This window comes from Accipiter gentilis, chromosome 2 (genome assembly GCF_929443795.1).
Source record: "Accipiter gentilis chromosome 2, bAccGen1.1, whole genome shotgun sequence".
Classification (NCBI taxonomy): Eukaryota; Metazoa; Chordata; class Aves; order Accipitriformes; family Accipitridae; genus Astur; species Astur gentilis.
In genome coordinates, this window is record NC_064881.1 from 52,407,039 (window position 1) to 52,983,754 (window position 576,716).

The 576,716-nt window shown below is 44.9% G+C and overlaps 2 protein-coding genes and 2 non-coding genes across 13 annotated transcripts; 2 read left to right on the forward strand and 2 right to left on the reverse strand.

The window, feature by feature from the left end:
- The first annotated feature begins 71,312 nt into the window (after positions 1–71,312).
- On the forward strand, positions 71,313–353,864 carry ADGRB1 (adhesion G protein-coupled receptor B1). 10 transcript variants are annotated; one of them, XM_049825103.1, is made up of 33 exons: positions 71,313–71,859; positions 149,822–150,742; positions 194,845–195,003; positions 203,305–203,412; positions 209,263–209,427; positions 210,986–211,150; positions 214,552–214,716; positions 217,089–217,253; positions 221,067–221,168; positions 222,690–222,796; positions 223,573–223,767; positions 224,825–224,893; positions 228,648–228,756; positions 229,660–229,803; positions 232,912–232,987; positions 236,917–237,019; positions 238,213–238,256; positions 266,179–266,320; positions 285,638–285,741; positions 293,417–293,519; positions 297,518–297,668; positions 301,932–302,001; positions 309,770–309,836; positions 314,545–314,630; positions 320,103–320,201; positions 328,048–328,219; positions 329,402–329,497; positions 332,197–332,251; positions 336,004–336,683; positions 337,627–337,662; positions 339,171–339,275; positions 341,268–341,321; positions 352,057–353,864. In XM_049825103.1, exons 2-33 carry the CDS (start codon positions 149,995–149,997, stop codon positions 352,252–352,254), a joined length of 4,842 nt encoding a protein of 1,613 aa, XP_049681060.1. In that variant the 5' UTR covers positions 71,313–71,859; positions 149,822–149,994; the 3' UTR covers positions 352,255–353,864. The 10 variants fall into 10 exon arrangements, with proteins under 10 accessions (XP_049681060.1, XP_049681087.1, XP_049681095.1 ...); XM_049825130.1 differs by having other exon boundaries at positions 332,197–332,236; XM_049825111.1 differs by lacking the exon at positions 71,313–71,859 and adding an exon at positions 109,313–109,396.
- A 172,822-nt stretch (positions 353,865–526,686) lies between these two features.
- On the reverse strand, positions 526,687–527,901 carry ARC (activity regulated cytoskeleton associated protein). Its single transcript, XM_049825202.1, has one exon. The coding sequence runs from the start codon at positions 527,899–527,901 to the stop codon at positions 526,687–526,689; it is 1,215 nt and encodes a 404-aa protein (XP_049681159.1).
- Positions 527,902–545,485: 17,584 nt separating this feature from the next.
- Positions 545,486–545,558, forward strand: TRNAF-GAA (transfer RNA phenylalanine (anticodon GAA)). The gene has a single exon. It is a non-coding gene; the product is annotated as a tRNA-Phe (tRNA).
- Positions 545,559–557,577: 12,019 nt separating this feature from the next.
- TRNAF-GAA (transfer RNA phenylalanine (anticodon GAA)) lies at positions 557,578–557,650 on the reverse strand. The gene has a single exon. It is a non-coding gene; the product is annotated as a tRNA-Phe (tRNA).
- Positions 557,651–576,716: the final 19,066 nt, after the last annotated feature.

The window sequence follows — 576,716 nt, forward strand, 5'->3', positions numbered from 1 at the left end:
GGCATTCAAAAAATCTTGCAAAAAAGTCAAGCTTTTTGCCAATGTTTTCAGATATCAGCTGGGATTTTCAATGTAAGATTTAGTCACAGAGCTTGTTATGCTTCTCTGCTGACAAAGAGCTCTGGACAAACTCTCTTGTTTGAACTGACAACATACTTAACAGTGTATGCAAATGATTCATCATCGTATTATTAATATTTTCCTCAAGGTCATTTGCATGGAAATTGCTAATGCAGAGTATCTGCAAATTACATTGAAGATGAGTCTCGGAAGCTTTCTGTGTCTTCCCTCTTTCCCCAAAATTTGATAGCAATGTAGCACACACCGACGTCCACTGGAAAAACAAGCAATGCATTGGCTCTGACTGCCAAAAAGTTGATGGCCTTTTCTTTCCTGTAGCTGCAAATGATATCTTAGCAATATCAAGAGATTTGAGCTATAAGCTGCAAGTTGGATAAAGTCGTGCTCTTCCTGTGGGGATGGGGTTCTGTTTGGATTGAAGGCTCCTCCTGCCACCTGGGATAGTGCTGTGATGGGGTAATCCCCATCTCATAAACTCAGAAAACTCATGCTCCAGATGGAGAGAAGCCACCGTGGCAACTAAGTCGTCATCTAGGCTGGATTTACACTTTTAACCAACTAAGAGTTATACCATTTATTAAGACAGTCAGGTTGGTTTCCTCAATATCTATTAGAGCTTGAATGATATCTCCGTAGGGTGATTCATCCCACCGTAAACTGGGAGGGAGATCAGATGTGGGGAGAGAGGAAGATGAATCATCTCTATAGGTGCTGATCTTGTTCTGTTGAGCAAGGAAGGAGCCAAGACCAGCTAGCTTAGTGGGTGCCCATTTCGTAGGTAGGTGTGATGAAGCCAAGCCTAATCGCAGGTTGTCTGCAGGCGGTTGACACCTCTGTTATTAAATTGGTCACACCGCACCCAGTTTCTGGGCATAATTGGTTGTGGACAACATGAAAGATTCAGTGTGTTATTGTTAGAGCCGACCACTGGTTACTCCCTTAAAATGGAAAAAGGCAATTTTAACACCCACAAAAATTCCCATGTCTCTCTTGTCCCGATGATACATCTCCTTCTTTGGTGTTTTGTTGTATTGTGGTTGGTATTTTTTTTTAATAGTTGTGCTGTGCATCCTGACAGAGTACCAAATTATTTCTATGCCCAAAATTAACTTCTGCTCCCCCATGATTCCTGGGAACTCTGGTCCCTTGGCCAGCATTATCCAAACACATCACAGAACTCCCTCACACAGGCTTTACGGTTATGAACCATCTTCTCTACTCCCTTCCTTATTCTAAAAATCAGCGAGGCCATTTTCTTCCTCACTGACCACCTCCTTTCATCTCTGTTGGAAGGCCTTTTTTTCTCTCTCTTCCTTTAGTTCCATACCCTTTTCATAGGAAATCGCTATCCTCCACAGTCCAGACTTCAGTCCATGCTCCAGTCCTCTCCAGTTTGGTTTACTTCAATAGCGTGCATTACCAACTTCTCTATTTTTCCTGATGGAGCTTTTTTTTCTGATGGAGCCAAGGATACCACTTACCACCTTTGCTGCAAGGGCACATTGCTGGCTCATATTCAACTTGGTATCTACCAGGACGCCCAGGCTGTGTTCTGCCAAGCTTCTTTTTAGCTGGGTGTTCCCCAGCATGTACTGGTGCATGGGGTACCAGTTCATCCCCAGGTGCAGGACTTTGCATTTCCCCTTCTTAAATGTCATGAGGTTTCTGTCAGCCCATTTCTTCAGTCTGTCAAGTTCTCTCTGGATGGCAGCACAACTCTCTGGCCTATCAGCCACCCCCCCCAGTTTTGTGTCTTCTTCAGACTTACCTCCTTTTAAGTCCTTCCCCTGCACCTCAGCCTGCTTACACAGATACTTCTGTTTTGATATTTCTTTCCCAAATATGAGCTCGGTCTCAATGCTTCTTTCTTGTCCTGGCAGCCTCTGCAGCTCTGGGTGTCATAACTTACCACTGCTTAGCTAGACTTGGTCAGCCGAGACTACATACTTAAGCCTGTCAGTTGTTCCCTTCTCATGACTTTTGAGTCCATTTGCCAATTTAAGTGAAATCTGACAGAAGGAAAATATTAAATTTTCACAAGCTTGGGTGAAAATTAATGGAATTCCAGGTAAAGAAGAGTGGCATAGTTAGTGGTTCCACTGGGAGAATCGTCCTGGCTATCATAGACACCAAAGTATGGTTTCTATCCTGTTCCCCTCTGGCGTCTAAGAGAGCATGAATTCTGGTTCAAGCTTTATCCACAAACCAGGCATTCCAAAAATCTCTTTCTCTTTCTGCTTGACATCCAATAGGGTTGAATTCAAACTACAGTTTTAGCATAACCATCTAAGACATTGTGAGATACAGTTTCACAGGAACCTAGGTTTCAACATTTGCCATGTCCGTGGAACCAGTGACTTTCTCTTCATACAATGTTTTGAATTTTCTACTTTATGCATTCCACTTCTGTCTTTCATGGGGAATCATAACTCTCGCCCTGTAGACCACAGACTGTGTAGTACTAGACGTAAAGCATTGACCTGTACTCTCGTGCCATTGACAGCCTACTCCAACGCTCATCGGCTTTGGACCTACCACCTCTAGGTTTGACTTCTTGCTGCTGCTGAAAAGGTGAGTATAACTTCCTGGTGACCAATCTGAAGTCCTGGGTGGTCATTGATTTGTTAGCATACCTCATTCATAGTGGGAAATTCACTTGTCCATTTTCTTACGTGTTTTATAGTTTTTTATTTAATTTCTCACTGTGCCCCTCACCAAATAGTTGAGCAGCATTTATTTTCATTGTTGTGTTTAACATTTAGATTTCACTGGAATTAACTTAGATGCTATCACCCTTTATTGCTTCTTTCAGTTCTTCCCATCCTGACAGTAAATGAGTCTGAGCAGTAGGTGGACCAGTCAGTTTTTAAAGCCACCAACTGTTTTCCTCTCCAGAAATCTACTTAAGGGAAATCTGATACACATGTCTTCTAAGCACTTTGTGATCAAGCAATATATTATGATGCTTTCAGAGGGGAAAAAAATAAAATCAAAGAAGTAATTCCATGTAGAGAAGGAAAAAACTAACCATTTCAAGGGAAAAAAAGGTACCTTAATGGGATTGCTTAATATTCAGGCCATACTTCTCAAAAATCAAGGAATATTTTGAAACAGGCATGACTTGTGGATGAGACAAGAACTCTCTCACTCTCCTAAATAACCAGCATAATTTGGTAACTGGTCTGTGGAGCTCATGAGTTGGGTTCAATGGTACGTTCTACTCCTGGCTGACTATAGCTAATTAAGCTGCCTTTTTAGCCCCAAATATGAAGTGCTGTATTTCTCTTGGAGCCAAACCTAGTGTATAGTGTCCCTTGAAGAACTGAAATCTTTTACATTGCATTTGGTCTTGCAAAAAAGAAAGTGGGTAATTTACAGGGACTGAGGGTAGCATTTGTCTGCCCTCTGAACAGTGCAGAGACACTGCCTGGTGTGAACCTTCTCATCCTGGAGGAGATGTCTACAATAGGTCAGCTAATACTTTAAAAATAGTTTCTGTCCATTGGTATAGAGTGGTCTGATCTCTCACAGGCTAGGCACAGCTTGTGAGCTATAGGCTTACAGCTCCATGCTAACTAGTGAGGTGTCTGAATGTCCAGAAAGGCTTTGTTATAGTATTGCCAATGCAACATTTACCAGTTTGCATTTTTCCACCTTCTTCATAAAACAGCACCTTTTGCTGTTAGGGGGGCACTTCCCAAGGAAACTCCCTCTCTTCCACTTATCATTATGGAAAGGCTGGAATAATTAGATGTTTTCAATATCTGTTTATGTTTCCTCACAGGTAAGGACCTCTGTTTAAGGTAAAGCTTCCCATGGTTTTACGTTCCGAGCTTTGCTGCTTGAGCCTTCTGCTGGCGACATCTCTGATCCAAATGCATTAAGATCACTTCTCCCCAGATGCTTACTGGCTTCTGTTTTATTTAGTGCGCCTGGATGGTTTTCTAGGACTACATCCAAGGTAGTCTCTGACCTTGCTGGTCCTTTAGTTAGCTGTGGTGTACACAGAGCCCTCCAGAAAGATGTGATCGGTTCCACAAGCCTTCCTGCAGAATGTGTCAGGTGCACTGAATTTCCCCACTCTCACACTTTTTGACAGGATACACATACAGGGATGCAACAGTGACACATTTTTCACACATGCTTGTGTAAGGCCAAGAATAGGTTCTCACATTCATAAAATCAGCACAGCCTACCCTTAGGGAGGCAAGGAACTCATTAATTTTGCCTTTTCTTATCATTATTTCATCTGATCTCTCCTCTTTGTCCCTGAGACATTAATGTGCATTTCAGCCATGTCTTCCATTCTGGGAATCTCAAAGTACCATGGAACATGAGTGACTTCAGCCTCCTACCACTTCAGCAAGGGTTGTTATTTTCAAGTTTCTCTTGTCTGTATTGCTAGGCTTGCTTGGAGAGCAATACTCTTCTCCACATTGAGGAATAAGCCATATATTTTTGAGGAGAAGGAGACCTAGGCTTGAAAAAGAAAATAGTCAGAGTGGAGGAAGGAGATACCTAAGCTAAGATTTAAATTACCAATCCAGTTACTGACAGCAGTGCGGAAGCACAAACTCTGCCTGAGTTTATTATACCTGTGTCTAAAGCCTCACAAATTTGGCACGGAGCAATTCCCTCTGCATTTTTGCTGGGTGGGTCATTGCACAAGAACTAAGAACAGCCCTTGGGAAGGAGAAACGGAGGCTTCCCTGGCAGGTGGGTACCCTCCAGTAGTCTCAGAGCTTTGGAGACCTTTTTATGTGAAACCTGTGAAAAAGCTGTTTTTCTGCCAGTGTATTTTGTAGTGAGAGTGGATACCGCACGGATCCATACTCTGTGCTAGGTGTTGATTATCACTGAGGAGTTGTAATACAGGTTCTACATCCCTTTCTGGATATTAAAGGACAATTCCACAGAAAAGCCCAGGAGAAAATCAGTAATATTATAAATCCTGTAGAGTTTCAGTTGTTCCATATACCAGGCTACACACTGCTTGATGGGAATAAGGAGAAGTATCTTAGAGTTTCTTTTCTGAAATTGCCAGCCAATCTCTGTACTGGAAGTGTAAGGGGTCAAGTGGGAAAAAAAATAAAAAGGAGCCAATCTTGAGATTACGCTACACTTGAGCCAGGATTAGGTATATTTCCTTACTTTCAAGCTGAATAAAGGTTAATAATATGTTAATGATTTTGTATGTGTAATGAGTGAATATGACATTGAGGAGCTCTATCAGGAGTCATCTGCATAAATGGGTTCACTCCTGAAGTATGACACCTCTGATTTTCTCTTGATGATTTTCACCTGTAGCCCTTCATCATCTTGACTGTAACTGGCATGACCCAATACGAGCTACACCTGCTGTTTCTTTCCCTCTAGATCAAGTATAGGTTTTGCGATGGCAGCAAGAGCAATGAGGACTGAAATGAGATCACTGCGGTGGCTGAAGGGCATTTGCTGCTGGAGACCCGACAAAATCTTTTTCCACTGCCAGGAGAGGAGGTTCCCTTCACGCAAGGCATTTCACTGCTTGTGTCACTTTCCTGTCTGTAAGGTTACTGTGTAATTACATCATCGCAGGAAGTATTCATTAAAAAGCTGGAACCATTAGCAGAGGCACCAGTGGCCTCCTTTGTTTTGCGCAAAATTAGATACCAGCGCGAAACCCAGTTCTAACTGCATTCATGTTCGTAAATCAAAGTCAAGTATTTCATTAGCGTGTCTGCAGTGTATGTATATAACTCAGCAACAGAGTGTCTGCTAAGCCTAATGTGTTGCATTTAATTAACATTTAATTAGAGGGGTTTTGTGGGAGGTGCGTAAGTATTTGCCAGGCGGCTCAGAAGCATGAATCCACATCTCACTTGCTGGACATTAGAGTGCAGTTCTTGTAAATAAAGGCTGCAAGTTGAAATCACCCTTTCAAGCTAAGCAGATCTAGTCCCAGGATACCTTAAGATTCATATGATGTGCCTTAAATTTCAGAATTTAATTTTATATTGAATCTCTCCTCTGGTTTTCTTTTACTGATATTACATATGTTGTCTTTTAATGATTATACTTACACTTACTCCTCTCTTACTCAATTGGGTGTTGAGTAGTTGAGTCATACTGGAATTAATTGTATGTCTTGTGTGTGTGTGTGTGTGTGTGTGAAGCTTTATTTCAAGAAGAAAACCCTTCCCTGTTAGATCTGTGAGTCTGGAAGCTTTTGAGGTGTTGTGGCAGACACCTAACAGTTCAGGTAGTACAGGCGTTTCCATGTGCAAGGAGGGAACCGTAATAATTTTTCCAAGTAAAGTCATTACTGAGTGGTATTTGGTGGCTTGTGTTGGATCAGATGTCAGAGGGATGAGCTCTGATTTTAAACTGATGTTTGCAGGTACAGTTCTGTGTTCAAAAATAGGAAACACGTATCAGTCAGCTGGTCACCCAAGGTCTCCTTTGGAGTCATTGGAGTGAACTAAGGCTTCTTCAGAAAGATCACACCCAGGCCAGACACCTTCTCCAAATAACTTACCATTCATAAAAATCCATCTGACCTGGGATGGATATCTGCAATATAGGTGTCTCCATCTGAGCAAGTGACCCCAGGATCTCTTTACTGAGCCAAGTTCAGGGCATGATTTAGCTGACAAAAGGTAGGAATCTACCCTATCATGGGCAGACCTGTGGCATTACCTCTATTGACTCTTTTGACTAGATCTCCACTATCATAGGAGGCCAGAAAACCAGTGCAGATGTAGACACCTGAAGACAGATAAGATGATTCTCACCTATAGTTTCTCACCATCAACTGTAGGGGAGACTGTGGAGATCTGTTGACTCAGGTCAACAGAGGGTGGTGACACACTGGACTAGGTTGCCCAGGGAAGTTGTGGATGCCCCATCCCTGGCAGTGTTCAAGACCAGGTTGGATGGGGCTTTGAGCAGCCTGATCCAGTGGAAGGTGTTCCTGCCCATGACAGAGGGGGTTGAAACTAGATGATCTTTAAGGTCTCTTCCAACCCAAACCATTCTATGATTCTATGACCTAGGTAAATACCTAAAGTTGGAGGATAGAATACCCTTCCCTTGGCTATCGTGACATGGCTAAAACAATCTCCAGTAGAGTGACCACTGCGTGGACACCCTTCTCTCTGTAGATTCTCTTTTTATGTGGTATGTTTCTGTCCTAACTCCCTGACACCCTCACAGACTGACTGAACATAATTGTGAGCCTATATCTGGACTATCTTAGGTCAAAGATGTGACCAGTGTTGCAAGTAGAACAGAAACAGCACAGAGTTGTGGGCTTATGGGCTCATCGCTGCTGTCATGGCTGGAAAAATTACATCCAACCCATTTTCATCCTGGAAAATTACACCCAACCCATTTCATTTCTCCCAGAGCTTCATTTCTGAGCAAGATTTCTCCTCATCCTTGCCCTACATGGCTTTTACCCCATGCTGTTAATCAGCCACTGCTGTGCTCACTCTGTGGTTGATAGCAGAAGTGACCCATTTGGAGTAGCTGTCCTTTTCAGAGTGTTGCTGTGGTAAGGAGAATCTAACCAACATGACAGATTTCCTCATCCTGGACTAAACACATTTTCTGGCTAAAAATAAAAGGAAAAAAGAATAAAAGGAGGGTTGGTTTGTTGTTTGGTTTTTTTTTTCTTCACCTGACCAGCTGCCCAATGCCTTGTATTATGAAAAGCTGTTGAGGCTTAGCTCATTACTTCTCATTTCTGTGGACACTTACGTGAGAAATGATCTCTCTGATCCTCTGCAAGTTGGCTGGCTTTTCCTCATGTATCCCATTCCCTACCTGGTTTTGTTTCATCCCCAATTCAAAATGCCAGGATAGTGTTGGGCCTTCAAGGGAAAGAAAAGCGGGAAGGAAAACAAATCTTATTTTTCAAACAGAGCGCTTGATGTTTTTTTCTCTGCCACAATAGCGTGGGCCCAGCCCAACTCCAGTACAGTGGAGGTGGTGGTGTATAAAAGAAGGGTAGAGGAGAAGGAATGTAGTGAAGATGGGTCTGATGTACAAAGCAGTTTCCTACTTGGGTTATTGGATCTAATGGACTATTGAAGGACAGATCTCGGCTGGCACAATTTGTGTAGCTCCCCTGAAGCTAATGGAAGTCAATGCTAAATTACACCCCATATGGACTAAAAGACCACTGAGTTGAAGGGTTTTTAAATGATGCAGTTCAGTGAGGTGAAGCGATAGATGTGTCTGGCAGGAGTGTATAGAAAGCTGCAAGTTGTAATAACCTCTCCATACCATCCTCTCAGGGAGTAAATTGCATCAGCTCAGACTGCCTGAGTTTCTGCGTGTAGTTTGTGTGACTCAATCTCATGAAGACAACCCGGGTCAGCTCCCCCCAGACCCACGGGGTGAAGCTGAGTTACACCAGCAGCAGGTTGGGCTCTCCCCTTTTCTACTGCTGGGCTTCTCATGGGAATCAGAAAGGGGAGGAGGAGGGAAGAATCAAGAAAACAGCAGGAGTTTGATTCAGTTTGGAGATCTCTAAGTGCCACTGATCAAATCAAAGTGCTTTCCTCATATGTTTAAAAAAAGATTGCTTCCATCAATCTCCAGGAAGGCTTCAAGTTGAGCATCCCGGTTGTAGGTGTCTTCATCCTTTCAGATCTGGGACACACTTATTTTTGAATGGAGCATTGCAACTTTTTGTTCTCTCCACTTTGTGGCTCCCAGTTTATTTTCCAGATCAATAGGAAGTTGTCTTTCTCTTTATTGTTTTATATTAATACTTGACCTACAGATAAGAAGGGAAACATGACAAGAATATGAGGAAGGGAAATGTGAAGCCACTATACACTTCACTATGTTTCTGTAGTTGTCCTGCAGACTTCTTACTATGAGCTTGTAGATCACATGGGATCCAGATCACAGAATGGGAGTCATTATATCAGAATATTTTACACAGCTGTGCCCAGAAATAGAGGCATGCAGTGGACACCATCAGCGACGGGACTGTGAATGTACAGCCATACTGATGCCCTTTTTTCTAAGGGGGGGGGGGGGGGAAACTTGGGTTTTTTTCAACATTGACATTTTCATGTGACTGTTTCTCACACCTATTTTTGCAGCAAATGCATGGTTTGTCTGTCAGGAAAAACTGAAGTGATGGTCCTTGCCTGCCAGCCTCCACGATCTTTGTCATTTATACTTTTGCCTTCAGGCAGGCAGCTGGACAGCAGGAGCCACCCCAAGAGTGGGAGGAGAAGGCAGGTAAGCAGGTATTCAGCCATGTGGGCAGGCAACTGATGAACTAACATACCCTGTCCCAAAATGGAATAACTTTGTAAACTCTTAAAAAAGGAAAGGAAGCGGAAAAGGAAAGGGAAAGGGAAGAGAGGGAAAGCCAGTTTGGCATAGGGCAGGATTACTTGTTCATCTGCAAGATGTAGCATCTTTCTGGAGAAGGGATTTCCCATTTTCAGCATTCACCTGCATTGTTTGACAACCACTTCTGCCCTGTGTCCTCTCCATCCTCTCCATGGGTTATTCATGACCCCACTTGCACTCCAGCCTGGCACTCAAAAACTCTTGATTGATTTCTGGCATCAATCCTGGCCCCACAACTCTTTGATGCTGCCTTATGGCAGACAGAAGTGGTTTTCCAGACTGTTAGCTGGCTCCAAAAACATATATTTCAATGTACATGAATATTTCACCTTGGGTTTTCAGTTATATTTTCCCTTTAAGTGTGTTCATCTAATCAAAGAAACTGATTTTGGTCCAGTTCTTCTGGACAGCATGAAGCAGAAACACTACAGAAAAATTCAGACTCACCCCAAGGAAAGGAGCTGTGCACAGGGCTTATTTTTCCCAATTTGGCATGTGATTTGCCTGCCCGACTTCAATTTCTTTGCATCAACCTGAGAAATAGCAAGGTGAAATCTACCCCAGGCTTGTGCTTTGCTTCAGCCCCTCATCAATCTTAACAGCCATTTATTGCTCCATATTTTACCAAGCAAAAGAGATTATGCCTTAATTATTTCCTCACATGCCTTTGAGGGTTGCATGACTAAGGCAAACAGAGTTCCAGTAAAAATAATCAGTAAAATAAAAATTAAAACATCAATTTTCTCTTCCATGCTCTTGTAATCAAAATACGTTGTCCTTTCCAAGCTTCATGATGTTCACACAGCTTAGTTTCCCTGGGTGATCAGTGGAAGGAACAAGGCTCCTCCAGAAATTGGTCACCCTACTTCTGAGAAGTGATGTCCAGAGGTGACTGTCTCTGCTGACTGCCACAGAAGCCTGCTTTAGAGTAAATGCCTAATTTTTAGAAATAGCTGCTCTTAAAACTGCATTTCACATTTTTTGCATGTAAATCATTGCTGAGAAGATGTTTTTAATCCCCTACCTTGATGCCTCTTTACAGGGCAACTGGAAAGGCTTGGCCCCCCAAATTTTCTAGAAGCATCTTGAATTATTACTGTGAATTTATCACGATGTTCAGCTATTCCAGATTTACTGCCATATGTTGGCCTTAAGTGTAACTCCCCCCGTCCCCCACATTGTTAGCAGCCTCAGGTGTGCAGAATGGCTCCATGAATCTGTGAACGTGATAAATGCTATCCATTACTAGCAAGATTGTTTTGTGTCTCTGCAGGTGGTTTCACTACAGAAATGCTTCCAGTAAAACAGGGCTTTTTATTTATTTATTTATTCCAGTGATTTCTCTATCTCCACAGTTGCCCTGGCCAGTGCACCTTTCATTAGTTATTGGTTATTATTCAGAACACGGTTTAGTGGGCATGGTTGTTGGTTGGACTAAATGATCTTGAAGGTCTTTGGTAGATGCTAGAGGGCAAAAGCCGTGCCAGGGACCATCTATACCTAGTGGTATAGATGAATAATTTTCCGTGTCCTTCAGCATTCCCTGCATTGGTTAACCTATCGGTGTATAGAAAACTGTCCCATCCTTGTGCTAGTGCTGTGGAGTTGCATTGTGTGCTGTGGAGTTGTTTTAAAATCCACCAGCCACTGTTTTGCTTTGAAAGTCACTGTACTATGAAGGTAAGAGCATCTTTCTGATTTCAAAAGCTGCACTGAAAGTCCCAAAGCCCCTTACGCCAAAAGTAATCATGTTTTTTAAATGCAGATAAGTACCAACTCTGGCTGAAATTCCAATGATCTGGCACACTGTGGGGTAAAACGGAGGAGAGAAAAGGGAAACCACAGTGGTAATTTTGATGCATCCAAAACTTCATTTTGCTCCATACTTGGCTGGAGAGATTCCTCTAGCTAGGGAGTAATGCATCCAGATAAGGCTTTAAATTTTACCTTGACAAAACTTGGAGGAGGAAGGAAAAAACATGTCTGGGGAAAAACAAGTGTATGTTAGCTCCAAATTACTATGTAATTACATCATTGATGGAGGTGTTCTTTCAGGAACTGGAACCATGATCAGCAGCACATCAGTCGTCTTTTGTTCTGTGCAAAATTAGATACCAGTGAGAAACCCATTTTTAAGTACATTTGCGTCCTTTTAACTAAGCAGCAGAAGGCCTGCTATGTTGCAGCTAATTAATGTTTAATTGGAGGTGACTTGTGGAAGGGGTCTGAATATGCCAAATGTATATGCCAAACATATGTATATGCCTTTTAACTAAGTGTAAATGTCACTCTTGGGGTAAGGCCATGCATTGGAAAGGTACCCATCAAAACCATACCTTTGTGTTCTGCAGATCTCCAGCCTTGGTCTGACTTTAAAGCAATCTTAGTGATATGGTAACTCTTCAAAAGACTTTTAATGTTCTCCCTGTGACTTTTCTTTGCCCTAATCATATTTACTTTGGATTTATACCTGCCTGAAATAACAAGGAGGCTGAAAGCCCTTGTGGGAGATGTATGTAGACATTGGTGTCCTGTAAAGGAAAAGACATAAGAAATTTTTGTAAGGACAGCTGCTGATGAACCCTTGAGGATCTTCGTGGCTGTTGTAGGCTTAGTGATGGTACATGTTCCCTGTTCTCTGTGGATTTGTTTGGATCATGCCGTGCTTGGAGCTTCAAAGCTGAAAGAGCCATGAGGTCTCTGCCGTAGTTTGGAAGAATATATCTCACATAAGAACTCGTTGACTACCGTATTGTAGGAGCCTATCCAAGCCATGAGTGATGAAGTCTGCAGAGAGAAACCCAAAGGTTTTAGGGGGCTGCTCTAGGACCTGTCTGCGTATGCACCAGCTTCATGTTATTTTTACTGCAAAGTCCCTGGGAGACACCACGGTGCTCGGAGTACTCTTGAGTTCAGCAAAGCAGGTGGTCGTTTTTATTGGATTAATGGTGTTCCTGCAGGTGCTGTGATTGCACTCTGCTGAGAAATTACATCCTACCTGATCCAGTTTTCCCAGCCATTTCATTTCTATGCAGAATTTCTCTTTGCTGCCTGGCACTGGTTTTTGGTGTTGCTTTGTGTTGCTAAACAGCTGGTCTGTTCTGCCTCTAAGTGGGCCACCCTCCACTCTAGGAAAAAAGCCCGAATCAGAAGAAGGTACTGTATTCACCCAGTGTGAAGCATCGCTGTCCTCATTTGAGTTTGCAGGGGTCTCTTACAGAGGTCTCTCTGAAAACCTCTGAACATATATTGCTCCTTTTTCTCTTCTCTTCTTCTAGCAGCAAGGATTCACACCCATTCCCATCACATTTTCTGCCATTCAGTGGGCACTGTGGTTCTGCCTGCATGAGTCCTTCTGCAGAGCGATGGAGAGGAGGGGAGAAAAGCTGCTGTGTTTTCTGTCAGATGGAGTTTAGTAAATAAGTGTAAATAAGGCTTACAGAGCCATCCACAAGTTTAAAAGGATCCAGCCAGAAATAGCAAGCTGGCAGGGCGAGCTCTGCTCAACAGCATCACCCTGGCCATCAAGTTTTGTTTGTACATTTTTTTTCTGTGACTGAAGCAAAAGCTGATGGAAGAAAATGTGCGTAAAGGTCCAGGAAGTGACCTGGAAGTGAAAAAAGCAAGAAAAAAGGCTCTGTGAAATTGTTGTATCTCGGTCATGGGCTGGGCAGCTTGCTTTACTCCTACTTTTCCTTTTATCTGTGTGGAAGGTGCTATTATTTTTGTTTGCAGAAGAGTACAGAGGCTCATTTGACACTCCGATCCATTATGCTATGTGTTTTTCATAAATGAATGACAGCAGACATTTTCTATTGCAGAGAGGGCTCCCAGAAATGGCCTGATAGAAAATCCTCCCTCTAAAGCCTTCCCCAGGAGCCTTTTGGAAGGCTGTAGGAGATGACTCTGGATATGTGCTGAACCCGTGAGGCTTTGGTCCGTGATCCCAGCTGATCCAAACCCTGGATCAGTAGCTGCAGTTGAAGGGAATGCTGAGCCCAGCTCTGAGGGGTGGAAAGGGACTGCCCGGATCTTGGGGTGCAATTCCTGCCCTGTGTTGTGGGCGACATCTAATTCCATTTGTGCCATTGAAAATGAGCTATATATCTATTTGAACTGGTGACCTAAGTTTCCTCCATAGCAAATGGAGAGAGATGGGCACCTCCAAAGGCTCATTCAGCTCATGGGCAGCTGAGATACGTGGGCTGACTTGCACTCCCAGCAAGGGATCTGAACTAGAAGCAGATCTTTCAAATTAACTGAGGTGAGAGAAAGGCTACCTACTCTACAAAGCTCAGAGCATCTATTGCCATCCCCAGAGGTGGTGTTATCCAGCAAGCAGCATACAAAAACACCTGTATATGGTGCTTGAGTAACAATACAGGAGACATTACAGTCCTTTTGGACCTCTCAATAGGCAGAAATTTCTCTGGGGAGACCAGATAGTTGTCAGAGTGAGTCTGTATTGAATTACAGTGTCTCTGATAAAGCTGGGACTGTAGAGGTTAACATATAGTCTCATTAAAATTCAGTCCTCTAAAATGAAATATCCTGAAATCTGCTGCACTTCACACCACATGAAAGTGGGTGTAACAGCAATGGAATAAGTTGGAGTTCATCTCTGCTTAAAGTGTCGGGCAATTTGCAATGCAACATGCAATATTTTGGTGTGAAGACATCAGCTGGCCTTTCCCAATGCAAACTGAGCACAGATTTTAATTTACACTAGCAAAAGACCTAGTCCCAGGAGTTCAACTATATTATGGGCAATGCCCAAGAAACACAGTGCTCATAAGGGTGACAGAAACTGTCAGTTAGGGTAAAAACAAGCTTTGAGCATCCCTTTGCAACACAGGTTTTTTTAGTTCCTGCCAGCCCCATGTATGTCTATTTATAATTGCAACTTTCCTCAGTTAATCATGTAAAAAATGGCATTTGTACCCCTGGGAACTGTATCTGACGTAACAATTTTTGCAAAGTTGTTAATCCCAGAAGAGAATCCCCAAGTAAACTGATTATGATGCTGACGGCACGAAATAAGCTCAGACCTTCCATTAATCGCTGCACAAACCACAGAAAATTCTAAGCTGAATTTAGATATATAGGAGCATTCCTGGTACTTAAGGGAATAATATACAGACAGCTTCAGACATCATGTGAGTGGGTAGTTGCTGAACACAGAAGCTATCCGCTAGTTGGTGGTAATGCGTGAACCAGAAGCTCCTGTTCACTTTCTCATTTGCTCATATGGAAGTAGTTAATGCAAAAGTAGTGGGGCTAGAAAATTGGAATATGTTAAAAGAAATGACACTCAAGGAATATTTTGATAATGGTTGTCTTGCCTTTCCCACCAAAGGCTGCCCAGACAGGTCTTTCTCCCTTCTCCCTGCTGATCAGCACCCATAGGATACATGAGCATTTCTCTGAGTTTTTGTTCAAGAAATGAAAATGATTGGAGATGCCAGTTGAAACAACAACCCAACTGCAGAAACCCCAGTAATGCGAAGGACCATGTGGAGAAGCTGAAATGACTGTTAGATACCTGGAGATTTCAATTTGCTCAAGCCTTGGCCTTCTCCAGTCCACTTTGGCAGGGAACAAGAAAGTATTTTGTGAGAAAACGTAATACGAGCAGTTTCATTTTACATGTTACAGGAAAAAAAAAAAAAAAAAAGAAAGATGTTTGAGGTTTATGGTGTTCTTGTTCTCAAGGCAAAACCTTTCTCCTGTGAGATAGTGAGGACAGGGGGAACCTCTCTGGTTCATACAGGCACCCCACCTTCAGCTACCTGCAGATCCTCTTTCTGAACAGATACTGTGAGTTCTACCCCTGACTCAGTCTGTTCTAATGCTGGCTGAACAGGTAAATCACTTGGGATTGTAGGAGACTTTCTGTCCTATCAAATAACTGAGCTCCACAGTTTACTCCCGAGTCCTGATATCTCCAAATCTTGCTGCACTCCTGGACTTTTCTTCTTGGGAGACAACCCACCCGTTGCCTTCCAAAACAAGACTTGGAGTAGTTCAAGAAATGCCTCCCTCCAAGGACTGCTTCCAGGTGACAGGATGGATGAGGCTGTGTCTTTCTCTGGGACAGGTGAATTTGGAAGTGGAAGCGGTGAAGCAGCACAAAGGCATCTGGATGGAGCCATCAGCAACGTACAGGAGCTGCTTTCCATCAGTCTGTTTTGCAGCAAACTGCGCTGCTTCCTTGAATATCTGTCCCTGCTAGTCCTCATTAAATGCTGCTAAATTGCTTTGGAAACAAAATAGCAGTTTCTTAATGGTCCATCTCCCCTTCTCCCCTTTTCTGCTGCATGTGTCTGAAATTAAATTCAGATTTTAAATCACGGGATGATTTATTACCATTTTCTAATAGTCAGCCTCCCTCTGGTTAAATAGATGATTTACCAGTAGCTTCACCTCGCAGGCAATGAAAGTCTTGTGCATTAAATGGATGACACGAGGGTCTTTGTTAGAAGGTGATGGGCAGTGGAAGGATTTAAAACTCAATATGCACACCATTTAAGTGAACTCTCACTTTCTTGACTGTCCCCATCATTAGCTATTTTTTTCAGTGCTGGGTTAGAGCCTCACTGTGGTCATCATGGCCCAGGAAAGCGGCTGAGTCACCATCTCTGGAGGTATTTAAAAGACGTGTAGATGTGGCACTTAGAGACATGGTTTAGTGGGGGATTTGGCAGTGTTAGGTTTATGGCTGGACCTGATGATCTTAAAGGTCTTTTCCAACCTCAACAATTCTATGATTCTATGATTTTACCATGCTAACATCCCCTTTGGAGAAGACTGCATCCAAATTGCCCCTAAGGGGCCAGGATTTCTTGGGTTTCTCCATGATCCAAATACTCTGAAAGATGAGGGAAACCAAGGCAAAGGAGGAGGTAGGAGATGGCAAAAGAGTACGTATGTACTCAGTGTGATGAGAACACTTATGAGCAGCCTCCACCTACCAAATCCAAGTAAATGTGAAATTATCACTGTGGTAAATTTAAATGCATGCTCAGTATTCCTGTAGAGTTGAGCGTGATTCAGAACACGAGACATTTCCACCATGCTGAGGTGAATACAAATATGCAGCTCTGCTAGGTGAGGTAGGATGTAAATCAGTGTTAATAGTTCTGGGTCTTTCACAGTTCAGGGCACCAGCCTACACCAGCTTGGGACCGAAGTGAGCAGTCCCCACAAATTAATGCACAGTTGAGTGCCTTTTGTGAGGACTCCTCCTGGGGTATTGTGGGCAGGTGACTCCAGTTTGTCCTGGGGAAATATTGCCAGTGGATCAGATGGAGCAAAGAGCAGCTGGCATGAAAAGCTTGGCTTTGAGAAATGGAAACGGAAACGTGTCAAACACGTTTGGGAGTTCACTCCCCAGGCTGGAAAATGAGATTGAAAGAGGAAACACAAATAACCTTTGCATTAAGCTGTCCTCACTACTGCTGGAAGCCCCTGCTGCTTCCATTAGAGTCTTTGCTGAGCCTCTGAGCTGTGGAAAGGTGTTTCTGCAGTGGGCACAGCTGCTTCTGTGCAATATCCCTCTTGCCTTGAGGGTTTGGCACTTGTTTTTATGATTTTTTGCTGTCTTTCCCCATTTCCTCTTTGCCTAATATAAAGAGGTACACCTTTCCAAATGACTCGAAGGAGAGATCTAGCAGAACACGGCAGTTTTTGCAGTGGGATTTGCCGTACACCGTGCTGCCTCCTTAGCCTCCAGCTTTGCATTATAATTTAAAACCTTGTGTGGAGGGCTGGGCTTTGCTGGGGAACTGGAAAAGGCACCTCCAGATATACCATTAGATGTACCGTGGATGCATCAGAGCCTCCTTCCCTCCCCTCTCACCCAACCTGTTTCACATGTCCATCCTCTAAACCACATAAGTCCCTTTCCCCAGGGTGTAGGAACCGTGGTGCAGGTGCTGAGATAAGTCAGGACCAGCTTTGCCGGCTACTGCTTGCCCATGTTGGATGGAAAGAGCCGTGCAACTCCGGCGTGAGTTCATACAAAATGTCTGCGGTGGTTTTCTGTCCATCTACGTCTGTCTGTCTGAGATCCTCATCTTAGTGATGTAGGAATGACTGGATGCTATCTTTACGCAGCAGCTTTTGGAAAACTGGGCATTTCAAGAGAGATCTGAAGAAAGAAAAGAAAAAGAGCATTCATTAGCGCATATGAAAAAGGAGTGAGACCAGGAGAGCCCTTGCAGTAGCCTGTCAGCTCGAAGTGGCTTTCCTTGACGTCTTTCTGCATTGATTCTTCTCAGCATTCAACTTTATTGGCTTTTCAATATCTGCATAAAGTTTAGTGTTTCATGAAACAATGTTCTGTGTCCAGAAAAGGAAAGCAAAAGCAAACCAAAGCACATATCAGCATTGACTAAAGTAATGAAATAAGACAGTTTTGTTCTCTTGTCTCACAGAACATTTTGAAAAAAATGCTTCTATTAATTCCACCGAACTTTCCAAATCTATAACGGAAGGAAAACTGATATCAATTATGTGTTTAGTAATCCTTTCAAAATATAATAACAACAGGCTTAATGACGTCAGGTCTATCTGCTGTAGTGAAAAGACATTAAAAAGCAATCATAAACAAAAGCAGATCTCTACCTAATGCTCTGTTCATTGGGATATAGGAAGGCAGATTATTGTATTTCAAGGGTTTTGTCTGAGCCAGCAGTGTAAGGAAGGATAAGCTGGAGATAGGTTTACTACCCATATTTTGGTTAAAACACTGGTGATGCATGAATCCTGACTCTCACCAAATGCATTTGTCAACTAAATGCTTGCTGAATAGTTACAGGCAAAGGAAAGATCTCACACAATTGTCGGTGCGTGGTTGTGCTCAGACTTTTATTTCTTCTTCTGAATTTGTGTATAGCTAATTAGCAAAATTTGCATTGTTCTGCTTCTTCTCCCTTACTGAGGAAATCAATGTTTTCAGCCTGAGGATAAGGAATAGCAAATGCCACATAAGCTTATGCAGTATCTGTGTGCTCTTTAGTTCTTCTAACAAGAAGTAAGATGTATGTAGAATCAGATTGAAGAGGATTCAAAACCAGTGAGTGTAAACATTCAACACCAAATATGCAGACATAATAATGGTACAATTCAAAAAATCACAACAGAATGGAGTGTTTATTCACAAAATCAAAAATATTTGTAAATCAGTTTTTAATGACATAACCAATGTCAGTATTAGAAAAAAAGACTTTTATATTTGGGTGTTTAAATAAATATATCAGCATCTATAGTAAGCTGGTAGAACTATCAAGATCAGCTTTATGGGAAATTCAGTAGGTCTGATTTTTTTTTTCATTGCAATCTGAAATATAATGCTATGTTTTGATTTTTCCCTCTCATGCATTTAAAAAAGCATCACGTTTTTGGTCAACGAGAATATATCACTAAAACTATTTCAACATTTATTTTTGTTTGACTTCTAGTATTTCATTTTTACTAGATAAAACGGTAGAGTATGGAATTAAAATAAGAAAGTGAATATAAAATTAAACATGAACATAAATGTGGAATAAAAGAGAACGTAATAAATAAGGTTGTAACATAAAATATATCAGAATAAACTATGTATCCTAAAATATATTTCAAATGCAACAACTCTAACAACTAAATGCTAAAATGCATTATGTAAAGGCTTTTTTTTTAAGCAACATTGAATTGAAATCAGCGCATTCTTCAAGAAGGTTGAGATTTTGATGACTTTGCAAATTGTGATGGAAAATTGTTTTCTCCAAACCCTGTAAAACAAAGCTAATGTATTTTGGAAAGCATATGTTAAGAAGCAGTTTCAGATGACATACTTGGGACAAACGGATAACAAGACTATTTCCAGCTAATTTCAGATGGGAAAGCAGATGGGGCTGTTTCTTGCTGTTAGACTTCTGTGGTCACAGTCTCTCAGGGGCTGAACTTGAACATCTGAGTTCTTGTAATTATTATTATTATCACAAGTAAAATTAATGTGACCAGATCTGCAATCCTAACTTATAGCCTACTGTCCTTTGCACTGTGCAAAGAACAGGAAGATTTTATCACTGCGTGAAAAATCTCGTGCCTGTTAGAACTTTAGGTGCCATGTATGTGGTGCATCTCACCTAGGTTCAGAGGTGGGGTTCACTTGCAAATACATGGAAGTTTTCCTCTCTTTGGGAGTTCCCAGGGTGTCCAAGGCATCTGAACAGGGCTGGCAGAGATGCCATAGGACCTATAGAAGACGTGCATTCTTCTGGACTTTCATCAGGTGCTGTCATTGTTTGAATCGGCACTACGTGCCTATGTTAACGCAACTAAATCCGGTATTATGTATTCAGAATGTAGGTCTCTATATGAGTGAGGTATCAATGCTCCAGACAAAGTCAACTGGGAGTCCATGGAAGTTAGTCTGTGACCTGTGCTATTATAGGCATCTGTGTTAGGAATAGAAAATTTGTCCCCAAACTCCACTTCTTGTATGGGGAACATGGGGTGGGTTGCTCACATCGAATCATTGAATGGTTTGGGTTGGGAGGGATCTTCAAAGATCATCTAGTCCAACCCCTCTGCCATGGGCAGGGATGTCACTGGATCCAACCTGACCTCAAACACTTCCCATGAGGGTAATTCTCTGGGCAACCTGTTCTAGTGTCTCACCACCCTCATCATAAAAAATTCTTTCCTTATGTCCAATATAAATCTCCCCACTTTCAGTTTAAAACCATTGCCCCTTGTCCTGTCACTACAGGCCTTGGTAAAGGCTTTCACCGTCTTTCTTAGAAGCCCCCTTTAAGTATTGAAAGGCTGCATTAAGTTGTCCCCAGAGCCTTCTCTTCTCCAGGCTGAAAAATGCCAACTCTCTCAACCTTTCTTCATAGAAGAAGCGTTCCAGCCCTCTGATCATTTTTGTGTCTTCATCAGGACCCATTTTAACAGGTCCATGTCTTTCTGATGCTGGGGACCCCAGAGCTGATCGCATGACTCCATGTGGGTTCTCATGACAGCAGAGTAGAGGGGGAGAATCACCTCCCTTGACCTGCCGGCCACGCTGCTTTTTAAGCAGCCCAGGAGACAATTGGCTTTCTGGGCTGCAAGCGCACATTGCCAGCTCATGTCCAAATTTTAATCCACCAGTGTCCCCAAGTCCTTCTTTACAGGGCTGATCTCAATCAATTCATAACCTAGTCTGTATTGATACTGAGTATTTTTCTGACCCAAGTACAGGACCTTGCATTTGGCCTTGTTGTACTTCATGAGGTTGATCACGGAGCTAGCTATGTTACTGACACCTATATTCAGGTCTCACCCTGATGTTTGCTGGAGTGCTGATAAGATGCTTATCTGTATCTGGGACCTCACAGAGCTCAGCCATGAGTGGCTCCAAAGCAGACAGCACATGACCTCTTGGGGTGGCCTCTTTCTTATGACACCATGCAAAACGCTAACATTGGGTAACTAGAACTGATAGCCACCTGGAAGATTTCAAGCTGTGAAATGCTGCTTTTGCTTACTTCCCTGCTTACCCTTGAGACCTGCAGAGATGAATCCTTCAGTCGGGAGCAGACTGGAGAGGACTGCACAAGGCATTGCTTTTCATTGCCTACGGTTGCAGGTATCGCATCGCACAATCCCGCTGGAAGTCGCACTGATTCAAAACCTTTTAACTGCACTTAAACATAGACTGATAGGTAGCTAAACCTTTGGATACATCTCAGCCTTGATTCTCATTTTTAGCGTGATCACCCTGTAACTGTCCATCTGTCTTAGCTGACTGTCTGTCCTTCTTCTCCCTCCTAATACTATTTCCATCCACTTGCCAGTTTCAATGAGACTGAAAGAATGACTCAGAGTCCCAAGAATTTGTTTAGAAGTGTACAGAAGACTACATTTGTGGGCCTATGGAGGGCAGGGTTTCAGCATGACAACCAGAATTACCTGTTCAATGTGTGTGCACCCTGACCCGAACACTGGTAATGAGGGGACATAAGAGGAGCTGGAGACAATAGGGATGGGAGTTCAGGGGTTATCAGGAAGAACTAGAAGGACTTGGGGAGTTTTGGGGTTGTGGAGGACCGAAGGTGTGGGGATCAGCAAAGTAGATAGATTGCTAGACTTTGGACTTGGGAAGGTCCTCAGTGGATCTCAGTAGGTGAAGATCGTTCTATACATGAGAGGAAAGCTGAGACTGTTGTGGTAGGATTGTCTACAAAATACTGTGCACACAATTATGTAGAACATCTGTCTTCATTTAATTCTGCTGCATATGAATAATATTTGTGTGGTTTGTAATCAAGCGTATTCATTGTTCCCTTTTCAGAATTGAACACTATGGTGACTGTTACGTCCTGGTCCATAGGGCTGTCCATTTTGATTTTCCTTTTGTGTTCATTTGTGCAGCTAATGTGAGTATTTTCCTAATCAATGCTGGTAGATTCCTCTGTAATTAATATTGATGAGTTGGAGAAATAATAGCATGGACCACTAGTAACATTCCCCCATGGCTGAGTGTTTGAGGGGAAAATGGCAGGTTTGTAAACCAGAAATCATCATGGAGGGACATGCCGCTATGAAGACCCTCAGCTGGATGCCTGTTTCCATTCAGAAAAGAGAAGAAACACTCCAGAGTTGTCATGTGAAGATGGAGAAGATACATTAAGAAACCAGAGCTACTGAGAAAAACAGGAATTGTGAGGCTGGGTGAATCTGTACAGCTCAGATCATGCTTCACTTTATTGCTGACTGGCTTCCAACATACGCTGGCACCAGTAAAAGCTCTGCTGGGGATTTGGTGCTGTAAGTGATATATTCTGCCCCAACATGGACACTCTTGGACATCAAGGTGCAAGTGGCTTCAGCAAGCTTCAGTGGGCTGCCCACGCACAAAACTCTTTACATGCAGAAATAAATACTGCCCAGAGGGCTCTTTCTGATAGGAAAACTTCCTATCAATACATCCCAATCTCACCATAGCACAGGGCTGGTAAAATAACACTGATTTTCCCTGTTGGTTTCACAAAGAGGAGATCTGGCAATGAGTCACGGACAAAATAGATCTGTTCAAATGCAACCACCCTGACAAATAGCATCCTTCTTAAAATTTAAATTAACTGTTTTTCCCTCCTTAATAATACCAGTCGCAGAGCCAAATTCTTAGCTGTGCTTTCCCTTTGTTTCTTTTGTTTATTTAATCTGATTTAATTTAATCAACCATTTGTTTCTGGAGCTGTCTTTATGAATCTGTTTAAATGTTCTAAGTCCTACTTAGGAAACAGATTTGCTGTCCTTTTTTTTTCTCTTTTTCCTCCTGGTTTGCACTCCTCCTAATGAGGTGCAAGATCTAGAGTTTAGAAGATTCTTTTTCATGTCTCTTTTAAGCAGACAATCCAGTCTACTTAAATAAAGACCGATCAAAAATTAATTGAGGGATTCAGGATTTGCCCTGTACAAAGTGAGGCTAGTCCAGTGACATAAGGCAACACATTCTCTAGGAAAAAAAAGCTTGTAGGAAGGAAGTGTTCATGTCCTATGCTCAGGAGTTGAGCTACCTTTCCTAGTAGTCAGACTTTCTAGATCATCATGGCTGCAACACCATTGCAGAGAATGATGATAGAGATAGCTCTATCTCAGCACCATACGCAAAATCAAAGGCTGTTATTCTGAATGATGAATGAAGGCTAGGAAGGGCTGAATAGGGGCTGACAGGGGAAGAAACAGGGTTGAAAGAAGGACAACCAGGGACAGAGGGCTGAAGGGACAGCCCCGAATGCTCAGGCTTGCCTTCGCTGTTAGGAGGGGTAGGAGATGTCAGTATGGCAAACACTGCTGCATGGAGGAGCTAAACGGGAGGATCTCTGGCCAACCTGTTGGATGCTCACTCAGCAGTGATCGCTGTGGCTTTTCATAGTTCTGGCATAGGGGGGAAAAAAGTGTGCGCATTGACGACCCCACAGTATTTGATCGTTCCTGTTCTCCATCCTATTCTTCTTCGGGCGAGATAGAAGGCCAGAGTTGTGCGTGCAGAGAGGGAGTCTTGATCTCAGCAGCAGCAGAAGGGAAGAGGAGACCATTTAGCACAGCTCTTCCAAGCACCACGTCCTGCCAGGTGGCATCACATCAGCTGCAGCACCCAGCTTTGTCTCCTGCTCTGCACCATCAGTTGAGGGCTAAGGATGGCTGCAGTGCAGAGGCAGGACAGTGCTGGAAATGAGTTATATGCCAGCAAGGCTGCTGGGTAACACAAGGTGAGAGTCAGCAGTATGACTCTCTTATTCAATATATGACTTGACAGGTCTGAGAACCTGGAGTGCTCCCCAGCCACAGACTAAACGGAACCTGTCAGCTGGTCCAAAGTGAAAAATTAGGTAGGTTTGCCTGGATATCAATGAAACAAATGGGGCTTATCAGAAACTCAAAGGTCAGAGCTTGTCATTTACCAAAAAGACTATCGGATGGGAGTAACTTGTGAGTACCACAACAGAAACTGTATGATGAGATACAAAAGAAACACTTTGCAGTATAGCCTACAGTGTTTTCCTTGTCTATGCCTGGGGTAATCACCCTCAACACCCTTTTAAAATTGGGGGACGAGGACAGCATCTAAACAGAATACCCTAAGGGGTTAGTGTAAGTGGTGACTTTATTATAACCATTTATTAACATTTTCAGCTCTTTTTAATAAATCACTTCTAGAACGTAACTGATTCCAACCAGCTACAGACTTCCCTTTCTCAGTATTATTTATTACAATTTAATCGTTCCAAGGTTTTCAGACCTGTCATTAAGTTTCTGCCAAGTATGCTGAGTGACACAGCAAAATCTCAACAGAAATTCCCTCTGTGTGCATTATTCTTTACCTTACTACAGATGTTATCAAGCTATGGAGCTGGACATAATCCACCTACAGTAACCCCATTCCCCTTCCCTATTATGTCTTGTAAGAAAAGAGTGGAGGAGCCTTAGGAAGAAGAGGGAAAAGGTGTAAGGGGCAAAGAGTCTTCATGCCACAGGGTTCTTTCTCCTCTCTCATTTTCTCACTCCCTACCTGCTTCCCCCAAGAGGCAAGCTCAAAACAGATGAGGTATCCCTACTCCATTTTTAAAGCTTTCTGCTTCAAGGTGTCAGGCTGCTCTAAGAAGAGGCAGCAGCTCTTGGTCATCCCCAGGCCTTTTAGTCAGTGCAAAGATACAGAGAATAGCATATAAAGAGGGATGGATATCACAAGTACCAGGTGGGGAACTTTGGAGAAGAACAAATTGGGAGGGGGATGTGACTTGGAAGGACAGACCAGGCATGGATTTTAAGGTGAAGCATACAGAAAGGGGACAGTGGAATTACATAGGTGAGATAGAGGTCTAAGGGGACCAGATGGGGTAGAGAAAATGGAGGGGAAAGAGGAGAAAATCCATGGGACAAATAGAATTAAGGGAGAGGGACTTCTCTTGAACCTATGTCCCCCCAGGAGACCTCACCCTCTATCCTTACATACTTGGATTTTTCCTTTGCCAATCCTATGGCTGCTTCTGGAAGGTTATTCCTTGAGGTAAGGGTCCTGGCAGCATGAAATATTCTTGTGCTCTACTGTTTTGTCTCAGATTCTTCTACATGGATATTGTCCCTTGAAAAAAGGCATGGAGAACCAAAATAAATTTGGGACCCCAAATGAGACACATAGGAAGGTAGACTCCACATCCCTTCTGAGTACGTCAATGCAGTCTGTCCATCTATCTGTCTGTCCAACTTCATAGAAATCCCTGGAGGATTTCTGCTTCAGCATCTTCAGTACAGCTCTGGGACCAGCAAAGTCAGAGGTTGCACCAGTGAACATAGTAGATGCTTGGTGCTAACCTAGGACAAGACTCACTGGGGGTGACACAGGGCTGTGTTTGCTAGGGTGGTGCAGACACCGTTAGTATTGGTAAGCATCTCCCCATCCCTTTTGCTAAAGCCTCTAGCAGGACTGGTCAAATGGAAGGTTTGGGGTCTGTTGCTTAGATTTTCTTCCAAATTAGATTAGGTCTAGCTTCTGAAAGAAAGCAAAATTCATCTTTAAAGGTATAGAAGGGGCACCAACATTTCAATCTTGATGTTACTAATTACAGCATAGATGTGCTGAGGTGGTCACCAATGACCAGTCAAAAAGGTACTGGACAAAAATAGCATGTAATATGCAGACATGTTAGCTAACGAGGCCCAGTTCTGTTTAAATGCGTAGTTAGAGAGGAAAGCTTTGCTATACGTTAATAATGAACGCATTCCTTATCATATGAGAAAAGTAAGAATTTATAACACTCTCTCACTATTTTTGGAGGATTTAAAAAAAGTCACACTTGAAATTGTCCCAAGTCTTGTTTCAGGAATGTGAATGAAGTATTTCATTTTCCTAAAGCAGGAACATGCAGTACTTAGCATTTCCAATCGGAGTTTATTTTAGTCTAATTTATTTTCAACAGCTTTCCCCTCATCTTGAGTGCTCTGAGAAGAGATAAAGATAATACATTCCCACTAGAGACAAGGGATAAAACAACATCAGCAAAAAAAGATGTGTACATTGAATCAATCCTCTTAGTGAGCTGAGATTTCAGCCAGAGAAATAGGGGCAGGAGGGTTGGAGACTCCAGGTGTACGAGGTGTGTTCTCCTTGGGAGAGGGATGTGATTCGTATGTGGTAGAAGGTAAATTTATATTTTGGTATCACCATGCAGCATGGCTTTCAGATACAAAAATTGAAGCTCCTTTGACATGTTAAGGGTCCAATAGCTCCAGCCAAATATTTGGTAATTAGGGCACCGTCTTTTTTATTTGTGTTTGATTAAAAGGAAAATCATTTTCAAAAAGAGTGAGAAAAAAAAAAAAAAAGATAGCTCTTTTCTCTGATTTTTGTTTTGTTTCTTTTAATCAGATAGAGATGAATAAGACATTTTCTCAAAATATTAACCTGTAAGGAACAGATTAATCCCACATCCAGACAGACTTAGGTTAAAAGCGATGTTGTTGGATGTTGGTCATAGACACAGTTGAGACTTCCTGATAACTGGTAGCCTCCTTGTTTTTAGGATACTCTTTTTTTGATGAGAAAGTTGGAGCTGATATTTGGATCCCATCTCAGTGCTTCTGTGTTTTCTTCTGTCTTTGTCTGGCCGGGTATGTTATTTTTCTCTTAGCAGCCAGTTTTCTGGAAATCCTCAAAAAAATAGACAACATCCTTCTTTTGATATTTTCTGTTCCTTCTGGAGGACTGCTAACAGTCCACAGTTGATTATGATAAATGTTCCTGGTGTAACTAATTTAACTGTTATGTCTGCAAATTGTCAGCTTCTATCAGCTTGAAATCTAACAGTTTGGCCTACTTGTTGTAAAGATTTGGTACTCCTGTGTCTTGCCTTTATAACTATTCTAGGGTTGTCCGGAGAGCCTGGCAGATGTTGGCAGTAAGGTGTCCTTCCTCTTATCTTCTGAGATTTTGCTTCTGACACAAACCTTTCCATGTAATCCTTTGCTCACTCACTGGTTGCTTACATTCACTGCTATTATTTGTCATATATTTCTTTATTTTTTGGAGTTGTTTTTCTATTTGCACTGACTTCTCCTTTCCCATTTGACTGTGCTCAGCAAAGATGATTGTAACAGTTATGACACAAAACCCCTCTCCATAAATTACGCTTTTAAAGACTCACTCTCTGAAAATCCTCTGCAAAGACCGAAGGCTGCTTATTCACAGTGCTTGTTGGAGTTGTTTGAATAGATGCAGCATCTTTTTATTCTTTAAAGGCTCTGCAAGCGAAGCAAAGAACACGCAGTCCAGGGTTAATGGTGGGGTGACAACTTCTGGGTTGCCTCTATATGAGTAATAGTTACATCTAAGGATTTGTCAAGACAGCTGGCATACATCAAGGTTAAGGACTGTGGAGCAGCTTTTAGAATAAGTTATTTGAGCACATTTCTGTTTCTTCTGCCCTGTCCTGGGTGCTTCATACAGTATTACACAAAGAAGTCATTGGTAAAATACAATCCAATGAGCTGGCATCGGTAAAATACAATCCAATGACTCAGTTCATTTGAGGTTGGTGATACATGTGCTAAACACAGAGATAGCTGGACATCATCGTATGGAGAAGCCAGGACAAGCCAGCACCTACATACTTAATATTGCAGCCTAAAAAAGATCAGTTACCTGCATCCCACTCTTCAGTGAGGTATATCTTCCATGGACTGAAGAGGGAGATAAGGAAAGCTGGGCTCTGAACTTAGAATCGAAATTAAGGTACATATTTCACCAAAGTTTTGTTTGCAAAGTGACTCCTGACAGAGAATAGAAACTCTTAAATCACTACTGTCTAAAAGGCATGGTATAGAAATGCATTTTGGGACTGCAAAAGTTCTAGCAAACCTTTTAGCAAACCTTTGCTCAGAAATGGGTGATATTCTAGGCAGGAATTTATGGCCTTTGCTAGTGATCTGTTCAAGAGCTTTACCTGGAAAGGTCTGGTTTTTCTCTAGATTATCTACAGTCAAAAAATTTCCCTGGAGGAAATGTTCAACAACAAGAAAATCCAAGGTGGACAGGAATGTCCAACCAAACATAACTTTGCTTCTGCAATCATGCACCTCCGTTCCTTGTTGGCACGGCAAATTGTGATGTGCTGGGCTATGAGACAGGACTGAAGTTCTATACCCAACCGTGGAAAAGAGATTGATTAGAAACAAAACTCAGCACAGAGACCTTTCTCCACACTGCTGGTTTCATTGGGAACAGATTATCTCTGCAAGCCATATCACACTAACAGGGTAAACACTTCCAGCACCATTTTGTAGGAACGTCCCAGCCTGCCATTTACGACTTGGATCTGGGGATTCCTGGACATCTTGGAAGGTGGGGTTGCTGGACATGGCAGAAGATTGGTTCACGTCATACACCATAAATCCTACCCCTGTACTTCAGTCCCACTGCTTTTACATCCACCATTCCTGTTTCAAAAAAGAGGGTGAAGTGAACCCCCATTGAGTAGACCCTGATTATAGCAGATATCCTGAATTTAAGCAACATCTTGCCCCCCAAAATCTCTCAGGCTGTGAGTTGGTCTGTGCTCACTTTAAGTCCAAGAGGGATCCCGGTGCTCTCTCCAGGCTACTTGGAGGACTACTGCCTTACTGCACAGCAAAGCACGGGTGGTGCTGAGCCATGCCAAGGATTCTTGTCTGGTTTGTCCATCACAAGGACCACCCCACTGCCACGTTAACAAGGCCTCCCTTTTTCTGCCATGCTGGATCTCCCTCCAAGCCACACACAGAAAATGCATCGTTCCCTTCCCACCTCCCTCTCCCCACCACCTTGGTAACCATCAAAATGTCATTTAGGCCACCAACCAGCAACCTTGTTTGGGGGAAGAATAAACAATGCAACAAGGGGCTTAAATGCTTAAATTCTCCAAGCCCCTCTACTTAGTGCAACATGTTTGTGTGTCCTTTATTATTCCCTCCTCTTTTTTCCCTCTCTCTGGTCCTTCCCCATCGCCTTTTCTGGCCCAGGCAGCTTGGTCCCTTTTGTACTCAACATCCTTTCCCTTTCACAAAACCACAAAGACCCGGTGGGGAGGCAGACACGGGAAATGCTGCAAGCAAGTAAAATCCATCCCCTCCCTGTGACACTTGAGCTGCTGGGGAGGGGAGGTATTGGCATTTTTTCAGTGTGTTTTGTGGTTTTTTCCCTTTTCTTTTTAAAGTCCTCTTTTCCACATTTCCCTTCTTGTTGATTTGAAAGCAACTGACAACAAAACCTGCAAGCAGAGCGTTGTCTCCCCCCACTTCCCAAGCTTTCCTTTCCTTTCCTTTCCTTTCCTTTCCTTTCCTTTCCTTTCCTTTCCTTTCCTTTCCTTTCCTTTCCTTTCCTTTCCTTTCCTTTCCTTTCCTTTCCTTTCCTTTCCTTTCCTTTCCTTTCCTTTCCTTTCCTTTCCTTTCCTTTCCTTTCCTAAGCTTCACTCCTTGCAATGCCTGAAAAAGAAGGGAAAAGATTTCATCTTGTTGTGCCTTCTACATTCACGTGATGCCCACCTAACTCCATGCAGCAGGGCACTTAAGCGGTCCTGCTGTGACCGCAATCCTCCATCCTTACCGCACAGGACCTACATGTGCAAACTTCTCCTGGGGTTTTGTGTACTACTGACTTCCTGCAGGACTATGGTGACTGTGTGAGCACAAGGGAGATAACAGGGTTTTTTTGGAGGGGCTAACATTGCCTGTGGGATTTTTTTGCTACGTCCCGTATCAGAAGAGAGGACTATTGAATTTGTTGACTTACATTGTCAAGCACAGGCCCAGCAAAAATTAATTAAATGGCATCAGGTAACAGGACATCTCACAGGACTGGAGTTTGCAGCTGGTCTTATTCTTGGCCATGTGGTTTTGTTGGAGCAGGGTTCTTGCATTCTGATTTCAGTACAGAATGCTATTTACATGCATGAGAACATGCCATAAAACAGTTCAGATTTTGCCTCCGAAAGCTTTGAGGCTGCACAGAAGTGCTCATTAGCACTGCAGCTGTACTCTTGAGTTATCCCTGTCTGAGCCATGTACTGACACCTGGGCTCAACTTTTCTAACATTAGGCCTGGCATCAGCATCTGGAGAGAGGAGCTCGCACTGGAAACACGTATCAGTGGGCAGTATGGAAGTGAGAGCCTGCAACCTTACTACCAGGTAAGGGTTATGCTATAAATTCATTTTTGCTCCCCTTGAGGGATGGTTTACAGAGACTGTGTCTGGGATGGAGACTAGTGAGAGAGGAGACACCTTTGCTATGGGACACGACACAAAAAAAACTTGAGGCAACATGTCTTTATGGAGCTTGCTCAGGTCTAGCTGTGTGAAGCATGAGCCTTGGTCCAAAATCTTGGCCAGCCATGGCACCGTAGGGAGTCTGACCAGCAGCCTGCCCTTCTGCAAATTTTAGATCACAAACCTACAAGCTGGCAGCACTTCTCAGGCTGGTAAGATATCAAAGAGCCGAAGTCTTTATGTCCATCACAGAACTGTGTTTAACGTGAAAAAAAAAAAAAAAAAAAGAAAAAAAAGTCTAACACTCAATTTCCCAGTACCAGCAGCTGCCAGTATCACAGCCTTTCAGGTCTTATATCTCAGCTTGATCTTTTCTGGTGGCTTCATTTTCTCCTTCTTCAAGCCTGCATTGTCCTATACCTCTCCCCCTACTCCCTTTACAGAGACTTGTGATAACCATTGCCTAGGTAACAGCATCTTGCCTGGTGTGTTTTACTGACTGCAATGCATGTGGGGGCGTGTGCTGTGCCTGCATTCCCAGTGGGATAAGAAGCGGAGAGTCGAATACTGTGTGTGGGAGAGAAACTTCTTGCATTGCTTCTGACACCAACGGAGGCAAGGTCAACTTCTTGCATCCCTCTATAGTGCTTGGTAGCTGCTGCCGTGGTGGCTAAGGTAGGATTTACTGACTTCTTGGGGTCCTGGTGAGAGGGCTAGGAAGGGAGTGACTTGGTAGACTTTCTGTCAGGGTGCTTGCCCAGGAAATCCTTGTCAAATGTGAGTTAGTTATGCATGACTAAAGCTTTGATTATTCAGAAGCCAGCTCATGGGGAAGCTGATTGACACTTCATTCATACCTTGGGCTTCCTCTGGAGCAAGCTCTAAATCTGGCAGAAAAAAAACCCAAAACCCAACCCAAACCAAACAAAACACCACAGGACCCATCTATCAACAAATATCAAGAGAAGGAGGACCAGCAATCCAGCAAACTAATCTAAGAGATATTTTTTTTGTTGCATGAAGGGTTAATTCAGACCCAGGGAATGTCAAAAAGTCTGTGTGTTTTATGAAACTTCCTCAAAGCATTAATTTAGGGAAGTTTGGATTTATTTCCACTGATGTGTGGGCTGGAAACCAGGTAAAAAACTGCGAGCAGAAGGTCAGGCAGAGCATGGAGGATGGAATAAAAACAGGACCCATGGAGGCTTTAATTATCTTAGTTATAAAGTGAGCTTGTAACATATTCATGGGTTCTTTTTTAAAGGTGCCTGAAGCACTAAGGGTTGAACTAACCAGCAAAAGAAGAAAAGTAGATGAGAAAGCTCAGAATTTAGAACTGGTAGCAGAAAAGACTAAAATGAGGTTGTGTGGGGGGAGATAAAGAGGAGTAAATTCGAATGTGTCTGTGTAACGTAAAAGAGAATATAAGAAGCAAGTCATGCCGAAAGAGATCTGTAGGCAAGGATGGACAGCAAAGTAGATGGTAATTTGGTCCCACAACTCAGGACTTGCATCAGGGAGAAGGGGAAGGGAAAGGCCTTCTCGCTTCACTGCCACTTCTCCATGGACATGCTGCTTGCAGGTTTCCTTGGAAAGTCGGCAGTCAGTGGGTTCATACAGCCAGACCGCTCAACATGTTATTGAAAAAGGTCTCCAGGTCGATGCCTGGCATTGGTGAGTGAATGCAGAGAGAGGGGCGAAGAACGGATGAGCACAGTCCCATGCTGCACATGGCTGCAGAGCCAGGAGGTTATTCTGCTGGAGCAAAGGTGTGAGCTGTGAGAAGACAGTGTGCACTTGACCCAGCAGTGGAGGTAAATCCATGAGTCGCAAACATACTGTTTTTCACCTGCATCACAGTTTCTTTCTGACCAGCTTGATAACACATCAGGAAAACGCCTGACCTGCGACTCCTTGCACAAAGTACAACTCTGCTTAGCAAATTTGGCTGTTCAAATGAGAAGCAAATCAAAGCAAACTATTCTACTGCCAGCCAGGGTCTTCCCTCCACTAAAAATAACTTTTCATGGCAAAGAAAGGATTTAAAATATTGACACAGGGATACTGGGCTCTGGAAACAACTCCTATACAATATACACCATGGAGTTAACACAGGAGAGTATGAACAGCTCCCATCTCCCTCGACTGGGGAAAATAAAAATGGGGCCTGGAGAGGAAAGGGTTCAGGCCATCACCCAGAGACACCAACACTTGTGGAAAATATCAGCCAGAAAAAAGTAGACCTGAGTGAAAAGCAGCTGACCTCTGGCCACTAAACCAACATGAAGCCATCTTCCTTCTTCTCCCTTTGCCCTGTGGTTGCCTTATCTTCCCCCGTTCCCTCTTTTTGAAGGGTTACTCTTTACTTTGATGCTTTTAAGTCTGTTTCTCTCCTCTGTGCAGAGCTTCCTAGACAAATCCAGTGTGTCAGAGGTGGAGGGAACAGTACCAGCCACCAGAAAATACCACTGAAATAGTTTTCCAGTACAAGCTAAAATGAAATAACTCAGTGTGCACATCAATCCTGTGGATTTATTCCCAGCTGAATATTGATTAGAAATGAAAGGACCAACCCTTGGAAATGAACATAAAGCTCCCAAAACTTCTCCAAACCTTTGAACTTATTTGTGGTGTTCCCCTCCTTCCTTTTTTTTTTTTTTTTTTTTTCTTTTTTTTTTCTTCCTTCTGCTTTTGCCAGGAGTGAAAAAACTGCAAACTTTCACTGATCATTCTTGTGCCATTCAAGTCAAATTCAGAAGCAAGGCAGGGAACAAGGCCTCAGGGTATAAATCAAACATTGAAGTCCTCTATGTAGGGAGAAAGAAAACAGCTTCAACATGTGCTCACAGTATTGGAAGGGGAAATAAAATTCCTTGGAATTAGTGGTTTCTTTCACTTCCCTCATTGCATTTTTGTTTGCATTAGATGGCTGTACTGTGGTTTGCAGCTTGTATACTATTAGATTTCTTCATTTGGGATTTAGTGTCCTGAATAATAATGTCTTTGGGATTCTGATGCTTTCTAGATTGTATGAAGACTGGAAATGAAAGGAAGTTTATTACAGTGTACGACAATTATCGATTATCGTTCATAACTCTTATTAATCTGGAAGCATTTAGGAGTTGCAAACACACATGAAAACCTCATTATGTGGCCCCAGGCTGCAGTCCAAGGGCTCATTGCAGGGGCAATAGGCGCTTTAGCCAGACAGGTGGTGGAACACCAAAAGATCATACTGCTTATCATCACATTTTCCTGCTAATTACTTCTTACCTATCACACCTCTGCACCACTGATATTCTTTTCTCTGGTCGCAGACCTAGAGGCATTTTACCTCATCCTTCCTCACCGATTTCTTGATAATCCTTTATCAAAGCACTCCCTTTCCTCTCAGTGCTGCATTCACACACCTTCAGAGCAGAAACTGAATCCTTTGAGGATGCCATTAACAGTGAGGGGAGCTGACTGGGCTCTCAGCAGTGGAAAAAGTTTTAATGAAGAAGTTTCCTGCTCATGAAATAAAGTGAGGAAAAAAAACAGAGGAGTAATCACCCTTTTTCCTATTTATTTTCAGATGATTAGCCAATGCAAAGGGCAGATGCTCAGGTGTCTGTTTTCATACAGAAGACTTGCAAAAGCAGGAGAAAGCAGCAAGGATGGAAGGAAGAATATATGGAAATGGGCTGGAAGAGGATTGGCCAGAGATGGGATGAAAAATAATTGAGGGAAGAGGAAGGAGGAATAGGATAGCAGGAAGGGGGAGCAGCACCCAAGGGAGTAAGAGGAACTCAACATCCTGCCACCTGGTTCCCTGAGGTCCTAAAACACTCGGGAAATTTCCAAAGAGAAAAGATTGTTGGTAAAACAATGAACGCTGATTTTCTGCATTGTATGCTGGAATCATTCACGAATACTGGAAAGGGACTTTGAAGCTCCTGTAGAACTCCTGTAGAAGAGTTTTTGTCTCCTGCCTCCATGTTCAGGGTGAGGGACTGCAATGACTCCCCAGCCACTGACCAGGGATGGTCACAGTCACCCCCTGGTGAACTCAAAGTGCTCCAGTCCCAAGCCTGGGTCCAGCACCCAGAAAAACAGTGCTGTGGGCTCCTGCACAGCTCCTCTCCCCCCCAAAAGTGATGCTTTGGTGAAGTGAGGCAGCGGGTCAGATGAAATAATTGTCTTTCTCGCTTTGGGCTCCCTTATGCTGTATTATCCTGTGACAAATGTGGATAGGGAGAGGCTGAGAAGTAAGCTGAGTTTCTGTCCTGCTTCTGAATGAAGGAGGAGAGTGAGTGACACCCGAAAGGCACAACACGTGCATCTCTGGGGTCGAACGGGGAGGGGAGGGTGTGTGGGGAGAAGACATCCTCCCTCCGCGTGTCCGTGGGGCGCGCATCTTCCTCCATCCCCTGCCTCTCCCTCTCCCACTCCTCCTGCGGTGCCTTTCAGAGCTGCTGCTGTGGCAGGTGAGTCAGTGTGACAGCTCAGACATGGGGCAGCCCCCTCAGCTGCCGAAATGCCAGCCAATCTCCCAGCAGACTCAGAGCCCACTATTATAAACGAATGCAATGCATTATTTCCCCCCCACCCCTCCCCACCACTTCTCCTTCGGCTGGCACGGTGAGTCAGAAATCAAGGTTCTTTTGTCATTTTGTGGGGCGGTGGGGGAGCTGGTGGTGGTGCCAGTGGGCACAAGCAATGTGGGACAGATTAGCTGCATCCTTGTATGGGTCTTGCATTTCTTTCTTGCCATGGCTGAGAAAGTCCCACCAGCTGCAGTAAAGGACAGGAGTGGGGACAAGAGGGGCAAAGAAAAGAGGGGGGGGGGGGAGGGGGGTTAGACAGCCTCACTCTGAATTTTAACACTGTCCTTTCTGATTCACAGCACTCTTAAATAGAGACGACGATCCTTCCCCATTAATGACAAACATTCAACAAAAGCCGGTGGGGTTAAGAGCAGAATTAAAAAAAAAAATAAAAAAAATCACAGCAGCTGTAGTACCGAAGTCCTGGGAGCACTTGGAGAAGCTGGCGGGCAACAAGCATAACGTCAGCCCCTTTGTTTGGCGTCTCTTTGGTGAGGTGGGCTGCAAGCTGCGGAAAACATGACAGCAGCAAGAAAAGGAATGAGGGAAGGAGCACAGCGAAGGGGAGGACAAGGCAGGGTGTAGTGGGGGGGCTTGGGGTTTCAGTGCCAGCAAGGGAAAGGGAAAGAGAGCCCTGGGCAGAGGGGAGAGAGAGCCAAGGGCAAGGGGACAGCCCAGAGGGTGCTGGGGGATGATGTGGAACAGAAAATCAACCAGTTCCTGCTGTGGGATCTCTCAGATGTCTGTGAATGAGCCTTTCCCTGGGATGGCAAAACTGCGGTAGTGGGTCAGCGCAAAGGATGGTGCAGTCCTGAGCAGCCAAAGCAGATGTCAAGGGGAGGGCGAGAGCAGAGTAAATGCACTGGAATACATCCCCGGGGTACCCCGGCACTGGCAGGGCTCAGGTACCTCCTGAACAAGAGCTGGTGTGATGGTACCAGGCAGTACCGTGTGGATTTCTCTCCTGTGAATTTATCCAAACACTTCTGAAACCCGTGCAAGCACCAACAGCATCATCTAGGAAAGAGCCTCCATGGTTTAGCACAACTCGTGTGAAAAAGTATCTCCTTCTGTTTGTTTTAGTCTCCTTGGTTTTATTAGAAGGGAGAGTAAATGATCCCCTTATTCACCTTCTCTTGCCACCTCATGATTTTGTAGCCTGCTCATGTTCCCCCTCAGTCATCATTTTTCCAAACCAACCAGTCTATCAGAAGAACATGGTGGTGTCCCTCACACTGCGAGACACCTCATGACAACTGAAGCATCAGTGGTGCTCACCGTGGCCTTGGGATCTGTGTGATGCCCGTGGGGTGGGCAAACTGGCAGAGACCTTCCTTGGGTGCCTGTTTTGGGTTTGTGTGGCAGGGTTTTGGTAGTGGGGGAGGAGGCTACAGGGGTGGTTTCTGTCAGAAGCTGCTAGAAGCTTCCCCACCTCCAAGTCAGACCCACCTGTGGCCCAGGCTGACCCAATCAGCGATGGTGGTAACACCTGTGGGAGAACAGATTTAAGAGGGGAAACCTGTAATGAGTGAGGAGACTGGAATGTGAGAGGAAAAGCTCTGTAGACACCGAGGTCACTGAGGAAGGTGGGGAGGAGGAGGAGCTGCCCCCGCAGCCCACGGTGAGACCAGATGGCAGGCTGTCCCCCCCAGCCCACAGAGGGGAGCGGGGGAGCAGATGCCCACCTGCAGCCCGGGGAGAGAGGAGCTCATGCCGGAGCAGGGGGATGGATGCCCCACAAGATGGCCGCCGCTCTGTGGGGAAGGCTGTGCTGGAGCAGGCTGGGGCTGAAGGACTGCAGCCCATGGAAAGGACTCATGCTGGAGAAGTTCGTGAAGGAATATCTCCCACGGGAGGGACCCCACAGTGGAGCAGGGGACGAGTGAGGAGTCCCCCCCCTGAGGAGGAAGGAGCGGCAGAGACACCGTGTGAGGAACCGACCCCAACCCCCATCCCCCGCCACTGGGGGGAGAAGGTGGAGAGAACCGGGAGTGGAGTTGAGCCGGGAAGGAGGGAGGGCTGGGGGGAATGTGTTTTCAGGTTGGGTTTTACTTCCTAATATCCTTATTTTGATTTGATTGGTAATAAATTAAACTGATTTTGTTTCCTCCCCAAGTTGACCCTGTCTTTTGCCTGTGACCATAAGTGGTGAGTGATCCCTCCCTGTCCTTGTCTCAACCCACGAGCCTGCCTTTATATTTTCTCTTCATCCTACCAGAGCTGGAGAGGGAAGAGTGAGCAAGCAGCTGCGTGGTGCTTTGTTACCGGCTGGGCTGAAACCACAATAAAGATGAATTCAGCACCAGGGCAATCTCCGCACAGGAAACAGCATGGGGAAACTGCAGAGAGGGAGTTGTGTAGATAGGATGCAGTCAGAGAAGGTATGGTATGACACCTCACTGGTCCTGAGATCACACTAATAATGTTCCTTCTTTTGTACCAGCTCTGCCTTCAAGCACTCCTTCCCAACACTTTCCCTGTGTGTGCGCGCACAGCTTTCTGTAAGAATCCATATTTTCAGGAAAAAGGAGAGTCATCTTTGTCCACAGCTTGCAGGAAACTGTCAGTTTGTGACTTTACTTTTGGTTTAAGCTGCTGCCTGTCGTGCAGCTACCAAAGGCACGTTGTTCTTCCCATGGATGTGAACAGAGATGGGCTCACCCTTCCTTCTGCCTCTCCTGTTTGAAAATTGTCTTTTCTGTGTTGGTTTTCTGCTGGATCAGCGTGTGGAGCAGTCGCTGTGTGTGAACACAGTTGCAGGAGTTGGCACACAGGAGGCTGTGTGAACACTCCACCGAGGATGCCGGAGCAAGTGGCCCTGTCCCTTTTGGTGGCAACACAAAACCAGTCTTTGATTTTCTTAAGCTGGCAGCAAACTGCATGTTTTGTTGGTGAGTCATGCTGAAATACTGGAGGAAGATATTGCAAGACCATACCTCTTTGATCAGTGAAATCCCCTGGATTTGTCTCTCTTGATTGGCCCAGGCTGTGACCAAAGCTTTTCTTTCAGTTGTGAGTGTTCATAATACCTTTCTGATAATACCTCTCAGATGTGGACTCCTTATTGTGTAATAAAAGCTGACATGCAACAGCCGTTTCTTTGGATGGGAGCACTGACTCTCCTCCAACAGTATGTGTTTGTTGAGAGTTGTCTGAAATGAGTCAAGGAGTCCAGAAGCTATTGGGGAGATGAATAGGCAGAAACAATCACAGTCTCACCAGTGTGAGCTGACTTTTTCTGGGAAGATGAGTCTAAAATATTGATAGAAGGGAATATGAAGAGAGAAAGGAGTAGTGGACCTGCTGCAAAGGACAGCAAGTGACCACAGGACTTATTCAGAAGGAAGAAGGGGACAAAAAAATGGTATGAGTTTCACTGGGCGGTATGGATTAAACAAGGGTTTGAAGACTGCAGGAGGTATAGTGAAAAGGGATGAGGAGCAGCAAACACGTGCACCTCCATAAGGAAGCTGTTCGCTGGATGCTAAGAGGCGTTGGCATATTTTTTAGCCCTGGCCCTATTCTAGGGGAAAATTTACACTTCAAGATTTTCTAGCACTGAAAAGAGTATTTTTATTACAGTATATTTTTAGTTAATTGTGTATTGATTTGGGGTTTATTTCAGAGTAGAGATTAAGAGACAATTGACAGTTTGCTTAAATTACTAACTTCTGTAACTGCTAAATTGTCCAAAGCAAGAGGAAGATCCTAATGGAACACTCTTTGTGTATGTATCTGAAGGACAGGTGGGATTTTTTCATTATCTATAAAATTATTCTAACATACAGCTCACCTAACCTCACTTGTTGATGACAACAGCCTAGTGCCTACTTCTGCCAAATAATATTGTGCTCCAGTGGGTACCAGTGACACTGTGACAATAGCAGAATCAGTTGTTGAGTGGCTTCTGAGCACAGCTCAGGGGTGGACCTACATTGATTTCTTTTCAGTTTGTTCCTTCAATTAGTTGTCTCTTTATTGACCTATTATGTATTTTTTCCTGTACTCTTTCATCTCAGATGCACCCACCTGAATTACTTTCTCTGTTATTTTGCTGTAAGCTTCTGTATGTTACTAAAATGTAGCAATAAACATGCTATGGAAGACAGTATTTTTGTTGGGTATAGGATTGGGTGAATGTACACCTGCAGCCAAGCTTCCCTAAGGCTGACATGCAGGTTTTCAGGCCAAGTCTTTCAAGGCACAAAAACAACAATTAAACTTCCAGGGTGTTTGTTGTTGTTCTTCTAATTTATATTACTGAACAAAATGTGACTACGTTATGCTTTGTGCCACTTTAAAATACTTAGTCAGAGATAATTCCTTCCCAAGGAACCTGCAATCTGAGGAGACAAGATGAACGCACACAGAAGCAAGGATGGGAAGCTTATTATCCTTTTAGTGATGAGGATTTGAGGTTTTCAGCAGAAAAGGTCAGCATCTTTCAGGGGTGACTCAGCCCAGCTTAGATCTGAGTCACTTCACATGCCCATCTCTCTCTGGAACACAGACGAAGCTAAAGACAATGTGGTTCTTCCCATAGACATCTCCAGCTGTATCTTTAAAGACTGGATCCTTAATACTTGTGTGCGGCTTATATAAGGTGAAAACAGGTCTTAAATTTCCTCCAGGCTTCTCTGCGCATACTTGGGTGCTTAAACACCTTCAAAGCTTTCTCTTGAACCACCAACCAACCCACTCCCAGGAAGAGCAGGGAGAGACCTCAAAAGACGGTGATAAGACAGAGTGTTGGAAGCAAATGTGCAGTTCTGATTTCACGCATAATTTTTACCCATTAAAGAGTTAAGAATATCCAACATTATTCTCCCCTCTCACCCCCCCCCCCCCCCCCCCTTGGCAAGAACCATAATTTGTGTGCGTTCATCCACATAACACCTTTAACAGAGCTGCTAAGCTTTTTATAGAGATCAATAAAACTTAAAAGGTGGAACAACTGTGAGTTTCTCAAGTCCTTTACAAAAGGTTTACCCAGGGCTGGGGTTGCTGACCCCTTTGGGGTGATTGTTAGGAGAATAAAAGCCTAGGCGAGGACAAAGGCAGTGAGTATGAGACAGAAAAGGGGACTGTGGAATTTCTAATGCAAGAAAATGCCACAAATGTTGAAATGGCTGGAAAGGTCAAAGCTACAAGCTACATAAACACATGGGTAAGTCAGACTGGTAATAAGCAAGGGCATAAATTGATGCATCTTTGAAGAGAATGAAAGGGTTGGGAAAGTACCTGGTAAAGCAGCTGATGGGTGGATCTAGAGTTGCATAATGGGGGAGGTGGGGTGTGTATTTAAGGCTTCATTTCCTGATTTACATGGATCCACTTTCTCCAGGCACTGATTTAGTGAGGGGAGGAAAGGATGTCCTTGGGAGCCTTGATGCATTTAGCAAAACCAGGAGCTAACACAGGTTACATCCATGTGTCCCTGCCACCCCTCCAGTCTAACAAGGACTGTGTCTGCCCCTTTGCTTACTAGCTTGCTGCCGAACAACTTCCAGCTGCATTTCAGGAGCCTTTGCCCTTTCATTCATTTCACTTGGTGGCAGATGCACGGTCTCGTGCAGGCAGATAACTCACATACCTACTTCTGTGGAGTTGCTCTGAAATTCCATGTATGCCTGTGGCCAGAAGGTGCTGTCTGAATATCAGATACATCATTACCTAAATGACATTTGATATCATAATGGTAAAATCAGATTTGAGTTAGCTTTTATAAGCCTGCTCAGTAAATTGCATTGACCCCAGTACAAATGTCACACAAGAATTCACCCATCCATCCTCACCATATTGCTGTACAGAAGAACTTGGTAGTACACACCCAGAGCTACTGGTGCTGAGAAGAAACAAAGGTCATATCTCCAGATGTCCAGACCGTGAGTCCTTCCACATCATTAAAGGGATGGTAGTGAACATAATATACTTATCAGAGGGGCAGATGACAAGAATGTGGCAACCAGAACAGGCAATTCGATGTTGTGCAGAAGAGCAAGTCTGATTAAATGAGTTCAACTCATCTCATTCAGTTCCAGATCTCAGCAGTACAGGCATCCTTCCTTGCCAAATTAAAAATTCATATGTGTATGGGAGGGAAATGAAAGTGAATTTCAGGACCTTCAGCAAAGGTAAGATTGAATTTCAGGCAGAGGTTCATACTCTATCTTATTTTACCTGAAATATTTTTTCTTCCATAGTGCAGAACAGAGCTCTTTAGAATGGAGCTTAGCCTGCTTGGGGCATTGTTCTGAGCATAAAATTCAGATCATGCTTTCTTGAAGAATGCAGACCCGGGTCAGAATTGCAAATGTCAGATCTGGAGTTGAATTCTTTTAAAATCTCAGAGTGCCTGAATTTGGAATTCTTGTTTTGATCTCTTTTAGAGAAGATGGCTGAGGCTGAAGCATGGTTTTGCAGAAAAATTGTGTTCTACCAAGAGGTTTCATCATAATTTTGACACAATTTACAACTTGATGTCTAAATGATTTAAAGATTCAGTTTTGCATATTAGTAAAGGTAATAGTTCCAAATCTGCTTTGAAATAGGTTAATTTGAAACTGATAAGCATGATGGTTTTTGAAAAGATGTAAGGCAAATATATGTTCAGATGATCCCTTAAGTGTCTCTGTATGGAACACTTCTGAGAATGCCCTTCATGCATTTATTACTGTTTCACTCTTCTTCTTTCCCAACAGCAAGCTGAGTAAGGTAGGTCAACAAAAATGCATCCTCCAAACAGTTGATTGCCTGAACATGTTCTTATTTTGAATCTAGAAGGCTTTTTTGTTTGTTTGTTTTTAACTTGACCTAAATAACACATCTTCTTCTTAGATACCAAATGTCATAGTTACCTGGACATTCATATATTGCCTACAGAGAAATATAATTACATATTCATACACCAGATGTAGCCTATCCACAGAGATTTGCACCACCATTTGGTGTAATGAAGTAACAGCTGGATTGAACAAGGGTGCACTATGAAACAGAAGAAAAACATCAATTATGAAGTGTTCTCATCAGCTAACGTCCTGCTGATGTTACCTTCACATTTTGCTTAGAACCTGGAAACTAGTTCTTCTTGGAGTCAATGCTTGCTCTTCTCCTGGTGCTTAAAGAAAACTGCCTTCTGCTGTTTTCTGTTGTTCCCCCAAAGCGGGCTTCTATCATTCATTTCTTATCCAGCTGCAGCCAGTCCCCCAAAGGCGTATTCTAGGAGAATAACTTTTCAATCTGACTAGTAGCCCTCCAAAGCTACAAGGCAAGAGGAAAAAATAAATGAAACTTTAATTTTATCCTGTCTTCTTTCCTCTGACACTGATTCTTTGGAATTATACTTTAAAATACTTTCATTGGCCATGGTTATCATCTTCACAGCCTCAGGACTATCTTGAAGTTCTCCAGATTCTGGTCTGTGTTCAGAATTCAAGATGAAATGCCCTTGGTAACATTTCTTGTCCAGTTACTTACCCAGGCAAGGTTTAAATCATTGCTCACTTGTGATGCATGCTACGGGAAGCAAAAAAAAGTGCTCAGTAGCTTTCCTCAGATATTACTGACAATGCATCTTCTTGCAGTTTCAATCAAGGCAAACTGTGGTCGAAAAGTTTTCCCCAAATCTTTAAAGGGTTCTCCTGAATATTTTGATGGAAAAAAGGCCAAAGGCAAGCAGGCTGCTGGTTGCACAAGCAAGAGTGACCTCGAGTTGTTTTGGTATGCTGTGAAGATGATCCGTGGGGAATAGGTTGAGGTGTCTTTGCCTCTTTAAGTTTTTTAGTCCCATCATTAGGGGACCTGAGTAACCGTCACATTAATCAATAGAAACAGTCTAGTTGTTGTGGCCCAGTCATATCCTATGTGAATGTAGGCGCTTACCTGAAACACTTCTCAGATGATCCCAGGATCTCCTGCAGGCAGTGAAGGAACAGGACAGTCCTGCCTCCCCAAGAACTATTTTTTCCTTGGGTGTGTTGGAGCCTCCATGTTACTAAAGCAGAAGACTAGACTCCTAATTGCAGTGCCTAATTTATCTGGGATGGATATATTGCTCCACTGACTCTGGAGCCTAGGGCAACTACGTGTCTTTCCCAGATTCTTCACCAGGTGAACTTCATGGAGTCTCTGGAAACCCTTTTTTTCAGGACTTGAACTCTCCTTGGTGTTTACTTTTTCAGTCTGAGCATTTGCTTCATTGTTCTTTTTTGTTGTTTTATTTTGTTGTTGTTGTTGTTGGTTTGGTTTTGGTTTGGTTTGGTTTCGTGTTTTTTTTCCAGGCTTCTATATTGTGCTGGAGAAGAAAAGCTTTGAATATTAACATTATCCTCACTACAAAAATTCCAAAATTTCTTGGCTTAACTGACCTCCACCACAACATCTTGTAAGCCATGATCCATCCTCTCCATCAAACTTGAGGCTGATAATGCTCTTTTATATGTCCTAAGGACCAGCTGGGCAGGGTTGTCCTGGCCTAAAGTACTAATGACTGTCTGGATCATCTGTCTAGGAACTGTTGCTGTAATGGAAAAGTGGGTTGATTTTTTAAGAAAGGAGGTGGTTTAGCGGTCCTCTAAGCTGTCAGACATTGGATTGATCTGCTCTGGTCTGGGAGATTTGTCTGTTTTCTCTCCTGATTATGAACCACTCACTGCAACACTTCCATCTCAACTACTTTTGAGATAAATATTGAATATCCAAATGGATGGGTTTGTCTCACCAATGGCCAAGATAGCAAAGGTAGAATTTTTCCAATGGTTTTTAGTGCAGGGGACATGTTTGACCTTGATGTGTGTCTGGTGGCTAGTGCAAAGGGGAAGGAGAACACCCACTTTGCGTGTGCTTTAGAGGGTCTACACAAGTCTCTTCTTCAGCTATACATACAGGGAAAAAGTGTTGTTCATCCTAGGATAAAAAAAAGTTAATACCATGCAAATATCAAGGTCTAGCTTTACTAGGTGAAAAAGACTTTAATGCAACATTAACTGCCTCTCTTCAGTGAGAAACTCAACAAGTCCTGAAGGCTTGACACCTGTTTCAAAATGGGATAAAGGTTTTTAGGTAGGGACATTATCTTTTCTAGTTTCTTCCAGCATCACTTTTCATGGCTTTTGCTAGAGGTTTCTGCTCTACACCAAAGAGCTTAACTCCCTTTAGTGACTTCTTAAGCTTTTAGATTACTTTTGCATTTCAGTTTTAGCATTCACTTAGTCTTCAGTGAATGCCTTTATACTCTGAACTAAACAAATAAAAGTTCTGTTGGTGTTTTGAAAGGAAAAGGAGCGGTTATTGGTGGTGAAAATTGAGTACAGTGTGTGGCAAATTTAGCAGTGGTTCCTCTCACATAAGCACCTCTGCAAGCCTTTAGGAAGTGTTTCAAATTAATCTTGACACCCTCTGGGGCTTTGAAGCTCTCGGAAAGGTGTTAGGTTATGAAAGCAGGAAAAGAACCAGCACAGAAAGCTCTTTTGTACTTGCCCTTCCCAGCAGCATCTCTAAGAGGGAGTGGGCCAAGCAGAAAAACCTTATATTTTGTACAGGGATGAAATGGGCCATCAACCTGTAGATATGGAAATGAGTAATAAAATTTCAGAAATGAGTGTTTTGGGAAAACAGGGAAAATAAAGGAATTCCATTTTCCAGATGCAGTAACTGTTGGCCTCTTCTGAAAATGTATTTTGATGAAGCGTTAATTCATTCTTGCATTACAGATCCTATATTCTAATCTGGACACCTTACTATTAACTCGGAGATAAGTGCAGATAGATAGATCTCCCATGAATGTTTGTGAATAGATAGCTCCTGATGGGTTGATCTTTCTGTCTCATGAACATTAGCCATATGAAACAGTTCATTTACCTTCCTCACCCCAACCGTCCTGCAAGAAACTCTCCAACACTTTCAGTGGGAGCCAGTGCTCTGTTAAAATGGAGAACTACCTTCTTCTTTTTTTCTAGATTTGCAGTTGGGCTGCAATCAAGCAGGGCTCCCTTGTGTAAGGAAGGAGTACGTCCTCCTGTGAATTTGTAGTAGTGTGCATGTTTCTGCCTGCTTGCACGATGGTCTGAAACTATAACGAGCTGTGGAGTGATACTCCCCTGCCTATGAAGCAAATTTTAGCCATGTTAAGCTGAAGGAAATGCTTGCCACGTTTCTTTTCCTCCTGAGAGCTCGATGTAACCTCTCTTGACACAGCCAGCGAGATGGTATTTGGGACTTTTGCCAAGCTGCTTCTAGTGTGGTGTCTGTATTTTGGGGTGTGTTCCTATTTTCAAGGAACGGAACCAAGAGCTAAGAATAATGAATTATTGATCCAGCTTCCATATAGACCTTGAATAAACAGAAGCTTTTTCTTCCTCTCTCTTAGCTCCTTCACAAGGCCATGGTACCAGGTTCTCTCTGGCTTCATCTGCCTTTTCTGATTACTTCTGCTGGTTTTCTGCTCCAGCCTGGCACTGAGCAGTGATTCCAGCCATTCTCCACCATTGTGGTGTTCCTCAGTTTCCAGGAAAACCTCTGGGCATCTACAGTTAAACTTGACCTTCAACTTTGCTAGGATGGGCCAACCATCAGAATGCACCTTCTGTGGTTCCACATATCACCGGATTGGAAAATAACAAATATTTTCATCCTTAGTTCTGAATGAAAAGCAGCTAGCATGCCCATCATCTCCCATGAGCTCAGAAGGTACCCAGAGATCAGAAGATAAGGCTAGTGGCAGTTGATTACAACCTCAAGCAAAACACCTGAATTTTTTGGAGGTGGAGGAACTGTATCTTTTCCAAGCTTTTCAATGCCTGATTCCTGGCACTAACTGAAAGACTGACACCATTCCTAATCATGTGCCACCGTTGCCCTGGTGCTGGTGGACATGGTGAATGCCAACCCATGGAGGACTTTCAAGCTGTATTTTCAGCCCAAGCAGCAGAAGCAAGCTATTTAATACAGAGATGATTGTCATGGGGCTCATGGAACATTTGCAGCTGTCCTTTTTCATTGCACTGAGTGATGTTACTGTGCTTTTTACAGTTACAATCACACTATGACTCGAGTAGGGATGGAGCAGTGGTTGCTGCTCAAAGCCCCTCTCTCAGCAGGTTGCTCAGGGGACTTTCCCTAGATTGGCTACTGTCCTGCTGAAAAGTTTTTCATCATGCCTAACCAGGTTTTCTTTGTTGCAGCTTGGGTTTGTTTTCTCTTTTAGACCTCCTAGGAGGTTCCTGTAGCTGTTAGCCATTTGTGGTGGTAATGTTACTGGTGTGACTTCCAACTTAGCTTACCAGTACTGGGACTGGAGGAAAATGGAGAGAGACTGCAGGTAGGTATAGAAAAACATCTAAGTAGAGATGTATGCTGTGTAGGATGTAGGACTTTACTGAGCTCTAGAACATAAGGGGGGGAAAAAATATCCTCTCTCCTCTAGCCCAGAGATTCCCAAGCTGTGGGTGTTACGGTACACCTACCTCCGAAAACCTTTCCCAAGCAGCTGTCTACAGAAATTAGTGCCTGCAGAAAACTGCAAGGAGGGATATCTTAGGCATGGTCGCACCAGATTGTCTCATGACTTCTTTGCGCTACATTGTTGGTTTATATCCATCTGTTGTTTCTTGTCTCATCTTTCATCTAGTGAAAAGGACTTGGCAACATGGCCTAGGGAATAGACCTTCATTTTGAGGCTAGGGAACAGATAAAAGCTAGGTGTAATCAAAGGCACAAGGAGAAGTTAAAGATGTTGTCAGTCTGAAATGTTATCAGAAAAAAGAACCAAATTAATTCATCCTCTCTCACACTGCGGTTACAAGGTAACTAGCGTTTGGCTTTTTCTCCATCAGCTATTGGAGCATGCTGGTGATTTTTCTCTGATGGTTTCTCTAACTTCTTTGCTAAAATCTGGGAGAAAATACACTACCTCTAAAGCTTGCATTTCTTGATGAGGTGTTTCCGGAGCTGCCTGATCAATACTCCATGCTCTATCCTCTCATCTGAAATGCATTAATGACTGAATAACAGAATGGGAAATTCATGTAACAGGGTGTTTCTAATCTGTGGAGTCACTTGCCTTCATGTACCTCATGCAGCAAAGCACTTAAGCACATTCTTGTCTTTAGGAACATGAACATGTGTGCATCTCAGCATAGGTGAAGATTGATTGATGATATTAATAATGTCAAATTATATTCCTCTTTTCTTTAATACTCTTGGGTTATTTTACAGATAATCAGTATGAGACAGACAGGTGCAATGAGTCTTAGGATGTTTTAATTTTGTCTGATTCTTTGCTTCTTTTGTATTATAGTGTTTCCAGGAAGAGATACTTGGGAAATACAGACTTATGACACTAAATGAACCTCGGTGGCAATTCCACGGAGAGTACCAGAAATTGTTTTGACACGTTGAGAAGACACATTGCTGAAAGAAGGTGACCTCCTCAATTATGTCTCCTGAGAAATTAACAAAATAATCTGGTTATCATTTTGAGGCAGTCAGCCCTCTGTGGTGTTGACCTATATGTTTTTGCTTCCTTGTTCAATCCCAGCCTTTGATCAACAACAACCCCAGATCATTTCTAACTGAGGGCTGACAGTAGATGACACGGTGTTTGATCATAGAGTGTGTAGCCCTCAGCCAGGGTGGTATCTATGCATTTATAGTATATGATTCAGCTCCTGGTCTTGGTTCTTGTCTGGAGAAGCCTGACATCTGAATTCCTGTTTGGCAGTCTCAGGAGAAAAAACAAGAACTGAAAAGGTCATAGAGACTTGAATTCTCCGGCTTCCCCAAAGGTCAGGCAGAGTGATGGGACTGTATAAGGAAAAACCTGACCTTTCTCTTGCCTTCCTTACAGGAAACGTGGAAAACCAGAAAATCTGTTGCTTTTGAAACTGTCCTGGGAAGATCTTTCCCCAATAATGTTCCAGTTGTGTAGACGTGGTGGATGTAGATTGAGCAGGATGTCTCCGATGTGCCATGGGTCTGTGGCAAAACACTTGCCACCAGCAATGGCAAGGAATTGATGCTTGACCCTTTCAATAGACCTTACTTCTTGTATCAGGTAGATGAGAGTGGCTTTGAAATTCTTTGAATTTGTAAGGTGAAAGACACAGGGAGTAAGGGTCAGGTTTTCATGAGTATTTGAAAAGATATCTTGGCGGGTTTATGAATGAGCAAAACCAGCTTATGATCTTTAAATGTAGTGAAAGGAAACGGGAGTTAAACAGTAACCTAATTTTCTGCCTTCCTACCTGTATCACAAAGCCCTGTTTTTCAAAGGCATTTAGGCACAGGAATAGCATCATGCAGGGGGAAGTAAGGCAGTGGGACATAAAAGTTAGAGCATGGACTCTTATGGCCTGGGGGGACCAAAGGGGAAGATTAAGATCCCTTTGCTTTGGGAGAATTTAGGATATGCAGAGCATGTCCAAGCTTCCTCTGACCTTAGCAGAACAGGTGAGAAGGTGGGGCATACAAAGAGAAGCCCAAGAAGTGTTTAGCACTTCAATAACTAATTCCCAAAGTTGGTGCTATGTTCATAGTGGAAATGCTGTTGGTTTTGGTGCAGAAGTCAGAAGTCATTCAAGACAAGAAATTAATCAGAGAAGGATGCAAGTAATATCCATCTTTCTTTCCTCTAACTAAGAAAGTTGATGAAAAAATTCACAGAATGGGTTAAATATTTAAATGTGAATTGCCCCCTCCTCCTCCCCTCCAAAATTTCCAGAGTATGAAGCTGTGGAGGTTTTACTTTTGCTACCTGTCCAGCTAATTAATACCTGCCAGTTTACTTTTCCCACTCTTACTATTTTTGGACTACTATTTTATTAAAAATATATTTTTAAAAAAGAAAAGGAGAGAGAGGAGGAGAAAGATAAAAGGAAAAGGAAAAAAAAAAATAGTTGAATTTCATCTCCTCTGACGAAAAGTATGCACATCTGACATTCATTCAAATATTCAATCTGTTTCAAACTTTCCCCACATTTTTTTCCCCTCATTTAAATCTTTTTATGCTTTTTAAGTCATGCTATGCATGACGATCGTTCTATTCATTTTCTCCATAGCAACATGTTTGTATTGGTTCCTTCTTCTTTCCTTTTCCTCTTAGATACTCTTGCTCACTGAAGAAAGTCTGTCAGTGACCAGCTTGAAGTGGCTTTATAGGTAGCGTTAAATCCAGGGCTGAGGCTATGGATTACTGTTTGCAATAAATAGCAGGTGCAAGCAAGTCCTTGGTACACAGTGACAAAGGAAGTTTCTAAAAAATTAGTGACAAAGTGAGTTTCTCAAGGTTTGGTTTGGTTTGGTTTGGTTTTTTTTATAAGCTAGGATGTGTTCAGTATTGCTAGGCTGAGGTTGAGCCAGATGCTTTTCCTTGTAGGCACCCTTACAGATTACAAGTGGGGTTGGAAGCATCACTGCAAGGCAGTGGAACTCATCAACATATTGCTGGCAGCAGTACTTGAGTGCCTCTCCATCTTTCCAAGTGATCATCTGTAAACAAACAGTAATAATCCAGGGTTGAGTTCACAGTCTCAATCTGGGGGCATGAACCAAGAATTCATCACTGGTTAAGTTATATTTTTCTACTAAAGAAGAATTAGCCAAGGCCTGAGAAAAGAAATTAATATTGATATATCTGAATGTGCAGAAAGAAATAAAAACCAGCATCTAGCCAAGCCACATGTGACCCTGGAGTAAAGCAGAGAAACAAGAAAAAAAGAAACTCACATGAGAGCCCCATGCCTTGCTGGTGTGCCAACCCATGTCAAGCTGGTGAGCTTTGTGGCAGGTCTGACAGGTCCACAGATGCAAGATAATCTGGGCCATACAAATGCTATGCACTGAAGGGAATCTCTGATACCAACTTTCTTCCCTCTTCCAGTCGGGTGGGTATTCAGCTCATGTTCATCTCCCTGTTGTGAGGGCGGACACATAAGAATGACATCTGATGACCTGTGACATGTAGGACCTTGTAGGTCAAGTCAGACCTCTCAATTCTCTCCAGAAGTCAGTGTGGAATCAAGATAGGTCTGGGGTATGTTTCAGTTTTATTTCTATGTTTATAAATTGATTTGCCAAAAGTCCAGGAGGTCTGAGGCAGATAGACCATTACAGAGCTTTCCCAAAATCTTTTCCACGATTGCATTCAGCAGTAGTGGCTACAGTTCTCACTGTCAGGGGCATTATTGCCTTTATAACGGGAATGCTTTGCAACTACAGCAGGAGAAGAAGTGCTTTAGTATATCTGGATACCAGATTGGTAACATCTCTGTGGCCAGGCAGTGAAGATTGACCTCATCTCATACATTCAGGATGGTATTAATCTGATTTGTCTTTAGGGATGGCATTTGTCCCACTATTTGTGTGTTTCCACAAGGGAAGTGACTACCAAACAATTCATCCCAGGCTCTCTTTCTTCTCAGAGAAGAGTGAGTCAGTGACATTGATGAATTTCAGGACAAGAATTGTTTTATCCTGAAGAAGGTGCCTCAGGTTCGATGAATCATATCGCTACCCTCACTGAATGCATTGACTAATTCTCCAGTACTACTGTGGGCACCTGATGGAAATACTAAATATGGTCAGCCTAAATTAGAAGGGTGAATCCCAGACAAGTTGTCTACAATTCAGCTAATGGAATGATTTGTGAACAGTTCCTCTATACATGCATCTCAGAGTGTGATTATTCCCACCCCATGATAAATGTCTAAATAAGGTGATCAACCATCTAGTGAAAGTGTCCGCCTGTCTTAGCATTGGCTAGACAACTTAGTTTTAGACAACCAGCATTAGCTGAGTTGAATTGGACCCTGAAACATGTATAATAACACGTCTTTTTGGAAAAATATCTCTTAGGACTGATGGTGCTAAAGCCTCAATGTTCAGTTCTGGCAATGTCTTTCCACAGATTCTCCAATAGGAGAAGGATCCAGCTAGGTCTTCGCAGTATTAAAACTCAACCAAGTGATGGTAGGGCACATGCTCTGGACTTCATGGACATTCATAATCACAGGGACTTTGCAAAGATGAAGGACATCATCTAGGGACCACTGCCCATAGCACTAGCACTGTATACATACCACACCATCAGGATATGGAGTTTGTCCTCTCTTTTATTTTCTACAGCCTGCTTTGGAGAAAACAGTCCTGTTTGCATTCATCCATACATTTTCCTGTCTGGGACAAAAAAGAAAAAAAAAGAGGAAAAAACCAAACCCTCCATGCTTGTTATTAGAGGCTTTTTTGCAATAGTACTATCCCTGCAGCAGGAGCTTAGACCCAAACTCATTGACTTCCTATAGGCCAGAAAACACCTTGTGGTTATTACCACTTTGAACCAGATTCTGCCACTGACCTTGATGGGAAAACTCCTTAACCCACTTACTAAATCCCCAAGTCATCTTGAAGCCAGAGAGTAACAGTTAATAAAGTGCTTGCCAAGTTTCACATCGTTTTTAGCTGACCTGTATTTTGACTTGTTACATGATTCTCGGTATAAGAAAAAACCCATGGGTAACACTCCTAATGCTGAGCACTGTGAGATGGCACTTGAGAATAACACTGAACTGTAGTCTTGGCCCTGATCTACACCTGTATAAATTCAAAGAAATTGGGGGGGGTGGGAGAAAGAAAGAGGGAAATACAGAGAAAAAGACAGCGAGAGAGAGGAAGGAAGGAAGGAAAAGGGAATTCAGGATAAAAGGGTATTAAAGGAAAGAGGGAGAGAGGGAGGATTCAGGCTTTTCAGCAATAGGTTCCCTGCATTTCTGAGTTTCTCAGAGCAAGATCAGTTGGGGTGGGGACTGAATTCTGCACTTATCTTGGTATATGTAGCACAGGGGACACTGAACTCATTCACCTTAGGGAACAAGTGACACACGGAATCACAGGATCGCAGAATGGTTGAGGCTGGAAGGGACATCTGGAGGTCATCTGGTCCAATCCCCCTGCTCAAGCAGGGCTGCCTAGAGCCAGCTGCGCAGGACCATGTCCAGATGCCTTTTGAATGTCTCCAAGGACGGAGACTTCACAAAATCTCAGGGCAACCTGTGCCAGTGCTCAGTCACTCTCACAATAAAAAAGCAATTCCTGATGTTCAGAAGGAAACTCTTGTGTTTCAGTTTACACCCATTGCCTCTCAGCCTGGCACTGGGCACCACTGAAAAGAGCCTGGCTCTGTCCTCTTTGCACCCTCCGTTCAGGTATTTATATGCATTAAGAAGATCCCTCCTGAGCCTTCATTTCTGCAGGATGAACAGTCCCAGCTCTCTCAGCCTTTCCTCTTGGGGAGGTGCTCCAGTCCCTTCAACATCTTCATGGCCCTTGATAGACTCTCTCCTGCATGTCCCTGTCTCTCTTGTACTGGGGAGCCCAGAACTGGACACACACTCCAGGTTTGACTCATCGGTGCTGAGTAGAGGTCACACCTTCAAACTCCCACCAGCTAATGGCCCAGATCTCAAGCCCTTCCTAGACGTGATGTAACACAAATACTGGCACCAAGCTTTCATATGGCACATTTTGCACTTGCGTCTCAAAGCGCCTTTGGAGAGGAAGCCAGCATCCACCTCCCAGTTTGCCAAAGGGAAAACCAGCAAGGAAGTGATATTCCCCAAATCAGTTGCAGAACAAGTTCTTGAACACGACATTTTTCAGGTTCTACTAGACCACCTTATCTCCCCTGAGCTGGAAAGCAACAGTGCTTGCGAATCCTTATCAGACTGTAGCTTGTCCTTAAAGGTTTGTTACCCAAGCCTACGGTCATTCTTCTGAGCTCTTTTCACGCAGAGGACGATTGATAATTTCAGTGAATACAAGCAGAGAAGTTAGCACTGAAATACAAGATTGGTCTCTGAAACCCCTCGGGTGAAAGCTGCTACGGAAATGCATGTTATCACTGCTCTTACACTGTGGCTCACCAACTGTATCTGTCCATAAGGAATGGTCTCTTGTTCAGACCATTTTTACTCATGCTAGAAGGGAAGCATCCAAATAATCTGCATTGAAAAGTGTTGCAGTTGGTAAACAGGTGCACGCAGGGGAGCTGACTGAAGATGCTGACTGGAGAGTAAAAAGAAGCATTTTAAGTGTTTCAGTTAGAATCATCTGCAAAAGTGCAAGAATAAGACCAGTCCTTAAATACTGACTCAAAGTACTTTTTTTTCATTTCTTTTAATATTTTGCCTAAGCTGAAATTTGCCGTCGGTGTCATAGCTATGCTCTACTCCTTACTATTGGTGCAGCGGTGAGAGTACTCCTAGTTTTGCATTTGCAGTGATACACTTGCTAATGCTGTTACCTGGCATTTGCATGCTTCCAGGCTCAGCTGAACTGACAATGTTGGAAAGACGGTGCAAAAGATAAAGAAGAAAGTTGACAGCTCCTTAAAAGCCTTGTACAAATAGGACAGTGCTTGACATAATGCTGTTCCAAAATCAGTCACTTGGACTTGATTTGCAAGACTTGCAAGAAGCTGCTTGTTGCCTGGATTTTGCTGTGAAAGGTGGTTTGATTTGGTACCTCTGGGTTTAATGTCCTAAGCAAAGCTGGGCAGATGCTATCAGTAAAAACCAGAAATGTTGCAGGGCTTAGCTTCATCTGAGAGAGGAATTAGAGCTGAAGAACAGAAATGTGTCTAAGGAGGATCTGGCTGCAATATTTTCAACTGCAAATGCACATACACAGACACATAGGGAGGAAAAAAAACCCCACTTTCTGTGGCTGAATAGAAGACCACCAGTGAACCATGTGCCAGTAGATCTCACAGTGTCTTTTGTTTGTATAGTCCCTTAAAAAAAAAGAGGTATTTTTTTTTTATTTCTCCAAAAGCTCTTTTTTTGTCTGTCCTTGTTCTTTAAATGGCCCCATTTAAATATCCAGAGATCTGAGATCTTCCTTCTGAGAGCCACTTTCTGCTCTGTGGCTGAGCACAGGCTGCTTCTCCCACCGTTTAACCACCTGAGCATGAAGATTCATTTCACAAGTGTCTATGACATTGGACAAATCATCCTCTGGAAGTTTTAGCCTGTCTACTAGAGTCTAGCTGTGATGAGACACTTAGGGAGAAACCACAAGTGAGGTGAACCCTGTGCTGAATGACCCATCACAACACCATAATCTGAATTTGAGACCCCAGTTCCCAGCAATGCGCTTGGTGCATATTCTGACCGCTGAAGCTCGCCAAAGATCATGTGTTATCTGATAAGGGAGGCGATTTCATCTTCATGCCCTGTGCAGAAGAGCAGCCGGTCATGGCTCCTACATGACACAAGTGATGGCATCGGGTGTTCTCACTAGAAAAGTGGGTGCTTTTTGTTGTTATTCCTCTGATATAAACCACGGCTTCTCCCACACATTCGGAGGCAAGCCTTCAGGGATGTTTCCCTCTAGGAAGATTGCAACTTTCCCTGTGTGCTTTTTAATTGTCTTCTCCCCAGCCTGCAGAGATGTCTGAACAGGTTGTAGACAGCCAAGGGAGAGAGATTATGGCACTGAAGATGAAGAGATACCTGAGGTTGGATGGGGACCGAGATGAAAGTGGGAAACAGGAAAGGCTTTTGCAGTATTTTGGGAAACCTTTTCGATTGCTGTTTTCTAAAGCAGCTCTGCAAAACTGCTAACTCCTGGGAAGCTTTGGGATCGGCCCAGGCATGGCTGAGAAAGAAACCATAACGAGCTGAGGATTGGCAACACCAGAGCAACAAAAAAACCCCGATAAAATCATTTGAGTAGGAAACTCTCAGAGCTGGTGCACCTTCAACTAGAAGATAAGACATCAGCAGGCAGTCAGGGTAACTACCTCCCCTTGCATAAATGGATGTTATAATGGCGACCCGGATCAATTCCCTGACTAGTTAATGAGAATGGAAACAGATGCCTAGGGTGCAGCAGAGGAAGCATTAAACCAAGGGTGGCTATGTGCTATAGGAAATTTCATAAATAATCAGTGCCAACTAATGCAGAGCCATCTTCTGGCCTTGCAGGAGGACAGAGAGATGGCCTTGGGTTTGCTGAGGAGGAGGACGGTGGTCTCCCTGGGCTGTGAGCAGCCCTGGATAGAAGGACCCCAAATCTATCTGAATCACCCCTGTGTCAGCAAGAAGCAACAGACACCCTCCGTGGGACTCATGTCCCTTCGGGGTGTCTGTCAGAGGGTGGATGAGATCACCCCCTCATTTCTCAGAGTAGCAACTGCTGATTCAAAATTCAAATATTTTGTAGTCTCCCATCCTCTGCCTGTCAGTGTATAAACATGTCAGCCCTTCGCAGTGCTAAGCAGCAATAAATCAGCTGTGTGGGAGAAGGCTGGGAGGAAACACCGAACCTTGTGGGGCAGAAGTGCATGTGGGCAACGAGGGGAAATTAAAAATTCTCCCTATCTTGCTACCGCCTTCACTGTCTTGCAGGGACCTCTCTCCCCTCAGGGCTTCAGCCTCCCTGCTTGGGAAATACTGAGGTCAATAATTCATTTGTGTATCTTGCCATGCTAAATAAGCACTTCTAAAACCACACAGCAAATGGCTCTTGCTACATTGATGTCAGGAGCTGGAAGTGGGAGGCACGAAAAGAGCTGGGACCTTCAGGCAACTGTCTTCTTCATAGTTCGGGAGCGATTAAACTGCACATTTAATTGCTTTGATATATATTTGTTTTACATGAATGCAAGATCCAGCTAATCTAATTGGCTTACTCGCTCCAAAGTTGCTAACAATGGACCCTGAACTGTACATAAATGACCGTTAAATTATTAGCTATCGGAAAGATCTGCAATTGGATTTTGAATGTGAAACAAAATGAGGGCTCAGAGAGGCAATTATTATTTTTTATTTTTGTATTTTTTTAAGCAGCCTTATTATCTCTACAAAAGCCTTGCTCAGGAGACAAGCGTTCCCATTAGAAAATCAATAACAGAGCTGCTGTGATAGCAGCAGTAACCTGTCTAGTTTCAATTAGTGCTTGGGAGAGGCTGATCCTCTTCCTTGAGCCTGTTACTTGCTAACACTAGTGGAATTTTGTGCATATTTATTGTCTTGAGAAATTTCAACCCTTGGCAGTAAAAATTTGGGGCCTGATGATTTTTTTTTTTTCTGTGTATTTTGGTTTTTTGTTGTTTGTTTGTTGTTTTTTTTTTTTAACTGACACCAGCTGGTGTTGCAGTGGGCCTCAAACACAGCTGGTGGCTGTAGAAAACCTTTGAGGTTATTTGTCCTCGTCTTTTATCAACCCTTGGGCAGCAATAGCAATAGCATGATCTGCAGGCAACCCCATCATTTTTTTGCCCATTTTCCTGGACTACTGAAGATCCCTGAGACCATGAAAGACTTTAAAGGGTTTTATGGAAAATGCATCAGTAAGGAGATGACGGGTTTAGTCTGCTGCACTCAAAATTTGACCAGGACCCCTATTGCATCTTGACAGAAGGCTGGACAATCTTTTGAGTTTGCGCTTAGACCTTAAAATTAAATATTTATATAGCACCTCAAACACTGAGGACTTGATATGAGATGGAAATCTGGTTTCTACAGTCAAAACACAAAGTATCCTGACATGTTGTCTTCAGTTTTGGTCACCTTTTAGTTGGTCAACTCCATCTAACTTGCCTTCCTGGGCTCAGCTGAAGGTAGAAAAGGCTAGCAGGAAGATCAGAAAGGAAATCCACATTTGTGGACTATTTGGTAAGACCACGCAGCAAGCAGAAAAGGAGGAAGGGAGATAACACCCTTCATGGGGACACAAGGTCAGCCAGATGTATCACAGGTGCCATTTTGTGGGACATTAATGTGAGTTGTCTTTCTTTTCTTACTTCCTTGACAAGCTCTGCCAGTTTTCCAAGGCTGACTGCCTTCCAGGATATTAGATTATCTCATGTCCTTGGTCTCCTCTCACATGTTGTCCCTCTGGGTACCCCTTATCCCAAGTTCCACTGGCGTGACCCTCAACCGGTCCACGTTACAGCTATTTTCTCTCCACAGTTTTATACTCAGTCTTCTTTTTTGTTTCTCTCACCAAAGACCAAGAAAAGGTATTGCAAGTGAAGGGCTCTGTCCATGCTGCGTGGGAAGATGAGCTTTGCCTTCAAGTCAAGACTGTTTCTCACAGCTCAACCTTTCGGGTGTTAGCAGGTGCCCCTGGCCCTGCTGTGCTACGGATGATGTCCCCAGTTGTGCCTGTGACCATGTCTGCTGTCTCACTTTGCAAAATTCCTGGGCAGTCAGGGCAGCCCTCAGAATAATATGGAAACACTGCTCATCTGTCCTTTGTTCAGTAGAAAATGGCAGGATTGTGCACTTGTAACAGGAGCGTACCTGTGTTTTGATTAGCAAAGTGAATAAACCTAGGTAGGAACAGATCCACTGCAGGAGATGCTACCTTTTCAGGTGTCTCTTCTTCACACTTTAAGGAAGAAATGAACCCAAAGCAGAATCGTGCAGAAACAAGAAATGGTATATAAAGGGGAGACACGATGGATGTCACCTGCCTGACATGACATTGGCTACAGGTAGGGGCTTGGTCTCAGCTGTTTCGAGAGCGATGGAGAGATCAGCTCTTCTTGATGGTGACTCAACCCATACCAACAGGGTAGGTGGAACGGTCACCCTCCGGGAGAAGGCAGCTTCTTCCCATTGACCAGATAGGGTCCCCTGGTGAGTAGTTTTCATGCGTTATCCAGATTTTTCAGATACTTAAAGTTTGGTAAAGAATTCCATGGTTGGTAGCTTGTTCAAAACTTTGGCTCTGCACTTCTTGCATAAGAAAAATCAAAGCTTTCTCTCACTGTGATGTGTTACCACTTGGTGGCTGACATGAAAGTTTCCTATCCTCCAGTGCCCCTCACCGAACAGATGTTTGTGGGAAAGGCGTATCAATATCCTTTCACAGAAAGTTTAAAAGTGGAGTTCTGACAAGATTAATTTCCTACTTCAGACAATGACTCCTCTATTAGAGATTCTTGAATACTTAATTATTAATCTACATTCTTAATGAACACTGCGGGATTCATGGGTTCACGTTGGAATGATGCATAGCCCTACAGTTACACTGTGTCTGACCGTTACAGAAACATACAATATTTGTTAAAGTGTAGAAGTTAGCACTGAATTTACAATTGGGTGCCTTTTGCAACCCACTAGAAGGTACTTTTCTCTGATTTTAGACAATTTCAGAGCAAGTGGTTTCTTTATTACATGCCATCTTGTTCTGCTAGTGACTTAAAACTTAGAATCGTGACTACAATAAGGGGACTGCTATTCTGAAGTACAGGTCTGCATTTCCAGCTCCCCAGACACTGAGTCACTTATTCTGAGACTTGCCATAAGCCAGTAAAAAATTTCCAGCTGAAAGAACTTTGTTGGAAAAGGTAGATTCCAAACTGACAGAAACTCCATGTGAATTTTTGACAAGGAGGTTGAATTTTTTTTTCATCTGCAGAAAAACAAACAAATAAACAAAATAAAAACATTTCATTTTTATTTTCTCCTAAAAAAAAGACACTTCCTTTTTATTTTTATTTTCTTTTAATTTGAACTGATGTTCCATTTAGATATTTTTTTTCCTACTGCGCTGAGGAAACACATTATAAAGCTTGAAAACAACATGAAGAAATTCATTGTGGGTGGAAGACAACATTCATTTAAACTTAGATATGCTGGGCTTGTTTGTCTGTTTGTTTGTTTTCCATTTTCAGTTAGCCGATTTTCTTTTTTTGTTGTTTTGTTTAATTTCAGATCTGCCTCCAACTTATTTATTTATTTGCTTACCTTGCGGAATTGGCAGCAAAATGAAAAAACAGTTATTCCCACATCTCAGTTCAGCAAATAGCATGTCACTATCTGTGCCTAGGGGGGTCCAGAAATTGCTCTAGATCTCCAGATAACATTTTAATATAATTGAGAATAAGTAACATACATAATAGAAGTAACAATAGAGCAATAATAATAATAGGACAGATTTAAGCAGTTGGGAATTAGTGGTGCTCACTGTGTTTTCCACACTGGGTGTGAACGAATGAAACCCCAACTCAACCTCATCTTCTAAAATCTCCACCTTGGGTGAATATCAGGTTTTGCTTACTGCTCCCACCTTAATATATCTCTTCCCCTCTCAGTCTTAGCAGCTGTTGACTGTGGCGTGTCCAGCAGTACCCTTTGCTGAAGGCTGGTCTCTGATGTCGTTATTGTCCCCAAGTCTGGAGCAGAGACCATGAGATGTTGCTCTTGAGGGAAGCTGCTCTGCCGGCCAAGCGAGGAGCAGCTCCTGCTGAGCTTGTCTGAGCTGTGGGATCATAGTCCCATGCCCCTGCCTTGACGTACTGCAGATTGTTTCCAACCTATCTTAGCTACTACTGGCTTGCAACAGCCACGTCGCAGCTAATATACATTAAACAGAGATGATCCTAACGTTGGAAGAGTTTCATCCACTGTCAGGCATTATTCTATGAGTCTGTAAGTCTTGCAGAGACAGAGTGAACCATTTCTTGGGCTTCTACTCCATCATGACCATTGACTGACAGCCTCCTCAACTGAGCTGAACCTCTGAAGTTCAACCAGAGGAACCTGTTCCCTCTGCTCAGCTATGCAAAGCCAGCTCAGCACCAGTAAAGACAGATGAGCACGAGGTCTGGACTTTGCTTTCTGCTGGAACGGGGGACAGAGGAGGATATAAGGCAGACATCCTTCAAATGCATGCAGACGTGTCTTCTGGACAATACCTTTCTATTCTGATTTTTGGGAGGAGGCATATTTGGAACGGACTTGTTGAAATCTATGCTGCAAATACATCAAATCTGCTTAGTGCTGGAGCTGAGATTTGATTAGAAGCAGGGTAGTTTGGTAGGCTGAACGCGTTTCTTCTGGAACGGTGCCTGCAGGGGTATGGAAGCACCTTCTGCAACTTCATTTGTCTGTGCTACCGTGCCTGACAAAGAACAGCATCTTCACTTAACTAAAAACAGGCTCCATCACCACATCTATGCATGCTTCCCCCCAGTGAGAATAACAAAGGAGTTTAAGAGAAGTAACAATCTCTTTTTCCTCCTTCCCTGTGGGCAGAAGATGTAACTGGTTTAGTCTGATGTGGCTTTTTTTTTTTTTTTTTTTCCTTTCTATTTTTGTGTTTCTTTTCTTTGAACAAGCAGCTAAAGATGGTTAGGACCAGAAGACAAACCGTTACCGGAGTCTTAGTCTTTTTTACACTAGACAATTATGCAGCTGCAACCTCGTCCATAAACTTTTTGGTACAGGGTCACGCTCTTGCAGAGACTCTTCAACCATCCCCATCCTGACCGCTGCTGGTGCTCTCAGCCTGGGAGAGGGAAGCCGCTGTGATCCTACCAGCATGTGCTTAAACCAGCTTGTCACTAACTCGTTTGGCATTTTCCCTGTGTTTTCCTGCGCTGGAAACATTTCCACCGGGTACCCAATACTCTGCATGTGTTTCACAGTTATATTTAGCTTGAAAGTATCTGGCTCAACAGGTAGGAAAGATTCCTCTTTGCAGATACGCGCTATTCTGATGAAGAGAGTCATTGAAGATTGGTATAAAATCTGTTGTTCCAAATTCTTGTGGAAATTGGTAAAAAAAAAACCCAAAGCAAACCAAAACAGTTTTGTGGCATAGTGTTGTGCTTGCTTAAAATGTCTTATGACCTCAGGCTGATTTGGGTTGTCATCTGGTTTAGTGATCAGCTTTTCCTTTTAAAAGACAGTCCTCTGCAAGTAAATGCTGGAGCCAGCCATTTCTCCTTCTGTATAAGAAGGGCTGTGTGAGATCTCAGCTATCTGTAGCCAGAAGGCTTCACACTTGCTGTGCTGGAAGTCACAGGCAGATATCATTTTAATAAGCACTGGTGAATTTGCTCTTCATGGATTTGTCTAAATCTGTGTCATGGGAGAGACATCCACGCTGGAAAACAGGGAAGGTGCACAAGTCTAAGACTAAACCCATCATTACCTCGCAGCTGTGTAGGGCTTATATGCCAATATAAGCATATTTGCCCAAAGGTGAGGTCATGCTCTTGTGCACATGTGGGACCATTGCTACTGCAAGGCCATTTGTTTGCAGATTATGTTTTTGGTTTGGGTTTTTTTGTTTGGTTGGTTGGTTTTGTTTTGTTGGTTTTTTTTTCTAGCTGTGCAGCACAATCAGGTTTATGCTGCAAAAGGATGGAACAAAAATATCTCTGCTTTGAAGACACAGGCCCCTACTCTTCTGTCTTCATCAACATCTCCATCAGTGACCAACAGGTCATGGCCAACATTGCAGAGGCTCTGAGCCCTCCTAGGGAAAGGCAGTAAATCCAGGAGACAAGTTATGCGTTATTAAAATCATGAGATACTATACGAATTTTTGTCTTATTACCTATGCCCTCCTTCAGTAGAGCTTCAAGGAAGGCAGAGCAGAAAGAGGGTCTCTGCCCCAGCTAATTTACAGTGTGCAGTGTTTGGCACCATTGACTGGCTCCACACGTTGTCGTGCATGTAAAAATATTACAATTGTGCCGTTGGACCAAATATTTTAGTGACACCAGAAAAAGCATGGTGGCTTCCAAGAGTTTTCCATGCAGCTTGAAGTAAATCAGCTCACTAAGCAAAAAGAAACCAGATTCAGGGCAGGAATATGCAGCTGTATTGAGTAGGATGTTCTCAGTCTCTTCCAATTATTTCAAGTCATTGCTACACTCCTATGAAGTTGCTGATTTTGTGAATTTTAACGTCCCTGGAGAACATTATTCCCATGTCACCGATCATTTTACAAGCTCCTGGGCTTTCTCTGGCAGGGTTGCCTTGGAGTCAGTGATAAAGTCTGGAGGAGTTGAAGGAAAACTGGGATGGTGCTTGGGACAAAACATCCAGACGTGAGAGTGCTGATGTGCCTACATAACAGTAGTGCAGAAAACAAAGTCTGTGCCTGCCAAAGGTATGAGAAAAGTTTGTGTGTCCCTTAATATGGGGAATATTTCTCACCCTCTGCTCCAAATAAACAAATTAAAGTGACGTCTCTGCTTTCTCGTTGCTCCAGCACCAATGGATACCTCAGCATGAGCTTCTGTTGATCCCAGGTTTGCTTCAACTGATCTGGTCCCATCTGCAGGCGCTCTCTGTAGTCCTGCAAGACTTTCATGTGTTGAGGAATGGGAAGACAGGGAAGGAAATTAGCAATATCTGACTGTACCTGTGGGTCTGGATGTAAAAGCACTCTTATTAGAAAGAAAAGAAACAAGCAAGCAAATAAACATGGTTCATTATATATTAATTGAGCCTCAGAATAGCGCAGCCTTCTTCGAAGGAAATGTAGAAAGCAAATGTCACTTACGAAGAGGGAAAGGACAAATGCAATCAGCATGTGAGGTTTTAGGTTATGTTGCCAGGTCTGATCAAGGTGAGGCAGGATTGGGAATACAGCTGGTGCTGGAAATGGCCCCAGGGTCACCTGCTCCATCCCCACGCTTCTGGACCACAATTATTCTCTCTGTCTTAATCTCCTTAGGCCGATGTTTTCCAAAGCAGATAAGCAGCTTTTCCTTGCATAAATGGCACACCAGTGGTTCTCATGTGCCTCTCAGATTGCCTTCCAAATTTTCCAGCAGCCTCCAAAGGCTGCATCTAAACCCAAAACACCTCTCTAACCAGAGGCGGAGATGGTTTCTAGAGTTGGTGGTCTCCCTTGGGTGGGGTAGGAAATTCTGGGAAGAGGCTGTAGGTCCTTGAGTGCAAATGGTCTTGCTTTCCGCTGAAGTACATAATGAAAATAATGAGTTAGGTTTCACTCAAACTGCAGCAGTTGTATTCATTTCTTGAAGTGCAGTGGGCTACAAAACTTGAGGGTCATTCAAAATAAGAAGGAAGAGAAAAAAAAAACCCAAAACCAGAAAAGAAAACCCCATACAACAGTTGCACTGCTTGTATATTTTGAGTTTAATATGACTTGACTGTGTCCCTTAAGCTTATTTAAACATTTAATTTTGTTCTCTTGTTCTGTCCCTGCGTACATATGGATTTCACAGAGGTTTAAGTTTAACAGGACAGAAGAAAGTTCCTCATAATTGAAACAGGCTTTATGCACAAGTCACGATGTTATGTTCAACACTCAGAGGGAGAAAACCATGTTCTTTCTATCTAAAGTGACTTATTTTCAGATTAAAGGAAACAGCTGTGAGAAGGGAGAAAAGTCACTCTTCCCTAGAAGAGCACCACCAACAAAACGAGTGCTGAACTCGGTTCAAAGGGAGTAACCTCAAAACTTCAGGATGCTAAAACAAAGAAAGCAGAGAAGGACTCATGCAGCATCATGGCATGTTTCTGGGGAAGAGGAGGGTAAAAAATTAAATCATTGCAATAATTCTCGCAACTGTTTATGGTCAAAATCAGCCTAGGAAAGTCTGGCTTTCCTCTGCCACAGACTCCCCATATGACCTGGGGTAAAGCATTTTTTTGCCATGTGCTGCTGTTCTCCCTTGCTATTGGGGGCTGCAGGAATTGCCTTGCTCGAGAGAGGTGTTCTGGGACTGAAGAATTTGGCTGCGATGGCACTGCTAATAAAACAGGGTACTGCCAAATGTGAACAGCTCGTCTCTGAAATGAAAGCCCTAGAAAAATCAATGAGGGGAGCGGGCAAATTCTAAAATAGCACATGGCCATCAAAAAGTAAAATAGATCACAGGTCATTGCATTTAGAAATAACATTGCACCTGGAGAACTTTTGAACTTTGCTGGAAGCCTCTGCGGAGTATTTATGAACACACGTAGCATCGAGGAGTGAATTGTACACTGGTACCCAGTGACTCAACAGCCAGGCTTTTCCAATTGATCTCAATGATTTATGGCAGGAGACAATGATAAGCCGTCTGATAAATGGCTTCTCCATTATCATAAACAGACATGTTCCAGCATACATTATAATTATATGTGGCTGGAAAGAGAAACCAAACACAAACATTATGGGGCTGAGCTTGGGTAAATACTTTATTTAGTCTTAAGGTTTTTTTTCTTCCTTATTCAGGATTAATCCCACCTTCTGATGAAGGACTTCCAAGGTAAATTCAATAAGCTATACATTATGGGAGCAACCTTGTATTACAGCATATAGAATATATGCTTAGGACAAACAACCTGTACCATTACAGCATCAGCCTTTGATTTCAGCATATAGAAAACATGCTTGGGTCAAATACAGCTATAGGAAACCCACAGATTTTCATTCATGTCAGCACCAAAGGAACAGGTCCTAAAAGGTGCTGAGCACTCTCCGTTTGTTTCTGTGGTAGCCTGGAAGCACTTGGCCTTGCAAGAATTAGACTTTGGAGATTATTCGAATTGCATGGATCTGCAAAATGAGGCTGGAAACACGCCATTGTGTGAACTTTTGGAGATTTTTTTTATTCATCATTTCTGACATCGGTGAAAAGCTGACGTGGATCCTTGTATGTAAACCAACTGAGACGTAGTCCCTGGGTGCTGGGAACAGCGGGGCAAGAAGATGACCTATAGGCTTGGTCATTCGCTAGCTGGGATTATTTAGAAATGACTGGTGAAAATGCCACCTTTTAGTGGGCTCATTGCTATGGGGAATTTTACATGTGGAAGGAGGGAGTGTTCCTGCAGAAGACTTTTTTCTCCATTTCAAAGTTTTTTTAATTTAAATTCAGGTGTAAGGGTCATTGATTCTGCTGCGAAAGTGGAGAATATGTGAGTTTGCCCTAACTCTGTCAGATTAGCAGATTTGATGCAAAAGAAGTACTCGTGTAGACAGGAAGCTCAGGAGTTTCTCTACACTAAGCTTCAATTAATAAATCCCTTCACTGTGTAGCTTTGATACACCAAATACCCAGCAGAAGAGACTTGCAACAAGTTGCATATTTCTTCAGTATGGTTCTTAGCTCTCTTTTTGGGCTAGAAGTATTCAGTTCATTGAAATTAGATTTCAGTTTGTGGAAAAGGAGTGTTTTACTATAAGAAGAAAAGGACTTTTGGTATTTTTGTGAAAAAAAAAAACAAGCCACTATTACTTTAAAATTATTTTGAATTTTGAAAGATAACCTAGTGATATTAAAACAATAGCAAAGCTGAAATGTAAGTTGAAATAAAATACAGTATTTTGACTGGCTTGAATTAAATTCATGTCTCATGCTTAACTTCGGGTTTGGGATTTTGAGTTTATTTCAGGTTTTTGTGACAGCCAGTTGAGATATCTTAAACTTTTTTCCAGTACAGAAAATTGTTTTCTTGTTCATCTCTCTAGGTATCACCCCTGTGAAATGGGATAGACAATCACAGAAGTATTTTACATTTCCAGCTCTGTTTGCCAGTACTCAGGCAAGGAGGTTTTTCTTGCTGTGTACTTCCACTTTCTCCACTGATTTAGGAGTTCTCATTCTGAGCGCGTTGTAACTACAAGGAAATGAAATTCTCTTGCTTTCTGCTAAAATAAGGAGATTTACTTGGGGAAACAACTCCGTAAATACTACGTACTGCCATCTATAGCTCTGCTTGGGAAACACATTTGCAAGGCGAGCCCTGCAAATGAATCTGCTTTTACACCATCAAAGAAACCTTTTGTGCTAACCAAGGTTTTTAAAAAGTGGCTAGCAGTTTCCAACAGCTATTGTGGGAAAAGATGCTATAATTATTATTACCGTTGCTATTTTTAGAAGGTGTTCAGCACTTTCCCTCTTGTGAATACCGTTTCCAAACAAGGATAAGGAAGAGCTGAGAACTTGTTAGAGAGATTCCCTTGATGTGACTGTTTGGGATGCTCCGGTTTTGACTTCACTGGCAATAGCATCACTCTGTGCTCCACCGTAACGCCGGCAGATACAACGCAGATCCCTCTAGGACAAACGTCTTCAATGTTTTAACAGCTTCCTACTCGTTAAAATAATCTCCTCTCTGCCTGCCCCTCACCCCAGACAAAGTACATTTTGCTTTTATCCTCAGATTCCTGGTTCTCAGCCTCTGGTTCCTGGATCTCCATCAGCTTTTGGCCTTGCCATAGGAGGAGGAGTCCCTCTCCCTCCATCCTCTGGCCAAAAATGATGTGTAAAGCTCCTGTTATCCCTCCAAAAGTGTGGATGTCGGGGGAACAGACACATGAAGGAGCTTTGGGGAAGGGAGGAAAGGGGGCTGGAGCCACAGTGAATCTTGGTGGTCAGTGTGGAGTGGGAAGGCAGCAGGAGGACTTCACCATCATCTCCTCCCCAAACCTTCCTTTCCTAGGCGGGGGGCGGGGGGGGGAAGGAAAGATCAGGGTCAGTACCAAGCTCTGGTGAAGGAGAGGACCTGTGGACATCTAGGTTTGGGGCTCCATCACTCCTTCCTCCTACCAGACCCAGCAACACAAATGCTTTCAGAGGGGATTTCTACCCTCTCCCCTGATGATCCAAGAGCTTTGGGACTCTGCTGATGGCTTGGCTTCCTCACCAACAGTGCAGCCACGCACCTAAGCTCCAGCCACCATCACTGGCCATGACCATGTATGTGCTGGTGCTTGTTCCCCCCACTAGGACCCCTCTTTTGGGCTCCATGAAGTTGTCCCCTGGCCCTGGTGTGAAAAGCAGGCTGGTTAGGGGAGAGGGCTGGAGTTAGGATTTTCCACGCTGTCACTTGCAAAGCTGGGACTGCTGCCTTGCCTCACTTTACAACTCTATAAAATGGATTTAATGCTAATTTCCTGGTTTAGAAGTCTCTCAGCATGTTGTCCAAGAATGGAGGTCTTTGAGCAAAGGCACTCCCGTAACACAGACAATTCTTTCACTTAATAAGTACAGACCATGTGAGGAGGAAAAGGAGTTTTCTTTCTTGCACTTAGCAGAGGCTCTGATTGCTGGGTTTGACATGTGATGATGTGAGCATTAACACTCCTGAACAGCCCCTGCCAGCAGAAACCACAGCTGGTAACAGGAATGAAAATTCATTAAAAAAAAATTAAAAATCTACAACAACAACAAAAGTCGGGCAGAAACCACAAGCCAGCAGTCATGTGAGAGAAAGGCATGGGAAAATCTCTTTCAAGCCCCGTGTCCAGCTGAGTTATTCCATGTCACCCTTCGGCAAAAGGATGTGGCTGGCTGGAAATGGGAAATTTTCAAGCGGATCTTTAGCCAGACACAATGCAAGGTGTTATAGATGTAAACACAGTGGTATCTGTTGCTGGAGGGGAAGTAAACGGATTACTTACAAGTTGTCCTTCTTTGCAGTTATCCTTTTCAAACAGATCCCCTGGGAAGCCCAAACATTCCCTTTGTTTTCATTGCCATCCTCATTTACACCTCTTATGGCTGGGGCTGCCACTGGCAGGAGGGGACTCTTCCAACAAATTGGGCTCAGTTTCTCTACGGTGCAATTATACTTCCAGCAGATTTTAGGGGCAGATATATTAACCCAATGGGGCCAGAAGCCTACCTTCACAATGTGGGAGGTGGAAGGACAGAGTTAATAAATCTAAACCAGCTCTGAACAACTACCAGCCCAAACAGCCTATTTCCATCAGTATTAGGTGCTTCAAAAGAAGGTGCAAAAATTGGGCAGATAGAAGATGTTTTGCTCTCTATTTCATGTCTCCCTCATGTACTTTGAAGTCTGAGACCGGCTTAGGCCCCTGAAGTGTGCAGCTTATTCCTTCTCCCAAAATCTCTTTGCAGATTCCCAGGGGTGTTACATTTAACCATAGATATTTCCCATCCCTTTTTTGATCTTGACCAGTTTTGCCTCTGACAACAAGAGGCATTTTCTGTACAAGAAGCATGGTCTAAATTCAAAGTCTGCGTAAGGGTAGAGGGATTGCTTATCTATATTGAGTTTGCTGTTTTCCTTTGTCAGAGAGAAGCAGAGAGTTACAGCTGGATCCAGCTCATGCCTCGCCATCTGCAAACCCAGACAGAAAACAGACTGTGGGCAAAGGCAACAAGAGTCTAGCAGAGAGGAGAACGATAGCTGTCTCTTGGTTGTGTTGTTGCACAGCAAAGCCAGTGTTTGTCATAAAACCCACCCAGCACCTCCCCGAGAAGTGTTATGGGTGGGTTGGCCTTATCAGCACCATCATGGTGGTCTGGGGTTGATGTGTCCCAGAAGCTGTTGTGCCTTGTAACCTCTGTTTTTGCTAGTCTTGTCTGCTTCTCTTTCCTCTGGCAATGACACTGGAAGGTCCTGATGGCACCCATAACTGCCCTGAGTAACTTCAGGAATCCTCGCACCATATCGTGGTGGGACAAGGGTTGCCAGTTTGGGCTGAGCTCAGGCCTTTTGGTTATTTCTGCAGTCTGTTATTCGGGCAAAATGGGCCTGGGATCTCTGTTGCAGGGCTTTCTGTATCGTAAATAAACGGTCCTGCCCCAGGTCTGGGCAGCATGGTCCCAGCCAGGTCCCTACATGGGGAGGTGGCGGGGGGAAGCCACCAGTGTAAAGGTGTCTTTACATCTCACTGTGTTCCAGAGCTGTTGGCTCAGCGACTCCCTTCGGAGGCACTTTTGGGAACTATGGAGACTGGCGAGGGGAAAAACCCTGTTAATGCAACTTCTCCATCTGGTTCCATGGCACGGCTGTTCATCCAGACCTGCTTTCCAGCATGATACTCCCCTTTTTGCTTGAGGACCCAAGGGCTGCCCTTCTTCACCATGTGAATGGGCCAGGATTGATAATGACCCGAAGACTGGTCAAACCTGTTGACATAGAGGTAGCCTGGTATAAAATAAGCCATTGTCCCCAGGGATTATGTGTTTTGGTTACGTTGGCAGGATGGAAGGAAGGGTCTATGTCTCCCCAAACTCAGACTTCAAGCAACCTGATGTGCTGAGAGCATCTCTTGCTCTGCAAACGGACTTCCCTGCCCTCAGAAGTATCCTGCAGCAGTGAGTTTCACAGATCCCCGCGCATTATGGTAAAGTTATTTCCTCTTAATTACTTCACAGATGTGCAAACCCAGAGACCAGGTGAACTATTGCATTCGGTTACCTCAGCCAATTGCACACGCCAAATCCTCACATGTCCCGTTCACTGTTGCAGCTCACCCCCAGTTCTCCCTGGAGGGCGCACAGTGAGCAATGGGGAGCTCAGACCTCTCTTCTCTATGTTTTTAAGGCACGGGTCATGTTTACACTCTTGTTAAATGAGGGTCTGGGGGTTCATGGACCTCTCTACCTAGGACAGCATAGAAATGGGCTGCAGTGAAATTTTTCATTGCATCGAGCCCTGTTCCCCATTCTCACAAAGATGAGATTTCCATCGTGCCTCATCGCAGCAGTGGGAGCTGGAAATGGATTTAGTTTGTCAGCGACGCTTTCTGGTACTTCTTCCTTGCTCTGAGCCCCTTTGCCCTACAACGCAGGAGGGATGCTGGCTGCACCTTGCTCTGCCTGACCTCCCTCACCACAGGACAGGGAAGGCAAGTGCCCCCCACTTTTCCCACCACCCCAAAGGCATGGCAGGGCTGTCCCATGGGACTCACAGAGGCAGGACCTGCTGCTTTTGCGTAGGCTCCTTTTGCCAAGCAGCCCACGGTTCCCACGGAAGCTCTCTGCCCTCCTGCTTGCACCTGCGAGGGCTGGAGGAAGAGAAGCTGGAGAAAGAGAAGAAGAAATCCCTGGGAGACTCAGAGGAGCAGGGAAGCCTTCTTGAAGGAAAACAAACCGGCCAAACAAACTCCCGAAAGGCTGGAGAACGAAAGGGAGAGATTTCCAGTCGGTGCGTACACCGTGCTAATCCAGCATAGCCGCCTGTCGGCTAAAAACAAGCATTTCAGGCCCCAGCTGCCCCTTTGCTCCAATCTCTGCTTAACTGGAGATGTCACAGATGCTTTTGGCCAGCAATGCTGCAGTGCTGGCTGGGGACGAGGAGAGGCTGGTTCGCCACGCTCCACCACAGCCAGGGCTTGCTGTTCAGCTCCCTCAATGAATGATTTTTCTCCCTTTTCCCCTTCGGCCAGAAGTTTGTGGGTTTTTTTTTTCTTTTTGGAGAAGAAAAGGTTTGGAGGTGTGGCAATGGGGGTAAAAGGGCTGGATGAGGAGAAGGGGAGGGAGTGAAGGGGAAGAAGGCCAAGGGGAAGGGATGGAGGTGCCCTGGAGAGTCCCTGGGGAGAGGAATGGGGTGTTCTTCATCCTCCCTGAAGCAGAGGGGCAGAAGGTGAGGGCAGCTGGGATTTTTACCTCTGCCCCTCGGGGCAGGTCTGTGCCCCTCCACTGGTGGGGGAGGACAGCAGCCCCAGGCAGGGAGGAAGGTGGTTTTGTCAGGGAAATGGGCTGGTTTCCTTCCCCTGGAGTAGAAATGGTTAAAAACAAGGGGCAGGTCCTGAAGTCTGGCAGGATGCTGAAGTCCCCCTGCTCTCCCCCCCCCCCCCCCACCTCCTTTCTCCAGCTTTATTCTTCTCCCCTCCATCCCCTTTCCACATCCCCCTCTTTTTTTGTCCTGGGGCTTCTCCTTTCCAAAAGACCTTTCCCCGGGCTGTAAACCCGGAGGCAGCCCCTTTACCCCAAACCTGCTGGCATGCAGCATGTACCTTTTACCCCAGCCCATGTCCTCCTCCTCCTCCATCTCCTTAAACTCTCCCTTCCCCGCCATCCCCCTGACACCCTGGGGTGTTGCATTGGTGCCATACCCCCCCCCCCCCCCCATATATGTCTGGGTTGATGGGAGCAAGGAGTTGGGAGGGGATGCTAGGAAAAAAGATTAAAAAATAAAATAAAATAAAATAAGAAAGGGTTAATGGCTGTTGCTGTCTCCTGCCTGGGCAACCCGTGGTGCAAAACCACCGCCAAGCCGGGGTGTGTGGGGAGCTCCTGCCCAGCTATGGGGCAAGTAAGGGGAGGATTTGGCTGGTACCCCCGGGCTCCCCGCTGTCCTGTCCCATCTCCCGTCCCCCTTCCCCAGGCTGTCAGCTTCGGGGGGAGCCCCAGCAATCCCTTCTCCCTCCCGGCACCCAAGGAGCGATGAGCCGTGTCCCTGCGCATCCCTCTGCGGGCGACAGGCACCTCTTCCCCGCTGAACCCCAGCAGGGTTGGTTGGCTTATTATTTTTTTTTGGGGGGGGGGGGGGGAGGGAAGCAGAGCCCCTGCCATCCCTCCCCGCATCATCCCAGCTCCCTCTTCACCTCCTGGTTCCCCGCTTAGGGCTAAGCTGTCCCGGGGAGGCTGCGCTGCCCAGCCGCCAACGCACTCCGGCTCTCGCTGGCTCTTCTGCTCCATCCATCCATCCATCCATCCATCCATCCTTCCTCTCCTCCTATAGGCTAGCAGAGCATGCCCGATGCGATACCGTGGCAGTTAGGGTCCTTGCCTATAGCTGCCTGTTTTACAAAGCTCCGATCCGTGCGTGTGCGTGTGTATGTGTGTGTGCATTTTATCCCTCCCTCCTATCCCTCCCTCCCTCCCTCTCTCTCTCTCTCACTCTAATGTGTGATCTGGAAAGCTTATAAAAGCCTGATGTAATCCTTAATGCAGCCCCTGGCTACAAAGACTGGATCTAGTTTCACAGAGAGAGATTCAGAAGCAGAATCTAAAAAAAAAAAAAAAAAAAAAAAAAAAGTGGGGGGAGAAGAGAGAGAAAGAAAGAAAAGCAGACGAGTGGATTTTAAACAAACATATCTTTCTGAAGAAGACCATTCTCGCTCTTCGCTTCTGGGAAAGCTACTCTGAAGCCTGCTGTATATTTTTTTTTAAAGGAGAAGACTTGATTGTCTGCTTGGATCTAATGATTTACTGGCTTTTAACTGCGTTTTTCCCCTCTCCTAAGGATTCCTCAAAAAACGGCTTAATTATTTTCAGCTTTTCTCTTCCACCTGCCTGTCTGCAGAGACACCAAAGGTTCTCCCTTCCTCTCCTTCCCCACCCCCATTTCTTTTAGGATTTTTTTTTTCCCTTTTCTGTTGAATATATACATATATATATATATATATAAGTGTGTATGTATATATATATGTAGAGGCAAGAGTGGAGGGAGCGGAGGGAGAGCGAGCTCTGCCATCCTTTTGGACTTCACGCGCTGCCCAATGTTGGGCTGGTTACCCCTGGATATGTTGCTGGTTTCCATTTGGAATTTGACAAAGGGAAGAAGGAGGATATAAAACCTGGGGAGCTCTGCAAGGTAAGGGGCTCCCGGCCACCCTTCCTTCTTCATCGGAGGGGAGGGAGAAGGGGGGGACATGACTTCTCTAGGGCTGCGCTTTGCCTTGAGTGCAGGGGGGGGGGTCCTCTCTCCATCCCCAGGGGAGGCAGGGATGGGGCAGCGGTGGGCACCCCCTTCTCTGCTTTTGCCCCTGGAAATAGCACCCGGAGGATGTTTCGTCTCCTCCGCTCTGCAATTTGGACCGATAGAGCATAATCACTCCCTGCCATGGGAAGTTTTAACTTTCGTGCATGCGGGTCCTGTGGCAAACGTGAAGCGGCGGTGGAAAAATATTTGATGTCTGCAGGATGCGGAGGGGGAAATGTATTTGTGTTCTGGGGGAAGGAGCTGGGGACTGGGTTGTTCCTGGGGGAGAAGGCAGCCAGGCGAGGGAAGAGGAGCGGGGGATCGCGACGGGAGAACTGCAGAGCCAGCCGGGGCTGAACTGCAAAGTGCTGCGAAGCTGCGGTGCCTTCGCGGGCAGCCCTGGGGTCCGGAACTCCTCAGCCTGCAATTTTGGCAAAAAAAGTCTCAGAGGGATAGACAGCTGCCTGCCCCAGACATGAATCTGACCCCCCATCCCAGCTCCTTGCCTTCCTCCTTTTCCTTGGAGAGTTTTGGAAGTGGGGGGGGGGCGGTTCTTGCTTTGCCGCTTGTGTGGCACCTTTCCAGAGCTGGAGGCAACGTCTGAGGAGGCAATGAGCTCCTAATGTCGTCCGTCCCCCCCTTTCCAAATGCCATTTATCAGCACTTTGCTTCACACTGTAGGAGAAAATTAGCTTTTAGCCTATACAGAGATCAGAGTATGGCACAGACAGACAGACACACACACACACGCTGCTCCTGGAGCTGGGCTCCTGGGGGATACTGGCACCCAGGCATGGCTTAGCCTTTCTTTGGGGGGGGGGGGTGTGGAAAGAGAAGGAGTCTCCATCAGGGATGCGTAATTACAAAGCATCTTGTTCTGAATCACCCTGTGTGGGAATGAATCGCAAAATTTGTCTCTCCCTCTTCCCCCACCGCCCCCTTCCCTTTCACGGCCTGACATTCGCTGATGGAGGGTGGCTGTTGATGCATCTTCAGACTTTTCGCAGAGAGGTGTTTCAGCCATGGCTCTGCCAAGGCTGGAAGGAAAAGCGGGGTGGAAGGGTAGCAGGTAGAGGTTTCGAAGGGACTTTTCTTCAGCCTGGTTTGTGCCCCGGTCCTGGCTGAGAGAAGGCATCAGTCCCCGAAAATCGAAGGCACGGGTTGCGGATCAACTCCGCAAGGTACCTTCGGCTGTGACTCACGCTCATGTCCCTCATCCTGCCTTGGCCAAGGCAACAACCCCTATGGATCAGTTGTACAGAGAGGAGGTGATGGGGAGGGGAGCATCAAGGCAAGGTCAAAGGGATGGAAGGCAAAAAAAATACACCCCCCCCCAACTATCCCTGACCACCCCATCCCTTTGGAGCCGGGGCTTTCCAGGGCTCAGGCTCAATCCAGGTCCAGCAGTGGGTCTGGCGAGCGCCAGGGCCAGCTGACAGCTGATGGCTGAGGGAGGAGGAGGGAGGAGGGGAAGGATTTGGGGAGGGGGGGGGGGGTGAGGAAGAGCGAAGCTACTTTGACAGATGCCAAAACCTGCCTGCGCGGCAGAGGGAAAAATCGCGGCGCCTCGAAAGCCAGCGCTCCCCGAAAGGGTGCCAGGGGGGTGGTCAGGGTGCAGGGTGCACCTCGCCAGCCCCTTTACCTGTTGATTAGTTATAGGATTTGTTCTCGCTTGGCCACGCAAAGCCTAAGGAAAGCCAGGAGGGATGAGCCCCGGGCACTCCGTGGAGTTGACTGGCGACCTCCGCCGCCGCGTAGCAGGGAGGACTGTGTATTAATGATGATGACTCTGCTTTGGCTGGTGCTGAAATATCTGTATTATCTATTATCAGCTGGGAGACGAGGCTGGAGGCTTCACAGAGCTGGGATCTCATCCAAAGCCCAGGCTGCTAAAGGAAACAAACAACTCCCCGTGCATATTAAGTGGGTCCCTAATTAATTAATGACTCATTAACCTGGGTCCTGCCATCGTTACTGTGCCCAAGACCTTGCTGAGGAAGAGGAAGGAGGCTGCGAGGCTGAACGGGGAGGGGAGGGGGAAGGATTTTCCCCTCGGAGGGTGCTGAGGAATTGCACCAGCTCTCAGCCAAGCCGCACTGCCAGGGGATGGGGTGGCCACGGGTCTAAGCCAGGCAGGGGACAAGGGGACAGGCAGAGAGGGCTGAGCAGGCAGGACATTCTTCTTGGTGGTTTTCAGCTGCATCCGTGGTGGGATGAAACCAGGGGACCCCCATGCTCCGTTCCGCACGTTAGAGCGGGGTCAGGGTGCAGCATCGCTTCTGCTGCAGAAGGCGAAGGGGAAGGCCAGGCAGAAATTTGGCAGGGGCAAGGCGTTAGGTAGGGAAGGAGGAGGGCAGAGACATGGAAGGAGCAGGGCTCCTGGCCTTTTCCGTGGCACTTGGGATGGTGTTGCAGAGCCCCAGGTGCAGGGATGAGAGAGGCATGGAGGTCCCCATAATTAATCAGCAAAGAAGGGCAGGCTCAGGGAAGGACTGGCTGCAAAGGAGGTGGGTTTCTGTTAATGAAGGATCTGTACCCCCCTGTTCTCCTTAGATAGGGGGAAACTGAGGCAGGGGAGGTGTGACAGACCCCATACCCGGGCTGGGGAGTGTTTGTGTGTGTGTGTGTGTGTAGACTCCCGAACCCCAGTCACATTCCCAAGGAGCAGCCAAAATTGGCCACCACGCTGGAGGGGAATCACCCCCCCCCCCCCCCCCATCCCACCGCCCTGCCACCCCAAGACGAGCTGCATTGCCCTCTGCCCCGAGGTGGTCTGGGTCACACACAGAGCCCTTCTCTCCCTTGCAGCACCCCCTGCCCACCCCCTACCCAACCCCTTTTTGCAAGCACCCCAAACATAACAACACCCCCCCCTCAAAAAAAAAAACCCCAAACCTCCTTTCCCACAGCAGCGGGGCTGTCCCCGCTGCAACCCCGCGTGGGAAAAGCTGGGAAAGAACGGGGAGGGTGTCTCAAAGTCGTGTACCCCCCAATTTCCCCCCCCCCCCCAGACCGAGCAGCTTTCGATAACGGAGGGGGGGGGGGGGGGGACCGGCCGGGGCTTGCGGTGAGCGGCGGGGAGATGGCGCTCGCAGCCCGGCTATCGCCGCCCGCCGCCCCCGGAGCTGCTCGGTACAGCCCGATGGAGCCTTGTTTCCCCCCCTTTCTTATCACTTCCCCCCCCCCCCCCCAAAAAAAAAAAAAAAAAAAAATTCCAACAAACCCACAACCAACCAAACCCACAACCCTGGGGGCTCGCTATAAGGGCTGCCCCGCACCCAAAACACGCTGCCCCATGGGGTTTATTCCCCGCTCTGCGAGCATCACCTTCCCATTTTTATCGTGGGGGGTGTGTGTGTGTCCCCCATGGTTGTTTTTTTTTTTTTTACCATGCTCCCCCGCATGTTTTATCCACCCCACTTCTCCCCGAGCTCAGCATCCTTGGGAAAGCTGCCACTGGCTTTCCCTGGGAATACGAGTGGGATGTGCAGCTCTCTTCATCCCCATGCCCGGGGAGGGAAGGGGGTGGGAAAAGCAGCCCCCAGCCCCAATGGCTTGCTCGGAGGCTTTGTACGAGCTTTTTCTCCCTACAAGTAGGGAATGGGGGTACTCTAATGCTCTGCTCCTGGGAGTCAGCCCAGAGTTATGGTCCAGCAGGAATCATGCCCATCCATTGCTCCTGGGGGGGGGGGGAGGAAGATGATGAAGGGTCTTCCCGTGGTGCCTGTGTGGCTGCAGATGGCTTTTCTTTCCCCCTTTTTTGGGGGAGAAGCAGTGTAATCATAGATTCAAATTTGCCTTCTGCAGCTCGAGTGTAGCACGCAGGAAATCCCCTGTCATCGATACCTGTTGCAGGGTATCAGCTTGGCTCATTAATTAGCTCCAGGAAACCTGCGCTGGTAAACAAATGAGTCAAAGCTTTTCTCTGGGCCTGATCCTGGGCTTGCAGCACACCGATTGCCACCTTTCTAGGATAGGTGCAAAGAGAGAGGAGTATTTTCTTCAAGATGGATGACAGGCTGTCTCTGTAACTAGCTCGCCTCCTCCCCTTGGAGAAAAATTCACATCCCCGAGCGAGCCTTCAAAGCGAAGGGAGCTGGCACCTGGCCTGGAGGTTTGCAGAAAACTGTCTTTCTCGGTGTCGCAGCACATATCGGAACGGCTCGATGTGGCTGCAGACAAAGCGCAGGGGTCCCTGCCACATCCCGGCGCTCGCCGTGCAAAGGATGCTCTCGGGTTCTTCCCGTGGCTCCTTCCCCAAATTCCCTGGGCTTTCTGCTTGCCTGGGGTTTGCAGAAGGTGCTGGGATGAAAAAGGGCAAGAGGGGAATGCTTGTGCTTGAGTGAAACTGGCCTAAGGCGTACATAATTTGCTGATGGGGGTTGATGTCCATCCATATATTGGGGTGGGGTGGGCATTTAGGGCTTTGAAGCATGGGAAGAAAGGGGCTGGGGCACAGTTCTTGGCCAAGGCGGGGACAAGGATCTCCTCCGTTGCATCTCAGTTGCTTTGAACCATGTCTCTGTCAGGGAAAATAGTATTTCGGTGTCCCGTCTGCACTGGAAAGGCAGGAGTCCCTTTTAACTTGAGATGCACTCTTTTTCTTTAGGTTCATGCGTGCCCCCCTCAGGTCCCCAATCCACAGGGGACCAGCCCTCTTAAGTCCCAAACCACCATGACAGGGACCTGTGGCAACCCTCGTTTCTCCCAGTCAGGGTCACCACAGATGTCATCCTGGTCTCCAGCATCCTGGTATAGGAGGTCCCATCTGCCTTATAACCCTTCTTAATGCTCCTGCTGCCCAAAAGGCAATTCTTCCACAGCACCCCCCCCATCCCCAACACGATACCGGTGGCATTTTATTAGAATGTAAGAAATCACCAACTGGAAGCCAAACTTCTCTCTTGGAGAGCAATCTGGCAGGCCAGCCCATGTGGAGAGTGTACGTCCCTTTCTCTTACCTGCACTTGGTGTGATAGTTGGCTTTTTAATATGGTTTGCAGTGTGCTGAGGCTACAAAACACGACAGCGCATGTTAAAAAATAAAAAAAAAGGAAAATGAGCAGTAAATGAGGTCCCTTCAGAACGTCCATTTGTCGTCACATCTCGGGCTTAAGAAATTCCTTGCGGTGCCTCTTGGAGCGAGGGTTTTGTATTAGTCTGATTATGCTGAGCTAATCTGTCATGTTGCTCCAGGAAGCTCTCAGGGAATGGGAAAAAAAAAAAAAAAAAAAAGGAAAGATAATATTTTAAATCAGAGGGCTGCTAGATTGGTGACTCTGTCTCGCAAAGACACACATCACTGCCCTCTTTATGAAAATTTAAATTGGTTACCTCTGTCAGAGAAAATGAGAGAAGATTTGCTGATTTTAATTTGTTGGAGCGAATCACCCCCTGCCAGTGTTATCAAAATTAAACTAGGGATGGTTTTCTACTTTCCTTCTCCTACTCCCTCTGTATTTTTTCTGAAATATCCCTTCATAAAACATTGATCAAGGAGTGACCAGCTGATGACAAATGAGCTGTTAAAACTGCAAGGCCTGCCTTGTTTGATGTCATGCCTTATCCCTGGGACAGGGGGGATCGGGGAAAGCAAACGGTATCTGGAGGAACAGAGACCTTGTAAGGTAATCTAGACTTTCTACCGGTTTTGAATATTTTGGGGTAAAAACTGAATCAGATGGCTGTAACCTTATGATATGGTGCACTTTATGTTAGCTTGAAGTGCATGTATGAAGTACATAAAGTACTCCTTCTAGTAAGCATCAGAGCTTTTAGGCAGTTTACTTCAGGTAGAGCTGCTGCTTATTGACTTGAGTTGGCCTGAGAGAAGGACGGAGAAATCCTGCATATATTTAGGAAACCATTTTGTGCATGCTATATGCATGGACCAGTATATATTATTGCCAAGCTCTTTTTTCTGAACATCTAGTTTTGGTCAGAGGCAGGCTTTGTGATACTTCGTCCTAAAATTCCAGCGCTCCCACCCGCACGCTCACCTTGTCTCCTACCTGTTATCAGGCCGGCTTTGCTAGATGGAGATGTTTCCTCAGGTTTTGAGCTCAGCTGGCCTATAATAAAGTCCTTGCTGTTTGCAAAATGGCTCTTTTCTTTCTTCCCTCTGCCAGATATTAGGACTAACCCATTCCTGGCAGGCCTACCTATTCCATATTCATGGAGAGTTAGAATAGTTCTCTCTCTAAACACTTTCAGGGTAGGGTTCATCATGATTTCCATGCTAGAATAGATCTGGAGATGAAACGTTTTGTCTCTGTCCCACCTGTGCTCCTGTTTTCTTGTGGACCACTCAGCTGACCACTTAAGCCTACAGCTCCACAAGCCACTGAAAGTTTGGTCTACCCAACGCCAAACCCCGTGGCCTGATTTTAAAAGATGCTGTAGTGAAATCCTCACTACAGACCAAGGGTGTTGTAGGGCTGATCTCATCCACTGCCAAGCCATGTGTCTCAGGCCAGGGGTTCAGGTCACAGTTAATTTAGACATCGGTCTTTCCGCACTTCGGTGTTTTCATCTGCAAAATGGGGATGCCTGGCTTCTTCCTCCCCAATGGGGCTCTGTGCCAGCCTTTCAAATGGATTTGGGCAAACAACACTTTTTTGGGGATTCTGAGGTGAAGGGCACCAGCCAAGACCCAGGCGTGAATTATTATTCTTGTGTTTTGACTGTGAATGCATGTCCACCCTTCAACTTTCCTCCTGAGTGATGTTTTCTTGCCCTTTTTCAATCCTTATTTTCTTGACGCCTTTCTACAACAGGGTTTTGAAATATGCAACTCTCCTGTACCCACCTTGGGTTTCCTCTGGATTAAAGAGTTGCTTTTTCAGGAGACCTTGCATAACACTTTGTCTTGCAAAATGGTCCTTTGTATAGTCCAGCCTACTTTGATATGCAAGTAGATTAAGCCTGGGGTAGGAGCCTGGTTTATACTATATGTTGTTTAGCAGCAATCTAACAATGGCTATCTTCTTGAAACAAATATCTGCTGGTTCCTGCAAATGAAAGTCGATACACCTTCAGAAGGAAATTTGTCCCGATGGGGTCTTTTGTATTGAAAGCCCTGTTGGTAGATTTATTCATTGTGCAGGTTCGTTCCCTTAACAAGTCAGTTATTCATTGGCCATTGCTTGAGGGTGTGTGGAATTTATGGTCATAGTCCTGTAATCAGATATTTTGTTATAGAGGGCTTTGCCACTGTGGAAGGTTTGAATAAATCAGTATGCAGCAAAAATTGATCCTCTCACAATCTATTTCTGGACTCAACTCCTGCTCTAAGAGTATTTTCCCCCTTCTTGAACCATGCTACTAAAGCTTTTGCATTTTTGTGCTCTGGTCAGGTCTACCAAAGCTATGTATTTATGCACGTGCACAGACATACACATACATTTAGGCATGTTTTCTGGGCATGACTTTTGTTCTAACAACGCTTGAGACACACGTTGTTGCCATTTCGCAGACACATACACACACCAAAAAAAAAAAAAAAAAAAAAAAAAAAAAAGAGTTTTTCCTCTATCACCTGACTTAAGCATCTGGAAGTTGGAAAGGACTGCTTGAAAAGGCTTTAATCAAATGCCAGTGAAGAAAAGGAAATCTGATTTTGAGTCGCTGCGCTGATGCCTTAAGTACTAAAGAGCTTGGCCTGCTAATCTCCACTTCTCAGATGTTGTTCTACAATCTGATCAGCCCTATTGAGCTGAAACAAGGGTTAATTGCTGACAAAAAGCTCCTCACCTTTGTGTATACAAAGAAAGGGGCAAGGGTGAGCACCTTGCCTTTTGGAGTTTAGTGCAAGCTTGCCGTAGGCAGGCAATGGTACTGGAATTTGGTTCTTGTATGTGCCCCAAGAATCTCTCTCTATGAAGGCAAATTTACAGCAGAGCCTATGATTTTTATGGCAGAAATCAGGGATGGGAGGAGAGAAAAATCTCTGTAACCTAGCAGCCTGCACAGCTGCTGTCTGCTAGGTCGCCGGTGATGTTAAATGTGTAAATGGCAGCGAACCTCTTCCCTGTGAGCAGGGCTGAACTGTCTTGGCACTTACACTTGGGATGGAGCTTGACAGTGATGTGGTTAGTCAACGGTCTGACACACTGCCTGCCTTGCAAGTATTCCCTGAGGCACAGCATCTTTCTAGGGAAACTCTGATGGCTCTAGGGGTGGGTTTCGATTTAGGAAGAGTGCGTGACAAAGGACATTTAGTGTCTGGTCTGCTCTGGTGAGCGAAGCCAGCCTGAAAGACGGTAAGACTTTGTGATAAAGACCATGTGGATTATGTCCGTAGGGCATGTGGGTAGACAAACACATGGGTGCTTACGGGAGAGGAAACCAGTGGGTCTCTGAGCTGCCCACAGCTCAGTAAAGGCAGCAGATGTAACACAGCACTGCCCTCCCAATCACCCATCTTAGCACTTGCAGGTCAGCCATCAGGGCAATGAAGGAATAAGTAAATAGTGAACGTGCATTTACTTCATATGCTGAATGCTTAAAAAAATAACATGAACAATGTTAAATATTGTCTGTCCTGTGTGACTTGCTGGCTCCTGCCAGCTTGGGGTTGTTAGATATGTTAATAGGGATAGCAATGCTGTCGGGACTTCCAGATTCTCCAGATGGAGATGATTCTGCTACCAGCAGGAGAGATGGTGACAATCAGAAGCGCAGCAAGGCTGGGAGGGCAAGGGGGAAGCCGGCAGAGATCCCAGCAAAATGCCAGTTAGCTGGGGGATCCAGTAAAGTAGGATGCCTGGAAATATCAGGAAGGCATCCTTTGCCATGAGAATTAGCATGCTTGTAGATGTACCCAAGGCATCCCACAGGGACTAGACAACTGCCTGTTTGTAGGCAGTGCCTGCAGGCATGGAAATGCCCCTAGAAGGGAAGGTTTTGGTAGCAAGCCCTTAGATGGGGTAAGCCCAGTCCAGAGCCTGACCCTCTACCAAGACCGAGGAAGATGGTGGCATGGGTTGGAGGAGATTTCCAGAGGTCCCCTCCAACCTCAAGCATCTGCGATTCTGTGAAATGGGACATGAGCGCTGCAGACTTTGATGTCCCCACTGCACATAGCTGCCCTCAGGAGCTGCTCTTTGGCCTGTGTATGGTGAGCAGAAGGCCTGCAGGGTATCTCAAGGTGTTTTACAGGAGGTATTTGAAGGCTGTCTTGCAGAACGAACTCCAGGGTAGGACTGTGCGAGAGCACATTTTGGGCTTGGTATCTCAGAAGGGAGGAAATCTGATGGGGACTGAGGTCTGGGGGCTGAAAACTAAGGGTGCTGTGGTATTTTGAGTGAGAGCAAAACCTTTTGTTACTGTGTGAGGCAGCCTTACTCAAGAAGCAGAGACTGCCATTGCCCTGTGTTGGGACAAAGCCCTGGTTTGAGGTCCTGTTAACTTAATCCTACTTTTCTAGACAAAGAGCCTCTTGGTAAGTCCATGCCCCTTCGTCTCTCTGGAGTCTTACACTGATTTTTTTGGCTGGGCTGTGGCCAGTGACAATGCTACAGCATCTTTAATCAGAAACGTGCACACACCTTGCCCTAAGATGTGATACTTAGGTTTTTTTACTTCTGTCACTGAAGCTTTGCTGTGAATAGCTTCCTCTGTTTTCCCGGGAAAAGCTGAGCATTCAGGCTTGTTCTGCCATTGAGGGGAGTTTTCTAGGATGTGGAAAGGGGGTATCCTCCACCGCAAGCTGAAACAGCTCCATCTTTGTGGTTCTGTGGGGCTGGAGGGCCCCTCCCTTGCTTGGTCTAGGTTTTGACTTCTGATTAGTGGTAAAGATCTTCACAAAAGGACCTCTAAGACCCTCCTAGAGTGCCTGTGAGGATAGCACCTGAGTACCAACAGCATCAGGTACAACGTGGGATGTAGTGCTAGGGACAAGGAAGATGGCTGGTAAAGCTGGCCGTGGTTCCTAGCAGCTCCCAGCGTGTACAAGGACTATTTCTTGGGTTTGAGATTGTCTTAAAAGGTTCAGGGAACTGAAACACCTTTCTCTTCCCTATCTTGAATAGGTCTCAAATGTGTTTCTAGAGGAACCCACCACGATGTCTTCCATTTTGTGTGGTGAGGGGAATGTGGGACAAGGCAGTGATTTTTCTCACCTCCCTTCCCTTGCCCAAAAGTGTGGTTGGATCTAAATAGGACACGACTTTTCCCAGACCTGGAGTTGGGTCACCAGGCTCTGCTTGTATGCAGGTGACAGTGCTGGGGAGTGATAGGAAACCTGGTGCTAAATGCAACTACCACGCACAACTAAATACATCAGATACTCTACACCTGCCATGGCTGCCTTTCAAGTGGACTGAAAAAAATCTTCCTGTAACTTCCTGTACTCATAAATGCAGTTTATTAACCACAAGGCGCACAGCACACCATAGCGATGTGGTTATTAAACCCCCAGCCTCCCACCTCAGATTACAACCCAAATGCTGTGTTTGTTTCCCACTTAATGCTGGCCCTCTGAGGTTTTCTTTTAGCGCTAAGCCCTTTTGAAGTTGCTGTTGATTAGAGAGCAGACAGCATAATCTCCCTGTGGAAGTTATTTGTAGCTGGGGGGGGTGTGGGTGGGGAGAAATCAGTCACCCTAGTACAAATGCCAGAAATGGGGTGGAGAATTAATGATGCTGCTCAGCCATACTTTCCATTCAGGAGCCCATCCTGCCACTCAGATGTCCTTTTCTGAAAGTGTCTGTCTGATTGCTACAACTCCTTAGACAGTCAGAGAAGAAGTAATTGTAATGGGGGGGGGGGGGGAGGGCGGTTAGCTGTGCAAATTGACTTCTAGTCTGGAAGGTGACTTCGGTGGTGTAATTGTTCTGTCCAACTGCCAAACCCTCATCAAATACTGGCAGCTGGGGCTCTGCCTATACCCTTATTTTCTCTGTTCTTGTGGCAACTAGGGTGGTTGTTTCCTGGGTCATCAACAGGGCGAATCATTTAAATTCATTGTTCTTTATTCCTTCCCAGATTATTGACCAATACTGTCTGCTGCCTCTGGGCTTTTCTTGATGAGCTCTTTTAGGCTTACATCACTTGATCACCATGGGTTGTACAGCACTGAATATGAGCATGGCCAATATAGAGCTCCTGAGCATAGAGGCAGTTGGTTGGTCTATGGTTTGAATTAGGTGGAAAATGACCCATTGGCAGAGATGAGGTCAACATCAGGTGGTCTTGGGATCTTGCTTCATCTCCAGTTCAGCCCTATCCTTCTGTGAAGCTCCTGGAGAGCTGTTGCTATCTCTGGACTATGAGTTTCTTTGCATCCTTTCCTAGGTACTCTCAGCCTCAGGAAAATTTAGACTGGGAGTTCACAAGGTTGGTCGTCTTTGCTACAATGGAGTCTGACTCTTAGTTGGTGCCTCCTGGTATTACTGTGGCAGAAACAGGGAGGGTGGGAGAGCTCTAGGCTGACAAAAAGCTGGTATGCAAGCAGCTCAATTTGCTCTGTGGAAATCCAACTGCAGTTTCAAAGCTTGAAATTGTTGGGGTTTTTTCTTTCTTTCTTTCTTTGGAGACAAGGACTCTTGCTGGTGAGTCTTGTCTTCCAGATGTTCTTGACTTGATCCATTGCAGGTCCTGGATGGCTGCAGTATTTGTGTTTTGCAAGCATTAGCCCTAAATAGCTTTGAAATGGTAACGGCACAAAGCCTGGTATTTTTGCACTGGTGTGATAGGTAGGCAGAATTGGGAAGCGCAGGCCATGAGCCCAGACCAGACCAGTGCACCAGCTGCTGATTAATGGTTGTTTCCCTTTATTTCAGAGAAACCACAGTAGAGACTCCAAAGTGGTTGAGGTTCTTCCTCTTGAAGAAGAAAAGCTCTAACATTGGTAAATATTCAAGAAGAGAGAACAGTGAGGAAGCCTGGGTAAATATGATGCTGTTATTAGCACCATGGCAGCTAGTAGGGGTTCTGCCTGCAGCTGAGCATTGTCGTGTTCTATAAAATCAGCTTTTTTAAGATCTCTTTCCTTCTGATTCCAGGAGTGGAGGTGGGTCTCACCTGGGCACCATCAGAGTTTCTTTTCCATCTAGTTAATCCTTGCAAGCACTTTGCTGCTCCAGCATCTCTAGTGTGTGCGGGGGTCTGAATCCCTGCAGATCTGCAATCAATGAAATATCACATCAAATGTTAATCAACAATACATGCCAGGGCTTGCGCTTTGACTAAGTGGCATGGTGCAACTGGTTGCCACAGGACTAAATTCTCTCTATCTCCCCACCTGCGGCTTAGACTTGATCATACGGTTTATTAGTAATAGACCCTCGGCATTACCTTGGTAACAATCACGTAGTGTGGATGGCTGTCAGATACTTCTTGAGCCTGGGTTCTGTCCCCGTGCGGTTCAAGAGCATGGTTGCAGACGAAAATGCCACTATCAAGCCAAATGATAATCAATAATAGGAGAAAAAGAAAGGCCAAAATGAGAAGGGAGCCATTGGCATCAGGGTCCAGGCATACAGGGAGGTGGTAATCACAAACCACGTCTCAGGATAATACTTTGTATACAGCCAGGGATGTGCCAAAGAGTAACCTAGCTAGCAGCGTGGATTTGCATTCGGTGGCTTGGCCCACAACCAGTCGAGGTCAATGTGTTGCACAGTGGAGGGTGGCATCTCAGATGAGTCTCCAACATAATGTCGGCCCATCTGGGCTGCGCTCCTGAATCCACTCTTGCCATTTGATCATGGCTTCACAGGGCAACACCAGCCCAGAGACAGGCAGACCTGGCAGCGCCTTTTTGTCCAAGCTTCGGTGACTTTCAATAGCTGGGAAGGATCTTGGCTCCTCTTTTGCACCACTTCTCAATAGTAATGAGGAAACACACCACTGGCTTCCCTGAGCATCTGTTTCATCCATGGCATGGGGGAAGTGATTTTCTTCACTGCTGTACTGATTGGAAGGCGAACAGCCTTCAATCCTGTGTTGATTATGTTCCTTGGAGCATTGAGTCTCCTGCAGGCTCTGAGAGCCTATATGCATGAATGCCAACCTGTAACCCAGTACAGTCTTCAAAACCAACTTTTCTTGTGAGACAAAGCCTGATAATTGCTGGTCATTCAAAAACATTCGGGAACATCCTAAATTGTGTCCTCTGGGCTGGATTCCAATGTCAAGTCTTTTGTATTTCAGACTCTCCTGTATGATTATTGGAGCAGGGGGATGGAGTCACTACATGAGCAATCAAGGACCTTCCACCCCCCCTTTTCTCCACCACTACAGCACTCTGCTGAACCCCAGGGTACTTTCTAATCCTCTCCCCCTCTTTTGCTGTAGTTAGGGCCCAGTAAACGAAACAGGGAGAGGACACAGATCCAAAACCTGCCCTGCATTTGTGCAGACGGTTTAATTTTTAGAACACCCCCTGATGTGTTTTCAGCCCTGCTAAGGCAACACTCTCCCATCCTGAGCCTGGCCACAGTTCAGAGGACAGCCTGGCCAGGGACCATTCCCAGCAGGGACATGGGTCACTTTCTTCTAGCAGGGAGAGGGGTGAAATCCCCAGCCGTACGGTTGCCCTGCGTTAATTGTAAACCAAACAGTGGAGATGCCTATCTGGGTGCTCCTCTCTGTACTCTAACATTGCACTGCAACAATCAGCCACTTTTACAGCTCCATAGATCACTGGATAAAAAACACATTTAATTCTATGGTAAGGTCACTTTTTAGTTAAAAGGGACAGAATGGATTTAATTTATAAGCCTCTCCAACTTTATGGCTTGCATTTAGAGTTATATCTATTATGTAGTGCCAAACACGTATTATAAAAATTGATTCCCCCTTTCTCCTCCCTAGATTTGCTGTGTCAGGTGGATTCTGATTACCCTCCTGTTTCCTTCAAGCCAACAGATAGACTGAGGTAGATCTAAACGTTGGGGATGACATCTGTGACTGCAAGTGCAAGTTTATAGGGGATGAAACTGGCCCAGATCTATTCCTGGGTGGGTGGGAATGAACATGATTTCTACCAACCTACCACAACAGAGGATAGGAGGACAGGACTACGGTCTGCAGGGGAAAGTGCAAGTCAAAGTGATTGCAATGTGCAAGGGGTCAACAGGTTAGGTGATGTTATTGTCTTTGTGTGGGTCCTTTCATGGTAATGTGATGTAGACACAGCCTCTGAATTCAACAGCAAATTTCAGGCAAGAGAAATAAAGTCCAGAGGAGGTCACGGAGAAGAATAATTTTTTTTTTTTTTTTTTTTTCTTCCAGGAAAGCTTTTAAACATTCCCAAGGGTCTTAACACTGGTGAGAATGAGGGTTGGAGAGATACCATTGACAGGAAGAGAGGGAACGGGGTGATAGCAAGAGGAAGCAGACCAAAATTATCACCTAATCATCACTCTCAGCATTTCAATAGCAGGTGCTGTAGCCACACCTTGGCCTTATTTGATTTAAGTGGTCTCTCTGCAAAACAATAAACATCAGAGAGGGGAAGACAGGGAAAGTCAGTACTTGTGAGGCTAGAAGGAATCATTATAATCGTGTGTCTGAGCTCCTGTGGACAGGGATGGTAGGTTGATCCCAGGATGACTTCAGGAATGCTGTGACTTGTGGTAAGAATCAAGTGAACCTGTTAGAGAGATGCTGCGCCTTGATTTAGAGGCTTCCAGGTGGTGATGAATGGAGCATGTTATACAAGTGAGGGAGACTTGAGACAGGACTCTGAAAGGAATAGGGAGCCTGGCTTCTCCCTAGAGCATCTGTATATCATAGTCTACTCACCAGGAGGGCAGCAAAGGGGGGATCTGTCTCCCTCTCTTGCAGCTGTGTTTCTCAAGCAACTGTTTTCTATCTCTGTGATTAAGTTGTGCTCATAAAATTCATAGCAAAAACTCTGGACAAGCTGTTAGCTGCCCTTTAAAGTTGAGGAGGGGAGAAATGAACCGCATTTGCCTGTATAGAGTCCTGGCTATGCTTGACTGAGTGACTGCAGTAAAACTAGAGCTATAAATAAAACACATGTGCCTGTGTCCACTACGGTAATCTCCTGAGAAGATGTCATTTGCTTCAGGACTTCAGTGAAATATCCATATTTTCGGCCTCTATTTATATTAATTAGTGTTGGTTTACTGTTGGGTTTTTGGAGGTTTTTGTTTGGTGGGGGTTTTTTTGTGTTTTTTTTTTTTTTTTCTTTAGTGCAATGAGAACAAGGTAGTACAGGACACCCAGTCTAAAATAGCAACGTGAACAAGGTGTTAAGGGACACTTGGACCAAAATAGCAGGCAGTGGTGAGGAACAAGCACGGTGCCAGGCAGGGGTGAGGACACATTGCACGTTCCTTGGATGGGGTCACACCGTGGCAGCGGTGGCTGTTCCTCCTGTGGGCTGGAGGTATTCTTCTCTGAAAGCTGTGTCCAGGCTGGGCTTAACTGTAAATCTTGTTTGAGTGGCCTTGAATGGAGAGATCTATGGCCTGTACTGTTCACCTTTGCTTTCGTAGTTATGAAACATGACCAAAATAAAAATATTTGGACATTATGAAACTGGATCCCTTCAAATCTTGAGTTGCTTAGAAATCTTTTCTTTCTTTTATTTTTTTATAATCTGGAATTTGAACTGTGGTCAACCTCTCTAGCTTGTTTGAACAATGACAGCTGGGATTTTTTATTTTTTTTTTGATTGCTACTTGTACTTATGTTTTAATGTTATCTGTCTTTTATAATTTCATAACTTGAGAAATTCCAATTTCACAGAAGAATACCAGGTTTTACGAGAAATGCCACAAAGGTGTCAGAATCTGAGGACAGCGGTATGTCCGAAAGGACCAGGAGATTACCAAACAGTAATAAGGACAGAATACAGTCTCCGTGGGGAGTGAAGTATTTGCCTCTGCATCTTTTCTTTCGGTCTCCAAGGAGCTCTGTCTCTCTAACAGCAGCATCTTAGAAACTGAAAGGAGCAGTTCACGGGGAATGAAGGTCTCTCTGGCACTGTAGCCACATTTATCAGTATCCTGGCTGGAAAGGGCATGTCCTTCAGGTTCATTGTGCATGTGGAGATTGAGAATCTTATTTTTAGAAGCCTAAACTTAAATTTGCCTAAAATTAGACAACTGAAATGCACCAATGGGAATTTTGGACTTGAAGGTGGGATTTAAACATGGGATAGAGGCTGAGAGTCACACCTACATGGAGAAAGATCAAAGAACCTTGCCCCTCTGCTGCAAATATGCATGGTACCTGTCCTGGAGAGGGTAATGACTGCAGGAGGCATGTGAAAGTGTGATTGAGGGGACGAGGCATCAGGGGATAATATAGACAGGAGAGGATTAAGGGTCACTGTATTCAGAGTGACTATTTCTCTAGACTCAGATTTGCTCATGTACAGAGTTTCCTGCCATATTAAATGAGGGCAGGAGATGGTTCAACAAGTTCATTTCATCTCTGCCGGCTACCTTCACCTTGACATCAAGAGGAAAGTAAGGCAGGAGGGAAGTAAGTGCATGAAGAAGAGGTTTCTGCCCCCAGTACCATGGTGCTCAACAATCCCCAGAGGTTTACAAGAGTCTGAGGCTCAGAGAAGGAGAAGGAGGACTCCAAGATAGCTCAGTAAGGATAGAGTAGGGCTTCTGGGCTTGGACCTACTGGGTTGAACGTGACCTGGCTTGTTAACATCATGTTGTATCTTATCAGGATGAGGATGCCCTCTGGAATTTGCTCTGGACAACTGAAATATCTGTATCCTTAAGGATAAGGCGTTAGAGATAGAGGACCTTGAAGTAAAAATGAGTGCACAAGTGGAAGGAGTCTCTCCTGCCTGCAGAAGGTAGCTGTCAGGTCTGTAGGCTGTCACACGAGTCCTTGAGCTATTGGGGACTTTAGTGTAAGGTTAGACCAGAAAACTTCCACCTTCTGCTGATGACTCACCAAATGCCTGAGAGAAAACAGCAAGGAGGCATCTCACGGGATACAGTAATACATTGATGCAAAGGCTACCTGTTGCTCTCAGCTCTATAGATGGAAGCTACAGAGGTGTGAAGATGTTTCCACCTCTCTGCATTAAATATAGGACAGAACTAGAAGGCCACTTGCCAAAGCCAGCTGCCTTCCTAGTGAACACCAGCTCAGCGGTAGCATGGAGATTGCCTTGTTACTCATACGTGATTGACTGTCCAGGACAATAATTTTCCTGGCAGCTAGAAATCAAGCCTGTTTATTCGGATGGCATCACTGCTCTTTAGTTTAAAGAGTCTTTCTTCCCCTGGTGCTTCCTTCTTCTCATTTAGGTATAGGATTTTAATTTTCTGTTCACCTTCCTTTTGCAAGGCCAAACACGCCAGTATCTTCTGCTAAGTCTTGTATTCTCCTAGTCATTTTAGTGATCTTTCTCTGCAACGGCGTCTCACTGTGAATTCACCTTTCTTGAATCTGAGCACAAAAATTGGATACAATACTTAGATATGGCTGAAGATAGTGTCTTCCCTATATTTGGAAATCTGGAAATACCTCCCCCAGTGCATCCTAGATTGGCATGTTGCCTTTTTCACAGCCCTGTTGCTTGTTTGTACCCAATCTATATCTTCATCTTCTGCTTTTTTTTCTTCATAGAAATCAATTTACTCCTTCATAGCTTAGGAATGTCCCCATTATCTAAATGTGACAGTATTACTCTTACGTTACACCTGGGGAAACTGAGGCAGAGGCAAAAAAAGTGACTTGATCTTCACGAAGGAGGTTGTAAGCCTTGCCAAAAACATCGCTAAGGAGAGAGGATCCTTCAATGCCAGGCTGCTGTGGGCATCAAGGCTTTGTCCTGCCGTGACTTCCCTCCCACACCAATGAAGTCTAGGTTCAAATGCCTCCCTGTGGGCAGAGGCTGCCTCTACCAGGCGGGCATTTTTATAAGGAAACTGGTTGTTTTTCTTGCTCCTCAGCCTACATCCCCCCCCTCCCTTCTTTGCCGGGCTGGGGATGAATGGGAAGAGAGAGGCTCTGAGTGGACTCTGTTCTCCAATGCCGGTCGCTGCTGAATTTCAAATAACTCCCCAAACAAAACCCAAACAAGCAGGCCCTTGTGTCCCTCTATCTCCTCTCTCTTTGGCCTTAGTCACCAGGCTTGGCAGCACTGCTGCTCTTCTGTGGCTCGTCACATGCTAGGCGGGGAGGATGGGCTGGTTTTTCGGTCTTCTTTTCCCTTGGGGGTCCGAAACAACAGAGCCCTTTGCCTTGTTTGCTTTGCTGCGGCAGGAGTGAGGATGGGTTAGAAGGAGAGGGAGGATGGTGTAAACTCCCTTGGCAGGGTTTTTGGTCAGCAGCAAGGTGAAGGGCGGTTAGAGCGGCTGCCACCGCCTGTCCTTGTCCCCTGACTCCGTTGTGCTGGTGGTGGTCTCATCTCAGAGGGTGATGGGAAGATGCTGACTGATCAGAAATGGAGGGAGAGGAGAAGGCGCTGTCTGATGTCCAGGGAGAGCGGCTTCTTTGCATCCTGAGGGGGGGTTCACCAGCTGGCTGGGCTGTCCTGGCTGCAGAAAGCGGTCAATGCAACTAGATCGGCTTTTGTCCTAAATAGAGCTAGAGGTGAAAGGGAACAGCAGGACAAACCCAGCTGGGAGGCACCGTTTGGCTAAAGAGCTCATTTGGAGATGTCTGGGGCACATGCCATTCTCCTGGCACTGGTGTGCATGGTGGACTGGGGAGGACAGAAGAGGGGAGGAGAAAAGGAGAACACACAGCTCCTCTGATCACCTCTGCACCGCTGCTCTCCAAAGGGGTCTAGGACATGACAGTCATGGAGAGGCGGCCAGGCCAATTCTTGTGATCTGAGCAGAAGGATTTTTAGGGGTCTTGAGACCCCTAAACTCACTCCGCTTGTGATCCAAGACAGGACTTGAACTCCTTCGACCTGCAAGGAGAAAGGTCTCTCCAGACAGCATGGTGGGGTTAAAGCTATTGCAGACTGGGGCAGCTCCTTATGACCTTTTAATTTTCAGCAAGCCAAGCCCGATAGACTGGGACAGTGTAACCTGTTCTCTGGGAAAAAAAAGAAAGGAAAAAAAAAGAGGATTTAGCACCATTTCTTTATCTTGTGTCTTAGACCAGAAAAGCCCTCTGTGCAAAACTCACTCAAGATGCACTGTGAGTATTTGGCAGCATATTGCGCTGTTGTTCACTCTGCTGTGCTCGGGCACAGGTCTCAATTCAGCCCAGCTTTAACTGGAGGAGAGGGGCTGCTCATCCTGGCAGCCGTGCTTGGCGTGTGCTGACTTTAAACGGCAGGACACGACCCCTTGCTTGTGATAAGGGATATTAACTCCTGACCTAAATAGGGCAAAAGAGACCCGAAGTTTATGGAAAGCCTGTTCCACTGGTCCGAGTAAAAGCCAGCTGGCTTTTGCCTGTGATCTATTGACCAGAAAGAAAAAATCGTTAATAGCCATAGATTGTTTGCGTGGAAGAGCTTAATTGATAGCTGGTCCCTTTGCAAACTCATGGGATGGGTCAGGAGAAAGGCAGCTGACTCTGTCTTGTGGATAAATACGAGTCTTCCTTCTGCAAGGCTCATCACTAGTACTTTTTTATGGTAAAATCAGCATCCAAGATATTATTGTTGCTAGTCACCACTGCTGAATGGCTCACAGCGCTGTCAGAAAATACACAAGTAAGGTATAATTGTTGGGTTTGTGCTAAACCTGCGTTTCTGGGCTAAGCACAGGAATGCTTGGGTGAGATTCAATGGCCTTGTTCTGCCTGAGGACACACTACATGAACGTAAATGTCTCTTCTAGCATTATATATATACATATGGAGGTGTGTGTGTATATATATATATATAAAAATATATATTAAAAAACCAAAATGCAAGATGTTTTATGAAGAATGACCTAGACCATCCCAGTGTTTCCCTCCAGCCAAAGAAATGAACCTGAAAAAATCCTTGAGAACAGTTCTTTGCACAAGTTGATTTTTGCATCAGTTGCCATGTATCCAACGCTGGTTTGCGGGGCCAAGCTGGTGCCTCTGACTGTGTGATACTCCACTGCTTTTGAAAGGGTTTGGCTTTTTCCAGTTATAGTCAATAATCTGATTGTGAGAGGGAGCTCCTATTAATATATCTTCTTATGTATTCCTACATATGATCTTAATAGCTAAATATATATGAAATAGGGAATGACTCCAACTGGGAGTGGTATGTAAGGAGTCTTTTACTGCTAGGCAACCACTTCAAATCCAAGGCTGCAAATTGTTACTCAGTCTATGACAGCTCTCTTAACCCCTGAGCTCTTCTGCTGAAACTGGGAAACAAGAAGCATTTTGAAATGAAGGTGAATCTAACTTGTTCCAGAGACAAAGTTCAAATCTTTTCAATGTGGATGCTTTCCAAACCACTTGGGAAAAAATAGCAGATAAGGGTAGTCAGAATTACTACTACTAATAACAATAATAATAACAACAACAACAGTTAGGTTAGTCTCTTTTCTTTCCTTCTCCTAAGTCCATTAGGAAAAGATTTTGAATTTCTGTGAACAAATATGTTTGTTCATAACAGCTTATCTCAGAACCAATTTTTAGCCGGTGATTTTTGCCGAACTCTGACTGCTATATATTCATGATCCCTTCAGTTGAATTCTGTATTAAATTGTATTTGATAAAACATAGATCATGAATCATGGTCATTTCACCCATAGAGTGTTTTAAGTGCATCCATATATATAACCTGTGCAGGCAGTTTTCCAAGCTTTTTATAAAAAATGAGATAAGTTGGTTATATACTAACACTTCCAGACACTGATGTTGGGATTTGTGAAGTATTATTTCAGCCCTGGGTACATGTGTGTGTATGTCTTGTTCCACCTATGTGCTATACACATATACATACATTTAATTTTGTTCCTTTTGTGAGTAGCTGATCAGAACAGAAAGATGACAAGTGCTGAAGAGTTGATAACAAATAAGGTTGGGGTTTTCTTTCACAATATCCCAAGGCCAATGGTCCTGGAGAAGCTCTCTGTGGAAAACTAAATCTTTAACTGCTGTCTTTGAGGATCTTGCTCCTCCATCATGACCTCCTGAGCTGCTGAGAGGTTGAGATCCCTCAACCTCTATCTAAGTCCTTGTCACCAGAGGGAGGCAAACAGACACCTTGTGAAATGAAATAGTTGACCTACAGCTCTTTTGGCGATGAACATTTTTCCAAATGTTACACTACTCATCAAAATTTTAATGAGTAAACAACAATATAAGCTACCAGTAGCAAAGAAGGAAAACAAGAGACAGTATATGATTCTTACAGCTGCAAATTTGTTGCTTGCTCCTCCTCCTACCCCCAACCCAGGCTCACCAGATTTATGAAATCTGGAGATTCCACATCTATGGAAAGAGATTGATAAGAAAAAATATCAGATGGTGGTCAGAGGCAAATGTTTAATAAGGAATAATAAGGGATAATAAGGAATTTGGAAGATTTACAGAACATGTTGAAGACTACATGAGAATCAATTTCTGAAAATGGGATATGAAAAAAACTTCTTGGGTTAATAAAAAAAAAAAAAAGGTGTAGCAAGGCACAAGCTGCAGAGCTGTCGGAATGGCAGCAGCATTCGCCATGCAAATCATTGCACTTTTGATTTTTCCTGTACCTGAAAAAGGAGATTCTCTTTCATTACCATGATTTTTCCATTACCTAAAGCTCAAAGATTAAAAACTAGATGCTTTTATCCTAAATAGCCTTACTGCTGTCCTAAACAGCCTTACTGCTAAAGCTGAGTGTGTGAAGATTAAAAGCACTGCTTAAAGGTTACTTATGTTACTAATTACTATTTGTCATTAATGGCCAATCAGAGTGTGAAGAATGACTTTGTAACATTTCCTCCCATGCCCTGTACTAGTGAGTCCCACTGGCTTCTTACTCTTATGAAGGATTTTCCTTCTATGCATCTTAAATAACTACCTTAATTTCCTGGAGTATCGGCCAGAGAGATTGAAGTTCTGTGCATACCTTTTCTTCTTGGTGTGCATTTATGTTACTTAGCATTTGTCTGCTGGGTTAGGAAAACCAGATAAACATATAAAATCTTGTTAGATTTTGATCTTGTTCACTTGGGTAGTAAGGCACCATCTCTTCCCTGCTCACCTAAATAGAGGTTTCCACACCCAACATAAGTAAATTCACAAGAGTTCCATATAAAGCATCTGTGGTCAGGAAAAAAATCCAGATGGAGAAGATTAGTTACCTCATCTTTCATCAGATGATAATGTGCTCTTGCTCCAAGGCTTCCAACTCCCACACTTGCGAAAGGTGTTTTATAGCTAGCCTCAAAGCTGAGACAGGGAACTCCAGAACCAAATTTTGATCAGTAAACTCTTTCCAAGGCAAGGCTCTCCATGACCCCTAGCTGTCTGGAAGGCTAACTCAAGGTTGCCATTGGCCAACTCTCATTTTATCTGGTTGTCTTTCTTTATGGACAGCGTTGACCTCTGGCTTGAAAGCCTGATGAGAGGAGATGACTTGGAAACTTATAACAACTTATTATTGCCCATTTGCACATCCCTCTGTCCTTCTGCTTTCACCTCATCATTTCCCTACAGGTGGCCAAAATGAGCTAAAAGCCACAGCTGGAGTTCCAATATCCCTAAGCTGCTGTTAATGTTGGTGGCCTCAGCTGTTTTAAGTGCCCAGGTAATTCTGGAGGAGTATAGGCCATACTTTGTCCACCTATTATGTGAAAGTAGACTAATAGAGCCTCTCCATGGAGTTACAGACTGATTGCCTCTTATCCAGGCTTCCCTGAATGTAGCTTCTCATACTCCAGAGACATCGAGGTAAAGCACTGGTAAGCACTTAGTCACAGGTCCTCCCCAAAAGTCTCATGAGCATGTGGATGCCTTGGAAACCCTGCAGCCTAAACACCAAAGCTACCAAGGACTTCCCCAATATAGAAAACATCAAGTTTGTGTCACTGAGTTTGTCTACCGATAGGGACTCCTTGATTCACCTCTTTTCTTCAGGACATAGCAGGTCTCCTCATTCTCTCTGCAGAGAGGGGATCCCTTTTAAGCTGATGGATACCTTGAACTATGAAAGCAGCCCCAAGTCTCTCGCGTCTGCTGCCACAGTAATTGTCGTGCTTTAAAGCCTCCAAGGATGCTAAGGATCCTTCGAAACATCAAAAGCAATTTCTTCAGTATTGACCACTTGCAAGAAATGGGTGTCCTGGATGAAGAACGAAAAAAGGTGTCAGACTGGATGGAGAACGAGGGGTGGCATAGACAAGAGATTTGATACTTCCCTTTTTGCCTACAAGTCTCTCAAGGTTTGAGTCCCTCATGTGAATTCTGAACAGGGAATGAGGAAGACAGCTTTTTTAGGTCCCAGTAGTGACAAGGGGAACAGACACTCTTGAAGGTTGCCAGAATGCTGACATTTGATAAGCAGCAGTAATGGAAAATTACAGATCTTGACCTCCTCTGGCACAGCAAAGGACGTACCAGCATGTAACCATCCCGGGGGAGAGGAGCTGTGACTGCACCTGCCTCCAAAGGGCAAGGAGAGGACAAACGTCATGGAAGGCTGGAATTCCTAACGCTGCCAGGCCAGACAGTGTCCCGTTGTCCTCGCCTGGGGGTCACTGGGATGCTCTGCACTGAAGTCTGAATAGTTTGTCCCTTCCGAGATAAATCCCCTTTTGTGATGACTGTCCGTTGTGGACCTTCCTGCCCAACACGTGCATGCTAAATGCTATTTATCTCCTTTTTATTTATTTATTTTTTTTAATTCTCCTCAATTGCTTTAGAAAGTTGGGTGTTTAACCTGGCTCTATTTCATGCTTAGAGAAGGGGAGAATCAAAACTGTCTCTCCTGTCCTAATGCAGGTCTTGGGGCGTTCCAATGCTTTAAACAATCGCTGTGAAGAGGAAGACTTCCTTACTGCATTTAGGACAGTGTCTCATTTCTGAATATCAGAAACATCTCTGATCATTTCTGAAATATCCCATTCAGAAACATCTCTCATTGCACAGCATCTCTATCCCCTTTCATCACTGATAACGTTCATTTTTGCCTCTAAAATCACACCACCACACATCCCTGCATTGGTATAGTTTTAGATTTATGCAACTCCTGTATGTGGCCATTGATTTAAATGAGCCTCTGACCCACTCCTTCGCACTCTGACTGTGGACTCTTCTCTGATCTGGGCTTTTCCCTATGGTTACGCTCATCAGTGGCCTTTCGTGACTGTGAAGACAAAAAATATGCAATAACAAGCCCAAGAAAACAGAAGCAAGCTGCTCTATTCCTCCTAAGCCCCATGCTCATTGCTGAGCTGAAGAAACAATCAGTGGATTGCCTTCAGCTTGAGGAGGCTGAAACAGAGCATCAGTGGGATTAGAAGGGCTTAGGGGTATTAGAATAATTGGTGGTGCTAATTTTCTATGCTGGAGACTTCCAGCTGAGTGAAGATACTGCAAGATGCTGGCCTCTGCAGAGACCCATGCACTTTAGAAAAAAGGAGAGGTAGCTGGATGATGCTCGGGAGGATTAAAGAGATGCAGGAGTTAGAGTGGCAATATAAAAGGATCCCAGTGCAGTGAGATCTGTAGCTTTGTTATTAGGTGAAAAAATTACCCTAGAAAATACCATGCATAAAGTTTGGTGGAAACTGGCAGCCCAGGGTGGAGGAGGAGGAGCGAGAGGAGCAAGGGACTGAAGGCTTCATTTGGAACTTGAATTGGGCAGGGAAAGAGGAGGTACCATTGCATTTTCCTGGTACCTGGGGGAAGAAAAATAAAACTCTGACCTGTCCTGTCTGTGAGGAAGCTGTGTAACCTGCTTAGACCATCTGATATCCTGTGCGCACCTTGATCTCAGCCATAGCCTGAGAACAGCATATACAAGTACCTGCCCATCTCTACGCTGGAGCCACCAGACATCAGAGCTTGAACAAAGCTGGGACTGTTAGGAGAAAACATTCTGGGACTGCGAAGCAAGAGTAAGGATGAAATAGTTGAGATAAAGGGTTTCCATTGTCCAAAGACAGGATGGAACTGTAAGCTTCATTAGGAGGTTGAAGGAGTTATGCTGCTGACCGTGAAAAATAAGGGAGGATGCAATGGGCTTTTTAAGCATGGCCCATTACCTGAACTGCTTAGGCAGGATGAAATAAATCTTTCCCTGGACTGGTAGGACGTATTAGATGGGACCTGCAAGTCCTTTCCCACTTCAGTGTTCCTGACTCTTGGACTAATGCTTTCCCCTCCTGTTACGTGCAAAGATGACCCTGCACAAAAGGAAGCTCTTTACTGATCGCTTGTCTTTCCACTGGGTTCACATCCATTCAGTCTCTAATTGATTGCCTCTGTTACTATGTTCAAAAGCCCCAACTGTAGTTAAAAATGAATGAACTGGGGCTTTGGAGATTGGTTTTGGGCTGGGCTGACGATTCTTGACGTGATATCAGAAGCTTTCTCAAGTGCCTGCTTGGTCAGTCTTGCCCTTGTATAGACGAACACAATGCATCAGGTTGGGGTTTCCTTAGTAGTGTTAAATGTGGTCCTTTTAGGGCCATCAAGGCATTTTTAGCTAAAAAATTCATTGCTGTGGCCCAGCCCTAAGATTTTTAAACATCCCATCATTCCTCTTGCTCTCTTAATATGGTGCAGTGTAGTTCTGTAGCTTGTAGGGGTTTTCTTCAGAGAAAACCTGAGTTTTTGAGGGCTTCCTGTGGTGGATAGAGCAAATTCTTAGTGGCTCCTCCATAGCTGCATAAAGCCAGCAATAGGGGAGGCCATGAATTTTAACCTTCCAGGCCTTTGAGTGGGCTTGTCCTTTTAGTACTAAGGACAGTAGAAGCTTCCTTGCTAGTCTTTGTCACTTGGTTCCCAGGGATGCTCCTATGAGCTCCTCATTTTCACTGCCTGATGAGTTCAGCAAGTAGTTAAATCCTGTGGAGGCATGGAAGATTGTCTTCAAGGGAACCTGCGAACGCTGAAACTTTGTGAGTAAGAATTCTCCGCTTCCACCTTCAGAGAAGTGAGAAGCAATAGCATATGATTAACTTATGAAGTACTCGCTGAGGCAACGTCATTAGTTCCAACAGGCCCTTGTGAAAATGGGAAGTGCCAGAACATGAATTTTTAACGTCTGGGCTGCATTAAGATCTAAGCGTGACAGAGACTAAACTTAGAGCCTGAACTCAGAGAGTGGGGCTGCTATTTGTGGCAGAAGCCAGAGATGAGTTTAGGGGGAAAGTAGTGGAGTATTTTTTAAGAGGCTCTTGTGTCAGGGGAAGCTCCACCAGTTTTGGGCAAGAGTCAGCACAAATTAGACTCGTTTCTAGGTGATGAGCACACCTCTGTCTCTGCCCGGGGTCTCCACCAGGCTAATTCTGTTTCTGGCTTTAAATGCCTAATTCTGTTTCTGCCTTTCCATCCATCACTGCATTCACCTTCGCTCCTGATGGTCTGTCCTCACCCACTCTCACGCCATCCTTCCTTCTCCCAGGCCACCTCTTCCCATCCGATGCTGACTGCTGGTCCCTCCTCTTCACTGCTTTGCACACACCTTCCCTGCCATCCCCAGTAGGAAAACTCCTCTGCTCTGAAACCAGGAGCTGGCACTGGAGGGAAACAGCACTGTGCAATTCAAGTGATGCAGGAGATGGCCAGCTAGAGGCTGCCATGGCAACAGCTGGATTTCCTTCATCCCCCTACCCCGCTTCCCTGGAGATTATACTAAAATGACAGAAAAAAATAACAGCTAGAGGAGAAACAAAGAACCCTCTTCCCCAACAAAATCACCTGGCATTTTTACATGTTTCCCAATGCAAATCCCTGGCATCCCTGTTGCCGGTACAACAATCTTGTGATTGTTGCTTGTACGTTGGAAGCAAAAAAGGGGTTGGTTTCCTTCCCCTTGGTGGAGAAGACCTTGCTCTGCAATTCTTGTTCTGTGATCTTTGAGCTGAGTGACTGAGCTGCGGTCAAAGAATATATTTGGAGATGACTATGCCTTTTGGGGGCCCATTATAGTTGTTCCATACAAAGAGGGGCACTTGGGAAGATCTTGGGGTTTGGGGTGTGCATGTGTGCAGGAATGTCTCCAGGAGAGGTCCCAGTGGTGCTGCTTCTCCTGCAACAACCCAGAGGACGGACAAACCCAGCAGTTTGTCACATCAGTCATTAGCATCCTACATCTACAGAGACACATGCAAGTCTATTTGGCATCAAGCAACACAGGTGAGATGTTGACTGACTGTGTGGTTCAAACACAGGAAGAATCTGACTGATGTGCATCTGGTCCTTCATCTTTCCCGTGTTGGGTTTTTTTTTTAAAAGCTACGGCTGTTGTGCTTTTTTCTCTCTGCTCCCTTTGTGGCTGTTTGCATTGGGAAACACCAAAATTGTATGGAATGTTAAGTGAAGAAGGAATTCCCCTGAATAACATGAAATTCACTTCAATTACAAATTGATATTTAATGTTGCATCTGAGAAGAGTGACTATCTGGGGACGTTTGTGCAGTGCAATCTTTCAGTCTGTGCTACCATATCACAAACTCTTTTATTCCCAGCATCCCCTGCCTGGCACAGCTCCCTGCAGTGTGGCACAGTGATCCCAGGGTCTGTTTGCTTCCAAAGACCATCTGCATGCACCAAAGTCCTCCACAAAGCCTAGGCTGGGTCCCTGAGAAGGTCCAGGTGGACTGGTATCCCACCTCTGCCAGTGACCCTTCATGGACAGACAGCTAGCAGACAGTGGATTCCACCCAAATCTCTAAAAGTTAAGCACAAGGTTGGATATCCCTTCCCTGTGCCTATCAGCAGTGATAGTAAACTTGAATTTTTTGATTCCTTCATATGTCTCTAAGCCCACCCCATGCTACTTTTGACATACAACCCCAGGGACTTTCCTTCAGACTGGAGGCCTTGAAATCTCATAGTAGATCAGGTTCTGGAAGACTTCAAGCCTGATTTCTGAATGAAGCAGCATCTAAGAGAAATCTTAGCAGCTGTAGCAGCAGAATAGCTCTGTCCTAGTCAATGAACCTACAGCAATGAACATCAGCTGGGAATATAACCCACAAACAGTCAGACTTGTCCTGCAGTCAAATCATTTTCTCCTAGTACCAAGATGCCCTTGTTCTCCTTGGGTCCCAACCTGAACAAGTTTTCAGGTGAATGTTGCTGAGATATTTTCAATCTCCTGCTTTAGCCGCTAATGGGGCTGAATCCTTTCCTTGGAGAGAGGAGTCTGGCAGTCACTGGTGTCCAGCGAGAGAAACGAGGAGCGATGGACACGTATGTACACAGGGGGATGCAGTTAATAAGGGGCAGGGAAGCTGAATTTCAGCTTTATCTTGAGGTTGTCAGATTGCTGAGCTCTGATATCCTCACTTAGTTTCACACTGTTTGTTTTTCTCCCCCCCTCCTTCTCTTCAACAATTAACTTTGCAATTAGACTTAATTATATTCAGTAGCTATTGAATGTGTCCTCTGCCCCAGTTGCTGCTGATGTAGAAATGCAGCACTTGGGGTGAAAGATGCACAGTCAGCTCAGCAGACCGTTCAGCAGTGATTCACACATCCTCTGCATGGGTGAGAACAGGGATCTCTCCTAAATATGCGATCTTGTGATTTACTTCTCCTCTCACTCCCCCAGACATTCACCTTTCTGTCTCATTTTAGGAGTCAAGCAACTGCTCTTAAATGTCAGGAAAACCTGGAAGGATCCCTTGAGGGATGGGGGTTTTTTCCACCCAAGGTGGCAAGTCTCAGGACAGTATTATGCAACCAGAAAGCTGTTTTTTGAATGAATCCTAAAGCCAAGGTACAGTCTTTGTTAGTAGAACATGATGTCCATCCTTTCCCAGTCTCTAGGGCACGCAGAGATCACCTATGAAGCTGGCAGACCTCAAAGCCAAGTTTGCAAAAGGTGTTTTGGTACCAAGTATCTTTTGGTGTTACTTGACCCTGAAGTGTCCAGAAGTCCAATATCCTATAACGCTCTTGGGGTATCAGTGTTAGCATCACTGCCTTTCCTCTGTTCTGGGTAAACGGCAATACATAAGAGTGTGTGCACATGTGTGGATATATACGTGTGTGCGTGTTGGCTTTTGTACCACATACAGTTTTATGCCATTATCAGTAGCTGAGATATCAGGTACTTCAGCAGTCTCATAACAACTCATCGGTTAAGACAGTATATGAATGTTAGATTACTTTCATTTCCTTCAGGGAGATATGTGGCAGTTTTCCTTCAGAGAGGACGGGGTGAGAAGTAATATTTCCAACCTATTATGCAAAGTGGGGATTGCTTCACCCCTTGGAAAGCAAGCATTTCGGTTCTGCGCAGCTCTGTGTGGTTTGTAAAATCTGGGTACAGAAAACCTGTGAAATATCTGGCATGAAAATCACCTTTTATTGATAGGAATTTTTTTATTGCTGGAGGGCTATCCAGAGAAAAAAATTCGGGTGATTCTTTGGTTTAGATTCCGCCAAATAATGACAGTCATTGGATGGGAGGAAGGAGGCTTTGCTATGAACACCAATCCGCTTCATATCAGGTGTGCTAGCTGCTTTGGTTTGCTTATAACGTAACCCACTGATTTTGAAGAAGAATGAAGTTATTCCTCTGATTTGCTGGATCAGAGCCTTTGCTCCTGGAGGACTGATACTTTTATAGCCAAAAGGCAAGTAGTACTCCTTGCAGTAAGGCCGAGACCACATCTTCTCCTAGTAAACAGTCTCCTAAAGGCAAGGATGGAAGGTGGAGCAACAGTACAGTGTTGTAACTGTGAAGGGCAGCCCTGTAAGTGCCTGGCTGTACTTGCTCTGTGAATAGAGGACTTCATTATTGTGGGCTGCCAATGGAAATTCATTTTTAATGCATAATACCTCCCCCATCACTTTTACTATCTGGAATTTAACTAAGCAATGCATCTCGTGAGATAAACAGGCAAAAATCCCAGCCGTTGGGTCAATTTGCTGGGAGTAGAGACATCAGATGCAGAACATTGGCCAAGTGCTTCCTTGGGTACTTCATCCTGGGAACCTTGGGGTAAAGCTGAAACCCTTCATCGGCTTGGTGAGAAATCGTGCTCAGAAAGATGAGGAGCCTGGTCCTTCCCAAAGAAGCAGTCCCTTCTTGCTTCCAATTAGGCAGTCCATATACTGCATTGTCAGAAAGACACGTAATTGATGGACAACATAGAAATTCACATCCTGTTGCTCCCTCCTAATCCCCCACTGTGAGTGAAAACTTGATTCTTGCTGAAAACTTCCTTTTTTTTTCCTCCCTTTTCCTGAAGCTTATTTATTTATTTATTCCTGTGCCTAGTAATTAAAACATTGTGTCTGGCCAAATAAAAAAAAAGAAATACCCAAAACCTAAACACCCCACATTACCAGAGGAAAAGAAAGGCTGGAATTGCCGTAAATAACACAGGAGTTCATGAATAATTCAAACCAGAATATACTTGTTATTGTAAGGAGTTATTGCAGCTAATTATAGTCTATTGCTACCGTTCTCTCTAAAGCTCTGGCATTGATCACTGCAGGACATGCCAAATATTTCACTAAAACAAAATATTGTGTTCGATACTTCCCTGTTGATAAGCAGGTCTTTCCCTAAGAGGGATCCCTGTTCTTCAGTGGCTTTTGTTCCTTCGATCATGGTTGGTAAGAAATGGAAAAGACCTTTCACTTAACCGACTCGTTCATCTCTATTAGTCCAATTGGTCCCTGCAGACTATTCTCCCCTGCTCAACCTTGGTCTAACTGTCTTGGCACAGAAAGGGCTCAGGCTTCCACCATTCCAAGAAAACAGGGATAGCCTTCTAAGATTTTTTTTTTTTTATTCTGATTTATTTTTTTTTAATAGTCTGATTTTTAAAAAAAACTCTGTCTGTCTCCCTTTAGAAAAGACTTGCATCATGGGATTCAAAAAGTATTTATGCACATTGTGGAGTACTATCTATCAGGACATGTGGCTTCCCTGTTGGGTTTCCTTTCAGATTTCCCCATGAGCTGCAAGATTGCTGGGTGTGTATAAGACTTTAGGAGTTGTAGACTATTGGCAAGCAGCAGATGTTGACTAGACATGAGCTTGGAACTGGAGACATTTAAGGAATGAGCTCCAGAAAATCAGAATATGCCAAAGAACTGCCTGTTAAAGAAATTTTAATGAGAATATTAATCATGAAATGCAGCAAAGAAAGTAAAATAATGTAATAGAAATATTTCATGAGAGAAATGCAAAGGCAGTATTATTTCTATAAAATTGACAGACAGGGAGGAAAATTACTGATATCTTTAGAAGTTCGAAGAGGCTGAGGAAGGCTAACAGATGGCCAGCCTGGTAGGGGTAAATCTTTCCCAAGTTTCAGATATTAAGTTGCAAGGAATTGAGGGTGTTATTTTACCTGCAAGTGGGAACCTCAGCATGAACATGAGTCCAGTGCCAGCAAAACACTGCTCCAGGGAAGAAATTGCCTATTGTCCAGTCTCTGACATAAGATTTACAATGTGTTGTATCATTGCAAATAGTTGTTGTCCTTGGTCAGACTAAATCTGACTTTCAGCCTATTTTGAATTATGAATCAATCCGATATTGCTGTGTGTTAGAGGTGACAGTTTTTTCCTTCTGCACTAACCTATGTCTTTGACTCCTTCTCCCCTGACATCTCTTTTTGGCCTAACTTTGGCTAAAGGCCTGAATCTATAAGGCATAAAGTTTATACTCCAAAAATCTACTGAGAAGTCTGCAAAAAATCTATTATTATTATTATTATCATTACAACCTCCCATATAACATCAGCCTGTGTATGCATTTCCTACAAGACCTTTAGATAAAGGGAAGACTTCTTACATGACTGTACAAGCCATGATATGACTCTTAAATAACTCTGAGAGGTCTACTAAGGGACGGAGAGTTTGCGGGTCTGCTCCAAACTCCTCTGAGTGAATGAAAAAGCCTTGGGGTATCCACATTCCTCTGAAGGGGTGGCACTGGACCAAGGTTAATATGGTGTGCTCCACATCTCACCCCGCTTCCACCCTCCTGGTTATTCCTTTGAGTGCTGGCAGGAGACCCCCAGGTGATTTGCTGATGTTTCTGCTGCATGTAGGGCACAGAGGTACCTGGCATTACCTAAAAAGTATATTTGGCTGAGTTTATGAGCTTCTGAGATGGCAAGTAGGCAGGTGTAGTCTTGAGGGCAAGTAGGGGCCATCCTTATTTGAGGGAACAGAAATGGCCTCTTTGCCTTCCCTGATTTAACTCATCGAGCCCTTACTTGCATTACCTGGGGTGGAGGGATACACGAGATAAATGCAGCACATTAGATTCCTTCCAGATTATAAGTCAAATTATTTCAGTCTAAGAACTCTGTTGATTTCATAGATATACACCTAGTTTGGTTGCTGGGAATAAAAAGGAAATAACCTCCAAAATGTTTCCCAGACGGTTACAGAGAAGATAATCTGAACAGTGACTGGCTTTTTTGGGTAGAGAGAAATCACTGCATTGCAAGGAGAAGAAGAAAACTGTGCATGCATTTTACATGAAGAGGTTATTTGAGAACACGACAGCTATAATGAGAGAGAGATCATCTTGCTTGTGGCTGTACAGAGTGGAGGTCAGACAGCTCTGAATTAGCAGAGTCATTAATATTCTACTACAACATAAGGCTGGAAGGGACCTTCTAGGTCATCAAGCCAACCATGTCATATAATCCCACTTGAGAAGAGCTGGTGACATTGGAGGCTAAGCAGTAGAGAAAATGCTTGTGGAGACATAAAGTACCAGTCACTGACCGAGTGGTTAACAGAGAGTAGGGGTGAAGATTTTGTTAAGGGACTTGAGGGAATTACATACCTGACTGAAATATCTTGGAAATTTCCAGTATTTCTAATGTAACTTTTATATTCCTTGCTATGGTTGGGAAGGAGAGGCCTGACTCTCCACTAAACATCTTGTGTTATCAAACGTGTCAACACGGGGGGAAAACGTGTTTCTACGTGCATTAGTGCAAGCTGCTAGGTACAGAGCAACGAAGGACTGATCCTGCCTGCTCTTCGGTGCCCTCGGTTCTTCCTGGAGCTGAGGGTGCTCAGCACTGCAGAGATCATCCCCTTTGGGGTTGTCTCTGTGCTGTGAAGGACACATAACCTTGACTGTTTCCAAAGCACAGATGCAGGAGATGCTGTTATGGAGCAGGGAATCGAGGTGCCAGGTTTTCTTCCTGGGAATCCCACTTGATTCACGTCTTAGCTTTGCCTGAGTAGAATTTTAATTCCTTTCTCCCTTTGTTCTCATCCACGTAACGTGCTAAGATAATTACATTTTTATGTCTCACAGGGATGTTGTGAGGTTTCTCCAATATTTATCAAGTGTTTGAAGAAGATCTTATGAAGGTAGAATGTAAGTACCAGAAATTGCTAACAGTCTTGATGAAGATTCTTCCTTCGAGCAACGTAGACAAATTCAAGCTGGAACTATGGCAAACATTTTTTAACAGCAAAATTAATTAACTGCTACAGCAGCTTCCCAAGGGAAGTGGTAGATTTTCCATTGCTCAAAAGCTGTAAGTGAAAGCTGCCTGTCTTTTTGAAAGGCAGGCTTTAGCTTAACTACAAGTTATTTGGTTCAATGCAGAAAGCACTGGATGATGCAGGTGATAGATACGATGATTCTGTGGAGTTACAAACGTACCTCACATCTCTGAATGTTTTTATTGGGGAAGGAGGGATTCCCCAGCAGATTTTTCTGTTAGTGACATATTCACCAGGTCCCCTCCCCCTGTTTCTTCAACTAAGTTTCCATTCACCTTGCGACGCCAGCTCCTAAGTACTGTCATCTTATTTGGGGGTATATGGCTATTCTGGGAGTCACTGTGCCAGTACTTCTGTCGCTTTTTTAGCTGACAGATAGCTTTCACTGTTAGTTTTTTCCTTCCACCTGTGATTTAGTAGGAACTATATGTTGAAAAAGTTCTGTCTCATGACAAAGACCAGCCGAGTGACCTCATGCTCTAGCATGGTCAGTGCGAGAAATACAAGCAGAGCCCAAGTATCTGAAGTACCTGTGAAGCTGTTTTATGACTGTATTTGCCTTCATTCTTTTTTCCTTTATTTCACATGCTGCTATGCCAGCAGTGCACAATTCTGTTTTCTATTTATACATAGACCCCAGACACCACATAAAAGAGTATTTTGAGAAATGAAGGTCTCCACTTCTCTCTGATCTCTACCTGGGTGCATTTTCCTTCACATGTTTATGAAGTTGGAAATGACACAGTCAAAACTGTTTTGCTCTCACCTTCCACATCCTCTCAGCCTCCCTATCGTATCTGCTTGGGATTTTAGATAGACATCTACCTCAGGGTTGTCACTTTGTGGCCAGTGGGCTAGATCTAGGTTTGGGAAGAGTCTATTTGGCAATGGATATTATCCAGTCATCAACTGTGCCTGATCACAGCTAGGTGCTTTCATCATGTCTAGTGGTAATATTCGTGTGGAGGAAGGCCAGGAGTGCCTCGGTCCTGTAAGTCACAAGTGCCACATGTACTGTGTCCACAAGAGGTTGCCAAAACCAAATCCACATATGACTTTCTCTTCTTCTCTGCTAAAGAGGTTAGACTGTCTTCTTGTGTCCCAAAAGCAACAAATGCTTTCTTCCTAAACCACCTGTAATGGGTTTGTGTGACAATGTTGGGGGAGGGGGGGGCGACGCGACAGGGGTGGCTTCTGTGAGAAGGTGCTAGAAGCTTCCCCTATGTCCGATAAAGCCAATGCCAGCCAGCTCCAAGATGGACCTCCCAAGGCTGAGCCTGTTAGCAATGATGGTAGTGCCTCTGGGATAACGCATTTAAGAAGGGGAAAAAGTTGGTGCACAACAGCAACTGCAGCTGGAGAGAGGAGTGAGAATATGTGAGAGAAACAACCCTGCAGACCCCCAGGTCAGTGCAGAAGAAGGAGGACAGGGTGGTCCAGGCGCCGGAGCAGAGATTCCCCTGCAGCCCGTGGTGATGAAGACCCTGGTGAGGCAGGCTGTCCCCCTGCAGCCCAGGGAGCTCCACAGGGGAGCAGATCTCCACCTGCAGCCCGGGGAGAACCCCACGCCGGAGCAGGGGGATGCCTGGAGGAGGCTGTGACCCTGTGGGAAGCCCACGCTGGAGCAGGTTTTCTGGCAGGGCTTGTGAACCTGTGGGGGACCCACACTGGAGCAGGCTGTGCCTGAAGGACTGCAGCCTGGGGAAGGGTCCCACGCTGGAGCAGTTCGTGAAGAACTGCAGCCCATGGGAAGGACCCACGTTGGAGAAGTTTGTGAAGGACTGTCTCCCATGGGAGGGACCCCACGGTGGAGCAGGGGAAGAGTGAGGAGTCCTCCCCCCTGAGGAGGAAGGAGTGGCAGAGACAACGTGTGATGAACTGACCCCAACCCCCATTCCCTGTCCCCTTGCACTGCTGGGGGGGAGGAATTAGATAAATCGGGGGGTGAAGTTGAGCCTAGGAAGAAGGGAGGGGTGGGGGAAAGTGTTTGAAGATTTAGCTTTTATTTCTCATTATCCTACTCTGATTTGATTGACATTAAATTTAATTAATTTTCCCCAAGTTTTGTGTTTTACCCGTGATGGTAATTGGTGAGTGATTTCTCCCTGTCCTTTTCTCAACCCACAAGCATTTTGTTATATTTTTCTCTCCCCTGTCCAGCTGAGGAGGGGGAGTGATAGAGCGGCTTTGGTGGGCACCTGGCATCCAGCCAGGGTCAACCCACCACAACGCCCCAGATGGTCTTCAAAGATCAAACATGGTTTGCTGCTTATGGTCAAATTTGCAAAGGCAAGTTACTCCTACAAAACTCTCTACTCAGGAGCAGCATTCAAATAACAAACTGGAGGTTGGTGTCTTCTAATGTGATGGATGAAGTGAAGTTTTAGGAGAGGAAAGAAGGCGTTGTGTAAACAACAACTAGGTTATTCTTACTACCATTTTGAAGGGGATTATAACACGAACTATGATGAAACAGAGTTAAGAGGTGACCTTTGTGCTACAAGGTGGGGAAAGAAAAGCATTTCTTCAAAAAGATCACATCTGAAAAATTCATTTGATAGTGATGATACAGTAACTGCTACTGTAAATACAATTTTCTCTGTTTTTAAAAACCCATTTGGTTTCCAGACACACAATTCAACATTGCGCTAACAGGCAGCTTTGGTGTTTAAAAATGGATTGTGTCGAGACAAGGTAATACCCAGAGGCAAATGTGCTGTTAGGAAAGAGCTGTACAGGTTTATATTGAAGTCACAAAAGGGCTTTGTGACTCTCAGGAGGCAGACTAAGGGCAATCTTAGATCTCACCAACACACTTAGTTGGAGTTTGCAGAAGTCATCTTCTACCTTATGGACCAACTTTCAAAAACACAGGGGCTTGGAGGATGGATTCTCATGTTCATATTTCCATTATGTTCAGGCAAGTCTTGGGGGTGCCTAGCATTCGAGCAATTGGGATAGTTTTAGACTGGGATAATTTTTGGCTGAAGCGGTTTACTAATGTACACCAAATAAAGATGTTTTAAAGATGTTTTGTGCTCTGTTGCCCTCTCCCAGGACTTCCAAAAAGAAAAGATAATTCCTCATTTTAAAACCCCCTTTTCTTTGTCAAATGCTGCCAGATCTATATATGGCTCTAGGTGTTCAGGTGCCTTTTGCACACCTGGATGGGAGGTAGTTACTTTTATGCGTCTAACCCCTCATGTTTTGAAAAACTGAAACCATATTTCCTCTTTCATGTACTGGTTGATTTCCCAAACGCATCGAAGTGAAGGGAGATCCTTGCTGCTGGGCAGCAGAGAGAATAGAAGACCCCCTAGGCTTCACTACACAAAACCATTTTAAAGCCAGAAGGGAACATGATGATCTGCCATCTGTGTGGAGCAGACCAGAGAGCTTCACTCAGCAGTTTCTGAAACAGTCCCCTAACTCAGGCTGAGCAGGAGAATTAGACCCAATCTCAGTTTAATATTTCCCAGTGACAGAGAAGTTGCTGCCCCTTCTCTGATCAGTTACCACAGTTTAGAAGACACACACATACACACACACAGACATTATTTCCATTCTAAATTCCTATTTGTGCTCCATATCATGAGCTAATGCCAGATTTTATCAATGTAGCTCTGATGGAAAGGGTAGGTGAAGATCTTAGTTGGTAGATGTTGTGCCAGCCAGGTTTGTAGTGGGGCTGGATATAACTTGATTCCTGGTATCATATAGACAAATCCCACATATACCTTTCTGCTCTACCTGCAGGGATGCTGGAAATACCCACGTTCTCTCTTTTCTTTGTCTATAGGCTTTTCTATTAAAGACAAAGCCACCTTGATTCCTTCTCTCCTTGGGTTCCTTCCAGCCATCTCCAGTTCCTCCTTGCACCATAGATCCACTATTCCTTGCCTTGGGCAGCAAAAAAGTGAGTTTCCTTCATTTTTTGTGCCATTTTTTACCTCTACAACTGAATGTCAGGGAAGAAAAAGGGGAGGTACCACCTGCCTCACCTTTGTGACAGCCAGGACACATGTGTTGGTCAGTCTGTTTCATGTCCTGTGAGACTGTGAAGACTTCAGGGAGCTTTCTGGATGTATTGCATAGTCATCTGCAATCCCAGAAGAACATTTAGATGATCTTTACCAGACCTTTGTGCCAGACTCTGCCTGCAGTTTTCCCTCTTCAAAACAGCCTGACAACTCATTTATTTCTAGATTTGTATATTTTGATAAACTCCACATGGTTTTTGCGGCCATTCTTTGTGACTGGCTTGGACTGGCTGCCAGCAGCCTGCTTTCTGCCAACTGCTTCTTCTGGGTTTTTTTCCCCTAAAAAAGGAAAGACCGTCATCTGCCAGGTGTACCTCCTCCTGCTCATTTTGCTTTGAGATCAGTCCCCAATGCAATATACAAGAGGACATATCATGTCCACATGGCATTGCTGTCATGAAGGGCTAAGAACAGCTGATCTCCACCCATTACAGCAAGGAGTAGTTTGTGCAGAATGCAGACTTGATTCTGGGAGACAGGAACCTTGTTAATTAAAATGTCAGTGACTCAAATCCCCCTAAGGTGAGAGAGCTGCATCTTTTATTACCATTGCTGATAATGATACAGTCAGCTAGTACCTTGTAGAGGCATAATGCATTTCATTTATCTTGACAAAGCCTGCACACTTTGCATGCTTCCTCTGCGTCTCATATATGACTAAGAGAATCATGATATAAGGCTAGAGATGGAAAGGAAAACAAAGGCAGTGTTTTCATTTTTTCCATCCTGTTAGACTAAAGCTGTTCTTCGTCATTCTCCAAATCTTGAACATGGTACGGGAAACTAACACGAAGCTCATAGGAGGGGAGGAACAGACTAGAGGGAAATGGAGATGGAGCCAAGCAGGAATAGACGTGAAACTGGGAAAATGTTAAAGTAACTGCTCCAGGATGGGTTTAAAAAGGGTGACTTGTGTCTTTAGTTATGACTTGAACGATCTGCTGAAAGATCTCACTCCTTAATCATCTCTTGCATCATCAGAAGTATCTACTCCTCTGCCCTACTTCCACCCTGTTAACTGCAGTGACTGCTGTAAACCTGCCCTTCTTTTTATAGAGGATGGAGGAAAGGGCTGCAAAAGGAAAGACTTCAAAAAATACCATGGAAGGGCTTAAAAGCTGTGGCTAAAACTGTACCCCATTTCATCGGGTACTTTACAAATACATAGGGCCATCTCCGTGACTTATTTAGAGCACCAAGCTCTCGCTGAAATCATAGTGCTAATGAGACATGAACCCTATTTTGCCTCTTCTTTGCCAAAGGCAAGCAATGAGCAATGTGACCACAGTTTTTGTGGGGCAGAAAATGCTCAGAGCTTTCTCATTCCACCTTGGTAGCCTAAGGAAGAGGCATCACTTCTTTCACAGCTACTTAAGCACCTGCACGATCTCACTATAGCAGAAAGCATGTGCTCCAAAAGCTGCAGTGAATGCAAACTCAGCTTCAAGGTAATGGGCCTTTTCAGGCCTTGAGGTACAAAATATTTCTGTCAGGACAGCATCTATGAGTCAGGCTCCAGCGATTCTGATTCCACCTGGGAGTAGTTCCCACAAAGGCCAGCCAAGTCATTAACAGTCTATGACTAATTGCCTGTTGTAAGATGGGCATAAAGCATCTTCCCTTTGAGACAGAACTCAGCTTGAGCCCTGTTGCTGTTTTCTCCTGGTGGTGCGTTTAGCCAGGATTTATTTGCTGTCTTGGCATTGTCGTTCATGGCAATTCTGGTCACGGGATGGACCAGGAGAAGCTCTGCTTAAAAACCTCGTCTTACCACGACCACTGCCCCTGGTGAACAAGGTAGAGCGTGAGATCCAGAATTGAAACCTGCCCCGGCAGCCTTTGCACATGTTTTCCATTGCAGCTCCGCACGTGCAAGAATCCCATTAGCATCGTCTCACCGTTGCTAGGAGATGATATTGTCTTTGGCTGCGCCAAACTGTGACTCAGCAGGTTGTAGTAGCATGTTTTGTTGTTGCGAGAGAGGAGGCATCAACTCCGAGCTGTGGAGATGAATCTGAGGAGCAGAGCGAACGCCGTACGAGGAAGAAAAGGTCAAGCAGGAGAAGGGCCCCGAGGTTGCACTGAGGAGCAAAGAGGGAAGTTTTAGTAGATAAAACTCACCATTTCAGAAGAACCTAAGAGCGCTTCTGCATTGGCACAGCACAGAGTCGTAAGGATGCCCCATTAAATCCTGTATAGATCAACTCACGCTTTGGGAGCATCTTGGACATGTTAGCGTGGCTTTCCCGAGCAAAATACAGACTGACTATAAAGCTAAACTATTTCTGGTCTTAGCCAGTTCCCTGCTATGCTCTGTGTGCATGGACACGTTTGATGTACCTTCCACTGAAAATTAGTGGGATTATTAACTATGGTAAATAGGAGGAAAAGTATGTATCTTGTATTTAGTGTATTTCCTAGTGAAGAGCTTTGCAAGTCTGTGATCTTGTACCCCAAAGTAGGAGAAGTAATCTCATCAAAACCCTAAAAATCTAAGGTCTTGTATGAATATTTACTCATATTTAAAAAAACAAGCAAACAGGCAGATTTCTGATTATGCTGGATTTTTAGGCTCTGTTTTTAACCTCTTGCATGCTAGACAAGCACAGTGCATGAGAGATTCACAGATTCTCTTCAGTGACCCAGGCTTCAGGAAACTACTGCAGTACAAATAAATAGTAATAAACACAGTGATTATTTCACTGGCAGGAAGAACAGATTCTGGAAGGGAAGAGAATTAACATGTACCGATTTTTCCCCTCACGCAAGAGTGTTTCTGACAGCAGGGCTGTCATACACTGCCCAACAAGGAGCAGAAGCAGCAATCTGTGACTGCTCTGACCGATATCACTAACCAGCATGGTATCCCAAATAGCTCTTCCTATTTGTAATGAACGTGGCGTTGAAAAAAAAAATTTACATTCACCAAGGAACAAATAATTGAATAAGTGAAAATAACTAATAAATGTGCTGAAATCCTAATCTCTCAGTAGGGAAAAATACAAATTGTATCGGATCATTACCTGAAGTTGAGTACTCACTAACTTCTACCTTGGGACTCACATTTCAGTGTGGACAGGCAAAACACTGGAAAATGAACACTTGGGCAGTCTTTCCTGGCCTGGAATGAGTAGAGAAAATAAGCTGTTGCTATAGTTCTTGTCCTCTCAGTCTCCTTTTTTTCATAGGCATGCCTTGGTCTTATATGTAGAGCATCAACAGGACACTCTTCACTAAAGGTTTGTCCAAAAACATCTTGAGATCTTCTTCCTAATAGGAGAGGGAGGCATGCTGTAGTGGATGTAATGCTACCGGGATACCACTCGTTGTGACAGAGTAACAGAGCCTCTTTTCCTACCCCTGAATCACAGCCTGCTCTGGGAGAGATGCATATCCCCCGCAGCAGCAGAGGAACCTCTATAGAAAGCCACTGCTGCTTTTGGACTGCTGCCTCATTTGCCTGCTGGAGAGTTGCTCTCCTGGCCTTATAAATTGTTGTCTTCTCCGTTCTTCTCGCTGTGGGTTAGTTCCTGATGGATGGCACTGACAGGTACATGGATGTGGTCTTCCTGCTGAGTTGATGGGAACAGTTTTTAAGGTTTGGACGACACCCAAAGTACTTTGCTTAGGAGGCTGACAGATCAGTATTAACTGTCAGACAAATGATAGAGGTCTTTCTGTAATGATCCTGACAGTATTTCTCTGGGTTCACCATCTAGATGACTCCAGAACATACAAAGCAATCAAATCCTTTGTCTACATGATATATGCAAACATGCTCAGCTGTACCCCTGTACCAGAAGAAGTGAATTAGACCTTCGGACTCTCTGAATTGAATAGAGAATTGAAGAAGAACTAAGTCCAAGTTCGACCATCTTGAAAGAGGAACAAGAGGCCAGAGCATCACAATAGCTCTGACTTCTACAAATTGCCACTTTATACCTGATACTTTCCTCTTCTGCCCAAGACCTCCTTAAGGGGTGAAATGTCTTATGTTTCTGTTGCAGGGCTTTGTTTAGGAAGAATCCTCCTCCTTCCCCAGCCTCCCGAATGACTCAATAATTACTTTAACTGATTCAACGCTCCCCCTCAACCTCCAACCACCCCCCTCACCACCATTCAACTTTAACACAAGACCACACTGTTTCTCGGTTTCCAATGCGCCTGAAGCTATTCAGGCCACTTGTTCCTCTCTGAATGGAGCTGACAGAGCTGCTTTTGTACAGAGGCAATTTTGGATTTAATTGGAGGCCTACCGGGGGCAGGGCTGGGGCGGGGGGGGGGGGGGGGGAGGAGGGAATGGGGTCACTGGGTCAGTGTTTTGGAAAGATCAACTCGAAGGAGAGTCCAAGGAGAAAATGAATGTGGGTTAGATATTTGGGAAGAGGTTTTGCATGTGTCTGTGTATGTAAAGGCAGTGCTCCCCATCTTCCAGAAATTACCATGATACCTGTTTGGCATCAGAAAGCAAACCAGGTCAGGCCCAGGGCAGATGGCTTTAATAGCCATTTTGAATCTATAATGACACATCCCAGGGTCCTTTCTGCAAGGATCACAGAATAATTCAAACTGTGGTGAAGGAGGTCTGATGCCGGAAAGGTCACTTGCTGCAGTCCGTCCCCTCAGGTCAGGCATTTGTCATGCACATTAATGGACCTTCACTAAATTCCCTTCTCCGGTTCTGCATCCCTGGAGATAAGTTCGGCTTCAGCCCTGTCTATACCACTTACGGGGCATGGTTCGTGCCAGCATGATGAATGCACCACTAGAAGGGAAGACCTTTTTTCTAGGGAGGCACATGGTAAGTCACACCATGCTTTGAAAGAGCGCAGTCTTGCTGTGTAAAGGGACCACAGGTCATAATCCACATGAAAAATGGACATCAATGAGCTAGCGTAAAAGCAGCGTGACTCTCCTACTTCACTGCTCAGCTTCTTTTCGGACCGCCCCACTTTCTCACCTGACCAAAAATTATAAATTAAACTGGAAAGAATTGTATTGATTGTGCTGCAGAAAAGCCAATATAATCCTGGCAGAGCTAGACCACTGCCCAACAGAGACTCAATAAAGCTATTTGTGCAAAAAGAAACCCTTTTTTGTCTCAAAAGCCAGATAGACATGGCTTGAGATACAATAAGTAAGACAGCTTTGAGTGGTTTAAAACATTCCCCCTCCCCACCCCAGCCGATCCTCCCCTGTCCACACCACCCTGAGGTCATCTTCCCTCAACTGAGGGGTTACCAGTCCTGGTCCCTATTTCTCCTTTGCCTGAAAGCCACCAGAGAAATGGCTTTCAATTTGCTGACCTAGCTGACTTCATTTTTAAAACAAGTGAAGCACCAAGAGGCATAGAACCATCTCCCCTTAAACTGCTCCAGGCTGACGACAAGCTTGGAGCTGGCGCTGCCCTTGTACAGCTCCGAGATAGACACCTGCTGGGAACCTGTGCTGAGGGGGGGTGATACATAATTTAGAAGTCAAACAGCAATCGTGCTATTATCCTGAGGATGCACTTTAAAATCTGACATCTCCTCCCAGCTGCTCCAGGGAAGAGCAGACTGATGCTACTGGAGTGGGATGGCCAGGAGGAGCTCCTGGTTTTTGGGGGGGTGCAGGGGACTGACCTCAATCAGTGAACGGAGACAGGGTGAAAAGCTGTTTAGGCAAGCTTGCTACATCCCTGAGAATTACGTTTCCATCTAACATCACAACATTTCTCTGCTTCTTTCACTTACGAGCCTCCAGCTGCACATCCTCTGGGATGCCTCCACTGCCATTTCACATCATCCCTATGGGTCCCAGATCCTGATTTCCTCTGGGGAAACAGGGAGAAGTGTTTAAAGATGTCAGAGACCTGTTGGATTACATTTTTGTCGGCAGTCCACCAGACCCAGCTCTGGCAGTGTTAGTCAGATTCAAGTAACACAGAGTGCAAGCAGCCTTTGCTTTATTCCCTCTACCTACTTGAAAGCAGGCAAGGCTGACATAAGGCATTAGCAAGCCTGGGTTTAGCATTAGATCTGCTCTCAGATTCGCATAAACTATCATACTCCTCTCCCTGACAGCTACTTAGTCTCAAACTGCTTGTTTCTGAGCTGGCAGCAGGTAAGGATTGGTGGCCTTCCCATGTAAGAGGTGATGATAGTGGTCTGGAAGAGGCTGAGAACATCTTCTGGCCCCTCTCAGCTTGAGGGAAAACCCATGGGGCTGTGTCTTCTTAGTACATTTCTGTCCCCAGAGAGTTTAAGGTTACTGTCCAAGCCCAGGATGCCACAGTGTTTTAAGAACCGCTCTGTGATGCTAGTTGCAAGAAAATAGGGGTGACCTGTGTCAGGCAATTTTATCCCAGTATCTTTACTGGAGTGCCCTTTGGAGTATTATTCTGGGCTCTGATTGCACACAGAGCTGGCAGTAGGAAGGACTTGCTAGACCAGGGATGTGATTATGGCTGGAAACTCCTGTTAACCCACCATGCATCGATCACAGCAAGACTACCTCGTGCTACTTCAGGCTGATGGTGCTGATCGTTAATAGCCAGGTACCAGCCGCAATGCGAGTGATGAGTGGAGAACTGAACATGCCTGGTCAAGGCTAGATGCAGCAGAGAGCACAGAATCTGCTCACCTCCATCCCTGGACCCAGCTGGAAGTACAATTCTAGGCATAACGATCCTGGCCTCTCTGCAAGGCAGACCACGGCGTACCTCAGCGCAGCACCTCAGAGGAAGGCCAGCAGCGTAATTCATGCTAGGCAGCATCCCTAGGCTGACTTCAGCTTTGGTATAACGAGAGAAAGATGCTGCTTCTCATCAACTCATGGGTCACGCAGCATGGGACTCAGTTCCTGGGATGGGAGGGCATGGGTACACACAGCAAGCGGTTTGCCCGTGGTCAAGTTACTGCCAGCTGGGCTTTTTGTGCTTCACAAAAATCAAAGATTAATGAATGCTGCCCATACTTGAAAAGCTCCTATCCTCATTGGCCTTGGATGGGGAGCAAGGGAAGAAAGACAGTTTGGCATTTTTTTCTCCAAAACCTTCTCACCCGAACCTGTCTTTATAAACAAATAAGAGTTTGCTAGATATCTGCAGGGAAAGGAAGAGAAGCAGTGCTGATCCAAAGCCCTTATTATATCCTAAAATGCTTATGTTTCAAGAGAAACCATTCTGCCATTAATAAATCCAATCAACACCTGGATTTTCAAGGTTAGGACGTATCACCAGTGTGTATATCTCTACCAAGATTATAGACTGTCATAGAAAGTATAATTAATGTACCTTTAGCATTGCGAAGGTATTTGCTGCTGTATATATAGCTTCTGAATATGAATCCTGGTATACCAACGCATGACCCTAGTGTCTCAACTAATATTCTTCCACTCAGATGCCAAGATCTAATGTCCAGGCATAAGTGTGAACAATCACCACGGCTACAATTGCTATTTCCCAGCACTGCTCCATCAGTATTTAATCTGCTGCTTTATAGAGCACCGTAGGGGATCCCCAGAAAGGAAAGCAGCTGCAGCCAAGTTCTGCTCCAAAAAGTATTTTCGATTGAGATGCCTATTAATCCAGGCAATAGGCATTAAATGACGTAAGAGTGAAGCTGGAGGGCTGATATGCCCTTCTACCCAGGGCAGGAAACATTTCTTTTTTTATGCCTAGGATAGTTGCTGTAAAAGAGGGCCCTACAGGAGTCTAAGAAATTTGTTCCAGGATTATTATTTTTTTTCCCTCTTGAAGTAGCAGCTGTTGGCGCTTTTTTTCTTCTTCCCCCCCCCCCCCCCCCCTAAACCAAGATAATATATTTAATTTCTTTGATTGTTGCAGTAAATGGTTATGTATCCACAGATGACAGTCAACTGAGTATTTTCAGTGCAAAAAGAGCCTGGAGCTGTGTGCCCGTATTCCCAGCCATTTCCATTCAGACTGTTTCACTCTTTGAGCTTGCAAAGAGAGACACATCCTCCAAAGAGGGGTTGGAGGGGTATCCTATGAAAATGGTTGGCTTAGACAGAAGGAAACTACAACTCATTTTCAGGATCCCTGTGTGACCCTGAAAAACTTGTTTCATGTCTCTGTGCCTGAAGCCCTAGACTGGAACATGGAAAAAATAACTCTGCCTTCTTTCATGAAGAGGTGGTGAACACTCATTTTTTTACTTTCAAGAGCTCATTTAGAGCTGAGATTGACAGCTAAGAGATATTCTGCTGAAGAACAGCAGCCAATGCATCTTATAGACCAGAGAAAGGTGGGTCCTGCTTGATCATCTTGACTCCATCTCATAGGGCTTACCCTGGTATGAGAACAGTCCAGTGCAATGGAGATTAGACAAGGTTAGTGTGACTACAGCCAGAAGTGTGACAACAAGAGCTAATTCTCCTCCAAGCGATTCCCCATCATTGGACCTGCTCCAACAGGTCCATGTCATTCCTGTGCTGAGGACCCCAGAGCTGGACACAGTGCTCCAAGTGAAGTCTCACCAGAGTGGAGTAGAGGGGGAGAACCACCTCCCTGGACCTTCTGGCCACGCTGCTTTGGATGCAGCCCAGGATACAGTTGGCTTTCTGGGCTGTGAGCGCACATTGCCAGCTCATGTCCAGCTTTCCATCCACCAGTATCCCAGAGTCCTTCTCCACAGGGCTGCTCTCAATCCCTTCATCCCCCAGCCTGTATTGATATCAGGGGTTGCCCCAACCCAGGTGCAGGACCTTGCACGTGGCCTTGTAAGAGGCATCATATTAGACTTCAGTCTTTGGAAAGGTTGGGTTTCTGACCCCATTTTCTTCTAGGATCTCGATCACTGAATGCTGTAATGTCCAGCTTAACACATGCACATGATTGGTTTTTGAAAACAGAAGCAGCAGATGAGAAATATTTCCCTATTTGACTCATTGCTCCTGCTGCAATCCAGATCATATCAGGCCTGGAAAGCTATTTTCGACTCTATACAATGGGCAATTTACATAGGGGGTGGATTCAGGACCTGTGTAAAATAAGAAAAAATATAGACAGCAATAAATTACCAGAAAGCTGACTTAATAAAGTATCTCATTGGACTGTCTGGTCTGCAACTTGGTTCTCTCTCCTCAGAATGGAAGTACACAATCTTGCCTCCTCTCCTTCATCTCTACACTCCCTTCACTTTCCTTTTAGACATGTTGATTCTTCTGCCTTCAGAAAGAAATTGCTGTTCTCTGAATTTGTTTTTATTTGTTTGCCTTTCGTGACTGCATCACCTGACAATTTCCTTTCATCATCTGCCAATTTCTTTTATAAACTTGCTCTTTAATAGCTGCTCAGACTTCTGATCAGCTTTTGCCTAACACTGCTTGGCTCCCAGTCCATCCAAAACCCACGGGCTTTAATAATAACACAGCATGATGTGAATATTATTTGTAATGGTGTTTCTGATCCTGTGTTATGAATGAACATAATGCAAAGAGGCATGCTCATTCCCCACCCTGCTGAAGGAATTAAAATTGCAGTTGCTCTGGAGAAACACTGTTCAGGATCACATCTCCCAGCACACAGTGGGTCTGGCCCATAAAGTAGTAGACCCCGCTGCTGTGAAGGATGTCAACCTTACAGATTTTTTTTCCCACCTACTAGGCGCCTGTCCATGGGTGGCTGTTCCTTCTACTTTTAGCTTTATTGGAAGACCCTTTCTGTAATCTAAGTCAGCTCCTCCACCTCCTCACTAGTTTGGTCCTTTCAGGTTTTTGCCACTGCAGAACAAACTCTGATGAACATCTCTGTCTAACATGCCGGCCAGTCACCTTCTGCATTGGTCAAATACCCAGTGAGTATACGCTGGTTGTTTTACTGTAAAATGCCAGTTGAAATTGCAGTATTATTTCTTTCTGGAGTTCTTGTACATCTCAGATTCCCAGAAGTCACACAGTTTTGCCACGGTAGTCATTGCTGTGACCCACCTGGAGAGTCAGTAGAGAGGTATCTACCTTTCGTCTGATGAATCATGTATGACTCTTCATTGACTCTGTTTTCTAGATTACTACTGACTGTTTGGGGAGCCTACAGACTTGCTTTTATGGAGGCACCTACCTTGAAAACGCATAAAGTTAGGAAACAGGCTTCTTATTGTCTATATCTATTAGTTTCAGACCCCGATATTGGGAAGTGAGGGCTGAGAAAACTCTGTAGCTTTCATACCTGCTTAGTTTTGATATAATCAGACTCTTTAAATCAGCAGTTTCCCAAGATTTTAGCATACATACCATCGCACAGTATCATTAGCTGTGAGATGAAGAGCAGGGATAAGCTTTCTGGCTGTTAGCCAAACTTTAGTCTAAGCTTTAGTATGTACACCATACTTGGAAGGACTTAAGCAAGTGAATATCTGCTGGTGAATCTTGGTCCATCCTGGTTCAATGTACCCAGACAACCAAGAAAGGCCTGAAACTCCTTTCCCAAATATGTCTGGAGATTGGGCTCAGGAATCTTCTCAGAGCAGGCTGGTGGGATCACTGTGGATGCTGAAAATGAAAACAGGGCTACATGTACACTCAATGTGTTGACTCACCATGTGCCAGCATGGGATGCTAACACCACTCCATGCCTCTGGTGTTCTTACACCAGAATGTTTTGGTGTTTGGGGGCTTACACGGCTCATGCAATACCATGAAAGCAACAGATTTATGAGAAAGTGCTCTAGCATTTATTAATCAACTTTTCCCAGGGTCAGTCCTGCTGCAGTTTAATGCTATGAAAGCCAATTAGGTGTCTGGCACATTTTCCAGCTGTTTCCTCCTATAGTCAGTATTCTCCTTTCCAAGGCCATGCGGATTGCTGCGGATCACAGCTCCTGTGTTGGATGAAATCTTAATGGTAGTAACCTTTGGCCTGTGAGATGAGGCAAGATAACTGCATTTCAAGTGCCTCATTGCTTTCCTGGAATTTCTTTGAGCATGTTTTCTTCCCAGGCTTTCCTCTCAGGGCACAGCTTTCAGCTGCCAGCCATGTAAAAGAGAGTCAGTCCAAACTTCTGTGTTCTGGACCAAAGTTGAACATGAGACTATTTATATTTTCCTTGGCTCAGGATCTGAGTCACTTTTCTGAGCTTTGGCCTTTGTTGTGCTTGGATTAAACCGACTGCTTATGACTGGTTAGTTAGTTGAAGTCAAGATGGAGTTCTGATTACTGCATCTTTTATTAGCAAGAGATGCAGCGGTGCTATTGCAGTTTTAATATTCATGTCTAGCATTTGTTTGCTGTTTTGAAAGGATCCTCTGATTTTATAAGCATAGTTAAGTGTCCATCTCGATACATGGGGCATGAGGCTAAGAAAGAATCCAAGAAGTTATCCAATGCAGTCCCATCACTGAGGAAATCTAAGCAACAATACAAATAAACCATAATACATGAGATTTTGGGATGGGATGTGGGCTAATGATTCAACAACAAAACTGGTCATCAGGGGCCCATGATTTTCCTTCTACCTCTGCCACTAACTAAGCAATACAGACAAAAGCAAGTCACCTTTTTCCCTATGTATTGTTCAGTGTAAGATAGGGTTAATATTGCTATCTCCTGGATGTGTTGTGCAGGTGTGTTGCGATGGAAAAAACCTCCCTGTGTGTAATGACTCTTAGTTAATCTAGGTAGATGCAACCAGTAAACACGGTGCCAATTTTTAAGCAAATAATAGCTCTTCACAGGGACAACTTCACAAGAAATCAATAAACAGTGTGTCCTATGCAGGCGTTCATACTGCTGTGATACTTCTCTCTTACACAACTAGTTTCATCTTTAGCTAAAAAAACCCCACACCAACAGAGAAATCCCCAGTTTATAGGTAAGGAAGCTGAGGTAAAGTTTAAAAAAAGGAGATCTGATATTAGACTCCATGCAAAAAACCATCAGAGCTATGAGGAGAACCCAGGTGTCCTGGGGCTTAGTGCCCCAACAAGTTTTGCACCTCTTGATTTACTTTGTATTAGTCCTAAAAGACACACTAAAATAGCCAAAGGTTCCGGAAAAGTGTAATATCTAAGGCCATCAGAAGGTAAGACAGAGAAGGGTCCAACTAGTCTTAAAATCCAGGACTCTGCAAATGGCCGATTCTTGTGAGTCACTTAAGAATAATGTGTCCTGCAGGAATAGCTCAGATAGATAGGGACAGACCGGCAAACCATAGAGCACCTTATGGATGATAAAATAAAATAATTCAAGGCTCATTATGAAAGGAACCTGTATGGAAATAATCTCAGTTAAAAGCAGAATGAAAGAACAAAGGAATCAGCAAGTATCCAGAAGGGTCATGTAGGGCACCCTCCCTTGATATGATTAAATAGACGAATAAGTGAATAAGTAATAATCTAATCATAGAGGGGGCCAGGCAAACTCAGCATTAAACTACTAGAGTAGGCAAGTTTTTCATTTGTGACCAAATGACCTCATATTTTTTCCATCTGCTTCTATTAAGCAGAGTCGTTTCTTCCATCAGTGCAGTGGTGAAAAATTTCTCCAACTGTTCCAGAGAGAGAGGAGTAAATGATTCCTTCTGGAGAAAGAGAGCAAGAAATTAATGCCCTGATGTGTTCTTTCCTATAATCAGTGAGAATTTTGCTATTAATTTCAGGGGTCTGTTGGGGGAGGACTGAGTCCTGGACAGAACAGGACTGATCTTCTTCTATTGCTGAAGGCAATAGTCACTTTGCTGGTAAGTCACAGGGAACAGAATCTGAAACTGAGATTGGAGAACATCTCCTGTCTCTGCAGAATAGGCAGACCCTGGACCCTGTGTGCAAGAGGATGACCCATGTCTCAGTGAACAGGGTCAAACGTTGGCTTATCTGGAGGCCATGCCAACAACGTACCCACCTCAACTCTTCTCTATATCCATGCTCTTATCTGTAAAGTTGCACTGCTCCCTGCCTGTGTTGAATTTTATGAGTCTGATCTTGTTACCGCTGGGGACCTTCTGGTAGGGGACTTATGTGATAGAGCAGGAGAGCACCGTAACATTGCTATTGAAAGGGCAGATAACAGAGAAACTTGGGACTTTGAAGACCCACTCAGCACTCGCATCTGCGTGAAACTGGTGTGATTCTGCCAGTAACGGCTGCTCCCTGCTGCACAGCTTTTCATGTGAGCCTTTAAAGCATTCCTTGAGACATTTGAAGGAAGACTCGGTACCCCACAGTGCACTTTGTAAAAGAGCAGCCAAGGTGCAGAACTCAGTGACTTACCTGAGAGCACCCAGGAAGTCCCAAAACTGGGAATCAAGAACAGGCTCTGATCTTCTGCCTTTCAACACAGTTTCCAATCCATTATCTTGTTTTGAAGAGAAATATCCATCCCATTCACATTTTTTTGGCCACCCTGTTTCTGCTGGTAGAGATGAGACAGGACTTTGGCCCACTGGGTCTGCACGTGTCCAAAACAGAAAATCTGATGGCTACCCATCCCGAATTTGGTGGCACAGCATGGATCACAGCACTTCTGCAGTCCTACTCCAAAAGCTGTGGTTTTAGAAAGGTTCCTGTGGAACTGGGGAGCTCTGTTGTGATTTCTTGAACCTCTTGAAGCTCACAAGACTAATTGCAATCCTAATACTGCTCCATTGTACTCAAAGCGTTCAAAATGGGTTGTTCTTGGGCAACAGCAAAAAGTTCATCCCAGGGTACAAATTTTGTTCTATCAAAATATCTGTTGCAAAGACTGTGAATTGGTGAATTTGGTACCGTGCCGCTTGGCAGGAAGGAAGCATTACACAGAGGCAGCTCAGCCATTCATTTACAGAATAATTGGTGGTTATTAACTAGTTAATTAATAAAGATTAGATGGAGGGGGGGGATGGGAACTTGACATTAAAAGAAGTTTGGCAGCAGTAGTAGCTGCTGTATTATAAAAGTTTGTAAATCAGTGGAAGAAGAAGAGGAAGTCAAATTGATCGTCGGGGAACAAAGGAGTAAGACAAGTAAGTAGGGACAGTCTTAGCAGGACAGCTCAGTGTTTAAAAAAGGAAACAAGACAATACCTTCTAACCAGCTCCAGCTGGTGAATAAGATCACTGCCTCACCTTGCAGGTTGCAAGTGGAATGTGAATTGGGCTTCCCATCCCCAGGGCTAATTCTGGGCAAGCAGATGCTCAGCTGAGTTGAGAGATTTAGTCAGCGTGAACCAATTGACAGTATGTGGAGGAGAGACTTTTCAGACTATTCATAATAACTTGACTTTTCTCTCCTAGAGTCCTCTCCACCACAGGATCACAAAGCATTACATAAACCACAGTTGGCTAAGTTTTTTGATGAAGGTTTTCCTTTCTTATTTTAAAGAGCGGGTAAGGGTTATTAGCTTTGTTCCACTGATGAGGAAACCAAGGCATAGAGAAGTCAATATACCTCTACCCACAAATCCCATTGAAAGCATCCCCTGACTGCTGAGAGCCATGCAACGAATTCTGGGAGACCTGCCAAGACAGCCAAGTGCCAGAATCAGTGACTCACATTGTCATGGGAGGGATGAGAGATGATTTACACCAGTGCAGTTCAAGCAGTCAGAGCTACGTTGGGCTGATGCCATCAATGCAGACTGCACCAATGCACTGTATCCACTGTTGCCCCAAAGATGGAGGCTGGTGGCAGAACCTGGCATGAAATCAAAGCCAGACCTTGAAACCACCATTGTCATCTGTTCATAATGCCAAGGTGATGCAGCTCTTTGGTGAACTAAATCACTTTTAGGAGATTGCTATCATTCTCTTTTGACTGTTTGAAGGTTTACATCCTTGTACCACTCTTCCCGTCTCTCTGCCTCCAGTATGGTTAGTATTAGAACCAACAGTAAATCTTGCGTATGTGCTGACTGTTGGAGTTAATGCCCTTCATACTTTCAGCAGGGGGCTCACATATAAGCCTTAGCAGAATGCAGGCATCTCATCCTAGGACAAGATAACATCAGCTGCAGGTTTTTTCTTACAAAAGAAGAGTTTATTTCACCCCATTCCTACTGCACACACATGTTTTAACAGCTTTTTAACTCTGCCTATTGAGTTTCAAACTAACGCCTGCTCATACCACCTCTTTCTCCCACCCAATTCCCTTTGTCCATTTTCCCATCTCCATTTGTTCCATACTGGGAAGGGGTTAGTATCCACTGTAGCATTTATTTCTGGAAAGAAGGAGCAGTAGGAAAAAGATACTTTGAGTAAGTGACATATAACTGACTGAATAGGTAAAGGGGATATAGGAGCTCTGCTCCTTTGTTCCAACAGTTCCCAAAGCTCTCAAGTGATATTTTGACACTATCTTTTGAGCTGAGTCCACTGGGTGGATACAGAAAGTGATACCTGGCAGAGTCTCCTCTAATGCCTGTGAATCAGCAGTTCTAGATTCTGAATAGGAGACATGGCCCTGAACACTGTCGCCTCTTGGCACAGCTGGAAACAGAGTATTAGGCTTTTCGGGTAGGGCCTTTTTCTTATGATGTCTTTTATGAGCTGGTGAGTTCAAAGTTTAGATTAGGACACTACCGATGTTGAAGAATAAATAAAGAGTTGGATGGATTTTTTTTCAGTCTACAGAAAAGTACAATAAAGGGAGGCATGAGACTGTTTTGGGCAGTGTGAGGGTGTAGGAGAAATTGTGGCAAAGAAAAGAAAGGTAAGCCTCTGAATCTACAGGACAAAAAATCATGGGCTTAGATCGCGAGATGTCTAAATTAGATATGGCAGAGCTTTTCCTAGAGACATGGGTATTGATACACTGGGCTGTTAGGGTTGGGAGGCTTTTAAAGGCAGATTGGAAGGCCATTGCTCAGGGATGCCTTCTGCAAGGTGAAACACCTCTAGAGGTAGGAAGATGGAGTAAATCTCTCCCTATGTTGTCCATGATTCAATGCTGTTCTTCCAACCCTGGGTGTTTAAGGACCTGGGAAGTTTGTTGTGAACACTCTAGTTCCTAAAATAACACCCCCACATTATACATGCTTCTTTCAGACAAGCCTTTTTGCTGTCACAGCAAAGGAGCTCACTTTGGTCATTCAGTCAGTATCACACCTCAGGAAATGGGTTTCCATTTACATGTGCTTTTCCCCAGCACTGTACAGTTTTTGGCAAGACTTTTAAACAAAGAAAAAGAAGAGTCCCCTTGAACAAGCTGTTGAAAAGCTGAGTTTAAGGCAAATCACATTATGCATTGGGTTCATTTATTTTCTAGGTAAAATGCTTCTTAGAGGGTTTGTTTCCTGGCACACGCATATTTTTTTTCAGAATAAACTCCAGGTGTTGATTGGTTATTGATTTCCAGGGAGCAAACAATTTCCTGAAATAGCCCCTTGCTTGTCCTGGACCCTACTGAGGGAAGAAAAGGCTAATAAAAGTGATTCTTTGGTGGGGGCTGTTGATACGAATTATAATTGGTCTTCATCACCAGTTTATCGACTGGTTTGTTAGATCATTAATCGCCCTTGGCTTTGATCTGGGCCATTAACTAACAAACTTGTCATTAGCTGTTGGAAAATGACCAGCTCTTTTTTAGGATTATTGCACCGAGCAATCACTGCTGTTAAATCCCAGAGGGTGTGAGGCAGGACTCTCCAGAGCACTATTTGCTTGGTTCATCAATATTGTATAAGCATCAGGCCAGGCTGTTTCTTTTGCAGGGATCAAGAGCTACCTAGGATGCTGGGGCATGGCTTTTTTTGTTCCTTCCTCGAATAGCCAAAGAGAGGTATTGTCTTACTCTAAAAAAGGAAACTTTCTCTGGTCCCTTGTTAAAAAATAATGAGTCAGTTTGAAATGAAGTTTCTTGCTTGGTATGTTAGAGTTTTTCTGGTTTATGCCAGCAGAAGATCTTTGCTTGGAAGCTTATTTTCATGTCTGCACAAGGTGTGGGACTGAAAGCTGTGGAGATTAAAATATGCAGCACAAGCAAAAAGAAGCTGGACTCCATCCATCCTTCCTCAGTAGTGTCTCTCAGACCAGATCTCAGATGGCAGAGGAGAAGTCTCTCAGTTTCATTGAAGAATATCATCAATAGGGTTGTTAGCACTTGCTTGCCTTGGAGTTTCTGAGGTGCGAGCACCAACTTGGTCAGGAATTGTGGAAGGACCACAAAATCTATCAGGGAGGCATGAAAAGGAGATTTCCTTTCCTCGTGACTGATCCAAACAGAAACTTCCTTTCTTTCCTCATTGGTCCAAACAGGAATCAAGCCAGTCTTCTAGAAATGAAACTCCCCGTTTTTCATTCCAAATTTCCCCGAGCCAACTTCCCACCGTGGCACTTCTCCAGGACACAGAGAAGTTGAGCTGTTCTATGCCGGCTTTCCCAGGAAAACATATCTTGCTGTAAATAGGTTCTCGAGAAGAAAGACCTGCATGTTTCCAGCACTGCAAAAACAACTCTCTTCATTTTTGGTAAAGCTAGGTTCTCGGAAAGAAGCTAGCCAACAAGCAATAATAAGCAGAATTCATGCAGACTCCAGTATTAAACAAAAGAGCCAGCACTCTTTCATTTTACAAACACTATTGATGGCAAATTCTGTTCCAGCTCAAGATCTGGGAATTTAATTCCACTCTCACATTGGACCCGCTGCCGGTCCCTCCGCCCCCAGCCCTTCTTTCCTCCCCAGGAATTCAATCATGTCAAGATCCAACTGCTGGCAAGGGAAACATGGAAAGGAAGAATACATCATTTTTAGAGTTTGTGTCTCCCAGACAAATTGTGACCCTCCAAGTCATGTTATTATGAAATCTATAATAATAATAGTAACAACAACTAGGAAGGGAGGGAGGACTTATGTCTGCATGCAGTAGACGCTGCAACACAATTCCTTTCTGCAGAGCGTCATCTGTGCTAATGCATCCCAAAAAAAGCTTCCTATCTGACTGCAGGCTGTGCAGAGAAATGCAAGAAAACTCCCTGGAAGATAACGGCTTGGGGCTGCAATCTTTCAGAGTTCATCAGCTAGGCAATGAGTCGAGGCTGATTGGTAGTTCAGCTGGGAGTCCACCGAGGAAGGAAGAAAAGTGGGGCTGATGTTTGGGCAGGTGATGGTCTTTTTCTTCAACTTAATATTCAGACAGTTGTTCATGGCTACCCTCCCTTTTCCTCATTTCCTAGCCTGCCTTGCTTGAATATTTGCAGATGTAACAGTAAAATACATGGTCCTGACAGCTTAGTTCACTAAAGATATGCTGGACATTTCAAAAGGCTGAGGATAGGGTGAGTGATGGGTAAACATGATGATGGATGTTGTAGCCAGTTTCAGTACCCTTGAGGTCTTAAAGGAAGTTTTTAACTGATTTGTTGCCCCAGTTCTGAGATGAAAGTTGGATCCCTTTGGATAAGGAGGAACTTATCTCACAGATCCTCACTGGACAGCTTGAAAAAAACTCACTCCCTGTAGAGGGACTCCTCAAGGTCTCAGGAAGGCTCACGGCATTGAGTCCTTAGCATTAACCACGTGCTGAGGGCCAAAAAGTCCCGTTGGTATTTCTTAGTGGACCTATTCTCCATCCATTCTTCCAGTCCTTCTTCAAGTGGATTCAACTAAATGACTTTTCCCTCCCAGGGATGAAAGTTGCCTTCTGATTTTTTTTCTCTAGTTTCTGTCTGCAGTCCTGCCAAATCTCCTTCCTCCCACCAGCCAGTCTTTGATTTCTCTTCTGAAGGTTGCTTTCAGCATATACCGTGACCCAACGGCATAAATGAGTCCCAAGGATCTATAGCAAAGATCATCCTTTACAGCTCTTCCTTTACATAAATGTAGTTTTAGGGGTGTTGACATGTAGGATTCCCCCTTCTTTAGCTACCATGTTCCTAAAACATGCCTTTTTTCCTCTCTGGAGATGGGTCAGTAAGTACCGATTTTAACCTAGAGTTTTAAATGTGCCATTCCTTTTTACTCAGAGAATCCTCTGACAATAGCACACAATATATCTATTTAACTGCATTTATCTGTATACACACATAGGTTTGCGCAGCCACGAAACCCGTAGTATTAAAGGATCCAGACTCTTCTTAGCTGGTAATTTATTGAAGCGGCATCTTAGCATAACGCCATGCCTTGTACAGTTATTGGTTCTGGCAGGGTTCTCTTTGTAATAGCTTGATCTGCTTTCTATTGAGCAAGAATGGAATTGACTGTAGGACAGCAGTGTATTTTCTAAGAGCCCAGTCTCACATTCTGAGTATCCCAGAGCACTCAATAAAGTAATGAGTTAGACTGGCAGCACAGTGACTGTGGAAAGAAACAGAATTGCCAGCTCAGCTAGGCTTATGCTTTACACATTTGGGAGTTTTGGTTTACTTTTTTTTTTTTTTTTTTTTTTTTTTTATGTGCCAGTGCTAGGCTTCTCTCTGCCCCTTTTTGCGATGAGGTGCCATGGGAGCGTAGCCCTCTTTTTGACAAAGATTCCCATCAGAGATGGGCAGGAGGATCTTGCCTGTGCTGTTTTCCCCGCAGGGTGCACGTTTGCTTTCCTCCCTCCCCACCTTCCCTAGTGCTGCAATGCAGTGTCAGCGTTGGTTGCAAGCCCAAGCCCTAGCACAGAATCTGACTCTGCCACAGTCTCCTGGCTCTGGGGAGAAGCACGAAAAACACTTGGCCCCCTCTCTCGTAGCTGCTGCAGTCTGCCTGTATGCTCCAGGAGAAAAGGCAGAGCTGGAGCTGCAAGGCAGGTTAAGGGCTCTTTTGTTTCACGTGTCCATAGTGTTTCTGCTGGGCAAGGTGAGAAAGAGCAAAAGTCAAAGCAGCAAAAGTTAAGCTTCCTATCAGTGTCTCCTGTGGGGTTTGCTGGGGGGGAAAAAACCCAACCACCCGAAAAAAACAACCCACAAACCAAAAAAACTCCAGTTCTTCTGCTGGACTTATTCCTTGTGGTTGAGAGGAACCCTGTTTTCTTGGAGGATCTGGGTGAATCTGGTGCCTGTGGGGCGTAGCCTCACCACCCTGGACTTCTGCTTTGAGCCTTGGCCTGAAATCAGCTCATTTTTCAAAAAGAAATCCAAGCAAGACACCAGGCTTGAATACCTCTGCAGTGGCAGGCATTGGGCCATGACTGTGAGCTCATCGCCTATGCCACTGTGCTTGCTTCAGGTTTCCCTGGAATGTCGTGAAAATTCATGAGCCATTCCCAACTCTGGAGACAAAACTCAGCGGCTCCAGACTGAGAGAGACTGGCAGATGAGCAATCCACGATCTGCACGGCGGTATGATTTATTACACAATTTGACCAGAGCTTCCCCTATGTTTATCAGACACAGGACCTCACCGGAGATCTTTCCTGAACCTGGGGACCAGGCTGGAGTCTTTGCCGAATGCTGATCCAGGCTTCCTGGCTCAGCCCCTCTCTTGGTATCACTCCTCACCTTCCAACACTGCTCTCGACCAGGGCAGATGGGAAATTTGAAGGATGAGTGTGACTTTGAGCACAAAAACTCCTTAACACCCATGCTGGGTGAGACCAGTGGTCTATTGAACTAGTGCCAATAGCAGATGCCTATGAGAAGAATACAGCAAAAAAGAGTAAGCGTAATGTAATCCCATCTTTGATACACGCTTCTCTTCCAGCAGTCACCGAATTAAGGATTATTATTTTTTTCTGAGCTGGAAACCGTGTCTGAACAAACACGTTCTGTCACCGTGGATGGATTATGAATCTGTGTAAACGCACCTGAAGCCCACCAGAACATTAGACCTCTAGGATGTGCCGTGGCAATGATTCCCCGTGTTTAACTGTTACGTGCTGCTTGATCAGTTCAGGATTTGTCTCCAACCCACCTTCCAACCTCCTCTCCTGTTGGTTTTTTGGGGGGTTGTAATAAAGGTCTGTGAAAACTTCATGGTCAACCTGATTTCAGCTGCAGCTGGGTTGTGTCCTCATGCAGTTAATGAACAAGAGGGAGAACAGTTCATCAGAAATTGTACAAAGTGTTTTCACTAGGAATCACTGGCCTATATAGGAGATGGACTGGGAACAAAAATTCCATTATTTCATGTAAACATTATGACAAAAATGGAAAAAACAAAGGTAAAGGAGTTCACTTGAACTGCTTGTTGCCATGGCTACTGTATCATCTAGAGTATCTGGGAGGCACACAGGATTTCATTCCCTTCCCAACTTTTTCTTTGAGTTTGGCTTTTTATTTATTCTTCTTTTTATTTTTATTTTTTATGAATAGCAAATAAGAGGGGAGATGGAGGAAGGGAGGATACTAATTGTTCATCCCAATGCTTTAAACTCAAAAATGCTTTGAGGCTGCTGATGAGATAATTGTCTGTTGTCATGTGTGAGGTCTCCCAATGCTTTCTTGTTTCTGAGACAAATAACATAACTCTTCAGAAAGTCTGTGGAGCAACATCTTCCATTATCACTGACTTCAGAGGGATGCAGGGCTGCTTATAGCATTGCACCTTGAGTTAAGTGGGATCAGTATGAATAATCTTTCTCATGCTCTCTGAGTAGGCAGCGGTCCTGAACCGAGTGGGATTTTGGGGAGGCAATGCAGAATTATATAGAATAATATTCCTTTTCCACTCTAAACACTATTTTCAAATAGAGAGGTAAGAGGCCTCCTTAAAAGCTGACAAAAGATGTTAAACTGAGAGTAAGGACCCATCTTTTGGCACCACACCTTTCCATTCAGTATTTTTTTCAGATTTTTTGAGTGCCGGTGATTTGGAGGTACCAGAGACATGAAGAGATCAGGAGGGTTATTCAGCAATGTTGCTCTTTATAGTTAATTTTCCAGCGCTAATCCAGGTTTAGGTTGAACTAACCGATCAATGATGAATCCTCTCCTCCTGGGAGGCTGTACAATATTACACAATAATACAATCTTTTAAAATTATGAGAACAATGTCTCACTAATCTGAATGTTATTGGCCAGGCCAAATAATAGAAAAAGTGTAATTACAGTAGAATTATATTGCAATTAAAATGTAATTACACTGTGGGTTCTTTTGCTCAATCAATAATTATTTCTGTTGATATAATAAGAACATTAACTGCATGAGTGAATGGTTTGTGTTAGCTCTCTGGTGTCCCTATGCTACCTGAATTGAATATACAGCATTGCAGTGACATTTACAGTATTTATTCTCAGCCACACTGTGAACCATTCAGTCACTTCTTTTGCAAGACATGAGGGGGTGTGTGCATGTGTGTGTGCACACATGTAAAATACTAATACATGTAATACGTTCTATAATTACCAATTACATTATTGCATTATTGTAAAATTATATTGCAATACTAATATCTATTGTAATGAAGTATAATTATATTACGTTTGTATTTGTGGTATTAAAGTGTGTCAGAGAACATACTTATCATAATTACACTACAATTGCTCTTTAACAAGAGTGGAATTACAGTCACCATATTATGAAATATGACAGTGTTATCTTTATACATTATTTGTATTAAAGTACAACTTAGAGGGCCTTTTAAGTGGTTATCTGCTTAAGCGGAGAATGATCTTCCACTGGTACTAGGGAACAGACCCAGAGTGAGCCCTAGCAAAGGGCTCTGGCTCAACAAGTTTTTTTGGCACGTGGTCCTGCCGGGGGGTCTGGACCCCTATTTTGGGGTTCAGTTTCTATCATCCCATGAATTGTCCTCACCGAGCAATGTTGCTGATGAATTTGTCCGTGGAAACTTATGCCTCCTCCCAAACACATGGGGACAGTAGTGTTTCACAAATGTGCCTGTGAAAGCTTGTCTGCTGGTGCAGAACTAATTGAGACACTAAGACCTTTGGACCACAGTGGCTTGTTCAAAATCATACCCTGCTGCAGATGCCTATTTCCTTCCGTGGACAGCTCAAGGAACCTCAAGTAGCCAGCTCAGATTTGCATCTCTGCCTTTTAGTCATCTAAGGGTAGTTCAAGGTAACCCTTTCTGAGTATCTTCCATCTTAACCTCAAAACCTACTGGTTAGAGCATTACATCACCAGACTGAAAATCCCCATTTCCTCAAGTCTTGGGCAACTTGTGCACTTTTCCTTAAAAAGGCTTCAGATAAAATGCACCGTATCTTTCTATATTGTAGGTCAACCCACAAGTTATAGCGGTACAATCTACTTTAACTTCTCCTTCTGGCTCTGGGATCTTCCTGCATCCTCCCCTGGGTCATTCCTTAGCCTGGAGAAGCTGGTTTGTAGATGAGGCGAGGATGCTGAGCAGAGAGGTAGGGATGCATGCACACATCTACTTCACCACCCCTGCTGCTGCTTTGGTGATCCCTGGAAAGAAGAAGGTCATGATGTGCTGCAGATTCACCTCCCAGAGCGCATGCCAAAACACTCCACCTTGTATCAGCTGTATCCATTAGTCCTTCATCTCAGGCAGGGGACACCGAGCTGGAGATCCTGCTGTCCCAAACAAAAGTTTGCTTTCCAAGATCTGGTCACTGCCCAATGGAGTCAAGACTCTGATCTATGCAACTCTTAAGCTGCCTCACCTAACCAACGCCAAAGAGGCTGAGACTGAAGCAGTCTTTCCTGATCACATTAGCAGGCAATTTTGCAGATACGTGAGCTTTTCTCAGGTCAAAATGTAGGGGTCCCCTAATGAATAGCCATTGCCATTATAGTTTATTTACTGAATTAAAATCTCAGTTTCTGGAGGAATGTATGTACTTATACGGCTTGGTCTGCCAAAGGCAGAAACAACCAACCTGAACCAACATTTACTTTCTGCAGTATTTATGATTCACCAAAACAATTGCTCTTGGCAATTTTGCAAAGCAGGAACTTTATTTCAGTAAAAATTAGTTGGACAAATATACTGTGATGTAGGCTTGGGCAAGAATGTGTCTGAGCGTGTGGGCTTCTTACAGGATATTCAAGGAGCTCCAAGCAGAGGAGGATGAATCAGGATGAATGAGGGAGAGAAAAATCAAGAAGATGCATAAAAGAGGTCTTTACAGCTGCATGAAAACAATATGTAGGCATTGAACTCAGGAATAAAGAGATGGATTCCTGGCCCCACTGATGTCAGTGAGGCTTCTTGGATTCAGTGAATAACTTTGGATCTATAATCAAAGACGGATGGTATTTATTTCCAACAAAAATGGCTACAAACTATACGAGTAAGTTCCCACACTGCTTGAGTTCAATCTCTAACTCCACCAGAGGCATCCCAAGACATAATGGTCCTAAGATATTAACTCTGGAGTTGCTGAGCATCTTCATGTCACCCCCTTTCCTTTTTTCATGTCCTGCATCTACAGTTTGCCAGTTACAGATCTTTAAAATTCAAGTCTTCTTTTTCTTCTTCATCTTCCCTGGTTTTTAACCAGCTTTTTGAGATTTTTTGGATTCATATGGCAAATCGTCACTATTTGATTCACTTGCAAAGTGGATAAAATACTGCGAAATATACTCCAGGGGATCAGCTGTTCCCATGGGCATGGAGAGATGGAGAAGATAGGTGAGGGAGCCTTCTGCCAGGGGTAGGCTGAGTTGGTGAGGTGAGATCTCTATCCTGTCCTAAATACTCTGAGTGGTTCAGAGGTATAGGGTGTGTTCAGGGTGATGTGCATAGCTAAACTCAAGCTGTGAATACAACGTAGAGAAATTATGTGACGGGTGGGAGAGCCGATGTCTGTAGTTACGTTTCAAGCAGAGCTGAACTTCTCCTTGTAAAAGTCCCGCTTCCCAGTCATCCATCTCCCCTACTGTGATGCTAAATGCCTGTAACTGCAGGGCTGGGGCACTTTTCCCATTTGTTTTTCTGGGGTCTTATTTCATCCAGCTCCTTCCCAAGCCTGTAAAGTGAGGCAACATTTCTGCCTGGCTGGTTTTTAATTGGTATTAGTTTCCAATTAATCGGAAGCCCTAATTCATAAACTTAAGAGGCGCTGATGCTGTTTTACATGAGTTTGCGTGTCCTTCCCCTTACTGGTAACTGAAGAAGGAGGATAAGATTTACCTTACAGAAGGGTTGTGACTAGAGCTGACCAGTCATTCCAGTTTCCACTGGACAGAGACTGGCTTTGTATCATTTTGGTGGGAATAAAACCAACACTACTACCACTGAAAAGAAAAAATGAAAAATATGGATCCTGCAATGACACAGTGACCCTCATGTTCCTGCCATTCATTTTTGGTCCATGGTAGAAATTGCTGTTGCTGAACTTTTTTACAAGGTTGCCAGGGTCTGCGGTTGGCCCTCCAAGTTCAGTGGTCTTTCTCTTAAGCTGGATGTGCTGGGAAAGCTTCTTGTAGAGCTGGATTCAATCAAAGTTTGCAAGACCAGAGACATTTCCAAAAAAGTACACAGGGTTCACATAACCGTATTTTCTCACTGAAACTTTGTTCTGCTGTAAAATTTGCTGCTGACTTGTACTTTTATTACCTGAGTTATACAATATGCTTCAAGATCCCCAGAATGGCAAGGACCATAGAAGAGCAACGTAGCAGTATTAGCTGTTTGCCACAATCCGTGTCCAGGATTGCTATGCTTTCCCTGCGGCAGGTGAAACGGCAAAGAAGCAAATAAGAATTTCACCCAGTGCTGTTAGGAGTGAGTGGGCGGACAGAACCATTTTCACCAGGGTCCCTCTGACTAGTGTGGACCTGAAACAGCACCGTTTCTGCTCAAAATAGCATGCCACAGGCAGAGACATTTTGTTTTTGCTAAAAGCAAACAGAGTTGCTAAGAAACGACTATTGCAGAGACGGAAATCCACAAAAGGTTTTACAGTTGCCGAATTGTGCGTGCTGGATGGAGTGGCTTGGCAAACATGGATATACAGACAGCAGAGAGGAGCCAGCCAATTCCCTAGCTAAGTGTGGTCCTTCTAGCAGGAAACCCATAAGTTACTTCTAACATCTTGCCTCCACTGTGCATATTGCTCATGGGGACCGACAAGCCAAAGGTATAAGAGGGGCAGGGCAGACCAGAGGATTTGCGAAGCTGGAAGGACTTAGCGGGTAGCAAGCTTTGAAGTATATATGCTCCAGTGTTCCTGTCTCTCAAAGCTGGGAGCAGCAAAGGAGATTGTTGTGGTTTAACCCCAGCAACTAAGCACCACCCAGCCGCTCGCTCACTCCCCCCATGTTGGGATGGGAGAGAGAATCAGAAGAGTTAAAGTGAGAAAACTCGTGGGTTGAGATAAAGACAGTTTAATAGGTAAAGTAAAAGCCACACATGCAAGAAAAGGAAAGTAAGAAATTCATTCCCCGCTTCCCATGGGCAGGCAGGTGTTCAGCCACCTCCAGGACAGCAGGGCTCCAGCACATGTAACGGTGACTTGGGAAGACAAACGTCATCATTCCAAACATCCCCCTCTTCCTTCTTCTTCCCCCAGCTGTATATGCTGAGCACGACGTCCTATGGTCTGAAATATCCCTTTGGTCAGTTGGGATCAGCTGTCCCAGTTGTGTCCCCTCCCAAATCCTTGTGCCCCCCCAGCCTCCTCGCTGGTGGGGTGGGATGAGAAGCAGAAAAGCCCTTGGCTCTGTGTAAGCACTGCTCAGCAGTAACACCGTTTTCAGCACAAACCCAAAACATAGCCCCATACCAGCTAGAAAATTAGTTCTATCCCAGCCAAAACCAGCACAGGAGTTTAGTGGGTGGTTACAGTCCTCATCTTTGCTCGTGAAGGTCCAGCCATGGCAGCCCTTTCTTTGTACTTTGTTTCTTGGAGCTCCAAGGACAAGTCGTGAAGTTGTGTGTGTGCCTCCATCAGTAATGGCTATTCTTTAGACTCTGGTCACGGTGCCCCACTATGATGACGGTCCGTGACCCTGTTGGTACCAACTTCCCCAGCGTGTGAGAACACCTCCCCGTGTTTAAGTCACCGTGGCACTTCTGGAGAGAGTAGTTATCTGTTGCTACCCAGGAGTCAGGTTTTTACCTCCACTATGTCCCATATGAGGCAGTCAAATCTCAGCTACCTCAATTTCCTATGCTAGGAGAAGAGATCTTACATAACTTTCTTATCAGATGATAAATGACAGATGCACTGTATCCTAAAGGTAGCTGCATTTTATCATGTTCATGACTGTGTGCATGGGGTTTCTCCGTGAATGATGCTTAGAGAGCAGTGTGGATGGAAAAGATTGCTGAAATATGAGACATTCAAGGGATTGCTGTCCCCTACTGGGGCATGGTGCATGTTTTAAAGCTTGGGAAATGAGAGATGATCACTACCTGTAACAGCTCAAGAGCCATCCCTGCTCTCCAGTGCATTGCTGTTATTGTTAGGTATGCTCTTCAGGAAGGTGGGCTTGAGGAAAAAAAAAAAAAAAAAAGAAAGAAATATTAAAATAGAAGATAGAAGCAAAGCAAACTAACACTGAGCCAATCCGATTAATAAGGGATGCCAGGAGTTGGTGTTAATTTGTGTCTGATTTAAAGTGCCTGGTGGGTGGAGAGAGAACAGCCCACAAGAAGCAGCTGGGCTCCTTTTCCATCCCCCAACCCTGCTGTTGGTGCGGCGTGGTGGGGGAAAGAGGAGCACACAATCAGGCGATTCATCCCCACGCTGTCGCACTTTGCAAAGGCAAAGGAGAAGAAGGGAAGGAGGGAGAGGGAGAGAGAAAAAAAGCAGCAATCCAGTTTAGGCAGCAAACATTATGCTTCTGCTCGCCTAACCAGGATCGACCCATCCTATCCGTGTTCACCGGCCCCGCGTGAGATGCCAATGAGCAGCCCTGACAAAAAGGAGGAGCTGGATTCATGTTTTTCCTCATCTGGTTGTTTGGGTCAGGCATGCTGAGTGATGAAGGGAGTGCTCTAATCAGCCGTGGTGGGGCTCGCAGGATTCACAGTCTTCTCTCAAGGCCAAGGTCCCCAATTTATGTGCAGAGCTGGGTAAGACAGAGCCAAGCTCCTCCATTGACGTGGCTCCAATGCAAAGGGCCACCTGAACCAACAGAGGTGGTACCTGGATCTGTTCCCCATGGGGAGATCTCTACCACCAGTTCTTCCAGTGAAACCCAAGAGGACAAACCCTTTACTGGTGCTCTCCATTCACCCCCTCTGAGGCTACGTCTCTCCTCGTAAATAAACGAGGGATTAAACGCGGGCATGAGTGTGGTCCTGTGATTACCCAGACCGTTTAATTACTTGCATGCTTTGTGGTGCAGTTTTGGCCCAAGAAGGTGCCAGGACACAGTCTGGTAGATGGTTGAGCCAAGGGACTCTCTCCTGCAGGTCTGTGGGATTAGGCCAGCCTGTTTTGCAGGGGAGGAGAGCCGAGGTATGTGGCTGCAAGCTGTGCCATGCTTGGCCCCAGAGCCAAAGAACAGCCCCTGCTCTGTTTCGTTCAGTAGTATAGACATAGCCTGTGGAGACAGACAGCAAAAAGGGCAAATTAGCATTTAGTTGGCATGTGAATTTCTGTTCTTTAGGAACAAAAGGAGGGCCATCTGCTCATTGTGTCTCACACGAGGTGGGGGCTGTCGTTTGCAACCAACCTGTGCTGGATTTCAGCCTGCCACTCAACGTGGAGATGCCGCAGGCCCTCCGGGTATTGTCCTGGGAGACTTAGGACATCCACTGTGCCCCACTGTGCTGGGTCAACCTACTCTCTGGGAAAAAAAAGGCAATGATCCTCATCTCCTGGCACCTTCCTAGAAGGACTGCTCATCTCTCCTGTTTTTCCTGGCTTACCGAGGCTGGTTCCTGGGCTGCACATGTGGTTTGTTATCGCAGGGCTGCTCGGGAACACCTGGGTCCGTGCATGCTACTACAGCGAGGTTTCTTTAAACAGTGCTGGGCTGAAAGAAGAAGGAACAGTCTCAAAATCTTTCTCTGGAGGAAATGGGAAGCAGAAGAATTGCCTGCACGTGGCTTTGTAGATGGGGTCCCCTCCTAGGTCTTAGGTAGAAACCTAAATCTGAGCCTTGCCTGTTCAGACTTCCAGCTCCCCTCCGGCTCTTCACTCCAGTCCTGTCTCCCTGTCCTCTGAGCCAGAAATGAAAACCCATACAAATGAAGGAGCATGTGAAAATCACAGATCCTGCTGTCATCCCTGTGATGAAGCACCACCCGAGCCCTTCTCAGAATAAATATAAACCATCCTCCTTCAATCCTTCATCTTCATCATGGCTGCACACAGACAGCTAACTAACCCCAGCCCCAAACCAGCACATTCTCAATGCCACACAAATCACTCCATAACATCCTCTATCATCTCCTGTGATTAAATAAAGCCCAAGAAAGTGAGAAGAGAGGAGTCCTTTGCTTCCCAATAACCCCCATGCTTACCCCTCACCAGTAAGCCATCTTCCCTCCCATGTCACATCACTCAAGGGTTCCTGGAGAGAAGACTGAAAAGGGGAAAAGCGTACATCTGTGCCGTTTATGCAAATCCTGAACTGCTTGTCATGAGGCTGATAGATGAGATGCAAGGAATAATCCAGCTCGTTAGCGCTTGTGCTATGATTGCATCCCTCTGCCAGCCTGTCTACGTTCGAGCATCTTAGAATTTGTTATAGGGGAGCCTGGAAGGCAGTCTCTGCCCTGAGGAATCTGCAAGGAAAAAGGGGATTCTCCAGGGAGCAGAGCAGGCAGGCACCCTTTGCTGCCAAGCATGACACTCCACAAAGGTTTAGGTCGGGGCAGATGATCATCCCAATGTCTGTTCTCCCAAGCAGTATAATGGCATCATGCAGGACACAGCAGACTGAACAGGAGGACATGGATCAGGTCAACCCATTTTGGTAGAGGAGTTTAGCAATATGGATGTGACTCGTGACACTCCGTTTAGTTTCAGGCTCTGCCCATGGTTTGTTTAGCAGTACGGACATACGGCTTGTGGCTTAGGGGTGGTTACTAATATCCCTGTACCTCTCTATAATAAAGGCAAGAATGGTTATTTAGGGAAGGAGCAAAGGTCATAGAGTCACAGAATCATGGGGCGGTTTGGTTTCGAACGGATCTTTAAAGATCATCTATTCCACACAACCCCTGCAATAGGCAGGGACATCTGCAGCTAGATCAGGTTGCTCAAAGCCCCATCCAACCCGACCTTGAACATCTTCAGGGACAGGGCATCCGCAGCTTCTCTAGGCAACCTGGTCCAGTGTCTCACCACCCTCATTGTAAAAAATTTCTTCTTCATAGCCAGGCTAAACCTACTGTCGTTCAGTTTAAAACCGTTAGCCCTTGTCTTGTCACTACAGGCCTTGGTAAAAAGCCTCTCTCCATCTTTCTTATAAGCCCTCTTTATATATTGAAAGACTGCAATTAGGTCTCCCCGGAGCCCTCCAGGCTGAACAACCCCAACTCTCTCAGCCTTTCTTCATAGGAGAGGTGTTCCAGCCCTCTGATTGCTTTTGTATCCCTCCTCTGGACCCGCTCCAACAGGTCCATGTCTTTCTTGTGCTGAGGACCCCAGAGCTGGATGCAGTGCTCCAGGGGGATCACACCAGAGTGGAGTAGAGGGGAAGACTCACCTCCCTTGACCTGCTGGCCATGCTTCTTTTGATGCAGCCCAAGATATAATTGACTTTCTGGGCTGCAAGAGCACGTTGCTGGCTTATGTCCAATTTTTATCCACCAGTATCCCCAAGTCCTTCTCCGCAGAGCTGCGCTCAATCCATTCACCTGCCAGCCTGTATTGATATTGGGGATTGCCCTGACCCAGAGCCATCCAAGTCCATCCGAATGCACAATGAAAGACTGAAGGAAAGGCAAAGAAGAGTAGACACTTCTGAGACTGGCAGTTGCATCCAGACCATCGTGTTTAATAGGAACTGATAGACTTGTCCTCCACAAATTCTCTAATCCATTTTGGCACTCTTTTATACATTTAGCCTCCGCAGCATCCCGTGGCAATGAGGTCCCCAATTGAATTATGAGCTGTGTGAAAAAGTACTTCCTTCTGTTTGTGCGTGGCCTTTGGGGCCAGTAAGGATGGCTTTCTGCGTCATGAGGCTTAATTCACTGCTGTTCCCCATGTCCCTCGAGGACCTTGGAGACAAGGTGCTGTAGAAATGCACCTATTTATCATTCTTTTGTTTTGTAAGTTCAGGTTGCAGACTTCTGCTGCTTCAAGGTCATGGCTGGATCCAACACCACTGAAACTTGGGGCTTTAAAGGGGATCTGGTATGTTCCTGATACTCTCCACCTTCAGGGTCTGTGCTCAACTTGATAGAAAGGTCCCACACTCTGGTCAAGCTCAGGTATTTCTACCGTCTCCATGCCACAGGGAAGTTTGGTATCAGAAGATTTCAAAGCCCCTTATTTCAGACTGTGTAGAAGCAGCCGGAATCACTCCCATAGCTAGCACTGTCCTGTAGGTCAAGTTCTCTTGTGCTGCTCACTCCACGGAGAGTGAAAGTAAAGCAAACGAGGGTCACAGTTCTGCTTTTACTGAAAGGACCTGTATTTGATGTGTCTCTTGTAGCCACAACCTGAATCTCCATCTTCCTCCTGCTGAGAGGTACAGGAAAATTGCAAATCTGAGCAATACCATCTTACAGTCCTTCTGTGTGCAATTTAAAGACATCCTCACTGGGCATTGGTAACTGAATGCCTAAAATTATGAGCTGAATTCCTGTTGTCAAAAGGGGAAACATTCCCAATCCAGTTTTAACTGTGCTGAGGCAGCAGCATTCAAAAACTGAGCACGATGCACCTTCAGGGTTGCTGTAAAATTGGACCCTGATGTAGCCTTTCCTTCTTTTCCCAGCTGCTGCCTAGGAAATCTATCTCCATCATTGGGGTAGTGTCAGTGCTGTTTATCAGATGGGGAAACTGAGGCACGGTGATTGAGAGAGAGCACAAAGTCGCGAAAGGAGTCAGATGAAGAGCACGCATTAAAATTTCTGTACATCCAGGGCTGGTCAAAGGCTTCTGGTTGTGGTCATCCCCTGTTGCTGATCATACCCACTCATGTAAGGAGCTGAAGGGCAGCAAAGTAGAAATCTACTTTCCTGGTGCTGGGACAAGCACCAGGACTTGAGCTAGTGCACATCCTAGTCTGGAGCTGGTTGCAAAAACAGCTACTTGGGTTTTCATCCTTTTTTTCTCCTTTCCTTTGGCCAGCCCAGCTCCAGGCTGCCGCGGGGCAGGCAAAGGGCTGAATCCAGTTGGTATTCAGTCCCAGGGGGTCTGGACAGACTGGGCAGGAGCAGAACTCCAGATGCCTTGGCCAAGGCACCAGCTTTTCCTTCATCCTCTGTAGCCATCTCTGCACCAGTAAGTCCAGAGGGCCAGTACATGGCCTGAAACACTGTCCCATCACTGCCTACGCATCTCAGGACACTTTCTGGCAAGGTTTTGGCCCCAGCCAACAACAACCACCCCTGGGCAGAGGTCAGGAGAGAGCATTAGGCACTGTGGCAAGGCTGTCCTGCTTTGGGCGATAGGCAATTTAGCCACGTGGACGTGAGCTATGTCAAGGCTCTCGGCCTCAGGGGCCAGAAAATGAGCCCTGGTGCATATGATTTATGCGGGATGCATAAGCGAGCAACGTCAGGATGTGTACTCGGCTCTGGCTCGTGCATGTGCGACCCCATGAATCGCAAAGCCCAGTTTTGGATTTGCCAACCACTGCTCTGCCACGTGCTCATGCAAACCTGAGCCTCAGCATGAACAGACAGCCCCCCCCTAAACATCCCCTCGCCCCAGGGGGGCTCCCACTTAGCTCCCCAGCTAACGCCAGTGCTTTTAACCTCCAGCTGAATTTCCAATCAATCGCATCGCGGTGCCCCGCATGAATGAGCGGCGATGGAAGCGGTCTAGCCCCCGCCTGCTTTCTGCCATTCATTAGGATGACCTTGCCCTCAGAGGCCCTCTTGTATAACCCTCACACCCAGGAGCAAGGTGGGAGCAGAGGGGAAAAGACCCCAAAAGGTTGGCCGCGGAGCACTAACGGGCAGAAATAAAGCAACAGGGGAAGCGGGAGTTTCCTAGGATTTGCTGGTGTAGAATCCAGGGTGTTTTTTGGCAATGTGCATTGCTCCTCAGGTACCGCTGGTGGGGATGGCTGGGAGCTAGGGCAGTCAGAGGGTATGTTTGATGGAGGAAAGGCTCCATCAGAAGAGCTGTGTATTCCCCTGGGGGTGAGGAAATGCCTGGGAACAGTGTGGAGCAATGACCAGCCTAAACTCACAGCAGATTGTACCTTACCACTGTTAACTAGAGTTTAAATCTACTTTGCTAATGGGAAACTGAGGCAGAGAAAGATGTAACGTCATGATGACCTCCATCAGCTGCCTTCTGCCAAGAACCCCGTAGGCTCCTTCACTTTACTATGCAATGGCATCTAACCCATCCCTCTGTCATGCAGTCCTTGAGAAATTCCCAGTCCTGGGAGTACTCCCAGCAGGCCACGCCAGTGACATTGTACCCACGTAGAGGAAAGCTGAGGACAAAAACACAGCTGCAGTTCAGGCTGAGGTGATGTTTAAAAGACACCAAGTACACACATGACATCTGTCTGAGGCTGTGTTGGACCCAACAGAAGGTGCTGGTGAGCCCTGAGCCCACTCCCCTCCGGCAGCCACATCTGGGACCAGATTTAGCACATCTGGCCCTCCTTGTCTGCTGGGCTTTTCTCTACAGAAGTTTTATCGGGTCCTAGATTTTAGGGTCCAGTCTTTCTGCTCAGCTGTCTCCTGATCCCACTCACTGCAAAAAAACCATGCAGAGCCAGGAACTGAGCCTGAGCTGCCTACACCCCTGCCTGAGAGTTTTACCTATGGGCCCATCTTCAATTAACATGATCTGGAGCAGTCTTTAAGGTTGTTAATCTCAACTCAGGATGAAATCCTAGTGGGTTGGAAATGAGTCACCATCTTCAGCACTTTGCTGGCGCTTTTCAGATCACAGAGCACTAGAGAAAAGCAGAGGATGCTTCATACATCTATCTTCTCAGGTGGGAAAACCGAAGCATGGATTGGCAGAGATGCTTAACTGAGAGGGTGCACAAATCTTGGAGCCAGGATTAAAATCTGGCCTCTGGCTCCCCCTGATAGTGTCTCCCTATCTGGCCAGTGCTGAAGGTGATCAGAGATGGAATAGTTCAACCAAAGCTCAGGGGCTTTGGAGTTTCCTCATTGTGGTTGAAAGCTTCTTGGGACATCCTAGTATGATCCATTTCTATATATCACCTCTCAGCCCTCCCTTTCCCCAAATCCCCACTTCCAGCCTTTGAAAATCAAAATGGGACCAGGATTCTGACCCCACAAGCCAAGCCCCATCACAGGATCAAATATTTCCCACCCTATTCATGCTGCTCCTGCAGGCTGTTACACGTCTGCTGGAGTCCACCCCTAAAGTGGGTGCCTTTCCAGATTGGAGCTGAAAGAGATTTGGGATGAAGGATGCTAGTGTGTATAAATATCATTTATTAACACAGCAGGCAGGTGAGAATCAGGCTTTCTCTGCACTCAGGAGACTGAGATGGATAGAAGCAGTGGGCAGTACATCAGTCTCTACAGCAGTGGAGCAAATATGCCAGATTGGAAGGGTCTATGCAGAAAAATGTTTTTGCCAAGTGAAACAGCAGGAGGGGAGCAGGGTTGAACTCTCATCTATCTGACCCTTGTCTGCTTTTCTTTGCTTCCCATTGGGGTTTTGTCTGAGTTCAGCTCTCAGCATTTGGTCCAAAGGTAGATCTGACCAGAGTAGATCCAGACCTGGGGAGCTCCAGCTGGAACTGCTTTAGCAGCCTTTCCAGGATACAGTCCCTGTCTGAAATGTCTCACCAGAGAATGGATGTGCATTGAAGTCAGGGTGAGACCTAAAGCACTTCCCAATCCTGCAATACCCACCAAGTCATCCTTTTGCTCCTTCAGGTCCTAGTTTTCACTAGATTCTGCTGTGCCAGAAAATAAGCACAAACCTCTATAGATAAACTGTTGCTGGGAAGTGCCAGAGTCAAGTAAATACTCACAGAAAACAGAAAATGCATCATTAAGAACAATACTAAGGAAAAACCTGATTTTGAGCACCAATTTTATGGAAGAGGCACTGCTCTGGGACTTGTCCAAGCACCATCCCTCTTTAGGTGCTGTCTAGGGCTAACGCCTCTCCTTGCAGCCCAGTAGAGCCACTGCAGCCAAACGACAGCCAGGTCCAAGCTCTCCTTGACTCCTCTATGTTCTGTCGGTTCACAGATGCCACCGTGTTTTTCCAGGCATTTCCACCGTGCTTCACTCACTCGCCTCGGTAGCAAAAAGAAGATTTCCAGGAGATTGCAGCTTCTTTTTTTTTTTTTGCTTTTTTTTTTTTTTTTTTTCCTGCTAGCAGTTCCCTGTGAATAAGGACAGAGCATACTCATTTCCCGTGTTTTCTCACAGTGGCAAGGGATTGAGCTTTTCAGAGCCAGGCGATTTTCTGCCTCCGGCAAAAGGGATATTTTGTTTGATATCTGGGGACTTCTTACAGGGAAATGGGAAGCCCCAGGAAAGGAGGATTAGTTTGATGAGAGTGGTTTTCACCCTGCTGGGATGTCAGCCGTGTACCAAGGTCAGGAGAAGGAAAAGCAGAGGGAAGTAAATCTTGGACGATAGCACATCTGAGGGGGTGGGCAGAGAGAGGGGAGTTGGGGTACAGCTGAGTTAGTGGGGAAAGATCAGGGTGAAGGTGTTGGGAGAGGTCCTACAGGCAGCAGTGGGGAAGGATGCCCTCTCTGCAGTCATTGTTTTGATTTTTTTTCCTCTTTTTTTTTTTTTTTCCATGGAGTGTTTGAGTGTGTGTGTGTATTTGTGTGTATGTCTAAGGGTGCCCTCCATTGGCCAGATCCAGGGTGCTGCACCAAAAGTCCTGTGTCACCAGCATGAGCGAGGAAGGTGGTAGATACACAACCGTGGAGGTTGCCCTTCCTGCGTGGGAGGACTCTGGACAGTGCACAGACTCTGCAAAGCAGGGCACGTCGCAGCACTGCCGGCATTTCATGGGCTCCTCCTGCTCGTGCAGAGCTGAAATCCTTATGCTGGGGCACAGCTACAAAGTCGGACACATCAGTTTGGAGATATCCATCTGGAAGGTCTTGGTGGGACGGGGTGAATCGGCACACGGGGATATTCGTAGACAGAGGGTGAAGGCAGTTGTAGGCAGAGTCAGGGGATGCTCTGATCCCTCCCTGGTCACACATGTCCCACGTGCATCCCCATGTCCCATGTGCATCCTCAGGATGGGCATGGAGTGTGCTTGGGACATACAAATGTGTGGAGAAAGCAAAAAGGGACATGGGGGTGGTGGAAAACTCCAGTCTCAGGCCTGGATCATCTTGGTTTACGATTACTGCAGGAAAATAGGGTGCACCTAAAACAGCTCACCACAGCTTGCAGGCTCCAAAATTCACTGGGACCAGTGCAAACTGGATGCCTAAACCCTTTGGGCAGCCCAGGTGCCAAGTGTAAGATATGATTCAGTGCCTGCTGGTTTTGTTTAAGCTGTGAAGGTCTGTCTCAGATTGTGTTTCTGAACCGGGCCTGCTCTGGTGGGTGCCAGGGTGGGATGGCAAATACTCAGCAAGGAGGTAGAAAAAATTACCAAGGCTCTGTGCAGTGGTGTGAAGGTGCAGGAGCCATGCCAGTGGTTCACATCTCTTCATAACCCTCTGCTTCCTCATCTCTAACACCTGCACAAGGCAACCAAGGCAGAAGGGCCATTTGGACCAAACTTGTCAGCCTCTTTCTGTGAGTTGCTTGGGATGAACAACAGCTTTCTGCCAGGGGCACACACTCAGAGAAGACAATATTTTTGTCCTTGAGAAATGGAGGCAAGGGACAGCCCAAGGTACTCCACGGTCACCTGCTGTCCCCAAGCTTTACTCCCGAAAAGGATTCTCTGCCAGACCCATCTCCCAGGCACAGGACTGGAAGGAGCAGGCAGGAAGGGTGGCACGTACTCCAAGCTGGAGCCAAGGGATGGGACCAGGCATGGATGTCTCCCATCACACAAAATCACAGAAATAGCCAGGCTACCTAGACACTAGCTGTGGCAACAACCGTGGAAATACGGGCAAATTTGCCTGTGTGGCATAGGAACGTGATCTCCAACACTGGAATAATCTGTCTTTTCACGCACTTAATATCACTTCCCCAACTGCAGGCTTCAGCCTCTGGTATATGTCCCCCTTGGGATTTTTTCTGGATTAAAGTGTTGAAGATGGATGTCTCTGCTAGAATGCAACAGCCAGTCAACTGCCCATTGCGCCTTCCCTCCCTGCCAGGTCCAACACGTGTTGAGCCAAAGATCCAGGTGTGGAGGGGGGGGTTGTCTATTCACTTCTGCTCTGAGTAAAGATTCCCACTTCAGCAAGTATTAGTTGAAGGAGAAAAAAATATGTTGATGTTCCTTATGGCAAAACCTTCCAGATGGGACTGCATTCAGGGGAAATCAATTCTGAGACCTAACAACCATAACACAGCGTCCCATTAACGGGTCTGTTTAGTTAAAGTTTGTTGGCTTTTACGGTGTTTTTCCCAGAGAGGGGTGGTGAGGGGGAACGCATTTTGTGCTCGCTGCATCCTCATTCAGCAGCAGGACTGTGGCCAGTGTCAGAAAAAATGGGTTTGTGGAGGGTAGGAGGCTTGGGCTGAATCCCACGCACTGAAGTCCCCATTGGGGACTGGATCTCGGTGCGTGCCCTGTCTCCTAATCATCTCATTGATATGGAGGTACCACTGGTTGCTGCTTCCAACCCGGTTTCTTCACGGTCTGAACCAGAGGTTAAGGTGATCCTTGGTTGGCTCATGGGTGAGAAGATCGGATAGACTTTGGCTTTGCAAAGGCTGTGCCCGCTTGCAAACAACACGAGCTGCTCGGGCGCTGCCCTACAGCGAGGGAGAGGCGAACCAGCCGTCCCTTTCAGAGTCTCAGCTAAGCGAGCACCTTTCAGTTACCGAAGCTGATATTTAAGGCATTCACAGTCATTTGCAAGCAACCCCTCCTGCTAATCAGGATGACCTTTCCGGAAATGTATAGGATGTTTAGTTGATGCCTGTGGTTTTTCTTTGCAAGCAAGCGCTGCTTTGCATCCGCTAAGCAGGCTGCGTTCCTGAAATCCGGTCCCCGAGGCAGGCAGGAGTCTGGCACGGGGAGATTTGCACTGCGGAGCTTTGCAGGCTGCAAACCGCTGTCAGGAGTGGGGACCTGACTTCTAAAAAATTTAAGTGCAAATGCATTTGGACTCCATGCTGATTAGTGTCAGGTCCAACAGACACTCGGGAATCTGCTGGAAGAGGCTGCAGTGATTTGAAGCTCAGATGAAACACAGTTTGCAAATAGCGGATCTGACTTTTGAGTTACCTAACCCTTTCCTTCCCAGAAAAAAATGCCTTTTCCAGAAGAGGGGTGATGCAAAGATAAGGCTTTGATGTAAAGGGAGGACAGAAACCAAGGGGTGAATGTGGAGATGCATTTGGCTTCTTATCTCCTCCAAGATGCACAGAATGGTCTGTGGGCTTCATCTCTTATTTTTCAGTCTCTCCTGGGGGCAAGATTTGGTTTAGCTGTGTGAGTTGTAGATTTGCTGGGAATTAGGCTGCTGTGAAATCTTCCTCTGTTTGCAGTCTGGGAAGGCAGAGCCTGGCAGTGGAATGGGAGAGGGCAGGACTGGGGGTCAGCAGTCTGGACACCATGGGGCTGTGAGGAGGGTCAATGGCTGCAATGGAGAAGGTACATTTCCCTCCTCCCTTGCAGCAGGTAGACTTTCACCTTAATTCCTTCCTGGCAGTGCCACCGTGGTCCCTGATCACAGAGAAACACATCCCATACGATCTGAATTATTTTGGGTTTGCAGCTCAGGACAATGTTAGCGTCTCAGGAGCTGGGCTGCTTGCACTCCAGCTTCGTTGCAGAAGCCTTGAGCACTTGCTTTTCACTAACCTGTGGACCAGAGAGGGTCCTGAAATCAAGGCAGTAGTCTGACGTGGTAAGGGAAACCTCCCCACCATGGGTCTGATCTGTTCTTTTGAAATTGGGCAGCATGCCCTGCTTTGGAGGCAGCAAATGCAGCAGGGCCAGGGCAAACCTCACCCAAGGGGAGAGTACTGATTTTTCTCTACCTGGGGTGAGCCAAGAGGGCAGGAAAAGAAATAGCTGGAAAGGTGAGAAGGAAAGGAGCCGTGGCTGTATGCCCAGCAGTGGGAGAAGCTCTGCCCCACGTCCTGAGGGTCTGCCCCTCCTGCCTGTCAACTCCTGCATCTGTTAATAAGCCCCATCCCCAAACATGGGGACTACACGGGGGTGCCCACTACATGGGGCAGGGGGACAAAATGAAAAGAATCCTGCTACTGACGATGCTTACCCCTCTTTCTCCTCCCCTGGAAAGAGGGGAGATGGGGATGAGGGAGTACAGGGGGCGTCTTCTTGGTGGGGTAAGAAAGAAGGAGACTTAGAAGAGTGCAGAGGGTGCAGGAGTCTCTTCAGCATGGAGAGGGGGGGCACAGGGGTCTGGGCAGTTGGGCCGAAGAAGAGATCTGGGCTACAAAGGGTTGCAGGGAATGGGTCCCATAGGGCAATGCAAGAGTGATATTACTTTTGCTGAAGGGATTTTGGGGTCTGAAGGAGGTCCTGGGGATGGCAGGGAAGACTCGCACTCTCTGGAGATGCTTTATGCCTGGCTACAGTATCCCAGGTTTTTGGGTGTCCTGCACGCAGGGGTGAAAGGCGAGGTGGCTGCCTGATGTGGGAAGACCTAAAATCTGCCTCTGTCACCCTTTTTTCCTCCTGTACTGGGTGTACAGCTCCTTCCAGCCCTGGCCTCCTGTCTGGGCTCAGGGTTAGAGTATTGAACAACAGCTCCCTTCCCCTGCACTGGTTTGGTGGAAAAGGAGGAAGGAAAGAGGAAAGGAGAGACAGAAAAAAACAAAAAAACAAGGGCTGGCAGGAGGAAGAGAGGAGGCAGAGCCCACCTGCCCATCCCAACCTCCAGCCCACCTTCCCCAAGTGCAGCCTGAAGTCTGCATTGAACCAACACCTTGGCTCCCTTGGGATGGGGAGGGGTAGGAACTCCCTACACCAGAAATCAGTGGTGTTTGCTTTGGGGAGATGGTTAGAAATCACTGCAAAGGCTCTGCTCAGCTCAGCAGAGGGGCACTGCGTGGGCAGAGGGTATTGGGAAAATGGGGTAACAGCTATCTTGTCCCCCCCATTGTAAGTCACAGCTGGGGCCCCTCCTGGGGGTTAAGACATCACAGGGATGGGGACACCCCCAAACCTAGCATGGGGATGGTGGTGTAGGGCTGCATCTTCCCCCAATACAACGTGCTGGGACTGGGGATGCTGTGTGGATTCTCAGCCTTGCAAGGGGTTAATTAAAAAAAAAAAAGAAAAAAGCTCCACCAAAAAAACGAAATCCCAAAATCTCTTCTCTTTCTCTCCCCTCCTCCCTTCCTTCCCTTTTTTTTCCAGGTGTTGTTTATGGCCACAGGAGGGAGCTCAAATCCAGACATGGGAGGATTGGCTTGATTTCGGATCCAGAGCCTCTTAAACTCTCACTTTTCCTCTAAGCTGGTCCCTGTTATGTCCAGGATCTGGCGCCTGCTTGACATTTACTTTGAGTTCCAGAGGACCAGAGACCTAGGATGAGGAGCATTGGATCTGCCCTGAACCTGCTTTTGGTATCGCCACTCTACTTTGTGTGGACCGTGGTCGCTCTGGACCTGGCACAAACTCCCTGCACCACTTTGGTCCAGGGCAAATTCTTTGGGTATTTCTCCTCCTTTGCCGTCTTCCCATTGAACTCCTCTCTCTGCTCTTGGATTATCCAGAACCCTGACCCTCGGAGGTACACTTTGTACATGAAGATCCTAAAACCTACTGGCGTATGTGACCACCAGCACATCCGCACCTACCAGTTCGATTCCTTCCTGGAGTCCACCCGCACCTACCTGGGCATGGAGAGCTTCGACGATGTGTTGAAGCTCTGCGACGGGTCCACCCGCTATGCCTTCCTCCAGTCCAACAAGCAATTCCTCCAGATGAAGCAGACCACGCCACCGGGGGTGGAGAGCTGGCCCGTGCGGTGGAAGCCCACAAAGGCTCAGGAGAGGGATTTCTCGGTGGAGTACCTCGTGGTGGGCAACAGGAACCCTAGCAAAGCCGCTTGCCAGATGCTCTGCAAGTGGCTGGACGCCTGCTTGGCCATCAGCAGCAGCTCCCACCCGTGCGGCATTATGCAGACCCCGTGCTCTTGCTCGGGAGGGGAGGTCCTAGATCAGGCCAGCGAGATCCTGGGGCTCACGAGGAAGAAGGAAGATTGCTATAAGGATGGAATTTACTTGGAGAACTGCATGAGCAGCCCCAAGGACAGCAGCGGAGTGGAGTTTCTGGGTGAGTGGAGGGCGGCCGAGGGTGTTTGGGAGGGAGGGCTGGTTGGGGTCTCCTCTCCTGGGTCTCACACTTGTCCCCATCACCTCTGCGTCTAAGTCTGCGGATACCTAGTAGGGAAACTTTATTTCCTAATTGATAGGCAGGTCTGGTAACCCTCGACGGCTCTTTATGAGCCTGCGACTGTAATTGCAAAGCAGCTTCCCCTAAATATACCCCAAAATTGTTTCATTAATTCCTGGGGCTTGTGCCTTGCTTGTTTTAGTTCTGCAGCCTCAGAGCTGCTGAGAGGGGAGTCTTACCTGAGGGTGAGCAGTTTTCCAACGTAATTACAGATGTCCTAGAAAAGCCAGGATCCAAGCTACCTCCTGAGGCGGGCTGCACTCAGCAGCCCTATCAACCATTTTAATTCATGGCAAAAACTTAATTCTCAGGTCTGGTTCAAGGGAACGGCAACAGAAGGCACGCTTATTTTGTTCTCAGCCTCGTTGTGCTTCTGGAGGCTTTCAGAAAAAAACCTCACCATGCTGCTTCTGTGGGATTACTTGCTGCCCATGTGCCTTTGCTGGGGCTCATTCCTCAGCTATTTCGTCAGTGTTTTGTTGATGATCTTGAGTATGGTATGGGCTGGAAAGGGACTAGGCAGGTGGAAGAGGCGTGACAAAAAGGGCTATGAATAAAGGTGAGATGCTCTTCAGGTCTGATGTGGGCACCGATTTCGGGAGGGTGATGCTCCTTCCAGAGATCCAACATGGTCTCCGCTGGTGCTCCGGTGCCATGCAAAGCCGAAGGGAATCAGGGATTCCAAAAGTGAACCCCTTATTTCAGCGCCTGTGTTAGATCCACTCTGATGTATTTATTCTCAGCTCCTGTCCCACCTGCCAGCAGGCAGGTTATGTAAAGCAGAGGTGTGATGCTAAATAGGAACCTGGGCAGCAGGGAGGGAAGCCTCCAATTCGGCGAGGTTCAGACCCACACCTGACCCAAGGGTCTCCTCTTCTTCAAGTGCTGGACTTAAATGTCCTCTGCCACCGGGAGAAAGTTGGCATCCATCTGGGTCTGGACTTTGGGGCTCCTGCCTGTTTTTTTTTTCAGCTGCCCCCAATTAGGGGGGAATTTCTCAAGGCGGGGGGAAAGGAGGTGAAATTTGCTTGCAGTAGGAAGGAGGTTACCAGGCACAGGTCCAAGCTGTGCAGCATGATTTTCTTGCAGACCGCAGTCTGGCTTTAGCTGAGAGATTAGTATATGATCAGGTACTAGTGCTTTCGTCAGTGTATTTTGGGAGAGATTTTGTTTCTCACTGATCTGTGAATCAATACATGAAGGCACACAGCCGAGCCATAAATCCTGCAAATTAGTTCTTCAGCCGTGCCTCCCTCCATGGCTATGAGCACACGGCAATATTCACTCTCCAGATTTCGGGTTTCTTTGCAATCCCCTTTTCTCCTGTGTGAACAGCTTGTGAGGAGTACTGTGTTGGCTGCCTCCTCGGAGTGATGCAAGCTTTGTTAAGTCATGTGTCACGCTTTGCATTTGCTGATTGGATGATTTATGCATTCAACCCAAGCAGCATGACCTTTTTCATTGCAACCAAAGGTGAAATTTGAAATAAGATTTTCAGCAAATCCTGAAGCATTCAAGCTTAATATTGGCTTTTGTAAAGATCTCTCCTAGGCCAGCTTGAGTGCTTGAATGTTCCCAGAAAATAAATATGAAAGAGGCTCAAAGGTGGCTGAATCGAAATCCTTTTTGGGTGTCAAATATTTGTAGAGAGTGTAGATAATTTTTTGCTGGCTGCTCACATCTGCTCCATATTGAGGATACAGAATTATCATCTTCACTGGTGGGATGCCATCTACATAGAAATGATGCTTGCAGGCTGCCCGGCCTCTCCATGTGCTGCTCTGTCTGTCACTGCGTCTGTTTTGATTTTTGCAAAGGCTTGATCAGGAAGATGGAGGCGAGATCCAATTTGGACAGAGAGCCAGTGATCACTTAACAGCATTTTGTGGGTGGAATATTTTGATAGCGTTCCCGATTTCCAAGTGCTGATGCCGGTTATGGCTGTCATTGTTGTCCTGATTGTATTTGCAGTATTTTTTTTTTCCCTACAAGCTTTTTTTTTTTTTTTTTCCTTTCCCCCCTTGTCCCCTGCTGCTTCCTGAGTAATTTTTTTGTTTCTGGGCCTGTCTTGACACTTTCGTCTTTGAACAAAGGTGTATGTTTGTGTTGTACTAATCTAATCTGATGACTTTCAAGGCACATGAGGAATTGCCAGACACCCAGATACCATCCCGAAATGTGGGGCCTGACTTTTCCTGATGTGCCTCTTCTATACCTTGGATATTTCCAAAGCAAATGGATGGGTGCAAATCTACAGAGGCTACAATGAGATGCTGCCTTGGAAGCAGCCGTGCTTTGGCTCGCAGGGTCTGTGGGTGAGATCCCTTGGGAAAGGTTCACTCCCCATCCCTGGGCACTGGTATACCAAAGGATGGAGAATACATGTATGTGGCTGTGTGCTGGGTCAGATGGTGTCTGAAGACACTCAAGAGCAGGCTGAGAATAGATCTGTTGGGCTGGACATTGGTTTTGGTGGCCAAAGAGCAGAACTGGGACATGAACTTCTGCTACTGACCCAGACCACAGATCTCCCGGCCACGACTGAGAAGTGGCCACACTGACACAGAACTACTGGGACACTCAAGAAACCTAACTGACAGCCTGATTTCACTCGTGGCCGACGAGTTTACACTTGGTTCGGGTACATAGGGATGTTTGTGGTCATTTACGAGGGACTTCATAAAGTAACACCACTGAAGGGACCCTGCCTTGTCTGCAGCATCTGTTCTTCAATGTCTGGAGGTAGGAGAGACCGCTCCAAATTTGCTTCCCGGGTTTAGTGAGACACCCTCTTCGCACTCTCTGTCCCACGCAGACGTTGCAGAGGTTATACGGGCGGTGGTGGGGGTGGGAAGAATCTGTCAAGGTGCAGAGGCGGCAGGAGATATTTCGGTGTCTCGCTGCACATGGAGCTTGTCCTGGGGATCAGCAAGACACACTTGGAAATGGATTGGCGGCAGCAGCCCACCCCTCACATCTCCCCTCCTTGCTGCTGCTACCTCTAACTGCTACTCCATGAAGGCTTGAAGAGGGGATTTTTTTCTAGGAGAAGACAATTAAACAGGGGAACTATTTTTGGCTAGCATCACATCTCTCTTGGCTGACTCAGGCAACACGGGAAGAAGGCAGAGATTGGTTGCAGGGCCTGATATTTAGAGGTGAACTCTCTTTTAGGAATGCAAGTTGGCATTCCTGGAATAGGCTCCCACACCGGTTTGGGGTAGGAGACCAGGGGGCTGAAGATGGGAAAGCTTCCTGAAACACAGGGCGTTGGGACTTCATGGGCTGAAAATCCCAGTGACCCTCCCAAAAATGAGCTGGCTTCACTGTAATCAGAGCTGGAGCTTTAAAAGGGACACTGATGTGACACTGTAATGAGAGAAGGTTAAATGTGTGCTTAAGTGCTGTGCTGAGTTAGGCACTTAATGAATGTCTAATTAGTCTTGTCTCCACATAATCTGTTCCTGGAAGGGCCATTGCAGTGCTGTCACATTTTGGTCGCCCAAAGAGATAACCAGCCTGCTCTGGTCCTTCTGCTTTTCATATCCCCGTCTTGGAGGGATCCAAGATGCTGACTGCAAAACAGGGTTAAATGTGTGCCCCTGAAATATATTATTTGCTTCTTGGTAAAGTAGATGGCTCCAGGGCTGGAGGGATTTTTATGATGAACAATTCTGATTGGTTTCATGTCTCAGCCAGAGAATTTCATTAATTCATTCCAGCAAAGAACTTGAAACTGAGATTTAAATGGCACTTCTTAGTTCTCAAAAAACTGAATCAAGATATTGCTAGGCTGAAGTGTTGAGGATTTTCCTGCCTTTTCTGTTAAACTTTTCTATTCTTCTGCTGTCCCCATTGCTCTTAAGAAATGCAGACCCTCCTTCCTCGCACATGCTCTTCATTTCACTTCTGCTTTGTTAGTGGTGTTTCACCTTCCGGTCCTTAGATGTTTTTCTACCTCTGTCTGCTAGATTAAGAAGTCATATAGCCTTCATTCTTTACTGTTTGGAGAGGCATTTACAGACCCATGAACAAGTTGCTTCTTAACCTTTGCTGCATTAAGTAGGCTGAACTCCATAAATCTCTCACTGAGGGACACATCCTCCAAACCTCGGTTGCTGTTGGGAAGCTTTGCTTTATGCTTGACCAGTTCTGCTGGCCAAAACGTGATGTCTCATCAGCAGGGCTGAGCTTCTGCCTGGCCTTGTGCCTGTAAGGGGTCCGTGGTGCAGAAGAGGGGCCAGAGGCATAAGGACAAATGAATCAACAGCCATCCTCCCTGCTGCAGGAATCATGTTGTGTGGCACAGCCCTCCTCCCCTTGAATCTCCCCCAGGGCAGAAATAACTTGATAAGTCATTTCCTATGTTAGTGGTGAGCTTTAGTGACCATGAAAGCTCAGAGACTGATAAAGAGCTATGAGTAATTGCCCAGGGGCAGGCTCTCAAACCTCCCCTTGACCTCTTCAGCTCCTTCTTACGACACAAGCTCTATTCCTCCAGCAAGAGTCCCCAGGTCCAGACAACAGCTGAACTTGCAGAGAAATGTGTTTGGCTTTGGATTTGCCTTGGGTTTGGATTTGCCAACCGAATGGCAAAGGGAATTGGATGGGTGCATTTTCATTGCCTCACCTTCCTCCTGGCCTGGACTTGCTGAGTGTGCTTGAGGAAGATGTGCTGCTTTCTAGCTCCTCTCTTCTCCATCCAATTTTGCCCCTGCTGTCTAGTCTTTACACCCTTGAAAGCAGAGCTAGGATACAGTGAGAGATCACCACCAAAACATGGAGCAAGGAAGGGCTGATTTCTGCTCACGTGTAAAATTTTCCTGTGTGTTACCCTTCTAAAAGCATTGGGGATTTTACCTGACATCTCTCCAGCTTAAGTCCAAACCGCAGCAGCTGTGAGCAAGAGCTGATACCGCTTCACAGCTCCTGGAGGAGGGGGTTGACCACAGCCTGACACCTGGGAAACAGGTTACCTTGTCTTCTGCAGTGAATCCCCCCCCACTGGACCCGTCTGGGCAGCTCCTGGTGGGGCTGTCCCTCTTACATGCAGTCAGTGGGGGGTTTTCTGGATGAGGCAAGTGTGGGTAACTCCTTTCTGGGTGCTGAAAAGGGGGTTCCTGACTCAGTTTAAGCACTCAGATCTTTGTGATCTGTACAAGCCCTGCCTGCCCCACTGCTTTCCTCTGGGGTCATTAAAGACCTTACAAATAGAAGAGAATACAATACAATATTTGCAGTTGGAAGGGACCTACAACGATAATCTAGTCCAACTGCCTCACCCATTCAGGGCTGACCAAAAGTTAAAGCATGTTATTAAGGGCATTGTCCAAATGACTCTTAAAAACTGACAGGCTTGTGGCATCAACCAGCTCTCTAGGAAGCCTGTTCCAGTGTTTGATCATCCTCTCAGTAAAGAAATGCTTCCTAATGTCCAGTCTAAACCTCCCCTGGCACAGCTTTGAAGCTTTCCCACGCATCCTATCATTGGATACCAGGGAGAATTAGATATGAGCTTAAGAGTGGCAGAGCAGAGATTTCCCGTGTCTGTGCCCCTGTTTCAGCACTAAATTCACTCGTACATGCGTCTATGTGGTGATGTCCTGTTTGGGAGATGTAGGGGGAGAGAAAAATGAGAAAAATAAAGTGATCAGTTCCATTGTGAACCCGACAGCTTGTGGACATGATCACAATGCAGAAACATCAGCAATTACCATCTGAATGCGCTATTGTTGTAGCAGGGAGACTAAAGGTGGAATTTACATACAGTTGCTGAGGGAGTTTCACAGGCAGCTACTCCCGTTATTGCTGTGAGGGGACTTTACGGGTAATTTAATGAGTGGCAGCTTCGTGGAAGGCTCAGCTTTTCAGTAATGCCTTTTTTTAAAAGAAAAATAATAATTCCATTGTTTAACATCTTCTTGTATCAGGACCCATAGCAGCTTCCCCAAAATGTTTTGTATGGGAATACAGGGGGAAATTTAGACGCAGGGAAACACAGACACCAGATACAAAATCATCACATCTGCAGTGTAGTTTTATAACTGTAACTGCTGGATATAAGAATGGGGATGCTAATGTCTCAGAAGGGAGGGTGCAGAGAGACACTCCTGGCCCTTTTCATCACCCGCCCCGAATATCTGACATATTTAGGCGATGGGAGCAGACTGAAAAATGAAAAATTTGTCTTTCCAAGGGGAACTGGATCCATGGAGCTTTTCAGGTGTCTGATGCCCTTTGAGGTGTCTGACCTCCGTGGGTTTTCTTGGCACTGAGCTCTCTGACCTGGTGGATCCTGTGTCTCATGGTGGATATAGCTCTGGAGTTTCTCTCAGGTTTCTTTGAAAGGGAGTTTTCCCTGTTTCAGTGCTGGTTTCCTCCATCCAGATGCAGGTCCCAAAGACTTTGGGAGACGCCAGGGCTTAGCTGAGATGGGGTTTAGCCCAGCTGCCTTGAAGATCTAGCAGACAACTGATCCAGGAGGGGAAAAGGGCTCTCTGATCTCTGCCTAACAGGCTGGGAACAGAGGCTTATCCATGAGTACTCAGAGAGTGGACTTGGGTACTCTAAGCCACAGCAGTCTTTTTCCACGCTGGGCAAAGCATCATTATCACCTCTGCAACTCACCTCTTCTCTCATATTTTCCTTTTCTCATTCTGATAATCATGAAATCCTACAACATCTACAGGTGCTGATTCTGTCTCCTGTGAGCCCATCATCCCCCAAGACAGTACTGAAGCAAGCTTGGGCTAAATAGATTAGAAAACTGGTTTTGGATTCTCAGCAGGTATCATTTAGTGTGTCTCTGTAACACTTTAACCTGGGGAGGATTCAGCAATTGTGTGTCCCTGGGGTGGTTCTGCCAATGTCACCTCCAGTTGTTGACTCTCCGTGTAGTACACTCGCTTCTTGCACTCGCTCCAGACAGCAATCTGATACTGATATCCTACATTTCAGCCTTCCAGCAGGGTGAGACGACCAGGCTAGGAAAGGACGTCCTTTAGCACATCATCAGAATTGCAGATCTATTGAGTTTAAATATATTTCTGTTCCCTGGCTCTAGTTTTGACAGAGCAATAATTGCCACACACTTCATTAAGCTGAATGTTCCCAATAGGTCTTGAGTGGTCCATGCCATTAAACAAACAGTTACTGGCTTGGGATATTCCCAGTGTTTAGAAGCAGTAAAGAAGGGAAGGGACCTGGAGGGGTGAAAGCTGCAACTCCAGCCTCCTGACGAAACTGGGCTGCCCTGGCAGGGTGGCTATTTTGTCCCATCGTTTCTGGGGCAGTTTGAGCTGCGTCCTCCCTGCAATACATGGGCTTTGATCCGCACGAACACCAGCAACAGTGGGGAACAGGCACAGAGAGAGGCTGGTGTTGATTCCTGTAAGAGTTTGTGTGCACGGAGGTGATATGGCAGTGGATATATGCGTGCAAGATGTTTGGTAGGGTCTTAAAGCACAGGGATGAACTTAGCATCAAATAGAAGGGGGTCTGATCCCTCCCTGTGTCCTACAGCAGGAATAAAATTACTGGTGCAGGTCCCTGGCTTTGTCACTTTGCCTGGACGAAGAGGGGGATGCCCTGGTCTCTGCCAGTCTGGATGTTTGGTTCTTTTTTTCTGGATGGAAGTTGACGCTTCCCTGCTTGTTAGTTTTGGGGGCAGGGGTTTGGGTATCTGTGTTGAAGGTGCCCAAACCAGAGGAAGACGGTGAAGTTCAGCGTGTGGTACTGAAAGCAGGAGAAACAGCTAAGAGCATCAGTGCTTTCTCTACTTGGTTTCCCTGCTCCTGCTCCTGAATCTCATCACTGAAGGACAAAGATGAAAGTTATTGGCCCCTGGACTCTTGTTGAGATCCTGAGACTGATGCAGAAGAGGACCTACACAGAGTTTCTGTTTCAGGATCTATTGGAGGCTGGGATAGGACATGGGGTATCATGACTTCAGCATGTCTCCCTGTGCCTCCTGCCCCCCCCCCCCCCCCCCGATTAAACCCAATCACCTGAAAAGCATTATTCGATGATCTGTGTGCACTTCATATGCAGGCCTATATGCTGTCCCGTGTGCCTGCTGGATGAAATGGAGGTCTAGTTTTGGTGTCCCCTTCCCATAAGTTGACTCTGTCAGCCATTTTCAACTAAACTTGCTGGTGCGACTAAAACCAAGAACAGAATCCCATTTCTACTAGGTCTGTGGTCAGAAGCAGAGGTGTGGAAGAAAGGCACTGCAGGGCATGTCCTATGGGGAAGACCGCGGTGCAGGTTCAGCTTGGCCATCAGAGACCTCCGTAAGGGCCCAGCCTAGACCCCAGATGGGGAAGGAAGCAGCTCTGTTGTCGTACACAGAGCTTCTTGCCTTTAAAATTAGTGCCTTGCAGGGCAACGAGGCTAAAAGACAGGGATGCTGTGCGTGTGTATCTACCCGCAGGAAAAAGGGTCATGGTGTAGGGAGCTGCCAGGGCAGACACAGTCCAGTCTCCACGAACAGTTCCAGTCTACGAGGATGGTACCAGTTGTGCTCTTGGTGCCTATTAAGCTGGAACTGGGACTAAGCTCCCTAGAGTCAGTAGGTTAGTAATCTCTACAGAGCTGGACTAAGCAGAGAGCTGCACCAGAATTCCAGTTGTGGACATGTGCTTGAAAAGATGTCACTGGCCCACTGGCCATGCCCAGCAGCAAACCACCCGGGCAGATGGGCCAGGGCTGCTATTACAGCTGGGCTTGTTCAGCATTTGTCTTCTGTCCTGTTTGCATGGGGTCAGTCAAAGGAACATCACTAAAACTGACTGATGACAACTAATTTCTATCTACAAGACCCTCTCTTCCTCATACCCCTTCCTGCTCCTTTGTTTAGTTTGTTGGGTTTGGTTTGGGGGTTTTGTTTGGGTTTTTTTTTTCATTTTAATGTTCTGAATTACAAAGCTTCTTGCTGCACTGTACGCTTTTTGCTAATCGGACAGCACACGTTTCAGGGAGCTCTGCTGGGTTTGGAGTGACTAAATTGGGAGCAGCCCCATGAGGCTATGCTCGCTGGGTAGCCATGTACTCTAACTGCGGATGCTGCAACCAAATTGTGAAGAGTCAGGTCCAGCGCCAGCATCACCCTGCCGGGCTGATTCAGCCTAGAGGTGTTTGTGATGTTTTCATCATGACCCAGCAATGCAGCATCACAGAAATGAGATGCTTAGCCCTGTTAGCCTCCCCAAACTCTCCTCTCCTGTAAATTCTGGGGGTACCCTCTTTAATTAGCCTGAAATTTAGCTAGCTACCAGGCATTAGGGCCAGCCAAGATCAATGGGTGGTGGTGTGACTTGAGATCAGTAACGTTTATAACAGGAAGGCAGACAGCGAGCAGCAAAGGAACTGCTCAGGAAGACGGCTGGCTTGCCGGGAGGGGTACTTGCTAAAGAAAAAAAAGATGCAGGGACTAGGACAGTCCCCAGGTAACTATAGAGAGGTTTTTAAAGAGATTGCTTTTCATGCTTCTGTGCTTTTGGGCCACGGAGGAACCCAGGAGGCCCCTTTGGGGAGATCAGCCACCTGCCCCCGCAGACCCACTGCAGCTGAGGAACCGTCAAGGAGAACAACAGACCTCAGGGGAGAGCCACGATGGATCCCACCAGCTGTCAGGGCAGGGATGGCTTTTCTCGCTCAGCAGCTCTTGCATGCAACGTGCCACTGTGCAGTCCCTTCCCTCCTACCAGCCCTGGTGTCCCTGCCCCACGGGCAGCTCAGCAGCGTCATGTTTTGAGCCTATCGTCATTGGAGCTGGTGACAAGTTTGGTGGGATTTTTGCCTGGGCATAATTTGGTGCCTTTCGCTTGCTGCCAGGCAGAAGAAGAGAGTAGATAAAAGCTTTCCCAAGCCTTTAAACACAATGACCCACCTTCTTCTCCACTCCTGAGCCTGATGTATTGGCCTCACACTTGCCAGTAGGGAGGGTGAGGTGGCATGCTGTCCCTTCTACTCTTAAAAACAGGGCTTTGTGAACAGTGGAAGGGATGAAGCCTGATTTCCTACCATGTGAAGTCTTGTATTCCCCTACCGTGACAACCCCAGCTCTTCTCATTGCTGCTCATAAACAAATCCTTCATGACCCTCATCTTCTACCAATGAATGTCTCTGGGCTTGTCCTGCCACCAGCACCCTCCTGGGTCCCCTAGTCATTTTCTGGACAGGAGGTAACACATCTGGAGCATTGCTGGCCTGGATGGTTGCCAAATAAACCAGATAACTGCTGTACTAGCTTTTTTGGGGGTGAGTGGGATCACTTAGGCTGACCTCCTGCTTACCAGAAACCTTCATGGACTGAGCATCTTGGGGTGAGATGGGCCTCAGACTTCCTGACTGAAGGAATATGAATCAGGCAGACAAAAGCAGTGATCTCTTTTCTTTGGCGAGCTTCCTGGAAAGGAAACCTGGGTCAGTGTTTCAGTGGGTGCCCTGGGACTTCTCCCACATGGTGCCACTACAGCCTTTGGGTTAGCCTGGCTTTGGGGTTGCACTTTCTCTCCTGAGGTTGATGATGCTCCTGCCATGGGGGCTGGAGGCTGGAAAGGGACATATGACAAGCGAGCGCTATCCCAAGAGCGGAGCAAGGGGAGCGCCAGAGTTTGCAATATGTGTTGGGTAATATCACGACCTGGGCTGGACAGACTGGGGAGTCCTTTTGAGTTTGGAATTTCCTCGGGCTAAATTAAGGTGAAATGACACAAAACGATCAGTTAAGCATTTTATTCATGGCAGAAGCAGCATGAACTTGGGAGGCATAACAGTAGGTGGTGTGGTTTCTCACAACAGGAATTGGCATGAAACTACCTCAGTAACTCATGTAACCTGTGGTAACCATACACATCAGTTCAGGGAAGAAGGAGATCCCTCCCGTTGGGTCACAGGGTTCAGAACAGACCTTCTTGCTTTCTAGACTCCTCCTCAGAGAAGGACCCAGGGGGGGCTGGATCCACTCCTAGTCCCAGAATTGGTCAACAGTTTTGTGTCTTAAAGGGGTGAGATGTAGGGATTGTGGAAAAGGAAAGAGAAAGAGAAGAAGACAGAGAGAAAAAGGGAAAGAGAAAGATTTCACTGGTCCTTGGTCCAGCGTTAGTTCAGTCAGCCGAGGGGTCTGGTTCTGGAGGGGGGCATGCGTGGGACTTCAGTTTGTGTCCTTTCATCATCTCCTTTCCCCTCCTTCAAGTGGGCACTCAAACTCATTAGGCTAATTGTCATACACAGACAGAACCTTAGGGTTTCAGAACCTTAGGGCAATGGGTCGGTGGGCTTGGGGGTCGTTTGGGGAGTAACTTCTTCCTTCCTTGCAGACCATTAGTTGAGCTTTGGCCATGCATGGTGAGCTGCCCTGCTCAGCACATCAGAACAGGGAGTTGTGCAAGTCCTATCCCTGATTGCTGATGTCCTGTGCTGATCGGCTTCTTTTCACCTGTGGTTCCTCGTTATGTAGATTTCGTCGTTTATGCAGACCTTGCCCCACCACAATGTTTGAGACGTTAACTCTTTCCGTCTCCCACAGGTAACAAACACAATGCTGATCCATGGGGCTTGAGTCTCTCCAGAGAACAGCAGTGGGTTCTCAAGAGACAAACATCAGTGCCCCAATGGACTTTTTTAGGAGAGTGAGTAGCCCCTGACTCTGTGTGTTGCTAATGTGGGTGAATATATGAAATGTCTATTTACTTCTGCCTCTAGAAATCACTCCCTTACCTGCTCCAGTATGATTTAAGTCATATTTAATTTAGCTTTTACTTCCAGCTTAATATGCTGGAGGTCTAAACTGGGACAGGTAGAAAAAGGCAACAACTTCTTGGCCAGGCTCGGCAACTGCTCTTCCTCCTGAGCCGGGGGCCTCGTGTCAGATGGTGTGATGGGACACTTGATGGTGTGTGGCTATGGGAGGGGAGCATCTCTCTGAGCAGAAGCCTTTTAAGTACAAGCCCCCCCATGTCCAAGCCTTTCCCATAACTGCAGGGCTGCTCCGTAGTGTCTTCCTTGCTATGCAATGCCAGAAAGAGCTGGCGTGTAGGTCCCAGCCCTGGGGAAACATCTAGGTCACACAGCAGGAGTGGGTCTTGCTCTCTGGAGCAGGGCTGGGTAGGTAGGAGTAAGCAGGAGGCCTTGGGAGAAATGCTATACGTAGCACTGGAGGCTTCCAAGGTTCGTGGAGGAGTAACCGTCTTGCACCTTTTCTCTCCGGTTCAGAAGAGAGCTCCTCTCAGTGAGCAATGGCTGGGGAAGGGCAGGCACTGTGCACTCAAAGAAATGTTTTTTAATACTGCAGTAGGAAAATAAAAGAAATGAAAAGGTGATGGGGGAGAGCCAGAAGCAGCAGTTATAAAATATGAATGGTGTAGCTGGGTTTCCCTTGCTCCACTGAGAGCGTGCATCAACACAGGGAGAGGAGGGAGCGGAGGAGGCAGCAGCCAGCAAGCCTCTAGCTCTCTTCAGGGTTGCAACCATGAGCCTGCAGCATGCCCGGACCTGACAGCCTGTCCGTGCTGTCAGCCGGCTGTGTCCCACTGACCTGGTATCAGAGATGCAGCCACGCTCTTTGTCACGAGAAATGCAAACTTTCCCCTCTGCCTCCTGCTCTACCCTCTGTCCCTCAGCAAGCTGAAACACACACATCTGTCCGTGCACAGGCAGGTCTTGTCTAGAGATGCTTGGATAGGCACACATTCATGTCCAGAGAGTCAGATGCATGGATACGCAGGCTTGATTTGGTGCATGGATATACTCACACAGGGATAGATATAAAGGCACAGACTCATGAGTGTATACATAGATGCCCAAATGTGCAGGTATATGGACATATGCCTCCATAGAACAGTGTAAAACCACACAGGGCAGGCAGATATACAAACAGGCACGAATGCACCTGCATGGGCATGCAAACCTGACAAGAAACAGGTGTACACACATACAGAGCTGAGCAGACAGATGTACGTGCTCCGAGGTGGATACGCGCTCATGTAAATGAGTGTGCAAACACGTGCAGGTGTACAGCTCCTGCACATCCCCATCCCCGCACACCCTCCCACAGCCATACGAGTGCCCGTACGTACCTATGGACATATCCAGGAGCTGAGACCCCCGTGGGGAGCCCCATAACCAGACGCACAGAGAGACACGGGGCATGCCGCTTCCCACTCAAGAAAGGCTGCGTGTCCATCAAGACCCGCAGTGTGTAAACTCACTGCAAGAACAAGAGGCTGACTCATGCTTCATCCTTTCCATGTTTCTTCCAAAACGTACCATGAGGGCTATCTGGAAAGTGAGTACCTCACGGTGGATTTTGGAAGAAGCTGGTTTTGTTTATACTTGTGGGATATTTCCCATGAAAAGTACAACTTCTGTTAATCCCCCCAAGAGCTGAAGCAAGCTGATGGATTCCCCAGCGTGGCTTGATAGCTTCGTGGGAAAGGACAACCTGCACGGCCTGGCACTCAGAAGGGACAAAGCACGGACTCACTTTGAGACTGCAGTCATCCGAAGCTGTTCCCAAGCCTGTTGCTGGTGGGACATGCTTCCTTCTGCCCTGCCCTCCCACAGCAAAGCAGTACAGTGCCTGCAGCAGTCTCCTCCAGCTCCGTAAAAGGCTCCTGATCTGCTTAAAATCCAGGGTGTGCTTGAGTGGTGAGTTGAACCAGGGCACTCCTAGGGACCACCAGCTCTTCCTTAAAGCTCTTTCTCTGCTGCCTGATGAGTGGCTTATCAACGGGAGAGCTTGCAGCATCGATCCCTGCAGCATGCACACTGGTTTTGGGGGGGGTTTACTGGAAGGTTGTGGTTTTGGAGACTTTTGGCTGCTCCCCAGTATCTCTACTCCTGCCTTCCCCACATCCCAGCTCCGATGTGGGTACCTATGCACAAGCCCTGTGCATTGGTACATGCAGACTCATTCACATGTCCCCAGTTGCGTACTGGTTTGTACACGCAGACATGTAACTCTGACTCCCACATGACCCATTTCCCTCTCTGTCTTTCCACCTTGGGGGCTGTTTCTCATTACAACAAGACCCTTTGATATGTTTTTAAGGACCAAAGTCAAAGGCAGATGTTGGGATGCTGAGCTTCATTTCACCATCTGATCCTTTTGCGGTGTCAGAGCAGGCTCAGTGCTGCGGATAATTGTGGCTGTTCTGCTTTCGCAGGAGCATTGCATTGAGGAAGTCCCCGCTTCAAAAGGCAACACCGACAAAAACGACAGCTTTGCCTACCTCAAGTTTTAATTAAAACTCTACCTATTCGCCTTTGCCCCCGCTCCTTCCCTCCGCACCTTTCTCCACCCCGACCCTCTCGCTGCAAATGAACATCTAATGCCAGCTGGGGAAAATGCATTCATTCAGCAATTAAATAATTGAATGCTCCTCTGGCAAAATGAACTATATCTCCTGCCTTTCTTGTGTTTTACCACTTTTTTTTCCCCTTCTTTTCCCCTCTTCTTTCTTCTTCCCTCTGGTGAGATAAGGCTGCCATTCTTGAAAGCCATTTTAAATATTCATGTTTCAATTAACGGACTTTATTGCATGAACTCTGTGTAAGATAATAAAAAGACTGCCTGAGGCTCGACACATTTTTTTGTTTGTTCTTGAAAGGGGACTAAGAAGTAAAAAGCCTAATACGTTTCCTCAACAAACATTTGAAAGATACACAAAAAGGACAACCACGGGTCATTTAGCCACTGGGCCCTCCATCACCCACGTGTGCTCCTGAGTATCGCTTTGCAATGTGTGTCTGTAAATGTGGAGCATGGTGTAAATCCGTGGGGTTCTTGCAGGGACTGGTTCTGCTGGATGAGCACCAGGCTCTGCAATGGGCAGAGGAGGGCAGTAGTTTGCACCCAGAGGATGCGCGGGTGGAGATGGAAGCAGAGCTGCAGCACTCAAGGACACTTCAGGGCTGTGAGTGTTTGGGGCTGAATGTGATTTTTCTGCTGAACCTGGAATCTGAATGTGTTGGTTTTAGTTTGGATGATGTTTTGGACAAAATAAAATAGAAGGTTTGGAGCAGTCCCCTTCCCCAATATTTCTGGGTTGAAAAACCCAAATATTGACTGTACATGTCTGCAATAGATTTTGCTTTTATTGAAGACAAACAAGTTGATAGAATGCACGAATTTGTGAAACATCTGGTATTGCCAGTTATGTATTTTTGCCAAAAAAAGAAGAAAAATAATGTTAGATGAAACTTCATTCTATGTGGGTGTTTTCTTATGGTGCAGTATGCTGAAATTAATTTTATATTCTGAGTGTGTCATCTGTGCTGCGTGACATGGGCCTCTGCACCCAGTTTAGCTGTGGTCTTCTGCTGGGGGGGTGGTCCTAAGATGCTGGACCAGAACCTCATAGGAAGGCCTATGCTCTGTTCCTGCATCTGCTCATGACCTTGAAGAAGTCAAGGCATTTGTGCATGTGGTGCACTTAATCTTGTTTTTATCCTCCTTTTCTTTCTTTATTCTGAGCCAGATCTTCAGAGAAATTGGCACTTTCTTAGAAAACAGATGTACAGTGCCTAGCACCAGCATTCCCTGAGCTATGAGAGCTCTTAGTAAGACTGGATATAATAAACATAATAGTTAATAAATACTCCAGTGGTCACAACGGTTAAAGTTTGGTTGTGGAGTTACTTCTCGTTTAGGAAAAGTGTCACCTCTTACAGGGTGACACCCTTTCATTGAGGCTACTTAGCAGCTGAGAAGAGAGGGATTGTCCAGCGTTAAAGGAGGCAGGTGGGTGGTGCAGAGAAAATATCTTTAGTCGTCCAACCTAGGTTTTCAGTGCTTCAGTGATAAACTATATTGTGCCCTGAGGATATCTCTATCTATCACATTGATTACTACATTTGCTAGCTGTCTAGTACTGAGTTTTTTCATCCTAAATCAAGAAAGAGCCAGAGTTCACCAGTAGCTGCCAAGGTGCAAAGATAGGGTCACTGCTGAGTTGAGTTGAAGGGCTCTGGATTTACACCAGGATGAGCAATCACACAGGTAGGCTGGTCTTAAGAATAGATTTTCTGGTGGCGAAATCTCTGTTCTATCTTCTGAAGGTGCTGTCACCTTTGTGACGGTCCATTTGTGGAGGCGAAAATGCTGGACTGTTCTTGCTTGTATGCTGCCTGGTAATGGCTGGGGCATTTGCTGTTTCTTTTGGTGTGAGCTACAGGTGAGCAAGTCAAGGTTATTATCTGATAAAGTATCCACACTCCTGTCTCATGCATCAGCAGAGCTGGAGGTGGTTTAACAAAGTCTAAAGGCAACCAAGCAGTTGGGGAGCCCAGTAAGAGGAGTGAGTCCAAAGTGAAAATTCTTGCTCAATACTTGCAAAATTTTACTGGCAGCACTGTGAGAGGTAGGAAAGCCCAGATTTGGGCAGATCATGTAATGACAGGAATTAATTTACCAGCACATATGTCTTAGGATGTACCGTTGCATCACAGATCTCCAAGCTCAGTTTGATCATACCCCTCATTATTATATCTGGGACATCCACTTCAGTAAATGGTTTTCTGATCTCTTTAAGCCATGAGCCCTGTGGCCCTCAGACCTGGTTTAAGTTGTCTGTCTGATTGTGAGCAGCAAAGGGTCTCAGCTCTTGGTGTCCCGTGTGCTGTAGTGACTAACTCCAGCTGTCCCCAGTGGAGACATTCACATCTCGGCAAGTCATCCTGAGCTCCCTTCTTAGTCAACAAAGAGCTGCTCGCGGTGGGTGGTGGGTATAAGGGCAGGCTTCATCCTATCCCAAAATAGACATCAGAGGAAGGAGTCAGGATCTTTAGTGAAGGGACTGGATAGTTGATTTGGAGGACAAGTAACAGTTATGGGTGGCATCTCAGCTCGAGTGCAGCCTTGCCACTGACTATACCTGAAGTGACTGTCTTTGAGTTGAAATGGGGTACCAAGGTTAGCCCTGATACGAGCGCGACCCTGATAAAAGCCACCTGACCTTGCTGGCTCCTCTCCATCCCCCTTCCGGGAGAGGTTTTTCTGTGGGATCTATCTGTAAGGGCTGGAGCACAAGAGCATTGCAGGGAGGATGTTAGTAAAGCCTGTGCATCCCAGAGTATTCTTCCTGCTGAAGCTGTGTCTTTCCCCAGCACTAAAGGAAACAAAGACATCACTGATAGGAATTAAAATTAAAAAGAGGCTCTCAGTAAGTCTAAACCTTTGGGAGGTTTCCCATTTCATGGTTGCTGAGATCTGCTGTTACACCATCCTCGGCAAGTCTTTAGATTATCCTTCTGCCTGCCCCATCTTCGCAATCATCCCTAGTCCCTGCCTGGAGGTTACCTTTCCCACCCTCTGATTACTCCCTTCCTTTCGAGCATGACCTCTTATTAAAAGGATGCCATGAGAAGCGGTCCTTGCCCACCCCCTCACACGCCTATCTTAATTTGAAGCTGAGCTTGGCAACCAGCTTGGGCTCACAGGAGAACAGATGACATGTCTCTTCATCTGAAGTTAATGAGATCCAGCCCTGAGAGAAGGGTGAAGCTTGTGCTGACACACCTGGGTCTGTTCACGCTTGGTTTGGACCAGCGTTGGAAGCCTGTTTAGCCTCACTGCACATGATTTGCACACTGCAGGAACGGCTGGGACCAGCTCACACAGCCTTGTCCACCAGCTGGTATTACGTGCCTGCCTCTCATTCAGCCGTGCAGGTGGGAATTCTGGATTATGAGACATCATGGTCTTCTACCCCTCACCACTTTGCATTGGGAGGAGGAGAAACAACCATGCAGTGCTTGTGTTTTGCAGAAGTCTGGAGCTAAGCGTGGTGTTGATATCGAAAAAACAGTTGAAGAAACTCTCTCAGACTCATTTTTGAGTTTTAGAAGGCAGGCATTCTTTATCGCAGCGCTGGATGCACGGGGGATAGTTCCACCTAGAGTGCAGGCCACAGCTTTAGCAGTAACAGGTTATATAGAATAACTAATTGCATATTAATCAGATTAGTATACATATACATCAAAATAATTGCAACTGATTATCTTAGTACTGCCTACATCCGATCATGCGCAATGAAGGATCCATTTGAGTCGAAGGGCTGCTTTTGTGACTACTGACCCCTTTGAAATTTTTTCTGGCTGTCCTTGAAGTCTTTATTCCTGTCCTTGTTCTTTGATCTTGAAGCTTAACACAGCTTCAATCACATGATCAGTTAAAACTTTGTTCTCATCTAGCGTACAGGAACATCTAGTCATAAGAGCAAAGAATTGCAAAACTTATGAGTAACTACCTCTACTAGTTAATTGCTTGGCTATACTTTTGTCTATTGTTTCAATCATAGTGTTAGTATAAGATTTCTAATAATTATTTGCCAAATCTCACTTTTACAGTCACCTAGCAGCAAACCAGTTTCCACAGCTGGTACAAAATATTAAAACCATCAAAATATTTAGACATACCATACAGAATGTATGGAAATATGCTATCAGTGCCTCCCACTGCTTTTTGAGCTTCCCCTCCTCTGTGCTCAAACCTCCCGTTCATTCCTCAGCACCGCTGGCACAGCTGCATGTGTGACCACCTGCAAAATAGGATGGGGAGCTGGTCCAGCTTAAAAAGAAAGAAAAAAATAAGTGGTTTTAATGACTTTTAACAAGCTGGTTTGCTGTATGGACCCAGAGGCAGCTGTGCTGTCACAGGAGGGGTGATGGGGTGATGTGGGATGAAGGGCCAGGGATGCAAGTTAAAGCCCCCACAGCAGCTATACACATGGAGCTGTATGCTTCAGTGCATTTCTGAGATCCAGGTGAGCCAAACTCATCCTGGACTGGCCCTGAGAGGGGTTCTTTGCCCCCCCCCCCCCCCCCCCCCGCCCTTAAGCATGGTCTTGCTGTCCACCTGATATCAGCACCGGTGATATTGCAGTGGGTGGCAAGTGACTCTGTTCACTGATCCAGCTGAAAACCAACTCCAGGAAAGAAAAACAGGGATGAGTTTTAATTTGGATCCATGAGGGGGTCCAAACCATGGTGCAACCACCCAACTTTCAGAAAAGGGGACACATGGCACGGTGCCTTCTGGCCACAATCTGCCTTAAGATCTAGTTAAGCCGCCTGCAAAGCCCCACCTCTTGGCTCTACCACTGTGTCTGAGTCACCAGCGATCCCTTTTGTTTGCATTTAGTGTAGATCTTGTTAATTGGCTCTTTCATTCCTCTAATTAAATGTAAATGAAGAGTGGATCATTAAACAGGGATACAGGAGCCCTCTCTGAACAAAGCAGGTTTCAGCTGGAGAAGGAAAGCATAGGAAACAGGTTTTTCTCTGCCCTTTTTACTCCAGGTCTCCTCTCTCTGATAGAGATGGTTTCAGTCCCAAAGGAGCTTTTCTGCTCTTTTGCTGCTGAAGGCCTCCTCCTGTGGGTGTGCAAAGGATTTTCTGGTGACAACGGGATGGGCCATGGCCAGAAGCAGCGAGCCAAACCTGTCTGTCTTCTCTTTGCTTTGCAAGCTTACGTGTCCCCTAGTCCTTCTGCCTGAATCTTGCAGATCGCCCTGCTTGGATGTAAAATCCCCAGGGAGGCTTCAAGCAACTTCATCGGGCACCTTCTCGGAGCTGCCAGCCCTGCGTTAGCCCAAGTCAGGCGTAATGGTTTTCAGGGTGCCCCGCTGCCTGGTTTTGCCCTGGCAGCACCATCCTATTCAGGATGGAGGGAGGTTAAGCGTTGCCTTGCTGGAGCCTGTCGCTAATGCCTTGTGCTTGGCAGCGCGGTGACGCGGCCGTGCAGCATGGCCGGATCTGTGGGCGATGGGAACAGATGGCATATGCTCTGCTGAAAGCAAAGCTTTCCCTTCGCTCAGGGTGTAAAGCGATGTTTTCTTTCCTGCAGGCCTCAAATCTGTCCCTGGCGTGCCGCTCTTGGCTACCTTAGGATATTAAAGGGGAGGTTTTTCTCCTGTGCACTGATCAGTACTGTGAAGCAGGGGGTGGATAGCACGAGAGGTTTGTCTAGGATGCTTTTCTGGGGCTCAGCAGATATTCTGCATGAGCACGCACGACCTGACCCCAAACCTGCTTGGACTTCGAGGAGCTAAACTTGGCAACTGGCTGTTTGGTCTGTGACCAGCCAGAAGGTCTCCACTTCTTGGTCACCTGGGAGTAGCTGGGATTTGGAGGTCATTTAGAGATTGACCCTGGAATTTCTATCATTGTGAGGGCTCCAGAGGATAAAGTACAGCTCCCCAAAGCACAGAGGCACGAGGAAAGGGCAGGCGATGCACATAGTGCTGCAGAGGCAGCCCATGGTGGGTAGAGTGCGGTGGTCTGCAGTGGGTGCATGGAGCCAGGGAGATAAAAAGTGGCTGAGGTGCTGCACCAGAGGGTGAAAGCCAGGTCTAAGGCTGTATGTTCATCTTTGGGATCACCCTGTAAAGCTTGGGAACAACACGAAAGGACCAAATGACTACCAGGACCAGCTTAGGTCAATGTGGTTGTGGGGTCTCACTGAAAGAAAGAGTTCTGGCCTCCCAAATGCCACATCTCAGCCTAGGACATAGGTTGCCATTTGGTTAAATGCAGCCAGGTTGCGAAGGGAATGAGTTTGTTATGTTGAATCAACACAACAGGAAAAAATCCCAGCCCCCTGAAATAACATCGAATGTATGCAGTGTGCCATCCAGTTCTCAGCATCCTGACAAACCACAACCCCCTTCCTGCAAACCCGGTCCTGTGTCACAGCCAGTAAGGTTTCCTAGACTGGTGGGTGAGCTCAGGTCATGGGGAAGGGACTGGCTGGTTGGATTTCTTTTTCTCCAGGAGGTATGATGAACAGGAGCATGCGGCTTGTCCTCCCCTTTGCTTTCTTCTGCTACATGCTGGCCCAAAGGGGTCTTTGACTTTGTGTCCTCATCCAGCCTGGTGGAATAATTATCAGGGGGCATGATGAGCCTAAGGAAGATCTGAGGTGCTGTGCAGTGCCACGGAGACTTCTCCCCGCTTCCAACCTGGAGGGTAACAGGGGGGGAAGCAGTTGACCTTTTTTTCTGCTTGGCTGTGCCTCACTCCTCCAAGCAGATGCTGCTTTCGCTCTGGGAGACACAAGCAACCGGTAACCGAGAGTCTGAGCCAGGGCTCTGCAAAGGCAACAGCTCCAAGGCCACCGCTGATGGGACCTGGCATCCGTCCCCCTGCGGAGGACTGCCTGAATTTCGTCCCCCGCGGTGCCTCTCCCTGGTCCGCTGCAATCACAACAGGAGAAAGGTTCTTCAGGTCTCTGCTCATTGATTCCCCCTGTCTCTTTGGGCAAGAAATGTAACCCTTCTGTGCCTCAGTTTCCCCACTTGAATAAAGGCTTTCAACATCCTTAAGACTTTCAGATGGAGGTTAGTATGAAAAAGCAATTTTTGTCTTTCTCCTTCTCTCTCTTTCTTTCTTGATGCCTTTTTCTCTTTCCTTCCTTTTTTTTTTTTTTTTTTTTTTCTTTTTCCCTTGCAATTCCCTTCTATCCAGCCATGCCTATTCCCATCCAGGCCTAGTGGGAGTGTCCTCTGAAGGCACAGAGGACAAGAGGACCAGAAAAAAGGTCTGCTGTCCCACTGCCTCAGGGGGGTGCCATGAGCTGGGCTTTTTACTGGATATAAAAGTTTCTTTTCTTTCCAGAGTCTCAGATGGTTCACATGGGGATCTTTCATTCCCTTTTGAACCTTTCACCAGTTCCTAATTAGACGTGGGGAGGTATTTTCATGCATTTGGAAAGTTTTGACTAGAATTCCCTGCCTTTTTATTTTTCTAAACCCACTAAAAATCTCCTCCGAACTCCCCCAGCAGTGACACAATCCCAGTTCTTGCCTTCCTGCTCCCCCCCAAAACGAGTCTAGTGGGAATGTCCCACACAGAACATTGAGTTCCAACATTTCCCTCTTTCTCTCAAAAATACACCAAAACCCAGATGCTTCCATGGAAAATTTGTCTTTGGGTCAGAAATCAATTTACTTATCTTAATAAAAAGCATCTTAGGGAACCCTTACCATCAAATGCCCTGATGAAACTTCTTCACTCTGGTCTGTGCTGAACAGCTTTGCTGGTCATTAGATGACACTGGGGCTTTTTAAAGTTTGGGGTTTTTTGGGTGTTGGGTTTTTTTTCCTATTCCTGAGTAGGCTCCTAGAACAGAGGTGCTGGAAAAGCATCTTCAAACTGGAGATCCTGATTACCTGGTGTATCAAAATTATGGGGCAATGACTGCTGGAGTATGGCTTTCCCCACACCGCTGTGCACTTGGCAGCTGGCGTGTTCCACATCAGAATCAGCTGCATTTTAGTGCTGGGTAGAATAAGCTTTATAGTCCTCCTTTCAGCACAGCTGTGTTGTTGTGTGCCTGTTCTGCAAGCCATGGATAGATGCAGTTTAGGAAAAAAAAAAAAAACAAAATGATTTTATTAATTGCTTATGAAATTCCTGTTCATCTTGTAAGATCTTGGTAGCACGTGCAGATCTTCTCTTCTCACCTATGGTATTGTTACAGGATAGCTGGGGATTTGGGAAATGGTTTACAACTTCTACCTGAAAAGCACAGTCCAGATGGGGCCTGGAGCACACTGGGTAGGAGCTGTGGGTGTTTCAGGCTGTGCGAGTTGGAGGGCTTGCTAGACAGAGAATGACTTATTCTTCCTGCTCGTCCCCAAACCGTGTGATCATCCTGTAAACTGATGCACATATAAATAGCACTGATAACTGCTGAAAATGTGCACCATTGCTACAAACTCCTGTCATGACAACAGCACTTCTGATCTCCATGTTCTCTTTTCTCTCTCCAAAATCAGCTCCCATGGTCCCCCAGGCAGGCTGGGTATACAAAAATCTGACTGAAACAGTCTCTCTCCAGACCAATCTGAAATGTGCTGTAACACTGGGACCAGCCTTTTTTTTTTTATTTGATATATCAAGACTCAAGAATCAGAACCACCTTGGGATCGGCCAGTCCATCCTTAGGGCAGGAGCTACTCAATGCATCCCTAATCTGTACTCAGTTCATCCCTACTACTATGTTCTTCAAAACCAGACAGGGAGCCACCATATCCTTTCCAGATTTATTCCCATGTCTTGTGGGTGTTTGGGATTATCAAAAAAGAGTACAAAATCCACTCATCTAACATGTGTCACTGTGCTGGCTCAGTTCTATACTACCAGTACTCTGAAGGCTCACTTATTCCTTTGAAATTTGTTAAAAACAAGGACTCAGATGTAAAGGGAGGTTGGTTTCTCCTAGCGAGTTAATAGCTATGTGCTCCCACAACAGCCTCATCTCTGTGCTGTTTTCTGCTTATGTCTGTTGGTGGAGAAGCCTGAAGAGAGAAAAGCCATGGCTTGGGCAATCCTGGGTGCCTGCTGTGGGGTCACCACATCTTGAGCGCATCTTTTTTCACAGCCTCCTTCATGCTGAGCGCATCTGAAAGGTGACACAAGAGGAGCCTACCTTCTCTTCCATTAAATCATTGCTGGAGACTGTCACTGCTCCGGCGTATTAGTTGCCGAACTTAAAAAGGAACAAAGGAGTTATTTGCAAAATACATGTTGGGAAGAGATTAAACCTGACATCTCAGCTACGGAGCCTTCCCCAGATGAGGAGAATATACAGAACTGAAATATGTTTTCCCTCTTCCCCAGCTGCTGGAGGAAGGACCTTCCCCTGAGTTATTGTTTTTTAAGCCACTTCTGCAGACACTCGCTAAACAATCTTTCTCGCTAGTTAGCAAGGTCCCTTGGTGCTCATCTTTCACAGGGTTTGTGTGGCAGGGTTTTTGGTAGCGGGGAAGGGGCTGCAGGGGTGGCTACTGTGAGAAGCTGCTGGAAGGTTCCCCGGCTCCAAGTTGGACCCACCTGTGGCCCAGGCTGAGCTCATCAGTAACAGTGGTAACACCTGTGGGAGAACAGATTTAAGAGGGGAACCTGCAGTGAGTGAGGAGACTGGAATGTGAAAGGAACAGCTTTGCAGACACCGAGGTCACTGAGGGAGGAGGGGATGCCCCCGCAGCCCGTGGTGAGACCAGACGGCAGGCTGTGCCCCCCCCAGGCCACGGAGGGGAGCGAGGGAGCAGATGCCCACCTGCAGCCCGGGGAGAGAGGAGCCCACGCCGGAGCAGGGGGATGGATGCCCCACAAAATGGCCGCCGCTCCCTGGGGAAGCCCGTGCTGCAGCAGGCTAGGGCTGAAGATCGGCCTGGGGAAAGGAGCCACCCCAGGGAAGCCTGTGAGGAACTGCAGCCCGCGGAAAGGGCTCATGTTGGAGAAGTTCGTGAAGGGCTGTCTCCTGCCGGAGGGACCCCACGGCGGAGCAGGGGAGGAGTGCGGAGTCCTCCCCCTCAGGAGGAAGGAGCGGCAGAGACACCGTGTGAGGAACCGACCCCAACCCCCATCCCCCGCCACCGGGGGGAGAAGGTGGAGAGAACCGGGAGTGGAGTTGAGCCGGGAAGGAGGGAGGGCTGGGGGGAAGCTGTTCTCAGGTTTGGTTTTACTTCCTAATATCCTTGTTTCGATTTGACTGGTAGTAAATGAAATTGATTTGTTTCTTCCCCAAGTTGACCCTGTCTTTTGCCCGTGGCCATAAGTGGTGAGCGATCCCTCCCTATCCTTGTCTCAGCCCACAAGCTTTTCTTTATATTTTCTCCCGGTCCCACCAGAGCTGGAGAGGGAGGAGTGAGTGAGTGGCTGCGTGGTGCTTTGTTACCGGCTGGGCTGAAACTAGGACACACGGTCATGATTTGATCATCAGGTGGGGATTGGGAAAAAATCTGAAAGGCTTTGCCTGTTGGAGGGAGCCTTTCTGAGCTGCGGTGTTATGGCAGCAAAGGAAGGAGGGAGAGGGTTTGTGCTGTCTCGGTGCTTTCCCGTGCTTTGCGGCAAGTGATTGGTAAAGACAAGTCGGGAATAACGGGAGCTGCAGTGCTCCAGCCAAAGGGGGTTTTTTATCCTTCACAAGGCTTGTGTTTGGAGATGTCTCATCCAATGCATTGCAGCCTCCCATTCCTGCTGCACCTCTCAACTCCATCCAAGTTTGGGCAAATGTTTGGGCAGTGTGATAGTTACTTGGTCCATGGAGGGTAAGGGAAAAAGAAGGCTGGGACACTGGCAGAAGGTTGCAAAACCTTTCTAGCCCACTTCAAAAAAAAAAACCCAAAACTCTGATTTAAGGAGAATTATTGCCTTGAAGCCTTGACTGTCTAGCTCTTCTCAGCTGAAGGAGCTTTAGTAAAGTGCAGGCACCATGATCCTTATTTCTTCAACGAGTTCATCGGGCCACAGGCTGATGTTAGACAAGGAGACCATTTCTCACTTTCAGTGTTCTGGTTCGATGGTCTAAGTGGTGTTGAGCTGAGGTTGCTGAGGGTCTTGTTATTGTGTGGGGGCCCTTGAGGGGAGAGGGATGGGGCTGAGTCCTGGTGCCATTGTTGTTCTGCCACAGCAATGGGTCTGTTACCCCAGACTGCTGCCTGCTTTGCTTGAACCATTGGACCTGATGCTTAACACTTCATAGGTCACTGGAGCAGGCAAACAAAGGATTTCTAACTTTATCAAGTTGCATTTCCTAGAGGATGTGAATTTCCAGCTGGTGCTAAGGACAGACTGACTCTTTCTCACCCCGCAGATACACTGATTTCATTTGAAATGGTACTCTGGAGGTCCCTTAGACTGCAGCCTGCCTGGCCATCTTGCATGGGCCGGGGCAAATGCTTCCCTGCTCCTGAGCTCTGGGCTTGGGGCAATCCTCAACCTCTGAGTGATCTGCATCAATTTCTCTCCCCTGGATGCCAACAAAGGTTCCCCCTTGCAGATCGTTGTCTCCTTGGTAACTGAACCACAGCAGATAAAAACAGGACTGAAACCCATCAGCCTGCAGAGCCCAAACAATGAGATGGGAAGGAGGGGGAAGGATGTGGGAAGCCTTGGTCTGGCTGGTGAGGTGCATCATGCAGACAGACCTACTGCCTCCACTGACATGTGATTTGTCCCAGCCTCCAGCTTGTGCTACAGTTCCCATGTATGCCAGGGCTTGTAGCACGTCCATCCCTTCCCGACACTTTGAGGAAAACTGTGGTGTCCCCATGCACTCTCTCTGCCCCATCCATTCCTGATAAAGCCCATGCATCTGGGGAGAGGACAAGCCTTGTCTCCAATTGCTTCGAGCCCTTCCTGCTCCTACATGAAACTTTATTATGGGGAGCAGTGGACATGGCCCAAAATTAAACCCAGGATATGCGTTTGCTGCCAGCTCTGTGTCTGTGGGTGAAGGCAATTCTGTGGGGATATTGGTTGGATATTTGGGTTTTCTTCCCCTCTCCCTGTTTGGCCTAACTTTGGTGGTCTTTCAGCATCACTAGGCTATTTACCTTTGCAAACATGTCTCGAAGCTCTGCCTAATTTTTGCTTTAAATCAGAATCAGTATTTCAACAGAAGAAAATGGTACAAAACAGTAAACAGTGGGTTTCCTCAGACAAAATTAATCACCCTGCTCCAGGCATCTTTTCCCTTTCCTACTCACCCCAGATCTCCCTCCCTTCTCACCCACTCAGAGTCTAAATTTCCTCTTTCCTTTCCTCCTCCTGCCAGCCAACTCCTTTCCCTTTCAAGCGGGCCCCAGCCCAACAGTCACTTTACTGTCCCTGTCACCCAGACATTTAACATCTGAAACATCTGTCCCAAGACAGGAGGAAAAAAACCCCAAACATCTTGAACAGGAGTGAGTGTGCAGTGGCCCTGTCTCCTCCATCATTGGATAGGCTGGGCAGAGGAAGGAGAAATCTGATCAAAAGACTGATTTGCTTTTAGTTTAGCCTGTGTGTGTATATATATATATATGTTGTGTTTTGTTTGGGGTATTTTGTTTTTTTTCTTGCAATGATAGGCATGACTTCAAGGGGTAGAAGATAACATTGGGAGTAGTGGTTGGGAATGCAAGGAACCAAAATCCCAACTCCTTCTGATGCAATTCCTTTAAAATCAGCACCAGTTGTACTTTTGGAAGGACATCATTAGACAAGTATTTTCCCTCCAGTCCCTGGCAAAAAGTCAACATTTGCATTTAAATAGTGCTTTTGCTACCAAACAAGCATGTTACAGAATAGCTGCACAGAGATAAAGATTCCTTTAAGGGGGTGGGGGGGAAACTTAACCTCATTGAAAGCCCAGCCCATCTTCCATGTGCTGTCAGCAGAGGAGAGGTTATTTATGCATTCGAGAGTGTGCCCACTGAGATATAATCTAGTGCTCTGAGGAGCCTCTGCTTGCTGGAGGTGGAATTATAAGAATTAAAAATTACAAGCGTAAAACAAGGCCAGTCTAAAATGAAATATTACCCAGTGGGTGTAAATAATTCATGGGCAAAATAAGCCTCCTGGGTCCCCCATCGATCCATCTTACTCCACAGATGCGAAGAGGAACAATCTGTTGAAGGGGTGTTTGAAAACCTCCAGGATGCTTTTAAGGGGCCGGGGTGGTTTCCGAGCGGCTGTGGTTCATGTGGGCCATGAATGGCTCCGTGGGAAAGCATGAGTGATGACACAAAATGGAGTTTCCTCTGATAATGAAACCTTTCTCATAGCTGACCAAGGGAGATGGGAGCACCATTTGGTGAAAAAAAAAAAAGTTTTACTCCTGTGCTTGCAAGCAGAGTGCACCCATAATTTAACCTGTATGTGCAGGGATCCCCAAAGGATCCAGCAAGACCTTCTTTAGTAAATATTTTCCTTTCAGCACAATCAAGTCCATTCCCAAAGGCAAAGGCTGGCTTTCTTAAAAGGTTTTTGCTAGGTCTGCTGCGAGCAGGCTGGCTGTGTCTGAGGTTAGAGGTGCTAGTGTGGATCCCTTATGCGTGGACAAGGGGTGGGAACAACCTGCAAACCCTGCATGAGCAATGTTTGGGACCGTAATGGAAAAGGCAGGATGGGAGCTGGCCTTATGGCAGCCAGTTTGTTTCTTGAAAGGGAAGCTGCTGCTGAACACTATTGCCTCTCTTCTGATGCAAGTCCATACCTCAAAGGTGACCATACTGAGAGATTGGACTAAGGCAGTTTTATCTCGGAGGGTTTCACCACGTAGGAGGAAAAAACATGAAGGAGGAAAAATGTCTTCACAGTCGGTTGTATTTTCCTGATACACACGTGCCTGTCCACAGATGTTTATGTGCAAAAGCATTTTCGGAGGCTATATAAAGTCGTAGAAAGGCTAAGAGGGTCAGTATTGATCTTGTGCATCTCTCTTTGGTATAGGACTTGTTCACAGACAGTGGTTACCTCTGCCCACCCAGAGACATGCAGAGCCTCTGGAGCTGCAGCCTTTCTGCCCCAGCAGATCCAGCACAAGCTGGCACAGTCTCTATGGTGGCTGAAAGAAGGGGTGCATTTAAAACAGTATTTGTAAAAGCTTTGTCTTCGCAGTCTGTCTCCAGGCCAGCCAGAATTCATATACACAGCTTAGTGTCCTACTGAGCTAATATATCCTGGCTTTCAGCAGGGCTTTTTGGCTGGTAGGTGAGCCCAGCATGCCAAGGTGGTGCATCATGAATCTGTGGAACAACTCGCTGCAGGACACTGCCAGTGCTGAAGAGTCCATGGGTCCAGAAACCAGCAGATTTATGGAGAGAAAAAAAATCCATTTATGGTGCTTAAAAAATAAAGTCATCACCTCTGAGCAGAAGATACAGCTAACAGCACAGCACATGTTTGGCTTGGCCATCAATGTGTCCATCATGGGTCCAAATGAGACTTATTTACCTACAGCTTTTTGTAGCAGAAAACTTAACCCTATCCGATTATTTGTATTGCTCCTTATCTCTTCCACTGTGTGTCCCTGGTAGAGTTTTTGGTTATGCTAGAGTTTAAGTACTAGATCAGAGTGTTTTGTTCTGGAAGGGTTTCACCTGGGGTGATGTTTTTAATAGTCTGTGCAGTTGTGTATAGATGTATGAGAAATGGTGACAAAAGAGGCCTGGCTGGGGCACAGGGATGAATTTGGGGATCCTTTATGGAAAAAATCCTGTCTCCCACACTGACTCACTTATGGCAGGAAAATCTATTGTATTTGTGTGCTTGTTAACCGCTGCCCTGTTTGGCTCCTATCTCATGCATGTATCCCAAAAAGTGTAGTTATCTTGGGCACATCTAACCACAGCAGGGATCTCCTATGCAAAAGGACCTGGTGGCTGGGCCTGCCTGGGTGTACCAGCTACTGGGCTTTCCCTCATGCACACTTGATGTCTTCCAATAATTTTTTTTTTGAGCTGGCTGAGGGTATTTTCCCACTTTGCTTTGCAGCCAGTGTAGATGGAGAGAGGCTGTTTGTACCTGTAGGTGTAATTTGTCAGGTAATGCTGTGATATTTCTGCAATATGTCCCCCCTCTTCTTTGCCAACTTTGCCAAATTCAGCAATCCAAAAGTCATTGCCCATCAGGGTCAAAAAGTAGCAGACACTCTCCTAATTTCTTTGGCTCTGCAAACCTGGTAAACTGGCATGAAAATAGCTTCCTGGAAGTCAGAGCTTAACTCTTGAGACAAGAAAAGGTTAACAACTTCAGGAGGAAGGGAAGAGCTACAGGAAATACTGTTTGGACACCTAAGGATGCTTAAAGAACCTTGAAAAAGGCAATAGGAAGAAAAGATTAGAGGAAAGTAAAAAAAGCAATAGGAAGAAAAGATTAGAGGAAAGAAAATAAGGCAGTGTTTGAAAGGAGGGGACACAGCTCTGGCTACTGGGATTACTCATTCTCATAGGAAACATAAAAGAGCTAAACAAGGAAAATGCCATGCAGAGATCACACATTGTTTTTAAGGACAGGCCCCTAGACATGATCCCTGCTGGCTGAGCTGTAACCCAGCTCCCAATCAATCTCTCCTTCCTGAAATGTCACTAACCTGCACTTAAGTGCAATAAGACTTTGCAGACTAATTGAAATTCTGAGCCAGAGTCAGGAGACATTTGCTTCAAGTAGTGTTTTAATTGTCTGCTCCCTAGGCTGGTAACAGAGTATTTTGCTCCTTGCATTATTCAAGGAGACACAAGAGCTCAACCTTCCCCTTTAGGTTAGTGCCCCTCCTGTCTTGGTTTTATGTTCTGTTCTTTGTTTGGCCTCTGCTCATGCATTACCTGTGTGCATCCTCGTGTGCCTGTTCAGCCAGGGATCAGAAGACCTCAACCATCCCATCTGCTTAGATGCAGTGTTTTGATTCAACTGATTATCTAGAAATAGGGGCCAGCTGGGAAGCATGGGGCTGAAACCAGACCCCAGTGCTTCTGTAGCTGAGAGTAATCTTTTTTGTTAGATGTAAGGGGGACTCCTTCTTTCCATGCACAAGGAGACACTTTCCCCTAAAGACTTCCATGTGCTATTTGCTGTAACCAGGAGATTACAGCCTGGCAGAGGGAGAAGGAGGACTTGAACTGTCTGTGGCCTTTCCGTGTTTTTCCCAAGAGTGCTGTGCTGAAGCCGTGTCTATAAACTTGGGTGTGAAACCAGGTAGAAGTCACTGTAGTGGCCACAAAGCATTTGATAAGGTCAGGCATTGTCAGCAAGAGGTAAAATGAGCCTTAATGAGCATCCTGATCTTCTTGATCCTGTTCCACTCTTGTTGGCCTTGGGTACTCACCAGTGTTTCTCTGTGCTGGTCCTGGGGACGGGTTAGGAGCTGGGTGACCCATTTCCCTCTGAGAACCTGCCTGTCCTCCCCATGAGGTGCTAAAAGGACCTAACAAGGACTCAGCTGTGCCATCATCTATGGACCAGAATCAAGCAGAAAGTGAACCTGACTGTCTTACCTGCTTATGGTAATAGGTACCATGCCTATGCAAGGAGGTGGGTTTAGTTATGGTCCCTTTCTGGATGAAGCTTGGAACTGAGGTGTCTGATGGAGTTTGGGTTGCACCAGGCTCAGTAAAATATACAGAGGACTGCTTCCAGCTGGGATCTGTGTCTGTAGATCATGGTCAAAAAGAGCAAAATTTGTCTTTCCTCCCCAGTTTCAGCACCCTCCTATGTCATCATGTTCCTTATCATGATCAGAGACCCTCACCAGCTTAGGGAAGAAAGACAGAGGGAAGATGAGAATTCTGAGATCATACAGCAGACTTCTAGCAAGCCTGACCAGAAATCTTGAGTTACTAGGCTTATGGTCTTGTGATGCTGCTGGTCCCTGCCCCTCCAAAGGGCATGTCTCCCTGTAGACCTCAGGTGTCCTGGTTTCGTACTTGTCTGCAAGGAACACCTGGACACCTTGTCCTGAAAGGAGACTGCCAAATGGACAGTTGGATGTGTCTGTGAGTCAGCAGGCAAGACACTGATATAGAGCAAGTTCACCACCTGCCTGCAGCAGGCAGGCTTGTTTCTTCTCATTTTATTCAGTTTTGGCTTGTGGTTTCTGCTCGTTTTAACCACTTATGGTTCTCTGCCATCTCCCAGTTCCCCATGCTATGAGAGAAGGATTCACCTGACCAAATGACATCCTCGATGCCTAAGGAGGTCATCTGGTCTCCTTCTACAACCAACAGAGAAATAGACATTTCTGGTGTGAGATTCATCTCACTCCAGAGCAAGATGGTGAAATAGATAGCCTACACTCTAAAAGTGCTTATTTCCCTCCTTTAATTATGAGGGGCTCAGACACATCAGTACTGTAGAGCTCTAAAACTAGCTGAGATGTTGCCCACTCTGGCAATGGAGGATTATATGTGATGTTGCAGTGATCTCACAGTATGATGGAACAAGGTGCTTTGCTCTTACTTCCCTTAAAGTCTTGCTTTGCGGGGAGAAGTGGCTCTAGAGGGTAAGAAATTGTATTTTATGTGTAATTGATTTGGGGTTTCTTAGAGCTCTGTTCACCCACCAATGCCCAAAAGGCCCTCTCCTCCAAGCCACAGAGATGGAGGCATGAGTTATGCCTATTATTAATGAGTTTTAGACTCAGTCTTCCTAGTAAGATGAACTCAGTCTTTTTTTGCTTCCATTTTTGGGGTGTAGCTTCACCAATTTCTCTCTCTCATTCACACATATTCCTGCACTCTCTTTTGAGAAGAACTCTGAAGGGACAGGCTGAGGGAGAGCAAGGGCTGATAACAGTGCTGAATTTAACACACCTGGACCAACTCTTTTGGAGGGTGAAGCCCCTTCCTTATGTCTTTCCTCATAATCCAGCTTTACCAGCATCATTTTTTATGCTGAGTCCCCACCTTGAAATAAACAGATGTGTGCTGTTAGCTCTTGCTCCCCCATGCCAGCAGACAGGCCTAGCCTCCAAATTTGTACCCTTTATTTTCAATGTCTAAATTTAAGCCACTTAAATACCCCTACTGTAAGTTTCTTGCAGCTTTGGTGGCAATAGATGGACTGCGACTCACCTTCAGACTGCTTCAGCCCAGGAAAGCTTTATAGAAGTGCAGGAAGGACTATACTGTGAAGACATGGTGACACAAAACTACTTACTGTCTGCCAGGATGCACTACCCAGTGTAGAGTGGGCTTGAGCAGCAAATTTTTAGATTAAGCGTGGATATGAGCTAGGTCCAGGTGTGTAGGGCTGAGATATTTGTTTTGGTGACAGCTTCCACAGCTGGGAAGTGCTGGTGCTAACCCTTGTGTTTGGGTACTAACTAAAAATGGGTTGTGGTCTGCAAAGTCCATGGGTTGTTCCAGATCTACACTTGGTCTTACTAAACATCTCGGCCAGTAGATGTTGCTCTTGACTCATACTGATGTGCTCAGAAAAGATGTATCCAAACTGAGACATTTGGGAACCCTCTGAAGACACACAATGCAGATCTGTCCCTCATCCAGTATTCCACTTTTGGCCATCACGGACCATCCCAGAGAACCACAGGGAAAAATAAAATGACACAACTCCTCAGACAGCAGTCACTGGTAATTAGTAGATACAATTATTAGCTATTGTTTGCTTTGTGCTAAGTGAGAATTGCTGGACAAGCAGGCAATATTTCTAGGGGAGGTGTTGGATTGTATTTATCAGAAATGTGGTGTGGACAGCTGCAGAGAGAAACGATTGGACTAAAACATGCTGAGATAGGCTGAAGTCAAGCAGGTATTGGTCTGGGGGCTTCTGGGGGCTGCAGCTCTCACCTGGAGTTGAACACCATGATCCTTTTGTGCCATGTGTATCTCATGGCTTCAGATACAAGTCATGGAGACAGGAGTGGAGAGCAGGGCTGAACTCCCAGGGTTGTATTCATGTGGTTATTCAGACAGGATTTAGCCATGTTTCTAGTTTCATGGTGTGTTAAAAGAAAATGAATCCCCTGGTGTATTGGCTCTCCATCCTGAATAGTCCTGGCAATCAATGATAACCCAACCACTCCTGACTTCTCTGAGCGCTAATGGTGACAAAAGGAAAAAAGGATGCAGAGAAATCTTCCACTGTCAGTCTCCATCCTCTATTCTCGTATAGATTAATTTCCACTCAATTTTAGGGAATGTGCTGGGAGGCAAATAACATCCTTGGTCTGTTCAGAATCCACCCGTTTGTGCAGACAATCTTATAGCTCAGCGATGTTTGTCTGCGTGTTTGCATAGAAAAATAGCTAATGCATATATATGATGATTAACATTTAAGTACAGTCAATTTGCAAAGTAGTCTGTGTATCTGTTAATATACCTACTCTTCTCTTCCCTCTCCATGCACATTCACCTCTCTCTCTGTAATACCAATCACAGCAGTATTTAGGCACTGTCTAATGTGAGATATTAGGATCAAGGAATGTCTGTGACTGTTTTACCTGTAGAGTGCCAATCCCAGGACAGCTCTTCTCTTACTTCAAGGCCTCTTAACACTGCTGGAATATAAATGACAAATATGAATAACAGAAAAAAACGTTTACAAATGCCTGGGTAAATGCTGAGCCTTTGTGGCATCTCCTCATCTGTGCTGATATAATATCTCAATACTGTGCCTTTCTTTTTTTTAAGCAGGACCTCAGACCAAGGGAATTTCATGTCAGATTTGCCTGTAGGAAAGAACAGTTTTAAGCAGGACAGACTTTGATCTCTGTTGGCTGAAGATTATGGGTATCTCTGGCTCAGCAGACTCAGGGTTAGAAAATTCTCATGAAGATTCTTCTGATGTTCATTAGGGTAAAGGCTTTCTTTTAGCAGTCATAACAGGAGAAATCAGAGGGAAACCTCATCTGTAGCAGGGTAGCATGGCCACACAGGCCATTATGCATCAATCCATTATGAAGAACAAGATCTCATCTCCTATTTAGTTTTCAGGGTAAAAAACACCGTATAAGACCATAAGTCTGCTTCCTGCAGGACCAGATGGAGTTGCATTTCCTTGTGTCACCCTGGGACTTTGAAAGGACATAACAGGCATGTGTGAGTAATCCCCTCTCACCATTGATAGAAAAGGTGATGACTTTGGGAACAGTTGTTTATGAATCAGGCTGAGAATTGCTTTAATCATTATAATCCAGTGTCTCTAAGGAATCTGTGAGTGAAGTGCTGTGCCTGCAGTCTGTTTTATAGTGCCCCAACTTCAGATTGCCAGCAATGATGCTAATGACTCAACGCACCTACCACACCTTAGCATCAATGTCAAAAGATCAATATTAACCTCTTAATTATAATGTTGATCAAGGTTGATATTGATTTCTTACCCTTGATGCTAAGGCATGCTGGATACCACGTGGTTGTTATCCCAGATGCAGAACTGCTGCGGCTGGCTCCTTAAACTATCATGAAGCAATCTTGTGGCAGCTTTTTATTTGGGTGCCTCCAATGGTTTGAACATCTCTGCCTTCTTCTTGGACTGTATGTGGTGGTCCCAGTTGCCCATGGGACACACAGATGAAACCATTGTCACTGACTGCAAGTGTTAGCTATATAATAAATCCCCTTCACTCATCTGTAGCCAGGATTCCCAACGTGGATCTGCTCACACCTTGGATTTTTGTAGCCTACCTTAAACACTGGCAGATTCAAAAAGTTCCTCCATTTCCAAAATGCTCTAATTAGTTTGAGCAACCAGTAGTGCTCAATTAAGGCTTGGAATGGCACAGACTGAGAGCAAGCAGTATGGTAATACTGACTGTTCAGCATCAAATAAATCGGAGACCCTGCAAAGACGAATGAATGAAAGACTTCATGGCTAACTTTAAGTTTTGTGATATCAAGGACCTGATCGCCTACTAGATAGCCCACTGTAATTGGTATCCCAGAGAAGAGAGAGATGTTTTGTGGGAAATTACTAGCAATGAGAGACGAGGTGTTTCAGAGGCTTGTAGTGTACCTCGGATGACCTTCGGAGACCTGTGTGGAAGTGAAAGTTTGCATTTCTCTGCAGTTCATGACTGCACGCAGGGAAAGATTTAGCCCTGTATGCTACACAGTGCCTCTAAACTGCGTGCAATACAAGTGCAGACATAGCTCTACGTTATTTCCTCTGGTTGTTGTCAAGGCTGGGACTGGATCCTACAATGTTCAGACTGGTCCTGGGCATTAATCCATAATGTCATTCCTGATCCCAGTGGGAGTGGTCAACCCAATAAAGCACATCAGATGCTTACCAGTACAATGCAATTTCTGGTCCCAAGCAATCCAGTTCAGACAGCATCTCTCCCAAGGGCTGTTTTAACTGTCTTTGGACACTGCTAGGTATCTTTTCTCAGTGGAGTGACTTCCTGAGCTCCCTGGGCATGCAGTCCTTATTGACCCCCAATTTGGCTTGTAGATAAGCTCCTCTCTGCTTTGTGTCCTAACCCCTTAGACACACATCAGCATTTCACTCCCCCAGATTTTTTTCACTCACCTTGCCCAAGTGGTACGCGACCTGACCGTTCTATCTGTCCCCCTCTTAACAAGGAGACTTAATAAGAGACAGAGACAGAAACTACACACAGAGACAAGCCTAAAGCCTGCTCCCTTCTGCAATGAAAAACACTAACGATGTGTCAAAGGATGAGCTGGTAAAGGCAGCCTCTGCCCAGCAAGGCAGCCAGGATTAGCATCTTCCCACTGCAGGATGAGTGTAAACGACAGCTTCGCGAAGGAGAGGACACCGAAGGGAGAAATGCCTGCTGACAACTTGCTTGTTCGCCAGCCTTCCTCAGAGGTGCACACACACCGAGCGCTTTCATGTGGTTTTCAGCTGCCTCTGTTCCCCTTCCAGGCAAAATCCTTATTACTGACATCTCTGTGTGAAGAGGGTTTGGCTGTGCGTATCAGAACGTCATTAAATATTTGGTTTAATAACTGCCAAGGCGGCTGCCTCAGCATCGCACTGAGTTCACGTTTCTGGCTCTGTCTTGGGAGCAGTTAGTGGAGCCAGGAGCGCTGTGAGCCACGAATAGTGTCTGCAGAGTGGCGTCTCCTTGGCAAAACTGCTCTGAGCAGGGGACACCCGACTCCTGCGTTGTCCTCCTGGGTGATTTACCCTGTCCTGCTGTAAGACGCTTACCTTAAGAAAATTGAACTTTTGTCTGTGCTGTACAGCAGGTGCCCTGTGGTACTGTGGGCAAGTCTTCTAGCTTTTCAGCCCCTCCCTGGTTCATCTTGCAGAGGTAATAATAGCACAGCCCTGCCTTGCAGGGCTCTTGCAAAGAGAAATATGTCGTAGCTTGTGGAGGATTGAGAAACTGCAGTCTTGGGGACCATAGAAATCCTTCAGCTGGAAACGCTGTTCAGGAAACAAGCTGAAATTGTACAGGGCTTGCAAAGTTCTGGGTGTTACAACATGTCACTGCGTTTATCGGTTTATGCAGTGTTCTGTAAGTGCTTTATACTTTTTCAAAGGTGAAAACACCTTTGGTGAAACCCGAGGCCCTTCAAGCCAGGGCAGGTGGAACATGAAAGGAAATTGCACAACTGCTCTTCTTTGACTTCCCTTTTGAACAAGCTTTCATGAAAATAGATAGTGACACTCATATCAGGAAAGGTTTCAATCAACTTGGGCCACACGGTTAGATTTTAATGTGTTCATATATTTATCACCGTGCAGAAGCACGCATGTGTCTATGCTAATATGTCCCCTCTGTGCTTTGCACCGAGGTCTGCAATAACTTGAAGAAGCAAATAATGTGTGAACTCAGCTCTGATGTGATTTATACAGTATCAGAGAGGTTCAGGGCGGGAAAGCATTTCATTCCTCCCCGGTGGTGCTTGCTGGATTTTTCTTCACAAGTCTGTTCTCTGATATTTTGCCTGCTCTGCTTTGAAATAAATTAAGTGATTAGGCCTCTACGGCTTTCCTAGGGGAAGACTTTTCCACGGTCTTATTTGATCTCCTGCTCCAGACTAAACATTCCCTTTCTCATTTCCCTGCCCACCTCCCCCACTATTTCCACATAAATAATCTCTCTTTATCCCTAGTGTTTCATTTGCAGGGATTCATGTAATAAGCACAGCTTTATGCTGGGTTTCCTTGAAAGCTGAGCACTGTGGCCTCATTTCCATCCTCCTTAAGTGATTTGCAGAGCAGGGGTAGATTGAAGCTGGTCCTAAATGTGTGTCCAAATTGGGCCTCATTGCCTTCATTTGCAGGGACTTGTGAGTGTTACAGAAATCAGTGACGGCTTTGGCCACTCAGCAACTTTGAAAAATCACAGCACTTATTTGCGTACCCAGAAGTGAGTTATCTGAGCAGCTTTTTGAATGATGGTAAGGAATACTGGCTTGACTTGAGCTGTCTGTGCTCTGAGCACATCTCCGTGAAAGAGAGTCAAAGTATTAAAGTTAAGGTAGGAAGAGGCCAAGAAACTAGGAAAGCACCAAAAACCATCTTGTTGGCCAGATCAGGGGCCTTTTGGCCCAATATCTTCTCATTAGCAGTGGCTACCAAGGGAAAATATCAGAACCAGACAAGCACACAGCATCCTTCTAGCCTTCAGCAACTTGCAGCCCAGAGACCTTCTGAGCAAGAGCTGCTGGTTTTGTATCTAATAGCATTTGGTGCATTTATCTTTTATGCATTTCCTTAGCTACTTTTTGTATTCATAGAAACTTTGGTACCTTTTCATGCTGTGGCAAGCATTGCACAGTATGACAGTGCTCTGTGTCTGTGAATTACGCCCTTCATTGGTTTTGCACCTGCCTCCTGCTAGTTTAATTTGACACCCCTCAATTCCAATATGGGAAAAGACAATGAACAGCTATTCCCTGGTTACCTTGCCCTGGTCACTCGTTAACTTTTATTGCATCTTCATCATTTTCCCATCCCCACCCATCTCCTTTCCATGGAGGAGAGTACTAATGTATGGTTATGGCTGTTGTTAATATAGAGTTTGTCAGAGGTAAACAGACACAGCACAGGAAGGATGATTTTGTCTGCACAGATCGATGCCTCTGTTGTGGTCCTCCCTTGTCCTACCTGCTGGTTAGTGTAGCTTGAAGTTTGCTAGTGGTTTGTACACAAATCCGCCTTCCCTTCCTGCCACCCCCGAGAATCTCGTAAAATGTTTTGTGCAGTCCCCAAACTCTCATCCCCAAATTATCTTTTCTCTATAGGACAATAAGTCCTATAGCCCTTTAGGCAAGGGACTCTCTTGGTTTTCATGGCATTCCCAAGAGTGTCTTTCACGATGACTCAAAATAGTGGGTTTCACATCAGGGACTGATCTGTCGTCTTAGAGACTACTCCTTGTGTGTGGTCCGTTTTCACTCAGAAGGTTACCAAGATGGCTCTGCCCATCATGTTTCTTTTATCATCTCTGGGTCTTTGTGTTTAATTAAATTTGTCATCAGCCAGATAACCTAACAGCTCATGACACACAGTATGGAGAGTGGGCAGAAGAGCGTACTTACCACCAGCCTTTTCATTTTGTTTCTCATTAGATCAATAATGGGGGTGTCATGTTCATACATTGTTAATCAAAAGATTCAGCATCTGAAAGAGGAAGGTTGTAGAGAAGAGCTGGAATGAATGATTTTGCTTTTTAGGGAACTTGGGCAGGGGAGCTAGTTTGGGTATTAGCATGCACGATCTGCAAAACAGCAAAGTGTTACACGTCATTTATTTTTGAAAGGGCAGAGAATGAACCACTGGAGCAACTCACTTGTGCTGCCACAGGCTTTCATTGCATGGGGCATGAGGAAGGGACATCTTCCTGAAAGATTTTTTTTCCTTTTTTCTACAGAAGTAGCAAAATGAATGCATGGCTCTCCAGGGAAGGATCACTGTTTTGTGTAATAGAAGGTTGTCTTCAAAATAGTCCCTTCTGGACTTCCTCTTTCCCAGCATAGTAAGAAAAAAGAGAGTGATAAAACCCAGTGGAGCAGCTCTCTTGCTTTCCCCATTGTATAAGAAATTTAACTTTCATGTGGGATAAGACAATCTCACTCCTAATCTCCTTTCAGCATCCTTCCCCTTATTTGCATAAGAAATAACATTTTTTTTCACTCATTTGCAAACTGCTAGTGATTCTCAGGCCTTCAGATACTGTGATATAAGGTCCACTACAAATATTTCCAGTGTCGGCACACAGACCTGTGGTAGCTTTATGTAGTCTTGGCATTTTTTTGAGACACAAGATGTCCTGGTCTGTGGAGTTTGAGAGAGCTGCCAACAAGAAGTGTCTGTAGATGAGGTCAGTGGGAGGCTAAGTCCAAAAAAACCAAAATCGGAGATGGATGTAGTGTGTCAGCAAAGACCTTTTTGCTGTGCTCTATTGATTGTTTTGTGTTGATTCCTTAGTTTTTGCTGTTGTCACTGTCATCTAATTTAAGGCATTGCTATTAAATTAAAAGGCATGATTGACTGACTGGCATCTGAGACATATCGCAGCTGTCAGCTGCAAAGATAAACTCCGGATCGGGATGCAAATCTTCCCAAAGATCAAGGGTGTTTGGACGAGGTGTCTAAGTGGAGTTCTTTCAGTTAATTTGTAGTAGGAAAGACCTATTCTTTTGGCATCTCTGCCTAAGATTCAGAACAAGAAATGCCAAATATGAGCTTGCCAGTTGATTCTGACCATCTTGAAATTTTCTCCATTTAACTGCGGAGAATTAGAATGCATTGGGTCAGCCTAGCATGAAAAGTAATTTGTTTTAGTACGTGATCATGATAAGAACCAACTGAGGAGGATCAAAAAGCCCTTTAGAAACTGGATTAAAGGTGTCCCTGAATGACAGTCTCCATGGCACTCAAAGCAGTCCCATGAACAGCAGCCTCATGTGCAACAGTTGCCTTTGCAAAACTCATGCTAGGAACTAGGACCAGTCTCAAAAAATAAAAAATACAAGCTAAACCTTGCTATGTGATTGAGGTGATAGCTGCTGGTTGTGCTGGGAACCTCTGGAGCTGGAGGCATGAGCCACAGCTACTCCAGTTAAAGGGAATAAAGAACAAAGTGAGAAAGGTCTGCAGTTCTGCAAGGCAGTAGCCAAGCAAAACTTTGCTAAGTGGGAACGTGTTGGGTGTGTGACCTTCACAGGAGTCAGTGCCTTTGAAAAACAAAGTCCTTCATAAAGCAGTTGCAGCAGACTCATTATTTCTGGATTAAGGACAGATGGCAACTCAACCCGCATCGATCAGCAGGGTGTAGCAGTTTGTTGAGAGCTGATGAAATGGGACTCCAGGGGCAAAAGGGACTACCTGGAAAGGGTCCCATTAACTTCAGTAGGATTCTGCATTGTATTTCACATGGGTTACTTGCTTCCCAGCATCAGAAAGGTCTCCTCCAACCCCATGCTTGAAATGTAGAAGGGGGAGAGCAGGAAATTGTGCGGCAGACAGGCGGGAATGAATGTTTCCTAAAAGATGGGGAGTCCATAAGGGTTGTTGCAGCTCAACAAGTCACTCCTGATGAACTGAGTGATGGGACAAGTGTGCAGCCACTGCAGTGACAAAACCCCACTCATGTCTCTTCTGCAGCATCTGCACTGGGCTAAAAACATGTGCTTTGCCACAGCTCAGCTGTTCCACAGCCATGGTACCTCATACACTTGTTGTTACCCAGCCACCCCTTTCCACCAGCCAGATGCTTTCAAGCAGTGGGCAGAAAAGCCAAGTGTTTCACTCTTGGCACAGCTTTTTTTTTCCCCCTCAAAGATGGGATGGGTATAACTTCATATAATAGGCCCTTAACTGCTTGTTTACAGCACCACTAAAAAAGACAAATCACTTGAAACACTGGATGACTAGACCCAGGAAAAGAAGGGAGATTTCAAAAGGTTTATCTGACAGCCAATAAACAGGATAAATAACATGCAGTATTTCATTTGTCAGGACCATGGGACAACCTGATGATAAAAAAGGACTACTCCATAAAGTGGGGAATACCTTTGTCTTGGCTGTAAATGCCTCTGTTGATTTAATAAGTGCTCTGGTACTTCTCAAGCTTCTCTTTAGTACTCGCAAATGGGATGGAAACTGAGGAATAAGGAAGGGAAGGAAGTTATTTGTGCTCACCCTCATAAATAGATCTCATTCCAGTTAAGGGTTTGAGATCATGATGGTTTTTATCTTATTTTGATTCATTCTCTCAGTGCTGAGAATAAGCAGAGTAAGAAGAAATCAAAGACTGGAACCTAAGCTGCCCCCCACTCTTTCCTGTAGTGAGACCACACAGCATCTATTTCTGTATTTTTTTAGGGGGTTAATGTCATCATAAGATGTTATACCCTGAAATGCAGACCTGTTTGAATAACCCATCATCACACTGGGGACACTATGGGTAACCAGTCTGTATTTTGCTTACAAACACAATATAAAAGAACCTTTTAAGACACTGGAGCAATTATGCATTTTGACTCAAAAAGCATCCCAAGCAAATAAATCGCCTAGCCAAGGCTTGTGTGGAGCTGCTTTCTCCCTTCCCCAGCCCCACTCCTAATCTGCAAGGGAGTGAAAGTAAAGAAAGACATCCTTAAAAGGGCAAGCAAGGAGTTGATTAGCTCCTAAATGTGTCTGGTTATAGATACCCTATTGATCAGCTCAAGCAAGGCATCAGGATTCCTGCCATTATGGCAATGGCCTCTCTTGCAACTGAAACACAATCTGTCTCCCATCAGGAAAGGGGAAAGACAAGCCTGTTTCCCTGTGCTGTTTAACAAAGGAGCCAGCAGAGAAAGTGACTTTAAAGGGAAAGACAGTCTTCAAGGTCAAATATGTATTGCGTGCCAGTAACAACTCCATCCTCCACACTGCTGCTAGGATCTCTGAGCACCTTGCTGGCAGGTTCGCTAGCCTGCATTTCCATCGTGCTCTATTTTTTCCTGTTCCTCTCTTTATTAAGTATCTAAGCAGCTTCCACTGCATTCAGCAGTGTGAATGTTGCTGAGCACGTGTTTATTTTCACTCTGTCTTCGAAGTAAAAGTTAAAGCACAACTGGGCTGGTGGTAGTAGAGTATGAACTCACGGCTTTATGCTGTGGAGGTGGATGAGCATCTGCCCATCCCTGTGCAAGGGGGTGCTGGTAAGCTCCCTGTATTCTGATCTGGCACCTACGTGGGCTGTTGAGGACCCTCGTTTTTCCAGACAGGGCTGGTGTCCTGCCTAGGGAGCAGGTGAACCCACAGCTCAGAGGACAACTGTGATCTCCATTGCCTCATAAATAGTAATACAGGGAGGCTGGGTCAGCTGAAATGGTTCATTTGCATCTCTGAAATCTCTTAACTGTTGGTGAGAAAAAGAAAAGGAGCTTTATTTCATTTTTATTTCCGAAAGCAGCATCTTTATCTTTCTCCCAACGTTTCCTTCCTTCAAAAAACTGCATCTTTAGCTCATTACCTTTCTCTGTGCCTGAGCATGGCACATAGCTGAATTTCTTGGACCTGAAGTATCTCAAAGGGTAGCTGTAGCTAATGAGAGAATGCACAGCAGGAAAAGCAGCCAAGAGTGGCCACCTCTGGGGTGAAGTGCCACCTCTGCTCCTCTCCATGAGGTGGGCAAATGATGGAGCAGAAGAAGTCACCAGCTGTTAGAAATAGAGGCCTATTAAGGAGCAGATTTTAGCTTGCTGCATATGGCCGATGAGGAGCAAACTGACCACTGAGGGATATGACAGCTTATCCATCACTTGAAGGGGCTTGGATGATCCCCTGCTGTCTTTTTACAACACGAAACTCAGCCTTGCTGGGCTCCCCGCAGGTGCCCTGCTGTAAGGCTTTGGTCTGTGGGAGGCAAGCCAGATTCAGACAGTCTTCACAGTCCATCTTGCCATCAACGTTTATGGACATCCCACCAGGGCCAGTTCTTGGCAACAAGCTGGAAAGATGCAGGGAAGTGGCAGGATCATCCCTGCAGCAAGGATCTTACTGGATCCATCAGCTTGCAGGGCTGTAGCTTGTGGTACAAGGGGGAAAGCTGCACGTTGCTGACCACCGGCACTGAGCATGGCTGGGAAGGGAAGCCAAAAAAGCACCTTCCTCTTATGGTGCTCACAGATTGCTCCCCATGGCTGCTGCAAGGGTGCTGGAGGGAAATATTATTCCCCCACCAAAGCTGTCCTTGAGAGCGGTGCCTCTCTGTGGCTGGTTGTATCTACAGCGTGGGGAAAAAGAGTGTCCTTTTGGGAGGGGAATGGGTGGTGGGACCCCTACTCCTTCCCAGTTGCCTTGTGCTGTCTGCACATAGACATGTGTGTTTGCGTGGGGGAAGAGGGAGGAGAGACAAGCCCACTGATGCTGGATTCCTATCTTTAAGTGTTTACAGCAAGTGCCTTCTGGGTTTAGGAGCCAACAGGCCACAAAATGGGCAGAGGGTCTTCCCAGAGGAGGGGACCTCTTTGCCGCAGCAAGCACAAGAAGACCTGGACTAATTAGAAATGGGGCAGTTTCCAGGAAGGCAAAGTCACTGTTTAGAGATAGGGAACAGTTGAAGAGAAGTCAATGAAAAGGCAATGCTTCTCCTTTTCTCTCCTGTCTCTTGATTTCTGGGCTGCCCCGCGGTGTCTTACCCTACCACATTCAACGACATCCCAGTTTCGGGGCTGGGCAGTGGATATATTGCAGGGTCTGCCAGGCCAGCGTTGCCTCGGCTTCCTGGGTGCTGGGTTCTCACCGAAGCTGACGGGGCTTTTCTGGATTTTGCCCAGGTGGTTGGAATCCATGGTCAGCTTGGGGCGACTGCACCAAGGACTGCGGGGGAGGCCTGCAGACCCGTATGCGCACCTGCAAGCCCCTTCCCAACGAAGGTCTTGTCTGCGAGGGAGTCCTGGAGGAAGGACGGCTGTGCAATAGGAAGGCATGCAATAGTAAGTGGAGGCATGTTCCCCTGCACGCGCGCGAGCGGGTGGCTGTTCCCAGGAGGAGCTTGGCCTCATTGCTGTAAATATAGAAGGATGCTCCAGAGGCACGGTGAAACTCCTGCAGGGCCGTGTAGGAGCAGCAAGCCCAGGGGAGCATGCGACTTCAGCTGTGCATGGCCGTGCCCTTCCCTGCCTGTCTCGCGGTCAAGCATGCACACGCGCTGACACACATCTTCCAACGCATACACCTGCAGATCCAGACCTTTACCCCAAAGAACAGGGGTTAATCTATAAGCAGGCTTACCTTAAGTATTCATATGCTGGTGATAAATCTGTTACCGATGGCAAAATATACAGCCTCAAAGGCAGTTGGAGCCTCTCTCCCAAATAAATAAAGTATGTAACTAAGAGAGATGCTTGCTTCTTTTTGCCTTAGTCCACCTTCCCAGTCAAGAGCAGTGTTGCTGCCCTGTCCTTTTCTTTGACAAAATGTAGCCTACAGAGCTAAGATGTGGAGAAAGATCCGGGCATTAGACAGACAAAATGCAGGGATGAGCAAGGCAATGTCTTTGGCAGATGCTCCGCTCTCCTCCTGTGATTCAGCCTCTTTCCAGGTCCTCTTCTCCAGAGAGCAGGGTACAGATTGTCAACGCTAGTCAGCAGTCAGATATCGATGGGTTGAGCTGGTGAACCTCCAGCACTTTCATCCCCAGTTCTTCTTTTGCATTAGCTGAGGTGAGAGGGGGATGAAGAGGAGAAAATGACAGCAGAAGCAGCTCAGCTCAGCAAATGCAAGTGAATGGCTGATTATAATTATTCCCTTCTTTTTATTTCAAATTCATGGTAGAGAATGTTTGAATAACTCCTCCAACTAGTCAAATAACTAGGGAAAGTTCAACTGTCTTCAAAGGCAGGGAAGTATCTCCTGATAAAGAGGAAGTTCAAATAGAGGGACATAAATATATTCCTCTAATAAGGGCTAAAATGATTTCATGCATTTTTTACCACTTCCATAAATTTAAATCATGTTGCAATTAGGGTTTTTTCCCTTTTTTTTTTTTTTTAAATGAAACCTTCTACTATATTGAATTTCATCTCCTTGACTCACAGTTGCTAATTTCCCTCTGAGGTTCGCCCACGCTTAGGGATATTTAATCTATGTCCCCTACGCTTGCTGGTGACTTTGTAGTCGTAATGCAGCTGTGGCTTGGGGCAGGGAGGGTAAGAGTGCAAGGACCCTTAAGCTGGAGCTGAAGGGAGACCCAGCTGTGGGACCTGAGTGTGCCCGAATGGAGCTGGAAGAAGGGCTGCACTGGTCTTGGTGGACAACGCTGTGAAGGAGAAGAAGGTGGAGATGGCATTGTGGGTGGGTAAAGAGGGCTCTACATGTGTGACCATTCTTTGAACATGGGGGCACACAGGACAATAGGCAAAAAACTCCATAGAGTGCCCCTCCTGTGCTGGACAAACAAGCACATCTTGCAGGACATCTGTCCCCATCCCTAACCACCTTCAAAGCCCTCCATGGGACCTGTTTGATTCCTTCACATCCCCCTTGAACTGGGCAGGGGGTGGTGGAGTGGACACTGTTTTCCAGGTCCAGCCTCACCAGCACTGAGCAAGGGGCATAACATTTTCTCTTCATCTGCCCCAGTGGCAAAACTTTGCTCTTCTTCGTGATAGGTCTCCTGAGGTCGCTGTGGCAAGGAGGAATGAAGTGGGATTGTGGGCAACCATGGAGCCTGGAAGTCTGGGTTGGGTCTCCAGCTCCATTCATTGCATGGAGCACAGCAGTGAAGGGTGAATTGCTATTAACTCCCTATTTACACAGTTGTCTTTTCCAGAATACAACATTCAGCAAAGCTGATCCTAAGTGCAGAGAAATGTGATTGTAACTCACGGGGTTATGATTCAATAAAAGATTTCAGCTGTCTTCCTGTCCTTTTTCCATTACATACCCAGTCAACTCCTGCTCCAAATTGCAGTGCGGTTAGTTCAGCTGAGCTTATTTGGGAAGAAAGGATCTTGAGCTAAGTGGAAAGCCCTAGTTTGGAAAAGAGTACGCCCACAGAGTGGGGCAGCACAAATTGATTTATCCCTTTGAAATAAATAAGTTAATTCTGATTCATTTTCCCAAGGGCCTCTTTGTAAACAAACTGCTGAGCCCCGTTGTGATGCTTTCACGCAGGCAAGCTGGAAAGCATTTGAGGGAAGATGTGAACAATTAATCTTTCAAGAAGTCTTGCCCATGCACATCTTGAGGTCTGTGTCGTACCTCAAGATAAACCTGTATCTCTTCATATCTACCAAAGCTGCGCATTTGGCTCTGAACTCACTCCTCAGTGAATCTGTTCCTTGTTGCCTTTGCAGCCATGCCCAAGAGAGATGCACTTTTGACTCAGGAAGGGCTTTTAATTTCTTTGCACATATCCTTTCTTTCTCTTTACTGTGATCTGTACCAAAACCTGAGAGGATTTAAAAGTAGAATAGAAATCCTGTTTTAAATGTGTCACTTATTCTCATATTGACTTTTGCTCATAGATTTGTTAGGGATGGGTAGGATGTTCATTCTTCCACTTGAACTGTTATTTTCCTAAGTGTTCATTATATGTTGCAGTTAAATAGATTCTAATTCAATTTTTTACATTAAAAAAAAAGAAGAAAAGAACTGGACAGAAGAACATCATTATCCTGAATTGTGCAGCATTTCAATAGCTTGTAATTATACCTGACTAGCTCTCCAGGTATTGTGGAGTAGCTGTCACCTTAATTTTCAAGTAGAAAACAAACAGGAAAAAAATACTTTTTTCCTTGGCCAAAGGGCCATCTATAATCCTGATAAAAGAGCGAAACAAAACAGGGATGAGTGCTCTGATATTTTCCTCTTTGCTGTGGGGGTAAATTGAAACTTGTCCAAGGAAACTAATACCACCACTGAAAAGTCAGATCAGTTCCTGGCCAAGCAAGCTAGGTTAGAATAACACAGAAATCACAACCACCTTCAAAACAAGGGTAACCCATCTTTTTTCTTTAGCTTCTCCTTCCTTGCTTCTGCCAAAGTGGCTCATAAGCTGCCGGGTGATTAGCAAGAGTGTTCTAGCTGTTTATTTGGATCTCCAGCAGCGGGGAGACGTCTTAGCCTGATACCGCACCTGGGGCAGGTTCTCAGTGGGAACAACTTTGGGTGCTGTCACTCAGCTCCCTGGAGCTGCTGAAATGAACTTTTGCAGAGGATCTGTGAGGGTTTCATTGGTTGTTTTATTTTGCCTGGCCATGGCATCTAACCTTTCTTGTCACACAGCTCCTCCCTCAGGGTGGGCCTTCTCCAGGTCCTGCCATCCTTCCTCTCGCAGAGCTGCCCCAGGTGGACCTTCAGCAGGTCTCAGTATGCAGCAGTGGGAATGGTGGTTTTCAACCTTTCCAAAAGATGTGACTTCTGGCAGTTTGGTCACCAAAATATAGGTACAGCCATGTGGTTCCCAAAGCTGAGTCTGAACACATTGTCTGGGGGCCATAGTGTTGTTTGAAATCACTGCACAGGGATGGCTGAATGACTGCACAGGTGCCACTTGTATGTGGTCTTTATGTTTTTCCACTCGCTTGGACCACCATCTCTGCTGTTTCATGTAATGGAGTTTCTTGCTTGATGATCTTTATCTGGCTAAATTTCCCCAGGGATACATACCCAGCCCAACAGCAAGTGAGCCCAGTAAGTTAATCTCCGTGGGCAAACCCCAAAGCTGTGAAACACTAAAGAAAAACTGTAATGAAGGCTCATCCCAAACTGGAAGGGAAACTTTGTCTGGTAACAACAGCTTGGCTTAGGCAGAGCTTTTTTTCATGGCAGCTGTTCAGCTCAAGAGACATAATCTGAAGGACAACATTCAGTGTTTGTTGTAACTCTGATTTTTCCTTGCTAGAGGCAAAGGACCTGGTGATATCCTCCTCTCCTCTCCGGCACAGACAGGGGAGATTTCCTCCATCTGTTGGATTTGGCCAGGAACTGCTGTTTTAGAGGAAGGAAAAAAAGCCAACCCGAGTATGGTGGCAAGTGCTTGCAGAGGAGCTTTCCAGGTCCACCCCCTTTAGATGGAAGGGGACACCCACTGTGCTCCAGTGACCCCTCTTGGCTTCACGGTGCTAAAAGCTGTGGTTGCTCACAACCTGGCATGCAGAGGGTCCTTGCAGGGAGGCTGGATGAGCAACGTGATAGGACAACATCCAAACCAGAGGGGGGATGTCATGGGCCTGACCCTGGTGCTGGAATTTGGCAGTGCCAGAGAAATGCGAGAACAATCGGAGATGTAGGCGGCCTGCACTTATTCCTGGGGAACGAAAATTGGCAGAGGAGCCAGCTGAAATCCTGCCATCCCATCTGGCAGAGGCAACGCAAAACCATCTCTGACATTTATGAATATGCAGATTGGGCAGATACGTCTCCCCTAGGCTGGGAAAGGGGTGGTCGCATCCTGCCATCAGGTGCAGAAGTGTGACACCACCGCAGTCCTGTCATTCCATGCTGGACTTCCAGCATCAAGTGGATTCAGGATCTAGCCTTTCAGCTGCGTAACCGTTAGATGAAGAAACACATGTTCCTCATGACATTCAAAAGACTGAGCCTCAGTCTCATTCTCTGACAACCCTGATTTTCATTAAAAATAGCCTTTTTGCTGCAACCACCAAGCTGAAACATCCTGTGCATGTGCAAGAGCAACTTCATTCCCTGCAGGCCAGGCTAGAATTCATTGCAAGCTGGAAGAGTGCCTTGTCCTATAGGTACCAGCTGCTGCTTGCAGAGACTTCACCCTGTCCCTGCTTTTAATGCTGGTTCAGACATTTCATATCTGAGTCACACATCTCACCCAGTGATGTTTTCGCAAGTCTCAGATGTTGAAATGGAAATGCTTTGGGCTATTTCCTTAGCTGGTGGAATTGCCATATATCCAGTGGCCTCCAAAATGACCGTCTTCTACATCTGCTGAGTTCTTAGGTTTTAGGGGTTGTTAGTGATTCTGCTCTTCTGAGTTTTACTCCTTTAGCAGCTGCTAGATGCCCCAGAAGCTCCATAGCCAACAGCTTTTCCTTCAGTTTTACTGCACTGAGATACATTTACCCCATTTCATTGGGGTTTTTTAACCATCCCTTTCCACTCTTTGCTCTGGTCCACCCTTTCATTCCAACCACCCCAGCTTGCCTGAATAATTTTCATGATCCTGCTATTTTCTTTGCCTTTCCTGTTTGGGGGACGAGTATGGAGGGAAGAGTGTGTAGCTCTGGTGAGACTTGTTTGGATGTTAAAACTTTGGCCCACAACACTGCTGTCTGCACACATTACATGTTCTCATTAGAAGTGTTGGTCACCTGCTTTCCCTTCCCTCTCCTGCCAGCATTGCAAGATCATCCTCCCAACCACATTTGAGCTATGTTCTTCCAAAATCTCACGTGCTGGCCTTCATTTGCAATTGAAACATCTCTGTGTTCCCTCCAAGGACATTATTCCTCTAGCCCTCATGCTGGATTCTCCAAGGGGCTGGGTATTTCGACAATGTGTCATCCTCACGGCATTTATACAGCTAGGATGTAAATCAAGTCTAGGTCTTCCTTTGATCCTGGCATTAATCCTGTCTACTGACCCCATTGCGGGAAGTAGGCTGCTGAAATTCGACCAGTTCCCCACTGCCTTTATTTTGTGGCCTCCACCCCATAAAGTTCAGATGCATGAAACCCACAGCAAAGCATCACTTGTACCAACTTTGCTTTGTGCATAGGGGACCCATCTTCTCCCTTCTTTGTTCAGAACCATGGTTGATTTTTGTGTATATTCAAGGCAACTGTCCAGGTTAAATATAAGCCATGCTCCATGTTAAATAGAGACAGACCTGCTTCATTGCAACACCTTTTCCAAAGGGGAGACAGACTGCCTGCTGCAATGCAACAACCCCAGCATGGGTCTGGAGGCAGTCTTTCCTGGGGGAGACTTGGAGCAAGCTGGAAGGGTCACACATTCAGCCACTAGACTTGATTGCCTTTAATTAGGATGAGCAATAACAGTGCAGGCTTGTCATATCCATCAGGGAGCAAAGGAAATCATGCAGCTCTTTCAAGACTAGGATCAGTCATTTGGAGTTGTCAGCAACATGGGGCCAAAATAACTGGTGAGGGGAGGTCCAGGGTGCCATGGTTGCATTTAAAACTTCTGTTTGGCTCTCTTATCTTTCCTTCCTTCTGTCCTGCCTCCTATCTCTCTGTCCATCCATCCATGCTCACTGGCTACTTCTGGGATATTCAGTCCCAGGTTTTCCTTGTCACCTTGCTGTGGGCAACTGTCAAAGCCATCCAAGCTCCACATCTACCACTTGGTTGCTCAGCCACTGTTTCTCCTCCCAGACAAAACAAGTCTCTGAGAAGCCTATGGGATTTACTGCAGATGCAGATTTTGTGTGTTCTTGTGGTTTGTATGCTTTCATGAAGAGGACTTAGAGCAGATGAAAGTGCATGGGTATAGCCAGCAATGGGTGGTAGGTACGGAGCAGGGTTTGTGATGTGTCCCAAATATGGGACTAATTTAACTTGTCTCCTAAGCAAACTCAAGACACTGGATATTGGAAAGCTAGCTAGAGGCTGGCATTCATTTTTAATTGAATCTTACACAGGACAGTCCCATGACTTTGTCGCTATTAAAAACTTAGGATTTGGGCCCTTTCTATTCCGGTAGAGAGCCAGATAAAAACAAGGAATATGCAAATATCAGGATGTTTGTAGTCTGATATCCGGCTATTGGTGCCTTTCTCTTGATGATGGCAGGCACGTGACTACACCATCCCATTCCCTCCAGCCAGCAGCCTGCAACCAGTCAGTGCTGGGAAGGTTTGGAGGAGTCAGTGTGACCAGTTCCTAGGTTCCTTAAGTTCTGCTTTCAGGCAGCAGTATTGGGAAATAATATAAATTCACAAACTAGATGGGCCTCTTCCACGAACCAAGCTGCTGAATATAAAGTCTGGCTCCTGGCAGGGACTCTGAATCATTCCTCTTGCTCCTCTGCTTTCCCTTTTTGGATGGCAATAAAGACTCCTGCCGCTACACTGAAGCTTCATTAACCTTTATTAATTTTCTCAGGGTTCCGGGATCAAATTTGTCACCATTTCATCTCTTGGCACTTTGTACTTTTTGAAAAGATGTCTGACTGTTTTACCTCCTTGGGGAAAAAAGATCCTCTGTCTGGAACTTGTTGTTTGGAAACAAATTTGTTGCCAGATCACAGATTACTTGGGCTCAGCTCTGCTCTCTGCTATTCTGCATGGCTCCGGTGGAAGCAGCTGAGCTCTCCTGAGTTACAACAGGCAGTACTGGTGGGTGGGATTTGGTGGCAATCGCTTGGTTGTTTCTCTATTTACTAGGGAGAGCATGTGCCAGGGTTGCAATGTGCCCAATAACATGGAGAACGGAAATTTTAGTTTCCCCTCTAGCAAATTCAGGGCTAATCCACATGGGATGCAAATGCAAAGCTGGCAAGAAGTGTGGAAGGAACAGGGGTGCTAGCTGCCAGTCAGGAGTTAAATGCCTTAACTTTACAGTGGATGCATTATTTACCTTCTGATCTCAACACCATGGTCTTTGGTGGGAGATTTTCAGCTAGGACAGTAGGGTCAGGAGCTTCACTCTTTCACCTGAGTTGAAAAGGTGGCCAGCCATACCTCTGTTGGTACATAAGTCACTTTGTTGATACCAGACCTTCATCTGTCCTTGTTTCTGGTGGTAGGTCTGTGAAGGAGACATCCTTTTGAGCTATCCCCTTCCTTTTCACCTGCCCTGCCCTGCCTGCTCTACTCAGCATTTTCTGGTTACTCTACAGAGCATTGCTAAGTTGATAGTGGTTGCAAGGCTGAGTTTTCCACCAAAAAATACTGTCAGTCATCACCATAGATGTTGAAACACTGCTAGGGATGGTGGGATTCGGTGTCAGCACATCTAAAAAGGCTAAATCCTTCATGAGCACAGCAAAGAGTACAGACACCCTAGAAAATCGTTGCAATTGATTAAAGACCAGACATAAGGGATCATATTCTGCATGGTCCCAAGTCTCACCGAGAAACAAGGGGTTGAACTGCCAGCCAGTCGAATCTTGCAGGCTGGCCTGGTGCTAAAGCCTCGGGGACTGCTGGTGGCCAGGGGTGCTGGGGTTGGAAAGCAAGTGATCATGTCAACCAAACGTTGCAGGTCGCTGTTGTTTATACGTGTAACCTTTGTAGTGAAAGATCTTGCAGAGTGAACCAAGGTGTATTTACATGACCCATTACCTTGCCATAGCCAATGGACGCTATAATTCCAGAAGCCAATCGCTGAGGTCCACAGATAACAGAAAGCGAGAGGACACTGACGAACTGCAGCACTACGGGTACCCTGCACCTCAAATAGGTAAGCTCTGACCTACCACAACAGCCTCTGGAGATGGCACACTGCCTGGTCACTGCAATTCCTGGCTGGGCAGGGCTGACTGCATTGACTCGCTTTGCTGTTTCAATGACCCAGCTAACCAACTCTTTTCCCCCCCAGGTTAGTGTGGGCTTATCCAACAAGTCACACACTGAGCAAACGGTCATCACCCAGTTTGTTCCCATCCCATTGCCCTGCAGGGTTTTGTGTTGTTCCATTAGCCAGAGAAGGCAAAAAGGGTTAGATGCAAAGCCCTAACAAAACCATGCATCTCACAGACCGCTTCTCATCACCCTGCCTAGTTCTAAGTCACTGCTTTGTCTGAACTATCTAAATAGCCATGGTTCATTAAGCCAAAGCTGACCTTACTGTGATACAGCCTCTTTGCTGATGTCCATGTCATGCCTTCCCATTGACCATAGGAGGAGGTGTGCAGGGCATGATGGGGAGAGAGCAGGACTGCTTTCCTCTGTCACTAGGTCTTTAGTGCTGTGCAAGGACTTCTGTCTGGTAGGTTCCACAGCAGAACCTTCCACCCTTCCACAACAGAAGGGAAACAATATGTAGTAAAATCAGAGAGTGTGATCTGGGAAGATGGGAATGAATTGGACCTAGATCTATGCCAGGTCTAACTGGAGAGGTTTTGTGCTCTCCCTTCATGGCTGTCTTTCGTGGCAGGAGCTCAACATATTGTGGGTCTTTGGCAAAGCAAGGTGTGCTGAACATGACTACAGGTTAAAATCATTGTCCAGTGACCTTGCAAATATTTTGTGTTCTAGAAAGGCTTTGGACAGGTCACTTGAAGAGCCAGAGCTGTGAAATGGATTGTAAGGGGAGCGGGTCATATTCTGGTGTAAATTAGCTGTGCTCCATCCAACCCAGCAGGACTTTGCCAGTGTACAGCAGTGAACAGTGTCATGAAGCTGTGTGGTGTGGAGGCTCTGGGGGTGATTGGGCAACGGCTGGGGTTGTGGCTTTTAACACAAGGCAGGGGACGGTCTGAATTTCTTTGCTACCCCACACCGAATCTGCTCTCTCTGGTGTGAGCAGCTCTGCTGCCTGCAGGATCAGTGGCAGCTGGCAAAAGACTGCAGGAGAGAGAGGGTGTTTGCACCGCTATAACCTGGTGAAGCTGAGCTCAATCTCTCAGTCATATGTGTCCAAATGGCAAGGAAAAGAAGGCGCTCCAAGGCAGGTCCTATGATGTTTCCTGTTGTTCCTACTCTGCCTGGTCCCAGGTCCTTCCCCAATGCTTTGTTCCAGCCTGTAGCTCAACCATCAGGTTTATAGTTTGGCATTTCTTCCTGCTGTACAGCTGGATACCGCATCTGGGCTCAGTGACATCTCTGTTAACTCCTTGCCATCATAGCCACTGCTGTAGCATCACTGACTTGGGCTGTGGTATCCCTGAGCGCAGGACAGCCTGGGAGACCCTGATGGGAAGATGTGTGTTGCTCAGCTGTGAGCTTGCCACGCTCCTGCTGCTCTGCTTTCTGTCCCAGGAGCAGCAACTGCATCCAGGTTGTTCAAGGAGATCAGGATGGAGGAGATGTAAAGACAAGGCAAAAGGTACAGCCCAGGAAGGGATTTAGAGGGAGACTTCAGCTGGGGATACCAAGGCAAAGCCCAAGTCTTCCTGAGAAATTAACACAGACTGTAGGGGATAAGCCATTTCACATCCACTCAAGACCTAGAAAAATACGAAATACCGAAGCCAGCTATAAGAACGAGGGATGAGGGGATGGCCCTGCCCAGTTGAAGGCCAGTATTTTCTCCTGCCCACCCTCGGCAGCCCTGGTGTCCAGGTTCTGTTGGCCTGTAGGCTCTGGCACAGTTGTGCTCTCAGCTGCGATGCCGCTGGCTGCCCACGTTGTCTGTCCCAGCAATAACACAAGAGTGAGATCCAGCCCAGCAGGTCCTTGGCATCGGCCCTCCCAGCTCAGCCTACAGATTGCTTCCAGGAGGTCTTTGCCAGCAGCAGGATGTGAGCGAAGAAGCGACTTGCACGTGGCGAGATGTCAGATTGACAGATGACACCAAAAAAAGAAGGGATCCTGGCAGAGGGATGACAGCGATGTGCTGCTCCATTAGTGCCAAGGGAGGAAATGTCACGGAGAAGCTGCAGGCACCCACCAATGGGGACCCCACAGCCAGCTGAGCTCTCTGTAAGGACAGCTCAGTTACTCTCAGGACTGGCCAGGCGCTGGAATGGATCCTGGATTGCAGTGCTACATTTCCATGGAGCGATGCCCAGTGTGTCTCCTTCTCCAGCACCTACTGAGACCTCTCCAGCTGCAGGAGAGGTGCTGCATCTGGCTCTGTGGGAGCAGCAAGCCCTGCAAAGGGCCATCTTCCCACCCGAAGAGGGGTCCTTGGCCCTGCTGATTCCTTTGGGGCACTCTTGTTAATCCCCAAGGTAGCCTGGAGCATCACAGGACAAATCAAAGGTCAATCCTGCGGACACATCTGTATACAGGCAGCAGTCAGGATGGAGGGCAGTGCATGGCCCCTTGTCCTCGGGGTGGGGTGAAGACCGATTTGGTGGACTGTATCTCTGGCAGGTCTAATTATAAGACAGTACTGAGCTGTAATAGGGGGCTTTCAAACCCAATGAGCATGGTAGACTTCTTTCCCTTATATAAAAAACCAACCAGGATCCACTTCTGGGGTAAATAATTGGAAGATACTGCATCCAGTAGTTTGTATTTGCTGCAGTCTGACCCACAGGGATGCAGAAATTCTTCTCATCCATAGTTTTGATGATGGCCAATATTCTGTTCTTCTCAGATAGAGAATGAGAGAGCTGGTCCTGATGCCTGAGAGTGTCTCAAAACTTGGTCTCACATGGTTGAAAATCAGTTTAATTTCTGCAAGGTTGAGACTAGACTGGACATAGTGCCCCAGTAGACTGAGATAAATTGCTTAGCTCAAAACAACACCAAACCCAAAGGAGTACTTGGAAAATAAATTATATTATGGATTTAAAAGCCAGGGTTTGGTGCAATGTGAGAGATGATAATTGAGGAGATGTACCTCCAATCATAGATATTTCTACTGTGAAAGGGCAAAGGCCAAAAATAATAAAGAAGAGGAAAGAAGTGGAAGAGGTGGCATTTGGTTCAAAGATGCCATTATTTCATCCAGTGACACAGTAACTCTTGTCTGAATATGGAGATTGCAAAACCACAGCCAGGTCTGAGTGGGGAGGTGGTGGGATGGGAGGCTCTCCAAGCCATGAGTTGCTGATGGAGGAGGCCACTGTGTCTCTGCAGGCTTCCCCTGTCCCACCTTGGGCCTCTCAGAAAGACTTTTGGGCACAAACTGGCAATGTTTAACTATGAAAAAATGCCAGCTCCCTGCCATTGAGGGACTCGATGCTGCTGGGTGCAGTGCCAGGGAGGTCGCTCAAGGTTGATGGAGGGTGTTCTCTGAGTAATGCAAAGGCATTGTCTGTTCGTGCAGCATCCAAGCAGGCTACGTAGCAGGAATGGTTGGAATTTGTGGGCCAGAAAGGGATCTCTGGGAATCTGGGCCACTCTGGATGCCAAATGCTGAAATGATGGTACTCAAAAAGGCAACTTGCTGCTGTTGAACTCAGAGAATCACAGGACTGTCTGTCTGAGAGAGCCAGTTGAGTTCCTTATTGAAAAGGTGGCAAAATTACCATGGAGATGCAGATCTCTGTATACCAGCAGATCTAACACTTGAGAAACAGGATATGGGAGTAATGTTTTCTTGAAGCCCCAAGGCCTCAAAACACACACCGTCTCTTATATATCCCAGAGAAAGACCAATGGTCCATAACATCTATCTAACTGGAACCAGCTGGGCAGGTTAATGAAACAAAACACAAAAGCAAAGGGGAACAGTATTGAGCAACTTTGGCTTAATGAAGAAAAGCAGTTACGTCTCATGATAATCGTTACAATGGCATAGATGAGGTAGAGAAAGACTCATCCTTATTTCCAGCTCTTTCTAAGTTCAGCCAGTAAATGAAGGAATGAAAGGCTGTCCATTGTACATCAAGGACAGGTCTTCCTCTACACTTTCCCCCTTCAACTGGCCTGCACATACTGATTCACCAAGCTCCAGTTAGCGGGTGTATTTTTAACTACCAACTGCCTGAATGACTAGAGACATTCAAAGTAGATGTGCTGAAAAGCATGACACATAATAAATAACATAGATAACTATCAAAAATCCCAATGAGCAGATTGATGAGAGCCACAAACAGTTGAAACCCTGCCTAAAATTTCATTGCACGCAGAAAACTCCCCTTAAGGCACTAGCAAATAAGTATACCACCTTGAGAAAAAAGTCAGACATGCACAGCTTTAGGCAGTATTGGGCAGCCTGGTGGTCTCCAACCCACACAGTCCCCATCACAGTTCCTGTACTGACGCTGACTTTCATACAGCTGGTTTATAACCCACACTGCCCTACAAGCAGGCTGAGTTCCTAAACTGTAGCAGCCCACTGCTAGAGTCTCTTCCATGCTCTATGTTGCAGCTGATCAATCCAATACAATATCTACTGTCCAGTTTTCTTTGGGAATGGGGTGGTGGTGTGGGAAAACACATTCAAAGTGCTGGGTGTAGCTCAGGCTGTGCCATGTTGTATGACCCCTGAAGTCATGCTTACCCTCTGCATCCAGTGCCATGATCCGTTTTGTATCATCTGTAGTCTGCCAGATGCACCTGGTTATGATGTGACATGGTGCAGTCTGATGCTCTGATGAACTTGTTGCTAGAAGGGTATGCCCCTCTGTTATGCATCCTCAAAGATGTGTGGTGTTTAATTGTGCTATATGCCTGTCTACTATACATAGCAAATGTTGCGTTCTAGGTTTATCATGTGTATTTATTAGTAATCCATGAAAAATCCCCAAACACAAACAATGCAAAGCTTAATTAAATGAAACAGAGGAAGCTTTTGTTTTCATCTGGGGGAGAAAGGCATTTTCTCAATGATAGACTAATGCCTATGAAACTAATGGAAAACTGTCTTTTCCCTGCCCGTGTCACACTTCTGGTGACTTATCTGGAGTCTGTGGCCTGGCTGAAACACCCCTGGCATGACCATCTGTCTGCAGGGATGTTAAAGACAAAGGGAATATGTCTCATTGCTTTCCACTTCCATCTCTTCTTCAATGGGATGCTTTTATTTGCCTTTTCAATACTGCCCCATCAGGTGAGCAGTTGATAGGGACTGTACGATGCCTGGGAACAGTCAGCTTTGTTCTGTGTCACATGCTTAAAGCAGATCCTCTCCACAGGTGAAGGAGATGCCAAGTGAAAGCTCTGTGGGATTACTTCAGCCAATGACCTTCTCGGGCACTGTCATCTTCTATCTTGTTTGCTTCTCCACGGCCAATCTGCATTGGTAGGGGCTGTGAGAAGAGTTGAATCCTTACAACTGCTCCATTTATGGACACATTTACTATATGTCTAATCCATGTTACTTCATTAGTACTATCTCTGAGTAGATGATACGTGTCCCAGCTCACATGGTTCTGCAGTGGCTACTCCACCTCATCATCAGTGGTGGAGCCTGCCCTGCTCAGTGCCCTTACGCTTCCACAGTGTCCTTCCTTTTTTTGTGTGCGTGTGCTACAGCTCTACGCAGTACCTCCCGCAAAAACTTTTATCCCCTTGCCAATCTTCACATTTTCTCACAGCTCCCTTTGCACCCTTCTTGTCACACCACACGTGGGACACACCGCACAGCTTCACAGATTGCCAGCAACTGCTGAAGTGTAACTTGGAAGGCACTGCCCTGGAGATCCAGGTACCAAGGATGCCACATCCTCACCTTCTGCTCCAACCCCAACAGGTGACCCCGCGGCGGAGGAGTGGTCCCCGTGGAGCGTGTGTTCGACCACCTGCGGGGAGGGCTGGCAGACCAGGACGAGGTTCTGCGTGTCATCTTCCTACAGCACTCAGTGCAGCGGCCCTCTCCGGGAGCAGAGACAGTGCAACAACTCTGCCGTGTGCCCAGGTGGGCTGAATGCTCCATGTACGCAGGGGAGGGAGGGGAAGGGAGATGCATGGAGGATTGACTGTCTGTGATATCTCCACTGTGATATCTTCTTGGAGGGAGATGGGTTTTGTTTCCTTTTCCGTCTCTTTTTACCCTAAAGCCTCATACAGAGCCCCTTGTTAGACCAAGCACCATTAGATGGGCACTTGTTTTGCACCGTATAGACAATTTGATGCTATCTAGAGGCAATGAACACAGTACATCTGAAAGGCATGTGCCCTTTGGGGTGTTTCCAAGCATGGGGCAGACTGGGAAAGAGAAGCACCAGATGACACTTTCAGTTGCTTAGATGCCAACACTGGGCATACCAGTGCAAACAGCATGAAAAACTCAGGCTACTGGTATGTTTATGAATTGAGCCAGCCATCATCTCTGTTTTCATACTCCTTCTTCCACAATTTTGATGAAAAACTACAGTCTGGGGAGCCTGGACATTATTTTGAAGAATTTTGCTATTAAACTAAATGACTAAACTAAATTCATGACTCCTGACCAGCAACATCATTGTTCAGAACCAATCCTACAATGGTGAAACCACCGAGCTGTTTTCCCGAGCTGTTTTCCCGTGCTCTTTCCTGCATTTCCTCCTCTAGTTATCTTTTATCATGCAATATGCCTGGTGACAATTGCAAAACATTAGGTTTGAACACCCTTTTCCTGATACTGGTTGATCAGTCACTGTTAGCAACTGATGAAGGACTGGAAAAGTACGTGTGCGTTTGGTTTTTTTCTGAAGCATTATTGATTTTGTGTTAGCTTCTCCAGTAAAGCTGGAAGGGATGAAGTCCCTTAAGAGAGATCAGTACATTCTTGTAACATTTGGCCTCTAGAGATTACAGTGACTAACCTTCCATAAATAACCTGGCCAGATTAGATTAGATTAGATTGGAGAAGATTAGATTAATATAGATTAGAAGGCTTTAGATGTCTAATTCCAGGAGTTATCAGTGATGGCCTGAGCACTGTTGGAGCATGTTGCCCATCCCATTTTATTCTTCCAAGTCTCCCTAGCTTTGCCCCCATGGTGTCACTGACGTATGATAGTAATTAGTAGCCAGACTACAGCTTTTCTGAGAGCTTGAAAATGCTGTAGCCTTTGACAATTCAATGAGAAAACCTGCTGAGGGAGGGAAATAAGGGTAAGAAGTGACAAAATAATGGTGATGCTGCTTCCCAAAGGGTGAGGGGTTTTTTGTTCCTCTCTAGCTAATTACATCTTTTGCTCAAAAAATGCCCTTTTCTCTTGGCTCAAAAATCTGAAAAATTAGGGTCAATTAAAAGTGCATTGTGATTTATTTCAAATAGACTGGGAAGTACCAGACACTTGGTGTTGATACCAAAGCATAAAAAATTGCGCGATGTTCCTCTTGCACATTTGGGGTTGATTTGTTCTTGGCCTTCCCACACTTATTTCTCACATGCTGCTCATTCTGGGTGGGAAGATACTGCGCTCTGTGGGCTTGCTCGCTTCTTCAGACCTCCTTTGGAAAGGAAACTTACTTTGCTTTGATTGCAGTGCACGGCACTTGGGACGAGTGGTCTCCATGGAGCTTGTGCTCTTCCACGTGTGGGAGAGGATACAGGGATCGGACCCGCACGTGCAAGCCCCCACAATTTGGTGGGAACCCCTGCGAGGGCCCAGAGAAGCAAACAAAGTTCTGCAACATTGCACTTTGCCCAGGTAAGGCAGTTAGAGATTCGAAGCCTTCCCTCCAGCAGGTCTCTCCATCTCCAAAGATGCCCACACATGGCTCATCGAGTGGGTCTGTAGCTGCCTAAGCTGAATCAGCACACAGTCTGCACTGTCTCGAAGAGGACCCTCTATAAGGAAAGGACACATTGGAGGAACAACCTAGAGGTCCTTTGGGGTTATTCAGCTAAGCATTGTCTCAGGTTCAGGTTTGCTCTGTGTAATAACTTTCAGAGGACACATTATATGGGATAGATCTGGGCTCCCTCAGCTGTCACTACTATTTTCAAGACCATCTTAAGCGTCTCACCTGTTATATCCAGTGAATGGTTTAAAGTTATTTTGCCTGACTAGACTTGTTATTGTGCTGCAATTAGTTAATAGTTTTACTTGCTAGCAATATACATGCTTTAATTCACTATATATGCAAGATTTCTCTGTACCTGATCCTGCTTTGGGTGGTGAGATGGACTAAGAGACTCCTGAGAGGCTTCCATGACATATTTTAATACTTTTAAGTACCTTTTCCCTACCCTTAGATTTCACTTCCAAATGACTCTCCCCAAGTTTTGCTTTGAAACACCAGAAAGAAACCTCAAGATGAAATGGCTTTTAACACTGGAAATCCACTTGAGCTCCTGTGGCTTCCTTCCCTTGAAGCAGACAGGCTCTGGGTTTACCACAAAGTCCCTATTAATTTAACTCAGGGTGCCCTGGTGAACATGATCTGAACACGAGGGAGCTCCCCAATACTCCCCCCTCTCCCAGGGTAATGTCAACTGACATTTTTCCAGTTTAATGAGAATCATTATGAGACATTATTTTATCCCCTGTTTTGTGAAAACATTTGTGAGAAGCCTCCTGGCATTTCCCAGCCATTTTTCGCCACAAGTAACTATCCTTGGATTTCTGGCTGTGGTCCAGAAGACTCTACTCAGAATAAGAACATCCCAGACACCAAATTGACTCTGTCATAAAAAGACAAATTGAAGAAGTCAGACCTGGCATTGCTTGGGCAATAAAGCATACCCTGAGTTAACATTGATCCATAATTAATTTAAATACAAATAAATATGTGAATATACTGCAATGAACAAAACAATGGTAGAAAAGATAGGCAGCCCAAATGCAAGACTTCAGTTCTAATTAATGCCACAAAGGCAATCAGTGGCTTTGCAGTGCCAAATGAGTGCGGCGTTGGGGGACTCATTGAAGCACAACAATGGGCACTGCTCAGCGCTTGACACACCAGACAGTCATATCACTTATTACCGCCCCGCTCTGAGGATTTATTACTACAACTGATAAAAATGCTCTGCTGCAGGGACAACAGAGCTTTTGTTCCTCTGGAGCAGTAGATATCACAGGCTGAGCCCCAAGTCCTTTGGAGACAGAGAAAAGGGCAAAGACAATGCCAGTCTCTGCGTAGACTACACCAGCCAGACTCCAAAAAACATTTTTGATAGACTCACACTGTGGTGTGACAATGGCACCGAGGAGTCCTTGCTGTGGCTATGATGGACAGCCCTCAGAATCTTGCCCAAGAGACATCTTTACATCGGTGCACGTGACTGGAGGTGCAACACAGCCATCTCTGTTTCTCCATTTTTTAAAAACATCTTTGAAATTACAGTCTATGAATAAATAATCACTCATCTCAAAGGAAATGACCTGTTCCCTATCACCCACTAAATGAGAAATTTATGGATGTGGCTCTCTTTTATTTTCCCACCTCCAAATACTCGCCCTTGTGGTAAGCTGCCGATCACCACTGCCACAACAGCAGGTAGAGCTTGGTAAATGCAACTTTTTTGGTAAATGCAACTTTTTGGTAAATGCAACATTTACTTTGGTAAATGCAGTATCACTTTTCCAACATAGGGGAATACTAATGAGGGACAGACACCGTCAGTTCATGGAAACTAGCAGCACTACCTTCAGTCAGAAAAGCCACGCTAATTTATACCTGGTAGGATCTACTTTGTGGGGTTTTGGAGAGAGGAATCACCTATCGGTCACCACTTCTTGCATTTCCCCTCTTTGGGATTGATAGGCACTGACAGGATGCCTGGAATTTATGCACAATGAAAACATCAAGTTTGGATTGCTAAAAACAAGCACCTTTTGGAAGTACCTTTACGCCTGCCTGAATTTTCACACCTGAGCTCACATGACACCCTCTAAGTTAACAGTTGATTATTTAGATGTTTTTGACATTTTTTTACATGCTTGAAAACAAAAAGCTGCTCAACTGTAATGGGGATTATTCAGGGCTTTTCGAGTCCTTGCTGATTACACAGGAGACCACACTGCATATATTTTTCTTGGACTGACAAAGCCAAAGAAAATGAGCTGCAATCTAAAGCAACGTGATTTGAGCCAGAATTCAGACTTTTCAGGGATTCAGGTTGTTTTTCTGAGTGAGAGCTAGCAGCTAATGAGAGCTAAACAGAGCATGATGACCACTGTTAATGAGAAAAAAGTGCTCCAGGAATAGCAGACTGGGTGATGGATCTGTTGATGAGGGACCAATTAGGATGTAACTGCCACACTTGGGAATGGCTCACATTGTACCACGCTAATAAGATATATTCATGTTTCTCTCCAACCCCGTCCCTATCATAACCTCTATTGTCCCTCCCTCCTCTATTTAATTATCAAAGACACTGCTGTGTAGAGACATATCAAGCCTGTCAGAGTTAATTCATCTGTGAGAGAAGCACATTGACCACACACGCACACTCTGCTCGTGGTCTCCTGTTGGAGCACACCTTTGCTCTGAGTATTTCCTTGCTAGCAGCGTGAATTCCTTTGAATAATGCTGTGATTTGAGTTTCTGTGTGTGCTTAATGAAAAACAGAGCATTTGGGTGCTTGAGAAAGTTCCCTCCCCGCCGACTCATGCATTGCTTTAGTGAAAAATGGGTTCCTTCAAAAAGTGCTGATTGCCCAAAATGGGAAATGTCATGGTAATGTATTGATTCCTTCAAGATTTTCAGTGAAAACATGATCCATGCTCTCTATTTTGATGTTATGTTGTGATCGGCAATATTATTAGTTTTGACTTTTATGTTGGAATGTGTAATATCAATAATTTCAACTTTCATGGTGTTATGTAGAGTACAGACATAAAAATTGAAATGTTACGGCACTTGCATCCTGCCGGGCCATAACATACGAGCTGGAGGTTGCAGAGGGTCCCAACAAATTGATATTGCCACAGTTGTCTGAACTTTTTCTTGATGTTCTTTGCTCTTTCTCACACTATGACTCCGGTTTGTCCTCCCCTGCCTTGGTCCCTTGTAGGCAAAGGCCAGAGACTCTTACACATGCCTCCTTCCAGTGGGAGCGATTTTCACATTCAGTTTTGTTATCTCTCTTTGGGCCACTCAGTGGACGGCAACTGGAATGAGTGGTCGAGCTGGAGCTCCTGCTCTGCCTCCTGCTCCAACGGCACCCAGCAGCGGACAAGGGAGTGCAACGGACCCTCCTACGGGGGAGCCGAATGCCAGGGACACTGGGTGGAAACCAGGGACTGCTTCCTACGCCAATGCCCAGGTCAGTGACCAATGACTTTTTCTTTCTCTTGGCTCATCTTTCTCCACAGTCCCAGGCAGGCTTTTGTAAAATTTTTCTTTGCGGAAGAGCTGCGCAATTTTCACCAGTAATGCAGTAATAAGGTGGTTGTGGATCATACCAGCAGACCACGCCAGCCAAAATCCATAGCTGGCAAATGGTCCAGGAGACCCCAGAGAGGTGAGTGATTACTCACAGGGAACGTGTTTTTCTAACCTTAGACACCAATTTTCAACATGTGCTTATAAACCCCAAACAATGTATCAATGAAACCCTTTCCTTGCGTTCACAATGCTTCAATTTTCCTCCTCTGTTTTGGTTTTTTTTTTGGTTCCTCTTCTACCAATTCATCACTCCTAGTTATAGTTGAAGCAAACAGGGAAGCAACCTCTGTTGTACCACAGCTTTCAACCTTAGCTATAACAATGTCTGGCAAAATGAAGCCGTGCTTCATGCCTATCTAAGACTTGTCACTTACTTTACTCAACTAGCTGTGTCTTAAAATAATAATAAAAACAATAATAACAGCAATAATGGTAATAACAGTAGTAATAATTCCTGCTGCCCCAGCTGCCATAGCCAGTACCTTACATTCAAAATAATCGCCTTGTCTTCACACCATGGACCATGAGCTCTAGGAGAGCCATTTCATGCAGGAGAAGCAATAAAAATTGAAGCAGATAACAGAGCACGCCTAACACCAGAAATCTGCATGTCTCTGAAACCAGCACTATAGAGTTGGGGGTGCAGTTTGCTCCTTTTTTTTTGCAGAAGTCTTGGGGGAGGCCATTGCAAAGGGACTAATTGGGTCAGCTGGTGTGGAAAATATCCTGACCTGGAAAGAACAACTAGAAGCCTTCAAGATGGATCAGCAACTAATTTTTCTTGCCGTGCTTCTCCTGGCCCATTCCCTGCCTCTCCTTGGGTGCTCCATCCCTGTTAGACCACAGGACTGAGAAGGAGTGGACCCCTGAGATGGAGAGGGTCTTTCTCCCTTTTCCAAGAGAACAGGGACAAGCAGAAACAGCTCAGCTCTTTAAGGCACTTCTCATACCTTTCTCAGGTGGGCAAGTATTGTTCTCTCCAGTCCACAAGCATAGAAGCCAGCAGCTCTTCAGCCTGGTATACCTGTTTCCTCAGGGAATCCCTATCCTCTCTGGTAGCATCACCATGTGCAGCAGAGAGTCAGTGGTATTTAACACGGGTATTGGTACATGGTTTCTAGTAGGTTTTGGTGGTTAGGTATCTCACTCCTTCTTTGCAACTTACGGAGATCTTCAAAGACAAAAAGGACCTCACTGTCTTTTAGACAACCTTGTCCCAGTGATTTCAGAGTTAGCTATCAAACCAATGTTATGTATTCCACCGCATACAGTGTCACCAAAGAAAGCACCAGAGGTTGGTGCTGTCCCTCTTCTTTGATAACATTCTTCTACTTCTTGGAGAAGAAGAGAGAGGTCCCCCACCCTCCCAAAAGGAGTTATTCAACCCAAGATGATGTGTTAACTCCTAATTAGAACCCAAACAGTAATCAGCAGACTTAGGTCATTGTTCTAGTTCTGTCACTGAGTTGTTTCTCATCTGTGATGCAGCAGAGGAGAATGTTTCCCTACCTTGCAGGCTTGTTGTGAGGGCTAATTAACATTTTTACAGTGCTTTGATAAATGCCATTGTTAATGTAAAAGAAGCAGCAGTTTGATAAATGCCATTGTTAATGTAAAAGAAAAGAAAAAAACAAGTAACATTTCCACTGAATCTGTAAAGATGTTGGGAGAAGATACAGTGGAATGAGACAATGTCCCAAACCTCTCTCCAAGGCACATGAAATAACAGTGCAATAGAAATGGTTGGAGGGAGGTTAAGTTGATGTTTCTTCATGTTTTCTTCATGGTTTCTCACTCTCTAAATCCCTGAGCCAGACCTTCTCTGGGAAGGTCTATTTTCACACCTACATTGTACGTCTTGCAACCAGACTCAAGCTATGGACTTTGGCTGGCAGACGTGGCTGCCAGGCAGGTTGAATCCCTGCCCACCTGAAGAATGTTCATGAGCACAGCCCCAAATCTGAGCCCAAGGAAAGAGATAGGGCTGTTTTTGCAGGAGGGGAGGATACTGAGGAGAAACACAAGAACACCCTGCAACTATTAAAGGGCTGCTGCAATGGGAAAGAGCACACACTGATTTCATGTCTGTTGAGGATCAGACAAAGATCCGAGGCAGGAGACCTCCCTTCCCACTGAGCCATGCTCTATTCACCCTATGTTCAAGTGCTCACCTTGGGACCTTGCCTCCTTCTGTTGCAGTTTATGTTTGGGATGTGACAGGCTGTTTCTCTCCTCTTTTTTTGTCTCCAGTGGATGGAAAGTGGCAGGCTTGGGGAGTGTGGGGCAGCTGCACCACCACGTGTGGAGGTGGGACTCAGAGACGTGACCGTGTGTGCTATGGGCCCTTCTTCGGTGGAGAGACTTGCCAGGGCCCCAAGGAAGAGTATAAGCAGTGCAATGACAGAAAGTGTCCTGGTATGTACCCCAGACCCTTTGCGCTTTCCTTTACTTGGGGGAGGACAGGGATTTTGGAAAAAGCATCCTGTGTCAGAGAGCTGAAAGCAGCAAGCAGTTGTGATCTAGTTAGATCCTGCCAATAACCCAGGCGCAAGATATGTCAAGGGCTTGATTTAATTCTTGCCCAAACCATGTTGATTTCAGTGAATGTTTGGTAAGTCCCACCAGTCTAACCATACTGTTTTTCATCTTTTCATTGCCATAGAGTCATAAGAGGAAGAGACACACTGTTTGATAGCAAAAACTTGTATCAGAGTCTCGAGTGCATGAAGTAGTTGAGTATTGAGGATGTTGCAGTGGTTTCCCACCCTTTGCCTAGCCTCTGGGAGACCTGCACACCACTTAATTTTTAAAAAAGACAGATGTGTCTACATCTGTCAGAGCCTTACCCAATCTCACCCTCCTCCAGCTACAGCCATGGGAGCAGCATCAATTGGAGAAAAAGGGTGCAAAATCCTGAATGGAGGACAAATGAGCTGTAGGACAGGGGAAAACCTGGGGTTTAATGTGAAAAATAAGCAGAAACAAATACTTGCAAGTGTGAATGTTTCTGTGTGTCTCTCACAGTATAAAGAGGCCAGAAAAAAGGCCTGTGCACAATTTTCATTTTCTTTCTCAGCCTCAGATGAAGTGCCTGGTGAAATTGCTGGTGGGGAATCCATGGCCTATGTGATGCTGGCAGTCAGATTGCATCAATTGTAACAGGCCTTGATTTTTGGCCGAAAGGGTAATTAATTGTCGAGCAGCTCAGTCAGAGACTTGAGAAATTCTCATGGTGGTATCCTGGCAGTCTTAGTGAAAAGGGGTGTCTCCCCAAAAGACAAGCTGGAGCTCGGCACAGAGGGAGCAGTTTTGGTACAGATTTTTCTGGAGGTGGATCTGCCATGTTGAGGACAGCTGACCCTCAGACTCCCTTGCAAACTGCTGAAGACAAAGATGAAAGCCAAAGCACTACAGCGTGGAAGTTTCAGCCCGTTTATCTCGAAGATAACAGAGAAAGAGGCTGTGTGACAGCATATTCACTCTTTCCAGCTACACTCTAATAAAAGACATCACCTCTCCTTACAAGCTATGCCTCTCAATTAGCAGTGGCGTGTGAGAATCTCTTCTAACTCAGCCACAAAGCTTTCCCTCGCCATAGAAAATCTTAGCACCGGGTTGTCTGGTGGTGTCTACAGAGCAATGCAGATTTAGTTCAGCTTCAGTGTGTGCCAGCTGGGGCCCTGGCAGAACAAGCCCAATCTTTTCTTCTCTTTCTGCAGGGGCTGATGCCTGCACAGTGCTCAAAAGGAAAAGGCATGTCTCAGGGTCTGAGCCCCGCTAGGGTTCAAAACCAGAAGGGTCTCACTGCAGTTGTTAATTTGCAAGGGAAGGAAAAGGTGGGAAATCATCAGAGGCTAAAAATAAACTCACTCAATTTGTTCTCGAGAAAGTATCAAATGCCGGCGTGATTTGATTTGAACAGAAGAATTGAGCTTAATTGGGTTAGTTATTAAAATCTCCCAGTGCAAATAGGTTACTCTGGTAAAAAGGATTTTGTTACGAAGCAACATCAAAAAGAAAAAAAAAGAAGAAAAAAAAGAGGATGAAATTACTCTCTCCTGGCCTGGGAATTGCTTCTGCACTCACTCTCAAGACAACGCCAGACAATCAGTGTATTTCTAAAGAGCATCTCTGATCCACAGCATCCCTCAGCGGTCCCCAGGGAGACTGCAGGGGTGATGAGACCAGGAAGGTTTGACAGGTCAGAGAAGGAGAAAGGGGAGGTCAGATGTAAACACACTCCCTCTCTGCTTTTTGATGTGCTCTGTTGTTTTGTAGCCGAGGGTGCTAGAAGCTTCCCACCCCATGCCCCAAGCCCTCCTTTGAACTACAGCTTGATGTGGAGAATCTGTGACCATGGCCAAAGCTCTGGTCCAAGAGGCAGGAATTTTGCATTCAGCTCCCGGCTCTGCCACAGGCTCTCTGGGTGACCATGTGCCTGTCACAACTGGGTGACTTAATCTTGCTGTCCTACAGCTCTGTGTCAACAGGTTGGAAATGATTTTCACCAACGTTTTGCCTTATCTACAGAAGTCATAAGCTGTTGGCATAGGAACTAGTTCTGCATATGTGCAGAGCACAGCAGGAGTTCCGCTTGCTCCCTGGGATTTCATTACAATAGCAATTACTCAAAAGGGAATTTTAAAACAGGGGAAGGAGCATCTGTTTCCAAGCAGAGAGCGTAACTTGTTCTTTACCAGTGTCTACTGGGGAGGAATCTGTCTTTGAACTGCAGCTGGGGCTGGAGCCACACAGTCTTGGAGCTTGACTAGAGGAGCAGTGATGTGTAGGCAGCTTGTTGGGTCTTGTATGACCCTGCTTCAAAGAAGCAGGACTTGCCATGCCCGTAATCTTAGGTTTGAGCTTTTCCCACAGCCAGGTTGGTGCTCTGGGTAGTTCCAGAGCAGCAATGGGGTATGTCCCACCACCAGGCATTTGCATCGTGATGAAGGTCCTGGAATGGTCTATGTAAGTATGGTCCCTTGTAGAAGGAAGCCTTCAGGTCATTGCTGCCCTGCAGCTCCCTTGGAAGCAACATGAAAACTCAAGGCCTCCCTCTTTTTTTATGGCAGATGAACATTTTCCCTACAGCCTTGGCATGTCTCTACTGGCACCACTGGACCCTGGTATGGGCAGCACATTCCTGAATGGGAGGGAAATTCAGCAGGCAGCTGCCAGGCTCCACAGCTGGTTGGCTTTGGCTTTGCTGCTGCCTTTCCTGACCGGTTGCAGGCATGCACTCAGCTTCCTTTTTACTGATAGTTTTACATGCACAATAAATAAAAGCTGTAATAGAAAACCATTAAATCAAGTTTTTTCTCTTCCCCACTCTCAGAATTGATAAATAGCTTTAACACCATCCTCATGGCTCCCTCTGTTTTACACGCGACAAGTAATCGGTTTCTCGGCACAAAGTTCTGTGGTGAATGTTTTTTCCCAGGTCCCACTGGCTCTGAGGCCAAATCAGCTCCACCCACAGACAGAAGCATCCAAAAACCTCCTTCCAAAGAGCTTTTCCTGCGATGTCTCAAAACACGTTTCTGCAGTCTCCTGGACTCTGCAGCAGTGTTTGGAAAAGAGCTGCTGATGCAAATCCAGCCTCTTGGTGCTCAGATCTTTTCCCTGTGTCCTTGCATAAGATGGCAGCAGACAGTGGGCCTGAATGAAGTCCTCCCAGGGGATATGTCCATCTTGTTTTTTCATCTACTTGTTGTTCCTTCCTTCATCCTTACTCCAACTTATTTATGCTGAGCCTCATTTTAGACACATCCAACCCTGAAGGTGGTGACCCTGAAGGATGGAAGGAGTAGAATCTGGAGCCGTGGAGTTCATCCACAAAAGGTGGACATCTGCCCATTAAACGAGAAAAGACAACTCTTTAGTAGGGTGTAGCAACAACAGCTTACTTGCAAAGAGCTGCCACAAGGCAAGGCAAGCGTGTTAGTGGACTTTCCCAGGTTGTTACATGCATATTAGTGAGCTAATCCTCGGGATGGATGGACGCCCAGTTTTCAGACAGGCAGAGCAAATTCCGGAGAGGTTAAGTGGCTTTGTCAGGGGCCATGCGCCAAGCAGCTGCGGAGCTGGGAGTTCACCTCCAAGCCTCCTGGCTCACACCACAGTGCTGTTCCCTCTAGACCACGCTCCCCTGTTTCCTCTTTCCATTCCCTTTTCCATGTCCCTCCTGAGGAGGAGGCTTTACCAATGGAGTTTTTCCTTCCCTTGCAGAGCCCCATGAAATCTGTGATGAGGAGAGTCTTGCCTCTGTGGTTTGGAAAGAGACACCCGCTGGGGATGCTGCAGCTGTCCGGTGTCCTCGCAATGCTACTGGTAAGGATGACTACCTGCCTTGGCTGGCGAGTTAGCCCACCCTCAGGATATCCTTCATCCTTTGCCTCCTAGATGAGGAGAACCTGGTTGTGGGAGGACAGGACAAGCAAATGGACTTTCCTCCCTTCACTCAGAGCTAAATTAATTATCTCCGGGTTTCTGTGGACCTTTACTGTTTAACAACAACTTTTTGGTTCATACTGGAGAATCTGAGGTGGTCTCCCATCTGCCTACTGCCCAGTCCTGGGACAGCTTTGCAATTAAGGGTTACTGTGGTATGTTCTCCTCATAATCTACAAATAGCTCCGCAAAAGCAGGTAGGGCTTTATTAGAGTCCTCCAGACTTGGGTGTTAGATTTCTCTCCATTGCCCATAAAACAAACCAGTATCTGAAAGTAGGAAATCTGAATTGCGTTGTCCACTCACAGGTGCTTTCCTTTCCTTAGAAACTATAGCAGCTCTCTAAACATATCTTCAAGTGCTCAAGTGGATGGTCTGATCATGGTGATGTGAAGTGATATGATCTGGGTATCTAGGTGTTATCTGTTGTGACCGTGGCCCTGTGTTCCCCAAGGAGTGGGAAGCAGTGCAGAGAAGGCTCCAGGAGACATGCTGGTGGTAGAGCTTGTCCTCAGCTAGATGTTCCTCACTCCCAGGCAGGAACAGAAATGGGGGCAGCAGTGTCAATAATGAACGTAAAGGTTTTCTTTTGTTTGAGTGAGGTTGTTGGATGCAGAAGAACCCTGCAGCTTTCTGACTCATACAGCCTGGAACAGTCAGTGTCATCCCAAACACTAGCCTAGAAGAAGGGCTGTGTCCATAGAAAGGTCACTGAATCATTTAGCAGTAGCAATGGGATTGTGGACGCAGCAAAGCCTGCTCCTCAGAGACTCTCCAAATGGCAACAGAATTGCTTGGGCAAGGTGATCCCCCTCCCCTTCCTCCTCACTGATATGTCTGTTCCTCTGCATTGCAAAAGCGTGTGATTACCACTGCAAAACTCACTGTAGACTGAAGCTAAGGAAAGGACCTGGGGGAGGACTGCAAGCAGCTTTAAGAGGTTTTCAGCTGATGCAGAGATGGTGCTGTTGGGTGTATTTATTCTCCTTGAGACTGTGTAGGCAGCATAAACCACTGTGGCTGGTTTACTTGCAAGTACCAGACCATGCCACCTGGGGAGGCTCGTGGAACTTCCTAAGCCAGGAAGAAAGCTGCCCTTCAGGGCATAAGAAACCTTCTTTCACCTTGACTAGCCATGTCCAATTTGTTAGGTTTTGTTTTCATTCCCAATTCCTTTTGCTGTCCTGCTCCTTGATAAGAAAATGCAGGAGAAGGAAATAAAAATAATCTCTCCTACATGCTTGTACGTGTTGTTCAGGCATCTGAAGATGCCCCTGCTGCCCTTTGTGCTGATAGGTGTGCCTGCATGGATGCTTGACCAGTTGTGGGTGACCTCCATGAAGCTGCTTGACTCTTCATCCTGCTGTCCTCACTCCCGTATTCATTTCTTTCCTCTTCCAGGGCTGATCCTTCGAAGATGCATTTTAGATGAAGAAGGGATAGCTTATTGGGAGCCTCCAACATACATCAAGTGTGTTTCTATTGATTACAGGAACATACAGATGATGGTAAGGCAGACTGACTTCTCAGGTCAGCAGGTTTGGGATCCCCTCAAATGCTTGTTGCAGTGCTACAGTTACAAAAAAGAAGGAAAGCAGCATTTCCATGTGAAAGGGAGATGTCAGCTCTGCCCTGCTTTTCTCTTACTGTTTTCATCTGCTTAACTTGAGATGCATGGGCACTCCATGGACAAGGAGTTCCTCACTGGGTGTTTTAATATCTAGCTTGGCAGAATCCAGGTCTTACCAGGTCTTTCGTATCTCTTTATCAGTAAGAATCGCTGTGACTATATCACTTCTAAATAAGCCACTTATTTTTCATTAGTCTTAAATTCATTGTTGCGATGAATTTCTGCTGATATCCTGTGGCTTGCCTTAAAACGGCATTGCCTTAATGAGAACTGCCCTCTCCTGTTCAGGACAAGCCACAGTCTGTCCTGAAATATTTCCAAATTTGTTATAAGAGAACCAGGTTTGGGAGCAAAAATCTTCCGTTAGCAGGCCTTGGGTTACAAACAGAATAACATCTGTGTAGTAGAGTAATCTCTTCTGACCCTACACAGAACCTTTCCTTTGTGAGCATACAGAAAATTTAACTTCTGCTCTCCTACCATTTTAAAAATATCACAGGCTCTCAGGCCAGCAAAGATTGTCAGATTCACCTAACCTGCACTGTGAATCACAAGGGAGGTCAAAAACTTTCCCCCAGCAATTCCTTCATTGAGCTCATTGACTTGACTTTGACTGTCCCTGAAGTGTTTGTCATGTTTCTTTCTGTTTCTCAGACCAGGGAACATCTTTCCAAAGCTCAGCGTGGGTTGATGGGAGATGGGCTGTCAGAAGTGCTCCAAAACCTTGTGGAAATCTCCCAGGATGGGACCAGCTACAGTGGGGACTTGCTGTCCACCATCGACGTACTCAGGAACATGACAGAGATCTTCCGTAGGGCTTATCATAGCCCAACTTCTGGGGATGTGCAGGTGAGCTGAGATGCATATCTTGGAGACCAAGACTAGGTTATAGGTTTGCGTGCATGCACAGGGCTCAAGGTTTGATTACCTCCTTTGGAGCTGATACAACGCTGATGAAAAGCCAGGGTATTTTCTGCCCAAGTGAAGTGTCTTTGTGTGTTAACAAACTCCTGTTTCGAGAGTTCGAGTGGTTCTCCCTGGCTTATAAAGTAAAAACTTGAAACCCAAAGTCACTCTGAACTATTTCAACCTGCTACTACTTTACTGTGTAGTCTAATTGATATGAGAACATTATTTGGAAGGGATTTCAGTCCAATGACTAGAGGTAAGACGATCCTCTGGTATCGGGTACCTGGATGTTGATGTGGGAGAATGTCTTGATGGCTTCTCATCCCAGGGTTTTACTTTCAGCGGTTGCATGCAGAATGGCTACAAGATATACCCTTGGGATGGGTCATCACCCCATGACTTGAAACATTAAACTGGTCCTACAGGATCTGCAATGGGTGATAAAACTAGAGAAAAAAAATCAATGGTCTTGAAATATCTTATCTCCTTCCTTCTCATACTGTGCTGCAAAGATACTACCATGCACAGCACCCTCTTGATCAGTCACTGCTTCTCTTGCCTTGTCGCAGACTAAAGAGGATCATAAGGCTTCCCTATGCTGGAAATAACAGAAACATTACAAAATAGGATAGGAAGGGATTTATACAAGGCAAGATCATCTGTCTTTAACCAGTTTCTGACAGATATTCTACCTAATCTGTTCTTAAAAACCTTCAGTAAAGGATACAAGACACATGCCCAGTCCAACATCTTAGCAGATATACTAGTCAAAGTGAAGGCCTTGGGAAAAAGGTCTTACTACAACCTGTTTTGCCATTAAAATCCTTGGGGCCAGAAGCCTGTGAAATGCTGTGGGACCCTTTGGAAATGGGACCATGAGAACCCTCTTGGAGCATGGCTAATTCTCACACGTTCCTCGCACATCACTGTGTCCTTCCTAGCCTGGGCTACGTTTGGCTAACCACCTTGTTTTTCCTCTTTTGTCTCCCTTCTCCAGAACTTTGTCCAGATCATCAGCAATCTTTTATCAGACGAAAACCGGGACAAATGGGAGGAAGCTCAGCTGGTATGAACCTTCAGCATCTTCCCTGAAACAAAACAGGCTTGCAGCATAGGCTTAAGCCGTGACAAGGAGAATTTCCAAGTGTCCACATGACCTCCTAGCTCTTCTTGCCCATGATGTGTTGTGTGGAACATATATCTGTTTCAGCTACAGACCACAAAAAATCATCTACCAATGCTGTTCTCCTTGGATAAATCCTTATGATGAAAGAGACAGAAAACTCAGACAGTCAGCTGTGGTCAGCTTCAGAGCTGACTGCCAATCAGCTGATTCATGCAACTGGTCATGCGGGTGAGCTTAGTGCCAGGCTGAGTCATATTTATGGAGTAACTCAGTGAGCCACAGGGTCTCAGCTCTAAGCCAGAGTCTCTGCATGAAGAACAGTGAAAGATTGGTGGTGAATACCAAATTTTGGATAGCTCTCAAAGGTCAGGCTTGGTTTGGAGTTGATAACCCTGCTGGCTTGCTATAATTCCACTCTTTTCTCTTGCCAGGATAAAGAAATGGGATTACATGAGTTTGAGTTCCTAGCTAAAAGGATGTAGTGCAGGGAGGATTTTTATAGTTCAGAACTGGGCTCTGCTCAGCTGAGCTTCTGGTTCTGCTCAGCATGACCTGAGCAAGGGTTCAGTTATATTTTATTTTATTTCTCTCCTCTCAAGGTTGGGGATCCTGCTGAATAATTCTGTAGTTAAACTCTGGTGTATTGGGGGAAGGTGGTGTTTCGTTTTCTATCTGGTTCTTATTTGGCCCTTGCCTTTTCCGCCCCAGTTGAACTCTCTGCTTGGGCTTGTGTCAGACATATTCCTTGTCCCTTTGCCATTCCCTTTGCAAGCCCTTGGGCTGCTCAATGCTGTCACCTCACTGCAGATTTTGGGGATCGCATCAGAGTGAAATAGTTCTGCCTCAGACCAGCAGCTCTGGTGGATGGGCCCATGATAAACCTCGTTCTTTCCACGTCCATTCCTCAGTATTGCACCTTGGAACACAAACACCAGCTCAGCTTGCAAAATAACCTGGACAAGGAGTATAACAGCGTTTGTGAGAAATCAGGCCTGTGGAAGATACCCAGAGGTATGGGTCAGAACATGGCAGCTACTTTTTAACCACCTGTTGTTACTGCAGAATTCCTCAGAGAGGTCTGGAAATACCAAACAATCAAGAAAAAAATCACTCAGCACAAAAAGTGACCCCAGAGTCCAATTATATTCACACCAATCAGGGAAGTCCTCTGGGAAAAAGTCTGAACAGCAGGTGCTGGCACAACAGTTGTCTAGAATGTGAGACAGGAACCTGAATATATTTCCTTATTTCCTTCATGCAACGAGCTAAGCTGCCTTGTGAAGCTGTCCTTCTCCTCTTTCATCACTGAGATCTGGTGTTTTCAATTGCATTTGGAAGAAGATGACATGGGTCTGGCTCCAGGCTGGATAGAGGACCATCTGGACATGGTCCTGGGCAACTGGTTGTAGGTGGCCCTGCTTGAGCAGGGGGATTGGACCAGGTGACCCCTGAGGTCCTTCCAAACGTTCTGTGAGTCTGTGAGCAAATACTCGGTTTCGAGCCTACAGGTGCGTATGTATTTCAGCACAGAGCAGAGGAGACTGTCAAGTTGTCATGACAACAGGGAAACCCTGTTGATCCCCTTAAAAACAGCTGCAGTTTACTCTCTGTAGCAATTTGTTCCCACTGGCTTTCCCTCTACAATCTGCTCTTTGCACCTATAGATAGATACAGCCCAGCCTGCTGCCAGCATCACCGTAACCTACATGAGGAGTGGGACTATCGTGGGGAGAAGGTTTGTCTGGCATATATTTTAGTGGGAACCAAGGTGACAGCCCAATACCTTGATTTTAGGACACAGAAATCTTCATGAACTGGATGACAACAGAGTTTTCATCAGTCTCTGTCCTTCTCCCTCAAAGCTGCTGGACCAAACTCACACCCCATGTTTCGCAAGATTAACCACTTCTTTTAAAACAAGGTCTTTGGGTTCCAATTTGCTCGTTAAAGGTAATCCCAACTTCATCGCAGTCTCACATCCCAGTGCCCTGTGCTCTTCCAGGCAGAGACGTTGTTCAAGGAAAATAAAAACCAAAACAACTCAGAACTAAGTTTTCAGAGAAGGGCTCTGAGGAGATTGTGCTGGCCATTATATGATAAAAAGCCTGAAAGACAATGGCCAGCGTAGCCTGGATTCAGTTTGACCTTGCGATTTCAATCTGTACTAGAATATGAAATTATACTGTTAAAAATAGCTTCCTCACTCACTTCTCCTCCTTATGTGTACACCTGCTCTACTGGCAGGACTTTTTGATCTGATCCTGATACAATTTTAGTCTTACCAAGCTTCCTTTGAATAGACAGAAAGAGAGACACGCATGGCCACCCCTGTGCTCCTTGCCTGTACACTCAACAGCTCAACCTTCCTTCTGTCTCCATCCCATCCTGCTGTCCTGCTTGTCCCCAGCTGTCCCATCAGCTCTGCTTAGCCACCTCAGGAGGTCTGGATTATAGTGAGGAACCGAAAACGCTGTGAAAGTGGTGGAAAAGGAAAATAAGAGATGTAAGGAGCTGAATTGCTTTTCTTCCGCCTCTTGTGGTATTTGCTAAGCCCCTGTAGGCAAATGTGCTTTGAGGAAAAGACAGGTAGTCAGCACAGCTCATTTCAAGCGGATTATACTTTATGAAATCTGTCACTGGAAAACTAGTTATTGTTTAACAGCCTTGTGTTACCCTAGCAAAATACAGGTGAAGAAGAGTTATTGCCACTATCTTTATCATCAGGGAAACGCCAGGAAATTAAAGAGACAGGGAAGCTCCAAGACAGCCTGGGCCCAAGAAGAAGCAACTTGGTTATTTAGAGAGAGATCCTGCCAGCAAAACAGGAAAGCACAGAATCCAGAAAAGTCATGATACTTTTCTGGATAGGATTGTGTGATCTGGTGCCTGGGATTCAACATTAGACCATGGAGGTCCTTTGGTGTGGCTGGTTTTAGTGGAGTGATAGCAAAACCAACTATCCCGGTGGAGGTAATGTTTTGTGGGCTCCCTCTCAGTAGGTAGCATACATACAGCATCAGAACTAGCCTAAATATGTTTCTCAGGCCAAGTATCACAATACCCGAGTGCCAGGGAAGACTAAGGCTTGGGAAGGGCTCTCAGAATTTGACAAAGGGCAAAGCTTCAATACGTCAACGTGAATGCATCTTCACTCTCTGGCATGGTGTTTCTGGCTTGTTGAAACCTAGGTTGGGCCAAATACTGCTGTCAATGGACTTGGAAAGAAAGTGGAGCTACATTAAATCATGGCTGCTAAGAGTCTGTCCTAGCATGTTTCTCTTCTTGCATTAACTGCAGGAAAAGGACCATAATGAACATCAGCAGTGTTTTGTCTGTTCCGGCTGGGGTTGTTGGTAGTAGAGGTAATCCTAGGGAAGGAAAGGAGATAGGTAGGTTATCTTCTGCTTCAGAAAGTGTCAGATAGTTCTTTTTGTTTTGCTTTGCTTTGAGATATTGCCCTCCACCCTAAGTTTTGTCAATCTGAATGTCATATTATTTCTTGCTTCTTTCTTTTTATTTTTCTAGGCTTGCTTTTAGGATTTCTCAGTGCTCATTCTTCACAGCTCCATAATATTCCATTATATCCAGCATAAGCTTCCAGTACACGTGCGAGGGCAGAAGCCTTTGCCCTCAGAGAAACTCACACTGTGCTCATTAGTATCTGTGCTACTAAGTATTCTCCCTCTCTCTGCAGATAGGGCCAAATGCCAAGGAGTTGTTCAGGCTTGTGGAGGATTTCATTGATGTCATTGGCTTTCGCATGAAAGATTTCCGGGATTCCTACCAAGTGACGGACAATCTGGGTGAGCTGATTTGCACTCCCCGTGTTGGGTAGAGACCCCAGGAAGCTGTAATTACTGTGCAATATGTATAACCTGGGCTGTGGGGAGGGAAGGAGAGAAGGCAGTAGTTGGTGGAACTTTAAAAGGTCTGGGGAAAGATATGGATGATCATAAATATGGGGTGGCTTTTCTCCAAATCAGTTAGGGCTTCAGCGTGAAGAAGTGATGTCCGTGGAGAGATCTGAGAGATATCTATAGAACCATGAATGGAGAACAGATGACGAATTGGGCAGAATTAGTTGCTTCCTTTTATTTTTTTAACACAAGAGCTGCACAGCAGCCAATGAAGTGATCAGGCAGCAAGCAAACAGCAGGCAGTATTTGATTTATGCTGTATGCACAATCACAGCATGGAACTTGTTGCCAGAGGATGTTGCAGAAGCCAAAAAGTACAGATGGGTTCATGATGGGATTAGGAAAATGCACAAAGGAGAGGTCCATTGGTGGCTGTTAAAGTTGATGATCTGGTTACAGCCACTAACTGAGGAAGTCCTGCTGATCGTTGGAAGCTGGGAGGACGGACCAAGAGATGTCTTGCTCTGTTCTTTCTCACACTTCTTCTTAGCAGCTGCTACTGACCGCTCCTGGAGACAGGACACTGGAGTAGACCGCTCTCTCTTCTGCCAGGTTTAGTGCAGGCAGGTCCTTTTCAGTGAACAGAAGCATGAGCCCTAACAGTTAGTGTCATCTTCCTTCATGCATAGACATTACTTGAAGATAGCACCACTCCTGTAGCTATCAAGACCCAGCCTCACTCATTCTGCTCTCTTGATTTCTCACTATTGCCTCCAATGGTTTTTTCAGCACATGTGAATTTACTGAGGCTGGGTTTGCTTACTGGTTTTCTTTCTTGCTTCCCTCTAGTCCTTGGCATTCACAAACTGCCTGCTAATGCAGCAACTGACATCACCTTCCCCATGAAAGGCTGGAGGGGCATGGTGGACTGGGCCAAGAACTCAGAGGACAAGGTCACTGTCTCCAAGAGCATCCTGTCTTCAGGACTGACAGGTAGGCAGCACAGCCAGGGCACTCCAAAAGAAAATTTCTTCTTCATTATCTAAGAGAGGTTCCTTCCATTTGGCTGGTCTTCAAATTCTCTTTCAAGCTCAGCTGGATTTGCACACAAAAGCTTGGTCACCAAAAGCATTGCTGAGTGCAAATCAGGCTTTCAGATATGGCCTGGCCAAGAGTCAAACCTAAACTCCTTGCAAAAGTCCAGCAGCAGGCTTAGTGCCTGGATGTGGATGTACATCTTCTAAATAAGCCGCATCTTTAGAAAAGAACAGGAGTTGAGGCAAAAACTCAGGGCAACACTGTATTGATTATTGCTTCCTCCAAGGCTTCTGAACCTGGGAAGAAATGGAAACATCCCTGTGTCTGCTGGGTCACTCTGTCGTTGATGCATGCGGGTGCTGAGCTGAGTCTGCAATCCTCTGCAGCTCATGTTGGGCACTGAAATACCTTCCTGAAGTATGGGTTGCCATTAGGGTTAATGAATGGTAATTGTCTCTGTGAGTATCATATAAAAATGGTTAATGGGCACAAGAAAGGCAGGTGGAATAGGGGCATGGTTCTGCCACTTACGGCCATGGCCATGTGGGCAAGCAATGCTGTAGATGTCCTCCAAGACTGGATCCAGCCCTGATAGAGCCATCTAAGGGCAAGAAGCTGGTGGTCAGCACGTCAGGCTGAGCAACTGATGGGTCTGGGTCTGCTGCATGGACGAGCTTTGCTAGATTGTGATTTTATGGCAGTTGTGTGAAATTTCCTGCCCTCAGAAATGAAACGCATAGGTGTTTGTCCTGAGGTCACTGGCTCCACAACAGGGCATTGATATGAGCCATGGTGTGGAAGTGGGAGTGCTGGGTGCATTAGCCAAGCTGGCCTCACTGCCTGATCTGAAAGGAAACCTGGAAGGTTCTGGGATGCTCTGCTGGAGCATCCAGCCTTTACCTGAATGTGAGTCCCAGGAACCAATACTCTTAAAGTGCTCATCTTCTGGCAGAGAGCATTAGCATTTGGCAGGATTGAGCCCTGAGTTTTTGAAAGCAGGACCTTAAGTTGGGCCTATTGCTGGGAAATATTGGGTTTTCCTTCTAGATGCCTGGTGCTGTGTGTGGCACTAGTAGCTTTGAGAGAGCAAGCTGCTGGCTGCTGCATCAGGCTGTGCTGTCCTTCCTTGGGACAGAGGGCAGAGACTGTGAGTTGTCGCTGTCAAAAAACCTTTGGCCTCTTCTTGTCATGGGCTTCCCTACTGGGGATGGAAGCAACACAGCCATCATTTCTCCTTGGGGAATCTGAGGCCAAGAACAGTTAAGTGACACCCCCAAGGGTAAACAGCAAGTCACTGGCAGAGCAAGGATTATGTCCAGCTCTCCTTGTGTTTTGGTGTGCCTTTCTCCCATCTTCCTGGGAGAAATTGGAGCATGTTGGGAGGGTTATTACAGCTTGTTTGAGGAAGCTGTGGAGCCTTCACCTTTGGAAAACTTTAATCACTTGTTGGACAAACTGCTGGCACCAGACGTAGGCAGAGTTTATCCTGCTCTGGGGCTGAGGGTTGTCCTAGAGGCCTCATCCGCTTCCCCATGGTGCTGTTTTCCAGATTTCTATTGGAAGCATCCCCACACAGATTAGCAGTGGAGGTGCACCTCTTTTAGTGTTGATCTTCACTTTTCTTTAGCCACAGGGAATAGGGGCAACTATCCTGAGGAAAGGAATGGAGACAGGCAGCTTGGTGAGATCAAAATCAGCCCCCCTCACTGCTGTGACTTTGCACAGTTGATTTCAGTAGGCCAACACTAATTTATGTAGTTGGGTGATGTGCCTCTCGGGCTGCAGGCTGTGCCAATGCTGCTGGCGAGTGAACATTGCTGGGGAGATGTTACATGACCAAAACGCAATGCTGTTCCAGCTGGGTAACACATCAGAGGATTTCATTTTTGTGTACCAGGGTTGATGGCCAGCTGCATTATTAAAGATCTGTCCCAGACTAAAAGAAACAAGCCTCCACCTCTTTAACAACCGGAATCTTTTGCCTTCTTGGGACGGTGCTGTGATAACCCAGCCTGTGAGGCTTAGGGTTTTGCCCTAGGAGCACACATTGCTTCTGTAAATGCCCTACTACATCCTCTGAACACAAAGGGAAAAATCTCCTTGAAGGCAGCAGGATACTTGTTTGCTTAGGGATTCATGGGAAAGGCCAAAAGGCTTTGCCAGCTTTTCCTAAAGAAGCAAAGCTTATGCAATTGCTCTGCAAGCCTGTCTGTCAGTCTCTCCTAGTTATGTTTTTACCAGCTATCCCACTTGAGCCCAATTTGACGAAGAGGAGGATAGACATGCAAAGTTGTGTCTGCCCTGCACTGGTGAGATGGGTGCACTGTAAGTTCAACCTTAGTACGAGACATCAGAGAAGCCCCACCTCAGGGCGCTTCCCCAGCATTGGTTTTCACCCAGCCACTTACTTTCTCTCCCCCTGAAAATTTGGCCGCAGTGCTGCCGCTTGTGCTTTTTCTGGGGAAGTTCTTGATTTTGCAGCTGGGCATCGTGAGGTAGAGGAGGAGGAGCTCAAGTGATGAGCCCAGAGGTCACGCAGATGATTCAGAGGCTCATCTGGGACTTTGGCCCCCACGGCCTCCCGAGGCAAAGCACAAGTTGTGGGGTCACACCAGGCACAGTGGGACATGTCCCCTTCTCAACTGCCCTTGTCGGCCCAAGCGCAGCTCTTCTTTCTGTTGGCTTGATAGCTACAGACGGGTCTGAATGCCTCGGGGTGGCTGCAAGAGACCTTTCCGCCCTGCAGATTTATCTGCTGCGGTGCTGTCGGAGGGATTAGTGGGATTTCTGAATGGAGGAGCACCAGGCTGGTCATTCGGCATGAGTGAGACTTGCAGATGCCTGGGGTGCCGAGTTACCCCAAAGACCCTGAGCCCTTCTTGGGACCGATGGAGACCCGGTGTGGTGACAGCGGGCATCGCATCCCACCATAGTGATGGTGGCATTGGCCAGAGACCCCTCCATGCGAGGCCTAATCCTGCACCTGGGTGTCCAATGGGGACAGCTGACATCCCAATTGTCTCAGTGCTGTTGTCTTCTTCCCTTTCCTTTGGTGTCCTGCAGAGACAGACGACTCCTCTGTCTTCGTGGTTGGGACCGTGCTGTACCGGAATGTGGGCAACATCCTCTCCCTCCAGAGGTAAGAGGGGCCACCTTGGGAGGGCGAGCAGCTGGGAAATCACCAGGCTTTCCTACTGATCCCTCTGGCTGCAGAGCCCTGGTCTTCCAGGGAAATAGCAAAGGTCATGGGGTGCAACGAGACAGACTTTGACTCAGTAGCGCAAACATTTTGCTCCCCATCTGCATGTTCAGGTGGGGACAGGCTCATTCATCACAGACATCACTTGCCAGAGGGGCAGGAAGATTTTTTCCATCCACATGCAGCACCGTGCACCCCAGATACGAGGCTCGGCTCGGTGCTGTTCCCACCGCCGCATCCCTGCCTGCCACCCTTTGCCCTCCAGGAACGGATTCTCACGCTGCCCTCCTCTTCACGAGAGATTTCGGGGGGCTTGACAGACGGGGGATGCTCAGTTGCCCCGATCCTCCCAAGCTACCGAGGAGCTGCCAGCCACGCTGAGCCCTCTGAGAGCATCATGGCAGAAGACAGACTCAGGGAGTAGAGAGGAGAGCAGCAGCACGCCTGGCTGCACATGTCTACCGTGTTCCCAGCCGCTGCAAACTGCCTCGGGCACCGAAGCTTTTGTTTTCAGCACTGCCTTCCCTTCCCTTTTCTTCTCTTCTCTCCCTGTCTCTCCTGCTATCTTGCTCTTTTTTCTGAGGCTGGTACTGAGGCAGTAAATTAAGCATCCTAAGGCACCTTCTAAATCTGTTCTGCACTGATTAGCGTGAGCCCATTTACCATAAACACCAGGGCATCTCTCCTCACTGATAACCATTTAAATACCTACAGATTTAGCACTGGCAATGGCAAAAGAGCTCCAAGTGAGTGCAGAGAGGAATTAGCAAGCCAGCCAACTGTATTCTGTAATATCTTCCATTACAGCACTGGGAATTAGATCAGAAGGGCAATAAACATCATTGGCTCAAATGATCCAGCTGTATTTCAGCTTTCTCTGGCCAAGCAATGAACGAGCTCTGATAACCAGCAGCTGCAGCAGCCACAGCCTCTGAACAGTGTTCCCCTGGGAGATCTGATTTAAGACATTCCTTAATTAAAGGACAGTCCCTCTTTAAAAAAATCTAGAGTTCTGAATCACCTGCGGAGAGTCAAAGAAAAAAAAAAGAAAAAAGAAATGAAAGCAGCAAAGTACCTCTTACTTCACCGCTGTGCAAATGGACACAGCATTAAAAGGAGAATGTCTTTAAATAACCATGTAGCTGTATAGCACCTGTCTATGGGGTAAAAATATTTCTGACCACAAAGGAGAGCAGCTATTTCTGGGTACACAATAAGGACCTGGATCCTGGGTTTGACCACATTGATTCAATGCAGAATGATTTCTTTCCTAGAAGGAAAAAAAATGTAGATTTAACTCAGCAAACAGCACCAGCTGAGCTTTTCCTAATTGTCCCAATTTACCTCCCCCAAGCAGCAATTCCTTATCCGAGCCACACGTTGCTCTATCTCCTCAGATCCAGAGAGCCCTGTGGTTCTTGGCGGCTCTGGCAATTGAGATGGGATACATATAATACCTGATTTTTCAAGCCAGGGATGTGAGTGGTGCTTGGTCCCAGCTGGGCACTGCTGCGGAGGACATGGGCAGCAGTTGGAGAATCAACAGCCTGGCACCTGACAACCCCATGTACCAAACAGCATGTTTACAGCTGTTTGCACACTCTTTACAGCCACACAGGAGCCCTCTGAGCTCGACTGACCTCCTGTCCAAGCCAGATCTTGATGTGTTTTGTTTTCTTCCCAGAAGCTGGGTTGTGACATGCTTTTAGGAAAGGTGACTCATCTTCTTCCTGAAAGATTCCCCGTGATACTGAGTCCCTTGCCTCCCCCGGCAAGCTGCTCAGATGCTTAATTACCTTCTCTGCTAGAAGACTGTCTCTTATTGTAAGGCTGAATTTGTCTGACTTTCAGTTCCAGGCACTGGGCCTTTGGGTAGGCGACTGAAAAATCCCCCACATGCAACGAACTGTCAGACATGCCTGTCGACAGAAATCTTTTGTCTCGTTTTCTAGCACCTGGATCAATTTCGTGTCTCTCTTTTGAACTTTCTCCACTGCTTCCCCATCTCAAAGTGGAATTGAACCCAACAGTACCTGACAAGGAGGGGTGCATGGAGATGTCTGCTTCGTCTCCTTGTTCCCACACGGGATCGCTTCTGTCCTTTCTGTTACAGCTCTTTGCCCTGAAGTCTATCTCCCCGGGTACATTTTGGGTCACAGCTCCCTGGAGCAGAGCCTGTAGGTCTGCATGCAGACCTTGCACTCTCCAACTTCAGATGTGCTTTCTGGCTCTTGGATGTGCTGGGATAACTTCTGGCTGGGTTGTGACTACTTGGCTATTAAGCAACCCTCCTAGTCTGCACACGAGCGACTCCTGTGTGTTAACAACTTGCCACGCTGAAAAATCAAATGCTTCTTCTGCTTTTGTTTACTGCATCAATTCTCACCTGGTCCACAGCCTTCAAAAGGATGTTTGTGTCACCTAGGCTGATCATGCAAATATTCAGCAGCACTGAACCAAGAACTGACCCTTACAGACACAGCTACTAATGAAGATGTGTACCGGTATTTACCTTTTAGCAGCAGCTGTCTACGTTTCAAAGCTTAGAGCTCATATTTACTCCCATTGATTTCTCCCTTTACGCTTCCTTTGTAGACTGCTATTTGTGCTTTATTGCTTCTTTCTTTTCTTTTCTTTTCTTTTTTTTTTTTTTTTAAGGAAAATGTGATGGTGTTTTTTCTTTACCTTGCTAAAACAATGTTGTTGTTTTTCCCACTGATGTTGGTGGAATAGTGGCTTTCTGAGCATCCACTTACACCTCCATGGATGATTCCAAGTCTTTTGGGGGTTTTTTGGGGTTTTTTTTTGGTGTTTGTTTTTTTTTTTAATCCAGCTGCTGTTAAGCAATGCAAACCTTTTCCACATAATTCTTTCATAAAAGGAAGGTAAGACCCAGAAGGAAAGGTGAAAGATTTTGCCAATGCCTGTAGATTTGATGGAGGTTTAGATAGGGAAAGATTTCCCTTGCCCATGGGTGCCAGAAGGGCTGGGAGCAGCCTGCTACTGGGCTACCACTCTACTACCAATTCCTTCATGGTAAACTTAGAGCAGCATTTTCAACTGCTAGTTGTGGGGACCTTGTACTTATTTAAACACCCAAGTCTTCTCCTGCTGCAGAAACACCAGGAACCCCTGTGTATTTAGACATTTGATGTCCAGGGAAGTGCCTACAAAGGGTTTGGCTTTCCAGGGAGCAGGAGAACAGATATGGGGACATATCTCCTCCTGTATTGCCTCTTCCGACAGCCAAATCTCCTAGGGCTGCCAGATTTATTAGAGTATTTGTCCAAGCATAGACATTTAGAGATCCACATCAAAGGTTTGGCCTCTTTCTCTTTGCTTTTGATCCTCAGAGAATGGAGATATATACCAGTGCCTCTAGTAGTGAACTAGACAGGATCATGGCTGCCCCTTGGATATGCTGTTACAGGCAACCGTGCCCCTGCCTAACGCTTACTGCAGTGCAAATTAAGCCAGCCTTTGAGAGGGAAAACAGGGGTTTTTTTGAAAATGCATGAAATGGGCTCTGTTTCCTCATGTCAGGGGCAGAAAATGGGTCCAGGACCATTTTAATGCTGGGATAGATAAAGCTTTTTAAGTCCAATGTCTTTAGGGGTCTATGTTGTTCATAAAGTGGTCTAATTCCTAGATGAATAAATGTAGAGTGGCTGTGAGGCGAGCTCAAAGGGCAGAGGATGGGGTCCATCAGCAGCAGCTATCTCTGATGTCATTTTAAAGTAATGGGGCCAACTCCTTCTGCACTGTGTACACTAAACCTTGTACCACCAGTGACGAATGCATTCGGATTCGCTGCTCTGCCAAAGTCCCTTAGTCCCCTTTAAAACATCTCTTTCCCCTCTTCTTTCCAGGAACAGCACTGTTCTGAACTCCAAAGTCATCTCCGTGACTGTGAAGCCATTTCCCCGGTCTCTCCTCACCCCCTTGGAAATCGAATTCTCCCACCTGTACAATGTAAGTCTTTCCTGGAAACCTGCACCATCCCGCAGTTGTGTTTGTTTCTGCATAGCAGGAATTTTTTGGTGCAAGGAAGGAGGCTGTTTCGCTGGGCTTCTGAGACCTCTTTGCCAATGCAGAACCCTTCAGTGTCCCTTAAAGCAGGCTGCTGAGGCACTTAACTGCCACCCTGAGATTAAGCTGGTGTTGGTGTCCTGTTGTTTCTTGCTACCAAGGATGCTTTGCATGGGTCAGCCTTGCAAACCTTGCCTGCTCTGTGCTCCTGGCTCAGGCATTGCCAGTGCAGGAGGAGAGTGACAGCACTGTTTGCACAGGGAACACTTGTCCCATCTTCACACCATTTTGCTGTGGGCATAATCATGGGAGAAGAACTGTGCTCTCATTAAAAGACAGGCTATAACAATGATCTTCCTTGAGGAGAGAAAGAGGGAGGGGAAAGGTTGTTTCCATTAATACTTGCAATGTTCTTTGCAGTCCTCAGATACAAATGGAGACATGAATATTACTGTTGTGATCGCTGCTTTAAAAGGCAGCTGAATATCCCCTCCAGATTCTCCTGCTCAACCCTAAACACATATATGTGATGGACATTTACATACCCCAAGGCTTGTTCTTGTTGTGGGTTTCAGATGCACTCCTGAGGCTCTGCAATATGAGTATTAGATCCGTCGTGTCTTTGCTTTGGACTTTCCTGGAAGGATTTTCCAAAGCAGTCTAAGATAGCTGCAGCTGGAGTCAGTGGTAAACCTCTTCCCAGGGGACTTTAAACACATCTGACCACATCCTGGAGGGCTGTGGTTCTTCTGAGCACTGTGTCCCAAAAAAGCGCATGCTGTATTTGATCCACTTTCCAGAAGGGAGCAGCAAAAGGATTCTGTGTGAAAGGAGGAAAAAAGAAGAACATCAGTAGGTTGAGTCAGGAAAGGTGCAGAGTCAAATCCTTCTACAGTGGTGTTGATGCAGAACAAATTGAGGCCCATTTTATTCTTCCCTTTCAAGCCAAGGGTGAAAGAAGCTATTCCAAGGACTGAGATCTGTGACTGCCCGTCTGGTGTATCACAGACACACCATGCTTAGTGTAGTGGAAGCTGTTCTACAGGACCTTCATCTTTCATTCTAGTTGCTTCAAATACCCCATAAACAGCACGGTACTGATTTTCTTCATTTTTCCCTTTCTTCTCTCCTGGCAGGGAACCACCAACCAGACCTGCATCCTGTGGGACGAAACTGATGGGTGAGTTCTGTGGGTTTGTCTTTACTTTCACAGGCCCATTTGCTTTTTGGGTGAAATCACCACAGTTTTAGCAGTGATGTGTCAGTCTGTCTCAGCCCTTGCTCTCTCTACTCAGTTTTCTTGTGTCCACCTTCATGGCTGGCAAAGTCCTTCACCCTGGTGAGGAGTGCTTCTTTCTTCACGCAGATGCATCCCTTCTTACTGCATGGACTTTTAGTGCCAGTTGAACTGGGTCTTATATTTAAAGATGTGCAATCAGATGTTGTCAGTGCAGTTCATGAAGGGCACTGTGTGCTGGGATCATCGTATGCCCGTACCAGGGAAACATCTCTGTGTCTGAGCAGAGATGTTCATGGGTTCTGCTCACAGGGAGGAATGTTTGCATTTTCCTTTGATGCTTTGGATTGCATTTTGCAAAAGTGACCTCTTATTTTGACTCTTCTGATTTTGGATTTTTGCACATAAGGAATACATGAACTGAGACCCAGGACTGTAGAGTCATTCACAGATTTCCCTAAATTGAGCTCCACATAGCAGTGCTTGGCTCTCTTCAGTGCTCACCCCAAACTGTGCACCATAAGGAGAGTAATGCAAAATCAGAGCCCACTGTTGCAAATATGACCTGCAGTGGTGAAGTATGTGTTGTGCTGCTGTGACATAGTAAAATGATTTCTGCCAGCATTCCTGCAGTGACCGGTGCTGTTCAGGAGGTGTTGAGTGATCTGCTTGTGGTCAGCAGGGAAAACAGAAATCCCAGGTTACCACAAAGAGTTGGGACCATAAATCCCATATGGGATGTAGTTGTCAGAGTGTGCATCTTAGGAAAAAAAAAAAAAAAAAGCACACTCTGAAAGTGTGGTCTTAAATCCTGGTGAGGTTGACAAGGATACGAAGTGTTTGATTTAATGGTGTTTTTACTTCATTGACTTTTGTATCTCAGTTTGAGAACCAACCTGACGTCTTTTCTACTTGCAATCAGTTTCTCTCCTTGAGATCTCATGCATTTGGCACATACGTCTGCATTTATTATTATTATTTATTATTATTATCTGCAGCGTCTGAAAAATGATTCTATTCTTCTCCTTTTATGCTCCATTAAGTAGCATATACACACATAGGCGGGCAACATATTTGCAGTCAGCTTACCGTTCTTGTTGGTTTGTGATTAATTTTGCATGTGTGAGTGGATCGAAAGCAAAGCTGAAGAACCCAGAGGGACTCCCTGCTTGTGAAATCACACCCATGTTGTAGCCCAGGGCAGAACTAGTCCTTCTGGGTTGTGGTGAAAATTGCTCCCACATTGGAAAATGGTTGGGTTGCAGCAGCCCCTTGTGTGCCATGCTGACCTCACACGGCAGCATACAGGTGAACCTTCATGAAATTAGTAAAATGGGATTTTATCATATTATCTATGTGCCAGAGAGCAGACTGAGTCTGTAGGTCAGCCCAGAGTAGGCGGTTGTGCATAGGTGGGCAGACTCAGGAGGAGTCTTGGATAGGAGCTGACCTTCTCTGCTAAATCTGTTCTTTCTCCATGCTGGAATGCGATTAAAGCACTTGTATACAAATCCTTTTTTTTGGCAAGTAAAGGCAGAAGTTGGAACCAACGCCCCCTCTGCTGTGCACACCATCTCATTGTTCTTGGCTTTCTAGATCCTAGAGAGACAGTTATGTCCAGAAGGATGGAGGTGTTTCCCTGCCATGCTCAGAGCTGGTTTTAATTAGCTGTAGTCTGAGCAAGCGAAGAGCAAAATCCAGTTTGCACATGGTTGGATCTGCGGGAAAGTGATGGCATTCAGTCCTGGTACATATCTGTCAGAGCTGGTGCTGAAAAGCACCTGGTACGAGAAAGATGAAGGGTTGCCCGGTGCTGAATGTGGCTTGAGAGGCTTGAATGCCATTGCTGATCTGGAGGTGAAACAGTGCCCAGTTCAGCATAGTCACCTCTGCCTTGTCCTGGGAGGTCTGGCTGCTCCATATACTTGCTCCCAAGGCTTGGCAGCTTGTTTGGCTGCCTGTTGTCTCTCTGGGAGTGCGGGGTGTTAGGAATGCTTTCAGGTTTTAATCTTTGCATCTTCACAGCGTCGAAGAATGGGCTCGTAGCTAAGAGTTGAGCAGGCAATTTCTTGGCACCGATGCTGCGGTTCCATTTTCAAGGATGGCTTCCAAAACCCCAGCAGATTGGTTGCGCAAATGTTGCTGCTAAGACTCTGCTTTCTGTGTGTGTTGGGGTGTGTGTGCACGCCTGCAAGTGTTTTCAACCAACATTTGCAATCTCAAACAGTTGAAAAGCCCAAAACGATGATGTCAGCAGATTTTGCTGGGGATGTTCAAAGCTAGATCCGATCCGGTGAGTTCTGGCAACGGGAGCTGCCAAGCTGTTTGCACAACATTTTAAAACTGGTTTGCTACCGCTACCGTTTCCTACGAAAGTCTAATGAAAGGCAACTATGCAAACACTATTCTCCAGGCCTGAATGCACACCTCAAACCTGAACGGCACTTTGGAGCTGCCAAGGGTTTTACATCACAATTTTGGATAACTGTTTCCTGCTTGGAGCAAGGATTTTTAGGTTACACCCTGGACCTGTTGCCTGCTATGTGGTAGAGATCATGAGTGGTGACTCTGAGTGAGGAAACCTTGAGGTTCAGCCACATGTATGTGGTTCCCCTCTTTGCTCCCATCTTCTTCTTCGTGCCACCCCTCTCTTTAAATTGGAGGTTTTCCCACTGAGCAGTCTCATAAGATGGTTGTGCAAGTGGGTGAATCTCAGGAAATGCCATTTTGCAGCTCGGACCAATTTAATGGATTTACAGCTTCATTTCCCTGCCTGTTACTCACCCTGTACAGCCCAAACCAGCCTGCCGTGGTGTTGCTTGCTCAGAAGACACTGCTGTCTCTTAAGCTTGCTCTTTTGCAGGCTCTCCATGCTCCAGCTCCAAGACTGGCTGGCCAGGGGGACCTTCCCTGTGTTTACAGTCATCTGTCTGAGTCTGCGGATCTTGGGGATCCGAACTCCACCCAATTCCAGTGAACCAGCCTCGGGATTTAACCCCTTGCAGCTGATGTGACTGAGCAGGTACAGAGGCAGGGAACTCGAAGCAATCCTCACATGAGAGCTCCTGCCTGTTACTGCAGCCACCTGAGCTTTCAGTCCCATCCAAAACATGTCACAGCCCTTTAAAGACCACTTAAAATCCATGGGCCGTGAAGGGTTGAACTGTAAAATTGCAATTAGAACAGACAATTATCATGTGGCCACGTGCTTTCTCCAAGACAGAGTTGTTGAACACAGCACTTGAAAAAAAAAAAAAAAAAAAAAAAAAAAAAGTAAGAACCCCTGAGTGTTCATTCATTTGCATTTAGATAGATATTTAAGCTTGTAATATTAATAATGGATTTTTGATTTATTAATTCCAGCCCCTTTGAGTGACTGTTAGATTTGTGGGTGGCACCTCTTCATCTCTACTCTCTTCCTCTTGTCCCCAACTCCTCATGTCATGAAATAAGAGGGGAGAAGATCAGGGACTAATTTCTCTTGTGTTGGGTGCTGCAAGTATGATTAATGAGCTTAGCACTGGCTGGGTAAATTGAAAGTTGAAATCAGAGAATGTTTTGGGATTCTCTGGCTCTCCTCCAAGGATATTCATCTGGAGTAATTATTAGCTGCTTAGCCCTGCTGAAGTTAAAACCCAGGCCGGATCTGGTCTCCTGCTCCCTCTTTCTTCTGCTGGGACAGGACAGAGGGAGTTGATGGATGCAGTCATCTTATGTGCTTTGATGTTCTTGTGCATCACCAAATTTGTGTTTCTCTCCTGCCTTGCTCTGGTGCACAAGAGGGATGCCATGTGGCAAGGGGAATGGGGAGACAGTTGCCAAAGTTCGTTGTTAGTGGTGGCAGCATTGCTTCACATCTGCAGCAGAAGACGTGGGACTAATTGGTGTGACAGAATAGTCCTGCTGCCCCATGGGGCTGATGAGTCTGTGTACTCGGACCTCCAAACCTGGGTTTCGGCGTTCTTTGAGCGTGAGATCAGGTCAAGTGATGAAGACTGTTGTGAGATGAAAAGGAACAGTCGCAAGCCATCAAGTGTCTGGAGAGACAATATGAGACTAGACTGACTGTCTGATAGATGGACCCACAGCCACAGGGAAATGCTCATTTTCCCCTCCAGCATGCCGTGCCTTTGTGACAGCAGTGACCAAGCCAGCCAGCTGGGTCTTGTATTTTAGCTCATGGTGCTCGAGAGAACATTGTGCCGTGCAGGTGTGAAATACAATCCTGTACACGCAGAGGGTGGGATCCAGCAGGTCTGCATTGCCAGGGGACCTCTCATCCCACAGGGAATGCTTGCTCTTAGAGGATCTGCCTGGCTTCAGCCACCAGCTATTCTCTGCTTCTCTGTCTCCAAGAGGAGCATAATAATAGCTAGACATTACAATAACTGATCTTAAGAGGCCTTCCAAACCTTCAAAAATATTTGCATAAAAGCTTTTTGCTCTTGAAAGAGAAAGTGCCTCAGGAGTCTGTGGTTTTGATTCAAGGACACTCTTACATTCCCTTGGGAAAGATCATCTGTTCCAGTAATTAAAGCCTTTAACCTATCTAACTTGGAAAATGCAGACCTCACTCTTTAGGAAGGTGACCCATGCGCAGCAAGGTTAGGCATGGAGAACAAGACGAACAATGCCTCAGCTAGCGGTTTAAGGCTAAATCGCATCCTCCTGGCTCTGGGCTGGATCTGATGCCCAGCCGAGGTCAGGCAGAAATCTCCCCCGAGGGTTCGCAACTGCACGGAGCAGTGTTTTATGATGTTGCCAAACAAAGTAGACTATCAATCTGTCCCTGTTTGGAAACTTACAGGATCCTAAAATATAGCTTGCAGATGCAGAGGACAGTCCTGCTCGTGGGCTCTTTTCAGATAGGAACCGCGTGAGGCGTAGGGTGTATATTGGCCCTTCAAGGGGATGGTTGATAGAGCTGTGTGGACCACAGCTGAACTGAAGGTGATCATACAGAATTGCAATCTGCAGGGAGAGATCTGCAGCGTCATAGTAAGTTTATGAGGGTGTTTTTGTTTGTTTTGTTTGGAACAACTCAGAGGAGCCCCCCAAAAAAATCCTAGAGGGAGGTATTGCCTGTCAGGGACCATAATTTTTCCATAGGGTAATTGGGTTTTTTGAGGTGGTCCAGCCATCCCATGAGTCTTGCAGTGCAGCTGTTTTGCCTGAAATTCCTATTTTCAGGGTGGGGCGTCCAGTGTCTAATCTATAGAGTCCCCAGCTGTCCGAATTCCTTACTGCATGTCCTACATGATTACAGGAAAGTTGTGCGCTGATGCATGGTGCAAGGCAGCATGAGGAGCAGGACAATGTATAGGCTCCATGGGCTTCACCCTAGTTGTTGAAAGGCTCTGTTGCACTGGATAAAGAGAAAGGCAGGAAGTTTTCTGTGCTTTCTGGGGCTTTAATGCGATCCCAGTCTTGATGGATACTCACTGGTTCCCTGTGGAGGGCAGGTACTGTAGGTCCGTTTCTTCCAGTACTCCCCACCACCACAACAGTGTCACAGAGGAGGGGTCATAGCTATAGCATCCCATGGACACTTTTTGCTCATCACATCACTTCATCCACCTCCCAATACCTGTCTTTTGAAGAAAAGTTTTCTAAAGTCAGGAAACAGCTTCCTTTTTCTTCTGTCCATCACTTAGTGCATTAATGGCCCTGCCAGAGCTGTAGATCAAACAGTAACACAGCTTGCCTATGCTGACAAAGACAGATGAGTCCCCCCCAGATACAGACAGGAAGGGAAATCTGTTACAGCCCCAAAGCCCCATGAGAAATCAGTGCACTTCTCTCCTCTCTGGACCTATGCGTGACATACTATATATTTTATATTTTACTTTATATATTTTCTACTGCAACACTCCAGCTGGCTGTGGGGGAGCAACATTGTCAGTGACATGCCCTTCGTGTGATCCCATGCAGGGTGTCTGTGCTGGGGTTTGTCAGTACCCCTGTTCCAGCTCCATTGCCCTGACTAACATCTTCAGTTTTAGCTGCAGCTGCCAACGCTGCCTTTCCCAAGTGCTCCTATGGAGGTATTGAGGGAATATCTGTGAAAGAAGGCAGCATTGTGCTTGCAAAGTCTGTCCACACAGGGCCATGCAGGGAGGTTAATCTGAATATTCCCATTAGTTCCCCTGTGTTAAATCCAGTTAAAAGTACCCCCTAATTCAGCCTGTCTGACTGCACTTGCAGTGTGCAACCAGGCAGATTGAATTATGGTCCCATGAGCCCCTTTTTAGCCCTGGATGAGAGTAGACAAAACGGGGCTAATGCAGTGAAACCCAGTCACACCTCTAGAGCCTGAGGATTTAGCTTCTCTGCTCAACCTGGGCTCTGGCGCTGCTGGAAGCACCAAGCAGAACTGCTTCCAGGCAACTATTTTCCCAGGCATCTCCTTCACCCTCAGGCCACCTTTTCCTGGAAACACCTTGCCACCTGGACTTCCAGGGCTTGCAGGAAAGATGGTGGTTCAGTTCCGTGTTGGCAAAAAGCAGCTGGCACAAGGTCCCAGCAGACCGCAGGGCTGTGCCCATCCCCATTCGGAAGAGGAGTCGTGCTTCTTTGGCCTTTGCTGAGCTGCTGCCCAGCAGTCAACATTGTCTGTGGGACTGAAAAAGCAGGAGCTGGCTTATTCTGTAACACTTTTCACAGCGCAGGATGCAGGAGAAGCTGAGCAGCATGATACAGGGCTTCTGCTGCCTGCCAACAGAGCATGGTTTAATGGCTTTCAACAGAAGGGGAAGGGGGAAAAGAGAGAGGATGCAGAGGCTCTGAATCAAATGCTCCAGCTTTTTCCCTGCTTCCCTAGTAAAGGGCTCAGGAATCTGGATGGAATAAATTAATTCCCTTTACAGAACTGGTGGAAGCCAGACACTGAGATGTGAAGGATGCTCCCACTGGAGAAGGGGCTTTGGGTTCAGTGCTGTGATTCCCAACCTCAACTCAAGTGCCGAGTGTGCGCCGTGAGCCAGAGCACCGTGGGTTTCGGGATGGTTTGTATGCCTACACGTGTGTGTGCTGCGTCCTCATATAAAGGCACACATGCAACAAAGGATATAAAATGGTGAATGTGTGGAACAAGTGAGTGCTAGTGCCCGAGTGTGAGTATGGACACATGTGAGTGTGTTTCTGTGCACAATCAGGGCTGCGGGGTGTTGGTGCGTCAGTGTAACATGAAGTGTGTAAGTATCTGCAAGTATGAGGCAGTATTTATATATAATATACATGTGTTTGTGTGTGGACAACGCAAAAGTGCATGTGCATGTGTACAAATGTACACAAGTAACCTGGTGAGGCTGTTGACCCACGCCATCCTTCATTTATGCAATGAGCCTTCAGCTACACGTGCATAATATATATTTAAATGCCCGCAGGAGCTATAGAGTGCTTGTGTGTGTGCGTGCGGGGGGACATGCACACACAAACCGCTGCACAGCATGCTGTGCGTGCCAGACTGGGGTTGCATGTTTTGCCTGCATCCCTGCCTGCTCTCTTTATTTACAGCCGTTTGCTCTGAAGCCATGATGCCCTTTACTTGTGTTCCCTTTGCGGATGGGAGGGAATAAGATTAGCAGCCACCTGCTTTTCTGTGGCCATCTGCCGTGGAAGTGCCAGGCTGCTGAGGGCTTTCAGTGGCACATGGTGGAAATCCAACTTGACCTCCCAGATTGCATGAAGGGACTCCAGGCCTGATCCCAGGTGCATTTCTGCTGCATTTCACTTGGTGCCTGTCTGTGTGGTAGCTTGTATGTGCTGAGAATGTAATAACACAGTATAGGCATCTGTACGTGCTGGTGGAGAGCTCTGATTCACAGCTCCAGGACTTTAAGTGTGGGGAAAAAAATGAGGCTGAAGAAACTTGAAGCCTACCCCTGGTGTGCTCTAACTCCAACGACTCAATAGCCAACAGGGTGTAGCTTTGAAGCAACTTCAAGGTAGACTAAGGGGCATGGAGGAAAGACAAACACCTGCACTGCGGGGTTGCTCAGCACCCTCTGTGTGTAAAATTCAGAGTAGGGTCACTGTACCTCCATCTATGTCTTTGCTGCATTGATTTTATTCTCCCTTTATGACTGCAAGAAAGCCTGTCTGGATCCAGAGCAGGACTTCCCAAATGGTTCTGCCTCTAAACCTGCAGATCCTGTCACCATCCTGAGGATATCATGTCTGTATCCTCCGGAGTGTTGTTTGGCTTTGCTGGGAGCTGAAGGCTGCAGAGCAGCCTGTGCATGAGGTGAAGAAGGTGTGTTATAACCACAAGTATCTCAAGACCAGGGTTGTCTAAAGCACAGACCATCAGCACTAGGTAAATGCTCAAGCTCATTATGTCCTATGTGTCTCTGTTAAGAATACAAGAAAAAGTTTCCCCATCAGGCTTCTTTGCTCAACTTCCTTGCAAGACTGAGGCAAGTTCAGGTGAACTTCTTAAAATGCCTCATTTTTGAATGAATCCATGAACTACGCCGGCATGCAAGCCAGAAACGCAGCAGTACCCACCATAATCACAATAAATTGCTAAAATTTGGGGGGCTTAGTATCTCTTAAAATCTCTTGACAACCATGTAAGAGTTTGTTCATTATGTTTACTGACTGGGCTAAAGAAAACCCTCCTTGGTATTCTTAGCAGCTTTTTTGTCTTCTTTGTGAATCAGCCACAAAAAACCACCAGCACGTATTCCATAGCCCAGGCAATGGATTGCCCCACAGTGGGGATCCTAACTGGGAGGGTAGTATTGCCCCTTTCCAGTCCCAGATACCTTGCAGAGCTCTCATATTCATGATGGGAGCCCATGGGAAAAGGTCAAGGTGCAGAGACAGGTTTATGAGTCCATGTCGTTGCTCAAGGGTGGGTAGGATATATGGATGTGGGGGAAAAAGTGCTGAGAACTGGGAGACTGTGAATAAGGATGGGGAAAGTTTGCCCCTGTTTTTAAAGAGGAGAAAAGGACGTGTTTTCATTTTTACCTGACTGCTTGTCCACCGCACTAGGTGATGAAATGTCCTGCTAAAACACAGCAGCGAAAAGAGGACACAGTGCCTGGGATACAGCCTTCATTTAATGATGAACTTTCTGTGTGTCTGGGCAAATCAGTGTAAGCTTTGTGCCTCAGTTTTTCCTGAGCCTACTGTGCTAATAACATCAGACAGCTCTTCTGCTCTTCTAAATGTCATGAAATCTAGGAGCGAGGAGCTCCATTAAGCGATAGTAAGTAGCAAAAATAAGTATTATTATTTATCACTGAGAACTGATTATCTAAACGTGAGCTTTATGATTGAACTGGTCATCCGTGCAAGACGAGCTCGTGTCGTGTCAGCTTTGCCCATCATGCCTAGGTTGTGTGAGCAGCAAGCAAGTACCGCAACGTGAATTTTAGTTTTCACGAAGCGGAATGGGGCCAGGGAGGCTCAGGGCAATCACTGCGAGACCGAGCACGTGATGGCACGGGACACCAGCCCGTGCATCCCACCGGCTGCCTGAGCTAACGGTGGCCTCTCAGCCACGTGGCAGAGCAGATTAGCAAAAGCACACAGCATCCAGCCCGCTCTGATAGCCGTCTCGATGCGGAACACGGCAGCTTCTCCCACCGCAGGGAAAACCGATGCCTTGCAGCCGACCTGCTGCCTGATTGGGAAGAGCAGGGGTAGGCAGACCCATAGGGCAGGCAGCGCTGAGCCCTCCTGAAAGGCAACGGGGCAAAGCTCTCCCCCCAGACAGGACGGATGCTCTTTGCTGTGACCGTTGGATTTATTGGGATCTACTTTAACCCTCAGTCAGGAGCTGCAGACAGAAAAATAACTGACGCAGCAAGGTCAGAAAGCCCCATTACATGGCATATAATGATTTTCAGACTTGTCAAGGCCCTTTCCAGGACTTTTCAAATACATTGATTCAATTACAATAATGACCCTTTGGAAGGGTCATTAATCTCCCAGAGGTGCCCTCTGCTTTAGGCCGGAGCTGCTTCTCAAGGTGGTTTAATGTTCACGTGCAGTGTCAGTGGGATGGTAAGTCAGGGAGGGGAGTCACTGCCTGTCTCTGATTGAGAGCCAGGGAATAAATTCTCTCTCTGCCAGAGCCCGGTGCCTGGCAGGGTGGCCCTAAGCCTGACCCAGCAAGAGCCCAGACCTTCCTGGGGTGAACTCTGCTGGTTTGAAGACAGGTTTTTTTCTGGTTTGGATGAGAAGTGCAGGCAGCGAAATGGGTGGGAAGTACATCAGTTCCCCTTAGCTTCTGGTGATGTATCCGATTTACCACCAGCTAGCCAAGGGGACAAAAATTGAAAGGGTCATAATTGCATTGATGAGTTATGGGCTGTCCTCAAAGACCTAACTGCTGTCATTTGCAGGTGGGGAAGGAGAAACCGAGGGAGTGATTTATCCACTGACAGCAAGGAGGAGCACAGCTGAGCCACAACTCAGATGTCCTGTCCTCTCTTATGGCTGTGCTGGTGGCTCTGAATAAAAGTTAGCTATGTCCTGTATTGGGAGGACGGGAGCAGAGAGGAGGCAAGGATCCAGGAGAACACTTTTTTTAGCTGTGGATATTATTTATTTAATGGTGGGTTTAGCTCATATGTCAAATCTTAAGGAATGCTGCGCAGCCTTCAAATCTCAGCAAGGCTCCTGACAGCTTCAAGGGCACTCCACAGGATTTGGCCCTGGGATTTTCAATATGCATGCGAATTTTTTTCTGATTTCAACCTTAATCGGAGGCAGGGACACAAGTGCCGCAAAGGGCTGTTTGCAGGTCTTTTGGCTGTCAGCTGGGGTATCTTTGTCTTTGACCTTCCATATGGGTGCAAATGAAAGCTGCAGTAATGTATCACTGTTATTGGGAAGTTTGTTGTGTTCAGGCAGATCCCTTCCAGTCCATGTCCCCCATGCATCGATCAAAACTCTGCTGGAGAGTTTGCTGACAATTAACAGCATGTGCCAAGGGCCTGTTTAGTTAGTGGTAGTGATGAGCGAGGCAGAGCACTGCAATGCAAATACCTAAAATCCAGGCAGCTTCAAGAAAAAAGTGTCTCTGGAGCTGCTCCCCACATGGCAACGCAAGGAGAGCAGAGGGAGCTCCCTGTGTCTAATATTACTGCAGGATCCGGGTCCTGGCTGGGAAAATCATCCTTCAGCTGCAAAGTTACCTGAAGGGAAGGGATTTTTGATGCCTAAGGTGTAATTTACACATGCCAGCACATGGGGAGCCAGCGTGAGTGCAGTGATAGGAAAGGCTGTAGCACACACACAGCTGCAGCTGTGTTGCAGCCCTAGCATCTCTGCAGCCATTAAAGTTGCACTGATTAGTCCCAGCAGAGAATCTGCTGTCCTTCCCCAAGAGAAACAACTTAGGATGAGAGGGGAGATTGAACGTGCTTTGACTGAGACTCCTGTAACAGGGCAGGGGAGGAAACCTGCAGCTCAGAACTGGCATTCGCTCAGCATGATGGAGCAGACACACAGGAGACCTCCGTGCTCACAAAAGGAATAGTATGGAGAAGAGGAATGGAATGGAATGGAATAGAATAGAATATTTTCTGTTGGAGGGGACCTATAACAATCACCTAGTCCAACTGCCTAAGCACTTCAGAGCTGTCCAAAAGTTATTAAGGGCATTGTCCAAATGCCTCAGAAACACTGACAGGCATGGGCCATTGATCACCTCTTTAGGAAGCCTGTTCCAGTGTTTGACCACCCTCTCTTGTAAAGAAATGCTTCCTAATGTCAAGTCTGAAATGAAGGGGAGGTGCGTCCCATCACAGTGTTCTCAGAAGTATTATGTTTGTGGGACAAAAATTGTTTTGGTTTTTTTTCATGTAGCTATAAAAAGAAACCCCTGCTTCTTGGAGGCTGCTGCATTTCTCTCCACTCAGACATCAGCATCTCAGAAGTAATGTTAGAAATGGCATCACAGCATTGGGCATTCCCCACTTCCCAGTTCATTTCCACCCAATTCATTCAGTTTACAAGTGCAAAAGATGCTTTTGCTAATTGCCAGCTCTGCTGGCTTCTCCTGGGATCTGGAAGGCAGCTGAGATTGTCTTGCCTGTTACATCTTCAGCAGCAGTAAAAAGCTGTTGCCGCAGTCTGTGAAACAGGACTTACATGACTCCTATTACTGCCTGAGTATTTCACAGCCTTCAATGTGCTGTTATTGCAACTAGAGCTGAACAAAAAACTCCTTTTCTAGGTCACTTACAGTTCTGAAGTTTCTTTAACATTTGCCTTTACCCAGATTAATGTTTTAGGAGAGTTTTAGTGAACAGAAAAGGCAGGAGAAAGCACTGTCGGTCAAATGACAAGTGCCACTTTGCTTTTGAGGCGTTCACAGTTAAGATGGCTTGGAAATGCAGCAAAACTGACAGTAACTCTCAGAACGTTGCTGCTGCTCTGAAGCTGGAGCCACGTGAGAGCAGGTCCCCTAAACACAGGACTTGCAAGGAGCGCTTTTGTTCTCCTGGCCTCCCTCCCAGGAAAGCTATCAAAAGAGGTGGCCAGGGACCCCCCAGCTTGGGAGCAGTACTCCTTCACTCTGACATCGCTTGTCATCTCAGCAAAGAAAGAAAGATCAAACAGGAGGATGGAGTGGGAGCTGTCACATCCACTGTATGTTTCCTGCTCAATTCTGTTACTCTTGGGCAGGTGAAGGCTGGGACCAGCAGCTTCATCGCTTTGGTCCTAACCTACCTGTCTACTCGCTGTTCAGTGTGTGTGTAAGACCTCGATTCACAAGCCAGCGATGCTGGCAGGGGCACTCGGATGGGTTGGGGAGAATATAGCAAGCCTGTACCAGCACATACCTTAGCGCTGGGGTTTCCAAACCTTTTTCCTTTCAGGTCCTCTGAGTGTCAAACTAATGTCGTGATGCACTTCATTGCCTCTACACACACGTGCACACACTTGGACCCCCTTTGATCTCCAGACCTTCTCTCCCCAACTGGGTCTCTTCCCCAAATGGCTCCAGAAACTTCCTTTTCTGCAAAATCTCTGCTGCTTATTCCTTAGAGTAAAGCTGAACAATACCTATCACTATTGCCGATGATTGTTTTCTTTTTTCCTCTGGACATTCCCCTTTCCCCACCTCCCCAGCTGGGGTGGAGAGAGCTCCAGCAGCAGGAATTCCCCTTATTCACCCTCTGCAAGCCCAGGCTGATCTCCTCCTGTTCAGACTCCTGGCTCCAGGTGCCAGCTTGGCTTTTGGAGACAACACCCTGGCAATGTGTGGCTCTGCTGAGCCAGAGGATAAAAGCTTCCTGCTGGGGTTCTGCATTTCATCTGCAGTGGTGATACTAGCTGGCTTATTCCCACATTCCTTCCCTCCCCTGGGCCTTGGGAAAGAGAGTACCAAGAGGGTTGAGTGCATTTTGTTGTTACTGGCTTAATACCTGAGATCTCGGTGAGTCTCAGTGGGACTTATGAGTTTCCCAGCTTGGGAGCTATAGATCCAATCCTGCTCCCTCCAGGCTCTGTGGAAGGCTGAGTCTCGCAAGTCAGTGCCTTTGACTAGTGGGAGCTGGTTCGCATTCTGCAAGGATGTTGTAGCAATGGAACTGGAGCCCAAGGTATCTGCACAGGTCTGCAGGAGGTGCAGAAGCAGGGCTTTAGAGATCAGTCTGCCAAGGGAGAAGGCAATGATAGATGTGTTTGGCACTGGGTTGTGTGCATATTATTTGTGGGCAGATGGGGATGGATGGATTGACAGGAAAAAGGACACTTCACCCCTAGGACTGTGCTTTCTGCTGTGTGATCGGCGTTTCCTGCGATAAAGGCTATTCCCGGTGCTGCAAACCACAGACAGGACAGCACAGACATTTTTCAGTACAAATTACTTTAGCTAGCGCAGTCATCGTTTGTACTGCCTTATAATTGGCAGGTATTTAATTAGCTGAGGAGTATTTAAGCGTCTTCCTACTAAGTGGGAAGTTAGAAACTCCCTGTTGGGTGAATACTCTTTGAGTCCCTCCAAAGCCTGTCACTGCAACTCAGCTTAACGTCAGCACGCAAATTACATCAGACAGTTTAGTGCAAGTTTGCACAGATGCTGTGACATCTGTCCAGTTTGGACAAGCTGGTTGGCTGAAGGTAGGGGTGTTGCTGGAGGTGTGAGATAAAGTCTGCTGTCTGGGTTTCTTGGGGAGCGCTCTGTCCTTTGTGCTACCCAGATGTACAGAGATAAGGCAGGACAGGGAGGAGGGAAGGGAAAGCTTCATGAAGAAACGTTGCTGGGAGGTGAGAGGGTTCCACCAGCCTGTATCTCTGAAATCCATTTTCATTAGCAGAAAGTGAGTTTAAAAGGTTTTGGTAGCAATCCCTCTTTGCACGAGTTCCAGGGGCTAGCAGAGTGTTTGGTTACCAGCGTAGCTTTGGTTAAATACATTTTCAGCAGCAAAGCTGGGAAATGACTCCCCCTCCTCCCCCGTGACCTGCTTTCCTGAGAAAAGCACAAGCAGATCTGTGTCGTTCCACTCAGCACCTGCTCCTTATCCCTGCTCTTTGCGAAATGCCGGGATGCTATGTCTATGGGTCGGGCACGTCTTTTCTCCCAGCCAGATCCATCGGCCGAGGAAAGTAGGAATTCGAGCAGACCTGACAACGGTCACGTTGTCCACATAAAAACCATTGGGCTTGCATGGCGGGGAAACCTTCCAGCAGGAAAACCTCTGCCAGCTTTGCAGGTCTGGAGCTAGATTTGTATTTCAACCTCCTGGCAGTCCAGCCAGGCTTTTAGCAGGCTGGAGAAGGAAAGTTTGCTCCGCTGCTCTCTAGTTTCACTACGATCCTGAGCTTTGCTTTCAGTGGCTTTCTGCACCCCTGCATCCTCACTGCTGCCACGCGTGTCAAATTGTGACAAGGTACCGTTCCCAGCAGCATGGCTTGGGGCTGAAAGGGAATCGATAATCCGGCCGCCTCTCTGCTTGTTGCTCTGTTCCCAGCGGAGAAGCTTCGCTCCGCTGAGGGATCTCACCCTTTTCCTCTGATTGATCTGGATCCTGCCCACAGGGAGCTGTTTCCATCGACCCCCGGTGAGAAACCATCTGATCAGCACCCAGGAGGGCTGGGAACAGGTTGTTCAAGGAGAGGGGCCAGCATGATCTTAAACATCAGCATTTATTTATTAGCATTTATTTAGCCACAAGTACACCAGCCCCCTCACTGCATTAGCATCATCTTTATTTCCCAGAGGTTTCCTCCTCTTCTGCTAATGTAAATCCAAAGCAAACCGTCAAGTAGATTCCTTTACACACCCACGTAAGTCAAGTCAGAAACCACACCGATCCCAGCAGGGTGGGCTTTTGTGGCTTGCTTTACATTTTATTTAACACCTCCCACCCAAAACTGGTAACAAACTAGCATATAATGTGACAGGACATCTATAGCAGCTATAGAGACAGAATAACAATGAGGAAGCGGTGAGCTGCGATGCAGCATCCCCAAACCAGGATCCAAATGACCTTCAGGAACAGGCAGATGTTTCTTTCCGAAATTTGAATTGGGAGCAAGGGAGGCATTCCACACATTCAAGGGGCTGTCGCCTCTGCTTCTCTTGGCTGCTCCGCTTCCATGAAATGTTCATTTTGTGGAGTGAAGAGGAAAAGGAGGTCAAAGGGAAAGGAAAGAGCAAAGGAAAGCGCTGGCGGAGAAAAAAAGCGCAGCTAGCTGAACTCACAGTGACTAAACCTTCTTGTCTACAGACGGGCATCCCTGCTTGCATGTGCCTGTGTGCCTGCCTCTTCACCTGGCTCTCTAAACTCCTAATTGCTCCTCAGGCCTGATTTAGAGCTCACTGATGTCCAGCTGTAGGCTTGAAGTGGGTCTTAATTTTGATTTTGGTGTTTCCCTGAGGTTCTGATCATGGGACACGGGTAATAGCAAGGCTTAAAGCTTTGTCTGTCCAAGGAGAGGGGTTGGACCGTAACAGACTGGCTAACACAGCCAGAAGTAACCTGCTGTTATTGTTGTCTGTATAGTCTTTACGAGGCTGTATTGCCCAGGATAACCTCATTAATGTGTTTGAAAGACATGATAAAAAAGCCTCAGGGTTTTAAAAAAGTCAACCCCATGACCTCCATCCAGTTCCTCCACCCCCCTCCTTACTCTCACAGGAACAGGGTCTTAGATGCTCCACTGCAAAAAGTGAGTTGCTTGTGCTAAAAGGAGGTGGCAACGCATAAGCGACCTTTCTCCCGGCAATCCCAGAGCGGTGATGTGAAATGGTGCGAACGTGTAATGTGCCGTGATGGGACAAGTATCTTCTGTGCCCAGCGGCTGAGCCAAAGGATGACCTGCTTCACCTGCTTGCAGTTTGATGGGGATGTTTGCTGAGCTCTCTTGCTTTTGGCCGCAAAGAAGCAGGGGTGAAAAGGTGCGCTTCCACTTCAAGCTCACCAACCATTCCTTTGGAGTTATTTGGCTAGAGAAAAATTAGGAAATGCTCAGTGAACAGACAGCCCCAAAGAGCTCAGCATTTCCCTTGAGATTCAAAATACTCCCAGAATTTGTTTGCACAGTGCCAAGCCTTTCTCAAAGGACTTCTTGCACACCCTCCCCTTTGCCTCAGCCAACACGGGACTTTCCATTTTTTAGGGTGATTGGCTTTGCTCTCCTTTTAATGCCCTTTCTCAGCTGGAAACACTGGAGCATGAAGCTATCCAGAGTTCCCAGGTCCAGATATATCTGTTACTGTGATCCAGTTGCATCTGTGAGGACTTTATTCTTAGGAGATTTGTGTGGGTTTTGCTAAGTGCATTGAAGTAATTTGTACCTTTAAAGGACTGCATCTTCCTCTTGGTTACGGTTAATCTTTAATCCAGCATCTTCATCTTTGCCTGCAGCACCTTAATTTGGCTTCTTGATTTAATTTCTTTTACCGTCTGCTACCTCCTCCTATTCCCAGCCCCTCTGTCATCTGCCTGATTTATTTTTCTTTGTCTCTTTATCCGCTAGCCCTGCACTCAGCCATTAAAATTTTCTGATTTAGGTTCCTGAGAAGCAGCGTACCCTGGAGCTAGTGTTTTGGTGGTGAGAGAGTCATCCTTCTTCCCAACCTGGCCCTGGGGCCTCCTGTACTCTTTGAGACAGGGCTGGGACATCTGCAGCAGTGTTTGTTTGCTGTTTTGCAAAGTGCTGCTTACAGGTAGACAAGAGGCAGTCTGCGTCTCCATCCCTGACTTTGCCATGAAAGGTTGGGAAGAGCATCAAGATTGCTAGGGCCATTTCAGAGAGGGGGAGGCTGAAAAAAGAGAGCACATGTAACAGGGGATCTGGACCAGACCTGGGATTTGCAGGCTTTTTTTTTTGGAGCTAAGAACACACTTTCACCTTCCTCTTTCCTTTGTCGCATGCACCAGAGCAATGTTCAAACCAACTGGACAAACCTGCTGCCCTGTCATTGCCAGGGTTTGGTGTGAGCAGCCACGGGATGATGGTTGTAGTCATCTCCCCGTACCAGCTAACCATCTTTCTGCTCCCCTGAGCTCTGGCTGAAGGCTCGGCAGGGAGCTCTGAGTCCTTTTAGGCTCCGTTGGGGTCATCTAAGAAGATGGAAGTGCTGAACAGTGAACGGGACATAGATGCTGCCATGTCTGAGGCAGCTTGGCCGTACCCTAAAGTGGACGTGAGGTATCTCTTACCAGGTGTTTGTATTGCCCTGCCTGCCTTTAAACCAAGTGCATTTGTACATCCTTGACTAGCCAAAGGGAGCGTTTCCAGCTTGTTAACTGCTGGCTGCAATGTCTTACATTTATTTTGGCATCTGGTATGCTCAGCAAAAGCATTTACTACCTTGTTTCCCCATTCTTCCCAAGCCGCCTTTCCCACGAGACTTGAGCATGGGACCATGATGTCCAGGCATAGAAAATGGTGTACTCTGCTAATGCACTCGGTTCCTCTGAGGATTTTCCCTGAAATGTTTTCAGTACATACGACAAGGCTGCTGCTTATCACTTCGGTGTGCTGAGTATTGTTCTCTGTGTAACCAGGAAACTTTCCCAGTTTCTCAGAAATGATCGTAGGATGACTGGCTGTTGTACAAGGCAGAGAAAGAGGATTGCCTGGACCACCTATGGGTTAATGCCTGGCACGGAGCGGCATCCTCTTCTGAACAGAAAAGCAGAGTCCCATCTTTTGGACCATGATCCAGTTTGAATCTTCTTAGCATGAGAGGGACTAACTGCATAACCAGTTGTAAGTCTATAACGTGTCAGGCATCTCACGGTAATTGGGAAATTACAGCTGGAAAGCTGATATGGAAGCTGAGAGGGTAAGCTGAACGGTTTTGTGTCCAGCTGGAACATACGCTCTTCCTACATATTTGCTAAAGCAGGCGATTTCAGGAGGGCTGTGCAGGGTGGTACAACAAGTGGGTGACAGCCCATTCAGCACAGTCCTGGCTCCTGTTCTTGCTTTGCAAGACCTGCCAAAACATTTCAATGCAAGCTTTCTAGTCAAGGACACCCGAGGAGCTGCCCCTGGAGAGAATGGTCCTGCAAAGCCTGGATAAGCAGCTGTGAATGTCACATAAGGGTGGGAGGGAGACAGATATATCACTCACTGATTTCACCTTGTCCTTTTTTGGAAAGGAGCCCTATATGATAATGAGACCAGCCATCTTACTGCTCATCTTTCCATTCCTCTCTTGTCCCAGTGGTACACTTTCCTCCACCCGGGAAAGGCAACTTCAGAAAGTCCCAACCTCTGTTTACAATACGTTCACAGTAGCTCCCGTTTTCGCCTTTTTCCCAAGATGATCTTGATATTTAATAAACCCTTTGCTGCTCCGGTATTCTGGTGTAGCAGGAAAGCTCCAATGGGGCAACTTTGCCCCAAAATAAGATGATGATGGATGGCCTGGACTTCTTATATCAGAGGGATCTCAGAAATGCTGTAATGGTGCTTTTAGTTCTGGATAGCAATAGGGAGTTTAAGAGCAGAGGCTAAAATCTTGAACAGATAAAACATTGATCTATTGTGGAAAGTAGTGCAAGGTCATCTTCTGCAGTCATTGACAGGTGAGCCGACCTGATGATACCAGTGCTTGTGGTGTAGCTGTATCTGAGAATTATTTTTCTTTTTTCTTAAAGCCATGAAGTCATGGGATTGTAGGGAGCTGTAGGCTTTTCTCTTTCTATTTCACAGGATTCTGTAGAGGAGCTTGAAAATGTCATCCTTTTTAAGGAGAAAATCCACAAGACAAAAAGATTTCAAATACACTATACAAAAAAAGAAACCCTCATGATACTTCAAGCCAAATTCCTAATGTTGTGTGTAAGTTGAGCTGTGATATTGTGGAAAAGATCCGATCTGTAATTATTAAGCAACCACTAGAACTGCGGTTGGGAAGGAATATTTCTCCAGGTTCAATGAGCAGGAGCTGTTGAACTGGTTTCCTCTGCAACATGAATATCGTGACACCTCACAGGGATTTTTCACATTTGTTCCTGGTTTAAAGACCAAGGACACTAGCAGTGTCTTTGGTTTCTCCATGTCTTCTTTATGTAGTCCCTAGTGTCAGGTCTTCTGTATCAAAACTTTGACGTTTGTGGCACACGTTGAGGATTGTTCAGTGGCTTACTGGGTAGGTCGCATGGGCAGAGTGGTCCTTCTGGGGGTCCACCCCACTGAAACATCGGTCCTGTGCCTGCCTTTGGAAAGGAAGTTTGGCAGGGAAGTACAAGAAAACTGCAGTCACAGGGTATGGACCCGGTGGCCAAATTCTTCTCTCCCATCCCACCCTTCCTTGTGTATCGAGGAGGGTCTTCGGAGAACAAGGCATGGTGCAAGTTTCATCTGCACGAGACGATGTCTGCACTTCAGGCCTTCTTCTGGAGCTGTGGAGCGGGGATGTAAAGGGGCAGAGTGCTCATTAATTACCAACCACATGCTCTGGATTTTAAACGGCAGAGTCCAAAGCCCAGGAGGCTGATGATGTTGGGAAGTGCTGAGCTTCGTCTCCTGTGGGATGGCGTGGCCTTCTGATGAGAGTCATTACAGCTCAGCGTCAGCTGTATTTATGGTGTCTGAAAAGATTATCTCCAGATAATCTTACGGGTATTTAGCCAGCCATATGCTTTATTTCAATGGTAATATGTATTTCTTTGTGCTTTTTAACATTGTTTATGTTAATTAAGGCTTCAGACTGGATGCTGCATATGGGCTGTTTCATTTTTTTCTGGGGCTAATTTGCAGATAGTAAGTAACCTTGTCCCCTGCAAAATGCTCCAATTCAGTTAGCTGTTATTATGAATTCACAGCTGGGAAAAGGCCTTGCTTTTAACCTCCTTATACCTTTCTCTTCCTGTCCCTCCCTCCTCCAACACGAAAAGAAAAGGGCCTGGAGAAAATCCCAAATATCCCTCATCTCCCATAGGTCATGAATCTTTTCTTGAATCACCATTGTCTTAGTTTTGCTTGTGTCAGTTCTGAAGTAAATCAGCTGAAAACACCTGGAATCAGGAGCCTCTGAAAAAAAAAACATCAAACTATTCCTGCTCTGGTTTCATTTTCATTGCACCAAGCAACTGGATCAATAGTAGGCTTTTTTTCTTTTCCCTTTTTTCCATTTTCATTGTTTTTTCTAAAGAGCTAATTTAATAATAGTTGCTAATCTGATTATTGATTCTTTCCTACTGGCGGAAAATTGTTTTGTTCAGTGCCAGGTCTGTGCTATCAGGGTAGAGGTGAGAAAAAGGGCATCAGTGCCAAACAAAACTCATAAAGAGACAGAGCGATCTCAGCGGTTGAGCAGTAACTTTTAGAGTGGCTCTGGAGACCTGGGAGTTTTGCCTTTCTGTGAAGAAACCGGGGAACCCAGCCAAAGGATGTATGGATGCATTTAGTGCCTGGGAGGCAATGTTGCTTAGAAGTTTCAGAAGTGCCTGCTTACTCCAAAGACCAGAGCTCTGTTAGTGCCGTCTTCCATGACTCTATCTGTTCACATCTCCTTTACGTGCCTCAGTTTCCTTATTAGCTAAATGAGGTTGATGACACTTGATTTCTTTGAAATGAGTGTAGGAAAAGTGCCGGACAATCAGTTATTGCATTGGATCTTCAGTTTTCAGATTGGGTTTCATGGTTGTCACCAAACTGGTGCTACACTTCAATTTCAGAGACGTAGAAGTGCATGATTTTTCTAGGAGGATAAGTTTTGCTCCAGTAACCTAGACTGACTTGCTGGATGTGTGAGATGTCTCGCAGGATTTTCAGTAGCATAACTGAGAGCTTAGCCTGGCTTTCAATCAGTGGGTTGATCACCAAAAGGAAAAATTATCTCTTGGATAATAGGATGACCATTGTGAAACTGTTTTGCAGCTTTTATCCTTAGGAAGGTCTAAACTAACCAGAGGATGACTACTGATTTGGCACTGACAGCATCCAAAACTTCTCAAGCAGCTAGAGTGTTAAAGGCTGATTTTAGCCCATATTCAGCTTAGTGTTTAATTTATTTCAATGTTTACCTACCTGGTCTGAGATCCTTTGTGACTGCTTTAGCAGCCAATCAAAGATTTTTTTTAATATTTTTTTTTAATCAGCCTTTTTTTCAAAAGGTACAAACCTTTTCATGTTCCTTTTTCCTGGGAACCATCCACTTTTTAATCCAACCCTGAGGTCCTGCAGAAACGGTGACTCTGACACACTTGCTTCAGCAAAATGATTGTACATTTTTTTGTCCCGAGCTATTGTGCAGAGCCAAAGTGTTTGAAAGGCGCTCTGGGGCAGCCTTTGGCTGGAAATGAAAATTGCTTTTGGGAATCCCACAAAAAGGATTAACTTTGACTTCATCTCTGGTTCGTTCTCCAAATTAATAATCAATCTGCCAGCTGGACCTGTGCCAAGCACTTGCATGACCTGCTTGGTTAGCGAGGGGGGGAACGGCCCATGTGAAGCAAGAAGTATCGGAGAACCACAGAATCATTGAGGTTGGAAGAAACCTCTGGGGATCATTAAGGCTCAAATATAGATGCCATTTTTAAACACTCTTTCTGATCCACACCTCTTCCCACAACAAAGGCTCCCCATTTGTGCAAATTCCTATTCAGAACAGCATTTCTATTTAAGAAAGTCCCTAAGCATGTGCTTAGCTCCTATTCAAATCTACAAGACAGCGCTTAATTGCTTTTTCCCATCAAGTGCTCAAATGATGTTCGTATCATGTTGTAAGGTATAGTGAAACATTTTCTTGTGGAACATCATTGGAGTCACACTGGAGATACATCTGACCATAGACGTTAGAGACAGAACCAACTTGTCAGGTTTCCTGCTAACCCTTCCAGTACAATGTTTTTTACGCCAGTCTGGTTTGGGGATTTCTACAATTCCCCTTTCACTGGCTTGTAATCAGTCTGACTACACTGTTCTCTAAGATTCTGCCCATGTTTTCCCTTTAGTAGAGTTCCTTTTTCTTCCCTCCCCTCTTGAGACCACCTGGAAATAATTCTGCTTCCTTATGAGTGTACCTGGATTCAATATTTGTGAATAACTCAAACTCTGCTCTTTTTCTTTGCCACCAAGCTGGGAGCATGGCTTTTCCATTACAAGCCTAGTGTACTTTTCTGCAGAATCAAAGGTTTTGCTGAGAAGATTAAGGCTCAGTACTGATCTACAGATGAAACCTGTTCACACTGGCATGCACACACACACAGACATACCTCTGTTTAAGGACCTCTTCCTTAAAATCCCATTTTCTTCTGCAGCTTTTAATCAGGTCCATGATGAAAGTGTTTTGCATACAAATATGCAATATCCCCTTTTTGTAATATCCCTTTTTTGTAATTTGGACGGATCCCAGTGAAACAATCTTTATATTACAAAATTCAGCGATCAAATCATTTCGGATTTGAAGCCTGCCCTGAACTATGAGGCTTTTGGTAATACTTGCTGGCTGAACCTTTGTCTGGGCAGAACACTATCTACATCCAACAAGACCGAAACTCCCTCAGATGTGATTCCCTGGGCCGTGGAGAGGTACCATTAGATCTCTCGTGGTGGTATTGAATATGTCATCTGCAGCAGATGTTGCTCGACAGGTTCAAACATCCAGCGGCCATGAGTGAGACCCCCTAAAATCATAAGACTGACATTATTCACAAGATTTCATATCAATACAGCTGTGATTTTGAACCCGTCCAGCTGAATTGTGCCTTTTCAGGAGTTTCTCAACAACCATATGAACTAGAAATTAATTTTAAAATAAAGAAACGCAGGCTGAATCTAGAAGCTAGGCTTGAATGATGGTTCATAATATCACGTCCACACTGGGAATAAGGCAACGCCGGCACCTCACCTCAGTGCCCCGAGTAAAGCAACGAGCAAACCTTTAGCCGATGTATTGTTTAGCGCTTGCCATGGTGCAATGCCCAAGAAAACTTTTGCTTGGGCAAAAGTCTTCTCCGAAGACTGAGCTTAGCTTGTCTCTTGCCACATGGCAGAACGTGGACGGGGAGAAGAGGCTGGTGGCTCTTCTGGCATGTCCTTCTACCTGCAAATATGTTCTCCCAACCCAGGTCCAAGCCACATCCCAAAAGGGTGCAGAGGTTTTTGTATCAAAAGGATTGCAGGGCAATGAGAATAGGTAATTAAGCAGATCTGCAAAGAGGAAGGAAAGGATGAGAGAAGAGTTATTCTTCTGAGGAGCTTAAAACCAGAGGAACGGACTTGCTCTTTGGAACACCCAGCATTTGAATATTCTGAGTAGTTTAATAACTGGTAATAACCAATTAATAATCACTGGTAGTAATGAGGGCCAGATTTTCATTTTCTATTAAATGGCATAGTTGGACTTATTCTGAGGTGATTTACACCGAGTTTCTGACTCAGCACATCCCACAGCACCCATCCTTTGTGTGATTTATAGCAGCTTTTAAAGTAAAAACTGAATGGCTTTGATCCAATTGATTTCTTTGAATCCGACGGGATAAATAAGCAGGCATCAGACCAGATCTTACAAGAGCGAAGGGCGGTTATTATAATTTTTTTTTTTTTTTTCCTGCTGTGTGCTCTTTTCCACTATGTGCTTTTTCTGTATGTGCATCTAGAAATGGATATGAGACTGTGCCAAGTGTGGCTTTGGCCCTGGATAGACTTTATTCCGATACCGCATTCACTGCTGTACTGTCAGCTTTTCTACCATGAGAGTGTGAGACCACGCGCAGCATCGAGGGAGTGTTATTAGATTTCTGATACCTTCCCCAGGGTTTGCTGTTTTGGTAGGCTTTCTGCTTTTTTTTTTTTTTTTTCCTTCTTTTTTTCTTTTGGATGAGGTTACTTCTGTTGATGCATGGCCCAGATCTGTCCTAGTCTACTCTGAAAGCTGGTAAATGAGTAAAGCTGGGCTTTGGGATTGAAAGTGATGTTAAGGCAATTGTATTCACACATTTCAAGGGAGTTCAAATTGCTTGGGGACAGGGGGTGTACGTCAATGTACACGTATTTGATGCTGTAAGAATGACAGCTTTAAGCATGTCTATTTGTTGTGAAAGATTGTTTAAACAGAAGAAGTTAAGGTTAATTAGAAGCCCTTTGAAGAGCACTTTTCTAGATATCTGCAAACCCATAAATGAAAAAGTTAACCAGAGCACTAAAACAAACCCACCTAAACAAACAAACAAACAAAAACCCCAAGCAAAGACAAATAAACCAATATATACAAAAAAACAACAACAGTCTGTTTTAGAGGGAAAGTAAAAGCTGCTGTTGAGTTACGGACAAAGGATAAATTGATAGCAAGCAATATGAATTAAAAGCTTGAAAAAGATAAGAGGAAAAAAAGATGTGAGGATTTTATTGATCATGATGGCTAAAATGAATAAAAAGGAAAATTTAGAGTATACTAAACCCAAAATAAATCCTAATGGTATTTGTTTCTTACTAGCTAGAAATGACAGATTTATTTATAATAATGCAGAAATTTCAATAAGCGCCTGTATTCTGTAATTGGAAGAGAGCCTGGGTACTTAATTCGCATCCCAGGCTAATGAAATACTTTTCATTACACCAGCAGCTAGAAAACATGCTATACATCATCTAATAAAGTAAGATGTTTTTAAGTGAAACAAGACAGAGTAATTTTGCATGCAAGAGATTTAAAAGAGCAGGCTAAGGCTAATTGGGGATCGTTGCTCTTCAGTAAAAGAAGGGTGGAAGCGTTCCCAAAATCTGGAGAGAGGAGCATGTGTCTGTAAGCACAACAGCCTCACTCCAGAGCCGTCCGCCTCACATCTGTCTTCGGCACAATAACACACCATCTGATCCGAGATCCAAAAATTAGGGGATTGTGGGTAATATTATGATTATAATTGAATAATAGCATACTCATTAAAACAGAGAAATTAATAGCAATCAACTTATGGAAAATAGACCTTGTCAAGCTAAATTAATACTTTCTATGAGAATACATAACTGGTTGGTAGATTCTGAGCGTTTGTCATTATTTGTACACATCCTAAATAAGGCATTTGTCTTGGTGACAGTGAATGAACAGAATGACTGGCTAACGTAGTTCTTGGAAATATCGGCAGTACATATAGGGGGGAATACAGAATTCGTATTCCCTCTGAGATTGGCCTTGGATCTCTCAGTCCCTTCCAAGAAGGGTGTTGGTGAATTGCAGAAGGCACATGGAAGAGACCAGAGAACAACGTCTGGACCTGAGCGTCTCCAAGAAATGATGTGAATTAGCTCAGCGAAGAGCATGTCGAGAGCTGACTATCGCGGGAAGACAGATTTATGTCCCATCAGTTGGATGGACATACAGTAGGGTCCAGACATTTAGAAAGCCCTGGACAGGTGCCAGAAAAAACTGTTGTGTACATCGCCGACAACTTCTACAGTAAAATTAGTTTGGCTTTTTTTTTTTTTTTTTAATAACTATGAAAAGTGCTTTAATCCAAACCAGAGATAATTCAGGGACGCTCAGTGTCATGTGTTAAACTGGATCCAAGTAGATAATCACAACTAAATCAACAGCATGTGTTGATGCTCTGTTACCCCGTTGGTACCCAGCCCGTTCTCTCCGCTTTCTTACGCAGTGGTTAGGGAGGTGGAAGGAAGCTCTCGTCTCGTTGCGTGAGGAACGGGTCCAGTGTGTGCATGGAGTGGAGACCTGCAAAAAACTTCTCTGCAGCTCAAGGCAGGTCTGCTGGAGTCAGCAGTCTGGAGAAGTCCAGGCCATCTGTGATACACCTAAGGCTGCTGAGCAGCTTGGCTCCATCTGGAGCTGCCCTGAGCTTGCTGCTGGCATTCTTGCCTAGGTCCCCTCCTCTGAGGATGGTCAGATACGGAGAAGGGACATCTTATACCCGTGTTCCTCCAGTGAAGGCATATGTCCCTTTTGCTCTGCCTCCAAATCCTATCCCAGGCTCCAGTGAAGCCCAGGTTATCCGCATGGATTCGGACCTTCTCCCCACCCGTCGCATTTCTGCACTTTCTCTCTGCGTTTGCACCCCGTATGCGATCACATTTCAGGAAAGTTGTCTGGACAAGTCGCAGAAGCAATGGGTAGAAAACAATGTACTTTTTGGCTAATGACTGTACCCCAGTACGTGAGGCAGAGCCTGAGATTCCTCTTTTCCCTGGTTTAGCCCTTAGCGCTCACATGGAGATGGGGCTGCGATAACTTTTTCGCGATGAAACCATCCCACCCGCGGGATGACGGTCAACTTTACATGGATTTTTTTCCCACCTGGGATCCCTTCCCAACTCTGCTGCTCCTTCCCAGCCTGAAAGGATGCCATGGGAAAGCGGGGACTCTATCCTTTCGATCTCTTGAGGTCCCTCTGGCCATGAGGCAAGGGCATCCCTGCCATGCCTGGAACTTTGGGGATGTGGGAGAGGTCTGAGGGGGGGGTCTGTCATGGCTTATGGAGACCCTGGCCCCAGATAAAGCTGGGGCGGGGGGGGAGGACAGGGGTGGGCAGTGGGAGGACGAGGGGCTGATGTCTGTGGAGTAATTGGGGGGAGGTTATGGGGGGCGAGGAAGGTGTTTGGGAGGGGTGGATTCACATACTGGGGTAACTGGGGGTTGAGGAGAGGGGTGCACTCCCCCGTGGGGCTCATGTGGCTGGCGGAGGTCTCGGGGGGGGGTGAGATCGGGGGGACACATCTACATGGGGTGTGGGGCAGGGGTGGAAGGGGTATGTGGGGTGAGGGATGGGGCTATGGGGTGGGCACGGTGTATGTCAGGTCTGTGGGATGGGAGTATAGGGTTATGCATCCGTAGATGAGATACGTGGGACAAGGCTGCAGGGATCGGGAGGTGTATTTGGGTTGAGTAGGACAGGGCTATAGGATTATTTCTCCATACGTGGGGGGTGTGTCACAGGGCTGGAAGGGTTACGCATCCACGGAGTGGGTGTGTGGGACACGACCATAAAGTTATGTGTCCCTAAGTGGGATAAGTGGGGCAGGGGTGTAGGGTTACGGAGTTGTAGATGAGATATGTGGGACAGGGCGATAGGGTTAGGCACCCCTACGTGGGGTGTATGGCACGGGGTTATCCGTCTGCATAGTGGGTGTGTGGGACACGGAATATGGGAGCTATAGGATTAGGGAGGTGTATATGGGGAGAGTGGGCAGCCCCGGGCGGGGGGGTGGAGGGTCACTTTTACACGGATGGGGGGTGTTGGAGGGGTCAGAGCCAGGGACCAGGACCAGGACTAGAAGATGCAGGTCTGGGGGTGGGATGGCGGTGGGATGGGGATGGAATGGGGGGGTGCTCACCACCCCCAGCGCGATGCCCGCTCCCCACCCACCCTGACGGTGGCTTTCTCCCTTTCTCCCCGCTCCGCCGGCCCGTCCCTCTCTCCCTCCCTCCCTCCCTCCTTCCATCCCTCCATCCCTCCCTCCATCCCTCTTTCCCTCCCTCCAGCAAAGCCTCCGCCTCCGCCTCTCCGCCCGGTTCCTGGTCCTGGCGCGGCTGCCGAACGGTCCCGCTCGATTCCTCCCGGACTAAGTGCTTGTGTGACCGGTTCTCCTCCTTCGCCATCTTAGCCCAGCTCAGCCCCGACATGGTGAGTGAGTCCCGCCGGTTGTGCCGTGGAGGGAGGAGGAGTTGGGAGAGGGAAAAGGGAGGTGGGGAGATGGAGAAAGGATTGGGGGGGACAAGGGAAAATAAAAGAAGGAGGGATGGGGACACCGCCGGAGCATCCTCGGTCCCCACGGGGGGCCAGAGCCGAGCCCTGCTGCAGTCCGGTGTCACCGGGACCGTGGGGACACGGCGTGAGGCTTTGCATCACCTTCCCCCTTCCCACCGATGCCCTTCCTCTCCCCTTCCCCACAACCCTCATTGTAATTTTAGGGGGGGGGTCACACAAACCCATATACCGGGACTGCTGCTCAACTGCTTTCCCCCCCCCTTCCTCCCATCCCTCCGTCCCTGCGCTTGAATACAAATCCCACTGAACTTGGAAATGGGGGGGTCAGTCACTCCCGTGGGCTCCCCACGCACAAAATCTTCGCACGTGTCTTTTTTTTGTGTTTATTTTTTTTTTTTTTTAGGGAATGGCCCCATGCTTCCCCCCCCCCTCCCCTCCGCAGCTCACTCGTGTGCCTCTCCCTGCTTCAGTGTTTTTCTCACCACCCCACGCTTTTTTGGGGGGGGGTGTCTATATCTGTAGGGGGGGGTCCCCACTCCAGAATAGGGGACCGTGGAGAGGAGGAGTTGTGAAGTTTCAGGCACTGTCGGTGACATGAAGCCGGTGCCGCGTCTCGGACGGAGCCTCCGGAAAAAAAAGTGCGAGATTCCTAGAAATTATCGCCGGGCGGCTGCACCCTGAGTCAGAGAGCGGAGCGGGTGCCAGGGCACCAAAAGCGATACCGGGGTGGTCAAAAGGGGCTTCGCAGGCTCCTCCTTTCCACCTTGTGCTTTTAATTTTTATTTTTTTTTTTAAGTAGTTCATTTTTTTTTTTGACAGTTGCCAGGTTCACAGAGCAAAGCCCCCCTGCCTCCTCTCCACCTCGCTTTTCTCCATCTGCCTGGGCACTGGGAGTTACTGGGCCCTTGCAATTATTTACTAATTATGCCTTGCTTGTTAAATGCTGGCTTAATTCAGTAGAAGGGGAGGGGAAAGGAAGAAAGGAAGGGTGATGGTGGTAAACGGAGGGGGGGGAGATCACATTTTCCAAGATGAAGGTTTGGTTTATTATTAGAAACACTAATGTATTTGGTCCACTAGTTACCATGGAAACAACATCTGCACTGAAGTGGTTTTAAAGACACAGTGTTGGTTGTGTTTGCCCGGGCCCCATGCAGGCCCAGCCACTACAGCGCTGTGAAATGAGCTCAGGGGTGTCGGGCAGAGCCGCTCTCGTGGTCCTCGTGAGAAAGACACCAAGCTTTTGGTCTCGGTAGAGATGCGCCACTTGAAGGATGCTCGAAGGTAGGACCGGGACAGGGGGTCCCGCTTGGAAGGGGTCTGGAAGGAACTGGTTGCATTGATGCTGGCGTCCCTGCGTCCGTCTTATTCTACGGGTCATTGTTTCCCTGTCTCTCTGCCGGGCAGGCTGGGGGTCTGGGTGAAACTAAGCGGGCAGGGAGGTAGCCTGCTGGGCTAGTGCTCTCTAGGACTGGTAGCCAGTCTTCTCGGGGTGGAGAGGCTGAGCTCCGGTGAGCCAGCCGGGACCCTGTGTACCCTGCTGCTCTGTACACCCTCCCCTGTGCCCCTTCACCCTTCAGCCCAAGCTACAGGAGCTTAAGCGTCTGGCTTCTGAGTTTGTGACGGCCACCACGATGATTGAGGGGTGAGTCTCGTCCCATGCGGGAAGGACTCCATACTGTTGTTGCAAGCAACCCGGTCCTGACAAAGTTTAGGGAGGCTGCATGGTTGGAGAAAATAAATTGTGATTTCCACGGCAGGAATGCTTCTAAGGCAAAGCTTGAAAGGAAGGCAGCCCAGGTGTGCAGCTGAGCTGCTGGTGAAGGTTCCCTGCTGATCCTTCTTCTGGAAGTGGGCAGAGGAGCAGGCAGTGTGGGGAAGAGAGAAAGGAGTCTTTGGCTTGGGTAAGGCAGAAGTTTCTCTAACAGAGACTTTATGTTCACACAGCGCTTGGCATTATTTAACTAAGCAGCTTGGGAAAAAAATGGTTAATTTGACGTGGCCAGACAGCTCTACTCCCTCAGCTCTAGGTGTTTGGAGTGTTATCTGGATAACACAGGGTTGGTGTAAGCCCTTTATCATCCGTGCAAGTATTTTCGCATCTGAGAGTGGGCTTGGCTGCAGGAGGATGCAGCTTCCTTCCCCCAGGCATGTTTTATTGTATCTGCAACTAACCTCTCAGCTGGTCCTTTGGGGTTTAGGCCTAAAATTGCTTCCCTCATCCTCTTTCCAAGTCCGCTGGCTGCTGGTTGGGTTACATTTTCACAACTCATTTTTTTTCCCAGCCTGGAGTCAACTCATGAGCATCAGGATGAATCCTTTGGCCATGCTGGGAGGAAAACTGGGGCCAGTCTACCTCCTGAGTCCCCCCCACTAAGCAAAACCCAGGGTTTGCTGATGCTGTGGAGAGTTGTTCATCCAGGTCCTCGTGGTACCACCCCCGGTTTCTTGCCCGAGTGTCATTCTGAGCAAGACCATGCTGCCTCCCTTCCCCAGAGGTGGCATCTCGTCATCGTCGGTGTCTGCGGTGGTGACATTTATAGTGCAGTTTTTCATGTGCCTTTGGAGCTCTCAGGACAAGAAGCTCCGTCCGCCTGTGTCATTAATATTATTTATTGCTATAAATCTCCCTTCTGGAGTCTTTGGCCCTGGCAGTTTGAAATATTTGTAACCCTGACATGGGCACAGCTTCTTTGCAGTGAAAAAGGACCATGAAAGGCTTGTGGGGGATGACTGTTGCTGCCCAGGCAGCCGATTTGGACATGGCAAGGACAGAGTTTCCCTGGGCTGGGCCCTGAGGGTCACTCATGTGGCGGGGAAAGGAAACAGTTTTCCTTGATTTCAATGAAGCTAGGGGCTGAAAGTGCTGTGTTTTGAATCGGTTTTGGAGACAGACATCCCTAAACCACGATGAACCTGTTCAGATCCAGATCAAAAGCTGGAGTTCATATTCGACTCTTTCTCTGCATCCGATTTTCCCCTACTATTTCGACTAGACTGGTTTGGCACCATACTGGTTGACTGTAATGAAAGATTAAAACCTCTTAAATTAAGGAACATAGACAAGCTCTTGAAGCTGTCTTTTTGTTTTGGTTTTACACCATGCCTAACTTGGCAGGGCAATGGTATTGACGTGCTCTGATGCTACACCTGCATCATTTTCATATAATTCTATGTTAATAGCAGTGCTAACAGAGAAGAAGGGCAAAAGGAAACAGCAGAGCCACATGTTCAAACTATACCTTTGCAAACTGTGGCCAGGCTGATTAAGAGTCTTGTGGTGGTGTTTTTTTCAGTATTTCTTGGCAGTCTTGGCAATTTTTTGGAGGTGGGAGGGAAAGAGAGCGGGAGCCTGAGGATGCGCAAAAGAGCCTTTCACTCTTTGGTTGTCGCGTTTGAGTTCGGCTTGTGTTGTCTCTTCTGCCTAACAGCTCATGATTGGCCTTTATGAAGTCAATCAAGCTTTAAAGCTTGGTTCTTACAGCACTTAGGACCGTAGTAAGACTGTAAAAATATATCTCTGCTCTCTCTCCCCCTACTTCCTAGCCTCATCTGCAGAGACAAGGCTGATCAGAATTAGGCATCTGAGCTCTGCTCTCATTTCTAGTGTAAGCGAAACTTGAAAGGTGCTGGTGGCAAGAACTTGGATGGATGCTGAGTTTGTTACGTCCGTGCTGAATTTTTGGAACATCTCATCTCCACGGCAGTGTTTACTGACGGGCAAACCATTAGCTGGAAGGGTTGTACAGCATCTGTGTATTTTTGTGGGGTGTGTTGTAACAGACCAAACTACTGACTTGGAAGCGTGCTGGCAAGGCAGGGGAGTGTATGCAGTGAGTAGCCCTGACCCTATGATATCCCAGGTTGTTGGAAGAGGCTTTCTTCATTGTTATCTCCAGTTTGCATGAATGCAAAGCACCTTTTGTGGCATGCTTCCTACCCAAAGGGACAATGGCTTCTGAGCTCCTCTCTCCACTCACAACGTTAACTTTTTTTTTCTTCCTGAAAACATCCCAACGTTGTGTGTGCAGCAGAGGAGAAGAAATCCTTTTTACCCTGGGGAAATAACGAAGCGTGGGGAGTAGACTTGCAGCGTGTGACTTGGCTGAGCAGGCTGTGGGAGGGGAATCAACATGCAGGTCTGGTGTGATCTTGCTGTATCTTGAAGATCTTCTGTCTGAAAAGATTGCCCTGTGCTAAGGGAGGTCTCTGTACCTCATGGAGAGTGTGCAGACACAAGGTGGGTTATTTTAAGGTCTTAAAACTCCGTAAGGCCTTGCTTGCACAGGGAGTAGATCCAGGTTTTCCAGCAGCATGCTTTTTCCCTGGAAAAAATGTTGATGTTCATGAATTAAAATATTTTGTACGGGTGTAGCAGTTCTGACAACATTTTGATGGGAAATTATAGCAGTGTTTCACTTAGATAAGACCGGAGCACTTTATTTGGAGAGGAATGTTTTAACATTTATATTCTACCATCGTTTATCATGTGAGATTTGGATTCTGGGTAAGAACAAAGCCTTTTGCATACCTTGAGAACAGCCAGTGCCCACATTTACAATAGTTTTCAGGTTTTGTTACTAATGATGCTGCTTCTCCTGCAGTGTTAACCCTTTGATTCAAAAGTTGGACCTTTGTGCTGAAGGGAAGTTCTCAGTTTTGCCCAGCTCAACGTCTTAAGGCATCAAACTACTGCCAGTTTGTACAGGGGTCTAGGGAAGACTTTATTAGACTGGCGTATCTGGGTGTATTGGCTAGGCTACAGCCACAGCTGTTTCTGTGCCTGTAAGTGAAATTGTGACCTTGGGCTAATCACTTCTTTGTTTTCTGCTTCCGTTTCTCCAGCTGCAGCACCCTTGCAGGTGACATCCCAGGCTGTGTTGCATCCACATTTGCCCAGTGCCCCAAGCCTGAAGGGTGCTACAGAAACCACCAAGTGCTGTCATTTCCCTGACAGAGCATTAGGAGCCTCCGCTCGTTCGGTTAGCGAGAGCGGTGCCAGGGCGAACATTGCTGAGCTGCGAACATTTGGGGTTTTGAGGTCCAAATCCTCTGCAAGCCTCCCGCGCTTGTGGCGTTGGCACCTCTTCCTGCAATCAGCCTGTCCTCTCTGGGATGCTGCTGTGCGTAGAGTGTCTCTCAGGAGCTGATTGTGCCTCTTGCAGCACAGCCCTTGGACTGGAAATGTTTCCTAAGATTTCCTGGAGATTTGTGCTGTTACCGCTGGACTCTCCCCGGATACGGAGAGGCCAAAGTGGGAGTGATGAAGGGAAGCTCCAGCTGGAGTCCTGCCTGTCTCTCAGGAGAGCTTTGTGTTGAGATTGGGGAAGGTTATGGTGGGGATTTCTGGGGCTTGCCCATCTCCAGCTCCACATCAGGAGCAGCTGCTGTGTTTTCTCGGGGTGCCTTTCCCTGATTTCTGTGGCAGCCCGTAGGAGCAGGCTGTGATTCTGCAAATCACAGCTGCTTTTTCCTTTGCTCAGCAGGGATGCTCTTTTCACTAAACCTGGTATAGTCCCCCTGACTTTCAGCAGGCATTGATAGCATGAAGAAGATAGGGTACGAACCAGCTGGGCAGCCAGTTTTCCCCTCCCACTCTCTCTTATAATGCAATTAGGAAGTAGAGAGGATGTGTCATGCCTTCAGATGGCCAAATGGGCCAACCCACAGTCCAGCTCCCTCTTAAAAGAATTGCATTATTTTTCAAATGTGGCCTCTTAGCAGAGGGGCTGAATTGTGATCCTACATCGTCGCTTTGCTGGAAGTCACCCACTTTTAAACGTTTGCTTTGTCATCGCTAACTTGAAGTCTGTCAGTATGCATTGCAGAGTGAATTTGGGCTAAATCTCTTTTGAGTTTGGAGAGGACCCAGACTCAATGTACAGATTATTTATGTTGGGTTTTTAGAGGAAGGGGATTACTGATAGAGCTCATGCTGCGCTCCAGGTGCCAAGGAGCTGAGGAACCCTGGGTTTGTTATTTTGGTGGGAGATGTGAATGGAGATTGCCGTTGCTATATGCTGCAGACAGATATCTAAGAAGGGATCCCATCAGCAAATAAGTGATTGGTGTTTGAACATACGTAGGTAAGGAATTGGAGACGATAGGAAATCCCTCTCAGTTCTGTGACACTAGGAGACACAACACTTGAATATATTAAAAGAAGACAGGTAGCACGCAAGGTAATAATAAGAGGATTTGGCTCAGCATAATAAGCAGTCATCTAGCATCCCACCTCCTTCGCGGCTGTCTGCGGATTCAGCTGTCTGTCGATCCAGCGGGTAGTTCGGTAGATATTCACAGCTGACAGCTTTCCTCCGCTGAGTTTCTGCTCCGCGCTTGTGGATACGCTCAGGTCTTTAACTCACAAAGACAAAACTCCAGGCGGTGGGATTGCAGCAGCGTGGGTCTGCAGCTCTTCCCCCGCGAGCCGGAGCCAGTGAGCTCCGCGCAGCCCTGGCAGTGACTCTTCTGCAGGCAAATGCTGCATCACCCTGTATCTCTTCATCTGAAAGGGACGTGGGAGAGGAACATGATCAAGTGGCTGGGAGCTTAAAACTGGTGTGGGATTTGCTGCTTCAGCGTGAGTAATACCGAGCCAAATTCACCCTTCGGTGTAAAGCCAAGAGCAGCACTGCCATTAACCAAGGTACCCCAGGAGCAGACCAGGAGGTTAGTCCCTTGTCTTCAGCTGAAATTAAAGATTCACCGTGCACCTCTGGGATACTGCATGTCCAGGCGTTCCTGAGGGGTTTGGTGCTTATTTTGAGCTGCAGTGCTTAATGGCTTGTTGCCATGAAGGCAGCTTAGCAAGTGTGACAGCTGCCCTGTTACCCAGCCACAGCTTACTGCACTGTTAAAGGAGGTGTGGATTTAAGCCAGGACACCAGGGTCTTCCCAATTCCTACTTCCCCCTTTTCTAAGAGCTGGGAAAGCAGCTCTCAGACTCAGTGTGTGCAGATTTGAACCATCGAGGGCCAGAAATGTGAACGAAGAGGGTGAGCGGTACCTCTCCGGGATGCTCTGCTCTGTATTCAAGCAGGATGACTGGTACGGTACGTGAGCGTGGGAGCGCGTGAGTAGGTGCATGGGAGAGGATGATGTGTCAGAGGTGTTTGGTGTGGTACCTCCATGCTGATGGTGAGCGGAGGTGAGCTCTGTGAGATGGTTTGACTCTTATCTCAAGGAGAAAAGACTGAACGGAAAGGGGATAATAGTCTTCAAACGGGTAGAAGGTAGCCGCGGAAAGGGAGTAATCTGCTTTCTCTGTCTGCTGGGGATTGGACTCAAATTGCAGTGTGAGAGATTTAATTTAGGCACAAGGGAAAACCTTCTGGCTGCAGGGATAGTCAAGCACCTAGCCTCCATCAGCAAAGGTTTTCTTGAACAGTATGGGCACGGTTTAGGTGGCTTGGAGGCAGGCGAATAGGTGAGCTGAGCTTGGCAGGTCTTTTCCCACCCTCTTGCCTATAATTCTGTGAACTAGGTCCCCTTTGTGTCTGCTTCTTTCTGTGTAAAAGAGAGAAACGTGGCAGAGGTGTGGCACGTTGCTGGGAGGTGTAGGAGCGGGATGGAGGCAGATGGGGAAGTCCTGGTGCGTTAGGGCACATATTTGGAAAAACCACAGAGTCGGCCCACAACTGGGGAGACCAACTTGCCTGCTTTCCGTATCCAGCTGTAGCTGTTGATTCATTGTTACTTTAGATTTATAATGTGTTATTTGGACCACCACGTCACCCGGGAGGCTTCGGCTGTGAAGCACAACTTCAGTCTGCTCTGTGCTGAACGAGCCAAAAAGCTCCCCTGACCCAAAATAGGTGAAATACAGCTGAAATTTCCAGTTGAAATACAAGGATGCTTGGATACAGGCGGGTGCGGGGGCACATGTAAACAGCGCGAGGGCATTAGTCATCGCGATCTGCAGTAAGTCGTGGCACATCTGCCGTTGTTAGGATCATTTTTTAGGCATTGCACCAAGCAGGGTTTTACAGAGGAGGTTTAAAGTAAGAGCACTGGATAGCTTCCTAAGTGGTTTTTGGGGAGGTTGCTCCCAAGGCAAAGGACGGCGTGGGAGACATCACAAAGGTGCTTGTTTGAAAATGGTAACAAGTGGGTGATGGAGGCTGGGTTCACAGGCTCATCAAGGGTGGGAGTCAGCGCATTAGTGCTAAATGAGATTATCTTCCTTTTCAAAGCAGTTCAAGGACTAAGCACATTGCGTTTGAAGAGTCAGTCGAACTGTTGAAGGTTGCTTGTCTTTCTTGTATCGTTCTGCACCTGTCTCTGTAGTACTTTGGCCTGGAAAAGCCCTTTTTAGGTAATTTTGGCAAGCTGCTTCGCCACTGAGCTCGGTTGTGCCCTGCCTAAAGGCTTAGGTTGCCCTTGAATTGCCAGGCAGTGAGACATGGAAATTAAGCCATTATTATTTTTTTACAACATATGTCTACTCATTTAAACCAAAATTGAATCAGTTTCTGAAAGGCTTGTGCCCTTCATACTTTTGCTATCTATGAATAGCGGAGTGGACAAATCTACTGGCAAGATTTTGGCAGTAATGGCAATCTTTAAGCAAAAAAGGGCAATATGCATGGAAAACAAATGTCAGACTTGTGAGTATTTGAGCTTGAAACTTCCCTCTAAATGTTAGGACTGTCTGATCAGGAAACTGGGATTATGCTATGCGTGATAACAGTCAGTCAAAACGAAGTCTGCAGCTTGAGTGTTCACTAGCTATCTGCACTACTAACCAAAAGGATATACAGAATATATTCAGTAAATCTGTGAAAGTAAAGTGATGCTGCTCTTTTCCCACAAGCAAGACAGTGCTTTCATTTTCCATGACAAATTGTTCTTTTTGCGCTTTTAAATATCGTAATCATGTCAGCCATTCCCCAGATGGGGAATATCCTACTACTAGGGCCAGTTTTGATCTTGTTTATATCAGCTCCGTACAGTTGTAAATCCAGGGGCTGTTACAGTTTTACTTCCCAGTCACTCAGCTGTGAATGAGATGGGTATCGGGGCTAGAAGCTGATTCCTTGAGTGCTGCTCTGAGATCACCGTCCTGTATAGAGGGAATTAGCACCAGTAACTCCCCAGTAACCAACTGTGTATTGCCCTGAATGTGTGGAAACCTGCAGGATCCCACAGGCTCTTCAAATTGCGACGGAATAAAGCTTTGTTATCGTAACAGCGTAGCAATCATCTGCTAAACAGCTGAAATCCCTTCATCTCCTTTTCAGAGGTGAGCTCTAGCCAATGAGCCCCTGAAAGCCTGTGAGGACTGGTAATGAGCTGGAGACATCTTTTACTTCAAGGCTGTTGTTTCCACCCTAGTTGGGGTCAGGAGCCATTGCCAGCGCAAGGATCTTCAGCAACTCAACAGTGAGAGGTGGAAACCTTTCCCCGGGTCCTACAGGAGAGGAATCACATCTGCAAGTAACGATTAAAGGGACTGAACAAAGGCAGGGTTTAAGAGATGTTTTAGGGATGGCTTGAGCAGTCTTTGCACAAGTATTCGCGGCTTGTGCTTTGGATGAAGCTTTTTCTTAAGGACTCGTCTTCAACAGGCAAGGGTGCTAGAAAGGGAAAGGGAAGGCAGATGTTTGCTCCCCACGATGGTAGGCAGCAGGGTGATATGAGCATCTTTGACAGAAGTCTTCCGCCAGACACCATGGCCTCAGGTGTTCCCCCCGCTCCTCAGTCGGGTCTTTCCGAAGGGCGAGCACAGGGAAGGCACGTGTTGCCCATGCTGTGGGGAGAGCTGTCAAGTCTGGCATCACTTACCAGCATGATATTGATAGAGTAAAACAAACAGCGGGCTGTTTTGGAATAGTTTGGTGAAATGCTGTCGCCTGGCATGGAACCAAAACACTGCTTAAATCAGGATAAACACAGTCTGGATTCCACCCTCATTTTCCATTCCCAGTCTGCCATGGAGTTATTTTATTTTAACTGTGTGTAAATCTTACTACATTTCCCTGCAAGGTGCTCAGCACTTCTGCTGCGAAGTTACTAGAGATGATGAGGGCACACTTGTGAAACTAGGACAAGATGGGTAATGCAAGAACCGGCTTGCAAATCAGTTACGGGCTTTGAACTGATTATCCGTTGTGAGTACACAGAAGGAGCAATCCCAAACAGAAAGGAGCAGTAAAGAAGGCTAATTTTTAATGTAGTTAGAGCATACTTCCATACTGTAAAATAATGATAATAGTAACAGTAATAGTAGTAGTAGTAATAATAATAATAATAATAATAAATTACATGGCAAAAGCACTCTAGCACTGTCCTGTAATTGTCCCTACTGTTTAATTGTTACAATGCTCCCGGGCTGTTTCTTGGCTTGTGCCAACTAGCAACGTCCAGCCGTGGTCCAGGGGATGGCATGGTCCATGAATGTTCCACTAGGCAGTATGGACAAGCCCCCTCTGTTTTGAACGGTGAGTTCGTATGAATATTATCTGTACCATATCACTTCATCTCAGGGCAATGGAGTGGGTCCTGGACCGTTTTATTTTCCAGGACTGACATTGCGAGATAGAGGTTTGCTGCTTACCGCAGTGCCTGTGACAGCAGCACTGCACAATCTGATTAAAGTTCACTTCTGCCTCTGTGGTCTCAGAAGGAAAGAGCGCGTACCCATAGAGGAATAGGCTGTTTTGATTATTACCAGCTTTATTGTGGAAAATGGTTTTATTTTCTCTTCAACATGCTTTAAAGGCAAAGGCTGGAATAGAGCAAGTCTTACCATATGCATGAAAAGCAAAGAGTTGAAAAACAGGCACTCCATCTGGCCAGCTCACAAACAGTTAAGCCAAAAGCTCTCTTCTCTCTCTCCTCCCTACCTTCCCATGTTAATACTGCACAGCAGAGAATGAGATGCTGGTGCTTGATTGTCCTGACATAGCCCTAGGAACCCCCTAAGGCATTTACACATATCAGAAATCTAAGCTGAATTAAGCTTTGGAAGAGAGATGGAGGGTAGTATTATTCTCTTCGATTTCCAGGGGGTCGAAATAGGGCTCCAGGAAGTTAAGGCCAGTGTTTACAATCTAAAGCAGATGGGCTGAGAGGACTTTGAAAAGATTGGCTTAAATGATGGAGCCACGCGTACGCAGTTGACCTGCGGGCAAGCTGGGAATAGACCTCCGCTCTGCTCACTTGCGGTCCCCTTGCTCGGCACGCTGGTTCCCAAACCCCAGCTCGCTGAGGGATACGGAGTGGCTCACGGCTACTCGTCAGAGCCCTGTTAAAAAGGGATTTCAGTGGCTTGGCCAAGCGAAGTGCAACGGGAAAGCGAGGGGGAGGGAATAAAGCATAATGTATTTTAAATAATGATAGTGAAACTGTTTGGGAAGAGCTGGGTGGGCAGGAGGAGAGCGGTCCTTAGAGTTAACAGGAGCCTGATCCAGCCCTCCTTGATATCAGGACTGGATTTTGAGGCAATGAGAGCGCAGTCTGGTAGTTCAAAGAGCGGCAGCAAGCTGACTGTGGCGTTGACGACTGGCAGGTAGATAATGCGTACTGTTAACTCCTGTAATACCCCACCAGCCTGAAGGAAATTATCCTGACAGTTCCTATTAACGAGCGGCTGCGTGACCACTCCTCTGCCCTGAGAGCTTCATCAAGGCTGTTTACTAAACGCAGATTGCCATGTTGTATCTTGAGAGCAGACTCAATACCGAGTGAAGAGTTAGCAATTGTTAATAAATAGTAGCATGTTAAGATGTCTCTCTGGGTGATTTTTGTGTACTGTAATTACATGAAATTGCCTGTTAGACTGGCCAAATTACATAAAAGGGGCCCTCAGCTCCACAAATGCATTCCCGATAATGGGTGACTATTAGCTTTGACATGAGAAGCCTGTAGTTATGATAGGAAGGAAGCAAAAAGAGGTAGTAATTCTCTGGATCTGTCTTGCAACGACATGGGCTGAGCTGGGGAGGATGTCGGGTTGTTTCAGAAAGAAGTTCTGAAAAGATTATTTATTAATGATGCCACTAAGTGATCTTCATGCAGGGATCTCAAAGCCCTCCTCAGAGCTTAGAAGGTGGAGAGGAAAAGACTCTGGGGAGACCTTATTGTGGCCTTTAAATATATAAAGTGTTATAAGAAAGACGGAGAAAGATTTTTACCAGGTTTCATTGAGGACAGAGTTAAATTTCTCCACAGTAACTTGTATGGTGCTATGTTTTGGATTTGTGCTGAAAACAGTGTTGATAACGCAGCGATGTTTTAGTTATTGCTGAACAGGGCTTACACAGAGTCAAGCCCTTTTCTGCTCCTCAGGCTGCCCCACCAGTGAGAAGTCTGGGAGTGCAGAAGAAGTTGGGAGGGGACACAGCTGGGAAGCTGCCCGCAACTGTCCAAAGGGATAAGACATGCCATATGACATCATGATCAGCAATAAAACTGGGGGGGTTGGACGTTGGTGGGGGCTGCCATTGCTCGGGGACTGGCTGGGCATCAGTTGGTTGGCGGTGAGCGATCACTTTCTTTTGCATCCCTTGTTTTTCTTGGGTTTTGGTTCTTTTCCCCTCTCTCTTTATTAGTTTTTCTCTTTTCTTTTTTTTTTTTTAATTATTAAACTGTCTTTATCAACCCACAAGCTTTTCCACTTTTACCCATCTGATTCTCCCCACCCATCCTATTGCGGGGGGAGTGAGCGATCAGCTCCGGTGCACCAGGGCCTGTAGTGACAGAACAAGGGCCAATGGTTTTAAACAGAAAGAGGGTAGATTTAGATTGAACGTAAGGAAAAAATTGGTTATGATGAGGGTGATGAGACCAGGTTTCCCAGAGAAGCTGGGGATGCCCCATCATGGGAAGTGTTCAAGGCCAGGTTGGATGGGGCTTTGAACAACCTGATCTAGTGAAAGATGTCCCTGCCCATGGCAGGGGGGTTGGACTAGGTGATCTTTAAAGGTCCCTTCCAACACAAACCATTCTATGTTTCTATGAAAAAATGGCTTAGTGCCTCCTCACTGCTCCTCTGCTTTGAGTTGAGTGAACCCTGTCGTCCCTCTGATAATGCTGACCCACCAAAAAAGCTCCTTTCAGTTGTGGCCCTATCCTGCCTTCACTAAATCCCTGCTACTGGCCATATTTTGGGGTCCACCAAAAAAAGCTTCTGTCCTGCTCTTCCTTTCTCCCTGTTTTGCAATTAGTGGAAGAAATATGTCTTCCAGGAGGGGAAAACTGAGCCTTCCCTTGAGCAGCTCCAATTTTAACCCAGACCTCAGCAGCAGGCATGCCCCAGCACAACCAGACAGCTGGACGTCGGTTCTGCTTTCAAGGAGCACTGAATAATGGTCAGGAGAACGGTGGGGAATGAACAACACCTGCTAATTCAGTGGGTCTGCTCCTTGGGTGCCTCACATCTGCTGCTTCTGCAGGCAAGTGCAAAGTTTTGCTCCTCTAGGCTCTGCAGAGTCCCCAGAGGTGGCCACATGCATCAGTGACAACGTTGTCCCCTGAGTTGTGTCAAAAGCCCGGTTCTCACTAAGGTGAAGGTGTCATAGCGTCACTCATTACCAAAGTCCCTAAAAGATACCGTATCTTGCTGCAGATTGCTGCCCTTTGGGGTGGCTGCTGTGCTTTTTGTCCAGTGGTTGTACTGGGGTAGAATACACGGCTGGTGCTTTACCATACCACTGCGGTATATATGTGTTTATACAAAGGGCCCGAGACTGAATGAGAACCCAGAATCCAATAGAATGGGGATTAAAAAATTCCAGGATGTTTTTGGCACGATGACAAGAACATGTTTACCTCTTGGTCATTCAACACTTCTTGCTTTCTTACAGGACTAACATACACCCCTTTGTTTAGAAAGCTGTTCACTTTTGTGACTACTGCTAAAAGCATTATCTTCCAGCAATTTTTACAACCAGCTCTCTGCTTTGACAAGAGTTGTCCAACCAGAAACAAAATCAATACGAAGTGGCTTAAAAAACTTCTCAAGAATCGTGAAAAGCCTTTAGGCCAGTGGCACAGTAAAATGGTTCCTGAGCAATTCCTGGAGTAAATCACACCCACCTGGTCCAGTTCTTTGGCAGAAGAGTGGAGTGAGTTTCATCGCTCTGCGCTCATGACTTGTGAGACGAGAAGCAGAGGGAGTTGGACTTGCTTGGTCTTGCAAAGGCAAATGTAAGGGGCAATTTAATCACCACCTACAGGTGCCAGAGGGGCAATTACAAAAATTATAAAACCAAACTCCTCTCGCTTGTGCCTGATGATTTAAAAAGGGGGAAAGCCACAAATTGTAGCTTGGGAGGTTCATGTGCAACCTTAGGAAAAACCCTATTACCAGGAGAGTGCTGTGGCCCTGGAACGGTCACCAGGGAGATGACAGCTCTCCATCTTTGAGAATTTCCAAGACAAAACCATGGCCAACCTCACCTGATGTTAATGATAGTCTTGCTCCAAGCAGTAAATTGAATTAGAAGACTCTAGAAGTCCCTTGCAACCAGTACTTCTGTAATTCTCTCATTTCATGAGTCTTTAATTTCAAATGTGCAGGAAGTCAGGCTCAAGGCAACCATTCTGAATAGCAAACACACTTCTAAAAACAAACAAAGCGCAGCACCCCAGATTCTGAACTCATATCTCTGTTTTAATTTTGGAGCCAAATAAATGGTTTAATTTTTCGATGACTTTATTAGTATGATATTGTACCTATAAAGACTTTCTCCAGCCTTTCTCGGTTTCAAGGATGGAAAAAGCAGCAAGAACAGCTTGCTTGTAAGGTCTCAGGCAAACTGCATGGCATTAAGAAATACCATTTTCGACTTTGTTCTAATTGGACCCTGTTTGACCCTGGAGCCAGAGCAGGGTAATGGAACAAGCATGACTCGAATGAAGTCGCTTTTCACAGTGTTGTGCAGAAAGCAAGAGAGGGAAAGAGAAATGCAGAGAATGTAAAAGGGAGGGAGCCAGAGAGATGCATTAACAGCAAGAGGAATAGGCAGAATATGTCATGGAAAATGGCCAAAGGAAGGGGGGGAAGAAGACAAAGGAGAGGAAAAAAATGAGGGAGAAAGCAAAAGAAGGAAATAGAAGAGAGGAAAAGGAAACAAAGTGAAATTGTAAAGAAAAAGAGGAGTGTCCTTCTCCCCTGCCAGGCAGAGCAATGAGGTGGTAGGACAGCAAGCAGCCCCAGGCAGTGGCACTCGTTATTTCCATCCCAGCTGATGTCATTGATTGCTTCTCCGCTCCCTTGTCATGCTTGGTGACAGAATCGCAGGATTTGCGACTTATAATGACCTGCTCTGTTCCTCCTTGGCCCAGGCAAAGATTTTCTTTCCAGCTCCAACCAGGCATGGATTTATCTGTGTTTCAGGGTGCTTCTGGATGGCACCCATCAGCAGACGGGGGTTGGTGGTGAGGGGCAGGGCAGAGTCGGGGCTGTCTGGGACTGTCACCAGTCCAAGCAGATGGAGACCCTGTTCCTGGTCTGTCTTTTTCAACCAGTTTGCTCCTCAGCTGTGGTTCTGGGAAACTCCCCTAGGACTGCTTTCTCTCTCACCTTGAGAATGCCTTGCTGGTTTTTTTGTTGGTAGTGTTATTACTTTTTAAACCAACCTTGCTTTTTCCCCTCGTTCTCCTCCAAGGAAATTTCCCTTGCAAGGCTCAGATCCTACAGCATCCGACCACCTTCTGTCAGGGGGTTTAATTAGTCAGAAGAAATAAAACAAGCAATGCTTAGTTTGCCAAAGGGAAGACGTGGGGGAGGGGGAAAGGAAGATAGGAAGGACAGAGAAACCTTAATAATGAAGAAAGCAAGCAGAATCCTAAGCTACATGGGCCTAAGCCTTTAGGACTTATTATTCCCAAAGGAGCAAGCTCCTGTTCTTATTGCAGCCAGTGTTTTTTTATGGTTATCCACCCTCATGATGCCAACAGGAATCCCATCAGGGCTGGACCAACCTGAACAGAGCTTCATAGCATCTCTTCAGCAGAATTCCTTCTGGTGGGCATGGATTCTGTGAATGTTTGGCTGAAGGATAAAGAAGGAGGTGCAGATCAGGGTGTTTTCTGTGGGAAGGGCTGCAGATAGATACCAGCTATTACCCACAAGTCTGGCTTCCACTTGGCTGGTTGTCATTTGTGTAATGCCTTGCCAATGAGTAAACTTCTGACCTAGGAATGGTCCAGTACATGCAACCTCTTACTTAGCTGATGGAGGATCTAGGAGAGGGTTATAGGTCATGCAGGAAAGGGGATAGGGAAGGGGGTGAAAGAATCTGAAGGTTTTGGGGGTGGAGGGATGTCAGAGAGGATATGGAAGGGAGGGAAGTTAGGATTACTGTGCTAGAGCTATAGGTATGTAGTCTGCTCGTCTCTTAAAATCCAAACTCCCTTTATTCTCAGATGATTTAGGAATTAGTTATATGTCGGGCTTTTTTTGCTTTAATGGAGCTCCTCCCCCACTTTTGTCCAGTTACCCATGAAAAGCCAGTGAAACGAGACCTACTTAAATCAAATGTCACAATCGATGCTCATCCCAGGCCACCATTTGTGCGATGTGAACTCATATTGCCGTAAGGGGGGAACGGGGAGAGAAAAAGGAGTGGGAGTGAGCTCGGAGCGAGTAAGCAAGGAGCAATCCATGTCTGAGTAGCTTGTGCTTCACAGTGCATTTATCACGACCGTGCATCTTTGGGGTGGGACAGGGCTGTTGCCCACCTGGGTTCTGCAGTGAAGGAAACAAAGGTGGCAAAGGGAGAAGCTGTGATTTCATACAGGAGATTGCATCTCTCTCTCCCATACCCTGCCCCAGTGCCTGACTAAATCAAAGGTCTCGGTTCCCAGAAGAAAGTCTCTTCCTCATTTCAATTTCTAAGGAGCAAGGTATGGTTTTTCAGCACTCACGGTGCCTGGAATATGTCCAATTTCAATTTTGTTTGATTGAAGATGAATCAAAATGTTGATATTTTCATTGAAATTTCTTTATGTTTACCTAGTTCGCAAAAAACCTGCTTCTAACCTTCCACAAATATTTGGCAGGAGTAAATTCTCAGGGTGCGAATACAGTCATATGAGTTGATGTTAAAAATCGCAGTGAGGCAAGTCTCGGTAGAAGTTTACAGGAAGAACCCACATGTGAGCTGAAACATTTTCCTTGAGTACTTTGGGAAGCTCTAGGTGGAGGGAGATGCAGGACATTGCTAGATGGATTTGGGAGGCTCAGCGCCATGTTATTCTTGCAATTTCTGCACAATTGCTGATAGTTAAAAGGATTAAGATAATCCAGTTGCATTATTTCAGCAAGTTGAATTAGGATCGGCATCCAAACCCTTTGTGCATATCTATAGGGTAGTTTTGGAGAGTCCTAAGCCTCCTGTTTCACAGAAGCGAACTCAAAGAAGCTGTAGAGGCGTGCTGGGGTAGCGGCGTGTCAGAGCTGATACGGTCAGTAAGGAGGGGACATTGCAGAGAGGGAGCACCACACTGCAGTGCAGGTTGGCTTCCAAACCGTAGCTGGTCTGCATCCAGTAAAGATCCCTTAATCAACCTGTACTCCTTTGGGTGTATATGCCAGTTGGGCATTCAAGCTATTGAATGTGTCACTAAATTTTGTCTCAGATCCCTTAAGCTCTTGTGCCAGCCTTCCCAATAGCTCCTATGGGGTTCAGTGCAGCAGTATGGTGAAAGTGAAAGTTTTGCTCCTCATTAATTCCCCCCAATGAGATTCAAAATGTGAGAGGTGCCCTTTGTCAAATTATACAAGTAAGCAGGATCTTCCCAAGCCCTTCAGACTTCAGGGACAATTCAGCTCAGCTCTCAATGTATCGCCTTTTTTTCTTCTTCGTGGTGGGCTCTGTGGAATAAACCTATGCTGACTGCGGGCCTTGAGTCAATGGATGCATGCTTGCTTTGCCCATGTGTTGAGCTGGCAGACTCCGTATAAGCACAGCACTGAGGCTTGCCTAATATGTTTTGCTTTGCAGAAGGCTCAGTAGCCTGAAACAGAGCTGCAGTAGCCTCAGCTTTGTGGTGTCCTGCTGGTTGGAGGTTCAGGTTGACCAGCCTCATGCCTGCCAGCAAAACGGTGTAGACAAGTCCTTAGAGGACTGCCTGTTCTATTCCCAAATTCATGTCTAATTGCTTTTTTTTTTTTTTCCCCCTATGCTAAACCCCTGCTATGTCAGAAACCATCTCATCTCTATGGTTGTAGCGATAGGTGTTGGTACTGCGCCAATCTAATGACAACCTTGACTGTGCTCCCACACCTCTGCATACTGCCTAATCGCTCTAAATAGAGGGTTCTCATGTGTCTGCTGCACAGTGGGTCTCTGCTTCTCTGCCTTCACGCCAGCAGAGATCATTGATGTGGAAATGAGAAACATGCCGGAAAAAAAGCCTGCAGCAGAGAAGACCAAGTGGGATCCAGATCCTCGCTCTAAGCTGAGACCGGGGGAGTTGAGCCATATTAGTTTGGCAGATGTTGGCTAGTTACACAGTTAGTCCCAGTGACGCAGAGAACTAGATTAAGACAGGTTGTAGCATGTGTGTTTGCTCTTGACGTTGCAAGACCTGATGATCAGCAGATCTTTTGTGTTCAGACAGGAAAGGAGAACCGTTCCACACCAGACTTTCCAGTAAGGACCCCTGCATATGAAGAAATGTTTTGTGTAGTAGTGTTAAGAGTAGTGACATGATGAATGGTATGACTGGATGCTGGTTTCCTGGGGAGGATATATATCTTGTTTTTTCTTTGCTTGCTTCATCTCCTCGTTTTCCAGATGGATGTTTGTAGTTGGTGGAAAATTTTCACCTTCTTTTCATCCTCCAACCTTCATCGCTGCCATTCCCAGAAGAGCTCATTTGTAATTGTTCTAGTGTAGGCAGTGCCTTCTGCTATTTCCTCATTAATTATCTTCAAAGTTTCACACTGGATATGAAGGGCCTGATCCTCCTCTTGCAACCCGTGCCTTTTGCACACCTGCCTCCGCATGGATATCAGAGTTGTTACTCAGATATAACACTGGTGTGTGGGGGAGCAGAATCAGGTCCAAAAAAAGGCTGGGTCAACCAGAAATAGATCCTGGTCTTCTTTCCTCTTTATTTGTATGTGCAGTGCAATGTGAAGGTCAGGTGAGTTGACACACAAACAATTTGGAGGAAAGTTCTTGCCATGAAATTGAGCTGGTAGCATTTGCTGAGCACCTTCTTTTTTGTTTTTTTTACTTCTTTTTTTTTTTAATTTTCTTACTTTCTCTCTTTCAGAACATGGAAAAGGTGCTGGTCCCTTCTGTCACGTTAATTGTAGGCTGTGGAGTATCTTCGCTGACACTTTTGCTGTTGATTATCATTTATGTCTCTGTTTGGAGGTATGGCTTTCATTCTCTTCTCTTCTTGTTGGGGAAAGTAACTGTCTCTTGATCTACATGGATCCTGGAGGGTTTGTTCTCCTGTTTTGGGTGTCTGGTGCCTGAGGAAGAACCATTTGGTAATGAGTGGGTCCTGCAAAAAGTCATCATAGTAGCTTAGTTGGCATTATTCCTTCCTTTTAGTGCCAGAGAAATTAGTACAGTGAAATTAGTGCCATGACCCCGTGTAGTGACATTGTTCCATTTTCAAAAGCCGCGTGCTGTTTTAGATGCCTTCGTATACCCCAGGAAACCTTGTTCGCGCAGAAGTGGACATGCACTGCCTCCCGGCAGGCAGATTGCTTCAAGGTATTCCTGGTTGGGTCTTCGATAACATCAAAACATCCACGACTTGTTCTGAAAACATCTGGCCTGAAGAACAGACAGCACTTTTCAGGAGCTTAAGGATGATAAACCACATGGTCTAAATAACTCTCCAACCTCTTACCTATGTTTTGCCTTTAGCTTCGGATGCATATGGGATTCCTCAGTACATCCCATTGCAGAGAGCTCCTGTACACCTATAAGCAGGTCAGGTGTAACCCTAAATTTTATCATTTATAGAGGCTGAAGTGATTTTGTAGCAAAGTTTTATTGAGCAAAGGCCCACATTGGCCCATACCCCTGTTAGATACGTTTTGGTGAACTGTATAAGCTGGAAGACCCGAGGTGTGCAAGGGATTCTTCCCCTGTACTGCATTGAACAAGATCTGAATTTATACTACGAGACCCATGCCTTTCCTAAACCCATGGAAAACATGCTGAGAGCTTCATGACTCTAAGCTAAACAAACCAAAGAAAATCAGAACCAGGTAAATGACTGTGAAATTGAAATGGAGTGGCCATAGAGAATATACTGTTTGGATATTATTGGTGACCATTTTGGGAGAAGGGATCAGTCTGAGGCTCTTATTTTGTCAAATGAATCTTCTTAGTAGGAAGGAAAGGGTATATTCAGTTCGGAGTTGTGAATTGAGATAACTTTTTCTACCCTTTGACAGAGGAAAGAAACGAGAGTTAAAAAATAAGCAAAAATGCATCTTTTTTTGTTGATACTGTGACAGTGCATAGTGGCTAGTTAATGATGGCAAGTGCTACGAGCTGAAGACTGATCATAATAACATTTATCTAGAACTCAGGTTTTTCCGTGCCTGGGGTATCATTGGATCTGCTCAAGTCCTTGTCCTCTCCTGCTTTTCCTCAGGCTGGGCAGCACTGGGCAGCGCTGGTAGGTGACTTACTGGTGTCACTGGTGTCAGGATCAAGTGGAAAGTTAGGCTAGAAGAGTAAAGAGCAAGTGTTCGAGCCTCACCTTCTCTTTCCTATCAGAAACAAGTTCAGGGTCTGAAACCCAAGCTCAGACATGAGGTTGAATCAGTTTGGAGCATGCCAGTGTCATTTGGAATAACATGATGTATTTTCTTCCAGGAGCGTGCCCCTCAATATTTACTGTTATTGAGGACAGTAAAGTTAATTGCCTGCCCTGTTTAAAATACACTCTTTTTAATTTCTCATTCCAGCCTTTGCGTTATGTCTATGCCCAAAATGATGAGCATGAATGGGGGGACACGTTTATGGGAGGCTTGAATGGGCATTTCTGAGCTAGCCAAGGATGGACATGCATTTCCAAGTGATCCTGAGACCAGCTATATCTTGATTAAAGGGCTCTCTATCCTAAGTCTCTCTGTGTAAATATTTGTAAAGCATGATCAAGTGATCTCTAAAATTTCTCTCTGGTGCGCTGAGTTTGTTTCATTTCTTCTCTGTAGATCATGTTTTCATGTTTTCTAAACTTCACAGCATTCCCGTGGCTGAGCCCTGAGCACTCTGTGTGGCCTTTTTATTTTAGGCATAGCTGCTGGACATGAATGTGCTGTCCTATCAATGGTCTCAGGAACATCATATTCAAGTCAACATTATCTCCTGGCTCCCACTTTGTTTTGCCCTAGACGTTATATAGCCTGATAGACAACAGCTGGAGGAATGCTTAGAAGTGGGATCAGCAGTAGTATTCCAGCTATTGTTGCAAAAATAGAGGAGCAGCATCAAAGTGGTTCTTTTTCACCATGCAGGGGAGAAACTCCTCATGCCCTAGCTGCCTGGTCTTCTGTGGAGAGCACTCACCAGAGCTCAGCTGTTTCGGGGAGCTTTGGCCGGGAAATTTCCCATTCAGACCTCTGGACAAAGGCATCTGGAGCATGCATACATAGACTCAGCCTGAGTATGAAACACTTCTGATGAATAAGCTCACTGAGGCTGACAGTCTGGAAACTCTCCCAGAATTTTGCCCAGCTAGGGTTTGTTTATACATGGGAAGCAGAAAGAAAGGGCAGGGGAGAAAGAGGGAAAGGAACATGGTAAAGAAAAGGGGGTAGAGTAAAAGGGAGGTGATCCCAGCTTTGGGCTGCATATCAGAGAGGAAACGAATTTACCCTCCGCTTCCCATTCCAAACCCCCAAATAATGGTTGCTTCTTAGTGGCACCTACTCAGCCATCGGCATGAACGGCGTGAGCTTTTTGATGCAAGCGATCACTTCAGACGCAGCCAACTTGGCACGGTCTCATTGAAAACTGGACGTTGTTTCTGTTTGACGGCTGTTGGTGGCCTGTTGGTGGACTCACTCCAGTTCCCAGTAGACAGATGGCTGCAAAAACTCTGCTGCAGATGGTGTATCTCTGGCCTTATTAGCAGTCTCAACAGAGAGGTCAGTGACACAGTGGGCCGTAGAAGTGGGATGACCTTGTTACATCTCAGAAGTGGCTGTCCTGGGTCACAGCTGGAGACACGATCTGTGTGTGGGCCACGCGCTCCACCACCCATGGGGAAAAAGAGGGAGAATTGAAAGAAAAAGATCTTCCCTCTTGAAAAGTGACACAAAAAATGAAAAACTGGGGAGAAAAGGAACTAATCAAGGGTCAGAACAGGTGAAATGACTTAGTACCGTGTTTCTCGAAGTTTTGGTTCGTAGCACTCCTTTCGAGCAGCTCCTTGACACAGCGGTGTTTCGAGTGCCCCGATGTGTTTTCCATCCCTAAACTCATTGCGGTTCAACAGCCTCTGGAGTCAGTGACCTTTCCATAGCATGGAGATCAATGCCTGCTATCGAATAGCTCTTCCACCAGCCCGTCAGCATGTGGGATACGGCAGAGCTTTTTCGCTGGTGGCGGCTGGGTGAACGCTGTATCCCTGAAAGACAGCAGTGCAAGCTTTTCTCGCTCCCTGCCCATCGAAGCCTGAGGATTGATTTAGTGGTTGTCAATGAGCTCTCAAGGGGCTTTTAACACTTGCTTTAAACCCAGGAGCTCTGCCTTTGCTGGAGATGCTGAGGCACTCGGTGGCCCTGGTGGGAGGTAGCAGGAATGAGTAAGTGCCTGCACGGAGAAGGATGTGTGTACACACAGGGAGAAAGCAAGAGTGACTCAGTGTTTGCGGAGAGGGAGGGAGCGGAATGGCGACAGAAAGACAGACTGAGAGGTTTTTCCACCTTCTCCATCTGTCTCGGTTTGCACAGGGCTTCTCCACAACCTGCAGGACCCCGGCCAGAGCAGAAGTTCCCTAAATTTGCAGTGAGTTTTCCCATTTTGGATGCTGAATACGGCATATTTTGATAAGTGGGCAGAGTCTGTCTATCAGCCAAGAGGTAGCAAGACAGCGACCTGGAGTAGATCTGCCTTTGCTGGAGATCTCTCCTTTGGCAAAACCCATCAAGTTCTGAGTTTTTTCCCTCTCTGATACAAGTTCCTGACTTCTTTGGGGGTCTGGATAGTAATGGTGATACCTTTCTGTGGAGCATCCTGCTCTGGAGAAGAAATGGAAGGAAAAAAGCAAGCATGTCAGGAGGCCGTCTTAGCATAAGGGGGAACTTCTGATTGAGCTGAAACATAACAAGGAAATGTTCGGTAGGCGAGCCAAGCTACCAAGGAGGACTGAGGAAGCATTGCCCAGGAATGCAGGATTGAATTAGGAAGGTCAGACCTCAGCTGCATTTAAAACTGGTAAGGGATGTGAAAGGCATCAAGAAGGGTTTCTGTAGGTCTGTCAGCACCAAAGGGTTACTCAGGAAAGTGTTGACCCAGTGTTGAATGGGACAAGTAGCCTAATGGAGAAAGAAGTTGAAAAGGTGAAGGCACGCAGTACCTTCATCTCTTGTTCTACTGGTGAGGTTTGCTCCCAGGCACCCAAGTTCCCGTACCTAGTGGCAGAATCTGGGGAAGAAAATACTACCTGCTGCCAGGGAAGAGAGCTGAGGACCATTTAAGTAAGCGGGACATTCACAAGTCCATGGGACCGAATGGGATGCATCGAGGGTGTTGAAGGAGCTGGCTGGTGTTACTGTGGAGCCACCCTCTATCATCTGGGGAGGTTCCTGATGGCTGGAAGAAGGCAAATGTTACACCCATCTTTAAAAAGGGCAAGGAGGAGGATCCGGAGATCACGTGACTGGTCAGCCTACTCACAGCCCCTGGGAAGATTAAAGAGCAAGTAGTTATAAAGGTTATTTCCAGGCAAACTGATGGACAAGAAAGCAATTGGGAATAGACAGCACAGATTTATTGAGGGCGGATTGTGCCTGACTGACCCGTTTCCCTTTTGTGATGGGATGAGTGATTGCACGGACAATGAAGAGAAGTAGGTGGTGTACGCTTTGACATTACCAAGGCCTTTAACTCAGTCTCCCAGAACATCTTTGTATCCAGACCAGGGAACTGTGCACTGGATTGGTGGCTTTTAAGGTGGCTTAATAGCTGGGTGGAGTTCACGTGGGCTTAAAGGGTAATGTTCAAAGGTTTGAAGCCTAATCAGGAGCTCGTTACTAGTTGCATCTGACAGGGGTTGATACTATGGCCAATACTGTTGAATGTGTTCTTTACAAACCTGGATGATAGGGAAAATTACACCTTCCGGCAGGTTTGTGGATGACACCAAATTGGGAGGAGTGACTGATATGCTGGAGAGCAGCACTGTCATTCAGAAGGACCTCAGCAAACTGGAGATACGGGCTGGAGAAATGGTATAACAAAGACAAAGGCACAGTCCTGCACCTGGGATAGAATAACCCCATGGAGCAGGATGGGGTGATGGTAATGTCTCCACAGGGGAGTCTCTGCAGGTCCCAGCGGGCAATGATTTAGAAATGAATCAGCAGTGCACCCGTGCAGCAATGAAGGCCAACATTATATTGGGCTATATAGGCAAGAATATAGTCAAGAGGTGAAGGAAACAGATTATTCCCTTCTGCTTGACTATCTTGAGGCCACATCTGGAAAAGTGTGCCTAATATTGGACTCCCCCAGTACAAGAGATGGCAGCACATTGGAGCAAGTCCAGTGGATGTTTAGGGAACTGGAGAACATGATGCAAAAGGAGACAAAGGGAACAAGGCTTGGTTAGCTTGGAGAAGAGTAGGCTATTAAGGAGGAATCACGGAGAAGTCAAACAACTTGCAGAGGTATACAGCCAAAGGTCTAGAGGCACCAGCTGCAGCAGGAAAAAAATGCAGCTGGATATAAAGAAAAATAATGCTTCACCATGAGAGCAGTTAAGCACTGTAACAAGTCATCCAAGAGAGGTGGTGGCATTTCTGTTCTTGGTGATTTTCAAAACCTGATTTGACTTTGAAATTAGCCCTGTTTTGGGCAGAGGATTGGACTGGGAACTCGAGAGGCTTTTCCCCAACCTAAATTATTCTGATTCTGTGATTCTATATGTTGTCAACCCACATCTCATTCTTTAGAGTTTCAGGGATCTGGGGAACAGGATGGACTCTCAGTGCATGAAGGGAAGCATGGAGAAAGGAGAGGCTTGTTTCGGGGGGGGGGAAGTCTGAAGACAGCTGGATTATCTTCCTTTACACTCACATACAGACTATGGTCAACTAATTTCATACCTTTTTTGACCAGAGACTTGCAAAATGCATGCTAATGCCAGTTGGAACATAGTGTTGCTACACAGATTTATTATATCTCATTCCCACCAGGACAGATTCCAAATCTCCCTTTCTATCCCCTAGAAGCTGCTGACTGGAGACTTGATATTTTACTTCACACAGTCAAAGCATAGGTAGATCGATGACTTGGTACCCTCCAGCCACAAATGGAATAGGATCCAAGTGATGCACAGCATTTTATTGAGTCCGATAAAAAGGGGAAATTTTGGATCAGATTGGCCATGAAAGGAACCAGAGGCTCATTTTGCAGGCAGTCAGCCCAGCTTCTAGCTGAGCTGGAAGCCTAAATTTTATAGTCTGTTCTGGGGTTGGGTGAGTTTCAGGGAGAACTACCTATAAACCAGATTTCCAACAGACTAAGTATAAGTTCAGGCTACTTTGCATCAGTGACTTTTTTGTATCCAGGAAAGCATATCCTCAACAATCATGTTTGTCTGAAGGTAAAACTCAGAGGGAAGTTAAAATTAAAGTTTTGCAGCCTTCAGTAGGTCTGAAGCACAGATCTACCCTTGGCAGAACACACGCATGCAGTAAACTCGTCCTGCCCACCTAGTCAGAAACTTAAAACTCTGCAGCCAAAGCACGACCAACTCACTCTTGCTAAAATTAGTTAATGAAATTAAATTCCCAGTATAAATAGTTGATGTGCTGGAATATAGGAAATAATCCTGCATTAGCCTCCAGGGATGAGCTGGTTGATTAATAGATCTGTTTCTAATTTCTGTAAGCATCAGTTTCTACTCTTCACTCATCTGGTATTCAGGCAGGACACTTGCCGAATCACTGAGATTATTCACGTGTATGAGTGTTGGTGTGGTTAGGTCCTGAGTCAATCCTTGAGGACTTGCACTTTTGCAATTCCTTTTTAATTTTATTAGGTACATAAAAGTGCCTTCAAAGAAATTTTCCTCCGTAGCCAGTGGTTTGAATTAATTGTTGTGCGCATAACCTCAGCAGCAAGTTGGTGCTGTGCTGCACATTGCATATCAGAAATGACAAATAGCTTGCTGCTGCAAGGTGCTGAAGGCAACAGCTTCCTAACCTCTATCCCTAATGTCCCAGACCCACAGCTGCAGTTACGTATTTGACCTAGTTTTGAGAAGCGTTAAACCTCTCCGTCTGGGGGAAAAAAAAAAAAAAAGCCACAAATATTTCTCACTTCAGGACAGGTTGTTAGGTTAAACAAAGGGGAATGCTGAATCACAAACACTCTGTTGTGAAGGTGCATGCATTCGTAACCTGCTTTCATCGCCAGCATGCCTGTGGCTCTTCTTATTTGGGAATCTTTCCATGTGTTGCCTGTATGTTTTCTTTCAAGCTCCTTTTCAAGTCCCCTTTCAAGTAAGCAGAGCTGAAGAAGACTTGCAGCACTCTACTGGTTTAGGAGCGGCTCAGACTTGGGACCAGGCTGGTCCCTAGTTTGTTGACTCATGCTCATAACTCCAGCATTGATGGGGGAGGATGGAGAGATCTGTGGGCTGAGCACTACACCCAAGCTCTCCCTGCTCCCTTTTCCCCTTGTTCTTGTCTGTTTAACGCACAAGATCTGCAAGAAATGGGCAATCTCTTACCATGGCCTTCTGTAGAGCCTGGCCCAGTGCAACCTGCACCTGGTTGATGCTTTTCAGAGGTAACTTAATGCAAGTTGTAACAGGGTGGATCTCCCTTCCCCTCTTCTCTTGCTGCAGGTATATTCGCTCAGAGCGCTCTGTCATTCTTATCAACTTCTGCCTATCCATCATCTCCTCCAACGCTCTCATCCTGATCGGACAGACCCAGACCCGGAATAAGGTAGGAGATCAGTTGGGCTTTGTTTGTTTGTTTGCTTTTTCCCCTGATTTAGCACTGAAATGATCCATTCAGGCAGCGCTTCCTCATTTTTCCTCCATCTGTTAATTAGCGACATGTCAAAGACACAACTAAATGGCAGATTTCAATTTTCTCTCTCGCTCTCTCTTTGATAATTTGTCAGCATCCTCGGGGCTTTGATTAAAACCAATGTGATATTTTTGAATATCTGCCTAGAGTAGCTGGCACATGGCACAGTGAAGAAACATGGTTATTTGCAAGGCTTTAACCATTTTATTTTCCAAAAATTACAAAGAAAGACAGATTGAGAAAAGGCTTTAAAAAAAAAAACAACTATCATCTCAGCAACTTTTATACTCCGAGCTTAAAGCGCTTGGCAGATGTTAACAAACACAGCCACAAAAACCACCTTTTTGGGGGGTAGGAAGTGTTGCCAGACGCGCTGTGCACTCTGCAGAGCTGAGGGCTGTGAGGGACTCACTGCAGATCACAGCGTGACTCCAGCAGTAAAGGCAAGACGTAATGTGGATTTTCAAGCTACATGCACTGGTTGCACGTACATGCCTTCCCACGTTAGAGACCCAGCCGGAGAGGCGCGTGTTGCCTCTGTGACTTTTCTCTGGCTAAAGTACCTTCGGTTTCTCTGTTGGTGTCTGGTGTAACAAATCACTGCTCATCATTGGTATTTTCCTGTGGTATATTTTCCCATCTCCCCAAGTGCTCCAACCATCCTAACTCTGCTAAGCAGAAAAGTGAAGCAAGAAGTGTCCTCCACTACTCCTGCTGCCAAAGTCGCAGGCAGAAGTCAAAATTTAGTTTTTAATTAACAGTAACCGGTGACCAGCCAGTTTTTCAAGCCTCTACTTTGGCAGCCAGAGCATGCTGTCACTTTTGGAAGCATTTCTGCAGAGAAGCCCCAGGGTTTAATGAATCACAGAGACTCATTTCTATGGAGGGCCCTTTGGGTTAGGACTAGGTTATGTTTTAGGGAAGGCTTTACAGCTGCTGGAGTCAGATGTGTGTAAAGAAGTTTGGAGAGACGCAGCCAGCCAGCTCTGTTCCTATTAAACAAGTGGCCTTCAGAAATTAACTTCGCAAAGCAGAACTTTCTTTCACGGCCAACATGATTTTCGTGGGGAAAGAGGTGGAGAAAGGATGAGCTAAGTTCTCCTTTCCCCTGGGTGTGTTGTCTGCAGCCTCAAGTGTGTGCTAGGAGCTTCTTTTCTATAGAAAGAAGCACCGAGGGATGCTCAACATGGCAAACCATGGCTGGACCTCCTCTTTGGTTAGTCTTCTTCACCGCAGGATGGGAGGTGGATGTCTTCACCCTCTCCCACCCGCTTCAGAGCACAGTTGTGAGCCCAGATTCTCCCTCGTGCTTTTTCTCACATTACTCTGGGTGTTCACTGTCAGAGCTGTTAGCGGGGATTCGAAGCTCCCGGCTGCAATTGCATGAAGCAGATTAGCTCTTTGCACATACATATGCATGAAACGCCATAAATAGAAACATTATTCTTGGATTTCCGCTCAGCCATCTAGTAAACAGTCTCTGGCAGGGAACAGAGAAAGAAAACTCTACAAAGAAGAGACGAAGGAGTGTAAATTAGGAATTTATTCACATTCAGTTATTCATAATGGAACATTTTAAAATGTTGGTGAACGACTTATAATTGCAGTTACTCTGGGAGAACTTCTATAGTATTAGTTTCCCTGGAAATGCCAAATTCTCCCTTGATTTCCATCCGTGTAACCTCAAAGGCAAGATTCCACGCCTGGATTTGCTAAGCTTTTTGAAGATGAAAGGCCTGGGAAAAGGCTAAAAAATTACAGTCAGCAATAACGTGGTACAAAAGAAAGGAATGCTGCATGAACTGGACATATCTCAAAGGCATGGCTACGTGCTGCAAGGAAACAGATTTCTCCTCTTAAAGGAAAACAACGGCTAATGGCCTTGACAGACTGACAAGCTCTGCTAGATCTTTCTGCAGCAGCTTGGGACATCTTATCCCTGTGCTTAGGCCTTCTTGGAGATTTTTTTTTTTTCTTTACAAGGAAGGGAATACCTGCAGTGGAGGTAGCAGAAGCAAATATGTGCCTGCCCATCAGCTGGCCAAGTTCACAGCCTGTTTTCAATCGAGGCAATGGGTTTATATCGGCCCAGCTGAGATATGCGTATTTCTCTTGTCCTCCCCTCCTCTCTTCTCCTTCTCTTTCTATCAAAACTAGCTGGCTGAGAAAAAATACCCAGAAAATGCATCTCTCTAGTGTAAAACTGGAAAGCAAAGTTTTTCGCTCCCCTTTACAAACTGCTGGCAAACTGGGCAGAACCATGTTGGTGCAAAATAAAATGAAAACAATAAAATAAACAGTGTCATATCTGATGTTAGTAAAAAAAAAAAGGTTCTAAAATAACACTCTCTTAAAATACATTCGAGAAAGCATCCTCTGTTTGTAACTGTTACATGTAGGTCTGTAAGCTGATGAATAGCAACCACCTTTTTAAGATTCTTTTAAAATGTGAAAATTACTTGAAATTATCATATTAAGCTGTGTTATTTGTACTGAACTGTCATCCAGAATCCATTTATAAGCAGAATACCAAGGGTTTTGGTGTCAAATGCAAATATGGAACAAAAATACAGTTCCTGCCTCAAAGAACCCACAGTCTTACTTTTATTCACAACCTCTGATAACAGCGGTTTGTGCCAGTGTATGAATCGAGAGCAATCCGATAAAATCATGATAAAAGACACTCCGTGCATGAGAGCTCCGTTTTAAAAGATGCTGGTGGATGAAAAAGGAGGAAGGTTCACTGACCGTAAACCCAAAGTCTGTGTTTCCTGATATAACTCAAAGCAGAGAAATTCTTCATCATAAACCCCCCCCCCTCCCCCTGCCCTGAATGCCTTAAGCCATTTTTTTCATCCAGAGTCACTTTTAAAGTCTATTTGCTCTCCCTTCTCCTTGGGAGCCACTGAAGTTTCTTTCCATCATTTTCGTCTTGAGTACATTGATTCACAGTTTCCAACTCGCAGATGGTGGAAATTAAGCACAGCTCTGGCAGAGTTAAACAGAGCGGCACCAATTTGCACCAGTAAAAGATTTGGCCTTGCTGAGTTAAAAACAAAGACGAGCTTGTCAGCTTTCCAGTCCATCTCCCTGGCACTACGGGATTGTTCTTCATAATGCATTTGCTAGTACTTTCCCCAGTTTAATTTTAAATGGCTTAAGCTCCCTGCATTTCCCTTGAGAGCTTTCCCCACCAAGTAGTAGAGCTCACCATTATGAAATTCCTTCTAATGCAGTTTCTTTTTTTTTTTTCCCTTTTTTTTTTTTTTTTTCCCCCTCTGTCTGCTAGTAGTTATATGCTCTTGAACAACTACGCACCACTCATGTTTGCAGTCCTTACCAGCCCCTGGCAGCTGTGGTTTTACCCAGCTCTCACGGCTTAACTCTTTCACTGAGCGATCCTTCCCTGGCAGGGACACCGTCTAAATTGCCTTCCTCTGATTTCATTTCTATGGCTCGGCTGCCAACGACATGGTGCTTTGCAAACCTTTTGAGCTGAGATTAGTGCACGGCTTAACTAACCGCTCCGTCCTCCCTGAAAGGATCGTGGCAATGGTTTTGATCATTTGGAAAATAAATATATCTTGCTGAAGCCAAGAAAGCAGCAGCATGGGACGCAGGTTCAGACTTCAGCAAAAGTGTTAATCGTAAGCTTATCTTAGAGCTCGTGTTTAAGAGCAGCTGATTTCCATGCAGTACTTAAATTTGAAGCAAATGCTTCGGTCCTTCGCTAGGTTGAAGCTCGTGAAGGAGTCTGCCTCCTCCTAAAATGTCTTTTCGTGTCCTGATCTCCATGACCTTGCCTTCCAGAAGCTGGTTCGGAAGCATCTCCCTCCGCCTTCTGCTCTCCTACGCGCTGCTCTCTCCGCCTGCTGCTCCTCTCACGTCTCCTCCTTTCCTCCTCTCTCCAGGTGATATGCACGCTGGTGGCGGCTTTCTTGCACTTCTTCTTCCTCTCCTCTTTCTGCTGGGTGCTGACCGAGGCTTGGCAGTCCTACATGGCCGTGACGGGTCGGTTACGGAACCGCATCATCCGCAAGCGCTTCTTGTGTCTTGGATGGGGTGAGGATCCTGGGTCTGCGAAACAGCTTTACCCCCCGGGGTGCGGAGGGGGAAACGTCGTCCCTTCCTTGGGTTGAGGAGCAGAGAGGGTCCGGGCTACAAGAGGGACTGATGTTCTACCGAAAGCTTGGCAGAGGGTGCTTGCAACCCTTTTGGGGGCGTCAAGAAGGGCCGAGAAGGTTAAAAATAGCGTGAGCAAGAGCCGCAAGTCCTGCCTGCTGCCCAGCGTGCCCAAGGGTCCCACAAAATAGATGAGTCGAGTTTTCAAAGGGTGTGCTGGGGTTGGTTTCTTCTGGGTTTGGGTCTCTTTCTTGCTTTCCCCATTTCTCTCTCTCACTGTCTCTTTCCATGTGCGACCCGGAGTGAAGCAAGCTCTGAAATCCTGTCTCCATGGCAGCAGGGCCTTTCGTAGACAAATAAACTATAAGACTGGTGCAGATGCTTGTAACTAATTTTTCTCCCTTTGCCTCTTCCATATGTTTAATTTATTAGCCTTAAATGATGCATTCTGTAGTAGAAAACAAACACAAACCCATAACCTGGGCTTTCAAAGCAATAACAAGCGTGCGTTTGAAAGGAGCGACTGAACAAAAAGTTGCTCAAAAGCAAGCAGGCAAAAAAGAGAAAGGAAGAGAGAAAGCGTTGTGTGTCTGAGCTGTATTAGTGTCTCGTTTTACTACTGAAGTCTAGCATTTCACCCCAGGCAAGATATTTCTGATGCTTACGAAGCACCCTGATGTGATTTATTCTGGCACATCGAGAGCCGTCCTCGTTCCAGCACTTGCATCCCTTTAAGTTTTGACTCCTAGATTTTGCTTACGATAGAAAATAAATTGCGTTATTGAAATATAGCGTTTGTGTGTAGGAGGAGTATAGCCACGAATGTGCAAATCACAGGCTGCATGCGCTTGCGTGTGTTCATGCATATGTTTATACACAAACACTCTGTGTTTCAAGGAGCATCAGGGATATCGAATGCAACAGACGAATAGATTTTCTAGGTAATAAAAACAGATTTTTCTGATTTATAAAGGCTGGGACAGATGGGCATGTTAGCCAAGGGAATTTTGGACAGGAGACATTCACATTTGTAGTCTGTACAGATGAAAAAAACCAACCACCCTACATGTGTAGAAGCATAATTTGCACTGCTAGTAAAATGTAGTCATCTCTGAGCTAGGATGTACTGCCTGATAAATGTGGCATAATAACCATTTGGAATAGGTTAGGACAAGAACGAAGAACACTCTTGCCTATTAAGGCAGCAAGAGAATTTCCGATATTTAGCATCCTGCTAGACTTCAGCTGTAGAGCTGGGATTAATAGCACTTCCAAGAGGAAAGAGGCCGAAAATATGTTTTAAAGAGCGTAATCTGAAATAATTAGCCCAATTCTCTTTGTCATGGGCTGATTCTCCCCCTTTTCCCCCTTTGCGTATTAGCATTTCTCTAAGCACTTGTTCTAGACGTCTTTGCCAAGTTCTCAGCTGCTGTCAGCTGTAGCTCGTTGAAGCTACAGTGGGTTTCATCAGCAGTGAGGTTTATTCCCTGGTTTTTTGTTCTCCTCTTGGGTATGCGACTTTGCCTTTCCAGAAAAGCATTTTTAGCAGTTAGAATTTTTTATTATTATTATTATTATTATTATTATTATTATTTAGAACGGGCAGACAAACTGTTCCCTAGAAACAATTCAGTCATCATATTTAGCCCCAGTAAAGAAGAAATAATTTTGTCAGTCTTTTATGACCATGTCACAGTTTCTACAACTGGATTTTTAATTCTGCCATAAGTCAGGCTCTGAGTGGGTCTTCAGTTGTTCAGAACAGTTATGGCTGTCGGTAGTTATTAGCAAAAAACCCTTTTCTAGTGGGACATGATGAACACATGACCTAATGCTCCTCTGACCTGGCAGTCCAAAACTCTTCAAAACAGGTTTCTAATGCATTTATTTGGAATTGTGACTACAGAATTCACTTTCTGCAGAAAGCCCCCAAATACTTGCCAGTGTCTATGTAGCATGAGTGCCCACCTAGGAGGCTGATACAAACCAAACACGCTATATGGAACAGACTAGTTGGGAATAACTTTCTTTCAAATAATCAAAAAATAGATTAAAAGTGGGGGTTTTTTTCCCCAATCTAATCACATCTAACTGTGATTAGACCATTAACAGCTCTCCCAAGGCGGAGGAGTACAGCACCCCTCATTATGATGCTCTTTGGCTTAGCTACCATGACATAGCTACCACCTTGAGTAAACGCTGCTTGTACAGATCCATTTTCAGCAAAAGCTGGGGCTCCTACCCAAGCTTAGTACATGCCAGTCCCTGTAAGCTGATGAGTTCACAGCCTGAGTCTGTATTTCTGCATAATTATCACATCTAAGAGGATCACTTTGCGAAGAACAAGTTGCTATTTTTGGTGGAGTCTTAGCCAACTTTCCTCTTTCACAGGGCTTCTTGCATCAAGTTATACTCCTGAAAAAGTCCTTTCGCATGTGGTTTCTTGGTGTGATTGCCATGGGATGCCATATTGACGGCATCGTAGTGAATACAGCAGATACCCAGATCAGGTGTGAAGGAGGCTCAGCAAGAGGAGCAATAGTCAATTCAGGGAAAAAAAAAAAAAGAAAAGAAGACAAAAAGAGGCATCTTTTAAACCTAATTCCTGTTGGGTTTGGACTGATAAATGTGAGCTGGTCTTGGAAATCTCATATGGGAAGAGAAACACTTCCCTTTATGATAACTCTCAAATGCAGCATATTCCAGCCAACTTGGCCTTACACTTCCCAGCTGGCTGCGGATCCTCGCTATTAATCAATCTTGCGATGATTTGTGTTGCTGAGCGACCACCTTGCCAGCAGGGTTATTGTTTGGACGCTGTGTCTGCACATCCCTTCGATCTACAATGTCTTCTGCAGCCACCTGCTGTGACCTCTACGGCACACAAATTAAAGTCTTGTCAAGAAGCAGTAATCCTAGCTGGCTACTGATCCTGCTAATTCTTAATGGGATTTGCCAATCTTTAGCGTTGAGACAGCTTAATTGATCATGTCACAAGGAGGAGGGCTATAAAAAGCCACATGGAGACCTCTGTAGCTGACGAACCAGATGTTACTAGCCGATATCCAGGCATTTCTTTAGTGGCAGGGGAGAGCTGGGCTGGGGCTAGTGAACCAAAAAAGTACCCAATCTCTTCCATAGATCCTTGAGCAGTTTATTGTGGCAGGGATAAGAAGGATTAGAAGATTATTAGTCAGATACAGTGTCTTTTGCTAGTTCTGGTTGTGCCTAGATGTTCAAGGACCCAACAGTTGCAGAACTTTTTGTGAGTTTTAGGCCAATAACCAGCATGTTGCACAATAACCAGCAGGTTTTCTTTGTACTCCTTACTCCAATTTTATGGGAGTTTCTGGCAGTAAGATCAAGGCCATAGCTTCACCCCCTTACGCACCTGAAATGACATCCCATGCTGGTACTGTTAGCTCACCACAGTCTGAAGATAAATTGTACTTTGTACATTGTGACATCCCAGCAACAGAGTAAATTGCTCATCCTTTACAACACTCGTAATGAAGTGTGTCTTCTTGAGGACAGCTGGTTTCTCTTAGTTTATTCCCCTTTTAGGCACAAAAAGGGAGCAGATCTCTGGCAAAAGAAGTATCCTGGTTTTGCAGAAAGACCTGATGTTCTGATGCTCTTTTCCATTGCTGTTCAGAGGGACCTGCTCTATTATAGATCATGGCCGAGCACTGAGGGAACCTGTTTGGAATCGGTGGAACTCAGTTTCCATTTCCTTTTCTGTCTCATTTGGGGTGAGGTTTGAACCTGGGTTGTTCATCATACATTATGTTAAGAGCAAACATAGCCCTTCATCTCCTCCTTGCTAGCTTCTTTGAGTTGGGTTGTGGCTGAATATTCCATCTTCAGGAGACACTTTTATATATTCCTGGCCAGCCTGTGCACCCAAGAATAAAATAAATATATTTTATGCATCTGCATGTACTGTCAGTCCCCACACAACTGCTGAGACCACAGCAGGATATGAGCTGATTACAGCTGATGGCATTTACTTCATTAGCAGAGGTAACAAGGGTTCATGCTTTTGGGTCTGAAGGTCCTGAATTCAGTCTCTGCCAAAGACCCAGGCTGGGACAGATGGTGCTAGAATAACACTGGGAAGAATGGGGTATATTATGCGGTTGAGTAGGAGAAGAGCTGCACATATGCTTAAATGACCAATTTTCTCTTGTTTCATTTCCACAGGGCTCCCCGCCTTGGTGGTTGCCATTTCCGTGGGATTTACTAAAGCCAAGGGGTACGGCACCGTGAACTAGTAAGTAAAGGAGCTCTCCTTCCTTTTTCTTCCTGTCTCACCCTCCATCCTTTTTGTCAAAATCCAGTCACTGACCCACAGGAGCCAGGGTAGGAGCTAAATTCTGGTGTGCTGCCCATGGCAGAGGGAAGCAGGGATGATGGGAGAGAAAGGACCCATCCTGCCTCCCTGCCTCCTTACGCCATCAGCTGGCTGAGGTGCATTGTGTATTCTTTTAAAAACAAGTTCATAGGGACTAGTTAGATTTAACTGTTGCATATACGACCTCACTTTGATCCAAGCACCTCTACTTAGAGGGTTTTTTAATTTAATTTTTAGGGGGCAATGTGGAATATTTAAAGTTTAGGATTTTTAAAAATAGATTTTGTGTTTATCTATTTAATGGTTTGCTTGATTGGTCCCAGGTTTTCAAAAGAGCTGGGCTCAGTTTTAGGCACCAGAAAGAGCATGAGTTTTCAAACCAAGGTTTTGAAAGCAATATCTGAATTTGCCTGTTTTCTGAACTCCACAGGATTTGCCTTTAGGAAGCTTTTATTTCCATGTAATGGGGGAAGGAAGGCAGGGTAGAAATAGCGGAATAAGACTGTGCAGAGGTAAAAAATACGTTAAGGCAAGGCTGGATTCACTCAGAGCTGAGCATTAGTACAACTTAAAAAAAAAAAAAAAAAAAAGAAAAAGTAAATGTTATTTTTTCACTGTGTTGTGAAAAAGATAGCTTAGAAATTTCATGCATAGTGGCAGTCAAAGGACACCATTTTATGGAGCAATGAATAAGACCCTTCCTTACTGCAGCCCATCATTACCCAGAGCCTTCCTGGCCAGTGGTTTGTGTCCCACGTGGTGTCTCCCATGTTTAAGACAAAAGCTGGAGATGTGGCCAGCAACAGAGGGTTCAGTTAAGTCCACTGAGAAAATGTCATTTGGAATCCCTGCTCTTCCTCAATTCCCACCATATTTGGCACATCCACGACCAAATGGTTCAAAGTTTGCATTTTGATTGCAGGAGAGTATTAAACCAGCACAGCAGCATTCTCCGTTTGCTTTGCAGTCTGAATTACTGCAGTCTAAATTACTGTACAATACGGAGGGCTCAGGAAGGTGGCTTTGTCAAATGCAAATCCATAGATACAATTCCTGAAGCCTGTGCTGGCATCAGGATGATTTGGCTGTACCTGTCCCGACTTGCCTGCCCCAGCTTAGGTGATTTGGCTTCAGTGTGTCCTGGTGGAGAGGGATCCAGTGCTGGTTGTATGCCTCAGAAGAGGACAACACACAGCTTGGTTTTCAGAAGTGCCGCTGAGATCCCAAATCTCCTTTAGCTTTTCTGCGGGGCTGCTGTTTCTGGCACTTTACTCCACGAGAACAATTCATAATGAACAAACATCAGGACAATTGGAGGGACGTCCTAAATATTTATGCTTCCTTTCCTGTTTATAGACTGGTGGGAATTGGTGCAAAAAGCTCGGTAGCTCCTTCCCCATTAATGCTTAAGGGCCACTACAGAGTTTTGTGGTCAACGTTGACCACACAAAAGAGCCTGGGCGGGGAAAGGAGGAACGTGCAGGGAAGCACACACACCCTATTTCACTGCCCTGGACCACTGCTTGCCAACATCTCCCCGCCCCAGAGCAAAGCCTTCCCAGGCTGCAGCCAAAAGGGTGTCAACGCTTCACAAAACCTGCCGGACTCCTGCTTTGCTCTCAGATTGGCACACCGGCGAGGTAGCCAAAAGGGCTGCGCTGACTTTCCATCGTTCCCAGGGGACGCTTAACCACACCAGCTCTCCTCCTTTCGCTGCTAATCCTCTGACTCCTTTCAGCCCTAAAGACTCTTGTCGCTCCTTGCATCCAAGGGCTGGATGCTGCCTGCCTCCCTGCCTGGCTGGCTGCCTCGGGGATGGCAGGGGAATCCTGTGCTCCCAGCAGGAGCCACAGCCCGAGTGACACCGTTTCTTAACTCTGCTGTCAGGGTGCTTGTCACCAAAAGAGCAGGGAGCATTACGCACCCTGCCAAATCCACTTGGGTCCTCCTTTCATCTCCTTTCCACTCCGCAGCCCCAGTACGTGGTAAAGCTGGTGAGTCCCAGCAAAGTTGTGAGAGGACCAACAGTTCCTCTCAACCACAGAGACCCCATCAGACATTCCTAACACTGCCGTCTTGTTGTAATCCCTGCTGTTGCCTTTAGCGAGAGCCAGAGCTGACCAGAACTAACTTGCAATCACGCACTCAAGCCAGCATCTCTGCCCCAAGCAGCGTGGATGTCCCCACGGGCGCTGGTTAAGTCGTCCTTGCCCTGCTTTCATGCAGCAAGGGGCAAGTGGGCGTACGCCGCTGTGCCAGGTGGATGGCGAAGTGGGTTCATGAGCCGTGATGCTGAGCGTAAAATGGTGCTGAGCATCGCTGTAAAACGTGAAACAAATATTCCTGTGGACCAAGCTAGGCAGGATGCCCTGACACACTGCAGGGCATTCACGCTAATCCCTGTTTTCCTGCTCAAAAGGCAGAAAAGCTCTCCTACATTTTATGTGTGGGCAGGCCCTTGGGTTTACTTCTCTTCTAGAGCAAAGCCAACATTCCAGAGCAGTAATTTCAGAGCTGAACTCCGAAAACTTAAGGTTGTTCAGACCTAGATTTAGCACTGTCTAATACTAAAGGCATGTAAACAGAATACAGACTTGTCCCAGGATGTTTGTTAGTTTCTGGCCATTGTAGAAATGTGTGAGGCAGTTGAAAATCTTGAAGCTACAGCTCGGGAGCTATTTTAGCTTTGTTTTTAGTTAGTATACAGCATGCACAGGGCATTTCAAATGGGCAGTGGCAGACCTCCAAGGCACAATGTTTCCATCTTGCGGAAGGACGGAAAGACATTAGCCACAACACGTCCCTCCCTGTGAAGCAGGGGACAAGAGTTGACATGATGAACCGTAAGGGACTTCACAGGGTCTTTCAAAGCTTCTTCCAACCCTGCAATTTCTGGATCCTAAAAGCAGTGCATTAGCACTCGTTGATTTTCTTGTGGAGGTGGGCATTAAGACAAAGCAGGGTTCTGGTATTTAGCTGAGCGCAGGATTTGACAGTCAACATCAGGTTTTTTTCTCATCCCACTTACAGTGGTAAAAAAATGCTGACATCCATCTAGGGGACATGGTCATGAGAGCATTTTGGGGACAGCTGCAACCGTTGAAGGCATTGCAGCACTAACTTTGGTGTTACAGACTTGCAGGGCAAAGCTGGTGGAAGGGACAGTGTGTGAAATGCATAACGTGTCTCTGTGCCATGATGACTGAAACTGTTTATCTGCAAGGTATGTCAAGGTGGCCAACTGCAGCGGAGCAAGTTAAGGGAGGAACCTTCAACAGGGTACTCTACCTGGGCCCTAAGCAAGATTTCCCCCAGCTTTGTCCTGTCTTATTTTTTTTGTACGTGGGATGAAGCTATTCCGGAACGATAAAAACACAGCTGAGCAGCAGTAGGGAGGCCTGTCTTCATCAAGATGTGGTAGCAGCTGAAGGGCTGGCCATGTCTCCAGGCTGTAATGTAGAGAGAGCAGAGACAGTGCTAAGTGTGGGAAGGTTGTAGATAATATTTCATATTTACCCTTTAGCTCGCCAGACTGGGCCACCGAGTGGTAAGATGAGAAGGGAGAGCAGGTTCAAATTAAAAATTGAACACATACTGCATGGAACTGTGTCTCTGTTGTTTTTTAAGTGGTGATTCCCCAGAAGCCATTCGCTCAGAGGCCTTTATTGCTCAGGACACTTCTTCTGGAGTGCTATGAACTCTCCATCTCCAATGAGGGGAGGAGGATTTTTCCTTTTTCTTATCTGAACAGCATTTGGTAGGAGATTTTGCAGTTGTTTGGATTGCTGCTGGAGTAGGGTACAGGCTGTACTTCCAGTCTCAAAGAAAGTCTTGGAGATAATGGAGGTCTAGAATACCCACCACTGCTCACCTCCTTGTATTAGGCTGAATGCCTGAATAATAACTCTCCTTTTACCCAGTATTTTCCCCCTTTCACAAAAAAACAGGTCTTGATCTATGGTACCACAGGCACAAGCAAAACCACTTGTCATTTCGACATGGTTTTCAGTTTTAACTCATGTTGCAGTTTGCAAATGCAAAGCTGAGAAGAAAATGCCATGACAGTGTGTTGATTCAGTAAGAAATGTAGAGAGAACATTGAGCCTTGGGTGAGCCATAACTCCTTGAGAAAGAGATTTGTGTTCATTTACTCATTTTCGACACAAATACAAAAAACCTGCAACATATACTACAAGTCCACATCTCATTTAGCTGACAAAGATTTTGCACCTAAAAGGCTGCATTATGCCAAGGGATCCTGAGAGATTTCTGCAACCTCCTAGGATCCCATTAGTTACCACCTGGTTTTTCTCTTACTGTAAGGAATTGCATGAGCTAGACTTAGAACAGGCAAAACCTAGGAGGAAGAACCCATGGATATAATGTATTCAAGAGAAAACTGAGGAAGATGGGAACCAAGACCCCTCTTGAATGATCTGGATGTCTAAATCTTGGCAAACTGCCTCCTAAAGCTTGAACTGAGTAATTGAGGTTGTGCTGCTGGTAGCTGGGAACTCACATCCTTCCCCACAAGACAGCCCACAAAAAGTTTAATGAGTAATGAGAGCAGTTCCAGGACACAGAAAATTTCCAGGGGTCCTTGTGTGTCATTGCATCAGGGTTTCTGTCACCTGCAGGTATCTCAGCAGCTTCAATATTAATCTCTGTATAAACACTGGTGGGACAGCCCTGATTCCCAGCGGGAGTCTCAGTTATACGAACATGTTGGCTGTTGCATTGAGGCTGCTTAATTTTGCACATGATCGAGGTGAGACCTGTTGCTGGCAGAGCTGTACGGTGTAGTTGAGAGGTTCTCAGTGGAAGTCAGCTCTTCGCAGGACCAAGACAAAAGCCATCCATCTCATGTCTTTGCTGTGGCAGATTGACGGAAGGATCAGATGTTTTGCAAAGAGGTCTTTTGCATTGAACACAAAAGCTGCTGTCGGTCGGGGAAGCACTAGTTAGAAATAGTAGTCTGGAGCTGCTGAGCATTGTTAACCCATTCACTTACTCCTTTCCAGTGGTAATTTTATTTAAGAGATCTGCGAAGAGATCCCTTGGCAAGTACTGGGGAACTTCTTAGTGAAATGCAAATATTTCTGTGCCTTGTAGGCACAAGGCTAAAAGCATCTCCACGAGACTAATATATTGCTGGAGTTTGCTGTCGGTTCCCCTTCTTGGATATCACTTCACCCTTTCCCTTCCATTGCTGTCAACCACCACCTCCGACAGCCTTGGAAATGCTTCGATTAAACGCTGAGGCAGGGAGGTCAGGCAGTCAGAAGGGATGAGGACCAGTGCTCGGTGATGTGTGAACTCACCTTCAGAAAGCCTGATGCTCAGAAGGGAAGAGGGGCTGCCAAGGGACCTGCCATGAACGAGAGTCCTCCTTGCACCAAGTCCTCATCGCTAATTGGAGCGCAGGACTGTCAGCTCCTTTCTTCGCCTGAGCTGTCGGTTGGAAGAGACCCTGAGAAAAATGGTCTCAAAATTAGGACGGAGAGTTGGAGAAAAAGGTCTGGGGAAAGATTGGGATTTGGGGACCTTCCTGGTTCCCCCTGCCCTCTCCTTGGATTTAGGGAGACCTCCAGTTATTGCAGCCCTCCAAAGCTTCATTCTTATTCCCTCCCTCCCTCCCCAGCTGATTATTTATTTTATTCTTACAACTGCTCAGACAGTTTGTGACAGAGCGACTTGCTATCAGGAAGAAATCAGAATTGATTAAATTAGCACATTACAGGTTTAATTTAGAAATAAACAAGATGCAGGCCTCAGAGAACACCAGAATGTCCTGCTTTCAATTTTCAACTTGAAATACTTTTTTTTTTTTTCCCCAAATGTTCTGTGTTTGGGGGCAAAAAATTAACACCTCTGCAAGTCAGAATTGATACAAAAACATATGAGGCTGATCAACAAAATTGAAAAGTTTCCAGGAAGGCTTTGTTTCCTGGAAGACTTTGAAAGGCAGCATCGGTTTGCTTCTGATGCAGAATGAAACCATATTGCTGAGAGTACAGGCACATAACTGAATTACTGCAGGGTTAGCTGGGTTAAGAGCTTTGAGAAAGTCATCGCTCCATTGTGGTTGTTTGCTCTTATCCCGTGGTAAAGGCACGGTAGTTTACTGCTGAAACAGGATTACTTCATCGCACATTTTCTCCAGGGTACTGCGGTGTCAAAGCATGCAAACTTTCCGTGGGGTTGCTGACACAGTGTAAATTTGCATCCTCTCTTGCCCTGAAGTACCTAGTTTATGTGTCCATGCTCTATGTTGCTGGATTCCCCACAAAATGGAAATTTCAGCTCCAGTGCTGCTGTAACTCTTCACGACTGTCACAGAGTCACAGAGCGGTTGAGGTGGGAAGGGATCTCTGGAGAACGTCTGGTCCAAGCAACCCACTTCTCAAGCAGGGTCACCTAGACTTGGCTGCCCAGGACCATGCCCAGACCGCTTTTGAATGTCTCCAAGGATGGAGACTCCGCAACCCCCCTTCTCATCCTTTGCCAGTGCTCGGTCACTCTCACAGTGAAAAATTGTTTCCTTCCTGACTTTACAGTCAAACCTGAAAATCCCTGGTGGCTATCCAGACAGCCGGTGATGCTTAGCTCTAAGGATGGGAGCGGGGTGAGATTTCCCCTGCCTCTCTTTGCTTTTTTTTTTTTTTTTAACACCAAGTTTGTCAGTATGGGGATGTCAGCATACAGTGAGATCTGCATGTGAATGTATGGTGCAGTAGGAGCTCTGTGGGGACACCTGGAGCACATTCATGCTGTTTACATGATAGATGGGATTTATCTCCCCAGTGATGTCTCCATCTGGGTTAGGTGCACTGCTTGCTTGGATGGTGAAAATCTGGTCAAGGCAGTCGATGGAGTTCAGGATGTGATTCATCTGATTGAGTGTAGATGCCTCATCCTGGACTCTTTTGATGGGATGTCTGCTGACTAGAAATGTCATCAAGAGTGACTGGCTCTGTGGTAGTCACCAATAGGGCAGACATCAGCACTTAGGCAGAAGAACCCCCTCAGTTCGTGTAGGCACCAGGCAGCTTAGGAGCCTAAATTCCACATGTGGTCAGTGGAGAAAGGAGAAGTCCTTGTCAGGTTACGTGGCGTGAGGGAGAAAGAACAAGCTGGTTTCCACACACCTCACCTTCAGCTCATTCCTTAAGAGCATCCACTTAAGGAGTGTTGTGAATTCCCACCTCGCTGCTGTGTTGTAAAACTTCCCCATGGCAGCAAACTCAAAGGGAGGATCCAGGAGAAGAAATGTACTTCAGTCCTGGACCTGAGCCCCCAGCAGGCATAGTGTTGAGCAAATGAGTGAGGGACAACTTCTACTGTTTCTACTCTTTCACCTGAGTAGGACAAGAGCATCATCTTGCCAGCAAACTGATGCAACTGCTTCCAGGACCTGGTCTGAAAGAGAGCGCTATCGTTAATTTTGCATGCATTCCTCTGTCGACAATCAAATGCCATTCTGCAGGCAGACCCCCAAGCAAATGAGCCTTTGTGCAAGTTCACGAGAAATGGGAAGCAAAACTTGCTCGCTGTAAAGTCTGAGACTTTTTTGCCATGGGGTATCACCTCCCAGGATGAACTCTGCAGGCAAAGAGAAGGAAGAAAACATGCGCCTGTCAGTGATGCTAGCCATGGGGTAACTTTCTTTTCTCTCTTCATTTTCCAGCTGCTGGCTGTCGTTAGAGGGAGGTCTTCTCTATGCCTTCGTGGGACCGGCGGCTGCTGTCGTTTTGGTATTTAAGCTTGGCAGAAAGCTTTTTTTTTCCTCCTTATCTTATAGCACTTTCCTTGTTCTTTCAACCCAAGAATGTCCCTCTTTATTTCCACTCATGTTTTATATAGCTTTCTCCTTCAGGAATAAAGAGCAAAGTCTTAGAAGCCAGCAATCTGGGATGGGTTTGATTCTGAAATATAATATGCCTCAGCTCTCAGCCTTCCACCTCTGTCCGCTCTGGAGTCCCCTAGACATCTGATTCATGCTTTACCTTGGTTTTGCCCTATCTGGATGGAAGCGCAGGATGATGGTGGAAAACTCTGACATTAACTCCTTCAGAAACTGCTGTTACTGGTTGTTTCAAATCAGGCTGTGCCTCCACAGACAGCGTTTATTCCTGGTCTGTCCCAGATACCCAGTGCATGTGGGCAGCTGCTTTGTTTGCAGGTGAAATGGAGGTCTTCAAATCAGTGTGGAGGGGGTCCTCTGTGACCCTAAAAATATCAACTATACTTCTAGTTCAAAGAGATAGCATGGTTAAAGTGAACATTCCTAAACTCCTACCAGCTCATGCATGGTGGTAGCCTGTTCTACTGTCCCCTCACCCTTGACTCCAACACAGCACCAAAGCCAGTCTTGGCCAGTTATTACTGGAGTTGAAGGTGACACTCAAGAGATGACGTACTTTCACGAAGCTTCCCTGCTGTTGAAGCCTCACTGGTCTTGAGAAATCTGGACTGTCAGGGTTCAAAGAATTTGAGAACTGCTAGTCCTCTAGGAAATCCCTTCTGCAGCAATTTCAGATGGGTTTAACGACACATTTGAGCCCCCATATGTAAGTCACAGTTTGCAGTTTCTCTCCAGCCCAGCATTTCATCCAGTGGAGGAGCTGTATGTCCTCTAAGGCTCAAGTGCCCTGGAGGCTCCCACAGGAATTAGATTGTTGACACTCGCAATTTCTTGCCATTTCTTTTTCGGATCAGGCTTTTTTTGTGTGTGTGCAGTGCCTGGGGGGTTAACTGCCCCGCAGCAAGAGCAGGCTTACGGGAGAATAACTACACAAAAGCTCTTGCTGCCTTTATTCTCGCTGCTGTCATTGCACATCAAACCACCTTGGTGCCATCGTTTCATCACATTGACAGAGACAAGCCAGCAGTTGCCCCTCCTCTATAATAAAGCTAAGCTTGGATCAGTTAGGGTCTTTCTTTAGCGTACGGCTGCGACACATAGTTGAGCCTTCAGATAGCAGTCAGCAAAGAGTGGGGATAAGCAGATATTCATGCCAGCCAGTCATTAGGTTTCTGTAGAGACAGGATAGTTGGATTTCCCTCAGTAACATAGCTGATGGGGGTCAGGGTCTTCTTTATAGCCAGGATAATTGACAGGAGCATTAAGTGGCTTAGTGCTTTCAGATGAACTAGCTCTTTGCCCCAACAACATACCAGCTGATAGCTCTGGCTAAATGGCTTGAATGATCAATAGACAGCAGTGATTAGGAGGGAGCGAGCTTTGGTAGCGCCCAGAGAAGGGGCAGTCAATCTGCTGCCTCAAGCCATCTTGCTTTTGTTGTGCCAACAAGGGAAGTAATCCTTTGGCTTTCCTTAGCATTTCTAAAGTGTGAGAAAAACACGTGAGCCTGCTTCCATTTGGCATCTCGGTTTTCACTCACGATGGAAGCCAGAAATGGAGATGACCTTACAGGGAGGTCAATACCTGCAAATGGTGGTTCATACAGCTGATCTTAAGAAGTGTGAGTCATCTAAATGATTCTATGATTCTATGTTCTTTTGGGGTGTCTGTCTCTATTCGGTACCTAGAGAGAGAGCCTACACGTGTAGTTTAGACTACCTGACTCATTGCTGGCTAAAGTGAGAAGTGAACGCTGCCCGAGTTGGTATATATACTGAGGAACTTGAGGAAGAAGAAGAAGCAGCATTAAAAGCTTTTTTATAAATGGGAACTTGGGAAGCAGATAAGCTCGATAAGTTGCCCAAATTCACACTATGACTTTTAGCAGAGCCAGAAGTTGAACACACAGTTTTCAAGCGTGCAGTGTTCACAAGACTGGACGGCTGTCTGTTCTCTGGGTAATTTGTCCTGATTTCAGGTTGACTGTGTCAGCGATGGAGGGACAGTCTACCCGGCTTAACGTAAAGACAGTCAGCCTCTTGCAGGGCTGTACGGGGAATCTGCAGGTTTGCTCCAGAGATAACACAGCTGCTGTTGTGCAGGGGTGCACAGATCAAGGTGGGACTTGGCTCTGTGCCTGAGCTCTTTCTCACCCAAAACTCTGATGAGTATGATACATAGATGCCCAAGTGACTTTGCACACAGCTGACTTGGCTACAGCTCAGCTTGTTACCTCTGTCTTAGCCCTGGCCAGGCTAGACTTGTGCTTACCCCTCCCAAGCCATTCAAGCACCTCTGTACTGCAGTTCTGCTATCAATATGACTTTTCTATTACCTGTAGTAACCTTCTTTCTCCACCCCCTCCTTTATTATTCTTCACATTGGAAAAAGGCCTTTGGCTTGGAGGATACTCAAAATAATATTCTTAAGATGGTTGGCCTGCAGCTTCAGCAAGATGTGCAACTTGCAGTCGGTCCACTAACACTGAACGGCTGCAGAGATTTGACCTTTAGTCTTAAAAATTCTAGCAACCTGAAACGCAGAGCTGTTGCAAGCAGTTTTACTCACCAAGCTCAGGTGAAGCAGTCTGGTGATAATTGCGTGCAGGTTGAAGGCAACAGGTTACTGCAAGGAGAGGATCATGACATGGTGAAGTCAGGACAGAGAGTCATCAGCCATCAGGTACTGGTTATCTCAAGGGCTGAATCTGAGACTTGTGGTTTTGCTTCTGGATAGCATAGGAAGTAAAGCTACTCTGCGTGTTATTAAGAGTGGCTGTGTTTAGAAGCATGTCCATGTTATATCCCTGATTTTGTAAAGAAACAGACCCAGGATCAGAGCAGGATGTTGATCATGATGGTCAATGTACTGGGCAAAATAGCTTTTCTTTATTAAAACAATTGCAGAGCCGCACTTTGTCATCTCCCCTGCTATATATGAATGAGAACACACGCTGTGTTGTTGGCCAGTCCCAGGAGCGATCCAGCCTGCCACACTTCAACCCCATCTTTCCTACCGCCTTGCTGCACCTTAAAGCAAAGTCTCGCTTGCACTCACCAGCCTCCAGCACAGTGAAGAAGGATCAGTGGATTGAAAGGGTTCTCTCTCTCCAAGCACGTAACTAGGGTTTGATTTCCTGCTGATCCTTGGCTGAGTTACTGCATCTGACTTGCCAGTGTTGTTTCTCTAAAACACTACCATGGTGAGCTCTAGAAATGGACTTGCAGCTGTGGAAAGTAGTCCACTGACCCAGCAGCTGATGCAAAAGAAAATGAGGGCTATTTGTGAGATCTTCCATTTATTCCCAGCTATGGACTCCACATCAGTGAGCTGGGTTGTGTGCTGCTGAAACCAGCAATCCAAACCGAGAAAGATTGCTCATTCTTGAGGATGATTTAGGCAATTAGATGGAGGCTTGGTGTGAGCAGATATCTCCCTTTCTTTGGGCTAGGTGGTGTCCTAGGTGCCTCTTAGGACCACTTCTCAAGGGTCTATTAAACTCAGCAAGGCTCTCGGCTAACATGTAAAGTTGCACATCTCTGAATTTGGCCTTAAACATTTCCTTGCAAGCCCCACAGGTAAAAGAGCATCTAGCACATTGTTTTACCAACACCAGATGTTTCACTGACAGCAAAACCAGGAGAGTGTCACTTTTTTCCACCATCAGTGCTGTGCCTCCATGAAGAGGGTAGTGCTCACGTGTCACCAATGTGTTCACATTCAGAGGTTGCTGAGGTTTGGATGAGGTTTGTAAAACAGATGCAGCTGGCAGCAGCGAATGCAGTCAGAAAAGCATGGTGAGGAGCTTAGGATCACTTTGCAAGACCTCAGCTCTGTACAGCCTGTATTTCACTGTGAATATTTATGCCTTATTGATACAGACATCCATGCTCTCACCCTAACAAAGCAGACCAAAGGACTGTATGCAGTTGTCCTGGCCACTGATTTTTTTGGAGATGACTTGATGGCTAATCTATATGCTGTGCCATCTGCAGCATCTCCCAAGACATTCCACCATAGTAGCTGATGTTTCTACTTGCTCCAGTGCCCCTCCACCCCTTATTTTGAGAGCAGCGGTGCTGGTTCACTGAGCAAGAACTATGACAAGCTGTCTGCACCGCACCGCCCCATCCTCTTAATGCTGCTGCTTTCGTAGCACAGACTTCAGAAGGCACTTTTGAAAGTAGCGTCAACCCACTGCTCTCCCCTATCTCGGCCACTTTCTATTTGTATTACCCTGAAAAATTGTTCTTGTGCCCGGAGTTCTCCTCGCTAGACCTCAGGCATACTTAGGGCTTCAAACAGCCCTGCAGCAATCTGAGAACTTTACGATTTTGTCTGGTTTATGGTGACCTCTCCGATCTGCTGCCAGCTGCATTCTGCTCTCCTGAACTCACCGATGCATGGCCAGGGGAGGTGGGACAGGGTGGAGAGGGAACATAAAGGGTGGTGGCCTGCAGAAGTGTGACTGTGCTACCTGGTTTCGGGAGAAATGGGAAGGACTTAGCTTGCCAAATGTTGGGTTTTTTCCTTCTGTGCTACCAAGTTTGACCTGACCCACTTAAGAACAAAATTGTGTGTTGTTTCTCTTTCGACAGGTGAACATGGTTATTGGCATTCTGGTTTTTAACAAACTTGTATCCAAAGATGGAATAACAGATAAGAAACTGAAGGAACGGGCAGGGTATGCCTTATCAATACATCTAAGTAAAGAATGAAAAAAAACCAAACCACCCAAGGTTGTGATCAATAACCAGGCAAGGAATGCAGAGAGATTGGAGATGCAAACAAAAAGCAAAAGCAGATGTAAACAAAAGGAAAGGAAAAAAAACAAACCACAGTTGGTTTAATCTCTTTGCCTTGTCGTTCAGTGCAGCAGAGACAAAAGATCCAAGAAGCAGCCCTGTGTTACTATGGAGGAGGGTTAGAAGTTCATCTCTTTGTTAAAATGGCTTCAGCCCAGGCTGATGTATCCTCCCAAGCATTAGGGAGAGCAAACTGACTCTTTTTGCTAACTCCTAGAGACAGCAGCTGGATCGGAGAGGGATTGCTGAGTGTGGCACGTGGCATGGGCTGTGTAACAGAGAAGTCATGTCTAATGGCTGGCACGTGGCTGAGGGAGAGCGAAGGTATGGGATACTTTAAGGAAAGGGTCTTTGGAGGTCTAACAGAGAACAGAGTAGTAGATGGATGGATGCGTAAAGAGGAGGACCGGTAAGTAAAGACACCTCTTCTGCAAAAAAAAATTCTGCTGCCACCTGAGGTTCTTTACGTTCTCCACAGCCACCACCCCAGCCTCCATCCCTGAAGCCTGGGGCCTGTGTTACCTGGTTTTCTTTGTAGTATAAATGGATGAGCTGACTCCACAGTTCTTATCACCCTGATCTCACTAGGGGTTGGCTGAGGTGGCAGCTACCATCCAGGGCTCTCTGTTGGGTTAATTCCAAACTCTGTTGACAATGGCTGTTTTGTCATTGGCTCCACCAGGATGAGACCCCCCCCGCCCCTTCATCTTCTTTTCTAGAAATGAGTCTGTAGCCTGCTCAGACTTTACCCCTGAGCTATGCCACGCTGCAAGCAAAGGACAGAAATGGCACACTGACACTCTGAGTCAAATCAAATGCACAGGTCAGCCTGGCTGCTGATGTTAGTATGTTATTTTCCACTGCTTTACTTGGCTTGCTGTTGCTGTCAGAGAAACTCCTTACCTGCTGCTAGGAAAGACAGGATTGTGCGCCCTCACTTGTCCACTGATGGCATTCAATTTATCACTGCAGATAACGATAGTATTCTTGAATGAAGACGTTGTTTACAAAGAGACAGGGAGAGCAAAAGGTGTTCTGGTGCCTCTTCACCATGGCTACAGGCAGAGCCTAAAACCTTAGGAGGCTGGTGGAGGAGATACAGAATATACCTTATCTATGAAAGCGGAGGGAGCGTGGGTACCTGTCACCTTGTTTGCTGCACTCCTAGGCTTCACAGAGAGCAGGACATGGTTTAGTGGGGTTGCGTTGACGGTTGGACTCAATGATCTTAAAGGTCTTTTCCAACCTAAATGATTCTATGATTCTATAAGCTGCTTTATTCACTGCAGTGCTGCAAATGCCTTGGGCCCTAAAATTGGGTCTCAGAGGGTAGAGGCAGAAAGTACAGACGAGGTTCAATATTCATGTCATTGCACTATTGAGTAGTTCTGGTGGAAGTGGTTTTTAATTGAGTGATGGCAGCAAAACTGAGGTTAGAAGCAAGCTCTTTTCCAGCCAGGGGAGAAACACAGGAACCTGTTCAGGTTCATGTTTTATCTGCAGTGTTGACATGGTCCCTCAGTGCAGCAAAGAGGGGAATCTTGATGCCTGAGAAGTGCCATGGTCATGATAATAAGAGGAGACTTAAGCACGTTTGGATGATCAGAGGTATCAGTTGCTGCTGGGTTGCTGCTGGGTTGACCAGGTACACAAAGAAATGACCTTGGTGCACGGCTTAAAGCCGCTGCTAACAAGCGAGTGCTTTATTCTGGATGATGCCTTCTTTGCAAAGAGAGAACTCAAGAAAATACGCGAACTGCAGGCAGAGACTGTAGTAGGATAATTGCACTTGAAAGTCAGAACTGAAATAAATGGTTTATTGGATTAGCAGAGCAGCGAGTTACTGTCTCTCAGTCTCTCCCTCTCTAATCTAAACTGCATACAGAATGACCTTATTTAATACATAGCAGCTGGTTATTGATCACATTCATAGTCGTACTTTGAAAACAAAACCTACAAAGCAAAAAAAAAGTCATTTTTCTGATGTTCTTTGTTTTTTCTTTCTTTTCTCTTTTTCCCCCCTCTTTCGTGTCCGTGTGTGTGTGTGCAGCACTTTTAAGCCTTCTCTGTGCTCAATGATTTTGTTCTCCTTTCGAAGTGCACCCGCTGAGAGTGCGGAAGCACTTGTGAGAGCTCTGGTGCCCCTTCCCTTTAGCTAGCCGCTTCTGGCCTGGGCTTGGGAACCGTGTTGGAAGGTAGATCTGAAGATAATCAGAACGAGTCACGGCCTTGGAGATGTTTGGATCTGAGGAGATGGTATAAAGAAACGTTGTGTTTCCTTTAGCAGAGGCAAGAAGTATGGTTCAATGTTGCAAAAACAAAAACAAAGGGGAAAAAAAGAAAAAGACGGGACAAAAAAAGAGCTGTCGAACACTAAGAGGAGCTCAGCACACATACCACAGATCGGTTGGCACAAATAAAGCCGTGCTAACAGTTCCTGCAAAATAATACCCGTGACACGATAGGTTTTGCCCTATACTTAGCAGAGGAAATTGCTATGATTACTGTTGTCACATCTGTCAGAAAACATTGACTTTCTAATGGGAATGACTTTATAGATATATCACAAACCCAGGCTGTAGAGAGTTGGCTGTGATTACCTGGAGAGCTGGAGAAACGCACACAAGTGCCCCAACTCCTGTCCAGGCACGGGAGAAAACCGTGCCAGTGTCTCCCAGCAGAACGGTCTCCGTTCGTGGTCAGCTGCACTGACAGTGTTTGAGCACTATTGACGGGAGTGCTACTAAGAATGAATGTTTTAATGTCAGACACAGGAGCCTTTAAAATGAATTTTAAATTTATTCAGCCAGCGTTTATTCCAGAAGTATTTGTGTGCTCACGCAGCCAGGGAAGAAGAATGAGACTATAGGGTATATTCACAAAGGCTAATTTTAGCTTGCTGAGTTTAATCTCCCTAGGCTTCCTCTATAACTACTGGAGAGAGACGGGAGCCTTGTTTAGTTGTTCCAACTTGCCCCTCAGAGAACCTTTACTTCTTTTATCTCTCCGTTGATTATAGAGAGGACTTAAGAAAGTTTGCCCCAATACCTTGTGTGAAATATCCTCTGTGCAACTGTCCTGGCAGGGTGTAACAGAGCTGGATTGTCAGTGCATAGAGAAGAAAGTAATTGGAAAGATAATAACTCCATTAAAATAGGAACAGATTCGGATTGCCCTTCATCTGGGAATGTTTCATGTTGGAAGCAGTGCTTCTGCTCTTTGGGCCATGTGTGGTGTAAAGCACTGTTCAATAAAAGGTAGAAAAGTCCAGGCTCCAGTGAACATACCAGATGAGTCCGTGAGCTGTTTGTGGATATTTAGGAAGCAGAAAAAGCTAAATTAAATGAATGCATTACTCACTGTGATTATTTCATTAGCTACCCTTTCTTACATACGGGCACCAATATAAACCTGCTGCGGAAATTCAATATATTAACAACCTCATGCCCCCAACAAGAACAAATTAGAATATAAATGTATCCACATCTGTGCCTACTGCATACAACTTTCTGCATAAATACACCCAACAGCAGTTACAGTTGTGTGTTATAGTGGTCTTTTGGCCAGTTCTTTGTGATTCAGTGTCATTCATGTTTTTTCTGGTATAGTTTTCCATCAAATTCCTCGAATCAATCTACTTTCTTTTTGCTGCCTATCTCTGCCTCTCTCTGTCTCTCTGCTTATCTGTTCTTTGTGGCTTATAGATCTGGGGATAAGCTGTCTTTTTTTAGGGGTCATGCACTTAATGCCTCTCAAGACCCACTTTATCTTTGGTTCAGCCATTGTCCTCACTGGATTTACACCATCCTTCCTGGAAGATATCTATCTATTGACACGGGAGCTAATTTTCTCTGTGTCTGAAGGCTGAAAGTTTCTGTGGGATACCTTAGCCATTATTCTGGAAGGGAGTAATGGCTTATGTCACTGTAACTAATTAAAAGACCAATCAATAGCCACTTAAAAGTGGGCCACTAGGACCACCGATAATGCTGTGTTGGTGTTCATGGGGATGTCCTTTTTGCAGTGAGACTGAACACAAAGCCATAAAAGTTAAGAAATGATATGTCAAGTTTCCTAATCTATCTCCCAGGCAGGGCAGGGCTGTAAAACCTCCGACGTTCTGTACCTGCAAACATCACCCCTCACCACCTGCACCGCATCGCCCGAGAATGACCGATCTGCTGTCCTTTGGCAGTGACGTTCATGCCTTCTCTGATATCATGCACTTCATGTAGGTCTGTAGGATGTTTTGCAGACTCCTGCCCATTTTCTAAGCCAGATCTGATGTGGATGTCTTATCTGTGCAAAGCAGAGAGTGCACACAAACTGGTAAATTCTGGGGAAAACCAGGGCCGATGCCAAGCTAATGTGGCTCCTGGGCTCCTGAGTAAGAGCTGGCTTGTCAGCTAGGTGGGTTCACACACATCAGCTTCTAAAAATCACAAGGGCATGCCCTTAAGCAGATCCCTGCATCCCCTTATACCAGCAGCCCACAATGGCCTGGTTCTGTGGTTGATCCCATCAGAAAAAGTGGGAGCAACCGATGTAAGTCTCAGGGTTCATCCCAAAAGATGTTTTTAGCTCCAAAACAAGATCATAGAGAGGAAATGTCTCAAAAGTAGTCAGCCAGTCCGGCTCCCTTCAGGGCAGGTTGGTCTAACAAAACACCCAAGCTCATGCTTAATTTCCAGGACATAAACAGTCCCATTTGCATGCCCTTCATCACAGATTAAGCGACCAAATTGTGGCATATCTCCTGGTATTGTCAGCTGCCTCGTGGGTATCCCCACCAAGGTGAGGATTAGCACACAAGGGCCAGTGGAGAAAATATATGACTTACCCCTTGCATTGCTTTAGGAAAGAAGATAAGCAGACACAGTCCCCACAGCCCTACTTCTTGCCTTCTACTGTACAACCCTGCCACCTTTTTTGTTTTGGAGCAAAAAGGCCAGGAGGGAAAAGAGCAATTTCTCAAAAACAAACCAAAAGAAGGAGGTGGAGGCTGGGAGAGCAGTACTGGTTTCTCTTCCATGGGTGCCGGAGAGGGACACCCTGAATCTGGCGAAACGTTCACCAACACAGTTCCACCCTCTCCAGCAGCACCAACACGTCTCTGAATTGTACATTTTTTTCCCATTTCCCGCATCTGGAGTGGTACAGATGAGAGAGTTTTGTTCCTGCCTGTCTTTCATTTCTCTTTTCAAACTGGGTATGGTTGGTTGGTTCCCTTTCTTCTTTCTTCCTTTCTTTCGTTCTTTCTTTCTTTTGGCTTCTCCTTCCCTTTCCTTTCTACGTTTGTGTTCATAAGCAAAGTGTTTTGTTTTGTTTCAGTCTTTTGGTTTTAATTGCAGTCAGATGGCAGTGCCCCTTTACGGCATGACGCTCAAATGTTCCAAGTGTGGAGTAGTTTCTTCTGCTGAAGTTTCGGCCACAGCCACCAGTAACGCCATGTTAGTTCCTCTAATTTCAACTTCTTTTCTTTCTTTCTTTCCACTTTCTTTTTTTTTTTTTTTTCCAATTTATTTTATTTCCCTCTTCCATTTCCCTGCACTCACCAGCCCTTGTTTGTTTTCTCTCCCCATGTCCCTGCCCACCTCCCCACATCCCCAACTCTCCCTGACCTCATTCTGTGGGCCATGAGTAGTGTAGGGCTCCTGCAACATCCCTGGAGCAAAAGCTGATGGGCTGGATCCTGAAAAACACTCATGACATGCCTAGATTTAAGCATGTGAGCAGCCCATGGAAGACAAAGGGACTTTTCATTTGTTGGAAGCTGAGTATATGTTTAATGCCTCCGTTTAATTTAGTTCTTGGAGTTAAAGACTCAAAGATGTGGTTCCTGTTAAGTTTGATGGTAGACAGGGGCCTCAAACTCCAGCTTTGTCAAACACTTAAGCGTGTACTTGAGTTTTTTACTCTAGAGGCTGCAGAGCATGAGCATGATTTAAGTGACTTGGTGAATCACTTCTAAGTGTGGGGTTTTTTTCTCTTATAAAAGGCTAGAGTTAATTTTAATGTCTCATAGGGCTGCAGTTCTGATTTGATAAGTGTTGACTGCCTCTTTTGGACCCCTAAAAGCACTTGGAATTAGTTCTCAAAATCTTAAAGCGTTTCATAGCTCTGAGTTACAACAGTCAAATGCTGTTAAATCTCTTTTTGGATGCCGCTGGAGTTAGTAAAAAAAATAAAAAATAAAATGCCACTGCTTTGTTCTGCTGGAGAAATTGTTGCTATTTATGTAGTTGGCTTTTTTCCCAAAGGTTAAGGTAGGAGGGAGAGCGATGAGGGAAGGTTTGTCTTTCTTCCTTCCCTTTTTGAAATTTTATTACCTGCATAATTTCCAAGTGATGCTATATTTTGGTTTTGATATCTAAAGTAATATATGCAAAATGTATGAAAGAAACAGTCTCATATATAGACACTTGCAATTTGAAAACTCCTACCGTTAATTAATCTAAACAAAAATAGGCAGCTGAGTGCCAAATCTCAAAATGTAGGAATATAAAAGAAAAACAGAACACAAGGTTTTCTCCTTTCTTTCTGAAAACTGAGCTATTTATATAAAATCAAACAGAGTTTAAGGAAAAATGTGCATTACTGAAAAACAACCAATTGTCATAGAAAAAGAGAACATGCAATCACCTCTATTAAGAGCTAGCAGTTTCTATGAGATGCAAAACCTAAACAAAATCTCATTTATTTTTCACTGCTGAAATTGTTTACTTACCTTTTGCAACAGCGCCCAGCTGAGACGGTGAGATGGCATTGGTCCAGACACGCGTACCACAAGTCTGGAATTAGCAGGTCACTGCATTTTGGTTCCCTGCTACTGCAGAGGAATGCTAAACCAGCAGAAACTTTACTATTAATAAATTAGATTGATAAACAGGAGAGGCTTTCAGTTCATAGCAAATGCATTTAAAAAGTAAAACAATCTCAAATCCTTCTCCCGTATTGTCTGACGCTGGTCTGTCAGAAATCACATACTCTGCTTCATCTTCAAATCAGAAAAAAAAGGGGCATGAAATCCAGATCTGCTACTTATCCTGCTTTTCTAATTTAAGTGGTTTGATAGAAATTGGAGAGCTCTTGTAAGAGGATATGTCTTTTGTTTCCCAGCAGATAGAATATCTGAAATGATAAATTCCAGTACTGGTTTTGTTGTTTGTCCCAAAGCGTCCTATGCTCTTGTCCTTGCAAAGGGACCACTGAGGAATACATGAATTAGTTCACTCAGCCCTCATCTACCCTTGTCGTCCGCTTCATTCTGCAGCTGAACTGTTTCTATTTTTCTTCCTCCAAATCTATCGTAAATGGGATTGTCAATAAGGCAAAGCTCTGATTATGCTTCATGCCAACGCCGCTATTCTGCTGGCCTTCATCCCAGACCTTGGACCAACTTTGCCATTCAGTTTTGAAGTCTTGTAAGGTAAATCAGGTGCCATGAGGATTCCTGGCTCCTCTCTGACCTGGAATTAGCCATAGGGTTTTGGTAGAGAGTACATCAAGGATGTTCCTGCCTCGTTCCTGCTGGGGTTGCTCCTGCTCTCTCCAGCTTACCTCCCGTAGGTTTCAGAGGCTTGTTTTTGGCATAGCGTAGCATGAAAGGATAGATCCTTTTGTCCATTTTTCTTGACTTTTGGAAATCATAGAAGTTTTGAGGAACTCTTTGTGGTAATATCTGTGTCTAAGAAAGAAGGGGTCAGAGAAGGGTATGCGTAACTGAGGGAAAACATGGTAAACCACTGATGGGAGAGCAGGTAGTAAGCATGACAGAAGTGAAAAAATATGCACTGGAAATTGTGCAATTTCTTGACTTGGGAAATGATAAAAAGGAAAGCTTTGGGCGTCTATGACCTGTTAAGCATTAGCTAGACTTGAGAGGTGTGGGTTAAAAACCCCCTTCCCTTTAGGTTGTTCTGGAGAAGATGCTAGGCATATTTTGCCATTGGAAGACTTCTGTTCCTACATTTCCTTCCTCTTATTGCTGCCTGTAGGGTAGTCTCAGCCTGTGAAATACTGCCTTCTAATTCATTTGTCTTTACTACCTGTGAAAAATTTTTATCTGAGATAAGGAAAAAATATATCAGGGGCATTCCATTTCTTTGTACTTGCTGTGAATGAGGACATCCACTGCAGTTACCAGGGACTGCTGATGGAGGGATGGACAGATGGATGGATGGATGGAAGGAAGGAAGGAAGGAATTCCTGCCAGGCAGTGCAATGCAAATACGGACTCTCAAGTTCTGACCAAAGGGAGGACACTGGCCCAAGACTAAGGCCCTGGCACAGTGTATTCTTCTCGCAGACAACCCACCCAAGAGTCAATGTTAGGGAGTCCTTATGACCATTCTCATGCATCATCCCTCTTACATCATCAGAAACTCATGTCAAATCACCCATCTAAGGGATTTGCTCTTTTTCTTAGCTCAAAGTAATTTCGGGAAGTCTTAGATGTCAAATTTTCTGCCCCTATTGTAGTTCCAGGACGAATGTGAATCAGTATTTCCATGCATGGCTGGTTTTATGAAGGAGACTATTCCTCAGGAGAGTGTTGTTCTCATAGTTCAAGGAATTTGAAATTGTTTCCTTACCTGGGGATAATACTTGGGCCCTGCAGGTCCTTGCTTGGACTGTCAAAGAACAGCTTCTCTTATTAGGGGAGAATGATCAAGCAGTCTGCCCATAGCTGCTTCATTACCTGCCTGTCTCATTTAGAGGCATTTGATTTCCCGTTCCCCTAGTTGTATGGTTTAGATTGCAGCAACTGAGAGAAGAATCATCTTTTGGAGAAAATAGAAATAATATCTTCTGTTTCTGTGTTGCTTGTCCATGGGACGGACGTGCATAGTGCCTCTTCTTTTCTAGTTACAGATTTCCTATCTTGGTTATACGGGCATTGAGTTAAAGGGATTTTCTCTGAAACTGTCCCTAAAATTGGGGCAACACTCTTGCTTTTAGGAAGAATACAAAGTTAGAGGAGGGATAAAGCACGGGAGAATGAATAAAGTAAATCCTTGTCCTGTGGTTTTCCTATAGCAGAACTGCTGTGACGCAGGAATAGCACGCTCATCAGAATGGTGGAGCAGCATGTGCCAATCTGTGCAGCGTGTAAGGAGCCATCTATTGTCTGACGTGTTGAGTCCACCTACCATCTCCCTTTTCAGAGCTCTGCTCCAGGACCTGCTTTCTGAATTCTCAAGTTGTTTTTCCTTCTGCTGCTTCTTTAGCTTATGGTACTGGCTGCCCTGTCAGTATTGAGTAATGAGAAGAATTGATCACTTACTTCTTTATAACAGCCCTTTACATCTTTGTTGGCATGTGCTGTGTGTCCCCTTGCACTTGCCTTTTGTCAGGGTGTAGGCCTCTTAATCTTTCTTCATGGAGATCTTTGTTTCCAAACCCATTTTTTTGCTCTTTCCATTGCTATCCTCTAAGTGCCATCATTTTATCCCGCTTCTTTTGCAAAGATGAAGACTCTCAAGGCTGCCAGCTAGGTAAAGAACAAAACCACAGCTAGTTTTTGACATTTTCACCAAAGGCCATCATCTGCTTGTTGCCAGAGTTGGGTCTGCTCTGTGCTTTCATAAGGCTAAGTCTTTGCCATGCTAAATAAAGCTGTGGACAATGTTATTGTGTGGCCATGTTGTCACACGTCATCGTAACTGTAGTTGGTTGCGCTGTGCTGTGGTGGTGCAATATCCCAAAGTAACGCCCTTCCTCTGATACGCAGCAGCAGCGTGGTGTGGTGGGGAGGAACAACGTGACACTACAACTGTACTGCTGAGTAACCTTATCATGTCATGGTCATGAAAAAATAAACCAGCATCATGCTTCCACAATGCAGTGTAATGATCTTCCCTTGATATTGCTCAGTCCTCATGAGTGCTGTCATGTATGGGACAAACAAGAGGATCTGCCAGCTAATTTCTTTGTCTCAAGCAATGAAAAACCTGGATTCATTGATCATAGATAATCCATAACGAAGAGTCATTAGGTCATCACAATGTCATTATATAACAAATCATTTAATTTCATATCATATGGCACCATAACACAAAGTTCCTTAGGTCCTATAAGTTATTCTGGAACCTTTTAAGGATGCACAGCGCTTCCTAAAAAGGGACAGATGGAAAGGCAGAAGAAGTATGAGTTCTGCTATGAATTCAGCTCACAGCAAGTAGAATTAAGGGCAATGTCACAGGAAAACCACTTATCTCCCCCTTAGTTTTCTTCTGAAAATCCAGTCTCGATATGAGTTTTTTAAAATTGAACTTTTTTTTATTTAGTATTTCAAAAGCTAAGCAGAGCTCTAAAAGTGAAATTAGAGTAAGTTACATTCCTATGACCTGTTGCCATCTGCTGCCTGAGAATAAAGATTATGCATTAAGTGTCAAGCAACATTTCCATAACATTTGTAAGGGTTGAATATTGTTGAAAAGGCATCTGCAAGGTGAATCACAAAGAGAGCAGAAAGACCATACTCTTAGCTGGTGTAAGTCAGCCCAACTCAGTTGGGAAAATCCCGATTTATTCGTAATACTGTTTTTATCATCTGAGTTGGAAGGGCAGATGATATTTTTATTGTTTGGTTGGAAAGGCAGAGATTTAAGTGGCGATTTAAGATTTCTTATTTTGGGAACAATAGTGAAGTCCATCAGGATGTCTCGACTCAGGAGAATTGAATAGTTTGCCCATATGGAGACACACAGAGCAAGGGGCTGGGAAGGAGTCACTGGGTCCAGCGGGAAGACGGCAGAAGCTCTGAAGGGAGCTCACTGTAGTTATGGATCATTGCGTCTGTGCCTCGGATAGCAAACAGACTCAAGCAGTGCCTTGTTAAAGCAGGGTGCCTGCATATTTCTTTTAAGCAGGTTTTGAAGCCAGCAGATTGAAACCTAACCGTTTGCTAAAGGGAAACATAATTTACCTCCTCAGCGACATCCCTTAGAAACCCAAATCCCCATCTAAATCTTGGATCCAGATCCGAATCATTGCCAATCTGATGTTGCGGTTCTATTCAAGAATGGAAAACCCATCCAAATTTAGATGGCTGATTCAGACCCATACTTACAAGTCAGATCCATTCTCGGAGGTGGTTGCCAGGTTTCTTGTTTGCACGTTGGTGGTAGTAACGTACACGTATGTGTGTATTAAGAGTATGCTGGGAGACCAGATAATTCCAGGAGGAAGAGTTGTCTGGTACAGACCTTTTCTAGCAGCCTCTGTTGACTTTGCTGGTTTCCAGCAATCACAATTGCAAATTGCTGCTGGAATGACTTCATCTACCGAGTCATGCATCAGGCATGTTGTGTTTGCTGATACCTGTGTGGAAGACACATCTAGACTGGCATGTTCTGGAGCAAGCCTTATCTTTCCATTTGGCTTTTCTGCCTCTGTTTTTTTTTGCCACACTTACTGTTTAGCCAGTTTTATTAATGCAAATGATAGCAAAGAGAGATTTCAGTATAATGAGGCAGATTTCAGAGGGCTGAGGAAGAAGTGGAATAAAGACATCTGTTTAGGAGTTGTTTAGTTGAGGGCTGTCTGGCTGCTGTTTTGTTTTGTTTTTTTAAATAATACTTTGAAATTATAGTTCATATTGGACATTAAAGAACATTCAGTTTGTCTTCCTATATAAAACTACAAGGTATCAGATTATGTCATGGCCCTTACCTTACATGGAAGTCTCATAATGCTTGTTTTAATTGAGAAAAGAGTATATTCCATTTAGCTGCTCCCTTAGCTAAATTACATTACTTAATAATACCACTAAGGAACACGTCTGAGTCTGGACAGGTTGTAGAAATATTTGCAATCAGAGTATCATTATGACTATAAAAATAACCTGTCACTTCAGTATGTGGTCATTACAGCAGAAGTGATGTAACAATCCTTGAAAAACTCTTAACTGAAGCCAGGGCATTACATCCTGATGTCCATACCTGTGTCCAAGCTCCAGCTTTGTTCAGGTAAAACTCTCACTGAGGTCTGTGAGAGCGGTACCTGGATAACCAGCAAGTAAACATTATTAAAAACTTGATCATATATCAGAAAATGGTAAGCAAGTCCCATGTAAGTACTGTAAAACATGTGTCATGATATCTGTCCTGTAATTTATTGTGTTGCCTGTATTTGTTTGTTAGTATATAGGTTGAGGTTTTCCACACAGAAAATTCTTGAAGCTCAACTTGTTATTCAGCCTGTGCATAGGTCTGCTCTGATTTGTTAGATAAAAGCCCACAGAGAAATTCTCCTGGTACTCTTGGTGCACCAGTGCTGCCAAATATATAGGATGACTGACAGCTTAAAATCTCCCTAGTAAGCTGTTAAAATTGCTTGGGACCCTTTTTAGTCAGAGAGCTGAATGACCAAATAGTCCATGGGAACGGAGCTGCTTTCCTGTTTCTAGAGCCATCACTCATGGAAAAAGTGGAGGTTCATGGGGCAGTGTTTGCATTACAGAAAACTGTTTTGTCCGGTTTTCTGCCTTGTGAAGTAAGAAGTGGCTTGAATCTTAAGTTATTTTAACCCAGAATGTCCACCCAAGAATAACCTTATTTGCAATAATTGCTAAATATAGACACAACTGTAATTTTTTTCCAAGCATTCAGCTGGAGAGATCAGACAAGAAAACAGAAAATTTTCTGTTCAAGAAAATTTGGGTCAGGTATCAGTTCTCCTGATCTTCATTCCGTAGTGTCATAGGGACCATCAGCTGTAGAGTAAGGGAGCAACAGCAAAATATCAGTCTCCACATCAGCTCTATGCTTGTCCGTTTTAGTCACTTGAAACTGTGACACATGTCCCCAGTGTTGGCGTCTTCCATGTGCTGTGGAAGTCCAAGTGTCTGTAACCCAAGTACCGACAGCCATCGTGACAAACCAGTCTCTGCTGCAACTGTTCCCCTTCCCCTTGGCAACCTACAGTGATTGTATTTTGTCTCCCCTCCTTGGGAAATGCCATCGTTGTGGACTAGTGACGTAGAGTGGGAAGGGCGTGAAAGGAGGAGTGAGGTATCTGCATCCTTCCTCCCCACCTCAAGTTTTATGCATGACTGCACCATTGAAAATAGTCCCTCCCGTAGAAATGTGTGTCACTTGTTTTGGTAGCGTGAGTGTGCAAAGCATCTTCCTGCTCCCCCGTGAGAGGGGCTCAGAAGACATCTAGCCCAAGTATACCTTTGCTGAAGAAGTCTTCTGAAGCCCCGTGGGATCAGGAGGCTGAATTAGCATCCCACGTGGAAGTGGGTGAGGCTGAAGTGGACCTGAATTCTCTTTTCCTCTCCTTTGACAGGGCATCCCTTTGGAGCTCCTGCGTGGTCCTACCTCTCCTGGCTCTCACTTGGATGTCTGCGGTTCTGGCAATCACAGATCGGCGGTCAGCACTCTTCCAGATCCTTTTTGCCGTCTTTGACTCGTTGGAGGGGTTTGTCATCGTTATGGTCCATTGCATCCTAAGGCGGGAGGTGAGACAAATAAGGCGCTGTCTTTTATATAACCAACATACTTCCCATAGAAAACATCTGAAAAATGTCCAGTCAGCCTAGTAGCTTCTCTAATCCTATGAACTTTTGCCTTCGTGTAGGCAGTGACCACAAAAACGTCCATGACAGTGTCGGTCAGAGGGAAGAAGAGATGAATCAATGGTTGTCATACTGAGTGTACTGCAGAATGGAATTTGGGGGACAGTCTTAGATTAGCTAATGTGTCAGGTTTTTCTTGTTTAAAACCAAAATTAATATTTCCAGAATGTTTACATGCTGCCTCCAAAAATGAAATATTAAGAAAAACAGTTTGATTTCAAGAGGGGCAGCTTGCACCAAGACTTACAGAATAATTGTATGTTGGCATTAGTGCCTAGATATTCGAGCTAGAAAGTAAAGCTAGCAATAATCAAGCAAGGAAATTGAGTAAATTCTCTGTAGCCTCCCCATGGAGATTTAAAATGGTAAATTATATCATGGAAGAAAAGGACGAATCTTTTATGTTTCTTTTATTCTTTTCATCCTACTGAGTGGCTAGACTATTAATAACAGAGACAGGAAGAGGGGTTTTTTCAATATTCATTTTATCTTCTTACAGCTCCTTTAAATTAAGTAAAACAGATTAATTTCTTATGTCAGGCCAATGAAATCAATGGAATTACACCACTGGCTTGGCTGAGACTCCCTCAACTAATTGCATTATGAATATGGGCCTGCACTGAACTCCCATTGCAGTCACTGGCATTTTTTTCCCATTGATTTCAGTGAGGTTTGGATCAGATATATATTAGAACCGATATAGGATCATAAGCAGACATTGCAGACCCCAATATAATGACTTATGCAATAGCATCCATTGTAAACCTATTGCACGCTGCAAAATAGGAGACATTTTTATTCTTGACTATATAAATCAAGCAACTAGAAGTGACCAACACAGTGATCCAGGACACCTGTAAAACCTCTGAGTTGTTCTGTTAGTATGTGAGTTATTTAACATATAAACCATTTGAAATGAATACCTGAATGCTACTAAAGTAGGATCCATGTTCTTTTGATCTACCAAAAACAACTTCTTTTTTTTTTTTTTTTTCTTCAGCAGAATTTAATAGGGTTTGGTATTCCTGTCTGACTCTGACTTTGCAAATCCATTTGTTCCTGCAGGTCCAGGATGCTGTGAAGTGCCGAGTAGTAGATCGTCAGGAAGAGGGCAATGGAGACTCAGGGGGGTCATTTCAGAATGGACACGCTCAGCTAATGGTAGGGAAAACTACCACCTAGTCTATTATTAAGGAACCTATGGGCAGTTTTAACTCATAACTGATAAACAAATAAATCTGTCCATCATAGACTTTGCAATCATCATTCTTTTTTTTCCTTTAAACCTGCGCTTGAAAAAACGTAGCACGTAGCATAGGCTCTTTCAGACAAATCTGGTTTCTTTTCATTGTAAAATTAAGGAGCTCAAACTTACACAGCAGGTTTTGAAGACATCTTGGTGAGATCCTTTCTCTCCCAGAAAATACAAAGAGAAAATATATCTCCTAGGTCTTCCAGACATTTTCATCCCCGTCATGCTGCCTTGTCCTAGCTAGAGCTAGGAGGCAGTAGTTTAATACTGTTTTAATCACAGTGTGCTGGGTCATTATTGTAAAGATGCTGTCTCAACGGGATTTTTTTCTCTCAAAAGCACACCTATTTACATTGCTTCTCTGGAAATATAGTTTAAGCACTGTAAACCTTGGTCCTGTTGTGTAAGTCCTTTACAAACAGACTAGATAAGACCAGAGAAGATTAAGCTACGGGGAATAGTTTGGCATCTGTGTCAGTGTTAACGATGTAGATGATATAAGAGGCATTTGATTTCTAAGGTTGGGTTAAGGACATCAGGACAATCACAAGATTTGAACAAGTTCCCCAAAACGTCTAGTTAATATTAGACCTACATCATAACCCAGTGGTTTTTTTCCCAGTCGCTCCTGTGCTAAGCTAAATAGCTTGTGCTTGGGTACAAGGTCTCATTACAAACAGCACAATCTTTAAATTGAGACATCAAGAGATATATAATTCTACCACACCTCATAGGTGTTTGTTAAAAACAGGTGCCTCATTTCTAATTTAAATGCATAGTCTTCTCATTTTCAGGCAGATTCTTGCTATGCCTATTCATGTGCAATTAGAAAGCCTCTTGCATACCTAGTACTTTCGCTCCTTCAATGATAGACACCATAATCATATCCAGTCTCAATCTTCCTTTCAATAAGTTAGCACACTGAGCTTTTTTATTCTCCCTTTCTAAGACATTTGTCTTCAAATTATTTATATAACCCTTTTCCACATGCCCTTCAGACTCTCACCATCCTGTAAAAATGTGGATGCTATATTTGTTCTTCTATTGTTATCATCCCAAGCACTATACTCCGAAGTTTCAGATTTTTGCCTCTCTATATAACTCCCTGTTTTCATTCATTATCAACCACCTTGCAAAATTCTGTGTCAGCTACAAGTTTTTTAGTGACAAGATTACCTTTACTTCTGCACTGTTGATGAGTATGTTGAGAAGTAGAGAGCTTACAATCAGTTTCTTCACATTCAGGCACAAAAAGCTCTGGAATCTAGATGTGAATGATGACTCTTCACTGATATTTTTAGAGGGGTACAATGTTATTTTATAGCGACTGGGTTGTAAAATAAGCAAAGAAATCAAAAGCTTTGCAGGATGGCATTTTTGCCGTTACCTTTTCCAGTAATCTCCAAATCTGCCCAACAAGTGAAAAGAAGCTTAGCTGAGTAGAACTGTTTTCCACAAAATATTGATGTCTGGTATTAAATATAAACCTATCTTTTTTTTTATTATTTATCAGTAGAACTAGTACAGGCTGTTTGGTTACAGTTCTGGAACTCCTGTCATGAAAATGAAATTATATTTTTCTCTGTCATCCCACTTGCCCATTTAAACGTTAGTTCAGTATGATTTCTCTTCTATTCTTTTCAGATTTATTTGATATCCCAAATAATTTACTAAGACATTAGCATCAAGAAGATTAAGATAATTCCTCAACCAGCTCTTGAAAAACTCTTGGATCTCAACCTGTTAATATTGAAGTGTTTCGCCTAGGGGGATGGGGGTGTTTTTCACACTTTTCTTAGTATTAAACTGGAATGCATTTAATCACATTAATACAATTATATTAAGTGTCTTCTTTCTGAAATGATACTAGAAATAATCAGTGAACTCTTCTACCTTTTGCTAGTCTGTGGCCTTTCCATTACTCCGTGAAAACTCATGGCCCACTGTGACTCAGTGTATCCAGTTCTTTGAAATGTTATCTGCTAAAAGCTTTAGAAAAAGGATTAACTCATACTGGGAGAAGAAAGGAGTTTCATCTGGCTGTACAGACTGCTTGAAAAAGTTATTCCGCTTTTGTGCCTGCAGGGACCATTGATTTTATACGCTAGGAGTTTCAGAAGCAGAGACTTGTTTCTACTTCATGTGACTTGGTGATAGATCACAAGAAAGCCCAGTGGGTATGGAGCGTTCTCAGCAGCATCCCCAGAGCTTTTGAGTGGAGGGGAATCCACTTAGTCTAAGTGCGGGGTGATATATCCAAGGCAGATTAGGCCAGGAAACTCTCCCCTGTTTTTTAGGAGTGGGGACAAACGTGTTCCAGGGAGGTATTTTAATCTGGCAGACCAGGAATTAGTGTATGGATGAGCAGATTAATCCAGCTGAAAAGCAATGTTACAGCTTTACCACTGCCTGATGTTCAAAAGCCACAGGTGGAAAAAAGTGATCTGTTTGCCATGTTTCAAAGCCCAAGCAAAACATCTCTTCTCCACTTTTCTGGCAATGGTTGTGTCTGCCTCACTAATTGAAGTGGGTTTTTCCATTTTCCAAATGGCTTGCTTCCCCCCCCCACCTCCTTTTGACCATGCCCTCTGTGTTCTCTGTCTTTCAGACCGATTTTGAGAAGGACGTGGATATGGCTTGTAGATCAGGTGAGCACATCACAGGTGAGAATCAGCAAGTGACCTGGTTTGGGGATTGAACTAGGCCATATTTTTTTTCCTTTCTGTTTTATTTGTGTGTGTCTTAGTGCCTTGCATGTACTTGAGTGGGCTGCCCTTAATCTCAACCCTGGCCAAGAGAAAGCAACACCCCTAATTCTCCCCTATGCTTTGCTTATCCTATTTCCCTGTAGCTGTCTTGGCCTTCTAACTAAGATTAAGCCTTGCCTCCGAGGTATTATTTCTTACCTATGGCACATGTAACGGGGTGGCAGAGAAGAGTATCGAGGAAGAAGAGATTGGATCAGTCTCTTCCTACTGTGATCCTTCATTGCTTTAGCAACCCTTGCCCAGAGGGTCACACCAACCTCTGACAGTTTTGTGCTCAGGAGAGGTGTCTTTCAGAAGGTCTGGAATCTGAAGAGCTTTCCCACCACTCCACCTGACTCCATGCACACTTCTAGCGCAGTTGTAAGCTGACTGTACCCACGGAGGTGCGTCAGGTCTCTCCTCCTTTGCCTGCACCTTTCTGCTGTGCGTTCAATCACACACATTCATTTTGGTCCTGAGGATTTGCATGGGTTGACGGTCCCTTTCCCCAATAATTCCCTTTTCTCTCATTCCCCTGGGGGTGTCTGTGCTGTCTGGATTCTTCTTTGCTACCTGTTTGTCTGCAGGTTTTGTCCTCTCCTGGTCCTGGGCATGCCTGACTATTTGAGTGGTTTTGGGTTTTTTTCTTACCCTTTGTATATATTTAGGCTTTCATTTACCCTCCCAGACTTCTCCCCTCTCCCAAGCAAGAGAAATACCAGCTTGCTTGATACTTGCATATAATTCATATCTTCCAAACCAGGATCTCCCCTAGCCAAAGACAGTATATACTGTGTGTTCAGTTACCATCATGGGAAAGCTTCTTTCTCTCTCTTTCTTTCTCTCTCTCTCTCTTTCTTTCTTTCTTTTCTTTCTCTTTCCTTCCTTCCACCTTCCCTTCTTTTTCTTTCTCTCCCTTTTTGCTTTCTTTCTGTTTCTCTCCTTTTCTCTTTCTATACACATCTACCTACCCCTTTCATTTATCTTTTTATCTAATCTATCATTTATTTATCTGCTTCTAATGTGTTTATCTATAATTCATCTCTCTCTATCTTGCAATCACTTATTTATCTCTGTCCTCAGCTGTCTGTCTTGCTGTACCTGTTATTTATGTATTTCTATCTCTATCAACATTTATCTCTGTCACTGTGTTTCTGTGTATTGTCTATCACTGTCACTATCATTTATCTATCTAATATCTATCTATATCTTATTTATCTTTTCCTGTCCTTCTCTCTGCCTCACTCCCTCTCCCTATGCTTATCATAGTCACAGTATATTTATCTCACTTATCCCTGTGATATCTTATTTCATGGTCTCTTTCTGTCCATTTATCTCTTTTCAGGGTCTGTCCATTTTTTTCTTTCTGTTTCCCTGTATCACACTCTCTAATCTAATTTCTAGCTCTCTCATTCTTCTCATTTGTCTTCCTCCTTCCTTTTTGACACCAAAGATCTCAGTTCCAAAAAATCACGTGCAAAAAACATGCATGTGAGACCAGGTCTGACTTGAACGCACGCTCAACGAACGTGCATCCAGGCTGGGTGTTGGCACACACAACCAGCTATACGTCCAGCAGCCCACCTTGTGTTGGAATCCAAGGCAGACCCTGGACTCCTGCAATAAAGGAGCCTTTCTGGATCTGTTACTGAGTTTCTTGCTTCCAAATTGAGCTTCCCAGAGGAAAGGAAGGAGCTGACTGGTTTCACGTGACTTCAGGGGAGAAGCCCCTGGATCAGCAGCTTGCTAACAGCCTAGGCTTCCCTTCCTTTGCCAGCATACAACTGTACAATTTGCTTGTTGATGTCTGCCTGAAGAGATATTCCTCCTCTGATAAAGTGCTGTTAGTCTGCACCAAGCTAAGTAGTTAATAATAATCCCCATTTATGAGACCTTTCTATATGGTGCATCATCCTATGCATTCTGCTTATTGAAAACTAAAAACCAGAAATCTGTCTGTTGGTTTCTGGCCATCATTTCTGCTGGAGGCACCAGCTCTCATGTTATGACAGATTGGAGATATGCCTGATACCGCTCATAACCTCCTCACTCAGATTCACTGGTAGGCTTGGGTCCATGGCTCAGTGTTGAAAGCTCACTCCGCTCGATGCTTAGAGGTTGCCAAGTGCAAATCTCTCCAAACCTGCTTTCTGCAGCTGACACGAGCATGGAGAAGAGCCTGAATCAATAAACCTTACTGACACTCCCAAGTGAAGGGTTTGACTTCAATAACATCTTCCCGCAGTGGATGCTATGAATACGCTGTAATGCTCTGATTTATCCTAGCGTGTCCTCTAGCAATGTCAAGAAGACCGTGGCTGCCATAGTTACACCCAGTGCGTTTAGCTTTAAAGGCTTTTTAAAAGTTCTTTTATTATACTTGGTATCCTTGTCATCCTGCCTTGCCTGCTCTGATGTGTTTGAGGGGAACTTGCTCTTCCAGCACCCACCACTCCCAGGATGAGTTGGTAGAAAAATTAGTGTGTCCTCAGTCCCATGGGATGCCTGTGTCATGTCCTGCCTCTGTCCCAAGTGGAGCAGCCGAATAGTATGAGGTTATCCCAAAGATCCTTGTCTCTGGTCCATTGAGAAAAAAATAGGTAAAAGGACCTTTTCTGTTTTTTCCTTCTGAGATGGGTGAAAGGGGAACATGCATTTATTTCTCCTTTGCTGTGCTGAAATACTGGGTAAGTAGCCTTCAGTCCCACACCACTTTTCCCCTGCCCCACAGTCTGTGATTTCGAACCCTCGGAGACATCAAGGCTGACATCATTATCTTCCTAAGGTCTTTGTCGCATCCTGAAATCAACTGAGCAATAGATTCTTATGCCTACAAAAGGAACAGACGTTTTGTTGTGGACAGTGTTGTGTGGGAATGAGTGTCTGTGTGTCCTTTATATACCTCCTAATTGGCATGTTCTCCTCGGTCTTAGTTTAAGGTTTTCCTCTCCTATTAAGGAATATTCATGGCACTCCTTTCTTTCCCCAAGAGAAATTGAAAAACACTAAATAATTAGCTCGCAGAAAGGCTTGCCATGATTACTAGAATGTAAGCTTTTTGGAGAGCAGTTAGAAATTTATAACAAAACGTGGTGTATTTTAAAATACCAAATTATTGACCCTGAAACTGTTCAAGGGAAAAGAGCAACCTGAAGCAGTTCAGTGAGTTTAAAATAAAAAAAATTACTTTTGAAATCATTGATAATGCTGCATTTCAGCTATTTCCTGAATCAAAATAATTTTTGACATGAAAGCAACCTTTTATTTTAAAGAATTCTACTCCATCATAGGCTAGTTATATATATTGGATATATATACATATAGTACATGTGCTAAATATATATAGCTGTATTTGCTTTTCAAGATATTGTTATCAATATGAAAATATGTGTTGGCCTAGTTGGGAGTTTTGACCATGGTTGTGTTGGAAAATTTGTGTCACAGAGAACTCTCTCAAAATGAGAAAGTTTTTCTCCTCCCTAGCTTTAGCTTTGCCTTCAGCATCCTCGATTAAAAAAAACAAACAACAGTATAAAACTGTTCTGCCACCACAGCCTCTTTCTGAGAGGTCCAAGGGAACATGCTAGCATGGTGTGACTGTGGTAGGTGTACTGATGTGTTAACAAAAACCTAGGTGAGGTGCTAAGGATACTTATCTGTCTCCCTAGTGCTGAATAAAGACATCACCACCTGCAGGACCTCAACCATCACAGGAACATTGAAGCGTCCATCACTGCCAGATGAAGAGAAATTGAAACTCAATCACCAGAAGGGGTCATCAAACTTTAACAGTCTTCCAGCCAATGTCTCCAAGATGCATCTTCAGGGCTCACCACACTACCTGGGGGCCATCAACCTGAATGAGTTCAGCAATCACACTCTCACTCTGAAGAAGGACAAGAACCAGCCACCTAAGTCCATCTACATCTGCGATGGGGACATCTTCAAGAAGTTGGACTCAGAACTCTCCCGGGCGCAAGAGCAAACGCTGGACACCAGCTACGTCATTCTGCCTACCAACACGTCTACCTTACGGGCCAAACCGCCCAAAGACGAGAGCAAATACAGCATCAATATTGACCAGATGCCCCAGACACGGCTCATCCACCTCAGTATGGCTACTGACCCAGGCTTTGTTGTCAAGAGTCCTCCACGGGAGCCTGTAACCATGACATGCAGTGAGGTTCAAGGTTCCACCATGATACAACAACAGCAGCAGCTGGCTCCACAAAATATCTCCAACGAGTCACAGATTCCCAACAGCCTGTGTGACACAGGTGACTCAGGGAACTCAGGTGTGGTGTCCAAGAGTGAGACCGTCTCCACCCTCTCCATGAGCTCCTTGGAGGTGAGCATGTGAATTACTGTATTGTTCTCGGCCCAGAATGATGCCCTGCCCTCAACACTGGCCACACCAGGTGTTTCAAGAGAAGGACCTTAGGCCCGGTGCAGCCCACCATGCAATGCCTGTATTTTATTATCATGAGGGATCACTGGCATGTGATATCATTTTGTAACGTAATGTTTAAAATCCCTCATGACTTCCACAGATATATTCCATTACTGGATGAACTGTCTGTAGCCCTACAGGCAATGAAATTCCAATAAAAATGTTAGTTTGTCAAAGACTATTCATTTTAATGCAAGGCACATGGCTTGCTTTACCTTTTCTCCTTCTCTCCTCTGCCTCTGTTTCCCATTTTGATGGCTTCAGTCGTGATACAGGGGAGAAAAGCCTAGTGATGTAAGATGTCCCTAAGACATACCCCACAAAGCTCTTAGCATCAGAGGAATGTCAGAGGTTTTGCATAAGCGCAGCCCTCTCCTTGTGACCTGTGATAACTCATTATGTATATTAGCAGTTCTCCTTAGAGCTTAGATCTTAAGCTGAGATCTGTTCTAGGGCATCTGGCCCTTTTCTTGGCTATTGTCAGAGAGCAGGTCTTGGCCATTGCTGTCCAAACTTCAGTCTCGAGTGACTGGTGCTCAAAAGCTCCCTCTCTGCTTCCCATTCTGTGAACAACCTGAAAGCTCATAACTAGGACAGAGCTTGAATTGGCCAAACTCCCATGCTCAGCTCTCCTTAAGGGTCAGTGGTTTTTGGTAGAGATCCCTCTAAATGGCTGGCATTTTCCATCGTGAAGAGCCAGAGAAACACGTTAAAGGTGTAGGAAGAAGGAAAAGGAGAAGGACTCTCCCTGTTTCATCTATTATGTGGCTGAGTTTCTGCCCACTCACCAGCATCAACCCCTTACTAACCTTCACCATGTCTTTTTCTTTTGAATACCCAGAGGCGGAAATCCCGGTACGCAGAGCTAGATTTTGAGGTGAGTACATCCCTTTCTGAACGTGCTTTTCTAAGGATAGGATAAGAAAAAGAAAAGCTGCTTTCTTTTCTTTCTGGCACTTTTGCAAGAGTGCTGTCTTTGCCAAAGAGCTTCTTCAAGGGTTTAAAAACGGTGTGTTGAAAGAGTTGTGCTAGATGCCTGGTAAGGCTTACCCTGTGCAGCTAAACAAATGGGTCATTTATATTGGTACATACTTAATTTACGGAGCAGTAGCTTCTGTGTAAACATTTGTAAATCGGGATCCTACGCTGGCTTGCCCAAGGCCTGTAACTTCTCCTCTGTGAGCAAAATGCTTACGGAGAGCTGATGGAGCAGTAGGTGACTGCACCGTGTTCCTGTTTGGGAAGCACACATACATTTGGTTCGTGGCCTAAAATGCCTTGCCTTTTGTGCACAATGTCTGTTGCTTAACAGAAGGGAAGCTAATATGGCCCCACTGTCACAACCCACCGTTAACCTTAGTCTTTCACACCTATTCATGAACCTCACAGAATCAGCCTGGGTGGAAGAAGTCTATACTGTTTGTAGGGAAATGTCTGTCCTCACACCTGAGGCACAGAGTGGAAAGCTTTGAAAGAGCCGGTCCTCCACAGAGGGTCCATGGGGCTACTGAGAGCTAGTGCAGCTATCCTGAATCCAATCATAGCATCCTTCCCAGCAGAGCTATCCTTTCCCTTCAAAACTGCTGGTTTATTCCAAATGAGTCACGTTAAGGGCCCACAAGGAGTTGCCTTAACACTAGAATCACTTCAGAGCTTCAGGTTGTGAGCTTGGTCTGAAATTGAGAAAGGATGGGTACATCTAAGCTGATACTTCAGGTTGGTCCTAAACTATTTGAGTCACCTTCTCTAATTTTGTAGCACTTGGCAGAGCACAAGAAAACCATATTCAACATGTTCTTACATGCAAAGGGAAGTCCTTACAGAAATTGGTGCTGCCTCTCCTGGGCAGTAGAAGGAAGAAGTGAAATGCAGAAGGGTGGAAATAAAAAGAAAAGGAAATTGTGGAATAGTTTCTGATGGAACTTCTTGTACCCAAATTCTGTATTTTTGTGTAATCTCTGAATATATTTGCAAAGGAGACATACTGAAAACAGAGTGGGCATGGGGTCAAGTATCAGTTAAAGAAGTTCAGCAAAGCTTCCTAGTTCTAGCTAGTAGAAAATCGCCAGTCAAGTGGAAATTCTGCAGCATAAACAGTTGGCAGTTTCAGGTTTAGGGTAACCATAAGGTCAAAAATTAGTCTTTTCCACTTTCTCCCACCATCTCATCCTGAAAATAAAGGCAGTGCTACACTGGGTCCTTAGTGAACATTGAAGGTAGTTTAGGCACGCCAGATTGTACCTGCAGGGAGACAGAGCTAGGTTTTAATAACTTTGTCTATTTTTTTTTTTTTTTAATAACTTTTGGCTTAATATGTAACTTTGGGGGAAAGCATGTTCTTTCTGAATAGGGTTTGCTTACCTGTGGCTCTTGTGTTTGCTTCAGAAAATCATGCACACAAGAAAACGTCACCAAGACATGTTCCAAGACCTGAACAGAAAACTCCAGCATGCAGAGAAGGAGAAGGAGTCTCCAACAACGGACAGCAAGGTCAGTCAGACACTTCCAGAACCATCATCTCCTAGAGCCCTCTAGTGCCAGCAGGAGCACAGGAAGAAGCAGGAAAGTTTAGGAGCCCTCACTGAATACTTTACCTTGATTTTCTGTCCATGCACGTTGCAACAAGCACATGTGTGTCACAAAAGACACGGAAAGTCACAGAGGTACCACTAGCTTATCTACAGAGTGGTCAGCAGCCCACAAGGAGAATGTCTGTCCTCAGGTCTGTTCATGGTCAATAGAGTTTGTGTTGTCTTCTTTGTGTTTGTTCCCCATGTCTGTGTCTGTTCTTTGCATTCCCTTTCAGGTCATCTCTGAGTGCCCCATACATCCTGTCATAGGAACTGGAAACTAGAACAGCCTTGAGGAGATCTAGGTGGAAAGGGTAAAGAGCAGAAAGTGAGGACAGCAGGAATCATCTAAACCACCTGCAGGGGCTCAGTTGGAAGCCACGGTGGCAGTGATGGGCATAGCTATTCAGGAAAGCCACTGCAGTGGGATTTAAGCTGTGATAGTGGCAGCAGTTCTTGGGGACTGCACGCTAATTAAATGTAGCATAAGGGTATTTTGGCAGCTGGTCATCGTATACATGGCTTTCCTCAACAGGAGCAAACTTCCAGGGCAAGAAGAGACTTTGAGGGAGGCAGGCTGGGGGAAGGACCTTGCAGCCTTTCAGAAGGGCAGAGATTTGGTACTAGAAACAGATATCAGGAGCCTGTGTAGCAAGTGATGTGGATAACACAAATAAGGAAGGGCAGGCTGATGGCATCTCCCCCATGTCTCAGCCCATTAAGCCTGCTGAGCAAGAGCCGAAAGGTTGCGAGGAAGTATATCTGCTCCAGCAGAAGGGAAAAACCAGTGGCACAGCCAGGTTGGCAGTAAGAAATGAAATGTGGGTTGTGCCTGCGCTCAGGAGAGGGGCAAGGTGAGCTATTTATAACATTCTCGGTCATTTGCATGCAAAGCCAGATCCAGGATGCACAGTCCCCTGCAGCATGGCCAAGGTGGCACTAGTAGGGCTTATTTTGATGGGATTCCATTAGAGGCAAGACCAGAGCTCCGAGGTTGATTGAACAAGAGGCTTAGTTTGGTTCTTTGTGGAAGCAGAGCACTACAGAGCCTTTGGTCTGCATTCAGATCTCACAGCATTGCTGGGCTGAGCTCCAGAGATGTAGTCCCAGCAAATCCTACTTTTATTGTGTGTGGCAAGGTGTCATTATGGGCTGTCCAGTGTTAGAGAATGAGAGGGGGAGTGAATCTAGCAGGCAGGTTCAGATCAAAGAAGCCTGTGTTGGCCCAGAATCCCAATGCATTTCACTGAATGTCATCTCTCTGCTTTTTTTTCTATTATTTAGGTATGACACAGCTGTAAAATCAAAAATGCTTAAATACCATGTAAAAGCTAATCTGTGGTATGTTTGCAGGAGGGTTTTATAGATTTAGATGTTTTGAGCATTTCAGAGATGCTTCTATGTAGAATTAAAGTTGCCAATGTCAGCATCAAAGAGCTTTGAACTGCTGGAAAGAAGCTGTGAAGGTGGCCTTTGCATATTGACTGAATCTTTTTCAAGTTGTGATTTTCCCTTGGATGTAGCCCGAGAGGGGGAGCTTGCAAAGTTCACTATTGGCAAGTCAGTAGTGGGTATTGGTTTAAAAACATCCAAAGCAGTGCAAAGAAAACTAAATAGCTTTCTTCACCCCTTTTTCTACCATTTGCTGCTGAGGACTCCACTGGAAATCATGCCCCATCTTCAGCTGGAGAGGATCAGTATTGGCAAGTCACTAGTGGGTATTGGTTTAAAAACATCCGAAGCAGTGCAGAGAAAAATAAATAGCTTTCTTCACCCCTTTATCTACCATTTGCTGCTGAGGACTCCACTGGAAATCATGCTCCATCTTCAGCTTGCCCTGAGAAGGCAAACTGCGGATACCAGGGATTAAAGTAACAACAAAAGAATTTTTTTTTCTTTTATGTATGTTTAGGTTATAAAACGATGGAGTATTTCTTCTGGTGGAAGTGATAAAACTAACGTTAGCGTAAGTCTGGCTTTCATTTTGCATTGAAGAACATTGTAGACCTGTCCCAAACCCTTCCATGACGTATGAATCCAAACACATTCCTTCACCAGTAGGAAACTCCTTGCCTTGTGGGCATGAACAAGGTCATAAGGATCCTGGAATACCCTTGAACCCTTTCATACCTAGCATCATAGAGCAGAAGGCATGTTTACTGGGTCTAGTCCATCTACCTGCATTGCTGTATCTTTGACTTCCCTTTTAAATAAGCAACCACAAAGTCAAGCTCTCTCTAGCCCTGGCAGTTTCCCAGCCTCTCCTAGCAGCATGTCCCATTGTCCTTAGTCCTTTCCAAGAAATGATGCTTTTCCTAATTTTCTTGCACTTCCTCTCTCCTCCTTCAACTCCAAGGTCAGAAAGGTGCCGCTGAGACTTGAACTAAATGTCTGCATAGGACAGACCTCCTTTGGGAATACTTAGGAATGGTGCTGGCCCTTTTTAGGGATCAGTTTGGGGGTTGGTTTTGATGTAAATGCTAGTTCTCTCTGTACTTCAGTGCACTGGCCAAAACTGATTACCTTATCACACTAATTACATAGTTCCTCTCAGATGTGCTACTGCATTGCCAGGTTTGAAGGAAGCACCAACAGAACGAACGGGAGGAAAAAACTGATCTTCTGTCTCTTTAGGAAGAGGGGTTGAAAATTCAACCATCACATGTGTTTCCCATTGCGAATTTCTCCAGCTTCAGGGTAAAACATGATTTTTAAGGGGTCTTCAGCAAAGACCTGAGGTTTGTCCCAGCACATATATTCCTCCTAAGTATCCTGACACGTTTAAATATCGGATAAGTATTACTGCAGCATACGCTTGAAAGATAAAGATGACTGCTCTTTGCCCACTGTCCCACAGTAGTTACAGGCAGAGCTGGAAACATAATCAGGGACTCCTGCATGTTTGAGCTGTTCAGCTTTCATCCTTCACAAGGTCCATTTCTAAAAGGCATTACTGATGTGAGAATGACCGAATCCCTATCAAAGGCAGCCTTGACAAATGCCTCCGGGCTTGTCTCTCATCCTGCAGACGTGGAGACAGGTTTGGGGACAAATTCTGCTTTCCCCTCACCCAGCGACCAAGGAGTCCTTCCCTGGGATCTCTCTTCTCCTTTGCACTGGAGGGCACAGGGTGAAAGCATACATGTGATGCAAGGCAACGTGTAACGCTGCTGCTAGCCATCGCACACATCAATCTTCAAATCAGAACGGCTACAGCAGAGATCTGGAGCCGAATCCACGTATCACTGAGATCAGGGTGTCCCCACTGCCATCAGCTGACCTGTCATTAACTTACTAAGGAGTAATGTTGCCCGGATGGTATGTCAGAGGTAGGGAATTAGGAGAACCAGAATACTGCCTGGAATGCCGGCCAAGTCTGAATCTTGACCATATTCAATGCATTCCCAGGAACCACTTGTGGCACTAGTATTTGCTGCAGTTATTTTGCTACAAACCAAAGCACACTGCGCTGAACTAACTTGAGCCTAAGAGTATAATACTACCGAATTATCCTTCCTTGGGCAACAAACTTGAATTTTTCCATGTATTTTTTCAGTTTATTACATGAAATCTATTCCACGTGATGTAGACTTTCTTATATATGTATCTCAACTATAAAATGCTACCATTAGAAGCACGCTCAGATATTCCTGATTAAAATCACATTGTCCAGCAGGATCTGCGTTCAAAGCCTACAGGAACACACATCCACCTGCATTCAAGCCTAGGCCACCTTACCGCTGCAGGAGAGTAAAGGGATCTCACTCATTTGTGGCTTTATGAACTAATTGGGGATGTAGACACTATAATCCAAAGCTAACTTTTCAGTGCTAGGGAATTAAGATAGTAGCTTACTGACATACAGCAAGATCTGATGACTGCAAGTTGAAACGTCAAGTTTTTAATGCATTAATAGATCTCTGTATGACCTTGCCATGGGCTATGGTAAATTTTCTCTCTCCTGCAATCTCCAAGTTCAGATGAGGCAAGGAAGATGGAGATGATTTTTGAAAAATCAGCCCTTACTCAAAAGGAAGTTACAGGGTAGGAAAGAATCCTTTGCTCTTGAAATGCTGAAATTTGGGACAGATTATCTCTGTCCACCTGAAGGGACTTTAAATCTAAAAAGAGTATCGTAGGAACAGCTGGGTTTACTTTGCTCATCCTCCTCCCAAAGGACTTGCAGCCAGCGTATGTGTGGAGGTTGCACACTGTTGCCCTTCCATTTTAACCCAGACCAAACTGGAAGCTGGTGTAGACCCTGAGCAGAAAACTGAATGAGCTGTGTTTGTTGAATATTTACCACCTAGGCAGCTTATTTGCAGCCAGGAAACATGAAAGGAACCAAAGGCTTGGAGACAACCACAGCAGGATTTGCATCAAAAAACCCAGCCATCCACAGCATCCTAAGTGATTAAAAACTCTCTTGGTGTCTGGGTTCCACCAAACCTTCCTTTTTAAGTTTATAAGTAGTGAGTGGCTTCCACCTGTCTTGTAGATATCTCTTCATAGCAGCTTTAAGGCACATTTTGCTGCCCGAAAACGTGCATATTGAAACGTTAGGTTAGTACTGACTCAGACAGCAGAGTTCTTCCTTCCTAATCACTCCCATCACTTTGAGTTGTTCTTTACCTACCCAATTCCTACAAAAAAAAACCCAAAAAACATACCATTGTTGGAAACCTTGCTGCAAGTTTGTTTCTCCATTTAAAAGTCTGTCTTTTGCCTGGCAGACGGTAGGCTGCAACATGCAGGTTTTTTCCCTGCTTCCTCCTAAATACACACACTTCCCAAAGTCTAAATTCTTGCAGCTAAGAGCTTTTCACATTAAAGCAGGTTAGTGGTTATTTTCAAGCTGCTTTGTACCACATGGGAAATATTTTCCTGGCCAGATCTGTATTGTCAGGGTAAAGCATCTCCAACACCGCTCTTCCCAGTGAGTTAATTGCTAAAGAAATTCCAGTGCTTGGGCTGGACATCGGGAGGGCTTCACATGCTCTACAACAGCATGGTACGAAAGTAGAGGCTTTAAAGGAAGCAAAGGCTTTGTTTCTTCTATGCTTAGTGCCAGTTTGAAAGGAATGGAAGTGACACTCCTGCCTTCCCCCTCGGCAGGAGTCCTTTGATCCTTCTCCTTAGAGAAGTTTGAATCACATACATATTCCTCTCTTCTTGACAGCATCTGGCTTTGCATTCATTTTAAACAGCAGCTCTTTACTTGTGCCGAGGTCAGCGAAAGCCGTGCTGAACAGAGCTCTGCAAATTTCTCTGATTTGCTCATTCTTGCTTATTAGCTACTTGCTCTGTTCAGCTCCCTGCAGCTCAAATGGCTTTTGCTTTGACAGGAGCCCTGTCCTGGAGCTCACATACAGGATCTGAACTCAGTCTGTAACTCAGCTTTCAAATCCAGTCTCATCTCTCTGTTGGTTCTGAAAAAGCACTTGCTCCAAAACCCAGTTGAAAAAGAGACAAAGTTTTTTCTGCCTTTCTGTTACTTTTTCTTATTTTCTTCTCGGCAGTGTTTCTGTCTTGATTACTCACTTTCTTAGGCTGAGATTTTTTCTTAGCTTTCCTCTTCAGACACCGGGAGGATATACCCATTCCACCAGCACTTGCTTCGGCATCTAACGGAATCGTGAGAAAAAAAGGAATATTGATCAATATTGCAGTTCATTGCAGTAGGGGCTGTTTGTCTCCCTGGCATGCTCTGCTGCATGACAGAATTAATTCTCTTGCTTGCTTAGTACCTGTCCTTTCGCTGGCAAACCAGCAGCTGTGCTCTCAGGTGGAAAAATTTGGCCACGGGAACCTCTTTACATGGGCTGAGGCTGGGAGTGGAGGAGTTGAAATGGTGGTGGTGGTTGTGTCAAACTCAGGCTCATTCCTCACGGAGGAATTAGAAAATTGGGAGGCTGTGCTCCTCCTGCTGTCAGCTGTGTGTACCTCTGCAAGGGAAGCTCCACTTATGGGTAGGATCTCTCCTCCGTGCCATGTGTTTAAAACTCTCTGCACTTCTTAAAGGCCTTAGTAACTGGCAAATTTAGAAGACCAATTAGGGTAACTTTTATGGGGAGGAATGCTACATAAAGTATAATAATTACTGCAATAAATTCTGTTATGAAAATGACGTCAAACCTTAATTCATTCAGCCATACACCATCTGTCAGCCAGTGGGTATCCAAATATACCATCAATCAGAAGTTCACCTCCTCCTGTAGATCATCTGATACCTCGTGTACCAAGCAGCACGCATCAGTTACTCTGGATTGCTCAGAAAAACATCTTAACACCCCGTATGCCCTGTATGGACAGTCAGTTCCCGCGATGACCTTTGAAGCTATCCAGCTATCAGCAGCTCAAAAACTGTGCAGTGACCACCAGCAGATTGCAGCTCCTGCTTGTTTAGACTGGTTAAAAAAGGACTCTCTAAAGAATCATGCTTTGGGTGGTCTTGGTCCCCTCCAGGTGTCCCTAGGTGCCCCTGGGAGGCATGGGGCAGACTTGAACGATTTCAGCATTTTGGGCAACACACAGATCTCCATGTCTACCAAGTGGAGTTGACTCTTCAGTAGACCATAAGCATTGTCCAAAAAAGGATGGTACGTTAGGCAGCTGGATTAATGGGAAGAACAGCCTGGAGAATAGCCTGGTCCTCATGCTGGTGGGACCACAAGCTTTCTCTGCAACCTTCAGGCAAGAGACTGTTTATGAGTCAATGCAAAGAGCCCCTGAGGGTCTACGAAGGACCTCCTCGATTCAGTGCCTGTTCACCTTCAGCTGTGCATGGCCTTGCTAGACTTTGGCTCACAGCAACCTCTACAGGTTAGACCATCTGAACTTCAGAGAATGCAGAAGCAGAAGACGTATTTTTATAAGCCAGCAAATGCTGGGTATTTCAAGTTTCCTAACTGATTTCCATCAATGCAAGTTAAAATCACAAATTGTTTCTTCTTTTTTAAAAAAAATGAAATTCTGAACAAAGTCAGGCACTTCTCTTTATTTTGCTTTTCTCCTAAATGAAAAAAAGAAGTATCATCTTTGTAGTTCAGTAGCATAAAATGAAGGAACTGCAGCTACTTTTTTCAAACAAGGAAAGGAAAATTTATCATCCTGTAAAAAAAAAAGACAGCTTTCCCATTTTCTAATCACTTTTCATCGACATTGAGCCAAAGATGGGTTAGACAGCATGAGCCACATTTATCTTTCAGATTCCCTGCTATACGCTCTGAATAACTTCATTCTGGTCCTAGAGTCATCAATGTCATGGGGAGAGACCATTTGGGTCATGAAATATCCTTCAAGTTGACACTAGAGGCAATGAAAACAGTATGGGAGTAGCTGGTTCTAGGGGAGTTATCCCAGAGAGCTCTGTAGAAAGCACTGAATTCCTCTTCAGGTTATTCTGGGTAAATATAAAAATTGGGTATTAAAAAAAAAAAAAAAACAAAAAAACAACACCAAAACCAACTAAACAAAAAAAAAAAACAAACCACAAAACAAACAGAAGGAGATGCAGCTTAGCAGCTTGCACATTTTGTCATTTTTGACTGAAATGTGAAATGAAAGCTGTGTCTGAGAGCTGCCAGTCAGTCTCCTGTGCCTTATTTATGTGATAACTGACCCCGCTCCTAAGCAAAGGAGTTTCACTAGGATCCAGGTACTCTGGATGAAGCCAGCCTGGACCCTTGAAGGCAGTGATTATCTCGATGCACTTTGCCTCTGTCTTTGTTAGGAATTTGGGAGGGTTTGTTGGCACTGCGTCTTAAATGCGTTTTATCCCAAATCCTCTCCCTCTGCCTTAAAGACGTGTGGCCAAAATGCCAAACGAAGGAGACTCCGAATCCCACCAGGGTGATGAAGACCTCCAGTTTGTCCTGCACAGCGGGTTTTACCCCAGCCTTGGGTCTGGGCATTCCCTCCCTTCCCACTCCTCCGAGAGAGCAGTTTACTCCGCCATCCTGGCACCAGGCAGGAACCGATAAATATTTCCCCACCTCCCCGATGGCCAGAAGCTCATGGGCTGTGTCAGGCCAGAGTAATGGCTCTGTCTCTGTGAGTTACTGGCAGAGCAGCCTCCGCTGCTTTCAGCTCCTGTCTCGGGCCATTCCTGGCTGTCTCCAAGGCGCCAGGCCCTGGGCCAGCACTGCCGCCTTTTACAGCCGGATTACACAACCCTCTCTCCAGGTTTTTTCTTCTTTTCTGTGCATAGCTAGGTTTTCCCTCCTGTCTGCAAGGATTGCTAAGACCCCACAGTGGGGCTGGAGGAAAATGCCAGAGTTGAAGCATGAGCCTGGTAGCTGTTTCTATATGCTGTTCAAGTGGCCAAGACCCGATAAAAACCTTTTCCATATGGAGGGAAAGAAAAAGGGGGCTGTTCCCAGGAGCCTGCTACTAATTCCCAGGGTGCCTTTTGCCAAGAGGAGAAGATTTTCTTTTGTCTCCCACCATCCTTGCCAGAGCTCAGCCTGGCTGATTGCGTTCAACCTGCTCAGAGATCCAAGCGGGCACCAAATTCTTCTGCACCCAGGCTCAGATCACGGCCACGCACACCGTGCTGGGAGCCACTGGTGCCAAGTGGTGGACAACCGGTGCATCCCATCCCTTGAGACAGCACCTCCGCTCGCGGCATCGCTGGAGAAGTCTAATTCTTTTCTGAGAAATGGGAAACTAAAAATAAGCCTGCCCTCTCCATTTTCCGATCTCCCCAGGCTCCTTTTCATCTTCTAACTGTAAGGAGACATCTTTGGGGTCGCTAAGCCTGACACAGTCACAGTTAGATAACACATCACATTGATAAGCTAGATAGAAACAACCGTGTGCGGTCAAACCCAAGGCCAGTCTGGCTCTGCCTCCTCTCCACGGCAGAGTAAAAGCAGCTTGGAAAAATAAAAAAGCAGGGCAAGCATGTGGTAGTGCATCTTCAAAAAGATCCCCAAGACTCCAGTAATTTGTGGTTGGAGACCTCCTGACGCAGAATGGTGTCACTTTGCTTCATGGTACCGAATGGATGTTGCTTTTGTGAATGTTTCCACGTGCTTTTTATAACTTTGGAAGCTTTCGGCATCAACAGAGAGCTGCGGAAAGGTGGTCTTGCAGTTTGGCTGGGCATCGTGTGCAGGACAAGCTCTTGGGGTTCACTCTGGGCCAGGCACTGCTTGGTGCCCCGTCATGCTCTGCAGTTCTTGTGTTGGAAGAGGTGATCCCTACCATCAGTAGTTCGTTCCTACTGTCAAGAAGCCACTAAGAGCTTCATAGACCTCTTTCACATCCATCCCTAATCTCTTTTCAAGGCTGAAAGGTCGTAGTCTGTGTAATCTTTCCTCCTACAGAACATGCTGCGTATCTTTGTTCATGGCTGTAAACTGGCCACGCTTACGATTTCCCCTAAATCCTTCCATCAGGAAGCCCACGGAGTGCACCTAATATTCCAGATGCAGGTACAGACAGGAGTTATGCGCTGGCATAGTGATATTTTCTGTTTCATTCTCTCTTCCTTTCTTAATTATCCATTCTTTATAATTCACAACATGTAATGTCTGTTTTTAATCACCACTGAATAATTATTGCAACCCTTAGGTCTTGTTCCCCAGTGACAGGGCTGATCAGAGGCCATTGCTGTAGACGTGAGCTCATAACTGTTTGGGTTTATTGGTTTTTTTTCCCCCAGTTTCTGTTCCCTACATGGATTTGCAGCTGCTCTTGCTCCGTAGCTCAAAAGCAGCTTGCAACAAGAACATCTCTGAGGTTTGCTGATCACGTTCAGTGTACACGATCGGATCTGGGTGCATCCTCACAGCATGAAGGAGATGCTGAAGGTCAGGAGTGTGGCAGACAGAGGGACCGTTAAAGCAGAGATTGGCTGGGAATAGAAGAACCTGATGCTGAAGGTGGCCGTAAATAATGCCATCAAAGAAGGGCTTTCATTTGAGGGAAAAGATGGAATTATTTATGAACTTCATGCATATGATCATTTGTGGTTCTCTCTGTTAAATAATACAGCTGTGGACATTGGTAACTTTGAAAACTTGTGGTATTAGAGCAATTGTGGGAGAAAACAAAATCTTTTTCATTGAAAAGAGCTGTTCTGACCAGGTGGGTTTTTTCCTCACCTTTTGGGAAACTCTTAGTTTCATTCCATTTTTTGCTCTATATGTGCTTTTGTCTTTATGTGTTCCTTCTTGCTGCATCTTTTCATGGCAGACAAATGGTCTGCAAAAACATCGTAGGTAGAAGTTTCACTTCAGGAAGTCTCAAACTTGTCTCATTAAGACGCACACAGAGATAAAAAAAGTTTCAGTTTTTAGTTGCAGTGGTTCAAATAAGTTCCAAAATAGGTAGTGGAATAAGTCAACAATTTAATCACCTTTTCTATCATATTAGTATTAATCACCATCGTGTTACATCAAGGAATAAAGTAAGAATAACACCAACAGCATAAGATCTGTGTCATAGAGTTTAATGGAAACTTCAGCTGCAAATTTGAAGAAATGAAGTGTTTTACATTCTTCTGAACAATACTTTTCCAAAGCTTGATTTTAAAAAAAAAAAAATCTCTCTGAAAGGACTTTAAAAAATTTATTTTTCTCCCTTTGAATTAAAATAAAGGTAATTTCAGAATGTTTTCCCTTCACATTGAGAAGACCAGGTTTACCTGGTTCGTACATTTGCCACTCCCTACTCACCAAATGACCTCACCCAGAGCCTTCTCCCTGTGAGCCGCTGCGAGGACGCAGGAGCAACTTCAAATATATCTTATTTTTATATTAAGGGTGAGGGTTTGGAAAAGCAAAATTCATGGCTTGGGTGATGTGATGAAGTCTGTCCCTGTAGGGATAACGCTACAACGCCTTTCCTATCGATGTTGCAGTGTGGAGGTGGGATAAAAACCAGACTCACAAACGGCTCTTAGGAAAGGACGAAATCAGAAGCTAAGACAGGTGGATTAGCATGTAGCCGATGGGTATTTAGGTCTCCTGTAGGGCTACAGCAATCTCTGTAGCATCCTGGAGCACAATCATGACACCGCAATCTACGTGTGGCTTCGTTTCCCCTCAATCAATACATTTTCATGACAGCATCAAGCCGTGACACATCCTGGGCTGCATGTCACCTGCATGTCTGTCTCCTCACCTTGTCACCAGACTTCTTCTCTCCTTGTTGTCATCCTCCACGCAGCTTCCTTGCCTCCCACCCTTTCCGCGAGCCGCCACTTTCCTTTTGGCAGGTGGCTCAAAAAGGGCTCTGTGCTCCTGTCATGTGCAGGGAAGCCTTTTCTCGCCCAGTGCCGGAGTGTTTTGTGGGGATAATTAACTGTGAAAAGCATCACTCTTGGGGGGGGGGGGGGGGGGGGGGGGAGAAGCTTTGTGGAACAACTCATTTAAAATCTTTGCATGGATTCCCCTTCATATACGCACTGGAGAATACACCCGTTTTACAGAACCTCACCTCTTCCCAGAGTCTTGGCTTGGTATGAATCAGCAGAAACATTGAAAAATATTTTCTGGATTGCTATCCGTGGTGGGATGCTGGTGGGTGACTGGGCTAACAGCGGTTGATAAAGCCTTGAAGGCTTGGTGTGGCATTGATGGAAACGCTTTCAGTTTCAGAGCTGACAATCCAGCCCATCAAACAGCAGGGGTTCACTGGCAAAATAGTTAGCAAGTTTTGCTGCAATTAAATAGCCTATAAATAGCTGTGCTACATAAGGAATGTATTCGCATCGGTCGTGGTTTAACCCCAGCCGGTAACTAAGCACCACGCAGCCGCTCACTCACTCCCCCCGCACCCAGTGGGACTGGGGAGAGAATTGGGAAAAAAAAGTAAAACTCGTGGGTTGAGATAAGAACAGTTTAATAGGACAGAAAAGAAGAAACTAGTCATGATAGTAACAATAATAAAATGACAATACTAATAAAAGGATTGGAATATAGAAAAAAAAGTGATACACAATGCAATTGCTCACCCCTCGCTGACCGATGCCCAGTTAGTTCTCGAGCAGCGATTCCCCCCCCTAGGCCTGGATATATACTGGGCATGACGTCACATGGTATGGACTAGCCCACGGGCCCGTTTGGGTCAGGCGTCCCGGCTGTGTCCCCTCCCAACTTCTTGTGCCCCTCCAGCCTTCTTGCTGGCTGGGCATCAGAAGCTGAAAAATCCTTGACTTTTAGTCTAAACACTACTTAGCAACTACTGAAAACATCTGTGTGTTATCAAAATTCTTCTGGTACTAAATCCAAAACATAACACCATACCAGCTACTAGAAAGAAAATTAACTCTACCCCAGCTGAAACCAGGTCAGCATCTATATAAAATGCAGTCGATGTATGTTCAGAAAAACCTCATTATAATCTGGATTTCTATATAGGGATTTTCTGTACAAGTAGAAAAATATCTTAAATTCACAAAAATATGTTCAGTTTTTTCAGTGGAAATACAAGTGGCAAAAACCTCAGCTGAAAACTGAACTATCTAGGCATTAGGTGATAGAGATAGCAGTGGGGAAAAAAAGTTTCTAGAGAGTTTACACACCAAGCTCAATTTTCATTGAAACCTCACTTTATTTTGGAGCAGGAGCTTCACAGAAAAATTTGCCTTTGATATAAGAGAAGGAGGTGAAAAAATGGCATTTGTTGCATGGGTACTAACCTCTCTTTCTTTCTTTCTCTCTCTCCTTTCTTACGCTTTCCTCCTCTTGCAGCAAGAAAAACAGCAGACACCAAACAAGAGACCCTGGGAAGGAATCAGGAAAGTCCAGTCCCCACCATCATGGGTTAAAAAGGACATCGAACCTGTGGCACAGTCTCCCCTAGAACTAAAAACTGTAGAGTGGGAGAAAACAGGAGCCACCATCCCCCTGGTGGGACAAGACATTATTGACCTTCAGACAGAGGTCTGAGCGGAAAGGGAAGAAAGGGACTTTTTTTTTTTCCAGAAAACAAACAAAACAAACAAAACAAAACCACATTTTAAAGAAATGATTAAATTAAATCGGAACCGAGCAAGAGAAGTGTTTGGTTTCTTTTGAAACCTTTGGTAAGACAGAGTAACTTTTGTATTGTTCTCAGCAGAGAGGGGGGAATATTACTTTATAGAGTATAGTAGCTGTAGGTTCAGGACAACACGAGCTTTCCCAGGTAGGACTGGAGAAGAAATGAACCTGGAAGAGAGCGAGGAGGAGGCAGAGGGTGGGAAGGGGCTGCAGGGGACAAGCCCTGCCGAGATGCTTTCGGGCTGCTGCCGCACGCCGGGAGCCTTCTTGCTCTGCCACGGGAAGGTGTGGAAGGACGCCCAGTGGCCACTGCGAGGGGCCAAGAAGATCGGGCTCGTTCGCGGATCGCAAGAGGGGATGCCCGCGGGAGCCTCGCTGGGATGCGGTCTGGCCGTAGATCCCTGGGGGGAGATCCAGCCTCGAGGGTCTGTGGCATCCCTTGCCTGTCCTTGTCCCCCCCCCACCACCACCTCCCTCTCACCAGCTCATCCAAGAAGGAAGGAGACGGGATGCGCCAAGCAGTGCCAAGAAGAGATTTCCCACTCCGATGTGCCACACCATGACCTGGCATCATGGCATCCCCGCGGTGGGTCCCCACAGGGCCCGGAGGGGCAAGAGGTGGCATCATCCATGGCTTAGGTGGAGAGGTAAGGTGGGGTTTCCTCCTCTCATCCCTCCACGGCGGAGCTTCTGCGCGCCCTAAGGAGTGGGACAGGCGCAGGAGGACAGGACCACCTCCGAAACCTGCTCGCCCCGTCTCCAGGGAGAGGGTCGAAAGTGTTAGAAAACAGACCAACAAGAAGAATGTAGGTCGTTTCATTGACTGTTAAATAGATAAAACTCAGCACGGGCCTTGCAAAGGTCCTCTTGGCCTCATCCTTTTTTTTTTTCCTTTCTTTTTTTTTTTCTGTTATTTTTCCTTGCTTTCGGACTCAGATTTATTCCAAGCTGCCCCTTCCTGGAAGGCAGAGAGAAAGAGGGAAAGACAGATCTGCAGATGTACCTGGAGATATTTGGTATACAGAGATGTTGCCTTAGGACATTGAGACAAACTGACAACATGAATAACGTCCACTTGGAAACAAACAAACAAACAAAATATCTATTTTTTTCCTTCTTCTTTTCTTTTCTTCAATAAAAAGAGAACTTGAAACCCGAGACCTTTCTTTTCTTTGGCTCTTGTCATTTCGAATGCCTTTCTGTGCCGTAGGACTGCGCAGGCATGGGGTGAGGATGCCACCTGCTGAAGGTGGAAGGCAAGTTGCTCCGTGGAAAGTTTGGGATGGTGGGAACACACAGCCCCTACGCCGCTGGCTTGCAATGTTTTGCTTTGTTTTATTCAGTTTGAGCTTTGGTTATTTCCCCCTCGCTGGCTCTTCTCCTCCCTCCCCACTGCCCAGAGCCAGCAAGCAGGTTTGTGGTCCTACAAGAAGGAAGAGGTGGAGCTGATCAGGAGAGCAGGACATTCCTCTTCATAAAATACCATGGTTTTATTTCACCATGAAAACAATAATAATGATTTCAATTATTTTTCGTTAAACATTTTTCAAGGCTATTTACAAAAAAAATAAGGTATCTACATTTCACCCCAAAAAGTGTTGTGCAATATTTTTATCATTAAAAAATATACCACTGGCATTACACACAGACTTCATTCTTTGTATCGCTCCCAGCACTGTCTGTCCGGTGTTTGGAACAACTCTCCCAGCTTTGGAGATGTGCAGCAACAAACCTCTGGTTGTGAGCGGCCAGATTGTGCCAGACAGCTGTAAAGCTTGATCAGGGTCTGAGTTCTTACCATGTGTTTGGGTCTCTTTTTAAAAAATAAATAAAAGCAAAACATTTTTTAGGAAAAAGCTAGCAATGGATATAAGATGCAAAACGATCACGGACCCCAGTTGTGCTTCCCCCACTGAGAGATGTTGCTTGATGTGCAGACATCTCTGCTTCAACTTTCCTTTGGGCCACCTGGGTAATCTTTAAAGACAGTGGCATTTACCTTGCCATTAACTGTATAATATGAAGGATGGAAAGAGAAACTTTAAAAAAATCCAAATAGTTAACAAATAGGAAACTGATTACTAAAAACTGTGATATTATTGTTCAATTTTAGGTTATTCTACGAAACAGGAAAGCACAAAGGCCTCCCTCAGATGCCGGGTTGTATGATATTGTAATTATTATAATTACACATTATGAATTTTAGCATACAGATATCTTTCTACTGTGTTTTAATTCTTTTTTCTTTTTTTTTCCCCCCTTCCCCTGCCCAACCAAGCCTGCCCTCTTCTCTCCAACCTTCCCCATTCACCCATTCACTCCAGCCTACTTGCAGGACATTAACGGTGTTATGTAATTACAGAGATAAATGTTTGTTTAATAACTGTTGATATTCGACTTTCTCTGCTCAGCTCCTCCGGTTAATTCTGTTTTCCCATGCCCTGCCCTGCCCTGTGCCATGCCTTCCCCTCCTTCCTCTCTGTGTTCGTCAATTTTTTTTTTTTTCTGTACAGTTTTCAGAGCACAAAATGAATGTGTCTTATTTCTAATAAAAGAGGTGTAAACTCTAGCGATGTCTGCTTTTTAAAAGCGTCCCTGCCCACACCCCACGTGTGGTTTGCATCGCGCCCGGGTGCTGGGAAACACCTCTCCTGCATCTGCAAGCTGCCACCTCGGCGTCTGACTCTGGAAGAGCCATAGCCCGCGGCCAAACTTGCCCCACGAGTATATCTTTTACTTTGAGCTTTGTAAGCTCCTTGACACCCCCCAAAAATACCTCCCCTTATGTTGTACCTTTCCAGGGCACGAGGAATTCCCTTTTCTGTGCAGCGCAGCCTGCTTTTCTGCAGGTATCTCCAACCCAAGTCTCGATGCCCCTTTCCCAGTATCGTATGATGCGAGGCGCCGATATTTAACGCGGACCTGGCACCGTTACTGGCAGAGGGCACAGATGCTGGGTTATAGTTTCCAACAGAGCCAAGGCACTGCTGATGCTACCCTGCCTGCAAAGCCAATCTCAGCCTCACCTGGATTTCCCTGCAACCTCCTGCATTACCAGGCAGGCTGCGAGCGGGAGCACGGTTCGGTGCACGAGCGGGTTAAGCGTATCACTCATGAAAGATGACAAGAAATGAATTGAGCTAGGGATTACTCACTTCCTTGGCGCTTACCCTTGAATGGCTGAAATCCTCCAGCAAGAAAATGTGTCCTTATCTCCCTGACTCTGCTCTATCACCTGATTGACAGGTTTGAGGTCTATAGGCAGGACTGCAGGAGGCTTAGGGGTCTGGCAAATTGGATCCAGGGCTGCTGCTCTCCAGAGCCTTGATCCAAAGCCATCATGGCCCAGTAGGTCCCCAGATGTAATGACTTCTCTTGGCCCGGCTGAAATGAATTGGATATCCTGAAACATCTGGAATGATTGCAGAGGCGTGGGGCTGCCTGGAGACTCTTAGCCCAGTCCCCCCATCCCTGAGCCATGATCCAACCCTTCTTCAACCAACAGCGCCTGATGGCGAGTCCCAGGGCTTCACCGACCTTCCTACAGGGCTGTTTCTCACCCTACATATCCCATACCATAATTCTATAGCTTTAGCAGGCAGAAGGGAAATACTAACCACCAGGCACCACATGAGGTGATTGGGCTGGGAGGGTAGGAGAGCCCAAACCTCAGATCACAGCCCTAGAGGTGGGTCAGGAGGTCCCGTCAAGGGGAGCTGGGAGGAGGGAACGCACGTCCCCGCTGTGTTCGTGGGACTAAATACCAGTCAAAGGTGGTGGATGGAGGAGGTCAGGGTACGTACAGGTGGTTTCGATTTGCACTGTGGTTATAACATGGTGTGGATGCACGGGAGGGTCACAGGACTATACGGACTGGAAATGACCTCCTGAGGTCCACCCGAAATGTCCTACCACCCCGTGATCCTGCCTTGCAGCTACACCAGGCTATAGCCATGGGGCAAATAGAGAACACCTGTACACACACCATGATCTCGCAAGGAGGAAGCACAGCCACGCTGCTGCAGTGGATAAATGGTACGTTACACGTGTAAGAAAACGTACTTCTTGGTTGCTACGCTGGGAACGCATGGCTGTGCTGGAAAATTGAGAAGAACCTGAAAATTGAAGAAAATGCAAAGCATTTCCCCTGGGCTGACCATATAGAAAAAGGCCCATAAGGAGCAAGACACCATTCGTGGAAGATTTGGGACCAGGGAAAGAGGTTAGTCTCTGTGGTCTATCTATTTTGTGGCTGAAGGGAGTGCTTGGGCTCACTATGCTACTCTCTGAGGTGTCCAAGATGAGGTAGGATGAATCTGGGCCTGAGGTGAATAACTGTTCCTGACCTCCTGTTGTGACAAGATCTAAACAGAGAAGAAAAGAAAGAAGACGACTGTTGTCTTTTTTCTTCTTCTTTTCCCCAACCCGCTCCTCCCAGGAAGAGGTCAGTGCCTCCCCAGGGAAGTGTCTGCTTTGCAGCCTTCAAGCAAATAGAAAAGACCTTCAAAGGCGCTTTCAACAGCCTTCCGAGTAAGAAGTCCTCAGGGGATTCATGTGGAAGACCTCTCCAGGTGCTTGCTTGCTCAGACCTGTTTTCATTCATGCTTTTCCAAAAAAAACTTTTACGTATCTGAGGCTGAAAGCTCCCTTATGCCGGCAAGACCCTTGGGTAGGACAATTTCCTACCAAGCCTTAGAGATGACAGCGTGGAAGATGAGCACAGTTCCTAAGCTGGGCAATGCAGGACTTCATCTTGGATGGTCAAAATCATTCCTTCCTGGCCTTAAAAACCTGAGAATCCTTTTAGGACATGATGTTGAATAGCACCAACGGAGAAACTCACTGCTGACTGTATGCGCGTTATGTTTCAGTAATGAACATCGCTCATTACACTGCCTCGTTAGCAAGTTAAGTAGCTGTTATGGCAGTAACGCCAAAAAAGAGGCCCAGGGGAATGAGGTAGTCAGGTTTCAGTCACTCTTCAGTCTCTTCGCTGATCATCTCAAGAGAAGTCAACCATGCAACCTGAACTGCCTTCCTTCACCCTAACAACTCTCTGGAGCCCTGCCACGTGGAGGTGGGCCTTGCTCATCTCCTCCTGTGTCCCAGAGACGCTACGGCTTTGGCACGTTAGTGAGGAGCATCGTGGCTTCTGAAGAGAGCGTGCAGCCACCGTGGCAGCCAGAAGAGCTGTGGCATCTTGAGAGACAAAGTCCCAAGATCACCCTCCTGGATCAGGTCCCCACCAGCCAGCTGCTTCACAGCTGTTTGCTTCTTTGAGAAGCAGCATCTCTTGGCTCCTGGAAGAGCTCCTTGAATTTCTAAATTGGGAAAGAAATGACAGATGTTGTATTTTGGAGGGAAACAGAGGACTAGCAGGACTTGCAGCCTGTGGGGAGGAATCCTAAGTAAGGTTTGGGTGGTTTTGTTTGCTTTCTCCCCTTGAGGATTTCATTTGAGAAATAACAAAGTGCAAATGTGCTGCTCTCAGTTGCTGCAACCTGGCTTGTGCTAGATCAAATCAAATCAAATCAAATCAAATCATTGAGTTTGGAAAAGACCTCTAAAATCATCAAGTCCAACTGCCAACCCAACACCACCATGGCCACTAAACCATGTCCTGAAGTGCCACGTCTACGCAGTTTTGACTCCACATCTACAGAGACACACCAGGGCTGAGTCCTCACCACCACCATCACCCATTCACTTTAAAGTCCTTTAGGTAAAAGGCCAAATTTAGTGAAAACAGAAGTCAGTACCATGAAATTTTCTGTGATGTAAATGCCTGCAGCTCTGCTAGCAGCAGCAGCTGGGCAGGTGTTAAACACTTGTTCATTAGAGGACGGTAAAATTTAAAAGCTTAAAGCATCATGCAGAAAACAGGACGTCACCAAGACACTGCTTCAGTTAATTAATCCAGATTTCTAAAGGAAAGCAAGTACCTGCCTGATCATCAAAATCAACATGTCCTGAGCAGAGTCAGTAGTGACAGGCATTTTTCTGATGGGGCTAGGAGTGCTTTAGCATTTTCACATGCCCAAGGAGTGCTCAGTGTATATATGAACCTGCACTGAAAGCCACTACGATGTCCTACACAGTGCTCAATGGGGCAAAATATCATATATGATGGAAAAACAGCACTCTGACCCCAAATCTCCAACACATGCACATGCATACACACACAGCCCCATATATATATATATATATATATTCACACACACATGCACCCACTACTCCCTAAACACACAGGTAAACAACCATAAATGTACAAAACCATTAAAATGCATTGGGACAGGCTAAATATAGCACATTTCTGATGTCAAAGTGATTTGAAAAAGGCATTCAGACAGCAGCTAAGATTTATGTCAGAAATGTGCTCAGTGGACTCCAGAAAGAGAATGTGAATTAAGCAAGATGCAGCAATTAATTAGCTGCAGTAGCATTTGTCTGATCTGCACATCTGCAATGGCCTTTTGTTTGGTTGGGATTTGGTTGGGGTTTTTTGTTTGGTTTTTCTCTTTTTTTCTATTTATAGCGAAGAAACTGAATTTTTCAACCAAGCAGACTGGTAATTAAGTCCAGCTTCAGCAAAGGAAAAGCAAAGCAGAAGTACGTTTCTACCTGATCCTACGGGACTCGCTCATTTTTGCCTCCCATGGATGACCAGCTGCAAATGAATTTAATTCTAAACTCAGCAAGTTGCTGCCATCCTGCAAACATCAGGGCAGGAATGAAACCCAGAGCTCAGGGCATCGAGGTGAAAAATGATCTTGGGTTCCAGTTTGGGGGTAGCATCACAGGAGACAACAAGAATTTAGCTATGGAGCAGGTACTGAGCAGAGACCTCAGTTTCTAGTTTTGTCTCCTGCATCACTTTTGCATAAGTTTCTTAATCTTTCCATGTTTTGGCTTCCCCAATTTGTTGGTCACTGGTGGTCGTACCCAGCACGGCCACGTTTCCTGACGTGTACAGCAAGTTTTGCAAAGCGATCTGCTGCTATTGCTGGCACATAACTGTGCTTTATGCAGTACACAGCAGGATGGAGGCTTTTTTTTTTTTCCTCTAATGGAAAATATCAGCTTCAGAGCCATGGAAATTCAAAATTAAAATACATAGCTTCGTGGCAGCACTTCAACAAGTGACCTTTCCGGAGGTGGAGCAATGACCAAAGAAAGTTATGCAAATGTTAGAAGTGATTTGAAAGCAGGAGAGAAAGAAGGAGGCAAATTCTGCAGGAAGCAAGAGAAGTGCAGGGGAGTTTCTGTTGAGGGGAAATAATTAAATGAAAAGGCAAACTGTCATCTCCTGGTCTGTGTGGGCTGAGAGTTTTCAGGGAATGGACAATCAAAGGGTTGCTTAATGTGTATCAGGAGTTTCTTGGCTTTGATCAATTGTTGTCTGAAATAATTGGCAGCTTCTTCACATTAGCTCATGTTGGACCTATTATTAATATTGTAACTCAAGCTTTGAGGCCTCAGCCAACACAGGCTTCCTTCACTCGTGGGTGTTTTGCATTTACATGGGAAATAAGAGGCCATGTCCTCTTCAAAGGGCTGGCAACCTGTTTGAAATACAGAAGCACAAGGGAAAAGCAGAGATGCTTGACTAGAGCACAGAAAATCCGGCAGCAGAGGGAAGGGCTAAATGCTGACCATCTGGTTCCTCCACAGATGCCCTTTAGGGCAACCCATGGTACCATTCAAGGTATAAAATCCTCTCACTCGGTTTTGCTGATTTTTTCTGGAAGAGATCAAAGGCCTGGAAGGAATTGCTGGGTCCCAGTTGCTGCCCATGAAATAAGCTCTCTTCTGACCTGAGTTGGGAAGGGCTGGCTTTTCAGGGCTGACACCTATTGTTTGTTAAAGAAAGAAAGTGATTTAAAAGCTTGGCCTCATTCATGTTCTCAGTCCAGCTAGGCCAGGACAGTGCAAATCACCTTGGTTTATAAAAGCTCACTCCCATTCAGTGTCAGGCAAAGCTTTGGACCCATTATAAGAATCAGCAAAGGCAAAAGAAAGTAGAAAATGGATCACACTGCATAGGTAGTCAACCAAAGAGTGCTTTTCCATAGTAATTAATTATCTTCCTTAAATAAAGCAGATGATTTCCCTGAGCTTAGATCTGCGATCAGAATAATTTGTCTATTCTCAGCAAAGCATAGACTATTGCACTGCGGTATGGGTGGAGAAAATGAGAATTCATGTGTGTGGTGGATAAGGAAGGTGCTGGGGGATAAAAGACTATGATGGAAGTAGGGCATGAGTCAATAATCATGTCCCTCAGTTAATTTGAAGATTTTGTCTTATTCAATATATTCGTTTGAAGCCTTGGAACAAAAAAGTTAACTGCTTGCCAACAAGAGATTTGGAGGCAAAACTTTGAGGGACGTTGTCAATACAGAGAAGGATTGAGACATCATCCGAGGAGAACTAGATGCCTGGTGAGAGCAAGGAGAGGAACGGAATAACATTTCATAGTACAAAGCGCACGGTCAAGCTAAGCGCAGAGCTCATGCTGCAGCCTGGGAGGCTCAGCAGATGGGAGCGACAGGGGAGAGAGGCTTGGATGCATTCAGGACAATCATCGATCAGAGAAAAATCAAATGCCAAACTTGGAGAGGCACCAGGAAAGACCTTTCCAGTAGCAGTAAAGAAGAGGAGATGACATTTTGCAAGAACTTGGTGAGATTCCTCTGGAGCATTGTGTGCGTCCAGGCACCGAGGGGTCCTGGGGCTGCCTGAGCTCCTGGTGCCTCCTTGGTGGTGAGACCAGTGCAACCAGTCATGCACGGTCAGAGAAGAGGGATTCAAACTGAGAAAGGCTGTTCAAAAGTTCAGAGGAACTGAGACCACGTGGTCAGGCTGAGAGAAACTGGCTCCTTTAGTCCGTTTAAACCATGTCAAGACGTTTATGACTATTGAAGGGAGGGAGAGAACAGCAAAAGAGAACATGAATTATTAACCTAAAGGATGCTGATGGCCTTAGAGTCCCTGATTATAAAGATAGAAATGGAAAAATTAAGGGTGGAAGTTAGGATGTGGTTTGTAACTGGCAGTGCGGTAATTCCAACCTGGGGCAGAGCTGGGAAGGTAATAACACGGAGATGGTTCAAGAGGGAGGCACAACAGAAGAGAAGGGCGTTCGAGATGGCACTGAGCTATAAGCCAGGGCTTTCCTTCTGCCTCAGCACAAAAGCTGTGCAGCTCTGTGTCCCCAAGTCCAGACAACAGTGGGGGTATCCTGGTTTCCACTGGAAGAGAGTTAATTTTCTCCCTAGTAGCTGGTAGAGTGCTATGTTTTGGGTTCAGTATGAGAAGAATGTTGATAACACACTGATGTTTTCAGTTGTTGCTAAGTAGTGTTTAGACTAAGTCAAGGATTTTTCAGCTTCTCATGCCCAGCCAGCGAGAAGGCTGGAGGGGCACGAGAAGTTGGGAGGGGACACAGCCGGGGCGCCTGACCCAAGCTGGCCAATGGGGTATTCCAGACCATGTGATGTCATGCCCAGTATATATCCAGGCCTGGGGGGGAAATCACTGCTTGAGAACTAACTGGGCATCGGTCAGCGAGTGGTGAGCAATTACATTGTGCATCCCTTGTTTTGTATATTCCAATTCTTTTATTATAGTTATTATTATCATTATTAGTTTCTTCCTTTCTGTGCTTTTAAACTGTTTAAACTTAAACCCACGAGTTTTACTTTTTTTCCCCGATTCTCTCCCCCATCCCACCGGTTGAGGGGGGAAGTGAGTGAGCGGCTGTGTGGTGCTTAGTTGCTGATGGGGGTTAAACCATGACAGGGTGAGCACGTCTTCCGAGCAGACGCACATGCACCGAGTGCAGACACACAGCTCAGCATGGAGGCTTTACCATCACCCCACAAACACACATGACATTTACATAAGCAAGGTCAGCATGGATGGTCCCATCTTCTTCCTCTTCCCCAGCCAACAAAGATTGAAGATGTAGGGATATTCACACTCAGCATGGGTCTCTCCAACAGCTGGGTTTACTCTATTCGGCAGTTGACCCTCAGGTCCCAGTCCTTCCCAGTGTCTGGCACCAGGACCCTTGAGCTCCTGAGGCTGGTGGTCCCAGTCTAGCAGCTGGCCCCAGATCTCCCAGCCCAGCTTGCAGCTCACTGTGTTCACACACAGGCTCAGCATGGAAATAATAGAGCAAATCAGCATAGAAAATCATTAGGAATAACATCTAATAGGACAACAGGACACTATAGTGATCAGGTGCAGGGTTGGACCACAGCACCTTGACCTGTAGCCTGGGAGATGTGAATGTCACTGTGCTGCCTTTGCCATTCATTAAGCATTTACCTTTATTGCTGTTAATGCAGGATTTCTTAAAGTTACTGTGTTCAAAAGAGGAAAAGTGGTCAAAATCCACCCAAAGGACGTATTCAAAACCCATGGGTCCAGCCTAGAGATGCAGCAGTGGGTTTCTCCTCTCCATACAGGAGTAGCTCATACTGGGGAACCCTTTGGGTGCCATAAAACACAAAAGCTGACAGCAAGAAAGCATCCTGGGAAAAAATATATTGAATGAAGGGCTTCCAAAAAGAGATGGGGCTGCCTTCGGAGGTAAAAGTTCATGATTGCTCTGTAGCTTTCTTCCTTTTTTTGGTATTGATTGCTAGAAACTTGGCTAGGAGTCTTGGAGTGCCAAGGACTGGTATTAATTACTCCAAGTGACAACCTTTGCATACCAAACTATGCTGTTTTCACTGGCCTGTGGAAATCCAGTGATTGTGAAGGATTGTCAAGAAGAGGACAGACTTTCTGTTCAAAAGAACTGAGCATGTGTGTCCACTGCAGAATATTTAGTGGTGCAGTAGGAGACCCAAACTCATGTCCCTTTCTGCTTAGTTTAAGTCATAATCCCAGTGGGTGTTTGAGGCAGCACCATGTAGTGAAGAGGGAATTCTCCCAGACGGAACTGAAGGGATCAAAAGATCTCATTTCAACCTGGTGACGAATTAAGCACAATCCTAAGCTCTGTTAAGAAAAAAATACTTCTTGTTTTTCCAAAGCTTTCCAAAGGCATCTTTCCTTTGGGAGATCAGGATGTCTTTTTCTTTGGTCCCTTGTGAGTCCTCCAGCAGGAGACTGGAAATAACCCAGGACCTTAATAATTCTGTTTGATTTCCAACTTGTCCTCTGGATATGGGCAGGCTTCTCCCAGACTTGCCCTATTCAGGTACTTGTAGACTATTTCAAAAGTAGAAAAGGGATCTAAGAAACAAGTGCTGCCATTTCCTTGTCCTTCCAAGAAGAGCTATGAAGAAGAAAATCAGGGAACACTGGAGTAGAGAGGAAAAGAAGGAGGGATTTATTATTTTTTTTCTTTCCCAGGCTTGACTAATTATAAAACTCTTTAGAAAGGCTCCTGCTGAGCAGGTGAGGGGCTGAGATGAAACAGCAACTTAATCCATGGGGATGAACTCCATCAATGATCCAATTATTTAGGATTTGATGTCTTTTGTGTCTCAGAGTTGGCAATTCCCAGCCCTGTGTACAGAGATGGACAGCATTTCGCACCAGTGAATTTAGGGTGGGGGGAAGCATTGCTGAAGACTGCCTTGATTTACAAACGAAAGCGATTAGCATATAAATTGGTGCTATAGGTTAGTGAGCAGTGTAGCCTTGCCGAGTTGAATGAATCAGCAGGGCTGAGACTGTGGGAAGGAGGCAAATTAAAGTCTCTGCTCGTACGGCTCACTTTCGAGTGCCTGCAAGAGAAAATGAAAGTCGTTTTTTGTGTCGAGTTTATTTATCTTTGATTATTTTTCACTTGCTGCTGCTTTAATTTCTCCCTTCTTCTCTCTTCTTCTGTCTCCCCTCTTTCCCTTTCTCAGTCGTTCGCTCTCTGACGGGGTCCTACTCATCTGTCTAGCGCTGCAGATCCTGGGTATTTCGCATGTAATATTGACTAGCAAAGCCAGTGCATGTCTTCCTTCTTCTTTTTCCTGGATGCTTTGTCTTTGTGTCCCATCCCCCTTTATCCTTTTCTCTTGATGTCTCATCTTTTCTCATTGTCTTTTATTTGTTTTCCTGCTGCACCTCTCAGTACCTCTTCCTCTTCCTTTTACTCTTTCTCGTGAGAAAACAAGCAAAACTCCAGGCATAAAATGCCAGTAACAGCCGAAGTGGATGGTTTCCCTGCACCGTTTCAGTCACATTCCTCTCTCTGTGCTTGGAAATGGCTCTAATAACACAGCACTTTCTTTTTGAGCTCTGGAGGATAAATGCGGTAGAAGTCAGGTACTTGGCTAGTCTGATGGTGGGGCAGTGTGTCCCTTGGACAGAAGGACAGACGTGGTAGCTATCCCAAATTGCAGGATGAAGTAGTGGTGGGCCATTGCTTTTCCTATTGCCCAGCAGCCTCCTTTTACCCTTTGCATGCTTGTTCTAAGCCAACCCGCTAGCACACAAAGCTGGTGTAATTAGGGAATCGCTTTCTGTTCATGCTGTCCTGCTCCAGGTTTTCTCCATTTTCACCCTTTCCTTCTTTTCTCATTCCCTATTCACTCTCCCTTGAAACAAGCTCTTCCAACGGTGCCTTTCTTTCACTCAGCAAAGGAGGGTGACAAAAATCCTCCCTAGCAGGTGGCCTGGGCAGGAAGGGAAAATCCTTCACCCTGGCCTTGGCTCTGGCCCATGTTTCTAGCCGCTTTCTGCAGGGATCTATCCCTCTGCCCATCAGGGAGGTAGGTAGGCACATTCCGACATCATCAAGCGCATTTGTGAGGCTTATCAGCCGCATCACGTTCAAAACTGGCTGCGCGCACCGTCCTTTCTCATCTTCCTAAGTCCCAGCTCCAAGCAGCTTTTGTGTATTCGGCACAGCAAGAGTGTAATCTTCCACAGATCTACCAGTAATTTTCTAAGTAGAAACGCAGATTCCTAAACACGCAGGTTGGATAGCACCTCTGGAGGTCTCTGGTCTAACCTATCCGCCTCTCCTGAGTCCATTGTAAGACCCAGTCCTGCGAGCTGTCCCACCGTGTCCCCGTTATTTCAGGGATGCTGTTGTCGCGCTGCAGAGGGGACCGCGCAGCAGATCTCCGTCTCCTCTGCTTGTTTGCCAGGGATTTGTGCTCAAGCATGGGAAGCGGATCATTTTCTGACCTGTTTTCATCCTTCCTGGGGCCTTTCTCTCACCCATCACCTTACCCTACGTACTTATTACCCTGACGTCCAATTCCCTCAATTAAGTGTCAGCTGTTACCAACATCCTCTGAAACACCTAGTTGAAAGCCATCCTTTCCACACCGGCAAGATTATTGGCAAAGGTGCTTTTACCCTGCTTTGTCAAATGGGTCCCACCCACTATTTGTGGTCCAGGTTCCTGAGAGAGGGACCGTTGCTCTTAAAACCCAAGCGGTGCCTGCTTGGGTTTTATAAGCAAAAGGATCAGGCCCTTCTTTTAGGAACCAGCCTATCAGGGAAAACACAAAGAAGCTGTTGTCTGCAGTTGCCCCAAGAAGCTACCAGAGCAACTAGTTTTCTAGCTCGCTAAAGGGTACGGACAATGCAAATGTCCCAGGGCTTGCTTACATTGCCATTCTGGCTCAATCAAAATGATGTAATTTAGGTTGTCCCTTAAAACATCGAGATATAGCGGTTAATGCACTTAAGCCCCCAGCCATGCTTGGGTTTTGCAAGAGGAGTTTGGCTGTTGGGCTCCATACACGGCCCTAGAAGATGTGCCTTGCTCCAGGAGTTTTCTTTTTATACACGCTGATCAAAGATGAACTTAGGCGAAGAAACAAGCAGCTCCCCTTGCGTTCATGTACATTCATATTTAGTCACTGTGGGCAGTAGCATAGAGCAGGGAGCATGTCTCCAGGCTGCCTTATGGGCCACGAGAGCATCTTCCTTCTCTCCTAGCTCTCTTCTGGGGAAGGTGATTTAAAAAGAAAAATTGGTTTAATAAAGAGCATCTCACTGTGTGATATACCAGCCCTGGGGTAGCAGGACATTTATCTGCACACATTATGGGTTTAATTTGGTCCATGCAAAACTTAGAGAAAACCAATTAGAAAAATCTTATTAAATAACTCCTCCTTCAAAAAACGGAGTTCAGTCAAGTAGCTGGAGGCAGGGAGATGAACAGAGCTCCTGGGCTCTATCAGATGGGGGATCTGTGCCAGCTCCCTGTGTGGTTTTCTTTGCTATGCTGTGCATAGAACTACGATGGAGAGGACAACACCTATAAGTGATGTGAGAATGGGTGAATCCATTAAAGAGGGCTGAATGGGAAGGTGCTGCGGAAAAACAAGGAGTAAAACTGCCCATACAATGCTGAATTACAGCTGCCCTTGATTAAGGCATTACCTCACAACATGAGTACAAGCTTTAAACAGGACTTTTTTTCCTTATCAGAGCAGGTGGGATTTTTTTAATACCTCCACGTGAAGATCAAACAAATGAATCAGTTTCTCCTTTCATTAATTTTTCATGTACAAAGTCCCTGGTATAATTACTCACTCTGAAATAAACCACCTCAGCCCTGATCAACTGACTTGTAAATATTGATGTGAAAGAAAAACTGGCAGAAATGTTTCCTCTGAGCATTCAAAGGCAAGTGAGTTGTAAATACAAATGCAACCAGCTGGCGTTTTCCAGAGCAATGGAAAGCCTTTTGTTTGAATTTAGAGATCAGAGCTCAGGCAGTGGGACAGGATTTGGGGCTAGCACAGAGGTCCTTGGAGCAGGACTTTTGAGCAACTTGCCTTTTTGTGGTGGTTCTGTGATCACAGCCCCAAGGCTTTGGGCAGATCACTCGTTATGGGATTCAGCGCAGACACTGGCACCGAAGCTGATGACTCTAAACTCTCTTGGTAGTCCATGGAGAGTTAGTCAACCTTAGCAATGGAGTTTGGAGCATTTTAACGTAGACACTCAAAATACATCACTTGAATCACTTGCCACATGCACCTTTCTCTCTTTGTGCATTCTAAAAGGGGTGACCAGGTTGTAGGGAGACAAAAGTGCAATTCCTCAAATGTAGATGAAATTAGTCCAGCCCTGCCTTCTAGTTTCTCCATGGTCAAATCTATTTGCGCTTTCCAGTAACTATGCATTGATCAGGTTGGTTCAGAAGAGTGAAAATGATCGAAGAAGAAACAGGGTGCTGGAGAAAAGAGTTTTTTGCCTTGGAATGTCCAACTCTTCTAGAAAAAAATGGTCTGAATAGAAATTACCAAAGACTTTTCCCTCAAGGAGTCAGTATTTGCTCTCTTATTAAGAAACGGATTTACAAGATAATGCATGATGGTACTGATTCCTGCCAATGCTCCAGATGTAGATTAATGTTACCTGGATAGATTCTTCAAAGCAGAGCAAGGAAAGAAACAGACTTGTAGAAGTTTACTTGGTTTGATTTTCTGTTGCAGCTTGGACTGGCTCTATGTCTTGCAGTTTTAGTCAGTAGGCACTTAAAAATGGTGTGTCCAGAAAGAGATACGATGGAGAAGAATGCAATCATATGATAGCTTTTACCCATTCCCCTGGTTTTCTGAATTAAAGTTGTAAAAGCAGAAATATTCATCACAACTTTTTGAAGATTGAGGGAGAGGTACCAGTCAGTTGGCTGAAGCTGAGCTCGCTCTCTCTGCTTCTTACCAAATACATGGTTTCCAGGGATGCTTTCCAGCAAAACGAGGGCACTTCAGCTGGCTCTGATACAGAGGGGTCTGCCAGGACCATACGTTCCTGCTTAAAACTGGTGCCAGCAAGCAATTAACTGATGAGGTCATGGCATTTCTGTAGTCAAAAATATGATCTGTGCTTGGTTTGTTTCCTCTTTGGTAAATCTGAGCTGTGGATTCTTTGCTATGTAGTTCACGTTTCTGTAGCAGATGTGTTGCTCCATATTTTTCCCATGATGCGCATGGAAACCTAACTGGGAATCTTGTATTTCAGGTCACAATCACTGTGCTCCATCAACACGGAAGAGTTACATTTTACACTTGATTCTGAAATAAATGGTCCCTTAAATCACAAGAAATTTCTTCTGCCAGCTCTTTTCCATGGCTTGATCCTTATTTGGGGGTATAAAGATGTGTGTTTTGAGCACTGGAGGTTAATGCTAGATCAGTTAGAAAAAGTTGTTTATTCATCCTGTGTGTCCCACTCCAGTGCATCAGGATATAATTTTTTTTCTAAGCTGTACTTTGAAATCTTGTTGATCCCTGTGTGGAATTATAGTGAGTCTTCTGGATGAAGAGAGATGTAGGTACACTCCAGTTACCAATACAAAGGGCAGTTAAACATCAGGTCATATTGATCCTTATCAATTGCCATTTTAGTAAAATGCTTCTATGGTTTCCCTGTAATCTAGCACTCCCTTGCCTGTCCCCTTTTCCTAGCTGCCTATCATGCCCCAAAAGAATTTACAGTAGCATATCAATGTTCAGAAAAAAAAAAAAAAAATCCTCATTTTCTGAATTCCACCATAGGTGTTCTTATTAGAAATTAAATCTGTCAAAATCTTTTTTTCTTTTTTCTCTCTTTCTTTTTTTTTTTTTTTTTTTTTAATTCCCCTTGTCCTACAAGGGCACCATTTCCTTCAGAATGCATTAAGATTCACCATCTCATCTCTAGGAGTTTATTGCTGGGTTACACGTGGGAGAAGATTGCTTTAACAAGTGCTTACTAGTAAAGAGCACTGCAGATGATGTGGCAAGAAAGAGCATTAAAAGAAACTCCCCTGAATCCTAAGAAAATTTTAATGTGCATGTAAATAAAAAAAAAAAAAAAAGTAGCATTAAAAACCTTATATAGAGTGAGGGGGACGGTATATAATACAGCAAGTTCTAGTGGCTTTCATAAGTTGGAGAAAGTGATTTCTATTATTTCTTTTTCTGTTGAAAACATCTTTCATACAGAAGATGGTAATTCCCTTCCTGGTAAGTGTAGGAAGGAAGTTCATATACCTAGGTAGGAGCTCAAAAGAGTTTTATCTTTTTTATCAAATCTTCTGCCTCGTTAAACTAAGACACAAATTGGCCTTATGTAAGAGATCCATAAGATGTTGCAATGGATCAGCCTTTGTTTGTCTACAAAGGCGATGTTTTCAAAATGCTCTGGGGAGTCTGGGCTATTTTTATTTAGGGTTTTTGGGTTAGTGAGACAAGACGACCAGGCAAGATCATTACAACAGAGCTTTCAGCACATCTGGTTAAACTCTTCCTGGCTATATCTGAATGGAGGATGTGGGATTTTTCTTGTTGGTTTGGGGGTTTGAGGGGTTTTTTTAATTAAAAAAAAAAAAAAATCACCAAAAAATGGACCTCCAAAGGGACCAACATTATTTTCTACATTGAGTTGAATTAGGTCATGCCTTTCAACTAATAAATAAATGTTATTCGCTGTGTGGTATAAATTTGAAATTGAAACATTTTGGAAATATTTACCTGATTGCTGTGGAAGAAGAGTACTTTGACTCCTCCTTTCTAAAAGAAATGTTTTTTTCAGTTGGCCTCTAGCTGAAAAGGCTTTTCTGAAATACTTTAACAACCTGAAAGTGAAGCAAAACAGTCAATTACAAGTGAAGAAAGCATGAAAGGAAATCCCAAACTGAACCAACTTCACTTCCAGGTTTGTACCATTCCAGCTGAAACACATCCACTTCTTTTTTTGATTCAGACACTAAACTTTGTATAATTCTAATTTTTTGCTTCCTAGAAAAGGTACCACTGAGAGACAGTGGATGCTTAGTAAACATCAGTATCAAGGCACATCTCTTCATGCTGTATATTTAGGGGCCTTGCTTCAAAACAACCTTGAAAGAAGTGCCCTGTGTCTCTCTAAGTGCCCTCCCATCCTGCAGCAAAGATGAGTCTTCCATGAAGAGGTTTGGCTTATGTTAATGAAAAACTTGGCCTGTGTGCTTCTAAGGACAATTCTCAGAAAAATGAAGTCCTGGTTGTTGACTGAGTATCTAGAGAGTACTTTGTCATAGGAGCAGTTGACTGAATCATAGCAAGCGGGAGCATTTCAGCTTATAATGGCTATCATTTGTTTTCATCTCTATTTCAGTAAACCCTAACAAAATTGAGAGCTTGGTTCCTAAATGAAGACTACCCACTGTGATGAAATAGCAGCAAGACCTGAGTCCTGAAAACTTACTTTAGTGCGGTGTTTTGTATTAGATTTCAAACCCATTAGTTCTCAGAGAAAATTACCCTTTCTGGCACTATGAAAGGTAGTTTGGAAACCATAGTTGTCTACGCTTGATAGTAGGAGCACAGGTTAATTCAGGCTGGAAGGGATCCAGGAGGTCTCTAGCCCAACCACCTGCTCAAAGCAGGGTCAGCCACAACGTCATACCAGGCTGTCCAGTCCTTGATCCAGTCAGGTCTTGAAAACTTCCAAGCGTGCAGACTGCACAGCCCTCTTTGGGCAACCTGTTCCTCACTGTGGAAAAATTTATCCTTCTACCCACTTGGAATCTCCCTTGTTGCAAATGCCTTGTCCTCCCTCTACGCACCCCTGTGAAGTGTCTGGTTGTCTCCATGAGCATCTACCTGTAGATACAGGAGGTTGCCGTTAGGTGCCCCCCAAAGTTGTTTCTTCTTCTGGCTGAACAAGCCCTTGACCTGCAGCCTCTCCGCACAGGGCAAGCGCCCCAGCCCCAACAATCTCAGAGGTCCTTTACTGAGTTGACCACAGTTTATGAATGGCTTTTCTGTATTGTGTTTTCCTTTTTAAAAATCAGATTTCCCTAACCATAATCTCTAACTGGAAACAACTGATTATTTTTTATTTTTTTTTTATTGGTCATCGTGGTTTAACCCCGGTAGGCAGCTAAGCTCTACAGAGCTGCTCACTCACTCCCTCCACAATGGGATGGGGAAAGAAATCTGAAGGGCAAAAAGCTAGAAAATTTGTGGGTTGCAATCAAGACAGGTAAAGAAAAAGCTTCAAGCGCAACCAAAGCAAAATAAGGAATTCATTCACTACGCCCCATCAGCAGGCACATATTTAACTATTTCCCGGAAAGTAGGACTTCATCACGCGTAACTGCTGCTTGGGAAGACAAACACCGTAACTCTGAATATCCCTCTCTTCCTTCTTCTTCCCCCAGCTTTTATTGCTGTTGTTATATGGTATGGAACATCTTTTTGGTTGGTCTGGGTCCCCTGCTCGGTTGCGTCCCCTCCCAGCCTACTGCACACTGGGAGGGCAGAGTGAGTAGCAGAGAAGGGTTGATGCTATGCAACCACTGCTCAGCAAAAGCTAGAACACTAGTGTGTTATCAGTACTGTTTTGATCAAAAATCTAAAGTACAGCACCATATGAGCTTCTATGAAGAAAATTAACTCTATCCTAGCGAGGCCCAGTACATTGATTAAAGGGGACTTTCAAGCCAAGTTGTCCCATGCAAGGCCTGCTTGGATGCTGTGACTAGAGCAATCCTGTGAGCAATTGCAGAAACTCGTTGATGGGCCCTCTGGAACAGCCAGTTCCAAAGAGTTTGAGCTGCTTACATGGTATTTCTTGAACAAATATTTATTGTTTAAATAGGTGGCTGAACACAGCATTCTTTACTGTTTCACATGTTCCAGAAGTCTCTGCCACCTTCATGATGGACTGGACTCCATCACCAATTAATCAGATGCAGACGTGGGAGGGGTAACAAGAAGTAAGCTGCAGGAAATGTTACCTGAAGAATCAAAACCAAATCTAGTAGGAGACAATATGCCCTAATTTGTACAAAGATCTAGTCAATGCACAGAGAAATACCTGGCCACAGCAAGGTGGAAGGATGTTGAGATCTCCTCTGTCCTTTCTCCTCATAGTCAGCCCAGCAGATGTACGGCAAGGTCTTGTGCTATTGTAAGTCAATGAAATTAAATTGCTGACCTGTAGTTAAAAAAAAGTGCATGTGTTGCTATCAATGAACAAAGAGCTGAATACATCTTTTGGTGTCAAAAGTCAGTATCTCATTCTCTTAGTGGAAAGGAGAACATCGTTTGCAGCGGTAGACAAAATCTTTTGTAATCAAAGGGGAAACAGTAGCCCAGTATCTCAAGTTACTCTGTCTTCCTAAAACTTCATTTAGAGCACTTAGGAAACCAGATATATGTAAAAAATCAAGGGTCAAACGTCCTTTAGGATTTTAGTAGTGAGGGTTGTCCTACATTTGAAACAGTGAATACAAGAGATATTTCCATATGCTTTAGAAGCAGGTTTGAAACAAAGAAAAAATGAAGGTATGAGAGAAATGGAGAAATAGGAGGAAGGAAATCCATTTTCCCCCATGAGGATCTATAAACCTATAATACCTCTTTCTTTGGTCTGCTCAGGGAAGCCTATTTTTCAATCATAGAATCATAGAGTACTAGGTTGGAAGGTCCTCAAGTATCATCTGGTCCAACCTTTCTTGGCAAAAGCACGGTCTAGACAAGATGGCCTAGCACCCTGTCCAGCTGAATATTCAAAGTGTCCAATGTTGGGGAATCCACCATTTCTCTGGGGAGATTATTTCAATGGCTGATTGTTATTGCAAAAAATTTTCCTCTTGTATACAGTCAGAATCTCCCCAGGAATAACTTGTATCCATTACCCCTTGCCTTTTCTTTGTGACTCCTGGTAAAAAAGGAAACTCCATCTTCTTTGTAGCCACCCTTAAAATACTGGAACATGGTGATAAGGTCTCCCCTCAGCCTTCTTTTCTCAAGGCTGAACAAACCCAGTTCTCTCAGCCTTTCCTCATATGGCAGGTTTCCCAGTCCTTGGATCATCTTCATAGCCCTTCTCCACACCCTCTCCAGCCTGTCCACACCTTTTTTGTATAGCGGGGACCAAAACTGAACACAGTGTTCCAGGTGTGGCCTGCCAAGCACTGAGTAGAGTGGGATAATGACTTCTTTATCTCTGCTGGTGATGCCCTTGCTGATGCAACCCAGCATCCTCTCGGCTTTCTTTGCCGCAGCAGCACGCTGTTCATTTGTATTGAGTTTGTTGTCCACCGGGACGCCCAGGTCCCTTTCCACAGAGCTGTTCCCCAGCTGGGTAGGTCCCAATCTGTGCTGCACTCCTGGATTATGTTTTTTCAGGTGCAAGAACTTACATTTGTCTTCACTGAACTTCAAAAGCTTCTTGTTAGCCCACCCTTCCAGCCTATCCAGGTCTTCCTGCAGGGTGGGTGTCCCTTCCGAAGTGTCCACTTCCCCACTCAGTTTGGTATCATCAAACTTTTCTGTAGACCTCACAACACAACCAGCTCAGAAGGTCTAAAAAAATGTTTCAGATCTAAACAGATGCCAGTGAGACGGGACTAGCCTTTCCTCTTGCATTAGTGCAAGTCTCATGGGACAGGTTGACTGATAAACCAATAATCCATAAGTACTGTAGGTCATACAAATTGGGCCAAAACCATTAAAACATCTGCCCAGCTGAGCTTACTAGAAGCAACATGTGTTGCTACTTGTTTGTACCGAAAGAGGCAATTAAGATGCATCTCAGGTATCTGCTTGACTTGTCTATTCTTATCCTTCTTCCATTATTTACAACTATATAGCATTTGCAGAAAATTCTGCTACATTAGGATTCACATCCCATCGCAAAGGCAGGTTTTCACCCCATCCTTTGTAAATCAGGCTTGCATTGGCTGTATGCGAAATGTATAATATATCAAGCTCATTAACACAGCATATGAACACATGGCTGAGAAGATAAGACACTTCAAGAAGAGGACAAATGCTGAGATGGCAGGCTGCCTTCTGTAGAAAGGAAATGTCAGTAAAACTTCAGCACAATGAGATTCTTCAATCATCTTCCCCAATAACCCATTCCACTTGCTAACTATCCCTCTGAGTCTCTCTCCCTCTCTCTTGTGTACGGCATTTTGAAAAACAACAGCAAATTATAAATTCACACGAAGGTTACTGAGCCATTCAGTAGAGTCCAGGAAGGCTTGAAAAGTTTCTTTTGTTCGTCTGGCATTAAGTATAGGCTCCACAAGCATTACCAACAGCGGTGATACTCTGAATTTACCAGTCATAAATCAGTGAATTATTGCATCTGCTCTAATACACAATATCTCGATCTGCCATAAGATTTCAGATGCAGAAGAGGTGAATACTGAATTCCTTTATCCAGAAATGAATGCTGGCATTTCTTCCATAGGTTCAGAAATATGTTCTTAAAAAGTTGCACTTTTCATTTCAGCAAGTGATAAGATCTTTATCTTCTGCCAAGACATTTCAGGCACAAACCCAGAAGTTCTGGCTTTTAGAGCTCGGGTTAGTGCTGCATTCACATCATTTGAGTAGATTGATTTTTTTGTCTATAATTTCCTGGCACATGTTGTGCTGCATCTTTATAACTAATATTTGTTGGTGAATGCTTGTTATCGCTGGAAGCTAAGGAACTGGAGCAGAGTTTAATGTGCCACTTATCATTTTCAAAGTGCTATTATTGCACTGTCTATCATTGCCTTCATACGAGGCTGTGGTATCAAAACGGCAGTGGTACTTTGCAGTAGACAGCACTGATTGCGACAGGCTGTGTGTTTCCATCCCATGCCAGGCTGGATAGCTTCCAAATCATATTTACCAAATCTTCTCTGTTGGATTAGGGCTCCCCCAATGATATTGGGAAAATGAGAATGCTCCCTTGGAAAATGAGAATAGACTCTGAGATATTGGGTTACCAAGTGTGTGAATGCTCCTCTTATGTTTCCTTGATAAGTTTGCTTCTTAAATTAGTGACAGTTTCCTGGGTTTATGAATGCGTAAAGAGCCTGAAACGTGTTTGAAGTTTCAATGGAAAGAGAGCGGAGGGAACTGAAAAGGCAGGATAATAATTTTCTAATTTTTCCCTGTATGAAACAGATATTTAGTGGTTGAAACGGACTCTCATCTCTGTATTTTCTTCATTTTACAAAAAGGAAAAAAGCTTCATTGAAACATTTCCACAGTTCAAAGCACTGAGTAACTTAAAACATTTCCTTTGGATTTGACAATTTTTTTCTGGTTTCATTCCAAACAGCAACAAAACTATTCTTTTTAAGAAAGTGTCAGTGAAGCCACAAACAATTGTTCATGCTGTGGTCTAGCAGATACATGCACACGCTGCCTCCCCAGCTGCCTCCCTGCTGGGACAGTCCCTGATCACTGGTATTTCAGACCTACAGACTTAAAATGCATCTCAATGCCAAAGAAAGCCTCTCTCACCCTTCAGGTCTTTCCAAACATTAATTGTTCCCTCCAGGAGTTAACTCTTACTTAAGGGAAGATGTTGAACATGCCTGAAATTCACAGAACGCCAGATGTCTGTACCTGAGATATCTCGCATCCTGCATTGTCCCTTCATGCATTGGCAAAGGGGGAAAGTGCATTAAAAGTCCGCCCCTTTCTCAGAGCACAGATTTTGCGTCCCTAGGTTCCTGCTCCGCTCCACTCCACGAGCAAAGGCTATCGCTCAGAAAGTTTAGTGGTTTATTAACCACCTACATACCCAAGACATCAAACAGCACCTTCTGTAGCCTCTGTGCCCGTCCTGCCCTGATCTTAGCAGGGAGCCGAGATGCACAGCTGAGCACAGGTTTTGGAAATGCAAAGGCAAGGGACTCATCTGAGCAGAAAGAAGAGTGGGTTTGCTCACAACCTGAAGGAGTCTGCGTAAACTCACTTAGATGAAAATCAGTAGCACAATCCCTACTGATGTCAAGGAGTCAGGCTTTCCCCACTGGCGTCTGTCCTTGGCTCTGGAAAACCCCTCTGGAATGGTTTGGGGTGAAATGCCAAATCTATCTGCCATAAATTCTCCACCTCTACCTTTTTTCCTTTCTCTAGCAACTGGAAATGGAAACTTTTTTTCTTTTGCTGTCCTAACATGCACTGCAGGGGTAACAACGTGCATGAGTGGCAGCTTGTCCCTGAGTATCTTCACTTCTGCCATTAAGGGATGGGCAAAAAGAACTAAGAGAGTAGATTAGCAAAGCATCTTAATGTCTTTGGCTAGAAGGTGCTGCAGGTTTGCAAATTATCCTTAAAAATATCTAGTCTTCTCATATCACACCCAGATACACAGCATTCCGGAAAATGAGAATGGTTGTGGAACAAATTATCAGTTCAGACCCCAACACATGAAAAGCAGGCTATTTTATAAATATTATCTTCTCCTGTTTAGTGGATGAGGAACATACTTAAATGAGTAATTTCCTGAGGACTTCATATTAAAATATGGAATACATGAAGTTGCTTAATCCACCAGTGAGAGCGAGACCTGTATTTAAGTCACTTCAGCAAAGGTTAAACTCCCCTTTGCTAGTATGAGTTAAAGTATCTCAGCAGCTGCTCTTCAGGAGTGTTAAGGAAGATTCACATGGAAGATGTAAGAGCCTGAATGTCTCTTTGGATGGCCAGGTGTGCTCTGTAGGAGCAGATAGCATCACTATGTAACAGTAAATAAGAAAAGAAAAGAAGAAAGGTCAACTTGGTCCTCCAGAATGACCCAGGCAAGGCTGTTTGCCTTGGCCAAAATCCCTCATTTGGGTCAGGCAAAGAATTCAGGTGGCTTCTCTCACCTCTCCAGTGACTTCTCCACTCCTCAGGCAAAGAAAAGGAATTCTTTTTTTCTCACTCTAGACCATTGAAATGCATGGGTTACACCTGGAAAGGACAGGAAGATTTGGAGATGGGCTATTAACATGCTTCATGGAATGGGAAAATCATTTTGCATTCGGTTGTAATTAGCAGTAACTCTTAGATAGCTCTATGCGCTTCCTCATCTGCATGCTCTTCCCCCTCGCATCAGCCACCTCTAAGCTAAAATTAACATTGTTATCCATCCCTGCGGGAAAGCAAAAGGAATTGTGAGATGCATGACAAAAAAGGCAAACTGTGGCTGCGTACTAGGAATAGTGTGGTCTTATGTGATCATGAAAACACTATGTCCAGCAAAATGCTATTTCATTGTGACTGAATAAGGGAAGAGTGCTGCCTGCTAAATCTTCTTCACTATAAAGCCCTTTGGGAAGAAATTCTACATGAAAATAGAAGCTGCTTCACTGACAAACACTAATCAGACTTTAGTATACCTAGTTATAGCTAAAATTTCAACAGATGAGCTATTCCATTAAATTTTTTTCTCCTACAGTACTCAAAACACTGGTCTTGGGTATATTCCTCAGCCCTGATTCTCACAGCCGTGATGATACAGCACAGTGAGAAAGCTGGGACAGAATTAATAGAAAGATGTGGGGCACAGTGGAAAGGGAAGGAATCTCCAAAGGGACATAAAAATGTAAATAATAAATGTCATCTAAAATGTCCTCTTGGGCCGAGTCATTTGCACAAAGAGAAGATGCGGTTGGAATAATCCTCTGGGAATGGGTGAATTAAAACCAATGGCCTTTGATGTGACAATACTTGGCTCTAATTCCTAGTAGTTATGGATTTCTGTTCCCATGTCCCTCCATTATTTTGCTAGCTGCTGAAACAAGGTGAGAAGAGAAAGCTTTCAGTTACCTTTTTACCCGCAGGACTGTAGCATTTGAATGAGCAGCTGTTAAAAGCAGGAGTCTCAGGGATTCAATTGGCCTCTAAATTAATGGCCCTCATAGAGCTAAAAGAAGAGACACCCTTTCCAAGCAGTGGCACATCGTATGTAAAACACCTGAAATAAGCGCTGAGGCAACCATGAAAGTGGAGAGGACAATTTTGTTAGGAGCTCAAAACTGGGGTCAATTTGAGAAGTTCTGAGTCAGAATTCATCCCGCCAGACAAAACACCTCTATGCATTTGGTCTGCACTAACCTATAATACAAAGTGCAGCAAGGTGATGCTCTCCTTTGGTTGAGCTACTTCATTTAAATTAGGTCAGGAACAGTGTTTTCATGAGTCCTCAAGCCATATACCACCTCCTTCAGTGTATCCCGTCAACAGTAAGAGAAATAGACATTTAGAGGAGGGCTTTTGATCAGAAACTCTATTCACCATTGAAATAATGACCATGACCACTGGTAAGTCTGCCTGGGGGGTTCCCACACTGATGGAAAACCCCAAGGCAAGCTGGTAAATGCAGAATCTGACCATCTGCAGAAAGCACTGAAAATTATTCTTTGAGAAAGAAAAGAAGGGCCTCCACTTCTCAGTGTCTCCCTTCGAACGAAAAGGTCTATACATTTTTAAAAACAAGTACACAGGTACTTTATGGAGAGTGTTTATCCCTACAAGGTGGATCTGTCAGCTGCTCCACAGAGTCCCTCATACTCTTTTGTGTCCTTTTAGCTGGCTTTGGTTGGGATAAAGTTAATTTTCTTCCTAGTAGCTTGCGTTGTGCTATGTTTTGGATTTGTGCTGAAAACAGCGTTGATACACAGGGATGTTTTAGTTATTACTGAGCAGTGCTTACAGAGAGTCAAGGGCTTTTCTTCTTCTCACCCCACCCCACCAGTGAGGAGTCTGGGGGGGCACAAGAAGCTGGGAGAGGACACAGCTGGGACAGCTGACCCCAACTGAGCAAAGTGTTCAAGACCAGGTTGGATGCAGCTTTGAGCAACTTGGTCTAGTGGAAGGTGTCTCTGCCCATGGCAGGGGGGTTGGAACTGAATGATCATTGAAGTCCCTTCCAACACAAACCATTATATTATATGATTCTATGATATTCCATACCACAGAACATCGTGCTCAGCATATAAAGCTGGTGGAAGAGGAAGGAAGCGGGGGGGACATTCAGAGTTATGGTGTTTGTGTCCCCAGGTAACCATTACATGTGATGGAGCCCTGCTTTCCTGGAGATGGCTGAAGACCTCTCTGCCAGTGGGCAGTAGTGAATGAATTCCTTGTTTTTCTTTGCACATGCATGTGGCTTTTGCTTTACCCATTAAACTGTCTTTATCTCAACCCACAAGTTTTTCTCACTTTTACTCTTCCAATTTGCTTCCCCATCCCACCAGGAGACAGTGAGTGAGCAGCTGTGTGATGCTTCCTTGCCAGCTGGGGTTAAATCACGACAAACTTTTACATGGAATTTAAGATATGACAGATTTCTTAATACATTAAATCCCATTACACAGGCAAGGATAATTCATATTATTCCTACAGCTATGCAACAACATTGTGATTCTTGAGATGTGGTTGGTACAGGTCTCAGCTGTGTTCATAGCTCACAGATACCCAGTTCACAGCCTGGTTCAATAAGCTGATATTCATAAAGAAAATTAGTCTTTCCATAACCATCCTAACAGAAGATACTCCACAACTGCAGATATTTCTGTCTGCCTCCAAAAAGCCTCATAAATACGAGGAAACACCTTAAATCATTCATTTTCCAATCTTATTCTGAACCAGACAGACATTGTTCATTTTGTCCTTTAGTTTTAAAAAGTCTTCAGTGATGGTACCCATTTTAGCCATGATAGCTCAATGTTTACCTAAAGAAATTAGCAGATCTGATGAAAAGACCATAGACCAACTTTGGAAAGGTGCACCCCAACTCTATAACTCTTTGTCGCAAAAGTAAATGAAAGAATAACACGTCTTCTGCCTTCCCCCAGCATTTCTACTGGCTCAGCAAGTGTAGGATCTGTAGGAAGATCAGGCAAAGCAGAAGAGGAGCAATATCGTTGTGATGCATTTAGAAGACAAAGCTGCTTTCTGGAGAACTTGTTTCTTGAGACATCCTCCTCTACCTACATACGCAGTGCAGATTTGGGGCACTGATGTACCAGAGCTGGTCACTACAGTTACTCATGAATGCTCTCCTCTGTAGACATCATGAAATAAATTTGTTGAAGAAAGTCTTTGGAATCATGGGAATATTTGTGATCCTGAATCCTCTACTCCTGGATCTGCTCAATTATGCATGAATTTGGGCTGGCTGCAATGGGCTTAATATGCTCAACAATTCCTCATTTAAAGACCTCCATTCCTCATTTAAAGACCTCCAGGTTTTGTGCCTATAGCATTGGCTTCAGTGTTTATAATGTAAGTGATACATCCAGCTTCAAGAATAAGCTTGATTTATGACTACAACACTGCGATATCCAGGACAGGGGTTCTGCTCACCCTCCCCACCCTTGCAGACAGGGCAACAAAAGAGAAGAGGGCTACAGCCCTCTTAGGTATGATTGCAGCTATGCGCTCCAGCAGTTACGTCTGGAGCTTGAGTACTACAGCTTCTCCCATAAATAAAAGAACAATATTCTGGCAAGTTAATTTCACTAAACTTTTGACCCTCGGCTATAGAAAAGATCTTTAATATGAGGTGGTGGAGGGATTACGTGATTGCTGTACTGAATGTCTGCAAGGGAACAGTTAATCCTTGCCTCTGCGTGGAAACGCTGTGATTTAAACACACCAAGAGGTTGGGTTCAGCTTGTTTTCTTGGCATGAGAAGTGACACAATTCTTGTGCTATTCTCTGGCCTCTTGTCTGGTAGCATGTCCCACTGTTGTAACTTATTTCTCATTTTAACCAGGCATAACAAATAGCTTCATAGTGATGTTTTTTCTGGTATCTGATTTCCTAGAAACCAAGTGTCTCTCCATGGCCACATTTCCCTACAAATATTTCCATCAGGCTTTTCAGAAGGCAGCCCACTGCCTGGACAAAGGACTTTGTCCAACACCTCCATGATTCCCTTAGTGTTTCTTTGTCTTTGGTGATAAGATACGTTTTAGACAGGGTCCTGGGTCAGGGGAATGGCTGAGACCTTCAGGAATGTCATTTCAGTTTCCAGGCTTGCTGTAGTCATCAGCTTTCAGTGGGGAATAGGGACATTTCTATGATGCATTAGCTCTTTCTCTTGCCACCAGTAATGAGAAATGCCAAATTATTTGTTCATGGCAAGGGCTGAATTTGAAAGCTGGCCTAAGCCTGCTGTAAGCCATGACCACACGCTTTTGGGCCAGGTTGTAGATGAGGCTAAATCAGCAGTAACCGCTGATGGAATGGACCTAATACATTTGTTGATCCTAAGGTTAATCCTAAGGTGCATGCTGCATGAACAAGATCTTGAGTCCTGAAAGGGAGCATATTCAGCATATCCAATAGCTTCAATTTCAAGATCCCAATTCCTGGGTCTCATAGAAATCATTTAAATGATTATGGTTTGGATGGTAGACAGGTCTAGATTTTGGAGTAGACTCAGACAAAGCTTTAATATGCATCTTCTCTGTAAGGCTCCTGCTGCTGTTTCGGGTGAAGCTTCTGCGAAGCTTTGACAGAACCCTGGCAATTAATTGTTCCCACACCTTCATGACTTTCCTTATTATAGCTTTTTCTATATGCATAATGCTATTGTCCTCCATTATTGCTTCTGTGCACTGTATGGTGCTGAAGTTCATTAATTATCACAGAGATGTCATTGCTTTAGGTACCCTAAAAACCAAGAGACATCTCTTGCCTTGGACACCTTCCAACAGCCAAAAGGCTGAGACAGAATAATCTCTCTGGGCATAAAGTTTTATTACTGCTTGTGTCTTTAAATGATAAAAGGCTGAGGGATTCACAGGTATTAGCTAAATGAGGACAAAAAGTGAGGTCAATGTGAGTAGTCCATTTATTTGATTAGTTACATTAAGTGTGATTATATAAACACAATTATAAAAACACAATTATGTTTCTTTTTTTTTTTTTTTTTGTATGTTGGATGGATAGATGAAAGTGCAGATACTGCTATAGCATGAGTTCCGTAGCCTTATTGTGCGGCAGAGGTGTCAGGATTAGGTGGAATACAGAGGATAGAAACTGTAAGTATAATTTCTAAACATTTAAGATCAGAAATCTGCTGTTGTTATCCTTGTAATACCTGACCATGCTCAAAACTCTGGAGTTGGTCTGGGAAAGTGGTCAGTGTGAAATGTTTTTTCTGACACACTTCTTGTTTATACTGGCATAGTCCCACTTCATTCAGCATCTGCATTTGGACACGTACCTCAACTACTTGAAGTCCACTTTCTTATGAGTATATCACTAAACTAAGCCTACAGAAGAGACTAGAGAATGCCATCAGAGTCGCCAGAGAAAGCTGCAGGACTGTCACACTGCTCCTTACATTTTTTAATTTTCTTTTGCTTACATATTTATTTTTGTGAGTGCTTGTTATTTATTTCTTGAATCCTTGTATGCTCACATATACATGTGCACACGCATGCTTCATTTTATTTGACTGCTTGTTCGCTTGTTTATTTATTCCATATTATCTTTATCTTTTTACTGCATATGCTTATGCAAAAAACAGAACATGGCTGTATTTCAAGGATCAATCCCTACACTTAAATCTAACTCTGCTTCTATCTTTGCATGTTGTAAGGTCCACCCTTGTGTGCTTGAGTTGCTACAAAAGGTCAGTGCTGGCAGTAAACAGCACTGGGAGAAGAGTTGGAGAAGGGCAAGAAGACAGACAGGTATGGGAAGAATGTGCATTTAAAAAAAAGCTGTCTTAGCAGAACAGAGAATCACATAGTCTTCTAGGTAAGTGTGTTTTTATTGTCATCTACATGCTTCTGTACAATGCACCTCCATGAACTGTTTGCTGAGAACATCTTCACCATACGGCTTAGGAAAGTAGAGTCTAAGCCCACTCAGTGGAGCTTTATTCTTTGCTCTTTAATTTGAAACACCCTCTACTTTTCAGTCCTAGGACTAACAGAAATCTCTTGCACTGCTCTACCAGTGAAGTTTCCCAGGATATTTTAGCCCTGCTTGTGCCATATAAACATATGGTACTTTGTTTGGATAAGATTATGCATGGTTTTGGTATTTGAACCTGCGCCTCCGTCAGAAAAAGAACTAATGCATTAACTGAAAGCTTTCATTCTGCTTAAACAGTCTTTCTAGGCAATCCATAGCAGGATGAAAACAACAAAGTTAGGTACCTTTTCAAACAGACCCTTTGTATGAAAACATCTAACCCTATCTGCAGCGCTTCAGTGATCACAACCTGGCCGCTCCCTGGCCACCAGCAGGTATTTTATATCTGAACTGCCCAAACTAGTCCGTGCTGTGACTCTTCCTCATCCGAGGAGGATTTATGAATCACAGCCGAACAGCTGCCTGCTGATAACAAAGCAGCACATTCCATGCACGTTCCCAAGTTATTATACTATTGTTTCAAAGGAGCTGCCAGAGGGTTAGTCAGCCAAGATCCAATTAAGATTGGGGTCAGTCTGCTTACCCATGGCATGATAAATGTCCTGCTGTGCTTATAGCACCATCTCCCCGAAAGATTGTCAGGATATGCGTTCCTGAGTGGACTCTGTTCGCATCTGATGCTCATTTGCTTGTCACTAGGCTTTGCCCTCAAATAGCTCTCTTTTGGGGGCTGCCTTCGTTAAAAGAAACTGAGAAGGTTTGAACGGCAATGGAGAGTGGGTGTTTTAGTAGGCAGGGTTGTCAAACTCGTTTGGTCTCTGTCTCTACCAGTCGCTGACCTGATGGTTCTTCAAGTCAGAAGGTGGCAAGGGTTTTTGCTGAAGATGAACCTCTTAGGGCTCCATCTGAGGCTTTTTCCTTGTGTTTGGGGTTAGCAACACCTCCACCTCTCCAAAGTGTTTTGCAATCTAGCCTTTTGCATCCCTGCTTGTGAGCAAACAACAGTCAGAGAACTGGAAAGGGGATTGTGTAATTCTCAGGGTGTACCTACAAGATACATTAAGGGTAGACGTAAGGTCTCCTGTATGGGTAGATTGGATCTGTGATCTGCAACCAAGATCTAATCTGAAAAAACATGTGAACACATTAAAAAAGACAGTAAATGTGAACCTTATTCTTCAGCAGTTTTATTACCTGGGCCTCAGCCTATGGCTTTGATCAGTCTGGCCGGAGAACGTGTCCCTCAACAGCAAAGAAAGTCTCTAAGTCATTCTCTGAGAGGGAATATGTAGGGAGATACAACTCTAAAACCTCCTCAAGTGTTTGCTCGGACTGTCATCAGAGACAGGTTATAACACCAGATATACCTTTAGTCTGACCCAAGATAGCCATTGCATTCCTGCTGAAGGTATCTACAAGCCCAAAAGATTTCTGGTCCCCAAGGGCTGCCTGGGGGCTGTGTTGTCCTGTTATTCCCCAATTCCCCTACCAGTACGGAGCAAATTCAATTTGATCACAAACATGCCAGCCACCCCACATCTGCGTGGTGGAGTCTAGCCTGGATCAATATGTGATAGCCTAACTATTACGACTCCTCCAGCTGTACACTGTAGTATTCCTCACATGCAAATACATTTGTTCATCTTAAATGACGGTTTGGAACAGACATCATCAGAGTCTCATTTTTAGCCAATTACCCAGCATTTGCTTTGCCCAATTTGCATGGAGAACAACCTATTATTGCTCTCAATCTGGGGGGAATTGTTTGCCTTTTGCAGCCTCACAAGCTGCAGATGGAGCCTAATTTTTTTTGTAAATATGTAAAACAATAAAGCGTGGAGGAAATAGTCTATCTGTGGATGTCAAGTAGGGAGAGAGCAGAGAGCGCCTCGCCACTGAAAATGATGGCATTGATTATTGCTCATTCACTAAGAAAAAGACTGAGCCAGTGTCATCAAATCTCCTGCAATGCTTCATTGCAAAGCAATACTTTTAATGTTTTACATCTTGTCTCCAAATTCTAAGGGACCTCAAAATTATTGAGTTCTTAGTGGGATTCAAAGGCTCCATCCTCTGCTGTTAATTTTTTACATCAAAATGATGCACACTTTTAAATAACTTTTCCTCCTCAAAACCTTTTAAACACCTACACTCACCTTAATTAGGTATATTAGATTTTTATTTCTTTCTCACACCAAAGATACCCAGTGAACAGTGCCAGCATGGCCATCCTAAAAAGGACTAAGATTTTAAATGATTTGAAGGATCTTTCTTGTGGCAGGGCTTAGTTTGACAGACTGTCAGAAGAGCTTTCCAAAGAGTAAGCAAATGTCTTTTAAAATAATTTCTCAAAGCATAGTGACCAAATCCAGAACATAAAGTCATTTAGATGCCTAACTCCCATTTACTTCAGTAGAAATTAAAATACCTCTGTGAGTCTGGACGCTCTCTGATTTTTAAGACTTTGGTCCATTCTCCATTTCTGGCTATGCTTTTCCATATAGGAGCCAAGGAGAAATTTGTCTTTGGTTAGATGGTTAAAAACTAGAGAAAAGCCAGTTTATAAATGCTGTTTTACTTACTCCTAACTGTTGCTGCAGGAAGACCCTAGTCCAACCATATCAGTTGCATTTTTATAGCCAAGCCACACTGTGACAACAATTCAGACTGCATGCAGGATCCCATCACAGAGGCCCAGCAAGGAGGAGGATGTATTATGAGGTTTCTTTAGTCAAAATAATTCTTAGAGCTGTGGTACATGGTCCTGTTCTTGGTGAATATGTACAAGAAATGTTATGTATACGTCTCATCACCCAAGAACAAGAAAAAATAATATAGACTTGAGGACATGCAAAATGGGAATCCAGGTCTTTCAGGGGATGAAAAGCTGAACTCTTGAAGAAGAAGAAAAGAGATCTGACCTTGCTTAGGTCACTAAAATGAGGTCTATGGTTATCACATATAAGAACACCAGGAGCGTTGAACAGCGAGAGAAGAGCTACATGATGAAAAAGTCAATACTGGCAGGAGAAAAAGGTCTAAGTAGGCCAGAAATAAAGCTTGGCTGAAAATTAAAGGATGATTCCTGGCTATCAGAGGGGACAAATGTTGGAATAGGCTCCCAGTAGGACTAAAATCTTGAATACTTGAAAGGCAAAATGTGACCAGTTTAAAAAACTGGGCTCATATGACATGGGACCAGATGCCCCAAGAGACTGGAGATCATGACATGACCCAGGTGGTTGCTTCCAACCTAACGCTCCCGAGCTGCGGTTCAGATGGCAGGAGGAGAAGCAACAGCCCAGCAGAGAAACATATTTCAACACAAGACTTTGGGAAACGCAGAGTCAGCCCTTTAGGGGAAAAGCATCGGCTTTTCTTTGCCTCTCTGTGCATTTGCTCTGTAGCTGGCAAACCAAAGCGAGAATGGGAGCTATTGATTTATGGCTTTTCTTTCTCTTTTCTCCTGGTGACAGGACGGAACTTTGTGGCCCCCAAGAGAAGCAGAATATAAAAGCCGTGGACAGAGGGTATGAAACTGGGTTTTTTTCTGCTGACTCCAACACACGTGCCACTTAATTTGATGGTTAGTAGTTATGGGCAACCTGTGTTTAAACAGCACAAAAAGCCTCTCTCCCTGCAGGTCTCATTACTGAAGAAAGTTCTTGCCACAGCTTCCTGTCTTGGAAGGAAGCCTGGCTTGAAAGAATCAGCAGAAATCTGCTACCGGGCAGTTGGAAAGAAAAACAGGGTACGAGGGTCCCAGCAGGAACGCAAGGTATTTTGCATTTGTACCTGGATGTGCTCTGATGAACAAAGACATTTAGCTGCATCGCTGCAATTCACAATATGGTTTTTCTTCCTAGTAATTTAAATATGTATTACAGCAGGGTGCAAAGAGCCTTCAGGATCCTCTAATACAATGTCAGAAGTAAGCGAGGTTAATTAAAACTCACTATTTAGAAAGGAAATAACTCTACAGGCTTCAAACTATAAACCAAGTGATAACCAGCAAGTTGCAGAAAAAAAATTCGTGCTTTTTAGAGGTGAGGTAATTTACCATTTCTCACAAGGGCAAAACTTCATGGCTTTTCTCCACATGGGAAAGGAGTAAAGGCTGGTGTCACATATTTACTTTGCAGAATGGAGAACATTCCTACCTGACCATCACCACCTTGGTAATGACTCAGACACGGGACTTTTAGAGGTACCCGTCTGGCTGTGACCACTTTGCTGAGTGCCTGGAGTCAGGAGCTACAGCAGACAATCCTTAATGGATCAGCTGAGTCTTGTAAGAAGTTGAGAGTCTGACAAATGGATCTTTTCTGCTAAAAGAGTCCCTCAGAAAAGTTCCAGCATTATCTACTGACAGCCACCAGAGACCTAGACCTGCCAGCGTCTCAGACAGATGTCCTCAGGGATAAGAGCTTAACTCTGACTTCACCTCCAGAAGTCATTTTACAGAGGTAAATAGGTAGACACCCAATTGCTTTAATCTTCTTCTATTAATATCTAGCTAGATAAGCAGGCTGGATTCATTCTACAGCATTATGCACCAAGGCATTTCCAGGAGGTTTTTTATGCTTTCAAGGGCTAGCAAAACACCCTGAAAAAAAAATTGTCCAGGCACGAGTAGAGACATGAGCATGTCATCCTCTCTTCCTCTCATGATACCCATCTACGGTAGCATGTAACACACTCAACACCCATCTCAGCCGGCATTAGAGATGGGGAAGAAACACTCTGCATTATCACACAGGTTCTTCCTGCTTTTAGGTCAGAATTACCGAAATAATAGATTATGGAGAGGTTGCAACCACTACACATTATGTAGCATCGGAGGATCTTTAACTGATGCAGTCTGTCAGACTTGGGATTCCACTTTTACGGTAAAAATATGTTCCTTAAGAGAAGCTGCTCTGTTCTAATGAACTGAGCAAAGAAAATAATGCGTAACTGTAACCTGACATTGATGACTTATATAACTGTTTAATAAACCATCTATAATACACTCTGTGAGAATACAAATGACACAAACAGCTCTTTAATAAGTCATTGATAATGGAAGCAAAATGCATTAGCACGGAAGAAAGAGTTGTGAATTAGCATTATTTGAGGGTAGTAGTATATCTTGCAGGTCTTTGGAGTGCATCCTTATAAATATACGAATTTCTAAGAGCTGTCAGCTGTGGTTCAGTTTAATTTAAAAAAGCAGAATTACAATGTTGCAATACACACTTCTGTTTTTAAAAATAATAAGAACCTTTATTTCTATGCTCATTTTCAAAATGTTATACAGCCTGCCACCCTTTAGCAACGTGAGGCAGCCTATAATCTAAAAGCTTAATAGATAGATCATAATTGCTGGTTGACAAAAGGATGTGATTTTAATTAGAGGAGGATGATGCCTTGTGATTTTTAAGCTTTTTATTGAAAAGGTTTTATACTTTGATTCACTTCTGTTTATGGGAATATGCCTATATTTTATAAGTGGATACTTACTTTTTATCCTCCCTTTCACTTCTTTATGTCTTTCATTTACTTATGGAGTATTTTTTTATGTTTTTTTTTCCTGATAGATGGGGAGATAAACATTTTTTATAATGCCTTATTGTTTATGCCTAGGCATAAAACAAGTCCCATACCTTTGTTTAGGAAGATTCTCCCCCCGCTTTCTGACATGTTCGATCATTCGTGAATTGCTGAGTATTGCTGTGGTAAGTATCACCATGGAGGCCATGCATCTTTTACAGCTGTTTCTAGACAGAATTGCATTAGCAAACCCGGGTTGTGCTAATTTTGTAATGACTTGTGTTCACATTGATACAAAACAACACAATTGTCTTAGGTAAGAAGCAGCTAAATGTGTAGGCTTCTTGCTCTCAACAATCTCCAAATTTTTATTTTTTTTGGCAGTGACTTGGAACATAAAAGCACTGTTATTGGATAAAACTAAAAGCCCCTCTAAGCTGGTGTCTGAAGCCCTGCAGTGACCTCGAGCATACCCACGTTGCTGTCATTAGCCATGAAGAACAGGCAGCGTGATTTCACACTGCCTGAGGAGCGTGGTGTGGATATATTGAAAACAATGTTCAATAGCAGAAGCCAAGGGGAGAGTTTAAGGGCAGAGAGGTGCGATACAATGTGCTACTCTACCCTATAGAGATCTCTGGAGTTGGAGGCGATGCTATTGTGTTTAGCAGTCATCGTTTGATTGACTTTTTTCCCATTAATTTGTCTAATCAATTTTTGAAGATATGTAAATATTTAGCGACTCTTATGTCCTATGCTGAGAAGTCCTGTAGCTTAAGTTTTTGCTGTGTGAAGTATTTTCTTTTGCTCATTTGTGCCTGGCACCTCTTATTTCCATTTCAGAACTCCCAATAAATCTTGTTTTGTTTTGTTTTAAAAAGAAGATGGTAAATAAACAGGTGCTCCCTTTTTGAGACCACTCAAGACTTTGCAGACCTTTGTCAGTTCCCAACAGTCTCATTTTCTGGGATGATGAAGCCTAATTTATTTAGTTATTCTTCTCAAGGAGATTGTTCCACTTCTGTGATAATCCCTGTCACCTTTTTCTGTATCTTTTCCAATTTTATTCTGTTCTGTTAGAGACAGGGGAATGGGAAATGCACACAGTAATTAGTGAGTGCATAATAGATATGTACCGTGGCTTAACTATGAAAACAGGGCATTGGAATTGCCAAGACAGACCACTTCAATGCCCACTTTTTGTTTTACTCCTTGTGGTTATTACACTGCTTGTGCATACCCCTCCTTTCCCTTGTTTTCTAGATCAGTTCTAGATCAATTCAAAGATTCACCTCCCACGCTCCACTCTCAGATTCAGCAGTGATGTCCCCTCCCCATTCAGTTGAAGTCCTCTACTTTATTTCTGATTGGTGTCTGTCTGAATTCAGCCTCAAGCAATCCGTTCTGGTTCTGCCTTTCTCTGCCAGATTAAACAACCTTTTATTACCCAGTATTTTTTCCCCATGAAGGTATTTATGCACTGTAATGAATATTCTTTTTACTAAGCTAAACAGGTTGAGGTCTTTGACTTTTTTTTTTTTTTTTCACAATACAGCATTTTTTCCATCCTTCCAATCATTTTTGCAGCTCTTTCTGCACACATTCTGGGGTTTTTTCAGCATCTTATTTAAAGATGTTAACAGCAGAACTGGACTCAGTAGCGATGTATCAAGCTGTGATTGTTAATTCGGGATTGACGTCTTCTTGGACCACATTCCAGGACACATCCAGACCCGATAGAGCTGGCTTTGGGAAGACAGACAGTATCTGATCCAGCATGAAGCTAGAGTGACACAGAGAGATGTCCCCTCCTGTTCTCCAAAATACAACCTGAACACAGCCCATCATTGTGAACTGCAAAACCAGTGGCCACTGGACCAGTGCTTTACACCCTATGGAAGTGTTAATTTTGGTCTAATACTGCAACATTTCAAGTGTGGTGCATCTTATACTTCACCTCCTTTTTACACAAGCTACATTAGGAGATGAAAACATCCCTCAGGCCCTACTTAGCTGGGATCTCCCATACCCAGCCAAGGGCTACAGACTGATTAGAGGTTGCTGTTATTTCTGCCAGTGAGCATGTGCTTTACCTCTATTCAGAATATCCCTTTTATGTCAGGCTAAGGACATTTTACTACTTGTTCTGCCAAGCACCTCTGGGACAGGATCCAGTGCCTTCCTGCTGCACAACCACTTGGATCACCTACACGCTTTGGGAATCCCACGGAGATGGGGAGATGCCAGCAATTTCTGCTTACGTCTATAAGGAAATCAGTCCTTGCTCAGCAAATGGAGATGACTACCTCTCCCCAGTTAATCACAACCATCTTATAATGCAGATTTACAATCTTAGGTGCCAAATAACCAGGAAATCAGCAAAGACATGTGCCCTTCCAAATAATCCTTTATCTGGAAAGGGCAGCTGTTGAGCTGATATTTATGTACAATTGGCTGATTCTGCTTGGCCCCTGGCTCAATATGTTTAGGCTGTTGATTTTTGTTCTTGGACAATTTCAGCTAAGCTTAGTCCATTTGTATAAGATCCCCTATTTAGCAAAGACTTCTGCTGGTAGGACTTGGATGTGCTCAGCTCTGTGGGTGTGCATTTGAGAGGTCCTGTGTTGTCCATTCCTTGCGTGTTCAGCTGCTCTTGATGTCCCTAGTTGCACAGCTGAAAATTTTGGGGTTCCCAACAGCGGTGTCAAGACACCTATGTTCAATACTGTGAGCTTACAGAACTACACTGGCACTGGGTTCTTTTTTATATATCTTAGATTAATCACTTGTAGCTGTAATTATTAAATACATTATTTAACTTTACTAGGAGGCTTTGGGAAATGCAGTGCAGAGAGATTTGTCATCTATGCCTGTGTGTTGCTTGAGGCAGGAGAGTTTGGAAGAAGCAATAGAGGAAACCTGGCTATTATGCCAGGAAGAAAAATTTAAAAAATATATAATCAGGAAATCTGCTTTCCAAACAGTTCAGTGACCACCATCTCCATGGATGGGGAAATGTCTGACCAAGTTAGGTTTCTTTGCCCCTGCACTCATCTCTACGCATGCACTCATACATCAAATGGTTTAATGTGAAACTAGTGATCTCCACGCACGGATCTCTCACTTGTGCTCAAAGTGTCTAAATGGGATGTGGCTTTGTACTCATGCTTCAGACAAAGCCCTTTTGAAGCAATCACTCGTCTGAACAGCTAGATTAAAAATCTGTGTGGAAGAGGCCAAGTACTCTCCCTTATTTTGTGATCAAAAGGCTGAAAGGCAATCTGCAAATATCACTCATTATCATTTATTATTCCAAATTATGCTGAGGGGGAAATAGATCTCTGGCTTTAGTTCTACTCCTTTAAGTTTACCCTGTCAGGATGGAGAACAGGAAGAAGTGTCTTTTCCTTGAAGTTGTATTTGAGCAATATTAAAATATATTTGGGCAGAATAAAACTGCAGTGAGAATAAGCAGGAATTTTAGTCCTCATGAGTAGAGTTCAAGCAGCTGCCAACATTTCTGAGTGGCAGAAAAACTAATGTTAAAAAAAAGAACACACAAAAATGAATCTGCTCTGCTCTCCTGAACAGATATTTTTGAAAACCTATTTTTCAAAGGTTTCCAAGCACCCACCTCACATTCGGTCTTCCCCACAGCAAAACAAAGCTCTATCATCTTCAGTGACAGCTGACCAGTGGAAAAGACATGGGAAGATGAGGGTACAGAGAGCAGCAGCTGAGAAGTGCCGTGGGAGGATTGAGGTGGCCAGGCTGTGCAAGTGCTCGTGTATCAGTCAATGTCTTGACCAACAGGTAATTGGCGAGCCTGCCAGGACACCACTGAAAGTTCAGCAAAAAAAGGTAACTTTGGGCAATTATTGTGATTCTGTTCCAGAGAATCATGAGTTAGGGGAGGCAGTAAGTGGTCAGAAGTTATGCCTAACATTTTCTGACCAGTGTGGAAGTGTGAAGGACAATAGACATAAGATTCATCTGCCTTGATGTCAGCATGATATTTTGTTTCTTACTGTTGATCCAGTTATATGAATTCAAGCTTCATTGCAGATTTGCGCTGAAGGTGACCGTTAGATAATCACTTCTGAATGGGAAATTAAAAATGGCCAGATATTTGCCATTGCAAATTGGGCAGAAATAGGTCACCTTCACCCTATAAATGCAAGAAGCCATCTGGGCATCAGATGGACTTTTGGGCTGTTTGCTGTAGCCTGTGCAAGTATTTTCTTTCTTTGCAATAAAGAGAAAAGAGCAGTTCCATGAAGCAATTTACCAACACATTCCTGGCCTACATTCTTCTAGGGGACATAATAGAAATCTTGGACAAGATGGAAATTAGAACACTTACTTGAGAGCTTAGTTCTAGGTAGCACTCCTCCCTGGTTAGCCACAGATGTAATGCTTCACTCAGTGTTCATCAACTCTAGGACCCTGGCCTGCCCAGACCATGGTGGCCCTTTACACAACAGTTATAAACATCTGAGGGTAGATGGAAACATCTGCCAGATAGAACCTGGAAAGGAGCTTCAAACAGGAGGGTTCTTAATCTTGATGCACTGCCTGAAAACCTGCTCAGTCGTAGTAGAATATACCCTGCAAAGCAAGAAGATAGCCCTGATGTGCCTGAAAAACCATGGTCGTCACTCAGGAATTGATTTCAGTTGCTGATTTTTAGAATTTCATCAATTGAAATGAAGTGCATCAAAAAAAGTGGTATTCAGGTCAAATCAGAAATACTTAAACGCAGGTGTCAACAAGTAGCTTTCTACATGTGCATTGGGATCTGAGCTCACAATAGAGGGCAGAGCTAATCAATACAGCCGGCAGGCTTGGTTTGACCATCGGAGACATCCAAGGATGTCACAAATGCCACTAGATAGCTATTTTAGGCAACTGGATCTTATCTATGATGTCTATGTCAGTATGAACTAAACTATTGCCCAGGATCTTCTGACTATGTTGATCAGGTTTGTCTTGACTGGAACTTGGATACCTGACACACATGTTGATAACAACCTACAGAAACCTAAACAAGCATGGCTTGTCCTAGAGCTGAATCCCACTGAACGTATCTTGGAAACACCATCAGTGTTTCCTATCTTGTAGCTTTAAAAAGGTTATAGAAAACTATTCAAGCAAGACCTTTATTCCTGTCCCTCAATACTTCTTGGGTACTAAAGCATAGGCACTCTCTCAAGGACAAACATTTCCAGTTTGGCTGTCTTAGTACCTGAAATATGTCTTAGAACACCACCACAGCATCTTGATATTTTCTGATTGTATTTTTCGTATATTAACACCTGAAAGTGAACAGGGTTTTCTCACATGCTTAAAGTACTAACCTGAGAATTGGGATTTCTCGATTTAGCTCCCAGCTACAGCACAAATGCCCTGGGTGGCTTTTGACAGGTCCCTTAACTTCCTTGTCCCTTAAATATTAATAGATAAAATGTAGGCTATTTTTCCTAAGGCAGTTGAGCTGAACGCACTAATGACTGTGAGATGTTACAGTAATGGAGGCATTTGACAAATATGAAGAATGATGCTGCTGTTGTTAGTGTGATGGATCAAAACTTCACTTCAGGTTCATTAACTTCATCTTTTCACTTGTCAGTGTATAAACACGCTATTTTTGGCAACTCAGATTCCAAAGAACTCATTATTAGTATTTAAAGTCTGCCTGAAATTAAAAAGTAGGGTGGTGCAGGGGAGCAAGGTCTTTTTTCCTGCTCTCTGAAAAATCTGACATGGCAAAAATTATGTCTTTTGGCACCACTCCATAAAGCAAACACAGAAGTTTCCCTCAGTGACAGGAAAGAAGAGAGACTATTAAGGGATGCAGCACAATTTGAGAAGAATAAATGAGAACTACTTTTGCAAAACATCCCTGACAGATTTGGATTTTGGATGAGACATAGCTGGAGCTGAAAAGAAACTGATAAATGTGGCCAACCCAAGCTGATTCTGCTGAGTCTTTTGGGATGTCTCTGCACTGAGCACCAGGTTAAGCAGCTTATTTGCTCTGGTGGTGTGCCCTGCAGTAGGTCTGCATGCTTATGCAATTGTCCCTGAGGTAGTACAACACCTTCCATCACCATAAATACTCACCGTGGCTTTGTGAAGAACTGGATACAGGAGAAGCCTGGCCTCACTGATCCTGTGCTGAATCTCCAGTAAAAGGTATAGTGAACCAGAGTTGGTTTTGCACTGGACACAAGGTCTCTGCCTGTCACCTAAGTTGTCCCTTAGCTGCTTATCTCTATTAGCATGTAAAGCTGGGATTTGACTCTATTTGGTTAAAGCATGAAAATGTCATTTCATTTTACAAGGACTCAGAGAATTCCAGGCATCTGGAGGATGAAGTACCTCCTAGGCAAGTTTTTAGTATAGATTATACTCACTACGCTAAGTGCAACTCACTGTCATTCTTGACAGAGGTGATGGATCGAGGTGCTTCAGGTGAGCCACTCTGATAACCTCAGCAACCCTGACTTCTTCCTTGGCCTGTGCTGAAAGAAATGTCTTGGCCTGTGCTTTAGGAGATACATAATGCATAACATTTGTGGGATGTTTATGGCTAACTACACCTTGGAAATCCAGCCTAGGGGAACGCATGCCAAGGTAGGGTGTTGTATACTGCTGTTCACCATCCAGCTTCTCTGACCTGTCCATCTCCTTTCCTCGTTAAAGTCTTGTTTCATATTTAGTCTCCCATTCCGATAAACCTGGCAGCAATTTTTTCTTGACCTGCTTTTGTAACCCCTGTAGCAAAAAAGTCTACTCCACTGCTGTCTTGCGGAGGGTTTATGATTAGGAACAAAGACCCTGTGGCACTTTTGTAGCAGCAAGGAAGGGTATTTGTTCTTGAGCCTCATCCCAGTGGAGGAGAACAGAGGTACAACACACATGCCAGCTTCTCTCGCAGAGGGGAAAATTCACTGCTAGATATTTGTGCCCTCGGTGAGATGTTTCATTAGCTTATATGACATCTATCAGCAGTCTGTCACGGCTAGAGGAGTTTTAGAGCTGGCTGGCTTTGCCCTGCACTGGGTGGGGATGCTCTTCCATTGCAGGGCAGCAGGGATGCTGGAAACAACTGCAGGGTAGCAACTCCTCAAACTGATCTAGCTAGATCTGCCAGCTTCCTTTTCTCCATCACTTTTGCTAATGTCTGGTCTGGCAGAGACAAAAATGCTGTTAACATCCACCAAAGATATGCCATGTCACTGTGCCGACAAACATAAGTCATAAATGTGATGCATATTCACCTGCCTGGTGACAGTGACCCTGCAGTGATTTGGGAACGACCTGGATGGTCGTAATACAGTGTCACCACCATTTTTTACTCGACCTCTCTGGGTTTTAGCGAGAGACAATGTCTGAGCTGGTTTTCTCACCAGCAGCCTTGTAAGGTGAATTTCCCACCAGACTAATTATCGTGAATTGTGGTGCTGCCATTGTCTCACCATAAATCATCCCGATAACGAGGCAGGTGAGCGCAGATTCCAAACCTTGGGCTCATGCAGGTTCGATGAGGATAAACCCATCAAAGCATTATGAAACGCTGTGAAACTTGCTGTTACAAAGCTGCCGTGGAAGAAGCACATAATTAAAAACACTCCCCTGGAGAGAATATCATTTAATCTTCTTCACATAACCCACCACTAGGACAGAAAGCACAACAAAAGAAGAGATCTGAATCACAGTGAAAACAATGTCATTTTTTGTTGTGTGATTTGCTGGAATTCCTTTTAATAATTTTACACTTGATATTGAATATAAGGTCAATTATTGAGACTTGTAAGTGAAAATTGCCAAGCTGTATTTCAGCACACATGACATTTCTGTTGTGTGTGCGAACTTCTTGGACTTTTGGTTTCCAATATGCTCACCAGTCTCAAAAGCACAGCATGGTTTCAGAGAAACAACAGGGGACTAAAAGCATGATATTTTATTGAGGAACACAGGATTTATTAGACTCAATTAGACTGTGGTCCATTTGTTCCTGTATCTTGCCTCAAGCACTGAATGAATTCCAGTATTTCAGAGGCAAGTGAAATTATAGTGAAAGAGGAGACATGGGAAATTTTCTTAATGAAATTTGAAAAGTTTTCCTACCAACCTAGAATTGGGCTTTTGCTAAATGGGAACTCCAGAGCGAGCTGTGAGTCCTACGATAAAATTTGGGTCAAGTTTTGACTAACCTCAGGATAAAAATTTAAGTTATATTTGGGCTAAAATGAAGGGACAACTCTCTCTGGCTTTTAAGGATGTGATATTAGTAACATTTATTAAACACATGATAGCAGTGTCTTGAGGCACTAGCCTTGGTCAAAACCTTCTTAGTCTCTGTACTGTATATAACAAAACATAGCTTCTCTTCTGGGTTCCTCTGTCCCATCATTTTTTCAGCAAAGAAGAGGAAAAGAGTAAAAAAAAGAAAAAGAAATATTATTTTCATCAAATCTTAGTTGCTCCTTGTCTCATACTCACTCAAAAAAAACAAAAAAAAAAGGTAATTTTAAAGGCTTGACTCTCTTAAAATTAGTTTTTTAGTGTCCATCTTTGTGATGCAGACTGGAAAGTGCTGTGCTGCAAGCCGTAAATCCCACAGCAGAGGTGGGATAGTTATGAGTGCCATCCTCAGCATAGTCACTGGGTAAACTTGATTTTTCTTTGCATATCATGCTCAGACTGATGATAGGCACCAGTTCGATCAGTTAATTCCCACCAGTCCCTTATGGAAGGTAAACAAGATGCCATGTGGCTGGAAGTTTGTGGGAATAGGAATCTCCCATTGGAGTGGTTCACTCCCGCAAGCCCAGAACTTGAGTTGTGACTGAGCCTGATCAAATCCAGATTTAGGATGACAGAAGGAAAGACTTGTTTCCTACCAGAAGTTAAGCTCCTAGCAGCCACATTTATGACAAATACTTGATGGACCGTACTCATGACTGATGACTTTATGACAGAAACCTTCAGCTTCTGGGATTTTGTTCATGACATGATTCCCACCCCATCTGAAAATCCTGGTTTGGATTAGAGCAGCACAAGCGTCTCCAGGTGTCAGAACCAGCAGTGAGGGCTGGGACAAGTGCAAGAGATCACACTGCAGCTGTAGAGGGTATGCAACTGTATTGGGTTTGTGTGGCAAGGTTTTGGTAGCAGGGAGGCTACAGGTGTGGCTTCTGTGAGGAGCTGCTTCCCCTATGTCCGATAAAGCCAATGCCACGTGTCTCTAAGGTGGACCCACCACTGGCCAAGGCCAAGCCCATCAGCGACAGTGGTAGTGCCTCTGGGAGAACAGATTTAAGAAGGGAAAAAATGTTGCTGGGGCACAGAAACTACAGCTGGAGAAAGAAGTGAGAACATGTGAGAGAAACAGCCCTGCAGACTCCCAGGTCAGTGCAGAAGAAGGGGGATGGGGTGGTCCAGGTGCCGGAGCAGAGATTCCCCTGCAGCACGTGAGGAAGCCCCTGGTGAGGCAGGCTGTCCCCCTGCAGCCCAGGGAGCTCCACGGGGGAGCAGATCTCCACCTACAGCCCCAGGAGGACCCCACGCCGGAGCAGGGGGATGCCTGAAGGAGGCTGTGACCCTGTGGGAAACCCACGCTGGAGCAGGCTCCTGGCAGGACCTGTGATCCTGCAGGGGACCCACGCTGGAGCAGGCTGTGCCTGAAGGACTGCAGCCCATGGAAGGGACCCACACTGGAGCAGTTCATGAAGGACTGCAGCCCGAGGGAAGGACCCACGCTGGAGAAGTTTGTGGAGGACTGTCTCCTGTGGGAGGGACCCCACGGTGGAGGAGGACACGAGTGAGGAGTCCTCCCCCTGAGGAGGAAGGAGCGGCAGAGACAAGGTGGGACGAACTGACCCCAACCTCCATTTCCCGTCCCTCTGCGCCGCTGGGGTGGGTAGGTAGAGAATTCGGGAGTGAAGCTGTGCCTGGGAAGAAGGGAGGGGTGAGGGGAAGGTGTTTTAAGATTTGGTTTTATTTCTCATTACCCTACTCTGGTTTGATTGGCAACAAATTAATTCTCCCTAAGTCAAGTCTGGTTTGCCCATGATGGTGATTGGTGAGTGATCTCTCCCTGTCCTTATCTCAACCCATGAGCCTTTCGTTATATTTTCTCTCCCCTGTCCAGCTGAGGAGGGCAGTGATAGAGCGGCTTTGGTGGGCACCTGGCATCCAGCCAAGGTCAGCCCACCGCAGCAAGAGACCTCAATGCTGAATCTTTCCTGGTAAACTGTTTATGTATTGCTCTAAACAGTCAAAGGTAACAGTAGGATCCCTTTCCAAATTCTTGTTGATCCATGGGAGACTTTTCTATGACGCCTGAACTACAATATAACAAGATGTGGCTGAAGTTGCATACAATTAAAATAGTAATTGATAACCAAGAAACAGCTAGGTTTTCCCTCAGTTTTGATCTCTCTGTGCACAATCACGATGGAACAATAAGCAAAACATTTTTTGGTTTGGTTTTTTTTAACCTTTGGAGATAGTCTTTGCAGATGTGGAAAACATAAAAAGAAAGTCACAGTAATTCTGAATTTCCATTCAGACTTCTGCAGCATTTCAACACATTAAGAATTTGGACTATGTACTTTACATGATCTGAGTTTCCTTGATTAATGAATACATTCAGTTTGACCAATCTGACCTTTTACTCTTTCAAATATTTTGGAAATAAAATTGGGGGGGGGAAAAAGCAACCCCCCCCTAAACCCTGCTGAATACTTCTGCAGACAGACTACTGAGAGAGAGGAAGCCTGAATCTCTCTGACTATACACTTCTACACCCTCAATTTTCTTCACAGACAAGAGGCATATCGTAAATGCCTCTGTTCCATCTTTCCTACTCTGGACATTTACCTGGAGATAGGGAAGTCTCCAGCTCTCCTCTACATATCCACATGAGATGTTAATGTTGAACAAGTTCTGCTAATTTATAATTTTGCAGCCCTGCCAGCCCTGACTCCACGAATAAAAACGGAGACAGATGTGAAAACTCATCTGCAGCAGCTGAATTGCAGCTGTGTTAGGGCTCATTAGGACTTGTAATTCAGGAGAAAGCTGTACGAAGCAAGAGTGAAGGATCCCCGTAGAAACTCACCCTCAGAATGCGAATCTCCTGTTGCACTTCAGGGGAAGTGCTGCTGATTTCTGCCTATCCTGCCCTTAAGGCAACTGGGGTCAGAGACAGCTGCAGGAATTACGTGAGCTTTGGGGACTAGTGGTCACCCAGAGATGGTGCCTGGAGCGTGTGGGGACACTTGGTTAAGAGATGACACCATCATAAATGATGTAAATTACATTTGAGATTATTTGCTTGGAAGGGAGTGCTGTGATTACCTACTCTGGCTTCTTGCCTGCTGGGACAGGAAATAAGATTTTTCAATAGTAATTTCTGCTTCAAGTCTAATAGTCATGCTAATACTAATGCTTAACTTTTAAATAAGAAAAATCCACTATAACAAGGGAAAAAAAAGTTCTTGATTTAAGAGTTACAGGGATGGAGAATCCATCACAGCATTAGTAAAGCAGATTAAATAGTTTAAATAGCAGTGTTACAAATGTATTCCTTGATTTCCTCTCTAAATTAGAGCTCTGCAAATAATTGATATTTTGGTTCACTGGGCAAATTAAAATTAAAAAAGAAAGAAATTGATAACGAAAGAAAACATTTTGGCATGAATGAACTCTTCAATTTGTAAACTAAAACATTGCTATGAAGGTCTGAAAAATGTGAAGTCTAATTATAGTAGCACTGCAACTGTAGTAATGAGGGACTAGAGAGTGTGACTGAGAAGCAGAAGATAATGGCCTAATAGGCATGATGTGCACAGCCCTTCGAAGACTAACAAAACCTTACGTGAGACATCTGTGGGATTGTGCAGAGGACAGGCACACCAAGAAATGTTTGAAAATGGTATTTAAAGGTGAAGAATATCCAGTGAACATGTGGCTCTGCTGGTGATTGAATTTTTCATGCATGCTTTGTGCACGGACAAGGTAATTAGCTGGCTGAAATGCACACATCGGGAAATTGCCAGCGGTAGGAGAAAGCGTGATACTAAAAGAGGAACCTAATCCTCTGGATGTGGACTGCTGGGCAGCTGGACCCTGCTGAGTGATGGCTGGTTATTAGCACATGGTGTTTGGCTTTCTGTCTACTGTACTGCACTGAAGGAGAAAAGTGCAGGACGAATCCGATCGTGAGTCCAGGTGTGCATTTAGAAGAGATCTAAGCTTAGGCTGGGAGACACGGTAAGAGACAGACTCTGGAACAGGCAACCATTTCCAGTGGGTAAAGCAGATCTTGAACAGAGCAGCTAGCTTAATTTATTTCTTTATCTTTTTTTTTTTTTTTTTTTAAATTAAAAAAGAAAAGAAAAAGAAAACCAAGGACATTCACTTTTTGCAATGATTTTTCTATGATCCTATTATTTTTCCAAGATTAGCGAGGGTAGGTTTACCAGAAAGACTAATGGAGGATGATAGTCTTTCATCCTTCCCTCTATGATATTAACCTATGTATGTTGCCCCTTGTATGGTAGAGAACATGAGCACTGGTGACTCTTTCCTTCTCTGCCTGTCTCCTCCAACATATGCATTTTGGCTGCATCATGTTCTGTGTATTTAGGAAATATCGAAGAGAAAATGTAGTCACCTTTCTAGTAATAGTTCCAAAAAGTTTCAAAAAATTCATACTTTTGAAGATTTTTAACCTATTCATTTGTTATTTCAGCCAAGGGAAGAAAAAAAAAAAAAATCTTCTATTCTGGGTCCTTCTGGTTTCTGTTTCTGAAGCTGTTATTCTAGTCCTTCCCTCACGCGAAGGAGCCTCAAGATTGCTTGCAGGTCAGTGATGGTTACACTACTTTTCCCCTTCTTTCATTCCTTCCTTTTAAAATACAGCCCTTTAGACTCATTCATCTTTTTGGAAGCAGGTAGAAAGCAGGTCAAGAAAAACAATAAATGCAATGAATGGGAAAATCTCCAACAAACACACACAATAACTTTTCAACATGGTCAAACAATGCCATGACCAGGAACTTTGTTATACTCAGAAGTGACAACTTTAAAACCAAGCTCAGAAACTGAAACATTTCATTCCTCCCCCAGCCATTTCTCTACCTATGTTGTGGGTGTGTAATGGATGTCTTTTGGGCCAACAGGCCATGATTGAATGAAATACCTGTAAAACAAATAGAGTGAAAAGTTATTACTTGAGCTGAAGGGCTAGAGATCCCCAGAAAAGATGATTAATATCCTGTGCAGATAGAAAAAGGTAAGCAACACGCATTCACCAAAACCTGGTTATGTTTTCCACATGTGCCAGACTGTGTAAGGTTTTGTGCTGCAATAAAAATTAAGACTTACATTATAATTATCAGATAAAGAACCTAAGAGTCACCAGCAAACCTCTCGACACCATCCTGGCTCTTTCAGCCACAGTAATAGATTCATAGATTACAAAAATAATTTAAATTACATTCCCATGTAGTAGATGTAGGATTTGTGAGATGGCACTGCATTGCTTTATCTGATTTTGGGCATACCTGGTTCTGAACAATGGAGGATGAGGAAGGAAGGAAAGGACTAATTAGATATAACGAAAAATAATGATGAAATTTGAGATCACAACATTGTTGGAAGGTATCTGATGGGATGAGGAGTGAAGGAAACTGTACATGGCCAGGTCAATCCCTTGCTCATTTTGCTAGGCTAACTGAACCACCAAGAGCTCCTCACCCAAGTACAGCATGGTCCGTCCAGGCAAGTGAGTGTAAAAACCAGTGGGCAAATCAAAGGATGGGACACACACAGATAACAATTGTCCCCTTCAGCGCAGAGCAAATAAGGCATCTTCAAGGGACTGGGCAGAGGAGGGTAAGTGGAAGAAGATGCATATGGGATTAATCACAGGCAAAAGCCAAATCCCAGAAGGAGCAAAACAGCCAAAGATTTGCAGCATTTTTGCCTAGGGCAGAGCTATGGAGAACCACTTGGCCAGCTATTGAGAGAGAAGCAGAGATTTGTGAAGCTCTGTCTCTTGCTGGAAAGTGCAATTACCCAATAGCATCCCCTCCTCCAGCTCCTTCCTGGAGCTCCCGTGGCAGTTTGTTATTCCAGATGACCCTTCTTTTGAACCCCCTTTTCCCACGATGTGAGCAAACCTGGTCTGATCTCAAGTCTTCTTCCTGAGAATAAGAAATATTGAGCTTTACTTGTGCTTCTAAGAAACCTCTAGCTGTCTCCAAGGGACCACTTTTCTGGCTATTCCTTGGTATAATTTGGGAGCTGGAATGCTTTCTTTAGTCTTTGTGTAGTTTGATGTATGACGCTGAGGCAACTTTTCCAGCAGTTAACTGAAAAAAAAAAAAAAAAAAAATTGGCAAAGGGCTACTGTGAAATTCCCACATTTTTCTTTCTCTCTCTCTTTTTTTTTTTTTTTTTTTTTTTTTTTTTTTTTTTTTTGGGTACGCTGGCACCTCCAGGAAAAAAGTTTTTGATGAATCCCAAATTCAGAGACTGAACTTTCGACTTTGTGTTACTGGAAATGCCTGCAAGAAAAGGTGGCAATTTTGACTTCATTGCAAGCAGAAGGAAGTACTTATGAAATAATTGCATCTAAACATGAAAATACTTGCTGTATCTCAGAGTGATGTTACACATGAACATAAGAACAGATGCTCCAGGGAAGGCGAAAAGCTCAGTCTACTCCAGCACTAGCAGATGCTTGGAGTAGAGTAAAAAAGCTGATGCCTCCTTACTATACTCTCCCAGCCTCCAGCAAACTGCCCTCTATGTACTTTCCAAGCCAGAAATGATGTCTCTTTGTTTGAAAGCCTTTGATGAAGTTTTTATTTCATAGCATTGTGGATTTGCTGGAGGAATAACTGAACCTACTTGATGCAGGCTGTCAGATGAAAGCAGTCATTCCCAAGTCATGACTCTTGGGTAAAACACTGCCCATAAAACTTGTGAGCACTAGACAGACTGTGAAAAGAAGAAATACAGATGTTTAGACACATAAAGAAAAGTGATGGGAGTTTGTCACCAATGTTTGGGAGTTTGTCACTAGCCATGGGTGAGGGAAGGATGGGTCCACACAAATAGGTGATTCCAGTGGCTTTGATGACTCTCAAAATCTATTAAAATGGCAAACATTTCTTTGGGAGGACAAAAAGGTCTCTGGCAATCCCCATTACCACCCCAAATCTGAAGTGTATGCAAGAGACACAAGCTACTCATTTTTCTGAGGTGAGACCCAAAGCTATCTGAAACTTGCTGTTTGGCTAATTAAAACCCAGTGATTTCAAATTTCTGGTTTTGAGCAAACCTACCCCACTTGTTTCAACTCTTTCAGAACATAATCTCTTTAACTGACTGAACAGTGGCACACTATGTTCTGTTTCTACGCAGTTATTTATATTCTTGTAATGAAGAAAAGAAAAAAAAAAAAAGCCAGAGAAAGAGACACAGAGGCTGGGCAGCCCAGTAACCTGCTGAAACATGCCAGATGCTTTGATTTTTCACACTCCTGATGTTTGCCCTGACATGGATTGGGCCCAATGTTGTTAATTTGCAACAAGAACATTTTGTTTATTAGGGACGTGCAGTGAATTGTAATAGGAAGTCGACGACAGTGACTGAGAAATTGCACAGCCCTGTGGATGATCTACTGTCATAGCTCAAAAACCTGTGGAGCTGGGTTCACCATGGACATTCTCCAAGCAACTCCTTGGTCAAAACTGAGAGGTCCCTGGATAAAAATTTGATGCCTACTGATTTCCAGGACTCCATTTCTTCATGGCTTCCAACTGAGGTCTAAAAAGATGGGCTCTTTACTCCATCTAGCATTAAAATCTGTGGGCTGCTGAACTAAATGTCTGGGAAATCAGGTACTGTGGCAATGTTTTCTGAGCACTGCCAGTTACCTACACAATAAAATGTCCATGACCTGTCATGAGGTCCTGGGGAAAAGAGGCAGATGCTCTGGCTGGCTCTGTGGGCCAGTCACCCAAATATATCTATAATTCATACCAATAAGGCTAAGGGACAGGTCTACAGAAAATGTTATCAATGTATGCAACAGTTTTTAAAGGCTATACATAGCCATAGAACTTCTCCGGGGCTTTACAAAGATATTGTTAGAATCTACCAGATGGTAGAAAATTAGTTATAGAACAATTTCTTTGTGTTGTCATAAGTAGTTATGAACTTGTGAATATGAACTCAGTCACAACCTGAGAAAATCATGGTAGAAGGGATGCAGGGCACCGCTTAGAAGTTGTAGATTTTGGTCAGTGTGTATTTCTGCCCTTATCTTCCACATGATGCCAAGATTAGGATGAAATCAGAACAGGAGGAAAAATCTCTGCCTTCCCTCAATTCTCCCTCCAAACCTGCTGCCTGCAGGACTAAGAAGAAAAGGCTCGGTCTGTCTCCTGCGGGCATTTTTGCAGGACATTCTGCACTGGACAGCCCAGACTAGCCAAGTGCCATGCCTTACCCAACTTGATGAGATCAGTAATTATAACCAAGTTCTGTAACTCACTGTCAAAGTCTGGATGCAGGCAAATATCACTCAGGGATAACTTGGTAGCCCTTGGGCAGATAACCTCAAGAGAGGGGTGGGAGAGGAGTTGGTGGAGAGCATTCCTGCAGAAAGGGGTCTGGGGGTGCTGGCAGGATAGAAGTCAGCAGGTTGACCTGGCAGACCAGAGGGACTTGAGGTACTGGAATGCCTCCAGAGGAGGGCAACAAAGTTGGTGACAGGGCTGGAAGGCATGTCCTATGAAGAGAGGCTAAGGACTCTGGGCTTGTGTAGTTGGCAGAAAAGGAGGTTGAGGGGTGACCTCATTGATCTCTACAGCTTCCTGAGGAGGGGACGTGGAGAAGGAGGTGCCAATCTCTTCTCCCTGGAATCCAGTGGTAGGGCATGTGGGATTGGTTCAAAACTGCACCAGGGGAGGTTTAGACTGGACATTAGGAAGCATTTCTTTGTAGAGTGGTCAAACACTGGAACAGGCTTCCTAGTGGGGTGGTTGATGCCCCAAGCCTGTCAGTGTTTAAGAGGCGTTTGGACAATGCCCTTAATAATATTCTTTAACTTTTGGTTAGCCATGAATTGGTCAGGTAGGTGGACTAGATGATGGTTGTAGGTCTCTTTCAACTGCAAATATTCTATTCTATTCTATTCTATTCTATTCTATTCTATTCTATTCTATTCTCAAAGGATCTGTAAGGACTAAGGTATAAAGATGTACCCGATCATCTCCATTAGTATCGTCAGGACACAACAGAGAGTTAATGTACCCTGTGATACTAGGATGGGACTGGCAGCTTTGTGATACATTTATGTGAAAGGTAACAGATATATTTGACCGGTTGCATAAGGTTCCAATCCTGTCCTTAAAATTCATCTTCTTTTTTGAAATTGATGACCTGTTTGTAACCACATCCAAAAGCAATAAAAAAAAGGAGCGTGAATTGGAGCAATTTTGTATGCATCTTCCATTGGTCATTCTTGGAATATGGGGGACCTGAAAAACAATATGTGTATTGAGCCTGGTGCCAGAACAGAAGGAAAAAACCAACTGAAGCATAAGCCAATTAATGCTGGCCTCTCTAAGATGAGATTTGTGCAGAGAGGTGTCCAAGGAGGCTGTGGAAACAGGCTGTAGAGTATGGGAATAAACCAGTGCAAGAGACTACATTTTAGGGGGAAAAAAAAAAAAAAGCAGATTATGTCTTGAGCTCATCAGTTAGAAAAATGGATATGGAGGTTATCTAGTTTTGCTCTTGCCTCCTCTCACCACACAGAATGAAATGCCAGGAGGCTAGACCAGTAAAATCACAGCACGGATGCTTGTTCCTAGGGCAACCTGCAAGGAGGTGATGCTCTATTTGAAACACAGTCAGGAAAAAAACAGAGGTCAGTATGTTCACTTGGTGGGTGATTTTGCTCAGGGAATACACAGAAGCATCAAAAGACTCTGCTTATCTCTTCCAGGGCACTAAATGGACATTACTATAGGCATTCAAACCATTTTGAGACAAAATCAGCAGTCTACCAGGAAGTATTGATTACAGTAAACTACGTCTCCATACAAGCTCGCTCAGTGCCAAGTCAATCATGAATGAGTTTATGAAGCTGTCTGCTCCACTTAGGCTGCCCAAGATAGTCCTGGGTTTCTCTGAAGGAAAGGAAAGAGCAGGCCTGCTGTAATACCTAATGCATCTTTCTGACAGAGAAGAAATAAAACATAGTTCTGGATTTACCATGTGAATTCTACTGAAACCAAGGACTGAATGTGAAGTTGCCCAGAAGAAGCCAGCCAGGGAGGGTAACCTAACCCAGTCCATCCATGGACTGGGGAAAGAATCTGTCCTCCTTAAGAAGAGGGCATCCACAAACCTCCTTTCTCAATTGGATGGGATATTGGTAGCTTGTAAGACTAAAGTCAGATACTTGTGGGAGTATCTGAGAGCTTTAGATGCCACCAAGGCTGGTGGTTCCCTCCACCATAAGGCTTCCTGCCCTGGTGCCCTGCAGCCAAATATCAGCGGTACAGAAGCTGAGCTCACCACCCACTAGGGAAAGATTTAAGAAACCCATGAGGAAATGGGGTGCCAAACTCTCCTTGATTTATATGCTGATTTTCAATCTCTTTGAGATGAAGACATTATTTTATGATCAGGCTTGGTCCATTCTACATAAATGCAATCTCAATAGCAATGGTCTCTCTGGCCCGCAAAAAGCCCAACCCAAAACCAAACCAAACCAAAACAAGAACACCTGGGTTTTATTATGGGGGAGTTGTTTGCTTTCTTTCCTGTGACTGAGGTCTTTTATTTCTTCTCCTCTCATTCATCACTTCCCTTCACCTTTGTTTTCTTTTAATATTCCAGAGCAGGAACAGGTAAATGGTCGCACTTTCATTGAATCATTCCTTGACAGCTGTCATTCTGACTCAGTTAAGAGAAAGGTACAAAAATCCTTATAGATATTTCAGTCGGCCATAAAATTGCAATCAAATTCCTGAAGGCTGAAAGGAATTGGGTGTGAAAGTGGAGATTTGTGACTCTTATCATTTGATCTGAATACGTAAGTGATAGTCCTATTTATATTCCCTAATGGTGAAAAGCACCTGGAGGCAGAGGTCTCAGCAACACCCCCAAAGAGACTTGCATGGTGGCCAGGCTTTGCAGCTGCCCCTCTCCAAAGTGGTGCACAACATCTGAATTATTTTCCTGCCTCACAAAAGTGTGGCAGCAACGAAATTCAGAGATTAATTCCCATCTGAAATTTGGGTAATAACCTTTTTGCCTGCATTGCAATCCTAAAGCTGCCTCTTGAGATCCTTTCCCATTTGCACAAGAAAGTGGCCTTTCAGACAGATACCTTCAAAGTCCCATCCTTCCTACAGAGGTATGTTCACGTCTGAAAGCAAATATGCACATGACAAAAAAGTTTTGACGTACCTTTTGTGAGAAATTTAGTCTTTGACCGTTATGACTGTGGGGTGTCCTTCAGGTATGCTCAATATCATATGTCAAGAAAAAAGAGTTTCTATATCCTTTCCTTTCTATCGCAATAGGACTACCACTACCTACTCTTTCCTTCCTCAACTAACATCTTCCTCCCCATTCCCCATCAGGATACCTCTTCCCCTCATATGGCAGTTGAGTTAATATAAAAATCACAGTCCCTGTTTTAAACTGGTTGTGTGCGATGTGATCATCTGCTTAAACACTCCTGTCAACTCTGGCAACTTTTTGGCTCGTTTGTTTTTTTTCTCTCCCTTCAGATCAGAGTGAGTTGTTTGCGTTGTTATGATTAGCAGCTCCCTACAGTCTGTGAATCTTTACAGGGTGCAATAATTGGACCTCATGTTCTTAAGGGTCTTTTCCAACCTAAATGATTCTATAATTAATCATGTCATGCCTGGCTTTCTGTTTCTTCCTTTCTCTCACTTCTCTTCTTCCCAGCCAAACCATTCTAGTCTGCCTACCCTTGAAAGCACAAAAAATATAATAAGGTTTTTAGTACATCTACCAAGGCTGATAAGGTTTCCTTTATGGCTTCTGGTCTTACAAAATGGCCTCCAAGTTGCAATCTAATCCTTTAAATTCACATGATCGCTTGAAGAAACTGAAGGAAGTGAGAGATGTTGGAAATATTTCAACTGACAATGGGAACAACTGACAAATGGGCTTTTGCTCTTGCTTTATTGCAGGGCAATTATAAGAAGTGGGATCTACCGTACTGGCTTTAAACATGATAACGCTGTGACAATTCATATACATGACTTGGCTTCAAAGTGCAAAGGGAGTCTCACCTCAGTGATTTTGTCTGTTCTGACACTGAGTCTTTGCTTTGCCAACCAAGCAGCAACAGCTCATCTTGCTTTTATTTGATAAATATTAAACTAAAGTGCTCAGATTTTTTATTTTTCTTGTCAAAGGTTTGCAAACCACAAGACAGGACTGGGAAGCCTCAGCCTGCCTATATTGTCTTTGGATTCTGATTCTGTATTAGATGTACAACCCTCACTGTGGACAGTAATACGTTTCTCTCAGCTAGCTGCCATTCAAATGTTCCTGGTGTGTACAGCACGTGCAAAGCAGCATGGTTTGACACAGGGGTCAACAACCTTTCGTGAGTGACATGCCACACTATTTTTCTTTCATAAATTAGAGATGAGATGAGATGAGATGAGATGAGATGAGATGAGATGGAAAAAACCACAGCAGAGGCCGATGAATGCAAAATAATAAAGATATGGCTGGTCTACTCGTGGCTAGAACTTGCTTTTCTGCAAAGCAGTGGCTTCTGTTGAGTTTGGACATCCACAGGAGCTGCTGCAAATATCTGTTCAGATGCTGTGGCTGCCAGCCCAATGTTACTTGTGCTGTAGGCAGCAGCTATGCTTTATGAAGCTCTCCAGGGAGTAGTCATTGTTCCCCAGACAAATAATGTGGCCTTATTCATAGACCTACTGCCTCTAGGGTATGGACTCGAGAGGCAGATATGCCCTTTTCCATGGCTGGCCTTCCTCAACAAGGGAACTATTTGGTTTTCTCCAAATTTGAGATGCCTGGAAAAAAAAAAAAAAAAAAAACAGAGAACAAACAAGGGTACCCAAAGGTATAGTCCAGTGCCTAGATCACCACACTGGGATGGAGGTTTTCCCTCTAGGTCTCTGGCATGCATGACCTTTAGCAAGTCACACCATCTTCCTCGCGTAGCAAAAAATGAAGATAAGATATTACGTTGAAAAGTGATTGCTTTCTGTGTTTCTCTACAGGCATACATGCTATATCCTTCTCTGATGGAATTATTCTGATTCAGGGGCATGAAGACCACGGGCCTGATGCAGTGTGGCAAGTCTTACCTTGGTTTGAGAGTGATTATACTTTCTGGTTTTGTTTTCCCCACGGAGGAGAGCTGGGTGCACTCACTAAGTTCCTGTATGATGGAATTTTACAGGAATTCTGTCACTGGAGGCCCAACAGTCACGGTGTGGTCAATGGATATAAAAGTGATGGAAGATCCACCACACAAATAAGGACCTTGCCAATACACTGAGGTGCAAAAATACCAGCTTCCTGCATCTAGGTCATTCCTGCTGTTTGAAATTTGGAAATGAAAAGACTGGCTTTTAATTTCCAAATGCCAGTCACACAAAGGTAGGGCCATCTAGTAAAATGCCAGAAGACAATCCCATTGAGTATAAACTGGAACTTATCAAAGAAGGAGATGATAAAATAATTGAAACCAGACACTAATTAAAAATCGACAAAAAACTAAAACCAACGAGAAAGAGAAGCTCAGGCATTCTTTCTGTTGAGAATGGTTGTAAGCAGTGTATTTTTCACATGTCTGTGACTAGACTTGAGTAGCAGAAATTGAAAGAAGAATGTAGGTTGATTTTGGAGAAGCATTAGCATAGTGAATCAATTATTGAGGAATATTTTATAATAGTAGTGAGTGCTTTTTTCCATCCTTAGATTTCAAAACTGCTCAGTGCCTGTAAGAAAAAAACAGCATTTTAAGAAGCTCACAATGGGATTTCAAACTGTGGTACCCTGGATCTACCACTTGATCTTGCAGTTCACATCCCTGTTGCATATCTCGATTAAATCCTTGAACAACTTCTGCTAATAAGAGAATATTCTTCTGTTATACTCTGTGATTCACTTTTTAGCCCTGAAATGAGCATCAGGGAACCACGTTTCTTCTGGTTCTTAACTGTTTTTAACCACACTTCAAAGTCAGGTCAGGTACAGTCATCCTATTATCTTTCCCTGGTTCCAGAGTAAATGCATCTTACACGTCAATCTGTGTTTAACAGCATATCACAGATGAACTTGGAAATGTAAAACAGAATGCCCTTCTACTATAACAATTATTCTTTTAGCACTGTTGTGTAGGGGCATTGTGATGCTAAACTGGCAAGCAGATCTAATATAGATCTTGATCACAAAACACAGAAATTCAAAGCTACTCATTTCTCACAGCATTTAATCTCTACACCACACACACAAATTAGGCTAATGATGTCTACAGTCTACAGAATATCCATGTAAGCTCCAGGAGCTAGTGTCTTCAGCAATATGGTGACAGGCCATCCAATATCTTAGGGTTATACTAGTCTGGCTATAAGGGCAAGAGAGTGTCAGTTAAGAAATAATCAAAGAGATTTACAAAATGCTGTTGACATACTCTGTGGGAGAGGCAAGAACTTCTACTTCACATATTCCAGACCCAGGAGGACCATAAAGCTGTCTGTCTTACTTTTTCCAGGAAGTCCTTTTTTTAGCCCTATTTTATGACAGAGTTTATTATCTTGCATATGTTCCTTGATAGTTACCTGATCTGCTTCTGTATAAGTCAGTGTTCTTCATGGCAATTTTCTTGGGAGAGTCTTTCATTCTGCATTACTTTCTTTTTCTCCCCCTGCACCTTCCTTTAAAGAAGGAGATTGCATGGCAATCCTCTGTTTAGTACTATCCATTCTCCAGAGAACAACATATTTCGAGAACAAGCATACTGCACAGATGTTGACAAATAGATTTCTCAGAGTCTAGCCTGTACATGACGGAACACAATTGGTAGTCATCACGCAATGGTATTTGTCTATTCTTACCCATACTGAAATATCTCTTTCTAGTATCAACAGCATCTCTTCAACAATTCCAGCATCTCTGATTATTTTTAAACTCATTGAGATTAAGCGAGACTCAAATGGAGCTTGAAGGGGCTTTGACATACTGAGATCTCAGTGTTACCTGCATCACATCCATTGCTGGCAAACCCAACCCAGACTGTATGTTTATTCATGAGCTTTGCCTACCCACAGATGGCTCCTGGTTAGGTAATATTGTTTCTGCTTTCCATTTAGATCACAGAACATCTTCTTTTCAAGAAAAAGCAGAAAAAAAGCAGTAGCGTATCGAGACTAAGAAAGTCGGACCTGGAGATGGCTGAAACATCTCAGTGGCTGGACTTCGAAGTCTGTAAAGCTTAGTCTTTGGCACATTTCTAGACATCACTATTTTCACATAACTACAGATAATCTTTTCAGGAATAGAAATATGCACAGGTAAACAGGGAATACTTCTGCAGAGAGATCAACCAAAGCACTGCAAATGTCTATTGGCAGAAGCATCCCAAATTCACTTAAGTGAAGAGACTTTCACTGATATTTGAAGATATTTATTGCTTGCTCCAGTTTCAGACACGAAGCAAATGAAAGCGAAGATTGAGTATGACATTGCTTTGGCCCCGATAGGTCACTTCAGAAGTGGCCCCTCCTTCACATTGAGAGTCCTGACGCAGATCCCGCTGAAATCAATGGAGATCTTTCCATCCAATTAACTACACTTTGTGGCAGACTCAGAGGTCTTTGTTACAGACAGGTCAGCACTTGGCAATAGTGTTAATATACCTGGGCTAGCAGCCAAAGATTCCTGTTTTTGCTGATGTCGTATTGAAACCTTTTCCCTGCTGTAGGCGGTGTATTCCTTGCATCAGTGATTTTCTAAGCCCCAGTGCATGGACCCACCATTTATAATAATATGCAGATGCTCCTCTACTTCACCATCTAAATTTAAAGGTTCACCTGTATGCCGTGGCCTTCACTGGATACATGAATAGCATGAAAGTTCTTGTGCTTTTTAATGTGGTAGAAATTATGCCAATAGGTCTGGGAGGCTTGTCCGTGACACTGTCATCTTCCCCAATGGCTGTGTATGTTCAGAGGAAGATGAGTGCCCACACAGCTATTAGAAGATGCTGGCATTCTCTGTTCTTGAACAGAGCTGCACAAACAGTTTCTGCCTGGATTTTTTCTTCTGTCCATCACACTGTGGCTGGAGTCCTAGGTGATAGCAGTTCATTTCAAAATCTCTTTAGGCCTCAGGCACACCCGATACCCTCACCTTGATCATTCTCTTGACCATGTGGTGTCTTCCAGGTGGTAGATCACATCCAAAATACAAAGCTCGTTAGCCTTGCTCAGATCTGATGTGAAGGTAAGCTCTGAGAGGGTTGGTATTGGATGTGGTACAAGCCTTTCAGTACTTAAAGGAGCTTATAAAAAAGATGGGGACAAATAGACTAGATAAAAGGAAGAAATTTGTTACGATGAGGGTGGTGAAACACTAGACCAGCTTGCCCAGAGAGGTGGTCGATGCCCCATCTCTGGAAACATTCAAGGTCAGGTTGGACGGGGCTCTGAGCAATGTGATCCAGTTGAAGATGTTCCTGCTCATTGCAGCAGGGTTGGACTAGATGAATTCTAAAGATCCCTTCCAACCCCATGGGTCTGTGATTCTATGTTCCTGGGACATAAAAAGCAACCTTCCTGCATAGCATTTTATGATGGTTTTACATTGATTCAAAAATATATTTGCTGTTCTTAAAACTCAGGATAAATTTTCTCTCTGGGAAAATTCTCAGTTCTCTTGGGACCTTGCTACAGAGCTGCGATTTCTTGAACTCAATGTAGTTTCACCCTTCTCTGCAACTGGCCAGAACACCTATAAAGAGAAGATATAGATAAAACAATTGACTGACAACAGAATTTTTGTTTGGGACTGGCAGCAATGACTTGGCTGAGATTGGTTGTTTGCTGGCATGTCCTCCTATCTACCTGAGCAGTCATTTCCTTTGACTCACCTTGGACTTTGGCAATTGAAGCACTTCTATATATTAAGTAGCAAGACTCTATGCAGCTATTTCTTTTTAAGTATGAGTTCGACTGAATGACCTTAGCAGAAAACTGCCAACAAAAGCACAAAAAAAGTTTAATTGAATTAAGTCTAAATAATATGATCTTGAAGTTTTAACATACGCTTATCTATTGACATTGTCTCGCAGTTAAAATAAAAGAATGAAGTCCTTGTTCTGCTCTTCTGCAGAGCAGGCGAATTTATAATATACAGCAAAAGGAATCTGAAAGGCAAAGTCTTCATATAACCTAAGTGAACATCAAAGGTACTGCTACTGAAGTGTGGAAACACTCATATTACAGGGAGTTTGGTGTCCAGCAAGGTAGCGCACGGGGCACATGTTCTTTATTTCATGTACTACAGAGGCAAATGCTGTAGTAATATCCCACGGGTACATTTTGTTGGTCTCAGCACAGGTCTGACATATTTAGGATTATCTTCCTTTACACAGGAGGGACAAATAGTTGGAAGGTGATTTGGGGGTTTTTGAAGGCTATGGGAAGCAGAGAATAAGAACAGAAGACTTACTCTGCTAAGTACCTGCTGGAATATTCTAGCAATTCCAAATGTCCTCCTTGTTCAGACAGGGGAGTGATGTATGTATGGTACAGCCTGCCTGAACCATTCTGAGTATTACATATGACAACCTTTAACTATATTCTTCAGCTGCATACATCACATCTTTCTAGTCTTTTCCATGAGAGATGGATGTCTCTCTTTTTACTGCTATATGATCATAAGCCTTTAGAGAACTTGGAGGAGGGTTGACTGTTCACCATCTCTTCTGCTAGAACCAGGTGAATAAACACAATAACTGGAAGCCAGATTTGAAGTGAACAAAAAGAGATGATTATTAAAAAAAGCTGTTGTTGTGGCTTAACCCCAGCCAAGAGCTCAGCCCCACCCAGCCGCTCGCTCACTCCCCCTCAGTGGGATGCGGAAGAGAATCAGAAGGGTAAAAGTGTGAAAACTCTTAAATTGAGATAAACACAGTTAAATAGATAAAGCAAAAGCTACACATGCAAACAAAGCAAAATCAGACATTCATTCACTTCTTCCTGTCAGCAGGCAGGTGTTCAGCCATTTCCAGGGAACCATGGTTCCATCATGCATAATGGTTACGTGGGAAGAAAACCATCACTTTGAACATCTCCCCTTCCTCCTTCTCCCAGCTTTTATTGCTGAGCACGACATCCTATGGTCTGGAATATCCCTTTGGCCAATTGGGGTCAGCTGTCCCAGTTGTGTCCCCTCCCATCTTGTGGACCCCCAGCCTTCTCGCTGGCAGAGCGGTGTGAGAACCAGAAAAGGGGTGCGTAAGCACTGTTCAACAATAATTAAAACATTGGTGAGTTATCAATACTGTTTTCATCACAAATCCAAAACATAGCACAATGCTAGCTACTGTGAAGAGAATTAACTCTATCCCTGCCAAAACCAGTACAGCTGTAGATCTGAAGAGCTTCTTCAAGGGATTTTTTGCTTGCAAGATGGCAATTTGGGTTCAAGCCATCTTTTGAGGCTACATGAACACTCAGAAAAGATTCCTCTTGCAGATTAATAAATAGACAAGCTACGACAGGCTCAGGTGTGGAACTGAAAATAGTTGGAGGATGGAAGAAAATTGAGTATGTATCATCTCTGCCTGCTCTGTTCTTGCTCTTTCCCAGCCATCCAGATTTGACTGATGTTGGAGGCAGGTTACTTGTGCTTGGTCTGCACCAGTTCCTCTGCCTTTACGTTCGCATGACTCCAACCCAGCTTGATAGAAACATACCTATGTGAATACTGTTGCCCTGATGAGTAGTTGAAACTTAGACTTTTTTGAATATTATTTTCAGTAGTAATTGCTGGGAGCTGCTATTTGTTAATACACATATTCCCCCATGCCATTGCTTCAGAGATGAGGAAGTTGGAAATCAAATAATAAAAGTTAACATGAAGGGATTATTACAGTCCTTATAAGGACTTGGGGGAAATTATTATGCAAACAGATGGTAGTCTGAAAAAGTGTTAAAAATACTTCAGATTAGTTTGTCTGGTTGATGAAAAGAACTGATATTAAAGGAATAGAGAGATATAATGATGTTAGAGAGAGATGAACCAATTTTTAAAAATTCCTCATGGAGCTGAAGCATTCCTAACTTCTTTCTGCTTTTTGTTCTGCTTTTTCATTTAAGATCTCAGACTCTACTAATAGTGGAAAAATTGTTGAAGTATTAGTAGACAATGGGGATCTCAGCTATCAGAAGAGGATCTGCTTTCTCCCCATCTTTAATTTCAGTCCCTAGGTTTTTGCATGGTTTTTTGCCTGCGGTGCTTTTCTACAATCAACTTGCTTTACTTACCTGTTTTCTTGTACAGGGCTTGAGCAGTCATCTGTAACAGCCTCTGATAATACTTGGCTATCAGGCTATTTGCAACAGCTCATGGGTGTGATGTCAAATTGCAAAGGGTAATCCCTGGTTTCAGCTGGAATCCTGGACTCCCTCATCTCCTACTTCCATTTTTACCTCTTCAACAGGGAAAACTGAATGGAGGAGGAAAGAGCTCTCCTTCCCTCACTGAGGTGTACCAAGGATAGGACGCTCAACAGGGAGACCACCTGGCCAGGGAGATTCCCCTTATACTGATCTTCTAGTGATATACAATCAAAAGGAAAAATAAAGTAAAAATCTGTTCCTGCTCAGGTGATAACAAGATGAATCTCAAGTAGATCTGTCTGACCTCTTGCCTGGACAGTACTGTCTTACCTGCACAAACTGGAGGAGAAATGAAAGCCAAAGTCAAGACTCATACTAACTCGTACCAACATCAGGGTTTCTTACTATTAACCCAAATCTGCAAACCAGTAGCTGTGGTTTTTTTACTGAGTTGGCTCAGTCAGGCATAATCCTTCAGCCTTATTGAATTCTCTGTCTTGCTGGATGCTGCTGATGAACTCACTTTCCTTCCATGTAACCTTCATTTTATTTCTCTTCTTTTCTGTGCTTTCTGGCTGAGCTCACTTCCTTGACCCACCTCCTAACACTTCCAGCTGGAGAGGAGAAGATTCACGTGCACCCTTCTGCATCTATATGTGCACATCTTTCCTACCACCAGGCATCATAGACAATTACTTTCATGGGCAAACAACGTCCACCTTTAATCAATTTCCACCAAATTAATTCCTACAAGTGTTGCATTATTACCAGGGAGGGAGATGAACAAAGGCAACGAAGACAGACAGAAAATCCCAGGACACCAGTGCCTTGCTCCAAGAGGCAAACATAATTAATTGTAGTGGTTTAATTTCTGCACCTTCTGCTTGCTCCCATGTCAAAGCCCAGCTGCCTTAACTGGCATGTTAATTAGTTCTGTGTTAGCAAATGGAGATGCCACGATTGTTAAAGGCATAAAATTGCAAATGCGGAATGCTGCTGCCCTGGGCCAGCTGACAATTATCTACCATATTTAAGCAGATCTATCAGTAATACAGAGATCTGATGAGAATAAATGTCATGGGGTCCAGGACTCACTTGTTCCTTTGGGTTCATGTCATAACTTGTTAGTCGTGACCTGATGTTATCTCAGAACAACACGAGGGGGACCTTCCCATCACTGACCTGTCACTGATTTAACTTATGGCTGTTTCCTACCTCCATGTAGACTGGGTGGGAGTGGAGGGAGCATGACCAATGTGTGTATGTAAGAAGATTTTCTTGGTTTTTAATTAGACTCCATGATCTGTCCCGGTTGATGGAGTCACCTAATCTCCCACTGAATCATCTTCAGTACATAGCAGATATGAAAAAGGGAAAGGCATTTCTGTAATTCTCTTTATCCTCACAAGTTGAAGAAATATCATTTTTGTTAGCAGCTGGGGAACTGGGGCAGCAAGCTTTTCAGGGTTTTTTGACACTGTTCCTACAAAGATTCTCTGGCAAGGCTATAAACCGAATCTGTATCCTGTTTACTCTTGATATCCCCTGAAATACAAATCCATTGATCCTCTCTCACACTGGAGGAGCCATTCACAACAGCATCCTTCCCTAAGCATATGCAAATGAAACAAAAAAAATTGTTTGGGATGACACCGACTGGCTGAATTTTACTTTAATTCAAGAGGACTGTACACTGGCAAAAAAACAAGAGCACCTACTACGATGTTAAAATACATTTTCCTAAAGTATGTGTCTAATTAGAAAAGCTGAACTGGCATACATGGTATGAAAAGGAAATCTTAACCAGTTCCCAAGTTTATGGGTAGAGTAAAATAAACTGAGAATCTTATTCAGACTTTTTAATATTTCTGCTTTCCATGCAACCCACTGATCATTCTTCAAATAAAAATATAATTGAAAAGGAGCAGCTTCTTTCTATTTTCATACTGATGATGGAATAAAAGCTATAGAAGTTTTAAGGCATCCTATACTGAGACCCTACAGGCTTTTTCATGGTGAACTCTCCCATCAGTATGGAAATGAAAACTTTAAATTCATTTTGTTTTCACAATGGGAAAAAGTCAGTCTCGTGGCATTGAGGCTTTATGAAGTATGCAGATATTTACTAGCTGAAAGCAAAACTGGAGTGATATTATATATGTTCCAAGGATAAAACATCCCTTCGGAAATGAGCAATTCAACCCTTTGAAAATCCAAGCAAGGGTGGGAGGTATCATATGGAAATTTAACATTGCCGTAAAAAAATGGAGAAAATGCTAGTGCCATCTATTGGCATAAAAATATAAAGGTGAAAAAGAAGCTGGGCTCATCTGCGTATATCCAAACAAGGATAGAGGAGGCTGTTTGTTTTAATCACATCAAGTTAAGATATTTGTAAATATGCAGTTTTATGTTTAGTCTTTTTAATGATGTTGTATTTTGAGTAAATATGTTGACTTTAAAATTAATCACCGTTGTAATCAAGCTGCAGTGAAAGATGGGGATTTGAATGTAATGGGAATTAAGAGTCATTGCTGAGTGGATAAATGCTGGCATACTGTCTAATGCTCTTAAGCAGGTTTGCAATGTCACCACAGACTGTATCCAGGCTCATAAGCAGGTTTAAATTTCCCATGGAATAAAAGTCAAGGAATCTTTAGTTGCTAGATGTTTCCTGGCTTCCCTGATCAGCTGCAACTGGAAAATATTTTCCTGTCTGTATCTGGACAGAAGCAAAGAGGGATTTCCATTCACAGAGAGTCAGTAGGAGGCAACCAGCCAAGATGGGCATCTCACATTGAAATTCAAAGTGAATATCTCATTTTAGTATCAGGGAGGCTAGATTAGTATCAAATGATCCTCAAATTTTCAAATTCACATTAACCTCTCTCCCTGCATTCCCTCTTTGTCAACAGGGCAAATCAGACTCCAGGTACTTGGGTTGTCATTTGGCAACCCAGGGCTTTCCCAAGCCAGCATGAAGGACACTATTTAGGGTATAGGACTGGTGAGCTGTGTGCCTTTGGTACACCAACACATGGACCTGCACTCATAACCCACCTCAAGATGATAACACGATGAGAGGCAATAAGTGAACGATGCATGTTACAATAAGGTCAGGCTTGCTAAAGGCAGGAGTACTTCCCCTACAGGTGGACAGTGTGTCTCCGGAGAGCTGGAGAATGGGGACAGAGCAGCGTTCCTCAAGTTCACCTTCTTCATTGTACTACAAAAAACAACGCAGAGTAGCACACAGCCAGACCCCCTGAAGAAACAAAAACCTGAGAGATCTCTTTGAAGGAATACTAATGCCTGTAATGTGTATCTATGATGGGACGTCCCTGCAGCCACCAAGTTATTTCAGGAATTGTCGTGTCTGCAAATAATTCCTTTCTGCAGAAAATTACAGTGTTTGATATCGAAATCCTTTGGTTCTGGAGAAGGGCCTTCATCTCGATTATTGTGTCCATTACTAATGAAAAGTTAAAGCTTGAAATGACTTTGGGACGTATCATGCAGCACCGAAGTCTTCCATGAGTTTTTATATGGAGCCACTGCCTTCTGATGGAGACAACACTTACTTTTTAAGAGTGGCTTAGACTGAAAAATTCTGAGCAATGCTGAACATCTTTTCCCTACATAGGTTTTTCTATTGAAAAGCTGCCTTCATCATTAGAAATATGAAACTGATCTCTAGGCCACACATATCCAACTTCAATATCCATCTGTTTAACCCTTTTGTATTCTACACTAGATGCAAAGTATTTAATCTTTGTTAGCTTGCACGCATCTTCCCTCCCCCCCCCCCCCCCCCCCCCCCAAAGGGGCATTCAGAGCTTCTTATTATACAATTAATGTCATATAAAGTTGATCTTCTAGGTCATGTGATATGAACCCCTTAGTAATGAAATCTTCTGAGTTAAGAGTGCATTTTCTATAAGCCTTCTGAAATGGTGACCCTAAAGCCATCCTTACAGATGGTGATCAGGTAACTTCTCAGCTTTCTTCTTGTTAAGGCAAAAAGCTTCCAAATGTCCCACTCAGAGATGGACTTTACAGACTTTCAAATGGCCCAGATGCTCAAAGGTTTGTGGTCTGCGTTATGTCAGCATTTTGCTTCATTTTGAGCAGTCCCAATGCCTGGAATGGGGAGAGATCAGCTTACAATCCTTCGAATAATCATTCTAAAAATCACTTTTTACAGTTTCACAGGCTGGCAAAGCAAAAGAAAGAAGAACTCAAAAGGCATCTGCTTTTGTCCTGAACATTGCTGAAACTTTGGACAACAGCCAATATCCTGGGAAAAGTCTAGTTCTGAATTATCCCACGGAGGATGCCGTGCAACAGTGATGTGTCATGGAAATGCAGCCTGGAACTTCTGGAAAATACCTTTCACTGTGATTATATCTCTTGCCACCTCAGAAAATACTCATTAACATGATTTGTATTTCTCTGCATGCCACTATGGTGATAATAAAGGCATCAAGGGAAAAACAGAGCTCTGTTGTACTATATGACATGGTTTTCTACATTTTTGTAACTCCGGTGTCTCTTGATTAAGTTTGCAGAAATGCCACATGCTTCTGAGTTCCACATAGAAATGGTAAACCAGCTCTTCAATATAGATTTATTTTTGACCCATGCTTTGCTTGCATCCTTCCTCTCCTCTCCCAATTTTTTAATTGTTATTTTCCTTCATTTCAGTGTGACCAGTACTACTTTTCAGTGCTTTACTTGCATGATAGAAAGTGGAATGTCTATGTTGATTTTTATTTCCTACTTCTCTCAAACTGAGGCAAAAATGGCAAAAATTATCTTTCAGTGTGTGTGTGTGTGTGCACTCACAAAAAGAAGAGTTACCTTAGTAAATGAGGCAAATCAAAATGTTCTTCAATCCTGATGTTGGAAAAACTGAAGGAACTGCTTCTCATCATTTTTCTGAAAGGGTGAAAAAAAATTTCTCTAGGTTAAAAGACCACAGTTTCATTAAAATTGGGCTGGTTCAAGCCAGATAAAATTCAAAATTTCAAACCCACCTCCCTCCCTCCAAAAACCCTCATGCTCATTAAAAAAAAAAAAAAAAAAGAAAAGAAAGTGTTTCTTTGAATTAAAGTGCAAACAAAACAAAACAACCCCCCAAACAAAACAAACAAACAAAAAAAACCAAAATAAAACCAAACCAACCAGCCAAACATACAGAAAAAAAAAAAAAAAAAAAAAAAAAAAAAAAAAAAAAAAAAAGAAAAGGAAAGTCTTGCCTAGTTTTCTAGAGAGGAATCTGAGTTTCTCCATTCCAATTCCTTCCTTTGTGTTCCCCAGCACACAAACCTTTTACCTAAAAAAAACCTCACAAGAGCTGAAAGACAGGAGTTCAAACCCCAGCAAGTAAGAAATTAATGGGGATGAGTTTCCTCCATTTATGAAAAAACTTTGTAATCACAGAAGGACACCATGTTATCTTGGGAATTGTGAGTCTTAGTCCACAGAATAGAGACATTTTCTATACGGTTAGTTTCTGATGACATTTTACTCCATAGGTAAATCCGAAAAAAAGTGCCTTTTACACCAGTGAAAAAAGACCAAGCTACATAACTGGTAGAACTTTGATATTCTTGCAGACAGTCATCTCTCTTGGTAGGCTTCATTCCCATTACCCATGGCATTTAAGGACTAGTTGTGCAACCCTTCTTTCCTGCTGCATTTTGCATTGTACCCTTAGGTCCTACACCTTCCCATTACATCTCCCAGCCTCTTCACGCATCCTCACTTCTGGTTGTCTGCACTCAGCCAGGCTCAGTAGTCAACTCTATTTGGTGGCCGCATCTTTATACCCAAGGAAAAACCCTCACCCACCAATGTCAATGCTAGCAAAGTCTCCAAAAGCCTTATTATCAGGCGATAATATTGTTGTCCTCAGACCTGCACCAATCCCGCTGCAAGATTAAGGTGGTTTTCAGTGTCTCCTCACTCATGTCAATTGTACATCGTAAATCAGAAATAAAATAATTCAGCCAGCACAGTAATGTCCCCATCCCATAGAGATAAACTGTGCCAGTCATTTTTTTTTCAGCTGGGTGTTCTTTTCGGTTTCTGTCTGTGTGCACGTTGGTTTTGTGGGTTTTTAGTTTTGTTTTGTGTTTCTTCACATTTGATGGCTGCTGTGAGTGCTCAGTCCCAGAGAGAGCACAACATGACCTTTCAAGACTTCCTCCTGCATATTGCGCTCATATCGATCTTAATTTTCTCACTGAATTTTTCTTTCATGTGCTGCCTTTATAATTCTCTCTTTGTCTTCTTCTCCCTTCTCTTTCTGGGGAGGGATGTTGTACATGAGACATTCATGCAAAACTCATTCAAGTCTGAAAAAATGAGTTCTTCCATTCTGTCCCTTTGGTTATTCTGATGGAGGAAATTAGTCTTAAAATGAAAGCATGTAAAACAGGTTTCTCCCTCTGTCTCTCTCTTAAATATTAATGTATCCCAAGGGAAAATATCTTGCAAGAGGATCTCTTCTATCTCCGAATAGAGGGGAAAAAAATAAAAAAAGAAATTTATTCAGCTGAATGCTTCCTTTGGTCAAAGCTTGTCTCTGGGAGGGGAGTGAGAATACAGGGAACGAGTTCTACAAGGACTTTTGATAACCATAAGGAAGATCTTTGCAGTACATGATCCTTTCACTTTGGCAGTGCATGTGACATCAGGTTACTGTGGCACACATTAGTCAATCCTGGGGAATCCCAGGTAATGTTGGACCCTCTCAGTATGAGTATCTTTTGTGTTTTTTAAATTGTAATGCAGTTTGATGATTATCTTCCTGTAGCCAATTCTTAACAAATCAGAACAAAAGCCTGATACTGACTTCACCTAGTATGATGAAGTCCTTTCCTTTAGTAGCTGATAAACTAGGGCACTGCTTTGGGTTTTGTTAGGAGTCATTCTGTAAGAAAATAGAAGTACAGAAGCATAGATGCAGCTTGAAAGCCAAATATTGAGCTATGAGGTATGTCATGATGGATAAATACCTGTGAAATGAGCCAGGGTTTTCATCAAGAAGTCAGAAAATGTAGTTATTACCCATCCCATGTGGTGTCTCAAATCTGGTCTGAAGCTCTAAAAACAATAAGCTTCCTTTCTATGTATTTCATCCATTGGGTGAAAGACATTTCTAATTTTCCCAGCAGCTACTGCAATACCATTAAAGGGAAAGTTGTGGGATGAGTGAGTGTGTCCCTCACTTTCTTGATTTAAACAGGATTTGAACAATCATTTTACAAAGATTCTGGCAGACCTCTTGAGTCAGAAGCGCTGACCTGCCTGCTCTGGGCACCCTGTGGACCAGGTTGAGAAGAGATGGTCCTGCTCTGTCTCCATACCTCTCCCCAGCCTTGGCAGAATAGAAGAACAGTACATTTTTCATGTATCACGTTTCCTACCAGCATTACGTTCCCAAGATACTGAAGTGGCCAAGAATCATGGGAACACTGCAGAGACTCTTCATGCTCATGCACGAATGCAAAACCTTACAGTCAAGAAGGATAATGGATAGGAAGATAATTCTCCATAGAGGCAGTCTTAGAAGGGGTATATGCTATCAGACCAGTACAGCAGTGCTGGAGGGACTTGGAGTATATTCAATGAAAAGAGGTTCTCAAGAAAAAAACTTGCTGTCAAAGGCTGATGCCTGGCACAACTGACCATGTATGATAGGAAAATATTAGGAACCAACATGTGGTACTTCTTTATTTGTATGGTAAAAGATGCTGTCCTGACTCTAGGGCAGGTGACTTGCAATTTTCTACAATTCCCTCCAAAACATAGAAGTGCTAAAATCACAAAGGTGGGTTTTTTTAAATTTTTTTCCCCTCTTACTTCAGCAAAACATTGATTCTTATAAAGAAATTCTACCAGTTCTGTTGCAATTTTTTTTTTTTTTATAAAACCAGCGAACCTTTGTCCAGAGAGAAAAGGCGGGGGAGCGGGGGGGGGGGGGGGCACTGAAAAAAAAAGTGGCAAGAAAGCCTGCATGTTAGTTCAATATCAACATTATTTTAAAACTTTTGTGGAAGGAGGTAAAAGCTCTTTGTCAGGACATTAGGAAGATGGAATCAGATTTCACAAAACTCATATTGATTACTGGTATGATTCTGAAGCTAGTCACTTTGAACAAGTCTGATCTCCCATTTCCCAGTCCAGAAATGGTTGCAGTAATAACTCGTTTCACAGGAGTGATGTGGGGTTTGCTGTCCTCTGTACTGTGCTTTGCCAGAGGGCTCAATGGAGGGACAAAGAGTTGTATCCACCAAAATGCTGTGACATTTTCACATTATTTAAGCACACTCTCTTAGGTACTGCAAGTTCAGTACCTGCTTAAAGAAAACCTTGAAATTAACCTTACAGAGATATTTGAGTCTATGTATCAGCAGCTTCCACCCATCTTCTTGGCTCCTGTGGTACCAGGACCACCACTCAGTGGTCTGTGCCTCTCTGTGCATCGATCCCTGCAAATCCAGAGGTAAGTATTGCCACTTCCCAAGTGAGCAGAAGCACAGAGTTGAGGATCTAACCGCCAACCACATGCACACACAAAGCCACTCTATCTTTTACCTCCTGCAAGCCAACATTCTGCATCCAGCTAAAGAAGGCTAAAAGTTTTCCTCTCTGAGAGACACTTTTTCTTGTCATATCAATCCTCTTAATCTTTTTTAACCTGCTTTAGACGAAATTATGGCAATAGATCACACTCCACAGTTGCAAATAAATAGCCTTAAAGACAAATGACGTATAAAATAAAGAAGTGTATGAGTCGTCGCTTGAGTGGAAAATGTAAATCAGAGTCAAGGAAGAAAATAAAATGTGTCAGCCAAAAGAAACCCTGTCAAATCAGAGAAGAATTTTTAAAATACATCAGGTTCAAAATGTAGAGTGCAAAACCTCCTCCTCCGTGGGAAACACCAACCAAGATGATTAGTCTTTAACCATTCCATCTACATAACCAAAAAAAAGATAGCTGAGACCATCTCTCAGGACCGTCCGCCTACCTGCTGAGCTCTGAAGGTCCTGAGACCATCACATGCATTACCTTGATATGTTCCATTGCTGCACTTCTGAAACTCCTAATGAAGAAGTACCATCATTTCTCTGCAGCTTTTTTATGAGTCACAGAGATGAGGTCTCAATGTGAGCTGCACCTTCTTTCCCTCACTATCCCCCACTGTGTCCCAAATATCGGGTCCAATTTTGGCTTTGATTATGCTTGAACGCATTTTGAATGAGTTGGTTTTGCATAGCCTCAGAGCCAGGAACTGAGTTTGAGCAGTCTCTTCTGCCTGCATTTCTCTTCCCAATGAGCCAGTCTTGCTCTTTAGCCAATGTATAGACTCTATGAACTAGTGAGATGTTTTGGCTTGATGGACCCAAGTTGAGCCCTAAATAAACATTGCAACAAAGATATATTTTTCTACAGGGTACATGTAGTTCTAGAGAGCAAGGTGACAACGCATCCAGAGTTACTTTTGTACTGACAGTGGAAAGAGAAAGAAGAGCTATATTCCAAGTAACTTCAAGGGAAAGACAAGGGTCAGAAGGGTGTGAGTAATCAAAACCAAAATGGACATCAAAGGTAAATCAAAAAACTCTTGGGATGGTGAGCGGAGAAGGACAAAGCCAGGCAGTGAGACCACATAAGCATGGCTGGTAGAAACCCCTTCTGTTGTACTCACGTTGATGCAAGACATCATAGAGTATTTCTTGCAAGAGCCCTTGGCGTGCAAGTGACAGGAGAAAGCCCACATACCATGTGTGTGCTGAGAGAGAGAAAATTAACAGTTAGCATGAATCTGCACCATTGCATGAAGGTCATCCCACAAAGCATTTCCTATGCATGGTAACCTTCTTCTCTGGAAGGTGGGTGGTGTAAAGGGAGAGCTACAGAGGTGATGGAGCCACCCTTTGAACTGGGGAAAAGTACCTTAAGCCTGGCTGAAATTGTGTTGCCTCTTTATTAATCAAGGCAGCTGCCCACTGGGATTGTGCATGAGTAGATTTTCTTGAAGGCTTGTTATCCCTTTTCTGCACCTATTCCCCCAGAGCAGATTGCATATCTAGTCTGGTAAGAAAGCAGGCAGGAAATATTTAGATAAAAGATGGAAAACGCCCTGGAGCAAAACAACTGTGACATACGCAGATGAGTATTTGGGGAAGCGCCTTTAGCATAACTTCAGCCCCTCGAACTCTGTGTCTGAAGAACCATCCTTGTTGCAGCTCAGCTCTTTCTCATGTCTGCTGTTTAGTGCCTCGGTCTCTCACGCTCTCCATCTCAGTCTGCCCTCCAACTCTTTGTCATCCACATTTGCACACCTCGCTTACCATCATCTCCATGCCTGGTGAGCACCTAAACAGGAATTATCGCTGAAGGCAGCTGGGATGCAGATTGCCAGTGTTTACTCGCTGAGGCCTAAGTGACCTTTTGAAATCTGTGGACGTGAATTTTCTATCTCATTTCCCATGGGAAAATATTTACATATAGTCGAATGGGCTGAGCTTGCTGTTACTGTGTTCCTACTGTGATTTACAAAACATTACCGGGAAATAAAACAATAATAATAACAAACTGCACTATTTGTCTGAATTGGAGCCTGGGAGATGAGCCGTGGGAGCCTGGGGCACTAAAATCAGAGTACAGCATGAGAGTGGGCTTGTGGCATTCACCTCCCACTCACAGGTACCCGTCTGCTGCTGCTCCATCTCAGTTTGTGGTAATTTATTCATACACCTTTGGAAAATAAGATTAAATCTCCTAATAGTTTGTGAATAACCAGTTTTTAACAAGGCAGCTGACAATTCTCCGAGGAAAGGGGTTTGCTGGTAAACAGCAGTCCTTAATTTATGGATGAGGGAGAGATTTATAATGTATTTCTTGGTACAGAGATGGAGGTGGGAGAGAGGAAGGGAGGATGACCTTTGCGCTATCTTTCCAGCACCATAAAATTTCATATCCTCGCAGCACCAAAGCGGCCTGAGCATCGTGTTTTACTGTCCTCTTCCTCACCCTGGTTTCTGTCAAATGTTAGAAGGGGGAGAGATAACACTGAAAGGGGCGGGGGGGGAAATTACAGACATAGCACATTCAGTGACCTGTCTGCTGCTGTTGACAAGATCTTTTAGATCAGCGTGTGTTTGCTTGGTTGTACCAAGTGGTAAAAAGGAAAGAGTAGGAGGAGGTTTTGTGGATATACCGAGAAGGGATATAGCTTGCATTATTATCTGGAATTTGAGATTAACATGTGAAACAGAGGTCTTGAAGGCAGAGAGATCTTCCAATGAGGTGACTATAAAAACTACCAGTGGATGCTGACCCATTTTGCCAGTATTGTTTTGTTGTTTGTTTGCTTTACACCCACTTAAGAGCAAGTCTGTGGTCACATCTTTATGGTAGGATTATCTTTATGTTCTGCATTGTGAATACAGAGCATTGTGAAATCCTGGAGCTGCCAGATGCTGCTATATTATAGGTATCAAATACCCATTCATTAACCAATAATTACTATATTTTTAGTGTTTATCACTTAGTAATACCATGGAACTAGAGTGATCTGGAGACTCTGAGACCATAGCACCATTCAGAGGAGGAAAGTCTGTGTTACAGTACTGAAGTAGTTGTTGCAGCTAGGCTATATTCCTTGATACTGCTGCTTAGTTTATTTGCTTTTTCTGCTCCGTGCAAAATGCATATTTTAGCATAACTTAAATAAAGCAAAAAGACAGCAAAAGGAGTCTTTATAGTTTAGGCACTGAACACAATGTTTTGAGAAAACAAGTTAATAATCTACAAAGTCATTCAGCTAATTCAGTTTCCAAAAAGTGGGATCCCGCTTGAGCAGGTCACATCTGCAGTAGATGAATCATAAATTGCACAGATTTCCCCATATGTCAAGGCATAAATTAATGTCATACAGGGCTGAGCCTCCTGCTTCATCCAGCTGCTGTGCTGCCCTGGGTATGAAACCTGAGATGGGCCACGGTTGTCAGAGGTTGGTTTATGGGGTCCTCACGCTATGGTCAATCTGGAGTAGCCCCCATGACTCACAGCTTTCCATGTCCCCTGATTAGGGGATATTGCTTGAATCTTGTAAAAAGTAAGTAGATATCCTTCAGTTCCTGGGAACGTTCAAATTGCTTTGCTTACACAGTTCACCAAAATGAGGTGTACCCCCACCATCTATCTCACCAGCTTCAGCATTCAGTCAGTGTGACAACAGGGGCCTCGAATCACTGTCATTAGTCCCTGAGGGCTGTTTGGTAGGACCCTTCTAGCTGCTGGTTGAAGAACACCAGGGTTTATTACCACTAGGCTCATCCCTTTTATTTTCCGCCTGCAGCTCGCAACCCGAGGGTGAATCTATCCAGCAGGGTTATGTATGAAAAACAGAGCCATAAAGAGTCCACAGAAGTGCTTGCTGATATCCGGTGTCCTCTCCTAGAGCTCCTGGGAATTCTGTGGTCCTCCCTGGTGACAAGGAATTACCTGTCTCTTCTCTCCATCTAGGTAATCTAAAGCTGATTAATATCTATAGAAAAAGTAATAATAATACTGTTCCTTCTGGAAGTGGGTCCCATCATGCTCAAATCGAAAGAGCAGAAACTACACAAACCACCACAATTCCTAAAGGAGTCTGAAAAACCCATTTTATCCTGCTTTTCACAAGTCTGTAGGCAGGATTTCTTAAAAGGTAACATCCACATCTCTCACATAAATGAAACAGGGAGGGAAGTCAAGGGCTTCTGGCATGTCATGAGCAGAGGTGAGGAGAAAAGGTTTTTTCCTTTACATGTCGCTGGGCTCAAGAAGGCAAAGGGCATGCTTTCAACTTCCAGTTCAGCTCTGAACTAACTGAAGGGCCTGATCCCTGTTCTTTCCCAACATTGAGTTCAGCGGGTGAAACTGTGAAGGCATGAAGGCATGGCAGGTGGGAAGGGAAACAGCCTAGGGCTCTGGTGGAAGCCAGCAATTTAAATCCTGCATCAGGTTTAGCCCTGGTCAACCCATCTGCAGCCAACAGAATTCCTGCAGGGACAAGATAAGTCTAGTTTGTCCACAAGTCCTTTCTCTGGCCTTGAACATAGGGAAGATAACCTCTTTTCAGCTGAAGATACCTCTGCAAGTAACTGCACGGTGAGTCCTACTTGGTCTGCCATTTAATTCTCCAAAATTGCAGTCTTCAGCTGGTTTACATAGTCTCTTTTACTCCAGCAAACAGATACATGTTTTTTTCTTTTCACAGCAGATAAAGACCTGATGTACACTGGTACTTCACACCTGGTCATTTCTCCGGCAACACTTGAGTAAGCAGCACCAGATCCACCTAACTACTCATTTCAGGGAGTTATTTGAGAAACGCTAGTTAGTTGTTTAAGTTATACACAAGACCCTGTGGTGTACAGCCCCTCTCTATGGCCCAAGCTGGGAGACATGCTCTTCACATCTAACACTAGGCTGAAAAGCAAGACTTTAAGCATCAGAATTTATTCAGTTTAACAGGATGCCCATCACGCACAAAGGTTACACGCATATAGCAAATCATCCCTTGTAGTCAACAGAGAGTCAATCAGTGGAGATGAAGGATTTGGGGGCATGATTCATCCTATCTTGAAACAGATGGCTACCCTTGGATTGGCCAGAGAAAGCACACGGTGAATTGCTCTGATGCTGTTGACTGCATTTCCGTTGCCCATACTGGGAACCCCATCAGCTGGCCCAGATGAAGAAATCTGTGTTGTAGACACCTGAAATGTCTACATGGGGATCCCACCCTGAAAGGACTCAGGACTTACCCAACTTGAGGTGGCATCTGCCCAAAAGGGTGTGTAACCTGAAAGGGACAAGGCAGACAGAGGGTGTACGGGTGTATCCTAGATGCACCGTGTGTCTAAATTCAAGGCAGAGCTGTGAATACACCCAGCGGCTCTCTTCCCCATAGAATTTGGTGTGGAGACCGAATGAGCTTAAGATGCACTAAGTCTGGGTTTGTACCAGATATTCTGCCTAAATTACAGAGGCTCCTCAGGTACTCCAACGAAAGAAAGCAGCAACTGCAGCATCTAACAACAGCCTTTGGAGACTGTCCACATCTGAGACCTTAAATCAGATAAGGACCTATCCTATATATCATATCCAGTGAGTGACATCAGAAGCACAAGCAGAGCAATCAAAAGAGAAAATGATAAATCCCATCTTTTATTTGTCAGTGCTTACAAGTATTTCAAATTAAGCTAAGTCCCCAGATTTGGGGCTTGACTCCTTTCTATTCAGAAAGAATGCTTAAACACTTGTTCATTTCCCATTGAAAGCAATGCGATGTAGGCACCCATTCAAAGTTAAAAATAAGATTAAATGAGTATGTGGCTCTTTGCACCTCTCCAGAGGAAATAAGTGGGGCAATCACCTTTCCTGTTAGCAAATGCAACCATGCATCTTGCATGAGCTGAATCTCTCTGTCTCTTTCTTTTCACCTTTGCAGGCTATTGTGGAGGTATCTAAATAGGGCACAGAAGAATCTAAATAAGGCAGAGGAAACATTTCACTTGGGGAAGGGTTGATGTAAATGGTCCCATGTAGGTTTTTTGCACTAACTGTGGTGCTACGGACAAACCATCTGGAAAGTGAAGGGCACCTGCAGCTTTCCGACCAAAAAATGCTGGAGTGGGGAGGCAATCCTGCCTCCAGGCTGATACCTTCCACCTTGCCCCAGGATCCAGAAAGTGAAGAGCAGTTCAAAGTCCCCTCTTTGCTTTGGAGCCTTACCTGGGAGGGACTACAGCAAGGATCTTTGGCTTTCTGAAGCTGAAACAGTTCTGTTACCCTGGGCTATAACTGAACCCAGCAGCAAACTGAGACAGAAAGGCCATTAATCCATAAGCACTGTTTTGAAGCTTTTGGAAAGAGGGTTTTTTTGTTTTCCTTTGAGGAAGTTGGGCCCATGGTGAGTACTATGGGGAACAAGTAATTAATTCTCACAAAAATCATCCATTTCAAGAACATTTATGCCAAAGAATAATGACTTCCAGTAGGAGAAAGTCTCAAAAATTAATGTTAATACCCATTTCAAATTTACTGACAATAGCACGGGCAGGTTTCCTAGATGTGGCGAGCCAGGTATTAAACAGTATTTGTAATCTGCTCAAAACTAATCTTTTCTTAAAGTGTCTTTCCTGAAGGACTTATGGGATGAAGGAAAAAAAACAGAGGCAAAACACCTAGAGAAATGTGAACTTTCATTGACATATATAGTACTCCATGAAATGTAACTTCCTTTTTTCTTGTAGTGACCATTTGCTTGTATTTTCTAAAAAAAAATCTGTCTGTGGACTGTTAGAAAAAATTTTCCCCAAGAAACTGGCTAATTGTCTGGGCTCAGAGAATTCCTCAAGATTAAACCAACAATCCAGTGACTTGTAATGTTGTGCCAACACTAAAAGTCCCTCAAGGAAAAAAAAATTGGCTAATAGTTATTTTGGGGAAATCATTTGACTTCTCCAGGGATCCTGCCTTTCATGGTGGATCTCTGGGATGCTCAGCTCTCTATAGAAAGAAACATTTTACTTTGTGGGCTTTGCAGTTCAGGCCTGTTGTCTAAGCTCAAGAAGGAGCTACCTACAGCTTGGACCAACCTCATGAGCTAATGAAGGCAGCAGGGCCGATGGAGCTACTCGTGACAACTTACATGAACTCCTGTTTCTGCCGGTTGGTTGGCCATGAGCAGATCTGCTTTGTGCCTCACTTTCTCTATCTTTTAAATAGAAAAACTTGGTCCAGTATGTCCTGATCAAAGATTGACATAAACTTCCAAAAAGCCAGCCCAAGCTCTCAGTATAATTATTTTGAGGGGCTTAAATATTCCTTGCCACTCATTCAGTCGCCAGCTTCTCTATCCCTTTCTGGTTTATGTTGCAGGAAAGACAAATTGATTTTAGCTCCGCTGTTCAAGACTCAGGTGGAGCTGGTAGTTGACAAGGAGCTAATTAGCCTTTCCAAGGTGAACATAACAAAGCCAGTGGAGGAGAAGAGAGATGATGGGCTATTTTGAATGACAGCTTGAAGTGACAAGACAACTGAATAGGGAAAGGCTGCAGCACTTTCTTATTGTCCACAAATTGTTCTCCCACCTAATTCTTCAATATTTCAGTGCTGAGTTTGGAAAGTTACTGTCAATTAAACAACGCCTTGGTGATGCGTTAAATTGCAAATACTGCTGACGGCTGCTCAAATCAAACTTTATAGCAGATAGAAACATAGCTATCTGGGATCAGCAATCATTAAGGATCTCAGGAAACAAAACATGTCCTCTCAAGGCTGAATTTTGAACAGGGCAACATCTGTAAAGCAGTCAAAGTGAGAGTTATGGGGGGCTGTGGGATCCTAACTTGAAGGAAACTAATAAACCTTTTAAATCCCTGCACCAGTCTTAACACAATGCACTGAGATTTTGGAGAGATGCATTTGTTTACCAGTAATTTTCCTCATCTCTTTTGAACATTAAGACAACTGGGGAATAAAACTCAGGAAAAAAAAAAAAAATGATAAGGTAAAATCTTCACTTTCTCCCAAGATGATCTGTGGAGAAACATAAAAATGCTTCCATGAATATTGTCAGAACAAAAAACTGATTTGTGTTTGAAAGATTTTCACCAGATCTATCATCAACATTTCCAACATCAATTTCCACTAGTGCAGAGATGAAGTCTGGAGCAGTGGGCAGCACACATAGCCAGGAGTAAGGGGAGACCTGGGGTCATGTCGCAGTTCAGACCATTACCTCTCTTTGGCTGGGTGTCTTCTTTTCCTCCCTACTTTGAGATGGAGAAAACTGTTCCTATCAGCTCCTATCCTATGGGCATAAAGTGAAAAGGTGTTGTAGGATAAAGCCTGTACCATTGGCGTCTCAGTTCTGAATAACGGTGTAGCAGGTGTCACTTGGTGATCATACTGTCTTCTAAGCTCTTTTTCTTGGAAAGTATTTTTTGATCTTTAAAGAAATTGCTCTGTAATTACTAGGTTAGACAAAGTTCTGCAGAAAGAGAACCTGTGAACAATGGGAAACATTTCTTTGCATTGGGAACTTGTAATTTCATAAAACAGAATCATTCTGTGGAAAGGCTTTATTAATATTGGATTGCAGTCCTTGAAAAAGAGGAGTATCTGCACCTCTGCTCCAGGCCTGTACATTCATATACAAACAACTAATTGCAATTAAAAATACACTCAGGCTCAAGGTATCAGCTGTTGTTCCACCCAGACCTGAGCTTTAGGACACTAAAATGAAGTTTTACTAACAGGTAATACAGGAAAAGACACAAAACCTAAACTGACAATCCAAGGATTGTTTACACACATATTTACTTCATTTAGCTTCATAAGAAGATAACTGAAGAGGCATATGTATTTCATTTCCCTGGGAACATCAGCCTGGGGACATTTGAATCTTATCCAGGTTTTTGACCCTCTTAAGAAGCTGATCCAAACTTGTAACCCAGTGGAGGAAGAATGATGCCAGCATAAAACTGGATTCTGATCCCTTAAAATACAGATCTGTTTCTTCCTGGTGATCTAGACTGTATTCATTTCAATGCTTCATTTTAGTGTTGCTTTTCCACAAGATAACCCAGTTTGATTTATATAAAAACAATGGTCAGAATTTGTTTTAGGTCAAGACTATGCAGTTTGTGACTCAGGAGATATTTAGTACTAGATCTCAGTGAGGAGAGGTCATCTTTCAGGATGTGTAGATATATCCTTTATGCCTCCCTTCACCTCTAGAATTAGTTTTCAGCCTTCGAAATGCCTTGGGGTTATTTAGACAAATGAACAAAGTTTTAAAGTTACATCAGTCTTGCTCATGTTAGGTTTGGAGGTCGTGGTAACAGGAGACAATTATGCATCAAAGTTAAAAGGGCTTTTTGCTGGGAATGAGATTCACCAAGGAACTCCCGAAGCAGCCAGAACCCATGCCATGTGTACACAGATGTGGGTTATCCCCTTCAGATACTCCTTTCCTGCTCCCCATGTTCTTCCTTTCATGCTCCACACTGGTTCCGACATCCTCAGAGACACCTTCCAAATAACTGCATCAAAACCTGGGGAATTTTCTCAAAACCAAGAGGCATCCCCGGGGAACGCATTAGCTTTGGCAGGGTCTTTTTATGTTGCTACTTCAGTCTTCCTCCCTGTCAGAAAGCATGGTTGAGGATTTCACTCTTCAGAAACAGACCTGAATCCACCTGATGAATTTGCCTCTTTCCCCTCCTAACTCAGCAACTCAAGGCCAATGGTTCAAATTTTCCTGTTTCTATTCCCTTCCCCTACCCTTCCCTTGGCTCCTATCTATCTGCCTGAAAGCCACACAGCTCCCTGCCCACCACACCGTGTACCGGGCATAAAATTAGACAGCTCTGATGTGGTCCTGGTGTTCCTCCCATCTCCTGACATCCATCTAGTTCATGACTTCCATTTGGTTTGCGTTTCCTCTTGAGCAAACCAGCTGTGTACTCAGGATCCTTTGCTAGCTCACCCTTGCTAGCTGAAATAACCCCAGCCCTTCTTTCTTCCATGCTTCACTGCTCTTTTTACATCCTCTCATTTTCGCATTTGCTTTTGTTCTCAGTAGTTTCCCACCTAAGCTTTATTATTTTACAAGTCCTCACTTTGTTATGTCTGTTTTGGTACCTTGCTCACGTAAGAATCATAGTGTCATAGAATCATTTAGGTTGGAAAAGACCCTTAACATCATCAGTCCAACCCTTAACCAAACACTACCAAGTCCACTATTAAACCATGTCCCTAAGCACCACATCTGCACATCTTTTAAATACCTCCAGGGATGGTGACTCCACTGCTTCCCTGGGCAGCCTGTTCCAGTGCTTGACAACCTTTTCGATGAAGAAGTTGTTCCTAATATCTAATCTAAATCCCCTGGCGCAACTTGAGGCCATTTCCTCCTATAACTTGTTACTAGGGATAAGAGACAGACACCCACCTCCTTACAACCTCCTTTCAGGTAGTTGTAGAGAGCGATAAGGTCTCCCTTCAGCCTCCTTTTCAGATTATTTTCTTCCCTTTCTCAAAGACTTCTTCTGCCGTGTTGCCCCATATGTTGTATTGCAGGTGTTCTGGAGCGTCACCCTTTTCTAGTGCATTCTGGATTAGTCCATGGCAAATGGTAGGGCTGTGTTTCCACCCCTGGGACAGTCAATTCCAGAGTTGCATAGTACAGCAAATCAACAAAAAAAACCTTAATCCAAATAAAAAGGGTGTCTGGGGGAGAGTAGTCTGAATTGGGTTGTAGGGCCATGCCCCACCTCACCCGTTGGACTCAACGATCGCTGGCCATGAGTCAGTCTCAAAGCACCGTGGGGCCACAAGCATCCACCCAGGTTTCATGAGATGGGGATCACTTCTCCCACCCCGGGAACCTGCTACATTTTCTCCTGCCCAGGCCGGCCCAATACACGGTATTGCCCCTTGCTGGTGGGTCACCCACCCCTCGCAGGCAGGGCTCTGCTGGGGCCACGAGCGGCCCTTCCCAAGCAGTCTATTAGTAGTTGTCCCTGTGGCATCGAAGCACAGTTTCTAAATAGTTTTGAATCAAAGTTTGACCCCCAAAGTGTCACTGCCCCACAGGAAAGTCTGTCTGATACGTTTCTATCCCCCTCAAAAAGTCTTATCCCTTGTCCACACTTGTGCCGCTTCATCCGCCAGCTTGGATTTGCGTATTTGTTTGCAAATTACCAGCTCGTTCTTTAAAACACCTGGGCAAACATGCCTGAGCTTTGCTCTGTCTTCCGGCAGAGAAAGGTAGGAATGTTCAACAACTGGCACAGCACCTGCATCTCTAGGTTGTGCCCACTCATTCATTCTCCTTGAGGCCAAAGTAAGAGAAGCGGGAGAGGTTTCCAAAATCCTCCTCTTTGTCCACAGCTGTACATCATCCTTATCCTTGAATTGGCTGTTACGCTATTTTTGTACTATATTGTCATTCCTCGACTATTTCACCGATACAAGGGAGTTTGCCTCTCAGCTAGCAAAAAGTAGGAGGACACCATCTTCACCCACGTTGAACCCCAGTGCCGACAAAGCAATAAACACGGTAAATGAAGCCCGGCATGGATAAGCATTCAGGCTGCTTGGTCCCCAGGAGGTAAGGGTCCTCATCACCAGTCTCACAGGTGACACAGCCCTTAGGATCCAGCAGCCCCAGCAGAGAGCTGTTTAATCTTATTTCTGCAGTTATGTGCCAGGGAACACAAACACAGAGGATGGCTGGCCGGCCGCCAGCCCACTTCAGATGACAGGCCACATATGGAACTGAGGGTGACCATACTGAACGCCGCAGCATAGCTGCTCTCCCTAATTGCACCATCTGTGCAAGCGCCTTGCAAGCCCGAGTACGCTCATTCCTCGCTCGCTGCGCAGGGTCAGGTTTTGAGCTCTGCTTAGACAACTTGAGGAGCTGTTCTGGGCCAGACACACCTGGAAGACTGACAAGGCTGGAAGAACATGGCTTGGATGGGTGCACAGCCTGGGGTTAACAACCAGGACACAGAGGACTGTGTAGCTGAATTTATTGCTCCCTGGTTTTCTATCACATACCCATGGAGGAAGAGCTTGGGGATGTGATTTCAGGCACTTATTCCGGTCCTGTCAATCCAGACGGTAGAAAGGTGAATGGAAAGGTCAAGCGGCCTTGTTCAATTTATTGTGCCTTGATGTTCTCCACAGGTTTAACAGAGTGTGTGTGTATTTGACTCAGGGAGTTTTCATTTTCCCCTCACAACCTTATATATTAATTTCACAGAAAACAGCAAAAGATGGCATTTAACCACAGGTCTTTTCAAGAGGGAAAGAACTTTTTTGCTGGAGTCCGGCTTCTACATCTTTTCTCTTTCCCCTGAAGAAACGTTCAGCACAACAGCCCTATAGCTTGTGTAGTCCTGGAGCTTTACAGAGCTGCTGAGAGTCCATCCCATCCTCAACAGCCCTGACACCCTGCAAACCTGACCTCCTCTGTAAAAGGGTCTTCTGCCCTTAATCCCAACAGAGGACATAAAGGGGACACTATTTGACCCACTCTATTAAACAAGGCAGCAGTACTACATCCAGTTGTACATAAATCAAACCTTATCTCTCCTCACTCATATTGGATAACAACAATCACCTATTAGTGTCCTTGTATTTGTCTTCAGACTCCTGCTCCTTACCCTGCAGAATTCATTCCCCAGTCTTCTATGGCCTCTTATTCATGGTGAGAGGACAGAATAACTCCTTGTTTTAATGGAGAAAACTGGTTGGAGGGGAGATGCAACTTCACCATGCCATAATTAAAATTATTTCGAACCACAAAGTGCCTGTGCACAGACCTCAGAGTACCCAGGAGCTACAGTCACTCATATATGTAAAAAAAGCAAAGCAATATCATGCCCAAGATGCTCCCAAGCTTGTTTTATACCTGGTTTTGCCCCTTAAGGTCTGAGGCACACCTGGACTTTCCCCGTGTTTCAGATACGATTATCAATCCCCAGTCCTACACAGCCTGCTTTATCCTTAAGTGTGGCACTCCACATAATGGACATTTGCAGTTTCATTTCTAACTTTAAATGTATGTATGTACGTCCTTCAATCTTCTGGTTTAACCCGGCAAGCAGGTAAACACCACACAGCCTTTTGCTCACTCCCCTCCAGTGGGATGGGGAGCGAATCAGAAAAAAAGGTAAAACTAGTGGGTTGAGATAAAGACAGTTTAATAGGACAGAAAAGGAAGGGATAATAATAATAACTCTATCCCAGCCAAAATCAGGACAATATCCACCCCTTATTCTATATCATGTACATCATGCCCAGGTCCCACACTTTCCAATACATTCATCTGCTATAAAAATGGCTTTGTGGTCTTTCTGTCTCTTTCAGAGATCTTTTTCTTTCATCTCTTCACTACCAGAATTGTATTTCCCTTTCTTGTCTTCTACTTCTTAACATCTTTCACCAGCCTCTTACTCTGAGCGCAAGCTCCTACTGACTTTTGCATTTTCCATGACTGCTCATGTTATAACATCCTTGTACCAATCTCCACAGGCACCCATAACTGCTTTGGTTATATCCTCTGGTATACAAACCTTTGTTTTCCTTAAAATCCCTGAAGACCTACAGTGTCTCCCCACCTTTACACTATAGTTCTCAGAAACAAATTTTCCTGATAATAAACTCTTCTAATAGCAGGGCTAAACACAGAATTATTGGTCACACACCGTAGCTACAGCAGGCCATATTGTAAACTCTGTCGAATGCACGCAAAATTAACCAAAAACCTCTACCATAAAAACCTTTCAAGCCAGGTCCGTGACAGAAAAGATGACAGATGCTGGTAGATGACTAGAGATCACCATAAAAAAGCAAGCATATTGGTCAGCCATGAACCACTCTTCCAAGCGCATCAGCTGTTAGTACTGCTGGCAAGTCCCCTTCCCCATGGGGAAGAATGAACTCTCCTCTTCCAATTTCATACACTTGAAAAAGCTCAGAGGCTGAATTTAGATGTATAATTCTCCTTATTTCCAAGGAACTTTTTATTCAAGGTCCCATCAAAGGCAAGTAATTTGGGGGGAAATGTATTTTAATAGATGCTTTAATACCCTTCACTAGTAGGCTGCCTAAGGCACACTGTGAATGGAGCAACCGTAATGCTCATTTTAAGATGCAAACGAGGGAATATTTACTAGCTGTTACAAGCTGTCAATGCTAAGGTGACACTTGTCTGTTTTGTTCCAACATGATACTCCTTGACTTTCCTCGGTTACACCTTTACATCACAACTACTCCCTGAAAATGTCAGGTATCCTCTTGTGTTCAAGCTGTGTTAGTCAAAATTTGATCGAAGTGTACATACCTTTTACACAGAGTGCTTTGCCGGATTGTCTTCCCGTAAAGAAAGACTTCTGCTCATAGCAAATTATCAGTCTGCCTTGGTACAGACCTGAAGGAATCAACCTAAGATTTTTAGACACCTACATAGGAAGGCAGTTCCTAGCCTGCTGGTCCTGCTAAAAAACAGATTCATAAACATTTAGGTGGAAGACAGAAAGCTGATAGGCCCTGCTGTCCATTTGGTAAGGCAGTTCAGCTTGTTCCATTCATCACTTAATCCTGAAAGATTTTTGTTATAGTTCAGTGTAAGTATCTTGAGAAACCCTAATGACTCACATGGAGCTCTGAAGTAGAACAGACTGCAGTTTCGATCAGTCTGGGGAGGCATCGGTCCATTCACTACCAAAGGGAAACTCTTGAAGAAGCTCCATAAATAGTTGCTCTCATGAAGAAGTTTGGTTTCACAAGAGCAGAAAACCAGCACAAACCAGTAGTGTCTCTAGCCAGCAGGAGAATATCCCACAGCCTGAAAGATCTCCATTTTTACCTTAATGTTAGAAATGTATTTCACCTTACTGGGGCCATTCCATCACTTACACTTAAGGCCATTCGCCTTGACAGTGCTCACCTCCAGAACTCCTGGGTCCTAGGAGTTAGGAGGACCAGAGGTACAAAATCAATTCAAACTTATCCATGCATTGTCTCTCTGCTTGAAGTTTGTTCCCTACATTCAGGTCAGAGCAAGTTCCACTCTTTTTATTAGACTCTCTCCTCCCTATTCTGGAAGGGTAACATCTGTAAAAATACCTAAATCAAGTTGGATTTTAGGGAAAGGTTAAAGGATTTAGAGCACCTCAAGTCAGTAGGAGCAAGACAACAAATGCTGAGAAAGATTTTTGTAAAGAAGAGTAATTGAAAGTTTTCAAGTTATGCTGCTAGTCCATCTTTCTTGTTTCCAGTAGACAAGTGATACCTGAAAAAACCCCTACGTTTTTCAAATAGATTTTACTTCATTTAGCCACCCTCGGAATCTCTTCTTTTGGCTAGGGTTACCAAAATAACCTTTGTAATTCCATTTTCAAATGTTGCTTTTAGTCCCGTGATGAAGTTGGCCAAGCGAACCAAAACTTTCTCCCATTTAAACCAAGATTGCTAGGGCCTCCACCCCTCCATGCAATACTGCAGATGTGGAGGGAGAAGGAGGAGGAATCTGACCATGCATCAGTCACTAGAGTTTTGGAGGACAATGTACACCCCAATTTAGGGACTGTTAGGAGCACAGCAGCACAGACCTCAGCATGCATTGACAACCCAAGAGAACCTTCTCATTTTAAAGCAATTCAAGATTTGATCACCTGTCCCTTTTCCCAGCATCTGTCTCAGCAGCCTATTCGGTCCAGCCCAAGCACATATCTATCATGTTTCTGTCAAAGCAGTCCAAGATGCTTCTCCCTCCTCATGTCTTCTCTTTCTTTGGTGCAGGAGATAACAGCTGTACAGCTGCATTCCTTGCAAAAAAGCTTTGGAGCAAGGTAACCACTAAATCAACAAGATTTTAGCACACCTGCAGATGGAACAGCTCCAGCTAGTGGCAACAGCAATCATTTAATGAAGCAAAGAGTTTCTATCGATTTTGTGTCTCCAGATGGAAATCAGAAGGCCTGTTATAATTAGCCCAAAATGCTACTGTTTATTACTGAAAACAGCCGCACTAGTTAGAATCTCTGTGGTTGGAAATCATGGTGCAGCTGCCACCTTGCGCTCTGTGTGTTGACAATTTAGGTTCAAACCTATATCAGGGTAACAGGGTGGGGTGGAGGGATCATTTTTTTCCTTTGCCAAATGCTCTTATGACAGAAGCACGTGCCTCGTGAGGAAATCTTAACTGGTTTTAGCACGGCAGTACATATGTGCAGGGCACAGTGCTATACAACTGGTGCAAGTGATGGTTCCAAAGGATCACAGCTAGATCCCCAGCAGGATTTAAAAGATACTCAGAAAGGATACAGACATTTCTATGGTCTCTGCTGCATGACCTGCCCTGGAAGACCAAAATGCTTTATAACACTGACTGGGATGGATGCTAGCGAGCAGCCCCAACCTGCATCCCAAATGGCTTGTGTAAGCAATCTGACTACACAAGGAACTTGCTGTAAGATGCCTGCTGTGGGTTTGTGGCTTGGTTTTGCAAAGGCAAGACTTGGTTTTGTGATGCCTTTCTCAGTGAAAAGAATTCACATTAGGCCTGAGTTCTGGAGACAGATGTCTTTAAGGGGGAAACAAATGCCCAAACTCTAAGCTGGTTGTATAGACTCTGTCACTACTGGAGATGAAGATGATCCTTCCGATGAAGATATATGGAAACATCCTTCTGGGCAGCTCTGAATCACCCCTGGCTTTGGCTTCCTCTGGCCCTTAACTATGGGAGACTAGGCTCCCAAATTAGGACTGTGGAGGTCTGCAAGGGGAGAGCTCTACATCTGTTCACTATCTAGACAGGAGACATTCCCTTAGCCGCTCTTAGATAGTGCTGGTAAAAATGCCAGTGTAAGAGTTGGGATTTAAAACAGGAGTTGACAGAGTGTAGGATAAGACAAGGGATTATTTTGTAGCCAAGGTCTGAGGTGGTGTGAACTGGATCTGAATCTTGATGGACAGTGAAACAGAAGAAAACATGGGAAAAGCTAGGGTGGGAGTTGTGTGGTGATGAACTAGGGCTTCAGGACACATGAATAATTGAATATCTAGCCAAAGGCTCTACTAGGACACTGAATTACTTAGGATCCTTACAGGGATGTTCAGAACTCCCTATCCCAAAAGTACTAGCTGGACAAGAAGTCTGGAAGTCTCTCATCCAGCCTCCAACTTGAAGTGGGACTATTGCTAATGCTAGGACAGGTCAGGCATGGCTTTGTTTAGTCATATCCTTCAGATCTCCAAGAAATGAGATTTCACAAAATGTCTGGGTGGCCTGTTGCACAGCTGCCTTACTGCTCTAGGGAAAAAAAAGATTTCCCCCCTAATATCCAGCTTGAATCTTTCTATTGTAGAAATAGAGGTTTCTCATGCTCTTTGAAGTGGAAGGGTTGATTGTTTTTAAACCAGCTTTAGTCTGTATCTGATTCTCAGAGAAAGAGAACACTTGCAAAACTATAAGTGCAGTTAATATTTCTCATGGTATTAAGGTTAAGTTTTATCAAGTGTTGTCAGAGAGCTGTAACGGTATAAGCCAAGCAAGTGGAGAACGTGTAAATTAAATTATGTGCTAGAAATGTTAATTAAAAAGGGGAAAAGGGAAGGGAAACGAGCTCCTTCCCCATGTGTTAGTGTGTGATGTCCCTGTGTCCACCACATAGGAAGAAGGGTCAGGTGAACAGAAGAGTGAGGTGGAGGGGCGTCATGTCACCTTGGCCTAAGAAAGGAGCACAGTTTGGTGTCAGAATCAACTTTCATAAGGGGAAGAGGAAGACATAGATCTAAGAAATCTTCAGGGCATGCTTATAGGCCAGGCAGGCTAATTACCCAGCCTCAGGAAAGAGCTGAGTTACTGGAGGTATTAAATAATCAACAAAAAGTTGGATTATTGACAAATACATTTTCCTAAAGGTGCCTACTGCTTTAGTTTTCTTTAAATCTTCCATTATTCCAAAATGTTTTCACTAAATCTTGCCCAGCGATAAAGCTTACTCTGAGCAACGTGACTGCACGAGCCATGGTACCCCCTGGTGGTGACAAATCCATTCTCATGGCTCAACTGACATTTTTGGAGCATCTAGTGCAATATAAGTTCCCATGAATCTCCCCCACTAAACAGCCAGAACCTGCCGCAGCAAATGGTTAAATCTCTTTGGCAAACGGCAAGATGCTGATGCGAGAGGAGGATCCTGATCCTACCGTGCAACTCAAGCTCCCATTGCCTGGAGTCATCAAACTCTCCTGCCACCGTGACATCTTCAAGCAACCTCAAGTCAGGCGTAGGAAGAACCTTGCAAACCCGAAGCAAGTTGTTGTTCTCAAGGGCCTGAGTTTGTCCTCAGTTCATCCCATGATAGCCACAGTTTCACGAGCACTGTGACAATATCTTCTCGGGCAAGAAAATTGAAAATTGTACAGTGTACCATGTAACTAGACTGAAAGAAGAAAAGAGCAATTATGCAGATGTAATTTAATGCTGAACTCTGTTTGATTACTGGGGGTTTTGTGCATGCATAAATGCTGAAGAATTCTGACATTATACTGTGAGATTAGGATAAGATTACTGTGGGGGAAAAAATTAGCTAAATTCCTGTGGTTTACACATCTACATGAGAGATTTCTCAGGGACCTGAACAGTGACACTTTTCTGGACAACACAGGAACCATCTCAGATGTTTGGGAGGTGAGTCAGGTGAGAAGGTAAAGAGGCTATTCATCAGGTCAGCAAGAAAGACCATGATAAACCCTTCTCAGAAAAAAGCTGGAAATTTGGAAAAAATGTCCTTACACTAAGAAGACCTCTCCCAGCTCCTCTCTATTCCTCAGTACATTGTGCTTAGGCATTTTTTCTCTAGGTCAAAGGCTGTCATTAGTTAGCACCATTCCACTTTCCTGCTTCTCCCTTTTCTTCACCAAAGGTGTGCGATTTTTTCCTGCTTTTGAAAAAAAAAAAAAAAAAAAAAAAAAATCAGGACAGCTTGTGGAATAGAAAACATGGCCAGGGAAAAGATATAAATAGCTGTCGTCTTTTTTTCTTTTTTTTTTTTTTTCTTCAAAATGTAACAAAAATAATAGTGAAGCTGTTGGGAATAGCTCAGAGAAATGATGGGAGATTGATCTGAAGTTGAAAGATAAGCTCTTCAGTGACAGACAATCAGGAGCATGATTTCTTTAGTGAAGTGAAACGGAGCTTAGCAGATGACTAGATTGCAGGTTCTAATTACTTATCAGATACTTGCTCATGAGTCAAGCAAAAAGGGCAAAGCAAGTTCCAGCGGCTGGAAATTTAAGTCAGCAAAATTAGAACTGAAGTCAAGGTGCACATCTTTAATGATTAAGTTAAATCAACCTTCAGAACAGACAACCAGTGGACATGATCAATTCTCCCCTCTTTAGGGGAAGATTATCCCCTTCTCTATTAAAAAAAAAGAAAGAAAAAAAAAGTTTTCTATGTAGTTTAAGCAGAAGTAACTGGGCTAGCTTCTGGATATTGCTGAGGCAAAATTTCATACTCTGAACTATGTAGGTCAGACAAGCTTCTCAGAAGGGTTGGGTTTTTTTTAAGGTTTGAAACCAAATCTGGGTTGGTTTGCTATCTCATTGTGTACTTGAAAGGAAGTCCCTATTTAACAGCATTCAGCCTTCAGCAGTAGCCCTTATTTTGTTACAAACAGAAAAAGCTGTGATTGCCCTCTCCTCTTGAGGATGCACACTGCAGCCTTGTCTACCCTGCCTGCAACCACCCAAAGCTGGAAGCGGTCCGATGAGACATGAAGTCTCTGAGAGAGCTTTTCTGTCTTAAAGATGATGAGGGATGAATGAGAACTTTAACTGTGCTGCTGTCCTCTAAACCGCTGCCCCTCTTGCATCCCAATCCCCCTAAGGTCCCACTGCTTCATCACGAGGAGTTTGGATGAATTGTCTAGCTAAATCCAATGGTCTTCTACTAGCAGTATTTAGTGGTTAAGCCACCAGGTTATGGATCTGCACCTGGAGTTTGTCATTATAGCGCTGATTCAGGGTAGTCTCCATGTGCACATCCAATGGAAAAGAGAACTGAAAGAAAAATGTTCTGGGACCTGCCAATCACCAGAACCTAGAGCAAGGATGAGGGATGTGCTCCATGGATGATGTACACCCAGAGCATGGCTGCAGAAGGTTCTCCTCAAGGTTTTCCCTCCTAGAACTCATTGTGAGTTTCAGTCCCCAAAAGACAGTAAATTCTGGCTGGTTTTGCATAGAAGACCCTGTGAAATAAACTGGACAATTTCCAAGAACTACTGGTGGTGCAATAAATATATGAGCTCATTATTCTTCTCTGGTGTTCATCTTTCATTGACATTGGTGGATGTTACCAGAAAGAGCGCTAGAAGTGCCTATGCTGCAGTTAGAGCATTAGGGGTGTTCAGTGATTATCCAAAAAATTATATTTCGTAACCGAAATGGTGAGTGAAGAACAAGCAGTGAAAATGATCTGTGAAAGGAAGCTGTGTCTCTCTGAAGCCCCTGTGCTGAGTTTAGCATGTAGATTTTTGAAAGAAGCAATAGCTGGGGTGCTGGAAAGATCTTAAAAACAAGGCTTAGAAAAAAAAAAAAAATATTAGGGCAGGAGGAGGAATGAATGGAAGTGGATGAATCTCTGCCAGGAAGTTACACACAAAAAAGCAAAGGACCAGCTATCTCCTCAATTAACCAACCTCTGTTGTCTTCATAAATCACTTTGTATATTAGTCTCAGAAATCCAGAAAAGTATTTGCACACCTAATTCCTATTTAAGGAGCTAAATCCCCTTTGAAATCCTTTGTCTAGTAAATACTTCCGTGGATCTGAGCCTTCTGGCTCTAATCTAAGAGGGGGGAAAAACCAAGAAGCACACATGTTACTTGCTATTGCGTAAGTGTACACGATAAAGGATAAGCTAAAAGGGAAATACTGAACTACCACTATGTCTTTGTAGGTGATTTTGGACAAGTTACCTGGAAAAGTCACCATGGGACTGCATTGTACCTACGTGAAAGAGGAACCTCAGAAAATCAGGAATCCATGCGGTCCTGCATTTCGGCACATAGCCCACCCCCTCCGCACACATTAAGCACACGGTGACAGGATTTAGGACTGCCTACTGTGGTGGAGGTGGAAGCAGCTGTGAGATTAGATTCTTCAAAGCCAAATTTTTTCTCTCCCTGATGCAGAATGAGCTTTAAACCACCTACTTCCCATACAACCAGCTCCGTTCTCCACTGGTGTCCTTGCTCTGGACAGAAATGTGCTGCTCCAAGGGACGCTGCCCGAGGATGAGACCTGCTCCCTACACCAGACGGACCGCAATCACACATGAGGTGAGGGCTAGACTTTCTCCTATGCTATGGCCTTGCTGATCTGCACCACCGCAGCCCTGAAGAAGCCATCCTTGCTAACAGGTTACCTGCTCTGAACTCCTCCATCAGTTCAGCTTTGCTCTACAGTGGGGAGAAGTGCCCATCCTGGGCTCTCCAAGGACAAGAATTGGATCTAGATGAGTGCAGAAACCCCACAAAACCCTGACTCAGAAGCCACTTCTTGCCCAACCAGGCTGGCTGCAATTCATGGGACTATCTTCAATGTTGTTTTCCAAAACTGTCTTTCTTTCAGCTCATGCCTGTGCTGTATGGTTGGACCTCACTTCTGGTCCTATATTTGTACAGAACTTTGCACAACAGCAATCTTTTCCAAGGTAGCCCTGAGGCCACAAGGAAGAAATAATTACTACAAATCTGTCTCCTTACCATATTAATCATTTCTGCACCTACCACATTTCTCTTAGTACAGCACAGCTCATTATAAGTAGTCAAATGCTAATAGCTTTCTAAGAGAAAATGAGTTACATTGATAATGAGTGTTAAACCAAAAGAAATGTGAGATTCTGGCGTGAGGAGAAATGAATGTGATTTACAGTCTTGATCTGATCCCATAAAGTGGGCTCTTCATCAGTAGAGAACATTGCCCCCCACCTTAACATACATGCAGTACACAGCTAAAAGATTTTTTGGAGACCTTCAAAACCCTGTTAATTTGCCCAATTTGGTTGGAGGAAATCTGAGTCTATCTAATTGTCATTAACATTTTGATACTCTCCATGAAAAATACTTTTCCTAGCCCATGAGAATCTAAACCAGTACATCTTAACCTTATTTCATTTTGGATGGTGTAATGTTGAGCTCACTAATTTGCAAAACTAATGAGTACAGTCTGATCCAGAGTTGCTTTTTACAGTGTCAATTTACCCAGTAAGTCTAGGAAGCTGGGGCTCTTTATTTTTCTTTTTTTCAGTATTTGATTTGGATGCGGTGAGCTCAAACCCCAATTAAAAACCTGCAAAGCAAAAAGATTCCAGAACTCTGCAAAAGCATAACTAAGTTTTCAAAGCCTTTGTAAAAAATGTTTCAGGAAATCCTTTTCTTCTCCCACCCCCCCTTTTTTTGAAAGACATGTTATGGAGTTCAGTCCAAGTCCTAGCTTTGTAAATTTTCATTCAAGAGTGGGAAGGAAGAGGAAGAAAGTAAACAAAGCATATATATCGCTGCACAAAGGAAGTAAAAATAAAGGAAACCAACAAACAACAGACATAATTTGCCATTTTCCTTTCTGTCTAAGTCATCACAAAACACATCTCCTAACCAAAACCAGAGTTGAATTCACGTTCTTCTACAGTTTTCCCTCGCTAAATAGTTTTCTGTTTCAAATCTTACAGAAACAAGACCCTGTCACATGCATACAACTCTCCCTCCACACCTTCCTGAAAAAATATTCCCCAAATTCAGCTCTTTCTTCTATGCCCACCCCTATTCCTGCCGATTCCCACCTTCCAACAGTGTGACCCCACCTGACCTCCTCAGTGTCTTACTATAGGAGTAACTGACTTGTAGGAAAGCAATGCTGAGGAGCAAGGGGCGAGTGTGGGATGTCCGGCCCCAGGCAATTTCCAGCAGTCATTTTGCTTGCTTTTGCCTAAAACTATCTACTCCAAAGGTCGTCCCATTTTTATATGCCAGGAGTTCAGGGAGCAAGGCCATGTCTGCCTCAGGGAGAATAACGTAGTCGTGGCCACCACATTGATGCTGGGGCAGTCAAGCTGGTTTGCCTCTGTAGAGCCTTTTCAGCTCAAAAACCTTCCTATCACAACAGCTTTGCTCTTGCAGGAATATTTCCTATGGGTCATCGTCGTCTTGTCTGTTATCTAGCATCGCCTGACTGTGCACAGTCTCTCCAACAGCAAAGGAGAGATGGCAAGAAAACAGAGCTGACTTTCCAGAAGTGTCAACTCTTGCGATTATTGTTTGCATTTTGAGGGCAAGGTTGTGAAATTCACTCCACCGAGTAGCTGTCTTTCATCACCCTTTTCCTTCTTACTATTCAGTGTGGATGAATAATCTCTTCAGCTAGTGGGAGGGAGTTAACCAGGCTTGTAGGAATCACAGAGACAAGAGAGAAAGGAAACTTCATCAGTTCCACTCCTAATTGTGTGCTGTACTTTGTTCCTTTATTTTATTCTGCCTGAGCCTGAAAAAATCCAAGTCAAGCAGTGTAGATTTCTTTGCTTTTTGGCTCCTTCGAACACTAGAAAATTGAGAAGTAATTTTTATAGTACTATCAGCACTGGCTTGATTCCTTTCTCCCTTGTTGCCATAAAGTGAGGCAGAGTTTTTCCCTAAAAGAACAGCCTTTCTTACAATGCTCAGAAAAGATGTTTTTGGTGTTGTCGCTCCACCAGAGCACTGTAAGTGGAGCTACTTGAAGAAAATTTGATCTGAGTAATTTCCGTCTGAAATTGTTGTTTCATCAATACTGAAGTGTTTTGCAGGACTACTTTATTTTCAGTGACTTTTAGTGATTTTTTTAAATAAACAATTTCAGATGGAATTATTTTTCCTTTGGTGCACTCAGATGTTCCCTTTTCATTTCAGCTGTACATTACTTTATATTAATCATATCATAATATACAGATTAGAGAACTGTAATGTTTCTTCCAGGCCGTTAATGTGTTTCTGAATTAAGTTTTCCAAGTCTGGTCCAGTTAGAGAAGAAAATAATATAAAAGAATTTTGGAGAGTATAGAAACTTCGCCTTTCAACCAACAGTTAACAGGAGCATAAAGAAAAATAGGCATCCAGAATACATTTCATTTTGTGCAACTTTAATCTAACATCTCAACTATTCTTCTGAGTCAGTGGAGAGAAATAAGCTTTTCTAGACCACATTGGGTTATTTTCTGTATCTAATTTAAGATAAGACAAATCATTCACAAGGAAACTTCCATGTAAGTCAAATGAGATGAGTTCCTTTCCTAAACCTGCTGATGAACAGACTCCAGGCTAATATCTCTGGAGCCACACCAGCTGGGACCTCAAATAGTGCAAGTACGCATCAGACCTGGTATTTTCCCTAGCAAGCAGGGGGCAAGAGTGTTGCTTTCTATGAAAGAATTCACATGCACAAATAAGAGGAAAGACATTTCTCTGCGTTAGCAGTGATTGAGCTGAAAATCTCTGAGGCAGGATGCTCTACTGACAGGGGACTAATATCAACCCAGATTCATTTTCAAAATGCTCAAATAGCTTTCCTTTTATCCTCACCTCTGTTCCTCAAGAGGAGGGAACACAGGGAGGTGGTGGAATGCAGCTCTGAAAATTTGGCCGGCCAAGCAGGCAGTGTCTGTGCTCTTCACGGACCTGAACATTCAGGTTGGATTTAGCAAACCCTAATCACAGCGGAATCTGATTTCACCCTGCACTGTTCACAGCGGCTCAGGAAAACAATTTCAGGCAATAGGCTGTCAAGACAAAGCATCATAAAACATAAGAACGTGGGGCTGGAAGTAACCTCGTGGGTCAACATGTGTGAAATGACTCTTTCAACAGCAATATGTGGGAGGAAAATGATGCATCAATGGCAGTGTTATAGAGAAGTATATCGAGGGCTACTAATTTGTCCCAGACAGAAATATATTCACGAAAGCTAAATAAAACCTCTCTGGCACTAATTAAACTATGACCTGATTTTCAGGGATGAATTTTAATTGCAATACACTGCATAGCTTTGATTTAATTTCCTTCTGTTGAATGCAATTGCATTTAACCAAATCACACTGCATCGATTGTTGTTTGTTTTGAGCAAATACTATTTATTTCCTCCGCAGCAAATTATTTTTAATGAAATTCCTGGAATTGCATTTAACTGTGTTGCAGTTAGTCGAAATAGATTGAATTAGGGCAAGTTGAATGAAAAAAACACTGAAAAAAGACCTGAATTAAGTTGCGTTGAATTTTGTTAAATTTAATGGGACAGTGAATTGCATTTCCACTGAAGCAAGGACAGGGAGACAAGAAGAGCAAAATAAAGTCTGAAAGGACTTCAGAGACCATCAGAGAAGGTAGGAAGCTGGAAGCAACTGGACAACAGGGAATAAGGAGCTGAAGGCAACAACACTACAGAAGTGCTGGAATATATTAGAGATACGTGTCACACATTATTAGAGTAAATCCATCTAAATACTTCCCAGGCTGTCTTCAGTAGACCCAACCCATCTCCATCCACAAAGTGTACCTCGGTCTCCTCGGTGGACCTTTCAGGATGCAGTCATGCAGGGCTGCTGAATGTTTCGTGGTGGATGGAGGCTTTCACAGTCTCCACATAAAAGCACCATCCTTGACTGTACTTCAGGCAACTGGATGAAAGATGAGACGGACTTCTCACAGGTATCTCCCCCACCGAAATCTGCTCTTGCAAGGCTTGGACCTCCCATAGAAATTCATTGGGAAGTGATGAGAATGAATCACACTTTTCCTCTGCAACATGTTAAGGAGGGAAGTGTCAAGAAAGGGATGGAAACATGAAGATTCCTTTTTACATATGGGGAAACTCTGGCAAAGGGAAATGAGCAGACTGAGGTCACATGAGAGCTAGGAATAAAATTGTAAACAGAACTCAGGGCTGTCCAAACTCAGGGCTAAACTTTGCATTTTGCTATAACTGATTTATATACCAGCTCTTTCCAGTACTTTCTGGTATTGGCATTAATTGCAAATTTCAGAGGGTAGGATTCAATGAACAAGTCAATCCCTGCTGATCATTCTTTCTCCTACCTGACATTATACTGCTAGGAAAAGAAATCAGTCAATACTTCCCAAAACAGAGTTTCTCACATTGAGGCCACATCATCCTGAACACACAGTCACTGGAAAGCTCATCTTCTTGAAGCGAATTAAAATCTGTGTTTAATAACAGCGGCGACACTAGATTATATGTGGGCGTGGTATGTTCCTGTCTGGGATGCTGTGAGAACATGGCTTATGGTCTGTGGAACAGAAACCAGACATGAACTTCTAGTGACATCTCAACCAGGAGAAGCAGAGCAACTGAAAGCAGAATGACTGCAGCTGGAAACCAAGGACAGAGATGTCAGCAGATATCCATGTCAGCCTGATGCTTTACAGCCTAGGGGACATTGAAACAAGGCAGAGAGGTTTGCAAGGAAGTATGGAACTTTTTTTTTCTTTTTTTTTTTTCCTTTTTTGTATTTACCTTCTGTCTGTCTGAGCACAGAAGGGCAAAATCAAGAGGGAAAGCAGAGGCAAGACAGGCAGGAGAGATGCAGAGGTACAGCTTTACCTTTCAACCCCCAAGATCCCGTGTGTTGCTTTCTTTACCTATTTCCCTGTTTTAGAAATAGTTGTGTGGGGAAAATCTGTATCATCAAATCTCCAACTGACCTGTCTGCATTCCAAAGCTGGGTGTGCCTGTGCTGGCAGTGGGGAGGGCTTTGAATCCTCCGGAAAAACCCAGCTGTGGAGAAGTCTCCAATCCTCATTCAGAGAGCAGCTAGACAGGTGATCTATCTCCTGCTGATGGGGCTTCTTTTATATACCAGCTAATTAACGGTTTTGTTAATTATTTTAGTTAACATATAAATTAATTGGGCTTAGCTACTCCTCCAGAACCACCTACTTCAACAAAGATATCCATCTTCCTTCTGGTAGGGTGGAGTACACACACGCACCTGTGCACACTTCCCTGCAGTGATAATATTTTCTACCCACCTGATACAAGCCTGATTGCTGTTTATATCATACCCTCACCTTTGCTAAGTCAAATCCTACATGGCTCAGAAAACAGGAATTTTTGAGCTCTTCCTTTGGAAAAGTAATTTGGTTTTGTGAATATCTCTGGAAAGACATTATTCTGTGACATCTCAAACACAAGACCATTTGTAAGCTGAAACTTGCATTTGAGCACATGACCTTTCAAGCTATGATAGAAATCTCTGCTCACCAGCTGGAGAAGGGGCTCTTCTCACTTACAGCCAGGAAAAAAACTGCCTGATGTCCCCCTGCAGCCCAGGGAGGTCCACGGTGGAGCAGATCTTCACCTGCAGCCCAGGGAGGACCCCACACCGGAGCAGGGGGATGCCAGATGGAGGCTGTGACCCCCTGGGAAGCCCATGCTGGAGCAGGCTCCTGGAAGGACTTGTGACCCCACAGGGGACACATGCTGGAGCAGTCTGTGCCTGAAGGACTGCAGCCCGGGCAAGGGACCCACGCTGGAGAAGTTCATGAAGAACTGTCTCCCGTGGGAGGGACCCCACGCTGGAGCTGGGGAAGAGTGTGATGAGTCCCGCACCTGAAGAGGAAGGAGCGGCAGAGACAACGTGTGGTGAACTGATCATAACCCCCATTCCCCATCCCCCTGTGCCGCTGGCAGGGAGCAAGTAGAGAAATCAGGAGTAGAGTGAAGCCTGGGAAGAAGAGAGGCATACAGGGAAGGTGTTTTAGTTTTTATTTCTCATTATCCTACTCTGATTTTGATTGGTAATAAAATTACCCTAATTTCCCCAAATCAAGTCTGTTTCATCCATGACAGTAATTGGTAAGTGATCTCTCCCTGTCCTTGTCTCAAGCCAAGAGCTTTTTGTTATATTTTCTCTCCCCTGTCCAGCTGAGGAGGTGGGGGGATGATAGAGCGGCTTTGGTGGGCACCTGGCATCCAGCCAGGGTCAACCCAAATGGGAGAGGTAATGGGCAAAACCTGGACTGAACAATGTCAGAGAGCAGAATGATCTTCCCCAGGGGACGCAGGGGAATTTCTGCTCTGGCACCTGGAACACCTCCTCCTCCTCCTTCTTCACTGACCTGGAGGTCTGCAGGGTTGTTTCTCTCACTTATTCTCACTCCTTTTCAGCTGCAGTTGCGCAGCTTTTTTTTTTCCCACCTTCTTAAATCTGTTCTCCCATAGGCTCTACCACCATCACTGATGGGCTCGGCCTTGGCCAGCGGCGGGTCCGTCTTGGAGCCGGCTGGTATTGGCTCTATCAGACACAGGGGAAGCTTCTAGAAACTTCTTATAGAAGCCACCCCTGTAGCCCCAATGCTACCAAACCTTGCCACGCAAACCCAATACACCTGGTATTGCAGAAGGTATCAGCTACAGGGGAATCAAGAGTTACCTGCTGTGCAAATTATGGACAGGGATGTTGGTTTTGGAGCTCCTTTCTGCTTCCATCATCTGAACAGTGCCCACATTCCCCAGGAGACCATGCCTCATAGCTAGTAAAGAAGAGGAGTGATTACAATACCTTGACATCCAAAATTGGCAGACCCTATTCCTCTGCCATCTGCCAATATCAGGTGAGAACCAGGCACCTCTGCCAGGATTTGCAGACACATTTCAACAGCAGAGAGTTTGCAAGTGAGCTGCTAAATTGAAATCTATGTCATAACGTTTCAAAAGCTTCAGGAAGCTTTTTTTTTTTATTATTGTTTGCTGTGGTTAAACTTTTTCGCTGCCACTTTGTTCCTGATCATCAAATCAATTGCTTTGAAGGAAAAAAAAAAAAAAAAAAATTACAGTCTGCATTTCATACAGATCAATTTGAGCTGTGTGATTTCTAAACAGGAATATTTAGTATTTGCTGATAGATATATTCAGTTAGAATTTTTTTTTTTTTTTTTTTTTTTTTAATGTAAATGGTATCTCCTCCTTCTCTACCCTTTTCTTCCACTATGGCAGCATTCCTGCTTCAAACCTGCCAGTTCTGACAAGCTGTACATCACAGGCAAATAGAGAGAAAGTTCAGCCAGTCTCTCTTGTCAGCAAAGGGTGATCCCTCCTCCTTGCCCAAGCATCACTCATTAGCTTCTCTGTGTTTAATTCTCCCATTTCGCACATTGTGCCAATTTTGGAGTACTCTAAATGTCAGCATAATATAACAGTAACAGTTAATATCATCATTAACTGCAAAGCTTAAGGGAATAGGAATCATAGAGCAGCAATTCATTAGCAACGCTTCTTTTTTTCTTGCTGGTAAACAGGGTTTCTCCCTGTACAGCTCAGTGAATGGTGAAGAGATTGGCCCTCATAAAGACACTCCTTTAACCCTAAAAATGAGAAAATATAGTATGAGAGCACTCGTTGCTCTTGTCTCCCTTTGGCCTCTCAGAAATACAGTCTCTGAGTAGCTCCTGGTGATATCTTCTCCAGAGCCCCCAGGAGGTGAACAGCCTTGCTTGTCCTCAAATTTAACATTAGACAGAGCACCTGCCTGAAGCCAAAGCATCACTTCAGATCCATTTACATTCAAAGAGGTGGTCAAGGCTAGTCAGAAAGACTTGTTTATCTCCAGCATTCCTTAAAATAAAAGCTTCAAATGTACCCGAAAGCTGTTCTTTATGCAGGAAGCTCAGTAGGAGAACAACAGCAAAACCAGCTTTGGAGTCAAATCCCAGTGGAACGAGCAGGCAGGCAAACAGATGGTAGGAACTAATTTTGTTTAAATAATTAGGAATATTAATAGGTAAGTTGATAGAATAAAAGCATTGGAGGATGTGGATAGATGCACGGATGGCTGCATGGATGGACAGGAATGAGAGATGTATCTAAAATAAGAAAGATGTTACCTTGTTTCTGGCCCATGAGACACTACCTCACACAAATGCTTTTTTTCAATGTGCTGCAGCCTGTGCTTTATGTCATATAAATTCTGCCTTCAGTGCCACCTTTGACACACATAGCAAAGGTTTCTGGCTGACATTTTAAGAAATTAAGTAAGGAAATACTTTAAATGGTCTTTTTTTTTATTATTATTATTAAAAAATAGTTTGTTTTCGTAACTGCAGGAGCACAAGGAATAAATGAGGTTTCTATGTGTAGTTCATTGCATGTTGCACAAGCTTTGCTTTTCCAGCCCTCTAGTGGAAATGTAGCTGGGATGAGGAAAACTTTCTCATCCTGGTAGAAACAGTATTTGGTACGATCTACCTGAATAACTTTTTCGGCGTTCATTGTAGCTCTTTCCCACCTCTCACCTCCAAAGCTACGCCAGAAAACTCCACAAAGAGGTCTTGGCTTTTTGTGCCAGTGAGTTGCGTGCTCACGTTCCCTTCTGCAATTGCCGTGATTGCACATCTCGTGGATCCACGTGGGTGCCAACACGTGGATGTGTTGGCAGGTGTGTCTGTGCATCCGAGTCCATGTGAAAAGCTGTATGATTTGAGATTAAGCAAGGTTCCTAGTGAAGTTTCCTATAAACTTTTGCTAGCAGCTGTTCACAGAAGCAGCACTATGTAGAAGAGTTTTGATGTTTAATCTTCTTAGAAGTTATATTAGGGGCTCAGTAATAATTAGAATATAAATATCTTTTATAGAGGCTGCATAATATTGGTGGGAGGGGGGCAACGTGTAAAAATTGAGTTAGTGATGTAGGGAAAATCAAAGAATTAGTTATATGATGAGGAGGAAACATAGAAAGAATGAAAAACAAAGGACTCCACTTCTAAGTTAATAGTGCTGATGGATGAAATATCACTGGCCTAACACATCCCATCTTGTTATGCCTCTGCTGTAAGGCAAACGGAGCTTGAACAGCCTCCCTCCCCCAGAGAGCAAATAAAAGAGATTTAATTCAAACAAAAGCTGCTGAGGACAAACAAGGGGAAGAGATACAGTGGAAACTGGGGAAGGAAAAACAAAAGGAGATAGGCAGGCAGTGTTAAATGAGCAAATAACACACTGGTAGTGGGATACTTGTGCAGGGGTAATTACCAGGAGAACAGGGAAGGAGGAGTCTCTGAACGGGAATGGCAGCCAAGAATTGACTTTGCTGGCAGATGCAATTGTCCCCAGGCCGTCCTGCTTCCATTTCACCATTGTGAAAAGATCAGAAGCATCATCTGAACCTGCCAGCACCTCCCTCCTCCCACCTTACTCTCTAGCCATCTCTCTTTTTCTTAACCTTCCGCTGAGGTCGACTACATGAGGTCAGAAGACATGGAATGTTTGGTGGCTTTCTGCACAGGGAATGTAGGCAGGAATCTCTTCTGATGTCAAACAGACCCTGATCAGCCCTGAAGCTTAAGGAAAATTATTGTGTTTAGGTCAAATCCACCTCACTGTGTTTCCTCCCTTTCACTGTTCACTGGCAGCATATGAATAGTCCAAAACTGTGTATCAGTAAATTGAGTTTGCATTTTTTTCTTTTATAAACCATAAAAACCCCCAACTGTTAAGAATTTGCTTTCCCCTGCTTCTACCTTATCGCTCCATTTCTTCAAGAAGCACAATTCACGTTGCATGCAACCTCTAGATTTTTGTCTTTGAGCAGTTTCACTAGACAGCTTTACAGATAAGCAAGTAGAAGTGGGTGAAAAACAAATCAGTCACTACTTATTCAAGCCTAAGAGAGAGAAAGAGAGAGAGCAGGAGGATGACAGAGCTTCAGCACTAAGCTGCAGAGCCACAGCTCACTGAGGGTTAGCTGTCTATGTGTGACAGGGATGGCACAGTACTTTTCCACAGAAGCCAGTAAATGGCCCACGTAATGCTGGGTGTTGCTTCTCTAGGAGATGACAACCTTTTCCAAGGTTTGGCTGTGTACTCAGGAGTGCAAACAGGCATGGATCCATGCAGTGATAACCTGAGGGGACCACAGCGCATCTCCACAAAACATAGGAAAATTACAGAAGGGGAGGGTGGTCACTCATGTAGCCTGAAAGAAACTGCTAAAAAATTACTTTAGAGGTCAGGCACGCCAGACAAGTCAAAATTATCAGGAATTATGTCTGAAGCAATAATATTGCTGATAATGTTGCTGATAATGGCACGTTGTCATAGCATCATTGCTGCAGATGCTGTGCATTTCAGAGAACGAAGGGTCCTGTTTTGTTCCACCAAACATGTGACACACACCATGGTCTGTCTGCAACACAACATGAAGGTGTGAGTTACACTGAGGAAGAGGAGGATGTTTGCTCTTTCTACACACACGCACACTAAAAAGCACCTTTGAATTTTCCTATTGTTTAGGGGGGGGGGGGGGGGGGAAATGTCCATAGTTCAGGCTTCTTGGCTGACCTGCCTGTGTCTCTTGCAGAGACTACAATTACTGCAAGCTCAATGAAATCCTTCTTTTTAATTGTAAATTGATAACAGTCTCAGCAGAAATGAGCATAACTGAGATAGCTTTCCTCTGTGCAACTGTCAGGGATTTAAAAAGCAGGGCACTTTGTGTCACTAGCACCCACCAGGTCTGTTTTCCTCCCAGACAGATTTGTGTCCAGGCAGGCTGTAAACAGTAGCTAATTGGCACCGTTAACTCAAACACTGATCTACCCCAGCAAGACAGCATGGAGTCTGTCAACAGCCTAATAAGGGTGAAAGATGTTTTGATACCAGCTTAGAGCGACGGTGCAGATGCCATAGGTGTTGTTTTTTGTGGTTGGGTTTGTTGTGGTTTTTTATATTCCTTTCTTCCCCCCCCCCCCCCCCCCCTCCTGTTATTAGACTCTGTCTCCCATTGTTCTCTTGTTTTATGCACTTTCTTTGTTTTAATTTAAACCATCTGCCTGTGGAGATTCTGCCCCTTTTCACCACAGCTTGTCTTTAAATAAGATGCTGATGTTTTGTGCTTCTGTGCCAGGGTTCCTGGAACAAGAGTTTAATTCAAACCTCAGACCTCAGAATCATAACATTTGGTTTAAAGATGAAGGTTTTCCCAGTGCAAAGGCAGCAGCTACTTCACAGTCTGTGTTTCCACTAGAGGGGTTGGGGAAAATGACTCTCTGCAGGGTAGACAACTCAGGCTGTGGTACAGCAGGGAAACATAAGGTCAAGGAGTGTTCTCCAAGAGGTAATCTAGAAAAAACTTACAAGCTGTATGTTTCCTTCCTTTTCTCTCTGGCAGTCCTGCCCAGGCCAAGAGTGGATGCAGTACTCCAGTATTGGAAATATTCAAAAGCCATCTGCACATTGTGCTGGGCAACCTGCCCTTGAGGGCCCTGTCTAAGCCAGGAATTTGGACAAGATAACCTTCAGAGGTCTCTGCCAACCTCAACTGTTCTCTGAGTTTGTGACCACTACTAATGCCACAGCTTTAGCTCTTCTTCACCAGTACATCGAGGCAAGAGAGCGGGCTGCTGCTCCTTTGCTTCTCTTACTCACCTTCAAAAAATGTTTGGACAGGCTCAATTTAGTAATGGTTGAAAGGATGGGGTTAAAAGGGTGTTACACACCTTTCATCAAGGCTATCTATTCTCAACCCAGAAGGGAGAGCTGGTTTGAGAAAGGAGAAGGTCTAGCTTGAGTCCTAGAGAAGCTGGGGTCTTCCTGTCACTTTTGGTTGATGTCCCACCTCAGAAAGGACATAAAAGAACTTGGAAGTCTTGTGCCACTTTCTTCCACCCCTCCTGTATCTCTGATAGGACAAACCGGACTTTAGCAAAAGAAAAAGGACTTGCTGCCTTGTCATAGAGAACTATGATAGAAATGCTGGCACTGATCTGAATGGACAATAGTTGGAAATATCAGGTGTGGAGGCAACATAAGGAGCAAAGGCCAGGAGAAGAGTTGTAAGGTTGTCAGGTTTTGGTGACACCTAGGTTACTAGGTCATTTAGATCCCAGCCTTAAACATGCAGCTTCTCCGGAAATCCACGTCAGGAGATAAAGGAGTGAGTAAATCCTGATGACTTGCATCCTCATGCCTCTCACACTGTGGGGAACAAAAAAGCATATCTAAACCCAACGCGTGGTCATCTACCTAAGAAGGACTCAGGAGGTGAGGGCTGTGTGCTAAGACCGACGTCCCTTGTCCTCTGTGTTGTCACGGGCAGAGCAGTTGGATGCAAACATCTTTGTGTCTTGCATGCTAGACAAGATGTTTATGCATATGTGTGTACGAGAGTGTAAACGAGTGAAATTGGTTTCTTGGGTGTTTTTTTTTCACCTCTCCTGTCCCATAAAGTCTCACCTTGAGTTTTCTTAATAGTTCCAATCTAATGACCCATACTTGGGAGCACCATTCATCACCTTTAGTTCCTGTCTAGTCACTGGAGGGGCAGGAGATGAATACAACAGTGTGTCACTATACTTTCAGGGTCCATACATATTTCCAAAACATTTAAGCATTGCTGAAGGCTTAAGAAAACTCAGAAGAACACCAAGTAAATATCCATTTTTTTAACTGGCCACCAACTCTGAGCATGACACCAGTTCTCCACTGTGGCGTGGTTGATCTATGTCTCTGATTCAGTTATGAAACCAGTTGCTTTTCTCTTTATCTTGAGGCATTATCTGTTCTTTATTGAGTACCCAAGCACGCTGCCAATGTACAGTTTATTTTCACAGTGCTGTATTGAAAAAAGTGCCAGTATACCCATTTACAGAGGGAAAATTGAAACAGAGAGGCACTTGTTTACACAGGGTGTCTTTCAGAGAACTAAAAAGTGGAACCAGGTCCACAAATCCCAGAGCATTTGAGATGTATTCAAGTTTATTCTAAATTCATTAACTCAAGTATCAGAGTATTAACTGAGCCAGGATGGAACGAAGCATGAGCTAATTTATCCTTCTTGTGGGATTTTGCAGATACAGTTAGCTTTGTGCTGCATGGCTGGTTTAAGCTAGCTCTGATATCTTTGTGCACCGTGACAGTCCTGCAGCTTTTATCTATTGCTCCATCCAGTGCTCATCCGTCTCTTCTTCAAGGCAGGGCTGTGACCTTGGAGACGTACACAGCAAGAAATTCATTCTGTTTAGGATCTTTCCTGACATTTCTTAAGAGCAGTTATCCCTGTTTCAGCTGAATATCCCTCACAATTCTGAGGAATCAGAGCTTTATTTTTAAAAAAATCAGTAAAAGGGTAGAATAATAGTAAAACACAATGAGATATGTTACACTAGGCAGGGTAAGAATAGTATTCATGCACATGGGGAAGTGGGTATGTAAGTGGCTGTTGAGCCAGCTGGTAATTCTGACAGTGCCAGTTTCCTAAAAATAATTAAAAAAAAGAAGTGACAAAAAGTGGGGAGTTTTAAAGTAATTGAGCATGCAGAGAAAGGTTGAGGATGGTGGAATTATGTTGCCATCCTTCCCCAAGTAAGTAAAAACCCAAGCAATTTTGAAATGTAAAATTCGGTGGAGATGTCTATTTTAACAGTTCAACTAACAATCACAATATCTTAGCAATTTAAAATAAGTATTAAGAGTTAGCCAATTATTAAAAGAAATAATTAAAAATAAAAATGTTGGGATAAGGGCTGATGAATTTTAGGTCATGTGGATTCTAATTAACATCCACCAGTACGTCTTTAACCTCAGATCTTGTCAACTACATGAGAAAAAATGATTTGTACCAAGTTAACATATAAAGATGAGGAATGCTGCACAGCTAATGACACTGTATGTACCTCAGAGGAGACATTAATTCTTAACTGAAAAGTAATCTGAGATCCAGAAGTGGAAGGCATCATGTAAGTGTATAAGTACTAGCGCATGTCCAAAATATGTAGACAAGCACACAATTTTGAAAAGATCAGTAGTAAATCAAAGTGAACCTATTTTGAATTCCCACTTAGTGACACTGAATTGACTCTAAAACCTGTCAAAATCACTGGGAATCTCTCCTGAGGGCTTTGGACTCCATCCATTTAAAAGTCTGCAGAAGAACTAAACCCAGAGTAAGTCTTTTCCATAAAATTAGGAAAGTGTTAGGTCCCTTGTCCAGCTTAGAGTCAAAGATTTCATGGTTAGCAAGAATGATTAGTTTATTCTCCTTTGATCCTCTGAGAATTGTCTCCCTTTCTCTCTCTCTATACACATATATGTGTACCTATATATCAATATAATATATCCACATAATCATACCCATAATGTCTGGTTTTACAGCCACAAAGCATTTGCTTTTCTTTCATTTTTGGGGGTGGTTTAGGTCATTATCATCTTGATGAAATCAAATTATAGGGAAACCATCATCTCCCTGTGTAAGCTGTTCAAACATCTAATTATTTTGTCTGTAAAATGAAAAGAAATATGCATTTTGAGCTTGCGTGCATCTATTTTGCCTGTGTTAAGCGCCATTCAGATATCAGTGACAACTCATTGCAATTCTAGGGTGGTCAGGAGAAATATGCCAGCTTTACATCAATGGACTTGAGAGGAGGATTTTACCTTGCCCAGTGAAATGCATTTTCCCCCATAAGGTTGTTTTGATTTTATTCATACTAGCCTCAGGATATAAACTGGATGTGTAAACATTTATATTTAATAAATCAGTCAGTGAGAGCTAGTTTAAGCACTATCTTTACGCAAAGTGCATCTTCTTATTAAGTCAAAACATATTATGCAATGACTATAATATGCCTCAGGTGCACTTTAAATGTATATATATGTTTTCATCCCATGCTCTGTTATTTATTACATGTTGCAATTGCTGGTATTTCACAACCACAGGTGCCTGATGTATTTTGATATAATTTATAAACAGCTAATAAAACTAAAAGGTTTATAGAGGCTGCCTGGGAGGAATCTGAGGTCTAACAACTGCTCTCAGTCAGCTGGTCGGCGGGAGAAGACAAACAGTGCAGTTTGATGAGTCATTAAGAAGCAATTTTGCATAGATGTGGCTTGATTATATAAGCACAAATAATTCCAGCCTGTGTTTCCAGCCTTTCTGCTTGGTGGCCAATGCAGACAGCATCAAGAAAGAAAAGCTATTTCTACTTCATCAAAGTGACCGGTTCCTCAGTGTACAGCACCTTTCAACTTCTCAGATACTCTTTCTCACTCCAAACTCATCCCTTGGAGCCCGAGTGTTTCCTAAAACATTCCTTAAACTGGTGGCAGAAGATACTTTGGTCTTCCTGAGAAGGAAAACCAAGAAGTGGGAAGGAAGTATTTTGTTCTACGTGGGATATCCACAGCATCAGTGCAGTGCTGAGCAGAAACCTCCATGTTTGCTACCGATCTGGCACTGGAAACTGCTCATCCCCATCAGACTGGAGCTGTATTCAAAGTGACCAGACTTCCCACCTTGGCACGTTGTGGGTGCAGACCTGATGTCACCAACACCCTTGAGACATATTTCTCAGAGCACTAGGTGATTTTATCAGCTTCTTTAGGCTTAGCTGGATGATCTGTGAACTGTTTCATGCTGATCTTAAATTACAGTCCTTATAAAACAGAGTCAGAGGTAGATGCAGGCAGGGATGGATATTGGCCATGCGGTTCTGCCTTAGCAGAAGGGTAGTTGTTGAAACGCCCTGGTCTCATGGACACTGTGGCTCTGAACTGGGGAAAGTAATCTTTCCTCCCCATCCTGTGGTCACTGTCAGACCAAACAGAAGATAAGATGCTCTGATATCCTTACCAAGGTAGGACAAGTCCAAGGGCTGACTTGACTATTTTCCTCCTCAAGACAAAAGTCTATAGCATACAAACAGTTAATTACAGACACATTTCAGCAGCAGGAATTCCTTCCATCATCTTGTCACTGTTTTTGCTTCTTGTCTCTCTTTGTTTTTAGTCACCCAAAGAAGAGGACATTCACCCTTCACTGGTCAGAAAAGGAGAGTTTGGCAGAGGGGCTGTGTGAAAACCACCCTGAGTTCTCCCAGACCAGTTGTCGCAGATGGGAGTTAGCCAAGCTTGGGATAAACAAGCAGCCTGGATACTTCAGAGTGGTTGAAAGAGCAATATGAATGTGCCTGCTTCTGTCCCACTGGGGAATAGACAAGCATTTCTTCTTCCCTGAGTGCACGCTAGAGCAGATGCCTGCTCCTTTGAAGCCATTGCAAAAGCATTGATTAACGTCAGTGGAGTCCGGCTATCACCTCCTGGATATGGTAGTCTGGGAACAGAGCTTGGCCAAAGCTTTGACAACTCCTTTAATCACTAGATTGATTTATGGCAGTATATATATGCACACACTTACATATATGTATCCATGAAAGCAAAGGAAAAACTGAGAATGTGTCTTGATTACTGAATAACTCAGTGAGCTGTACCTTCAAATATCAAATCCAATTCTTTTGTTCTGCATTCAGGTTTCAAGCTGAGAAAGAAAACACCTATTTTTTTTCTTTCTAATCTGCTTTTTAAGTATATTGAAGTGGAAGTTTAAAGTGTGAACTTTCTCTTCCCTCTCTTTCATGGTGTGAAGGAAACTGCTTCTGACACATCCTGTGGCTTCTGATGATCAGTGATGAATGGTACTTAGACCATCCATTAATTTCAATTCATTCAGGTTTTAACCTATATCAAAGGGGCCAAGTGATAATGAACGTGTATTAAAGTGACTAGCAATACCACCACCAAATTAATTATTGTAAACACATTTAAAAAGGTATTTGGCCTTTCTGATGACACTATCAACAGAAGCTGCCATTCATTGCCAAGCATTAGAGAAGGGCCAGAAGGGCAGGGAAGGCACCAACAACTGCTCATATCTTCTGTCACAGTCCTTTGTCGGTGAATATGAGTAACCCTGGAAAGACTCAGGCACATTACTGACCTACTGCTGCTTATGAATCGAATGAGGAACACAGCTAGTGTGTCCTATCTGGGACCCTCCAGTTCAAAAAAGACACTGGCATACTGGAGTGGGTCAACCAGGATGGTTGGGGGAGCTGGAGCATAAGATATACAAGGGGAAGCTGGGAAAGAAATGGTTGTTCAGACAAAAGGTGGAGTGAGATCTTATTACAGTCTGAAACTACCTAAGGGGAGGATGTAGAGAAGACGGATCCCAACTCTCCTCCACACAGCAAATGAATGAAAGGCAACAAACTGGAGCTGTGGCAAAGGAGTTTTGGATGAGGTAACTTGGGGTGGGAAAAAACACTTCATATTGGAGATGGTCAAACACTGGAATAGGTTATCCAGAGAGACTGTAGAGTCTCTATCCTTGGAGATACTAAAAATTTGACTGGAAGTCATCGGGTGACCTGAACTGCTTGGCCTTGCTTGGAACAGGGTTTTGGACTAGATATCTCAAAAGAAGATATTCAACTTCAATTATTCTAAAGTTTTATGTAGAGGTCTCTATCTGAACCTAGTCATCAAAAGCTTCCTTTAGAGCCAGTGAATGTTGAATTTTGGAAATAAAATCCACTGGCTGCACTGAACAGCCCTCCATTTTTTGGAACTCCAGATGTTCAGCTAAAACAGAGGCAGAAGGGCTACATAGTAGACACCAAATGTTAAAATAAAAAACACCCATGCCCTGTTTTTCTGTTTCTCTGTTCTCCTTACTTTCTCTCTGCCATCCTTCATTTTTTCAGGGATTTCTCAGCAACCGCTTTCTCCTTATTCTGTCCCACACTCCTTCCCCAGTCCACAGAAGCATTTAAACTCTTCCTGTCTCAGTGTTAACATGTGCTTTGGTTTTGGGGTCCAGGACATGCACTCATGAAGATTACAAATTAGTTTGTGCTGCTATTCTGTCTCCTGGAATGATTTCACTACAGCAATAGCTGCAACAGTTCATGTAAAAACATTTTTTATCCATTTACTATTGTCACTCTGCTCCTGACATGATGACTCTTCATCCATATGGATGGAGAAAGAGTGTCCTCTCTGAGGGAACAGAAGGTTATAAAAACTCTGCTCTGAAACTCCATCCAGGGTGAGTATGTGAGGAGGAAGAAATGCCTGAGACACCTTCATATCTGCCTAATCTTAGCCAGACCTGGGGTGTTCTCCCAACTAGTCATTTCAACCCATGAAGCCATGATAGAGAAAAGCTATCACATGTTGATCTCACTCCCCTAGTATTGAATACCTTGGCATTTTTTATTTAGCCTTACAAGATTAGAAAGTGCTATCAATCTCTTACTGCTAAGAAACTGAGGCACAGACAGAGTGGGATTCATCTGTACCACTTTAGGTGTCTGTAACTTAGTTGTCACCATTTGGCTAATTCTCTTCATTCTCATTACAGTTAAAGACAATCCAATCAGCAAACTGAATGGAGTTTAGGGTGTGAATCACTTGACAAAGTGCATGTCTACTTTAGGATGACATAAATCTCTAGTCTACTGAGTGTGATTCAGTTGCCCAGGCACCAGCATTTACTGAAGCTTTAGGCAACTGAGGATATCTAATACACCTACATATTGCTGGTCAACAAGACAGAGAACCAGGAGGAGACCTATTCCATCTTGCAGCCCATGCAGGACACTTTGAGATACCTAAAATAGTGCCAGGAACTTATGATCAGGCCACTTCTGCAATGACGATGGAGAGCCCTGGGAAGTTAGCTCAAATGTATATTAAAAACTCCCAGACTTTCGTACCATGAATAACTTTTCCAAGGTTAACTTCAGTACCAAAAGAGACTGAAACTGTGTCTTCTAGCACTGAGTATAATGTGCTATTCACTGACCACTATGATGCTTGAAGTGTCTCTGAAAAGAGAAGTATACATCCGAAAAAGGAATTGCCCATCCCTTAGTCACTCATTACCGTAATGGCTTGAAGAAGACCTCAAGAAGAAAACTGCTCAAAAGCCTCCAGCTTTCTGGCAGGCTGTCACACAGTGTGTGGCTGTCTAGGCTGCTAGCACAAGGCACTCGGATGTCTGTTTATTTGTATTATTTATTAAGCAAATGATTTCTATGCACAGCATCTGGAAACATGCCATAAATAAAACACAGCAGAGTCTTAAATTTAACTGCTATTCACAGACAGCCATACAAATGTCCCTCAGCCTTCCCTGCGCTGCCACAACTAACCTCTGTAAATAACATCCAGAGCTTACTGTCAGTGCCAAAGGACCGATGCATTGCAGAGCAAGTCCTGCCTCCTGCTGTCTTCTGGAGGAGACTTGGCAGAAGTCATTGACACCAAAAACCCAGCTCTATACATCCAAGAATAACTTTCTAATAATGAGAAGAGTGGAGCGCAGGACAAGTAGATCCTATCTCACTTGGGGATTGACAAAATAACCTCTTATGACACCTTCCTTCTATCTTGGTCTGTCTTCCAAATGGCATTGAGCAAGGCTCTGAAAGCGAACGTTTCAGATAGGGGCACTTTCCTAAGGAACCGAAATCTTTCATGACCTACCGCACAAAATCTATATCCGCACATCAGGTCAAGCTGAGTCCAGGTCCAGACTGAGGTCTAGCCTCATCCACTCTGCACCAGCATTGACTGGAGTATTTAATAATCATAGCAAGGGAGCTCTTCAGAAAGGGGAGAGCCTGCATATTTTTCAATACCACAAAATGAGCCTAAGTTCATTCATATGGTCTGGATGAACCAAGAGGGGCCAAGCAGACTGCAGGCTAGTTCATCCCAAGCTACACTTCATAAGAAGAGTTCAGGTGATGTTCTCAAAGTGTAGAATTCAACCTTCTGCCCTATTATACTGTTGGAGTGGCCCATTTCATGGTGGTTTTTTTTCTTGCCTTGATGAGCTAACACTCTCCTAGACAATCCCAGGGTATGATACAAGTGAAGAAAGTTTGTACACAATCACCCAGTTTTTCCAGAAAAAGAGGTTTAATATAAGGCCATTCTGTGTCAGTGGTCCTTAGAGTTGGAGAACAGAGCTGAAGATTTTTAATAGACCGGCCCAGATGTAACCTCCGAGCCTGAGCAACTGCCAAATGAAACCCCAGATACATGGGTAAAAAATGGAAACATATGGTGAGGCTTAAACCTGCTCTCAAGACCATTCCTCACTTTAGAGTGGAGCCCAGAAAATACAAATCTAAGAAGGGTGACCTGCTCCACAGGAAAAAAAGCAAAACAGTTTGTTCCTCACTGGGCAAATTCTTCAGAGGTTTTGGACAGATAGAACATGACACAAGAGGTGACTGTTGACATAACATGATACAAGAGGTCAGCTAGCAAATGGGTTTCAGCACTGGAATGTGGGACGCCACATCTGAAATAGTGCATGAAGCCACCAACTTCACAGCTGCAATAACTGATAACACTTCATGCCTGCACTACAAAGACTCAAAATATTTACCATGAGCCAATTTATGGGACAAATAGCATTCTGCATTTCACCTGTCAGCGCAGCACAAGGTCTGGGTGAGAAAAGGGATGCTCAAGGCACTTTATGCTGGAGTCTCATCAACTCTCTGTCATGGCAAGTGTGTGCAAAGCCAAAAAGCGAGGTTGGCTGGAGTACTGAATCTAGTGACTCTTCACTTTGTGGGACAGGCAATGTGGGACAGGATTAGAGCACTTCAATAAACCCTAATAATTCACTAGGACACTTGTTCTGTCCCTCTCACAGTCACACCTTCTCCAAAACTGGGATGGCTGCCGTGTGGCTTGTCCCCTTCCCCCTACCCCTCCTCTCTTTCCAGCTGTACCCCCAGGGAGGCATTGCTCATTCCTGAGCTCATTATGTTCAGGTATAGTTCAATAGGCTCAATAATTAACGACCCTCTGAGGAACCAGGACTGCAGTCAGACTGAGGCTGCTAGTCAGTGCAGGAGTATCAGGGCTTGAAGTGAAAGGACTTGTAATTAATGTCCTCTAAAATATGCAAATGAAATTTCCTTGCCCTTAGACCAAAGGCAACTGAATTAGTCAAACAAAAAGGGAAGAAGAACAGGAGACAACGTTTAAATTAGAGAACAGAGTGAGGATGATGCTTTTATTCCACAGTAATTTAGATTACAAATCCACTCTCCCCTGGACCAGTGAGCATTTTTGTCTGCTCAGTTGCCTAATTTGTGCTTGGCTCAAAGGAGAAAGTTATTTTGTTTAATTTTTTTCTTTTCCTCGACGACTCTGAAAGCCTGGAACAGAAGCAGCTCTGGGAAGGAACAGCCAGGTTCAGAAAGCAAAGCAAGACAACACAGCAGCAATCAGTGAGGTGATCTCTGAAAGCAAACAAGAGCTCCTGGGATTCTTTCAATTAGGTGGTTTGGGGAAAATCTTTCGGTAAAGGTAAAATCTGTCTTTCGCAACTTGAATAAATTATCTTTGCTCCTAAGTCCTTAAAGGAGGATGAAGGATGGGGTAAGTGATTCTCTGAGCAGGAAAGGAAAGAGGGTGTACGTATATTAAAGCCACTGGAAAGGGAGAGAGGGTATTTAGAGGTGCTCACAGAGATAAAAGAAGACAGAAGAAAGATCAGGATGTGATGTCCACACAGTGAAGTCCTTGAAGAATGAAACTGGACCTCTCTCGTTTCATTGCATTACCTTATCTATCACTGGTTTCATCCTTCATATCTTCAAAAGTCTGCAAAAGTGCTGATTGACTCTGCTAAGAATAAGCCTCAGCTGGCAGCATTAGGTTTAGTCTATCCCCCTCCACTCCACTGCAAAACACTGGAGGATCACAGACCTGCAAATCCACCTTGCATTCGGCCATTTTCTTTTCCATAGATTGAGTTCAGTAACCAGCACAGTAAAAGGCAGCATGGCCCTGCGCTAAAGCTTGCAGAGATCTTAAGCAGGTAGGTCTGGTCCATTGAGATGGGTTTCATCTGGCCAGATGTTGACATAGTCATTCAAAGAAATGGCTAGAGGTCGGTCATTTTAAGGAAATGGAGAGAATTAGGCAGTTTTAGTAAATGAGGCATCTCATCCTAAGGAAATCATCTAAACTAGGGCAGATGAATCTAAAATGGTTTACAAACCGATGAGTGGGCAGGTGATTTTAGTTCTTTAGAGTCTCTCTCTAATGCCCGATGCATTGCACACTTTGGTGACGTGTTCCAGTGTCACACTTTGACTGTAAGGTAACACTCCTGGTTTCTCTCTCTGATTATGTAAAATAGGTCCATAAGTCTCTCTCATGATATTTTCTCCTTTCTTTGGCACTTGTGGGTGATGTCCCTGTTCAGAGAGCTCAGTTTTCCTTCCAACCAGGAGGCAGGACAGACTGCTGAAGAGGGCTGAGGCTGAATATCATTGGCTCTACCATGCTAACCTGATGTATGACCTTTCTTAAATCACCTGCCCTCTGTATAATATTGCTTTCCTTCCCTGTCTCCACGTGGAGTGATTACTAGAGTAATTCCCTCAAGGGAGCAAAACCTGTTTTGTTGTTTGTTTTTTTTTCCTGGAGGTCTGTATGACAATGCTCATTTGATTCCATGTCTGTCTTTCTCTGGGCCCTGTTTATTTGGTGTGTTTCAAAGGATTTCTTTCTGCACAAGTCACTGTGCCTGGTTTGCCCACTAGGTGTCATGAAATCATGAGCTCTCAGAGCAGTGGGAGAAGGGGACTTTTAGCTTTTTCGTAGTGAATTGCTGGAGTTCCTCCCCGGCCATCTGCTTTCTGTAGGTAGCCCACTCAGTTGGGAACTGTGAGCAAAAGCATCAGCTGCTGCCAACATTGGCCTATTTTCAGCTCCGAGGAATCACGATTATTGGCTGCGCTGCCAGGAACAGAAGAACTTGGCATTTTCTGTGTGTCGGTGGGTAAAGGAGCAAACCCAGAGAGAGATGGGTTTGGCTTCAGCTGACCCACTGTTAGACGTGGACAGTTCTGCATCCCTTCCAAGTCTTTGTATCTGCTGCAGGAAGAAATCTGCTCCCCTCGTTTACAAACTGCTTGAAGAAGCAAGTGTGCTGGAAGAAAAGAAGTTGTACTTGGGATTGGTGAAGAAACCTTCCTAGTAAAGCACACTTGACTCAGAGAGAAAACATATTAAGTTTGCAGGCTAGAGGCATGACTCATACTCAGATCAAGAGATGCAGGCTCTATACAGCTTCATATACAAAGGTCTTCGGAGTCGAAGCATTCCTTAATAGGTTTTGGATGCTTTCCTTATTTTTCAAAACTGCCCTTTCATTTTTCTTTCATTCTTCATGTGATTCACTATCATTTATCAACTTGCCTCTCTTCTTTCTTAACGAGCTGTCTTCTCTTTTGACTGGCTGTCGTTCAGGGAGGTTCAAGTGTGTGTAGGATATTTTGCATTAGTTTCTTGACTTAAGATAAAATGATGGTTAGTGTAGCTGGTTGTTTATTTCCAAATGTTAGTTTTATTTCTTTCCTTGCAAAGGAAAGGAGAGGGATAGGAATTCAGCTCTTTGGTTTTCATCTGACACATTTCCAAGATGGAGTTAATCAAGTTGCCTTCCACAGAGGTAAGCTTTGTTAAGGTGAAAGCCATCTTTGTGAAGATTTGGACATCACCATACTAACATCAGGGACAGACTGCCAAGGGATAAACTGTCACCACAGCAGGACACTTCCACCCCCCTCCCTCGTGGTGCATTGATGCACAATAATGCACCAGGTAACTTTGCTCCCTTGGGCAAGCTCACTTGGTTGGGAAGATACTCTTCCAGAGATGAGGAGTTGGAGCACAAGCACATTTTCCCAGAAACTCATGTTAACAGTTCAGAAAAATGTATTTTTCTGAGCCAATGGCTTGTGAGACCCAAATAAGCCTTCCACATTTCTTTTTCCATGGTTGAAAGCAAATCCCAGGAGGTTTTCACAGGTTTTTCCCTCCAAACTCTGTTGATGATCTGGCCTAGTTTGTAAGTTAGTTCAGGCCAGAGCCAAGTCCCAGGAGGTGCTAGGGATATGACCCCCGATTTAAGGGTGAAAAGGAGGGTGAGAGTTTGTCCATACGGACCAAATCTCTGTTAAGACACTTGGATTCAGGGATTGAGAACAGATGTCAGCTCATTTTATTTGGTCTTCTAAATCTTGGCCTGCAGTTGTAGAGATTCAGCAACAGAGGAAAAGAAGCCCAGAGAGGAGAAGAAACATGTTCTAGGGCAGAGAGTGGTTGCTGGCAGAATAAAGCCTCTAAAACCCTTGCTACATGCTTGTAAAGTCATTACAAACCCCGTTGCTTGACAACTGTGTAAAACCTCGAGCAAACCTGTGGAAGGTGAAAGTCCGATCTTCATGAGGAATGACCTGCAACCCCTGTTGCCCCAACTAGGAGAAGCCCGGGAGATGTCTACAGACAGATCCTGCCATCCCTGCAGAGTGATAAAACCACTGGGAAGCCAGAGCTGGTCGGCAGGAGCCCAGTGGCTGTGATAATTTTGGGTGAGCATCTGCAGGCAGCGTGGTTGAGCCCATTTTCCCAAAAAGAAGCAGCAGGCTGTGCATCTCCCATCTGCCCTACATCCTACACACTGTGCAGCCATCCTGAGCCGATTTCTTCGGGTTTTATTTGCTTTAAAGCCAGGAGAGGGCAGCAATGCTTATAGACAGACAAGCCAGTAGTGTCTGTGCTGTCTCCTGCTTCTTCTCTGGGTGTCTGACAGTGCCATCCCAGCACACTGGTCATGTTCGAATGGGCAGCAGTGTAGTCGTATTCCTCTGGCACTTCTAGCTCAGGTGGAGCCAAGTGGTAAAAAAAAAAAAAAATTATTACGAAAGGAAACTTCTCCACAGCTTGGTTTGCACAGGTCTGTGATTTCAAGACCCCGTCCAACATTACAAGCTGTGGCCAAGCAGCCTCTCCCTGTCTTCTCCTGCAGATAAAACTCTGGAGCAAGTGTCTTTCACTTAATTACACCTCTTGATGAACACTTAAAGCCCTCCATGTTTTACAAAATTAAATAAATAAACCCCCTGCCCCCAAATAATGAATGAAAAAATAAAGGAGTCTGCTGAAATAGTCTGTTCATAAGAACTAATTAGAGTCATTTATTTCTGCCTAGCAGTGGGAGTAAGAGTTGAATGTGGACACCTCAGAAAAGAGAGCCATCTTACAGAGACACCTGGACAAACTGGAAGAGTGGGGAAACTAGAACTGTATAAAGTTTAACAGACAAATTCAAGGTCCTCTATCTGGGATGACATAACCAAAGAGCCCAGTACAGGTTAGGATCCGTGTGGTTGAAATGGACCTGCTGGTCCTGGTAGACAGCAAGCTGAACTTGAGTGAGCAGCGCACTGCTGAAGCAAGAAAGGCAAATTGGATCCTGGGCTGCATCCGTAGAGGCACTGCTAGCAGAGATGAAGATGTGATCATCCCACTCTGTTCAGCACTTGTCAGGCTGCACCTGGTGTACTGTGTCCGCTTGTGGTCCCCACAATTCAGGGAAGACATGAACACTCTGGAGAGAGTCCAAAGGAGGGTGGTGAAGGTGATCAAAGGGCTGGAGAACCTGCTCTGTGAGGAAAAGACTGAAGGAGTTAGGTCTACCCTCCCTGGAGGAAGTTCGAGGGGACCTCATCACGATATTCCAGTACTTAAAGGGCAGCTACAAAGAGGACAGAGGCTCTCTCTTCACAAGGAGTCACATGGAGAAGACAAGAGGCAACAGGTACAAGTTGCACCAAGGTAGGTTTCATCTTGATACAAGAAAGAATTTTTTTTATGGTGAGAACAATCAATCACTGGAACAACCTCTCCAGGGATGTGACGGAGTCCCCATCACTGGAGTTCTCAAGACGCAATTGGACAGGGTGTTAGACAATCTCATCTAGGTTTCCTTCCCCACAAGAGTTTGGACCAGATGATCTTTCAAAGTCCCTTCCAAACTGGGCTGTTCTATGATTCTATGAATGTGGCTAAAAACCTCCCTAGGACCCACAACTCATGAACAGTCCTTGGGCCTGTCATCACCAAATTGGCTTCCTTTGGCTCATTCATCATTGGCTTTCCACTTGCAGCTGAGCAGCTTAGTTGAAGATAATTCCCTGGCAGAAACAGGATATTTTTGATCAGCCAGATTAGTTTGAGGACCAGCACACACCTGTGTTATCCTAGTGTAACTTTTGGGATTCCTACAAAAGTACAATTCAATAGAACTTACACCTAAAATGGTAGTCTCCTGCTTGGACCTTCCCAAGCTGAGGGAGGTTAACAGTCTGACACCTTCAGACCTGCAAAGTCCCAGTCATGGAAAAAGAACCCCAGGCAGCTGCTGCCTCCTGATCAGCTCCAGCCAGCATGGATCTCACATGGGAGATGAGAGCTACGGCCTCTCTCTTAAGATCCTACTTGCTGGACTTGGGATGAGTATTTAGCACATATTCTAATTTTTTTACTGATTGGTGTGGCACATAGGACCCTAGGGACATTCCTCTGAATGAGTACCCTTTTGTGAAGGAGCTCTCCTCCAAGGTACCTGACCTTGGATTGTGGCTCTGCCCTTCTTTTTAGTAGGTGGTGGCTGCGCCTATCCTCTAAAATCTCCTGAGTTCATGACTTATCTGCCAGTTCAGGCATCAGAGATTTCCCTGCCCCCTGTCCTTTCTCCAGCCAGGATGAGCCAAAGTGGCATTTGCTTTCATGATCGAGCAAGAGATCTCCATAGGCATAAAACCTGAGCTGTGGAGCTGTGCCAATCCAAAGGCGGGCAAGGTGAGAGAGAAATGGCAAATGCCTCATTGATTTCAAAACTGCTACACGATCCTGCCTGGGAGCATGTGAAGCTGTTAAAAAAAAAAAGGAATGCTTTAAAAGGACACAGTGTTGATGGGAATTTGGCAGGTTGTTTTGTGCAGGCTGTTTGTTCTCATACAAAGCAATCCAAATGTAGACCGGTTACCCAATGGAAACTCCTTGGCATTGTATCTGCTACTCTGAGCCTCACGCAGCTCATTCCTCACCAGCTGGAGCTCTGCAAAACACCTTTCTTAGTCACCAGTGTCCACCCACATCCAGATGCCACCGGTCCTCAAAGAGCTGAAGGAGCAGGGATTGACCAGCATACCTTTCAAGTCAACATCTACAGCCCCTGAGTTGCCCTCCTGCTCTTTTTCCTCCATATTTGTCTTTAAGCTAACAAAAGGCAGGAGAAACACTGGTTTGGTGGTGGGTTGATACTCAGTGCCCTGGTGCTTGATTCCCTTCTCTGGCACTGTTGTCTCCCATGACAATGGATCCTGTCACTAAGGTCATATACCTGTGATAGTGACAAAATGGTGTTTTGCACCCATCAAAAGCACGAGACTGTGCACTTGCAGTGCCAAGCTTGAGCAAATCTCCTGTCTCTCAACATGGCCCATTACCCAGGGCTCAGGACCACATGAACCACAGCCATGCAGTGGCTTTTCATCAGCCAGGAATGGGGGCAGAAGCAGCTGATAATTATAGACATCCTGAACCTATTTCCTCACCAGTTTGGGAAATTCTTTAGCAGGATAAAGTTAAGGATGCTGAAATGTAATGTTGTAATATCTTTATAATAGTATAACTATAAATCCTCTATAATGGTGTATATATATGTATACAAAACTAATCAGGTAAGGGATGAGAGAAGACCCAGGCTAGATCAGGCCACCAGGTCTAGCTCCAACCTTCAGCTATTCCCCTACAACTCCTTAGCACATCAAGACTTTCTTTGTTTCTCAGCTCCTCTCTTTTGGGCTCTGCTTTTAGGCTGAGATCCTCAGGGTAGCCGTACTTACCTATCAGCCCTCTTATCTTTTGCCTTGGGTTCTCTTCTCTAAATACTACCTCTCCTTGCACCAGCCTGTGAAGACCCTCACCAGTGCCAAGGATGAAGCAATAGCTTGTACCACGGAATCTCCTTAAAATATGATGCATAAAAGGGAAAATTTATTTTGTCTAGCTTTTTCTTCCTCAGATATACTTTGTTAGCCACTCTTGTTATTCTCAGAGATTTATCGCTTACCTCTATCTCACTTTCTCTGGGAATAAAACCTCCTCTCACTTCATTTGAAACTGAATTTTCTCAGCCCCCTTTCTGGTCCCAGCTAAGCCTCACTGTTCCCCTACTGCCTCTCCCAAAGCCAAGAGATGACCTTCCACAGAGCATCTCTGGGGAGTTGCTCCCTCCTGCACTGAGCTTTAGATGAGATGAAAGCCACATTACTTCACACAGACATCAGCTCCTACATATGTCAGTGTCAATTCATCCAAAGACTGTTGGACAAATTCCACCACCTTATGTAGGGAAAAGAAAAAAAAAAAGAAAGAAAAAGAAAGAAGGTGGCAGAGGTAAGGGGAAATGCCTGCAATTGTCTCTCTTTTTCTCACTCTAGTAGTTTTTTCTGATTTTTTTCCCTTCCTTCTGTCAGTTTATGGTATCCCATTGGTTAAACCCATGCTAACCTAATTATTAATCTATTGAGCCACTTACTGATGGGTAAGCAAGCAGAGAACCACCAACCTTATGCCTGCCTTGCAAAGCTCTCACCACTGGCTTCATCACTGAGTTCATACAACACACACATAACTGTTCAGGCTGCTCCTTGCTAACCAGACTGCAGAGAAGAGCCCTGGCTGCCCAAGGAAGTGCTTCACACACTTGAAGGACACGCTCGATGGATGACAACTAGCTAACCTCTTTTTGTTCCCAGTGACACACAAGGGAATGAAGCACAGAAGTCCTCTTCAAACCTAAACAAGGCAACAAGGCAAAAATGCAGCAGCTGCACCAATTAAACTCAGACAACTCTTTTTAAATTATTTTTTTCTGATGCATCTGTGACTTCATAACTTTTATGCTGCAAATTCTTTGAGATTACATCTTTTATTGATAGCCTTTTATACAGCACTGCAGCATTAGTGTGTTGCCGGTAGTGGAAATGTTATCCTCATATCTCAGAGCAGTAAGCTATCAGCAGCAAGTGCTTCATTTCCCTTTGGATTCAGTTGGATGAGATGATCTGAGAAGATTTAAAAAGCTCCCAGTCTCCAAAAAAGTCCTGCAACCTTCCACATCCCCCTGCTTCTTCCTATTGCTCTTACAGACTCCTTTGAACAAGCAAAGTTGCTCTCCAGTCCCCTCTGTGATCTGATTTAGTTCACTCAGCTGCCAGAAGAAAAAAAAAAGAGATTATTAAAACAACTGAATGTTTTTCTGCCAGGTGAGTGAGCTGTGTCAGTTCACTTTGTCTAGGTACAATCAGAGTAATATCAGAGTGGTTGAAAACATTATAGATGTTTACCTGGCTAAGCTGAGACATGAGAAGTGGCCACAGGTACACTCAGTCTGTTGGAAAGGGAAGAACAAATAAGTAATTTAAACCCTACTGAAGGTTTTCTAATGTAAAGGGCAACCAGCATTGACCCAGACAGCTACTGGTCTCAGGTAAAAGGTGGTAACCAGATGAGAAGAGACCACCTTTAAATTGTTCTGAGAGTCACAAGCTCCTTTTTAGTCATAGCTTATCACCATTGCAATCAAATCTAAGGTCCTGGATTTCTTTCACCATTCATTTTAAAGATCAATAGCAAGTTCTTGAGACCTCTGTGCCTTCCAGACAAAGAAGGGAGTCCAGCAAACAAAGCTGCTCCCTGCTGCATGAAGAGAGCAGGAAAAACAGTTTGTCTTGACAGTCAAGGAAACTGGCCCAGATGAATCATCCCATCTTTACTTTCTTAATAAATACAATGCAGCAGCATTTTGTGCAGTCTCAGACATGTACCTCCCATTAGATAGCATTACCAAAGGACCTTTTCTGCTGAGGGGAAGGGAAAAAAAAAACAGAGTACAGAGCTGATGTCAGGAGAGTGGTGAATTTCAAGCTTTGAGTTCAAAAAAACAAAGTCCTCCTTTGAGCCAAAGATATTATTTTGTGGAAGGAAAGACTGTTGGCTGCTTGCAAAAGCCCAAGTCCAACTGAGAATACAAAACCGTGAAGGCTGTCTTTATGTCATGGCCAGGCTATACCAGGAATATTGTTGTTACCTCTGCCTTCTTATCTGATGACACATCCAGGCATACTGCACCCACCCGGTTTCAAAGAGAGAGGCCAGGTCAATCTGTTGATCCACCCCTTGCAGATGTCTTTCCCTCACCCTTTGCCAAGAATCACCTATGCTCCAGCCTTGTCTCTAATTAGAGATCTATTTGCAACAGCTTTATCAAAATCATATGCTCTGGTGTAACCAGCAATGAGATACTTCTCCCAAAACTGCTGCTGAACAGAAAGGACTGAGTGTACTGGTGTCATCCGACTCCCACTGTGGAATCACGCTAGTTCTGCACATCAAAATATCAAACAAGTAGTGGTAAACTGCACAGGATGGTGTAGAACTAGAAGTATTTAAAAAGTCAGGAGGGAGTCGAGATTAAAAGGAAACAATATGCACAATTTGTCTAATCTATGACTAAGGGGACCAGAACTGTCTACAAGCATTTGAAGAATGTAAAAACAACAAAGAATGAGAAAGATTGGTTTGGAGTGGAACAAAGAGTATTATTAGGAGCAGTGGGAAGTGAAAGAAAGTATAGCCTGAATAGCTTAAGATTTTAATGTATTCCGCTGTAAACATTCATATTATATAATGGTCTTTTTAAACACTATCTTTTTGTGAAGAACTCTGGCCTTTTCCAGAAATATCTATTATTTTTTTCCAGAATATCTGATCATAATTCATCACCTTTTTTTTAAATAGAAACAATTAAAAAATAGTTCTGGCTTTCAGTGGCTGACTTGGAAAGCAACGCCATCTGTAGTCTTATTTTTAATAAAAAGGATTACATGGTAAAAGGCTTTTGGTTGGAGCCCACTCCAATGCCTGGGCTCCCGGAAAGGCAGGAGGAGTCCAAAGAGCTCCATTTTAGAGACACCTCAAACAGGACCATGAAGGACAAATGCCTGGGAGTTACAAGCAGAGAAGGAAATTGGTTGAATTCCCCAGAGCAATATTCACTGCAGGAGAAATCCATCCTCCTGAAAATTTTATTCGGTGCCTTGCTGACTTTATATATATATGTGTGCGTGTGTGTATCTATATACACACATATATTTATATACACACATATATATATACACACATACAGGGAACTGGTTCTTTTCACAGGGAGGTTTATAGGAAATTAATACCATACTTGCCAAATCTGGGTTGCAGGAAGCTGCATGAGGTGAGGGGATATTTCTTTCCTGATGGTATGACATGTGGCATTCCCCCCACAAGCTGATGTAAAGTGTTCCAGAAGGCTTTCTGAAGCTCTTGAGGATGAATAGCTGCATAGATAAGTGGATAGGTAGGTAGACAGACAGACACATAGACTATGCTTGTTCCAATACCTTTTAAATGGACACCACCTTGAAATGCTTCACAGAGAGTTTTTCCTTTTCTGATTAGCTTTAACATTTGGATTCACAGGAATTTTGTGTTTTTCCTGAAGTCAGGATAATCTCAGCAGCTGATACCTGCAGCATGGCCAGCACTTTGATGGAAGTCAAAATACACTGAAATAGGTAGCCCCTCTTGACCAAAAGATTTCAGGACAGCCTTGTGTCCAGGTGAAATTCAATTAATGGTCTGGTTTTTCTCACTTATATGATATAGCATATGATATGGCATGAACACCTTGATCTTAAAACATTGAGCACTGAGCTAATATTTGAGATAGTCTTTCCCAGGTAGTCAGATCCCTGTAGTGGCCAACCAACCTTCTCCTGCTCTCCTGAAGACATGAAAACCTCCTTAAACCACAGAGAATTTAATAGTCCTCTTCCAGCAGGTAACTACAGGTAATGCTGAAGGGAAGTCATCACTCCCATCCACAAGCACAGTCCTTGAGAAAACATTGCAAGGTGAACCTGGCTCCTAAATGGGGCTCTCTCCAGCTTTTCAGTGCTGTTCATATTGACTCTACAGTAAATCCCAGGAGAGCAGATGTGTTTGTTTTTTGTCCTCTGCTCTGAGACAGGCTTTGCTAACCTCTTCCCTGTGAACCCAGTCCAACTTTAAGAAAAAATAATCTCTGCCATAGCATGCTCCCTGGCACTTTCCCAATGGTCTCTCCAAGCCACGTGATGGGACTTTAGGCCAGATTTAATTTATATCACCCTTTGCATCAGCCCACAGTAGGAGCAATCCAAAGTACTTCTTCATCCCACAGCCACAAAAAGGTACATATGACATATATATAAAATGACACATAACAAAAGGCAACTGTTGTCTTCATGTTGCATGTATATATCCAGTCACAGGGCAGGCTATACATGTGCAATCCCATCCTACAGCCTGATATGCACGTGTGATCTCATAGTATGTTCAGAAGTGTTCCTCCCCCTGCCCCCCAAGAAAATGCCTGCTTTTCAAATGGGTGGCAATACTTCCACTCAAGTGAGCAGTAAGGATTTGGGAGGGAAGAAGATACCACAATTTTTTGGTGTTTACAGTGCAGGCATTGCCGTTTGAACCAGTTGTCCAGCCAATTAAGGGGACTTCATATGGTCTGTTTGAGCCTCTCTGCCTTATAGGACATTTTCCCTTAACTCTGTGGTGGTATCCAGACAAATCACCTCCCACACATACTGACTAATTACCATTCTTTGCCCAATTATCACATACCAGTCCTCCAAGCAAAAGCAAAACATCTGCACCCACTGAAATGATGGCCATGAGCTGAATCCAGAATGTGTCCTCTATTTCCAGTTCTCCTTATAGTAAATCTGTGCTAGTCAGAGCTGTGCTTTCCTCTTCAAGCACATAATCAAACAAGAGCTGACAATAAACACACCAAACTGTGTTTCAGCTAATGTAGCCCCCCTGAAACACAGTGTGGAGCAGAGGAGCTGACACAAGAAATAAAAGTTATTTCAGTCCCAAGGTTTATTATATACCCTGCTTAATTGCTTATAATTCATATGAGGAAAATAATCATTTCTCCTTTCTTTCTTAATTGCACTCAAGTATTAAGAATCCAACTGCATTTCCCCCCCCCTTTCAATGATTGGACCCAACTGTTGTTACGGCAGGGCTTTTTTCCATATTATTCTGCTATTGATTTGCATGGTGGATGGTTTATATTGCTAATTAGCATCTATTAAAGCCAGTATCCCATTCAAGCCTTGATGAATGGAAATGAAAAGGAATAAGGCATCAGAATAAATCAGAGTATGAGAAACTGAGTTCTCTTTGAAATATTTCCCAATGGGCAGTAAGAGTTGAACTTGAAAGTGCCCGTATGTGTGCATGTGAATATTATATATGCACCTTGTATCACTGTTATTAGGGTAGTTAACATGTCTCTCAAGCATGTCATCCAAGGTCTGGGTACTACGGAACATAAGAGTTGTCATACTGGGTTTATCTGGGTGCAGTATCCTGTCTCCAGGATCCAATGAGCAATTACAGATTTCCAGGGAGAAACATAAGCACTGGGAAAAAATGAGTAACATATAACCAGTGCTCAGCAAACTTAAGTTCAGGGACTTTCTGAGCCAGAGGTATTAACAGTCCTCGATAGAAATCGTATAAGTATAGTTACTGGGCAAAGATACCCTAGGAAAGCAGAAAATTTACAGCCTGTGTGAATGGGAGAAGAAAAAGAAAGAGCCTTTTGCCCCCTCATGATGTTGGGGAACTGAGTCTTGGAAAGACTAAAGGTCAGTGCTTCAAAAGTGATTATTATTATATATGAAAGGGGTCTGCAAGTGGTATCACTGCTGAAGGGAAAGTGGTTTCCAGGAGTTGTGGTTTCAGCCCAGCCAGTAACAAAGCACCACACAGCCGCTCACTCACTCCTCCCTCTCCAGCTTGGGTGGGATGAGGAGCAAATACAAAGAAAAGCTCGTGGGTTGAGACAAGGACAGGGAGGGGTCGCTCCCCGCTTGTGGTCAGGGGCAACAGACAGGGTCAACTTGGGGAAGAAACAAATCAATTTCATTTACTACCAGTCAAATCGAAACAAGGATATTGTGAAGTAAAACCAAACCTGAGAGCACCTTCCCCCCAGCCCTCCCTCCTTCCCAGCTCAACTCCACTCCCGGTTCTCTCCACCTTCTCCCCCCGGTGGCGGGGGATGGGGGTTGGGGTCGGTTCCTCACCCCTTGTCTCTGCCGCTCCTTCCTCCTCAGGGGGAGGACTCCACACTCGTCCCCTGCTCCGCCGTGGGGTCCCTGTGGCAGGAGATAGTCCTTCATGAACTTCTCCAACATGAGCCCTTTCCGCAGGCTGCAGTTCCTCACAGGCTTCCCTGGGGTGGGTCCTTTCCCCAGGCCGATCTTCAGTCCCAGCCTGCTGCAGCGCGGGCTTCCCCAGGGAGCGGCGGCCATTTTGTGGGGCATCCATCCCCCTGCTCCGGCCTGGGCTCCTCTCTCCCCGGGCTGCAGGTGGGCATCTGCTCCCCTCTGTGGGCTGGGGGGGGGGGGACAGCCTGCCATCTGGTCTCCCCACAGGCATCCCCTCTTCCCTGCCTTCCTCACTGACCTCAGGATCTGCAGAGGGGTTCCTCTCACATCCCAATCCCCTCACTCACTGGGGGTTCCCCTCTTAAATCTGTTCTCCCACAGGTGTTACCACCGTCACTGATGGGGTCAGCCTGGTCCACAGGTGGGTCTGACTTGGAGCTGGGGAAGTTTCTAGAAGCTTCTCACAGGAGCCACCCCTGCAACCCTTTCCCCATTACCAAAAACCCCACCACACAAACCCAAAACACCAGGGCCAACCTATCAGGTGGACTCTGAGAAGCCCCACATGACTCAGCCTTGTAGTGTAGAAAAACACTTTCTTTAACAAAACCCAGAAGGGCAGAGCTGCAGTGGCTGTCTTAGCTATCACACTATTGTCAAATCAGTGCTTAAATACCCCAAACACTTCGCTAAGATGTAGGTGCCCTTGACAACACAAGCTTAAGGCCATGGAGATAGAGATGATAGATCCCATAAGCTGAAATAAACCCAAAGCTCCAGGTCTGGCTGGCAGGCTTTGGCCTCTGCACTCCAGCACCCTTTGCTGACATTCTGATGGCTCAGAGCATTGACAGGAGGAGATACACGCTGGAAAATGTTGCAATATGGTAGAAAGTGAGAGGATAAGATGATGAAGCTGAAAGCTAAATTATGGTGGTAATGCTTTTGGTCAGGAAGAGATCTGGAACAATCGCAAAGCACGGTTAAGTTCTGATACAGGAATCTTTCCCACAAAAAATGTGAAGCAGAAGTTTATCTTTAAGAAGACATTTAAAAAGAAAACCAAGGGAAATATCCTGCACCTTCGATTTCCCAACCCTTCCTCTGTCTGAGATCGCCATTTCTGGGGGTGCAGTGTGGCACAGGTATCTTTCTTGTTATATATGACATGGCATAAAACCCAACAGCTCTTTTATATAAACGCTCACACAGAATAAATCACTCTTGTTATCCCATCCCATGGTGAAAAATAGATTCCAGCCCTTATCCTGTGTCTTTCCTTTTTTTTTTTTTAAAAGTCTGTGACCTCTTGGTGGGCTACGTCAAAAATGAGCCTGCTTCCCAGCTCTATGCAGTGAGGGTTCCTGCCTTTGTTTGAACAAAACCTTTCCATGTTTTCACATGGAAGAAGACTCCATATGTGGTGTAAGCTGGCATAACTGCAAAAAAGCTGGTGAGCTGGGCTATCAAATATGAGCTCTGGTGCAAGAGTGGTGTTTCCCAGTGTTGGAGATCTCCATGTGCCTAGCGTTCAAGCAACAGTTCTAGCACATCACAGTTCCTTGTTTTCTTAATATTGAACCATAATTTCACTGGCTGGAATTTAAACTCAGGATGTCCTCCTCTATCCATGACAGACATAGACATTACCTTCCTTTTTGTGGAAGCATTTCAGGAGATTGCAGCATGCGGGTTTTGCATGTATTTCCCCCTGCGCCCTCCTACCCCCATCAAATAAGCACAAGAACAGTCAAAGCCATTAAAAGATTCAACTGCAAAATGGGTACACAAGAGAGGAGTTAGATGATCTAGACAATCACCTATTATTTTAGAATGTTATCATGAAAAAAATTGCTCTTTCACATGCTCTGTAACCAGGCTGTGAATCTCCCCACCACAGGATATCTGTGGCCAAGGTAACACCAGAGCTTTGACCTACTGGATGCCGATACCAGCAACCAGTGTTTCTAAAGCTAAAATTAAGAAGTCTAACATGGCTTTAGGAAATGCTATTAAACCTCTTTCTTTGTCACAAATCTATTTCAGCCTCATATGAGCATTTTAGAGTTGAAGTAGCGGCCCACTTCTACCATTCACAAGGATGCTTGCATCTTCTTGCTAAAGCCCTGGTGTTATTTGAATTTAAGGGGGCGAACTTAATGGTCATCATGGGCAATGCCTGCAGAAACCGTACCAGAGGGGGAACTGATGGTGTGCTGAGATCACTGCTTTTTGTGCTAACATGGCTGTCTGCTTGTCTGTATCTTTTAACACTGTTTGCAAACTGCTTTGTGCAGGAACAATCTGTTCGTTCAGTACTTGCCGCAGTGGGGTTTTGCTCCAAAGCAGAGTAATTTGGATAGATTGCAGACTCCAAGAGCTTGAAAAGCTGAATTTGAGAGGGGCTGAATGACCCACTGGAGAGGCCCTTTTTATGATGACTACAGAGGGATCTTGGACAGCCCCACCTAAAGCTCAAGACATTGCTGTCTATACTGACAAGGTCTCCAGTAACTGTCGTTGGCATGTACATGAGGACATCAGATTATAGGTGTTTTGATCTGGACCCAAATCCCTCCAGACTTGTATTACCACAGTCCTGGGCACTCTGGCAAGGACTTCAAATCACAGCTCAGATATCCCAGCAGAAGGCAGGCAAGCAGAGCAGGAGGTCATCTTTTCTCATAGCCTGCTCCAAGGATGTTCTTTAAGCCCATTGCTGAGGGTGTCAACTATCTGAAAGTGGTTTTGAGCTGGATTCCTATGGGCTGACATGGTTGTCCTGTGTCTGTGTGTCTGTTGCCCTTTCCGTGCGCCTTCCCTGTAACTTTTGAACTCATTGTCTGAATTAAAACCCATCTGGCAAAAGAGCAGAGATCTCAAAGGTTCTCAGAGGTTGTATTTCCACATGCTTCAAAATCAACAAGACACAAGTCTGTAGGGAAATAAGCTTCATTAACTTTGATACTCGTGATACCACTGTTTTCTCTCTTTGCTAACTCATAAAAAGGTAAGATCATCCATGTCGTCAAATATGGATAACAAATTCTATTTTACACTCTGCTAGTCAAAGGATAGGAGAGAAAAGCTCTGACTGCTATCCTGGTTCTGTTCAATGGAGGACTAAGAGCCATATTTTCTTTGATAGACATGTTCCTAAGATGAAAGACAAGTCTCCAGTCTCGTTTTGGAAGTCCTAGTAGAAACATAACCGCATATTGAGGGTAACGGACATGTTTATGAGTATAGTAGTAGATAGTTTGTAGGTCTGGGTGATTGGTAGATCAGTGTTGTCCAACCTGTGTTGTGTCAAACACTAGGTATTCTGCAAAAATATTCTGCATGAAAGTGAATAAGCCAAAACTGTGCAGATGTAAACCAGTACGCAGATAGCTAAAACTGAGACTCATTTTTAGCTGTCTAACAAACAAAAGCCACTGCAGCAGCACTATGCAAAATTTGTTCTGAAAACGTAGCTGGCTGTTATGTTAAAGAAGGTTTGAGACCCTGGTGTGAAAGAGCAATTCTTGTGTTCCTTTGCTCACAGTGCTTATGCTTCTTAGAAAGTTTTGGACAGAGAAGCTGGATGAAAAAACGGTTTGTTCAATTAATCTTCTGCTGAACACTCTGTCAAAGGAACCTTCCACTTCCACCTGTGCATTGAAAACAGAGATAAAACAAGGGAGACCTGGTCAGGTGGGAAAGTCAAGAATAAGCAGAAACTAGGAAACTCACAGAAAACATGTGACCAAGCCTCATGAAATATGGAAGGAAAGAGTCTTCTCCCTAGAGACCCCAAAATGCAGTTTTGTTGCAAACCAGAAAATACTGGAAACTGCTGGACTAATGATAGGAGAAAAGGACCTGTTTTCTAAGACAATGGTCAAAGGACAACTTTGCTTCAAAATCTAATTTTTTTCCTCTTTCCCACAGCACATCCAAAGATCTTTCTTTAAACAACGCATCTATCTAGCTTGAGTTCAGGAAAGCATACCTTTAGAGATGCAAAGACAGCCTAATGTGCTTTTTTGTGCTCACTTTAATTCAGGTTTTGGGAAGATCCACATCAAAACTCTGTCTTACTCTAGGCCCCAACACATCAGCGCTCAAGGGCCACTCCAAGCCTTTCCAGCCATCTTGTCACTAGTTCTACCACATTCTATAGATGGTCAGCAGCTTACCTGTCATAGTCTCATGCTCTGAGATGTTATCAGGATGAGTGACATCTGTCTATTACTATTTAAGTCAACCATGCCAAGGCTGTTTTTTCTAACTGTCAGTCAAGGGGCAAAACAGTAGATGTACGGGGGTTTTAAGTAACTGGCAAGATAGGAATCCAATTTTGGTAGCTTAAGGAAAATTCTGAGCATCGATGAGTAGGGAAAGTCGAGGGAGAGCTGGAAAAACCTACAAGGATAGTGTTCATACAGATACTAGACTGTGCCTAAAAGTTTGTAGAAAAAGGTATATATTTGTGAGTTTATTTATATAAATATCTCCATGGATCCCCAATCATTTGAGTAGCTTGGTACATTTGTGTTGACTCTTAATTGGTAGATTTTGTGAGCTTTGCTTTTTCTTTTTTTAATTTCTTTGTGTTGTAGTAGAGACTCATCTGTTACATTCTCCAGCCCCTGTGAGACACCAGCAGGTGAAATCTGCCCTTTGGTCTAATGCAAAAATAATGATTCACTGGAGTAATTGCTCTGGTTCCTGCAGTATTATAGTATTATAGAGACAGCCTTTCATTTAATCCATAAATGTTTTCTCTCTCTCTTTCTGTCTGTCTGTTCTGTCCTTTCTTTCCCTTCCTTCCTTCTTTCCTTCCTTCCTCTTTTCCATTCCCTCTTCTCTCTCTGAGATTTTTGAGAGCTTAGGCAAGCTGTAACCCCCATCTTTGCTGACTCATGAGGACTGACTTTGCTTTTCAGCCCTCAATTCAGTGTTCATACATTTTTAATCTCCAAATGGAAATCTTTAAAAAGTAGCATCTGGCTGAGCATGTGACTTCAAGACCAAATCATCCAGTAGCGCAATTGAGCATAACAGCATGGAGATCAGTGAGCTGTATCTCTTCATTTTGAGAATACACCTATTGGTTGCTGGCTTGGAGAGGCCTCCACAGAATCCTTAGTATCCCCTCTTCAGAAAACCCAAGCAAACAAACAGAAGTCGTAGCTCGTGACAGGGTTATTTATGGGAGCTGAAAAAGACTATACAGTCTAGGAAGTGCTAATAACAGAGTTAAGATAATCCACCACCTACATTCCTGTAAAGGTGCTTTCTGCCTGTAAACTAGTGTATTGTGATGTGCAGGTGATGGTATCCCTGCAACAGGCAAGCGAGAATGGCTGAAGACCAAGTTTTAACTGGTGGCATATAGGCTATATCCAGTCCATGTTAAATAATCAAATCACCTGCTGGAGAATTGTACACAGGGAGGACAAACGTATGGAAAGGGGGACACTACCTGTACTTCTGAACACAAGGTTGTATCTACCAGGATTCTTTCTCAATCCCCAAGGGCACTGCTCATCTCGTCTCATACGTGTATTCCCAAACACTGTTCCTTCCAAAAGAAGGTGACTAAATCCAAAACATCTACTGGACATAGTCCTTAGCCTATGCTGTTCTACAAACCATACCTTGGGTTTGTCCTGGGTGAACTCTAGTTGGCTGTCGTGGTTTAACCCCAGTCAGCAACTAAGCACCACGCAGCTGCTCCCTTCTTCCCTCCCTTCCCACCCAATGGGATGAGGGAGAAAATCGGGAAAAGTAAAACTCTGTGAGTTGAGATAAGAACAGTTTAACAGAACAGAAAAGAAGAAACTAATAATGATAATGATAACACTAATAAAATGACAATAGTAATAATAAAAGGATTGGGATATACAAATGATGCACAATGCAATTGCTCACCACCTGCCAATTGACACCCAGTTAGTCCCCGAGTGGTCATCCCCCTATCCCCACTCCCCCCATTTTATATATTAGACGTGATGTCACATGGTGACTTTGGATCAACTGCCCTGGCTGTGTCCCCTCCCAACTCCTTGTGCCCCTCCAGCCTTCTTGCTGGCTGGGCATGAGAAGCTGAAAAATCCTTGACTTAAGACTAAACATTACTTAGCAACAACTGAAAACATCAGTGTGTTATCAACATTCTTCTCAAACATAACTCAAAAAAAATAGCACTATACCAGCTACTAGGAAGACAATTAACTCTATCCCAGCTGAAACCAGGACATTGGCACAGGCCAAAGCATCCCAGAATGAAACAGGATGGACCATCCCAGGCCAGGATTTGCACTTACTTGCACCTCCCTATATTGAGAGCACACAAAATGTTCTGTGGAGCTGTTCATAGGCTAGATTGGTCTCAATAAGTACAAATAGTGTTCAGAGGACTACCTTCTCTAAGTTTATTACTGTAACAGCTTCTAAATACACAAAGAAAGGTCATGCTTTTTGAAGTCTAACAGTACTTTATTCTGACAACCAAAGACCATATCCAAGAGTAATTCACACAACGGATACCAGGATGTAGCATACCCAAAGAAGCATCTATTTCTCATGCTCTCATATGGCTGCATCTCTCTAACCATGCACTCTGTCAAAACAAGCAGCAACGATCCTACTCCAATTTCTTTTTACTCCTTCATTGTTTTATCAGAACAAACAAAAATATCCAGCTGGTTGCTTTGCACAAAAGACTAAGAAGGATGAAACCTTCAGACACTTGCTGTGTCCTTCCTACAAAGAAAAGATATCTGGCTTTTACAGGAGACTGCTATTTTTAGTGATCCCAATTCTGTTTCCCCTTCTTTGTGTGTCATTGACACCACTGGGGTGCTATCACTGAGTGGCAATTCTGGCTGTGTGCACAGCAGCATAAAACATATGCCCATGGTAACTGCTCTACCTCAAGATGTCTTGGTTTACCAACTCTACATGTATTTGGTTACTTTCATAGTACCCAGTGCACCCAAAGATGCACATACAAGAGTGACTGCTTGCAGAAAAATGAACTTCTGTATTTCTCTTGGTGGCTCGATGCTTTATGGTCTTCTCTGTTTTATGCCAGTGAATTGAAGCAGAACAGCCTGAATTAAACATAGACAGTCTAGGAAATGTGCCAGCTAATAAACGCTACAGTAAACAGGGAATCCCACCTGCTTGCAGGTGTCTCTCTTGTTTTGTGGGACAAGAGCAATGTGTTTAATACTATTATACCATTATAAGTAATTTCAGTAAATTCCCAGAGTAGAACACTTCCATGGTGCAATCAGTATTGGCACAGGTTTCTCCCAGTAGAGTGCAAAGTGGAACAGAAGGATATGGATAGATGTGCACACCAGCCGAGAAACTCAGGTTAAATTGTTCTTTGGAATAAACTCAGCATTCAAGAAATGACATTCCCTGAACTATTTTTGTCCACTGTTAATAAAATAAGAACCCCCAAACATAAAAAAGTTTATTCTTAACATCTCTGAAAGAGATATGGAGGGAGTGTTGCTTACTCACTGCCAGATTTTCAGAAAATGAGACAAAAAAAAAGCACCCACCATTTGTTAATGGAAGGAAGCCATCTTAATATTTTCCAGATATGGATTACTGATTTCTTTAGGCTGGGAGAGCTAAAACTATGCAGCATTTTAAATCTATTATTACCCTGTGATTGGTCTGCTTTCACATGTGCTATGCGTGCTTGTAGTGGCTTTGGACTGAACAACAGTCCAAGGCAAAAATCCATAAACCATAGCCTCCACGTAAAAAAAAATTAAGTAACATCACTAGTTTTGGTGAGGTAAATGGGCTTTGCCGAGTGTGTCAGTATGACCTTCTGCACCTATCAGCTCTTCACTGGGGAGGAGGGAATGAAATCTCTCAGCTTTCCTAGGGGCACAGTATGGAAAAGTATTTTGGAAGACTGAGAGTAATCAAAGCCCTGGGGAAATCAGAGCTAGAACTTGATAATAAAATTCATAGAGATGGAAAGGACTTCCTGAGGTCAGTTATTCCACGCTTTGCCATGAGGCATGGTCAGTTCCACCTACATCCACCCTGATCCACTTGTATAGGATGCGCTGTTATTCTTCCCACACTAAGCACTTCCCACCCTTTCCAACCATCAATTCCTGTGCTTCATTAGCCTTCCTGATGAAAGGATTTTGATAACTTCCTAGTTTATCTCCTGTGCTTGAGTCTTTCATTCCCTGGGAGAACCCCCAGGGGGTTCCCTTTGCTGTTCCCTTTGTCCCAGCAAAGGGCTTTGACATACCTGAAGACTGTTTTATCAGTTCCTGCTTTTATTAAGCCTCACCACTAATGACACCTCTGAGTGCTCTCCTTTACATATTTATTGGCTAGGATTTTTGTGAGGTTTTGAACAGCAAATGGTGGTGGCCATAGTTAGCATAACCTGCTATGCTATGCCTGTTACAGGCCTGGAAAATTGCACTTGTGCCTCACCTCCAAATAACTTTTTGATAGCATGGGCTGGGCATTGAAAGGAATTTAGATAATTTTTTTTGTAGCCTTTGGTGACATGAAATGAAAAGTCTAGGCCATCAGTCCCCAAATCTCTGTCAGACTCTTGCTAGATTCTTGGATCAAACTTAGGAGCAGATAAAATAACCCTGGTCAAACTGAAGATATGGTCCAAAACACCGATTCTGATTAGCCCAGAGCATTTCAGAATGACACCTCCCCATTACAAACCCACTAAGCCTGATGTATACATCCTGCCTTAAATGCAACACCTTGAAGGGAGATCCTTGCAGACAGCAAAGCTATACTTTCTGGACAAGGAGGGAGGCAATTAGAGGGTCAAAGCCAACCACACTAGGCTCTAAATTCAATTAATTAATTCTTTTTCCACATGAAAATAAAAGGGGCAGGTGTTGTTTCAGAAAAAAACATTGGAGAAAGGATAATGTTGCTAGTGAATCAGGTGCTCTGATGATTCCTGGGATGATGGGTCATACAACCTATTAATCATACACTCACTTCCAATTGCTTCTTCCTTAATTTTTCTCTTTGTAGCCTGCTTAGGTATTTGACACATTTTTAATACTTTCACCATTCAGAAAACTCCTTCCTGCTCTTCAGTTTCAATGAGAGGATTTCTCTTCCATTGTGAATTTCAGACACTTCACATTAATATCCCATAATAATTCTCACCAGAAAGACAGTCTCTTAAATGGCAATGTGCATAAGCGACATTTCAACATGACTGCTCTTCATGAACACACAGAGATTTTTAAAATCCTAATTAGGAGCCAGAAGAGGAATCTGTTCCAGTCCTTTCAAGACCTCCCTTCCCCCACAACTTCTGCTCTAATTTTTAAATACCTTTCCCTCTGCCATTTCATCCCACACAAGTGCACCATGTCAGCTTTTCTGGATACCCTTTGCGTTTGCAGAGCTTATGGGGCATGGAGGTATCTAAATCAGCTTCCATATGATCAAAAAGTGAAAGGTGTTGACAGCAAGTCAAGGAATCGGTGTGATGCTTGGATGACAGTGATGTCCACAGCTGCACATTGGACCTCATTTTGTGATGTGTCATCACTTGCACAGTCCCTATGAGCTGTTTTCCATGGTCTTGAAGCACTTTGCATCTTGGCTAGTTCTTCTTATACAAGAAGTGAAAACTCCAGCAACACAGGATAGGAACTGGAATTGGAAAACCTGCCATTTTCCTCAAGCTTAAACAGAAAAACATATTGTACTGTGTATTGTCTCTTACATTAATATGCCATGTCATACGGCATTGTTACAAACTACATTGCATCCAATTGTGTTGTAGTGGACTGCATTACACTGGTGTGGACCGGACTGGAATACAGTCTAATTTGTAGCAATATTTTATATTACAGCGTACCCTCATCTCATTTTACATACCAGACTGCATTCTACCCTGGCTGAACTGATTAATCAGACGGTCCCAATAACCTCACGCTAGAAAGTGTTATTCATTTGTGAGCACAATCTGGACTCCCTTGTCTCACTGCCAGGTTTCAGGAAGGGTGGGAAGACAAAACTTCATGCTCTGAGTTCTTTCTGTTGTTCAGGTGGGATCACAACTATAGTTGTTGTGACGGCTTCTGGCAGGCTTCCAGGGGTTCAGAGAAATTCAGGAAGGGCATTGCAACTATCTGGCAAATGGGTCTTTCCTGTGATGAAAAGAGAAAAGGCTATAATGTCCATTTTTGGTGTTCCAGGCCAGCAAAACTGGGTAAACTACACATTGGTCACATTAGAAATAGATAAACTGCACCTTCTTTTAACCACAGCCTCATGTGTTACAAATAAACATCTCAAGGCAGTTCAGGCTGCTTTCTGCTCTGAGGAGAAGGTTGAGAACTTGATCGGAGCGTGCAGAGTCTCTAGGGAGCAGGGGTTGAATAGCAAGTGGCTCTCTAATAACAAAAACTGTGCAATATCCAGTAATGGGAGGTGGAAGCCAGACATTATTAGGTCAGTGTTAAGCACGTACTTTTGCCCTCCCGTCCTCTGCAAGGAGGTAAACATGAAGGAGGTATGGACACCCGGAAGATAAGGAGATGGGGACAACATGCAGGAGGAAGAGATACTTTCCCCATTTCCAGGAGCAGGGCCAAGCTTCATGTATGAAACCATAATACCTATTTTTTAAATTATAAGAGAAGCCTGTGTGCTGCAGCCATGGATAGGAGAGGCTGTGCACCACGTTGGCATGATATGGCTGGCACAAACTGGCCGGTCCTGCTGCCTTTTCTCTTTTAGTGAGCAGCCGTATGGGGTGCACGGGGGCTGCAGCAGGAGATGGATTGCACAACTGGACTGCAGAGATTTGGGAGCTGCAGAGAAGCTGGCGCGGGAGTCACGGTGAGCTGCGCAAAAGCCAACAGATTAAGCAAAGCATAACTTCAGCCTATGGTGTTAAATGGTTTCTCCTGGGTGGTAGGTGGGTCAGTGACCCTCCAATAGCTCAGGTAGGTCTTGCACTTGCAGTTCAAACCCAATTTCAGGCTGATCTCAATATTTATCTCAGAAAAAAAATGGCTTCTTTGGCTGGTTTTGAAGAAGTGATATTTATATGAGAAATGTCTCCTTTCAGGGGATTTGTCTTTTTTAATAAACAAAACAAACAGCCCTCCTTCCCCTTCACTCCAATCCCAAACCATCACTTGACATTTTTCAGTCTTCTACCAAAGCCTTCAAATTTTTACATTTAATCTGAAAAAGGTGCCAGTTCTGAAGAAACCCTGAAACGGTCTATAAGAAAAATAAAGAAATGCTGTGACCATTTTCCATGCAGCCTTGCTTTTTCCTGTAGGCTCTGTTACAATAAAATACATGAGTTTTTCTTGGTGCTGGTTTGAGGGAATTTTAATGATGTGGCCATCAGGATGCCAATTCCCCACTCCAGTTTGCTAAACAGTTCCCTGTGTAGCAGCATTGGCTGTTCCAGTGTTGCTCCTCACTTGTACTACTAAGAGAAGACCCAGCCCCTTGGGTTTTGTACATCATGGTGATTCCACAGTGGTACGGACTGGAGTCCATCCGTGGGGTCTGCATGGCTGTTGTAGCATATGTGTGTGTGTGGGCACACATACGTGTTCTCCTGCCTGTGATTTGATGTAAGCGTGTGGTCTTGCTTGTGCACATCAGTGATCATGGTGCTTTCATACAGCTCTGCGTACACTCATTTCTGTGCTTGGGGATGAGCGTCTGAATCTGCTTGAATCTACGAATCTTCCCAAATGTAATTTCGGAAAGTTAGAAATCTTGTGCTATGTGCATGTGCACTGTCCTGTTTGCAAGTTGGCACACTAAATATTTAAAGCCTCCATGCAGTAAGGGTCACCTTCCATGTGATTTATACACTCCAACCTTGTCAGAGATAGACATCTTTTTAAAAACCGGTGGAACCTCTGAATTCAACTTTCTTCCATAAATTCTGTTGAATTAGTAATTCGTACACTGGAGAAACACAGCACAGGTCATGATTTGGCATGTCATAGCAGTGCTTGCGACTGTACAGAAAAATTATTCATTGATACTGTTGTCCTCATTACAGAATTAATACATTAATATGCTAAGAGAAGAGGATTTTGCAAAATCTGGTGTCATGGCAATTCGATATGTCTCTGCATTTATGCTGCATTATATTGCAGACCATTTTAACATATGTTGGGGTATTACATTTATGGTGAATTACAGTTAAGGCTGGTTTTGCTTACCTTGGATGGCTTACCAGGGAGACCTGTCAATGTGCATATGGTGGATTGTCTTCCTTTATGTTCACTGCTCTGTACTTAGATTTACAGCAAATAATTTCACAGATTTCCATTCCATATCCTAGGAATTTATTTAAATAGAGAGTGGAAAGAACATTGGTTTATTTTCTTTACTAATTTGTTGCTTTTAATGCTTGTCAGCTTGATTTCAGTTTTGCAAATACACAAAAGAAGGAATATGCAAATCCAACTCATATTTCTGGAGGTTTCCCCATATCAAAAAGATTCAGAATTAAAAGAAAAAAAAAGATAGAAGAGCTGAATACATTTTATTTGGAAGAAACCCAATTATACGTCAGTATTTCTTCACATAGAATTCCTAGTTTTCCATCAAAAAAACCCTCCTTCCATAGCTCCTTACATTTTTCACCTGGAATGTCTTCAGGTGTTGGAAAAACAAATAGGCTTTTGGATTGTGGTGGGTTCACCCTGGCTGGAGGCCAGGGACCCACCAAAGCCGCTCTATCACTCCTCTCTTCAGCTGCACAGGGGAGAGAAAATATAACAAAAGGCTCATGGGTCGAGATAAGGACACAGAGAGATCACTCACCAATTACCGTCACGGGCAAAACAGACTTGACTTAGGGAGAATTAATTTATTACCAATCAAACCAGAGTAGGGTAATGAGAAATAAAACCAAATCTTAAAACACCTTCCCCCCATCCCTCCCTTCTCCCCAGGCACAGCTTCACTCCCGAATTCTCTACCTACCCACCCCAGCAGCACAGGGGGACGGGGAATGGGGGTTGGGGTCAATTCCTCACACGTTGTCTCTGCCGCTCCTTCCTCCTCAGGGGGAGGACTCCTCATTCGTCCCCTGCTCCACCATGGGGTCCCTCCCACAGGAGACAGTTCTCCATGAACTTCTCCAGCGTGGGTCCTTCCCACAGGCTGCAGTTCTTCATGAACTGCTCCAGCGTGGGTCCCTTCCCCGGGCTGCAGTCCTTCAGGCACAGCCTGCTCCAGCGTGGGTCCCCTGTGGGGTCACAAGTCCTGCCAGGAGCCTGCTCCAGCGTGGGCTTCCCACAGGGTCACAGCCTCCTTCGGGCATCTCCCTGCTCCGATGTGGGGTCCTCCCCGGGCTGCAGGTGGAGATCTGCTCCCCTGTGGACCTCCCTGGACTGCAGGGGGACAGCCTGCCTCACCATGGTCTTCATCACCACGAGCTGCCGGGGAATCTCTGCTCCGGCACCTGGAGCATCTCCTCCCCTCCTTCTGCACTGACCTGGGGGGCTGCAGGGCTGTTTTGCTCACATTTTCTTACTCCTCTCTCTAGATCCAGTTTCTGTGCCCCAGCAACATTTTTCCCTTCTTAAATCTGTTCTCCCAGAGGCACTACCACTGTCGCTGATGGGCTCAGCCTTGGCCAGCAGCAGTCTATCTTGGAGCCAGCTGGCATTGGCTTTATTGGACACAGGGGAAGCTTCTAGCAGCTTCTCACAGAAGCCACCCCTGAAGCCCTCCTTGCTACCAAAACCTTGCCATGCAAACCCGATACATGGATATAGCTGCCAAAAATAAAAGCAGCTCACCTTTGAAACTTGAAAATTCTCTCTTTCCAAAACTTTTTAAATCCAGTTCTCAGGCTTTCTTGTTTTTAATCAAAATTTGAAGAGTTCTGACAGATATGAACTCTTTGCATGAAAACTTTGATTTGATGAAAAAAGTTGTTTTCCATCCCTGAATGTTTATTATTTCTTGCAGCAGTGCTTTGGAGTCGTAGGTGAGGCAGGATCCCTCTTACTCAGTATTGTCTAAAAGCAAAGACATTTTCTGGAGAGTTTGGTCAAGTTGTTATTTCTTGTTTGCAAATAGGGAATGTAATATGACTTCCTGCAGCATGTATGATAACAAAGGACCTCATCGCACTACATATTTTATACCACGTTGCAAGAGTCACTTATGCACCCCTCAAGTGTACACCCTAAATAGAAAGAACAGACAAAGTGTCTCTTTGCCTTTTTCCTTCCCTTATTTCATGATGATGAATGCGAAGCTTTGGGCAATGAAAGACCCTATCTGTAACATATTTTTTTTTCCCTCAGTAAGCAGCAAGTAGATTTAGGAATATAAATTTTCTTCCCCTCCCTGCAAACGTATTTTTGAATAACAGTGGCGGATGTAATCTTCACACAGAAGACAATGACAACCAAATTACTCAGTTTTTTCACACAGTGAGTGACTCTTGCTCTTTCCACCCTATCTTTTAACTCTCCAGGTTTTACTTTTTTAGCTCTTGCAGAGGCTTAACAAACCAATCTGATAAATTGCAAAAGACTTCTTGTCCTTCTGTAAACACCGTGATTGAAAAGCCAATTTACCTATGGAAGCAGGCTGGTGTATTAACCATCTCCACCTTCCCCAGATTGGACTCTTGTTCTTTGGGGTGATGTAGGTCCAGTGTGCAGATGAGTCACCTTAAATGAGAGTCATTTTTACTGTTATCTTCCTTGGAGGAACTTTAAAACTGTTCAGTTTGCAGAATTTGTTTAGGTTTGCTAGTTAGATTAGAGATTGTGTTGAGACTTATTTTGATAATCCCCAAAGAGACATACCCGCTGTGCTTCTGAGCAGCAGGAAAATGTTTACCCAGGCCTTACACAAATAAGAGGTTTTTATTGCTGTCATTGCTAATAGCATTCTTAAAATTTATAAATGGTCTTTAGATTACATTTAAACAAAAGAAGATGAAAAAGCAACATTATAAAAATCCTAATAAATGGTGCAATATTTGCAATATTTGTTGCCTATAAACACAGGCAAGCTTGTAAGTGGGAAAATTGAGGACTTCAAATGTTTATATACTACAGATAAACCCCTATTTGCATTTTCACATCTCCAGGACATTTTGCAAAGGAAATTCTTAACCTCCACATATACTTACCCAGCACTGAAATGCAGCCAACTCTGGGGAAGGATTCATGTCATTGTGGAATGGGACCCACCATGAATGAAAAGAAAGAGAGCAGGAACAATAGAAGAGAGAACTCCCAAATGCATTTCCAGAAAGATTTGGCTTAGGTCACTGTCTTAGACAGATGTATGACTAGATAGAGACTTCTGCACCTTGAACTCCATAGCTTTTTCATAGTCCTGCTCACAAGCGGAGTGTGCACCACCCCAAACCTTCTGGGCGCTTTGAGAGGCTGTTCCAAAACCTCCTTTGGCTTTGATGCTTGGAAATGTTTGCATTTCCAGCCAACAGTCATTTGAGATGAGTTTTTAGCTCTTTGTCCCGGTGCCAGCTTCATCTTGCAGCTAAAATAATTCTTCCTCCTCCCTGCTGCTTGTCTAGAGGAAAAGTCTGTAGACCAGGCATACTCCTACTCAGCTTTCAGTTCAAGCCAGGCTCTTCTAGTCTTTTCTATTAAAAGAAGCTCTTCTTAGCTCTGACAGCTCTTGCAGGCTTTTCCTGAATGCATTTCATGTTGCACCCATCTTGCCTGAGTGAACATGAACGAGCTGCTTTGTGACATTCCCAATAAGCTCTCAGCTTACATAAATATGGAAGCTTTGCTCTCTCTACAACCGTATATTCTCCTGGTACAGAGATACAACATCGCATTCAGCTTTTTCACACCTTCAACATGGTTATGGGTCATAAATGTCCTGTGATTGATTTGTAAATCTAGGTTATTGTTCTTCTCCTTCTTTTCAACTTCTGAGTCCCAGAAACAAGGCAAGGAAGAACCCACAGGAGTGGCTTAATCTACTGTTTCTTGAACTGATCCATAAGGTTCAGAAGGGTTCCATAAGGTTCCTGCAAAATGACTGGAGGAGAGAAACTCTCTTCTTCCTCTCACCCTGCCATACATACACATACACACACACACTGCATTCAAACAAATAAGCAAATACATAGGTGGAGGAAAATAAAAACAAATGACCACCATACTTAAGCCTAATTTACTTGACAGCAAATTAAGTCGGTGTCTTACAGGCCAATTCCTGATTTCACTGCAAAGCTTGGCTTTTGTTTTAAAACCAAACCAAAACTGGAAGGGTCATCCTTGCACTTCAGAGTTGGTCATCTCTTCCCACCCTGGCATGAGAGCTTTTAGCCCAACCTTTTCCTGAAATTCTCCACACACAGAAGCTCATCTCCTTCCCCACCTATTCAATGACTGACTGTCGTGCAAGGTGTTTCCCCTCATGTCTGCACCTCCCTTGCTGCAGTTGTGGCTTATGACTCTTTATCCTGTCCCAGGGGACTTGCACAATGTTTGTGACCCATCCCTTTGGCACACTTAGGTTATCACAGAGATGACAGTCATGTCAATGGCAATATAATTTACTGAGAGCTTTGTTTTGTGAAGCCAGCCCAAGGCAAAGATAAAATTATGATCTGAAAATGGATAGAGAAACAATAGAAAGGATTAATCCCTGTTACTTCTGCAAGAGATGCTCTTTCCTGTAGCACTGTTTTGGGATGCTTCCCCTTGTGCTGTATCATTCTCACCTTTACTCCTAACTAGGCATTATAGAAATATTTCCTTTTTGTGTTTGTACGTGTGCATGCATTTGCATCGATGTTTTGGAGTAACAAACTCTAGCACTTTTGTTAAACCTGTACTTAAAGAAGACTAAGAAATGCTGGTGGGAGTTGCAGAATGTTTTCAAAATGATGTTTGTAGATGCAACAAGTTCATCAGCCATTAGTGACTCCTTTCTCTTTTAACACATCTGTAACCAGCCAGCACACACTATTTCAGTGAGAAAAGAGGATCTCAGCACATGGAGTCACACGATCATCTCACCTGAGACCCAAGGTCCCACATTACCCACCTATGCTCACTGTATGAACCAGCTCCCAAATCCTCCTGGCTCCTTGCTTACAGTATAATAAAACCTAATTCCTGCAGTTAATGATCACCTACCTGCCAACCTCTTTTACATGGAGGTCACTATGCAGTGGCCACTGAAAACATGTGGAAACAGGTGGAAGGGAGGATTTGCCAACAGACTGGTGTGTGTTAGACACCCCAGTAGAACGCAGGGCAACGAGGCAGAGACCTCTCTCCAAGACTTCTTGCTTGGCAGCAGGGCACTGGGACTATCTGTCCGCAAACAGATGAACCTATGACTCTAGCTCATTTGAAACCTCCCTTTGTAATTAGGCAAGCGTTTTTACAGAGCTGTTTTGGTTGCTGTGTGTATAAGGCTGAGTTAGGTTATGATTTTTTTAATGTCACAAGAGGAAAAAGAAGCCTTTCAACTCAGAAGTGAGACTTTAATTTCATTTTGTCTTTTGCAACTAAGATAAATAAAACAAGCATTCCAATTTGAGACTAAAGTTTGTTGTTTTGAACTCCATTCCTCTAGAAATGATCCTGGAAGAGATTTTTTTTTTTTTTTTCCCACCAGATAGTTCAGTTTCTGTGAAAACAAAGGTCTTGGGAAAAGAAAAAAAGAAAGGAATTTAATTTTTGTCTTTTATCAGCTGGCCACAACAGATATGACTGTGCAGTCACTGCTGTTCCTCAGCGCCATCCCTCAGAAGGCTCAAATGCCTCATGAAACTCAACTTATTGGCACTGCAAGACCATTTCATCTGGGTCCCATCTAATACGGTTGGTGCTTTCAGTTCTCATTAGCTCAGGATTAGGTGAATAATGAACTGTAGACTCCAGAACCTAAGTACCGAGATATTTCAAGCTCATAAGCAAGTCAAGCAAGCCTTTTAAAAAAAAAATTAAATTCTTAAATATAGATGTTTAAATCCTGCTTACTTGGCTCTTTAGACAGATATCTGTTATTTTTCATCTTGTTCTTTAACTAATCAATGCCTCGGTTTCCTCTCAAGGTAAATGAGGAAAAATAAGGTTATCATCAAGGGAGGGAGGGGAAAGGATACTGTGATCTTTCCAAAATGCTGAGGTCCACAGAGATGAAAATTCTCATTTTATCCATTCTCCAAGAGTTTTCATGATCAAGAAAGCTTGTCCCAAGCTCAGATCTTTATTCTATGTAATCCTTCAGCCACAGAGAATAAACCTCCTGCTGCCAAGCACAGTTTAGAGACTCCGACCCTCCATTAGGGTAAAGCTGTAGACATGAACTGGGAAAGAAAGGTAAGTCTGGACATCAATGCTGAGCTGAAACTTAATAGTTTCATACTATTTCCAGGAAAAGCTGAGGGAAAAGACGCAGCTCAATCCTGCTTTCCGTCAGTGCCACCATGGGAAGCAGAGAAAGACCAAGTGCAACCCCAAGCACAGGAGGGAAGAGTTGGGAGGGCAAAGGAAGACCTAGGGTGGGAAAAGACATGACATGACTCAGGCCTCCAAGACACCCATTGTTCCCAGTTGTATATCTTCGTACCAGTAAGAAAGAAGCATTGCCAGTTCGTAAATAAAACTCTGATGGTGAAAATCTTACCCTCATCCCCTCTTCTCATCTCTCATTCACCCCCACTGAAGAGGTGTGAGATACGCCCAAGGCTTTGTAATGGAAAGAAGTGAGATCTGAGTGCTTTTCCCAGCAGGGAGAGACCTGAGATGGGTCTAAATTTGCATTTAGAAAGACTTTTTTGACAGAAAGTTTTTCCACCAGGTGCCACTACAGCTCCTACCTGGAAGATACTAGGCTCTAAGAAGTCAATCACAATGGGTTTTTGTAGCTCAGGATAGAAAAAAAGATGTCGTTTTAGCTCTGGAAGTGCTTTCATTGTTCAGGTCCAGGAATATATAGACTTGTAAGTCCTCAGCATCAGCACTGGTCTGGTCTATGTAGAATATCAAAATGGTGCTAAATGGTATATTGATGTCTAGCTTCCTCCTAGAAAAGGACAGAGGGAAATTTGTTCAAATTCTCCTACACCTCTGCTCTTATTCACAAAGTGGAATACTACTGTGCACAGAGCAACAGTACACTTTGATCAGAAACTCAGCTGCTAACATGTAAGTAAAATAAAATGAACAGTGAGCAGCCTGAAATCTCTGGGAGATTGGAAAGGACAATGGATCATCCATATTGGCTCTAAGGTGAAGGGATGAAGTATTCACTGACCTCAGACATAAGACTGTAGCACTGAGTGTAAAGAAATCTGTCAGGGCAGTCAGGGATAGATGAAACAGCAAAGCACAGTAAGGCAAAGTTGGAGTGCTTGGTGAGACCAAGCAGACTTTCATCTGACAGTGGGTAGCATGAAGCTGGGTGAATCTTTGTTAAATATTAAATGAAACACAGATCAGATCTTCAGGAGCAAAAGATGAGGAGATCAAGGGTGGTTCTGAAACACTGAAATGATGGCAGACGGCATTGTCTGAAAGTCTTGTCTTTTCTTGTTTACTAGCAAATGCAAAATTAAATAGCTCTGTACCAGACTGAGATGATGATATCAGAAATGCATCCTCAAAGGTGAATTTCAGTGAAAAAGGATCCATAAAAGAAAAAGACACCGAGAGAAGCACCCTGGAATACATATAACACATAGCACCCTTTGTCTCTCAGTCATTAAAATCAATAGTAGGGGTATGTCATCCAATACATTGCTGAGCTGCCATCTGTCGGCTGGGCTGGCATGGATGGTTTTGTGAGGTTCACCTCAACCGAAACACCTTGAAGATGGTGTAGGCTATTATATTTTACTACATACCTGGGTCTGACTCAGCATGCAAATACAGTTGGGTACCTGGGTTCAGTTAAATTTGGGCTGTTAGATTACGGGGAAGGGATCACCATGGAGCACCTGATGACCCACTGTCAAACTAGGCATGAAATTACCTCAGTCATTTCACTCATCACTGTGAGCCGTTTCTAGACAGCTCTTGTCTATTGCCAAAGGTTTTTGCTCAGTCATTTGCAAAGGGGTGTAAATCGCTCATACATGAATGGTATCATATCATTGTCCATAGTCAGACCTGAAATGGACACTGAGCTAAACCAGCCCAACCAGAAGAGGTCTGACCTTGGCACTTCTATCCATGTTGGGAATTCTGCTTCTAAATACACACATTTACTATCCGTATTTGCTGATCTCATGTTCCCTGCTAGAGTTTAATGCTCTTTGTATTTAAGACCATACTCAGACCGCTTACTGCAAATGGCTAATAGATGTGCAAGAGCCTACTACTGTGTGTAAGGCTTGAGATTGATGAATTAATCTGCTAAAGAGAGAGGCCAGACCTTGGATCTTTACTCAGACAGTACAGGCAGGCACACCACAGTAAACTGTTTGAGTCCAGTCCTTACTGTTCCCCATCGAGAGGGAGGATTCAAGTTTGCCAGATCTCTCCTGATCAGCTTCTGCAGCTGTCAAAACTGTGTTTCACTGAAAGGCATTGGTTTATTGAAGCCAAAATGCTTTTCATACATCCTTTTTGATAGGAAGGTGTTTAAGTAGATTGTCTGATTAGGTCGACAGAGAAACACCTGAATCAAAAGTCAGCTGTTCATTACTCCAGTTTCTGAAAATCGAGAAGGTTTTTGGAGGTCCAAAATTCTCCTGATTATGACTCCAGAGGTAATAGCCAATCATCTGTGAAGGAGAGCAGAAGACAGCTGGCAGGACAGAGGAGTGTCATATGCCAAAGCCAACCACAAGTTTGGTCTTGATATCTTTTTTATTTAATCTTAAGTCTTGTAAATCTTCCATTTCTTCTTAAAGCCTGACTTATAGCTTGGGAATTCATAAAAAGGCAAAAAAAAAAAAAAAAAAAAGGAAAAGCTTCTGCTCCTTTTCTCACAGAAAGCAAATAAACAAAACAAGCTGGAGTATAAGTGATTTTGTGGCGCAGGGGGATAGCAGACTTATTGACGAATGACTGAGCCCAGCAGCACTGCAGCCCAATGCTTATCACTGCAGTTCATCGCAGACAGCTGCCCCATCCCTTGCTGCACTGTTTATATTTTGGGGTATTATTGCTGCGATGCAGAGGATGCAACAGGCACCTTTCTATTCATCGCTTTTGGAAGGGAAGTAATATTAAGCCTGGAATATTGTTGCTGGTGATGATAAGTGAAATCTTTCTTTACAACTGGAAAATCAGAAATGTCCTAATACATGAGCGAGGGTTGTTCTGACAGAGCCCATCTCTGGGTGTAATTATAGATGAAGGCTGGATTCTGGCTCGGCAGCAGCTGCTGACTGGCACTGTTGTCTTGCTTTATAGTTCGTGAGCAGTCACTGAGCATATGCATATTCATAAGCAGTGTGTTGGGAGCAGTGATAAGAGGTTCAGAGAGATTCATTCAATAAAGTCCAGACCACACATCCACCAACCCAAGTGTGTGGGTCTGATCTTGAGTGAAAGAATCACGATGGATAACTTGGCACGGAGACCAACGGAGTAAAGGAATGGTTTACTCCGAGCCACGAAGAGAATCCCCGAACACAGCAGAGACGTAAAGGCAGCGCTGCAGTTAAACAGCACTTCTGCTTCTAAATAAACAGTAGTTCAAGGAGGACTTTCAAAGGCCTGAACAAGCAAAAGAGAGGGGCTTTGGCTTAGTGCATGGAGCAAGCTCACATGGGAAGAAAGTTGCTGATAGAAGTTATGTCTGTGTCTCTGTCTAGCTGTGCTCACACGGTGGTAGCTCGCAATACCTGTTGTTGGTACAACCTAGGCACAAGTGCTTGCTCAGGGCTGCTCTTTACACCGATGTCCTGCAGATGAGGCCCCACAGACAGATGCACCCCACTGAGTCAATGCAACGACTTCGGGTAGAACCATCAAGAAATCCTTTAATCATTCAAAATCGAGGGGAAAAGGGTCACCGACTTCTAACGAACCTGGATCCTCAGCAGCAGCAGTGAGCAGTGAATCCTATTTGTTACCCGTGGATAAGATCCCTGTATCCAGAAACATGTTGTCTGCTGATATCTGCTATGGACAAAAACCTTTGGAGAGGGAGGGTGGTGGTGTCCACCCACCCTGGAGAAATCCTGCAAAGCCCTAATGAACTTGTTCAATGCAGGCTCTAAACCATCCTTGTGTTTTCTCTGCAGTTCACTTTGCATGTTCTCCCAAGCTTTCTGTGAAGGCTGCTCTGGTGGTAAACAAGGAGAATGCAAACAGGAACAGCCACAGCATTGAGATACCAGTCTACCACAGAAGGAAGCCAAATACACAGCTTGCACCCAGCAGCAGCTTCTCTTTATTATTATAGATATTACAGTAACGTTTAGCTCTCACTGGGGCCCTGTTGTGCTGGGCTCTGCGTACACATGTAATGAGGTAGTTTAGGAAAGATTTGTCAGACAAATGGAGCCATCTGTGACAGTCACCCTAAACTCCCTTTGCAATCAACAGGCACTTCCAGAGGGTAATTCCTCTCATCCTAAAGTAGCCAGCTAGACAATGAGAGATAAATCATGTTTTAAAATGCCTGGGTTTCTCCCTCTACTAAGTGGGCTACCTGGGTGGTAGAGGTCTACAATGCATTTCTTTACATGTATTAGGGATGAATGACATATTCTTCTCCTTTCACAGATGCTGAGCATGGGTACAACAGCATTTGCTGTAGGCCAGACAGTGAGTAAGTGGCAGATGACTGTTTTGTTGCCTGTTCCCAAGGTGTTAAATTCATCCAAGGCTGCCTTCCTTCTTCCCAGGAAATATTTTCCGTTCAGGCAACCCAAAGCAGTCTGCAAACATGAAAAATTTATGCCCTATTACTCTGGGATAGGCACTTGGTGCAGACCCACAAGGAGATTTTGGCTTTGCCCATGCTTGGAGACAGAAGGCAGAAATTATCATTTCCTAGAGTCCTTCTCTGTCTGTTAACACCAGAAAAAGCAAACAGTGCACGTGGGGGTGTCTCTGTAATCTCAGGTATCTAAAAAGCTGCAAAATCCTGACTTGCTGGTGGGTCAACAGTGCAGTTTGATGTTCTGAAAGGAGGCAGGGTCCTGTATTGGAGGTCAGGAATTTAGGTGTAGTGTCCTTGAAGGCAAAGACAGAGAAACAGCTCTGAGCATTGGTTTCCCAATAGGCAAACCAGGAATAACAAACAGGCACTGAACTAGGGCAGGAAGGCTGTGAGAGTGAATTGCAAAATGCCTGCTGGAGCTTTGTGCAAGAGCTTAGTGTGGGCAGTAAATACTGTTAACACCTGGGCAATCCCCTTGCCTTGCTGGTAGGGCCGAGGCGCCCTTTTATTGCATTCAAGTGGCACATTTGAATGAGAAGTAGCTATGTTAATTGCTTGGGATGTTCTTCTTGATAAGTCCCTTTCAGAGCTGCTTGGTAAATGGGTCTCTTTTCAGGCCACACAGACACTTTAAAGTATCCCCAGACACTCACTTGCTGCCTAAGAAGAAATCCACAACCCCAGCTGCATGCTAAAGAAAGGCTGCACACTCTCCACATCTAACATCATTGGAACCCAGAGCCCAATTACATAGCAAAACAATCACAAAAGTATCTACAGTGGTGCAAGGGAATCTCACCTGGGGATAAGTCTTTGTCCGACGACCCCGTGATACGATGTCAGCCTACTGAAGTAGAGAGGAAGAACTTTAAAATTTTGCATGTCTTTATTGGGTTGACCCGATTAGCCTGGTTAGTTTTGGATCCTTGCCTCTCCAGAACAGGAGAGATTTCCTTGAAACTCTCTGATATGTAAGTTTAAAGAATACAGAACTATCCACAAGATCTCTTAGATTATATATATACATAATTTTCTCTCTTTCCTTATCACTTCTTAATAGCATCACGGGCAATTTGCACTCAGACTCGTCTGCAACTGGAAAGAGAAGTATCTCCTCCACAAACAGCTATGGGCTCACTGTCTCTTTCTGCCCTTTTAAAAAATATGCTTTCAGTCCAGAAAGTCCAGAGGAACGTCAAAGCACAGTGCCATCTCAGCTGCCGAGTCCTACCTCTTTGCAAACCCACGACTGAGTTATAATTTGCTTTCATCTTCATTTCAGAGCCCATGGAAGGTTCTGTGCTGTGCTTAGAGTCTGGGACTTACCGAACCAAGGAAAAAAAAAAAAAATCACATCAAGGCTGTCATTCCCTTTGGCAAGCAATTGTATTTTAGATGCATGAGGTGTGCTCTAAAGTCTCTCCCCATTTACTTCTCTATCTCCCGCCTGCTGCAGATTTCTCCAGTGCTCTTTCATAATGAATTCTGCTGTTTCATGGAAATGACCCATGTTGGGCCGCACCAGGATGGCGGTGTCTGTTTGGATTACCTTTGGGAAGGTGCTAATGAGAGGTGGCAAGGCTATTACGGAGGCAAGCAGCTCTGGGGAAGAGCTATGTTTCAGCTGAGCACACCTGGGATGCCCAGAGCTGACAGTGATCACATAATGCAATTAAAAAGCAAAGTTCGGGAAGTGTCGAGCCATGCGGCGCTTGGTCTGTGAAGCATCCAGGAGAGCCTCCTTCACATCCTATTTATTGTGGGAGGGATACAGCTTGGGAGTGACATCCCTTTTTATTCATCTGCATTACCCCCATTAGAAACAAGATGCATGAACTGAAGCCCACTCTAACCAAGTACAACTCCTGCTAAATACTTTCAATGAGATTTAAATCCTACAGGTAACCAGTAAGTTTTCCCAGTAACTTTTGACTCTAACTTTCCTTAGGAGGTGTTGGGACGTGGGCAATTGTCAATAATTTAATGCTAAACTGGACTTAAGACAAGTCCCCGGAGGAACAGAGGGAGCTAGTACAGCTCAACGGGCTGAGGGATCTTTCATTTGTCACATAAAGTTGGATCCAAATCCAGGGCCTGGAAGCCAAGCATAGATAGAAGCAGACTGAAAATATGGTACAAACATAGGTTATTAGGATAAACAACCGTGGGAATAGAATATCTTTTCTATCAGCTAGGTCTTTCTGAAAAGGCTGGGATATTTCAGAAGATAATTATTATAGAAGTACTCTCTGTTGCATAGATATAGGAACTGTTGGGAGAGTTTAATAACCTGTATCATAAAGTAGGTCAGGCCAAAATTTGCAAAAGTTAGGAGAGGCAGTTAAGAAGTCAGCAAGTCTTTTCTAGCTTTGCACTTTCCTTGGGCCGGATAAAAAAAAGTTCATACATAAAGCCCATGATCTGTAATGGTCTTTTGAATGAACCACTTCAAGATGACCTTGCACTTCACGAAGACCTCTGTGAGCGCAGATGAGTCAAATCCACCTCTTTGTTCATAAAATGAAAGTCAAAACCACCTTTCCTTTTGTTTTTCTTGTTTGGGTGTTTTTTGTTATAATGTTACACCAACACCCTGATTCAGCCCTACAGAAAATGAATTTACCTTTATTGAATTTTACAGCTGAGGTGAGCTTTAGCTGTATATTTTCATAAATGTTCTGTTACAGTCAGTGGAGAACAAACAGTTGATTCAGTTGCCAAATACCTATTAAAATACCAAGGATATTGTGTTCTGCGTTTACCAGTCAAGAAAGTTATGGGTGGCAACAGAATTGACTCCCTAGAGTCAGCACAGAATATTTTTTGCGAGGAAAGCCATGGATCAGGGACTCTTCTGTGTAACTGCTAGCTGAGCTCACATTTATTCCTCAGTTTGGAGTAAAAAATATTAAGTGAAGAGCTAGTGACAACGATATACCATCACCTAAAATCAAATCCAGTTTTACAGCTGACTTTTTAGAAAGCTCAGTAGTTAAAATAGGCATAAAACGATGGAGTATTACATGGCAGAGAAGAATAATCAAACAAATTTTTAGAGAGGAAAATCTAAAGTTCAGGTTGGAACTAGAGTGAACCTTGTTTTATTAATTTTTCTTCTGAGATCTGACAAATTTAAGAAGGCTACAATAGTAATAATTTGCTTTACCAACTTTCCTTCTACCAAACAGTCCCTATCTCTCCATATGCATAAGATGCCAGCTGGAAGTGTGTGTTGGGTACTGACATACAAATTATTAGCACAACATGTATTTTTCTTTCCTGAAGAATGTCTATATCCAGCCTGGAACAGAGTGTACTATTCCTGTTCGTGTTTATCTCATCAGTGCACTTACATGTTGACTGTCCTTCTTTCTCAAGAAAAACATGCAATGGAGTATTCCAGGGCCAGATTCTCACTCTTTCTTTCTTGAATACAAACCTTACCCTTAGGCATATTTTTCTACAATTTACAAAAATCAGAAAAGAATTCGTAAGTACAGATATCAATTGTCTTCAAAACATTTTGATTCAAGGTTAAGTGCTTTTTCACCATGTACTGTGAATGACTTTCCTGAAAGGAGCTGAAAGAGAATATACATGTAATATTGTGTAAAACTCAGAAAAAAACTCAGAAAGCAACTAGACTCAATTTTGATTTAGGATTCAGCCCAAAATAATATTTTGGCTAACAACAGATGAGTTTACACCTCCTGGCCACTGCTTCATTTCAGAGCTCCCATGTCCTTCCTTTTTCCCACCCATTAGACTGAAACGCCTTTTGTAAAACAGGGTCGCCTTGATGTTATATTAACCATACCAATATCCAACTGAGCCCAGCTACCTTGGCTGAACAAGGAGATATATATATATAAATTGTCTTCTGATTTAATCCAGATCTGCAGAGTCAGGTACAGCTAGGCTGTGGCATGCATTTGTGTTGCAATTTTATTCTTCTCCAGAGGGGATGAGTAGGAAAGGGAGGCAAGACAGGAACTTTCTCTTAACTTTCTTGTCTCCACCAAAATGGGAGCTCTTTAAATACTGTGTACTGAGCTCTGTTTGGTTTCTGCTAGCTCACAGGCTATCTACTCATTAGAAAGTCACTTTACTGCTTCTAGGTAACCTCTGTACACATCTCTAATAAAGTTTAAGTCTATTTTTGTTGGTTGGGGTTTTTTTTTTTTCCTTTTTGCCTTTTAATACCAGCATGTTTTGCTGGTGAGAAGCACCAGAACTGATACATAGTTTTCCTTAGCATAATATTTAACCATCTCTGCTGTCGGTGACTGTCCTTCCACTTATGGGCAGGGATAGCATTGCTGCTATTGGTGTTGCAGGACCATCCCATAGACCAGTGCAAGATCAAGGCTCTGTTGGATCAGACCCTTTTTGCCCTACAGAGCCATCTGAGTAGACAAGGTGAAGGGAGGAAATGGAGACCCAGGGGACGAAGTGATTTTGCCCAAGGTTTTAGAGCAGCATGGCAGCAGACCTAGCGAAGGAAGCAACACCTTCAGGCACTCCGTTTGGCTCCTGCTGCAGTGGCCCATATGTGTCCTCGTGCTCAGGAAAGATTTGCTTTTTCCCTCTGCATCTCCATCTGCTCCCGCACTGCTCTTTCTCCTGCCCAGTTGAGAATAAGGAAAAATCGGGAGACAAACAAGAAATGCTGGGTCTGGATCTTGGCCTGGTGATGTCCAAAGTTGTTGTTGGTGCTCTGAGGCTTTTTGCTGGGGGATGTCCAACTTGAGGGTTCTTACTGCTTGGTTTTGGCCTCTTTCCTTCTTGGTGAACGGCTCGGAAGAGAACAGAGACAGCAGTTATGGTTTCTAGGACTGGGGTAAGACCTCCTTTCTCCCCCTGGAACGAGCATCCTGGTTTCTTTTTCCCTATTCTCTCCTTCTGGCCCCGTTCCACATGCACATACCCAATTAAGTCCAGAGATACTTTTTCATTAACAAAGCTGAACTAATGTTGCCTGTTTTCCCCTTTATCATTTTGATAAGCTCCATCTGTCCCAGGGGGAGGGAGGGAAGAGTTTCAGAGTATAACGATGGACTGCTAGAGCCATCTGAGAAAGAAAACCAGAAAAAGGCAACGCGCACACACAAAAAAAGAAAAGAGGACTGTAAGGGGGGTTCAGCCACAGTGTTGGTACAGCCAAGCTGGGTAATAAATTACTGACTGGTGCTCTGTCTTTGCATGAGGCCATTAATCATAACTATTGCCTGGCTTGATTTATTTTTAAAGACTGCAGTAAGCAGGCAGTATCTGTGAGGGAAAGTATTCAAGCTTCACATATGTCAGGCAGAGAGAGCAGAGTGAGATGGGAACAGGCAGCAGACGGTGAGCTTCAGAGGAACAGACAAATAAAAGCCCCCTGCAGCAAAGAATGCCTTAGAGAGAAACTGGGAAGCCTACAGCCTGCAATGCTGTTCAGGAAGATTTTATTAGTAGGCTGTAAAACTCCAAGAGTTGGGATGGTCGGTTTTAAAAGGACACGGAGGAGAGTTTTCGACTATCCTAGGCAATTCTTAACTCCTGCCAAAACTAGATGTTTGTCATGTTGCAGCCTCAACTCTGTTGGTTTTGTCTGGCAAGGTACACATCCATCCACACCGGAGAAGCAATCTTAGGGAATGAGAGTGAAAGTGTTTGCAGTCACCTTCCATTTCACAGTCCCACATAGCCAGGACTGGATTTTAGGTATCTGTGGTGCAGCATCACGGGCTCTTTTCTGTTCTGGGTGTCCACATGCCACTGGTTGACCTGACCTCAGCCAAAAGCTGAGGAGTCAGTCCTCTAATTAGACCCTGTATCCATTGAAAGTCCATGAAATAGGGTATCTTTTGTTACAGGAAAGCTATGAAATGCAAGACTCTGTATATATATATATATATATATATATATATATATATATGAGCTCACAGTCTGAATAGACCAAGGTAGGAAAAGAAGAGAGAGGGGTTTGTTTCAACAACCACCGACTCTAGGAATGGGATTTCTCTCATCCAGGTTTAGCTCCTGAAAAACTAAGAATTGATACCTTTCAAAACTCACTGCATTCTTAGGCAGAATCATGAGGCAGGACAAAAAGTCCTTGGGAGATGCCTTTCTTTCTCTGTTGTCCAGAGGGAAAACCAAGATGCCTAATTTGCATCAGATCATTAACTTCTAGACAAATTGCAGCCTCTTTCTATGAGTTCTCCACTACACCCCATGTAGGAAGAGAGAAGAGAAACCAATGGTCCCTTGGCTACACGCAGTTGCTCATGAGTTGTTCAAGTACAGCTGCAATGCCAGCCCACAGGTATTAGCTTTATGTATCCACACTAACAACAGAGCTGAGTTGGCATGGGGTTGCTGAATAATTTAAATAACCATCCTTGGGGTGAAGCAAATCACCAGGATCTTCTGAGCATGGCTTTGCGGAGCTGGGCAGCACCCAGTAGCCTGCCCACCTTACTCCTTTCCTACAGCTGGAACCATTGCAATCTTCTATGTATAACCTATCCACGAGGATTTTCCTTCCACCAGAGGCTTGCAGTCTGTATATTAAAGATCTCAGCTACAGGGAGTTGTTGTCTGCCACTCATGTTGCTAAAGATGTTTTTATCTGAGGAGATAAAAATATCTTTGTGTCCTGTACACGAAGGTGTGCTACTGTTAATTGCATTCAGAGGGTTATGCCTTGCTTAACCACAGGCAATCCAAGCAAATTCAGCCAAGGCAATTATCAGCATAGCCAGCGAATGAAAAGTCCTAACCCATCCTGTCACCCCCATTTGACTACTATTTCCTTTTTTTAGCTGCTACCACAGTCAAAGTCAAGTAGGTTGATTTCAGCCTTGTGGTGCGACTACCAAGGTTAAACCAGTCACTTTTAGGGTGTTTTTCCATCCCAGAGCACCTGACTGACTTAGAAAAAAGCAGGCTGAGGGTGAGAAGGGTTTGAAGGAAACACCAGATTGCCAGACTGGGTGCCTGTGATTCGAACACAAACAACTTTTTCAGCATCACTGTGAATAGTTCATGAGCAGTCAGTGTGTTTGGAGTCTTCTCAGCATCGGTTTCCTAGTTTGAAAACCACCCCAGTGGATCAAAACCAAGAAAAGTGTGTGATTAACAGGTCAACAAAGCAGCATCTGGCATCAGACCAAACAGGCAGCTAAGTGGTTCAGGGACTGGTGGGGAACCTGGGGCTCTCAGACAGAAATCCATGTCTTGAACTGAGTCATCGTGAAATCAGTAATGACGGGGGATAAAGTCAAGGAAATAATGAGAAAATGCTTTTACTATGTCATTACAGAAAAAAGGGCAAAATGCAAATTAGGCCATTATTGCTGAGAATGAGGGGTGAAAGAATGGATGTGTGTGATTGAAACTGGAAACCCAGGCAGGCTGAAGCTGCAGAGCAATGCATTGGTTTCCCTTGAAAAATCCAAACCCAAAGAAAAGATAAATACATACGTTGAAGAGTTCAAAATTCTCTCTTCCAAGGGCAGCTTTGGACTCACTTGTTAGAGACATTTTAAAATACACAGCATGTCACTCCAGAGAAGTGGAAACAATCCATGGGAATGAACTGTCAGCCATGATAGTTGCTTTTCTAGAAGACTCTTGAGCTGGCCTAAAGGCAAGTAACCACAGTAGAGCAGGAAAAGAAAACCCAGTGGACTCCACAGCCAGGACCTTTTTGGGAAGATGTCTTACAGAAATAGGTTCTCCAAGGTCTGGAAGCCCCTTGATGTGCAATTTCAGGTCTGAATTCCAAAGTGACTTCTCTGCAGTCATGTTGCTTCATCTCCTACAGCCAACACAGCCATCCCTGTCCTACATCTCTGCCGAGTCCTGAGCTGGCATAGTCAGTGCCACATGTGTAATCACTTCTTCGTTAGAGGTATGGAGGAGCAGAGCCTTGACTCAAAGCCTGTTTCACACAGTGTGAATCTTTCTATTGATGTGTTTAAGGCTCTGGAGTGGAGAGTAAAAGTGTGGAGATCTTTCCTCCTCTTTAGCCCCCCGAGTAGATCAGGGCTGAAATGTCTTGCTGGGAAGAGTAGAAAAGACATGAACTCCACCTGGATGCAGAGAGGCTCAGCTACTGACCTATGTATTTGTTGCATGCAGAAAAAAAAGTGGTTCAGCATCTGTCTTCCTCATCCTCACTCTGCATCTTATCTCAGAGACTCCATCACATGACACTAGCACCGGTGTGGAAACCCCTGCTTAAGCAAAAGCATGTGAAAAAAGCTTTGGGTTTGTTTGCTTGTTGGAGTCTATAAGGGTATTTTCCCTTTTAAAATTCTGGTTCTGTCTTTCTTTTTCCTCATCACTTAGTACCTGGGAGCCTAATTTCTAAAGAAGTTAATGATAGGGGAGTACTCATCATGCAGACGCCAAGAAAGCAGTCTCCTTAGCAACAGCAGCCATGGAAGCACTCAGATCTGATTAGCTTTTCAACCCATTCATGTCCCTTGCACTCCCAGCAGTGTCCTGCCTGAGGGGTAAGTTGGCCTCTGTATTATTTAACATGTCCTGGGGTAGAGATAATTCCCTAGAGAACATTTGAGCTCACCCCTATCAGAAAACTTTCAGCTTCCTACTTCGAAAATGCAGCTGTTGTTGAAAAATCAGCTTTGGTGTTCAGAAAAAAGAGTCCCAGCAAAGATATGGAAAGAAGAATATTCTTGAATTATGCAGAGAACAGATACAGGTGGAAGCTGGGAAATTTTCTTCAGTGGTGGTCCTCTGCAGTGATGTAATTCTCTCAGTGAAATTCCATCTTAGAAAGGGAGAAGCTTACTCTCTGATGCCCGTTTTTCCTCAAGAGGGATGTTAGCAATTAGAACAGAGGGATTTGCTTGTAGGGTACAGACAAGTACTCTCCGAAACCATAGCTGATGCTGCCAGATATTCTACAGTCCCATGTCAGCTGCTATCTCTGGATAGTGACCTATTGAGGACACCTTGAACAGGTCTCAGTGGAGTTGAGATATTTATATCCTACAAAGGAGGACATTACTGGGTGTAAAATAAGCCTGATGAGTGGGAGGACAGACTAGACAAGAAAGGGGTGTGCAATGAGAAAGTCCTGGTGCAGAAAGTATGTTCGATGAATTAATAAAATCCATACGAAGAAAACATACTGGATCACAGCAGCAACCCTATTTGAAACACGGTCCCATGGACAGTTGTATGAGTGAATAGGGAAGGAGTCAAACTGAACCTCCTGGATCTGAGTTGGTATCAGTCATAGAAGGAATGTGGGAAATTGTTACACCAATTTTTGCCCCTCAATTTCCCATATTCTGAAACTACACCCTGAAGGGTGAAATAGAATCATAGGATAGTTTGGGTTGGGAAAGACCTTTAAAGATAATCTCGTCCGACCCCCCTGCAATGAGCAGGGACATCTTCAACTAGATCACGTTGCTCAGAGCCCCGTCCAACCTGACCTGGAATGTTCCCAGGGATGAGGCATCGACCACCTCTCTGGGCAACCTGGGCCAGTGTTTCACCAACCTCATCATAAAAATTTTCTTCCTTATACCTAGTCTGAATCCCCCCTCTTTTAGTTTAAAACTATTACCCCTTGTCCTGTTGCTACAGGCCCTACTAAAAGTCTGTCCCCATCTTTCTTGTAAGCCCCCTTTAAATATTGAAAGGCCACAAGAAGGTCTCCCTGGAGCCTTCTCCTCCCCAGGCTGAACAACCCCAACTCTCTCAGTGCCATGAGCCTACACATTAAGAGCCTTTCAGCACAGAAAAAGCTTCTGCAAGCAGGCAGGGGCTGTCTTGTTCTCTCTAGGCATTGCTAAAAAAGCCCTGAGCTAAGTTGGTTGGAGAAAGTATGAGGTCTCCACTGCTAGAAGAGCTTTAAAAAAGGTTTAGAATATGATCTGTGAGATGCAGCGTGGCAACAAATAAAACTCTCCTGAAGCAGATGGACAATATGATCTTGCAACACGCTGTGGTTGCCTGATCCCCAAAAAGTGAAGCAGAGTTTCCCAGAAATCACTCTGCAATGCCACTGAATATGCTCGCGTAAAACTTCTGGCACTCTTGCAGAAGATAACACAGCAAATGGGTAGGTGGTGATTTCCCATCTCATAGCATGGGATAAGCTACAGAAAAGTCTTTGTGAGGTTTTAGCAGGAGACAGGTTATGAGTCATTGTGTGTCAGGACCAAAAAGCAGCAGGATTCATAGTCAACACCATTCTCAACATCTCCTGGAGGGACACTTATTAAACCACTACACCAGGAATGATAGCTCCTGCTTGACTTGCAGTCAGTTTTGGTAGGGACTTACTGAGTCTGTGAGGAGCAGGGCCAAGGTCCTAGTGGGCAGTCATCTCCACCTTCACTGCATGGTCGTCATAGCCGTGTCACACTGCTTTTTATATCTAGCAAGCTTGTTAAGTCTGACGCTTGGCCCTTCACAATCTCCCCTTCGTGCTCTCTTGGCACTCCACAGTCCTGCCTTCAATGTATTTACTGGCTGGGAGCTTTTTAATTTGCAGATTTGTCTCTAATTTTTCAAACCTGTGCAGAGCCAAACTCCATTTCAGATCCCAGACTCCGCAGTGGCAGGCACGGAACAACTCATGAACTTCTTCCAGTGGCGAATTCATCGCTTCACCTCCTCGGATCTAGTCAGGATGTTGAATAACTCACCAATTTCTCTTTTTCTCTAGCCCAAAACCAAGCAACTGAGCAACAAAAGAGAAAGGGAAACAACCCACCCACCCACAGAGCAGCTCTGATGGCTTTGTTTCCTGGCTGGCTTACGGCAAAAAAAGCAAAGCAGCAGCAAAGGAACCATGAGAGGGATGCTATTCTGGGCGATGCTCAAGATGAGATGCTGGAGGGTCCCGAGATCACTTGCCTACCAGGCAAATTTGGGGGCTTTGTTTCAGAGAAGTCAGGGCTGGATGCAGTCATGATATGACATTCTTTGTACTGGGGAAACTTCTTTATCATGTTGCCCCACAAATATGTATGCTGCGCTGGGGGACCCTGTCTACTCCCAAAGCATCCCCTCTGCATGCACCTCCCTGTTTAAATCCAACCTGGAAGGCTGCAAATCCTCATTATATCTTGACATCCTCTGTGGAGGGAAACTCATGAGATCGATTTTTCACCTACATCAATAATTTAATCATTTGTTATATGGTGGTAAATAAGGCAAACCAGTCAAAGGGTATAGTTCATTGACTGAGGTTAAAAGGGGAGAGAAGGAGGGAGAGGGGAGAACAGTGTTGGGGTCTGCAGTCCAAGGGCGCTAAAACATTTTGTATCTTTTCCAGAACTACAGCGGTATTAATATCTTCAGCAAATGTAAACTGTCAGGATGGGAATCTATGCAGAAAGCCTCTCCATAGGCACCCGTCACCTCCGTCTCGTTTCCATAGAGACTTGGGTCCCTGCTTCCAGCAGTGAAAATCCTGATTGACACTTTGTACCTTCTGAGAGGTAGAGCCTCAGCATCATAGAAACAAGCTCTGAATGTTTATTAAAGTCCCTCATGGCAGGGGGCTGAGCTTTTCAGGGTTTCCTTATTTTATTTATTTTAATTTTTTTTTTTATTTTTTTTCCCCCAAGCTTTTCTCATGCCATGGAAAAGGTGCTGGCTTGACAGCTTTGAAATCTGTGATCACATCTTGATTTCAGCAGCCAGGTAAAACTGCAGACGGCTAGTTTGCATTCTGATTGTTAGAGAAAAGACTGAATAGGAAGGAAAAACAAAAGTATTTGATTGCGTCTGATAATCAGAATTGCGAGGGAACGAGCTGTGGGTAGTTTTGGAAAGATCTTTCACAAAAGCAAGAAAAAGGCCGTCACCTAGAGCCGTGACAGTGTGAAAAGGGCCAGACAATTTGATTTTTTTCTGTACCCTGAATACATTGCACTGTTTGGGATGAATTGGGCCCCTTGAGTGGAGCCACTTCTTTCTTGGATGTTGAATGGGCTGACGTCTGGTCTCCTGACACCCGTGTGATGCTGGTTTTGGACATTAGGCACTAAGTACATCCAGTTCCTGAAGAGACATCTCTGAGTGAGTTGACTGGGTAAAATGAGTAAAAAAATAATATTACCAGGCAGACTTTTCCTGTTCGTTTTTATCGCTTCTAAGCCCTGTTTCACACTGAATGTTTTTAGCCAGCACAGCTCCACTGTCTTGCTAGAAGAGTTGCCAGACAGAAATTTCTGCTGATACAGGTAACAAATATCCCAGTTTTCTTGTGGGTGGTTCCAGGAGAAATCAGCTGTACCAATGTGCCCCTGTTTTGCAGAGACCCTTGGTGGTCTCCTCTTGCACCACCTGGGTGGAAACCTCTACCAGGGATGTTGAAAGGGCCCAGTCTCTTACCTAGTCTGATTTAAGGTAAAAGCAACAAAAAATAGTGAAAATTGTCAGGAAAAATGTGGATTTTGCATGATCTTGATAGATCATATCTAACATATTCTAAAAGTGACATTTACCAGCTGTTCAAATTTGATGTATGAGAAGTCAACAGGAAACAACATTTCCTGGATTTTCATGGCATTTGTCTGCAATTCCAGATGTTTGGATTATACATACATCATGTCATGTTGCCATCAGTCTGTGCCTGCTTGCTGACCTAAGGTTGAATCTCTATTTCATTTGTAATGATTGTGATGCAGTCAATGCCCTGTGCAAAGCAGAACCTGGGAAGATTTGAGTGATCTTTTCATGGAGAGGCACCCATGGGTCTGACCTTCAGGAGAAAAGAGGAGGAGAAGGTCCCTACTCTCTTAGTATCATAGTGTGTGTCCCAGGCAAGTGTCCATCGTGGAAGAGGGAACAGAATTTGCTGGTGGTAGGTTTTAGCAGAAATGTTGGCTGGGCTTCGATGCCTGTTTTTCCAGCAGTTTCTGTGCAGATTTTGAGTCTTCCAGTCCCCTCAGCACTCTCTTTGACAGAGAAGGAGAAAGAAACCATCTACGCAGGAAGGAGACTTTTATAGCATCTCTGTTGTCCCACAGAAAGAGGTTTAAATGCTTTCATTTTATAGCTTGTTAGGGTAGTCTACGGTTGTCTGCACCTCCCCATGGGACCATCACTTCTGGATGTACTGTCATTGATGGCCTGAATGTCACCGCCTGTGGCTGAGACCCATGGCCCAGTCCCTGATGCTGGAGGCAGCTTCTTGCAATTGCCACGGTGCCTACAAGCCTAAGCAGGACTAAGGGATGTGACCAACTTCAGAAACCATATCCTCCTGCTGGGTCTGAGAGGCTGAGAAGTGCCAGACCCATTGTAGCATTTCACTATACAGAGATGTGCAAGAAAACTTATGGTATTGACTGTTATGGTGGATAGCACGGGCCAGCCTAAATTCTCGGTGCGTACAAACCTAATGAGAATCAAAGGAGGCGTTAATTCACCCAAGCTTAATTCATTTCCAGAGATGCCTGCTCATCAAGGCAAAGGGAAGTGAGCCGCACTGCATTAAGGTCACCTTAATTCTGAAGTAAATTGAAGATACAGGTCTTAAAGTCTTCCAAGTAATTTCCTATACAGCCATGCCTTGACTCAGTTTCTGTTCTGGAAGTCTCCATGTAGAAGAGGCCTCAGAGATGAGGGTCTTTCAAACAGGGTAAACTAGGGTCCAGTTTCTACTTGATTGCAAGGAGATTTAGGAACCTTAAATGGCCACGAGAAACAAGTGATAGTGATTGCAGAGGAAACAGATAGCTGAGCAGTGAAAGCAGAGAGTAGTGACGGAGGTGCTATCCTGGGAAACCCCACACTGTCCTCTGCTTCTAGCACTTGCAAATAATTCAGCTGTGTGCCTCAGATTCCACACCTATGAAATGAGAATAATCTGTATTAGGTGGATTCGTGCTATGGAAGCAATATGTCAATAGGGGTCCTACATGGGGCAGAGGTGTCTGCAGCCAGTTTTCCTTCTTGCCTTCACACTCAGACATTTAGTAAATCACTTTTTGCAACCTCTGCCTCCTCTGGGAAAACCAGAACACTACATCCCAGATTTCCCCAGTGACACTAGGACTGTAAGGCATGCAGATTGCAACAAAGAGCTGTTGGCCTCTCACTGGCTGGAGAAGTCACTCAATGTCTAAGCTCAGCCTGAATATGCATAACAACTCAGCAGTTGTTCACACCACCATAAGAGCACGTCATCTGTGTGTTTAAGAAGAGCAGTCACAAGTATAGAGTGACTAGGTCTTGCTTCAGGCTTGTGTCAAAGCCAGTCCTTATTCTGTAACCAGAAAGAAGATTATTTACTTGGAAAATTTAGCCTCCTACCATGTCGGATGGACGTGTTAGTGTCCTTCAAGGCCTTCAGGTGCCTTTGGCCACTGTTATAGGGCTACTCTTACCATGCTAGCCCCAAAAGCTGCCTAGGCACAGGGCAGTCCTTGGGGTGAATTTGTCTCTGGTTTCCTAGTAGAGCATGGTAGGTCAGGACCAGGTCTGGAAAGTGTGTTTTTAGATGGGGCACTGACTGCAGGTGAGCCAGTTTTTCAGTTTTTCTTCATGGTTTTGGGTACCATCAGGTTGCTGAGGTCTGCTAAGCTATGGGGACCAGGGCAGAAGGGTGACCACTGTGTGTTGTAACAAGACCAGGAGCCAGCTAGTTACAGAAACAGGGGTAGAGTGACCCCAGGATTTCCTCTCGTGCCCTGGATATGGTTGGTACACAAAAGCCCTCCCAGGCCTTCCTCTACCAGAACAGCGCTAAAGGAATGCCTGTACTATCTAGAAAGTCTGCCTCGGTATTGCCCTCTCCTCACGACCTTTCCAGGATCAATTACTCCATATGACTGAACTCCAGGGCAGGCTATAACTGAACATTAGCAAAGCCTAATTCAAGTACGGCACTGATACCACTGCCTAAACCGAGGACAGCCTTCAAGGTAACAACCTTAAGTTTGGCTTCTGCTGGTGTCAAAATTGGCAGTGAATTTGGGCCCTCCAGCAAGTGGATTTGTAATTTTTCAGGTATGTAACATAGGCTCGGTAATCCTGGTTACAAAGAGGGATTGTTCCTCAATCCTGTTGGAAAAATAACTTCATTTTGGGTAAGAAAGGGATTCACATGATTCCAATGACACCCACAAAATTTGATGTCACTGAAGTGTGCAGCATATAGCACAGTGGGTGTATTTTTTGTAACAAGGGAGATACTGGAGTTTTTTAGTTGAATAGTCAAATCAGGAGAGGGTAAAACAGGGCAAGGTCAAGTCAGAAAAGAAACTCCTAATATCTCAATGGATTAAATCAAAGATGAAAAAAGTGATTTCTTCTTGCACCAACTCAGCACGTGCCTCTGAGTCCCGAAACAGTTCATTCCATTTCTTTTTTGGAGTTTTCTAACCTTTCTCTTCTTTTGCTTTTTTTTTTTCTTCTGTCTTTCTTTTTGTGTTTTTTTCAAGTTGAAGTCGGTTTTTAAGTGATGCTTTTTAGAAACAAAAAGTCAAAAAGGTTCATTTTCTAAATGTCAAGATTCTATCCCTTTAGAAAAGAAGAAACTCTTTATGCCAGCAAGTGGTTCTGTAAGCTTCAGGACTAAATGAAACCTGATTTTCTAGGGACTTACAGCTTGTGTTTCTTTTATCTAATATTGGCTGAGCACATTCAGTCTATGCCTATGTGGGAGCAATGGAACAACGGTCCTCTATTCAGCAAGTCTGTATCAGAAACATGTAGGCTTTTAGTGACTTTGGGAGTCTCTGGTTTTGCACGATAAAAGTTAGCAGGTTGAAAGTTAATGAACATGCAAGGGGGAAAGACTGAAAAACAGACTGACACTGCATGATCACTTTAACTTTCAGAAACAGGATCCTAAAAATTCCTAAATGTAGCCTAAAAAGTAATGAAAAAGGCTGCCCCTTCGATAATAATCACTTGCATTTTTTTTCACCCCAAACTGCTGAATTGAGCCCAAGTTTGCGCATAGCAATCCCCCTTTCAATTTTTGATGATTAGATATTAGCTGTAAAAAGCATGTCATCTGCCTGCAATTCATACTTCCTACAAATTAGTATCTGTGACAATAGGTCTAAGATAACATCCTGCTCCATGATCAGAGTGAGCACCTAGAGATCACCAGAGCATCATATTGACGTGATAAGTGGAGCCATTACAGCCGATTGTGTCAATAATGAAAGTTTCACAGCCTCCCTAATTACACATTGCTTTGCTGGAAGAAGTGGCTCCAGGGGAGCAGTTAGGCTGTGCACAAACACACGCCTGCCTGAAAAGTCAATAAATATGATTTACATGACTGACCATTGCAATCACTTTGATTAAAAAAAGGAGATAGAAGGAAAAAAAAAAAGAAAAAAGAGAACAAATATTTCATATATGAATGCAATACTCTGAGAAGGTCCATCTTAGCACTTTAAGCTGTCCTGAATAAGCAAATTAAGGAGCTCATCAGTATAGCCATGATAAAGAGAGAAGAAAAAAAAATATATTATCGAGTAAGTGTGAATTAATGATTTTTTTCTCAATTCTATAAGTGCTTGACCTCACATGCCTTCTCCACCAGTGGAAGAATGATTGTGAATATCTGCATTTTGGATCGTGCCCCAGAAAACACAGGGATGGTTCCCACTTTGATTTTGGAGAAGTTTCAACTAGTTTGATGCAGTTAATCCATCACTGGGCTATATCTATCCCAGGTGACTCCCTTCTGATAGAGCCAGGAGCAGTAATAATGCATTTCTTCATTAAATGAAGGTCTAGGCCCAGTGACTCTCTAGGGATTTTCATCCTGAACTGTCAGAAAGAAAGTAAATAACAATTATTAGATTCAAATCTGGAAGGCTCTGGAACAAAATTGGAAACCCTCTGAGTTTATCCAGCACAGTCAAGCATTTCCCAGCTCAACTACCTTTCCCACCTCGCTCAGCAGGGCATCCCCATCCTGTCTATTTTCCTCCACCATAACTTGGCCATCAGTCCTCCTCTCTTCCACACCAACCTCTCATCGCTCCTTCTTTCCTTGCCCTCAGACCTCCTCCACTGAAGCGACCACTGATCTGGTATCGCTGAAGCTGTGGGAGTGGACCTTGTGGGGATGGATGATGATGAGGACAGATTTTTCTCTTTATAGAATATTTTTTTATTTGAATTCCCACAGTGTACAGTGGAGTTCTGCCCCCCTCTGCTGGAAGAGCTCAGCACCTCCAGCTGAGCAGCTCTTGCTTTTTGCTCTGCAAGGCATCGGGTTGGTCCTTGAGGGAGACCCAGCTCTTAGGCCACGTCCATAGACTACACAAAGTCTAACCCTGATCTCCTGCCCAGTTTCTCCTATACTGTCCCAGTTTGGGATGACACTGGCTGCACCCCTGTTGCTCGTCTGCCTCCTCAGTGATTGTTTTTCACCTCTTTACTGATGATGGTAGTTAAGGACACAAAGGCAGAGTTCAGCTGTGGACCCAAATTGCATCTTCAAAGTTTATTTCTCATTCTTGGTAAGAGTTTGTGGTTGCATGAGCTGTAAAGAGCTGAAGACACAAGGGTTAGAAGCTGTTCTTTAGGCATCTTTGGCCATCAGACCACGGCCAAAGTTCTGCCTTTCCAACCTGAGCTCAAAAGGGGTATCTGGGAGGTTCATTTGGCAATGCACTTTTAGTGCCTGTTGTGAAAGGAATGAGTCCATTTGCTTCTCCAGCTGACCTACCCAAGTGCACGTTACCAGTTGCATCACACCCTGGACTGTTAGTCCTAACACCTTCCTCGTTGGAGAGAGACCAGGGATGGATAAGGGAATGGGGGCTATATCCACCTGAGTGCAAAACCTTTTCAGAAGAGGAAGGATTTGCAAAGTCCTCTATCCCCATGGACTGAGGGTCTTTGGGGCTAGAACTTTGAGCCCAGCCTATTGCAAAAATACTTAATTTAAAGCACTCTGAGCTACATCCCCTGCTATGTTCCTTTCCTCCAGCCCCGAATGACCCAGGGGTGTTTAATAAGTAACAAACCCAAGGAATGGAGAATAACCTTGCTGTAGGGAAATGCATCAGGTAGCAAAGCACCAGCCTGCCAGTAGCTCCTGGGTCTCTGTGCTGCTGAGTGCTGGCTTTTCTGACTGCTGGTGTCTTTGGATAACAAGCAGAGCTGATTCATGCTTAGAGATTTCTTTACCTTGGCCCTGATTGCCTCAGCTCTTCCATGCATATTACTTCTCAAGCACGGGTGGGGATGTGATTGCCTTCTGCTTCAATAGCCTTTCTCTTAGCTGTACCCAACAAGAACCCTGCACAATCCACAGTCCCACAAGGGACCATTACTCCCAGCCTCATGGGCTACATTTGACTCAATCTGAGATGCTAAACAAACCCCTTAAAACACCTCCATATTGTCTATATCCAACCCTTCTTCTTCAAAGGCCCCGTACATTTCATCTTTATGTCAATCATCCGCTTTTGCTGAGAAGGAAGACTTCATAAGTCAACTAAGGCCAAACGGCTGACAAGACCAATTCTTCAGAGGGCAATAGTTACTCAAGTCTCCCATGAACCAAGGAAGAAAGACCAGAAAGCAAGGCACAAAGCAATTGAAGCAGATATTTCAAAGTTTTATTGTATAAATCTACAAAAGGCTTTGCTACAATAGCAAATAGAGTGTAGCACTATTCTATTGACAGGTTCTAGTGGCTTGGTGTGATCTTGTAACTCCAACATGACACATGAGGAATAAACTGCCTGATACAGTCAGATCTAGGGCAAGTGATGTCGGCTTACAAAGACCTTTTGGCTTCAACCCCTATAACCTGTAGTGATTTAATGTGTCTGCTTTTGTACAAGGTTGTTTGAATTAATAATATCTCTAGTAAAAATAAAAACTCTAAAGTAGTTTTGCCAGAGTCAAATGTAAAATTGCCTAAGGAAAAAAAAAAAAAATCCAGTGGTTGAAATCTGCTAAAATTTCACAGACACAACACATACACACATCTTCATTCACGTGACTCAGCCCCAGGAAAATAAACTACCAGTCCTTCCTGGAGAGGCTGGTATTATAAACCAGGGTGCTACAAGTAAAGCTCCCATCTGCTAGGAGCAATAATTGACATAAAATCAGTCCAGGAAATTCAGTTCTGCACATTCCAAAAAGTCAGCTGAAAATGTACAAACCTCAGGATCAAATGACCAAGTAGCACAGACAGGCTAATTCCTTAAAAAGACAGGAAAGTCTATGGAAAAATAAAATGCCTATTGAGGCAGACAAGTCTCTTGAAAGAGACTGCAGAAATTAAGCACCTCGAAATCAAACATCATTTTGACTTGAGATGATGCCTGTAGAATCTGCCTTTACATGGTTTTACATAATTTTCCAGTCCTGGACATTTTTGCTGAGCATTGTTGGAATGCACGTTAGGTCCCATTTGCTTCGTTCAAATGCAACAAAACACCACAGAATTTAGTTAGGTGGATTCGATTGCTCAACACACATACACCCGCACTGACACGCACACACGCATACCTGGGACAGTTGGCTCTGGAAGAGAGAGGAACCAACTGGACCTCTTCGGCTGAGATATGAACCAAAACTGTCTTGTTCAACTCACTCGAGCTCTTGGCTTTTACACATCTTTTGCTCTCCCTGGGTCTGGATGGAAACAGTCATGCCAAAGCCAGCACAAGAACCTCGGTTCTTGCGGTAACTCTGGCCCATGCAGATCCAGGAATCGCCTGCTGTCTCACAAGATTCTCCTTTCTGGCAAAACAGCCGGCCCAGTTGTGCAGGCTCAAGCAGTTCAGACAAGCATCTGGACCGCAGGATGCTTCTCCGAACCTCCGGAGCCCTTTGAGGTTTGAAACTGATACCCGCATGAAATGAAGCTACCCTCAACTCAGGAAAAATGAGTTACAGCATTAACAGCATGGAGGGTTCGTAGCCTAGGTAGGGTCAGTCATTTGGCAAGGTTAATCAGGAAAGTTTTTTTAACTGATAATCTAGTGAAGATTTCTTTAGGTGAGTCCCAGTGGCCCCAAATTGCAGAGGTATGGTATCATCTCAACAGTCAGTACAAGCCCAGCATCCTCGCTGTCCCCAAAGCCCAGACTTGGTTCTTCTGTTCTGCCTCTTTTCATTCTCAACACTTTCTTCCTTGCTTGGACCAACTCAGATGTTTCTTCATCCTGTTGGAAGTGGCTTCTCCCTTTCATTCTGGCCCTTAATACCTTGAATACAGCATTGTGCTGCATGGGAGGCTCTTTGGTGCGTGATTTGCCCTCCGTCTTCCTGCAGCACTCGCTTCTCCCCTGAGAAAGCAGGACTCTTGGACACAGAGAAGGAAACTCAGCAACAGCAGCAGGGATAGCTGTAAAAGAAAAAAAAAAAAAAAGAAAAATGCAGCAGCTCCGGTTAGATATCTAAAGCGGAGAGTACCAGGCATTTCACGGGAGATGGGGTTAAACTCAGCTGTGCCTACTAGGTGTCTGCAGCCCAGAGGTCCCACTAGGTATTGGTGTCTAAGCATTTGCCAATGGTCCCGCAGAAAGAAAGGCATGTTGTGCACTGTCCCCAGAGCATTAATCACTGGGGCTTGAATTCCTACATCAAGAAGCTGAAATCCCACCTATTGGGGCTGAGGTCTCAAGACCAGCACCTGGGCTATTCAGTATCTTGGGGCAGGGCACTGGGGAGGCTAAGAAAAGCCCACAAGGGTAAGATGAGAGGTAATTACCTGTGCCAGTCTTTCCTTCAGACAGTGGATCCAGCAGTCAGTGGCTGGGGATCCTGACAGCAGGTCTGATGTTGAATCCTTGGTTTGGAAGCTTTTTCTCTTTGGCTTCCCTTCTGAATCCTGAGCACTGTGAAGTGATTCCTTCTCAGAGGAGGATCTGAGTGAGTCACTGTAACCAAGAGAAGATAATGCTTGTAATGCACGGCCAGCTCATCCTCAGCAGTGACACCCACTCCCCCACCACTCATCCCAGGTCATTAGTGAGAAATGCTCCCTTCTCCCTGATGACACGGCCACTGCCAAACTCACTCACTCTGAACAAGTGAGAGGAGAGCCCCTGCTGTTCCTGAGACCAACTCACTTCTAGCAAGGGTGCAGAGTAGACGTGCCTCTCCTTTGGGCTCTGCACGGACCTGGATGTGTTGTCACAGCTGGGGACTCAAGCGCAGTGCTTCATGGGGCAGGTCCTTGGTCTGGGCTAATGAAGAAGCTTCCCTTTTCCTCCCCATATTAATCAGAAAGTGCAAGATACTGTCCTGTTTGGAAACTTTTCCCACTCACTGTCCTTTATTTCCCTTTATTTCCCTTCCCCTTTTCTCCCAACCCTAATCTGTCATTTACAGTGAGTGCTTCACATCCCATTTCAGATTTATATTTTATAGCCCAGTGCAAGGTTCCTACTGGACAGGTTATGGCTAATTTAGGTCTGGGGACTGCAGAGAAAAGAATGTCAGAGAGTTGCCTTACCTTCAGCTTCTTGGAAGGAGGCACACCAAAGGCCTTCCAAGCCACCGGTGCCACATGTCATTGCTGTAGTAGTGCCAGGAGCATCCCAGGGGCAATCCTGTTGCTGCATCCCTGCTGCATCTCTTGCAGAGGTGTTGTTTATTTGGTCTGGTGGTGAATGCAGATGATGCTCAAGATGTGTCCAGCCTCAAGAAGCTTTGAAGAGCCAAACTTTCTGAATATGTCTTAGAGCAGTTTCATCTTAAAATCCTGTCATCAGATGTTAGCCAAAGCAAGGTGAACGCTGAGCATTACTGTTTCAAGATGGAAAATGTCACAGAGTCCAAGTCCGTCTCCATCCACAGCAAGTTGTTGTGGAAAGTTCTTTGTGAACAGACAACGCTCTGTCCTCAGGTGCTCCAGGACAGGGGTGCCAGGCTTTCCAGGAGCATTTTGAGTCTGTCTGTGTGAGCAGAAACTGTTTGTTGTGATGCACAGGCTGAAACTGTGCTGGGACACAGAGCTCCTCTCTTCACTTCTTTTTGCTTTTACATGGCAAAAGCTGCTGTTGTCTCCACACATTAGCATGGACTCGATTTGCTGCTCTGGGGATATTTTGCTCTGGATTTAGGATGTGTTTGTTTGTTTCATTCAAAGTGTATTTATTTATTTCCTTTACCTCCCCCCACCCTCTCAAAATAGCTCTGGTGCCTCCTCTCTCCACCTTGACACCCTCTTTTCTCTGAAAGCAAGCAGACTGCTCCTTCAATAAATGAGCTCAGAATTTAATTTGAAACTCTGTTTCCTGCTGAATGCACAGTATAATGTGCAGAGAAAGGGTGAAATTTTCCTCTGCACTGCAGTGGCCTTGATTAGAGTGAGCAGAAACTAAGATGAGAAGTAAACCAGTAAGAGCCTCTTGAGAGGAAAAGCATTAAAGCAGATATTAGATGCAGTAAAATGAAAAACACTAAAAATAATCCAGATTCTTAAAGTTTTCAGTTCCTGAAGTCATAGGATTTCTTCTAAAAAAAAAAAAAATAAAAATTATTTAATCCTTTGGAGCAAGTAAGAACAGGAAATTGCCAAGTGAACAGAAGCTCAGTGGCAAATAAGAAATGGGCAAGGGTCAAGGAAAAGGCATCTCCTCAGGACAGGGACACCTCTTCAGAAGAAGGAGGAGAGAAGGAGAAGGAGGGATCCAGATGGGTAGGAACCCTCAGCCAATTGCTGCGCTCGTATGAAGTCCTTGAAAGCCGCCAGTGCTAAGCGGCTGCCTCAGAAGTTGGGAATTGTCTCTAGTTTCTTGTCAGGGATCTTATAAAATTGTCCGTTCCCCACAGTGGTGCAAGCGAGGATCTCCAGCACCACCGTATTGCATGGCTGAGGTGAGATGGGCAACCACATCCTAAGGTGCCTCTCCCCCATTGCCTCCCTCCCCCCACAAGCAAAGTGAATTCCTCTGCTATGGGCTGTTGGACTGAGCACACCTCATGTCTCGTCTCAGCCAGAACCTCTCTCCAAGGAGAAGCTTCCTAAATATGCCCCCTTCTCCCTTTCATGTAACCCAGACCGATGCCTCCCTTGGACTAGCTCATATGACAGTAGCTGGTGGGCTTGGGGGCTCGGGTTGAGTCCCATTGCTCGGCACGGGACTGGCAGTGGTGGAAGGAGGCACGCTGTCCACAGAATCTCCTGATTGAATCTCAGGGGTCCTCTGTGGGCTGGGCTCCTCCGAGTGGTCCATGTTGCCTTGGACTTCCTTCCCTCTTTGGATCAGCTGCTCTAAGGTCTTGGGCAAGGGGTAACTCAAGAAGCGCTTCAGTTTGGGCTGGAGGGTGCCTACCACATACTGGATAATTTCCTCTTCATCTGCATCGACATAGAGGGTCTGGTACAAGTCTCTCTTGCGCCAAAGGAATTGGTCTAGGGGCTCTCCCTCTTTCTGGGGCAAATCCAGCTCCCTTTTGATAGCATCCCTAGTCAGAGTCCCCTCGCTGTACTGCAGGAACTCCTTCTTGAACTCGACCCAGTTCTTGACAGAGTCCTGCTTGTATTCCCACCACTTTTTAGCCGGGCCGTTCATGTGGTTTTGGATCTGAGACAGCCAGTACTCCTCTGTTCCACCCACCTGCTTTAAGTATTCCTCCAAGTGGCTCAAGAACTCCCGGGGATCCTCAAAGACCTGGGTCTCCACTGGGGAGGCTGGAGCGTCCTCTGACACGGAGACCCACTGGTAGGAATCGTGGGCCTGGGGGATGCTGGGTACCTCCCCAGGAGGAGGGGTCAGCGCATACATTTGGCTCATATCAAGGGCATAATCATAAATCTCCCCCTCACTCGGCCTTATCTCTGGGCCTCCCACCCCAACGGACACAGTCTGCTTGCCATGGTCCCCAGGGCAATATTTGCCTCCCATGGACTCCAGACGGTCGGCCCACTTCTCCAGACGGAAAAAGACCTCCTTCCAAACATTCATCTCTCTCTTGACCCACCTCTCCAGATGGGCAATGGTTTCTTGGCATCTGGCCAGGCAGGCCTTGATGGACTTCTTCCATCTTTGGTTATCAGTTGGGACATGGTCCTCTAAGTTATTTTCTAACTTCCCCACTGATTTCTGCAAGCCTTTCAGCTCGCGCTCCACCTGCTTGGAGACCTCAGAGAGGAGGTGCCGGTGGGTTCTCCTGACGTGCTCCAACATCTCTGCCCTGCATTTCCCTATCTGCAAGATCACATTGGGCTTGTTGGCAACTCCACGGTGCCCCTGAAAGGAGTGGATGCCCGCATTGGTGACATTATCCAGCTGCATGGCTCCGACCGTGCGAGTGTCAAACACGGAAAGAACTGGGTTCTAAGCCCTGGCGCTAGAGCTGGCTCCCAAAAACCCCACCACAACACTTCCCGAAAGACACACAGAGACTTCTAAACCCCCCTCGAAAGACTTTTTGACACAAACACAACCAAATCAGATATCACCGCAGAGCGAGCTGTTCGGTCCCTGTGGATTCCAGAGAGAGTTGTAGGCAAATTTCTTCCGGTGCACAGCTGGAAACGCCGGTCTCACGTGCTCAGGGTGTCCCAGAGAGAGCCAGGATCCTCCAGGAACAAGGGGAGGAGTTGGCTAAAACATCCAGCCCCGCACGCGTGCCCGCTACCTGCTCACCCGGAGCTGAGAATCTTGAACGGTGGAGAGTCCCCGCTGGAGAAAAAAACACACAGAGATGCACACAGAAGCTGGAAGCTGCTGCAAAAAATCCCGGTGATTTCTCCTCTGGTAAACTTGGCGAGTCAAAGACGCTTTCACTAGAGATGCAAAGAGCTGCTTCTCTTCCCTGTCTGAACTGCCACTAGTCCAGGCTCTTCCATCTACTTATACCCCACACAGCTCAACATGTGGGTGGTGCCCTGCCTCCTCTCGCACTCTCAGTGCGGCGTTTATTGGAGGAAAAACGAAGCCGGTGTCTGTGGCAACCCAGATCTTGGCAGCCTCCCCTTGCTTCCCACCCCCTCACGCACGCCCCCAGACTCGACGCGAGAAGCGCTTGAAAGGTGCTGGAGACAGTTGGATAGATGGATGAGTAATCGCACCTTCCGCCTTTCAGATTGCAGGAAAAACACTTATTCATTCCACAACTATTTACTCAGCAAGGTCATCATTAGCATGCTTCCCCTGGCAGGACTCACAGAGGGGGAGATGAGGAGGAATTCAGTGTGTCACACGAAGACAGACGCCCACCGGCCCCCCGCACACCCTCACATGTGCACGCACACACACACAGACACAGAGTGAGCTCACTCTTAATGCAAATGCTTGGAAATGGTGATAAATCAGCAGGAAAAAAAGGGGGGGGGGGGGGGGAAGAGAGAAAAGAAAAAGAAAAGAGGAGGGGGAAAGGGGGGCACGACACTCAAAGGAGCCGCTTCAGTACAAATTGGAGCACTCTGGACTTTCTAAAGGATTGGTAGGTGGGAGTCATCCCCACTGCTTAATTGCACCAGACCAACCGCTATCTTGGGAATATTCGGTAAGGGAGGGGGACGGCATCCTGGTTTTTACACCAAATTAAATCCGCCCATCAAAAGCCTGTTCTGTACTGAACTTGAATCAGATGCTTAATCAGTTAGCCAACCCACAAGTGTAGATGAAGCTACATTTGTTCTTTGCTCTTGACAAAGCAGGAAAAGCCAACCATAAAAGGAGTCCCCGGGTCTTATATAAGCCAGAGATAAAGGATTCCCTAATCCGAGAGATTTCCCCACCGGAACACACTCAGAGAGGTACTGAGGACATCGTGGGGCTTCTCATTCTCTCCCAGTGACAGTAGCCGGAGGCAGTGGGATGCTGATTCATGAAATATCAGTTAAAAAGGGGGTTCAAGTCTGTTGGCAGCAGGGAGGTGTCTTGCCTCCGCTCAGGGTGGTGGGCAGTGTGCCGGGGGGGACTTAGGATGGATCCCCAACTCCCGCGGCTCCTGGCCACGTGTTTCTTTGGTGGGACCACAGCCAGCCTGGGAAAAGTGAAATGTGGGGGAGACAGATGGTTTTTCAGTGAAGTCCTGCTGAAAGGAGGTCTCGGTGACCCCACGCATTTGGTTAAAGCAGAGTCCCCTTGGAGCAAACAGGCAGTTGTTAAGCTAAAGGGCATGAAGGACAGGAGGCAGGAGTCCCTTTACCCCCCATATCCATGTGTTGCAGGAAGGCACACCTCTGGTCCCTACCAGGCGATGGCACATGGACAAACACTACTGCCGTACGGCTTTTGGGAAACGGAAGGGTTATTTAAGGCAGCAGCAAGCTGACATAGAAGGGCTACATGGTTTAGTTGAAGGTGGGGAGTGACAGTGATGGGGAAGGGCACAAAAGCCTGAGGGTGTAAATGCAGGATTTCTGATCCAGCAGACCCTCCCCATGTCACTTTATCCCCCACACGTATCATGATAGTGATTTGACTGGCAGAGAGCCATGCCCTCTGCCTGGCTTCTCTGCTTTCACCCAGCTTTCCTAAGCATGAGATTTTTGTGCATCTGTGTTTGTGTTTAGAAAGGGTTAAATGTCAATCATCTGAGGGTTTGGGTCAGATCAGGAGCCTTTTATGCTGCAGTTTCTATACCCTAGAGAGGCTGCCTTAAACCTGCATTGCCAGTAAGAGATCACATGAATTGGGAGAGACTGCAATCTCTGCATCTCTGGATTAGTGCAAAGATATTCTCCAGAAAGCTTTTTACCCTGGATCTCCAGAAATGGTCCTTAGGAGATTGCCAGTGGATGGAGACAGGTTATAGCCTGGATTTGACTTTACAAGGTGACCTGGTTTCAACCTCACCTTGTCCCATCAAATGCCAGAGTCTGGGATGAACTGGTTATAAAACCGACCCCACCAAATCTGTCTCTTTCCAGACCCTGCTACCTCTCTTTCCTTCTCTCATAGTTTTCAGTGTGTGTGTGATTCATCAGTCTGAATGGCCTCATTTAGCACTTAGGACTGGTCATAGGATCTCAGGATTATTAAGGTTGGAAGGGACCTCAGGAGGTTTCTAGCTCAATCTCCTACTCTAAGTTGAGTCAGCTACTGGGTCAGATGAGGTGGTTCAGGTTTCAGATACTGAAAACCCCAGGGATGGGGATTGCACAACCCTCTTTGGGCAACCTGCTCCACTGCATGACTGTCCTCAGAGGGAAAAACCTTTTTCCTTATACCCAGACGGAGTGTCTTGTTTCAATTTATACCCAATGTCTCTTGTCCTCTCACCAGCCACCTGTACCAAGAGCTTGGCTCTACCTTCTTGATAACATCCCCACAGGTACAGAAGACTGCTGTTAGGTCCCCCCAGTGCCATCGCTTCTCCAGGCTGGACAAGCCCTAGTCCCACACCAGACACCAGGCACGTGCTTTAGCCCTGACCACCTCAACAGACCGTGCTGAACTCATTCCAGTTGATCAATGTCTTGTATTATGGGGCCCAAACGTGGTTCCATCAGCTAGATATGGTCTAATACATCCCTCATAGAGGGGGATAATCACTTCCATCGACGTCCTGGCTGTACTCATGCTCTCACAGTCCAGAATACTTTTTTTTGCTGCCAGGACACTGCTGGATCATACCTACTCAGCCTGCTGTCCCCCAGCACTCCGAGGTCCATTTCTGCCAGCCAGTTGCTGCCAGCGACTCTTTCTTCCCAGGCACAGAATTTGTCCTTGTTCAATATCATAAGGTTTCTGTTTGTCTTTTTCTCCAGCTTGTCCAGCTCTCTAGGTTCATCTCATTCAGCAACTTTTCCACCGAGCTCTTCTCCTAATCTGCGTGCTCTTCTTCTGTGGAGGTGGCGGGGGAGACAGGAGAGGCGAGGAGGAACGGGGTTTTTCCTTCTGGACCTGCTGGGGAATGACTTGCTGATTAAGACATAGTGATAAGCATTTTCATTGTATTTCTAATTAAAGTAAGGTGCGTGGGTAGAGGAGGAGGAGAGAGGGGAGCCGGAAGCAAAGGGAGGAGGGAGACGTAGAGTGCTGGGAGCTGACAGAGGTAATTTGAGGCAGACAGACAATTTCCGGGCACAGACAGACAGACGGGCATGGAAGGACAGGAGCCGCGGACTGGGGCAGGCTGGGGAGGAGGCTTTCATAAGCACAGCGGCTTTATCTCAGGGCTTCACAAAGAGGCAGTCAGACTTCTGTTGAAATTAGCTGCCTGGCCGCAGGGGAGCTGGCAATGGCATGGATGGAGGAGGCTGCAGGACGTGTGCTCTTCTGGGTGGCATTAGGAGGTCCAAGACAAGAGGGGAGGCAAGAAGAGCAGAAAGGGAGGTGGGAAGTGAGTAGGAGGGAGGAAGAAAAAATGATGATGGGTGAGCAGGGGTAGTTTCTTCCAAAACAGCTAAGCAGGAGCAAAGATGGGAGAGAAAACAGCAAAAGCCACATCTCATAGCTCAGCAGGGATGGTGTCAACGTGGGTTGTGTCCCTAGAGCTTCCTGAACAGTTTTAAACCACAGTAGATAAGGATCAGACCCTCAAAAAAAAGGGGAAGAGAGAAAGAGAAAAGCCAACAGACTAATTACAGGCTCATGGCAGCGAGCAGCAACAGAAAACCCCCATGACGGGGACCAGATGAAAGGGACACTGAGTCATAGCCAGCACTGGCACCTTCCCCAGTGTTGTCACAACAGCGTTTTGCCGAGGACACGATACACCCAGAGCCTGGTGGCACTCCATCCTTGCAGCCATTCGGGATGCAGGCTTTCGCCACATCTCGCCTTAGAGCAGACTTGATGGGATCTTGGTTTTTTTTTTTTTTTGGTCATTGTCCCTTTGCCACTTCATCCGGATGAGTGTTTTGCTCAGTTCTACATTATGGCAAGACATGCCACTTCTTGGAGATGAGTTTGTGCTGTGAGCCAGGTGAACCCGGTGGGTGAGTGAGAAGGGGGAGATCCCAGGGCTTGGGAAAGTTTATGGTGCAGTCGAGTTGTGCTGTGTTTTAGTGGCTTATGCTCGGAAGAGCTCTGCTAGATGCTGTATTACCCTACTGTGATGCCAGGGTCCCTCCCCAATTATGCATTGCGATGTGCATTGTGTTCCTTCTCTGAATCACTGTCTGGAGGGCCCCATCTTTCACCAAAGACTCTATGAAGTGCCTGAAGTTAGAAGTCTGAAGGCCAGGGTGCAATTAAGCCCATAGTCTTGCAGGAACTAATTTTTTCTACTGGTGAACAAGGGATTTTGTGTTTTTTCCTATATCTGCTTTGCTAGAATTTTCCCTTTCACTTCCACAATTGCTTCTTCCTTCTACAAGAAAAAAGAAAAGGAAAAAAAAAAAGAAAAAGAAACCGCAATCCCTTCCCTCTGCCTCCATGCCTTTTCAATCCTTATTGATTCTCCTATAGGTTACCAAATAAAGCTGGCCAGTCGTTTGTTTAGTAACAAAAACCTCAAGAAGGAAATAAAATTAAGAGAAACCAAGGTGTTGGGCTTTTTAATCTATACTAAAAAAAAAAAAAAAAAAAAAAAAGAAGGAGAAAAAGAATAACACATTTAATTTACACCATACGTCTCTATTCATCTATCTCCAGCACCGGAACAGTTTATTGCATTGAAGCTGGCACTCACAACGCAGAGTTTCGCATTCAAAACACGGTTCGCGTCAGTGGCTGTATTGTTCCTGGCCACCCGTTGTCCTCCACGGCTGGGGCTCACACGTCACTTGCTGGGAGGGTGGGGAAGCAAGTGGGAAACTGAGGTCAGCCCACTATCAATATTAACAATAATCATAATAATTATTATTATTATTAGTGCCACTCCTTCTGATGCAGAGGAGCCTGCAAGTTCTCTCCTTCTTTTCTTTTCATCTGAAAAGCCCTACTTTGTGGGGAAGATAGAGTGCTTTGTTTTCAGACTAAAAATATCTTCTGTATTTTATAGGGTTTTTTCTCCCCTTATTTAATGGGATGTTTGTTATTTTCGTTTCCTCACTGGGCAGAGGAAATGTTAATGAGTGCCTCTTGTGCTGCGTTTGCCTCCTCAAGCCTGCCTGAGGCTAAATCAAGAAAGTCAAAAGGAGGTGTCAGTATTTTTCACAGCAATAACCTGAACTCTGGTGTTGGCTGTTACGACCCTCATGAGGTCAACACAAATAGGAAGGCATCTCCAAATGAACTTCATTTTCCTCCTGTGCACATCACTCATGGGCTGGTAGCGTATACCGGTTGCTAGCAAAACAAGCAAGTCCCATGTCGAAGGGCCTAATTCGTACCTGGTTTATGAAATTTCATCTGCCTTTACACCACATGGCTGAGACCTGAATCTGGCCCACATCTGGCCACACACTTGACTCTTCCCCCCCCTGCCCCACCTTTAGGATGCCCCTCTAAGTGTTCTAGTGAAAGTTTCTGAATTTAGTGCTTTTTTTACTCCTCCTCAGCAGTAAACAGTGAAAATCACAGGTCTGCTAAATAAGGAAAAGCAGTGGGGTGGCTGTGAAGCACGCAGCCCTGGTTCATCTCCTGGTGTGGCTTGGCTGACAGAGTCCCACCGGTCCAGGAGAGCTGTGCTCCTTGCTGTCTGCCAGGATGATGCGCCCATGCTGATCCAAGGATTATCTGCAGTCCACGGAGCCAGTCCCACCCTGCACTGCAGCCCTGGCTCTGCTTTACCATTTCTATCTAGATTTAACGTTAACAACTTCATGGCAGGGTGAGATGAGGTCCAGTGGTGATGGTAGAGGAGCACTGGAAGACCACAGCCACACATGGAAAATGGGACATTACTGGTTTTGGTGGCAGATTGCCATGCCATCAAACCATACCCTTGGTCATATGGTGAGCCAGGGGAAGCTGGGCAGCCCCGGTATCTTTAGCAGGACCAGTCACTCATATGATGAGGAGCAAGTAGCTCAGACTGCCTCGTAGCTTACCTGCTCCTCAGAGATGTCACGCTTTTCCCATGTGGTGAGATGGTGTTAAGCACCTTTTTCACTTTCACAGCACCTATACAGTTTTTTTTTCTCCGGGACTAGGGCCTGTGGGAAGGGCATTAGGGGTGGTGGGAGCCTGTTTTTTTCATCCGTGAAGCTGGACTGGCTCACGGGAAGATTGCCAAGCTGCAGACTCCCTGCTATGGGCTGTGGGGAGGTGGAAGCAATGGGAGATTCCTTTGGCAAGCTTGACTTCACCTGCTGCTGGCCTCTCTCCTCCACACAAACCTAAGGCTCAGCCACTGCGTCCTCCTGTGTGCCTTTCAGAGGAGGAGAAGCCATAACAGAACTATTGCCTTGCTGTGGTTGTTAGTAGCTAGTCACAGTCCCATGGAAAATCCACCACAACCCCTTTTCCCCTTTATATTACATAGTCCTACCCCTCCTGTGAGTGGCAACAGCTCTGTTCCTTTGAGAGGAAATGTCGGAGGAAGCTAAGGAGTGCTCAGAGAAAGCAGGTCCACATTAGGAGGGGATGCAGAGGCCTCTTTGCACATGGTATTGTGGGTATCCTCCAGGATGTGCAACAGCAACAAAAGCCATGTTTGTTTGGACACCTCCGTGTTAACCTCATTCTCAAATTCCCTATTAAATTCCTTCTGGCTGATGCCCCTAACCTGGATTAGAGAACTCTAGATTCATAATAGGGACACGCTAAGCAGGATTTTTTTTCTGTTTTCAGGTCCAGATCCCTTCATCTGCAAATGTCTATAGCTTAGTCTTCTGTTCATCCAAAAATATTCTTCTCTGCCTGAACCATGGATCAATTATTGCCTCGCTGAATACAAGGGTATTTTTTCTTTCTTCAGGCACACATAAGTCTCCCCAAATGCCTTATTTGCCCTCATTCAGACTGACGTCCCAAAGCATTTTCAAACGTGCCTACCCCAGCCTGGCTAGGATTTGGCCACGTAGGTGTCTTTGGACAACACCCCAGGCAGGTTGGAAGCCATGCTCCGTCTAATTTGGCACTAGGGTTTCAACCCAGGTCTCCTCAGGGCTTGGACATTCCTAAAGGTAAAGGAAACACTAAATGCATTATTATAACTCATTTTGTGGACATTTGTTTACTTGCTTGTTTGTTGTAATGCTTGGACAGTGATTTCCTCGCCCATGGACCACAAACATCCTTCTTCCATCGTGGGGTACAGGATCCTCTACCTCTCTCTTAATAGAAGCGTGTGTCTGGCTCTTCGCAGTAGGCTCCATTAAGCATTATTAGGCATTGCAAGGGGCACCCAAGGGACACAGGCCTTTTCATGGTCACACTGGGACACCAGGCTGCTGTTGCCAGCCAAATCCATGTCTCCAGATCTCTGTATGCTGACGTCTGTCAGTTCTCAGCTAGCTGCTCTCACAGCCATTGTAACCATGAAGCCAGAAACTAGGCCACCGCTCACCTGTTTTTAGCAATTTTATCACTCAGTGGTGACTTGATTTACCTTTTTCCAACTTTTTCCTTTTGCTTCTCCTTCTCCTAAGCTACTTCTCTTATTTTTGTCCTCCCTAAGCATCGTTGTTAACAAAGGATTTCCCCTAAGCATCCTTGCTTTTCGTTGCTAATCTCTGCTAGCCACAGGGAGCCACAGCTTGAGTCAGTGCAGGAGTTGTGTCCCCTCGGCTCAAGATAACAACAGAACAGCTGCCTCACGTGGTAATGGGGAGCCTGCATCACTAATAACAGAAAGGGTAATGTTAGGTCACTTCTGAAGGGAAGGAAGCCTCATTCAGTGCATCCTCATCCCAGCTTAATTCAACCAGCTTTTCCATTTCTATTAAAATCCCTGTAAATGAGAGATGGATAATTAAGGACAGCAGGGAAGCTCAGGGGAAACAGAGGAACGTGAGAAGCAAGCAGCAAACTGTACTAATTTCTTCTTTCCAAGTGTATGAGGCCCCAAACATCGCTAAAAGACATATTAGCTCAGGGCTAGCAGGAGCTATGGAGTGAGTTGCTGTGTAAAGCTCTCCAGGCGCTTTCCTTTCCCCCCCAAAAAACTTCAGCACAGTGCCACAGCTCCCCAGTACATCATTACCTCCACACTGAACACAACTGCTTGGTGGTCTCAGGCTGGAGATCACCAGGTCCATGGGAGCAAAGACTTCACATCTCTGCACCGAGAAAGGTGTGTATTTGGGAGCACACAGTAAATAGGGGGGTTAGGTAAAGGGGCATACGTAGGGTCTATTTAAACCTTGAGACCTGAAAGGTCCATAGGGCTGCAGGTCCCACATGAGGTGCAGTCTGCTCTGAGACAGCATGAGGAGGACAAGGACAGGGAAGGAGGCACACTTTAAGGACAGACGATTAAGAAGCATACGTCTGGGAGAGAAGTGATCCTGACACCAGTTTTTTCCTTGCTAGTGTCTCCCCATATGATCACGGCGTGTCTCTCAAGCCGGCTGGTCCCAGCTGGAAAGAAGAATGCTGATAAGGGAATATTTGTCCCCACAGATATTTCAACCTTAGAAAGGCCAAAACTGGGGGGTGGGAGGGGAAGAAAAAATTTAAAAAAAAAGAAAAAAAGAAAAATCAGAGGCTACAGTTGTAACCAGGGTTATTTATTCCTGATTTTAGTGAAAGATCCCTAAGAATTGAAGAATGATTTTTTTTAGTGGCCCTCAAACATGAGCTAGGGAGAGAATATCCTGCTGTAGGGCTACAGGGATGGGATAGGCAGCGCTGTCGTGTTGCTGGGCTCCTGATTTCAGTCCGGCAGACGCTGGGGAGGCGGTGGCAGTTCGATCCCAGCACAATAGGATTTAGCTCTCCACGGGTCTTTGCAGGAATGTTGCAAGAGAGAGAGGGAAGGATCTGGGGGGAGATGCAGGGGTGTCCAGCCAACTGAGCCAACGCTTCTTTGCCGATCTCCGCCGTTTCTCCCCGCTTGACACAGATGGTGGCCTCGCCGCTGCCCTTCTCTAAGAAACGCCAACCCGTGCTGTGGGTGAGGATGCGGTGTCCTGGATTTCCCACTTCACACCCCCATTTTCTGTTTTTCAGCGGTCGAGTCTGACTGCGGGGAGGAAGGGGAGGGAAAGGCAGCAGCTCCGTATTCATGGGTTCTTTAACGAGAAGCCCAGCAGAGGTTAGTATGCATCCCTGCGGCTACCTGAAGCACCCTGAGCCATCCCTGAATGAGACACCGAGGTGGGTGGGTGCGTGGGGGAGAAGGGGTGAGTGGGAGCAGGGAGAGGGGCAGACAAAAGGGATGAGCAGCGTGTGTGCCAGAAAGATCAGATCTGCCGCACGCTTCTGCCTTTCCCCCACCTGCCTGCAAACGGGGAAGGGAGTCAATCTGCCCGGTGAGCTTTGCAGTGGGTGAAAATGGGCCACGGCAGCATCCCCGGGGCATTGCTAAAATAGGGTTGCTGTAGGCATGGCTCCCCAAATGTGGTGCCTGTTCCAGGGTGGGGGGTTATAGTCATTTTTCCTCCTCCCAGGCTCTGCATCGGTGATGGGGAGAGGGTGCCTGCAGTGCTGCTTTGCTCAGAGCCTGGAAGGCTCTCTGAAGTGATGCTAGTGGTTAGGGTGTTTGTGAAGGAGAGGGAAACCCTGAAATTTGGAGTTTTATGACCCCCACGATGAACACAAGCAGACCTCTCCTTCCCATCCACTGCTTGCTCTCCAAAATCCTCCAACTCCCTCCCCGAGTTTTGCATGTAATGGATGTGCACCATTTGCCTGCTATGTCGTCTTGTGAGGGCAACGCAATGTCATCAGGGTACCCCCATGTTTCTGCTAGAAGTTGTGCAGGAAGCTGACTGAACATCAACCAATACCCAAAACTCTAGTTTGGGTTGGGTGATATCTTAAAATCATGTTTATCACTGACATTATTAACAAGGAGGCTGTCAGTGTCCAGAGTAGTCATGGGGTAGGATGCCTTTCCCAATAGTTGCGGAAAACCACGTTCAAAACACCCCTCTCTTAACTAGGACATGCATTGTGATTTCTTCACAACTGCAGAGCTCCAACTTCCACATAGCTAAGTAGCCATCTTCTGCAAGAGCTTTACCATTTTGGATGACTGATCAAACATCCATCAGGCCAGACCAAGGTATAGACTTGCCAGTCTTAAATCTTGGATTACATACCCCAGGCCATGCAACCCGTATCTCACAGGAAAGATAACACCATCTCCCTGCTTGTGCCTATTCAGTCACACACAAAGTATAGGTATCCCACAAGGAGCGACCAAGTCTTGTCCTGACCCAGAAGTGCCTCATCAGGTGTCCACCTAAGACACAGGGGTCCAGACCAAGAAGGGTTCTGAATTCACATCATCCAGGCTGGCCACCCCTGTACACCCACCCTGAGAGGGTCTTATTTCTTTGTTCAGCCCCATAAACAGAGGGTTTGCCCATCAGACCCTGTTAGATCTGGATAAGTCTGTGATGTGGTCTGGAAGAGTGCAGAGGAGACCACAGAGGCTCAAAAGGTAATTACCCAGGAGCTGTCAGGTAGGGTCCTGCTCAATTTCTGAAAAGACACCTTCCTCCCCTTAATTTGGGGACTGAATGACCAGCACAGAATTTTTTTCCTTCTTCCTTCCTCATCTCCTCTCTCCAAATATTTGTACAGATTGCCCGTGGCATTTAGAACAGCTAAAATTATCTCAATTAAATATCTCCACTGTTTTCCTTTGTTCTCTTTTTCTTTCTGGCTCTTTCCTTCCAGGCAGCTGGAACACGTTCTTCAGATACTTTTTAAAAACAAAAGAAAAAAACAACCCTACCACAAACACCCAACAGCTAGGACTCATGTAGCTTCAGTCAGGCTTTATTTAAAAACATGGATGAAATTGAGGATGTGAAAAATATGAAAAGACCCATTGCTCCAGTATTCATCCATAGGAAACAAGAGAGAAGTCTTACTTACCTAGTCCACCCAAGTCATCCCTTTGGGGATTACAGGTCTAATGGAGGTATGGAAGAAAGGGCTAAATGGTTGTGCACTGATTTTTGAGGAACGCTTGGTACCATGAGGAAGGAACATGATAGTGCTGTTGCGCTTTGGGACGTTCCGCCTGCCTGTCCACATGTTCGTTGTAGCAATATCTGGCCCTTTTTATTGACCCCTCAGCTTTGCAAATTCCCTGCCAATCTGTTCTGGGAAAGAAAATTCCTTCCCAGCATAAAATTTGGCACCTGCCTCTTCCCTGTGCTTGACAGCATGAATCACCAGAGTTAAGTAACAAACCCATTTATATATCAAGATACCATCACTGTCCAAGCAATCATTCTTATGTTTTTCAATGTGAAGCTCATTACCGTGGATTCTGCCTATACTCATCTTATTCCCCCTCCTTTGTTCCCTGATTTTCCTCCCAATAACTTCTGGATGTTTTGCAAAACAGAGAAAAACTTCAGAAGGGGGCTGGGATGTTAGGCAGAGTCAGGAAATATTTCCCAACACCCAAGAAGGGTTGTTTACTACTAATTTTATGAGTTTCTGGGAAACCTCTCAGGGAATCTCACCAAACCCAGTTTGGCAAGAAGTGGATTGCTAATGAGCTAATATGCCACCTGGTTTGTATATTATTGTCTTACAAATATACCTACATACCCCCACACACTTTAATGCACCTGTTATTTTTACAAGGGTTTTCTTGCTGTTTTTCTGCCGCCTTAGTAACCATTTTATTGCTCTGGTCTATTGACAGTTATTAAAAAAGCGATTCCTGAATTCATTCGGTTTATCCTTCTGAAAATGAAGTTTTGATGGGTTGAAGTGGCAGTAGGCGATCCATCTTGAAAGAAGGATCTGGGGAAAGCATAGTGCATTGTGAGTTTGCGGAGGCAGAGCAGGATCTGCAGATGTTGTTAAGCCTTGGAAAAGCAACAGGACTTGTATGCTGAGCGTAACTGCAGGACTACAATATTCAGTAATTGGCACAAACCAAATTTAGGCCGAGACTTGTGTCTCTCAGTGCTTAGCTCCAAGACAAAACTCTAGGACTAGGCGTTCTCCTGCTGTCTGGTCAGCCTGGGTCCATGCAGGACACAACCAAGGAGATGGCCATCGCCTTCTCTTTTCTGCACAGTAACTGGGGTAGCCCCCTAAAGCTCAGAAAGTTCTGCCTCAAATATCTTCCTTTGTCTGGTTGGAAACAAGAATTTGATGAACACAGACCTCTGCTTTTCCACATTGCCCCATCGCTCTGAGTGAAATACATCTAAGATCTCTCAGGTCTCTCTCTGTGTAACAGAGCCACTAGAGCAAACATTAAAACACAGTTTTCTCAGAAAAGAGTGATTCAGACTTGGGGAGAACTTAAATAACAGGTCTGAGGTTTGTTCTCGCTCTGTCTCCCTACCAGTGAGTGTGTGGGTATTTCCCTACAGGGCAGATTGCAAATATTCACCCAGATCCAGATAATTTCTCTCAGGCAGCAGCAGGACCACAGCCTGCATCCCTCCATCCAAGGTACATGCTTCAAGCACGGGGATACTGCACATAAGGACAGCAGCGATGTTATTCATAGCCTGGATTCCTAAGGGCCAAAGCTTAAATGAAAACTTTAAAGAACCCTTAGTGACCCCCCCTGCAAAGGATGGGCTAACGATCTCAGCATCTTTTAGACATCAGACTTAAGGAGGGAGAAGGAAAGGGCTACGTGACAGGCATAGTTTGGCAGCTGGGCTTCATTAACTCTGTTTTTCAAAGATGCATTTATCTCTCCAGAATAACAATTGAGTTACCTCAGGCCCCATATTCTATCCTCTTTAGTACGTCCCCTCAGAGCTACTGCAGCAGGTAGCAAGCACCCACAGTCCCCTTTGTGCCATTATCTCATTCTTTCCCTAACATATTAAACTGTCATCAAAGATGAGGTTTGCAAACATAGTTTGTTGCCTACTGGAGCCTTACATTTCAGAGCTATTGCTGCTGCTGTTGCATTATTTTTTAATTTTTTTTTTTATTTTTCCAAGCAGTCCATTTTTGCTAATGGGCTCACTTGGGGGTCTGTTGAACGGCAGGGAAAATGGAGACAAGCAACCTTCCTGCTGGGAGACCTTTGCAAACCTCAAGGAACCTTTTTCAGAAACAGGAGTTCCATGTTCTTAATGAGATCATTTTCAGAAAAGTCTGGAAAAAGAGAAAGGAGAGAAAATAGCGACAGCAAAATAGAGATAATCACCAAAAATGCTTTTCAAGTAAACCAGAAGCCCACTCAGTGTAATGAGACAGAAAATTTCAAGAAACCTAAAGGAAGAACATGTGCTTTATTTGACACATCAGAGCAAAGTCAGTGTGTGAAAAGCAATAGCATCTCGACCCTGCAGTCGTCTGTCACTCCCCTGGTGCAGATAGCTGGAGAAATAGGACAAAATCCCATCAGTGGCATAGTTTGGTGCCAGGAAGCCTGCAATGAAAACTAAGAGTTATGACAAAACTGATGTGCTGAGTTGGGTAGAAAAGGTCACCTCTCCGCACCTCCATCTGGTTGATGCATTGACCCCCATAAAAAAAAAAAGAATGCACTCAGCAAGGGGTGATGAACCCACACTGGCCCACAAAGGCCAGCTTTGTGCCTCTCAACATGGCCAGGCACGTCAGCTCTTGGGAGAAGCATTCAGTGGTAGCTTTCTGCATGGATGTAATGTGATAACTTTTGAAAGCTGCATCTGGGTGATGCCAGATGGAAATTTTAAAAAGCACAGGCAGATCAGTCTTGAGTGATAGGAAAGCTGGAAGAATGGGAGGAGGGAAAGTGGGGACAGAAGGATCTTCTGTCATCTGTTTGACATGGCCAAAGCCTCAAACACCTGTGTGGGAGTGGTAGATCAAACAGTTGGCTGATGGCATGAAATGACACGTCCAGCACATCTCTGCCCATTGTGCCAACAAGGTTTAACAGGCTGACATCTTCCTGATGTCTCAAGAAGCCAGGGCATGAGTATAAGGAAGTGCCAGAGAAGACTCACAGAAGAACATCTAGCTCAAACCCAGTCTGCACCATTTTCTATGATTTAGTACCTGTAGAAGAGTATAATAACAGAAAAAAGAATGTAGTGTTATATCACCAGATACTCTCCCAATCTCCAGAGATTTGTGGCTCAGGGACTGCATGAACCAAAGCAGGTAGTTTCATTTTCGCAAGCTCTTCCTGGAGTTTTTTCTTCCATAAATCTGCCCAGTCATCTTTTGAATGTCTGTACACTTTGAGGATCTATAATATCCTATGGCAGGGACTTGCACAGATAACCAGTGTGAGAAGAAAATTCTTTTTCTTTGTTCCAAGCTTGGCACTTGCTCATTTCAGCTGATAGCCCTTAATTCCTGCATCAGAAGAGGCAATAAGCAATCAAACCCTAATGACTCCTCTCTAGATCCTATAATACCCTTCCTTTTACCCTTTCTTTTTTCCAGGCTGAATAAACACGGTTTACACAATGATTCTCTCCGCAGAAGTGACTTTATTATGCCTTTCCACTGGTTAGGTTTTTTTCACATCTTCCCTGGGATGGAGACACCAAAACAAAGCAGACAGTATTCAAGATGTGAATGAATCAGGAGTTTTTGCAGGGGGGAGGAGGACAGGTAAGAGAGGACAACAGAGAACTTTGAGTGTGGGGAGCCCACACTCTACAGACCCCCTGGTGCAAAGGACACACAAGTGACCTGAGGAAACCACCAGAATGAAATCAAAAGTGAAGTAGAAAGCTACCTATTAGAAAGTTTCTGGCATAGGGGGACAAAGTAGGGACAGAGATGGAAACAGAGAAAGTCTCACTAATGGAAATAAGTGTCCCAGAGACAGGGTATTTTTCCTGCAGGAGATCACGGTGGCTGTCTGTCTCTCTTTTATGACAGTGGATAGGCTGTCAAAGCAGTTTTCCCAAATGTCTGCATTTGCGCGGTGCAGCACTGAGCTGGACACGTGTGTGGTCGGGAGAGGTGTCCACAGCTCTGGCTCAAAAAAGCAGCATCTGCTAAAAGCTCCAGTTTTGACCTGCCCACAAAGCTGCCAGAGCAGTCATCCCAACTTCACTCCTCCTTCCACTTCATTCACTCCCCATAGCAGAGCTGCCTATGGTGCTCCAGCCCTTAGCTCTGAATTGAGCCAGAAGGACAGGATTCATTTCTTTTTCTTCAATGAGGTAAAGTCTAAGCTTCCAACTTCTTCCATATGACATGTTAAACTGGCAACACAAGTCTTCCTTCTGATGACTTTGCCCATAGACTTTCAGTTGTGATGTTTCGCCATCTGAATAAGCCAACTTCCCACCAAGTCAGCTTCTCAAGTTTCTACATTTAACTGCAGTGTAGCACTTCCTTCAAGGCTTGTTCTTTATCGGATCCTTCACCTCATCATTTCACCAGCACTGTTAGCATTTGCAAAGTGTAACATAGCTCTTCTTTCAGTAGGAATTTTGTACCCAGCTGAAGCTTCAGTATTTCCAGCAAGGCAGAGTGGGTTGTCAAATACTGCAGTTCCCATGTTGGGATCATTTCTTCCTGTCTGAAGAAAGCTGGTGAGAAACAGAACTGCTTTGGTTTCTGCAGTCACTTTCCTTGACAAGGAGAAAGCTGGTGAAGCAAAAATAGGACAGCTGGAATGGCAGAGCTAAGTCACAGGTGAGCCAGGCTTCCACACAGGCTGACCTGGCAGGTCTCCCTTTCCTAGGAAGAACCTGCAGATGGCTCCTTGTCACCCACTCACTTAAAGCCGACAGGGTATGGATGATGTGGGCTCTATGGAGTGACAGCTTAGCCCAGCCTCTGAGAAAACTTGCGTGGAGGGGTGTTACCAGTGAAAATGTGGCTGTAAGAATTTTTCCTTTCATCTTGTGTATTTATCCCCCACAGCCGTGCTCATTCGAAGTTCTTTGATAATTGTTGGCCTTATTGGTCTCTGGTAGTTGATGTTTGGGCCAGGTGTTTAAACATAAGCTTAAGCATTGGTGATAGATCCAGAGACAGATGCTGAATGACCAGGTGGAGATGTTCCTTCCAACTTCTTGAATATGGCACAAGGGGAACGGGCTGCTGCCATACTCACATGATCTCCTGTGGAGCATCTCCCTGTGCCACTTTCAGAGACAGAGAACTGGACTAGATGGACCATCAATCTGATCTAGGAGGGCACATTTTATTTTCCTAGGTGCCTGGTGCTTTTTAAGAAGTCAAAGAGCATTTAAGCCATCGTCACAGGGCTGAAAGATGTGAGATGAGTCACGAAGAAAGTCTACAGTCCTCTGCAGTAGGAGCTGTGGGACAGCTGGGATAGCCTAAGGTACCACAAAAAGTACTGAATGTGTATATTTAGGCAACCTGAATGGAGTTCTTGTGGTGGAATTGTATTTGAGGTGAAAGGCACGGTTCAATTGCCTGTAGGACACTAGGCAGGTCAACCTCCAACCAAATCCCAAAGGCTTTGGGGATTTTCCTACCCTGGGTGTCACTAGTCCCTGGCTGCTTTATTAGTAGGGGCACTGCTTCTGCACAGCAGACTAAGAAAGGAGGCTAGGACAGTAGTGAAATCAGGGGAAACAACTACAATGTCAAGAAGAAAATCACAGAATAACCTCTCTGCTCTATTCTCCCAGTTCCTAGCAATCTGTAGATTAAAGACTTCTCAAAATGGGGAAGAAGAAAGGTTTTAGGGCAACCTGTGTGTAATACTTTCTGCTGAAACCCACTTTCTGCGTTTCTTTCAATACTTCTGAAACCTTTTGTAGTTCAGCCATGTGCAAGGTCCCATGGAACCCCTGGAAAGGAGAAGACTCAGGGCGATCTCATCAATGTATATAAGCATCTGAAGGGAGGGTGTAAAGATGGACTCAACTCAGGCTTTTTTCAGTAGTCCCCAGGGACAGGACAAGAGCCAAGTGTCCACCAAGCCAGTTTGAATGGTAAAAGTCTGAAAGATAATTCTGTTCCAACAGGTTTTGGGAAAAATCAGTGCCAAAACAGGGCTGAAGTAGCTCAGCTGGGAGAGCGTTAGACTGAAGATCTAAAGGTCCCTGGTTCAAGCCCGGGCTTCAGCAGAGTTTTCTTGTAGATTTTTGTGTCCAGTGCTGGGCTCTTCAGTACAAGAGAGACATGGACATACAGGAGAGAGTCCAGCGAGGGGTTGTGAAGATGATGAAGGGACTGGAGCACCTCTCCTATGAGGAAAGGCTGAGAGCTGGTCAGCCTATGGATGAAAAGTATCAGGGGGTATCCTACATGTCATGGAGTACCCCATAAAGAGGTAGTAACGTTAACCCACTGGCGTATGGGGCCATGCAGGAAACCAAAACTGTGATTTGGGAAAAGGAAAAATACCCTATCAAAAAGTTAATTTTAGTCTGAACCACAACTGACCTTGCAGCAATTCCTCTCCCTAAAATTTGTCTTTTTCCAGGCTGAAGAGTTCCAGTGTGTCTACCTGTTGCTCATAGGAAAACACCTCCAGATCTCTGATGAAGCTTTCTACCTTTTCCTGAACCTTTTCTACTCTTACTCTGACCTTTATAAAATGTGCGGACACCCCAATGAGTTCTACAACTGAGTAACTGTGTTTTGTGTTTTGTTCTCCATCCCTTTCTGACTAATTCCTGGTCTGTGGAGTCCTTCAGACAATCAGCAGAGACAAGACGTGAATTACCAGTTGTCAAAAAAAAAAAAAAGAAGTGAGCATCAGTGAACCTTTGACTACTGATTTCTCAAAGATCAACCCCTATACTCATCCAGTCTCTCCTCCATAATACGGCAGAGATATCTTCTTTCTCCCTGTCATTCTGGTGGTGCTCTGTTATCTCTGGAGGTAACCCTATCAGATCCTGCAGCACTTCCAGGAAATAACTTCCCCGATCAGGATGTGAATAACAACTTGTGCGTAAGTCAATGATGTCATGACCTGCTTAAGCCTTGAAGAGATTCCATGAGTCCTGCTGGGCAAATGCCTCTATCAGCAGCCACCACCCACTCCGAGGTATGGCCAGAAGATACACTGCCCTCCTGCATAGCTCAGGAAATATAACAGCCACTCACCCATCACCACCCCTTGCAGACATGACATACTCAGGCAATATCCTCTGGCTCAAGGATGCACCAAGTAGAAAATGCCTTCCCTTTGACTATTACTCCTACTGTCTACATCTGCATCTAAATTGGGAATGAGCTTCCCGGTCCCCAAACTGGATGAGAGTAGGTCGGAGCCCCCTGGGTGGTCCATGTGCAAGATTAAATTATATCAAATTTGGTATACATCTGGGGCCTCATTTTGTTATGAAAACAGACCTCAGGCAGTTGTTTATGTACATCCCAGGCATTGCCCTCAGGTTTAAGAACGGCTGACACTCTGTGGCTATGCTGAACTGCTCTGACCTCATCTACCACACTGGAGAAAAGCAGCCTTGAGCCCTAAGGGCAGAAGCAAATCAGATGCCAGACACACAGGCTGTGTGAGTCAGAGAGCAGTGGGATGGCACAGGCTTAGCGTTCAAGCAGTCCTGCTAAACAGTATTTTGACCTGATGCTAGACTCATGGTTTAACAAGTGTGCTGGAGATCTAAATAAGGCCAGTGCTTGGGCTTAAGCACTGCCCAGTGCTCCTCCACACTGCTTCAGTGTGCCAATTCCTGCCCTCCCAGGCAATGTCCAGACGCAGTTCAGGGGATAGCAGGGGCCAGGAACTATTCCCAAGAGGTGATCTGGATGTAATGAATCTATTTCTGCTGAGGCAGCGGGGAGGTTTTAGCACCATGACAGATGTGCCCTACCAGATGGCTTTAGTCCCATCAAGCAGGACAGACCAGTTGTATTTGCTTTTGGCATTATAACTCTCCCTGCAGAGGACTTGGTGTTTCCCATCACCTCTTTCGGTGGGAAAGATTTTCAGGGGTGGAAGAGATTTGGGGAGGGGGATATCATGTGCATTTGCCATGTCCTTACTCCTCACTGGGTATCTGTTGATGGACAGTATTGGAGGATGCCCAGTCTGAGCCGGCACCGTTGTTCTCAAGGAGGTAGCTACTATCAAATTGCTTTGAAGGTTATCCTGGTTTTGGCTGGAATAAAGTTAATTTTCTTCTCAGTAGCTGGTATAGTGCTGTGTTTTGGATTTAGGTTGAGAATAATGTTGATAACACACTGATGTTTTAGTTGTTGCTAAGCAGTGTTTATACTAAGTCAAGGATTTTTCAGCTTTTCATACTGCCTTGCCAGCAGAGGCTGGGAATGCACAAGCAGCTGGGAGGGGACACAGCCAGGACAGCTGACCCAAAGGAGTATTCTATACCATATGACATCACGCCCAGTATATAAACTGGGGGGAGTTGGTTGGGGGGCACCACAGCTCAGGGGTTTGGCTGGGCATCGGTCAGCAGGTGGCGAGCAATTGTATTGTGCATCACTTGTTTTGTATATTCTTTTATTAGTAGTAGTATTACTATTATTTTCCCTTCCTTTTCTGTCCTATTAAACTGTCTTTATCTCAACCCACAAGTCTGGGTGGGGTTTTTTCCGCCGATTCTCTTCCCGATCCCACCAGGTCGGGGGGGGGAGTGAACTTAGTAGTGCTTAGCTGCTGGCTGGGGTTAAACCACAACCAGCCTGATCCGCAGCTGTGGGAAGGCAAAGGAAAGGCTCCCCCTGATGCTAGCAATCAGGCCTTCATGTTCACGCTTAGGACATAAAGAAATCCCCCGAGACCGTAACGCAGTGCTGCCAGAAGTGAGGAGAGCAGCTTACTTGCCTGCTCCTTCTCCCGACAACCTGGCTCCCTCCAGACTGAAACAGCTCCGACTCAAACCTCAGTACCAAAAATTTCCCAGTTTCCCTACGTTTGGCTCAAAGAAGGGTTAAAAGCGTCCCGTGCTCGGTGGTGCTTGCTCACTGGGAGGCAGCGAGGGAAGGTGCGGGATGAATAACTGCGGTGGGCGGCAAGCAGCGTGGGGGTGGCTGCCCTGCCAGCACCTTCCCCCAGCCCACACACACGCAGCTCGCTCCTCTCACCGCCGCTCGGGTCCCTTCGGCACTGGGGCCCCAAAATTAATCAATGTCAGACCCCGACGACTGTCTTTTCCTGAGCCCCCAGCTCCAGCCCTCAGCTCTCCCCCACAAATGCTCACGGCTCTGCCAGTGTCCTTCAGTTCTGATTTTCTGCTTTTCCGAGTGATTCTGCCTCTTTCTCTTAATGCTTTCAGTCCTTATTTACTGCTGCTGTCCTCCCCCCTCCTCGTGACACCTCTCTCCACCTTTCCCACCAAGAGCGCTGGCATGGATCAGTCCGCACGCATCCACCCTGACCGCACAGCACCAGAGCTATATCTCACTGCTGCTGAGATGTGGGAGCCTGCACTGAAAGCTAAGTATATGGAAAATCCTCAGCAGGAGCTTAAAATCCTTTCCTCAAAAAACAAAAACAAAAAAACACCAAACCAAACAAAAAACCCCCAACAAACAACAGAGTAAACAGGAATAAAAACCCTGCAAGGCATGTGGTCACTGTAGGAGCATGACTGGGTCTGTTAGTACGCCTGGGAAAGTTCCCACTGAAACTACTGAATGCAGATCACACCGGGGGTTACTGCATATGCAATGCTTGCTCGGTTGTCTTTCATGGGGTCAGACAGAAGACCCCAAAACTCTGATTTGCAGTCACTGTGAATCACTGCTGCAGTGTCAATACAGCTGCCCTGATGAAAAGGTCACAGGGTGAGGCGTGCGTGTTCCCAGCATCATCTTCTCTATTTTGCTGATTGGTTTTGTGACAGTTTTCATTTCCATAGAGTGCTTTCACTGTTGCTTTCCTTTTATTTCCTTGTAGGACCTACTGTAATATATGGGCTAATTGGACTGCATGTCTGCTTTGTCCCTTGCTTTGCCAATGGTTAGCTTGAGGAGAAGGCAATTCCTTTATTCATACCTCAGTTTCACCCATCAGAAAATTGGGTAAAGTACTCCAGAGTCCTTTAGAAAGTGCTCTGACATCTGACAGAGCGAGCTAGTCATGATTGAGATAGAGGCAGCCAGCACACACAGACAATAAAAGACATTGCCAGCCCTGAAGATTAATTTTCTAAATTACATGGCAGCTACAAGATGAGGAAAAGAAAGGATTATTATTTGCATGCCATGGGAGCAATAATCCTGCGATTACTACTCCAGGCATAAAGACATTAAGGCTTGGTTTGTGCTGCAGTGCAGAGCTCTTGGAGGTGTAGCAGCGCTGTGCCATGAACAGACAGCTTGTGTGTGGTCAATAAAGGTAACACGCACTTTTGTGCACCTGTGTGGAGTCCAGACCGTGATGAAGATCGCCCGTGCTCACATTGAGATGCGTCCTGCAGTCCTTGCATCAGTGGGAGACAGGAGCTTCCATCCAGACCCTCCGGCAGTAGGTTAGGTCTGCGCAGGTTCAGCCCTGCCCTTTCTCATCCCGTCTGAGCTGGTGAGGTTGGCCTCTAACGTCTTGGCAGCTGAAGTCTGAATCATCCTCTAAGGTACCAACTATCCCCATTGACTTTAGACAGAGCCTGGGGTAAGCAAGGTCTTTACTGCTGAGGAGAAGTTCTTCCCCAAGGAGCCTCCAGCAGCAGTCCATGATGTGGGAGATAACCCTTCACCACTTTTCCGAAAACTGAGCTTAGAGCTTGCAAATCCATCCCTGCCTGTCTTTTGCAGCGGATGCTGCTTGGATTTTGAAAGGCATGGGGGTCCTAGTTCACCTGGTGTACATGACGTTGCACATCACTTACAAAATGTTGGTCTTGAGATGACAGATATGAGGATCAGGGTGGTTCTTCCATTCAGGTCATCCAACAAACCCCTGGAAAATTTTGAGTTAGGATTTCTTCTCACTGTCACAACAGTGAGAAGGGGTTTGGTTGTGCGTCATGCAAAAAATAAAAAAAAAATAAAAAGGAAAAAGACAAAATTTCCTCTTTCAAATGCAACAACTGTCCACAATCTGCTCTGAACACTGAATGCTAAAACTGGAGAATAACAAAATACTTTCTGAATCCAGCTCAGGTCCTCAGAGGTACTAAAGTAAATAGACAGTCAAAATACCTTTGAAGGGTCTTGGATTTAGTATCTATGGCTGATCAATTACTTGCAACTTAGAATGTTACTTGGGCTGTTAAGTATTTGGGCTGTTAACTTTTGGGGCAATGGGCTACCCTTTATTTTCGGTTTGAATAGCAAAGCCTAATTTTATTTGTGACTGCAGGTGCTAGTGGAGGAAAAGGAGAGAACATGAAGCACTGCTCATTACAAGTGGAAGTAGGCTATTTAAATATGCAAATTGTATTCAAAAAAGCCCAGAGAAAGAGGATTGTGGAGCTCCTGCTGTCATTTTTGAGATACGGAGATTTTCATTTCCCTGCCCAGGGTGAGATTCAGTTTGGGGCAAGAGTGAATACTCTTCTGTCAACCTTTGGGAGCACCCAGGAGGTGACAGACTGGGAAGAGTTTGGTATTCCATGCAGAAGGGTGGGTGGCTTTCAGTTTGGTTCCCAACAAGCACCTGCAGCACAGTAAACATCCTCGGCAAAGCTCTGCAAATTCAGGAAAGTAGTTAATGTAAAAAGTATGAGAATCCAGTACAGGAGTGATTATAATTACTAGATAGTATGTAAGGCTTTAAACTACACTTAGATCATCTTTTTAAGCTACTTGACTTGTGCCACATGGGTTGGAAACATTTGCTTCGGTCTGCAGAAATTCAACTATGTCTTATAATCCCTCGTTACAAGCAATTGGAAATGTCTGGAAGAAAGCCTGCCCTGTTGAGGTTTCTTTATGGGGAACAAAAAAAGCAGATCTGGGAACACTGGAAGTCCCAGGCAAGCAGCAAATAGATAAAATTAAAAATCAACAGGCAGTAGAAACAAATGCAAAAACATCTTCCTAAGGAGCAAGTTCACTGGCCATGGTCAGAACATGCTGGACAGGTCTCTCGTCCTCCAGGGATTTTGGTGGAGTCAGTTCCAGGCTCCCATTTCTTTCACCCTGACACGGGGAAACTCCTCGAGTCATTTTGAGTCAGTGTCTCTGCCTCCGATATTTTCATGCCAGCCTGGTTACGTGGGTGATTCTCTGCTCTAGTTTTCAAGCAGAAGTTCTCACAAATTGATGGAGGAGGCTTTGGCACCTCTGCAGGAGGAGGGAGAGAGAGGGAGAAAGAGAGAGAGAAGTATATGGAGGAGGAAGAGAAATGAAATGGGCTTTTGAAAACCTTAAAATTAGCATAGAAAACGGTGGCAGCTTTTCTTTACTCGGACTGAGTGAGAGGCAGTACAGTTGCCTGCTGATTTTAAAGCCACACCATTAAAGATCTTGATGGGTGGCCACAGATGTGCTAGATTGCCTGTTGCTTGAGGGAAGCTAGTTTTGCAGCTACAGCGTCAACCTGAAAGCTTGCAAAAGCAGAGTTCAGACTTTACCTTGGCTACAGATTTGCCATGCAAGCTCCCTAGTGTCAGAGCCAATAATTTAAAAAAAAAAAAAAAAAAAAAAAAAGCATGTGTAAATAAAGCCAGGACTAGAAGGCTTGCAAAGCCACTGAGGATGCGTGTTTTTTTCAGCCCTAGGATTTTTAGTCCCTAAGGTCTCAGATCAGCACCTCTAGCTTTAAACGTTTAACTCAAGTTTCTAAGTTAAGAGCTCCTTTTTTCCCCCAGCCTCTCAGTATAGTCAGTAGACATAAGAGTCAGTTCCTCTGTAATTTCAGTGCTTCCCTGGGGAAAGACCTATTAGCTCAGGGTTTGGAGATGCAATCAGCTTTCCCACTAAATAGATTAGCGCCTCTCAGCTGCCTGATGCTGTTGGAGCAAATGTGAGGTACCTGCACACAATCTTAGTCCCACCATGTGCTCAGGTAACACAAACTACCTTGGATTTGTTACAGACTGTAATTCATAGGCATACAGCTCTTCCAGCTCAGCTCATGTAAACTTTGCATAACTGTACCTACACGACCCTTAGGAAAGGGTCTTGGCATCTAGGAAATAAATATCCTGAGACTCTGATAGCTCGCTGGAACTGAAAGCCCTCCAGGAGATGAGCTTCTAAAACCAGGCTTTCAGGTCTCTAAATCCTGGCCAGCACCAGTCGTCTAGTCTGCAACAGGATAGGGAGAAACAGCATTTGCTTCTAGCTGAGGACCCAGTCCTTACCAAATTCATGGATGGCATGTGGTCACCCACCAAGATGAGAGTTTTTCTTTTCTTGAGTCTTCTCAGTTGTGGCTGGCTGAGAAGTGGCAAAATAGAAAATCTTTTTCCTGCCAGCCCTATAAAGGTTCCTGTGTTGGTGTGTGACAGGGGAAACACAGTGACACAGCACAGGAAAGCTGCTGGAGCCTGGAGTTGCATGCTAGGACCTTCCCAAAGATGTCTTTCTGGAGGAGCAGGACCTGAGATCAAGACACCATACCTCTAGAAACATGATTTACCTGTTTAGAATCATAGAATCATTTAGGTTGGAAAAGACCTTTGAGGTCATCGAGTCCAAACGTGTATGTGCTGATGAGGAATCCAAGCAACACACATGGGAACCAGATGCCAGTATCCCTGGTGTGACCTGTGAGAGCCTCAGCTATGAGTGGCAGTGTAGGAAGTGAGCCGTGACTTCCCCAGGTGGGTCAAAGGTGTCCTGTTGGAGGAAATCAAACATAAACAAGGCAAAAAAAAAAAAAAAAAAGAAAAAAAAAAGAAACAGGAGATGTCAGGAGAAGGAGGCAAAACACCACAAACATCTCAACACCTGCAAATATGCCTATAGCCATCTGCAGCATTAACCCTCCAGCAGGGCTGGGGGATTTGTCCCATTCCAGGGCTGGCAGCTGCCTAAATAAATAGTTAAAAGGCGATCTCACACACTGTAGCCAAGTCAAGCGGTGTTTGCAAATGTGGAAGAGAGATTTCCTGAGGAATATGCAATGGGTTCATTAATATAAATGAGCTAAAATTTCTGTATGATCCATTTTCCTCTATACCACATCGGTAAGGATGCTAATGCACCTCTTCTAACCCCCCCTCCTCCTGTCTTACATACTCCCAGATCAGGTTCAGTCCAGAAAGTCCCTCTCAAAATGCAGCCATGGTATTTCACAGGATCCCCCGTCCTCCTCTCACCTCCTCCAGGGACAGCTTGCTTTCCCCTCCAGGTGAACTTTTCCCTTGCTGCCGTTCAGGCTGGCTCCCTCTCGCAGGTGGGTGTACTCAGCCTGGAGCTGGCGGGCCAGCCAAGCTGAGGGGGTGGGTGGCACAGACAGCGAGCAAGTCAGTGCTCTGGAAATGTGTTACTAGTTATTCCTATTCCCCTGCTAGAGGGTTTCTGCTGTCACTCCTGGGGGCCACAGTTTCCCTCCCATGTCCATCTCCCCCATCCACGGTAGCCACCTTTGCCAGCCCAATTTATTGTTGGGGGGGACAGGAGAAGAACAGTTGGGAAGGGGTGGAGGAAAGTCCGATGTAGAGTTGAAGAAAAGCTGAAAAATGAGATTACTGATCTTTTTCCCTCTCTGCCATGTCTTTTCATGAAACTGCTCGCTTTTAATGACACTTTCCACAGGCTAGCCTGACAGCAGACCAGCTGCACACAACCCGTCCAGTGACCATGCATGTAACTAGGATTCAAGTAAATGTGGTCTCTATGTGAATACAAGAAGGGAAGAAAGAGGGCCTTACATCAGTTCAACTTGCTGGAGACTGGTTTGGGAGCACCTCTATCTTGACCCTGCTTCCATCCGATGGGCACTTCTCTTGCCAAAATGAACAAGGGCACCAGATGTATCTGCAACGGGTAACAGAGCCCATCAACCAACAATTGTCAAAATGATCAAGAAAGAGTTTAAACTGTTTTAGACAAAATCTTCATGAACAGATGCATCAGGGTTATTAAACATGGTAGCACCAAGGCAACTAGCAGTTGAAGATGTCTCAGCACCTTTAGTTTTGACAGCTGGGATAACCAAAGGAAAGGTTTTTCCACAGCTCCCTATATCAGAGATTGTCTCAAAATATCCGCTGCTGATTGACCCAGGGTTTGGTGGACCTGTGGCCATCCACTCTGCTCCTGTGTAGTCCAAGTTGTCTCTTCCAATGTTTTGTTATCAGTTGGAGAGCTGGAATGGCTGGAGAACAAAACTGCAAAAAGAGCTTGTTCCCTAGGGAATGATGTGACCAAGTGCTGTTTCTCACTGTGCCCTTTTTAGAACTAACTAGCTGGAGGAGAAGGGCAAGGTCAGAGCTATCTCCTTCCCTGTTCCACTTGCTCATGGGAACTGACTCCCTCTTGACAGCTGGTTTTAGTCAGAATTATACATATTCAGTAGGGATGGAGATGTAGGGATGGCTTGATTTAACCCACACTTCCAACCCATGTCACTGTATACCATGGTCATGGGCTGATGCCAGCGAGAGCCAGGCATGATAGTCTCTTCCAAGTAAGACCAAAAAAATCTATAGGCAACAACATCACACATTGGTCCTACCTTCCCACATCCCCTATCGCCTGCTGTTGTTCTTTAGATCCTTCATCTTTGTCAAGGAGGATTGATGACATGGCCATCTTCACATGGCATTAATTAGTTTATGGAAGCTGGTACTGCTGGATGCTTAAAGGTAAGCAAGCAGTGTCCAAGAAGAGTTTTGGGCTACAATCTCAAAAGCAAAGAGGAATACAACAGCTCCAAAAGTAGGCTAGAACCTAGGTGTGTAGGTGTTTCACTGGGTTTTGTGGCTTGTACAAGATCTCAACCTTTTTTTAAAAAAATTACTTGAGAAAGGACAATGGAGAAGAAAAGGTTATGATTCATCATGCCTTCTTCATCCACTTTGTTATGTCTAATGAAACCCGAGTATCCTCAGTGTGATCAGCCACTGCAACAACAGAGGCAGTTGTGCAGCAAAATGAAAATCAAGGATGGAATGTGATTCCCGGCCACTACATGTGGTAAACCCCCTTTCCTAGAAGACCCTCTACAAGACTTTTCTGGATGCTGTTGCCCTTCCTGAAGGACAGAAACGAGCTCACCGAGAGCTGCTGTACCCTGACTGGTAGAAACCTTTGAATTTACAGCTAGCACACATCCTTAACCAGTTTAAACCCGGTCGTTACCATGCTGCCTTCTAGCTCAACCACTTATTCTTCATCCTTGGTGTTTATCTCCTCCAGATACACACAGACAACACTCAATCTCTCTTAGCCTTTGCCATGACATGCAAAATGTTCCACGATTTTCTCATCTCCATTTATGTGATAGTCTCCCTTTACAGATGAATCCCAAAGTCCTTCTTGGCCATTTAAAATGTTCTGTATCAATGGTAACCCAGGCTTCTGTAGTCTCTTACATCATCTCCGGTCTGTCATTCTTTTTCCCACACTGTTTCCTCATTATTTACCTCATTCTTCACTGTTCTTTTGAGACAAGCTGTCCTCTTCTTTCTTATCTCTCCCCCCTCCTCATTTCCAATCAAGTTTGAGGTAAATTCACCTGAAAGTCATAGGAGTTCCTAAGGAACAGTCTCCTGAGCACAGCTCAGTGACGCTGATGCCAGCATTATGAAGGCTGTGTTTTCCTGGATAGCATGACTGTTCGTAGTTCTGGCAAATAAAAGGAATTAGAGAAAAAGAGGATTTGAGAGGTGTGTGAGTAATACAGCATCATCCGTGGGGACACGTGCTGGGATAACACACAAAAACAAGCTGAGAACACAGAGTACTTTCACCTACAAGTTAACTCTCACCACACTTGGGGAAGGTAAGGGAAGGCAGATGTCACTGCTACAGCTAGGGAAACTGAGGCATAGCAATGCAAGTTGCACAGAATCATTCAGCTGGTTTGATGGAGAGCCTAAGTTAAAGACTGCTTATCCTTTGTTGTGGGTTGCAGCTGTCTGAATTATGCAATAAAGCTTAATTTAATTGCATAATAGGAAGGCAAGGCTATGAACTCCATCAATTACCTGCTAAAAGGACCTAGAGCAACTGGATGTTCCAGTGCATTTGAACCTGTCCATCACATCCCCAACTTGGCTCTTCCTCACCTCGCTGCTCTTGCCCTCATTAACTGCCAACATCCCACCGAAGCCTCTTCCTTTTCTTGTAGCTAAATGTGACCTCGTATTGGGTCCAGCTCTTCCGTGGGACTGCCCTTGAGCTTGCTCCAGGACTGCCTGGCCAAGGCTGAACACCAAGAGCACCCTGCTACCCAAGGACGCTGTCGCAGCAGAGTGATCTCCGCTTGCTGGCATCCGTTCCACCCGCTGACTTTCCCACCTCCGAAGAAGGCTGCAGCTCACCAAGGGGAACAAACATACCATAGAAGGGAAGCGATCTCTGCCAAGCACTGCAGAAATGGGACACAGATGGTGTCTTAAATGAGAACGGAAGTTTATTTGGGGGCTCTGTGTGTGACGTAGCGTTGCAGATCTTGCAACAGATGACAGAGACTAGGATTTCAGAGCTGGTGATGAGATAATTTTGAAGCAGTCTCTGTCCACAGAGCTATTAGCTTGTCTGAAAAAAGAAAAAAGAGAAAAAGTTGAACTCAGTAAATGGTTCTGTAAGGATAGGAATGTATAAACTTGCCTTTGTTTATATGTAGGTCTGGTTCTTCTGATACCCTAATCTTAATCACAGCTGTTTGTTGGCTGGTTGGTCAGCCCGGATGGTTGTGCTGATTGGCCAGATGGCCACTGCTAATAGAAATATGAGGATGATATTAGCCTTGCTTTTCCCTGCTCTACACATAAACTTTTGTCTTTGTCCTCTACAGGCAGAATGGTTGGAAGGGATCTCCAGAGGTCATTTGGTCCAACCCCCTGCTCTAGCAAGGCCACCTAAGGCCAGTTGCCCAAGACCACATCCAGGTGGTTTTAAAATATTTCTAAAAACGGAGACTCTACATCATCTCAGGGAAACCAGTCCCAGGTCTCTCATCTACTTCTCGTATGAGAGATGTTCCAGTCCATCATCCTCCTGGCCCTTTGCTGGACTCTCTCCTGTATGTCCATGTCTGTCTTGTACTGGAGAGCCCAGCACTGGACACAAAAATCTACAAGAAAACTCTGCTGAAGCCCGGGCTTGAACCAGGGACCTTTAGATCTTCAGTCTAACGCTCTCCCAGCTGAGCTACTTCAGCCCTGTTTTGGCACTGATTTTTCCCAAAACCTGTTGGAACAGAATTATCTTTCAGCCTTTTCAGACAAGTTTAGTTGACATTAGTTTGTGAGTCAAAGAAGTTGTTTCAGGGAACAGGATACAGACAGACTGGGCTCAAAAGCAATGGTTCAAGGCACCAACACAGCCTCTTTGTCAATGTACGTGACCTCTGTATATGTGTATGACTTTAATAATAATATGACTCTGGAGGATGTATAGAAGTGGAGCAGGGAAACAAAACACCAGCTGTTCCTGAAGGGCTGATGGAGGAGTAGTTACGTGGAGATAGGAGAAGGGCTCAGTTGCTCACAAATCATTGCAAGGAAAATAAGGAGATGGAGCTAGGTCTCTATAGATACAAAGCTATTGATGAGGAAGCTGAATGTGAAGTGGCAAGGGTGATGGAGGATGAAGAGAAAGACAAATTGATCGTAGGAAGGGCTCAAGAGACAACTGAGAGTGGGAAGAGAGTAAAAGGGACAATCAAACATAGACTTCTCGCTCTGTGCTTCTGGTGTTGAAGACACCATCTTGTCTTATTCCTCAGACTCTCTTTAGTGCTGTTTAGGGTGTCAGAGTTGGATGCCAGTTGTGTTGACTAATGCAGTTCTCTTCCACAGGGTTAGACTCGTCTGGGATGCCACAGCCATTCCTTGGTCCGTGACACATGCTGCTAATCACAGAGTTAAGAACAGAAATGAGTGGAGCACAGAGGTGTTTGCACCTCTGTCAATAAAACAAATAACAGCATCCAAGAGAATGTGCTGGTTGCTTTTCCAAACTGGTCTGACATACCCAAAACACCAAAAACCCTTCTCTGTAGGGACAGGTTTGTTCATCCTGGTAAGAAATAGGAAAGTGGGGCTCCTTGCTGTACCTAAAGCCCAAGGTCCATATCATAAAACACAGCTAAGATCTGGATTTTGACCCGAGGACCAGCCAAGAGCACTAGCATAAAACAGACATTTCTAATATCTTTTCATAGAGCCCACTGAAGGATTTGGAGTTATCCATGGAGCCTGGTTAATCCTTTCATATCAATCTGTCTCTCTCCAGCTAGGAAATGGGAGCCAGGCATATTCATGCAGCGATATGGGAGATGTTTGCCCAGCCCGCCAACTTATTCTGCAAATAGAGGACTTTCGCTCCCAGGACAGACAATCTAACATCTTTCACCAGCTCCAAATTCACATCTCCCCAAAATACATATGTGAAATGCACAGTAAGTTTTCCATATCTGCTAAAAAACTGGTAGTGAAACGTGTCAAAAATACATTTAATCTGGGTTTGAATGTTCAGCTCGACAGCAGCAGATATTTCCTCAGAGAGGTTTATTAGATAACAGTTCCTGATATCTAGGGCTCTCAAACTAGGCTGTGGAACCTCTTGCAATATGCAGACATTAGGATCATACCCTAAGTAGGTTTTCTTTCTACAAAACCACTTCCACCCCTGGATCCCAATGGTGATCCTACCCATGACCACTGAGGAGTTGATCACACAGACGTGGCTGAGGGTCTCAGCATCTCTATGCTTATGAGGTGGGGACATTTTGGACAGCTGAGTAGTGCTGCAGAGTTTCTGCTTCTTGTCCATTTACACTTAGAAATTGTCTCCTTTATGTGACCTAGAAACATGCAAGATCCAGCCCTTGAAAGCTCTATGGTGCTGAGAACAGGTTCACATAACAAACCCAGGGCATCGCTAAAGACCACGGCCACCAGCCAACCCAACCCAAAACCCGATTCCTCTGTTACATTTTGTGTCTGGTACAGACATTGGTATGAGAGGGACCTAGAATATTGCTCGAGGATTTGGAGCCACAGAAGAGTGATTAGGTCTCAGCCCTGAAGCTGAAATGAGCAATCCTTGTTATCTATCCTATTGACTGTGTCTCACCTCCACCTGAACCTCAGGATCCATGAGAATTTAGTTGAGTTGGCCCCAGTAAGTCTTTCCAATTGTCCATGAAAGAGGATGAGGAAGAAATTTTGCAATCTGCCCTGCACAAAGTCATCTACAAACCAAGGCTGTATGTTCAGAGCAGGTCTGGTTATATTTATCTACAGAAGATGCTTACAGGAGCAGTTTCTTGAGCTCAGTGACTAAGGATCCTACAAATACAGCTTGGATCAGCCTGCAGGAACAGAAAACTTTCTGTTATATTTTTCCTCATTGGGATGCTGAAGGAAGTGAGAAAAAGGATTGCGTAGCCAGATGATTTATTAGATGCGTATTGTGGGGTCCATCATAAGAGTTTACTTGTATGTAAAGCTTTGCTTTGAAGGGTTACTAAAGTCCAGAGTGTGGACCGTCTGCAGGTTTATTTTTTCTTTAAAGACTCTGTCTATTTAGAAACATCAGTGCCTCCGATTCTGTTGAAAGAGCACTGTTTTGCTCTTCCCTTAAGAGCTGAGATCTATTTAGCATTACCAGTAGTGACGATGATTACCAAATTCCTAGAAGGCCAGATGGGGACATCAGTATGACAGGTAACAAAGACCACAAGAGAAGACTTGCTGAGCCTGGCAGGACTTTTTTTCTGCAAACCCCAGCAGTTTGGAAAAGGTTCCCTGGGTGAGAGTCATCTCACCTGACTTCTTAAAGGCTGATAAAGCAAATCTCTAAACCTGACCTAATTGCTAGCAGCCACACCAGAAATGACATTAACCAGTGACAATGAGAAAAGGTATTTCCACTACTGGGTTCAGCTGAAGCATTGGCTATCCCCAGAAATTACCCTTGTGCATACACTGTCTGCTCTACTGTGGGGTATGAGGGTCACTGGGAGGGTGGTGGTGTCACCACATGAGCATTTTGTTTTGCTGTCCACCAGCTGCTAGAAAGTCATAGTCTGCATGAGCTGTCCTGGAGCATCCTGCGTGGCTCACGGACCAGCTCAGCAACATTTATACACTTTTAATGAAGCCATAACACTCTTTTGTCCAGAGAAGCCAGGTTATGGAGTCAGTCCATGCGGTTTTCCCAAATCTGTTATGCCCATTGCAAAGATAGGCTGGGTCCTATCAAAAGTTTTTCTCCAGATTTTAATTAGAACTGACAGCCCATGTCACTTCTGGGTCCGAACAAATCCCATTTGTCTTTCAACTCTTCCTGAGCTTTTAGGGTGTGTGTGGGTCTATGCATTGGGATTTAGGTCGATATGGCATGAAGGAGCCAGAGCAGAGGAAAGCCTTCTCAAGGCCAGTGGTGCCACCTAATGGGAAAATTCCCAGGGAATCAATTTCTCGGAAGTTAAGTCCTTAACTGGAGTGTTGCTAGGTGACGCAGAGATGGAAATCAGTAGCTCTGATGTAAGTCTCTCTTTTCTGCTGCTTTACGACCATCCTTCCGTCAGTCTATTCCCTTTTCCCCAGTGTCTGAGCCACACAAATGAGACCGCCCCGGAAAATTCAGTCTGCTTCCTGCTTAAATCCACCCTCAGCAATCCCTGAAGCTACTGAAGCATGTTTTGACCTTGAGGCTCAGAGTCTCCCTGGAGAAGAAATTATCCCAGATTTTTGGATTATGAAGAGTCAAGCACAAAATAAGTGGCAACAAGGGGCTGCCAGGGGAGGGACCAGGACTCTGTGGGTTTTCTCCTTAGTTACATATTTTGCAAATGAGAGGTGAAACAGGCTCTCTGCATTACAACCTCCACACACACTATTGCAGCTCAGCTGTGTTTGGAATCAGATTGTGGCTCTGCAAAAGAAGCTATAATGTCTCAAAGCAGTGCCTGACAAAAGTTCCCACATGGCAACCCCCTGCAGCTGCTTTGCATCATAAATAATCACAAGAGTGGGCAGGAATGAGCTGCAAAGCCTGTCCTGGTCTCAAGGGATTATTTTATTCCATGTTGTCTTCCCAGCACCTACACCTATTTCCTCATGACAATCTCGCTCACCATGGCACCCTTGCTGCCTTTAGTTTGCAGGAGCATATTACAGTGGTTAGACCAGGGTCTTGGTCTTCTCGGATCTCATCTCAGCTCTACCATTGATGAATCATAGGTTTTAAGCTGCCTCAGTCAGGCTTTCTTGATTTCAGTTTCTCTGAGGCTGAAAAGCCATTCCTGAGATTCTTTCCCATTTCTTCCTGGGATGAAGATGTTTGCAAGGGCTGGCAGTTCTTACAGGTATCCAAAAAACACCAAAGAAAATTATGTTATGTGATGTTGAAGCATTTTTTCTGCTGTTCTTGGGGAGAGGGCGCAAGTGAAGGTATATGGGGGATCTCGTCCCACTTTCAGTGCCTCACTGAGCTGAAACACCACCATTAGAGGCAAGATGGCAGCTCACAAGAGCCCTGTGCAATTTCGTGGCTGAAGAAGGGATTAACATTTAGGGCAAAGGGGAGAAACCTGCAATTAAGCAGGCTCGAGTCATTAATTCTAGCAGGGAGCTAAGCTCTGCTGGAAATGATGACTCTGCAGCTGTGGCTGGTGCTGCTCAAAGCCTTAAACACTGCCTGGCAAGAGGTGGCTGGGCACTGGTAATTGTCCTCACAGTTCAGGTGATTTCCAGTGACTTTTCTTTTCATATCCCTTACCTTGAACCCAAGCAACCAGAAAGGAGTTAATCTGTAAGAGGGTTGGGGATGGAAAGTCTGTGGGTCCAAGGCAAGATGCTTGGGGGATGTTCACCAAAGAGTTGGGCAATAAAGGGCTGAGCCCCAGAATGCCACAGAGGAGCGATCATAAGGCATGTGAGTCATGGAAAGGTAGGTCCAGCTCTCACTTTAGTTTACTGGGTTAATTTTTTTTTTTTAAAGCTTCACTGTATAATGACTCTGGGAGTATTCAAACCCCTAAAACCAACATCACCTGAGGTATATTGACCTCAGGTATAGGACTCGGGGTGCAGGATGGGTATCTGGGGAGGACTGGAGAAGAATAGTTCAAGGCTCTTAATTGTCACACAAATAGCCTAAAGTCAGGATTTAGCTCAATGAGTACTTTCCTCTGCCTCCTTTTCTAGTCTGGGAGCTACATGGTGCTGGGGAAGGTGAACTGAGCACCTTCTATCTACACCCTGTCCACAGACCTTACGGCACCAGCTAGCCTGGGAGGAGAGGGTGGATGTATGGTGCTGTCAATGCGACTCCACAAGTCAAGACAAGCGCAGCCTGGAGTGCTGGTTTGTTTTTTTTTATCAGCTGTTGGGATCTTTAGCTGGAGTTTGAAGCAGAGGGAAAATATGCTCTCATATCTGCCCAAAACATTGGCTGTTTAACCCTGTCTCTCCAAAAACTCCCACCACAATAAATAGCAACCATATCTGAAGTTAAGCTCCTCCAAGCACCTCTGCTAGGGGAAAGGAGTCATCTGTGGCAAGGGAGACCATTCATAAGCCAATATCACCTTTCATTAGTGCCCACATGCTGTTCCCCTGCACCTGGGCTGCTGTTTCAGGCAGGATGATAATAACAAGTGTCACCCACTTCTGCTGCAATCACTTCAGTCACTCACAGCAGGGCAATTGCAGAGTCTTATTTCTCTGCAACCCTCTCCCTCAACCTGAAGCTGTTCAGCCCACTCCCCATCCCTGGGGATATCCCGCTAACAGCGTGACTTTCTTGGACTTGCATGTTTTGAGGTCCTTTGGCTGGCTCACAGCCTGCCCCTGATTTCACCCTTTCCATTCTGCTCCCATCCAGAGATCACGCAAGCCAAACACGAGCCTGTTTACCATTCACTGCTTAACTGCTCTGCCCTTCCTGAACCAAATTTGCACATAGAGTAGAGGCAGTTTAAAAGTCAAAGTTTTAGTGTAGCAACTCTCTCCCCTTTTCTGGATGCAGACTTTTAGATGGGGAACTCCTACCCCTTAATAGAAATCTGTGATATTTCCAATGGCTAAACTAAGCAAATATGTTTTATGGAGCTAGTTTGGTAGTGCTGTGTTTTTCCCAGAGGTGCTGAGCAGCAGCTTAGCAAAACTAGCAAAAGAAAAAATAAATCCATTGGTTCCCCTGTGCCTCAATTCCCCCATGTTGTGGTTTAGCCCAGCTGGTAACAAAGCACCACACAGACACTCACTCACTCCTGCCCCCCCACACCCCCTGGCCTTGGTGGGATGAGGAGAAAATATAAAGAAAAGCTCGTGGGTTGAGACAAGGACAGGGAGGGATCACTCACCACTTATGGTCATGGGTAAAACACAGGCTCATCTTGGGGAAGAAACAAAATCAATTTATAATTTACTACCAGTCAAATCAAAACAAGGATAATGGGAAGTAAAACCCAACCTGAGAACAGCTTCCCCCCACCCCTCCTTCCTTCCCAGCTCAACTCTACTGCTGAATTCTCCACCTCCTCCCCTCAGCAGCACAGGGGAACAGGGAATGGGGGTTGGGGTCAGTTCCTCACACGGTGTCTCTGCCGCTCCTTCCTCCTCAGGGGGAGGACTCCGCACTCGTCCCCTGATCCAACATGGGGTCCCTACCATGGGAGATATTCCTTCATGAACTTCTCCAGTGTGGGTCCCTTCCACAGGCCGCAGTCCTTCAGTCCCAGCCTGCTCCAGCGCGGCCTTCCCCCTGGAGCAGCAGCCATCTTGGGGGTCATCCATCCCCCTGCTCCACTGTGGGGTCCTTCCCAGAGGAGACAGTCCTTCATGAGCTTCTCCAACGTGAGCCCTTTCTGCAGGCTGCAGTTCCTCACGGACTTCCCTGGGGTGGGTCCTTTCCACAGGCCAATCTTCAGTCCCAGCCTGCTCCAGCACAGGCTTCCCCACAGAGCAGCGGCCATCTTGTGGGGCATCCACCCCCCTGCTGTGGCATGGGCTTCTCTCTCCCCGGGCTGCAGGTGGGCATCTGCTCCCCCACTCCCCTCCATGGGCTGGGGGGGGACAGCCTGCCATCTGGTCTCACCACGGGCTGCAGGGGCAGCTCCTCCTCCCCACCTTCCTCACTGACCTCAGGATCTGCAGAGGGATTCCTCTCACATCCCACTCACTGCAGGTTCCCCTCTTAAATCTGTTCTCCCACAGGTGTTACCACCATCACTGATGGGCTCGGCCTGGGCCACAGGTGGGTCTGACTTGGAGCTGGGGAAGCTTCTAGCAGCTTCTCACAGAAACCACACCTGCAGCCCCTCCCCTGCCACCAAAAACCCCACCACACAAACCCAAAACACCCCATCAGTAGAAGGACTCTCTCAAGCAGATATGACAAGGGATAATGGCTTTAAACTGAAAGAGGGTAGATTTAGATTAGAGGTAAGGAAGTTCTTCACTGTAAGGGTGGTGAGATACTGGACCAGGTTGCCCAGAGAGGTTGTGGCTGCCCCACTCCTGGTAGTGTCCAAGGCCAGGTTGGATGGGGCTTTGAGAAACCTGGTCTAGTGGAAGGTGTCCCTACCCATGGCAGGAGACTTGGAACTAGATGATCTTTAAGGTTCCTTCCAACCCAAACCATTGTGTGATTCTATGAACTGCTGGCCAGACACTTGAAGCAGCTGGGATGGTTGGTAAGACCAGCTCGACTAATGGCTCCTATAATGGTGCAGAGGCCACCCAGTCCCCTGGAGGAAACACCATGGCGTGAGTGAGGGACCAGACAGCAAAGCAAGAGAGGACAGGCGTCAGGAAAACCCAGGTTAGGAGCAGCCTTTCCCCAAATGACAGACCCCCACAGGTTTCCCTGGTGGAAAACCAGCTGGGAAGCTGACATAGAAAACAGACTGGAAAAATTTTCAACTCTCTTGGCCTATTATGTCAGATATTGTACCATGATGTGCAATTGTTTAACTAGACTTAAATCACTCTGAACTACATAAATTACCTCCAATAATCCCCATTCTTTCCAAATGCTGACACTTTTTTATTCCAAAACACAGCAATCTTGCTATCTTCCATATAATTGTATAACATATGTGGCACATAGCTGCCTCTTAAATAAATAAGAGTTACGTTTCACAGTATGCACCTAGTTGCACATAATTTTCTCTCTCTTCAACTGTTTTTAACAGAAAAGCAGTTGGAAATGATTGGACAGTATATCTGTGGTTAAACGTAAAGGGTGTAGGACAAAAGAAAAAAAAAAAAGAGAACAATTCCAAATCTAAATGTTATTGTTTAACAACTTAATTTTTAATCACAGTCCCCAAGACTGGAAAGAACAAGGTGAATTTTGGTTATGCTACTGCTTAGAAAAACAGCTCCAGCTTCATGAGCAGCCCTTGCACAAGGGCTGCACATGGAGAGGGCCCTAATCCAAAGCGCTGACACAAACTACAAGCTGCATGTAGACTGAAGGTGCATCTGGGAATGTAGGCAATGAACAGCACCAAGATGTGACACCCTCTGGTTATACTTGGCTTCCCTCAGCCCAGAAGGAAAGGCAGAGCCACCACAAATTTTACCTAAGTTTATACGAGGGTCCTGCAAGGTACAAGAGCCAGAGCAAGCATGTGGGGGTGTGGAAAAGGGCTGGAGCGTCTCTAGCTGCCTCCACAGCAACCTCCTGCAGTTGAAGGCCATCAGTTTACTCATCTGCTTCGTCCTTTGGAAGAATCCCTCCTCCCCTTAGTGTCTGGCTGTTTCGACAGTGGGATTCAAAGCTTTACCCCATCCTGAGTCTGGGCGCGTGATTCAGCTTCATCCTTTGGCCATACAAAACAGGCAATCTCTATGATAAGGAATAAAAACTGGATGTGTAAAATGAAAGTGACTACGGCCTGTGTCGATGAAATGTGTGAACAGGAGGATGGGAGGTTCTGCATCCTCATGGCTATCACAACTCTGACCCAGCCCTGAACGCTAAACACATATACTGTCTCTCAGCATTAGAGAGTGCTTTTTCTAACCTTGGGGGACTTCTCCCAGTACCCACCCATTTCACAGATGAGGTATATGCTGCATCTTTTCATGATTCCTCCTCCAAAATTCCACTATTGTACATGGCTAAGTCTCAGCTGCTAATTTTGCACCTCCTGCAAGTGCACAATGAGCTTGCTTGGACAGGCAGACTTTTCCTGCCAAGAATGGAGACTGTACACGCCAGCTGGAGGTATTTCATAGGATATATTGGGAAGGGGGAAACAGGAGCTTCAAATCTGTTTGGAAGTCAGGTAGCTAATACCAGGCTGTTGGGAGGTCTTCACTTGGGATCCAGGCCTGGAAATCTCTCCTGGAGGAAGGTGGCTAAGCCAGCCTTGTCTCACAAAACTTTGCTGCTTGAGACATATGTGAAGTAAATAATTGGCTATTGCACTTGGCAGTTAGAGAGGAGATGGAGGTTCAAGTCCCCAGTCTCTCTGAGAAGACCAGAACTTTTAGAACCAAAATTCATGCTCTGCTCACCAAGCTGCAGGTATCTTGGAGAACTTCAATGTGGCCAACTGAACCTGGTTCACTGCTATGAAACACTCATTCATCATGTCAAGCTTTAAACCCCAGATTTCTGTGTAGAGCTCCATATTGATGCCAGAGATGGCTAAACAATAGGTTTGGGGCCAAAACTATTTCACGAGCTTTCCAAGCACAGCTCCCATGGTGGGACTCTTACTTCATGGACAGCTATGAACTAACATAAGGGTTTCCTGGCAATCCAAATCCACATCACCATTTAGTCCCTGGCTTCAATGGGAAGGACCCTAGTCCAGTGCAGGATATCCTCTACCCTTGCCTAGATGATTCCATCAAGTGGTTTCTGACAAAAGATTTAGGTTTTTGGGAGAGGTTTTGAGCCTTGAAAGTTGTAAGTGATACTGGCCTTGGTGCTGCTGTGTGTCAGAGACTTGCTCTTGTAACTGTGTGCAATGAGAGGTCCAGGCTGGAGGGTATTCCAGAGAATGTGGACAGGTTCAAGCCCTGCAGACAACATAAGGTTGGCAGAGCAAAGACCCTTAGTGAATCCATCCCCCCATCATCGGTTTGACACGTGAAACATGGGAATAATTGACCTTCCCTTTTACTAGGGTGTTAGAAGGGCATTGCTTTAAAGCTAGGGAGATCCACAAGCAGTAAACAAGATAATGGCACTAATAACCCAGCCCCAAGCCATGCAATTGATTCATCATGGCTAATGCATCCAGCATGAAATGGACCTGAGTGACACTGAGTTTGATGGGAAGATTGACAGGTTTGAGGGGGAGAAGCATTGACCCAAAGGGACCCATGGTAACTTATCTGGGTCCTGTGTGGCAGGACTGACATTGGCTGTGGTGTCTGGGATCAAACATCCATCCAAGATCTGGAGGCAATGAAGCCTTGTTCTTCCCCTTCCCCCCATATTTCTCAAGTTAAGGTGTTACTACCCTTTAGTGCCAATAAACCCTCTGGACAAGCTGGATTCTAGGATGTAAAATAGGAGTATCCTGTGGATAGCCCCTCCCTGCCCAAAATAAGTTTTCTCTTCCCCTTTTCCCCTTCATTTTCCAGTTTCTCCTGTAGACACCAAACTTCCAGTGTTCAACAGGAAAGGGGGGGGGGGGGGGGGGGAGGAAGAAAAGTGTTCTAGCCACAAAATGACTGTACTCTGGCTTTTAAAACCATTGTCCCCCAGGTGGGAAAAGACAGCAAGCAAAAAACCTGTAAACAGAAAATAGCAGAGCAACTCCCACTCACCGAAGCTGCTGCCTCTCCCTCCGAAGGCGGCACACTGATGAGTCACAGTAAAAAAGCATTTCTCTCCCCACGGGGCCGGGGCTCTGTCTTGCCCACCTGCCTTCCCCCGCCGAAAAGGTGGGTAGTGCAGTCCCCCAGGCACTGCTTGTGAGTCAGGAGACCCTGAGGAGTCAAAAATGTCCCGGAGGAGTGAGGTAAAGCCACCTGCCAGCTTCTGCTCATCTGACATTCAAAGGGTATTTTATCCCAACAGGGTACAGCACTTTTAGAGGGGCAAAAAGTAGGGGAAGAAGCCCCCATCAGTGGCCCTGGGGTTCTGGGAAGTCTGTGGTACTGAATCGTTTGGGGGATGCTGAAAATCTGAACCACCTGAGGTTTGTAGGAGGGTGGTCAGACCTCCCGACACATCGACAGCTTTTCCCTACACAGAAATTATTTCAGGATCAGTGCTCAACCCAAGAGAAGTGTGAGGGAGAGATTTCAGGGTTTTAGCTACAGACCAGCATTGCTGAGAACTATTAAGCAAATAGGCATAACTAAATCTTTGCCCTTCACCACTGCTCCCTGGCTTATTTTATGCCTACTTTAACACTTATGGTGGCAAAGGGTGGTTTTGTATCTCATGGGAATTCAGAGCCTCACCCCTTCCCTAAAAAAACCCAAAATGCTTGAACTGAGGGTTCCCACAGCCAGGAAGAGGAGTCTAAATATAAGGCTATGAGCAAAGGGCTTCTTTGTTATTTAATATAAATGAAAATGGGAGAAAGAAAAAAAGTTTGGCCCTCAGTCTGAATTTGAAAATTATTTCAGGACCAAAACCTGTACTTCTGTTAGCAAACTATTTTGCCCTAGATTAAAGGGTGAACTTCAGTTATAACTCCAGTAAAGGTCCTCCTGATGGCTAACAAGACAGAGGGAAGAACGACCCCTTCCCAAAACTCACACTAGCTCCAAAGCTGTGTGTTTATTAAGTTTTAAAGTTATTACGGACATGTAACTACTGATCATCCAGCAACAGCCAGAGGGGAAAGAAAAAAAAAAAAAAAAAGGAAAAAAGCTGTTGTTGAAAAGTTTTGAAAACAAGCAAACTGTATGTTTGCTGAGCCTTCCCCCATCTGCTCCCCTCTGTAGCAGTAAATGCATTTGCTGCTGTATTTCACTCTGTTCTCACAGTCTTAAGTAACAGGCCCCAACTAATTGCAGAATTTTGCCTGCAAATATACAGCCTGGTTATTTTTAGCCAGCCTTTATATTTTTTTAACATCTCGCCAGGGTGTTGAAAGCCCCTAATTTTCCCACCATCCTAATGCAAGCAAAAGTGAGTGGCGGGGGGGTGGTTGTGTCCATGAGGACAGTAAAAGCCAGAAGACTTGTCAGATCGTGTGGACAACAACAGCTAAGAGTCAAACCCACAAACCCTGAACAACTCTGGGATTTCAGGCCACATCCTCATAAGGGAGTTGTTTCTGCAGCTCTGGGTGTGACCCACCATACCTAAGGAGGATGCTGTGGATTTTGTGGAGCATTCACCATTCCTTCTGGGTGGTGTGGGCAGTGTGAGTCCACTCTCTCCCTTCACTTGCCTTCCAGCACCATAAAAATAACAATCTCCTGCTGAGTCAGCCTGTGAGAAAGGGACTGGGGTTTCATCTGAGAGCTTTTTTCCTCCCTAAGATGGAAGGATACAGGCTGTTAGCTAATGACACATAGGGATTAAAAAACCAAACCTTCTGTTGCTTAAGTGGCTGAGTTTTAAAAATGCCAGCCAAGTATTGTATGTAGAGAAGGATATAGATACACATGCTTAGAGGTAGATATATATTCATAAAATAAAAATTACTCTTTTCACGGAGCAGCACAAATATCTGTAAATTTGGGGACAGATTTGCAGATAGATGATATTTTCCCAGTAGCAGGGGGAGTCTCTTTTGTTGGCAGAATTCTGTCATGCAGGACATGCCAGCATGTCTCCGTATCTCACTCGCACTGACAATGTGAAAACTAATTGGAATAATACCCACACGCAGCTGCTGGGCTTCCCCCAGGAGAAGACGCAGCCCACGCGTGGCGTAGGTGGGTGCATGCGATGTAGGTCATGGCACGCCGCTTTGCTTTGTGAGGGCAACCTTCCTGGTGGGTGACTGACAAGTGTTTCCCACTGCATCTTCAGCAAGTCTAGCAGACACCGTTAGCTCTGGGGTTGTCTAATTATACCCAGTGTGTTAGGACAAGAAACAAGAGATGAGCCTGTAAAACTCAGAGCTGGGCGAGAAAATGGAGCAAGGATTCCTTCCAGTTGTCACCTAAATGGTTTCTTGCAGCTCATTCTGGGGCGCTAACATTGCAGGGTCAGAATATGGAGAAGACCGTATGATTCCCAGCATGCCAACAGCCTGAATCATGATGGGGGAGATCTTTTCCATAGGTAAATGCTTTCACTGGTGCATTTAGAAAGGCACAGGAAACCCACAGGTGGATTTTGCTTATAGCCCAGTGATGAAAAAGAGCACTTGTAGAAGATGCCCAGGTCTGAAGAGATGTACTGGTAGGTGCATCTGGGGCAGTACAACACTGTAGGCTCACGCTCCCAGGTTGTGGGTGCATTAGTTGGCCTCTGGGACAGAGCTCTTCAAAACATTTTAGCTTTCCTAAAGCAGTAACGAGCCATAGGATGACTGTATCCTTGACCAAGCTAAGTCAGGTGCACTACTCTTGACTAATTCTGGACCGTATCCTCCCATCTCCCCAATTCAGGGATAACCGCAGGCAGAGCAATCTCAGCTCTGCCCTTGCCCAAGGTGGGTTTCTCCATCCGAGTTAGTCTCAGCTCCCTGTGCAGTTGGTGGGGAGAGATGCCACAAGGCTGAGGGCACAGTTTATCTCTTCCTGCAGCAGGTGGCTAATGTAGGTGTCGTGGTTTAACCCCAGCCAGCAACTAAGCACCACACAAACGCTCGCTTACTTCTCCCTTCCCTCCCCCAGTGGGATGGGGGAGAGAATTGGAAAAAAAGTAAAACTCGTGGGTTGAGATAAGAACAGTTTAATCGAACAGAAAGGAAGAAACTAATAATGATAATAATAATAATAATAATAAAATGACAGTAATAAAAGAATTGGAATATACAAAACAAGTGATGCACAATGCAATTGCTCACCACCCACCGACTGATGCCGAGTTAGTCTCCAAGCAGCAATCCCTCCCAGCCCCAGTCCCCCCAGTTTATATACTAGACATGATGCCTCATGGTATAGAATACCCCTTTGGCCAGTTTGGGTCAGCTGTCCAGGCTGTGTCCCCTCCCAACATCTCGTGTCCCTCCAGCCTTCTTGCTGGCTGGGCACGTGAAGCTGAAAAATCCTTGACTTAGTATAAACACTACTTAGCAACAACTGAAAACATCAGTGTGTTATCAACATTATCCTCATACAGAGTCCAAGACATAACACTATACCAGCTATTAGGAAGAAAGTTAACTCTATCCCAGCCGAAACCAGGACAGTAGGTTAGAGGAATCACATCCTAAAAATTTCTCTCTTCTGATTCCTTCAGAGGGATGGAACACCTTTCCTATGAGGAAAGGCTGAGAGAGTTGGGATTGTTCAGCCTGGATAAGAGAAGGCTCTGGGGAGACCTTATTGCAGCCTTTCAATACTTCAAGTGGACTTATAAGAAAGTTGGAGACAGACTTTTTAGTGGTGCCTGTAGCAATAAGGCAAAAGGTAATGGTTTTAAACTAAAAGAGGGTAGATTCAGACTAGCTATAAAGAATAAATTTTTTATAGTAGGGGTGGTAAAACACTGGACTAGGTTGCCCAGAGAGGTCGTAGGAGCCCCATCTCTGGAAACATCCAATGTCAGGTTGGATGGGGCTCTGAGCAACCCGATGTTGTTGAAGATGTCCCTGCCTATGGCAGGGGAGGGTGGACTAGATGACCTTTAAAGGTCCTTTCCAACCCAAATCGTTCTATGATTCTATTACAAAGGGGACTGAACGTGACCAGCTCAGATGGAGTTCTCTAAGGTGAGATGAGGTGGATTGCAACCCAAGCGTCTCTAAGTTACTAATTTGAGGGACACAGTCCATCCTGGTTCTTGCATTACATTGAGGACAGGCAAGGTCCCAGATTCCTGCTCAGACAGCAGCATCGAGCCCCATAGTTACAGGATTTCTATCAGTGAGGGTCCTGCTGTTTGCTTTGCTCCTGTCTAAGAGTAGGACTGTCCAGATACAAAGACCCAAGAAGGCAAAGAAGTCATGGTCCTCCCTAAAAATAGAAATATGCCCCCCGCTCCCCATTTCTTTCGCAGGGCCAGACCATTTTGCAGTGCAGGCTGAAAGCAAACCAAGGTGGAACCCTGCCTGGCCTGAGAAGTTCCAGCTGGATGTCACAAACCCCTGCCAAATCCAAAGGGCTTAAAGCTCTTGACCAGAGGGTAATGTCTGCAATGTCCCATCATTGTTATCTGTTTGATAGCCTGGCTATAAAACTAAGGATATGCAAATGCCCGATGTGACCATCTGCACCTATGCGTCTTCGTTTCTTTTATCTGCCGCAGTCGATTGAGCCCAGATACTGAACTGTTGCACACATTGCAATAAAGTCCTTGAAAATAAGTGTTCATTACTGAATGAGAAGCTTTCAGGATTTATACTGATAATAAATACTCATAATACTCCTAATTAAAAAAAAAAAAAAAAGGAGATATATCTTGGTTGATAGCTTGAGCCATACTTTTTGCCTTTGGTGCTAGGTCTTTCCCATCTGCCTAACTCTCCCAAGTCTTGCCCTCTCCTAGGGTTTTTCCCCCTGAGGGCTAGTGAGTTCATCTTGAGCTTCATGTCCCATACCAAGGACCACCCGAGTATCTAGTTGGTGGGAATCATCAGGCACAAGGAAATGAAGCTCATGGAGTGCCTTAGCCCATTCAAGATGGAGAAGTTCTAGTCAGTGATTTGGGTGTCCAAGTGTGGAAATAACAAAAATCCTAGCAATTCCTCCATTTTGGACAGCAAAGGTCCATGGGTGCTTTAACCACTAAGCTACTGTTTATGATGGGAAAGGACTGGCAACTAGAATGTGCAAATGTTGGTCAGCTTGGACTCCATTGCTAGGAAAGTGTTGATCATCCCACGGAGCCACTTCTCTCTGCTGACTCAAGAGAGACTCCATATGATCAGCACAGGATAAACACAATGTAGTTGAATGGCTTCATGTAGACAATGAATTCCTCCCCATTGAGAAGCATTTTCAATATACCTCTCCCCCTTGGAGTTTGTGATCTGGAGACACCACCACCTTCACTTACAGTTGCTCAGGGTGCACAGCTCCTGCCAGGCAGGTTTTCCAACAAGTGCGTGCTGTGACTGCCTGCCTTCCCTGTTACAGGACAGAAGTCTGGTGCTGTAAGCTTGCCTGTAAAAGTCCAGACACATTTCAGGACACAAAAGCCAGGGGGGACAGTTGTGTTTCTGGAGAAGTCCTCTTTGTCCAGAGGAGGCACTACAAACCTACCAAGAAATAGCAATAGTCATTATTTCTCTCAGGGGCATATTCATCCTGAGGTTTAAAAAGGAGAGCTCCAAGGGTTTCAACGAGGCAACTTGAAGGCTGTTTCTTCAACTTGATATGTGCTTCTTGCTTGTAAGGATGGTTCGGGTAAGGGGCAATGGTTTTGAGTCCGTTCTGCTTAATGCAATCAACTGCTAATTCAGATGACAGGATCTTTATTAAAGCTGGAACAGAAGATAATTTGTATATAGAAGAAACTCCAAGCAACCCTTCTTTGGCATTAGCTCATTTGACACAGTTAGAGCTAAGGGCACATTTAACTAGAAAGGCAATGTATGAAAGACAAGTAGCTGCAAAAGCTACATTTAAGATGCAGGTTTTAGCTGCAGTGAATTGGAGCACAGACTGTTTATTCATGGTCCTAATGCTGGAGTTCATGACGATATAGCCTTTCTGCTACCACAAGTTGAGCCACCTGGCTTAAACCTGAATCAGAGACATCTTCAAGAGTCATATCATACCTCTGGACTATAGCTTGAGTATACGTGATCCTTGGGGTATCTTGTATGCACAAAATACAGTCCTGTCTATGCTTTTTCCACATCTTCTCCCTTCAGTTCTTGCAGAGCAGTAGACTTAGTGCCCTTTTACACCTCACCAGATGACGAGACTCATAATTAAAAAGTCAAATTCAGCAGAGAAATGACTGGATGAAGAATATGTTGCAGCAAGATTTCTTATGTAGGCATCAGGGACCCACTGGAACTTACTAAAGGCAGAGCATGGATTGCAGATTTTCATTCCTCAGTTCAATTTAACATGGGAAGAACTTTAACTAAGGCATACTTTAATGGCAATTCATAGAGGCTTGTTTTGTTGGTTTGTTGTTTTTTTTTTAATTGATAACATAGTAGCTCTTAAAGTCCCAATACTATATGCCAGACAGATTGATGTGGAGGTCACAGCTCTGAAGAGCACTTAGTGTAAGGATCCAGCCCAGAGGCACCCTTCCCACTAAAGGATTCCACTAAACCTAAATTCTTGTGTTGAGAACAGATGAAAAATGCCTGTTTGGCAAATTCAAAATTATTGTTCCTGAGTTTCTGTTACTTTCACAAATTACTGGGTCTCAGGCAGACAAACAAAAATCTTAGTAGGAAGTACAAAATCTGTAAGAGATAAAGCATTTAAAAATAAATCTTTTGATCTTTTGATTGGAAATGACATTCGTTCAGTCAGAAGTCTTTTTTAACAGAAATCAAAAAAATGCGCACTGAAGTGAAACATTCCTTTTGAGTGAAAGCATTATGCACTTTTCAGTTTACCAGAGAAAAACAATGTCTGAACAGACTCTATACAAAATATGCTATTGGGCTTTTTCTTTCCCACAAATGCTGCAGAGCACAAGAAAAAGAATAAATCAATTTTCCACACAGCTCTCATATTAAGGAGGTTAATATCTGTGTTGTAAAATGTGTTTATCAGAAATGAAGACACAGGATCTAAATGGAGTTCGTGTTACTTTTATACGCACTCTGATAAAGTTTCCCACTTCTAGAAATTATTTGGAAGCTTATTACTCCCTCGAACATCAATATTCAGAGTGGTTAGTTCGTTTCAGTATTCCCCACACAGTCCTTAATAAATTGTCTGGTCAGCTAGCATGATGTGAAAGCTGCAGAAAATATGATAGCAAGTCAGTAAGGTACGAAGAAGACATTTTAAAATAACACTGGGTTGCCCCACTTTTTCAGCAAGTTCCTCAATATGTGCATAATTTCAAAAGTTGTGCTCTGCGGAGATAAAATTCCCAGCGGAGATTTATGGAATGGACTTGGAGGTGCTTAAGGAACTGGGATTTCTGCCTTCTAAAAGCAGATTTACAGGCATGCACGCACACCTCTATTTCTGCTTCACTTCTAAGTAGAGCACGCGCTATACATACACCACACGAGGGAGAAAAACATATCCATATTTCACAGGCAAACTAGGTAATGTCAGAATCTCATCTGAGGAGATGGGAAGGGTTTTGTTTGCATATTAAAATGCATATGAAAAGAGCTAAGAATAGGCATCCGTTTCATTAATGGAAAGTAGATTCCTGAGGACTGTCTGGATAGGGTTGTTTGGTCTTTATGACCCTGAGAGCATGTTTTTGCAGGGAAAAATCTTTTTTCTTCCCCTAACTTGGGTAGGGGGCTTTTATAGCCAAAAGGGTATATTCTGTTCTATGCTGCAGATCAGAAAATCAAATTTGTGCCTATGGTGCACTACAAAATAATGGAAAAGCCAAACCCTTTCTGTTTTCAGTGGTACCTGACACATTCAACTTAACCTTGAAGGTTCTATTTGATGGTGATCTAGTCTCTTTGTTCAGCCCCAATAAATAACACATGAGATACAACTCTATTTTGCAGAGCAGTTTTCATCTGACGGTAGCCTAACGCTGAGAGCCAAAAATTATGAAGGTACTTGTCTCCTCTTGCTTTGTACATGGCCTTCCTCCTTCCTGGAAGAAATCAGTCTAACCCGATCCCTAGGACCTTTGGTGATGGAGACTACAATTCCTGGGCAATCTATTTCACCGTTTCACTAACCTTAGCATTAGGAAGCTTTTTCCCAAATGTCTTTTTTCCCGCAGGGCAAACCTGTGGCTTCTTGTTGTACCTACCACAGTCAAAAACAATAACCTATTCCTTCGTGCCAGCAAGTGTATAAGCTATTCTTTATCCACCCAAAACTGCTTTTAATTAGCAAATATAAGCAGCCTGGACACCTAGATGAAATGTGCTGCCTGAACCATGGCATTATAGGTCTGGAAATAACCCCATCTGTTCCATTTTTCCCACTTCAGGGGATCAATAATTCTACATTCAGCGAAAAGAACCTTGAGACCACAAATGCCACAATCCCTATAGATCTAACTTCAGGTTGTCAGATCTTGTTCCCAAACTTGTGCAAGGG

What these genes read in the sequence shown, in the direction of transcription:
- ADGRB1 (XM_049825103.1), top strand. Translation starts at nt 149,995, where the DNA reads ATGAGGAGCATTGGATCTGCCCTGAACCTGCTTTTGGTATCGCCACTC. An exon ending in CAACTTCTGGGGATGTGCAG is followed by an intron (nt 223,768 to 224,824) that starts GTGAGCTGAGAT and finishes TCCCTTCTCCAG; the next exon opens with AACTTTGTCCAGATCATCAG. An exon ending in CTGTGGGACGAAACTGATGG is followed by an intron (nt 238,257 to 266,178) that starts GTGAGTTCTGTG and finishes CCCTCCCTCCAG; the next exon opens with CAAAGCCTCCGCCTCCGCCT.
- ARC (XM_049825202.1), bottom strand. Translation starts at nt 527,901, where the DNA reads ATGCAGCTGGATAATGTCACCAATGCGGGCATCCACTCCTTTCAGGGG.